The sequence below is a fragment of the Balaenoptera musculus genome, chromosome 16 (genome assembly GCF_009873245.2).
Source record: "Balaenoptera musculus isolate JJ_BM4_2016_0621 chromosome 16, mBalMus1.pri.v3, whole genome shotgun sequence".
Lineage (NCBI taxonomy): Eukaryota > Metazoa > Chordata > Mammalia > Artiodactyla > Balaenopteridae > Balaenoptera > Balaenoptera musculus.
Genome location: NC_045800.1, coordinates 48,106,632 through 48,667,863, shown reverse-complemented (window position 1 = coordinate 48,667,863; position 561,232 = coordinate 48,106,632). Strand labels below are relative to the sequence as shown.

At 45.6% G+C, this 561,232-nt stretch overlaps 5 protein-coding genes and 1 pseudogene across 5 annotated transcripts; 1 reads left to right on the top strand and 5 right to left on the bottom strand.

Annotated features, from left to right (window-relative positions):
* Nucleotides 1–23,244: 23,244 nt before the first annotated feature.
* On the bottom strand, nt 23,245–28,242 carry LOC118882407 (annotated as a pseudogene).
* Nucleotides 28,243–86,336: 58,094 nt separating this feature from the next.
* Nucleotides 86,337–339,619, top strand: WDFY4 (WDFY family member 4). Its single transcript, XM_036829672.1, has 62 exons — nt 86,337–86,457; nt 87,194–87,444; nt 96,205–96,319; nt 97,096–97,208; nt 99,320–99,454; nt 101,091–101,280; nt 103,638–103,827; nt 104,762–104,919; nt 106,524–106,976; nt 107,882–107,986; nt 109,419–109,609; nt 116,293–116,873; nt 133,698–133,791; nt 146,510–146,724; nt 147,920–148,014; nt 148,954–149,179; nt 149,594–149,670; nt 150,710–150,931; nt 151,606–151,784; nt 156,482–156,713; nt 157,769–157,914; nt 158,970–159,081; nt 159,791–159,981; nt 166,406–166,558; nt 170,675–170,748; nt 172,790–172,951; nt 173,562–173,653; nt 175,456–175,555; nt 177,480–177,685; nt 178,481–178,650; nt 180,787–180,912; nt 193,347–193,511; nt 196,219–196,422; nt 197,166–197,280; nt 198,542–198,699; nt 201,356–201,594; nt 203,465–203,583; nt 205,117–205,302; nt 206,032–206,168; nt 234,734–234,811; nt 240,775–240,981; nt 242,387–242,438; nt 245,148–245,311; nt 257,080–257,228; nt 262,911–263,031; nt 266,095–266,180; nt 267,649–267,711; nt 302,495–302,537; nt 303,903–304,022; nt 305,950–306,067; nt 308,225–308,334; nt 316,575–316,728; nt 319,113–319,204; nt 321,130–321,342; nt 323,708–323,855; nt 324,955–325,139; nt 325,912–326,070; nt 330,134–330,313; nt 332,147–332,329; nt 334,368–334,452; nt 338,091–338,202; nt 339,200–339,619. Exons 2-62 carry the CDS (start codon nt 87,211–87,213, stop codon nt 339,264–339,266), a joined length of 9,549 nt encoding a protein of 3,182 aa, XP_036685567.1. The 5' UTR covers nt 86,337–86,457; nt 87,194–87,210; the 3' UTR covers nt 339,267–339,619.
* Nucleotides 276,523–300,449, bottom strand: LRRC18 (leucine rich repeat containing 18). Its single transcript, XM_036829673.1, has 3 exons — nt 300,359–300,449; nt 295,414–295,512; nt 276,523–277,525 (listed from the first exon to the last, which is right to left on the bottom strand). Exon 3 carries the CDS (start codon nt 277,426–277,428, stop codon nt 276,661–276,663), a length of 768 nt encoding a protein of 255 aa, XP_036685568.1. The 5' UTR covers nt 277,429–277,525; nt 295,414–295,512; nt 300,359–300,449; the 3' UTR covers nt 276,523–276,660.
* Nucleotides 339,620–358,749: 19,130 nt separating the features above from the next.
* On the bottom strand, nt 358,750–447,369 carry VSTM4 (V-set and transmembrane domain containing 4). Its single transcript, XM_036829487.1, has 8 exons — nt 447,273–447,369; nt 438,986–439,384; nt 424,797–424,865; nt 417,246–417,353; nt 407,541–407,574; nt 387,176–387,282; nt 385,724–385,785; nt 358,750–360,132 (listed from the first exon to the last, which is right to left on the bottom strand). Exons 1-8 carry the CDS (start codon nt 447,325–447,327, stop codon nt 360,007–360,009), a joined length of 960 nt encoding a protein of 319 aa, XP_036685382.1. The 5' UTR covers nt 447,328–447,369; the 3' UTR covers nt 358,750–360,006.
* Nucleotides 447,370–461,690: 14,321 nt separating this feature from the next.
* On the bottom strand, nt 461,691–463,907 carry FAM170B (family with sequence similarity 170 member B). Its single transcript, XM_036828126.1, is given in 3 exon segments — nt 461,691–462,391; nt 462,394–462,447; nt 463,796–463,907. Coding segments are annotated over 3 exon segments (867 nt in total).
* Nucleotides 463,908–480,960: 17,053 nt separating this feature from the next.
* On the bottom strand, nt 480,961–493,769 carry TMEM273 (transmembrane protein 273). Its single transcript, XM_036828075.1, has 7 exons — nt 493,766–493,769; nt 492,879–492,932; nt 491,867–492,007; nt 490,582–490,612; nt 489,114–489,130; nt 488,900–488,955; nt 480,961–481,089 (listed from the first exon to the last, which is right to left on the bottom strand). The coding sequence occupies exons 1-7, from the start codon at nt 493,767–493,769 to the stop codon at nt 480,961–480,963; spliced, it is 432 nt and encodes a 143-aa protein (XP_036683970.1).
* Between the last annotated feature and the right edge of the window lie 67,463 nt (nt 493,770–561,232).

Genomic DNA, 561,232 nt, shown 5'->3' with positions numbered 1-561,232 from the left:
AAGTAGGATCTCAAAAACTGTTCACTGGGTAGTGAAATCTCTGCTAACTGCCATGTTTCTGTTTAATACTAGTACAGTTCTAAAGAGTGTACGGTGGGGAATTTTGGGAGGTTCAGACTCAAGATCCTAAAAATTGCCCAAGAAATGCAATCACAGTAACCGTTCTCATTTATTAGGTGCCTACTATGTGCCCTTGAGGTTGGTGCTTTATATTCAGTATCTCATTTAATTCTCAAATTCCCTGAGGCAGGGAAGCCTTTATCATGGCTTTTCAGATGAAGAAAATAAGGCACAGAAATGTTAAATATCTTGCCCAGAGTCACACAATCCTGTCAGGGCTGGGACCTGAACCCAGGCTGTCTCTACATCTTATGCTTCTCTGTGATGCCAGTCTAAGTACCCTGATTCCAACCACTTCCTGTGAATGTTCCCGGCTTGAGAGCCCTCAGTGAACTTGTTAGATGGTGAGGACCAGACTTTGTGCCCCTGAAATCACCCCATGTGCCCTGTCAGGCATTTGCGCCTGGCGCTGGGTTCTTTGGGCCTGGGTACTGTGTGATCCTCTTAATAGGTGGAAGATGAGGGATTTGAACAGGGACCTCTCTGCTTTGAACGGCCATGCTCCCACCCTAATCTTCATAGTGCCGCTATGTCCGCTGGTCCCCAAATGGCGGACTGATGTGTAATCAACTCTAGCAGCTGGAAAGGAAGAGGGTCCAGAGGCTGAGGGGTCCACTGCAGCTGTCCGTGCTGGGAAGGACAGGATCTGGACTATGGAGAGGAGGGGAGGATGGGAGAGGTTAAGGACTTACCAGGATGTGGTAGGTCAAATCGCCAGGGTAAAGGGAGAGAGTAGAATCCCTGGAGACAAAACTGTCTTACTTAGCATCCAGTCACTTACTCTGGCCCTCAGCTACTCCTCAGAAGGGATGAATAAGCATAAGTAAGTTTGCTATAACATTCAAGGCCTTTTATGGTACTGGCCATGGTTTCCTCTGTGACCTCTCTTGCTAATGTTACACACAACCGTATGCATGCACAGCCCCTGCTCCTGTGTGCTCCCAGTTCCTTCTCTCTGGAGTGTGTGTTTCAGCCGCAGAAGTCTGATCATTCTAAGCAAGTCTCCCATGAAACTGTCCTGATTCTACCTCCAGAAGGAGAGCCAGTAAGCACTTCCTCAGGGCTCTTATCTGTGTCCCTCAGACTGCCCAATGCCCCTTCTGCACGCCCAGCCCTGAGCCTCAGGTTGGACTCAGGCCAGGAACCCCATGAGGAATATTGGCTTGATGGGCAGATTCGAGAAACACCACTGAAATGACAGAATCGCCCTCCTGTTTTTTTGGGCCTAGGTAAAGGTCAGATCAGGCTGGGACAGAGGCCATCTAGCAGGAGAGGAGAGATACAGAGCTAGAAAACCTCAAGTCACCTCAGGGTCACAGAGGGAGGTCCCATGGCCACTGACAACATCTTGAGCAATCACGAAGGCCTGTGAGTAATGAAGCCTGGACCACTTCCAAGCCAGAGGCAGGAAAAATACCCTGAAGACTTAGTTTGGGTCCACTCACACTTGTTTTGGTTAAGAAACCACTCCCGGGAGCTTTTTCTGTGCAGCTGTTTCCCTGGATGATATTTAGCTGCTGAGCTTACCCATCTGCTTTTCCGGGGATCAGCATTGGAAATGGGCAAAACCACATTGGCTCTAAGCTCAAGCCCAGAGTGAAGCTGGGAAAAGGGCAGGAGCTAATCTGAACTCTGCACCAGAGAATGGTGGGGGGCATGGGACGGGGGCAAGCTAGCTCTTTCCTTCTCTATGCCCTCAGACCACGTTCCCAGTACTTCTTTGGATGAAGGGATCCATGGGTTCCAGCTGGAAGGGACATTAGCACCCCCTCCTCCCTGAAGTTTACAAACCCTGCACCACAGCACTCTGTTACTTCCAGCTCCCTCTGAGGCCACCAGGAGGGAGGGTGGGGTGAGGACAAGAGCAGAGCAAGGGAATCTGCTGAACATGGTGGCCTCCTGAGTAAGCTTTTATTTGAAGGAATTGCCCCACTCCTCTTACACAGGCAGGAATCCGAAGCCAAGGAGGGGAAATACGGGCCTCAATTAGGAGTAGAGACAGAGAGATGGCCCCCTTTCCCACTGCCCTTACAGCACTCTACCTCCCGGCCGTGGTCCTGGGTCTCCCTTTGCTGGTTCCCTGCCCTGCATAATTTCTGCATTTTCTAAGGGCTCCTCTGGGCCAGGCACCTCTGGGCACTGAAAGACAAGTGGAGAGGATTGGGAGGGCAGAACTGTCCAGAAGGCATTTGCAGAAATGCACACCTCTTGGTGGGATGGTCACCCACCAACATCATTGGCTCAGAGCCAGGATGGCTTCAGATCAGTGGTTCTCAACCTTGGCTGCAAACTAGGGAGCTCTGAAAGCTAACTTCTGTTTCACCCCTGTCAGCTCCAATTTAACTCATCTGGACATTGGTCCTTGGGAGGTGTAAAAGCTCCTCCAGTGATCCAACATGCGGCCAGGGTTGAGAACCACTACTTTATTAGATAATTGCATATCCTTGAGCCTGGAGCCACCAGAAGCAGTCTTTGCCTGCTCTTGCCTCGAGGGAGGCTTCTTCTGAGGGAGGTACACGTTTGCCAATCAGTCTCCCAAATAGAAAGTGGAAAGGGGCCTATATCTCAAGGCTCAACATGAAACAGCTCCATGAGAGCTACAGGTACTGTTGTATAGGTTGTGCACTGCACAAAGGCATCCAGTAGGAGGGGGAATAGGGCTGGGTTTGGGCTCTGCTGGCAAAGCCATGTGTTCTAGCATGGTGAGAGGGATCTGCCACCAGAAGGGCAAGCCTTTCTCTAATTTATACAAAGATGTCATACAGATAGCAGAGCCCTGAGTCTGAGACGCCTGCTCAGTGGTCACCAGCACCAATGTCCCCTGACTCCCTGCTTACGGCACTCTCAGTCTCTGTTGCCAGGCAGCTGAAGCTCTAGCTCCCTAGCACACCACTTTTGTCCATCCCACTGGTGTGCTGGACCAGCCAGCTGGTCCCAATAGCCCTGAGAGCTGACTGTTAAATTTTTAGGAATGTTGTAATTTTAACACAGACATCATTAGAAATTAAATTATGTAAACTTAGAATTAAATAAACTATATTAGAAACAAAGGCAATACATACTCAACAGACATGACTTTCTAATTACTTACTACATTTTCCTATTGTCTACATTTTTAGGATTATTTCTCTCTATCTTATCTGTATGGTGCAAATACTATTATGATTGTTGATTTTTATGTCATCTTGACTGGGCCACAGGGTGCCCAGACATTTGGTCAAGTATTATTCTGGGTGTGTCTGTGAGGGTGTTCCTGGACAAAACTAACATTTGAATCAGTAGATGGAATAAAGCACATTGCCCTTCCTGAGGTGGCTCATCCAGTCAGCTGGGGGCCTGATTAGAACAGAAAGGCTGACCCTCCCATGAGTAGAAGGGAACTCCTCCTCCTGAATGCCTTGAGCTGGGATACTGGTTTTTTTCCTGCCTTCGAACTAGAACTACATCGGCTCTCCTGGGTCTCCAGCTTGCTAACTACAGATCTTGGGACTTCTCAGCCTCCCAATTGGCTCACGTATAATTACATGAGCCAATTCCTTGTTATAAATCTCTTGATATATACAGACAGTTCCTGACTTATGATGGTTCAACTTAGGATTTTTTGATTTTATGATAGTGTGAAAGTAATACACTTTCAGTAGAAACTGTACTTCAAATTTTTGAACTTTTATCTTTTCCTGGGCTAGCCACATGCCAGATGATACTCTCTCATGATGTTGGGCAGTGGCAGTGAGCCACAGCTCCCAGTCAGCCAGGTGATCGTGGCCAGGAACTTACAACAGATACACTTACAACCATTCTAGACCCATATAACCATTCTGTTTTTTCACTTTCAGTACAGTGTTCAATAAATTACATGAGATGTTCAACACTTTGTTATAAAAGAGAATTTGTGTCAGACGATTTTTGCCCAACTAATGTACATGTTCTGAGCATGTTTAAGGTAGGCTAGGCTAAGCCAAGATGTTCGGTAGATTAGGTATATTAAATGCATTTTTGACTTAACGATGGGTTTATTGGGACATAACTCCATTGTAAGTTGAGGAAGATCACTGTATATACATATAATCAAGCGATTTATATATCCTTGAGGTACATATATATATATATCCTTGATTGGTTCTGTTTCTCTGAAGAACCCTAATTCAACTATATACTGGGCTGCTACTATACATCTCTTCCCAGCTCCTTGTTCACTGATCATGCTGCTATGCTAGTAGTTTGAAGCTGATGGTGGTGGGAATATTTATAATATACCAAGAAAATCAGCAAATGCTATCAATTGTGAAAAGAAAATAAAAAGTGGAGTTGGTATTGCTATGAGAGGTCTCTAAAATGAAGCCTGGAGGCCGTTGAGGAAGTGCGGCTTACGCATGTCTCAGCCCAGATGGAATCTGATCTTTTAACTACATATTGTCCTAACGAAGACATCCAGAACACCTGCTAGAAACTCGAGATACTTATCAGACCCTTACCCTAGAATAATTCATGACAGCCTATTCCTTAAGGACAAATATTTCTTTTCCTGTGTCAGAGTATAGCCTTGTGGCTTTTGCCTTTATAAGCCCCTGACTCTTTCTCTTCCCCAGAACACTCTTTGGAATCTGTCTCCCAAATTGCAATTCATAAGACCCCCAAATAAAGCTCTTTGTTCTTTGCAGCCTCGATATTGATTACAGTTTGACATAACCAGGACTTCAATTTTGTTTCCTTCCAGAAAGCCAGTTGTTAGGCATTTGCCAGCACGCCTCCGGTCACCCCCTATGAGGTTTGCTCTGTGTGCTCCAGTCACTGTCGACTCCCTGCTGTGGGCAGAGGATGTTTGCTCTCCACCCAAATCTGTTCTCCCCGTCCTCCTGGGCACACCTAGATGCTCCACATTTCCTAGCCCCCTTGCAGTTTGGTGTGGCTGGGCCCCGGCATTGTTCATCAGCAGACATGTTGTGGCCACTTCTAGGCATGGCCCACAAAACTCCTCCCCTCAACAATCCTCCACGTTTGCCTCCCTTTCCTGGGGCCACCTTGGAAGCCCCGTGTAAAAGAGGGCAGAGGCCCCGCAGTCTGGGTCCCTGAATAACTGAGTGAGCCCAGGCCCTACTGTCAACCAGAAACATCTCAGATGGTTGCGAGAAGAAGAGCTGTTACCTAGTTGGTCCTCTTTGTTACTACAGCCGACCTTCCCACCAGATAATACTCACTGCCTGCCTTTCTTCGCCTCCTTGGATGCATCCTTTTGGACCCTGTTTCAGTGTCACCTCCCTGCTCGGAGCCCTAGAGTTAGAGTTTAGCACCTTTAATGTCTCCCTCATCACCCATGCCTGAGGACACACGAACCTTCTAAAAGCCCTCCTGCTAGACCCTAAGACCTTACCCATAACTTAGATATATAAAATTTAAATTACCCATATTTATTACCTATAATTTAAAAATTAACCCATATTTTAAATATTATAGCCTATAATTGAAATATAAACTATAAACAAAACTTATAGTATGCTGACTTTAAAATATTCTTTCTAGATTTTGTTTTTTAAACTTTTTATTTTATATTGGAGTATAGTTGATTAACAATGTTGTGTTAGTTTCAGGTGTACAACAAAGTGATTCAGTTATACATATACATGTATCTATTCTTTAATTGCAAAATTGTGTCAGATTATCAAAGGTGAACTTTTCTCCCACTTTGGTGGCCTTGCCTTGCTGGTACTCTGAGCATAGCCTTGGTTTCACCTCTGGGCACTTGGGTCCTGCAAGCTGCTGTGTCCCTGAGGGAAGAGGGCAGGGCCTCAGTTCTGTTGCCTTTGGCCTGAAGTCTGTCTCTGTCCTTTGGCTCAATGCCCCCTCCAGATGTGTAGCTTGGCTTTTAATTTCAGTCTTGTCCACACACTGCAGTCTATGGTACACCCTCTTACACATAGCCCAGGCCCCCAGAAGGGGTCTAGAGCCCTGGACTCTTACTTTTCTGGGTCTTTGGTGTCCTGGGATCCTGGGCAGAGAGTCAGAAGGACAAAGATGCAGAACCCAGGGTTGGGCACTGGAAAACCACCAGACACACTGGGCCAGCAAGAGCTTTCAGACCAGAATTCGGAGGCTTTGCTTGGAAAGCCCCATACTTGTGACCTGTAGCCTCAGGCATGTATCCTTGAGTCCTGCAGCCCTGGCCTAGGGGGAGAGGTGGCTTAGGGGTAACTAGGTGAGCTGCTTCAGACACCATAACCTTTGGTTTGAACCTCCACTATACCACTTGTCACCCATCACCTTTCACTTTGCAACAGCTAATGTCCAGACAGCTGATGTCCAGGGGGGCTTAGTGTTGAGTTGATGGATGAGTGGTGTACCGGCTGGGTTCTCCAGTGGCTGATGCGGAGATGAGAGTTTTAGGAGAGATGAACACTTGTTCAGGAAAGGGGAGGATGCAGGAGTGGGGAGGGAGGGGAGTGTCTGAGCCATAAGCAAACCTGACAGTGTCTCTGCCAGCCCACCTGGGAGCTCCGAGGCAGATGGCCCAGAAGAGGGTCTGGCTTTGGGTGGAGGTGGTTAGGTCCATGTACTACCGTCATTGGCTGGGGGCCTTCTCGGAGAGGAGCATGACCTTGGCTACCACTGCCTTGTGTAGTCATTGGCTGGGAGCCACCTAAGAAGAGCATAAAGTTGGCGCAAAAGCTGAGGCTGACCCTAAAAGAGCTAACAGCTGGCGGTGTCAGCTGACCCCACTCCTTGCAGCTGCACGGCAAGTCCTTTCCTGAAAGGGACGCTGAGCAGCTCAGCTGTGTGTACCTGACAGGTCCTGTGAACCTCGCAGGCCTCATTTTCAGGCCTCTGTAAATCCTGGGTTCAGACTAACTCTACTCACCTAAGACTCTTTGCTCCACCTGGGCAGCTGTCTGGGCTCCCCATTTAATTGGGCAGCTTTCAGATAAAATTTTATTCAGCTGCAAAGTCTCACTGTGGTTTCCTCAGAAGGGGAAGCTTCCATTAGAGGGTTGTGTAGAGCCAACAATGGGACAGACCCTGCCCCCCTTTCGCCTGCAGTGGGACAACATGTTCAAAGGGCTCCATGAAAAACTGTCAACCTCAGGGCACTGTGGGAAGTGGCAGGTGGGACCCCAGCCCACCAGGCCTGACACCCTGGGCCAGGCAAGGGTCCCCTGCTAGGTTCCTGCTTCTGGCAGTCAGAGGCTGAGAGGAAAGAGGGAAATGATACTTCACTAGTGGGTTTTGGGTCCTGGGAACATGAGGTTCTGAGGTTTCAAGGAGCTGTCACCCTTCCCCTGTGGCAGGGGGTGGGGGACTCAGAGGTGGGGTTACCGCCAGCGTCAGCCTGCCCAGGCTCCAGTGGCAGCCCCTGTCCTCACTCAGGTCCAACGAGGAAGCAGGTTTGAAATGATGTCCCCTCCCACAAAGAGTCGGATTTTAGAAAATGATGAATCACCACTTTGGTCAGTTTTCATTATTGAAAAACAAGTCTTCTCCCTCGTGAAAACACCTGCTTGTTGTGGAAAGGCAGGGATTGGAACAGATGGAAAGAATGGAAATTTCCCAGTCGCCTTCTCTCCCAACTCACACCTCTCCCCAAAGTCAAGATTCCTCCTCCTCCGCTTGACCAGCCCCTCCCCCCTGGGCACACAACCTTCATCGGCTCTTCCAATCATTTCCCCTCCTTTTGCATCTTTAATCCTGCCCTCCCTCACTGGTTCTCTTCTCCAAGCTGACAAACACACTCAGGTCTCTCTTCTCTCAAAATCACACCTCCCTTTACATCATTTATTATAATGGAACGGGACTCGTTTGGGGGCTGTACAACATCTGGCCCCTTCCTGTTCTGGAGCAACCCCCCGCCACCTCCCTTTTTGGTCTGCTCTGTCTCTGCAGGCAGTTGGATGTGGCCATGTGATGTACACTCAGGCCATCAGATGCCCCTGCCTGGGTTTGATCTAATCTTGAGCATGTCATGAAAAGACTGAGACATGGTGAGATGGACTTCCCAGCACCGGCAGCAGTGATGATGTCCTGTTGTGACCGTGGTGCCTTCTAACACAGTGGAGGTGTCCTGCAGAGATATCCTGACCATGCCATTCCTGCAAGAAGATGATCCTGTGATTCTTGCTTTTAGGCCCCCTGAAGCCACCATCATTCTTGGCTGTTTTCCAAGCCTGGTTCTCCAGCTCCCAAAGGATTTTGTAACTCTCTGATATATTTCGAATAAATTCCCTTTTCTGGCTTTAGCTGGCTTGGGTTGCCTTTCTGTGACTTGCAACCCACAGAATTCTAACTGATGCCCATATCATGCCTCTCAGCCCCTGTTTTCACATTCCTCTCCTCTCTCACTTCCTAATTTTCCTAACTCAGCACAGATGGCACTGTCTCCCAGTTGTCTGTTCTCCCACAGATGACATTTCCTTCCTTATTTCCCCAATTATGCCACCAAGCTAATCATTGCATGTCTCAGACTGGAAACCACAGGCCATCCTTCCAGACCATGGCTCTAGTTTTCTACAGCCTATTGTCATATTTCCATGACCGACGGTACTCACAGCTCATCCAGAAGGTGCTGCTGGAGGAGGCCCTCCCACCCTGGCAAACACTTCTTTCCTCCCAACCTTTACTTCATTCTCATCTGTTTCAAATCCAGCTCCTGTCTAGGTGTACACGTCTGACCCTGGTGAGGGTCTGGTGCACACATGCTGCCTTGCTTTCGCCTGCAGTGAGACAACATGCTCAAAGGGTTCCATGAAAAACTGTCAACCCCAAATCAACATCTGGCAAAATTATTCTTCAGGATGAAGGAGCAATTAACAGATTCTCAGATAAACAAAAACTGAGACAGTTAATTGCTAGCAGATGTGCCCTACAAGAAATGTTAAAGGGAGTCTTTCAGGCTGAAATGAAAGGACACTAGACAGTTAACTCAAACCCACATGAAGAAATAAAGAACACCAGTAAAAGTAATGGTATAGGTAAATATTTAAGATGGCATTGATGCATTTTTCTTGTAACTTCTCTTTTTCCTTATCTGATTTAAAAGGTAACTGTGTAAAAAACTGATAAATCTATGTTGATGAGCACACAATATTTAAAGATATAATGAGTGATGATGAAAATATATAAAAGTTTTTGTTCAGCAGATAAATGGATAAAGAAGATGTGATGTATATATACAATGGAATACTCAGCCATAAAAAGAATAAAATTTTGCCATTTGCAACATGGATGGACTTGGAAGGTATTATGCTAAGTGAAGTAAGTCAGAGAAAAACAAATACTGTATATCACTTATATGTGGAATCTAAAAACTACAACAGACTAGTGAATATGACAAAAAAAGAAGCAGACTCACAGATGTAGAAAACAAACTTGTGGTTACCAATGAGGAGAGGGGGGTGGGGCAGTGGGAGATACAAATTATTGGGTGTAAGATAGGCTCAAAGATGTATTGTGGGACTTCCCTGGTGGCGCAGTGGTTAGGAATCCGCCTGCCAATGCAGGGGACACAGGTTCGAGCCCTGGTTCAGGAAGATCCCACATGCTGTGGAGCAACTAAGCCTGTGTGCCACAACTACCAAGCTTGTGCTCTAGAGTCCGTGAGCCACAACTGCTGAGCCTGAGTGCCACAACTACTGAAGCCTGCACACCTAGAGCCCGTGCTCTGCAACAAGAGAAACCACCGCAATGAGAAGCCCGCTCACCACAACAAAGAGTAGCCCCCGCTCGCTGCAACTAGAGAAAGCCTGCATGCAGCAACGAAGACCCAATGCAGTCACAAATAAATAAATAAATATAACCTTTAAAATTGTGAATCACTATATATTGCACACCTGTAACTTATATACTATTGTACATCAACTATACTTCAATTAAAAAATAAAATAAAATAAAAAGTTTCTGTATACTGTATTTATTAATCCAAACTAGATTGACACAGATTAAGGTGTAATCCCCAAGGCAACCACTAGGAAAAAAACCCCAAAACTATACAGTCAAAGAAACAACAAGGTGATTAAAAGGTTATAACAGACAGTATCCATTTAATACAAAAGAATTCAGTAATTGAGGATGTGAGGAACAAAAAAGATATGACACATAGGAAAAAAATAGCAAAATAGTAGGAGGAAGTCCTTTCTTATCAGTAATTACATTACATGTAAATGAATTGAACTCTCCAAATAAAAGGAAGGTGTAGGTAGAATTGACTTTTAAAAAATTCAGCAATGTACTCTTTAAAAAGTGTTATTTTAGATTCAAAGACACAAATATGTTGAAAGTGAAAGAATTTAAAAAGATATTCCATACGAACAGTAACCAAAAGAGAGCTGGAGTGGCTATACTAAAATCATACAAAATGGACTTCAAGACAAAAATTACTGCAAGAGAGAAAGAAGGATAATATATATTAATAAAAGAGTCAATGCATCAAGATATAACAATTATAAACATATATTTGCCTAACAATAGAGCACCAAAGTCCATGAAGAGAAATAGATAGACTTGAGGAAGAAATGGAGAATGCAACAATCGTAATTGGAAACCTCAATATCCCACTTTCAATAATGTATAGAAAAGCAACAAAGAAACCACCTAGACCTAACAGACATCTATAGAACACTCCACCCAAAAACAACAGAATACACATTCATCTAAACTGCACAGGGAACACATCCTTGGATAGACCAAATGTTAGGCCACAAAACAGGTCTCAGCAGATTTAAAAGGATACCTTGTCTTACTAGTCAACATTGTACTGGAAGCTGTAGCCAAGGCAATTAGGCAAGAAAAACTAATAAAGGCAGGACCTGTCACATTTCTGAGCCCATGCCCAGGACTGGGTTTGAGAGAGACTATTCAGTGTCCTGTTCTGTCCCTGGGTAAGGCAATGCGTGGCAGCTCTGACCTGTACCCATGGCATCTTGCTCTCTTTCCAAATTTTTTATTTTGAATTTAAGTCTCCACTGATATCCCAAGGGATTTATGAAGATCCCAGAGGTCACTGTCATGCCTGCATTGCAGTCCAACTTCTCCCTATGCTCAGCCCTGCTTCCTGACTCCCCACACCTGTCACTCTTCAATAAACTTACTCCATGCTGACTTCCATCTCAGAGTCAGCTTCCCAGGGGACCTAGTCTTCAATGGAGCTAAAGGCCGATCTCTGGGGTATTTTGAAATGACTAGTGTACAGTCATAAAGTGGACATTGTACAGCTTCAAGAGCTGATTGTTACACTGTATGCATGTTCCAATTCCCCTTGTGTCCTTATCAAAAGGAAAGATGCATATATGTGTCAAAACTTTTTGGAGATAACAGTAGTTATTTCTGCAGAGTAGGGATGGAAGTTTGGAGTCATTTGTTTTCTGCTTTACACTTTTCTATGCTGTTTGAATTCCTTCCCTGAGCATGCGATGATTTCTATAGTGATAATTCTAAGGAAGGATGGATCCAGTAGTTGAAGGGTTGGGGTGCAGTGAAATGTACATAAGCTCAGAGAGAGGAATCTGGGCAGTGGTTGGTCAAGCCCTACTCAGCTGTAGGGTGATCAAAATCCTAGTTTGCTCCAGATTATCCTGGTTTTAGCATTGAAAGTCCTGCATCCTGAGGGACACTTCAGTACTAGAATAGAATCAAGAGTTCAGAAATAAACACTCATATTTATGGTCAACTGATTTTTAACAAGGGTGTGAAGACAATTCAATGGGGAAAAGAATAGTCCTTTCAACAAATGATGCTGGGACAACTTGATATCCACATGCAAAAGAGTCAAGTTGGACCCCTCCCTCATACCATACACCAAAATTAATTCGAAAATGTATCAAAGACCTAAATATAAGAGCTAAAACTATAAACTCATAGAAGAAAACTAAATAAGAAAAAAAATAGATAAACTGGATGTAATCAAAATGAAAAATTTTGTGCTTCAAAGGACACCATGAAGAAAGTGAAAAGATAATCTGCTGAATAGGAGAAAATTTGTGCATATCTTACATCTATTAAGTCACTTGTATCTAGAATATATTTTTTAAAACTCATACAACTCAAAAAAAAAGTATTTTGCAAATATTTTCCCCCAGTCCATGGCTTCATTCTCTTCAGAGTGACTTTCTCAGAACAGAAGTTTTGAATTTTAATAGTTTTATTTTAATGGAGCACCGTTTTGGTGTTGTATCTAAAAACTCAGTGCTAACCTAAGGTTACCCAGATTTTCTCCTATGTTTTCTTCTATAAATTTTGTATCTTGTGTTTCACATTTAGGTCTATTGTCATTTTAAGTTAATTTTTGCTAAAGGTATAATGTCTGTATCAAGGCTCATGTTTTGTTTTGGTTTTTTTGGTCTGTGGACATACAGCTGTTCCAGCAACAGCTGTTAAAAGTACTATCCTTTCTCCATTAAATTGCTTTTGCTTCTTTGCCAAAGATCAGTTGACTATATTTGCATGGGTCTATTTTTCGGCTTTCTATGTGATTCCATTCATCTATATGTCTATCCTTTTGACAATACCACACAGTACCTTGGTTACTGTAACTTTAATATAATTAAATTGAATTTGGGTAGTGTGATTCCTCCAACTATGTCATTCTTCTTCAGTTCTGTGTTGGTGGCTTTGGGTCATTTGCCATTCTATGTAAACTTTAGAATCAGTGTGCTGATACCTATAAAATAGCTTGCCAGGATTTTTATTGAGATTGTGCTACATCTATAGATCAAGTTGAGAAGAACTGACACCTGAACTCTTTATTTATTTAGATCCTCTTTGATTTCTTTCATCAGAATCTTGTAGTTTTCTGCATGTAGATTCTCTACATATTTTGTTAGATCTTTATGTATGTATTTAATTTTTCATGCTAATGCAAATGGCATTGTGCTTTTATTTTCAAATTCCACTGCTTCATTTTAAACAAGTATAAAGGAAAGAAACTGAATTTTGTATTTTAACCTTGTGTCCTAACCTTTCTATAATTGCTTTTTAGTTCTAGGAGGTTTTTTGTTTTGGGATTTTTTTTTTGTAGATGCTTTGTGATTTTCTGCATAGATAACTTTATCATCTATGAAGGAAGCCAGTTAAAACTTCCTCCCCAATCTGTATAATTTTTATTTCCTTTTCTTGTCTTATTGCACTAGCTAGAGCTTCCAGTACAATTTTGAATAGGAGTGCTTAAAGGGAACATCCTTCTCTTGTTACCAAAATAGGGAGAAAACATCCAATTTCTCATCATTATCACATTAGCTGTAGTTTTTTTGAGATGTTCTTTATCAAGTTGAGGAGATCTTCCTCATTTCACAGTTTGCTGAGAGTTTTTATCATGAATAGGTGTTGGATTTGTCAAATATTTTTCTGTATCAATTCATTTGATCACATGATTTTTCTTCTTTAGCCTATTGATGTGGTGGATTAAACTGATATTTTTTTTGAATGTTCAACCAGTTTTGCACATCTGCAATAAACCCCACTTGGTTGCGTTATATAATTTTTTTTATACATTGTTGGGTTCATTTTCTTTTTCTTTTTTTTAATAAATATTTTTATTTATTTAAAAAAATTTTTGAAGACGTGGACAATTTTTAAAGTCTTTATTGAATTTGCTTCTGTTTTTTGTTTTGGTTTTTTGGCCGCAAGGCATGTGGGATCTTAGCTTCCTGACCAGGGATTGAACCTGCACCCCCTGCATTGGAAGGCAAAGTCTTAACCACTGGACAACCAGGGAAGTCACTGTTGGGTTCATTTTGTTAATATTTTGTTGAGGAATTTTGCACCGATATTCACAGGAGATATTTGTCTGTAGCTTTCCTTTCTTGTCTTTATCTGGTTTGGGTATTAGGGTAATACTGGCTTCATAGAATGAATTAGGAAGTGTTCCTTCTACTTCTATTTTCTGGAAGAGATTGTAGAGAATTTGTATCATTTCTTCCTTAAATGTTTGGTAAAACACACCAGTGAAACCATTTCAGCCTGGTGTTTTCTTTTTTTGGAAATTTATTACTTACTGATTCAATTTCTTTAGTAGTGGTAGGCATATTCCAATTATTTCTTTTTGGCATATTGATTATACTTATTTAAAAAATTTTTGTGGTTGCCCTAGAGTCTGCAATATATATTTACAGCTAATCTAAGTCCACTCTCAAATAACACTATACTACTGCTTCACAAATAGTGCAGGTTCCTTACACAGAGTATTCCTAATTCCTCCCTTCTGTTCCTTATGACATTGCTGTTACTAGTCTAGCTATCTGTATACCATAATCATGCAAAACACTGTTACAATTGTTACTTTGTGCAGTTATCTATTAGATCAATTAAGAATAAGAAAAAGAAAAGATTTTGTTTTACCTTCATTTATTCCTTCTCTGGATACTCTTTCTTTATGTATATCTCAGTTTCTGACCTATATCATTTTCCTTCTCCCTGAAGAACTTCTTTTAACATTTTGTGCAGAACAGTCTACTAGTGATGAATACACTCAATTTTTGTTTGTCTGATAACGTCTTTATTTAGCCTTCACTTTTTTTTTTTTAAACATCTTTATTGGAGTATAATTGCTTTACAATGGTGTGTTAGTTTCTACTTTATAACAAAGTGAATCAGTTATACATAAACATATGTTCCCATATCTCTTCCCTCTTGCATCTCCCTCCCTCCCACCCTCCCTATCCCACCCCTCTAGGTGGTCACAAAGCACCGAGCTGATCTCCCTGTGCTATGCGGCTGCTTCCCACTAGCTATCTATTTTACATTTGGTAGTGTATATATGTCCATGCCACTCTCTCACCCTGTCACATCTCACCCCTCCCCCTCCCCGTATCCTCAAGTCCATTCTCTAGTAGGTCTGTGTCTTTATTCCCATCTTGCCACTAGGTTCTTCATGACCTTTATTTTCCCTTAGATTCCATATGTATGTGTTAGCATACTGTATTTGTTTTTCTCTTTCTGACTTACTTCACTCTGTATGACAGACTCTAACTCCATCCATCTCACTACAAATACCTCCATTTCATTTTTTTTATGGCTGAGTAATATTCCATTGTATATATGTGCCACATCTTCTTTATCCATTCATCTGATGATGGACACTTAGGTTGCTTCCATGTCCTGGCTATTGTAAATAGAGCTGCAATGAACATTGTGGTACATGACTCCTTTTGAATTATGGTTTTCTCAGGGTATATGCCCAGTAGTGGGATTGCTGGGTCGTATGGTAGTTCTATTTGTAGTTTTTTAAGGAACCTCCATATTGTTCTCCATAGTGGCTGTATCAATTTACATTCCCACCAACAGTGCAAGAGTGTTCCCTTTTCTCCACACCCTCTCCAGCATTTATTGTTTCTAGGTTTTTTGATGATGGCCATTCTGACCGGTGTGAGATGATATCTCATTGTAGTTTTGATTTGCATTTCTCTAATGATTAATGATGTTGGGCATTCTTTCATGTGTCTGTTGGCAATCTGTATATCTTCTTTGGAGAAATGTCTATTTAGGTCTTCTACCCATTTTTGGATTGGGTTGTTTGTTTTTTTTGTTATTGAGCTGCATGAGCTGCTTGTAAATCTTAGAGATTAATCCTTTGTTAGTTGCTTCATTTGCAAATATTTTCTCCCATTCTGAGGGTTGTCTTTTGGTCTTGTTTATGGTTTCCTTTGCTGTGCAAAAGCTTTTAAGTTTCATTAGGTCCCATTTGTTTATTTGTGTTTTTATTTCCATTTCTCTAGGAGCTGGGTCAAAAAGGATCTTGCTGTGATTTATGTCATAGAGTGTTCTGCCTATGTTTTCCTCTAAGAGTTTGATAGTGTCTGGCCTTACACTTAGGTCTTTAATCCATTTTGAGTTTATTTTTGTGTATGGTGTCAGGGAGTGTTCTAATTTCATACTTTTACATGTACCTGTCCAATTTTCCCAGCACCACTTATTGAAGAGGCTGTCTTTTCTCCACTGTATATGCTTGCCTCCTTTATCAAAGATAAGGTGACCATAGGTGTGTGTGTTTATCTCTGGGCTTTCTATCCTGTTCCATTGATCTATATTTCTGTTTTTGTGCCAGTACCAAACTGTCTTGATTACTGTAGCTTTGTAATATAATCTGAAGTCAGGGAGCCTGATTCCTCCAGCTCCATTTTTCGTTCTCAAGATTGCTTTGGCTATTCGGGGTCTTTTGTGTTTCCATACAAATTGTGAAATTTTTTGTTCTAGTTCTGTGAAAAATGCCAGTGGTAGTTTGATAGGGATTGCATTGAATCTGTAGATTGCTTTGGGTAGTAGAGTCATTTTCACAATGTTGATTCTTCCAATCCAAGAACATGGTATATCTCTCCATCTATTTGTATCATCTTTAATTTCTTTCATCAGTGTCCTATAATTTTCTGCATACAGGTCTTTTGTCTCCTTAGGTAGGTTTATTCCTAGATATTTTATTCTTTTTGTTGCAATGGTAAACGGGAGTGTTTTCTTAATTTCACTTTCAGATTTTTCATCATTAGTGTATAGAAATGCAAGAGATTTCTGTGCATTAATTTTGTATCCTGCTACTTTACCAAATTCATTGATTAGCTCTAGTAGTTTTCTGGTAGCATCTTTAGGATTCTCTATGTATAGTATCATGTCATCTGCAAACAGTGACAGCTTTACTTCTTCTTTTCCGATTTGTATTCCTTTTATTTCTTTTTCTTCTCTGATTGCTGTGGCTAAAACTTCCAAAACTATGTTGAATAATAGTGGTGAGAGTGGGCAACCTTGTCTTGTTCCTGATCTTAGTGGAAATGGTTTCAGTTTTTCACCATTGAGGACAACGTTGGCTGTGGGTTTGTCATATATGGCCTTTATTTTGTTGAGGAAAGTTCCCTCTATGCCTACTTTCTGCAGGGCTTTTATCATAAATGGGTGTTGAATTTTGTCAAAAGCTTTCTCTGCATCTATTGAGATGATCATATGGTTTTTCTCCTTCAATTTGTTAATATGATGTATCACGTTGATTGATTTGCATATATTGAAGAATCCTTGCATTCCTGGGATAGACCCCACTTGATCATGGTGTATGATTCTTTTAATGCGCTGTTGGATTCTGTTTGCGAGTATTTTGTTGAGGATTTTTGCATCTATGTTCATCAGTGATATTGGCCTGTAGTTTTCTTTCTTTGTGACATCTTTGTCTGGTTTTGGTATCAGGGTGATGGTGGCCTCGTAGAATGAGTTTGGGAGTGTTCCTCCGTCTGCAATATTTTGGAAGAGTTTGAGAAGGATAGGTGTTAGCTCTTCTCTAAATGTTTGATAGAATTTGCCTGTGAAGCCATCTGGTCCTGGGCTTTTGTTTGTTGGAAGATTTTTAATCACAGTTTCAATTTCAGTGCTTGTGATTGGTCTGTTCATATTTTCTATTTCTTCCTGGTTCAGTCTCGGCAGGTTGTTCATTTCTAAGAATCTGTCCATTTCTTCCAGGTTGTCCATTTTATTGGCATAGAGTTGCTTGTAGTAATCTCTCATGATCGTTTGTATTTCTGCAGTGTCAGTGGTTACCTCTCCTTTTTCATTTCTAATTCTATTGATTTGAGTCTTCTCCCTTTTTCTCTTGATGAGTCTGGCTAATGGTTTATCAATTTTGTTTATCTTCTCAAAGAACCAGCTTTTAGTTTAATTGATCTTTGCTATTGTCTCTTTCATTTCTTTTTCATTTATTTCTGATCTGATCTTTATGATTTTTTTCCTTCTGCTAGCTTTGGGGTTTTTTTGTTCTTCTTTCTCTAGTTGCTTTAGGTGCAAGGTTAGGTTGTTTATTCGAGATGTTTCCTGTTTCTTGAGGTAGGCTTGTATTGCTATAAACTTCCCTCTTAGCACTGCTTTTGCTGCATCCCATAGGTTTTGGGTAGTCGTGTCTCCATTGTCATTTGTTTCTAGGTATTTTTTGATTTCCTCTTTGATTTCTTCAGTAATCACTTCGTTATTAAGTAGTGTATTGTGTAGCCTCCATGTGTTTGTATTTTTTACAGATCTTTTCCTGTAATTGATATCTAGTCTCATAGCGTTGTGGTCGGAAAAGATACTTGATACGATTTCAATTTTCTTAAATTTACCAAGGCTTGATTTAGCCTTCACTTTTGAAGAATAATTTCAATAGATATAGAATCTTATATTGGTTGGGATGTTTTTTTCTACACTTTAAATATTTCACTCCACTCTCTTCTTGCTTGTATGTTTCTGATGAGACGTCTGATGTAATTTTTATCCTTGTTACTCAAAGGGAAGGTGGTTCCCCCTACTCCCAGCTTCTTTCAAGATTTTCTTTGTCTTTTGTTTTCTGCAATTGCATATGATATGCCTAATATGCACATAATTTTATCCTACTTGGTGTTCTCTGAACTTCCTGGATCTGTGGTTTGTTGACTGTCACTGCCTGGAGTTGGCCAAGGCACAAAGTTTAGAGTCAGCTATCAAGTTTGAGGGCACACAGTTCTCCATAAGGCCAACCTCACTCCTAACATCAACTGCAAGTTTGGGGGTGTTCCCCCAAACCACCCTCCGTTCAGTAATTTGCTAGAAGAACTCATAGAACTCACTGAAAGCTATTATACTCATAGCTGTGGTTTATTACAGGGAAAGAATACAAATTAAAATCAACCAAGGAAATGATGAATAGGGCAGAGTCTGAGAAGGTTCCGAATGCACAGCTTCCATTGTTCTCTCTCATGGAGTCAGGATATATTGCCCAGCCAGCATCAATGTGTGACAATACAGAGTAATGTCAACAGAGAAGCTTGCCAGAGCCTCAGTTTTCAGAGTTTTTATTTGGGCTCTATTGCATAGGCATGATTGATTGTCCACCTGGTTGATCTCAGCCTCAGGGTTGACCGATACCACTTGACCCAAAGCTCCCACCTTAAATCACATGATTGGTCTTTCTAGCATGAGCAGCTTCTACTATCAGGTGTGGTTAGCAATACTCTAAGATCTGGTGTAGCCAACCCTTGCCCTAAATGAAGACATTCCTATCAGGTACAACCAAGGTTACCTCCCAGAAGCCAAGGACAAAGGCTAGCCCTCTTTTTGGGCAAGAATTCTCTACTACACAGTCATTAATTTTGGAAAATTCTTGGCCATTATTACTTTAAATATTTCTTCTGTTCCTTTTTCTCTTCTATTGGCATTCCAACTATGTGCTTATTACATATTTTGAAATTATCTCACCATTCTTGGATATTCTGTCTGATTTTTTGTTCTCTTTTTCCTTTGTATTCAGTTTGAATTTTTTATTGACATATTTTCAAGCTCACTGATTATTTCCTTAGCTGTGTCCAGTCTACTGATGAGCCCATCAAAGGCATTCTTCATTTCTGTTGCACTGTTTTTTATTTCTAGCATTTCTTTTTTATTCTTTCTTAGGGTTTCCATCTCTCTGCTTACATTAACCATCTGTTCTTTTTTTTTTCTTTTCTTTTTTTAATTAATTTTTATTGGAGTATGGTTGCTTTACAATGTTGTGTTAGCCTCCACTGCACAACAAAATGAATCAGCTATACGCATACAGATATCCCCTCCCTTTTGGACTTCCGTCCCGTTTAGGTTACCACAGTGCATTAGGTAGAGTTCCCTCCCAATTTCTCTCTCCCCACCCCTTTCCCCCTTGGTATCCATACATTTGTTCTTTACATCTCTGTCTATATTTCTGCTTTGCAAATAAGATCATCTATACCATTTTTCTAGATTCCACATATAAGCGTTATTATACGATATTTGCTTTACTCTTTCTGACTTACTTCACTCTGTATGACAGTTTTTTTTTTTAAAGCCTTAGCTAGTCTTTTTTTTTTTTTTTTAATTTTATTTATTTATTTATTTATGGCTGTGTTGGGTCTTCGTTTCTGTGCGAGGGCTTTCTCTAGTTGCGGCAAGTGGGGTTCCACTCTTCACTGCGGTGCACGGGCCTCTCACTATCGCGGCCTCTCTTGTTGTGGAGCACAGGCTCCAGATGCGCAAGCTCAGTAATTGTGGCTCACAGGCCTAGTTGCTCCGTGGCATGTGGGATCCTCCCAGACCAGGGCTCGAACCCGTGTCCCCTGCAGTGGCAGGCAGATTCTCAACCACTGTGCCACCAGGGACGCCCCTGTTGTAGATTTTTTGATGATGGCCATTCTGACCGGTGTGGGGTGATACCTCATTATAGTTTTGATTTGCATGTCTCTAATAATTAGTGATGCCAAGTATCTTTTCATGTGTTTGTTGGTCATCTGTATGTCTTCTTTGGAGAAATGTCTATTTAGGTTTTCTGCCCATTTTTTGATTGGGTTGTTTGTTTTTTTGATATTGAGCTGTATGAGCTGCTTGTATATTTTGGAAATTAATCCTTTGTCAGCCATCTGTTCTTGCACGTTGTCTACTTTGTCTATTAGTGTCCTTAACATACTAGTCATAGTTATTTTAAATTATCTATCTGATAATTCCAAAATCTCTGCCATATCTTGGCTGTTATTTTCTGAATTTCCCTATGTCTCTAGATTTGGGTTAGTGGTTTGCTCTGTGACCTCAATTCTCTGCTGGGTCAAAGAAGTCACTGATTTTAAGTTCGTTTAGTTTTTTCCTTATAGTAAGGGTTGGAGTGATAATTTCTAAGCTTTTTACACACCAAAGATAAAACCAGAAGCCTGGGTCTTTAAATTTTAATAGCTGTTGCATAATGACTATTCTTTTTCAAACAACTCCTACTGCACCTCCCACCTCCCCATTCCTAGAAGATTCCAGAGGCCTGTGACCCACATGGAAGACTTCAGAGAACAACTTCCTTTAGATCCCTCCATTAGATTAATACAAGTAATGAATGTAAGCTCCAGGAAGCAGGGATTTTTATCTGTTTTGTTACCTACTGTATTCCCAGTACCTAGAACAGTTCCGGGCACAATAATGTGTACTGAGTGACTAATTATAAACTTTTCATTAGGGAACCACTGAGTCCACCTTTAATAGCCCCAGCTAGCTCTCAGCTCTATGATGATCTGCCTTCCTCTGGGACACTCAGTTGACTGGTCTTGGATTTGCATTCCTTGAACACTGCAGAAGTAAGGCTGGGGGCCTGGCTCCAAATATAGGGTCCCTGTGTCTGCACACAGAGTCCCAATCAAGTAAAATCCCATTATTCTACTTTCTTCTAAAAAAATTCCCAAAGGCAACAGTTCACAACCTGAGATTAACAGTAGGATCCAATGATTTAACTGAAAGGGAATTTCTATTCATTCAGGAATTACCATGTGCCCTTCCTTGAACTCTCTGTTTTTTATTAGCTATGCAATCCTTATAACAGTTCTGTGAGATATGGCCTATCATGATCTCCCTTTTATAGTGAGGAACCCAAGTGGAGAGATTATATCACTGGAATAAGACCAGAGAGTAAGTAATTGGTGGAACTAAGATCTACACCTAGGCCTGGCTTTCTTTAAGGACTGTTCTTTTCAGAACTGGCAAAACGATGCCAGTGTCAGGGTGGGAGGGTTGACTTTCCCTGTTCACTGGGAAGTTAACAAGGACTGGATCATGACATAGGGCTAAGAAGAGGAGGGAGCAGAGGTCTGGGGAGGGGAGAGAAAACAGTTTCTTTTTGGGGTTGGGGAGGAATAGAATGCTTTTTTTTTTCTGTTTAAGAACAGATGAGTTGGTAGCAGTTTAATACAGATGGAAACAAATACAATCCATATAAAAACAGGATTTGAAGCAGGAGGGGGATAGATCAACCAAAGCAAATTTAGAGCTTTCAGCCATGCAACTCAACATCTGAGTTCTCTTCACTTATAAGCCAAACTAGATGCTTTAATAGGTGTTCGTAGAGAAGGCTACAAAAGTATTGCAAAATGTTAGCCTTACATACACCACAAAAAAGAGAGAGAGAAACAAAATTAATACACCCCCTAGGCTAATCACAACAAGTTTTCCCTAACAGAGACAGACACAGAAAAATAACTTTTTACACGCTTAGCTTCGAGGTATGAGGTACGATACCTTACAGCTCTCACTTGGGTGTTTCCCACTCATGCTCTTTTCAGTATAAACAAATAGGTTTATGTAATGGAATACATATTTGAAGAATTCCTTAAAAAAAATCACAAGTTCCATTTTATATATACAAATATTTAATTATGTACTGAAAATAAATTACAGGAAAGAACTTTAAAATGCAACAGAGGACAAAGTCACGATAAACATTCCCACTGAATTTCCTTGGCTGGGGGTGTGGTGAGACTGCAGTGCTCAAGAAGATAAATATCACAAATATAACAAAAACTTCAAATTGTCTATGCACTCACACACTGACATGAGCCACAAACATTCCTTCACAGGGACTGTACTCATTAGCCTACCACAGAACCAGATTTTGTCATAAACTACAAAACTTTTAATACAAAATCATATTTATATATTTATAATTCATATACTTGCCCTATCTGTGATTTTAGAAAATAAAAGCTACACACTGTATAGATACTCTTAACTCATAGCTGTAGGCAACATTTTTGGATGGAATTTCTCCCCCAATAAAATTAATGGCATATTTTATGTACATGAAGGCTAAACTGCATCAAGACAGTTCAGTTTCCCAGATATGCATCTCCTTTTAGGGCAGGTTTATAAATTTAAAAAGGCAAGACAAATGTACACCTCAGAATCACTTTCTTAGCTACAAGAGTTGTCATATAATTTCTGTGATGTTTCTGATACATGCATTTATGTAATACTGGTATTGAAGTCAGTAAAGCAATATATACTTTTAATGTCGTGGCTCAATAAAGGCTTCATTGTCATTCCAATCTGATTCTTGATAGTGATTCATAACTTCTCTAAAAATTAAAATTTCAATGGGACACTGTGTTAAAGAGACTCTAAATAGATTTCTTAAAATATTTCCCTGAAATATCCTTTACATAAGACAAATTTCACTAACATTAGATTAAGTAAAAAGGGAAAAAAAAGCATTAAACATGGCACAAGTGTGCATGAAAACTAATGCTCCTCAGCCAATCTTCATGTCTTAGGAGCCATGAACAGAATGCTTAAAACCAACAAACAATTTCACACTCTGTGGCAGCCATCTGTGAAGCCAGTTATACTAAACTAATTCTACAGTTGATTGTAAACTTTGGTTTATTTTTGAGTTCTCACTGTACGGCAAGAATGAAAAAAAGATAGAGTGGAGTCCATGAGGAGATGAACTGTCAGTCTGTCCTTAATCTGGCATGATGAGACACCTGGTCAGTCAGGTCTGCTTTGATAGAGTTTGTTACAGACTGCCTTATGTTTTCCTCCATGAAATTATCACCCAGTGGCTTCAATACCTGTCCCCATAGTGTTTAAGCAATCTGATCAATCATTGTTCCAATTTCTCTGAACTCCCCAGAGTATTTAACATATGCCCAAGTACAAAGAGACGTTCAGGGCTTCCCTGGTGGCGCAGTGGTTGAGAATCTGCCTGCCAGTGCAGGGAACACGGGTTCGAGCCTTGGTCTGGGAAGATCCCATATGCCGCAGAGCAACTAGGCCCGTGAGCCACAATTACTGAGCCTGCGCGTCTGGAGCCTGTGCTCTGCAACAAGAGAGGCCACGATAGTGAGAGGCCCGCGCACCGTGATGAAGAGTGGCCCCGCTTGCCGCAACTAGAGAAACCCCTCGCACAGAAACGAAGACCCAACACAGCCCAAAAAAATTAATAAATAAATAAAAATTAAAAAAAAAAAAAGAAAAAAAGAGACGTCAGTGCTAACCCCATGACAAGGTTACACAAGACGGCTATAGAGTTTAGGGCAATGAAGCCAGTCAGTCCTGAGATTATATACATAGCAAACATGACTGCAAACAGTGTGGCAGGGGTATGAGCAACATAGAAGATGTTTTTGCCATAATTGTGCTTTATAAAATTTGCATAGGTTTCTTCTATTTCAGCCTCAAACTGGTCCTGATAACGAGGGCAGAATTCATCTCCACCCATTTTTTTTTTTACTGAACAAAACTGTTTAATTGCCACTTCCTTGAGATCCAGGTGTTTTCGCTCCAGATCTGAAGGTGCAATGTAAGGGTTGTCCCCACTGCCTACCTGCTCCATACTTTTGCAATAGATCTCTCTTGCTCCTGCTACTGCAGCAAGATTATTAGCTTCAGCTGTTGCCTGAAGCATGGACTTTGGATGTGGAAGTTCCTCTCCTTGATAAATTTTAAGGTAAGCCTTAAACTATTCTACAAGATCTCTACAAGTGACTTTAGATCCACTTATCTCTTTTTCTACCAAATTTTCTGGGGCAAGTAGCAATGGAACCAGATTTCGAAGCTCTCGTTTAAACTCTTCATCAATATCTTTCAATCTCCCATCAAAACTAGGATTAGTTGCAACTTTAAGACCAGGATGTGGCAAAAGGAAGCAACCAAGATTTGAGAAACAGTTGTGAATGTGCTTCCTTACATTCTGTAGCTCTTCATGTTGACTTTGTTTTACCTGCAATCTCTTTTCAAGGAATTGTTTTCCACCTTCCAAACCATATGAATGTTCATAAGGATAACTCCAGTCTTGAATCAAAAACATTAATGTCTGAAATTGTTTCTGGTAGATTTCTTCCATTGCAAGTCTGCTGTATTCTGTAAATAACTGCAAGTGTTGAAGATCATCTTCTTGAATATTTTGAGACAAATTATATACCTGGACAGAGCTAGTCATAGTGCTCAGAGCAAACACTGTTGCACGATCTTTGATAGTTGACTGGCTATCAAAGGCACCCTGGGTATCCCTCAGCAGCACAGCCATTTTTGTTCCATTAGGTCTCTTGATCACAAACACTTCATTCCAGACTTGTATGCCTGTTGTTTCTCTTTTGCAACCAACTTGCCATGTAAAGCCAGTCAATGGTTCATTGCTTCCACCAATCCAACTTTAAGAACCCTTGCTATACATATATCTAAGCATGAAGTCCAGTAGAAATGATTTCCCTTTAGGAAAAGCTCCTGCCACAGATACCACTACTATGTTAAGATCTCGTATGTGCTCCTGTAGCAATATCTGCTCCAAAGCTTCTTCATCAAGCTCAAAGTTATGGTCATCTTCATGTGCAAGAACAATCTATACTGGACATGGTTTCTTCGTAACCTCATCAGAGTTTACTAGGTCATCATCTTCATAATTCTCACCTAGGAGGGTCCTGGACAAGACGTGGTTAACCCCGGTGTTTGGGTCGCTGGTTCGCCTCCGGCACTGCAGCCCCTCGTGTGGCTGCCGCCTCCGCGCTGCCTCGTCCCCCTCCGCATCTTGGACAGATTTAAAATTAACTCCCCCTAGAATGCTATTTTATTTTCTTAAATTTAAGTATAGTTGATTTACAATGTTGTGTTAGTTTCTGGTGTACTAGTTACAATAGCCAGGCATGGAAGCAACCTAAATGTCCATCGACAGATGAATGGATAAAAAAGACATGGTATATACATATATACACACACACGCGCGCGCGCGCACACACACACACACACACACACACACACACACACACACAATGGAATATTACTCAGCCATAAAAAAGAGTGAAAACAGTTTCTCAACTGAACACTGGGCTGAGCTGGTCTTCAGGATGCACTGAGTCTTAGATGGCATTTAGGGCAGGTTTCTGAAAGTCCATGCTATGAGCATCTTTGTCCCCATGTTAATCCTCACTTTCCACCCAGGCCACCAGGATGTTGCTTCTTCCCACCACTGTTGCTATGGTAACTGGCTGGCAGTCTTACATACCAGCCGTCAAACATGCTGAGAGAAGCCCGTTCGTACCACTAACCCAGTCATACTGTGGAAAGCTGGATGGATACACATTCCAGTTGTGGTGGGGGACTTGACGGCTATGGCCAAGGGGTGCAGCCAATGTCCCTGAAGGCAGAGGTGCGGCTGCAAATGAGCAGTAGAGATGGGTCAGCTCAGATCTGGGTTGAGCCTTGCTTCTGCTGCTCAGTAGCAGTGTGCCCTTGGGAGTCAATGAATTTCCTGAATCTCATCTTCCTTATCTGGCCAACAGGGAGAACTGTTCTGCCCCCACAGAGCTGGGGCAGCAGTAAATGAGACTGCAGGGGAGTGCAGAAGAATTGTGAGCCCTCACTGTGGTTTGCCATTTCGCAACCACTCTCAGGGTCGAGTCATTTCTCCCAGATGTGCAGGAACAGAAATCAGCGTAAGAAACTGGTTCCCTAAGGAAAGCCCCTGACTCAGCCCCTATTTGGTTCAGTTGCTGAGGGTGGGTAAGTGTGGGCTTCCGCTGGCTTCCAGAGGGCAGTGTGTCTGGCAGAGTTTCTGTCTAGACACTGGCTGAGTGCTCTGCCCAGCCTCCCCCTAGCCTCCTTGTTCCTGGGGCACAGATGCCTTACTATTCCTCAGGGCCAACAGCTCAGGATCCAGGAAAGCAAGAGGGCTCTTCCCTGCTGTCATGGGCTGAACTGTGCCCACTCCGCATTCATATGTTGAAGTCCTAACCCCCAGTACCTCAGGATGTGACTGTATTTGGACATGAGGTCTTTAAAGGGGTGATTAAGTTATAATAGGTCATTAACATGGGTCCTAATCCAATATCACTGGTGTCTTTAGAAGAAGAGATTAGGACACAGACATGCACAGAGAAAAGACCATGTGAAAACACAGGGAGAAGATGGCCATCTACAAGCCAAGGAGAGAGGCCTCAGAAGAAACCAAACCTGCTGACACCTTGATCTTAGAACTTAACCTTCCAGAATTATGAGAAAATCAATTGTTGTTGTTCAAGCCACCCAGCCTGTGACACTTTGTTATGGTAGCCTGAGCAGACTAACATGCCTGCCCTTCCTCCTCACTGTAAGTAAGAGAATTCCAGCTCCCATGGGGACCCTTGGAGACAGGGACCCTTCTGGAACCACCATGAAGTGGGACTCTTCATCTTGTTTCCGGTTGCTCTGTCTCTCACTGCTCCCTGGCCCCATCTCTGCACCTCTGCACTGGGGTTCCCAGGACCTCAACTCCATGTCTCCCCAAGTCTGTCCAGCTCACATATTGCCCCAGCTTGGAGAGAGGGACACATTTGGCTGCAGCTTGTAACACAGCTCTGGGCGCCACAAGTCCCATCTCTGTGACCAGTTCTGATTTCAGTCACAGGTGTGATAAAGAGTCCTTGTGCACTGGTGGTTCCCACTCCAGGCTCTCAGCTGCTGGGGACTTCTCTGAAGCCAAAGGGAACCTACAGACCCTGCGCAAATGAACGAAGCCCAGAAGTGCTGGGCATCCACATCTCTAGGGGCAGCCTTCAGGTGAGGGAGAAAGGGAGCAGGGTAATTCTCCTGCCTCTGTCCTTCCTGGACCATCTGAGAGGCACTCCATACTCTTCTCAGGGTTCTGCGGAAGTCAGTCTGTTGCTGACAGCACGACCTTGATAATGCCCTTTACACAGGCCTACCTTCCATGTCTCACTCTCCCCACCCCCTCATTCCCGCTTCCTGGCATCATCTCCCAAATAAACCACCTGCACCCAAGCCCTTGGGCTCTGCTTTTGGGGAAGGCAGATATGGGCATCGCTTTACCACTTTCCAGCTAGGGAGCAGTATGGAAAGATTTCACTTTCCTTATTTGTAAAATGGGGACATGACTATCTTACAGGCTGGTTACAGGAGTTAAATGAGATCACCATGCTGAAGTGAGTTGTAAACTGTGCAAGGTGATCTCAAAGCTAATATTTGTTATTATTTTTAGTTTGGTGGTAGCATAGGTCCTTCCTTCACTGTTCTTTCCTTAAAAAAGAAGAAGAAAACCCCACCTCCATCTCATTCCCTAGGGTCCCTGTGCTGCCAGGTACAGGTGAACATCCTTGAGGAGGAATGGGTGCTAAGGGGTTGACACTGCCCCTCCCCTCCCCCTCCTTCCCCAAACAGCATCAGTGTTTATCAGTGGGCTTCTATAAAGACAGCTGGCAGAGAGGACACGGAGTGGAGGAGACACCGGGGTGGCAGGTCTTTCCAGCCCAGCCGGCGTCAGTGCTGTCTGGGTGTCTGGGTGCCACAGGCTGGGCTTGGGGCTTGTGCAGGAGCCTGGGGAGGAGCAGGATGGAGGCCTCAGCTTGCCTGACACAGCCCTGGCCCTCTTCCAGGAATGCCTGCTGCGGGTTACCTACCTGGCTGCTTCTTGCCCATGCTCCAAAGGCCGACGTGGCTGGTCCCTGCTCTGGGACCCTGCACCGACCCGGGAGCAGCACTGAGACCCTCCTCCTGGTTCCCGCTCTTCTTGCACACCGTCCACCAGACCCCTGTGCTTCTGCAGACCAAGAGCTCCTTGAGAGGAGGGCTGCATCTCTGCATATGTGTTCAAGCATCTAGAACAATGACTGTTGGCTAACAGTACAGGCTCGACAAACATTTGTAGACCTACGGCTAAGTTATGCCTGGGGGGACAGTGGGAGGCAAGCAGCGAGTCTTCACTCAAGGTAACTTCCAAGAAGCCAGAGGAGTAGGCAGGCACAGCCAAACTTTGGCTGGCACACAAAGTCCAGAATGCCGGGAGGCAAGTCAGGATGGGTAGGATAAGGGGTGAGGGAACAGAGCTGCTCACAGAGCAGAGACGTGAAGGCAAAAGGCAATGTGCAGGGTGCAGTGTGGGTGGGCTGGGGTCTGAGGGGCTTCCTCAGTTTGGCTGGAGCTTTAGCTTAATTCTGAGAGCTCTTCCAGTGTGAAGGGCCAGAGTGGGTGGGTGGGACAGTCAGAGAAGATGCCCTCTATATACACTTTTCCACCATCCCTACCAGATCAGTCCCCAAGAAGCTGATCCCCCCAGAAGCCAACCAGATTCCTGGTTGAATGCTGCTGAGTCCCCTGCAGATACAGACAGGTCCCAATGCAGTGTCTATGGTGTCGGGTGCTAGGCAGGGGCAGATGCCATGGATCATTGCTTGTGTGAAGCTGGGCAGTGGGTGTCTCTCTTCACTCACAGAGCTGTTGCCCAGAGCACCCCACAGAGAATGCATGATGGATGGTTGGATGGTTGGATGGATGGATGGATGGATGGACGAATGGTGTTGGAGTTGATGAGATGTGATAGTAAGAGAAGAGAGAATGCTGGAAGGGTCAGTCAGGAATGGCACCAAGCAGTCCTCCCCACACCTGTCCCTCCTTCTGTGCCACCTCCCAACAATGGCACCTCCTCCCTCCTTCCTTTCCACATGAGCCAGACACCCAGCTCTGTGCATTACATATTCTTAGACTGTTCTGTCTCTACCACCACTATATAGGTCCAACTTCTCATCAGCCCTTCCCTGAACTGTTGAAATGTCTCCCTGCCCTGGCCTCTTCCTCCCTGCCCACCGGCTTCCCCTCCCAGAGCCATCCTGCTGGAATCTTAGAATGGCCTCACATCTTCCATTGGCTTCCCATATCCAAAACCAGAGCATAAGAACCCGTGATGGCTTTCTAATACAACTTGGCAAGGCTGAAGGACACGTCCCAGGCTTCCTTTTCTTGTATGTTTCCCACAGGCTACAGGGAGATTCTTGGGAGATCTGAGAGGCTGAAGGGAAGCAGCAGCCATTTTGCAGCACATGGGCATTATTGCCGATAAGCTGATTCATCTCATTGGCATGAAGCAGCAGCTAGACCTGCCATTGTCCTTCCTTCCCATGGAGCCTCTTCAGCTTCTCTGACTCCTGGGCCATGTACGTGTGTCTTTAGCTCTGTGACAAAGGTCTGGAATTCTGCAGAAATACTTTGCAACACCAAAACCAGCTGCGTAGACATCCTCAGTGCCTTCCCTGTCCGGCACTGCCAAGCATTGTCCATCTTTTTTCTCCACCATCTCTTGAACCCACTGTCCCCTTTATATTCTTACTGACTCGGATCCTCAAGAAGGCTACCTGACCTCCATTAGTCTTCTCTCCATGCTATTTGTTCAGTTATTCAACAGTCATTAAGCATATACTGCAGGTCAGACATCATTCTAGGCACTGTGAAAACAGCTCTAACCTTAACTTTCACCCTTCCCTCCTTATTCTAAGTGGTGCTTGAATAGTGACCAAAGGGGTAGTGGCAATAAAACCTGCAGAACAGAGCCTGTATCTTAGTAGGAGAGGGGAGACAGATAGTAGATGAAATAGGTAAGTAGGAGGCAGCTATGTCTGAGTGATGAGGTCAGCAAAACCTCTTCGCCAAATGCAACTATAAATCTGGACAAAACTGACAAAAACAACCATTTCCATACTCTGAAATTGACCAAAGGCATGCAACAATCACTTATGCTTGAAAAACTGCTATACTTTAGTTAAGAACAGTGAGAGTCTGTGGTGTTCTTGCCAAGGGGTGCTTCTATCCCACTTTCCCCATCTCAGTCCTCACAGAGGTTCTGCCAGGGTGGGGCGCATCATGGGGACCAGCAACTTTGCTGACGAAGTCAAAAGTGGCTTATTCAATTTTGAGCAGTGGGTGATGCCTACACCCAGAGGCATTGTCAGTGGAATAGACAATCTTGGCAGCAAGTGAATGGGGAGAACTAATGCTGTGTCTGAGTTTGTAGTCATTGTTGGGGCAAACATGTTCCTGGCTTAGGGTGCATGCACATGCTGTGGAGACCAGAGAGGGTTCAGGGTACCCATACACTGCTGCCAACCCTAAGACTGTGGGCAAGTGTAGAGATAATGTGAAGAGTCCAGCAGAAAGTAAAAGCCAGGGCAAACTTGAAGAACTTGAAAACAATCTGAACTTTGACTGCATTTCCCTACCTCACGCAGATCTACTGGCAGAGAATGGAAGTTCTACTAGCTCAAGGTTTGAATGCAACATCTGTCCAATCATTGGCTGATCACTGAATTACACAGAAACAGAGGTGACCCCTAGGAAGCCAGGTTTAAAAATAAAAGGAAGAATAAACAACAAATATAACCAGAGATATTAGTGACTGCATATTGTAGAGGAGACAGATTTAACAGATTTATCCCAGGCAAGTTACCAAACAATTCAACAACAACATTGTTTAGGTGAGTAAATTAGAATTCAGAGTTCCTACAATACATTATCTAAAATACCCAGTTTTTAATTAAAAAATTACAAGTGTACAAAGGAAGAGGAAAGTGTGACCCATACTTAGGAAAAAGGCCGATAGAAACTCTCTGAATATTCCCAGATTTTTGTATTTAGCAGACAAATACTTTTAAAAAACCCTATGTAAATACATTTAAAGAACTAAAGGGAACATGTTTAAAGAATTAAAGGGATGCATGATAATAATGAATCAACACATAGGGAATCTCAATGAGATAGAAAATATAAAAAAACAAACGGAAATTCTTGAGTTGAAAGTCCAATAATTGAAATGAAAAATTCATTAAAGGGGCTCAACAGAAGATTTGAGATGGCAGAAGAAAGAATACGTGAACTTTAGGACAGAGCTATAGAAATAACCCAATCTGAAGAATATAGAGAAACACAGAACAAAACAATTGAAGGAAAAAGAACAGACTTTCAGAGATCTTTGAAGCAACAATAAGTATGCCAACATATGTGTAATGCAAGTCCTAGAAGGAGACAAAAGAGAGTAACAGAAAAATTATTTCAAAAAAAATAGTGGCTGAAAACTTCCCAGATTTGATGAAAAATATGTTTCACATGTAACCAACTTAAAAAATCCCAAGCAGTTTTAAAATACAAAGAGATTTATAGTTCAACACTTTAGAGTCCAACTTTTGAAAGATAAAGAGGAAATCCTGACAGTGGCAAGAGAAAAACTTGTCCCCCTCATCACATGGAGGGGGACGTCAACATGATTAACAGCTGACTTCTCATCTGAAACAATGGAGGCTAGAAGTGGAAGGCCATATTCAAAGGGTTGAAAGAAAAATAAAAACCATTAACCAGAAATTTTGTATCCAAATAGCTGTCCTACAAAAATGAAGGCAAAATTAACACATTCCCAGATAAACAACAACTAACAGAATTCCTTGCTGGCAGACCTGCCTTATAAGAAACACTAAAGGAAGTTTTTCAGGCTGAAAGGAAATGACACCAGGCGGCGACCAGCATCCACAGGAAGAGATGAAGCACACAGGAACTCATAAGTACATGGGTTAATATGAAAGACTCTATAAATATATTTTTTCTCTTTTCTTCTCTTAACATCTTTTAAAGACTTAACTGTGTATAAAGCAATAATTATAATAGTGTCCTTTGGGGCTTATAAGACATAGATGTAATACATATATGACAATAATAAAACAAAGGAGAAGAGAGGAAATGGAACTACCTTGGAGCAAAGTTTTTATGTTTCACTGGAATTAAATATTAATCTGAAGTAGATTAAGATAAAATGCATATTGTAATCCCTAGAGCAAGCACTAAGAAAATGACACAAAAATATAGTAAAAAAAAAAAATCAATAAAAAATTAAAGTGGTATACTAGAAAACATCTAATACAAAGATGATGGTAAAGGAGGAACAGAGGAATAAAAATAGAGGAGACATATAGAAAACAAGTTACAAAATGGAAAATGTTAACCCAATCATATCAATAATTTCATTAAATGTGAGTGGTCTAAATATCCCCATTCAAAGGGCAAAGACTGTCTTCATGAAATAGCAAGATCTAATTATATGCTATCTATAAGAGACACACTGTAGATTCAGTGATACAAACTGGTTGAAAGGAAAAGGATGGAAAAAGATATGCCATGCAACAGGAACCATAAGACAGCTGGAACTGGCTATGTTAATATAAGATAAAATAGACTTTAAGAAAAGAAACACAGCAAAGAGGAACATTTTACAATGATAAAAGGGTGAATACATCAGGACACTATAACAATGATAAACATACACAGACTTAACAAAAGAGCCTCAAAATACATGAAGTAAAAAGTGACAGTAGACAGTTGAATAATAAGAGCTGGAGATTTCCCTACACCAATCTCAATAAATGACAGAATAACTAGACAGAATACCAGTAACAATATAGAAGGCTTAGACAACACTATTAATCAATTTGACCTAAGTGATATATATAGGACACTCCTTACAATGACAGCAGAATATACATTATTTTCACGTACATATGGAACATTCTTCAGGATATGCCCTAAAATAATAAATCAACTGGTGAGTGTATAAACAAAATGCACATCCATATATTATTCAGCTAAAAAGGAACAACTACTGATACACACAAGAACATGAATGAACCTCAGAAACTTTACGCTAAATGAAAGAAGCTTGATGCAAAAGACCACATAGTATATGATTCTGCTTACATAAAATGTCCAGAAAGGGCAAATTTATAGAGACAGAAGGCACATCAATGGTTTCTCAGGCTGGGGGGCAGGAGTGGGGATTAATTGCAGATAGTCAGGAGGGAATTTTTCCAGGTGATAGAAATGTCTAAAAACTGGATTATGGTGATGGTTGGATAACTCTATAAATTTACCAAAAATTATTTAATTGTACACTTAGAATGGGTGAGTTTTATTCTGTGTAACTACATCTCCATAAACTGTTAAAATATAGAAATATATGAGATAATAACAAATGCTATGAAGAAAAATAAAGCAGAGGATAGGAATGTCAGGGTGGGATTCAACTTGTGCAGTCATTGGTGTGGTTTGCCAACCCTAACCCTAACTCTCCCTTCCAGGCATGTGGTCGGACTGTACTTCCTGGACCCCTCGTGGGTAGTTGGGGCAATGAGCTGTGAGTGGAGTGTGACATGTGACTTCCAGGCTGAGGATTTCACTGCTGCCATGAGACCCTTCTGGAGCTCAATCTCTCCCTTTGCCATCTGGCCTGGCCACCAGCAGCACTTGAGATAATGGTTGTTCCATTAGCCTGGGTCTTTGAGTCACTATGATGGGCAGGTGACCCGTGACCCAGTTACTGTGTAACTTATCCCATTGTGACACAGACAGGCAGTCAGTGAAAGCCTCAAGAGAAGGTGACATTTGGGCAAAAATCTGAAAGAGGTGAGTTTGTGAGCCATATGGATATCTGAGGGTTAGGGTGCTCTGGAGACAGGGGAGAGCACATGCAAAGACCTGGCATGTCTGAGGAACAGCAAGGAGGCTGGTGTTGCTGGTGCCAAGCAAGCAGGGTACGTAGGAGATGATGTGATGGGTAATGTTGGGCTGGGTGGAAGCGTGACATGGGGATCCACTGGGGTGTGTTGAGTGAATGACAGATCTAATCTGATTTAGGTTTAAGAGCCTGTTCCAGTTGCAATATTGAGAAGAGATGAAAAGGCCATGAGTAGAATCAGGAAGACCAGTGAGGAGGCCTTTGTAAGAATCCAGGTGAGAGCTGACTTCATACCCAGCTGCCATGACATTCTTCCTATAAACAGTTCTGATCAGTCCTATTCTTACAACTTTCAATAGCTCCCTATTGCCCATAAGAAAGAGTCCAAGTTTCTCAAAGTGACATCAACCTACCTTTCCTCTTGCATCACCCACTACTCCCCTTCCTATATCTTCAGTTCTCCTCTCTCTGAATCTCCTGTTCTCCCAGGACATACTCTTGCCTCCCTACCTGGGATCACAGCAGGGAGGGGTGAGGGTATGCTCTGGAAGAAGGAAAAGTAAGCAAAGCCACAGAATTGGGAAGGCCTGGAGAAGGGGTGTGATGGAGGTTGCCCATTCCAAGCTGCCCCCTGGCCTTGGTCCTGAAGGTCAGCTTGTGGGCCAGGGAACTGGGGACCTGTAGGAATGGCTTCAGAGCTACCTTCTTCTCTGTGGACTCTCTGGCCTGGTATGGGCAGGAGCCACCATTTTGCTTCCCACTATGAATCTGACATCCAGTAGCTATTCGTGGAGGGTCAGCTAACAGGGAGAAGCCACCAGTCCTTGGCAGAGAAACAGGCAGCTCAGTGAGCAGAAGTTTGGGAAGCTGGGAGCAAAGAGACTGCACTTGGTCTGACCAGGCAAGATAGTGGCACAGGAAAAGCTCACAAGAGGTGGAGCCAAGGGTGGTGCCCATGGCTGGGTAAGAGTTTTAGCACAGCGCCCCCCAGTGAGAGGCCAAGACCTGTAGAAGTTGCTCTCTGACTTCCTGCTACATGGCAGGTCCTCAACTTGGCAAAATTATAGGCAAAGTGATTAAGTGAAGTACAGAAGCTCAATTTAACTCCAAAGAATCTTCTGTTTGCCCCAATTCCCTGAGAATTTCCGTTAAAAGCAAGCTCAAGTTCCCCAATAATCTCCTCTAGAATATTTGGGGGGAGAGAGAGAGAAGGGAGGGTCAGAGAAAGAGAGACAGACAGACAGATAGACAGAGACAGAGAGAGGGAGAAGAGACAGGGCTGAATTAGAGAGACCAGAGATGGGGCAGAGAACACTTCCCCTGTGTTGGCTGACTCGCCTGTCCTTTCTGAAGCCTTCCGTAGAATGGCATTGCTGCTCCTTTTTTACAAAGCTGCCAAGCTGTTTGTGGCCAGATAATAATTTAAAAATTAATTCAGTCTAAAGGAATAAAGTTCCAATACATGCTATAATGAGGATGAACCTCAAAAACATTACTCCAAGTCAAAGAAGCCAGACACAAAAGGACACACACTGTATGATTCGATTTATAAGAAATATCCAGAATAGGTAAGCCCATAGAGAGAGAAAGCAGATTAGTGGCTGCCAGGGCTGGGGGAGGTGGGAAGCAACTGCTTCATGGGGATGCGGTTTTTTGGGGGGGTGATATAAATGTTTTGGAACTAAAGAGAGTTGGTGGTTGTGGGACACCTTGAAATTGCCACTGAATTAATTATTCACTTTAAAATGGTTAATTTTATGTGAATTTCACCACAACAAAAATTTAACTCAATCAAATTCTTTAAATTCAGGTATCTTATGCAATAGCTCATTTGTCGTTTTCTCAAACGATTAGCATCTGTACTCTGAAGCCGGGGACATCTGCTACACCATGGAAATCTGGTGGCTGGAACCTTCCACAAAAGTAAGTGACTGTGACTTTTCCTTTCAACTCAGATGATGCCATAAACCCGGATGAGAGAAAAATACTGGATATTTTACATACCACCCCCCACCCCGAATGCATTAGGACTGAACAGAGGTAAAGGCTAATCTCAGCTGCTCTCCACCTCCTATTGTAGAAAGGAGGCTCCAGAGAGGTTAAACATGCAAGAAGGGTCCCACAACACGTGTGCAGCCCAGAGTGGGATTCTGGCGACCTGGCTTTGTGGACATAGAGCTTGACTCAGCATCCCTGCGGATACCTGTGCAGACCATAGCAAAGGCTGCTGTGTGGTCTGGGGGCTCTGGGCTCTGTCTGGTGGCTCTTGGGCCTGGCTGCACACTAGGTTCACCTGGGAACCGCTGATGTCCACCCCACACCAATTAAGCCTGATCTCCAGTATTCAAAAATGCCTGGGGAGGGAATTCTCTGGCGATCCAGTGGTTAGGACTCCACGCTTCCACTGCAGGGTGCACGGGTATGATCCCCGGTCGGAGAACTAAGATCCCTCATGCCACGTGGCACGGCCAAAAATAAAAAAATGTCTGGGGATTTTTAAAAGCTCCTGCATGATTCTAACATAAAGCCAGGTTGAGCACCACTGACTGTGTTTCTCCCACTAGTATCTGGGATTTCAATCATCACCTGAAGGCACCCAGGTCCAGAGAACGTGAGATGTCACTGCACAAACACTCAGCCAGCACCTATTTGACTCACCCAGCTAGTCAGCACTTGTATGACCACACAGCGGTTTGTCCCACTTTGTCTAAGTTACCTCCTGGACACTTTACTGAGGACTACTGAACCATCCTCATTGTTTCTGAATTAACTGCTTAGCTGGATTGTTTCCAAGCAAGATACAGGGCAGCCTCAGAATGCACAGCCTTCCCTGTGATGGCCTTTTGCACCCATGGTCTGTGGGCACAGTGATTCTTACAGACTCTGAATGTCATCAGAGCCCTGAGCCACTGGAGCCAGGGTCCCTGACAATCGTGGTCATTATGAAGGCTCTGTTTTTCAGGCAGACATGAACCAGCTCCCGAGTTCAGGGGTGAGGGCTGAGCCATCAGTCAGTGCCTGGGCCCTGACCACAGATGCCCCTAGGTGCTCTCAGATTACAAGACCAAGACAGCTTCTTTGGGTGGCCACAAATGACCCCATCCCTCAAGCAAGAAGCCAAGAACCAAGGTAATCATACACCACATAGAATAAAATAAACTTCTTACCGAAATATCTGGTTGCAAACGTTCTTCTTTTGCTGGAAGCTGTCGGCAACATAACGAAGCTGGCAGTCTATGTGCAAATTTATTGTATATCCTTTTTATAAAGAGCCAACCACATCCTCAAGCAGACACGCTAATTCCTGTTTTCCAGTAATAGGAGATCAGCATCTATAGAAGAGAAATATATTTAGAATGCCCTTTATCTGGTGTTTTCTTGGGTTTCCAACAAGAAGCCTCGCTGTGAGGAATTAGTCCCTTTAATGCAAGTGTACCAGGGATCTTGGGATGGCCTTGGGCAAGTCACAGACCTCTGGGTATCAGTTCCTCAAATCTGTAAAATGGGAACAATAATGAACCACCCCTCAGAGTGAACGACGGGTCAACGAGATGGTGGGTATAAAACGGCAAAACCCTCCACACGTCAGATGCTACGTTTGATCTTTCCAATCAGATGGCCTGGATTTAAAAGGAGCTGTGTTTTCCAGAGAGCTTCAAAAACAGCTACAAACAATAACCTGCAAACGTGCAATGTGACTTCCAGGACCCTCACCTGATGTGCACGGCAGTCCTGTTAGTGGAGAGACGGAGGACACGGACCCCACCCCTAGATGGAGAAACAAAGCCCCAGCAGCACCCATGGCAGACCCTCACCGTGGTACACCGCTGCTAACAGCATGGCTTCTCATTCTATTTCTGGAAATTTAGCATCATTATTGCATAATTTACAGTTGTGGAAAGTGGAAAAGAAAAATCCCGATTAGGAAACAGCCAAGTGACAATTATGAAGCCCTCAACATCATTGACATCGTGGTCTTGGCAATCTAAGGGACAGGCAGCTCCAAGGGGGGGTCAGTGTTATCGTGTTTAAATACACATGGAGTTTATATAGTCTGAGAAGCAACTCTTGGGTGGGGACACCCAACAGAATGTTCTCCCAACTACCCTTCTTATCTCCTTTGCTTCCCTGCCTCTGCTGTGTTGAGCTTGTTTCGTGTTTGTGATTACAGAACCAATCACTGTTATGCAGATAAAACAAGCATAGTCAGTACTCATTGTTGGCGTGTCCCCTCCACCCTGGGGCTGTGGGCTGCTGGAGAGCACTCAGCAGGCTGCGCTGGGGCAGTGTCACCTTGCTCCATGCCTTGGTGACCAGGCACAGCTCCTGCTGCTGGTGTTCTGAGGGGAGCATTGGGACAATCCAGCGGAGGGGCCAAGCTGTGCTCTGGGGAGTGACCTGGGGCAGCTGGGAGCAGAAGCTGGTGGGTGAGAGCACAACTGCTTGAAGAGAACAACAAAGCCCCAACCAGAGATGCCGGTGTGCCCTTGGGCCCAAGTGAACGGCGGTTTGGCTTGCAAAGGGAAGCCGGGGTAAAGAGCAGAGTGAGAAGAGTGATGGAGCCCAAAGTACAGAGGCAGCCACAGAGCAGAGCCAAGGAACTAGAGGAGCATCAAGCCTGAGAACCTTGGAATTGGGACAGACCTTAGAGGCCCTTGGGGACAGAGTGACATCTCTCTGTATCCTCTAAGCATGCAGGGGTGGGAGGGTGATGGGGGGGGAGTGAGAGGAAGAAGCCCATCCCATGACCCCATTACCTAGTGTAGTAAGGGCTTTAGAATTAAAAAATCTGGGTCCGTGTCCAGGTCCAGGTTGGTTTTTTTTTTTTCCCCCTAGTAGTGTGAATCTGGATGTGTAGCTGAAATAGGGTTACCAGATTTAGCAATTAAAAATACAGAATGTCAACTTATATTTTTAGTATGAGTGTGTTACAAATATTTCATGGGACATAACACCTACTATAAAGGTATTCCTGGTTGATATTCATTGTTGATAACTGATCTGAAATTCTGATTTAACTGGGTGCCCTATATTTTAGCTGGCAACCTATATTTTAGCTGGATACTCAGCCTTCTGAGTATCCATTTTAGCTTTGGTCAAAAGATGATGATCAGGTAAGAATCTTTCAGTTGCTGGAAACAAAAAGACAATTAAAATTGGCTTAAAAGATAAGGGGGTATATTTTGGCTTCTTTAGTGTGAAAGTTCTCTTGATATGGACTTCAGGTATGGTTAGATCCAGCAGCTTGACAATGTCAACCAAGTCAGGTTTTTTTGGGGTTTTTTCCCTCCAGTTCTCTTGTTTGCTTCCTGAGGTGTCTGCTTCATCTTCATCAAGGTTGCCTTATTATTAAAAAAAATGCTGGGGGTGGAGATCAAGGTGGTGGAATAGAAGGACCTGGAACTCACCTCCTCCCACAGATACATCAAAAATACATCTACATGTGGGACAATTTTCACAGAATACCCACTGAACACTGGCAGAAGATCTCATATAACCAAAGCTGCAAGAAAGATCACCACATAATCGGGTAGGAAGAAAGAAAAAAAAAGGAATTGGGACAGGACCTGTGCCCCTGGAAGGGAGCTGTGGAAGAGGAAATGTTCCCTCACCCTGGGAATGCCCTTCACTGGCTGGGAGATCAGCCAGGACAGATAGGGAGCTTTAGAGGCTCAGAGAAGAATGCAGCAGCCAGCTTGTGGCAGGCAAGGCAGAGAGAGACCAGCACAGATAGTCCTGGCCACCTTGCTGCACGCCCCCCCAGCCCGAGTCATGCACCTGCTGGTGTGCACAGTGGCTGGATGTGGAAACTCGAGCTTCAGTGGACAGACCAGGGGAGAGGACTTGATTTGGCTGTATGGAGACAGCCCAAAGGGCCTGGAGTGTGGCCAGGCTGCAACTGGGGGTGTGTGCAGGACAGAGCCCAGGTCTGCCATAGGAGCCCCATTGTCAATGCATGTGAAGGGGGAGTGGTTGGTCCCACCACAGCAGCCTCAGCATGCTCAGAGCAGGTGAGCCTCCACCACCAGGAGCTCTGAAAGCACGCAAGCTCTGGCAGTTTGCCCACATGTGGAGGTGGGGCTGAAATCGGAGCCAATTCCCCATGGGTGCACAACTTGGAAAGCGGGGCTGAAATCTGAGCTGATTCCCTGCAGCTGCAAGATTTAGGTGGAGACATGTGAGTGCAGCACCTGCAGGACATCCAAGAGGATTACTGGTGCTCCCCTGGCTGGGCTGGGTCTGACATCAGCAGTGGTGGGTTTTGTGGGTACACACACTCAGAGGCTGACTCCCAGCACTCCCATGGAGGGTCTGGGTGCATGACTACGGTGGGTGCTGGTGGATCTGTGCCAACGGCTTTGTCAGCACAGCGCCTGAGGGACATCCGGGCTGATTGCCTGTGTTCTCACGGCTGAAGTGAGGCTGAGGGCAGTGCCAACAGCAGTGTACTTTGTGAGCACACACAATGGGTGACAGGTGACATCACAGAGCATATGTCACAGTGGACATCTCCTGTGGAGGAATACTCAGTGGCTCCGCCCCCAGCAGGAGCGCTCCAGTCCCACCTACCTCACACTGAAGCTTAGAACCAGATCTGGGGGCTTCTACTCCAACAACTGGGGAGCAGACCCTGCCCCAACAGGGCTGTGACAACCACAGAGCAAAGAGGAGGCCCTGCTCAACATCCAGTTCAGGCTCTGGTCACCACAACACCAATCACATCCCCTATCAAGGGGATAATGGCCAGCACACCCTAAGGAAAGACATGGCAGGCATCCATACCAAAAAGCCCTCACACCAAAACCATTAGACTCACGCAGGCTATGCAGGGACACTCCCACATAAAAACAGCCCTTCAAGACCACAGTAGATAACTGTTTCTCCTAAATTCAGAGTCAGAGAAATAGAAGTAAAATGAAGAAGCAGAGGAACCGCTCCCAATTAAAAGAATAAGAGAATTCTCCTGAAAAAGACAAACAATGAAACAGACCTCTCCAGTCTGCTAGGCCCTGAGTTCAAAAAGGAGGTAATAAAAATATTGAAGGGATTAAGAAAGGCTATCAATAGAAATGCAGATCACTGTAACAAGGAACTAGGAGCTATAAAGAGGAGCCAGTCAAAATTAGAAAACTCAATTGCCAAGATGAAAACCAAGCTAAAGGCAATAAATAGTAAACTAAATAATGCAGAAGAATGAATGAGTGATCTGGAAGACAGAATAATGGAATCACCCAATCAGAACAGCAGACAGAAAGACAAATTTTAAAAAATGAAAGCAATATATGAAACCTATGGGATAATATAAAGCATGCCAATCTATGCATAATAGGGATCCCAGAAGGAGAAGAAAGAGAAAAGGGGATCAAAAACGTATTTGAAGAAATTACAGCTGAAAAATTCCCAAACCTAAATAAGGAAACAGATATCCAGGTACAGGAAGCACAGAGGGTCCCAAACAAGATGACCCCAAACAGACCTATACCAAGACATATTATAATTAAAATGGCAAAAGTTAAAGATAAAGAGAGGATTCTAAAAGCAGCAAGAGAAAAACAAAGAGTTAGTTACAAGGGAACCCTGATAAGGCTATAAGCTGATTGCTCTACAGAAACATTGCAAGCCAGAAGGGAGTGACAAGATATATTCAAAGTCCTGAAAGAGAAAAACCTGCAATGTAGGATACTCTACCCAGCAAGATTATCATTTAGAATAGAAGAAGAAATTATTTCTCAGACAAGTAAAAACTAAAAGAATACAGCAATACTAAACCTGTTCTAAAAGAAATATTGAAAGGTCTTCTTTAAATAGAAAAGAAATAAGAATCTATAGGAAAGAGAAAATCACAATAGGAAAAGCAAATATATAAAAGGATTGTAGATCACTTAAGTAAACAAGTACACAGATTTTAAAAAATCAAAAAATTTTGTGAAAGCAATTATAACTATAATGAACAGCAAAAGGATAACATGAAGATGTAAAACAGGACTTCAAAATCATAAAATGTGGGGGAGGGGAGTAAGAAAATGTAGGATTTTTGTAGAAAGTGTTTGAGCTTATATAAACACCAGTGTAAACCAAGTAGCTATAGTAATGGCTTAACATACTTGAAAACCAGGGTCACCACAACTCAGAAACATACAACTGATTCACAAAAACCAAAAAGAAGAGAAAAGCACGATACAAAAGAAAACCATCAAACCACAAAAGGAAAAACAAAAAGATAAAGAAACAAAGAAACAAAGGAATCAACTGGAAAACAAGGTTCAAAATGGCAATAAATACATACCTATCAATAATTACCTTAAAAAAAATAATAATAATAATTACCTTAAATGTTGATGGACTAAATGCTCCAATCAAAAGACACAGAGTAGCAGATTGGATAATAACACAAGTGCCTACAATATGCTGCCTACAAGAGACCTACCTTAGGGCAAAGGACACACATACATTGAAAGTGAGGGGATGGAAAAAGATATTTGATGCAAATGGAAATGACAAGAAAGCAGGGGTAGTAATACTCATACCAGACAAAACAGACTTTAAAACAAAGGCCATAAAGAAACACAAAGAAGGACACTATATAATGATAAAAGGATCAATACAAGAAGAGGATATTATACTCATTAACATATATGTACCCAATAGGAGTACCCAAATACATAAAACAAATACTAACAGAAATAAATGGAGAAACTGATAGGAATACAATAATAGTAGGAGACTTTAACACCCCACTGACATCAATGGACAGATCTTCCAGAAAGAAAATCAATAAGGCAACAGAGATCCTAAATGACACAATAGAATAGTTAGACTTAATTGATATTTTTGGGACATTACATCCAAAAAAAGCAGAATATACTTTCAAGTGCACATGGAACATTCTCTAGGATGGACCACATACTAGGACACAAAACAAGCCTTAACAAATTTAAGAGGATAGAAATTATTTCAAGCATCTTTTCTGACCATAATGGCATGAAACTAGAAATCAACCACATAAAGAGAAAGGAGAAAAAAAACAATTACCTGGAGACAAAACAACATGCTACCAAAAAACCAATGGTAACTGATGAAATCAAAGAGGAAATTTAAAAATACCTTGAGAAAAATGACAATGAAAACACAACCATACAAAATCTATGGGATGCAGCAAAAACAGTACTAAGAGGAAAGTTTATAGTGATACAGGCCTTCCTCAAAAAATAAGAAAAATCTCAAATAAACAACCTAACCTATCACCTAAAAGAATTAGAGAAAAAGAACAAACAAAACCTAAAGTCAGCAGAAGAAGGAAATAATAAAGGTCAGAGAGGAAATAAATAAAACAGAGATTAAAAAAAAAACAATAGAAAAAAAATCAATAAAACCAAGAACCATTTTTTTGAAAGGATAAACAAAATAGACAAACCTCTAGGCAAGCTCACCAAGAAGAGAAGAGAGAGGACCCAAACAAATAAAATAAGAAATTAAAGAGGAGAAAGAGCAACCAATACTGCAGGAAAAAAAAGAGAATATTATGAACAATAATATGCCAACAAATTGGACAACCTAGAAGAAATGTACAAGTTTCTAGAAACATACAGCCCACCAAAACTGAATCAAGAAGAAATAGATGATTTGAACAGACTGATCACTAGAGGTGAAATAGAATCTGTAACAAGAAAACTCCCTGCAAATAAAAGTCCAGAACTGGATGGCTTCACTGGGGAATTCCACCAAAGATACAAAGAGGAACTTATACTGATCCTTCTCAAACTATTCCAAAAGACGGAAGAGGAGGGAACACTCCCAAAGTCATTCCATGAAGCCACCATCACCCTGATACCAAAACCAGACAAAGATGCTACAAAAACAGAAAACTACAGGCCAATATCTTTGATGAATCTAGATGCAAGAAATCCTCAACAAAATATTAGTAAACCACATCTAAAAACTCATAAAAAGGATCATACATCATGATCAAGTTGGATTCAACCTAGGGTCACAAGGATGATTCAACATATGCAAATCAATCAATGTGATACACCACATCAACAAAAGAAAAGACAAAAACCACATGATCATCTCAATAGATGCAGAAAAAGCATTTGATAAAATTCAACATCCATTAATGATAAAAATACTCTCACCAAAGAGGGTATAGAGGGAACATATCTCAACATAATAAAAGCTATTTATGACAAACCCACAGCCAACATAATACTCAACAGTGAAAAGCTGAAAGCCTTCCTGCTAAAATCTGGAACAAGACAAGGATGCCCACTCTCACCACTTCTATTCAACATAGTATTGGAAGTCCTATCCACAGCAATCAAACAAGAAAAAGAAACAAAAGGTATCCAAATTGGAAGAGAAGAGGTAAAATTGTCATTATACGCAGATGACATGATATGATATATAGAAAACCCTAAAGACTCCCCACAAAAACAACTAGAATTGATAAATAAATTTAGCAAAGTAGCAGGATCAAGATTAACATACAGAAATCTTTTGCATTTCTTTACACTAACAATGAAATACAGAAAGAGAAAGTTAAAAAAACATCCCTTTTAAAATTGCATAAAAAAACACTTAGGAATAAACCTGACCAAGGAGATGAAACACTTATATGCCGAGAACTATAAAACATAGATAAAAGAAACTGAAGATGATTCAAAGAAATGGAAAGATATTCCATTCTCTTGGATTGGAAGAATTAATATTGTTAAAATGGCCATACTACTCATAGCAATCTACAGATTTAATGCAATCCCTATCAAATTATCCGTGACACTTTTCACAGAACTAGAACAAATAATCCTAAAATTTATATGGAACCACAAAATACCCAGAATTGCCAAAGCAATTCTGAGGAAAAAGAACAGAGTTGGAAGCGTAACCCTCCCAGACTTCAGACAACATTACAAAGCTACAGTAATCAAAACAGCATGGTATTGGCACAAAAACAGACATATGGATCAATGGAACAGAATAGAGAGCCCAGAAATAATCCCACACACCTACAGTCAATTAATCTTTGACAAAGGAGGCAAGAATATACAGTGGAGATAAGAGAGTCTCTTCAATAAGTGATGCTGGGAAAACTAGATCGCTACATGTAAAAGAACGAAATTAGAACATTCTTTAACACCATAAACAAAAATAAACTCAAAATGGATTAAAGACCTAAATGTAAGTGCAGATACTATAAAACTCTTAGAGGAAAACATAGAACAATCTTTGACATAAATTGAGCAATATTTTTTTGGATTCATCTCCTAGAGTAATGGAAATAAAAGTAAAAATAAACAGTTGGGACCTAATGAAACTTAAAAGCTTTTGCACAGCAAAGGAAACAATAAACAAAACAAAAAGACAACCTACAGACTGGGGGAAAATATTTGCAAATGATGTGACCGACAAAGGATTAATTTCCAAAATATACAAACAGCTCATATGGCTCAATATCAAAAAAACAAACAACCCAATCAAAATATGGGCAGAGGACCTAAATAGACATTTCTCCAAAGAAGACATACAGATGGCTAAGAGGCACGTGAAAAGGTGCTCAACATCGCTGATTATTAGAGAAATGCAAATCAGAACTACAGTGAGGTATCACCTTACACTGGTCAGAATTATCAAGAAGTCTATAAATAATAAATGCTGGAGAGGGTATGGAGAAAAGGGAACCCTCCTACACTGTTGTTGGGAATGTAAACAGTCACTATGGAGAACAGTATGGAGGTTCCTTAAAAAACTAAAAATAGAGTAGCATATGATCCAGCAATCCCACTCCTGGGCATGTTTTCTGGAGAAAGCCATGGTTTGAAAGGGTATATGCACCCCAATGGTCACTGTAGCATGGTTTACAATAGCCTAGACACGAGAGCAATGTAAATGTCCATCGACAGATCAATGGATAAAGAAGACGTGGCATATATATATATATATATATATATATATATATATATATATATATATATATACGTTATATGTGTGTCTGTGTATATATATATATATATGATGGACTATTACTCAGTCATAAAAAGAATGAAATAATGCCATTTGTAGCAACATGGATGGACCTAGAGATTATCATACTAAGTGAAGTCTGACAGAGAAAGACAAATATATGATCTCACTTGTATGTGGAATCTAAAAAAATGATACAAATGAACTTACATGCAAAACAGAAACAGACTCACAGACATAGAAAACAAACTTATGGTTACCAAAGGGGAAAGGGTGAGGGGAGGGATAGATTAGGAATTTGGGATTAACAGATTCACACTACTATACATAAAATAGATAAACAACAAGGTCCTACTGTATAACACAGGGAACTATATTCAATATCTTGTATTAACCTATAATGGAAAAGAATCTGAAGATATATATATATATTAACACAACATTGTAAATCAACTATACTTCAATTAAAAAAAAAAAGGTGTCAAGGTAATTCAGTGGGGAAAGGATAGTCTTTTCCATAAATGACGTTGTAACAAAGAGACACAAGGAAAAGAATGAACACCATGCACAAAGACTAACATGAAATGAAGCATAGACCTAAACATAAGAGCTAAAATTATTAAGCTTCTAAAACAGTGCTACTCAATAGAAGTATAATCTGAACCACAAATCTGAGCCATAGATATAATTTAAAATGTTTTAGTAGCCACATTAAAAAACATAAAAAGTAATGGGTGAAAATAATTTGGATATTTTATTTAAGCTAAAACATTCAAAATACTATAATTTCAGCATGTAAGCAATAAAAAGATTATTGATGAGGGAAAAAAATGCTGAACACCAACTTCAGGAGGTAATACTTCCTCCTGCATGTCTAGAGGTAAGAAAAAACATATCTCCCAGAGTCTCTCTCAGAAGCGCTGGGAAGCTTTCCCTCTCTATTTCTCCAAACAGCTCTTCCCTCACGGCCTTGATTGGGCAAACAATCCACCCCTGAAACAATCCTGATGGTTGGGGAATAAGATGCGTTGATTGCCTAAAGCTACCTGGTCTCATCCCAGGAGCTGGGTGGAGTTGGCTTCCACAAAGCACCTGTGCTGGTACAGGATAGATGTAGATGCTAAAAATAGATGTCAGGGTACTGTGATCAAGGGGAGGGAGGAAGGGCTCGAAAAATACAATGCCCACTGCAGGTTGCTCTAAGGGTAAGATAAATGACACTGATCCCCAGGTGTGTGTGTGTGTGTGTGAGTAACAATGTTAGTTCTTCCCCTTGGATGTGTTGATTGCCCTTCCTTTCCTCCCCAGTCCCTACCCTTCTCCTGGCTACCCAATCGCAGCTCTGCCATTACACAATAGAGGTCTCCCTGGGAGACAGTGAGCGGGGCCTCTGTCCTGTCTGTGCCACATGCCCTGGGCAAGTCCCTGCCCCTCACTGCCCACCTGTATCATGGGGGGAGTATATATGTGTATGAGTGTGAGTGTGGGAGGCATGATTATACCGGCAGGGCTCTGGTTGGAGGACTGACCTTCACTGACCTCAGCCTGCAGCAGGATGACAAGGCCCTGGGGTGTGGGCATCTGCTTTGGGGAAAACATGGGTAGAAGGGCAGGTACGGTGGGTTCTGCTCTCCAGCTGGGGGAGAGTGACCTCAGGGCAGAGGGGGAGGAGAACCGCTCTCCAATCACCTACCCCAGCCCTTGCCTGCCCCTCACCTACCTTTCTCAGCAGCTGTGCTCCAGTGCAGGCCACAGCCCAGCTTAGCTCAGCACAGTAGGGGCACAGCTCCCAGGCCTGCCAGGCAGTACCGTGAAGGGCAGTCTTGGAGAGCAAGCTGGGGGATGACTCAGCCAGGAGCAGCTCTGGTTGGTACCGGCCACACAGCAAACGGGCTCACCATGGGGGTGGGTGCGGGGAACACCAGGTCTTCCTGAACTCAGGCCAGTGTGCCCTGTACCTGGGCATCACACCACCCACAGGCATTATTACTAATGACAGCTAGCACTTAGTAGGCACTGACTGTAGACCAAGCACATTAACCTGACAGCACCCAGAGGTGAATATTTCAGTGGAATTGTGAGTCATCCCAAGTCACACAGTTTAACATGGTGAAGATGGGGGGTGTGATTCAAGCCCAGATTGCTCTGGCAGTCACTGCCACCGCATTCTTCAAACTTAGACAGACGGACCCTGTTGTCCTGGACCGGCCTAGGTGTTCACCCTATGCTTCCTCATTCATCTCCCACAGGGCGCCCCGCTGCCAGCGTGTGTGAGCACGGGGTAAAGAGCACCCCATCACCGAGTGGGCATCTGGGCCCGGCAGGCAGGGGGAGGCCCAGGCTTCCAGGAAAGCTGCCTGCGTGTTGCCCGGCCAGGGGTCTGCTCACCTGGTACGGGGGAGCCGGACACCTCCGTTTCCGCTGCCCAGAGCCTGCCCGGGGCTCCCTCTTCAAGACACTGCCTGGAGGAAGCGCCCGGGCTCCCTGCCCCCTCTTCTCACCCCGGAGGCCCTGCCATGGCCTTGGCCCTGCCCCCGGCCCCCATGTGACCAGCGGGAAAGGGAGGAGGGCAGGACAAGGAGGAAGCTGCCCAGGCCGAACATCATCAGTCAGATCCAGGCTCCCTGGCTCCTCGGGGCCTCTGGGGATGGTGCGTTGATGGCCGTCCCTGGCCTGCTAAGAGGCTGCAGCAATCTCGCCTCAGGAAATGTTCCACGGGTGAGGCTGACCTCCGCCAGGAAGGGCTGTGACAGGGCGGCTCTCGGTCTCTGGCCTGGGGTTTGACTTGGTACACAGCGCCCCCTGGTGGGCACCAGCGGCACTGCCTCCCACGCCCCTGGACCCCTCCCTCGCAACCCCATCTCTGCATCCTTCCCCGCCTCTGGACCCGCAAACGCCAACTCGCCCCACCCTCATCTGTAGCCTCACCTTTCTTGGGGCCATGCGCGGCTCTCGCAGGTTGTACGGGATTCCTGGGGCTTCCTATACGGTCTTCCTCCGAGGAGCTGAATTCTGCGCAGCTGATGCAGTCCTGTCTGGAGTACGAGGAGGAAGTTGGGGCTGGAGAAGTCATTAGCAGGGGAGGAGCCCTCAGGTTGCAGAGGGAGGAGCTGAGCCACTTCCCAAAGTTACGGCATCACCCAAATCTCCCCACTCTGGGGACTGGGAAGCAGGTCAGAAAGGTTCAGTCCACTTCCCAAGGTGACAGATTACATCGCTGAGATTTGAAACCAAGGCCAGCTGATTCAAAAGGTTTTGAAAGACAAGGCCAAGGAGGGAAGCAGGCAGATGGCCCTCAGTAACCTGCCTCCCAGTTGGGCTCTGGCGGGCAAAGAGCCCCCTTCTCCGAGAGTGCACCGGCCTCCCCCTCACCTGGACTCAGAGTGGCTCCTCACTGTGGTCCTCCCTGACCAAGGCAGGTGGGGAGCTGGCCATGGACGGGTAGCCACGGAAGCCTGATTCGGCATCTGGGCAGAGTGGGGCCTGGGGTGGAGGCTCGGCCAGTTCAGCCTCGGGAAGGTGACGATGGCAGAGGCGGGTGATCACCCATCCTAAGCACTGTGATAACCTCTCGCCAGTCCTTGGAGACTGCTGAGAGTGGGGCAGGGTGGGCCATGGTGGAGAGGAGTTGCTGGCACAGGTAAGGAGGTATACATCCTGCTGCAAGGCCAGAGCTCAGGGGTCCTGAGGAGCAAAGTGTAACGTCCTGCTCTTGGACCTTCCTATCAGGGACTCAGCTGGAAAGCAGCAGACTAGGCCTTCTCTGTGCTTGCAACGCGGAGGGCTAACTCTCTGTTCAGCCCTGCTGGGGGAGGCAGTGGAGCTGGTGTGGAAAGAACGAGCGCGCTGGAGTCAAGCAAAGTTGAATTTGAGTCCTGCCATGGACACTTCTTAGCTGGGTCACTGAGTAAGTTACACTGTTTCTCTCTGCACCCCATTCCCAATCTGTAAAATAAGGATAATAATACAGCTGACTCCAGGGTCTGTTGTGAGTATTAAGGGAAGTAAGTCATGCAAAGAACTCTGCTAAGTGCTTCCCGCTGGTCCTCACAGCCACAATGCACCAGCACTTAACAGGGATCCAGGAAGGGCTCATTTCCTGCATATTCTTCCATCAGCGGCGGCAGCATTAATTAGGGCAGGGTTCGGTTCTTAAAATGGGTTTCCCGCACAGTTTAATAAATTCTGCATTTTAATTTAACACAATAAATTAAAAAGTAAGCCCTTTTTAGAAGGTGGGATTACAACCTGATAATCAAACACTCCCAGGTGATTTTAATGCCTGAGTTTGCATTTGTATTAAAATCAAATTGGCAGCAAGTGACAGAGAACGTGTCTGTCTCTTTAATGTTTATCACGCTGGGCCCTGGTGAAGTGGGTCCCTGGGGGAGCCAGCAGCCAGATTGTGGCTGCCTCTTGGGAGAGTTTTCTGGGGCCTCCCAGGTGTCTGGGTGGGGACCCACAACCCTCACCAGGAATCAGTCACCATCATTGAGCTAAATGGCTTCCATGAAATTAGGGTTCTGTATAGGGGCTCTGAAGGCTTGGAAGCCCCCAGAAATCAGGGTGGCCACACAAAAACCTCTGGAGGCCTCTGTTCAGTGAGCCATTGAACCCCAGCAGTCACAAATTCAGCCAGAACCACACTGTAAATCACATTTAATTAAGAGTTCCTAGGGGATATTTTGTTTTTACCTAGCAAAGTTGTTTTTTCTAGTTGTTATAAGTTATAAGCATAGGAAGGCTACATATTGTTTTATGAATGTATTGAAGTTGATGCTGGAGCCCAGGGGTTGTTTCGCCCTTCTTTTGAAAAGGCTTCCCATTATTGAGTAGAAGAAGCACAGAACTAATTATAAATGGGTACTAAGCAATCCTGACTGTAATTGGCAACTATGGCCACAAGATGGCGCTCTCAGCACACTGCTTCCGGCATTACTGGGTTTTCCAGCTGCGTATGGCCGCCAGTCTGAGGAGGCCCTTCCCCGGAGGACAGGAGATATCTGCCTCAGGGGGCTCAGGGGAGTCACCTGCATAGCACACAAAGGAAACACATACTTCTGGGGGGTTCAGGGCTGGGACTAGGGTAAGGCAAGTGAGGCATCTAAGGTGCAAACTTTAAGGAGGCTGTGAGTGCCTCACCCTCGTCCAGGCCCTGGGTCTTCTGAGCTGGGATGTGTATGTGAGTAGTGACATGGGCACTGGAGAATGGTCCCCAACACCTTAGGAGAGAGGAAGATGCTTTTGCCATAGCTCTAGTCAGGTGGGGCCCTCCTAGCTGGGGCATTAAGGTCCCTTGTCTCCCCAAGAGGGTATGGCCAGGAAAATCAGATGTACTTTCTGGGAGGGAATTAAGAGGAATGGACAAGGTGCTCCCCATCCCGGACCCCACTCGAGTCAGAGGCAAGTGTGTGTGGCGAGCAGAGAGGCCAGCAGGGTGTGGCAGCAGAGCAGAGCGCTGGCCTGGAGGCCCCTATCCCGCCTGCAGCTCAGGCTTGCCCCAGCCTTTCATGGCTCCCACCGGATAGAGGAGGAACAGCTGTGCTCCAACAGAGGCACGAGACCCTGGCACCTGTGGCAGGTGGGTCTCTGCCCAGGGTCTAGGTCCTCGGTATCACTGGTGACACTGAGAAAAACAATGCAGTGGGCAGTGTGGCCCCTGGAAGCTGGGTGAGGAGAGCTGATTTGTGAAGAAAGCATGGGATGCCAGGTATACAGGTGGATGAAGAAATCAGCAAACATGTTGGGAAGTCTAACTCATCATTACGTGTAAAAGAAACGAGCATAATGAATTAAGGTGGGGTGTGAAGAACAGGGTGGACGTAAAATCACATACGACACAATAGCCAATACTGAACACAGTAACATGAGCAACAAGAGTGGGGAGAATCAGAGCATTCCGACTCCTGGGTACTTGGGGCTTTAGCTCTGGATGAGCACTGTCCAATACAGATATACCGTCGGCCACACACGTAATTAAAACTTTTCTAGCAGCCACCTTCAAGAAAGAAGCAGAAAGAAACTAAAAAATTAGTTTCATAATATATTTTATTTAATGCAATATATGCAAAGTTTTATAATTTCAACATGTAATCAATATAAATATTATTATTGCAAGATTTTATATTCTTTTTATACTAAGTCTTCCAAAATCTGGTGTGTAGTTTACATTTATAGTGCATCTCAATTTGGATGCTAAATTTCCATTGGAAATAGTTCATCTATATTTAGATTTCATAAAATTTAGAGTTGAAAGAGATGATTCACCTATCCAGATTGCTCCAAACATCTGTAAAAGCTTTTCAATAACTGTACTGTGTATCAATTTTTAAATTAAAATTTAAATTAATTAAAATAAAAATTTAATTGATTGGTTGATCCCATTTCAAGCGCTCAATAGCCACAGGAGGCTAGTAGCCCTACTGTATTGCACGATGTAGCACTAGACATTTTAAAGTCAAGTATGCATGCTAAAATTTTAAGAGTAACAAGTAAAGAACAGAGGTAGAATGTATAACTTCCAAACCAGTAGAGGGAGATAAAGACAAAAAAACAAAACAAAAACAAAACTATTTAATAAATTCAGCAGGAGGAAGAAAGGGAGAAAAAAAACTTAAAAGGAAAATCATGGCAAATGGAAACCCCAAAGAAGAAGGTAAAAAATATGTATAAATCTATCCGTAATCATAGTAAATGTAAACAGATTAAGCTTACATATTAAAAGGTAGAGATACTTGTTTGATTTTAAAAAGATTATAGCTGTATGCCGAGATATACCTAAAACACAAGAACAGAGAAATATTGAAAATAAATGAATTGAAAATGATACACCAGCCAAAGAATAGCTAAAAGAAAACTTTGTAGTAATATTAATATAAGACATTGATACATTAAGGAAAAGGGTTTATTGAGGATAAAGATTGTCAATATAAGATGATAAAAGGAACAAGTCACAGAGATGCGAAGGTCTTGAATCTATAAACACCTAACAATAAAGCTTGAAAGTTAGAAAACAAGCAAACACAAACCTATGACATAATGAGGAGAATTTGACAAATTCACAACCTTAGTGGAAAACCTAGAGGTCATTCTGACCCACTCCATGAGTAAGCCTTACAATTACTTCTACTTCCAAGGTACATGCAAATCCATCCTTTTCTCTCCAACCCCACCATTATCCCCCTAGGCAGGCCACCACCATTTCTTTTTTTCTTTTTTCTTTTTTTTTGGTAGCGCCGTGTGGCATGTGGGATCTTAGTTTCCAGACCAGGGATCGAACCCACGCCCCGTGCAGTGGCAGTGCAGAGTCTTAACCACTGGACAGCCAGGGAAGTCCCAGGCCACCACCATTTCTTGTCTGTCCTTATATAGGAACTTCCTCACTGGCTTCCACACATGCCCTGTTATCCCCGGGCTGTTCTTCACACAGCAGTAAAAAGTAAATTGGAAAAATATTTTACCATTAACATGCTTCCCATCATGCAAGTCTCAAGTCCAAACTCCCCTCCAGATCTTAGAAGGGCCCCCCAGAGGGGTCCTTGCCTGTTTCTTCCACTTGTCCCCACACCCTCCACTCCCCACACACCTTGCCAGCATTATGCTCTGGGTGTACTGGCCACTAAACTCCTTTTCTGCCCCAAGCCCTTTGCATCTGCTTCTCCCCCTTTTTGAAATTCTCCACACATAGTCTCTCAATAAACACTTTCAGTTTGTTGAATGAACAAATACATACTAACCTGTTAACATAGGGATTTTAAAAGTCCTTATTTAATAGCTGAGGCCCAGAAGGACTGAGTGTATTTATCAATATAGCATATTTGGCTATAGGGATATAAACCTAGTGGTTCCAGCAAATCACCAGAGATGAGCTCTAGCTGGACCATTGTGGGCTACACACACGGTCCTGCATGCATCACTGTGTCCAGGGCAGAGAATAATTTTATCTAATGGGCCTTGGTCACGTGTCCATCCACTGCCAAAAGGTAAGATCAGCTCCAACCAAACCCATGGAGTGAGAATGCATGAAGAGAGGCTCCCTAAACAGCTATATTTGTAATAGCCCCAAACAGAAAACATTCAAGGTAAACAGGCAAATAGTTAAACTGTGGTCCATGCATGCCATGGAATCCTACTCAGCAATAAAAAAGGAAGAACAACTGATACACACAACAACATAGAAGGATCTCAAGGGTATTATGCTGAGAGAAAAAAGCCAATCTCAAAAGGTCATATACTATATGATTCTATTTATATAACATTCTCAAAATGACAAGATTGTGTACATGGAAAGCAGTTTAGTAGTTGCCAGGGGTTAGGGAAATCAAGAGGGCAGGAGGTGGGTGTGATGAAATAATTCTGTATCTTGGTGGTTACAGAAATCAACACATGTGATAAAACATCATAGAATGATATCCATTGTACAAACATCAGTTTCCTGGTTTTGATACTGCACTGTATTTACTTGAGATGTAGTCATTGGGGGAAACTGGGGAAAGGGCATGTGGGACCTCTCTGGATCATTTTTGCAACTTCCTGCGAACCTATTATCATTTCAAAATAAAAAGTTTAAAACATAGAATACAAAATAGTGAATACTCACTAAGAGCAACTATACACATTCCTAATCTATTATGTATGCACATAGAAAGGTCTTCTTAGGATGTTAAAACTTTGCTAATATATATTATTTATCATACTTTTAAAGATTTCTCTAAAGATCGAAAGGCAAAACATATATGATAATTAGTGAATATAATTCCCCTTCTCCCATCAAGAGGTGGGACGTGATGCTGAGACGTTTCTGCACGTAGCCCCTAAGAAGCCTGTCAGCTTCACTTCCTCTCCCAGGAAGTCAGCTGCTCTGTTGTTAAAGGCATGTGTTAAAGTCCAACGAGTGATGAGAGGCCATGTGGGAAAAGAGAGGCTGCCAGGAGCACTGAGACACCAGTCGTGTGAATAAAGCTTCTTGGATATTCCAGCCCCTCCCAGCCCCCAAGTGAATGCAGGTGGCGGCTCCCAGCCCACACTAAGTGGGACAGAAGAACTGCCCAGCTGAGCCCTGCCTGCTTCCTGTCCCACAGAATCGTGAGACACCATACACAGCTGTTATTTTAAGCCATTATATTTTGTCATACACCAGTAGATATCTGAGACACTCTTCTATAAAACTTGGAGAAATTTGACAATTAAATGTTTGATTGAGCACCTACTGTTTGCCAGGTTCTGTGCTTGCGGCAGGGGCTACAGAATGAATAAGAAAGAGTCCCTGACTCAAGAGCTCACAGACTGGAAAAGCAAGGAGGCAACTCTAACAGTGATTTGCAGAACGGATGAGCAGGGGGGCAAGTGTAGGGCGTTGCAGGGGGCAAGGGAGGAGAAAGAATTCTATCCCAGAAAGGCAGGAACCGGGAAAAGATGTCTCTTCCTGTTGCTTCATCCAGCAATAACTACTAGGGGCACTTTGTGATGTTTCCCTCTAGTATCTTATGTGGGTGGATTTTGCCATCGATGCAATAACGATGCTGATTATAGATAATGTCAAAGACTTACCATGTGCCAGGTGCTATGAATCCCCATTGTTGTCCTCACAACCACCCACGAAGAAGGGTATTGCTAGGGTCCCTTGTACCGGTGAGAAAGTTGAGGCTTAAAGAACTGAAGTGAAGTTAGTTGCCCAAGGCAGCTAACGAGGGACAGAGGCAGGACTCAAACCCAGGTGCTCTGATCCCAGAGCAGGTGCTCACAGCCATGATGCTGCTAATCTGTGTTTTAACTGAACATTATAAATCAAGCATTTCTTCATGGTGTTAAAAATAACATCTGAAATGGCATATTAATGACTGTATAATAGGTTATTTTAAAGTCTTCTGAAATTGAACATTTCACATTATTTCCAACATGCAGAGTGTGCATTTTCACACAAAGATTTGCTTTTGCATTTATGTCCCCCCATCATTCCATTATTTTAAAAAAGATTTGAGGCCAATATGAAACAAGCCTTTTCTGAATAGTGGGTCATTTCCTTAGGATAGATTCACAGAAGGGTAAATAAAATACTTTAAGTTTGGGGTTTTCTGAAAGGAATGTCTGGAAGGAAAGGGCAATCTCTGTGGGTCATAGTCACATCCACCCATGTTTGGAGCAATCATTCCCACATTTCACGTCTCTCTAGAAGCACAGAGAGGTGCTTCTGCAGAGGACCCAGCCATAATGAGCTGTAATGAAACTGCCTGTCAGTGTTTCCTCAGAACTTGAAGTGAACCTGTGGCTGAGGTTTGAGAATTCAAATGTGCTCTCTGGGCTGGTACCTCAGTGGGTGTGAGCAGAAAGCAGAAGTGGCCTGCCTCTCCGCCTCTTCCCCATACTTCAGAATCAGGCCAGTCTCTGCAATGGCTCTGGTGCTGGCAGCTTCCCAGGGTCTCTGGGAGAGGCTGGCAGTGGGTGACCACGGGTTGTTTGGGCCACAGGTTCTATTGGTAATTGATGGTGGGGATGGGGACACCTGTCTTCAGGAGCAAGCACTGCCACTGTGCCTGCACATCCTCACAGATGCCCCAAGAGGCTGAGGGGCAGGGATGCCCCTTTTTAGAGATGTGTAGGTGAAGGCTCAGAGAGGCGTGACCCGCCCTGTTAGCACTGCTGTTTCCCAGCTTTTCCCCCTGTCCTCCATGAAGAGCCCTGGCTGTCCTTCTAATGAGTCCTATAGCCCCTGGGACCACACTGGCCCTGGAGCATGGGAGGAGGAGGCGTTTCTCTCCATTTCCTCCTAGTTTCTTATGTGATGTAATGGTAGGATCAGCAAGCCTCTGAGACAGTGGTGTGCTGGTAAATGCTTAACAGCCGGTTCTCAAAAAATGCATCCATCTATCCATCTGCCTAAGTTTATTATAAATTCTACTGATGTAAAGTATGTGTAGCACATAATTCACAAATAATAAGAAAAACATACAATTTTCTGTTGCAAATTCCATATAGCCAATTGATTCTTATATAATACTTTTATTAATTTTTGCCAAACTCTTGACTCTGTAGCCAACCTATATAGTCTCAATTTAGCCATGATTTGACAAATGGAGTTGCATCCTAATCCACAAGGCTTTACCCAATAATTTATAGTCATTAAATCTAATATGTAATCTACTGTTAAACTATTTCTCACCCTCATACAGATTATATTCCTTAAACTGAAACAATTTTCAGCTTTAGCACTATGTATGTGAGAACTTTACTCCACTGTCAGTGTTCTGAGTGACTTTGCTGAATTGGATAATCATTTTCAGACACTGGAAAAATATTTCCTCAATTTTTTTGGTGCTATTCACAACGTGATGGGTATAGACCCAGCACAATTTAAATTTAATCTGCATTAATAACACTTTCTCCACTACTTAAGTCTAGTCAACAAAACAATAATTTAAGCACTTGTTTGTAGCATTTTCCAGTTTCCATGGTGTAAATTCTCCCACCATGGTCAATTTCAAAGTACTGGCATGACATCACTAAATGCAGAGTTGGGAGCTGTGCATCAGGGCACCATTATAGGGCTTGTCTACCACACAGATGCATTAAGTACTGGTGACCTCAACAGCACAAGAGCAAAATGTAACAAAATGAGTTGATGTTAAGTACTTACTACCTTTGTTTTAAATATGATTTGTTTATTGATAAGTTTATATAACATATAATTTAACTTGAAAGTTTAATGACACAGGAGTATTCTTCTTCTCTCTGAGTCAATCATGTTTCTTGGTTCTACAGTGAATATTATGATTGAAACCACCATATCATCAATGTTGTTTATTTGTTTTCTAGTTTTTAGAGTCAACATATTGACAAAGCAAGGAAGAGACTTTTAGTTAACTAACACAAACATTTTAAACCACAATGACAGGAAAACAATAATATAAGAAACAAAGATTGGTGGAGGAGAGAATAAGGAAGAATAAACTAAGCCAGTATCCTTGTCTTGCAGAGTAGCAAATACTGTCTTAATTTAGTACATAGAAAAGTAAATACACTGTTTAAAGTCAGAAAGGCAATTACTAGAAAGAATTATAAAAATACAATGAACAAAGCTGAGAAGGCAACATTTGGAGGAATAAAATAAAAATATAATTACAAATCAGGAAGGAGTCTAGGAGAGGAAGAAGAAAATAGAGTAAGCATGCTAATTTTCTTATTTTTCATGTCTGCAGGTCTAAAGGTACCATCTAAAATTAATCCTAAAGTAGAAGTCTTAAAGTTGTAATGGTAACCATCAGAAGATCTAAAAGCAATCGCTTTTAGTGATTATTTGGGCAGAGGGGAGAATGATCATGGGCAAAGGGAAACTACTTTTTATGTTCTTATAAACTGAATTTTATTTCCATGTGTAGGTATAATTTTATAAGTAAAAAAAGAAAACATAAGTACTGTTAAAAAAGCAACTTCTTCTTCCTCTGGTGTAGACCGCATATACTTTGCAGTAATCCCTTTTACAGTATAGTTTGCTTTCAACCACATGTGCAAACATCCTGAAAGTCCTGCAGTCACATTTAATCCCTCTTTCCAGTTCCCAAGGCCTCCACCTTCACCCTCCAGCCAGGGGGATTTGCTAGTTACACAGGGGAGTGCCCAAGTTTTGTGCTTGTCTACACCACACCTATTCATAATGTGCTAAACATTGCACTTGGCCATATGGTGCATTCTTTTTTTTTTATTTTTTTTTAATTCTTTTTTTTTTTTTCAATCAGTCATCAATTTTATACATGTCAATCCCAATCGCCCAATTCAGCACACCACCATCCCCACCCCATTGCAGTTTTCCCCCCTTGGTGTCCATACGTTTGTTCTCTACATCTGTGTCTCAACTTCTGCCCTGCAACCCGGTTCATCTGTACCATTTTTCTAGGTTCCACATACATGCGTTAATATACGATATTTGTTTTTCTCTTTCTGACTTACTTCACTCTGTATGACAGTGTATGGTGCATTCTTACTATCTATTCCTCATTACCCTAAATTTATGTGAATGGAAAGGAAGGCCCAAGGCAGTTAGATGCCTTAATCAGAGTCCTACAGTTTAGTCGCTTAATTTGGCAGGTTCCTGTTCTCCACAGCGAAGGATTAAGACAGTTAAGGTAAGATAATGTCATCCAGGGCATCATCCCTCCTCCCCCTCCAGGAAATGCAGTGCTTCCCCAAATAAGAAGTCGATGCCTCAGCCTCCCACCTTAGAGAACCTCAGGGCTCACGGTCCCCTCAGCAGGGGGCAGCCTGCAGCCTGGAGAGGGGGGTTTTCTTCCCAGTAATTCAGGGGCAGGGCGGTGCGGGGAAGGAAACCCCCTCTCTTATCTGTCCCTTGAGGTCCTTCGAACTGTACTCTGCAGAGAGTAAAGGATGTGCCCCCAAGTAGGGCCCTGGTGGGAAGGGGAGGGTGGCCTGACCTGCCAGCTTTACACACGTATTCTATTTAATTCTCATTAACACCCAATCGGTATGAAATAGCTGTAATTGTCTTTATTTTCAGATGAGGAAACAGCCTCAGTGCAGTTAAGGAATGTGCCCGAGATCACCTTTTCCCTCCTGCTCTCCCCCACCCGGCCCCCAGCAAGGTGTGGCCGGTCCTTGAGCTGTCCCTTCCTCTGTCAGGCCTCCTGGCTGCTGGGAATGATGCGCCCGGGAGGGAGAGGACAGGGTCCACGTGAGCTCAGAGCCTCTGGTGGGAAATGTGGCCTCCCTGCTCCTGCTGACGTTCGGAGCTCACGTTGACCTCTTCCGCACCATCTTTTTCTGCAGGGCACGTCCGGGAGCTGCGCCTGAGCGGAGGCCCACAGGGGCCACAGGCCAGCTGGCAAGGTGGCTGCTGAAGTGTGGAGCCAGCCCCACCTGCAGTCCCCCCCGCCCACCTGCTTCCACTGTAACTGAAAGCTGCTGTCTGGAGGGGGGTGTGCCAGAGCAAAGGGGCCCCCAGGACGGCTGTGGAAGCGTTGGGCTCTGCACCCTGTTGCAGAGGACCCGGGACCCGAGGAACGGCCCTGGGACGTGGAAGAGGGTGCTTCCCTTCCTATGCATCATCTCATCTGTCTTGGCAGGAGCTCGGCAGGAGGGAGGCTCCTCTGCAGGGAGTCATCTGACCTTGACCAAGTTCTCACCTCCAAGAACGGAAGCTCGGCCACCCTGCTCTCTCTGCTCCACCACCTTGCCTCCCAGTGCTGTTCTCAGGGGAGCACTGCTAACCTCACCCAGCCCTTCTGAACCCACCAACCTCAGCCTCCCAGGCCTTGGGGTCCCTCTCCCCTCCTCCAGAGTCAAACATGGCAGCATCTCACTCAGCATCTCCTCCAGCTCAAGAAGAGGACATGCCTAGCTGTCTGGCAGTGACTGGCTGCAGGGCGACCTCTTTGGGGCATGAGCGTCTGGCCGGGCTGGGGGCGGTAAGGATCACTGATGAGACAGCCTTCCCTACCCAGCCCCCATGTGGTTGGTCCAAGTGTTCACTGATCCAAATGGAGATGGCGAGTAGAGAGCATCTCTGTCTGTGAGGCTGGACCTCACGCGAGGGAGGACACTCTGGAGCCGTGCGGGACCGTGTTCTGCCGTGAGTGCTGTGAGCCTGGGAGGGAGCTGGCCAGAGTCTGACATGTGGAAAGATGCAGAGCGCAGGCAGCAAGAGGACAGCACCTCCTGCTCACGTAGGCCAAGCCAGTCACTTGTTTTCTGTGCCTCCCACCAAAAACCTACCCAGTAAGGCATGTAGGAGAAGCACCAAGAGTCCAGCTAGCTGGGAGAGGGGAGATGGGGGTGTTGAGGACACATCTCCTGTCCAGACCCTTCCTGAGTCTTCACTAAGGACAGCAAAGAACAGGCCTGTGTCCAGAAACTGTCTTCATCCTCTGCCCCAGCCTCCCTCCAAGACGTCGAAGCCACGGTGCCCAGACATCAGTGCCAGTGTGCGCTGTCCTCATGTAGCATTTGCTCAGGGAGTCAGTCCTAGTTCTCAGCCTGAGGGTGCATATCAGAGCCTTGGGTGCTACTGTCCCTACTTCATTCTCCTGGTCACCACCCGGGAGAGCTGAACACAGCTGCATCCAGCGCTGCCCATGAAACCTGCGCTGGGAACGCTGGCCTCCTGCACATTCCCGGTGGGCCTCCAGCACCCTTCCCTCAGGGTGTCTCCCCCTTCCTGCCCATCTGCTTCTTGGCCCCCCTCCAGTGCCATGTCCCGGCACTCTCTGTCCTCTCGGTGATGGGGGAGGTGTTGCTGACTACTTCAAGGTGCTTAGTGCTCTACTCTCAGGTTGCCTAGATACTCTCCCATGTTTTCTCCCAGGAGCATTATAGTTTTAGCTTTTTCATTTCAATCTAAGAAACACCTTGATTTTGTGTGTGTGGTGTGAGGTAGGAATTGAGACTGATTTATTTTCATCATGGAGATCCATGTTGTTTCAGCACCATTCCTTGAAAAGGCTTTGTGTCTCATGAATCTTTTCAAAAAATCATTTCTTCACCTTTCCTTATCGCCAGAAGCTGCAATCCACTCCATTTCCAAGCCTGCTTCTCCCTGATATTCTCACTCTGGTCCCATGAGATCTCCCCCCACGTCAAAAATCTTTAGGGAGGATCTAATTTCTATCAGTGCCATGTCAATGGTGTGAAGGCATAAAGGCGCTCGGAATTAAAGTGAAGTTTCAGCTGTCTATTCCTACTTCCCCAAAGTAAAACCGTTTTGGCATGACAGATGTGTGGCTGTGCACGGTAGCTGAGATCTGCATGGGGGGGTGTGTGATGTCTGTGACCTCCCCAAAGACAGACTGGATCTTACCACCCAAGGCATCTTGCACAGTGTTAGTCATATGATAGTGCTGAGGAGATGGAAGTGGAATAAATGGAAGTGTCAATCGTGAGAGGCCTTAACCAATGTCTTACAGAAGCTCACATCCACAGTGATGCAATATCTTCTCATCCACCAAAGATAAGTAAGCTTACATTTGCAGCGACATGGATGGAACTAGAGATGATCATACTAAGTGAAGTAAGTCAGAAGGAGAAAGATAAATACCATATGATATCACTTATATGTGGAATCTAAAATATGACACAAATGAACCTACCTATGAAACAGAAACAGACTTACAGAAACAGAGAACAGACTTGTGATTGCCAAGGGGGAGGGGAGTGGGGGTGGGATGGATTGGGAGTTTGGAATTGGCAAATGCAAACTATTATATATAGAATGGATAAACAAGATCCTACTGTATAGCACAGGGAACTATATTCAGTATCCTGTGATAAACCATAATGGAAAAGAATATTAAAAAAATGTATATATATATGTACAACTGAATCACTTTGCTGTACAGCAGAAATTAATACAACATTATATTGTTGTATTAATCAACTGTTCTTCAATGAAAAAATTTTTTTAAAAAAGAAAGATAAGTAAGCTTAGCCTAAAAGTTGTTGAAAGGTTTGAAAGCTCCTTGGGGAAGGCATTCTTACCTATTATTTGTGCCTGCAGAATCCAGCTTAGGAGTTGGTCCTGGCAAATCATTATGCTGATTGAAGTGGGTTGAATAGCTTGTATTTAACTGAATGGTAGCTTATGATTCTTCTTTATCTTTTGATGGGCTCCTTTTGAGTTTTATGTCAGTACTACCAACTGGAGTTGTAGATTCCAACCTCCAGCTATTTTTGAAAATTAGGAAAGTATTTGCCCATTTGTAGTTTTCCAATCTTCTCTCCCTTCTCCAAGTCTCCTCTTGTCACCAGCCATAGCTAGCATTGTTCCTGTGGGCTCCAGGTGTCCTGTGGAAGGATTTTCCAGTTGCTCCAGGACTCATATCCTTCATCTCTGAGGAAATACAATTTGCTGGTTGGATTCCCTCTGTTTTTCTGGAGTTCATCATAATCCTCACAGGGAATGTGGAAATACAGCTAGTTCCAAGGAAGTTGCTTTCTCTCCAGGTTAAAAAAAAAAAAAAAAAAATCCCCCTGCTATGTAAATAGTCTTCCTTCTTCTTGATCCCAAACTTGGTGTAAAAAATACATTGTAGGGCTTCCCTGGTGGTGCAGTGGTTGAGAGTCTGCCTGCCAATGCAGGGGACACGGGTTCGAGCCCCGGTCTGGGAAGATCCCACATGCCGTGGAGCAGCTGGGCCCGTGAGCCACAACTGCTGAGCCTGCACGTCTGGAGCCTGTGCTCCGCAACGGGAGAGGCCGCGATGGTGAGAGGCCCGCGCACCGCGATGAAGAGTGGCCCCCGCTTGCCGCAACTAGAGAAAGCCCTCGCACAGAAACAAAGAGCCAACACAGCCAAAAATATAAATAAAATAAACTAATTAAAAAAAAAAAAACATTGTAATGATAAAATAGGAGAGTGTTCAGGATGAATTAAGTGAAAAAAAAAAAAGAACAGGTTATGAAGTAGAATTTGTGGCATGATTTTAAATTTATTAAGAAAAAATTAAGATCAAAGAAATATACCTTGGTAAACATGGAAAAAAAGAATGTAATGCTGTTCTTAGCATGGCCATTGCTTAAGCTGTTTAGGGTATTTAGAGTATTAATAATTTTTATTTTATTCTCTATTTCTTATACTTTTTTTGTCATGCATAAAATTAACATGAATTATTTTAAAAGTCAGAAAAATATCATTCAGTTTTTTTGTGCATTGTTTGGAGTAGATTATGTCTCTGAAGAGAGTATGGCAGAGACTGGTAGCCTACCAAAATGCATTTTCCCTAATAATAGGTTAAGACTGACACATGACTGGACTGCATGTCCCAGCCTTTCTTGACATTAGATATGGCCATGCACTTATAATGGAATGTGAGCCAAAGAGATACGTGCCACCTATAGAGTGGGCTTTTATGTGTGGAGATGTGCTTTGTCCTCTCCCTTTCTCCTTTTGCTGATTGGTTGCAGATGACGACAGCCCTCTAAGGGACAAAGGAGTTTGTGTTCCTGAATCATTATATTGGGCGAATCACCTGCCTACTTGAACAATTGTTGTAGGAAGTCATCCTAACAGAAGTTTGTCTTATTCATCTCTGTTTCTCTAGGATCTAGCTGGGATCTGGCCCAGAATAGATGCTCAGTGTGAGTTTGTTAATTAGAACTGAACTCTGACTTTCCTGACATCTTCATCACAAAGCTATAAATAAAATACCACAATTTTGTTATTACTTAGAGTTAATAAAGTATTATTTCATATAAAGTGTGAAAAGCTTTCAATAGCATGTTTCCATTCACTCCTTCATCTTTTGTGCAATTGTTGTCATACATGTTTCATCTACAACGTATATGAACTGGGGATGGTATCAACTCCAAAGTACAGTGTTACACTTTTTGCTTTAAGTAGTTATAGTCTTTTGAAGAAATTAAGATAAGAAAAAGTACATAGTTTGTTTATATTTGCTCACATATTAGCCATTAATAGTGTTCTTTCCTTTCTGTAGATTCATGTTACCATCTGGAGTCTTTAGCCTCAAAAACTTCCTTTAGAATTTCTTGTAGTGCAAGTCTTCTGGAGATGAATGATGTCAGCTGTCATTGATCTGCAAATAACTTTGTTTCATCCTCAGTATTTCAAGGATAATTGGGTTAACAATTTTTTTTCTTCTAGTATGCTAGAGATATCTTTCCATTGTCTTATGGTTTCCATTGTTTCTGATAAAACATCTGCCTAATTTTGTTTTTGTTCCCCAATATGTAATTTCTTTTCTCTTACTGTTAAGATAATTTTTTATTTCTGATTTTCAGGAGCTTGACCATGATCTGCCTAAGTGTGGTTTTCTATCCATTTTGTTCTTCCTGGGGTTTACTAAGCTTATTTTATCTTCTGCAATTTGCTGTTTTTCAACAAACTTTGAAATTTTCGAATATTTTTCTTCAAATATTTTTTTTCTGTTTTCTTCTCTCTCTTCTTTCTCTCTGGGACTCCAGATACACATAATATTATACCATTTGATATTGTCCCAAAGGCAACTGAGTGTGTGTTTGTTTTTCTTCAATCTTTTTTCTCCCTGTCCTTCAGATTGAATAATTTCTGTTCATCAATCTTCAAGTTCATTAACCTCTTTTTTTTTTTAATTTGCACTCACTGATCTGCTGTTTGGCTATTAGTAAAATTTTCATTGCAGATATGCTTTTCACTTACAGAATTTACATCCAAATCTTCTTATGCTTTCCATTTACTTCCTGAAATTTCCCACCTTTCAATTATAATGGCTATCTCTTCTTTTAGGTCCTTGAATATATTTCCAATAGCTGCTTTACAGTCCTTGTGTGATAATTCCAACATCTGGTTCATCTTGGGATATATTCCTATGGATAGTTATTTTTCTTCTTATGAGTCACATTTTTCTGTTCTTTCAGATTTTTACTAATTTTAGTTGTATGCTGGACAGTGTGGATGCCACATTGAAGGGATGTTGCATTATGTTTTCTTCCTTTAAAGGATGATGTGTTTTTTCCTGGTTGACAGTTAAATTACTGGAATATCCTTTTGGTTCTGCCAGGCTTTTATTCTTTGTTAGGGCTGTTTTGTTTCAAGTTCGAACTTGTTCTAGTTCATGGCTCCTACTCTAGGCTGTAGTTCTTATTTCTCAGGTTTGGCTTTTCTGGGATGTAAGATGAAATCCCAAGATGCTCAGGGAGGTCTCTCCACTCTGGATGGTATGGAACTCTAACACTGTGAACAGTGCCCAATCTCTATTACCTCAGCTCTCAGCCTTGGAGCAGGTGATCTCTGCTAGGTTTTGTGGGGTCTTACCCCATGCATGTATAGGCAACCCTCGGCCAAGGACACACACAATGAATTCCCACAAAACACACCCTTCTCAGGCCCCTGCCCTGAAAATTCTGGCCTCTTAAGAAACTTGGAACTCTCTGACTGACACCTTTTTAGTTCAAGGATATTACTGCCCCTGGGGCTCCACCTCCCTGTACCATGGCAGGAAAATACCTATAAGAAGAAAGCCAGGGCAGCTGTGGGGCTCACCTTGTGTGTTTTTCTTATCTCAAGGATCAGTCTTATGCTGCCTGCTACTCAATGCCTGAAAACAATTGTCTCATATATTGGTCTTTTTTAGAGTTGCCTTCAGTGGGAGGTTATCTCCTGTCATAACTGGAAGCAGAAGTATCATTGCTATTTTTAGATATTTAAAAAAAATTACAGAATCTCACATTTCCCCTCAACAAAAATATATATTTACATGAGCAGTTCATAGTTGTCCTGGCATCTTCAGTGTCTTAGCATGGTCAACTCTCTCAATAATAATAACTCACATTTGTACAGACATTCTTAGCATTTAAAAATCCTCTTGCAAATATTAATTTGTTCCTTACAACATTGCATTAGTCTCATTCTACAAATAAGAACCAGACTTAAAGATGTTAATTCCTTTTGGACAGTAATGAGAATTTCAACCCAGATTTTCCACCCAGGAGTGCAGACTCCGCTAACCCATCATTTTAGTCAACAAATCAGGTACCTCCCTAGGAAGAGTCTTGCACCAGATGCTGAGAAAATTAACATATTTCTCCATAATGGTACACACTATAGTACAATGGTTCTGGAATATAGTATAACCAGATCTTAATTTGTTGCTCTAAAAAAATTGGAGCCCATTCTGGCTTGACAAGGTGATACTTGCATACACCTCTTGCATGTCTCAAGGTGATCTGTGGTGCCCTCCTGTGCAGAACCCTTCCAGTTTCCATTCTAGCTTCTTTTCTACCCATGAACGGTGGAATGAGAAATGAGAATTTGATCAGGGATGCTGGTACCTCTGACTACTGTTGGGGAGTGGGCGTGGGGTCAACATGGGCATGTGATGAGGTCTTAAGCTGGACAGGTCTCCTAGGTTGACTGCTATCTACTGGCAAGTTTGCACTGGCAAGAGTTGAGACATTACTACAAATGTTTTCATCCTTTGAATCAGTCTCAGAGCCTTTTTGCCTTCCATAAAAGATGATGTTGCTTCTCACTTATAGTTACTCATAAATGGTCAGTTGATTGTGAGCTAGAAACAGGTGATGAGCTAGCTTTAAGGATCAGGCATTTGTGCTAACCACTGCTCTTGCTCATGTGGCACAGGGAGATATTGTGTTTGAATGGACATGCTGGCTGGTCCTACATGGATGATGCTATGGAGAGATGATATGAAATGATTCAACCTAATAAGCCCAAAGGAACAAGAATCTTGATGCTGAATTCCAGAGAACTTCATTCTATTACTTAAACTTTTCTTTCATCATCACTTTAATGTTACCCACTGATCTTAAGGGACTCCCTTCTCTTTTTTGTTATTGTTTTTTTTCCTTTTTTAAATTGAAGTATAGTTGATTTACAATATCATGTTACTTTCAGGTGTACAGCACAGCAATTCATTTATATATATATATATATACACACACACACATATACATATATGTATACACATATATAGAGATATATATCTTCTTTTTCAGATTATTTTCCCTTATAGGTTATTACAAAATATCGAGTATAGTTCCCTGTACTTTACCAGAGGCTCAGAGAGGAGAGGTGAGGCCAAGGAAAGGAGGAAAAGTCCAGCCAGATAGTCCAGGGCTGAGTGAACTCTGTGTCCACTCTTACTAGTTTTCCCTCTTTGCCCTCAGCCCCACCCAGCACTGCTTGACCATACTGTGCTAAGCGGCTTTTCTACAGGGCCCAGGTCACCCACCAGAACTCAGGCAGCTCTGCTGATGGCTGGGAAGTGGGCAGAATCAGGCATCTGTCGACTCTCCACTTCTGCTTTCTCCAGGAAATGAGCAGAAACCCAGCTCAAGTGATTCATAGTGAAACATCGTTAAAGACTGAAGATTCTGGGCTCGGTCCTCTTCCCCTAAGCCTGAGGGGCTGTGGCTGGTTATGGGGGCGCCCATGCCATCTGACGTCTCTAGGCCCTGACGGACATACTCCAGGTAGGTCACCTTGCTCTTGGCCACGCTAGGTCAGCCCAGAGGTGGGCATGGGGGTCCTGTCTTCCAGGGCAGGCTGACTGGCCGCCTCCTGGAAAGCTGAGCATGGGAGCACATGTGACCACCAGTGCCTGATCTGGGTTTGTGGATGTGGGAGAGGAGGTAAGCTAAGGCGCAGGAAGTATGTGCAGGGCAGGTGGCACACGTGCTCAGGGCCACTCCGATGTCTGGGTCTGCTGGGGTATCCCACTGTCGGGGTGTCTCAGTGTTGGGGTGTTTGTCACTGCTGGGCTTTGCTGAGCCAGGCCAGGCTCCGGCACTGTTCCTCATCCTCCTACTTCAGGTCAAGCCCTTTCTCATGGTTCTGTTAAGGAAGGTGACCTGCCACACCTAGGAGAGGCTGGACACGGGCCCGTGTCTGCCAACTGTCCAGGGGTGGAGAGAGGGGCTGGCCGTGAGACTCCCCTGCCCACCCCCCACGTGGGCCTCTGAAGGGTCCCAAACAGAGGGGGCCACTTCAGACTGGTCACCAAGAGATCTGGCTCTTTCCTGGCCCTGTGGTCACTGCTGGGCGTCTGGTAAGTAGGTACCCCTTGGGGCCATCCTTTCCTCGTCCAAATTACCATGTCAAACCTTAGCAACATCAATATTTTTGGATCAGCAGGCCCACTGGTTTCAAGAATTAGCTCTTTTCTCCCTGCCTAAAATTGCACCTTATAGAACACAGAACCAATCCTTCGTCCCGACCTCTCTGAAGCATGAGGAGCTAATCTGGTAACTAAGGAGTTCGTGTGTTACCTTTTCCATGGAAAGTTTCAATTTTAATATGATTTTCTGCATAGTCATCCATTTAATTGTTCAACAAACCTTTATTGAGAGCCACTTCCTGCCAGGCACTGCTAAAGACGGCCGGGTCAGTGGTCAGGGGAGGGTGGTGCCCAGTGCCGCAGGCTCCAGTGGGCTGGAGAGCAGAGGGTAGGGAGCGGGGGTCAGGAAGCCCGGGAAAGCACATGTCTTCTGAGTGGAGGCCTGAAGGAAGGGAGGGCCTGAGCCATGTGCGTTTCTGAGAAGCTTTCTTGGCAGGGGTAACTGAGAGGGTCAAGGTGCAGAGGAGGAGGCCTGGTGGAGACCAGGGTGGCACAGAAGGCTGAGGAGTGTGCCAGGTGACCTGGCCAGGGAGGGCTGGGGTTGAGTCAGGTCAGGGAGGGCCTTCCTCTCCAGTGTGAGGACCTGGGCTGTAGTCTCCTAGACTTGGGAAGTTTTGAAATATTGAGTAGATAGAGAAGAAAATTTAGAAAAAGTGTATAGGGTATAAGGAATAAAAATTGCACAAGCCCTGTGTGCTGTCACCTTAGTGTTGTTTTAAAGACCATCAGCATCTTTGAAGTCATCTGTGTGCTTGTCCTTTTCTGTCTCTTCAGAGCTGTTGATATGAATTTTGGGTTTATTGTTCTTTTGCCTTTCCTTAGAGTTCAACCTTGTATATTTAAATTGCTAAATATGTTATTTGGTTTTGCATGGTTTTGACCTTTGTAAATAGCAATTAAATATTCTTTTAAGACTTGCTGAATTGCCTCAAAATTATGTTTCTGATATTCCTTCATATTGTTGCATGTGCCTCTAATTCATTCATGTTTATTGCTGGATAGTATTCTGTTATACATGAATATACCTCAGTATACTCTCCCAATATACTGCCAGTGGGCACTTGGGATATTTCTAGGTGTTTTTAAAAATTTTTTTCTATTATAAGCTGCTAGGTGCTGTTAGCACTTGTAAGTGCTGGTGGGACTCTCCTTGTACATATATCCTGGGGCGTGTGTGCAAGAATTCCCTAGGGTATATATATCCTAGAAGTAGAATTGGTAGGTAGTAGGGTATATAAATCTTCAGCCTTATTGGATGATATCAAAACTTTTTCCAAGCCAATCGTACCACGTTACCCACTCATCAGCAATATGTAAGTTTCCGTTGCTCTACATCTTCACCAACATTTGATCTTGTTCGAGTTTTATACCAATTCAGTGCAAATGAAAAGCCGTCTATGTTTTGAATTTGCAGTTTTTGAATTACTAAGGTTGGGCATCTGTTTATATGCTTATTGCTCACTCTAAATTCTTTTTCCTCTTCAAATATTTTTCTCTATGGGGCATCTGTCTTTTATCCTATTGGTTTTCTGTAATTCAGTACATATTCAGATGTTAATTCTTTGTTATTTATGTATGTTATAAATACTTTTCTCTTATTTGTGCCTTGTCTCCTTATGTTATTTGTGATTTCTATTAATGATTGAATTTCTTAGTTTCAAACAAGCTTAATTTATCCATATGTTCTTTTATGATATACACTTGTGTACTGTTTAAGAGATTCTCCTCCACTATAAAGTCATAAAATTATTCTCTTACATTATTAAATTTTTAAAAATAATTTTGCCCTTCATATTTAGTCTTTAATCCTACTTAGTAATGATTTTCCTATATGGTGTGAGGTAGCGGGTAATGTTTTATTTTATTTTGTTCTTTCCATATGGATAACCAAGAGTCTTAGCTCCACAAATCAAAAAGGCCATTCTTTAGCCACTAATCTACAACTCTGTGGTAAATCTGTGTAGTGGGTCTGTTCCTTGGCTCTCTTCTGTCAATGTGTTTCTCCCTTTGCCAACACTAAATAATATTATGAACTACAGGCTTATAATAAATTTTGGTATCTGGAAAGAGTCTCCTCATTTGTTTCTTCTTCTTTCATTCTGTCTTGACATTCTTGGTTCCTTCTTACTTAATATGGATTTTAGAATCAGCTTATCAGGTCCAACAAAAAAGTTATGTTCAGATTTTATTAGAAATATAATTTGAAGAGAAGTGATATCTTTATGAACATGACTCTGCCAATTCATGAGCATGGTTTGTTTCCTTATTTATTTAGGTCTTCATTAAAATATCTGAATAAAATTTTATAATTTTCTTTATAAAATTAGTGCACACTTTGCCTAGATTTATTCTTAAACGGTTTATTTTTATATCATTGCCACTGTCTTTAAAAGTATGTTTTTTTGACTCTTGCTGATATATGCTCCCATTTTAAAGAAAAATCACTTTCTATGGGTGTCAAAGGGAGAAGAAAGACTAGCAGTTAAGAGGCTGTTGTAATAATCCAGGCTGGAGGTAATGGTGGCTTGCCCCAAATTGATAGTAACAGAAATAATGAGAGGTGGTCAGAGTGGTGAGATTCTAGATATTTTTGAGAGGGATTTGACAGTGTTGCAAGCGTTGGGTGTGGGAGAGAGAAGTTAAAGATGATTCCAGAGCAACACAGAGAATGGAACTGTCATTTACTCAGCTGGGTCAAGGGTGGAAGGAACTTATTTGCAAGGTGGTGATTATTCCAGAATATCGATGCAGACATATGTAAAGGTGGAGATGCCTATTAGACATCAAGTGGAGGAATGAATTCTTGGCACGCCCCCCCACCCAGGTGGCCTTCATGGTAGAAAAGCAAGGCAGTGTGGCCACTTGGGGGAGGGGGTGTTGTTGCACAAAACAAACCGAAACATTGGAGTTTGGTGCAGAGAAAGGTTTGTTAATCGAGGAGGCGCTGACTCAGAAGATAGGAGGCCTAAGCTCGTCTCAAATCTATCTTGCTAGCTAGCTGCTATCTTGCTAGCTGGCTGGGGCACAAGGGTTTTAAAGGCGAAAACGGTAAAAGGGATAGGGTCGTAGCATATTTGATCGGCTCATGGACCTTCTTCTGATCAGTTGGTGGTGCGGTAACGGTGATGGTAACTGGTTCCAACCAGTCTGGGGTCTGCGTGCTTGTGCCCAGAATGTAGTCACCATCCTCTACCTGGGTGGGGGTCTTAGTTTCTACAGAACAACTCAAAGATATGCATCAGATGGTTATCTATTTCCCTTCAGGAGGAACTAGGAGTCCTGTGACTCTCCTGTCCTAATCATTAACTGCTTGAGTCTGCTCTTTGGAACACGGAGAAGGCTTAGGAGACTAAAGCTTTTTTTTTCCCCCTATAAATAAGAAATGGGGGGCATGGAGGGTCTTTTTCACCCAGGAGGGCCCCGTAGGGTCCTGCTCGGTTTCAATTCCCCCTTTCATTTGTTACTCTTCAATCCTGAGGGGAACAGGTGCTGGACAAGATCTTTCTTATTCTCTTTTGAATGAAGTTTTGGATAGGGGGGTTAAAATTCGGCAGAGGAACTCGATTTTACTGGGACTCGGTTTCAGGAGTGGAGATATTTTGTGCAGAAGGGGAAGCAGGAAGATGAGCTCCTCAGAGGTCCTTGAGCCACACTGTAGAGCTCACACCCATTTTATTTACAGCTAGGGCCTTGCTTTGGTTGTCTCCCTCCAAGGGCTTCAAACCATCAAAATGCACCTGCATTTTGCATGGGAAATGATGTCTCCAGGCAACATTTCTAAGCCCTCCGCACACCTGTTGAACACTTAAGTCTCAAAGTCCAGATCTGCATTACCCAATACAATAGCTTATAGCCATCCCTGAAAAGTGGCCAGTCTGAACTGAGATGTGCTGTAAGTTGTAAAATGCACCTTGGATTTCAAAGATATTACAAGCAAACAACAAAAGAAATATAAACTATCTTATCTCATTAATACTTGAAACTATTGATTACATATTAAAATAATATTTTGGATATATTGGCTTAAATAAAATATATTTTTAAATATATTTAAACAGATAGATTTACCTAATTTAACCTATTTATTCTTACTTTCTAAATGTGGCTGCCCCCAAATTTAAAATTACACATGTGGCTTGAATTTGTGGCTGGTTTTATATTTCTGCCGGGAAGCACCCTTCAGAGAAATGCTGCTTCTTGTTCCATGGCTAAGGCTTTTGTGAGGAACATGGTTCAAGAAGGATGGGAAGTTAGAGGAGTGAAAAGTCACTCGTCCTAAATAATTCCAAGAAGAAAGAAAGGATGGAGGATAAGAAGAACGAATATGGGCTTCCCTGGTGGCCAAGTGGTTGGGAGTCTGCCTGCCAATGCCGGGGACATGGGTTCGAGCCCTGGTCTGGGAAGATCCCACATGCCGCGGAGCAACTAGGCCCGTGAGCCACAATTACTGAGCCTGCGTGTCTGGAGCCTGTGCTCCGCAACAAGAGAGGCTCGATAATGAGAGGCCTGTGCACCGCAATGAAGAGTGGCCCCTACTTGCTGCAACTAGAGAAAGCCCTCGCACAGAAACGAAGACCCAACACAGCCATAAATAAAATAAATAAATAAATAAATTAATTAATTAAAAAAAAAAAGAAGAACGGATATAGTGCTTACAATAAGCTGTACACTAGATAGGGCACTGGTATTTGCAATCTCATTTGATCCCCACAGTGAGATCAGTTTCATTACTCCCACTTTACAGATGAGAAAATGGAGGCTCAGAGAGGTAAGGTCCTTTGCCCTCAGACAGTAAGTGCTTTGTCTGGGATTCGAGCTTAGTTCCACCTGATAAGTCTGCATGCTTTGCATTAGGAACACTACCACTAAAAAGCTGACGGAACACTTCTGGAGAGATGTAGTCAACATTTGGCAGGAGTGTGAAAACTGCTCTTCCCTTTTGGCCAATGGTTAATCCTTTTTTTGAGAATTCATCTTCATAGATAATTCACAGCAAACAAAAAGATTGCATGGGGATCCTTTCTCCCAGCATTGCCCATAACAGCAGTGGAGATGCCCAGAGCATCCCGTTAATAGGGAGTAAGAGAGTCAATTATGGGGATTCGACCAAGAGGATGCTTCTTGGTCATTAAATCTGATAATTTAAGGAAAAGAGCAACATAGAATGCGTTTATGGTATGATGATGGATGATTAATGCATTAAAACTTTGTACATCAATTACAAGTAAAATATACTTGGATGTGAAAAGTAGTATGCAAAAAAAAAAAAAGAGGGCAGGAAACACTTGTTGATTTTTGTATTTTCAATAAGAAAATTGCCAAGCAGCACTCCAATATCAGATTTTTAAGAGATATACACAAAATATAAAGAGTTATACAGTCAAAGATGAAAAAAGATATGCACACATGAAGAAATTGTGTTATAGAGTGGTCAGAGCATATCAGGAGTTAATGATGTTGAAACCTACAGTGAGCCCCCAGAGATTTCACTCCTCCCAGGAATTTGGAGGGTGAGGAATAGGATGGGGGAATCCAGCATCTGGAGACCTTCATACAGACACCTAGCCTCTGCCCACACTCTCCACCCTACTTCCACCCTGCATCCCTCACAGTGGCACAAAACCATCTGTGGTGCACCCTCACCTCTCTCGTCCCTTTGCATGCCCTTCCCCCTGGAGCAATTCTCTCTAGCCCGTCCACAATCTTGCTTCACCTCCCCTCAGGCTCCCTCTCCAAAATCCCTGCTTCTGTGAACCCTCTCTTACTATCTCCCACCCTCACTCCACCCCACCTCATCCCCAATAACCAGCTCCTTCCTTCTGCCCCCTTAGTGCTGGATTCCTGCTCCAAAGGTTGTATTTCAGGCACTGTATTACAGCATCCTTTTTCCTGCCTCCTGTCCCCTGCAGGCTGTGAGTACCTGAGAGCAGGGGCTGGGCCCTCTGGGCAGGCTCAGCATCTACCAGAGGGTCTCTGTATGCCATCTGTGACACTCCCTGCTGAGAGACCCACAGGGACTCCCAGGACACTGCATGGCACGAGGGCCATGTCCATTACTGGCATTCATGGTCCTTTCCCAACACACATCCTCACCCCATCCCTGCTCCCTGTGCTCCAGCCTTGAACCCCACCTTTGTCTCTGAACACACATGCTACCTGGAGTGTTTGTCTGCTTTGCTTTGGGGACACCTCCTCCTCATCCCCCAGTGCCCATCCTGGGTGCAGTTTTTTCTGAGAAGCCCTTCCAGACCACCACTCCCCTCTCTGGGCTGGGCCATGAGCCTTCTCTGTGCCCCACAGCCAGGCACCTCCATGCCCAGCACCTACCCCACTGTGTCTGTTTCCTCAAGTCCAGGGTGTGGACCAGGGGCAATTCTGCTCCTTACATGTTTAATAATCAAATGGCCACAACTCAGAGAAAGCTGAGTAGAGCCGCAGCTCTGGTGGCTAGCCTGGAGGGTGAGTGATTAACGCTGGCGTGCTGCTGGTGCCAGCCCAGGAGTGACTGGCCAGCTAGTGCCCACCTTGTGCCGGGGCTAATGAACCCTGGACCCCGTGGCTCCCAGAGAGCAGCTCTTTCCTGGGGGGATGGCGAAACCACAGGGTCCTGCTCTGGGCCTGCTTGCTTGCAATGTGAGGGGGCCAGGTGGCAGGCCTTGTGCGAAACCTCTCACAGCCAGGGGTCAGCAACAACTCTGCAAGGCCAGCCAGGGAACCCCTGTAGAGCTGCTGGCAGTAAGAGTTTCCAGCTAGTACCTGAGGTGCCCCTGAGGTCTGTTTTTACCACTGTTGACCACTGTGTCAAGCCAGCCTGGAGTGGTAAAAGGGGGTGGGGGGCTTTGGAGTCAGAAAAGTCTGCATCTGACCTTGATTCTGACACTTATCAGCAGTTTGATTTCAGATAGGTTACCTATTTTCTCTGAATCTCAATTTCTCTGAGTCTTGCTTTTTCCGTCTGTATAATGGGCATAATAATACCTACATTACAAGTTTTCTAAGATTAGAGAACACCGATGGCCTGTTAGTGATGCTTATTCCATTATGGCCATTCTAACTTAGGAATCATTTCTTTACGCTCCAGTGGAGGCCAAGCCACGGATTAACTCCCTCGCTGGGAGGCTCCTGATTATGGGAGCTGGGCTGCTTGTTGCTGTCACCAGCCCATGTCTTTGTGTGACAGTGGTAGCTCAGTTGCAGCTAAGCTTTGAGGGTCTGGCCGGGGGAACTGCTCCCTGGCCATTTTTGGCAATGTGGAAGTTGGTACACATACCGAGATATAAAACTGGGTCCCTTCCCCAGGACACTGTGAGTTCCTATATTTTGTTGCTGTTGCAAAAACCACAGAGGTGTGTGCCAGCCAGGAGTGCACGGACTTAAATCAGAAAAAGGAAGTGAGGAGGGCCGTGGGAGGTGTTGCTCCACCTGCCTGGTTCCTGCCAGTCAAGTCCCCATCTTAGTCTTCAGGGGAATTCCTGAACTTCTGGAAACAACCTGAGCTGCCTCCTTTTCCTCTTGAATGATTTGAGGCAGGATGTAGGGCCCTGGACTCTGCTGTTCTCTGCCTGCGGGCACTCTTAGCCCTTGGCTGATGTAAGAGGTGGTGTCACTTGCTAACTGGAGGGGCTTGGGGCTGCACCAAGGTGATCGCTGGTCCTTGCCCTAGAGCTGGGTGTCAAGGCTCTCAGGGTACCTCTGGCTCTGCTCACCCCTCCGCCCTCCCAGCCATTGTCTGCAGAGCTGCTATTTTCCCACCTGCCCCTCCTGCGGTGTCCCGCTGCACATGCCCTTGTTTTCGCCCTGGAGCCTCGCTCCTGGGGACAGCATTCCTGCTCCTGGTTTCTACTCTTTATATTTGAGATGACCAAATCCTCAATTCCAGTCCTGTCTCCATGCACTCCTGGGCCCACACCTCTTAAGGCCTCAATTTGGTCCACTCAGTGTCCTATTGTCCTTTCAAACCAGCTCCTTGTGAAAAAACCTGAGATTGGACAGACTCAGTGGACAGGCCAGCAGGGAGGTGATGCAAAAGAGAAGTCAAGGACTCCAGAACACATCCACAGAGGGCCTTGTGGGCTAACATTCCCTCAGGAAGTGCAGGCAGATTTCAAGAGCCTCGAGGCAGCAATATGCACAATGGGGTAGGGTGGGGTGGGGCATGTGTGGTGGCTGAAGGTGCCACTGTGAGGCCCTGGACATGGCCTCACATACATTGACGTGCTTAATTTTTCCCACCACCTTGCGAGAAAGATTTTGTTCCCATTTTACAGCTGCAGACACTGAGGCTCTGAGAGCCTAAGTCAGTAAGACTGCAGGTTAGAAAGAGAGCTAGGATTTGAATCAGATCTGTCTGATGCTGCTCTGGGTCAACCTGCCCTGGGTGGGGAGGGGTTGAGACAGGTCTAGCCAAGTAGTCTAGGCTCAGGGTTGTGGTGTTATCTTACTATGGAATCAAGGCCAGAGGCTGCCACACATCCTAGACTCATAGGGCCCATTTCCAGATGCGCTGAGCTGGCCTGCTGGTGAGCTTGGCACTCTTGGGACCTGCCCAGCTCACAGTTAACCCAGGGGCTGCTGTCTGGCCTTCAGACAACAGGGTTTCCTGGTAAGCAGGAGAGACCTAAAGTTAGTCCCTCACTCTCTCCCTAACCAGCACTGTGATGCTGGATGAGCCACCCACCTCTCTGGGCCTCAGTTCTCTAGGCCTTGCACACTCTGGGATTCTTTAGCGAGGCACCCTTCCGGGGACTTCCAACATCTTCCCAGGCCCCCACCTCTCCTGGGGACACACAGGCATCACCTGGGACCTTGCAGAAAACACGCCTGCTTGGGGCCCACCCAGACCAATTAAGTGGTAATCTCTGGGGACCAAGGTGTGCAGCCAGGGCTGGTGATGATGGCTCTATTTCTAAACTCATCAAGTGGATTCTTCATCTCTTTGGATTATCTCAGAGGTCCCTTTGCCTCCTTCTTTCCAAGGTGAACCTTCTAACTGGAGCGCTCATCACCTACGTGTGGGGTGTGCGTCAGGCCCCTGGCTTGTCTTTCTTTTTGTCTTTCCCTGTTCTAGGCCTGGCTTATGCCAGCCAGGAATAACCTTTCTAGATCTGTGCTTATGACACTGTTCTCCTTTTCCAGACTTTCAAGATCTCCCCATTATCTAGAGCCCCACGTCTAACTGTGTCAGCCTACATGACTCGGCTATAGTGTGATTTCTCATCATGCCTGCACTCAGCCCTCTCCTGTCTGGAGAGTCTGTCTGCTCTCACTGAGCTTGGTGCTGTTCAGGGTCCTCATCTAGCTCTTTAGTCTGGTTTGTGCAGATCAGGTTGGGATGTTAGTGAAACCCCCTTTGAGCAGCAGCCCCAGTAGAAGGAGCAGGGGAGGCAGGCGGACGCTTCACACCGGCATGTTACTGACGACTTCTTTGTCTCGGGACCCATTGTCCACAGTTTCACGCCCACTTTTTCTTCAATTTATTCTCAGCTGCAGAGACAGATAGGAGGGTGCACCTTTTATCCACAACCCCAAGTACGGCTACTCCTGTGCCATGTGCTCCTAAGAAGGTGCAGGCTAACGTGTGCCTGCTGCACGGAGCCACTCAAGCAATGAGGGTGGAATTCAAAGTACGCGGGAAAGGCTGGCTGGTGGAGGGCTCTGCCGGGCTTTATCTAACACTGCCATGCTGCTAAGCTCAGAAGTGGGGCAGAGGTCTCTCCTGTGCATCGGCTGTTCAGGAGCGAGATGCAGACCCAGCGGGCACGCCCAGGCTGCAGAGAGCTCCTCCTGCGGTTCTGACACGAGCTCTGTTGTTTCTCCTCTTGCCCCTCCACAGACAGCAAGGGTCGTTTCCACCTTTTTGCTATTGTAAATAATCATGCTGATAAACATGGGTATACAAGTATTTTTTGACTCTTTTGTGAGGGGTATCCTTTTACTTTTTATAATTGAGCCATCTTGTCTATTATTTCAGCCAATTTGACAAAATGATCATTTAATAAATACAGTCGATGCTTGAAAAACATGGGTTTGAACTGTGTGGGTCCACTTATACGTGGATTTTTTCGGTGTAAATACTACACCATCCACGGTTAGTTGGACCCACGATGCTGAACCATGGATATGGAGGGCCGACGATAAGTTACACGGGGATTTTCCCCACGTTATTCAAGGGTCAACTGTATAGTATTTTTAATTGGATGGAAAAGTGGATGGGAACTTGGGGTGCAGCCTCCACCCTTGACCAGCATGGAGACTGAGGCCTGGGAGGGCCTCCAAGTGAGCCCCTATCTGAGTGTGGCTTCTGTTCACAGGAGATTTGATCCTGTCCGCAACCAGTGACCTTCCGAGGAAGGAGGGGGTGAGCTTAAGGAGGAGCACGTTGGCTTTGCAGTCAGAGACACAGAACTTGCATCGTGGCCATCTGGGGAAGTGACTGACCCTCTCTGAGCCTAGCTTTCAGCACCTGTAAAATACTGCCCCTGTTTGTTTGCGCCCTCATGGGGTGTTGGTGAAGATAAGGTGAGATGATACAGAGATCAGGATGCAGAGCCATAGTAAAGTAAGCTTTCAGCAAGTGGAGTTATTATACAATTAAACATGTGGGTGTAACCCTTTTGTGCTGGGTAGAAACAGGAGAAGGGACTAAACCCTTAGGCTATAGCTTCTCTGTTGGTGCTCTTTCCACCTCAGTATGTTTGTTTTTTTTATGTCAGGTTGATTGACATGTGATTTACAGATTATTTTACCCTTCTTAGTGTGCCCTTTGGACACACATACACAGTTGTGTGACCACCACCACGGTCAAGATATAGAACATTTCTACCACCCCTTTGCCCTTTGGAGCCACCCTCCTACCTGAAATCCCTGGCAACCACCAATCTATTTTCTGTCCCTATAATTTTGCCTTTTCCAGAGTATCATGTAAATGGGGTAAGGCAGTACGTAGCCTTTTGAGATTGGATCCTGTCACTTGCCATAAGGGCTTCGAGACGCATCCGGGTTGCCGTGGGTCAGTAGTGAGTTCCTTTTTACTGCAGAGAAGCATCCCAGTGTATGGAGATACCTGTTTGTTTATTCATTCACCCCTTGACAAATATTTGGGTTGTTTCCAGGTTTTGGCAGCTATGGATAGACCTACTATAAACATTCATGTATAGGTTTTTATATGAACATTAAGTTTTTACTTCCCTAGGGTAAATACCCAGGAAGGTAATGGTTGGGTATATGTTTAACTTCCTCAGAAATTGCCAAACTATCCTCCCAAGTGGTCGTACCACTTGCATTCACAGCAGCGAGAGTGACAGTTGTGGTTGCTATGCATCCTTCTTAGCACTTATGGATTTTGTTTGTTTTTAAAAGACATTCTAATAGGTGTGTCCTGGTATCTCAGTGTGGCTTTAATCTACATTTCTCTAATGCTAATGTTCTTGTCCGCCTCAGTGCTTCTGATTAACTGCAGTAGGCTGTGGAGTGAACAGAGCATCCACATTATTGCAACTTCTGCCCACCCCTCCCCCTTTTCACTTGCTTTTTTTTAACTTTTAACTTGTAAGCTCTCTTGTTAATGTGTAATGGTGGGGAAGAAGGAAGCAAGGCCGAGCCCCACCTTGCACATGTTTTTGGAAGAAGACTGGCTTTGTTACTTTTTTTCTGAGAGAACTGACACAGGAGCAAGAGCGTTTGGATCTGCTGACATACAGTGAGGAACTGACTTTTGAATGGAAAGGAAAACAGGTCATTTACAGCCATACATGGGAAGATGCTCTTCTGTTCTGTATCATCTGGTTTAGAGGCTCCCCCAGCTCCTGGGCCTGGGGACCATGCCTGTGATACGGATGGCAAATAGGTATGCCTCTGCACTGGGTGTGTACAATCTAGAAAGGGTGACAGTCATATACACAGACAAGAAAAGGGGGGGACTTCAATCTTGAATTCTATCATAGCAACTCTTTGTCACTAGGTCTGAGCCTCCCCACAGAATGCACTGAGTCCCAGGTTTCCTCTGACCTGCCCCGTTGGAGGGTGGCTCCACACAACTTCTTGCTCCGTTTCCTCCAGAATGGCTTCCTTGCATCTTAGCCCCAAGGGCTGCTGAATCACATCTCATATCCTGAGACTTTTACCCGCTGGCAAATCACCCCACAGGAAGTCAGGGATGAGACAGTCAATCAAATGTGGGTTTAGCTCCCAAACATCAGTAACCCAGCTGATTCTTCAGGCTCCAGATGTTGCCCTCCAGTGCAGCAGCTGTGCGCAGGATGGCCTGGATGTTTTGCTTCTGAGATATCACAAAGCAGAGCTCGGACGATGCTACGGATCTGTGCAGGATAGGTGGGCTGGGAGAGAGGATGGGCAGTGACCCCCAACCCCGGGGGCCCGCATGGCCACTTCCAGCCCCGGTGCCCCAGAGGTCATAGGGAATCCCCCCTCTCAGGTCACTGCAGACTTGTCACCTGGCTCCCTGCGCACAGTGCACAGACAGGGGAGCACCTGGCCCGCGCCCCTCACCACACACAACCCACAGGCTCTCAGTCCACTCAGGCACCTCTCCAGCCACTCTGCACTGACTCACTGGCCTGCATCTCCTCTGTGGTCAGTGCGTAAAGCCCAGAGGGTGGAACTGAGATCACCAGGGCCATTTCAATGAGAAGAAACTTAGACTCAGAGAGGGGAAGTAACTTGGTTAAGGCAGTACAGCAGCCAAGCTGGGACTGGACTCCAGTCCTGTGACTCCCATTCTGGCCTGCAGCTCCCCTCCGCCTGGGGGCTGAGTGAGTGGGCAGGTACCTGCACAGCTGCCTGTCTCTTGCTGCTGTGCCAGGCTGCAGAAAGGCAGGGCCTCTAGTCGGCCTGGTTGGGCATGCGGAGGAGCCATGACTAAACTGGGCTACGTGCCACATGCCCTGAGCCTGACCCAAACTGGGAAACAGCTTGCCGGCAGAGAGCAGGGCCTTGTCTTTCCCTGGAGACCCCTGGGACCCCTAGCAGCCGCCAGACCTCTCATCCTGCCAAGGCCATCTTTCCCTTCACCCCTCCCCAAACTTCTACTTATCCAAAACACTTTTTAGTGTGGTACCTGGCTAAGCCCCTCCCTCCTCCCTGGGCCCCAAGCAAACCCTTCTTTGAGTTCAGCCTCCGGTGTGCAGTGCTGTCTACAGACCAAGGGTAGACTCTGCTTTGGCTACGGACTCACAGTGGGACACTGGGCAGGTCACTTCTCTGCTCCGAGCCTTAGTACCATCTGCAGACAAAGGCTGATAGATTTGACATTGCTGGATGGAAGGAAGATTAAGTGAAGGGATGCAGGTAAATGCCCGTACAAAGGAGGCTCCAATAAATGCCGTCCCAGAGCACTGACTTTATTCCCTGAGGGGTCCCATTATTAGCCCATTTCACAGATGAGGACACTGAGGCTGGGACAGGTTTTGTCACTTGGTCTAAGCCCATTGGATTCAAACCGGAACAGCCTGGCTCCAGAGTCTGTGCTGGTGCCTGCACCTGTTTACAGAGGTAAGAACACACTTTTGATAACAAGTGAATTAGAATGGTTTCTTCTTGCCATTCTTTATGCAGCCCTGAGAGGCTACTCCCCATGTCCTTCCTTTTACAAACAAAACTGAAGCAGGCCTACAGGAGAAGGACAGGAGAGGGGATGGCCACAGCTTGACATCTGAGTCATACAACTTCTCCACAGGATTCACGGATCCCATTTTGTTAGAAATTCTTGTTTTTCAAAAATCTGTCTTTTCAAGGGAACATGATTCAAATGTCTCACTTCAGTAAACATGGCTTCTTAACTTCAGAGGAGATCTGAGGGGCTCTGATATTTCCCCTGGGTGTCCAGCTGTGTTCCCTAGGAACACATTTTCGTGTCTTGTGACCCAACACTCACTTTGTCTTCTCACCTGCTTATCCTAGAAACGTGGTGTGTTAGCAGGCCCTCTGATTCATTTTATTGATTGAATCAGTTAGTAGCACCTGCTGGTATAGCCCCAAAATGACTTTTATGTGATAGAAACAAGCTTAGCTTGGCTCCAGCCACCATCCTGTGTGTTGGGATGTCCGTGCTGGACTTGGGCTGGCTCTGTTGATGATGGGAATGTCGGTCTGATTGAGACATAATGACTTTCAGAGTCTGGGGGGAATCCAAGTAGAAAAAGAACTTATTTAGAAGAGGAGTCTGGGCTATATATAGCGAGAGATTTGGGTGCCATCAGCATATAGGTTCATTCATTCATTTATTCATGTATATGGTAACATTTTATTGAGCATCTACTCTGTGCCAACCCCTGATAAAGGTGCAGTGGTCTTCTTTCACAGAGCTAACATTTAGTGGATATGTGGCTCTCAGGGGTAATTAGTGCCAGGGAAGAGCTGAGATCTTCTACAGTAAACTTTTGAAATGAGAACATGTGGCATCTATCTGAAAACAGGAAACTGTTGTGGGGAGTCCGGAAGGACACTGAGCAGCAGACAGACAGAAACGCATCCAACAAAATACATAGTGAGATGCAACAAAGATGCCATTGTTTTTTTCTAATTAAAATTTTGTTTAAATTATATAAGTTACAGGTGTACAATAGAGTGATTCACAATTTTTAAAGGTCATACTCCATTTATAGTTCTTACAAAATATTGGCTATATTTCCCGTGTTGTACAATATATCCTTGTAGCTTATTTTATACCTAATAGTTTGTACCTCTTACTCCCCTACCCCTACATTGCCCTTCCCTCCTTCCTGTCCCCACTGGTAACCACTAGTTTGTTCTCTGTATCTATGAGTCTGCTGCTTTTTTTGTTATATTCACTAATTTGTTTTATTTTTTAGATTCTACATATAAGTGATACCATACAGGATTTGTCTTTTTCTGTCTGACTTATTTCACTTAGCACAATGCCCTCCAAGTCCATCCATGTTGCTGCAAATGCCAAAATTTCGTTCTTTATTTATGGCTGAGTAGTATTCCATTGTGTATATATGTATCTTCTTTACCCATTCATCTGTGGATGGACACTTAGGTTGCTTCCATATCTTGGCAACTGTAAATGATGCTGCTATGAACATAGGGGTGCATGTGTCTTTTTGAATTAGTGGGTTTTTTGTTTTTGTTTTTGGATATATACCCAGGAGTGGAATTGCTGGGTCATAAGGTAGTTCTATTTTTAGTTTTTTGAGAAACCTCCATACTGTTTTCCACAGTGGCTGCACCAATTTACATTTCCACCAACAGTCTACGAGGGTTCACTTTTCTCCACATCCAGGCCAACATTTGTTATTTGTGTTCTTTTTGATGATAGCCATTCTGACAGGTGTGAGGTGATATCTCATTTGTGGATTTGATTTGCATTTCCATGATGATTAGCGATGGTGAGCATCTTCTCATGTGCCTGTTAGATGCCATTGCTTTTTACCCATTAAATCAGCAAGAATTAAAAAATGGTAACTAAGGAAGTGTGGACTCAGGTACATGCTTGATAAGAAGACTGTACATTGATGAGGTGTTTTGGGAGAAGCTGTTTGGAAATACGTGTCCAGAGCCTAACATTTTTACCACTCTTTAGACCAAGCTATTTCCTTTTAGGAATGTATTGCAATCTGGTATTTAATCATGAATATATGGAAAGGCTTGGACACGAGGCCTATCATCACAGTGTTGTTTATAGTAGTGAAGCATTGGAAATGACTTAAATGCCTAAATGTAGGGGATTAGTTAAATAAAGCATCAACATGGTTCTACAGCCACCACACACCATTAAAAATGAAGATGTAGAGGATCTTTAACAACATGGGAAATATTCACAATACTTTTCTGTGACATAAAAAAAGTTATGAACTAATTTATGAGGAAAAAATGGATTGAGAGAAGATATTAGCGATTTTTAAAGGCAACAAGGGATCAGTTTCTAAAATATACTCTCTCAAAGCAACAGGAAAAAGATAGGCAAGGACAAATAAGCAAAGGTTATGAGTAATCATTTTTCAGAAGAGGAAATCCAAAAGGCTATGAATCATATAAAGAGATGCTCAGACTCATTAGTAAGTGAGAGAGAAGCAAATTAAAATGAGGGATTGGGACTTCCCTGGTGGCGCAGTGGTTAAGAATCCGCCTGCCAATGCAGGGGACACAGGTTTGAGCCCTGGTCCGGGAAGATCCCACATGCCGTGGAGCAACTAAGCTCGTGCGCCACAACTACTGAGCCTGCACTCTAGAGCCCACGAGCCACACCTACTGAGCTCACGTGCCACAACTACTGAAGCCCGCGTGCCTAGAGCCCACGCTCCACAACAAGAGAAGCCACTGCAATGAGAAGCCCACGCACCACAACGAAGAGTAGCCCCTGCTCACTGCATCACTGCAACTAGAGAAAGCCTGCACACAGCAACGAAGACCCAACGCAGCCAAAAAAAAAAAATGAGGGATCACTTTACTTCAATCAGATCAGCAAACATTAGAAAGCAGGGTGATGTTAAGCAGGGGTATAGAGAAGATGGTAGAGGAGCCTGTGGGGGGAGTGTGGCCTGGTGCCAGCTTTCTGGAGGCATCTTAGTTGATGGTACTTGGTTGAACTGAGAGACATACACCCTTGACTCAGCACTCCCACTTTGGTGTTTATACCCAGAGCCAGTCACGTGCAGCCCCATGAGGGGAGTCTCGTGGGAATGTCCAGGACAGGATGGAGGGCAGTCTGAGAAGTCTCAGGCAATCTAACCATCTACTGCGGAGCAAACAAATCAAATAGGCACGTGATGCCCACTGTGTAACACGGAGCAGCGGTTAGAAGAAATGAGGTTTACAAATACAGAACCACGTGCTTGGGTCTGAGGTCATAATGTTGAGTGAGACAGTAAGCTGAGAAAAGATGCAGAAGGTCGTTTGGGGAGCTTAAAATGATGCATTCAGAAATCATGTTCTTGTGCCATGTTTTATAAGGACTCGTGCTATCAAGCAGGTGGGCTGGGTGAGGTGGGAAAGACGGGACTGGGGGATGAAGAGCCAAGGGAAGAATGAATAAACCACCAGTGCCAGAGAAGAACCTGGTCCTGGTCAGGAAAGAGACCATGCTGAGACTGAGAAGTGTGAGGCACCCCGCCACCTGTCCCTGAGGGTCAACCCCAAAACGGAAACAAATAAACCCACACCAACTCCCAGACAGCCAACCAAAAAAAGCAAAAGTACAGATAAAAAGTTTGCTTCAACAATATCATTAAACAGTATATTCGTAGATAAAAGCCTGAATATCAACAGTCATTTTTCTGGATATAGGCCTTGATATTCTTCCTGGTATTTTTTTTTTCTTCCCAATTTTCAATGCTGAACATACATGGCTTTTGTATAAGAAAATGACTTCTGCAAATGAAGCCTGAGAGCAATAAGCATGTGTGATAGAAAAAGGGCCAGGGACTCATGGAGTTTTGTACCTAAAGGGTGAGAATGTTCCAAAGAGGGATGACTCATCTGGCCACATGACCCTTAGTTAACGCCCATTCTAGCCTGCAAGGGGTGTGTGTTTGGGCTAAAAATAAAGCATGACACACCTCCGCAGCTGCTTAGCCCAGAGCAAAACACCGGGAGACCCACCTCCGTGTCCATCTGTCTGTTTGCTGTCCCTTGACTGGTGGCTGTCGGTTGCTGGCAGGATGCCGGGATGGACTCCTATGTGGTGACATCGTGGCCTGGGAAGGCTTCTTTCAGGGAACCTGGACACTCTGGTCCCTGCTGGGAGTTTCTTGCACTCCTGACAAAAAAACAACCGGCAAACCTTTGCTGTTCTGTGAGTCAGTTCTGACATGGCTACAGAGTATGACAATTGAAAAGTCAAGGACACAAATAAAGGTACCTTCTCAAGCTTACCTATCTGGTAAATCAGCCTTTGGCTAGTTTCATGGTGTACGTCCCTATCCTCACGCCTACTGACCCTGGGTCCCCGGCTTGTACACATTACTTTTGTGTGCACTAACAGAGAAGTTCTTTTAAGTTAACTTGGGGGTTTAAAGAGTCATTTTGAGGACAAATTCCTCTAAAAATATTGAGTGTGAAGCAAATGTTGCTGAGAATGAAGAATTTACATCCTTTTCATCTCATGTGGTAGAAGGAAGTTAAAATAGAAGATACAGAATTACATGCCTCTACAAATATTGGTGGGATATTTACACATCTATTCTATTTACTCAGCCTTTTTAAAGAGGAGCAGTGTCAGATAATCAAAAAACAGGCTTTGGTGTTAAAGGTTTGCATTTCAACTGGATGTCTCACTACCCTGGTGCCTTTTGGTTCAGTCAGTTTCCTTACTTACATAGAAAAAATAAGAATACCCATCTCTTTCGTGACAGAGTCTGTGTAAAGAGCCCAGGATGGTGCCTGGCAAATGTTAGATTGTCAATATGAGTCACATCTAAATTGGAATCTCTTTTTTCAGAAGTGTTCCTTATTTTAGTCAGTTTCAGATTCTTAGAGGAACCATCTGCAACAGGAACTGGACTGAATGAGGATGGTACCTTGTCCCACAATCAGTTTCATCAGAAAGTGTTGTGACAGGACTGTTCATTTTTCTTCTTCGTTCTGAATTCAGATCTGCTTTGCTGAGGCATGGAGGCGAAAGAGGTCTCAGAGGCTGAAGACAGAGCTGAGGATCCAGGTTCTGAAAATAAAGGCCAGCCTGATGTTGCTCAGCCTGATTTCCCACGGGGAGGGCAGACCCCTGGCCCCACTGCCCTCTGGGAGATGCTAGAAAGGAAGTTTCTGGAATACCAGCAGTTGGCTCCCAGGAGCTCAGCTGAACATCAGAAGAGCCTGTTGAATCTTCTCCCACTATTCCTAAAGGTTGGTGTTCTCATTTTTGAAACTGTAAAAAGATGATACAGCACTCTGGGGACACTTCTGGGATGATTGGAAGCTGGAGTCAGTAGTTTTAATATCATCACAAGTGGTCTCTGACTGGTTGCTTAGAGGAGAGTGTGTGCTATTTAATAAAGATAGCAAGCAAGGCTCATCTCCAGGGTGAGGATGGGCTTGGAAAGGATGGACAGTTGGCTCTTGAGTACCATTGTCTCTTTAGTTTAAAAAAATGAGATTGTTTAACAATGATATTTTCAGTCCCAGCTTGGGAGCCAGAGGAGAAACCTGTACCTTCGGGAGCTAGAAAAGCATCTGTGTCCTGACATGTGAGTGGCAGGGTGGCTGGTAACCTCAAACACCAGTAATGCCAACACCAGGGCCTGGGAGAGCCGGAACATAAATTGTGCCAATAATGCAAACTGAGGTGTAATCCATGGGAGCAGCAAAGCAGTGCTCCCTCCCCTGGTTTCAGACACACAAGACAAGTCCAGCCTGTCCACTGGGCTGGCACTCTGACTAGTGGCAGCTGGTGACAGTTTGGGTACAAGGGATTTCCTTTATTGTCTTGGAATAAAGCTCCTGCCAGTGAGGTCTGCCTTATAGCTGAAAATATTGAAGTCTAACTGTAGAGTTGGAAATGCATTTTTTTATGAAGACTTAGTTTTTGCTTGACTATTGAGTTTGGGTTATTATTACAAAAACCATGTACCTACATTCAAAGTACGGAGAATATGAGATACCTTTCACATCTGAAAGTAAACTAGAACAGATGGAATCTTTGCAGGTTTTTATTGGGAAACCCCTTTGTTAATATGTTTCATCTCACTTATTAACCAGGAATACTTAAGGATTTCCAAAGATCACTCAGAATTTTCTTGGGATCATATTTATAGGATGCGTGGAATACTTAAGCGTGCCTTTCTGTAAAAAATTGCCAAGTAACTTATTGTCCATGAATTCATTGTTTTTCTCCATGTTTCAGATTTGTATACTCCATCCAACTCACTTCACAGATTGGATAACTGGGGCATAGGGAACATACTGGAAAAGAGGAACTAGATAAGGAGAGAGGCCAGGTTTCTCCTTCCCAGCCATCCCTGCTCTAATGACCCCAGCTTCTGGGAGGTAGCTTTGTCTCACCCAGTTCTCAGATCAAATTTGCCTTATAAAAGGAAAAATGTGAGCATCGCCTGCCGCCCTCCCCCCCAAATCACTGGGAAGGCATATGCGGTTCAGCCATTGCACTGTATCTTTTCCACCCCTCTGGGCAGCCCTAGCTCTGATGAAAGGACTCTGCATCTGAGAGCCAGGGCTTGATACTTCCTTGCCTCTCTCCAGATTGTTGATTTGAGAACTCATTCATTTGTTGTACAAATATTTATTGAGCTCCTATACTCTGTTCTAGGGCCTGGTGCTATGAAAGTAAGGAAGACAGATAGAGGTTTTACCTGCATCTGTCCAGAGCAGAGGATAACTGACTAGCACCCAGAATGTGTTCTGTTTGGCTTGTAGGGGTTAAAAATGAATTAGTGCCATTTTTTCAAAGTGGAAAGTTTTCAGGTGAGACTCAGATTTCAGATTTCTCTTGAAAATATTTGTAGCTGTAATACCAATAATTGGATGGAGATGGTTAGGGGCACCTCTTTTAAACAGAAGATGGTCTTGGTCTCTCAGTTTACCCTAGTCCCCCACTCCCTAACATCTTTCACCCAACCCATATCACTCATTTATGTTATATGACCCTGTAGGCACTGACCTCATGGATAGCAAGCTGTTCCTATTATAACTGAACCTTGGTATTGGTCCATGTTTCCCAAACCATTTCCTGGTAACAGGAGGAACAATAGCCCTATTGTTGAATACATGGGCTTTCAAGTCAAACAGTAGGGCTCCAGTCCCAGCTCCACTGCTTATTAGCTGTGCATCCTTGAGCAAGCTACTAAATATTACTGAGCCTCAGTTTCCTCATCTGTAAAGTGGAATCAATACCAATTTGCTGGGAGACTGTGAGGGTGAGATCATATGAGGATTGTAAAGCCCACAGCACATGGAAAGCAGACATGATCCCCATCACCTTTCCACCAACCTCCTGGAAACTGACTGCACATGTGCAGTTTGAGATCCTGTCACCACGATTCCCCAAACTGCTGACAAAATCTGCTATGTTTTGGATCCCTGGAGCCCACCTCTGATGAACCCTGTAGAGGCAGATTATTACAGGCTTTTTATCATTTTCTTAAAATCTATATCTTTTATTAAGGCCTATATGTCTACAAACCTGTTGTTCTTATTAAGTTCTGACTAAGTTCTGCTTGGGAAAGGCTATGTCCCTGGGTTGTGGGATCTTGCCTAACTTGCCCAGACTCTTTGTCAGTCAGACCCAACATGAAAGGGGTGGTCCATGTGTAGTTAGAGCTCTGGCGAAGGTTGGCAGTGGTGCATGCCCCACCTCAGGGGATGTCACCTGCCTTGACCTAGTGAGTCTTGAGATATAACAATAGGTACTGTCTTGTGAGGCAGACTCCCTCAGAGCTGCTTCTTTGGCATGTTCTTCCCAAAGAACTTCCCTTTAGCCTCTTTGGCTTTCTCTCACATATGATTTTTCCCAACACACAGCAGGGGATGAACTTCTCCCTTATCCTGCCATTGTTTATACATAAATCTGCATCAACTATGAGGCAAATACAAAGAGGGGCTTGGTTGGTTCTATAGTAAATTCTAGCCCCACTGCCTCCCAAGTTGAAGAAACACTGCAGGGTTGTTAAGGAGTAAACCCACTCAACATTTTGGTGACTGTCTTGGTGATAAGGAGTCTCAGGGCACTGGAATCCCAGCAGGGAGCTGCCCTGAGGGGATGAGTCAGAAATGAAGTTCTCACTGGGATCTGCAGGCTCTCCTCCTCTACCAAGCTCCATCACTCCCCTTCCTAGGTCAAAGCCAGGGCAAGTGGTTACTTTCACTGATGATAGGTAGTAATATTCACCAAGCTCTAACTAACTAAGCAAGGCATTTTGTTCCATGCTTACAAGCCCTTATAATAACCCTGTGAAGTAGGTGCTATTTTTATCCCAGCTTTATAAATGAGGAAAGGGAGGTTTAGAGATGTTGCATAACTTGGCCAAGATCAGCCAGCTGTTAGTGGGGAGCAAAACTTAACCTGGGCAGTCCACCCAGGCTCGTGTTGTTAACCATTGCATTCCCTCGGGCAGTGCTGAGGTTCATAGAACGGAGCACATCTGGTTTCTTTCCCTATCTCATGACTCACTGGGCAATGGCTTTGCCTGCCTCGTACCTATGTCCCCTTTCATACAAAAAGAATGCCACCCCCTGCACATGTGCTGTTTGGACAGCTGACTCCAGGATGTTGCAGACAAGGAGGAGGTTTTATTGCATCACACAGGAAGCAGCACAAAGCCAATGACTTCCCAGAGTGCACAGCAGTGCTTGCAGGAAGGATTCAATTGACTGCTACTCTTTCTCTGCCAAGAGCCTTGGGCTTTGGTCTTTCTAGAACCCTTCCTATCATAAGATCTTACACCAAGAGAAGAAGGCATTCTGCTAGCAAGCATGGGTAGGTCCTGTTGGCCTTCAGTTGAGTTTGCTTTGGGGGAAAGGGGACCACTTGGGTCCTCTCGTTGCATAGAGATATTGGGTAATAATAGATGGAGAAAGCTAGAGCTACAGATGTAGTTGTTGAAGATTGTTCTTAGAATATGTACTTTGAGAGAAAGCAGGCAGCGAGACAGGGAATCCTTAGAAATTAGTGTAAAATTCCTCACTGTCTGGGACAGACAACCTGGGAGGTGGGGCTACATGGGAAAAAAAGGGAATCTGTGGATGCGGTAGATTAGAGATACTGCGGATGGGTTCACACTGCTCCCTTCAAGAGGTGACATCTATGTCCCCTCCCCTTGAATCTGGATGGGTTTGTAATGGAATAGGGCAAAAATGACATTTCTTGGCTCAGGCCTCAAGATACTTGTAGCTTCTCTCTGTCACTTGAAATACTCACGCTTAGAACCCTGCTTCCATGTTGTGAGGAAGCCCAAGCAGCCCCGAGTAAAAGCCTATGTGGAGAGAAACCAAAGCCACTGACCTTGCAGCTGCACTTGCTGCTGAAAGCCAGCACAACTTGCCAGCCATGTGAGTGTGCCATCTTGCAAATGGATCTCTTAGCCCTTGTTCGCTGCCCCAGCTGAGTGAAGCAGAGAAAAGCTGTTCCTGCTGAGCCCTGCCCAAATTGCAGATCCATGAGAAAAATAAATGATTGCTGTTATTTTAAGCCACTCAATTTGGGTCCAGTTTGTTATACAGCAATAGATAATCAGAACGGTAGGTAACATGGACAGGAATCCATTTATTTCCTAGTGTGGAGGGATTGGAATTAACACTAAATCAGTTGTACTTGGAGATGAGTGTATTTTTGTGTGTGTGTGTACATGTGCATGTACACAGGTGTGTATAGCTACTCTTAGGCTAACTGCCTGGCCAGTGGTACGGAGTTTATACCATTGGGTGTGGTCAATTATTCTCATACAAACCCAGCATGGACCCAACTGACTATGGAAGAGAGAGAAGTAACATTAAATATAATAACAAGGATGACCAACAGTTATTTCCAAGTGTGGTATCCAGAGGGGGTGGTGAGGGTAAATACCCCTTCTTGTCCATCCCTGACTCTAATCCACTTCAGAGTGGGGCCTGCAATATGGTTTATTCCCTTCTCAGGGGAACAATATTTGTGTTATGTTAGTAAAGTTTTGATGCATCACTTTTTTTTTTTTTCTGTTTACAAAGGAGAGAATCAATTGTGTCACATTATCAGGGGAAACTCATGTAAAATCTCTGAAATGTTTTGAGTTCACTTAAAGGCCAAACCACCAAACTCTGAGGCAATGAAGAAATAGTAATACTGCAGTCACACTTGAAAACTAATCAGATTCTCTGTCATTCAAAGCTGGGGTTTTCTCCCATCTCCTCTAGAGCTTCTGTCTTCCTTATGCTCTGGAGACCAGAGCACCATTTTCTTTCTCTTTCTTCCATGTGAGGGGACAGCCACGAGGCATGATGGTGCAGTTTAGAGGATATAAGTAAATAAAAGTTTTAAAAAAATATTGAGCAATATTCTCCCAGCATGAAAATCCCAGTTTGGGAAAAAAATTAGGTCCTTTCAAAAGCTGCCTTAACTCTTTGGGGTCTCCACGGTGCCATTCAGTAAATGATTGCCTCTGTGCATCAAACAGCACCCCAGTGGCCTGAAAGAGTTAATGGGGCCTCCAGAAGTAGCCATCTTGGTCCCAGGAAGGAGCGTGAGCCTTGGGAGAATCCGGTTGAGCGTACAATTACTGTTCAACTCACAGTGGCCCGATTTGCTTTATTGCAGAGTGCCTACTGGAGCCCCACTGCTCAAAGATGATCTCGATGCCTCTGAGTCAACTGCCTGCAAATTGGTCTTTGAGGGGTTTGCCACTGCAGGGAGGAGGCACAGGAATTTGTTAGGAAGATATCATAGCAGATGTGATATCAGTCCTGGGGAGGGAAATAATGTTACCACTGAAATTCCCAGCCAGAAGGACTGACTTTATCTCTCCAGAGATTAGCCTTTCCAGGTGATAGCTGGTTTCCAGGTGGTAGCCATACATTTCTTAGACATGCACATGCTACTTGGGTATGTGTGAGATAACTCAGCTCTTTACTCTGCTGCTTAACTGGTTCTCTAGGGTTACCCTATGGCTCACCCTCTGTTTCTGTAAAGTGGGAATAATAAGAATCCCAATCCCTATGCAGATTAGTGGAAACAATGCGTGTCAGTGCTTGGCCCAGCATTTGGCACAAAACCAGCACTCGGCAACACATTCAGCCATCGTTCTGCACACTGTGGGTCTCGTAATCATGTGTTTGCATATCAAATATTTGGTGAAGGTCTACTATGTATAATAGCGTTTAACATTCACCTAGTATTTTTGTAGTTCTAGCAAAGTTCTGATGTACTGCTTTTTTACTTACAAAGGAAAGGTGCGACTATGTTCGTTTATAGGGCAGAAAATTTTTAAGTATTTCAGATACAAAGTTTTGTTCAAATCAGAATACCCAAGTACTCACCACCCATATAAAAGAAATGAAGCATTTCAGATAAACTAAAGCCACCTGTGTATGAATTCTAGAACTCATTCCCCTTCCACCCTCCTCCAATGGTAACTCCCAACCTGCTGAATAATCATGCCCTGTGGGAAATGATATATAGAGAGACAGCAAGTTACAGAAGTATAGTACAGTATCATTCTAAAATACCTGTGAGACTATATGTAAATTATACAGTAATATGGGTGTATTTTTATAACCGTAAGTAATATTATTGTGTAATTTATGTATAGTCTCACAGGTTTTTGTAGACTCATACTGTAATATACTGTTGCAATTTGCTTTTTCCACAACATTCTATTTTGGGGATTTATCCATATTGATACAGCTCTATTTCTTTTCTTTTTCAGTTCTATATGATATCCTTATATAGATATGTCGCAAATTATTCATTCATTATCCTATTGATGAACATTGTTTTTCCCAATCAAAAATAACGCTGCATGAATATTTCTTGTTCACATCTCCTTGTGCATGTGTGCCAGCATTTCTCTAGGGACTATACCAAGGATTGGAATTGGTGGGTTTTTGGATGTGTGCCCCTTTAACTTTATTGGATTACATTAAATGCTTCTTCAAAGAGGTTCTTCTAAGTGACACTCCATCATAGAGTATGGGGGTTTCATGTTTCCTCACCTTCACCCACATTTGATATTGTCAGATTTTTCATTTTTACTAACCAGAAAAGTATAAAATATCTCCTTGAAGTTATAGATTGCATTTTCCTGATTATTAGTAATTTGCCATTTATCTTTCAATAAGTTACTTGTTGTTTCATTTGCCCATTTTTTTAAAAATCGGATTGTTTTCTTATTAATTTATAGGAGTCTAAATACCATTCCTTTGTCAGTTATATGCATTGCAGATATTTTCTCCCAATCTGTGGTTTGCCTCCTCATTTTGTATATGGTGTCTTTTCATATAGAGAAGAGTTTTAAAGGTTTTTACTTTTAAACAAATGTAGTATCTATTGCAAGGAAACATATTGAAAATGATTTCCCTTTTGAAATTTTATGTGTTTCTCACCCTTTCTAGAAGGAGGATCTCAGCTTAAAAAAAGTTGGTCAGGCCTTTGGGCAGGAACATAATTTAATATGGCTGGTGAGTGGGAGCAGTAGACAGGAGTTCAGCAAAATTACATTTCATAGAGGCCACTAATTGGCACAGCAGCTTACCTTCCTGGTGGGAACCTGGGATCAGGAATTGCCAGGAACTCAAGTCTGGGGCCGAGGACAGTCACTCCACTCTGTACTCAGCCTGTGACAAGAAGGGAGAACAAAGGGAAAAGGCTTGCATGAAAAGCAGATCTAGGGATAGGATTACTACGGAAACTGGGAGGAAATTTTGAAAAGAGTCTGGCATCCCAAGCAGAACTGTAAAAGACTTCTATTAAACAGTATCCTAAACAATAAGGGGAAAAAGTCTGAGGAAAAAGATGAGCAGATGGGATAGAGATTAAAGGGACAGATACGAAAGGATTTTAAGGAAATTAAAAAGAAATAGGAGGTTAAAAACAATGACAACAACTTGGCCTGAGAAAGGATTTCCTAAGCTTGGAACTAAATCCAGAAAGCAAAGGAATGGACTGAGAAATTTCATTTCATAGGAATTTCAGATTTCTGTACAGCAAAACCAAACAATACCAAATTTAAAGATGAAATGACAAATTCGAAAAAGTCGAGATAGTATTATAGACGAATGGTTAATGATTTTTATATATAAAGGGATTTTTTAAATAAATAAGAAACTAGTGAAAACTCCAATAGAATAATAGGCTAAGAGTAAAAACGGACAATTCAAGAGGCATGAAAAGCATTCATCCACTCTAGTTATCCAAAGATTGCAATTGAAATGAGATATTTTTTCTTCTATAAGTTTTCTCATTTAAGATGAAAAAGCACCACAGTGCTTGATGTTGGCATGGGTGGAGAGAAATCAGCCCTTTTCCATGGAGCCCTTGGAGGCTAATCTGGTAAATTGTTTCTGGAGAGTGAGTTAGTAGTTAGTAATAGGTACCAAATCACTAAAAAAAAAGGAAAGAAACCCACTCTTTTAATTGAAAATCCTACTTTTTTAATCCTACAATTCCACTTTTTAGAATTTATCTGAAGGAAATACTTGCATGACTAAAACTAAGATATCTGCGTGAGGTTTGACAAGTGTGTAAGAGGAGAATCAGTGAGACACAGCAATCGATGGTGAGGAAGGGGAGGGACGCAGAATGTAGAGAATCACTCTTGGAATTTCCCACTAGGGCAGGTGGGTGCCTGGTAGGGCCATTCACTGAGGCAAGATGCAGCAGGTCTGGGGGAAAGGCAGTGGATTCAGTTATGTGTGTTTGATGTTTCAGGAGCACGAGTTCAGGGGAGACGTCCAGGGGCCAGTTGGAGGTGTTTGGAGCTCAGCAGGAAGTTGAAGAATTCCTAGGCACTAGTGTAGGGAGACAGTGGAAGCTGGAGGGTAGGTGATTCAGTGGTCTTCGGATGCACCTGGGAAAGCGAGTTGAGCCATTGGTTTGGGCTGGCAGGGAGGGAAGGAGGTGATTCTGATGCCTTGCTTTGTAGCTTTGACATCTCTGAGCGAATCCTGCATGTTGCACTTCAGGCCTGGGAACACTCCGTGGGGATCATCTGCTTTCCCAGTCTCCAAAGGCTGGCTGAAGATGTTTCCAACCAACTTGCCCAAGAAATACAGAAGGCACTGGTGGGAAAGCCTGCAGGTAAGAGAAGAGAGGTCCTGGAGAACTTCACAGTAAGCAAAACAGCTCTGTAGACCCCTCCCAGGCCTCCGGCTACGCCCCTCTCTGCTTTCTAGAGGAGTTAGAGTAGTGACTTCGAAAGCAAACGGAAGGCCAGGTTCTGCCACTGAATACCCTGGAGAACAAAGGAAAAGGCTAGAAGAGGGAAGAGAAGAGGGAATTGGGAAACTCTGCTGCTCCTGGGAGGGACACAAACACACACACATACATACACACACAGACACACAGAAACCAAAGCCAAGCATGTTTCCTGCTGCAGATCTCCTGACTTGCATCCTTCCACTCAGGGAGCTGGACCCCAGAGGCTGGGCTGTGAGACTGAGGGCAGGAGGGAATTCCAGGGGGAAGGAATGGCTTGAGCATGGTGTAGATTGCAGGAATCCCTGTGACCAAAGGGGCTGTGTGATACAGGAAGTGGGGAAAAGACACTGGATTGTGGCAAGTCCAATTGCCGAGGAGCTTGTTATTATTATTTAGCAATAGGGAGCCATTGACGGTTGTTGAACAGGGAGGGTGGTATGATAAAGGCTATCCTCCAAGGAGATTCATGTGGCAGAGTGTGAAATGTTTGCTACAGATGCAGGTGTCATTGTTGGGAGGGCAAGAGGCAGAAGTTCCCTAAAGACGCTAAGGCACATCTCATGGAGAGAGGGGTCCTAGTGGAGGGAAGCTGGGTGACCAGGCCACCACGCTGCCCTGCTGGTGACCCTTTCTCCCCTCCCCCACACTCTTGCCAGAGCAAGCGCGGGTGGCAGCTGGGCAGTTGCTGCGGTGGAAGGGAGATGCGGATGCAGAGCAGGATGGCTACCTGCTCCTGAAGTCAGTGTACGTGCTCACGGGGACAGATTCGGTAAGTTCCAGGCCCCAGTGGCCCAGCCTGGGTGCTTCTCACCTGTGTACAGAGGGACGTCCCAGCTCAGGGCAGTGCCATGTCTCAAGGGTGTCTTTATTTTCATGAAACTGATATATCGTTTTTCCTTCCCTACTTCCCCTCGGATATAGAACGTCGACTTCAGAGTCTGAAATTCATATTCACATCCTGCCTTTTCAGTTGACAAGCTGTGTGTAAGCTTGAGCAAATAATCTGACCTCTTTGCATCTCTGTTGTGTTGTTAATTCTAAAATTGGGGATAATAATGCCTCCATTCTAGGGTTAGTGTGAGGATCAACAATGACTGATGTGTATGGACTGTATTTCCTGTGTGTCAGGGTGAGGCTGGGTGCATCCCATGCATTGTACTAATTAATCCTCCCCAAACCCTACGAGTCAGATTACAGGGATGCTGTGCTGGTGACGAGAAGTCAGGCTCGCCCGTGATATGCAGCTGTCGTCTGTCTGACTCTGTGCTCTGAGCCACTGCCCTTTACTACCCCTGCTAAATTCAGACTAAAGGAGCAAGGCCCGTCGGCACCTGCCCCGTGCCTCCCCAGAGACGGAAGCGACCGCTCCGCCTTCCCTTCCCACCCAGGCCCCATCCTGGCTGCGGTCACGGCCTCCCACCACGAAGCAGGGACCTTGAGTGGTTTGCCGATGACCGGTGTCCTCTCAGGCAGGACAGTCCCTGGGAGCTGTGGCCATCAGCAGCAGTGGCCGAGGCCCTGTGCAGGGCAGGCCCAGAGGCTCCTCCATCTCGCGAGGCTGCCCGCTGTGAGCGTCCTTGTGCCAGACTAGGAACAGCAGGGAACCAGGCTGGGGTGGTGGCTGGCCTCTGTCTAATGGTGAACAGAGGCATCAGACAGGCATTTGGAGACAGTCCCAGGAGGTGAGAGAGGAGCACAGCGAACAGTTGTTCACCGGCGGGAGGACCATCTGACTTTTCTTCCATGTAAACTGCCTGGACCACCATCAGGGACAGTGGCCTGGAGCACAGGGTGGGGGCTTTTCAGCCCCTGGAGAAGGACAGTTTTCAGTCTGAGTAGTAAAAAGTAACCTAAAGCCTTGTTTTGTGCTGCGAGGAGTCTGCCCCCAAAGCAGTGAGACAGTAAGCAGGTGGCCTTCTGGGGAGGCAGTGCAGTTTGGAGGACAGGGAGAGTCACCCTGAGTGCAGTCATGCAGGGCCACGTGTCCAATATGAGGGCAGACACTACCTGCAGTGGAAGCTTTTAGGGACTAGTGGCCTGCATTACACTCCTGCTGCTGGCCCAGGCTGTACATTCTTCTTTTCTAATTTACCCACCATGTCTGTGAGATTAGTCAGTCGGGTGGGAAATTGCATGGACGGTATAATTTTTAATAACCACGCATGTGCTCTCTCGTGGTCATGTATGTGTGCACACATGCATGTAGAGGCTACAGCCACAGTAATCCCGGTGCAGCTGCAGGCAGAGCCTGTGAAGAAAGGCCCTGGGAAGCTTCACACTCAGGCTGGTCCCTCTCTGCCAACTCCCTGTCTCCTCTCTGTCTGGCAGCCCTGGGGCTGTTTAGCTGCGGTGTGGCCCTCTGGATTATTGGTCCTCACCTATAGGGCTGTTTAGGTCACGATGAGGTCTTAAGTCTGGACGAAGGGATGGAAAGGGCCCTGAGCACGTCCTTAATTCAGTTGCTTGTACTTGTTCTCAACCACCTCTTCCCTACTGAGTTTCCAGTTCCCTCATCAGGAGGAAACCCACCAAAATCAGAGGTGTGATTGCCAGGAAAGCCCTTGACTTCTGCTCTGCACCAGTCCCACCCTCCTGCCCTCCCTCCTTTCCTTCCTTCCTGTCATCTATCTATCGTGTAAAAGATATAATGTTAATCGAGCACATAATACACACTTTATATAAACTTAATCTTCACAGCCATCCCAGTGGGCCCTATGATTGCCTCCATTCTTAATTGAGAATGCGTCGCCCAGAGAGAGGAAGTGACTTACCCACGTTCGTGGCTAAAACAGCCGCACTGGCTGACCTCTCTGCTCTGGGTCTGGAGCCGTGCTCTGCCTGGCCCTGCGGCCCTGGGTCACGTCTGCTCTTCCCTTGCAGGAGACGCTGGGCAGAGTTGCTGAATCTGGGCTCCCAGCCCTGCTCCTCCAGTGTCTTTACCTCTTCTTTGTCTTTCCTCTGGAAAAGGATGAGCTTTTTGAGAGTGAAGTTCAAGTTCAGAGGATGTTTGTGCAGGTGAGTGGGAGGAGGGCTGGACTCCCCTGGGCCGAGACCGAGCTCTGCTTCTCCAACCTCCTTTCATCTCTCTCCCCCTAGTTCTGAAGCTCCTCTATTCTCCTGGAGGGCCCAGCTCACCCCTTTCTCCCAGGCTCTGCAAATGCCGGGGAACCCCACGCATTTGGAAGATGGAGTTTCTCTCCATCTCATTGTATCCTTGTATTGCCCTTGTTCTCTCCCAGAATGGTGTGCTCCTCCTCCTCCACTTGGCCACACCAGCTCCTTGTCCTCCAGTCTGTGTTCTAAGGTCCTGCCGACCCTCCCGGACACCTGGAACCTCCTGTCTCTGGCCCCTGCACCTCTGAGAACAAACATGCTAAGCCCCACTTGCATAACTGTAGCCAACACTTTCTAAGTACTTGCTATGAATCCACCCTTATGCCATAACCTCACATCTGTCACCTCCCCGAGCCCTCTCTTCCACCACAGGATGCGTGTGGTTTTGTGATCTAAGGTATGGTGAGTAAACCTGAGTCCAGGGTCACAGAGGTGGTGGGTCGGGGCTGGGATTGGAACCCTGGGAATCTGGCTCCTGAGTCTGCTCACAGAAAGGCGTTTCACCACTCTGTGCGGTCACCTCCATCTCTCCTCTCAGAGGCCGTCTCAGGCCGCTAAGCATCACATGCTATGTCCTCATGTCATTACCCATCTTTCCTATCCTCTCTGACCAGCAGCGACTTTTAACATAACTTCTCACCTCTCTCCCCTGCCCCCTTACTGACAAGTTCTGCTTTCTCAGCTTTTGGGATGCTGCATTCTCCAGAAAACTCCTCCTGCCTCTCTGGTGGGGGGGCTGTGTATCTTACTCATCTTTGTGCCTTGGCCAGGGTCTCGCACAGAGCAGGTACTTAGGACCATTTGGGAATTGCCAGGACAGCTGTCCATTGAACATGCACGTCCACATCTCCATCCATTTTAGACCAATTCTCAAGCCAGAATCATCTTTACCAGAGGGTATCTCATGAGTTCTAGCAGATCCCACTTATGGTGGGTTGTCCATAAGCTGCATTTGTTAGAAATTTAGGTGTCATTTGCCTACACATAAATCATATTTTAAGTGGTGACCAGGACACAGTACTGGGTACTTAAGTCTTTACTGTGTGGCTTCTATGTGCTCTGCAGGGAATTAGTGCAGCCCTGTCTTCCTGGTCCTCTCCATGTATGGACAGAATGTGAGCCACAGTGATACCACATCAGAGTTCCTCAGGGTTTCCTTATTTCATTCCACAAAATGTAGAGAACTTCTCTTGGGTTTGTCACTGTGCCGGACCCACGGTCTCTCACAGAGATGACAGAGAGATAGAGAAGTTAAATGGGGAGAGCAATCGCACGAATAAATGATCAGTGTCCAATTTTTTAAGTGCTCTGATGGAAAAGTGAGAGATGTGCTGGGAAATAAGGACAAGGGGACCTGACTTATAGTAGAGTATAAATGGAGGCCCTTCTGAGGAAATTGCATTGAACCTCCCTGGTCTGGGGCAGAGGGTGACCACATATAACCCCATCCTTCCCGCTGAGACATGGAAAATTAGGGAACAAATTCATCACAGGAAGGAGGCTTCCTAACCAGAGTCTCTTTGGCTTTTTTTTCCAGATGTTGCTCAACATTTGCGGTGAGGCTCAGGGTCTGGAGGGACTTCTCTCTGGAAACGAGCTCCAGTCTCTCGTGATTGCCACGATGTGTCTTCGGGAGCACAGCTGCTCCTTTTGGAAGGAGCCCACCTTCTGTGTGCTGAAGGCAATCTCCAAGGCCCAAAACCTTAGCATCATCCAATACCTGCAGGGTATGACCCTGGGAGACCAGGGCTGGGCTGTGGGCACACTTTCTAGAATAAGACCTTGGGATGCCCTTGCAGCATCAGTATAGATTCCAGGGACCAAAATAGAGATGAACAAACAGGATTTTCACCGATGCCCAACTATGCCTAGTAGGTGACCCTACATTGCTTGGGTCCATTCATGAAAGTGTCTATATTGTTCATTTTGATGCTCTACTGGAGGAGAGAGGGAAAGGGGAACTCATTTACTACACACATGCTGTTGAACAGACACTGTGCTGGGCTCATTTGTATGTTACCTCATTTGCTTCTTTGAGATACATATTGATAATTAATGCCATTTTCCAGCAGAGGAAACAGATTGAGTGATAGAAGAATTTGCCAAGGCTCCCCAGCTAGTGAAGAAGGGAATCAAATATTAAACCTGGAGATGCCTGATTCCAGTGCCTTAGGTTCTGCTCTGGGCAGCAATGTGTAAGGGTTAAGGACTTAGATTCTGGAACCAGACGGCCTGGGGTGTGCGCTCCAGCTCTGTCCTCCTAGCTGAGTGACCTTGGGCACTTACTGCCTGGGTGCTTCAGTTTTTTCATCTGTAAAATGGAGGTAATAATCCCGTTGATCTCAATGGATTGCTGTGACGCTTCGATGAGTTGGCATATGTGAAGTGCTTAGATAGCACCTGGCACCCAGTGGCTGCCCCATAGGTGTCAGCATCACAGCATCATTACTTGGGTGTGATCAAAGGCAATACCCTGAGGGAATCAATTCCTTTAGCAGTCCCAGGGGCCTCCCTTAGCATCATCTGTCTCCTGAGGACCCAGGTAATGCTGGGAAGCACGGACACTACTGTGGCTTGCGGAATCCTGGGAAAATGTATTAGCCTTTTTTTCAGGTGCTGGCCCATCATGGGGTGGGAAGGGAAGCTCTGCAAGGCTAACTCCTAGGGAAAGGTTTTGACGAAACTCTTCAGCTGACCTCTCCACCCACTGTGCACCATTTTTCAGCTCCACCAGCTGAAATGCCTCTTAGAAGCACAACCGTCTATCCCTTGGGTTAACTCTAAGGTGTGGGGTCTTTTTGGGAGAGGTGGGGGTCTGAGCCTGCCAATGTGACCTGCTTGTCCACAAACACTTGTCCTGTGACCTGTCTTCTTTCTGGGGCCTCCTGTAATAGACAGTGTCAGCTGGTGAGAGCTGGGAAAGTACAAGCCCACCCTCTTACTGTAATTGAGCCCTGGGACGAAACTTCATCTCCAGTTTCAAGACTGAAATTTCCCAGTGAAGCCAGGGCCCAGTGGTAATGGTGGAGGGCTGAGCTGGGCCTGAGGTGTTCAGCAGCCCAGGCACCCCTCACAGACTGGAGTCAGAGACCCCTGAGAAAAGGCTGCCTGCCTTGGTGGCGGGGGTCTCTCACTGCGGTCATTATTCTCAGCTGGAAAAGAAAAATGCCACCGCAGTGAGGAGCTGGCCACAAAAGCACTGTGCCATAGGGGAATGAGTAGTTTCCATGGGCGTATAGGCTGAGGAGAAGGTCAGGAAGTAAGGACTAGCCTGGTGTTTACCTGCCAAGACCGCAACTCTCAGTGCTGCCCTGCCTGGCATGCAGAGTTTGGAACTTGCCCTTGGCCTCGCAGGTGAGGGACTGAGCACGCCTTATCTCAAATTCTGGTAGACACTTTTCCTGATCCACTGGTGTGGCTTTCCTGGCACTCAGAAGAGGCTTCCCCCAATGAAAGAGCCCTAAAAACAGTGATCCACCCAAATGCAAACCCAGTGACATCTCTCTGCTGACTCCATTCTTTCCCTGGCTTCTCACAGCTCTGGGGTAACCAGTGTGTTCCACAGCAGGCCACATACCAGTGGGGCCTGTCTTCCTCCCCCTCCCTTGTGGACCACACTTCCCGGCTCCAACCCCCTGGATTCTTTAGTAGCTGATACACACCACCTTTTTGCCCTTCATCTTCCCACGTGTTCATATATCCTTCCCTACACTTTTCATCAAGCTAATTTCTGCTCAGCATTGCTTCCTTAAGGTCTCCTGCGACACTCAGGTCTTGTGTCTTGCATCTTGTTATTTGATGGGCCTGGACTGTCCTGTGTGCTGGGAATTAAGAGCAGAGGGCTTAGAGGCTCCCTTCCACTTCCTGTTTCACCTGCTCTCCATCTGGGCCCTCGAGTGTGGCTCTCAGGATGACACTTCTCATGGAGGAGGCTTCTTCTTGATCCAAGAGCCAGCGGAAAAGTGTTTTGAATGAATTCTCATTCACATCTTGATATACAGTTTAAAGGCAGGTGGGGAGGGAATGACCACTGAAGAAAAGCTATTGCCTTTGAATTCAGCAGGGGTGTGTTTCCTTCCTGCAGCCATGGATTGCATCAAGATCTCCCTCCAGAACCTCTCCAGGCTTGCAGACACTCTCCCTGCTCCCGAGGTGAGCGAGGCAGTGAGCCTCGTCTTGGGCTTTGTGAAGGACTCCTACCCCGTCTCCTCTGCTCTGTTCCTGGAGTTTGAGAATGGGGAGGGCTACCCTCTGCTACTCAAAGTGTTACTTCGGTAAGTGGCTGTGCTTGGTGGGGAAGAAACAGTGGAAGCCAAGGTCCTCACAATCATTTGCAGTGCTTTGGAGAAAGACAGATATTGGGGCTTCTCAGAATGTCTTCTGAAATACAAATCTCCATAGGGCATGGCCAGAGAGACTTTTATTGCAAAAGTAAATCAACGTGCAGCCGGGTTTGGAGCTACTTCTTTAGGAAACCCATGGGTGATCGCAATAATAGTTTTACCAAGTCCATTGGGTGGCATGTACCACCAAATGGCTGGTCTAACAGCCACCTGTCAGAATCTACATCCTGTGCTGGAGGGCTTTCTGGGATGGCTGTGACCGGCTCTGCCTATATGCTTGGGGGTTGGAAGTGCCCAAAGATCAACAACTCCAGGACCAGCCCTCTGCCAATGACTGGTAGAAGCTGATGGATCCATACCCAGCGAATTTGCCCCTTGGGTGGGATAGCTCTACCCTGCCTTCCAGAGTCCCTGGGAGGATTAGAAACAAAAACAATACTCACTCTTGAAATAAGCATGAGGAAGTCTAATAAAGTCCAATTATTTCCCATGATGTCTGTATTGTTACCATTCTGAAATATCAAATCTCTCATTTCGGGGGTGCTCCTGCCCTGCTGGTGCCCTAAGCTCATGACTTTTGGGGGGTCTGGCCACGGAAAGCAGCCTTCCGGTGAGCAGATGCTGTGGCTCTTCACAGGTTTCTCTTTGTTCTAGTTGCACGTCCTTAGATCAAGGGCTGAGGCTTGCAAACAGAGTGACTTTTATCCACTCCCTGTGTCTTTTGGTGCTGAACTGGTGGACACCTTTTGGGTCTTGCCCAGCACTGCGATTTCCATTGCCTCTGTATCCCTGCGGGGAGCACCATGAGCAAACCTGGATGCTCCGTCCAAGACGTCCAGGGAGCTGGCCTTGTCTGTCCCCACAGGTACGACGGGCTGACCCAGAGTGAAGTGGACCCCCACCTAGAGGAGCTCCTTGGGCTGGTGGTGTGGCTGACAACCTGTGGGAGGTCAGAGCTGAAGGTGTTCGACAGCATCACTTACCCGCAGCTGGAAGGCTTCAAGTTCCATCACGAGGCTTCTGGTGGGTCACTGGGTGTCTCCGGGTGCCTGACAGCACTTGGCACTGTGCCCTGACGAGGCAATGCAGGTCATTCCCTGGTTCCCTGTGCAGAAACAAACATGTGGCACCTGTAAGGGATACGGTAGGGGCTGGTTCTGTCATGCCTTTGGGGAGACTTAAAATCTCTCCTTTATAGATTTTTCCAGATGACCTGGGTGGGACTGAGAGGAAATGATTGCTTTAAAAAGGCAAAGACTCTCTCGGATAATGGAGGGAGACTGTGATCTCCATCCCCACCTCTGGTGTGACTTACTCGGTGACATCTGCTTATCTAACAGGGACTGATGGCCCTGAAACAGCCATCCAGGCTCAGAGTCAGTGCCTCCTTAGCTCTACAAGATACTGACTGATTGATTGATGAACTCAATCAACATGTCCTGATAATTTCTGTCCAGCAGCCACTCCGCCCCATGCTGGGTACCACCGTGAAGAGGCCAGGTGTCTGCTCCTTAAAAATTCTCTATAGAGACCATCACACAAACCTTGAGCCATAATCTACTCAATAACTGGCTGATAAACAGGCACAGTGGTGACACCAGTGCAGAGGATTAGCTCTGCCTGGGTCAGTCAGGAAACCCTGCACAGAGGGTCCCATTCAAGAGAGGTTTCAAGGCAAAGGATGGGTCATCCAGGTAGAAAAGAGGGGGAAGAAATATAAAGACAGAAGGTACGGCCTGGGGAAAGAAATGGTGACCAGAAACATCTGGGTGAGTCTGGGGAGATGGGCAGAGAGACCTGCACAGACCAGAGGGTGGAGGCTGCAAAGCTGTGAGACCAGTTTAGGAAAAGCCACTGGATGTGACTCCAGCAGACACACAGGGGAGTGGCTGGATTAGAGAGGAGTTTCAGAAACATCTCGAGTGTCTGAAGCACAGAGGGCTGGAGGCAGGGAGTTCTCTGAGGAAGTATCTCCTGGGTAAGAGAGAATGAGACTTAACCTTCTAGCTGGAGAGAAAGGAGGGAGTGGGTTTGGAAGGTGTCTTTATTTAACAGCTTGCCTAGAAATGAAACTGACTTTGCTTAGTAATCTTTAAAATCATTTGATTTTAATTAATTGAAACCAATCCTCCAGTCCTGTGCTGCCTGATGGAAATATAATGCGAGCCACATTACGTAATTTTAAATGTTCTAGCAGCAAAATTTTAAAAATTAAGAAGAAACAGGTTAAATTATTTTTAATAATATATTTTATTTAACCCAATATATCCAAAATATTACCATCAAAAAATGTGATCGTACAAATAATTGTTAATGACTTTTTTTTGCCTTCTTTTCTTTGTGCTACATCTTGAAAATCTGATGTATATTTTTACACTCAGGGCGCGCCTCAGTTCACAGTGGCCACATTTCAAATGCTTAATTACCCAGCACGTCTTGGACAATGCAACTCTAGCCTTATTCACATCCTGGGCATATGGCTTTTCTGGACTTCTGATAGACATTTACCCACAGGAGCTAGAAAATAGAAACTTTAAATGGTATTTCCTCGCGATAATGCAAGCATGTATTTCTAGGCATAGGCAGGAGAAATGATTTGCAGGATTATTTCTTTTTTGCATCTTCAGGGGTGACTGTGAAGAATCTTCAGGCCTTCCAAGTCCTGCAGAATGTTTTCCACAAAGCCAGTGACCCTGTCCTCTGCACAAAAGTCCTGTCATCCATCAGGACCATGTGGGCCTGGAACGCCCGCAACTTCTTCCTGCTGGAGTGGACCCTGCAGCCCATCTCGCAGTTCGTGGAGATCGTGCCCCTGAAGCCGACCCTGGTGCAGATGCACTTCTTCCAGCTGCTGGAGGTCCTGGTGTTTGAGCTGCATTACGTGCCCCATGAGATCCTGCGGAAGGTGCAGCGCCTGATCCAGGAGAGCCCAGAGCCGCTCGTCACCCTCGTGGCCTTGCAAACTGTCCTCAGGATCGCCGGCGGGGACCCGCTCTTCACTGACATCTTCCGGGACTCAGGGCTCCTGGGCCTGCTGCTAGCCCAGCTACGGAAGCAGGCCAAGATCCTGAGGAAGTCAGGTGCCTTCCAGGAGCTTTAGGAGGGGAAGGGGGGAATGGGTGGGGGCCAGTGTTAGCCGGGCCTGGTCTGTGTGCCAGCCCCACCACCCATTAACATAACAGAGAAAGTGAGTGTGCCCACGTCGCCTGGTGCCCTGAGAGTCAGAGAGGGTACCCCTGGGCTACATGGCTTCACAGCACAGGCAGCCTCCCTGTTTTCTATAACTTGCCTGATCTTCCCCATGAAGAGGTGGGAGGGATGGGTGTAACTTGAAGCCGACTCATGGGACTAACTCAGGCCTGATGAGTTCTTAGTTTTCAGATACCTCCTGCAGTAGATATTGTCTGAGCGTGTAGGTAGGGAAACAGCAGAAGGACAGGTCCTCAGCAATGCAAAGGGGAAAGGAGGCTCAGAGAGGCTTGAAAGTCCGGGATGGAAGGGTGTGCGGGACATGTCTGGGGTCAGCTGGGATACGGCCACCTTGCTCACATGGTGCTCTCGGGCCCAATGGCCTCCCACCTGGAGCAGAGGTCAGTCACCAGGGCCTTGCTGGCTGGCTTGCCCCTCTAAACCTTGGCCACACTCTTGCATGCCCTGCTGGGCTGTACACCCGTGGCTCCTTGGCAGCACTCCCTCACCCTGCCTCAGGAGCACGGGCCTGGGCTCTCCCTGCCTAACCATGCCCCATGTACATACCCTGGATTTTACAACAAGCCTTCCAGGGGATTTTGATGCACTCAAGTTGGAGAACCTCTGATGTAAGGGTTGTAGGGTCACATCTTACGAAATGGGATGCACACTCCTTTGTAATGGAAGCATGATATTCGTCTTTCTTTAAGAGGATAGGAAACTAATGGAATTGGAGATTTGGGGCCATATCACATGTACTTAAAAATGTTTCTTCATTGCTTCTTAAATATGGCAGGAAACAAAGAGTCCAATCCTGGAGTTCAGGATATAGAAAGAGAACTGACTTGTGTGATGCTGAGAACTGTGGTCACGCTTCTGAAAGGATCAGTTCGGAATGCAGGTAAGGATGGTATCAAATTCACCTTGTCACTGGTTGGGAAAACATTAACTATTTCCTGGTGATTTATGTCATTGTCCAAAGGCTATATCCAAGGAATAACCAACACTATCGCTGTGGCTGATGTCCATTCACTGGTTGATGTTCAGTGATCAACAGTAAATTGGTAGACACATCAGTTGACACTTTTTACTGTTTAGGTTGCTAAATAAGGTTGGGAATCAAAGAGTTATCTTAAATTTATGAGACTACAGAAACCCCATCTCCCTCAAGTAAAATCTTTTAATATCCTGCTGCACTGACTATAGATACTTTAAAAAGATTCAAATTGTAAAGTACAGGCAAAGAAAGCTCATCATTTTTAAGAGACATAATTTGATGTGCTTTCAGCCCATGATGGATTTAGTAGCTTCATCCATTCAATAAAGTTTAGCTTCCTAAGATCATGTCGTTCTCATGCTTAAAAATATGTGCATAAAATATAAATGCATGTATGTTATACTATGAAGCAGATGCATCAGCAAAGTGACATCAGTGGGTTTGGTGATTTGGTGCATCTTTATCTGAGGCCCTCACAGGTCAACTATACCAAATGTGAATGATTACTTCATTATGGTAGAGCATCTCTAATGTTAGACTATAAGAGATTCCCTGGAGGTTCTGGTTAATAGGGAGGTGCATATTCCTAAGCTCCCTCCCAGAGATCTAATTATCAGGTCAAGGCAGAGCCTAGTAATCTACTTGTAAACAGGCTTCCAAGGTGATTTCCATGTAAGGGGTACCTGGCCCATAATTGGGGAAATCCTGCCTTATGGAGTTGACCAGCTCAAATCCATGTCATACCATTTGAACGATCCAGTTACTTCCTAGTTCTTATTCTACATGTGATTACTTCAAAGATCAATCCTGGGGAAGAAATTCTTAGGATTACTTTTAAACAAAAACATACCATTAGCCAAATTTCTTAAATCCTGCCTGCCGCCCACCTTGCCACAAGAAACTACCTACGAGTTAAACATACTCTTAAATTCTGGTTTGCTTTCAATAAGAATTTGGGCAGAGATAAGAGAGAATTGCCATTGGCCCTGGATTAGGGGATTATGTGGAAATAAATGCCAGAGGTATATCCAATTAAAGTTTGTATTACTTACGTCTCTAAAAACAGAAAAAGGGGAAATTTTTTTCAAAAACAGAATTCTCACTGGAGAAGAAAGCAGTTTTTCTTTTTAATTCTCAGCTCCATAGTGTCTCTCTTCCTCTTCTTATTTTAACAGTAGGTATGGATTTTGAAAAAAAATTCCTAATGCGTGGAAAAAACACATACACATGTAGCCAAACAAACTTGGAAATTGTAAGGAAAAGCTTTCCTTGTAATTGAAGCTAAGGTGCCAAGGCCCTTATCGCTCTAGCCCCATACTCTCTGTCTGGTCCCCAGTTGTCCTGAAAGACCACGGCATGGTGCCCTTCATCAAGATCTTCCTGGACGATGAGTGCTACCGGGGAGCCTCTCTCAGCATCTTGGAGCAGCTCTCAGTCATCAACGCCGAGGAGTACATGAGCATCATTGTGGGCGCTTTGTGCTCGTCCACTCAAGGGGAACTGCAGCTGAAACTGGATCTCCTGAAGGTGATGTCAAGTCCTCCTTTGTGATGGGTTTCCCATGGACATGCAGCAGGTGATCGGCATTTGCCCATGCATTCATTCATTTAGTTGGTCACTTTATCATACAGGTAGAGTACTACTGGCTGCTGTAACAAATAAATCCCCCATCCTCAATAGCCTGGCACATTAGAGGTTTCTTTCTTACGTACCGTCCAATCAGTGATTGGGAGGAGTGTCATTCAGGGACAGCAGTCACCTGGGCATCTAATCCAGCCATCAGACAAAGGAAGGGAGAGCAGAGAAAACGGCACACATTCTTTTTCAGGCCTAAAACTGGTGCATGTTAACTTCTGTCCAAGTTTCTCTGGGCAGGACTCATCTGGATGCAAGACATGCCAGGAAATGTCGTCCCTAGTTGGGCAGCGACTTCCCAGCCACACTGTAAACCATGGAAGTGGAGCCCAAATTGGTGGTGGCCAAGCAGCAGCCTTGTTTACTTGCCCAGCATTTAGTGAGCATCTACCAGTTACCAGGTCTGATGCAGAGTGCTCGGGACACACAGTTGTATGAGATTCAGCCCTTGCCAACTGGTAGCTCGTAGACTAGGGCTAATATTAAGTAAGCAATCATGGTGATGCAGCGTGGTAATGCCCCAGAGGTTGAAGGCAGGCTGCCATGGGAACAGAGAAGTAGGAGAGACCAATGCTGCCTTACATGTTTGAGGAAGGCTCGCAGAGGAGGGAACATCTGAACTGGGAAGAGGAAGCAAAAGGCAGTCAAAGGCACAGGAACAGTGGTTACAAAGCGAGAAGTAAAACTAGGCTGTCACCTCTGGACAACAAAGAGAAGCATATATTTTTGTTTTTGTAGTATTGTTAATAATCATCAAGTTATCTTAAAACAGTTAAAGATGATAATAAACATCATCAGCCTTACAGCTCTCACAATTTTGTTGCTGTTCCTGCTTTTCCATTTCTTTTGTCTTTGCGGGCTTATGCCTTAAAAAAAAAAAAAAAATCCCCTTTCTTTTGTTTATGCTGTTTAAGAGAAGAGCAGATGTAAATTCAAATATCCCCCAGGGAACTGACTTGGGGACCTGTCACATCTATGTGCAAAAGAACCCCCTATGCAATACACACTCATGTTTCATTATCATGCCACTCTGGATCACTGGTGAATTTTATACAATACGAAGTTGCTCTGACTTCCAAAATTAAACCCTCAACCTTATTTAGCCATGACTATCTCTGTACAAAACCATTTTACCAGTTAGAGAATGGCATTCAGTTTATTTTACCTACTTTATTTTTCAGCAGAGCCAGTGTCAGGCACTGATGCAACTGTATTCATGTCATCTCATGACCTAATCCTGTGGAGTTCGGCATGGCCAATGTGTCATGAGAATCCCATCCAGAAGTGGCATTATGACCATAGTTATCATGTATTTCACAGATGACAGGAACCAAAACAGTGATTTAATCACAGGGTCAAAAAATCAGTGAAGGTGATGAAACAAAAAAGGAAAGTTAAAGGTCTTTTGAAAGACACTGGAGTCCCATGATTATGTGAAGTAACAGGATTGAGGGGAGCATGTAAAGGGGAGAGTAAGGGAGAGAGATATCAAGAATTAATGACAGTTTACAGCTGGAATGCACTTTAGCTTCATGTGGTCCTATCTTAATATTGGGCAGAGATAGGCCCTGAGAGATTCTAATACTGAATGGTGAAGTTGAGTTTGGATCTAAGACTAGTGATTTAAAATCTGGTGATTTTTCCTCTTCATCTTGCTGTTTGTTGCATTTTTTCTCATATGTCTGTGTTCAGCTTAATTCACATGAGCCTTATTCTAATAAGGAACAGGGAAGGCAGACAGCAAGGCAGTTAGGACTTTGGTTTTCTATTGGGTGAATAATTGGAAGCCCTATCTATTTCTGACATTTTCATATTGAAAGTCAAACAGATTCATGGAGAGAAAAGTTTTGGAGAGCACAAGTGTTTTTGTGTCCATTACAGAAAAGCTCTCTGCTTTGCTCCTGGAAAGTTCATCCTGTTTACTCTATAGCCCAGAAGCACCTTATTGGAGTGTCAGCCCTTGGGTAATAGGACTGAATTTCTAGAATTAGCAATGTAAAGCCATTATGGTGTTTTACAGATTCAATATCATTTCAGAATCACACTATCAAGAGAGCACATCAGGGATGAACACTGTGTAAGCTTATTTAACAGAGCCATACCCCGCACTCAATGTGCTGTCTTCTCCCTGGGTACCAAGTCACTGCTGGGCAGTTGGGAGGGTGCCTAAAGCCGCCATTGTTCTTCCAGGACTAGGGTGAGAACACGTTGCAGCTCCCGTGGGTGGTGGGGAAGGATTGGGCCCCAGAGCCTGTTCCAGCCTTGCCCACCACTGAGTCGTGTGAGCAACTAGCCAACGTTTGCTGGAATCTGATGTGGGATCTGCCTTTGTTCTAAATCACTTTGGGAACCCCTTGGGAAACAAAGGTGTAAAATTAGTTCTTTCTGGCTAGATTTCCTTTTTTGGTAGTTGAGAGCGGACTCTGCCCAAAGCACTGTGCCTGCAAAGTGGGTCAGATGTAGGATGAGGTGAAAGTGATGGAGGGTGGGGACCTCAAAGGCAGGACTCCCTGCCCCACCACCCAATAAAGGTTTGTCATCTCTGAAGTGTATTCACATCACGGTGCCACCCTCATTTCCCTTCCCTGAGAATCAGCCAGCTGCTCTGGAGGAGAAAAATCCTCCAGAAACATGTGACTTAAGGCAGTTGCTTCCAAAATCCAGTGGTGCTTCCATACCAATACAGAGGCACATGTGACTTCATCACCTAATTCTGGCAAATGATAACCGAGTTAAAGAATAATGTAAGCAAATGAATTTCCTCTCCATGGCCAGTGGGACCATGATTGGGTTATGCACAAATTCAGATTGATTTGCTAATATACATTTAGCTGTTCAACTCTGAGCTTAATTGCATTACCTCACCGGTCTTCCAGCATGACACATGGAAAATTATGAGGAATAACAAATAAGAGAATGTGAAATAAATCCTGTTAGTCCTAACATAGTTAGCGCTTTGCAGCAGACATCCATTTTATAGATTCAAGCTTGAGGAATACTAACTCAGAGACGATGACATGGTAACTGAGTTAAGGAGGAGAAAATGTGCTTAACGCTGACCTTTCTTGAAATGTGTCAACCCTAGCCTGATTACTTTGACTTCAGCTGATTAAATTTACTCCCTTCCGTAGACTCTCAAGCCTAGGTGATGCATTATCATGCAAAGTTGAATGACAGTAATGGAGACCCTCCTCCCAAGTCCCCAGTTCCTGACAAATCGTTTCCCCGAAGTAGTGCAGTATTTATTTTCCTTTATGATAGAAATGTTTCTCTTTAGTTGCTATGAAATTAAGCCTTTGTAATTGGATTTTGGGCTCTTTACTTTATGACTCTGCAAATATGAAATTAACCCCATCCCAAGAAATAATAGAGCAGTCTGAGTTCTAATGAGATTACCCCCATTTTAGATAATGACTCTGAATTTAATAAATCAAACAAAGCAACAATTAAGGTCAGCCATTTCTTTTTTCTCCACCCCTCCCAATAGGAGGAGAAAAGAGCCATCTAGGAATTACAGAGGATAGACCCTCTGAGAGACACAGATCATAAGGAGGACTATTATTGGTTTGCTTTCTTTTTAAAATATCTGCTCTCAACATTCCTTGAATGATGGAGTCCTTCTGAGCAATATCTGGTGTCAACTTGGACAACTGGAAGATGGTATCTTAAGGAAAGAGGGGGGTTTTAGTGGTCATGCAGCACTTAGACAATTGCTTGTAATCTGATTAGTTTTATTTTTTAATTACTCTCTTTTTGGTGTTTGTTTTGTCACATGTCATGTGATAAACAGAAGAGCTCCATTCATTCCATTTGCCTTGAACAACGTCATAGTGGTTTTAGGAGCCATTGAAAGCACTCACATAAATCTAGACAGTTTACAGTTTAACAGTTTAAGATATCCTGATGTCTCGGTGATTTATTTATTTTCCATGGCACGAGTCACACTGAGACAGGTCGAGACAGACAATGCAATGCATGCTGTACCACACGTTAATGTTCAGCCTTTTGTGTGGATTATCAGTTGGCGGGAAGAAACTACCACCACCACATGCACTTCAAGGTTAGAATTCATTTCCAACTTGATAAAAGAAATAATATTCTGTGCGGAGTGAGTTGCTCACACAAGGCAGGCACAGAGGACTGGCCCCAGTGTCCTGGGGTTGGGGGTGGGGTTTGGGGAAGGCAGCTGTGGGATGCAGTCTATAAAGAGAAAGGCCGTGCCTAGTCTAGAAAGCTCTGTGTTGCTAAACCATAAGGTTTTACATTCACCAAATGTCACTATTCTGGAGAATCTGCTCTAACAGTCTATATACAATCTTCTCTTTAAGGACCTGTCTACAAATGTCAAACTTTCCTGGGTTTTGAGCCAAATTCAGAAGTAGTTAGGTCATATCCTCACCCAGGAGGAGAAAGCAGTTGTCACTGCCTAGTCCTTAATGTTTCATTTTTGCTTCTAGCTTTCAGGCGGTCTGGAAAGCCCATTTCCCTGAAGTCTATCCCACCACTCTCATTTGATCCCCCGTTAGTGGGTGGCCCTGATGCTGCTTCTTTTAAAGAACAAAACGACAATTGAATTTCCCCACAGTCATCCCCCTGAGCTGTGGTGGGTAGTCTTTGATCTAACCACCATAAGTCATGCATTTTCTTCTCCTATAACTGGGAAAAGATCAACTGACCCACATTGGTAAGGATGAATCTTTCTACATCACTCTATATGATAATTTGTCCATTTTGAACATAATCGTGGCCTTTGGCCTTTTATAGATTCTCCTAGTTTCTACAATCTTTGTTTTGTTTTTAATTTCTTGAAATGTCATTGATGGGGCCGTGGGAGCACTTTAAGTAGCTCCTTGGTCATCATTTCTCTCCATCTTTGAAAGAGTCCTTGCCTGGGTACATTTACTTAGTCCTGCCTCATTTTGTGCTTCCCTACCCCAAGCTTGGGTTGACTGCCTGCCAAGCAGCTCAGGCTTCATGTAGCAGAATATAATATTAGATAACAGAATTTGGGTGTTAGGGGTACACATTATATTATTTCAGATAAACTCTAGTGTTAGGTTAGGGTTACCAGCATTTTAGAGATAGAGCTGGAAAATTATCTTTGCCCCGCAAAGTGCATGACTTCGTATTTCATAGCTACCTGTAACTTTACTGAATTTCTATTTGACTTTCTCTGTATGAGAATTAAAAAATCTAATCCCTTCCCTCCTTTTTTCTGACCCACCAGTTTTCTCTTTGTCAATGGACTTTCATGCATTATGCTATAGGCTGTCACCCTAAACCATGCACTTAAGACACAGCATCACCCCCTCTCTCTCAAATTGGGAATTTCTTTTTATTTTTTCTCTTTGAAACTTGTTTCAAGCATCCTGAAATTGACTTTAAGTTGTGCCTGCCCAGACAATCCTCACTGAACACTAAACATTTGAAAGGACAAAACAATTCAAATCTTCCTCCAGAGCAAAACTATAGGGACTGGCCATTCTCTGGGAAACATGCCTAAGAAGCCTGGGTCTTCGATGGAGTCCCATGCAATTTTCATGAATAGTAAATAACTAAATACCAAAAGTTAGAGGCTTTTGATATTTATCTAAAATCATCCATGCATTCTTCACTTTTAGGTGTGCAACTTTACCACAGAATGAGAACTTCTTAAATGTAGTCCTTCTTTCCTTCCGAAACATTTATTGAATACCTAGTGTATATCATGCACTGGGCTCAATGAATAGTACGTTGGAAGTGCTTAGTAAATATTTGATTTTAGGAGGAATTAAAAGTTTGGCTGTCCAGTAAAAATCTCAGCAATCTGGAGAAGGTAGATTGCATATGTGTGTTGTAATAGCCTAAACTCCACACACGGTCTATATTATATACTATATCTATATGTTTCCTTCCATTAGGATTTCTCTTCTCCACGTTAATTTCCTCATATTTTCACACCAGGTTTTAAGTAGATTTGTTTGACTATCTTTCATTTATTAGAAGTACCTGTGCTTGCACAGAGAGGGAGGTAAATAGTAATAAGTTGCTTTACATAGATTTCACTGTGAGTTTCCTTTTGCAATACAGGAAATGGTTCATTCCATAAGTTTAGTGAATATTTATTAAGTAGGTGCTATGTTCCACAGCAGTGAACAAGCCCGATTTCATGGGGCTTCAATCCAGGGGAAGGCTGAGACAATTTTCAAGTAGCTTCAATACAGTGTGGTGAGAGTTTTGATTGGGGATTTAGAGGTGTGAGCACTCAGCCTGGGATGAGAACAAGCTAAGGGTCAGGGAAAGCTTTGTGGAGGGAGATGCATTTAAGTCAAGATACAGGACTAAGTCAACCCTATAAAGCAGCATAGCCTTTAAGAGCAGCCATTTGAATGAAGACACTGAGGCACAACCCAAAACTAAAAGTAAGAGGAATGGTACTGACCTCCCAATGTTTCAGAGTCGCGCATCGGTAGCTCGCTGTTCCCACGGAGTGGAGCGCAGAAGAGCACCCGGAACGCTTTGGCAGGGATGGGTGGGAGCTCAGCGTTAAAGATCTGCCTCCTCCATCTCACTCACTTGTATCTCATTGGTTTCAGTCTCTGCTCCGGATCCTGGAGACCCCCAAAGGCCGTGCTGCTTTCAGAGTCTCCAGTGGGTTCAATGGGCTGCTGTCCCTGCTCTCTGACCTGGAGGGGTCTCTCCGGGAGCCCCCACTGCAGACCTGGGGGGAAGTGTCCCCCAGCCAGACCCTGGACCTGGTCCTGCACACCCTCTGTGCTGTGTCTGCAGCACTGTACCTGGACCCCGTCAACAGTGACTTCTTTAGGAGGACGGGGCTGTTTGAGAAGCTGGCAGAGGACCTCTGCTTGCTGGGCTGTTTCGGGGCCCTGGAGGAAGAGGGCGCTCCTCCGCACTCCTGGGAGGACACAAAGGCCAGGCCATTTGCCGATTTGACGAGTGCGGCTTTTTCCTCTGCCAGCCCACTCCCACCCAAGATACAGAGCTGCCTCCAGATCCTCAGCTTCCTGGACAGCATGGCCCGAGGCACCCTCCACCTGTGCAAGGACCTGAAGGACTCCCCGAGGGCGAGGCAGGAGGCGGTTGTGGACGCTCAGAGTGCAGAAGCCGGCAGTGACCCCCAGGGAAACTTCAAGCAGTGGCCAGACCTGGAGGACAGGTAGAGCTTTGCTGCCTGCTTCCCCAATCTGTCATCAGTGTATCTCTGTCTCCCGAGTCCTCCGCAAACACCCCGCGCATGCGTAGTACAAACTGGGTGTGAGGCAACGTCACATTGTTACTTATCCTCCAGAGTAGGTGCTTCCGCCCGGCGTTGTTGCAGCCAATAGAACGAGACGGAGTTGGATTCAGAAGCAAAGGAAAGCTTTCTTCTTTTATCAGAGAATGGAGAGGTGCCAGCTCACTTGCTCTCCTGACAGGCCAGGGGTGGGGCTGCCGTTTAGGGATCTAGAGTGGAGGGGGAGGGGGCGGAGATCGCAGTGCCGGGTGCAGTGTCCCTGCCCACAGCTCACCGCCGCCATCTTGAGTTGAGTAGCGTGTGCAGCGCTTCTGCGCACGATCCACGGGCTGCAGTGTCCCGCGCAGCCGTTTCGCACTAGGAACTCCGGGCTGAGGTACCTGGCGCGGGGCCTCTGTGTGCAGTACCCTATGAGCAAGTGAAACTAGACTAAGCACAGAAGAGGTGAGACCTTATTTTATCACCTAGATTCCATCTTGTTTTCCCTAGGGACCCCAGTGGGCTTGCTGGTGACAGCAGGACTGTCTTTTCTTTAAATCAAGTTAACTTTGTCTTCAAGCCCCTCTCCCCATCACCCACCCCCACCCTGAGAGCTGGCAGAAAACCAATCCAACTCAGTACAGGGCTGGGGGATGCTGTCGGGTCTCAGGAGAACCAGGGAAGCTTACCCGTTCTTGGAAACTGAGGGCAGAGCTCTGCTGCCCATAGGCTCACTTTCTTCTTTGGCATCTTTGCTGCTCCTGGGAGCTTTGATGCCTGGGCCCAGCCTCCCTGGTATGCCCGGCGACCTTTGCCTTCCTAGGTCTTATCTCCCCCACCCCCACCCTGCCAGGGCACTGCCAGGGTGTGGGTGAGGTCCTTGACTTGTAAGACACAAACAACAGCATCCTTCCCAATCATGGGACTCTTCCTGTTCTTTCTTGCTGCTTCCATTTCCCCTAACAAGGACAATTTCTCTTGCTTCTGCAGGCTCATCTCCTCAAGGACCCCATACTTTGATAAACAACCTTTTGCTTTCATCCCTGTAACAGAATTCCACTAAAGCAGGGGAGCACAAAGAACCCCCCACCCCCTTGGAGTGAGAGGGGAAAAACAAAAGAACAAGGCAACAAAATAGTTGGTGTCTTTTTTTCATTCCTCTGAAGCAGCAATGACAAAACACAAATTAATATTTCAGTAAACTATCCTGCCTGCCACCTCTCCAGGTCATCTTGCCTTTAACACCACAGGACGCTCTTCTGAAAGACATTGCACGTGTTTCTCCAAAGAGAGCCCCCTTTGGCCAGAGGTTTAGGGGGTTGGTGGTGAGGGGGATGGATGTCAATTCTCCAACTACTGCAATAATCATATAATTGTTCCTGTTACATTGGTTAATCTGGTAAATCAATTAGTTTTCTAACCTTGCATTCCTTCACAATTTGTTCATGATATAATTATTGCTAGATTTGATTTGCTAATTTTTGAAAAGAGTTTTTCTTCTTGAGAAAGTTAAGCCTTTCACACTCCTTTCTTGACTATTTTTACTATGAAATTTGTGTTAGCCTCATAAATTGGGCAGTGTTCCCTCTTCTATTCTCTAAAAGAGTTTATGGAAAGATTACTATTTCTATTCCTTTCTTTTAAAAATTAATTAATTAATTAATTAGCTGCATTGGGTCTTCGTTGCTTTCTCTAGTTGTGGCAAGCGGGGCTCCTCTTCCTTGTGGTGAGCAGGCTTCTCATTGCAGTGGCTTCTCTTATTGCGGAGCACGGGCTCTAGGCATGCGGGCTTAAGTAGTTGTAGCTTGCGGTCTCATAGTTGTGGCTTGCGGGCTCATAGTTGTGGCTTGCGGGCTCTAGGCGTGCGGGCTTCAGTAGTTGTGGCTTGCAGGCTCAGTAGTTGCAGCACACGGGCTTAGTTGCTCCGTGGCATGCGGGATCTTCCCGGACCAGGCTCGAACCTGTGTCCCCTGCATTGGCAGGTGGATTCTTAATCACTGTGCCATCAGGGAAGTCCTACTATTTCTATTCCTTAGCTATGTGGTAGAACTTGCCAGTAAAATCTCAGGAGCCTGACGTTTTCTTGAGAGAAGATTTATTTATTTTTTTTTTATCTTTTCAAAAAACAGCTTTATTTTGACATAATTCACACACCATAAAATTCACCCATTTAAAATGTGCAATAATTTTTTTTGTATATTCACAAAAATATACAATCATTACCACAATTGATTAGAACATTTTTATCACACCAAAAGAAACTCCATACCCATTAGCCATTATTTTCCATTTCCCCTGCCCCTACCTCCAGTCCCAGGCAACCACTAATTTACTTTCTGTATTTAGGGACTTGCCTATTCTGGATATATCATATAAATAGAATCATACAGTATGTGATTTTTTTTGTTTCTGGATTCTTTAATTTACCATAATGTTTTCAAGGTTCATCCATGTTGTAGCATGTATCAATACTTCATTCTTTCTAATGACAAATAATTTTCCATTGTGTATATCACAATTTACTTATACGTTTATCAGCTGATGGACATTTGGGTTGTTTTCACTTTGGGGTTATTATGAATAGTGCTGCTATGAACATTCATGTACAAGTTTTTGTGTAGATACATGTTTACATATCTCTTGGCTAGATACCTAGGAGTGGAACTGCTAAATCATATGGTAATTCTACATTTAACATTCTGAGGAACTACCAAATCATTATCCAAAGTGACTGCACCATTTTACATTCTCACTAGCAGTGTGTGAGGGTTTCAGTTTGAATACCTTCTTGCCAACACTTGTTATTATCTGTCTTTTTGATTATAGCCCTCCTAGTGGGGGTGATGTGGTATCTTATTGTGGTTTTGCTTTGCATTTCCCTGATAATTAGTAATGTTGAACATCTTTTCATGTGCCTGTTGGCCATCTGTATGTCATTTTTGGAATCTCTACTTAGATCTCTGTCCATTTAGAAAATTGTTGTTGTTGTTGAGTTGTATGAGTTTTTTTTTTTTAATTAATTAATTTATTTTTGGCTGCGTTGGGTCTTCGTTGCTGTGCGCGGGCTTTCTCTAGTTGCGGCGAGTGGGGGCTACTCGTTGCGGTGTGTGGGCTTCTCATTGTAGTGGCTTCTCTTGTTGCGGAGCATGGGCTCTAGGCGCGTGGGCTTCAGTAGTTGTGGCACATGGGCTTAGTTGCTCCGCGGCATGTGGGATCTTCCCAGACCAGGGTTCAAACTTGTGTCCCCTGCATTGGCAGGCGGATTCTTAACCGCTGTGCCACAGGGAAGTCCCTGTATGAGTTCTTTATGTATGTTTTGATTACTGTAGCTTTGTAGTATAATTTGAAATTAGGGAGTGTGACACCTCCAGCTTTGTTCTTTTTTCTCAGAATTGCTTTGGCTATTCAAGGCCTTCTGTGGTTCCATACAAATTTTAGGACTTTTAAATTCTATTTCTGTGAAAAATGTTGGGATTTTGATAGGGATTGCATTGAATCTGTAGATTGCTTTAGGTAATTATGGACATTTTAACAATGTTAATTCTTCCACTACTATGTTAAATAAGAGTGGTGAGAGTGGCATCCTTTTCTTGTTCCTAATCTAAGAGAAAAAGCTTTGTTTCTCACTGTTCAGTATGATGTTAGCTGGGTTTGACATATATGTCATTTATGGCCATTATTCATTTTATTCAGAGTTTTATCATAAATGGATGTTGAATCTTGTCAAATGCTTTTTCTGCCTCTATTGACATGCTCACATGATTTGTATCCTTTTTTTGTTTATGTGATGTATCATATTGATTGATTTGCAAATGTTGACTCACCCTTGCATCCTTAGAATAAATACCACTTGATCATGGTGTATGATCCTTTTAATGTATTGTTGTATTTGGTTTGCTGATATTTTGTTGAGAATTTTTGCATCTATGTTCATCAGAGACATTGGCCTATAATTTTCTTTTTTGTGTGTTGTTCTTGTCTGGTTTTGGTATCAGGGTAGTGCTGGCCTCATAAAATATGTTAGGAAGCATTCCCTTGTCTTCAGTTTTTTGGAAGAGTCTGAGATTCTTCTTTGAATGGTAGAATTCACCACTGAATTTGTCTGGTCCTGGACTTCTGTTTTTTGTGATATTTTTTATTACTGTTTCAGTCTCCTTAGTAGTGATCAGTTTATTCAGATATTCTGTTTCTTCATGAATCAGTCTTGGAAAGCTGTGTGATTCTAAGATTTTATCCATTTCTTGTAGGTTGTCCAATTTGTTGGTGTATAGCAGTTCAGAGTACTCTCTTAAAATCCTTTGTATTTCTGTGATATCTGTTGTAACTTCCTTTTTGTTTCTGATTTTATTTATTTGAGCCTTCTCTGTCTTTATCTTGGTGAGTCTAGCTAAAAGTTTGTCAATTTTGTTTATCTTTTCAAAGAACCATGTCTTAGTTTCATACTATCGTCTTTTTAGTCTCTATTTCATTTATTTCCACTATGGTTGTTATTATTTCCTTCCTTCTGCTGACTTTGGGCTTTGTTTGTTCTTCTTTTTCTAGTTCCTTTAGGTGTAAGTTTAGATTGTTTCCTGAGATTTTTCTTATTTCTTGAGGTAGGACTGTGTTGCTATAAACTTCCCTCTTAGAACTGTTTTTGCTGCATCACACAGATTTTGATACCGCATATTTGTGATTTTTCCAGCTTTCTTCTTGTAGTTGATTTCTAGTTTCATACAGGTGTGATTGGAAAAGATGCTTGATATGATTTCATTCTTCTTAAATTTATTGAGATCTGTGTCCCAACATATGGTCTATCCTTGAGAATTTCTATGTGCACCTGAAAAGAATGTATATTCTGCTGAGTTTGGATGGAATGTTCTGTATTCATTTAAGTCCATCTGCTCTAAAGTTTCACTTAAGGCCCGTGTTTCCTTGTTGAATTTCTGTCTGAGTAATCTATCCATTGATGTAAATGGGGTATTAAAGTCCCCTACTATTATTGTGTTGCTGTCAATTTCTTCCTTTAGGTTTGTTAAAATTGCTTTATATATTTCGGTGTTCCTACATTAGGTGCAAATACATTAATAGTTGTTATGTCTGCTTGATGGATTATCCCCTTTATATAATGTCCATCTTTGTCTCTTATATTTTTTGGCTTGAAGTCTGTTTTGTCTGATATGAATATGGCTACACCTGTTTTTTTTTTTTTTTTGGCTGCCATTTGCTTAGAGTATCATTTTCCATATCTTTACTTTGAGCCTATATTTGTCTTTAGAGCTGAGATGAGTCTCCTGGAGACAGCATATAGTTGGGTCTTGTTTTTAAATCTGTTCAGCTACTCTGTGTCTTTTGATTAGTGAATTCAATCCATTTACATTTAGGGTGATTATTGATATATGAAGACTCAGTACTGCCATTTTATCTTTTGTTTTCTGGTTGGTCTGTATTTTCATTGTTTCTTTTTCCTTGATTTTCTGTCATTTTAATTTGGTGGTTTTATATGATATTTTTCTAAGTTTCCTCTTTTTTATGTTTAATTTCTCTGCTCTAGATTTTAGTTTTGTGGTTACCATGAGGTTTGTATAAACTGTCTCATAGATTACATAGTACTTTTTCTGCTGAAAGTGTCTCATCTTCATTTGCCTATACAGATTTTGTCCTTGTCTTCTTCCCCTTTTATGTTTGTTTCCACAAATTATCCCTTTTTATGTTGTGAGTTTATTACCAAATTGAAGTAGCTATAGTTGTTTTTAATGCTTTTTCCCCCCTTTAACCTTTATGCTATAATTGTTTAACAACTTATTCTGGTAAAGAGTTGCAATTTTCTGATTCTTTCTGTTTATTACCTACTCAAAGTTTTTTGTACTTTTACCTTTTTGTTTCAGGTAGAAGAGCTCCTTTCAGCATTTCTTATAAGGCAGGTCTAGTAGTGATGAACTCCCTCAGCTTTTGTTTGTCTGGGAAAGACTTTATTTCTTTTTCATATCTGAAGGATAACTTTGCTGGGTAGAGTATTCTTGGTTGACAGTTTTTATCTTTCAATATTTTGAGTATGTCATTCCACTCTCTCCTGGTCCATAGAGTTTCTGCTGAGGAATCTGCTGATAGCCTAATGGGGGTAACTTGTAGGTTACTGTCTTTTTTTTTTTTCCTGATTGTCTTTAAAATTCTTTATCATTGACTTTTGACAGTTTTAATATAATGTGTCTTGGAGAAGATCTTTTTGTATTGAGATAATTGGGTGTTCTATTAGTTTTGTGGACTTGTATATCCAGTTTCTTCCCAGGTTTGGAAAGTTCTCAGCTGTTGTTTCTTTAAATAAGCTCTTTTCTCATTCTGGGATACCCATTATCCTTATGTTGCCTTTTCTAATCAAGTTGGATAGTTCTTGTAGAGTTTCTTTATTAAAAAATCTTACTTCTCTCTCTTCTTCTACCTGAATCATTTCTAGATTTCTAACTTCAAGCTCACTAATTCTCTCTTCCATATGGTCTGCTCTATTTCCAGTGCTTTCTAATCCATTCTTTATCTCATTTATTGAGTTCTCCAGCTCCAGAATTTCCCATTTAGTTCTTTTTTAGAGTTCTAGTCTCTTTGGTAAAGTATTCCTCTGTTTATTAATTTTACTCTTTAGCTCATTGAACTGCTTTTCTGAGTTTTCTTGTAGCTAATTGAATTTCTTCATGACAGCTATTTTGAATTCTCTATCAGTTAGATCACAATCTTCTGTGACTTTAAGTTTTACTGAATTGTTATTTTCCTTTTGTGATACTGTGTTTTCATGGTCCTTGATGAGTTGTTCCTTTGCTGGTGCATTTGAAGGAGCAAACTCCTTTCTTATTTAGGTAGAGTTTTTTTGCTTTGATTCTAACAGTTCGAGTTCTTAATTAAAGGCCTTTCTTTTTGTTTTTCAGTAGGTGGTGCTATAGCCCAAGTTTTTGTTTCTCTTGAGTGGCCTCCGGCTATATTTGAGAACAAGCATTTTCCACCCTCCAGCACCTCTGCCAGAGGTGTCCCTGGTGTCCTCATTGCCACTGCTTGTGCCTTGCTGCTGCCAGTGTTGCTGCTGTCACTGGCATTTCTGCCTGGGACACTGGGATGGCAGGCACCTCTACCATGTCTGGGGACACCTGGGTCACGGGCACTGCTGCCACAGTGGGGAAGGGGAAACCAGGGTCATGGGCACCTTTGCTGCCTCCAGGGTTGTTGGGTTGGTGGGTGCTGCTGTCATTGGTGGGAGTGGGGGGAGGCTGGAGTTGCGGGTGCTGCTTTGGCTGGAGGGACCAGGGTCATGGGTCCTGCCACCGCTGCTGTCTGGCTCCCTGTGGCTATGGGTGCCATTGTGGCTGGGAGGCCTAGGTGTCATGTGCCACCTCTCTTGCTGCTACCAGGTTCGCTGGGGCTGCAGACTCAGCCGCTGTGGCCAGGGGCCAGGATCCCAGCACTGCCTCTGCTAGTCCTTGGTTCTGCCTCCTCTGTGTGTCCCAATTCACCCACCTTCAGATGTACAGATGTATGGATCTCTCCAGCATCCTGCTGTGTTGGGCAGAGGAAGCTTTCTGGAGTTAGGCATGTTTTACTAGTTGTAGACTGAAGGGGAGAGACAAAGGGAACTTTTCACACCATCAAGGTGTTGATGTCACCTCTGCAAAGATTTATTTTTGTGAGAATAAATTTCAATTTATTCTTGCATGATTCATAGTAAGTTATTTTTCAAGTTTATTGTTCTCATTTCACCTGTTTTAATTTATTGGCATAAGGCTATTCACAATATCCTTTTAACTCTTTATTCCTAACACTATCATTTGTGTATTCTTTCTCTTTTGCCTGCAGCACCCCAGCATTCTTGGCAGAGGTTAATTTTTTAATGTGTCTGTGAACCAACGTTCAGCTTTTCCTGTCTCATACATCGATTTTCTGTTTCTTTTTTTGTTCTTATTATTTCCTTCCACTTTCTTTGGATTTATTCTAGTATTCTTTGTCTTAATTTAATTGTTACGAGACCAATTTTAAGTCCTCTTTTTAAATATAAATTTCCTTGTAACTATTACTTTAGTTCCATCACACAAGTTTTATTATGTCAAATTTTCAATATAATTTACTGCTAAATATTTTCTAATTTCCCTTATGACTTACAGTTTTACTCTTGAATCTTATTTGAATTATAAATTTCCAAAGTTAGAGTATTTTTGATCATCTTTTTGTTATTGACTTCTAACTTCGTCATCTTGAAACAAAGTGGACTGTATGATGCTAATCCTTTGAAATTAGTTGAGCTTGACTTTGTGTCCCCAGTGTGGTAAATTTTCATAAATATTCCTGTGTGCTTGAAAATAATACACATTTTCCAGTTGTTAGGTTCAATGCTCTATTTATGTCCCCTAGATGAAATTTGTCAATTGTTCAAATTTTAAGATTGTTGGCATATCAGCTACTAAGATATGTTAAGTATCTTTCATTATAATGATAGATTTATTAATATCTGTTAATTTTTTAAAAAATAAATTTATTTATTTATTTATTTATTTATTTTTGGCCGCGTTGGGTCTTCATTGCTGTGCCTCGACTTTCTCTAGTTGCGGAGAGCAGGGGCTACTCTTCATTGCGCTGTGCGGGCTTCTCATTGCGGTGGCTTCTCTTACTGTGGAGCATGGGCTCTAGGTGTGCAGGCTTCAGTAGTTGTGGCGCATGGGCTCATTAGTTGTGGTTTGCAGGCTCTAGAGCATAGGCTCAGTAATTGGGGCTCACGGGCTTATTTGCTCCGCGACATGTGGGATCTTCCCGGACCAGGGATTGAACCCATGCCCCCTGCATTGGCAGGCGGATTCTTAACCACTGCACCACCAGGGAAGTCCCAAAATCTGTTAACTTTTGCCTTACATATATCTGAGGCTATTAGAATCACACACATTTATAATTTTTCCATCATCTAGAGGTATCAAAGTTTTTATCATTATATGATGACCTTCTTAATCTCCATTAGAACATAACAACTTTATCTAATAATAATAAGGCTACACCAGTGTTCTTTTGGTTAGTATGTGCCTGAATTTTTATTCTTTAAACTTTCTGTGTCCTCATGCTTTAGGTATTTTTCCTGTAAACAGTAAAGAGCTATTTTTTTTTAATGTGTATTTTAAACTGAAGTTTCCTTGTTTCTTTGTGTGGTTGATGGTTTTTAATTGTGAGTCTTGCTCCAAGATTTTCCTTTTCCCAGACTCCATGCAGCCCATCCTTATTCTGGCCATCCTGCCTTTCTGCAGACACAGGAATGCCTCAGTGAGGCTGCATCTGCCCTTTGTAGCTAGGCCTTGGTCAGATTCCAGGCCTTTCTCTTCTTGCTTTGTCTTGGGAGAATTCTCTTTCTGAGGTCCCCTGATCTCTCTATTCCAGGGGCAGAGGGTTCTCGGAGGAGGGCTCTGTCTTGGCCATCTGGACAGCATGCAGCTTAACTTAGGATCTCAGTGTTGAACCTTGTTCTACTTATCCTACCAGCTTTTAGAGGGCAGGGAAGTATTTGTCAGCATCAAAAACATTTAGTAAGTGGTATTAGGTGATGAAAAGCAATAGTCATTTGTTGAATGTCTCTGGGGACTGAACACCGATGACTTATTTTCATTTAATTCCCTCTCAAATTCTAGCATTTTACCAATAAAGAAATGGAGGCTGAGAGAGGATAAGAAACATGGTTGAAAGTTAACACCTAGTAAGTGATGGAGCAAAACTTTGAACTCAGGTCTACCCCCAAAGCCTCTGTGTGTGCTTCTGTGTATGTGTGTGTGTGTGTGTGTGTGTGTGTGTGTGTGTGTGTATGTGTGTGTGTGTATTTGTCCTGCTTTTTTCTGGATGTTTCCACAGTAATAGTGATGATTTGCTAAATGTTCTGCCACAATAGACTGAAGTTTAAGGTTTGGGCTCTAACTTGTAGATGGCATCAGGCCTGATTCTTTACAGATAACTCCTGTGTCAAATGTCATCCTGGTTTCACAATGAGTAAATTTTAAATGTACAAGAATCAGATTTCATAAATAGAGTAATTTTTTGGTCGTTAAAAGAAATACATCACCCTTGACCTTCTCTAATGGTTAGAAAAGAGGAAGTGAAACCCCAGCCTCTCCTTAGAAAGTCTGTGGGGTAAAGGACAAGGCAGTGGGCTGGGCATGGTGGACGGGGTGCTCATCCATGCCCACCACTGACACTTGGCATCCCCTTGGGCATGCAACTTGGCTTAGAACTGTCCATACACAGTGGGCTCTGGTCTCCAGAAGGAAGACAGAGGCTGTGGGCCTTAGACTCAGGCCTGTGTGCTCTACACCTTAGTGTTCCTTGGGCCTTTTACTTTATCTCACTGAGCTTTGATTTCCCAATTCAAATGCGGGGATAATAAGAGTATCCACATTGAGGGGTGTTGTGCGGTGAGGACTGGAGATGATAATGGTGTTAGTTAGATAATGGTCACAGCTGCCGTTTACTGAGCACTTGTTTGCCGGATGCTGTGCTTTGCTTTCACAAGCATTAGGTAATCTATGTAACTACGATTAAGTAACATTTTTCACAAAATAGAAGATATGTATTATATAAATCCCAAAATATATAATGAGATTCCCAAGGTACAGAATATTTAATCTCTATGAAACATAACACACTACCCCCTTCGCAGCACGTGTGACACACACACACCCCACGCACACAGCATACACACACACACACACACACGCACACACACTCTCTCTCTCTCTCTCTCTCTCTCTCTCTCTCCAGTGGAGCTCAATAAATGGCAGCTGTGGTTGTGGTTAATCATGCAGACCTTCTCTGGTGTTTACCAGATCCTGCTACCTGGGAAGGATGACATCCTTCTAGGCCAGCCAATCCACAGTGTGGGTCTGGAGAAGGTGGAGAGGGCAGTGGGTCAAGCATTTTTTAAAATTAATTAATTAATTTATTTATTTTTGGCTGTGTTGGCTCTTCATTGCTGCTCACGGGCTTTCTCTAGTTGCAGCGAGCAGGGGCTACTCTTCACTGCGGTGTGCGGGCTTCTCATTGCGGTGGCTTCTCATGTTGCAGAGCATGGGCTCTAGGTGCGCAGGCTTCAGTACTTGTGGCTCGCAGGCTCAGTAGTTGTGGCTCGCAGGCTCTAGAGCACAGGCTCAGTAATTGTGGCGCACGGGCTTAGTTGCTCCTCAGCATGTGGGATCTTCCCAGACCAGGGCTCGAACCCATGTTCTCTGCATTGGCAGGCAGATTCTTAACCACTGCGCCACCAGGGAAGTCCCGCAAGCATTTTTTTAAATCATGGAAGGGTATTGAATATTGTCAAATGTTTTTTTCCGTATCAGTTGAGGTGATTGGTTTTTTTCCTTTGTTTATTAATGTGATGTATTGCATTGATTGGTTTTTTTTATGTTGAACCACTCTTGCATTCCTGGGATCTTAATCATGGTATATAATCCTTTAAATATGCTGTTGGATTTGGTTTGCTAGTTTTTTGTTGAGGATTTTTGCATATATACTGATGAGGGATATTGGTCTCTTCTTTTCTTTGTGTGGCTTTAGATCAGAGTAATAATACAGGCTTCCTTGCTGTTCCCTGAACATGCCAGACATACTCCCACTCTGGGGGCTTTTGCACTGGCTATTCCCTTTGCTTAAAATGCTTTCCCCCTGGATATCTGCATCCCTTTTTTCAAGTCCACCCAAATGTCACCTTTTCAAACAAGCCAACCCTGCCACCCAAATTAAAATTGTAAATTGTTTCCTTCTTACACCCTAGCACTCTTGATTCTTTCTCTGCTTTAATTTTGTTTTGCAGTAATATTTATCACCATTCTTCATAATATATAATTTGCTTATTCGTTATTTTATTACATTAATATACTATGTTATAATAATATATGATACATATTATACAATACTATATATAGTATAGTATAAATTATATAACAACAATAATTTTTATTATTTATAATTTACCTATTATGTTTACCTTTACTGTCTCTACCCTTCTTCTCACATATCAGGTATGGGTTTTACTTTGTTTAATTTATAGATGTATCCAAAATGCCAGGAAAATACTTAGGTCGATAAATATTTGTTCAATTGAATTGGATAAATTAACACCAAATGTTAGAAGCACTCCTGGCACCTTAGCCATTCTTCAGGGCTGGTGGTGCCAAGAACAGTCTCACTGTGGGTGGGAAATTCAGTGCTAGAGGCAGGATGTTTGAAAATCAAGTGTTTGTGATTGGGATTAGTCTCATGACTTTTTCTTTCTTTATTATTATTATTTTTCCAATTAACATACAGTAAAAGTCCCTTTCTTGGTGTAGAGTTCTATGGGTTTTAATTCATGTGCAGAGTCATGTGACCATCACCACAATCAGGATACAGGACAAACAGTCCCACCCCCTCAAATAGTTCCTGAATGTTGTCCCTTCATAATGAAACCCTTTCTCAATTCCTAAACCCAGGCAACCACTGCTCTATTCCTATAGTTTTGTCTTTGTCAGAATAACATATAACTGCAAGTACAAGTGTGTAGTCTTTTGAGGCTAGCTTTTTAAACTCAGCATAAGGCCTTTGAGATCCATCCAATTTGTTGTATCAGTAGTTCATACATTTTTATTGCTGAGTAGTATTCCATTGTACAGATGCAAATATTTTCTCCCAGTCTATGGTTTGTCTTTTTACTTTTAAAGTGTCATTCACAGATTGAAATTTAATGATAAGTTTGCCTATATTTACAAAAAATCCTGCTGGGATTTTGATTGGAATTGCATTGTATCTATAGATGAATTTGGGGAGAATTGAAACCTTAACTTTTTTGAGTCTTCCAATCCATAAACATAGAATGTTTTTCCATTTGTATATTCAATAGATCTATGATTTTTTTTTAAAAAATCAAGGTCTATAGTATTCAGCATACAGAGCCAGCACATTTTTTATAGATTTATACTTATGTGTTTAATCTTTTTTTGGAGCACTATTTTAAAAGGTATTTTAAGTGTTTCATTTCCCAATTGTTTACTTCTAGTATATAGGAATATGATTAATTTCTATATGTACTGTGTATCCAGAGGTCATGCTAATTCACTTATTAGTTTTAGGAGTTTTTTTTTTTTGTGATTGCTTGGGATTTTCTATGTAGACAATCGTGTTGTCTGTGAATAGTGACAGTTTTATACATTCCTTTCCAACCTGTTGTTCCAGCATGATGTTGAATAGGAATGGTGAGAGGGGACATCCTTGCCTTGTTCTTAATCGGCGTGTTTCTCCTTGGGTTTCTCCTGCCTGGGACTCTCTGTGATTCCTGGACTTGCGTGGCTATTTCCTTTCCTACGTTAGGGATGTTTTCGACTATAATCTCTTCAAAAATTTCCCCATGTTCTTTCTCTCTCTCTTCTCCTCCTGGGACCCCTATAATGCAAATGTTGTTGCATTTAATGTTGTCCCAGAGGTCTCTTAGGCTGTCTTCATTTCTTTTCACTTTTTTTTTCTTTATTCTGCTGAGTGGCAGTGAATTCCACTATTCTGTCTCCCAGGTCACTTATGCGTTCTTCTGTCTCAGTTATTCTGCTATTGATTCCTTCTAGTGTATTTTTCGTTTCAGTTATTGTATTGTTCATCTCTGTTTGTTCTTTAATTCTTCTAGGTCTTTGTTAAACATTTCTTGCATCTTCTCGATCTGTGCCTCCATTCTGTTTCTGAGGTCCTGGATCATCTTCACTATCATTATTCTGAATTCTTTTGGTGGAAGGTTGCCTATCTCCACTTCATTTAGTTGTTTTTCTGGCGTTTTATCTTGTACATAGTCCTCTGCCTTTTCATTTTGTCGATCTTTCTGTGACTGTGGTTTTCCTTCCACAGGCTGCAGGATTGTAATTCTTCTTGCTTCTGCTATCTGCCCTCTGGTGGATGAGGCTATCTAAGAGGCTTGTGCAAGCTTCCTGATGAGAGGGACTGGTGATGGATAGAGCTGGGTGTTGCTCTGGTGGGCAGAGCTCAGTAACAGTTTAATCTGCTTGTTTGATGATGGGTGGGGCTGAGTTCCCTCCCTGTTGGTTGTTTCGCCTGAGGCAACCCAGCACTGGAGGCTACAGGCTCTTTGGTGGGGCTAATGGCAGACTCTGGGAAGGCTCATGGAGTAGTTCCCAGAGCTTCTGCTGCCAGTGTCCTTGTCCCCGTGGTGAGCCACAGCCACGTCCCGCCTCTGCAGGAGATCCTCCAACACTAGCAGGTAGGTCTGGTTTCGTCTCCAATGGGGTCACTGCTCCTTCCCCCTAGGTCCTGATGCACACACTACTTTGTGCATGCCTCCCAAGAGTGGAGTCTCTGTTTCCCCCAGTCCTGTTGAAGTCCTGCAATCAAATCCCGCTAGCCTTCAAAGTCTGATTCTCTGGGAATTCCTCCTCCTGTTGCCAGAGCCCCAGGTTGGGAAGCCTGACGTGGAGCTCAGAACCTTCACTCCAGTGGGTGGACTTCTGTGGTATAAGTGTTCTCCAGTTTGTGAGTCACCCACCCAGCGGTTATGGGATTTGATTTTATTGTGATTGTGCCCCTCCTGCCATCTCATTGCAGCTTCTCCTTTGTCTCTGGATGTGGGGTATCTTTTTTGGTGAGTTCTAGTGTCTTCCTGTTGATGATTGTTCAGCAGTTAGTTGTGATTCCGGTGCTCTCAAAGAGGGAGTGAGCGCACGTCCTTCTACTCTGCCATCTTGAACCAACTTTCTAGTCCTTAATTTTATTATTTATTTATTTATTTATTTTTTGGCTGCATTGGGTCTTCATTGCTGCGTGCAGGCTTTCTCTAGTTGTGGTGAGTAGGGGCTACTCTGCATTGCGGTGCACAGGCTTTTCATTGTGGTGGCTTCTCTTTGTTGCGGAGCATGGGCTCTAGGTACGCGGGCCTCAGTAGTTGTGGCGCACAGGCTTAGTTGCTCCGCGGCATGTGGAATCTTCCCAGACCAGGGCTCGAACCTGAGTCCCCTTCATTGGCAGGCGGATTTTTAACCACTGTGTCACCAGGGAAGTCCCTGCATTGGCTGATATTTGAATAGTGAACCAGCCTTGCATTTGTGGGATAAGGCAAATCGGCCGTAGTGCCTTATTTATTTTATATATAGTTATATTTGATTTCCAGTAGTTTATTGAGGATTTTTGCACCTATTTTTCTAAGACATGTTGGCAGGTAGTTTTCTTTTCTTATACTGGCTTTGTCTGCTTTTGATATCAGAGTAATTCTGGTCTCATAAAATGCATTGGGAAGTGTTCTCTTGTATATTTTGAAAGAAGTTGTATAGAATTGGTGTTATCTTTTAAATGTATGGTAGAATTCACCAGTGGAAACATCTGAGGCTGGAGTTTTCTCTATGGAAAGGTTTTAAACTACATATTCAGTCTTTGTGATAGCTATAAACTGTCCTGGTTATTTATTTCTTCTTGCTTACTTTTGGTAGTTTGTGACTTTAAGGGAACTGGTCCATTTTATCTAAGTTGTCAGATTTGTGTGCACAGAGTTATTTGTAGTATTTTCTTTTCCTTTCTGTGGGGTGTGTAGTGGTATTCTCTCTTTCATTTCTGATGTTGGTAATTTGTGTCTTTTTCTGTCTTTGCTAGCTTAGGGAGTGGTTTTTCAATTTTTAAAACTTTTTCAGACTTCTTCCTGAGCAGTTCTCAAAGCCTTTGGAATGTGGTTTAGGGTCAGATCTACACATGTGCAGCTCAGAATTGAGCTCAGAGGTTGATACACAACTTAATGGTTTCACTTTCTTAAGTCTCCTCCTCTTCATCATCTTCCCAACACTTTCTGGCTCCCTGGGATCCCTTCCTTCTCCTCTGTCTGGAAAGCTGGAGCTTTAGTTTCTCTGCTCTGCCATGCACTTCCCACCATTGCATCTCTCTCTGGGGCCAAGCAGGGAGAGCAAAAAGAGAGACAAAAACATTGGGGATTTTGCCCGACTCTTGGGACCAGAGTTCCTCTGGTCAGAGAGAAGGGTTTCCTTCCCCGAGAATTTCAGATGCCTGCCTGGTCACTGCTGCTGCTGTGTGGTATCTTGGAGGCTGAGGTGAGAAAGAATGGAGAAACCCAACAAAGAAAATTCCAAGGATTTTCCTCCATGCTCTGGGCCCTGTTGGAGCCTCATTCCCCACTCCTTAGACTAGAAATAGAGCCTTCTCTTGGAGGCTGTGTCTGTCCTGTCCACACGGGGTGCACGGTTCTTACTCCTTGTAAGCCCATTCCAGGAGACGCTGGAGGGGGAAGCCCCAGGAAACACGTTACCGGTTGCATGGTGCTTTGGGTTTGGTTTCCTGCTTTGCTACCGTTTACTTTTCAGAGTCCTCAGAGAGCTGCTCATGTGTTCTATCTGGGTTTTTAGTTTAATTCAGTGGGTAGGACAGAGTAGAGTGTGCTTACACCATCTTGAAGGGATCCAGACATGGTCCTGTGTGTGTTTGTTTGATATAAAATGAGAGCTTCTCCACCTCCCACATATCTGGAGAGAGGGTAGAGGCCCAGGGAACTAACTTCCGTTAAGCATCTGCTCTGTGCCGGGCACTGTGCCTTAGTACACAGCGGCATTATTCTATGACTCTACGCGGAAAGTATGGCATTGTTAGCTCCATTGTGCAGTTGGGGGAAGTTAGACTCAGATTAATTAGTTCAAGGTCATATAATTAAGTGGTAGGCTGCAGTTATATATCATGGCCTGTCTTAGAAAGATCCAGAAAGTTCTGTGGAAAGCAGAAGAGAAGGCTTAAGTCTGATGTCCTGCTTCCCTCTCTCTGCAGGACGGATGAAGGTGATGCTGTGATCATGCACCCCGGGATCCTGTGCATCATGGTGAGGCTGCTGCCTCAGTTGTACCATGAAGATCACCCTCAGGTACTTGTTGTGAACACATGCGTTTGTCTTTTTCACGTGACTGATCTTTTAAGCTCCTCTGGCCAGAGACTCCCTTTCCCTTTTTGCCTTTGCCTCCAGTCCCCTGTATGAACAGAGCCTCCTTCATGAAGTGCCTCCTGCAGGGGAGTATCAGTGGGTCTGAGACCCTTGATTGAGTTCTACCCACCCTTCCATGGCCACTCAAAACAGATTGTTCCTGTTGGTGATGTGACCTTCTAAAAACAACAGCCAAACAAAAACTGAATGAAATGATTTACCTTCATGAGGCAAGTCCCATATAAGTGCTACATATAGTGCTGGGCATTGGTGGGACCAGAAGTCCTCTGCTTCCCATTAATTTATCCATTGCTTGGATATTGGCTGTGACCCTGGCTCGGTGCTCTATGTAGGACATGCAGGGCTAACAGGATGAGAACTGAGCACTGTCCAAGGAGCCCACATCTGTGGTGGGGCCTGGGAGGTGGTGGTGGGGCAGACAGACTAAGTAAATAAGCTCACAAATGAATATACAATTACAAATTGTCACAAGTGATATTAAGGGAAAAAAATGGGTGCTGACAGAGAATAATGGGAATGGAAGTGAGGGGGAAGACCTAATTAAATCTAATTTAGATGAAGGTGTGGATGTCAGGGAAGCCATCTCTTAGATGGTGACATTGAAGCAGAGCCCTGAAAGATGAGTAGCAATTAAGCAGGTGGGAAGGAGCGTGCTGCAGGTGTCTGGGGTGGGAGCAAAGCGGGAGAGCTGGAAATGTGCCCGATGGGACAGGCAGAGGAAGGCTGCCGCCCTGACAAGCATGGGGTTTTATCCCAAGGGCACACGAAGTCTCTCCCAAGTGAATGGAGGGGACATCATCAGGTTTTTGTGTTAAAAATCTCTCTTGTTGCATGGAGGGTGGCCTGGGAGTGGGGCTGTGTGGAAGAGAATGGGGACAGCAGTTAGGAAGCCATGTCCACAGTCTGGTAGCACATGGTGGTAGCTTGATTACGGTGGCGTTTGTGGGAAAGTGTGTAGAGCAAGGAGTCAAGAGACCTGTGGGGAGATAGAATCAAGGCCCTGAGATGAACGGGGTGCAGGAAGCGGGAAGAGGGGGGAGTCAAGGTGGCTCTTAGCTCCTGTCCTGGCAGCACTGACGGCCCCACTGCAGCGAGGCGCGCTTGTACCGGCGAAAGCAACAGAACGAGGCAGATTCTCAGGAAGTGCTCTCAATTTAGAGAGTATGTTCTCTAGAGGTTCTGAGAAAGAAACTCGAAGTTGAGGAAGCCCTGGAAAATACGCTCTTGAATTAGCAGCAGACGAAAGGAAATTACTTGAATTGAGCAGCTACCATGTACCAGGCACGGTGCCACACCTTTTCACTGATTATTTACCCTCATAGATGTTTGGTGGGGAGTATCGTTGTTTCCATTTTAGCCAGTGGGGAAACCGAGTCTCAGACAGTATACATGCCTTTTAAGGATTCTGAGTTGGTGGACCTGGTATTAAATGTGGCCCTACCTGGTGGCAGTTCTTACGGTCTTTCCCCTGCACAGCAGTGGCTTCTGTAGGAGAATGGGGGCTCACGGGGGTGCGGGTCCAGCTTTGTTTTGTCCTGGAATTAAAAAGGAGGTGATATGTTTTAAGAAGAAATGGCGACTACACTTGACCCTTAAACAACCTGGGGTTTAAGGGTGCTGACCCTCACACAGTGTACTACTATCTCTGCCTCAGAAACAAAGGAGTTGATAAATGACTCACCCAAGGACAGGAAAGTGAAAAAGTTTGGATAGAATCAGGACTCAAATGCTAGTTTTGATTCCACATATTGTGATCTCTAATTGAACATAAACTTTTCCCTACACTGAGTTAAACTTAAAGATCTGTAAAATGAAAATACAGGTCTTATATTATTTTAAAAAATCCATGCATAAGTGGACCTGTGCAGTTTAAACCTGTGTTGTTCAAGGGTCAACTATAGGGGTGTTATTAATCATTGAAAATGACAATGGCTTAGTAAAAATATTGCACATCCTCCGAAATCGGTGAGAAGTGGAGTGGAGGAACAAAAGCCTTGATGTGTAGGGAAGGGACTGTTTTTACTTAGGAAATTCTGTAGCAGTAGGTACAGGAGTTAAAAAAGGACTAACTCAATTCCATGTCTACATGTCTCTTTCTAACTGGATTCCTTTATCTGGTTCCTGATCCTCTGCTGGAAAGTGATGATAAAGTGATTATCAAACCAATGAGTAAGGATGCATCTAATAGTGAAATGGAATGCACTTTATATCTTTCAACATTTATGGAACAGCAGTAGCCTGGGCTAAAATGGATTTGATTGCTCCTTTAGTTATCTATCGCTATATTACAAAGTGCTGCCAAGTTAGCAATAATGGTCTTGTTCTTTCTCGTGGTTCTGTGGGTCAGGAGTTTAGACAGGCACCGCAGGGACAGCTTCTGTCTGCTCCACATGGTATCAGCTGGGCACCAAGATGGGTTCTCCACTCACAGAGCTGGCACCTCACAAGCTGGCTCAAATGGTGAGAGGCTCCTAGGCTGGCCCAATGGGGTCAGATGTCTGGGGCCTTGGTAGGGCCTGGCTTCTCCTCCATGTAGCCCTCACCGTCTGGCTTCTACCTGTATACCTCCACCTGCATTCTCTGGCAGGCCACGTAGCAGCTCAGGGCTCCCAAAAGCACAAGAACAGAAGGTGCCGAGCCTCCTGGAGGCTTTTGCCTGGAACAAGCCAGCATTACTTCCATGGCATTCTGTTGGTCAAAGTGAGTCACAGGTTCAGCTTAGACTCAACGAGAAGGGACCTATGTCTCCTTTACTGATGTGAGGGGTGGCTTGCGTGTACAGGAGAGGGGGAATTATTGGGGGCCATCTTTAAGGACCAGCCACCACACTTGCCTTAGGCATCTAACTGACGGATAAAATTATTTGACCCCTAAATCAAATGTCTTCGAGTCTTTTGGTTATCTAAAGCCTGGGACCTTACTTTCTTTACCTTAGTATTCAGGACAGGTTCTGCCTGGAGCATATTGGAAACTAATACACATTGAGTGTTACTTCTATTCCAGGAACATTAATCAGTGTTCATAACAGCTCATTAAAATGAGAATCTCCCCATTCTGCAGGTGCTTGAAGCTCAGGAAAGTTGTGTAACTTCCTAAAATCATGGAGGTGTTGAGGGGAGATCTAAAACTCACTCCCAGGCTCAAGGTCAAGACATGTTTGATGAATAGATCTCTCATCTCTGCAGCTCTTGCAGAATGCAAGGTCATGCATCTTGGCGTTGCACACTTTTCCAGGGGCTATCACCTTATTGTGAGGAAGCCTGGCTTCCTTAGCTGTATTTCATACCCTGCAATGCACTTGCAGTGAGAACAGCCAAGCCAGTGGTTTGGGTGGTCTTAGCAGTCAAACGGTTGCTGATAAACACATTGTGCAAAACTCCACCATGAGGATGACTGACGAAGTGATGCAGAGCAGACAGTGGCCTGTCCTTCCGCTTCCTAGTGCATGAAGACTCTGTGGATGAGCCCCAGTTTCAGATAAATGCCATGAGTTGTCACATCAGTGTGTGGGGAGGAACTTTCCCTCATCCTGTGATGGTAATTGGACAAATTAAGTATGCAAATGAGGCTTCCACTTGGTAGGATACTTTTTCTCTATTCAGGTCACAATAAGTAATTGAGGAAAAGTCTAACTCTCACGCACTGTCTCTCAAATATGCAAATGAAATGTAGTGGAACATTTTCTCAAAAATTTTCTGCAGATGCCAAATCAGCAGCTATTAAAAGTTGGGTAATTATAGTAATTAACTTCTGAAAGGTGGGGGGGCGGTGGGAAACCTCATAACAACAAACAGAATAGTAAATCAAATGAGAAATGAGACACACACAAGAAAATGCTGAAATGAGACTGACTGAAGGACTGCAGGTTTTGGGGCAGAGGAAGCAGCTGGAAGTTGCAGTAGATGGCAGTGTTACTAAGAAGATGGACTGTGAGGTCCCCCTTATCTCCCTTCAGGTGGGCCTGGTGATTGCCAGCATCCCTATGCTCTTACCCACTTTACATCCCTCGGATGCTCCTCCTACCTTACGGATGAGAAATTGGTAGCTTTCCAAGGTACAGATATCATTTTAGAAGCAGCAACTTAACTACTTACATGGGTTGTCTGGTTTATTTCTAATTGTGGCCACATTAAATTTGTTCTGTTCATGACCAAGAGGGGGTTTTTCCCTCTGCAAAACGCTAGCAGTGCGAGCTGCTCTTGGAAACAAATAATCCAGCTGATTTTTTTTCCTCTTGTATCATTGCCAGTATTAAAATTGGACTATAGGAATTTTATTGTGAATGTTGCTGTACTAAGCACAAGGCAAAAGTGGAGTCCAGCTCAGTTCTGTTGGAGCTGAGTTGGCCCCTGGAAGAAGTAACTAATTGAGAAGAAAGGCCTTTTCTCTTTCTTTCTGGCATGCTCAGCAGCCATGAGGGGCTTGCTGTAGGGACGTGGCTCTGGGCTAGAACTCTGACCAGTAGTGGAGGGCTCTCTCCTCCCAGCACCACTGCACTTCCGTTCATGTCTTAGCAGAGGGTTATTTGCTCTGTGCATGACAATAGGAACTCAGAGGGTGGGAAGTCAGATCCAGTTTCACAGAGGTGGAACTCAGCCTGTTTTGGGGCCACCAATGTGATGTATTTACTTTTAGGAATAATTACGCAGCACCTACTAGGTGCCCCTGGGGATTCAGAGACCAATGTCACAGTAACACATGGTCTGAGTTTGAGGGTGGGTACTCAGACGAGTGGAGAAGATAGTTAGATATTCTAACTGTAACACAGGTTTGCCCACAGGGCCTTGGGGCAGAGGGGAAAGAAAGCCACAGAGAGATGGGGACACTGGAGCTAGACTTTAAGGAAGAGATCTGTCTATGCCAGATCAGGTAGAGGAGGGCAGGACAAGACACTCAGACAACAGAGAGAGGCACACGTGAAGGTGCCCATGTGGGGACTTCAAATAGTTCAGTTGGGCTAGGATAGACCATGCGGGTAGAAAGGCAGTAAATGGGGCAGGAGAAGTAGGTTGAAGCCACATCATGAGGGGCCTTGGGTACCATACACAGGCAGTTGGATTTTATTGGATTACCATCCGTTGTCATTGTTGTCATCGTCATCACTGCTGTGTTTAATGAGCACCCACCATATGACGCTCTGAAGATGACGGGTTTTGGTCAAATCTCTCTGCCATTTAACAGTCACAGAACCATGGCAAATTATCTAACCTCCACGACCCGTAATTTTCTTTGCTGTAGTATGGGGAGAATAATACCATCTTCCTCATGGCATTATTGTGAGGATCAACTGAAGCAATGCAGGAGCACTTAACATGGCAAGCAGAACATACAAGGCACCATGGGAAACACTTGCTGACTGGTGTAGCTACTGCTAATAGTTGCCAAAACTTTACAAGCATTTTATCATTTGATCTTCATAATAACCCTGCAAGGTAGACGTCAGTATTCCCACTTTACAGATGAGGACTTGAAACTTGTAGCACTTAAGTGACAGAGTTAACATCATAGCTAGGTGGTGGATGTGCCTGATGGGAGGCTGCAGGACCTCCTGCCACTGCACCAAGTTGCCTTCCCTGTAGGGAGGTGGTAGCCGTGGGTGGGAGGCAGTTGGAAAGCAAGGACATGATCAGACCTGGGCATTAGAGAGACTGTGGTCTATCGTCAGTGTACACCTCCCCTCACTGTTCGGTGTGTTCCAGATTCTACTGCAATGGAAGCCTCCCACACAGTATGATGGGACAGAAAGAAGATCAGGCTCAGGCTGCATCTGTCAATTGATTTGCACCTCGATTTGGAAAGGGTGCCATTTTCTGGAATTAGCCTGTATTTCAAACACGTTGAACTAATCATGTGGGTTTCAAATAGCTAAAGTATCGACAGCATTAATAGCCCTGGATAGCATTGTGTAAGGGCAAGCTATCTGAAAAGAGCCATTTCCTTCAACAAGGAAATTGGCAAAGTAGGAGTCTTGCTTTATTAAATTACAACACATTAGAAATTTCAAATATGTTGAATTTCTATGTTTCTTCTGCTCTTTCATTCTGACCCCATTCTTCCCCAAATATTTCTGTTGTCCCTGAGTGGAAAAGTCTCAGATCCTGGTCAAAATCCAAGTGACTTCTTAGGGTAGCCTCTTAAATAGAGCAAATAGACATAATCTTGCATGGAGATGAAGAGCATCAAAAGGAAGCTACAGTGGACATAGAATGATGGAGTGGAAGTTAAAGTTGATAGGGTGAGCTCTGGTCCGATTATCTGGCAACCTTTCTTCCAGTCCTTTACCATCATTATTTCTATGACTTACACGGGCCACTTCCTTTCTCTGCACCTCAATTTCAGCTACTCAGATTAGGCCTAGATCACAGGGGTTGCAGACACATTGTCTTGGGGCCAGAGTCGTAAAGTAAATGTATAGGTGTAAACAATAAGGAATGGTGAGACCTGTGGTCATAGGGAAGTGTACTTGCCCTGCCTAGAGGTACTCACATCTAGCTAGGGGGAAACAGGACAAAAGCAAACCAAACTACCCCCACCAAATAAAACACATCTGTAGACCATCAGTTTATGCCCCTTATGAGATACTGAGTTCCCTTCCTTATAATGAGTGCATGACTCAGTGTTAAAATCATGGGCTTTGAAGTAAGACCTGGGTTGGGGTGCCAGTTCTACCACTCACTGGCTATGTCACCTTAGGAAACTGATGTAACCTCTTCAGTCTCAGTATTCTCATAGTAATATTTTCCCACTGAGAAGAGTAGTGGGAAGTATAGTTCGAGAGTACTTAGGACTACCTGGCGTGCAGTATGTGCTCTCATACCCCCTACCTTTCTCTTCTGGCTTTGGTACTCGGTGTTCCTAGGACTCTGAGTCACAGTATATAAAATTTTAGAAATACAAAATGGAAGGTAATACATTTTAGGTATATTTCCAGCTGGCATTATACAATTGATAAATTAATTGATAAATACAAATGATAATTAATCAGGAACCTTACTGATACAAGGTAAGAAAAGAAGACTGCAACTAAAAGGGATTAATATTCTGAAAACACTTGCATCCTTTAAGGAAAAGTACTTTCACAGATGCTGTTTCTGTTGACTCCCACCAAAAACATACCAGTGAGGTAGGTATTTTCATTATTCTCATTTTAAAGCTAAGGAAACTGAGGCCCAGAGAAAGTAAATAACTAGCCCAAGTTTCCCATTAGTTAGTGTCAAATCAACATGAGTACCTACTTCTGGGTAGATATTTGTGTGCCCTGTGCCCAGAAGATGAAGGAAGGGTAAATGTCTAGTTGGAAGCTCAGAAGCAACACACCGGGGCTGGAGTCACAGAATGCTTGGAAATGGATCTCTTATCTCTACAAGAGACTGTGGGCTCTGCAGTCTTGTTTGAGGAATCTTCTCCAGACAATCGTGTGTGGAGATCTGCTAACAACAGCAACAACAACACATCTGTTTAAAAAGTGTATCTTAAAAGAGTTGTGTCAGCAATTTACTTTGGCCAAAGCAATAGAGATACTCAGGGTAAGTTAATCCCTCCTTCTCTGAGCTAACCAAGGATGCCCAGGCCACAGCGGGGAAGGGTTCTGGCTGGAAGCTGATGTTGCGTCTCACGGAGCCCACTGCTCACCTGACCTAGCTGTCGTGGAGTGAGGGGGTGTGTGTCCAAGGTGACGGAAACTCTTCACAGATGTTTCAGGTTCCAGGCTGTGCAGGCATCCTCCTGGATGGATGTTTACAGGCTGGTTTCCCTAGTAATGTCCTCATGCTCCATCTCAGGCCTGACCACAGGCTCAGGAAAGATCATCTCCCCTACTGACCTGGCACTGTTTTCATTATTCTTCAACACTCAGTTGGCACATCACCTTTTCTGACCACCTTCTCTGGTCCGGTGCACCTGCTATTTCCTAGAACACCTTGTGCCCTTGTGCTTGCACTTACTGGGCAGCTATTGTGTTTGAGGCACAGGGATATGTGCTAGGGAAACAAGGATGAGGAGCCATTGTCTCTGGCAGCAGTTCACAGTTCTTGGTAAATAGATAGCTTGTCATAGTGTGGTGTTTATAATGATTCAAGTGTGGACACAGTGCTAGTTAGGAAGATCAGAAAAGTTTTCTTAGATGAGAGAATGTGTAAATTGTCTCTTTAATAAGTAGGACCTCAGCAAAGGGATGGGATTAGAAAGGACCTTCTCAACTTTGGGCATCAGTCAAAAAGGTTATGGCGTATTCAGCAAAGGGTGAGGATGTTACTGGGGTAGAGTACACGGTGGACCAACGCGGGGGTTGGGAAGTAAAGCTGGAAAGAGACAAATATTTTATTAATATAAGATCCTAGACTTCTGTAACCAGGATGTACTGACCATCATATGTATGTAATTCGTAAAAGAAGCAGAAGATTTAAAGCAGGCACCCACATGCATCTTGGTCTTCATTGCAAATCTATACAAGTACATCCAGGAAGCCATGCCCTTAGACATGGATTCTACTGATTCAATGGGATTTGGACCCTCTTACACCTAAACCAAGATCACAGACTCCCATGCCTATAAGGCCATGTGGGCACTGCAAACGAGTGTATTAGGCTGGTGGGGGCTGTGCACAATGGAAACTTTATGCCCATATAAAGAGAGAGCTAATTCTAAGTAAGCAAAGATAAAAACCACAGCGACTTGTCAAATAAAGCACATCTGTGGGCTCTATTTACCTGTGACATCCCAGAAGAGCAGAGGTCACTTAAAATGTATCATCTCTCTTCCAAAATCATCAAATAAAGAACATTTCAACCAAATTGGAATAAGTGACTAGTCCAAATTTGAGTAGCTCAGTGGAAGTGTCTGGGGGAAGCAGATGCTGGTCATCTGATGGTTTTTAGTTAGGACTACATGATTAATGTCCAGAAGACACACTCTGGACTGATGTACTCATAGCCCACGCCTCCTTGGAGGGACCCACCCCACCAGGACCCAGCCCTCATTGGGCTCTGGGACCACCATATTAATCTAGACCAGGAGAGAAAGTGGGGGGTGGGAGAGAGATAAAGAAGATTAAACATCCACAGCTGGACAAGGACAGACTTGAAGACTCAACTGCTAAGTGGAGAAGGCAGAAAACTCCTACAGGCAGCCCCGCACGTCTGTCTGTGATAATTTGCCTTGCAGGTCCAGCCTGCTGATGACCCTGAGCGCTTACCACTGAGTCCTAATTGAACCACTATCCCCTTCCTGCATTGGAAGTAATGTGCGTTAGGAAAATCAATCCATTTGTAGGGGGAGAAACCAGACTGGTTTCCTGCTACTGCTCATATTTTCACTAAAACCCCATTTTACTGGAACCAACATTGAAAAAAACAGCACATTTTATTCAAAACAAGGCAATATTGGTATTGACAGAGCTGCAGCGATAATGAGGACGATCAATTTTCCCTCCTCCATTATGGGGTATTGAGCAATTTTGGAGTAAACTTGTGGCATCATTAGATAAGATCAGCATTTCTATTTCTCCCTTTTGAAAATTTTTTCTTTTTTGCTTTCTTTTTTGCATATTTAGATTTTAAGTATCCCTACTCTGGTGAGGAAAAAAAAAAAGCAAAAACAACAACAAAAAGGAAAGCCAAAAGTCCCCAAAGCAATAAGTGAAGTGCTGGTAATAAAAATTGGAGATTGTAGACATTTCTTTTTAATTCGTATTAATAATACATTGTGTTGTTATTTTTGCATCTTATTATTTCATGCAGACTGTCTCCCCAACTCTCACCCCAAATTAAAAGACTGCAGTTACCAAATATTCCAAGTTCTGGGAGAGGGAGAGTTCTGGGCAAGAGGGTAGAAGCAGCTTTTCTGTTTTGAGAAGAGTGGAGAAGGAGGGCAGAGGTGCGGGCTCTTTGGATGTAGGAAGGGACACTTAGAGCATTGGAAGAAAGATTTGGGGAAGGGAGTCAAGAGGTTGGGGAGATTTCTACATGGAAGAGCGTCTTAAAGTAAAAGACATGGAATTGTTTAGTGCAAATTACGTCTGGCATTTCTTTCTTCTGTTTCTGGTCCCTGTTGGGTTATACATGTCCCTCTAGCATCTCAGGCTGGCTGTGCAGATACCACAGTGACAGGGAAGGGGATTGTCTTCATCCATTCGGGCCGCTATAACAAAATACCATAGACCAGGTGGCTTACAAACAACAGAAATTGATTTCTCACAGTTCTGGAGGCTGGCAAGTCCAAGATCAAGGTGCTGGCAGATTCGGTGTTTGGTGAGGACCCACTTCCACACTCATGGCACTCTTCTCGCTGTGTCCTCACATGGTGCAAGAGAGGAGGGAGCTCTCTGGGGTCTCTTTCCTAAGGCCACTAATCCCATTCATGATGGCTCTACCCTCAAGACCGAAGCATCTCTCAAAGGCCCCACCTCCAAATACCACCACACTGGGGGTTAGGTTTCAACGTATGAATTTGGTGGAGGGGAACACAAACAGTCCATTGCAGGGACCATCTTCTTTGAGTGATGAGATCTCTGCTTGACATCAGTGATGTTGACAGAGTGACAAAATCCTAGCTGGGAGCAGTCCCCCTGAAAACCATTCTAATGCAGTTTATATTTTAAACTAAAATTGAATCGTCTAAAATTTTAAGTCGAAAATATTACCGAAGATATTGTAATGATGGGAATTTCACTGAATGCCATCAGTTTGAGGCAGGAGCTATAGGTGTCATGCTTTTGGAAGGCGTGGGAGGATGGGAGGGTGAGCTGTGTGACCCCTTCCTTTTTAAAAAAATCTAAAAACTGATGATAAACACTGTAAATATGTTTCACCACACATTGTAATCCTTGAAACACATATGCTACAAAACTGAGTTCACAGCCTGAAGAAGAACGCCAACTTACAAATTTCTATCCCTTAGTGATACAGACATACTCTTGACCATCTCTGGGCAGGGTGGCCTCGAATAACTACATGCACAGAGAGGTAGGTGATGGTAGAGCGAGGTGATTCTGAGTGTTGGGTCCGGAGTCCCAGAGTAAGTGCCTTTATGGTGACTCCTGGCTTTACGTTGGTAGACTAAGCTAGACATAATCTACATCACCATAGATCCCTTTTCTTGAAACCAGAGACTAGGGCAAATGTGTGCAATATGAAAAGCAGGCTAGGGTCTCCGCTTGGGTTCCCCAAAGTGGAGCCCGAGACAGGGCTACAGGTGCATGGGATTTGTGGAGGGAGGGACTCAGAAGAAGGGAGGTGAGGGAAGCAGAGTGGTGCAGGGGAAGGAGCTGAGTGAGGACATGCTATCAGCTGAAGTCTAGCTTCAGCCTGAGCCTACAGGGCGGGGCCGTCAGCATGAATTGCACCACAGAGGCTGAAGGGCATTGGTTCATTGGCTGTAGTCTGGGGGCGATGTATATGTGTGTGTATTTATGTGTGCACACTTTTATGTATGTGTGTACGTGCATGTATGTGTACATGTACACACATGTATGCATGCATGAACATATATATGGGGGTTACATAGCAGGGCAGCTACCACTTAGGGGAGGTTGACCTCCACAGGAGGGGCAGCTGCGATGGGTACACTAACCTGGAGAAGGAGGTCTGGGTGGAGCCCACATAGCCTCCACTGCAGGAAAACTCCATTAAGATCTAACTGGTATCCTGGTCATTTCAGAGAGTCTTATACAAAGTAAAAGAAAATGTGGACAGTCTTAAAAGTTTTTATGAAGAAAATTCCACCCCCCCATTTATATATCCATGGAGGCTGGGAATTCCAGGGGTTTACCCTTTTATGAAGAAAGGAAGATTGTGAAAACAATGTATTGTATTTGGCTCAGTACTGACTGAGCTGATTCTATGCACTCTATCCTATGGGCTTCAAGGACATAAAGATAGTGAAGTGAGTTGAAATCTAGTAGGAGGAAGATAAGAGGCCAGCTGTCTGTGTGTCCGAATGTGCTTAGCACAGAGAGATGCACAAAGGATGAGGGGTGAAGGGAAGGCTTCCCCACTGGAGCCGTGACTTCAGGGGCTTGTATGAGCTGGTGTGGTTTGGCACGTGAAGACGCAGGGGGCTGCAGCTGCCACAGCCAATAACCTGGGTGGGGCACCTCCTGCAGGCTGGCACTCCCAGGAGGATTCCACCTTCTAGGCTGGGGACGCAAACTCAAACACAGGACTGTTGAGTGAGCGATGCCAGTGGGTAGGGGGTGAGTTGTGGGACCCGCTAGAGGGCATCGCCGCTGCCCAGCTCCCACTGCTTCTCGACAGACACAGGATGGCAAAGCAGCGTGGCCAGATCTTTCCCCCTTTTGAGAGAGGCCACAAGTCTGGACTTTTACGTGGAATCTCCAGGCTTTTAAATGTTAGCAATTTAGAAACGGTTTAAACAGTGTGTGGGTCAAGCACCACATGTCTCAGGCTGATGCAGCCTCTTGCTTGCCTGTTTGCAGTCTGTTTTAAGCTGTCTACCTGTTTGGCAGCTCCTGTGAGGAGGCCCCGTCTGAGAGGCCCAGGACAGATGGGGTGTGGTAAGAACAGGCTGTGAGGGCTAGTCTCCTCGCCCCACCACCAACTCAAGGCCTAGTGGGGAGCTTACCAAAGTGGCCCACGAAACATGCCGACCTCCAGGGCTCACTGCTTGCTTTGGTTACTCTTAGCTTTCCAAGGAGATCCAGTGCTCCGTGGCCAGTCACATCCAGTCCCTGGTGAAGTCGGAGAAGAACCGTCAGGTCATGTGTGAGGCGGGGATGCTCAGGACCCTCATGACCTACTGCCACCAGGCTCTGACCGCCGGCAGCAGCCCCTTGCACTCGGGGCTCAGCAGGATTTTTGAAAAGCTTGCTTCCCAAGCCATTGAACCAGACGTGTTAAGGTACCGTGTGCTGCACGTTAAATGCTGCCAAGCCCCTGGCAGCCATGCGAGTGCACAGTGGGCAGTAAGAGTGCCCCCTCCCCCTTGCCAGCGACGGACACTGCAAGTCCAGGGAGGAGCCTTGGGTCTGCAACAGTGTGCGGCCCGCAGAGCGGATGTAGCCCCTCCCATGGAGCTGGTGTTCTCGGGGAGAGGGATAATAAGCAAAGGGTCCTGCAGACAATACAGAATAGCGCTGGATGGGATGCTCGGTTCAGAGTGGGAGCTCTGAGGAGCTGGGAGGACCAAAGTCGGGAGGTTGGGTGTAAAGAGGGGGACTTCAAGGGAGTGGCAGTGGCTGAGGCCTGTGGCCTGTGCAGTTCACCAGACCAGGTGAAGATGCCCTGCTGAGAGGGGTGGAGGCTGTAGGGGCCTGACTGCCACGAGGCTGGACCACAGGGAGCTTAGCTGGTGTGACGGGCCGCGACTGGGCTCCCTAACAGGGACGGGGACAGAGGCAGCACCACTGTGTCCTGTGGGGCCTTCCCACTGCAGCCCCTCCATGAAGCCACATGTTTCCTGGAGAGCCACAGCAGGGAGAGAAGATGCACAAGGAGGAGCAGACACAGAAGACAGAAAAGCAGAGGAAAGAAAGGCTCTAGGAGGGAGGTCAAGGGTCTCTTAAGTACTTGTGGCCGGGCCACCCTGCCCTAGACAGTGTAGGTGTAGGGAGGGTGGTGCCCGGGGCCACAGGCCAGCTGGACCCCTGCTGGCACACAGGACCAAGTGCAGGGGGACGGAAGGCAGCCCCTCCAGCCAGCAGGCATGGGACCCAGGGGCCAGGCCAGCCTCTTTCCACCTCTAGCTGTGGGGCTGTCAGACAAGGCCACCGTGCTTAGTTCAGCCGATTAGTCAATTCCATTAGAAACTTAAAAACAAAGTATGACAAAGTTATTTTCCAACAAAACCCTTCTCCTCTCAAGGTCCCACTGGTTAAGTCAGAAGCACTTAAATTCACCAGCTCTCTGGTCTGAGTGCCCGGTCAGGGATGCCCTGTTTCTGTATGGCCTGAGGAAAGGTTTCCAGGCAGAGGGAGGAAGGCATGGCGGGGGAGCCAGCGAGCTCTGGGAGCTAGGACAGTGCTCAGATGAAGCTGGAGGACATTTCTGCCTGCACAATGTCTTCATTTGGTTCTCTTGTTTGTTATGATATTCAGACAGTTTCTAGGTTTTGGAATTGCTCCACCTCCATCGGCTGCAGCGAAAATCCTCAGTTCATCTCACGTACATGGAGGGGACTCTGGATGCCCAGGTGAGGACAGAGGAAGGAATAGGGGCAGGATAATGGGATTTAAAAGACAATGTGCATTTCTTGTAAGGGATCCTTTACGACACATGGGAAGCAGACAGATTTAAAAATGATTTTGCCTGCTGCTCAATGGAGCAAATGAGGAAAAAGCAGAAGGCTCAGATCAGTGGTCCCCAGATAAAGACCAGATATGGAAGGAGCGAGACCCCTACCCCCATACAGGATGGTGATGATGAGTGTGTACTTGACCCCTTTGGGCCTGGAGCTCGGAAACCTTCATGTCACGGCGCACGCAGGAGTGCCCAGCGCTGGCCCTGGGCAGGGGAACAGTGTCAGCTTTCTGCACAGCTCACAGCTCGGGGGAGTTAGGAGGTCAGGAGGACCAAGCATTGGCCTGGTACCTGGAAAGATGCTGGTCTAGGGAACCAGCTTGGAGAAAAGAGAGGCATGGACACGCTGAATATAAGATTGCATAGGACATTGAGGCAAGGAGGCCCAATTGAAAAGCAAGGACGGAGAGTCAGGCTTGAGCCGGCAGCCAGAGGTGGGAGACAGAGCTTTCGAGGAGACAGGCTGTTGTGAAAGAGAGTGTGGAGGCCAGAGAACCAAGACAAAGCCGCAGTGAGTGACGGCCAATGGGGCAAGCCAGTGACAGCAACAGAAAACCTGTATTGGAAAGGGGTGGGGGCCACGATAGAATTAAAGTGAGAAGTTTCTAGGAGGAGCAGGTTGTCACAACAGTTCCGTGTTATCAGAATCAGCAGAGAGCCCAGGTGGGAGGGCCAGCGGAGGGCCCAGGAGGACACCCTCAGGGTTAGGAACGGCATGGTACTCTGCAGAGCCCTCCTTCGGGGCTGTGGCAGAAATATGGGGGTTGTTGTCAGAAGAGGGGCAGAAATGGTTTGAGCAAAGACACAGCTCTTCTTCTGCTTGCTGCCCTAGGGTCACAGGCAGTGGCACCAGTGCCTGCTGAGGGTCCCCTGGACACCAGCCCTTGCTCAGCAGTCACACAGGCCCTCAGGCCCTCAGGGCCATCCCAGGGCTCAACCACCGCCCTTCAGACAGCACTGAGCCTCATCTCCATGACCTCCCCACGCAACCTGCAGCCTCAGAGGGCAGCCCTGGCTCCATCCTTCGTGGAATTTGACATGTCTGTGGAAGGTTATGGGTATGACAGGCTTTCATATACTTGAAATACACTTTATTAATTTCCCAGTGCCTTGGGTGAATTATAATATTGATTACAAAAGTGTAGTTCCCATTGTCTCTCACACTCAGCTGTGGAAAATGTCTGGGTCATGGACACCCTATCTTCTCAGTGGCTTCTTAGAGGCAGTGTCCCCAGCTGTCTTGGGCCAGGACCCTCTCATTCCCCTGGTGTGTCTGCATTCTGGACTGCCCTCCCCTCTAGCCTCCAGAGCAGATTCCTTTCTTAGGGTCATGGTGCCAGCATCAGGTGCTTTCTGTCCTTGGGGCCTCATGGTCTAGGAGGGAGTGAGACCCCTGCAGAAGGACAGAGGGGGAAACCTCACGCCAGAGGTTGGCTTGCGGTTCAATGATCTGAGACACTTTCCTGTTCCAGCTGTTTGTTTATTCCAACCCTGTCTACGGTGATGGGAACCAGCACTGAATACTCGGTCTCTGGAGGGATTGGGACAGGTAGGTGCTTCCCTGGGGGTTTAGCTTGCTGAGGTCCCCTCCCCGACCTGGGAGTAAGTCCTTGGGGAGCCTTGATTTCCGATTTCCACTTGGCATTTCCAGAAAGCGTGAGTCTTCCTCTTGGTCCCGCTTGTCCCGTTGGTCATGCCTGCCTTGGGGCAGGGATGTCCTGTTCACTGTGCATCCCATGGCTCTGCACAGAGCGGAGGCTGTGTTAGCACTGATGGGCTCGGTGGGTGAGTTGGTGGCTGAGCCTGGCTTTGATGCATTTTGTCAGTGATTGACAGAGGCTGAAATGGACACCTCACCCCACCTTACGGCTCTCTCTAGAGAGGAATATGAGTTCTCTGTTGATAGCCATCCAGTCTTTGGCTCATGTGGGGATCGACTGGGCCTTGGCCTGCTTTGTACAGTGCTGCACTCAGCTGAAAACCAGGCACCCCTTGTTAGGAGAGCCAGGGCCTGGGTTTCTATCGGAGGGTAGGTGCTGAGGAGCCATTACATTTACGGCCCATCGGTGCAGGGTTCCAAGCCTGATTCTGCCCATTCAGTGAGGGCAGTGGGCCCTGCCTGTTCCACTAGCCCTGTTACGAGGCGGGAGGGCGTGGGTTTCCCTAGAGTGGAATACTCCCCAGGCAAGGCTTAGCCAGGCTAGGCCGGGGTCCTCTGCCCCACGTAGCACATGGCCTGGCTTTAGACCAGCTGACACGTGGGCGACATGATGATGGATCTCAGGGGTGTGCCACCTCTCCACTCCCTTGGCAGGGCAGCATGGAATAATAGGTGGGCCAGCATTGGAGAGAGGCTTCGAGGATCTAGGCTCAAGTCCTGGAGGGAATATGACTTATTGCTGCAAGTATGAATAAGGAGACAAGAGCATCCTCCTGCGTGGGGTCATTGTAAAATAGGTGTGTGTCAGGAGGGGCACAGTGCTGGCGCACAGTAGGGCCACCCCTGAGCTGAGTCAGAGCCACAGTGAGTCTAGACAGGCTTCCGCAGCAGGACAAAGCCTAAGGGCGTGCTTGTGTTCTGACCCCAGGCGCTGCCAGGTCCTTCCCTCCGCCAGGCGGCCTGACCTTTTCCTGCTGGTTCCTAGTCAGCAGGCACAGCTCAGTCACGGAGGGCCACCCGCTGCGCTTCCTGACCGTGGTACGCCACCTGGCCAGGACCGAGCAGCCCTTCGTCTGCTTCTCCGTCAGCCTCTGCCCGGAAGACCTCTCCTTGGTTGTGTCTACAGAAGAGAAAGAGCTTCAGCCCCTGGGTAAGGGTTCACCCACCCCTGGGAGAAGTGGGGCTGAGTCCGCAGCTCTTGGCCCAAGAGCCAGGGGGACCCGCCCTCCCTCAGTTGTACAGGTGGCTGGTCCTGGCTCTGCCTCAAGGAGCTCAGCCCGGCTCTCCAAGCTCACCTGCCTGCGATGGCCTGAACTGGCCTGAGATGGCCAAGGCCAGGGTATTACGGCCACGCCTGTTCTTGTGTGCCCCATTTCATAGTGAGACACTGACACTGGAAGGCCCAGGGTTTGGCTTGGCATCCTTTACACACAGCACAGCCGCCTAGGCTCCTTCCCTCGCAGGTATTCGCCACCCTGTGTGCATCACTGTGGAGGCAGCAGTCTAGTGAGGGGTAGACCCTGCAGCCTGACTCCTGGGCTTGAACTCTGGCTATGCAACCTTAGGCAAGTTACCTAACCTCTTTGTGCCTCAGGATGGTAACATGGAAATCACGATAGTGCCTGGCACAAAACAACCTTAGGCAAGTTACCTAACCTCTTTGTGCCTGGCACAAAGCAAGAGCTCCAGCAATGACAGCTGCTGTTGTCAGTATTCTATGGTGGGGGGACTCGGCACTGGCTCCATGGGCACAAGGCCCCCCTTCTGCCGGGTTGCTGCTGTCTGACACTGCAGGCCAGGTCTGGTGTTTGTGTTCTCTTCCAGATGTCATGGAACCCGAGGATGACCCTGAGCCTTCTGCGGGACGCCAGCTTCGGGTCAGGTGTGGCCAGCTGCTGGCCTGTGGTCAGTGGCACCACCTGGCTGTGGTTGTCACCAAGGAAATGAAAAGGAATTGTACTGTTTCCACCTATCTGGATGGACAGGTCATCGGCTCAGCCAAGGTGAGATGGTTTTCCCCAGCTGTACTTGCCCCATGGCCATGCCTCCCGGCCACACCACCCTAGAGTGGCCTCAGTTCAGTTCTTTGCTTTCTTTCGGCAACAGCGTTGGTATCTAATGAAACCCCCTTGCTGTCCAGAACACCTGGCTGAGCTCAGGCATAAAAAGAACATCTTTAGATGATGGTCACACAACCAGGGCAGAAACTAAAACATGGAAATAAGAATAGTCATGACAGTTATGATTTTAAGAATAGTCATAAGAGAATATAAATCTCCAGAGTGAACAAAACAAGGCTTCTCACATTTTAAGGTGTGAATTCCCCAGGGAGGTCTGAGCAGGACCCAAGGTTCTACTTTTCTAAGAGGCTCTTTGGTGAATCTAATGCAGCCAGTCTGCATGCTACACTTAGCAGCAAGACACAAGGACTTGCAAAGACACCAACATGTCTTGCCAGATTTAGAGCAGGAATGATGAGGAAAGGATGGTCCCCTGCTTAGAGAAGGTAATAGAATGTGAACATACAGCTGGAGGAAGCATCTCGTCACTGTCATTTAGAGACACCTGAGGTCCTAGGGCGTAAGGGAGAGGAAGCTGGGAGATGAAGACCTGGCAGGCGTGCTCCAGCGACCACTGTCAGAGGTCCCCGAAGAAGCCAGAGACAGAAGGACCCAGAAGACCACAGAGGGCAGGTGCAGCCAGGTTTTCACCCAGGTTCCAGAGACAGCATCTCAACCTAGGCTACGTTCTTGAATCATTTGGGAAGTCTTTTAAAGGTTATCTTGCATAGGCCACACCCCAGATTAAATATAGCAGAATGTCTGTGAGTGGGGTAATTTGGTGATGTTTTCAAAGTTTCCCAAGTGATTCTAATATTAAGCCAGAATGGAGAACTTGAGATCAATAGGGTTTTCCCATTTCAATAGTTTGACATTTGGGGCCCGATCATTCTTTGCTGTGGGGTCCTATTCTGTGTATATTAGGACATTTAGCAGCATCTGTGCCCCCACCAAAGATGCTATAGCATCTCCTGCCCAGCTGTGACCACCAAAAATGTCTCTAGACATTTCCAAATGTCTTGGTGGGGGAGGGCAAAATCGCCCAGGTTGAGAATCATTAGGTTAGAACAACCTAAATTCTGTGGAACACTTGAAGATGAATTTGATGCTATCTTCTGGTAAATGTCTTATCAAAAAAAGCAGTGGTAACCAGAAAGATTCACCAGGAGCATGACAAAGGTCCTTCAAAACATAAAGTTAACTTTTTTCTTAAATCATTAACAATTCCTTCCCTCCCTTCCTTCCCTCATTAAATATTTATTGAACACCTACTAGGTGTTAGGAATTGTCCATGCCTACCAGCCAGATACCTCCAGGAGCATGCATATAGTACAAAACAAGAGTTACATTTATTAAGCTTGCTGTAGCAAGAGACTCCTTACCCTATTGGGTAATAAGGACTTAGGAGGAGCTAATAGGATTTGGGCTCATTTTAGGTGATTTTTTTGGGAGGGTTCGAAGAAGTGGAGGTCAGTCTGTTCTGACTTGGGTGCTGTCAGAAAGGCAATTTGGTGTCTGTGTATGTTCAGAACATTTTTCAGGAGGTAGGAGGAATGGGGCAGGGCTTGAGCTGTCAGTGGAGAAGGAGCAGTGGTCACTCACGTTAGCCAGGATAGAAAGTGTGATCACATTAGTGGTTTCCCAGTGTCTTTGTTTATAATCTGTTTAGGCATAATTACAGAGTGGACTAGTTTTGGTCCTCTTTCACAGAATATGTTGGCATTCTGTCTTGTTTCATAGAATAGGTTGTGTTCTGTGAAATAGATCATGTACCTTGAGGCTAAGAGGCTTGTCCCATTGATATTTGGAATTTGCTTGCACCTAGCACAGGACTGGCATACAGAAAGCATGCAATAAACACTTGATGAATCGCACTGAATTTGTAGCCACAAGGAGTAACATGGACTGGCTGATGGTATTGTTTAGTGAATTGGTACATGGATGAACATCCAACCCTGTGGGACCAGCTAAACCAGATTCAGTCAGCAGGGAGGTTGGAAGTGGTATGATGCTATGGGAATATGCCAAAATATGCCATGGAGAATGGCCAAGGGCCAAGTCTGACAGAGTTGACTTTCCAAGATGATTTCAACAAGTCCGGTCAGAATCAGCAAGTGAAATTTAATTGGGATAAACGTAAAGGTCTGTGTTTAGACGCAGGTGACAGTTGGGCAAGAACAAAATGGGCTTTGGTTGGGGATAACCTAGTGAAAGAGCTGTTCTCAAATGTTAGAGCCTTTGCTTTTATTTCCAGGGGAAGTCAAGTTCAACTGTGAAAGGTGGGGAGTGTGTTAACAGCTTGAATTGAGCAAAATGATTTGGGAGCAGTCTGAAACATCTTATGTCTATAAATCAATCTGAATAGTGCAGTGAGTATACACTGTAGGAATCTGAGAAGAAGGGGGCAAGGTGGATTGGAGGGGTGGGGCACCTTTGTCAGGTGGGAGAAAAAGTCTCTGCCTACAAGGATGGGAAAGGGCAGAGAGAGCACGGTAGACCTCACTCTAGGTAGGCTTGACAGCTTGGAAAAACTTGGTTTGTTTTTATTTGAAAATCTTATTTAATTGGTAGGGATAAAAAGAATATTTCTGACATTATATAACCTCTCATTTAAAAAATATGTATTTATATACATATTCATGTATAATTTTGTAGTCGTTATAAAAATAATATAAACACATTTTGAAATAACTGAAAAATAAAGAAGATTACCTACATTCCTTCTACCTTACCATCATTTATAATTTCTTTCAGTTTTTATTCCTTTAATAAGATAGTTGTGACTTTATTGTATAAAACATTTTATATACTACTTAGTTAACACTATCATTTTAAAAAGTTTTATCTACATGGGCTTTGAAACTATTATTTTTGAATTTCTGATAATCTGTTAACTATTTATTTTATTGAAATTTTTGAGAAAATTGTAGGCTAACATTTAGTGGTAAGAGAGAAATCTTGTGTACCTTTCATCCAGTTTACTCCAATGGTAATTAATATCTTGCAAAACTATAGAATATCACAGCCAAGATATTGACATTGATACAGTCTGCTAATTTATTCAGATTTCCCCAGTTTTACTTGTACTCGTGTGTGTGTATTTAGTTCCATATAATTTATCACATTTGTATGTTCTTTATCACATTTGTATGTTCTTGCATCCACTGCTCCCACCAAGATACAGAACATTTCCATCACCACAAGGGTCCCTTTTGTTGTATTTTTATAACTACCACCACCACCCACCCACACCCCCTCCCAATCCCTGTCCCTAAACTTGGCAACCAGTAAGCTAAAATGTTGTCATTTAAAAGATGTTGTTACATCTATGGAATCATACAGTATGTGATATTTAGGATTAGATTTTTATTCAGCATAATTCTCTGGAAATTTATCTTAGTTGTTGTATATGTCAGTAGTCCATCCCTTTTTTATTGCTGAATAGTATTCCATACTACTCAGATATGGATACATAACCATTCACCCACTGAAGGACATCTGAGGTGTTCCCAGTTTTGGGATGTTACAAATAAAGCTGCTATGTACATTTATGTACAGGTTTTTGTGTGAGCTTAAGTCTTCATTTCTCTGGGTTAAATGCCTAAGAGTCTAATTGCTGGGTCCTATGGTAAGTGCATGTTTAGTTTTGTAAGAAACTGCCAAAATATTTTTCCATAGTGACTGTGCCATTTTACATTCCCACCAGCAATGGATGAGTGGTCCCGTTTCTCTGCATTTGGTGATGTCACTCTTTTTTAATTAGCCATTCTGATAGGTGTGTAGTGATGATATCTCTTGTTTTTATTTTACATTTCCTTAATGGCTAATGAGATTGAACATCCTCTCATGTGCTTATTTGCAACTTGTATATCCTCTTTAGTGATGTCTTATGCACGTGTTTCACTCATTTTCTAATTGGATTGTTTGTTTTTTACTGTTGAATTTTAAGAGTTTATCTAAATATTTTAGATACCCGTCCTTTGTTAGATATGTAATTTGTAAATAATTTCTCCTAATCTATAGCTTGCTTTTCATCCTCTTTCATATGGGATTTTGCAGAGCAAAAAAGTATTTAATTTTCTTGTGAGCAGTTACAGTTTCTGCATGTTCTTTGTTAGTGTATAGAATGCAATCGATCTTTGTGTGTTGATCATGTATCCTGTGACCTTGCTGAACTCAGGTATTAGTTCTAGGAAGTATCTTTTTTTTTGGTAGATTCTTTGGAATTTTCTACATGGACATGCCATCTGCAAATAGAGACAGTTTTATTTCTTCCTCTCCAGTCTGTAATTATTTTTAGTATGTAAAACTTAATTAAGGTACCAGTATTGGACATTTAAGTTCTTTGTGAAATGACTGGGAAAAAAAAGATGAACCTTTTAGTGGCACTTTATATTTCTTATCAAATTTGTTTCCAAAGGCACAGTGTCAGTTTTTTTACTCCCACCAGCATTTTATAAACTGTTTTGTGCACTGTTTCTCAGCTTTGAGAGTTATCTTTGTAATGTTTTTAGGTAAAATAAGTTTTCACTTTGAAAGAAGAAGAAGGTACATCATTTTATATTTTATGTGTTTGCTTGATTAATTCTGAGGTTAAACACCTCCCATCTACATCCCCCCCCACCTTTTTATGTTAACAGATGTTGTACATTCAGGCTTTACCAGGACCATTCCTTTCAATGGATCCATCTTCATTTGTGGATATTTATGGATATATTGCTACCCCTCGAGTTTGGAAACAAAAGTCATTATTAATATGGCGTCTGGGCCCTGCGTACCTCTTCGAAGAAGCCATCTCAATGGAAACTCTGGAAGTTATTAACAAACTTGGCCCAAGATACTGTGGTAACTTCCAAGCTGTGCATGCCCAAGGTATGGGGTGTTTTGATTTATAATGATGTTGCTGATACTAGTTTTTAAATGGACATTCAGTTATTTATAGCTTATTTATAAAGAATAAACTCAGCACAGGCCAGTCATTAGGGAAAACCTCTGTAATTGGATCATTACATATTTACAATCCAATAGAAAATGTCAGAAAAGGAAATGACAATCTCCTTTAGATTTCAGTTCCAACACACATAATGGAGGAAAGTGGGTGGGTAATACCATCAGCAAAGAAAGGGGGAAGTGAATGAGATAAATAAGTTACATTCCTTTTAATGAAGAAGCTTTTTAACTAAAGTATACTGTTGTCTTCAATTATTAAACAGGCAGACAAAACATCCACATTTTCATTATTGATTGTTGGCTGTTCAAGCAGGGAGCATAGCTCTCTGTGCTCTGTCAAGTCAAGGGGGTCAGCTTGCATCTGGGAAGAATGATAAATGAATCTGTGTATGGAAGCCTTCGTGCGTGGTGAAGGGCGATTGAGTGCTGTGGAGTGTTTCTGTCTCCAGCCTCCATGTCTTCTTTGATCTTCATTTCCTCTGGCAAAGGGCACTGGCCAGAAAAATGTGAGGAGGTCAGGTCCAGAGCCAAAGCTTCATCAACTCTCTATTCACACCATGCTTCTCAAGTACCACGTGTGGCTCTCCTTGACTCAGCGACCTGGGCACTCATGCCAAAGGATGTGTTTACCATGTACATGCAGCTCATTGAAAACCTTAGGGCTTTCGGCCCAGCATTTTGGGAGCGAGGTTACATTCTCGATAGGTGTCTCAAGCTTTAGTAATTTCATACCTGGAATGCCTCTATTTTTATAGTAGGGTTAATATTGTGAGATTTCTCTACAGTTTTCTATGTGTCAGAAATCACAGGTAGGGGCAAAACATGTAATATATCACACACAATGTAACAACATATAGCAGCTACAAACATTCCTCAGTGATTACTTCGCCATGTAGCAGTAGATACTTATTCTTCTGAGGATTAATTTCCTACTCAGTAAAGTGAGAATAGACATAACTGGAGATGTGTTATTTTAGGAGAGGACCCTTGTATGGAAGTGATGCCCCTGGTTGCAGAGGAAAGGGTTTCCTTTGGCCTTCATATAGCCAGCTCCTCCATCACCAGCGTTGCAGACATCAGAAACGCATACAATGAGGTGGACAGCCGCCTGATTGCCAAAGAGGTATGCCTTCTAACTTCACTTGCTGCTCCGTTTTGGAATCATGATCTCATGGCTTCCTTCAGCTTTCAGTGATTAAGTCAATACTAATTCACGTTTGTGCATGTGTAGACAGTTACACACAGGCGTGCTTCCCACTTCATTTGTTAAAATATTCCATGACGCCTGCCCATTCGCACCCCTCAAGACTAAACCTCTTATTTCTGAGAAGAAAGCAGGTGCTCTTCATTTTCCTTGGTAGAGCAAGAACAAATGGAATATTTAAAAAATATTTAAAAAATATGTGACACTGGGGACACTACTGAGCTTCCCTTTTCTGGGTGCTACTAACCCCCCAACATTGCAAAATATTCTTTGAATCACTGTGTTTATGCAAACAACAAATTTGCAAAACAGCAAGCAGACATGTTTATAGATGAAGATGCCATTAGACTTCCTATTTCCTAATTCCTGCATAAAGAGCTCTTTTGCTTACTGCTGATGAATTTGGGCTGATTTGTTTACGTTCTCTCCACCCTCACAGACAAAAGGCCCCTTCCCTTTACTGAGACGGCAGGATCAGGGGTTAAGTCCTGTTGAGCACCAAAGCTGTGCCTTACCAGCACAGAACCTTCTGCTGGAGGTGACCAGGGTCCCTGTTTTCCTGGCCGTCTGAGACCGGTGATGCCAGGGCTTGCAGAGCTGGATGACCCTAGATTGGGAAGGAGGCAGCTCTGGCCTTCACAGCACCATTCCACGTCCAGTGTCCTCAGGTCCTTCCTGCTCTCATCAGCTCCTCACTGTGAGCATTTGTTTACACTAGTGAGCATGCGGGACACTGGTGGCACAGTTGTATAACTGAAGTTGCTCCCTTATGATTAAGCCAGAGCCTGGGAGGCAGGACAGGGGAACCTGAATTTTGGCTTCAGTCCCGCTGACGTTGGTTCAGTTATTATTCATTCACTGACTTACACTTGCGGAGTGCCAGGCCTGGGGGTGCCTGCCCTCCAGGACCTCATGAACAAGACCTCCTCCTTCCCAGGAAGGTTTCTTGGATTAATTGTTACCAATTTCTCTAGATGAACATTTCATCCCGCAACAATGCCATGCCGGTGTTCTTGTTAAGAAATTGTGCTAGTCACCTCTCGGGTTCTCTTCGAACCATTGGAGCCGTGGCCGTGGGCCAATTAGGTATGAGCCTTTACTGCTATTTGGGAAGAAGGGTTGTGGCTGTCATCGCTTGTGCAGCCTGGAATTCTGGAGCAGCAGGCAGGACTGAGAGGGCTGAGGAGCTGGAACAGTGAGGGCAAGAGTTGGGAGTTAATCTCACCAGAGAGTTAGCCTCCCTGCAGAGGTCAGTGCACTTTGCTGCATCTGACAACTGGTCGCGAACTCGCCACTAACCAGGCTGGCGTCTGTGCACAATGGAGTGAGTACAGTGGGGCCTCTGAGCAGAGGCAATGGTTGTGGTTGTTTGGGTGAAAACAACAGCCAGCGACTGTTGGTTGCCTTGCAGTCAGGCAAGAGCAAAGCCACGAGCTGATGCAAGGGTCCAACGCTGCAGATCTAGAGGGCAGACAAGAGCCAGAAGTTGTCAGAGCAGCCAGCAAACAGGGTCAGAGGGCAGCTGGTTCATCCGGCACTCTGGACTGAGACAGAGGGTGGAGGTCTGAAATCCCCTGGGCTGTTTCAGCCTTCTGTGACCCAGAAAGGACTCATCACAGGATTTCTCATTGACCTAAAACTTTCAAAGCCCCTGCTTTTCCTCCCAGCCAGTCCTGTGCACAGGCGCCCCCCGCTGTGAGTGGATGATGTTCCTGACAGCTCTTGCATGGTGCCGGGGGAACTTCCACTGCAGTGAAGCTGTAGTATGCTCAGGAACGCCCTTTGTCCCACACAGGGGTAAGGGTGTTCCACTCCAGCCCTGCTGCCAGCAGCCTGGACTTCATCGGTGGGCCCGCCATCCTCCTGGGCCTCATTTCCTTAGCAACGGATGACCACACCTTGTACGCGGCTGTGAAAGTCCTGCACTCGGTCCTGACCAGCAACGTCATGTGTGATCGCCTGATGCAGCTCATCTGTGGGTACCAGGTAATCCCACCCTCACATCTGAGTCTGCAGTGCCCCGCCCTGCAAGGAGCTGGCATCCCCGAGGAACAGGGAGGAGGCTTGCTGGCCCAAGTGGACATTCCCACTAGCATGACTTTTGGAGAAGGGAAACTGAAGGTCCCTGGGTCCTGAGACCAGTGTCACCAGAGCAGAGGGCCAGGTGACAGCCAGCCAGAGAGGGGCTCTCATCAGGATGGGGATGCTCACCTTTCACTGATGAATTCAGGAATCATTTGTGGTCCCCCCACTTTGCATCTAGCATGATGGCTAAGAGCCTAGACCATAGAACTAGAATGCTGCGTTTGAATTGAGCCTCTGCCTAACTTACTACTTAACCTTGCCTGAGTCCTGAGTTATTAACCCTCTCTGTCTCGGTTTCTCCACCTGCACGATATGATCTATCATATCTCCTGTATCATGGGGTTGCAGTGAGGACTGGATGATTTAATACAAGTGAAGGGCTTAGAATTATGTCTGGCCCAGAGTAAGTGCCCTAGAAATGTTGGCCATCTTTAGTTCTTAATCTCTCTGTGCTTCAGTTCTCCTCTGTGTAAAATGGGAATAATAGCAACACTTATTTTGTAGGATTGTGATAATTGAGTTAATGTATGCTGAGTGCTTAGACACGTGCCTGCTCAGAGTAACTGCCGTGTGTGTGCACTGTGATTGTTATTGCTGTTTACTGTTCATAATGTCAGACAAGTTGTAGACACTGTCCTTCAGGAATGCCCTGCCTGGCTGGGAAGCAGCCAAGAAAGGACTCATGGAGGGCAGGAATAGGGTCAAAGCCTAGACAAGGTCACTGGGGCATAAAGGCTGCAGTTTCCTCCTGGGCACAGTGGGGGCAGGGGGAGGGCCTCCCTGTCTCTTCGGCCCCCAAGTCAGGGTCTGAGAAGAAAGCTGTATGGGGTCATGTGAGGCCCCCCCCCTCTCACCTGCACTGCTGCCGCAGCCAGACAGCAGCCCCTTCCTCCTGCCTCTCCCTCAGGGTCCACTGACGCCAGTCACAGTTCTACATTAGAGACCTGATGACCCCTCTGCCTCGTGCAAACCCTTCAGACACGTCCGCTCGTTGATACAATACCCCAACTCCTAAAAGCCTTTCTAACTGGCTACCAACCTGCCCTTCCAGCCCCACCTCCCACCCGGCCAGCATTTCATACCCTACACCCCTGTGTCCTCAAATCCCCTGTGGTCATGGATCACTAAACACATAGTGTGACCCTGTGTTCCTGTGCCCGCGGTTTGTTGATCATTTTTCCCAGGTACATTCCTTCTTGTTTTCCCAGGTCAAGCTCCAATGGCAAGGGGGACATCTCCCCTGACCCCTGCACTGCCCGTGTGGTCGTCTCCCGGCCTCGGTGGCACTGTGTGTATGCCCAAGTCTGACTGCTCTCATGCAGTGCTGTGACAATCTCTCTGCTCATCTCCATCAGGCTGTAACGGTCTAAAGCGCTGGGCTTTTCTTGTTCTTTGTCAGTGTATTACTGAGACCAGAAAGACTCAGTAAATATCTGGGGAATAAATGAATGGGTGTGGCCAGATTTATATCAAAATGCAAGTATTGAGGCTCCTGGTATATAACAGTTTTCTCTGACTATATTGTTAAAGGTAGAAGTAGTGGGATTTGTCCCAGTTTAGCACATGGATGCCTGCTCTGGCGAGGGATTTTAATAATTACTGTGAACACTTCTAAAAAGGTCCAAAGCAGTTCCTGCTCCTAGAAGGATAAAATAAGGCAAATACCAAAATAATTTTAGTACAAATCAAATGCAACAAGTGTCCGAGATTCTCTTCCAGAGCTACCGCCGTCTCCATGACCCGGTGGTTACCCTCCATCTTCCCAGAACCCCGGAGCTCCTAAGAGCTGGGCCCTGTTGTGTTCACCGTTGTCTCCTTGCTGCCCAGTGCAGGGCCTGGCACGTCATGAGTTCTCAGTGAGTGCTTGTCGCACGAATGCAGTGCCTTGAGAGCGTTAATGTGCTCCAGAGCTGCCGAGGTGGCCGCATCACACTTGGTAGAGGAGTCACAAAGAGCTTCTTTAAAAAGAAAGGGGATCAGAGAAGGCCTAGAGGACTGGATTGGCTGAGTTTTTCAGAAAGAGATGGTAGAGGCAAAAAGTGGCCCTTGAATGGAATCTATTTACTCAACTCATATTGACTGAGCACCTCCTAAGAGCCAGGCACAGTGTCAAGCTAGGGATACAGATGAATAAATGGGTTTAGTCCCTCCCTCCGTGGAAATTTCTGTCTGACTCAGTCTGTTTAGGCTGCTATAAAAGATACCATAGATAGGATGGCTTAAAAGCCACAGAAATTTATTTCTCAGAGTGCTATAGACTGAGAAATCCAAGACCATGGTGCTGGCAGATTCGGTATCTGGTGAGGACCTACTTCCTGTTTCATAGACAACCATCTTTCTGCTGTGTCCTCACGTGGCAGAAAAGATGAAGGAGCTCTCAGGGGTCTATTTTATAAGGATACTAATCCCACTCACGAGAGCTCCATCCTTATGACCTAATCATCTCCCAAAGGCCCTGCCTCCTAATACCATCATACTGGCGATTAGGTTTCAATATATAAATTTTGAGGAGATACAGTCAGCCTACAACATTGTCTAATGAGGTAGAGAGAAAAATATTATCACGAGACAAGGACTCCCAAATAGTTTGAGTAAAGAACCCATCAGATTCAGAGATTCGTGGTACCTTTACACGTGAAGGCAGAAGAAAAAATTTTAAAACTCTTATGGCTTACAATAGAAATATTTCAAAAATTTATGTATTCAGGGAAAGAGGTAGTGGTAGAGAGGTGGGAAATGACAGGTTTGAGTAAAAAAACAAGATTTTTATTATTTTTTTTTGCCTTCCCTGACTACTCTTTATAAAACAGAACCCCCATCCTACCCCATCTCTTTCTAGACACGTTTTCTTGCTTTGTTTCTTCCTAATGTGCATGCCCATTTGGCATGTTGTATATGTACTTGTTGCCATGTTTGTGGTCTGTTTTGCCCCTAGACACAAGCCCCATGAGGACAGGACTGGGTTTGCTTGTTCATTGTTGCATCCTAAGAGCACATGGTAGAGAGTAAGTGTTCAGTGATGATTTTTGGAATGAATCAGTGAATGAAAACACGGGTCTTTAATTAACTGGCTGGCTCAGGAGTGGATTTAATCATTTTTTAGACTTTTACTCTGTATTCATCTGTTGGTTTGCTGATTGGAGAGCATAACCCTTCCTATCTGTTATTTCTATCAAACTTATTTATCATCCTCTTGTCAGACTAGGTGACATCCAGCCAAGTTTTATAAGATGGATTTTCATAACATGGTAAAGATGGAGGATGGTGTTCTAGATTAACATTATGAACACTTAAGGGATCCAAGATGGGTTCCTCGACATGGCTGGGAGGAAAGTACAATTGCAGGCAGGTGCACAGCCTAGATGGAGACGGAGGGAAGGGTCAGAGCCCCGCCACTCCAAGGAACATGGATCTTATCTCAGAGGTGATCAGTAACCATTCATAGGCTTAGAACAGGGAAATGGAATGAATGATGCTTTAGAATGACATTTGACACCTGTGTGGAAGATGGTTTGAAGGGTCAAGATCGGAGACTGGATAGAATCCAACGTTATGTGAGACTGCATCCCGGATCTGGGGAGACTTGGAGTCTTTGTGAGCAGTCTTGGCACGTAGCATATGAAAACAGCCAGTGCTGTGCACCCAGAGTGCTGCCTACAGGAAGGAATAAGACATTTGGGACATGCTGAGTGTGAAGTGACTGTGAGACATCAGAGGTAAAATATCAGGTGGGATACCCAGCTCTGGAGTTCAGAAGGGCATGCTTGGTGGGAGGTATAGATGTGAGAGTCATCCATATCATCATGATGGCATTTAATCTAAGGAAATTGATGAAACGGCCAAAGAAAAGGAGTAGTGAAAGGAGAGACGAGGACAAAGGAGGAAGCAATGAGGAACTAACCAGGTAGAGCTTGGAAATATGGTGAAAATCCAACAAGGGAGGTTGAGAGGGAAGAAGGAAGAGAAAACAAAGAAATGCTTTGTCAAAGAATTTGAAAAATAAAGTGTTTTGAGGAGGTGGGCATAGTCAAACAATGCTAGATACTGATAAATAATGCAGCAAACTAAGGACAGAGAAGTCCCTGTTGGACTTGGCACCTGGGAGTCACTAGTGACCTTTCTAAGGCAGGTGGGCAGGAAGAGGCAGCAGCCGGCGGAATGGGGTTGAGAAGAGAATGTGAAGTGAGGATGTGGAGCCTGAGTGTGTTGATAGTGCTTTCTATTTTTTTAATTTTTTTTATCTTTGGCTGCGTTGGGTCCTCGTTGCTGTGCATGGGCTTTCGCTAGTTGCGGCGGGTGGGGGCTACTCTCAGTAGCAGTGCAAGGGCTTCTCATTGCGGTGGCTTCTCTTGTTGCGGAGCATGGGCTCTAGGCACGCGAGCTTCAGTAGTTGCAGCACGCCACGAGGGCTCAGTAGTTGTGGCGCTCGGACTCTAGGGTGCGCAGGCTTCAGCAGTTGTGGCTTGCAGGCTTAGTTGCTCCACGGCCTGTGAGATCTTCCCAGACCAGGGCTCAAACCCGTGTCCCCTGCATTGGTAGGCAGGTTCTTAACCACTGCACCGCCGGGGAAGTCCAATAGTGCTTTCAAGAAGATTACCTACAAATAAGAGTAGAGAAATGGGGCCCAAACTAGAGGGATTAGGGTTCAAGGGGAGGTTATCTTTAAAAGGAGAACTACTAGGGCATATTTTTCGGGAAGAAAGTGGCAGAAGAGAGAAGGATGGATGAAGCTAGGAGAGAAGAGTTATCCCAAGGAGCAGGCGAGGGGTGGGTCCCAGAGGCCAGGTGAATAGAAACCCTGCTTGTGACAGGAAGGAATGCAGTGCAGGCATTTGTGGATCAGATGGTGGGGAGATAAGAGTGTTCACGTCTGATGGGTTCTAAATTCTCAGCTGTATACTGAGTCAGGTGGTGGAGGGGAGGGAGGCTGAAGGAGAGAGGAGAAGAGATGAGATCATCATCTTTAGGATGAGGAAAGCCAGCTTACTAAAAAAAGAGCTGGACTGCCAGGCCAAATTTGACATTTGACACTATTAATGTAAAGTGAAACCAGTCAGCCTGAGTGATTTTTCTCAAGCAGCTTTCAGCCATCCTAATTATGTCCTGGTGGGGGAGTGGGGATATGCTGAAGAAGTGACTGGAACAGTCTGAAAAGATATTATTTGCTGATTACAATTGTCTCAGTCAGTTTGGGCTGCTATAACAGAATACTATAGACTGGGTGGCTTACAAACAACAGAAATTAATTTTCTCACAGTTCTGGAGACTGGGAAGTCCAAGATCAGGATGCCAGCATGGTCAGGTTGAGTGAGGACCCCCTTCTGGATTGCAGATGGCCCACTTCTCATTGTATCCTCACATGGCAGAGCAGAGAGAGGAAGAAAGCTCCCTTGTGACTCTTATAAGGGCACTAATCCGATCTGTGAGGGCTCCACCCTCATGACCTCATCTAATGCTAATTATATCCCAAAAGACCTGTCTCCAAATGCCATCATATTGGGGAACAGGGTTTCAACATATGAATTTGGGGAGGAACAAACATTCAGTCCATAACAACAAGTGAGACTTCCTAATGACACACTGGAACAGCGTGTCTGAGAGGACAGGGAGAAGGGTGGACTGTGTCAGATATAGGCGTAGGGAATTGAGCTGTGGATGAGCTGAGCTGAGAATCCAGATGAAGTTGATGAGAACCCAGATGCAAGTGGATGGCGGGTCAGCCTGACTTTTGTGTGACTGAGGTCAACAGAGACATGAGGCTAGGTGAGGTCCATCTTATTAGTCTCTGAGATGAGTGTGGGCCACTGGGATCCCAGTGCCTCCAACTCGGTATGGATGCTTGCGTGTTGCCAGTTTCCCAGGGCCTGGCACAGCAGAATGGCACGTCTTTTGGCAGCAGCCTGAAGTGAAGCTGATGTAACTGAGTTCGTGGGCAGGTGGTGGCTTCCTAGTGATATAGCAACATCTGTAGGATGGGTATGAATGTAGGATTCAGTAAAGGAAAATGAGAAAAATACTCAGAAATGTAGAAAGAAACCAGGAGAAGGTGGCATTCTGGAAATCTGTAAGATTCAGGAAGGAGCCGGGGGCCCACAGTGAGAGGTGAAGCCTCAAGTACAGAAAAGCAGACACTGGTGGGGAAGCAGCCACAGAAGTTGGTATATGTTTTCCTTCTGATAACAAGAGAATGGAAGAGGTAGCACCAGAGAGCGGAGCGTTTTCAGACTGGGGTGACCAAAGGTGCTAGTAGGAACAGGTGGGTGGGGGAGAAAGAGCGGTGACGATGCATTCATGAGGAAACTGCTTTGTGTTTTAACCTTTGCAGATAATGGCATTTCTCCTGAGGAAAAAGACCTCTTTCCTAAACCATCGCATTTTTCAGCTGATCCTGTCCGTTGCCGGCACCGCAGAACTGGGCTTTGGGTCCTCTGCTATCACCAACATTGGTGTCTTCCAGCACATCCTCTGCAATTTCGAGGTAAACTGGAGACTGGTCACTAGCCCTAAAGGAACAGGTGTGTGATGGTACAGAAAGCCTGGAGCTTTCTCTAAACCCAGCAGGTCAGCTTCCTCGATGGTCAAGATGGTAGTGAGAGAGAAAACTGACAAGGCTTTGGAGTTCCGAGGCCTTGGTTAATAATTAACTCCTACCACCAATGGGCTGTGTGGCCTCGGGCACGTCTCTTGACTTCTCTGAGTTTCAGTCTTCTCATGTGTGAAAGGGAGACCATCTCCTCTCCCTCACAGGCTGGTGTGGGAGCCAAATCAGATAGTATCTGGAAAAGGATTTTAAAAGTGTAAGCTTCCATATATAAGAAGGATTTTAAAACATACCAATTCCTTTGGATGGTGCTTTGCTGTTTATAAATGTTCCTTTAAAGGGATGAGTGAGAGATGCTGAGGGCACACCTGAGGCTGAGTGAGGAGTACTGCACAGACCTTTGGGTGGATAGATCCACTCACGAAGCATCGTTTACTGAGTGCCCACTAGGGTCGGGCACTGGTGTGTTCTGGAGACATGGTGATAACCAGGATGCAGCCCCTGCACGCAACGATGGGGCCCAGGACACGACAAAGGTGGTGCTACAATGTGCTGGGTGCCAGTGAGGGAGGCACAGGGCATCTGGGGAGTGGAAGGAGAGGACAGTCAGCTCAGCGGATCCGGGCTCTGGGGCTGAGTTTGACAGAGTGTGTTCAATGGGGGAATATTTCAGGTGGAGTGGATGCTATTTGCTCACGTGTGGGGATGAGAGCAACCATGGGCATTTGAGAGCAAGGGGCTTGGGGCACCTGTGGGGATGTTGTTGCAGGTAGAGGTGAGGCTGGAGGGGGAGGGAGAGAAGACAGCGGAGGATGGTAAGCTGCAGGGAGCACACTTTACCCGGTACACACTGCAGTCCATGGAAGTATTTTTAAAACTGTTTATTTTAATTAAAAAATAATATGTGCTTATTATAGAATATTTAAAATTACAGAAAAATGGAAGAAAAACTCCTCTTTCTGAGACCCAGACGACTGTTGTTAACCTTGAATGCATCCCTTTTTTTGTACTTTCTATGCATAATGTATGTATTTTTTAAAAATCATAGTCATGATCATAGTGTAGGTATTATTTCTCCCAGCTTCTTTTATGAGCTAATCTTGATACCAGAACCAAAAAAGGACAGTATGGGAAATGAAAAAGTACAGGTCAATCTTACTCATAAATAAAAGCTACAAAAAACCTGAATGAAATATTATCTAATTGGACCAGGCCAGGATGAACACCCAGACCTGGATCTGCAGATAGGTGCAAGGCTTGTGGGGGAATCCAGCAAGGCCTGCGATACGGGCTTCCTGTGCACAGCGGGGAAGCAGATGTGCACAAATGGCTTTACCACCCTGGTGAACAAGACGGCATCCCTTGGCAGCACTGCTGCCCCTTCCAGAATGCTGCGGCCGTGCTCAGGCAGCTCGGCTCCACGACATCGTTGCCATCGGCCCAGGCCAGGAATGACCCATGCAGGAACCCACCGTGCTCCCACTGCCTGTTCCTGGAACCACCATGGGCACCACCCGTCCCCTCCCTGAATAAACTTACCCCTCAGCTGAGCCAGTGCTTTTCACACTGGGGTTAAGAAAATAGGCAACCAATAAAAACAAGCAAAAAGATGCTAAAAAACCACACTAAAACAAAATGAAATGAAATAAAATTTTTAAAAGATTGGGAGGAGAGAATTTCAAAAAGAAGAAGAGTTTCCCCAGTGTCTGCCTACATCAGGCGAAGTAAGGGCAGGGCTGTGTGGGTTGTGTTTGGAGGTCACTGACGGGCCCAGTGAAGAGTAAGTGGTGGGGTCAGACATGAGGTGAAGAGCGGGGAGGAGGCGGGAAGGAGACAGTGGGCTTTTGAAGAAGAAAAAGAGAGAGAAGAAAATAGAAGGAGGAGAGTTTCAGAACTTAGATAGGAGACTTGAGCAGTGAAAAAGGGGTGGTTAAAATACCAGTGTGAGAATCAAACTGACAGGACAAGTCCTTCATGGAAAGGGAGGGTTTGGAGACCAGAGAGTGGGTTACAGGAGAAGGTGGGTGATCCTTGATGACGGGTGTGCAGCAGGGAGGGGCAGGAAGTTGAGAAGCTGGAAGGGGCAGGAAGTCGAAGTCATGCGTGTCTTAGGCTTGTGGTCTCAGAAAAGGCCGCCTCTTTCTGAGAGTGAGGTGGTCCCAGGGGTGGGGAGAGAACAGAATTTGATATTCAAACAAATTTAAGCCAGGCATCTTAATGCAGTCTTTAGTACAGGGGTTATGTGACACAGGATGACAACCACAAGATTCAATTATGCATGTTTCCCAAAATTCAGACAGTTGGTATTATATAAAGTAATTTCTAAAAGAGCTAGGCAGCCTCAAATGTGCTGTGGCAACTTCTTATTGTTCTAAAGCTCTGGAAAAGAAAACGGGGGGAGGGTATTCTTTTGTGGGAAGGGTAAGGGGTACCACAGGGTTCCTGTCTTACTTTCTCAGCTCTTCCAGCTCCCGACACAGAGCCTGGTCATCATTTGCTCATGATTGCCTTCATGAATGAATGAATGAGTTCCAAGTATGCAGAGCTCTTGGCACCCTCTTGAGTATGTTGGGATGCCATGTCTGGCTACCCCTACCTCCCTGGGAGCCACATCGATCCGCACCAGCTCTCTCAAATGGCAGCTGCCCCACCTCTGTGTGTACTGGGCAGTGGCTGTGCTTACAGGAGCTGGAAATCTGTCAGCCTGTTTCTGGCTTAAGAGTAATCCACTTATCTTACTTTGGTTTACTTTGCATTCACTCTTAAAAAATGTAGTGGATCCTTATTAAGTGCCCACTACATGGCATGTGTGATGCTGGGCCCTGGGGATTGGGGAGGGACAGTCTCTGCCTTCCTGATAAACTTATGTCCACTGAGACTCTTCTGTTTTCCCCAGTTAGTAAAAGGATGGAGCCATGGCCACCTGCTTGGTTCAAGTGAGGTTGGTTATTGACCCTCTAGGTCACTGTCTGCAGGAGATGCCTGTCGGGGAACACAGAGAGGAGGCAAGAGAGTGGGCTTCATGGTCAGACTGACCAGGCTTTGAAGCCAGTCTCTGCCAATTAAAAACCGTGGGGCACCAGACAAGTTACTCAGTCTCTCTGAGCCTCACTGCTCTTATCTACTAAACGCAGATAATGATATCGTTTTACGACTTTGTATGATGCTTCCTGCCTCGAGCAAATGGTATCATTTGTAAGCGTGAGCTCTTTCTGCTGCTGTATGAGTGCACTCTTACAATCCTACATCTGAACCTTATAGATTCTGGGCCTGAGGAAATGTCAGCATTTAGATGAGAAATAGTAGAGCTCTTTAAAGGGAAGTAGAAATGAGACATGTAGGCACACCATCACCTCTGCCCCGGAAGGATGGGGAGCAGCTGCATTTTGTTTACAATGAAGAAAGCAACCCGAGTGATAAAGTTCACTCTCAGAATCTCAGTGCATTTCACAGCTGCATGTCACTCACAATTCTGTTCACAGGAGATGGGAACATGGGCTGTGCTGCAGGTTCTATAGATAGGGGAACTGAAGAAACTGCATGCACAAGTTGCTACAGCATAAAACCTGAGAGGTGGGACTCAGCTTCTAATTCCAGTCCTATCACTTGCGGGTGGTGAGGTACCTGTCACTCAGTGGTCTGTCCTCAGCCTGTCTTTTCACATCTCTGAATTGGGAGCACTGGTATTTGCCTTGTAGGATCCAATGAAAATGAGATGTTGTTTGGTGTGTGGACACACAGGTTGCAGGGCCCAGGGTGGGACACACGTAGGAGATGGTTAGTGCAGGTGTCCTTGGTTAGAATCTAGACCCACAGTGAAGCTCCAGAGAGCAGCAGAGATGGGGAAGATAGGAATGGTGTTTGCACTTGCCCCGGGGGGAGGTGCCCTCTACTTTCTAGCTGTCAGGAGAGCTAGTCTGATTCCAGAGCTGGTAAGCTGTGTTAGTGATTCCGAACCAAAGGAGACCACACCCAGCACCGTACCTGCTCACACTGCCTGGAAACCCTTCTCTCCACACACCTTGGTTTCACTGTGTTTGTTCTGTCTTCCAGCTCTGGATGAATGCTGCGGACAACTTGGAGCTCTCCCTCTTTTCCCATCTTGTGGAAATCCTTCAATCACCAAGGTAAGCTGGGATTTGGCAGCCTGGGGGTACAGTCAAAGGCTTCATGCCAAGAACAGGGACAGAGAGGACAGGACAGCCGGTGGTTCAGCAACCACGGCCTTCTCCCTGCCCAGAGCACTGCGTCCCCAGGTGGTAGCATGTCTGTCTTAGTCTACACAGCTGCTGTAATGAAAGTACCATAGACTGGATGGCTTACAAATCACAGAAATTTATTTCTCACGGTTCTGAAGGCTGGAAGTCAAGGCTAAAGTCAAGGCTCTGGCAGATTCAGTGTCTGGTGGGGACCTACTTCCTGGTTCATAGTTGGCTGTCTTCTCACTACAACCTCACATGGCAGAAGGGGTGAGGGAACTCTCTGGGGTCTCTTTTATAAGGGTGCTAATCCCATTCATGAGGACTCCACTCTCATAACCTAAGCATCTCTCAAAAGCCCCACCTCCAAATACCATCACACTGAGTGTCACTTTTTGAATTAGTCAGGGCTCTTTTGGTTGCAAGTGGCAGAAATACAACTCAAACCAACTTAAGGAAGGAAGAAAGGGAGGGAAAAAAGGAAGGTGGAGAAAGAGGAAATTTATTGGCTCATACAATTGACTGAGGCAGATCTTCACATGTTGTCTGGATGATGCTCATATTACTTTATCTGAGATCTGTCCCTGGTCTCATCTATGCCTTCTTCTGTGCTAACTTCATTCTGGCTGGACATCCTCACAGCATGTCCTCTGCTCAGCACCGTCGGCAGACAGGGCTTCTTTTTCACTCGATAGTCCTAGCAATAGGATGGAGTCTCACGGGGCCATCTTGGGTCATGTGGCCAGGCAGCATGACTTCCCCTCTGGAGCGGGTGGAGGGGAGTTAGAAAGAGGTAATTCCCAAGGAAAACCAGGGATTGTGGTCAGAATATGGGAGAAGGGAGGCAGGGGTGCCAACCTATCAATCCACCTCCTTCCTTACAAATAAAGCTGTTCACACACACCCCCACCCGCCTCCTCACATGTCAGCTGTTCTAGAGATCATTAGGACCTCAGTGTTTTGAATGTATTTGCAGCCATCTTTTCATGCAGCCGTTCATGATGGACTATCTATTATAAACCCACTCCATTCCATACCAGTTCTTAGTGCTAGAAGTTCAGAGAAGGACAAGACATAGCCCTGTGGTGAAGGAATACAGAAAAGCAGGCTACTCAGTGCTGTGATTAGAAAGAGCACAAAGGACAGTGGGGACTTATAGGTGATGAATGTACATCTTCCCATTGAGCCCATGAGAGCAAGTCACACGCAGAACTGGGCTGGTTCTGCCTCTTTTGTGTATCAGAGATGTGGCACTCGGCAGAATTCAACACAGTAGCACTGAAAAGACAGTTCAAGAAGGAGCAATCCACCCAAATTCATTCTCCTCCGCCTTTATTTTCTTTCTCACTTTCCACTTTCTTTCTGTACCTATTGTTTTCTAAGAGATGGACACTCACCCTGGAAGCTGTTTTCTTTGGGGGAGTAGAATTTACTGGAAATTGTATTTGCGATTATCCTAAGGAGGGAGTGCGGAGGCTTGAATTCTGTCTCTCTCCCCCTTTGACTCTCAGCGGCGTGTTCATCCACTTTGTGGTTTGGGGTGGGCAGGAAGACGCACACCCAGATGGGCTCGCGGAGGCCCGCGCTCCGGCTATTGGGAAGTGCTCCGCGGTCACACTCCAGTCTGCTCTCTTTGTTCTGAGTTTTCTGAGACCAGCATTAGTTTTCCCTGAGGCTTGGAATTTAAAAGTCAATAACTGGGGTTGTCTTTGAAGGCAGTTTTCAGGGGTGGGGGGGTGAGGGGGTGGAGGGGTGGAAGGGCACCAGGAGACTCATCCCCAAGCGACTCTGGCACTGGGCAGACACATATTCGATGGGTGTCTGACAGCGTTTTGACAAGTTGCCAAGAGCGCATCGGAGTCAGAGGGCCACGGAGCAAGCCCAGCCGGTGGAACCTTTTTAGCAGAAACACAGCATATTTGGTTCGTTCCAGTAAAAGCTTTTACTGCCTCTCTCTTGGGCTCGCCAGGGAAGGACCCCGGAACGCTGAAGTTGCTCACCAGGCGCGGCTTATTCCCAAGCTCGTCTTCCTCTTCAACGAGCCAGGCCTCGCCCCCTCCAAGATACCCACCATCATTGCCATCCTGGGCTGTCAGCTGAGGGGCCACTTCAGCCTCCAGGACTTGCGCAGGTACTGCGCCAACTCCCCGGGGGAAGGGCAGAGGCTCGGGGCTGTTTAATGAGGGAACGTAGGCGCCAGCTCTCCCCTGACCATGCCCAGCCCAGCAATACCGCCCCTTCAATGCAGCAGCAGGTTCTATTTCCTTGGAACCTCCTAGGAGTTTCTCTGTTCAGGGCGGAGAGCTGAAAAAAGGGGTGGGTCCGCTAGACTCCCCAGCAGGGCTGTGTGTTCACTGCTCCCTGGTGCTCGGACATACCTCCTGTGCCAAGAACTCCAGAAATTCCGTGAGCACAGGCATCCTCACCAACCAGCGACCCAACCTGCCTGCCTTTTGCAGACTTCCCAAAGGATAGTCCCCGCTGGCAGGACATTTCACCTCTTCTGTCCTCATCACTGTTTGTTCTGTTGAGCTGGCAGAGCCAGAGTTAGCTGCTCTGATGAATCCTGACAGATCTGAGAAGTCTTTGGAAATATCACATTGATCACAGAATAATGCGATTCCCCTCAAACCCTCCCTTGAAGCCGCATTTAGGTGGATTACTGTAGAAAACGTTCACGTGTGTTTAGGAGACAGGGGCTGAGCCCAGATTTGAGCGTGTCCTTCTCTTTCTGTCTTAAGAATCGGGCTGTTTGTTGTGTACACCCTCAAGCCTTCATCGGTGAACGAGAGGCAGATCTGCGTGGACGGAGCCCCGGACCCCTCCATGCCCGGTGAGAAGACCTTTCCCAGATGCCAGCCTGAAGGCAGCAGGACAAGCCCCTGTGACGGCCCTGAGAGGAACATGCTGTGGGGCCACTGTGCATGAAAGGCTGAGGGAGAGGAGGGGGAAGGCACCCACAGCCGAGCTGTTTTTCCCACACGGTGGCTTATGAGGTCACAGCTCTATGATTATGGTCACGGATAAACGCAAATTGTATGTGCTTCCTTCACAACCTGGAATGGCTTCCAAGGCCTCCAGGATAACACTCAGTTCCCTGTAGACCAGCAGGTGGGAGCCTTCATCCCCCAGCCCTTGCCTTGCTCCCCTGATGAGCCCCAGCTTCAACACTCTGAAGCATGTACACGTCCTAATGTGTGTCGGTCCACCCGTCCATCCATGCTCTGCAGGTGCTGTTTGCTCTGCAGGAGTGCCTCCCTTGCCCCGCTCCCACCCCATCTCACCCCGCTAGACCAGCCGTTCCCAGTCCCACAAGCCAGGTTAAGTCATCTCTTCTGTGCGTCTAGAGCCCTTGCGCTTAATATCATGCAAAGGTCTGTGATTTGTTTCTTTGAGTCTCTCTCTCTCCCTAACCAGACTCAGAACAGCAGGTACATCGTGTTCCAAATTCCCTCTGCTAGGGCAAATGTGAAGGGGACAACTACTGACTGCTTTGCCCTGGGCCCTCTGGATCTGCTGTGTCCAAGATGGGAGCCTCTAGCTGCACATGGCCACTTAAATTTAAATTCTAATTAATCGAAATGAAATGCAATTAAAAATTCAGTTCCTCAGTCACACTAGCCTTGTCCCAAGTGCTTGATAACCACGTGAGGCTAGTGGTTACTGCATTGGACAGGACAGATAGAGAACACTTTTACTGCAAAAGATTCTCTTAGATAGTGTTACTCAATCCAGATAAATTATCTCTTATCCTTAGATCAAGCCTGAAAAGTAGGAATTACTATTCCCATTTTACAGATGAGAAAACGGAGGCTCAGAGAGATTAGGACCTTAGTGAGAGATGGGGCCAGAATCCAAATAGAGGGGACTCTGACTCCGGTTCTCCAAGCTGCCTCATCAGTTCTATTTCTACAGCATGGTGGGTGTGCCCCAAATTGGTGGTAAAATAACTGGCTAACCAAGGGGAAGAATGAATGGATAATGAGACAACAGTGTACTGTTTTGTCAACCCTTCTTCTCATAGGGACTCTACGCTAAAACTTTATCTCACTAAACATCTTCTATTAAGACAATATTTACATGGCCTTCAGGGTTATAATAACACTTCAGAAGTAAAAGTTTCTTCTTCCGTTGGATCCATATACCTCTTGCTACAATTCAAGCTCTATTTTTAGTGCAACATAGACATGCCAAAGGTCTAGCCTAGAAACAAATTGAGAGCAGGAATTCAGATCAAGGATCATAATCTTCACTTCTTTGCCCCCAGTGCCTTGCATAATGCCCAGCATGTAGTAGGTGCTCAGGAAATGTTGCAGCCTATGATAATTTAAAAAATTCCTCTACTGGAAGGAGAATTTGACCTTATCATTTTTAGGATTTTTTTTTTTTTTTTAGTCAGGGGTGGGGAATGGGGAGCATCAAAAACATCTCTAGTTAAAGGGAACTTTAGGAACATTTCCTGAAATTCTTTTTAAGCATTGCATGGAAATCTAGAACTGAAAGCCAAAATTTCAAGTCCCATCCATGTCTCAACTCCTGGGAGAACTAAGCATTTGGTGAATACGATTGCTTACTGCAGCAAATATTGTCTCTTTACATCCGTTTTTTCTCAAATCTGAATTTTCTTTTTTGTAGCTGGAAGTCAAACATCTGGAAAGACAATCTGGCTCAGAAACCAGTTGCTGGAGATGCTGCTCAGTGTAATATCTTCTTCCCGACTTCATCTGTCCTCTGAGTAAGTAGCTCCAGAAAGAGTGATTTGGCATGAGGCTGCTTCATACAGGGTGCGTATTAAAACCTTTTCTTAATGAAGAGTTTAGCATCTCTGAGTTGGTTTTCTGCAATGTGTTTTCTGCACTATTCAGAAAGAAAATTATATTTTCTCCACCCAATAAAGCAGACCTTGCCCTAAGATATTCTGATGCAGATGTTAAATGGGCACGAGTAACTCAAAACAGATTTGGTGTAATTACAATAAACGCTTTTTGTCACCATTGCTATAGTGTCATTGTTATTGTTTTGGCGGTTGTGATAATTACCGATTTTGATGTCCTATACTTGGCAGACAATAGAATGGAGAAATGGTTAGCCTAAATAACATCTATCAAGGAAAAGGCTTGCCAAATTCTTCTGCTATTTACTGTTATTTAGTTATGTTTCCAAGTTGGGAAAAGAAGTATCTGCCTTCAGATAACTTTCAAAAACAACGTGTAATCATAAAATTCCATTAACTCTCTCCGACTGCCTGCTTTATCTCAGCTCTAGAGTCATTAATTCAAGAACTATTTGTTGAGTACCTCCTGTGTGCCAGACACCGTTCCTCCCTCCGAGAATGCAGTGCTGAGTAAGACAGTCCGGATCCTTACTCTCACTGAGTTGACATTTTAGTGTGTACGTGTGTTTGGGGCAGGGAAGAATCAGGGTGGGGAGTTACCCCTCAGTAAAACAGCCTTTCAAATAGTGCTTAAAAAGTCTTTACGTGTCTGGAATCAAAGCATGGTAGAACTGGAAGATGCCTTGGAGATGAGCTAGTCCCTTCCTTTTCACTTTTTTGAAAAGGAATGTAGTGTAGTGCTTAAGCACCTGGGCTCTGACAGCTAGACCTCCTGGGTTCAAATCCCAGCTCTGCCCCCCAGGGACCTCGGGGAGGTTACCTAAGCCTCCCCTCTATGCCTCCCTTCTACTCATCTTTATAAGGATTAAGATCCTCTGAGCTCTGAGCATGGTGCCTGGGATACTGTAAATACTCCATCAGCTAACCACTATCACCATCACCACCACCATTCTCATTACCATCATCCTCACTACCACCACCATCCTCCTCCTCATCATCATCATAATGAAGGAAGATGACCAGAGCTCATCAAGAGCTCTGCCTAAGTCATCCAATTAGCAAACAGAGGCATGGCTAGAAGAGAAGATGGTCTCTTGACTCCTAGTTCCAGTGGCCACGCCCTCACCATGCCTCGTCTGGCAGCTCGTGCTGAGAACACTGCCCAGCCAGGATGGATCCTTCCCTGGCTCTCACAAGGTTGAGTCCTTTGCTGAACCATTGCCCCTGAGGATTGGCTTCCCATCTCCCTGCCCTCCCTTTCCCTCTAGCAAGTCTGTATTCTCTGGACTCATCATTTTAAAATTCATTTTTGAAAGTGACAGTTAAACATGTATTTTTTTGTCTAAGCCAATAAAGGTGCATAAATATTGGACTATTCCATTTAGATTAGTTTTGAACAGTGTGTTTAAAAAGGGAGTTCAGTAACCATTATGTGTTTTATGTGACTGCATTGATGTAATTAGATGGGTGGCCATTCAGACACTGTGTAGGCATGAATATTAGTGAGTAGGGCTATCAAAGGGTCTGCATATTTTTACAGCTATTGGTACATAGTTTCCAGTTGCTTTCAAAAGCTTTGGCCAACTTACACTTCAGCCATTAATAGGCAAATTCATCTATTTCACAGCAACCTTGCCAGCATTTTATTTTACCGATCTTTTAAAATGTAGCATGTACTTTGCTAAGTGATATCCAGATATTAAACTTAACTTGCCTTTTCTAGGTGACTAGTGAAGCTGAACGTTATTTGAATTTTCTGGACATGTCATTTGCTTATGGGCTGATAGGTAATTTATAGCATTTATTGACCCCCTTCCCCCCGCAGGACAAAGGAAGAGATGTTTCTGAACCTGGGGCCCGATTGGTTCCTGCTCTTCGTGCAGGGCCATGTGCACCCCAGCACCGTGGTGCTGGGATTGAAGCTGCTGCTGCACTTTTTGTCAAACCCCTCCCTCCGCGGGCGATTTAAAGATGGCCTGTCTGCGGGGTCCTGGGTGGAATGCAGCTCCGAGGGCGTGGACATCATGATGGGTGAGTGTGTGGTCATCTCCAGGAGGCAGGGTGCCCCCTGTGGTCTGTGAGTGAGGACCTGCCAGGACTTGCTTGGGGCTTTCACAGCTCCGTGCTGTAGGATCACCTTGACCCTGACCCCTTCCCTCCCATCAGCCCCCGCCCCCTCTGACTTTCTTTTTAGGACCCCACCGTGGCCTCACTGCTCTTCAGATGCTGGGGATTTCTTCCCATTCCTCAAAGCCTCCTTAGCTCTTTCCCTCTTCCTGGGATGCTTCCTCAACCCTCAGTACCAGCATGGCTCTCCTGGTTGATGTGGATTCATCCTTCAGCTCTTGATTCAAATGTTACTTCCTCTAGGAGAGGAGAGTCCCGTATGGATTAGGGCACCTCTGTTATACTCTATTTTTTTTTTTTATAGCGCTTATCATCGTTTATACATATTTATTTAGGTATTTAATTCTGTAAAGTCTGTCCCTCCCACCCCATTGTAAGTAGTTGATAAAGGCCTGGGGTTCTGTATATTTTGTCAAAACACTATATTCTTATTGCCTAATACAAAGAGGTCTTATTGCCTCTAAGGTGGTAGGCACCAAATAAGCATCTGGTTTTGAACGAATGAATGAGCATGTCAGGAATAGGAAAAATTCTTGAGCACTTTCTTGTGCTCCAGTATGTATGACATATATTTCCATCTGGCATCTCTGTGGGATGGGTGGGTGGTAGGGGATTCCTTTCTGCGCCCAATTCTCACCTTGACCAGAAGCAACAGCAATTTTTCTCAATTGGATTTTGTGCCCCTCCCCCTCATAATAGATAACCTGAAGAGCCACCCTCCCACGCCTGACCAGAGCCCCTGCCTGCTTCCTGGGTTCCGAGTCTTGAGTGACTTTCTGGCCCACCATGTTCATATTCCAGAAGTCTACCTCATCGTGTCCACCTTCTTACTACAAACACCACTTACAGAGCTGATGGACGGGCCCAAAGTAGGTTCTTGGGGTTCCTGGGATGGAGTGACACACTTGGCTTTCTGATTCTGTATGACCAAGGCAGGTCCCTAAGACTCCCCTCCCCTTCCTCCATGTCTTCCAGCTTTGGTCCTGACCCACTTCCTTCCCTAGCAGTCCCACCCCTGGCTAGCTTTTCAGATACCCTTCACTTCCTCAGCCTCTGCCTCCCATGTCCCTCACAGCAGGTCTCTGTTTTTATCGGTTCCTCTTTTAAGTCTTTCTCCTTTTGAGCACAGCTAGAGAAATCACATGATGGCGGCGGCAACACAGGGAGGTGAATTGCTCCCATAACAGACATAGAGCCTCAGTTTATGTCCTCCAAAGAAACATGTCCCTTTACCTTAGTAATGCCCCTGCTACTCCCCTGCATTCTAGCGTGACCCTTATATGCCCCGAGCCTTCTGGCCCACAGACGCCCTTTGCTCAGATGACTTACGTCATGGTAGGAGTAGAGGCCCCCATGAAGGGGGCGTTGCCTCAGGACCCCACCCTCCCCCACTTGTATATTCCATGACCCTCTTTATCACCTTCTCTGCACTGTTGCCGGAAGGGCAGCTTTTCAGGGCTGGTCTGGATTCCTTTCACTCCTTTCCCGAGTGACCTCACCCTTTATTATCCCTTCTTCTATATTTTCGGCATCTCTTTCTGCTGACTCTTTCCTCATAGACCATAAGTATGATAAATTATGTCCCATCTAAAACCAGAAGCTGCGCCCTTGGCTCACACTCTTGACCAGCTCCTGTTCTGTTTATCACTCTCCTATTTTTCCTTGGCCAATTTTCTCCAAAGAGGAGTCTACACTCAACGTATGTACCTTCTCACCAGCCTCTCGTTCACTAACTCACCGACTTGCACCGAATCCACGGCTTCCCTGGCTCCTGTTCCTGTGGGATCACGTTCAGAGTCCCCCAGCCAGCATCAAGACCCTTCCTGATTGGGTGTCTCACTTGTCTCCCCAGCCCAGCTTCCTCTCTCGCTGGCCCTTTGTGCTGTGATCCTCCTGAGTCACCTCCCCAGTAAGACCAGCTGCTTTGTCCTTGCCTGCCCTGGGCCTTTAATGAGCCCTTTCTCCCACCATCACCTGCCTGGAAAGGTGTCTTCCCTCAGTTCTCAGCTCAGATGCCACCTCCTGCTTACACTCCCTAGACAACAGGAACCATTCCTCTTTGGCCCTCATCATGCATCCACCTTTGCCTTATATGGCACCAGCACATTTACATCTGCTTCTCCCCTTAGATACTGAGCACCTCAAAAATAGACCCCGCCCCTTACTCACCTTCCTGGGCACCTGACAGACAGACTCAGAAATTGTTTTTTGGTCTTGATAGAGTTGAGTTAAACTGCACTGAATTGACATGGGTGGAGGGGCAAGTCTTTGCAAATAGAGGGCTAAAAAATTCACCTCTCGTACATCCTTATATTTGACCTATCTCAATCTTGATATATGCTAATAGTATTAGAGATCACACTTCAAAATGAAGTTCTTAATATGCTGTGCTAAGTTCATCAAAACCCTATATTTTTATTTTTCCAAGACTGTATTGCAAGAAACAAACATTTGCTGAATGTCAGGACCCGTGATAGATGTTTTACATATTTTATTTTCCTTGATATTTATAACAATCCCATGGGGCAGATAATGTAATTTTCATTACACAGAGAAGGAAACTGAACTGCCAAGAGGCTGAATAGCTTGTGTAAGCCCAGTTTTTAAAGAGGCAAAGTCAGATCGTCCTGCTTGTCAACCCCATGTTCTCTCTGTTGCACTCTGCAGTTGCCCTAAAGCCGTTGAATTTGTCACATTTTCTATAATCTCATTTATAAAAATTCATTAAAATTGATTGGGAGATTGAGTATTTGTGATGTCAGACCAAAAGAACTAAATTCGATACCAGTTGCTGGTGGGTCTTCAGCACCATCTTGGAGGTGTGTGTTTCCCTTCTACCCCATTAGTGGGCTGAAGCCCCCTGAATGGGCCAGCCACCTGGGCTGCTACTGTGCTGTTTTGCCTTTCCCACTGGGGCCCCTGGGAAATGCCATGTGCTGGCTGGAAAGCCGGTCCCCTTGCTGCGTAGCCACAGGCCTCTTTACAGCGCTTGCCTCCTCTTTCAGGACAGCCTGGATGCCATGCTTCAGTGGCTCTTGCATAAGCACCACAGGGAAGAAGTCCTCCGGGCTGGGCTGTGCACTGAAGGTGCCCTGCTGCTCCTGGAGATGCTGAAAGCCACCATGAGCCAGGTGAGACCCATTCCCCACATGCCGAGAGGGGGTTCTGACGGGAAGACAAGCTCAGAAAGGTCCACCTTGATTTTTCCAAGCAGCTTACCAGTAGTGCTGATAATTTGCAGGTATTATTCAGAAATCTTGGTAGAAGAGGCAAGGTGATAACTTAGGTGCTCAATGGGAAGCCCAACCTAATTGTCCCCAGTGGAATTCATGGGCTCTTGCCAGAAGACATCTGTTTTCCATTTGTTTAAACATTTGACTTCCTTCACTGGGAGATTTAACGACTCCAGTCAAAGGGAACATTTCTGAGCAACTGCTTTAAATCGGGAGCTTCAGGGACCCTGTGGAGGGGGAAAAGGGGTCTCTGCCCTCAAGGAGCTCACCTCTACCAGGACAGGTGGGCCTCTCGAGTGAGGGACCCATGAGGTAGAGAGACCTGTCTTAGAGAAGACAGATGCCCGCCTGCTACAGACATGACATGGAGAGCCTTTGATTCAGGCCTTCAAGGTCCACCTTGAAGGTGGGTGGAGAGGTTATTTTAGACCTGGAGGCAAAGGCCACGTGGCCTGTGAGCAGGAGTAATTGAGAGCCAGGTAACAAGAACACCCATGAGAGGCTGAAAAATTCTGGCTTCGTTTTATAGACTCTAAAGGCAACTGGAGGTTTGAGATGTGTGGGGAAACCTAATTGCTTCTGTAAAATGATGCATGATTACCTTTAAAATTTAAATAAGAAAAAGAGTAGAAAGTAAAAATCACCTGAAATCACTCCCATCCAGAGATAACCACTGTGAACTTTAGTGGAATATCCTTCCAGACACCTCTCTAAGAGTATACCATATCCTTAGAGGATCAGACCACATAAATTCCCTTTGCCTTTTTCTCTCAGCATTTTGTTGGGAATCATCTATATTTGAAGATGGAAATTTTTGTTGTTTCTTGGAATGTTCGTTGTTATAAAAAAAACTGTAATGAACTTTCTCGAGCAGACGTCTTTACCCTCTAGTTTGATGACCTCCTTAGTGTAAATTCCAGGATGTGGGATAATGGGTCAAGGTGTACTTCATGCATTCTTTTTCTCAGGAAGGTTGCAGTAGACATTATACATGTACATTCCTCCTAACATACATCCCACCGTCTTCCATAGATGGGCTTGGCCCAGTCCTCACAGCCTCAGTGACACGGCCAAACTGATGAAGATTTCATAGTTGAGTTCTTTTGCATTTATTATCACTGAAATTGATAGCATTTTCATATGCTTATTAACCATCTCTATTTATTTTACTGTGAATTGCATGTTTCACCTTTTGCCAGCTTTTCTGTGTGTGTGTTCATAATGCTTGGAAAGTATAGATCAAACTTTTTGCTCTTTTTAAAAACAGGAATGTACTTAATTTTTATTAAATACTCTTTTAGCATATAATTAGATGATCAGATGGGTTTTTCTTTTAAACATTTACCTCTGATGAATTATATCAATAGATTTCCTTGCATTCTTGCAAAGATCTCACTTTGTCACTCTGTTCTTATTCATTTAGCATACTTCCTTATTCTGCTTGTAAATATTTAATTTATGATTTTGCATTCATATTTATAAATGATATTATGTTGTGGTTTTCTTTATGTTATATGTTGTCAGGTTTTGATATCAACATTATGCTAGTCTTTACTAAAAAAAGACTTTCTTTTTTTTCTCTTTTTATTCAAGATGATGTTAAATCCATGACTCGTATTATTTAAATTGTTCCTGTGAAACTTCTTGGGCCTGAATTTTTCCCATTATTGCCTTGCTTAGGCTTTTAAATGTCTCCTTCTCCTAGTTTAGGTAATTGGTAGTTTTAAAAATCTTCCCATTTATTCAGTTTGCACAAATGGTCTCCTTTAATTCATTTAATTTTCTGTGTAATTATTTCCCTCTTCTTCTTAATTTGTAAGTCCATGCTCTCTCTTTGCTTCTCCCATTACTTAAGGAGCTGAGGACTTGTGGATTTGTAAAGAACCAACTTTGGATGTATTTATCATTCCCCTCATTTTTTTCTGGCTAGTTCTAAAATTTTGATATTTGACATCTTAATTTTTTGTTGTTTTCTAGAGTTTTTGTGATTGCAGATTTAAAGACCTTTTTGATTCATCTTTTTCAATGTCCATGTAGTTGAATTTTTTGTTTTCTTTTATTGTTGTTATTCATTTCCAGTTTAGTTTTATCCTAGTCAGGACATGTGAACTTTACACTTTCCATCTTTGGGAAACTTATTCATGGCTCCCTTGTAGACCTAATGTGCAACTAATGTGGGGATGCCTGAAAAAAATGCATATTTTCTGTTTGCACCATAGAGAGTTTGTTACCTTTTTAAATCAATGTTATTTAGAAAGAGCAAACCAAAGGAATAACATGAAAGCATTTAAAATAAAGAAAATACATAGTATGCTGAGGGAAGTAAGAAAATAAGGCCAAACATTTACTTTATAATAGCGAACATAAAATGGTTAACTGTTGTATCACAGACGTGACCCTTAAACTGGGTCAAAAAACAAGACCCAGTCTTCTGAAATCTAACAAACATATAACAAAAGCAAAGTCACTGGAAGATTATTTTGGTTCAGTGACGATATCTGCCATGAAAGCATCATTTACCAAATATGGTAGACAAGCATCAAAATCTAAAAGGCAAAAACTGGAAGGATAAGAGAAGAAGGTCAGAAATATAATTGTAGTGAATAATGCTAACATATCTTTCTCAAACAGTTTATTTTATTTTGCTTGGAACTTTACTTCGTTTGCTATTATTCCCTTGCACAGTGTAACCATAGATTTGTTTGCCTGTTCTTGAACTTAATATCAATGGAATCCTACAGTATGTACTCTTTTGCTTCTGGCTTCTTTCACTCATCATTATGTATGTTGGTAGTTCATTGTTTTTTTTTTTAAACATCTTTATTGGAGTATAATTGCTTTACAATGTTGTGTTAGTTTCTGCTGTATAACAAAGTGAATCATCTATATGTATACACATATCCCGGTATCCCCTCCCTCTTGCGTCTCCCTTCCACCCTCCCTCTCCCACCCTTCTAGGTGGTCACAAAGCACCGAGCTGATCTCCCTGTGCTATGCGGCTGCTTCCCACTAGCTGTCTGTTTTACATTTGGTAGTGTATATATGTCAATGCCACTCTCTCACTTCATCCCAGCTTCCCCTTCCCCTTCCCCGTGTCCTCAAGTCCATTCTCTACACCTGAGTCTTTATTTCTGTCCTGCCCCTAGGTTCTTCAGAAACTTTTTTTTTTTTTTTAGATTCCATATATATGTGTTAGCATATTGTATTTGTTTTTCTCTTTCTGACTTACTTCACTCTGTATGACAGACTCTAGGTCCATCCACCTCACTACAAATAACTCAATTTCATTTCTTTTTATGGCTGAGTAATATTCCATTGTATATATGTGCCTCTTCTTTATCCATTCATCTGTCGATGGACACCTAGGTTGCTTCCATGTCCTGGCTATTGTAAATAGTGCTGCAGTGAGCATTGTGGCACATGACTCTTTTTGAATTATGGTTTTCTCAGGGTGAATGCCCAGTAGTGGGATTGCTGGGTCATATGGTAGTTCTATTTTTTGTTTTTTAAAGAACCTCCATACTGTTCTCCATAGTGGCTGTATCAATTTACATTCCCAACAACAGTGCAAGAGGATTCCCTTTTCTCCACACCCTCTCCAGCATTTACTGTTTGTAGATTTTTTTGATGATGGCCATTCTGACTGGTGTGAGGTGATACCTCATTGTAGTTTTGATTTGCATTTGTCTAATGATTAGTGACGTTGAGCATCCTTTCATGTGTTTTTTGGCAATCTGTATACCTTTGTTGGAAAAATGTCTATTCAGGTCTTCTGCCCATTTTTGGATTGGGTTCTTTGTTTTCTTGATATTGAGCTGCATGAGCTGCTTGTATATTTTGGAGATGAATCCTTTGTCAGTTGCTTCATTTGCAAATATTTTCTCCCATTCTGAGGGTTGTCTTTTCGTCTTGTTGATGGTTTCCTTTGCTGTGCAAAAGCCTTTAAGTTTCAGTAGGTCCCATTTGTTTTATTTTTGTTTTTATTTCCATTTCTCTAGGAGGTGTGTCAAAAAGGATCTCGCTGTGATTTATGTCATGGAGTGTTCTGCCTATGTTTTCCTCTAAGGGTTTTATAGTGTCTGGCCTTACATTTAGGTCTTTAATCCATTTTGAGTTTATTTTTGTGTATGGTGTTAGAGTGTTCTAGTTTCATACTTTTACATATAGCTGTCAGGTTTTCCCAGCACCACTTACTGAAGAGGCTGTCTTTTCTCCATTGTATATTCTTGCCTCCTTTATCAAAGATAAGGTGACCATATGTGCGTGGGTTTATCTCTGGGCTTTCTATCCTCTTCCATTGATCTATATTTCTGTTTTTGTGCCAGTACCATACTGCCTTGATTACTGTAGCTTTGTGGTATAGTCTGAAGTCAGAGCGCCTGATTCCTCCAGCTCCGTTTTTCTTTCTCAAGATTGCTTTGGCTATTTGGGGTCTTTTGTGTTTCCATACAAACTGTGAAATTTTTATTCTAGTTCTGTGAAAAATGCCATTGGTAGTTTGATAGGGATTGCATTGAATCTGTAGATTGCTTTGGGTAGTATAGTCCTTTTCACAATGTTGATTCTTCCAATCCAAGAACATGGTATATCTCTCCATCTATTTGTATCATCTTTAATTTCTTTCATCAGTGTCTTGTAGTTTTCTGCATACAGGTCTTTTGTCTCCTTAGGTAAGTTTATTCCTAGCTATTTTATTCTTTATGTTGCAATGGGAAATGCGAGTATTTCCTTAATTTCTCTTTCAGATTTTTCATCGTTAGTGTATAGGAATGCAAAAGATTTCTGTGCATTAATTTTGTATCCTGCTACTTTACCAAATTCATTGATTAGCTCTAGTAGTTTTCTGGTAGCATCTTTAGGATTCTCTATGTATGGTATCATGTCATCCGCAAACAGTGACAGTTTTACTTCTTCTTTGCCGTTTTGGATTCCTTTTGTTTCTTTTTCTTCTCTGATTGCCATGGCTAAATCTTCCAAAACTATGTTGAAGAATAATGGTGAGAGTGGGCAACCTTGTCTTGTTCCTGATCTTAGTGGAAATGGTTTTAGTTTTTCACCATTGAGAACAATGTTGGCTGTGGGTTTGTCATATATGGCCTTTATTATGTTGAGGTAAGTTCCCTCTAGGCCTACTTTCTGGAGGGTTTTTATCATAAATTGGTGTTGAATTTTGTTGAAAGCTTTTTCTGCATCTATTGAGATGATCATATGGTTTTTATCCTTCAATTTGTTAATATGATGTATCACATTGATTTGCGTATATTGAAGAATCCTTGCGTTCCTGGGATAAACCCCACTTGATCATGGTGTATGATCCTTTTCATGTGCTGTTGGATTCTGTTTGCTAGTATTTTGTTGAGGATTTTTGCATCTATGTTCATCAGTGATATTGGCCTGTAGTTTTCTTTTTTTGTGACGTCTTTGTCTGGTTTTGGTATCAAGGTGATGGTGGCCTCGTAGAATGAGTTTGGGAGTGTTCTTCCATCTGCTATATTTTGGAAGAGTTTGAGAAGGATAGGTGTTAGCTCTTCTCTAAATGTTTGATAGAATTCGCCTGTGAAGCCATCTGGTCCTGGACTTTTGTTTGTTGGAAGATTTTTAATCACAGTTTCAATTTCAGTGCTAGTGATTGGTCTGTTTATATTTTCTATTTCTTCTTGGTTCAGTCTCGGAAGGTTGTGCTTTTCTAAGAAGTTGTCCATTTCTTCCAGGTTGTCCATTTTATTGGCATAGAGTTGCTTGTAGTAATCTCTCATGATCTTTTGTATTTCTGCAGTGTCAGTTGTTACTTCTCCGTTTTCATTTCTAATTCTGTTATTTGAGTCTTTTCCCCTTTTTTTTTTTTGATGAGTGTGGCTAATGGTTTATCAATTTTTTTATCTTCTTAAAGAACCAACTTTTAGTTTTATTGATCTTTGCTATTGTGTCCTTCATTTCTTTTTCACTTATTTCTGATCTGATTTTTATGATTTCTTTACTTCTGCTAACTTTGGGGTTTTTTTTCTTCTTTCTCTAATTGCTTTAGGTGTAAGTTTAGGTTGTTTATCTGAGATTTTTATTGTTTCTTGAGGTAGGATTGTATTGCTATAAACTTCCCTCTTAGAACTGCTTTTGCTGCATCCCATAGGTTTTGGGTCATCGTGTTTTCATTGACATTTGTTTCTAGGTATTTTTTGATTTTGTCTTTGATTTCTTCAGTGATCTCTCGGTTATTTAGTAGTATATTGTTTAGCCTCCATGTGTTTGTATTTTTTACAGTTTTTTTCCTGTAATTGATATCTAGTCTCATAGCGTTGTTGTCAGAAAAGATACTTGATATGATTTCAATTTTCTTAAATTTACCAAGGCTTGATTTGTGACCAAAGATATGATCTATCCTGGAGAATGTTGCATGAGCACTTGAGAAGAAAGTGTAATCTGCTGTTTTTGGATGGAATGTCCTATAAATATCAATTAAGTCCATCTTGTTTAATGTGTATTTAAAGCTTGTGTTTCCTTATTATTTTCATTTTGGATGATTTGTCCATTGGTGAAAGTGGGGTGTTAAAGTCCCGTACTATGATTGTGTTACTGTTGATTTCCCCTTTTATAGCTGTTAGCCTTTGCCTTATGTATTGAGGTGCTCCTATGTTGGGTGCATAAATATTTACAATTGTTATATCTTCTTCTTAGATTGATCCCTTGATCATTATGTAGTGTCCTTCTTTGTCTCTTGTAATAGTCTTTATTTTAAAGTCCATTTTGTCTGATAGGAGAATTGCTACTTCATCTTTCTTTTGATTTCCATTTGCATGCAATATCTTTTTCCATCCCCTCACTTTCAGTCTGTATGTGTCCCTAGGTCTGAAGTGGGTCTCTTGCAGTTAGCATATATACGGGTCTTGTTTTTGTATACATTCAGCCAGTCTATGTCTCTTGGTTGGAGCATTTAATCCATTTACATTTAAAGTAATTATCGATATGTGTGTTCCTATTACCATTTTCTTAATTGTTTTGGGTTTGTTATTGTAGGTCTTTTCCTTCACTTGTGTTTCCTCCCTAGAGAAGTTCCTGTAGCATTTGTTGTAAAGCTGGTTTGGTGGTGCTGAATTCTCTTAGCTTTTGCTTGTCTGTAAAGTTTTTAATTTCTCCATTGAATCTGAATGAGATCCTTGCCAGGTAGACTAATCTTGGTTGTAGGTTTTTCCCTTTCATCACTTTAAATATGCCCTGCCACTCCCTTCTGGCTTGCAGAGTTTCTGCTGAAAGGTCAGCTGTTAACCTTATGGGGATTCCCTTGTATGTTATTTGTGGCTTTTCCCTTGCTGCTTTTTTTTTTTTTTTTTTAAAGGAATTCCTTTATTTTTATTTATTTATTTATTTATTTATTTATTTATTTATTTATTTTTGGCTGTGTTGGGTCTTCGTTTCTGTGCAAGGGCTTTCTCTAGTTGCGGCAAGCGGGGGCCACTCTTCATCGCGGTGCGTGGGCCTCTCACTATCGCGGCCTCTCTTGTTGCGGAGCACAAGCTCCAGATGCGCAGGCTCAGTAGTTGTGGCTCACGGGCCCAGTTGCTCCTTGGCATGTGGGATCTTCCCAGACCAGGGCTCGAACCCGTGTCCCCTGCATTAGCAGGCAGATTCTCAACCACTGCGCCACCAGGGAAGCCCTCCCTTGCTGCTTTTAATATTTTTTTCTCAGTATTTAATTTTTGATAGTTAGATTAATATGTGTCTTGGCGTGTTTCTCCTTGAACTTATCCTGTATGGGGCTCTCTGTGCTTCCTGGACTTGATTGACTATTTCCTTTCCCATATTAGGGAAGTTTTCAACTATAATCTCTTCAAATATTTTCTCAGTCCCTTTTGTTTTCTCTTCTTCTGGGACCCCTATAATTTGAATGTTGGTGCATGTAATGTTGTCCCAGAGGTCTCTGAGACTGTCCACAATTCTTTTCACTCTGTTTTCTTTATTCTGCTCTGTGGTGGTTATTTCCACTATTTTATCTTCCAGGTCACTTATCTGTTCTTCTGCCTCAGTTATTCTGCTATTGATTCCTTCTAGAGAATTTTTAATTTTATTTATTGTGCTGTTCATCATTGTTTGTTTGCTCTTTAGTTCTTCTAGGTCCTTATTAAACGTTTCTTGTATTTTCTCCATTCTATTTCCAAGATTTTGGATCATCTTTACTGTCATTACTCGGTATTCCTTTTCAGGTAGACTGCCTGTTTCCTCTTCATTTGTTTGGTCTGGGTTTTACTTTGCTCCTTCATCTGCTGCATATTTCTCTATCTTCTCATTTTGCTTAACTTCCTGTGTTTGGTGTCTCCTTTTCACAGGCTGCAGGTTTGTGGTTCCCGTTGTTTTTGTGTCTGCCCCCAGTGGGTTATGTTGGTTCAGTGGGTTGTGTAGGCTTCCTGTTGGCAGGGGCTGGTGTCTGTGTTCTGGTGGATGAGGCTGGATCTTGTTTTTCTGGTGGGCAGGACCGTGTCCAGTGGTATGTTTTGGGGTGTCTGTGAACTTATTGTGATTTTAGGCAGGCTTTCTGCTAATGGGTCGGGTTGTGTTCCTGTCTTGCTAGTTGTTTGGCATGGGGTGTCCAGCACTGGAGCTTGCTGGTCGTTGAGTGCAGCTGGGTCTTAGCATTGAGACGGAGATCTCTGGGAGAGTGCTCGCTGATTGATATTACGTGGGGCCAGGAGGTCTCCTGTGGTCCCATGTCCTGAACTCGGCTCTCCCACCTCAGAGGCTCAGGCCTGACACCTGGCTGGAGCACTAAGACCCTATCAGCCACATGGCTCAGAAGAGAAAGGAGAAAAAAAAGAAAGAAAAATAAATAAATAAATAAAATGAAGTTATTAAAATAAAAAATAAAAAAAATTATTAAAATAAAAAAACTTAAAAAGTAATTTTAAAAAAAGCAGAGCAACCAAACCAATAAACAAATCCACCAAGGATAACAAGCAATAAAAACTATACTAAGATAAACATAAAAATCGGTAACTAGTCTGTCGCATACAGCAAACCCCAAGTCTACAGTTGCTCCCAAAGTCCACCTCCTCATTTTGGGGTGATTCATTGTCTATTCAGGTATTCCACAGATGCAGGGTACATCAGGTTGATTGTGGAGATTTAATCCGCTGCTCCTGAGGTTGCTGGGAGAGATTCCCTTTCTCTTCTTTGTTCGCACAGCTCCTGGGGTTCAGCTTTGGATTTGGCCCCGCCTCTGCATGTAGGTCACGTCTGTTCTTTGCCCAGACAGGAGGGGGTTAAAGGAGCGGCTGATTAGGGGGTTCTGGCTCACTCAGGCTGGGGGGAGGGAGGGATACGGAATGCGGGGTGAGCCTGCAGCGGCACAGGCCGGAGTGACATTGCAACAGCCCGAGGCGCACTGTGTGTTCTCCCGGGGAAGTTGTCCCTGGATCACGGGACCCTGGCAGTGGCGGGCTGCACAGGCTCCCGGGAGGGGCAGTGTGGATAGTGACCTGTGCTTGCACATAGGCTTCTTGGTGGCTGTAGTAGCAGCCTTATTGTTTCATGCCCGTCTCTGGGGTCTGCGCTGATAGCCACAGCTCGCGCCCATCTCTGAAGCTCTTTTAGGCGGTACTCTGAATCCCCTCTCCTCGAGCACCCCGAAACAATGGTCTCTTGATTCTTAGGCAGTTCCAGGCTTTTTCCCAGAGTCCCTCCCAGCTAGCTGTGGCACACTAGCCCCGTTCAGGCTGTGTTCACACAGCCAACCCCAGTCCTCTCCCTGGGATCCGACCTCCGAAGCTGAAGCCTCAGCTCCCAGCTCCCACCTGCCCCAGCGGGTGAGCAGACAAGCCTCTCAGGCTGGTGAGTGCTGGTCGGCACCGATCCTCTGTGTGGGAATCTCTCTGCTTTGCCCTCTGCACCCCTGTTGCTGCACTCTCCTCTGTGGCTCCGAAGCTTCCCCCCCGCCCACTCCCCGTTTCCACCAGTGAAGGGGCTTCCTAGTGTGTGGAAGCTTTTCCTCCTTCACAGCTCCCTCCCAGAGGTGCAGGTCCCGTCCCTATTCTTTTGTCTCTGTTTTTTCTTTTTTCTTTTGCCCTACCCAGGTATGTGGGGAGTTTCTTGCCTTTTGGGAAGTCTGAGGTCTTCTGCCAGCGTTCAGTAGGTGTTCTGTAGGAGTTGTTCCACATATATATGTATTTTTGATGTATTTGTGGCGAGGAAGGTGATCTCCATGTCTTACTCCTCCGCCATCTTGGTTCATTCTTTTTTATTGTTCAGTAGTATTTTATTGTGATAATGGATCACTATTTATTTATCCATTCTGGGTTGTTTCCATTTGGAAATACTATGAATAAAGCTGCTATGTACATATCTTTTGGTGGACATACATACTTCTTTCTGTAGGAAATATACGCAGGGTGAAGTTATGGGTTATAATCTTTACACATGATTTGTTTTAGTAGATATTGCCAAATAGTTCTCCAAAGTGAAGTGCCAATTTACACTCACCAGCTCTTATTCTGGGAAGGTTCTAGTTGCTCCTGGTCCTTGTCAATATTTAGCATTGTCGTCTTGTAGATGTTAGCCATTCCGCTATGTGCACCTATCCTTGGGAGCAGACAGCATTCTCTCCCTTGTGCAAATGTAGACATTGAAGCTGTGGAGGTTAACTCACTCAGGCAGGGTCACAGAGCGAGGGCACGGTGGAGGTACGTGTGTCCAGCATTAGCATTTCATTCCAGGGCACTACCTTGCCTAAGGACCTTCAGGGGATGCCTGTTTCTTAGTACATCAAATCCAAATTCTTCCAGAAGTCCAAGTCCTCTATATCTGACCTTATCTACCAGCTTCCTCTCTATTTACCTTGTGCTAATCACTGTGAAAATAAGCCTGAAGCACTAAAATGTCTCACTTAATCCTCATGGCAGTCTTATGACATAGGTCATATTATGATCCTTGTTTTGCAGAGTTGGGACTGGAGGTGTCGGGGGATTAAGAAAGTGGTGCAAATCCACACTGTTAGTAAGCAGCAGAGGCAGCATTCAAACCAGGCCGACTAGCTCCAGAAAAAGCTCTCTGAACTCTGACTTCTGGTACTCCCTCTAAATCTAATATTGTGCTGTATGAACCTGGTGGAGAAGCCAGGTGCAGGTGACTTCAGAAGCAGGTTTCCTCTGCCTGCCTGCTCAGCTCATACCAAACCCTCACAGGATCCCGGGAATGAGATTTTACACCTCTCTCTACTTGTCCCATACGTATTGCCTTTCTTTCCTCAATTAGGTTTGAGTTTTCTAGAATGAGGCTTAGTTCCAGACATTTGGTACCTATTTGGTAAACAGGACATACAAACTTATGCACACAGGGCCAGGACTCGAGGCAGGCTGGTTGGGAAATGAGGAAGCCATGGTGGGAGGGGCTGGGGATGAGGAACTGGCCAGAGGAAGACCAGACGTCCACCTATAACATCCACAGGAGTAGGCTGAGGGTCATTCAGTCTAGTTGTTGGCGTGGCTACGTAGGGAATGACCCTGATATTAAGGTTGCTCAATTTTCAAGTTCTAGGCTGTCCATCCAGGACAGAGAAGGGCCTCAGGCAGCAGCTGGACACACTGAGGCTAGAGTTAGTGTCCAGAAAGAGTGACTGGGCACAGCTGGTTAAGGGAGCTGGGCTCCAGCAAGGCGCTAGTGTGCAGCTGTGATGGAGGCTCAGCCATGTGGCCAAGACCAGGTTATGGTTTGAGGCAAACAGGTGCCTGGGTCCCCTCAGGGTACTGGGTATCACTTCAGTGCAACATGATCTATTCCAGAGCCCTGGCTGGTGGGGAAGGGGCTCCTCAAGCCCTGGCAGCCTTGGACAGGGTTTGTCCAGGGTCTGTAACTGGGAGCATTAGCATTGAGCTGGGGAAGGCTGGCGTCAATCCTAATTGGCAAGTTTCTTGAGCACAGAGGCCATGTCACACCACAGAGGGGCATATGGGGAAGACAGTCTGATGTTATAGCCAGGTTGCCTGGGTTCAGCTCCTGGCTCTGCCCCTTATCTGCTGGTTGAACGTTAACAAACTGCTTAACCTCTCTGTGTCTTTGTCTTCCCATCTGTAAAATAGGGGTAAATGTAAAACCTGCCTCAGAGGGTTGTTGTGAGGTGAGAAGAGGAATTTGTGTGAAGCCCTTAGAGCAAGCCTGCGCATATTAAACCCTTCCTCAATTGATGACCAGTATCCTTTTCTAATCCACAGTTTTAGGTGTCTTGCAGTAAGGTGTCTTGTTGAGAATCTCAGAAAGGAGGTCATCTTCCTAGATTTAAAATCTTCTGGTTCCTATGCAGCCCCAAGTCACGCTCCCACGCACCGCCTCTCATGAAGTGTGTCCCTGATCAGCCCTCGGCAGGTTCTGGAGACAGCGCCTGGGAACAGACATTCCCCGCCAGCGTGCTGCAGTTCCTTGGCCTCGTGCACAGCGCCTACCCCCAGGATCCGGCTTGGCGGGCCCCAGAGTTCCTCCAGACCTTGGCTGCAGTCACCTTCCCCTTGGGAACCCATCAGGTAGGACATGCCTCTGCCCTGCCCCGGTGAGAGCAGGGGTGAGCGTCATCACCCTTCAAGGGCAAAATTCCTCCCCACCCCTCCCCAAATTAAAATACATTTAAGGCAACTTAGCTGAAACCTTAAGTAAACAACTCGGGTAATTTTCCTTCTCTTTATGAGATGATGCTTCAGGTCATTTTTGGCTCTGAGAGTCAATAAGTTTTTGAGTCATCAGGAATCTCAGTAATGAGAAATTTGATGGTAGATCAAGTCCAGTTTTATATGGAATACCCACACATTGATCATATGAAACAACAGATTCCACCCCAGGAAACCCGCGGCCGGTGCCCCAGCCGGGGGAGGGGTGGAACTGTCACCGTGTCCCATCTTCTTTGCAGCACTCTTGTCCTGTTTGCAGGCCATGGCATCTTTCAATCAGAGGGTTTGCCAAGGCCCAGCTGGGAGCGCAGAGGGACCAACTGGGTCTTGAGGACAAAGTGTGAGTGTCGGGGTGGAGAGGGTGCTACAGGAAGAGATATGAGTGAGTTTGAGAGCAAGAGCCAGTCCCAGCCGATCGGGGGACTCAGTGGGCTAAGAGCATCTGGGACGTGAGAGGAGCAGGCGAGGACAGATGTGAAGGCAGGTGCAGGAGGAGGAAGAGCAGAAATCTGCTCATCACCCGCCTTGATAGAACAGGAGGTGAGACCCAGCCAGGGAGAGTGAATTAGCGACGCCTCTCTACAAATCAGTAACTGCAGCCAAAGGAACACGCTAGGCATGTTGGTAAGTAGAGGGTCTAGAAGCCATGCCAAGCACAGTGAGGTCAGGTAATATTTGCTCTGTAATTATTTGCTAAATGACCAAGTGAATGAACATGCTGTTTTAGCTATTCTTTTCTAGAAGTGTATTCACGGTGCCAGCCTCCATCTCCTGAGCACCTACCACAGTCCTGAGCCTGGTGCTTCACATCCCCTAACATGCCCTGATGCAGGAGGTGTTAAAGGGGGAGGGGAGATTCCGGGAGGTGAAGCGGCCCAGACTGGTTTCCTCCCGGTTTAGTGGGACAATGAGACCCATCTCACAGAAGGGTTGAGGAGATGAAACATGCCACAGCTTATGTGATTAATAAGTGACAGAACCAAGATTTACACCTCAGTCTCTCACCCCAAAGCCCATGTCCTTTCCATCGGTCAGTTTAAAATAGCATTAAATGACCTAATAAAATTTGAGTGTTTAGTTTTAATAAAAAGACAAAATGTAAAGACTAGAAGATTTGCAAAAAGATAAAATAGTTTGATGGGTTAATGTCAACTAAAGCAACATACTAGAAAAGTAAGAAAAAAAAGATGCAATAAAGAGCAAAGGAAGGCACTGTGAGCAGCACTGAAGGGGGTGGGGGATGGGACCCCCCCACCCCGAGAAGCCAGGCAGGGCAGCCCTACAGACCGCCCCTCACCATCCCCCCCACCTGGAGCGGGCCGGGCCCTGAAGTCAACGGCCTGACATTCTCAGCCCGGATCCCCAGCTCAGCCCCTCGCCCACACGCCAGGCTCGCCATCTGCTGAGTCAGGGTTCCAGCCGGCTGCCCACCAGCAGCCACAGAGCACACTCTCACCCAGGGCTCTTCCTCCCCACGCTCAATAGTTCCTGCCTGAGGAAGGGCCTGGCCCAAAGTCGCCTCCCAGCCTACTGTGGATGAGACAGGCCCCAGTTCCAGAGCTCTTATCCCCGTAGCTCCTTGCCTTGTTTCAGCTCCAAGTCGGCTCCAAAAGGCCTTTGTTGCACAGAACACATGACAGACTTTCTGCATGCAGAAGGCTGGTGGCCAAAAGGGTTTCGATTTGCTATGATTTTATATGGCATCTTTCCAGTCAAGGCCGCATGGAGCTAATTAATGCAGTCATCACCTCCCTAGGTGCTGTTAAATTCATTTTATGGCTTAATTAAGAATGGCTGCATTAACTTTATGAATGAGCCAAGGGAGAAACCAACAGATAAACTTGCACGGAAAGTTCATGGGCCAGGAGTCAGGCATCCCTGGCCGCGTGTCCTTGGGCGTGTCATTTGGCCTCCCAGCATCTCCATGTCTTCCAGGATGTATCTGGGCTAATGACCCCCATCTCATTTATCTCCCAATATTTTTATAAATGTAAAACTGAGAAAGCGAAGGCCAAGGCACTTCAGGGACTTGGACGCCAGGACTGGCTGAAGTCCTACTTCTCTTTCCACCTGAGGGTCCTATCTGTCAATATCAGCAGAGCCTGGCAGGCAGTAAAGGTGAGGGCCCCACAGGAAGGTGGGAACCAGCTATCTTGACCGTACACCAGGGCCAGGCATTGCTGCATGCACTATTTCTCACTGCATCCTCACACATCTGTGTGTGTTCCTTTCCATCATTACTATTTGACTGATGGGGAGCTGTGGCACCGAGGAGGGAAGCGCCTTGCACGGGATACATCCTGGGCTTCCTCGCTGAGCACTGCAGGTCTCTCCTGCTCTGTGCCCAGCTTCTGTCCACCACTCCCACCCATCTGGCGTTCGGAGGCCACAGCAGGCCGTCTGTGAGCCCTGGGGCTCTGGGCGAGCTGCCTACCTCCTCGGAGCCTCAATTTCCTGACATGTGAATGGGTTTGATGAGAATCCCACCATGCACACCTCAGAGGTGGACGTGAGAGTGCTTTGAGGCAGGGTAGGCCGCTTATGCTGGGGTTCTCTTGTCTTTGAGGGGGCCGTGACTGAGTCTACCCAGGACACCAGCAGTCCTGAGGCCGAGCCTGAAGGCAACAGCACTGAGGAGGGTCTACAGGCTCCTGCTGAGTCACATCCCACCCGGAAGCAGCTGAGGGAATTCATGCAGCTACTCTTGAGGGAGCTCTTGCTTGGGGCTTCCAACCCCAAGCAGTGGCTGCCGCTGGAGGTGCTCCTGGAGGTGGGTTGGAAAGGGTGTCATTGGGCTCTGTGCTGTGGGAACAGGCTGGGAGGGCATGGGCACCATGAGGGCGGGGTGTGCCCAGGGAGACCTGAGGGCTGATCTCTTGAGAGAGCTCATCCAGGCCTGTCCATGCCAGTTGGCTGGTGGTCAGGCACCTCTCCTGGCACTGCAGTGAGTGGTGGGAGGGCGTCCTCCGGAAACCACAGGCCCCAGCAGAGCAGGGAGCTCACCAAGCAGCAAGTCAATAGATGAATGAGGGCAGGTCTTAGCCAGGTCTCTAGAAGCAGAGCCTGAGACAGGGATTTTGTGGAAGTAATTTTTGGGGGGCGGTGCTCTCAGGAAAGCAGAGAAGGGATGCAGAGGAGGACAAGGGAGAACCTAGCCAGGACATAGTCTCAGCAGTAGCCAGGACATAGTCTCAGCAGTAGCCTGGATCAGAGCAGTAGTGTGCTATCTGCATCCCAGAGTTGGCCCCACCTTAAGGCACCTGACAGGTGGTCATTGGCTGTGGGCCCCCCACCCCTTGCCTCCTTGCCCTAGGAAGTAGGCATTGCTTCCCGGTTGAGGCAGTTTGGTCAGCAGAGGACAGTGCCCCAGAGAAGGGGCAGTTGTGAGCTGTTGGCAGCCCACACTCCCAGCAGTGGCAGTATTAGCATATGGGCCAGGCAGAGGGACCTGGTGGGCACTGAGTGGACATCGTGGCCATGTGGCTGCTGTCTTAGTCCAGGGTTTACTTCCAGGCTTCTCCAGACAATGCCACCAGCCAACAGAAGCGAGACTTTCAGTCTGAGGTCTTGCTTTCCACCATGGAAATATTTCACGTGATGAGTGGAGATCAGGCACCAATGCTTAGAGGTGAGTGGGGGTGGATGACTTGCTCCTCCTGTTCTTGACACAAAGTTGCTGACAGCTGAGCAGGACAGCCACAATCCTGCCAGCCACTGACCCCAGGACTCTAGAGGAAGTCTAGGCTGCAGGACTGTAGGGTGCTTTCGGAACCACAGGAAGATGCCCTCCACCTGTTCTTGTTGTTCACAACAAGAGCTCAGTGACCTTGCTCGGAGACCCCAGGGATGGCATACTTACTACTTTCCATGTCACCCCTGCCATTGTTGGGTCAGTCAGAGATGGAAAGTCCTGTTCTCTGAGCCAAAATCAGTTCTCCTCTAGCTTCAGTAGAATTTTCTTCTTCCTATGAGGGGAGTCAAGATGTCAACCTGAATTTAACATTCTTCTGCTCACCTATGCCTGGGCACAGCAAATGTTTCTTAAATGAATGAACCTGGGTGAAGACGCTGCCATTGCCCCTAAGAAGTTCAAACTGAAACTTCATTCAGAACATTTGGTTCCGAGGCAGCTGTACCTTCCTGACAAGATTAAACAGAAGTCCTTTCTGTGGTTCTTGAGTCATGGAATCCTTAGTGATACAGCTCATTTTCTGGACTCCTCTTGCCCCACAGTGCAGAAGCCCTGACTTTGGGTTTTCTGGGGTATCTGAAATGTGGTAAGGTAGTGGAGTGATGAAAAGCGTGAGCTTGGTAGCCCAATTCTGAGCATGGCTCTGTCACTGGACGGTGGTGTTACTCCGGGCAGGTGCCTGACCCTGTGAGTGAGGAGGATAATCGTGGCTAACTTAGAGGGTTGCTTTAAAGATTAACTGAGATTGTTGCATCCATGTCTGAGCACAATGCCTGCTGTGTTGGTGAGCACAGATAGATGACCTGACCTTACAGCTTCATCCTCTGCCCAAATAACAGCAGGGCCTTGGGTCACCATGACAGCCTTCCCATTACCCTATGCCTTAAATTCTCACCCACTATTCTTCCAAATGGCCACTGGAAGAAATGCTGCTCTGTACTTGCCTCCTCCCCATTTGGTTTATATCACTGATTGTTCAAGATTGATTTACTTTGAATAAATGTGTGTTCATTGGACACCTATTGTATATAAGACCCATTTTTGGAGCAACAGAGTACACACAGGGTTACAATGGGGTGTAAAGAGGTGAGTAAGATGTGGTTGGTTACCAAGAGGGGCTTGGAGATTGTTGTGGAGAGAAGGCATTTTAGACCGATGATTTCTCAGCCTTGGTCTGTCACCCTCCCCCAACCCCCAGGCAGTAGAGAGCCTCAGCCAAATGCAGAAGCTGCTGCTGCTCCTTCACTTGCCAGCATCTCCTACTTCATCCAGAAGCTGGTGGAGAAGCTGTACAGTGGAATGTTCTCAGCAGACCCCAGGCATATCCTTCTCTTCATCATGGAGCACATAATGTTGGTAAGAACCTCAGGTTGGCCGTGGTGGTAAGGCTTCTGCTGACCCACCAGGTATCTGTATGACACTGCTGGCTGCTGTCCACTTGGTTCATATTGACCTGCTGTCCTTCCTGGAAATAGAATCTGAGATGGGTGGGAGGAAGGAGGAGGACTGTTACCGCCCAGGTTAACACCTAGTAGATGTTGAGCACCCTACAGTGTTCTCACCTTGGGCCATCTGAGATCCATCTCGATAATTAGGGGCCGCAGCCCCCTGCACAGGCACCTCCTAGACTCTGCACACCCCGCTTTGGGTTTTTACTGTGAATGTTGGTTTAATCTTAATTATTGTTATTCCTCATCAACAAAGGGCGAAAAAGGTCTTTATCTCCAAAAGTTCTATTTCATTTTCTTCTATAAAATCCACCTCCATTTGTCATATTTGGGCCTTTCTGAATTCGAAGAAAGAGTCTATTTTTACCTGGTCCTGTTTTTCTTGCATGTGCTTTCCCTCTCTCTCTATCTCTTTCTCCATCCACATACATACCTATGCATGCCAGTGCATGCCTGTAGATACACCTAGATGTAAGTATGTGTGTGCACATGTGTACACATTCTTCATTGTATATGTGTACACACGCATACACAAAGACTCAAACAATCTCAAAATTCTAGAGTTGAACCCTTTTTTTGGTCCTTGCTTCTCATTTCATTCTGGAAACCTTTCCTGACAAGTGGCCATTCACTGTTTCCTTGAACCATCCTTGTGTGAGGAGCTCTCTATGGTACAAGGGGGTTCCAGTCAGCGGGACACCTGTGATTGTTGGGAAGCACTTTCTCTTACCAAGTGGAAATCTGCCTCCAGCAGCTCCTGCCTGCAGCTCTCGGTGCATTCTCTGCGGCAGAATCCAGGAGAGCCCCTCTCCTTGCTCTTCATTGCCTCGTAGAGACAATGACATCAGTGCCCCCAGCACTCTTCTGTCTGTGGAGTCCCCTGCAGATCCCAGGACTGGGCCTTGGCACAGTTCCTAGAGTGATAGTCAGTCTGGCTGATGCACAGTTCTAGGCAACCTGAAAAGAATGTATTCAGAGGTTTCTTCAAGAATAACTCCTAGAAGGGAGAAATATCCCTTGTCAGCTCTGAGGGGATTAAAATCAGATTCTTGGGAGGTCGTGTTGAAAATGAGAGTAGCCACTGAGCTCCTGTCTTAGTGAGTTTGGGCTGCTATTACAGAGTACCATAGACTGGGTGACTTAGCAGCAGACATTTACTTCTCAGGGTTCTAGAGGCTAGGAAGTCCAAGATCAAGGTGCCAGCAGATCTGTTGTCCGGTGAGGCTCTCTTTCTGGTTTTAGAGAGGGTCATCTTTTCATTGTACCCTCAACATGATGGAGAGAGTGAGGAAGCAAGCTCTCACTTATCTCTTCCTATAAGGGCACTAATCCTATCATGAGGGCTCCATCCCCATGACCTAATTACCTCCAAGAGACCCCATCTCCAAACATATCACAATGGGGGACTAGGTTTTCAACATATGAATTTTGGGGTGACACTAACATTCAATCTATAGCAGCTCCCCAATGGTCTAAGCAAATACTCAGAGCTAATATCAAAGAGCTGGTGCCTCCTGGGGCTGATGTGTCTTCAGCAGGGTGCCAGGCCCAAGGACTCTCATTGCCCTCATCTACCATTCTTCTCTCCTGCTCGCTGCCTGTGACTCGCACACCTCTTAACCTCAGTTTGAAAGATGTGACCCATCTGAAGAGTAGGAGAGGATGATGATAAAAACATGAACCCCAAATTCCAGCAGGCTTAAATAAAACTTAATTAGTATAAACACTTGCATTACCTATGAGATTTGAAGAGAGCAATCTATAACTAACAAATGAACTTTCTAATAGACTGAAACATTTTGCACATAATTTTTGTTCTATGGATTCTTTTCAGTGAAGCCAAACAGATGGATGGCTTCGGTGTTAAGGCCACAAATCAGGACCTTCTGCCTTCCCCCTCTAAATCTCTCATGAACTAAAATGGATGCACATTTCCTTTAGAAGATATAGTGGTTAAGAGCATGGCTCAAGTGTCTGGTGTGGGTTTGACTCTTGCTGACCACCTACCTCTCCTACCTCTCAGACTCTCAGCCTTCTTATCCCTAAGGTGGGATAATCTTAGTGTCTACTTCACGATGTTGTTATGATGTTTAAATGAGGCAATATATGTAAACATACGCAAAGAAATGCAAAAATGCTTAGCATGATAACTGGAATATTATAACAATCTATACCTGATAACTAGTATTAATAACATTTTTTAAAACTAGACCCTATTAATAGCATGTTCTTATATACTGAATGTCAACCATGTTACCAGTATTTCAGAAATCTCTGGTCCCCATGTCTACTTTACGTAATATGACTGTGGTAAACTTTTAATTTTTTAACTTTTTAACACCAATTTTTGGTAAATTTAAACGTTTGATTTCCCTTTATTGATCGTCCACTTAAATAGAAGCTCCAAGGTTGAGGAAGGTAATCCTTTTTGATTTTAGAAATGTCACTTTTTGAAATACAGAAAAGAATCTGAGATTGTATCATTTTCACAGTTAACTGGGTTGGTATCTAAACTTCAAAGTGTTCACAAGTATGTGTCTGTGTGTGTTTATTTTATGACACAGGTCATCGAGAACGCCTCTTCTCAGAGAGACGCTGTCATCGGTGCTCTATACAGCAGTCTAAATAAAGTCATTCTTTATTGCCTCTCCAAGCCCCAGCAGTCCCTCTCCGAATGCCTCAGCCTTCTCAACATCCTGGGCTTTCTTCAGGAACACTGGGACATTATCTTTGCCACCTATAATTCTAACGCCAGCTTCCTCATGTGTCTCATGCATTGTCTTCTGCTGCTCAGTGCAAGAAGGTTAGAGCTGCCCACTTGTCTTCTTGCTTGCCAGTGGTCAATGCAGGAAAGAAAGCTTTAGAGGACACTTGATTGAAGTCGATCAATTATAGATGATGCAATCCTTTTGTTTATCTGGTTGTCCAAATTATGTGCAATATTTGATAATACGGTAAGTAGTCCTCAAACCTGTCCATGTGACTGAGCAGCTAGGAGCATCATGAAATAATAATTTACCATATTTCCATAATTCTCAGGCTGTAAGATACTTCACTGATTTAATTTGGGTGGGGAGAGGCAGGCAGAAAACTCCAATATTAAATACATACATTGGTTTTATGATGCAGCCAGGTTTCAGAAATACTCACTTTTGATACATAAAATCTTAGAATGGGGAAATATATAATAAATTAAGTCATGCAAGCCAGGAATAATTTTGCTTGCAGGAAAAAAAAAAACCAAACCAAAAAGCCACACAGACACAGACACAGACACACACAATTTGTGATATAAAATGACATCCATAAGCATCCTTGTATAAGAAATACAAGTACATTAAATTATTAAATTAAGCTATTTAAATCCCTTTCCTGAAGTTCAAAGTTTGAAAACATTAGATTTTTCTGTGTATGTGCACTTTCTCTCTCCCTCTGTGTGGTAGTAAGTATATATCATACATCATGTGTGCCTTGGCATTATACTGCCTAAGAATATTATCTCTTATTAATAGAACCATGTTGAGGAAGAGAGGACTATGCGATATTACACTTTATTCTTGTCCTTTTCTCAATTGTGTTTATCCCAGTACAAATTTGATTACTTGAGAAAAAATCCCCCAAATCCTGTCGAGTTGACTATTGAACGTTACAAACCACGAGTTGACTTGTCTAAAAACACTCTGGGAAGCACTGGAAAACACTCCTAGCCCAGAGGAGGTATTTGCCTTTTTATTTGTTTGAAATAAAATAATCCATTTTCAGTGTATGGATTAAATTGGGGAAGTGCTTCTTTCTTTTCTGTATTTCAAGAATTAGGCCCTATCCATACTGGAAGCATGGTTAAGAGGAGCAGAATGCCAGCTGATTTGTGTGCTTGAAGTTCTGCCCTCCTCAAATCCCTCTGTATAGCAAAGCAGCCTCCAAAGTCCAAAGGGACTTTATTCTAGAAATTTCAAGAATGGACATCCTTATATGCTGGTTATTTTTTCATTTCCTTGTTTGTCATTTTTGGTTCAATCCACAAACTTGTACTGAGTGTCTGTTCTGCTTGGTTGAATGAGGGGCCCAGAGAAGAGGGTACTTGGACATGAACACAGCCAGGAGTTCTGGAGCACATGGTCCATGGGGAACCTAATATGTAAACCACTGCGCCCCACTTAGAACAGCTGTATGATGTGCAAGGTTCCAGCAGAGTATAAATGCGGGACTCTTATTCAAAAATTACTAAGAATTTCAAGATGGTGACAGCAGAGTCCAAGCATGGGACCCTTCTGAGTTCGGACTGTACACAGCTGCACAGGTCACAGGCCCATGAAGCTGGCCCCGGCCCCATTCCATGAGGGGTGAGATTAGTGCCAAGCAAAGGCAGAGTTCAGTGCAAAAAGAAATGACCAGTTCTCATGATGGAGAAACCAGCAGAGGTTGAGGAGGTCTGTTTGGGAGCATAGATTGGATTTAATAAGATAGGGACAAAGAGAAGGTGCTTTTCTTATTTTCTAGAATGCTTTTGTATAATACCTGTCATGGAAGTTGTCATAGGTGTTTGCTTTAACTTGATTAGGCAAGTTTTTTTCATATTGATGTGTACTGAGTTTGCAGGATAATTATTTGTAATAAAGAACAATGATCCCAAAGAAACTGGAGTTCATAGTGAACAATCTCTTGTCTACTAGTTATCCAGAAGGATTTGGATTGGAACCCAAGCATAGAATGACTCCTTATCATCAAGTCTTTCTTTCTCCAAATGAAGAAGTGAGAGAAAAAAGAGAAGACTTCCCAAGCTTGAGCAATGGTACATTTTATTTGTTGTTTATTTTGGGGGGAGTAGAAGATAGTGGTAACTGCTAGGGTTGCATTCTTCAGTTTTTTCTTCCTAAGATAAGGAAGCAAATATTACTAAGATTCTTAAAAGACAGAACACGTCTTAGGAAATCCTAGAACAATATAGTAATACAGCAAGGTAACCTGATAGAGAATAAAATTGGAATGATCTTTGTATACAAGAAAGAGAATGGATGGGTGTATGTATAGATGGATGGATAGATGAAGAGAAAGCTCTGTGAGACTTGGTGAAACTAAGAACTTGGTGTACTAAAATATCAGAGAACCTCACTATAAGTTGATTTCACTTCTCAGCTGGTCTCTTGAGTTTTCCTTTGGACCACTAGATGTGGAAACTGGTGTGCCGTATCACTCAGTTCAAGCCATTACCTATCTATCTCTCAGCTTTCTTCTCTAGAAAATGGGAATGGAGTAAAGAAGCTCATTACTTTATGAGATCTCTGGCTTAATGGAGTTTATTCTTGGATTCGATAATATCGAATCAAGTTAAAAGGATGGCAGTTTGTGGAAAAAAAAAAAAAAAAAAAAAGGCAGCCAGATCCATGTGTCTGAGAGATTTCTCCCTCTTGATGCAGGAAGCCTCAGCAGACCTTCTTCCACCACTTTAGTTTGCCAGCTGTGCCACTTACCTTGTGATATCTTGTGATGCCAGGTGGTAGGCACAAAGATCCTTATTTTCTGGTCAGATAGGTGCCCAAAGCCAGTGCTCAAAAATCTTGTGTGTTTAGAGTTTACTGTTTTGTAGTGTTAATTACAACATGAACATTTGCGTTTTGGGATTTAACTAGTAGAGTGGACTGAGAAATGTCCATCCCCCTAGGGTGAGAAAAACAAACTGTAGAGGCTGGTACCAAAGGGCGGACCCAGTGACCCAAGATCAGAGGGAAGTTAGGCACAATTCAGGGGATTATATTTATGGGGTATAGCAGGTAGAACTGGCTTGGTAAATTCGTCTGTCTCTCTGCAAATCCAGGGCACTGAGGTGGGTAGGTAGTTGGAAGCATGATTCAGTGCCAGGAGAGAGGACTGGCTTGGTTCCTGGGCCCCTGGGCACAGTCTTGGGTTCAGTGTCTATTCCCCTGAGGGGCCAACATAAAAGTCAAGGTTGGAAGGAGCTGTTTTGCGGGGAGCTATTTTGTTACCTAGAGCTTACACAAGGTATCTCTCTGTTTGGTATCTAAAAGAATTGGGGGTGGGAGAAAGGGGCTCACTGAGCCCATCAATCATGTTTCCCAGCTCTGGACATGTGAAGCAGGCAGGACTTGGTGTAGAGGTCGGGGAGAGGCCAGCTCACAAGGATGTTGGTAGCATTGCTATCAGTCCTGCATCCCTACATACTGACGGCTATCTGGCTGGAGCTTGCAAAGCTGGGGTGATGTTCAAGAATGATGCACATAAAAACAACCATGATATGCCATCTCCTGGCTGTCTCTGGGAGAAGCACTGAGGCTGTCCTGATTGTGTGATGTACTCTCTCCATTAGTCCAGCACAACATCCAGAAGACTGTTCAGACTCTCTGGCAGCAGCTCGTGGCACAGAGACGGCAGGAGCTGGAGGATAACTTCAAGATTGATCTTTCTGTGAAACCTGGAGAGAGTGAAGTGAAGATGGAGGAGGTCACCCCACTCTGGGAAGAGATGATGCTCAAGGCCTGGCAGCATTACCTAGGTCTCTGTCCACTTGGCTTCAGGGAATGGAACTTCTGAGTCTCACAGAACCAGGCTCCCCCAGGGTTTCACTCAGGGCCCAAAGCCTTTTACACCAGACCTTCTGTCTCATCCCTCTGGTGGGTGGGATTTATATCACTGAAGCCTCATGAATCTTTGCTCACAAAGAATGAATGCTGCTTTGCATCTTGGTGAAAGGAAGGCCAGAGGTGCCAACCAAGCAGCAGATTCTAGTAATCTCTCAGAGGGAAGGGCCACCATGTCAGAGCTCTAGCCTGGGCTCTGGAACTTAGGGTGCTAGGTCCTGCCCTGATACTCACCTACCAGGTTTGAAACCTTGCGCCAAGTCATGCAGTGACCTGGAGCCTCAGGTTCTTCATGTTCCAAGTAAAACTCTTCATCCCAAAGATATTAACCTCCCTTGCATTCTACCAGTGACTCAACATTTTTACTCTATTAGCCAATGCAGCTGTAGGAATAATGGTTAAGTTTCTTTTTAAAGAGGTCATTACTCTCAAGTTATGGCTCATATATTGTTTTAAGTCTTTCAGCATCACGAAGTTCACAGTAATTCAAACCTGTAGCCTGGGCTGTTTTCCTTACTGGAGGCAGGCACACTGGGCTTGTGCCCCCTGGCTTGCCCTTTGAAAGCCAAGCCAGCTGTAGAAATAGTGTGTGTTTGTTTCCCTCTTAATTTCACCTCTGATGGTCTTTGCCTCTCTGTCGCCAGCATCTGAAAAGAAGTCACTGGCCAGTCGGTCAAGTGTCGGACACCACAGCAAAGTCCCTTCATGGAGTGGAAGCTTGTCCTCAGCCATGAGGCTGATGCCCGGGCGGCAGACCAAGAACCCTGAGTGCAAAGCAGAGGTGAGCCCAGACCCCTTTTCCTTAGAGAATATCAGGCGTTCGCTTCAAACCCCTGTGTATCATGTCCTCTCTCTCTGTTGTCACTGGATGTGATCTAACTCCATGTTCTTCTGAGCGTTTACGGGTAATGCATGTGGCTTCCCAATTGAGGCTACATCTGTGGGAGTCAGGTCTTAGGTTAGCTTTAACCGGAAGCGAATATCGGCTCCTCTTGAGTGCCAAGAGCAGCTGTTCCTTTTGGCATTAAAACCCAAACCAATCCTTGTTCCCATTCTCTTTTTGAGTCAGGTGTACTTGGAGAGCCCTACCCCACAGCTCAGCAGGAGCTGGGTGTGTGGGCGCAGCAAAGGGGGACAGAAGTGTTGGTGCCATTGTTGTGAGGCATGGCGGTGGCTCCTCTTGACCCTGTGGGGTTGAGCTGTCAGGGTTTTCTAGTCCGTGTCTCTAAAGCAGCATATCAAACCATCCTAAAACTCGGTAACACTGACAGTGAAGTTTTTGTGATCGTGGATGCTGTGGTGAGGAATCTGGAGCACAGCAGGGGGTGGCGGTGTCTCTATTCCCTGCTGTCTGGGGCCTCGGCTGGGATCATTGGAAAGCTCACTTACTCACACATCTGGGGGTTGCTGCTGGCTCTAGTCTGAGACCTTAGCTGGGGATGTTGGCCGGAACATCTACACATGGCTTCTCCATGTGTCTTGAGCGTCCTTACAACCTGGTGGCTGGGTTTTGAGGGATAAATTTCCATAGGGAGGGAGAAGGAGAGAGAGAAAAATGGAGAGAGAGAGAGAGAGAGAAAGAGAGAGAGGTGGAGGCCACATTGCCTTCCGTGACCCAGCTTTGGAAACCATGCAGCATCACCTCCGCTGCAGACCTTTTTGGTCCAGAAAGGCACAGAGTTCTGCCCAGGTTCATGGGGAGGGCAATAGACTCTACATCCTGGTAGGGAAGTGGCAAGGTTCTGCAAGAGCCCATAGTACTGGAAATATTGCTGAGGCTCTCCTTGGAAAATACAGTCTGTCATATATTCTAATCATGGGGTCACCGACTTACCTTCAGAGGCAGAAGGTGGTCATTCAATAGGCATGGCCTTAGGCCCAAGAGACCTTGGTTTGTGATTCCCTTAACTCCCCTGAGTCTTTATTTCCTGACTTGCACAATGGGACAAATAACTGTGGGAAACTGTGGGAAGGGATTCCCCAGGGAGTGGGGTAGACGGTTGACAGACACATTACACAATTCGAACTCTGCCCATGTAACTTTGGAGATTGAGGTTAACTCCAAATCCCATGTGCTCAGAATCTGGGCCCTGCTGTCACCATAGGTCTGTTGTCCACTCTGGTCAGTGTCTGATGGGGAGAAGAGAGGATACTGGGAGAAGAGAGGAGTGAAGGGCTGCCTGTAAGTGCCCAGACTGCCAGGAGAAGGGGGCTTTCTTCTTTCCAAGGTTCAGGAGTAATAGGCTTCAGGACAAATGGAGAAAAAGCCTGAAGATAGAATGAAAGACAGGAAATGAAATTGACTAGGCTGGCCGGCCCCCTGGTGTTCAGAGCTGAGGGCAGGCTGTGTCTTCAGTGCATTGGCTTGTGGAAGACACTACTCATTAAATTTGTCCACAGACTTACTGGCTGACTGAGTGAATAACTGAGATCTCGTGCCAGTGACATCACACAGCTATTATTAATCCCATTTTATAGATGTGAAATAGAATCTGAAAGAAAAAGTCAAGGTCTTTGAAGCCAGGAAGTGGCAGAGTGGAGACAGGATCTTCCTTCATAGTCTCTGCACTTCTGAGCACACCCTTAGTCAACTCCAAAACCTCTCGGAGCCTCAATTCCTGAGTTTACAGCTGGGAACGTACTCTGTTTACACTAGACTATGTGGAAGTACTTGGAAAGTGCAAGTGCTTTACAAAATTCCAGTATAGCTCTCTCTGCCAAGGGCAAGACAAGACCATCTCATACTTGGTGGTACAGCTGCACCTAGCACGGGAAGCAGGAGCATCCCCGCTTGTGCCCAAGCACTTGCTCCTGACCAATGCCATTTGTGGCAGGAGGGGTCCAGCCCCTCTCCCCTGGGCTTCCCTGGAGCATCTACTCCTTGACCAAGTTAGCACTGTCCCCAGGAGGTCAGGTCAGTCTGGCTGGGCAGCTGTGGAAGGGACAGCTGAGACGCTGGGCATGGACATGCATTTTATGGGAACCCCTGTGGCTATTGATGCTGTGTCTTGCCAGTGGCACCCCCCACCCCCCGCCAGGTCACTGGCACTGGCACAGTTCAGTGCCTCCGAGTCCTGGGGAGATTTGTTGAGAAACAGCCCATCTGAAAGAAGCTTGAGTAAACAGCAATGTTTGGGACCATGTAGGTTTACAAATGGCTTATAACAGTTTGCTCTTGGCTCTCGTTGAGAGATCTGGAAGAAGGAATACTTGAAGTTGTCTGTCTTTGGTGAAGGCGAGCTGCTGAAGATGTTGTCTTCTACATCAGTTGAGGTCTCATCCATCCATCCATTTATTCATTCATTCAACAAATTTTATTAAGTGCTTATTCTGTACCCTGCTGTAAGTACTGAGGTTACAGAAGAGAGAAAAACTGACATATTTTCTGCTTTCACAGAGACTGCATTCTAGGAGGTGAAGATACACAGTAAAAAGATAAATACATTTGTAAATGTTGAGGTGCTAATTGCAATAAGGAAAAGTGGAGCAGGGTAAGTGGGAGAGGGTGATGAGAGAGGTTCTGGGCCACTTAGATGGAGGTGGCCAGAAGCCCTCTCTGGCAGGGAGGTGTGAGAGCAGAGAAATAAGGAAGGACAGGAGCCTTGTGACTCTCCAGGCAAGAGTGATCAGGCAAGGAGGACCACCGGACAAAGGCACAGAGGCAGGAGTGTGCTGGGGGTTATAGAGCAGCAAAGGCCAGTGTGGTTGGACTGCAGTGGGGAGAGGACAGCCTTGGGGGACGTCTCCCTCAACTGTTGACACCAGGAAGGACTGTGCTTTTCCACAGCAACTCAAACAGCAGAACTTCTGACACCATTACGTTTTCCTCTTTCATTTGGGCACTTGGAAGCCAGAGAGATAAGCGTGGCCCAACTGGTGTAACTGCACATGCCCAGTGGGATAAATTTCTGCAAAGCACGTGTACACACCCACACATATCTCTCCCTGGCTTCTTCCTTCCTCACTGAGCCCCATTTTACCTCCAGCCTGATTTATGTATCTTTTCTACAGCTTATACTGTCTTGTGGAATTTTAAAAGACAAATTATTTTTGAAACAAAGTGGACTATGCTTTAATTAAAAAAAAATTAGCTGCGTCTTTACTGAGCAGCATCTCCTACCAGTAACTCAGTCTGGGCTGGGCACAGTGCCTGGTACATAGAAGGTTCTTAAAGAATGTGTAGGGAGCTGCACAGAGCGCCCCCCCGCCCCTTTCTGTGGGATGAAACTCACCAGCCTTCAGAGCCCGCATCCATCACTCATCCGCGCGAGATGCCTTTGTTGCTAACAGAAGGCACAGCTTCTCAGGTACGTATGTACACTGTGATGTCATAGGATAAGAGCATCAACTATTTGCCCTGGGGTCTGTTTAATTATTTTTAAAAATTAATTTTGATTATTACAGCTGATTACACCTCGGTGAGCAATGTAATTGATATTTTCTAATGTATCCCAAGGAACATTTTGTATAACACGCTTTTTGTTGTTGAAGGTTAAAGACTCTGTTATTGGTTTTTCCCTAAATATGCCCACATCATTAGTCCCTCCAGTGAGAAGGTCGCCATCTGGAAAAAGCAGCATGGAGACATTATTCAGGCGCAAGTGCATGAAATTGGTGTTTCTGCATCTTCTGTCTCTCTTCTGGAAAGAAGGGCCTTGTAATTAAAGGAGTTGGTTTTGGAGGAAACATAATTCATTTGGTGTTATTCCTTATCATGTCAGTGGCTGACAGCTCTATAGCACTGATAAATTGTTCCTTGGAGTGAGACACACGATGTACGATTCCTCATGCCTTTTACCTATCTTCATTTTCAGTAGAAAATGTTTTCTTCTTGGCAGGTGAGCTGAACTTTGAGGCAAGGCTGATATAGAGATGTTATTTCTTCCTTTTCTCCCCCTGACCCCCATCACAGTCCCTTCTGGGACCAAAGCGTGAAGTCATCGTCTCTACCAGGGTAAAGGCTGTGGGTGTCAGCCTGTGGGACAGAGGTTGGGACCTCGGGCTCCCTTGAGGTTACCAAAGGACAACTCAGGGTGTCCAGGAAGCCACTTCATCATGCCCCCTTCCGCTTGGAGGGATCCAGGGCACACACTCTTGCCAGCCACCCCTCTTCCCAGCAGTAGGAGCGGCTTTGCTCATCTGCTCAGCTTCAAACTTCCTTGTTTAAAAACAAGTTGAAAAAAACATCAACAACCAGTGTTTGTTTCCTGGTTTTATCAGACACACCTTGGCAATGTATGATGTTCACACTATGGGAAACCAGGTGAGGGGTTGACAGGAGCAGGAGTTCTCTGTACTATCTTTATTATTTTTCTGTGGATCCAAAATTATTCCAAAACATAAAGTGTGTCATCCTCTGTTTTGTTTTTTTTTAAACATCAGCAAACAGAAAATGGGCAGATGGGACACAGGAGCCAGAGGTCCGGTGGGAAGGGGTTGTGAGGCCTGTGAGCAGGGGGATGGGCAAAGCGGCTGCAGGTGGCAGGATGGGCATGGAGGCAGGTCAGGGCGGCACCGGGGCCCACAGGTCAGGGGTTAAGCAGGGGAATGGCACTTTTCTGTTTGTACAGGTTAGATTGGAGTTTAGGGCTCTTGGGGGAGTGGACAAGCTGGGGGCTGTAGCATCGTTCAGGTGGGAGATGATGGAGGCAAGGCAGTGGTTGGAGCAGTGGAAACCAAAGAATACACAAGAGAAATTGTTTAATCAAGGCTGGTGTGAGCAAAAAAAAAAGAGGGCCACCGAAGACAGAGGCCCTAGCTCCGGGGCTCTTCAATCAGGCCTCGAGAAGAGAGTGTAGTGTGCCCAGGTGTAGGAGGTGTGGGAGGTGTGGGATTCAGATGGTTCTGTGGGGCTCTGCGGAGAATGGGGACCAGAGGGTGGACGCTGAGAGTACAGGGCCGCCTCTACCCTGTAAGGAGGTGGGACCCCCTCTGGGGCGAGGGGCACACAGCCACCTGACCCAGGTCTTGTTCTGCAAAGTATGAGCTAGATTTCACCCCACCTTCCTTCTGTGTGGACAGCTGTTCATGCAGGGGCCATGTGTGCCTCACCTGAGCAAACTTAGAGGGTTTATAGAGGAGCAAGGGCCGGTGGGGCAGGGCCGGGTTCTGTGTCTGCCACGTCTCCATGGCCTTTGGAGATAACTGAGCAAGCTTTCAGTTGCTATCTTCAAAGCCATGTATTAGAATGTTGACATGGCCCACGTAGGGAAGCCAGGGCCAGGTGAGAGCTAACAGAAGGGGATGAGAAGGCACCCAAAGGCAGAGGGTCGCACACTGCAGTTGCTAAAATACCAAAGACAGGTTTCTGCAAGAATTTTTTGTCTGCCCTGGCAAGAACACGAAAGCACTAAACATCTACTCCAAGGCCCCATGAGGTCCTCTAAGGGCTGCCCTGTGGGCGAGCCCCCCCCCCCACCCAGACGCACAAGAGCCTCCTGCAAAACCAGCAGTGCCCATGCCTGGGGGCCTTGACGATCTCAGAGACTGGACACTTGTGTGGGCAGGATGACCGTGGACCTGCCCCTGGGTACTTCCTTGAATGTGTGCCCAGGCCCACTATCACTCACCCACAGCCACGGCGCAGCACTGCCCCTGGTGGAGGATGAGATGCTGGCCGAGACCAGCCATGGGGTGACAGCTATACTAAAAGCAGCCTTGGCTCAGGTCCCTGGCAAGGAAAATGACATTTTTGACCATCCACTCTGAGAACTTTACCCATTATCCCTTTTAAAAATCATTGTGGAAATTTTCAAACAGATATAGAAGTAGGGAAAATAAAAAATGAATCCCCATGTATCTATCCATCACTTCCACAAATTTCAATTCTTGGCCAATCTTGTCTCTTCTCTATCCCTACCCGCTTTCTCCCTCTGCACAGAATAATTATGAAGCAGCATCCCAGACATCATATCATTTCATGTGTAAATGTTCCTGTATACTTATTTTCTCTTTAAAGAAGTCATGGAACCCAAATAAAAATTGCAGGGGAAGCAAGCATGCAGAATTGGAAGGCTTGAGCAGTCGCTGTGGGAGTGATCAAGCTGCTCTTGGTCTTGCTTTCTGGCGTGTTTGCATTGGTCTCCTGCTGCTGAGAGATTTCGGTCTTGCTGAGGCTGAAGGTGCAGTGAGTCCCCGAGGATCCCACTCCCCTGTTTCAGGAAGGAGGTTGAGGTCTGATGGGACACAGTGCTTTCCAATTCAGTGTTTTGGCACCTCTGTGTCCAGGGATGAACAGCCCTTGAGGTGGAAAAGCCTCAGATTTCACTCACCTGGGCAAAAGGCTCATGAGTCAGGAGCACCCCAGGGCTAAGAAGAGTGTTTTGAAAATAGAAAAGAATGGGCTTTGAAATGAAGGGGAAGTAAGCGGTGGAGTTGAGGGGACCAGCCAAGGAAGTCAAAAAGCAACTATGAAAACGGAAGTTAGAATTCCCAGAGATGTTCTACTGTAAAAGAGTTATAATCAAAAATCTTTAAGAAGGTGTAGGAAATTTTAAACATCTGAAATTTAGAAGGTCATCACAGGGACTATTTTTACTTAAACTTATTGTAAATTCAACATGATGTTGGGCAAGAAAGAAAAAGACTTTCCCAGGAGATGAATGTGCCTTTAAGAGAGATGTTTGGAAGCAGGTAGCCTAAATTTGGGGGAAAATGAAGATGCATGAGAACTTCTAAAGTTGAAGGGGTGAGAAGACCCAGAGATTGGTGAGGTCTTGATAATACATCCTCACTGTAGGGCAGGAGGGCAGAAAGACAGCCTGTGTCAGCAAATCAAGGGAGGAGCGGGGCTGGAGGGACAAACCATTGGAAACTATGGAGAAGAGAAGAGTGATTCAGAAAACCTGCAAACACGGACTTTATGAGAAATCGCAATGCTGTGTTGCTGGAAAACCCAGTAGTGCTCTGTGGGGGGAAACGTCTTGTGAGCCAGTAATTAAATGGGACTCTCTGTTAGAGGAATAAAACCACTCAGAAACGACTGAAAGTATAATTTTTAAAAAAGACTTTGTAAAGTATAAGTCCCTCTACTGACGTGAGCATTGTTACTGAGATGATCTACTAAATGGAATCTTGGTTTTCTTAATTGTGGTGGGCGAGGCTGCCAATGACACTTTCTCTTGATGCTTTTCCCGAGATTACTGACCCTAAAAATAATGCCACTCACCCCAGCCTGGCCTTAGAGCTCTTCATGGTGTGTCTGGACTAGAATTACTTCCAGAAGGGACTTCCATTACGCTCTGGTTGTGGTGGTATTCGAATGCAAGAAAGAGAAAAACAGTGAAGTCCAGTATCTTATTTCTTAAACCTCTGAAGTTTCCTTCTTCACTTCAATTGAAAGTAAAGTCTGTATATTATGTATCGTAGCCCTTGGTCATGCAGGCAGCTGTGTTCCAACACCATATGCAGAATGGAGCTTCCCAGGGCAGCAAAGCATCCTGGTGGTGGAGGTGAGAACACAGCACTGTAGGGTCATAGAAATGCAGCCGAGGCCAGGGCAATGCTTGTGTGTGTGTGTGTGTGCGCGTGTGTGAATTAGCCCTGTAGGTTTTCTGCCAGTGTTCTGGGCACTCAACCAGGACACTCCCTCTCATTATCTCTCTTCTTTACACACACACCCACACCTCCCATTCTTAAAACAATTGACATTAGAGCCCAAAGGAAGGACATGGTTTGAACCAGAAACTCCATACCACAGCTGACTATGGACCGCAGGTCCCTACAGCAGGGGATTTGAAACAGCAGCCCCGTCACCAGCACAATGTTAGTGTCCAGAATGAGGGGGAAGGACAATATCGGGCTGATGGAAACGGTGGCTTTTCTTTTCCCATCTTAAGAGTCTTAAACGTTACTAGGCTATCACAAGTCCTTGTTACAGGAGTTTGAAAAATAGAAGTAAATGAACAAAGCAAACACTGATACCTTTAATGATGTTTCTTTACCAAGTGCATCATTTGTGAGACAGCTTTATCTTCATAATAGAAGGATAATTAACATCACTAATTATCTAATTAAGTTCATTAAGCATCCACCAACAGCGCACCGTGAAGTTGACATTATGTTCTACTGTCAACAAATGCTTTTGATTTCTTAGGAAGTAATTAAAATGTAAATTAGCATGCGATTATATGCACAGGGGAAGTTTTGAATCAAATATTCATTTCAAAACTGCTTAGAGCAAGATAGTTTTTGGGTTTTTTTTCTTCAGTAAAGCAGACATTTTGCTATTAATGGTATATATTAAAGTTGCCATTTGTTGTTCAATGTTTGAATCATTGCGAGGTTATAGTGCTGTATGACAGAGCTTTTAGTTGATATATTTGCTATTGTGCTTTGTGCTTTTGTGCTTATTTGATCATTTTATTTAGCATGTGTGTTTGTGTCCTTTGTGTTTAACAATATCACAACCAATTTTTTTTTTCTGAAAACTCTCTGTAACTTAAATTCTCTAGCTGAGCTTGCCCTTTAAAGGCATTTTAGGTCAAATCTTTCAATGTATTCTTTCCATCAGGTTAGGCTCAGGGAATTTATTTCATCAGTGACTTGCTCAGAGCAGGTGTCCCTACATACACAGGGAAGATGGAAGCTGCCCAGATCAGACTTGTGGTCCAGCCATCCATGGTTGCAAGTTCACATTTTTCTGCTTTCTTAGGGCAGCCCCCTGGTTTCTGATGAATTATTATAACTGGAATGGGCGTGTTGTAGTTCTAGATACAGTAACTTCATCGGGTTAGAACCCTTCCTGAAACATCACAGTCTCTAGACATTTTCTGGAAAAGAGGCTTCCAAGACAGAAGCCACCATGCCCAAAGCCCCAAAGCTTTCCTTCTTCAAACAATCCTAATGGAACCCTGGAATGCCCATTCTTTACTAAAGCTTACAGTTTACTGCAAGATCTCAATTCTTGTGATGCCACCTCTGCCATCTTCTCCCTTGAAGCCACTGGGCCATTTGAGCATCTAGCTGATGTCACCTGTTCAGTGAGGAGGAAAAAGTTCTGCTCATGATATTGAACCTCTTCAGTCACTTCTTAGATGATTTTTTTCAGGGATGGATTTAGCTGGTGCCAGATCCAGGCCCCTAAGTTATGTGGGGACAAGATTTCAGATAAATGCAGAGAGAAATACATTGGCCTAAGAGAGACTGTCTCTTGTCCTCTTGAGAGGATCAATGTCAGGGCTTGGCCATGAGTAGTGCCTGCAGAACCACTAGCTACTCATCACTGTGGGTGCAGACATCCCTGTAGTCCCAGCAGAGGAGAGGCTTATGTCCTGGGGTGGGTGGGGGCAGACATCATTGCACAAAGACTGGTGGTGGATTGAGGCCAGCTGGACTGTGGTGAGCAGTGGCACCGCTCCGAAAAACTCACCCGCACGGGACCAGGGCTCTGCATAGAGAAGAGCAGTTTAAGGTGGACCCTGACTTCTGTCCAAGCTCTGCTGGCAAGCTGTGAGCTCTGGAGTGGTCTGCATTAATCTGGGAGAAGGGCACCATCTGTCCAGAGGGGGCTCCTTTTTCCAATTCATGCAAAGGACAGTGGCTAGGCTAGCAGAGACCCTGACCTGACCAGGGGATCCTTCTGCTAAAATTGCATAACAGTGACCCTCTCCTAATGTGCAGCAAGTACCTACCTCAACTAGTACATAGAATTTCTCTACCAGAATTTTCTTCTCAACTGTTTGCTCTTTTTTAAAAAAATTTTTATTGGAGTATAGTTGATTTACAATTTTGTGTTAGTTTTAGGTGTACAGCAAAGTGATTCAGTTATACATATACATATATCCACTCTTTTTTAGATTCTGTTCTCAGATAGATCATTATAGAGTATTGAGTAGAGTTCCCGGTTCTATACAGTAGGTCCTTGTTGATTATTTATTTTATGTATAGTAGTGCATATATGTCAATCCCAATCTCACAGTTTATCCCTCCCCCCCTTTCCCCCTTGGTAACCATAAGTTTGTTTTCTACATCTGTGACTCTATTTCTGTTTTGTAAATAGGTTCATTTGTACCATTTTTTTTTTAGATTCCACATATAAGCGATATCATATGATATTTGTCTTCCTCTGTCTGACTTCCTTCACTCAGTATGACAATCTCTAGGTCCATCTGTGTTGCTGCAAATGGCATTACTTCGTTCTTTTTTATGGCTAAGTAATATTCCATTTTATATGTGTCAACTGTTTACCCTTAAAACTTAATGTGGTCTACTACATCATGACTTATTAAGGTTGCAAAGTCCACACAATAAACGAATATTTAATACTGACAGTAACTCAGTTCATCCCATGGCTGGCTCATGGTCCCGCCTCCTGCTGGTCACCGTAACTGGCACTAAGGGATGGCTCCATCAGAGTGCTCCACAAAAGCACAGGTGCCGCTCTGCCACCTTGGAGCAGCCCAAAGCCACCTCTCTGAGTGCACTTTTGGTCATTCAGCCTCACAAGAAGTGGGGTTAAAGTTGTTTTGCTTTTGGCAGCAAGATGATAGCTTGAAACCTCTCCAAGAGAGCAGGCACTCACTGGGGTTATGGAAGTTCCACAAGTCAGTGGAATAGTCTCAACATAAAGTCACGACCACTGCCCATTGAAAGGCACATCAAATCTAAATCATCTTTTGAAAAGTTGTTAGGGCTGAATGTTCATTTTCTTCTCCAAAGACAGAAGCATCTAGTCTGCAAAGGTTAGAAAAGTTTAACTAGATCGTCTCACCTCCTTCTGCTAGTTATTTACTGATTTTCTTTCCTTTCTCTTCTATAGTATTTTATTTTATTACAAAATCAGGCTGTGTTTATATACCATATATGATGGCTGTCACTGAGGAATATTTCAGAGTAACTCCAGGTCCAAGTCTTCAGCTCAACCCACAGTGTTTTAAGGTACATAAATACTTCATCATATGCAATTCAACAACATATGAATTTATTGAAGACATAGCAGTCCTAAGAATATAGAGATGAGTAACACATGACCTTATATTTAAAGAATCCTTGTAGTCTGGGTATTTATCTCCCTAGCTAGATTATATTGTATCTAAGAAGAATTACAGTAGCTGGGTTTCTGAAAAAAAAATGTATATAGGTCAATATTTTGTAAATTAAAACTGATTTGAAATTAATTTAGGAACTTGGCAACTTAAAGAAATCCTGAGTTGAATCCTTTTGAAAACTGAATACAGTCCTTTACTTTGAAGGCCTATTATATCCGGGTATCTATTTTGAAGTTCAGGTTTTTATAGATTAGATTTCCTAATGTGAGGTATACCCACATTCCAAAAACTAATGTTGTGGTTGGGTACGGTATCATCATTCCAGGAAAGCCTTTCAGTTTTTAAAAATTGTGACTTATGGCTAAGGAAAACACATTTTTTGATTGTTTATTTCTCTAAATTTGAATATTTAAAACTTAAATGTATCCATCGATGCAAAAACGCTTTAGAGTTCACAAGACAGAAATGCCCCAAACTATATAAATGATAAAACGGCAGATGGTCCTGGAGTGGAGAATCAGTCTGGGGCCCTCCCAAGGCACTGCTGCCATTCACAACCACTAGGTCCCCACTCCCAGATCGGCCACGAGGCGCCTGCCGCGTAAGTTACAGTCGTGTTCTCGCCGTGGGACCCATCTATTATGAGAAACCATTTTGGTTAATTAAAACAGTCTTTCAAAGTCTCAGAACAGGAAGTTCTGAAATTTTCTTCTCTCCGCTGTTGTCAATGGGGGTTGGTGCAAACTTGGCTCTAGGCCTGGCACAGAGGGGAGGAGGGCCTGAACCTGGAGGAAAGAGTGAAGACAGCCAAAGAGAGTGTGGCAGTCCAGGCCTGGGGGCCTGGGAGGCCGCTCAGGGGTCCTTGGATGCTAGTGTATCTACTAGTACAATTAGGAGTGATAGAAGGAGTAGCTGAGCCTTGAGTGTCTGATCAATTCTTTTTTTTTTTTTTAACATCTTCATTGGAGTATAATTGCTTTACAATGGTGCATTAGTTTCTGCTTTATAACAAAGTGAATCAGCTATACATATACATATATCCCCATATCCCCACCCTCTTGCGTCTCCCTCCCACCCTCCCTATCCCACCCCTCTAGGTGGTCACAAAGCACCAAGCTGATCTCCCTGTGCTATGCGGCTGCTTCCCACTAGCTATCTATTTTACGTTTGGTAGTGTATATATGTCCATGCCACTCTCTCACTTTGTCCCAGCTTACCCTTCCCCCTCCCCGTATCCTCAAGTCCCTTCTCTAGTAGGTCTGCATCTTTGTTCCCGTCTTGCCCCTAGGTCCTTCTGACCATTTTTTTTTTTTTCAGATTCCATATATATGTGTTAGCATACGGTATTTGTTTTTCTCTTTCTGACTTACTTCACTCTGTATGACAGTCTCTAGGTCCATCCACTTCACTACAAATAACTCAGTTTCTTGTAAATGGTTCCTGACTCATGAACTTCTGTGTCTAGGATCTGCTGTATGGGTTGGGGGACAGATGAGGCATCTGCTGTCAGTTTGGGGAAATAGACTGTAAGCAAAAGGGAATAGATGAGAAAATATTAGCTACTGTGACGTAATCTGAAGGCAATAGGTGATATGCTGGAGACTGACTTGTGATTGCCATAGGTTGGAAGTGATGATAAAGCTGAGAGGGAAGAGTAGCCATTGGACACCTGGGGAAGGAAAACTCCCGAAAGGACTCAGCTAGGGCCAGGGATCAACGGTGGGAGGGAGTTTGTATATTTGAGAACAGAGGGAGATCCTTATAAGTGGAGCGCAGAGATCAAACGCGGGAGTGGTCCAGGAGGAGAGCAGCAGGGCCAGTTGTCAAGCGCCATTCCAGTTCTCTAGGGCAGGGATCCCCAACCCCCAGGCCTGCGGGCTGCACAGCAGGAGGTGAGTGGTGGGGGAGCGAGCGAAGCTTCATCTGCGGCTCCCCATCGCTCGCATTACGGCCTGAACCATCCCCCACCCCACCCCTGGTCCGTGGAGAAACTGTCTTCCACAAAACCGGTCCCTGATGCCAAAAAGGTTGGGGACCACTGCCTAGGGCATCAGAAAATACATCTATGTCTGTGACTCCATCTGCATACGTATCTCGACCCCCACCCCTCTCTCATCTCCTAAACACCTAGTTCTGCTCTGGACATTCCCTCCTTTGACATTCCGTGCACACTCATTGACTTCCTTCCATATCCCAGGCCCTTGGCTTAAAGCCAGGGGATACTGACAGAAAAAGGCACAAGTCCCTGACCTGCGACCCCCACCGTCTAGGTAGGTGAAATAATTAAAATGTTAACAAGCTGAGCTTGAGCTGAGACTTGGAGGAGGAGGAGGAGGAGGAAAAGGAGGAGGAAGGATGTGAAGGAAGATTGGTGGTAAGGGAGGGGCCCCTCCAGGTACAAAGGGACAGCTGTGACCATCTGCCTTGTGGGTCAGCTGCTGCCTTGGTATTACTGGAGTATTATATCCAGTTTATGTTAATCCCATGTATTTATTTATAGTCTGACTCAATCCCCAGAGGATTTATGATATCCAGATGAGATGCATGCAATAAAATAAAGAAATGAGATCAAGAAAAATAAAAGAAGAAAGTCAATTCCTGGGGAATTAAGATCATAAATATGCAGTCCATAAAGACTTACAGTCAAACATCTACACCACGCCTGAGCTTTTTGGCTGCCATTGTGGAGTGGTAGGTAAGATAGTTCATATATTTATTCCTCACCCATCAATTATGCTTCTGCCAAGGAGCAGAAGTGCTTGAGAGCAGGGACATAGGGAGAACAAAGCAGGTGGTCCCTCCCAGCAGCTTACTCTGCCTCATCACACCTTCAAGCCACCCCCACTGTGAGTTTTTAAAGATCAGGTCCGATCATGTCATGTCCCTGATTAAAAACCATCATTTGTTCCTACACTGTCCAGAAGAGGACTCAGACCCACGACCACAGTGCAGGGAGCCTGACTCTCACTGTTTTTCTAAGTTTCTCTCCTGTGACAATCTTGCACAGTGTTTGCTCCAAATGGGCCCACTTCCATATTTTATCGTAATGTACCCTGTCTTCTCCCATCTCTACCCTTGGGCAAATGTGGTCCCATCTGCTTGGAAGAGCCTCCCCCTCCCATCAGACCAACTGCTTCTCCTGTACTTTAAAAACACTGTCCCTTCTGAAAGCCCTTTCCTGCCTGGCCATGGCCCCTGTGGCTACAGTTAACTATTTTTAATTCACAGTGGCCATATCTATGCGGGACAAGCCTAAGGGAGAGGGAAGGGCTGGTGTTGATTATGTTACCTGTGAGTCACATTCAGCCCAACAGTGGGCACCTACTGACGAGTCCTGGTGTGACTCCCAAGAGAGCCGAGGTGAGCAGGTGTGTGCAGCATCCCGGAGCACAGGGATGTGGTCACGGTTGCCCTCCGGAAGATCCCAGTGTGGGCCCAGATAGCACCCAGTGACGTCTTGAGAGCTCAGGCCAAGGGTTCTGCTCTAGTCGTGGGCAGCGACGTGCTGCTCCCGGCCAAAGTGGCCTTGTCTCTCTCCTTACAGCCTAAAGAAGGAACCCTCCCCGTAAGCTCCAGCCCCCATTTGTTATCTCTACTTGAAATGCCAGTTTCAGTGTCCAGGCTTTCTCAGTGCTAGACATTATTTGGAGTCAAGGAGGCTGAATTAGTTTGCCAGCATTGCCTTAGCAAAATACCACAGGCTAGGGGCTTCACCAACAGATATTTATCTTCTCACAGTTCTGGAGGCTGGAAGTCTGAGATCAAGGTATCTGCAGGTTTGGTTTCTCCGTGGCTTGTAAATGGCCGTCTTCTCCACGAGAGCATCCCTAGGATCTTTTTCCTCTTCCTATGAGAACACTGACTCGATTCGATTAGTGCACACTCTAACAGCCTTGTTTAGTTTAATTACCTTTTTAAAGGCCCTATCTCTAAAATACAGCCATACTCTGAGGTGCTAGGAGTTGGGGCTTCAACATACGAATTTGGGGGGAACACGAGTCAGTCGGTAACAGCAACCTCAAGTCTCAAAATGTGTTCAGGGGAAAATGTTTCCATGTGTCGCAGTCCTCCAAGGTAGATCCTCACATTCGTCTCTCATCCAGACCCCTTCTCGTAATTCCTACCCTTCTGCTCCTGCCCGAGGAGGTCTGTGTCTCCATGAGCCTCACCTCTGAGGACGACGATCGCGGAAACCTGGGGAGACGTGGCTGAGTTCAGGAAAGGTCAGCGTGGTGGTCCTTCCTATCTGTCTGAGTCTCACAGAGGCTCTGATGCCCAAGAAGGAGAAAAAGAGGAGGGAAGCTGGCTTCTTTGAGAAGGCCTGGTACCTGCAGTTCCGAAGCTTTTGTCCTTTGCTACACGGGAGTGTCTTTTTTTTAAAGTAGTCAGTCTCATGACAATTGAATTTAATAAAAACAGCACAGTTCAAAAAAAAACAAATTAGAAACCACTGTTCATCTTAGAAATTAATATGTGAGTGAATTTAACAAGAGATGAATTGCGCTATGGTGATCTGGTCCCTCTTCACCCACTCCAAGCACCAGTTGTTTGTCATTATTGCTGGAAATATGATTATTACTCTGGTATTGCTTGACATTTATTAAGAATCCAGGGGCTATGTCTCCATAGTAGAGAAAAGTGCAATTATCTGGGCACTTGGAGAAAAGAGCATTTCCTGGCCTGAGTCATCCAAATAGATATCTTCCAAAGACACCTTGACTATGGCTTGATGCAGACCCAGGCCGTTCTGTCCCTTGGTTCCTGTTTACCTTCTTCATAACCAACTGCTAACATTTTACGGGTGCACATGTAGGTATTATACAAGATTTACCAACAAACAGGGAAAACATTTCATTGTTTTCTCATTAACTGCTTCTATCCTTTAACTAAAGCCAGGTGTCCAGTAAGAACTGATATTTGAAGGCAGATATATCACCCTTATGTAGAGAAGACGTAATAGAAAAATTGCATATGTGATCTGTTTATTGAATGTTTCACAACCAGGAAAACATTGAATTTCAGACGGGTTTTAACATGGCAGTGGAAGTGAGGGCCAGAACTGCCCGGCTCCTGACCCTTGTTCTTTGCAGACCCAGAAGTCTTATACCTGGCCCTATATCTGACCGTCAGCAGTGTTTTACTCTGGGCAGGAAGTGACCAGCTGCAGAGAATTTAGCTCAGAGGAGTGCCAAAATCGATGAGCTTCATTTCAGTCTCTCAGACTTTCATCTATCGTTGTCTCCATTTGCCAGACCCTTGGGAACAGGGATGGACATTGTCCTTGAGGAGCTTATTCTAGTGGGGGTTCAGGTTGGGAACCTAGCCGCTGTAATGTGGAGCACTACCTCTGCAGGCTTTACGCTCTGCCGTGGGGCCCTGAGGAGGCGTGCTGGGAAAGAGAAGAGCATTCTTGATAATTACCAGTTACACGATCACAACAAAGGGCTCACACAGACATGGTTTCCTCGGTTGCTCACTGCCAGCCAACTACATGACACTGTTAATCCAATCCCTCATCCTCTCAGCCTGCACCAGTGGAGGAGAGGTGACCAGTGTATTTGTTTTATAATTTGGGCTATAATCCATTAAGCCTGTTATTTATCTTGTTGCTCAAATTGTTTGACCTTTGTGCTCATAATATTTAATTGATCTCACACTTGCTTTCACTTAGCTCTGTTGATCTTTTTTCACAGATCACAAATATGAATCCAAATGAATTTTATGTATTTTAATGCAATTCCACTATAACCCTTCCTGACATTTTTGGTGTGTGTATTATTCAGGAAAAGTTATGTTACAGTAACAAACACCCCCAAAACTAATTGCCCTAAAATAGCAAAGGTTTATTTCTCACGTGTGCTACACGTGCATTGTGAGTTGGTTGGGAGTCTTCTGTGCCTTAACCTCGCCCAGTGATACCAGCTCACGGAGTAGCCGTTGTCTAGAACTTTGAGCACTGCCATGGCAATTAAAAAAGAGCTTAGCAAACAGAGCATGAGCCCTTAAAGTTTCGGCACACCTCTCCCTGGCCTCACCTATGGCTCAAAGGTGGCAGGAAGGGTGAATCATGCCATGTAGCTACAGGAGGAGAGAACTGGAAATACTTGGCAAACAGCACTAATGACCAAGGCCCTATATTTTTTTTCAGTTTTTCTTTTCCATGCAAAATCTGTACACATTTAATTGTTGTTATTGTTAGCATATTATTTTCTAACCTCCTTTAAAAAAAATCTCAGTACATCAAAAACCTGGTTCCATATCATCAAAACTTTTTTGACACCAGGACTGCCGTGAACGGTTGTGTAGGTTATGCACAAGGGCATCTGGCCAGCGTGGCAAAAATTAGCTGAAATCCAGCCTTTGTCCCACTATTCAAGTTATCCAAGCAGGTCCAAGATGGCATCTGCCCAAAGGGGACACAAAGGTGCTGTATGGGCTAGTGGTGGCCCTTTGTGAGCATAATTTGTGGTGACTGCATAATGCTCTACAGCAAGGATGAACCATCCCTCCATGTGTTGATATTTACATTGTTTCATCTTATGCTGCTATAAATAGGATGGTGGAAAATATTGTCCAGTGAGTATTTGTGCGTATATCTTATGATTTCCTTAGTATAAGTGACTAGCAGTGAAAATTGTGAGACAAAGGATTAAAATGACATGCATATGTGTCAGCACATGGTAGATACAGTGGCATTTCTTACTACTGAGTTTAGTTCCAGACCCGACACGTGCCGTGCTTGGCTGGAGAGTCCAGGACCTGCAACTGTAATGTTGGTACTAAGTTTCCAAGCAGGATCTGAGAGGCTGTGTTTAGATATTGGTCTTTCTCCTTTCTGGCTAGGCCATACAACTGTAATTACAGGACTAATGATGCTTTAAACAAACAATGTAATGACTGTCATCAGTGACAGCAGGCACTTCCTGTGGGAGAGCTTGGGCAGGAGGGTCACCAGCAGCTGGCCAGCCCCAGGGGTGCCCCTGGCAAAGCTGGGCACCATCAAGCTGAGGTCAGCTCACTTAAAGGTGACCCTCCAGGTAGGCTGTGCCTTGTTCCCCATTCCAAGGTCTGATCTGTGTCCTGTAGCCAAACCCTTCCCTAAGGAGGCACTGGGACAGCAAGGCAGAGGCTCTTTAAACCAGATCTGCTTTCCCTCTCAAATCTCCAAACGGCCTTCTGAGGCCCTTGGTCCTACTTCAAAGGTTCTCAAACTCTTTAACACACAGGCAGTTGCTAAGCAAAGACTATTTTGCTCCAATAAGCAATGCAGAGCTTTGCTCTGAATTTGTTCCCCATCGATGTGCCATATTCACTGCTGCCCAGGCAGATGGACCTCTGCCCTTGAACCGCCCTCCTCTTGTCTCCACATCCTGAGTGTGACAACTTTCCAGGGCATGAAAGCTCTCAAAAGCAATTGCAAAGTAATGTTTGCTTAGCACTGTGGCAACACACAGGGTGGAAACCACGTGGGAGAGACTCACGTGATGGCAGAATCCAAGAAGTCATCTTCCAGCACTGCCAACTCCCGTATTGTTGGAGTCACTTATCTCACTTGTCCTCAGCTTCCTCTTCTGTAGAATGGGGATAATAATAATACAGGTTTGTCAGGCGGCTAAATATTAAATGTGATAATGCATATGGAAACTCCTTTGTCAGCTGTAAAGTGCTGTGTGCAAATTAGTTAACTGGATGTAATGTTGAGAGAACGGACCAAGGGATAACAAATATCTGGACTATCAACACTTTTTAAAATTTTTTTAAAGGAATTCCTTTATTTTTGTTATTTATTTATTTATTTATTTATTTATGGCTGTGTTGGGTCTTCGTTTCTGTGCAAGGGCTTTCTCTAGTTGCGGCAAGTGGGGGCCACTCTTCATCGTGGTGCGCGGGCCTCTCACTACTGCGACCTCTCTTGTTGCGGAGCACAAGCTCCAGACGCGCAGGCTCAGTAGTTGTGGCTCACGGGCCTAGTTGCTCCGCGGCATGTGGGATCTTCCCAGACCAGGGCTCGAACCCGTTTCCCCTGCATTGGCAGGCAGATTCTCAACCACTGCGCCACCAGGGAAGCCCCTATCAACACTTTTATATAACTCATCAGGTTAGGTCCCTGGTCAGGTCCCTCTCCCATCCTCCTAATCCACTATTCCAAGCCTTCACCCCTGCTCAGCGCTCAGGGGAAGCAGAGCCATCTTCCCCTTTACCCTGGAACTGGAAGCCATCAAGTGTGAAGCACCTCACTCTCTAGTGTTCCGCTCACACACTCATCCACATCTGCACCCATCCTCAAATCCTTCCATCCAGCTTCCAAGCATGAGCCCTTCCTCATGGCTCAGGTCAGCCTCGACATGGGCTGCTGATTCCATCCTCTCTTCTCTTATCCCGTGGAACCTGTGCCACCTTCCTCTTCCCTTTGCTTTTCAACCTTCTCCCATCTACTGCCAAGCTCCCCACAGCCTAGCAATACACTTGGGTTTTATCCTTCCTTTTATATTGCATGGCCCTACTCCCACCTGTTTTTTTCTCTTCTTCAGATTCAGGTTTCTTGAATGAGTTGGCAGTATTCATCGTCTCCGTTTCCTTATCTCCAGATTTCTAGTTGACTCGCTGCCGTCTAATCATTCCTCTGAAATAACTTGTAGAAGTTACCAAAGACCAATTTCTATAGACAAATCCAAGACATTTTCAGGCTTCATCCTACAGGACTTCTCTGATGCATTCACTGTGGTTAAACAGCCCTGGGTCTCCATGACATTTCTCTTTCTGATTTTCCTTAAACTTTTCTAACCCTTCTTCTCCTATCCTAAACTTTGCTAGTGTTCTCCGGTTTCTGACCTTGACTCATCAAGCTCCTCTCTGCACGTACTCTCCATGAGGCATCTTATCATCTCTCAGGGTTTATTTATCATTTGATTGCCGATGGCTCACAGACCTATATAGAACTTGGAACTCTCACTTGAGCTTTCTTCTAGGGATGTCCAGCTGTACCACTGACGCTTCAAATTCAACATGTCCTCATATCACTTAAACTTGCTCTTTCTCTTGTTCTTGTGATATCTATTAATTTTTCTTAGCTTATCTAATTTGATTCGTTCCATTAGGCAAACTAGAAATTTTAGAGTAATTCTTACCCTCTCATACAGTCACCAGTTTATCCCAATTTTATTTTCCATGTTGTTCTTGAATTTGACTCCTCTACTTCACCCATTCCACCCTGTGAGCCCTCACTTGTGCTGTCATGATAGTGTCCTAAGGGAGCTCCCTACTTTTAGTCTTGTCTTCATTAAATCCATCCTTCAAATTGCTACCAGAGCGAGTTAGCAAAAATGCTAATGGGACCACATCAGGCTTCTATTTAAAACCTCTCATTCGAGATTCAGCTAAAGCAGCATCTCAACCAGGGAGCCTTCACTGAACACCATGGTCTCCTCTTCTTTGTGCTGACTGTGACCTGTGTCACCATGTCCCAAACATAGCTCTGTCTCAACGTTGTCCATGTCGACACGTAATTATATGCTCTTCCCCTGGACTCCACAAGAGCAGATGTGGGGCTCGTCTTTGTACTGCAGGGCCTGGAAAATGGTGGGTGGACAATGGCTATTTGTTGAACTTAACAACAGAGAGAAGATTTGAGGGTAGACATGGAATATCCGAGCAAGGGTGTAAACAACACTGGGCTGCAGCTATTGTGGATAGGGTCTTTATTTGAAGAGGAAATATGATTTATAACTGAAATCATATAGCATTTTCTATAACTGTTAATTCAGAAGTGACCATCTAGGTCAAATTTTTCAACTGATCTTACCCATGACTTACACCCACATAGTCTCTGGGTGACCCTTTTATGAAGTTTCATTTTACTGTCTCATCTTATCGCTATAATATCTCTTTGGACTAGACAGAGGAGGTACTATTACCTTCATTTTATAGATGATAAATCAAATTGGAAATATTAAGTGATTTGCCCATGGAATGTGGCTGGCAAGGGCCAGGAACCAAGCTGTCTGGACTTTGATTCTACCTGAAACACTCTGATTTAGCAGCACTCAGAACAGCATGAAAGTCTGAATATCTTTTCATATATCTTGCCGGAGTGTCCCTGCCTGAAACTCCCCCACTTAACCCCCTGGGATGATCCATACCAGGCCTGTTCTTCAGTGAGATAGCACATTCGTTGTTTGACAAGGGCTGCTCTGTGTCCAAGTTCCCCCACGAGTTCTCTTCTCCCGCCGCACATCTCCAAAGCATCATATTAGAAAAAAGACTGGGCTTTCGCCTTAGATGTAAGATTAGATGTAAAATTAGTCAAATTTCTCAGCATTTTATGCCACTTGCGCTGCTCGTAATGATTGTTAACTTGTAAATGTGTATAAACGTGTAACAGCAATATTAAGGAAAATTTTGTAAACAAAAAAAAGAAGAAGAAAGAAAGAAAGAAATCACCCTATTCCCACTACTCCAAAACAGTAACTGGGGTTTTAAAAATTATATTGTTTCCATAGTTTTGAGTCTTTGCTGGTAAATATTTTTTTATTTTATTGAAGTATAGCACACATAGAAAAAAAGTGTTCCAATCATAAATATGCAGATTTAAGAATTTTCATGGAGTGAACATGTGACCACTACCCAGATTAAAAAATACAACATTGATGGCTCCCCAGAAGCACCCCCCACTCCATGCCCGATTCTAGTCTCTAGCACCCCCAAAGTAGCCAATTTCCTGGCAGCTAATATCATACATCAGTTTTCCACATTTTACTTTTATGTGTGTGAAATAACATATCATATGCTCTTCTTTCTGGCTTATTTCATTCCAAACTGTGTGAAATTTATCCATGTCTTTTCATGAAGTAGTAGTTCATTCATTTTCATAGCAATTGACCAACATTTTCATAGCGTTCTCAGACTTTTTGGTCTCAAGACCTGTTTACCCTCTTAAAAATTATTGAAACTTCAAAGAGCTGTTGTTTATATCGATTGTATCTATTGATATTTACCATGTTAGAAATTAAAACAGAATTTTAAAAATAAGGCATTAATTCATTTTAAGACAGCAGTAATAAATCTATTATATGTAAGCATAAATAGCATTTTTAATAAATAACTATAATTTTCAAAACAAAAAATTGTGAAAAGAGTAGTACTGTTTTATATTTTTGCAAATTCCTTAATATCTATCTGGCTTAGTAGAAGACAGCTGGATTCTCATATCTGCTTCTTTATTCAATCAGTTGTAATATTTTTAATAAATAACTATAATTTTCAAAACAAAAAATTGTGAAAAGAGTAGTACTGTGTTTTTTTTAAACTTTGGGTTTATTTATTTATTTATTTATTTTATTTATGGCTGTGTTGGGTCTTTGTTTCTGTGCGAGGGCTTTCTCTAGTTGCTGCAAGTGGGGGCCACTCTTCATCGCGGTGCGCGGGCCTCTCACTATCGCGGCCTCTTTTGTTGCGGAGCACAAGCTCCAGACACGCAGGCTCAGTAGTTGTGGCTCACGGGCCTAGTTGCTCCGCGGCATGTGGGATCTTCCCGGACCAGGGCTGGAACCCGTGTCCCCTGCATTGGCAGGCAGATTCTCAACCACTGCGCCACCAGGGAAGCCCAGTAGTACTGTTTTATATTTTTGCAAATTCCTTAATATCTATCTGGCTTAGTAGAAGACAGCTGGATTCTCATATCTGCTTCTTTATTCAATCAGTTGTAATACTTTTTTTTTGGTTGAAATACATGAAGAAAATCTGGTCTTTCACAGATATGTAGTTAGAAAAGAAAGGAGTATTTTAATAGAATTTTCAGAAAATTATAGGTATTCTTCTTTGATACTACACCAAAATTCAACAAGTAGTAGTTTCTGAAAGGTTACTTGAAACTTTTATCAGTGAAATTTTTGTACTCTGTTACAGTAAAATGTATTGATTATCTTGTACTTTGAATGGATATTTTAACCCATACATGATTTGTAACATGCATTGGAGCATGCAAGTATCATACAATGAGAATATTGGTTCCCTGAGTTACGAGATCTCCCAAACGTTGACATGTTTCATTATGCAATATGGAAAAATCATATTCATGTACCACCAATCTTATCAGAAAAATATTTATCTACTGAGAAACTGTCAGGCTCACAGAGGCAGGTACAAGCTTTTCAACATTCTAATATTCGAAATTTGAAAGCCCAAATTTCATCATAGGCAGAAAATACTGTCAGTGGTTTTGTTTGATATGACAGGTTCACTTTGTTCATTTTCAAGAAAAGATCTGCCAAATATCCAAGTGTTCATAACTTTAGTTTTGTCTGTCAGTCATTCTTTCAAATAAAAGTGATGTTCTATGACAAAAGCAACTAGTTCATCTCACAACTCTAACCATTATACAAGTGCTTTTCCTTGAAATGACCATCATGGTTTTTGGTATTCAGAAGTGCTTTATGCAGATTTCCCATTTATCACACAGACTATTAAAAAAGACTGTATTCAAAGATTGAGATTTCATAAAATTAATCATTTGTACTGTTTCATCAATGACATTCTTTTTTTTTTTTTTCAAAGTTGTACTTCTATGTAGCAGGACCCTTTTATTTTTCCATTTTATTTATTTTTTTAATAAATTATTTTATTTATTTATTTTTGGCTGCGTTGCATCTTCGTTGCTGCACGCAGGCTCTCTCTAGTTGTGGTGAGCGGGGGCTACTCTTCATTGTGGTGTACGGGCTTCTCATTGCGGTGGCTTCTCCTGTTGTGGAGCACGGGCTGTAGGTGCACAGGCTTCAGTAGTTGCAGCACACGGGCTCAGTAGTTGTGGCTCGCGGACTCTAGAGCACAGGCTCAGCAGTTGTGGCACATGGGCTTAGTTGCTCCTCGGCATGTGGGATCTTCCCAGACCAGGGATCAAACCCATGTTCCTTGCATTGGCAGGTGGATTCTCAACCACTGCGCCACCAGGGAAGCCCCATCAATGACATTCTTAAGTGAAGATTTTTTTTTTTTCCTATGAGTTCCTAGTGGTGAGGACTACATATAATGATTATTTTGCAAATTGTAGATTCACATGCAATGGTAAGAAATAATACAGAGCGATCCCATGTACCCTTTTTCCAGTTTCCCACAATGGTATCATCTTGCAAAACTGTAATACAGTATCACATCACGAAACATTTCCATCACTACAAGTTCTCATGTTGCCCTTTTGGGATTGTCTTTTCTTACTCAGCATAATTCTGTTCAGATTCATCCAGGTTGTTGCATGTATCAACAGTTCATTCTTTTTTATTGCTGAGCAGTGTTCCATAGTATGGATGTTTCATAGTTTCTTTAATCATTCACCTATTGAAGGTCATCTGGGTTGTTTCCAGTTTTTGTCTATTATGAATAAAGCTTCTATAAACATTCATGTACAGGTTGTTGTGTGAGTATAAGTTTTCATTTCACTGTGATAAATCCCCAGAGATTACAACTGCTGGATACTATGGTAGTTGCCTAGATTTGAAAAAAATCTACTGACCTATTTTCCAGAGTGGCTGTACCATACATTCCACCAGCAATGTATGAGTGATCAAGTTGCTCTGTATCATCACCAGCATTTGGTGTTGTCACCTCTTAATTTTAACCATTCAGATAGGTGTGTAGTGATTTCTCATTGTGGTTTTTATTTTCATTTTCTTAATGGATAATGGTGTAGAACATAGTGCTCATGTGCTTCATTGCGATCTGCATGTCCTCTTTATGTCTATTCATGTCTTTTGTGCATATTCTAATGGGATTTTTTTTTCTGCTGTTGAGATTTAAGAGTTCTTCATACTAGTCCTTTGATTGATGTGACTTGCAAATATTTTCTCCTAGATTGTAGTGTATTATTACATCATTTTTATGTGGGTTTTTGTGGAGCAAAAGTTTTTAATGTTGATGAGATCCAATTCATTATTTTTTTTCTTTTATGCTTTTGGTGTAAAATCTAAAAACTTCAGCGATTTGTTGAATGAGAGCAGTAAAAGCAGACATCTTTGCTTTGTTTCCAGTCTTAGAGAGAAAGCATTTATTGTTTCACATTAAATATAATGTTAGCTGTGGGGTTTTGTAGATGATCTTTATTATGTTAAGGTAGTTCCCCTCTATTCCTGGTTTTCTGAGAGTTTTATTATGAATGAGTGTGGAATTTTGTCAAATGCTTTTCTGCATCAATTGATATAATCACGTCATTTTCTTCTTTAACCTACTAATATGGTAGATTATATTGATTGCTTTTTGGGTATTTATCAGCTTTGTGTTCCTGGAATAAACCCACTTGGTCATTGTATGTAATTCTTTTTATGCATTGCTAGGTTCTATTTGCTAATATTTTGTTAAGAATTTTTGTATCTCTATTACAATAGCCAGGACATGGAAGCAACCTAAGTGTCCATTGACAGATGAATGGATAAAGAAGATGTGGCACATATATACAATGGAATATTACTCAGCCATAAAAAGAAACTAAATTGAGTTATTTGTAGTGAGGTGGATGGGCCTAGAGAGTGTCATACAGAGTGAAGTAAGTCAGAAAGAGAAAAACAAATACCGTATGCTAATACATATATATAGAATCTTAAAAAAAACCCCACAAACTGGTTCTGAAGAACCTAGGGGCAGGAGAGGAGTAAAGACGCAGACATAGAGAATGGACTTGAGGACATGGGGAGAGAGAAGGGTAAGCTGGGACGAAGTGAGAGAGTGGCATGGACATATATACACTACCAAATGTAAAATAGGTAGCTAGTGGGAAGCAGCCGCATAGCACAGGGAGATCAGCTCAGTGCTTTGTGACCACCTAGAGGGGTGGGATAGGGAGGGTGGGAGGGAGACGCAGGAGGGAGGGGATATCGGGATATGTGTATATGTATAGCTGATTCACTTTGTTATACAGCAGAAACTAACACACCATTGTAAAGCAATTATACTCCAATAAAGATGTTAAAAAAAAGAAAAAAGAAAGAATTTTTGCATCTCTATTCATGAAAGATAGGTTATTTTCCTGTACTCTGTTTGTCTGGTTGTGGTGTAAAAGTATAAGCGTATTGCTAGCTTCATAAAACAAATTAGGAAGTGTACCAATTTTTTCTATTTTCTGGAAGATATTTTGTAAAATTTATGTTAATTCTTGCTTAAATATTTTGTAAAATCCTCAAGCAAAATCATATGGACCTGGAAATTTATTTGGGGGGAGTATTTAAATTATGAATTCAATTTCCTTAACTGTTATAGTCTATTCCAATGATCTATTTTATATTGGTTGAGATATGGTAATTTATGTTTTTGCAGAGAATTTGTCCATTTAATCTAAGTTGTCACATTTATGTGTATGTAGCTGTTTGTAATATTCCCTTGCTATCTTTTTGATGTCTGCAGGGTCTGTAGGGATAGCCTCTATTTCATTCTTTATATTGGCAATATGTGTCTTCTTTTTATCTTTGTCAGTATTTGGACAGGTTTGTAAGTTTGATCGATCTTTTCAAAGAAGCAGTTTTGTTTCAATGATTTTCTCCATGTTTTTCTGTTTTTAATTGCATTGATTTCTGCTCTTACCTTTGTTATTTCCTTCCTTCTGCTTGCTTTGGGTTTATTTTTCTCTTTTATTCTAGTTCCTTGAGTGGGATCTTAGATTGACTTAAAATTTTTAGTCTTTTTGTTTTTTCCAGATAGGCTCTATGATACAAAACATTTTAAGATTACATCATTTAAAAATATTTTAATTTAAAATCTTTTCATCATTAGGGTAAAATTGTATATATTTAAGATGCACAACTTGATGTTTTGATGCACATATACATTGTGAAATAATCACCACAATCAAGGTAATTCACAGTTACCTTTTATTTTCTGATGAGACCACTTAAGTTCTAACTTCTTAACAAATTTCGAATATATAGTACAATATTGTTAACTCGAGTCACAATGCTGTACATTAGGTTTTCAGAACTCACTATTTTGCATGACTGAAGCTCTGTATCCTGTAATCAACATATCCCCATTTCTGCCTCTCCCCAGCTCCTGGAAACCACCATTCTACTCTCTACTTCTATGAATTTGACTATTTTAGAGTCCATATATAAGTGAGATCATGCAATGTTCTGGCTTATTTCACTTAGCATAGTGTCCTCCAGGTTCATCTATTTTGTTGCAAACAGCACAATTTCCTTCTTTTTAAAGGCTGAATTTTATATATACATAAAACATATATATAATGAACTGTGTGATGATGTTATTTTTTCTTTTGTTCTGTTAATGTGATGTATCACCTTGATTGATTTGCATACATTGAACCATCCTTGCATCCCAGGGGTAAATCCTACTTGATCATGATATATGATTCTTGTAATATGCTGTTGAATTCTGTTTGCCAGTATTTTATGGAGGATTTTTGCATCTGTGTTCATCAGGGATATTGCTCTTTAATTTTCTTTTTTTGTGGTGTCTTTGCCTGATTTTGGTATTAGAGTGATGCTAGCCTCATATGATGAGTTGGGAAGTATTCCCTCTTCTTCTATTTTTTGGAAATTTAAGAAGGTTTGGTATTAATTCTTCTTTGGATATTTGATAGAATTCTCCTATGAAGCCGTCCGGTCCTGGGCTTTTCTTTTTTGAGAAGTATTTGATCACTAATTTAATGTCCCTATTTGTTATTGGTCTGTTCAGATTTTCTAAAACTTAACTCTTTTCTAACGCATGCATTTGGTGACATATATTTCTCTCTCAGCATTGTTTTAGCTATGCGACAAATTTTGATACATACTGTACTATGTATTTTTTAAAATTTCCCTTGAGACTTACTTTTTGATCCATGGATTATTTAGAAGTATATTGTTTAGTTCCCAAGTGTTTGGAGATTTCCTGTTATTGATTTCAGTTTGATTCTGTTATGGTCAGAGAACATATTTTGCAGGTTTTAATTTTTTAAAACTTTGTTGAGATTTGTTTTATGGTCCAACATGTAGTTTGTCTTGGTATATATTTTGTGGGGGCTTGAAAAATATGTATTTTACTATTGTTGGGTGCACTATTCCATAAATGTGAGTTACTTGAACATTTTTTAGAATTCCATTTTAATTTATCTATTCTAGCTTTTCTAGTTATTCTTGGGAGGAAGATATATCTGCTACAAGCTAGTTCATCGTAGCTGGAAGTGGAAGTAACCCATAAGCATGTATGTGGGTGTGTATGTGAATGTAACAGCATAGGTGATACATGTATTCATGAGGTTGTGATTGATTTGACCAACAAGTCCTGTTTACTCTTACCTCCCCCGACAACTGGTCAGAGTAGAGAAGTTCTTATCTAAAATCACAGCTGTTATTAGTTGTGACTTGTTTCGTCTCCTCTCCAGGACTTCGTGTCATGTATCGAGAACTACAGACGAAAAGGACAGGAACTATATGCATCTCTATACAAAGATCATGTACAGGTAAGAAACAAGGCAATTCCCTTCTCTGCACAGTAGACCAGAATCTACCTTGAACCTGAAATAAAGAATCATGAGAGCCTTTGGTTTAAATTCTAAATTGGCTAAGCCAATAATTGGTCATCAATGAGTCAGTCCTACCTTCATGACCTGTGCCATGGGATTTGGACCCACACTGTCAGCAGCTGAGGAGATAGGCAGTGTTTCCATCCACTTATCTACTCATTCATTCATTAGTAAATAGGCGTCAAGTGCCCAGGGTGCCTCAGATCCTGTTCTAGGAGCTAGGGGCACGATTGTAAACACAGCAGACATGGGCCTCACTCTCAGGTTGCTTACTCTAAAGGAGAGATATACATTAAATAAGTGCACAAATAAATAGATCTTTATAACTTGGAAAGAGCAATAGACAGGGAAAATACAAGTATAATGGGAGATTGTAACAAGGGGAAGACTTTAATTTGGGCAGATCAGAGGCCCTCTCCAAGGAAGTGATCTTTAAGTTGAAATCTGAAGAAGGAGGAATATGGGCTAAAGTATTTTAAGGAAGTGGTTTTGACTAAGGGGAGGGAATGTGTGAAGCTCCTGAGTCAGGAAAGCACTGGATGTCATCAGTTGAGTGGAAGAAGAGGAAGTGACTGGGATGACCTGAGCTGGGAAGGGACAAGGGTGGATGAAGATGAGGCAGGGCCAGAGCAAGCAGAGTGGCTTGCTGCCACTTTAGGGGTTTTGCATGTTCTCCTAAGGACAGTGGGTTGCCACTGTTGAGGGTAGGTTTAGATGTTGAAAACCTCTCTCTAGGAGTGATTTCTGTACAGTCTAGGTAAAGAGCACTGGCTGTCATGCCAGGGAGATCTCTATTTGAATCTCAGGTCTGCCCCTTCCTAGGACTGAGCCTAGTCTGAGCCTCAGGGTTCCCATCTTTAAGACAGGATAATACTGCCTACCTGTAAAGGTTAAAGAGTGAGTGTGGAACACCTAGACAGTGGCTGGCAGGGAATAGATGTCCCATATGTGGTTAATGAATGGCTAAGAAGTTGATTTTTAGGTGGTATTATTGTTGTTAACAAAAATTTTCTAAAATGATTGCTAGTAATAGAACACAATAATAGAATTAAAACTTGACAAATTATATTGTTACTTTACAATTTCTCTGTGCCAAAGCCTTGCTAGGTGTAGGAAAGGCAGAGATGATAATGATACTCCTCTGGTTGAAGGTTCTTAACACTCAGTAGAGGGACCAAGAGTAAAGAAATTAAAGCAGGGTGATAAGGGCAATATTAGGAAGTTCTACTACAAAGAGAGGAGCAGTGGGGTTTAAGGAACCATTGGGTGTGCCTGGGGTAAGGGGAGGGGTCAAGGAATGGTAAAACAGTAGTCCCCAAGTTCAAGGGAAACAAAATAGGCTCTGATCAACTTAAGCCAAGTAACCTGATCCAGTTCCCTCCATATGTGCTTGTTTGGGAGCCCACAACATGCCCCCACGAATAGGGATTTGTGAGATGCACAGCGTGCACCCCAGAAACATACGGACTAGCAACACAGCCTCCCAGGTTGTGCTACGTAAGGAGGTGGGCAGTTTATTAGACATGCAGGGGTGGGAGAGGCGGTTTGGGGGTAGGTGCACTGCACTGCTGGGTAGGTGTCCTGCTGGCTTATATTTGTGTGTTATCTGTGCCCCTTGGACAGGACCTCGCATGTGAGTGCCTTACTACTTGAATTCACCAGCTTCATTCAGGACTAGCCATATGGCTAATAAATTCAGCTGCCATTGGGGGGAAAATAAGATGAATCATTTAGGATTGCATCCTTTATTTAGGGATATCCCCATCACGCTTGTTCCATTTCAAGACAGAGGATGTTGTTTATCTAAACGTTCAAATCAGCATCTAGTCAAGAGTTTGACCATTTCTTTTCTTATGGTTGGAAAAGCCTGGAAGATTTGGTCATGGCTAGGAGAAATGTGCTCTGTGGTAACTGGTGGATTTCTGCTGAAATTTGAAAAACTGAAGGTTCATGGGGAAGGACAGAAGAACCTCGGCAGAGGCTCTGAGCCCATAAGGCAAGGGTCCAGCCTCCTGGAACATCAGTCTGGCTTATTTTCAGCAGCGGGCCTGACTGGAGCTCAGAGAATACTTTAGAAAGTGGTACAGAGTTTTACTGTTGATTGAAGTATTTTTGAGAAAATCAGCATTTTGAGGCTAATCCATGAGGATACTTTCCAAGTGTTTAAATATTTAAGACAGATTGTTTCGACGTTTAAAAGAATGCAGGTGTTATCACCGTCTACCAGAGATAATGGGGTCTGGAGTGTTCACCCGGCTTTCTTTTAAGGGGTAGTAGACTGTCCCGACGAAGGCCCCACTCCACTTCCAGAGAAGTCAAGTCCAAGTTCTGGAAAGAAATCAGCCTTGTGAAATATGCCATGTTCTTCAAGGACAGCTTCTCCTAATTACACTCCGTGAGGTCCTTCCAAGAGGGTGGAGATAATGAGGTTCAAGGGCCCCCGCCCACACGGCTCTCAGTAACAGGTTGCGTAAGGCTTTTCCAACTGGGCATTTTACTTACACCTGAGAGGTCACTGGAGATGCAGGTGCTCACAGAATGACAAGATAGCGTCACCCAGTGCCCTGGAAGCTAACCCAAGCATCATCTGTATACCTCATCATCCCATCACCAGCAAATCGTGCAATTCTGATATTTAATCTCCCCAATTTCTCATCACTCCAGAAGTGCCGACGAAAACGGGTGCCTCTGCTCTGGCCCTGCCCAGATGCCCCTTTGCCATTTCCAGTTACATTTGTTCTCTTCTCTGTGGTCCGGCTGCTCTGGCTCTGCTCTGTGATATACCCAGGCCATCTGTTCTTATACTGAGTCCTCATCATACCTTACAGACATGCCTCATTTTGTCTATATTTTTAAAAAAATTACAGTTTTTACTGCTTAAAGTTCTATGCAAGATGCCTTCCACCCCAGAAATGGCCTTTCTTTTAGTGTGTGGGGGGCACTGCCCTGTCCCCTCTCTTTTGGGCTGTCTGGGGGCCAACAGGCTGTTTCCATTTCTTGCTCAGTCTCTATATATCCATTACATTTTGGTAACAGCTCTTTCAGATGTAACTATCAGAAACTCAACTCAAACTGGCTTAGGCAACACATGAAATATTTTGAAAAATCCAGGAGATCACACTTCAAGAAGAGCTGGATCCAGGTATTCAAACTCTGCTTTAAGGAATCTGCCTCCTCTCTCCCTCTCTCTCTTTTCTTTCTCTCTTTTTCACACACTCACAAACACATGTTCACACAAACATAAACACACAAGTGTATGAGATTACTAATATGTTTGAGGCAACAAGGCACATGGAGGAGAGAGCTTTTGAGGCTGGAGTGAACTCATGCTCTGCTCCCCAGTCTATACATCCTGGAACCAAGCAGGGCTCATATAAAGGGTGGGAAATTATCTAACTTGCACAAAGAGACTGTCTCATTGCTGAGAGGCCTTCCTGTAGGCTGTGTATGCCTCAATGCAGATATATCAGGTGCCTCTTCCTGATGCACATAAGGTTGGCCAGCACAATGTGGGCAGCCTTGAACGTGTACACATCCACCTCTTGGCAGTCTGCTCTATACGGGCTCTAGAGGCCATCAGTTCCAGTCCCAGAGAATGATGCTCACTAGCCCATCCTACAACCATTCATCACCCACTGAAGTCAGGGCTGGGGTCAGCTGCACCCCAGCACCGGGAACTGAAAGTAGGGAAGGTCTGGTTGCCAAGAGGAAAGTCTCAGTGATGTTACCCAAGAGTTTCTATTCTGCTGAGAATCATAGCTGCCTCTAATACACCAGCATCCCTGCCCCTGTGTCTGGTGTGGCATTTGGCCGACTCGAGGTTTGAACTGAATGAGGACCTTACCTTGTGCAGAAGCATGGGCATTACAGAACACCTTGCAGGTGCAGGAACTCAGGACTTTTGCTTATTTAGTCATCTCATGTCCTTTGTCTTGGGACCACATACAGCCTTCCATCATGGACTAAACAATCATTCATCTCTGAGGCATGAATGAGGGATCTTATCACGGACACACATCTGTCTAGCTGCAGATATTCAGACAACACATTTGCCCTGTGATGGAGACTCAGGCAGCCGTGAACCTCCAGGTTGCATAGGTGAAGCCTTAGGGTGGAAGGGATGCTCTTAAAAGACTAATTTGAAACCCCAGATGAACAGCCCAATAGCTTGGGATTGTTCATCCTCTGTGAAGCTCAATATGGAATTACAAATGCAGCAGCAATCTCCTAGGAGCTGAAATATTTTCCCCAAACAAGTGTTCATTTCATATAAACAAATCCCTTATAAAAGGCTTTGGATAGTCATTATTTTTCTGGAGATTTTTATTAAACAATTAGAGTACTTGTAAAATGCTATAACTATTTAGGATATGAATTTAAAATCTGTGGAGAAACAAAATAATCTTGTTTTGATATAGAATTTGCTTTACTCACAATAATAATACTAACTGCATAAGCTGGGTAAGGCACCGTATTAAACTCTTGAAAATATTGTCTCATTTGATCCTTACATAAACCCATGGTTTTATTATTGTGGTAATATTACTAACTGAATTTGACTGATGAGGATGCTAAGTTTCCTTCAGATTAAACTGCTAGTGAAAAGCAGAAACATCGTGACAGCCCAGGTTCATCGGACACCAAAAGACCAAGTACTTAGAACTATACCATCTGTCATGTTTTTGTGAGAATTTTCAAGTTCTGAGAACGATTTTCCCATTCAAAATGGTCTAGATCTAAGTCTGCCAGTCTTTGAAGTAATACTGGCAGAAATCACGACTTAATGAAATGATACCAGGGCCCTAGGAAAGGAATCAAGCACACAGGCTGAAGTGAAGGCTCTGGAATTAGACAGGCTGGGTTTCAGTCTTAGCTTGGTCACTGGTTGGTCCTTGGGGAAGTCACTTCTCCTCTCCTAGACTTGGTTCCTTCATGAGGATAATAGAAAGTACTTACAAGTTCCAAGACTCACTTATGGTGTCATTGTGTAGAGGAAATGAGATAGAGCAGGTGAGAGGCTCAGCCTCATACATGACAATGAGTTTCTTTTCTCTTTATGTTACGATTGTGAGGTCTGTGCTTCTTGTCATTAACACTTTCACCTTTCAGTTTTCTGAAAAATTAAAATTAAAATGTAGGGCACATACCATCAAATATTTGAATAGTTGGAAGAGTTCACCCTGCAGACTAAGTTGATTCTGCTGTCCAAACTGAACTGAAATGTTTCCTTGATAGATGATGTAGGAAACTTAAGTGTGGCATACAAAAACAATTTAGGGGTGTCGATGTATTTTGTAAAAGGTTTGAGTTATACTCTAGCAGAAGGTATAACAGTCAAGTGCTATGTATGCAAACTATGAGGATTTCATAGATATTAGGAAGGATTATTTTCATTAACATCAAAGGTTTTAGCTTTTTTGAATATTCTCACCACACTTCCAGTCCAGACACCGGAAGGAGGGCTTTCAGCATCATTTTGAAGGGTAAGGGCCATGGTAAAATTCCCTGTCCATTTTGAAGGGTAGGGGCTGTGGTGAGGTTCTGTGTCCATTCTACCAAATAGCTGTCCAATCCTCTGATGAACAGTATGGGGACCTTTGGGACCTGTTACTTTCTGCACAGCACCCAGCAGTCACGAGGCTCTGCAGGCCAAAGGGCAGAGGGTTTTTTCCTCCTCGAAGCAGAATTCAGTGGTCTCAAAGCTGAAAAACTGATTTCTTCTCCTGGCCTGGTCCTAGCTCCAGAGAGTACACTACACACCCTGAAGGTGCTTGGGGCTGCCTATAGGGGTGATTTTCCTCAGGCAATTATGGGGGGCTTGATCTGTTCACCCCAGGAGGTTTGGGGCCAGGCTGGTGAGGAAATGTGTCCAGAGGTGACGCTGTACTTCTGCTTCCCAGAGGCGGAGATGTGGCAAAATCAAGGCAGCCAACGCCTGGGCCAGGATCCAGGAGCAGCTTTTTGGGGAGCTGGGCTTGTGGCGTCAGATGGCAGAAGCCACGCCCTGCTCCCGGTGGGAACTGGACTGGAGAGAAGGACCAGCTCGCATGAGGAAACGTATCAGACGCTTGTCTCCGCTGGAGGCCCTGAGTCGAGAAAGGCTCAAGGTAAGAATTAGATGCAACAAGACAGGATGCTTCCAGACGGGCAATGTGTAGGGAGGTGTCTCCTTCGCTTTTCCATCTGATGTTGTTTCCATCAGGAGTGCTTTGGCATGGACAGGTAGGAGAGATAATGCGTGCAGTTAACTGTAGGAGTGCTGTAATGCATTCTTGGTGCTGTTTAACAGAAGGAAAGAATCACTAACTCCCCAGGTACATAGAAGGGATGCTGTAACTACAGGCTGAATGAATGAAAAAAATAAGTGAGTGAGTGGTTCGTATATACACCACTGACCCAGCACCACGCTGACATCCATAAAAGTCCGTTAGAATGGTCTGGAGGCCAGCGTTTGAAAAGAGCCACGTGATGGGCACTGTCTGCTTGAACAAGTTATGTGTCATAGAGCAGTCATAACCAGCCCTTCTATGGCATTACTGTGCAAGCAAATCCCGTATCAAGTCTTACAATGGAAATATCTTGAACTCAGCTATTTCTGCAAGCTTGAGCCAGTGACCCACTTAGTCCAAATGACACTGAAGCTGCATTGGATTCCCAGGCAACGGAATCTGGACGGTCCCCAGGTGTTTGCTATAATGAAGCTTGAACTCTCTGTCAAACTTACATTTTTGCCTTTTAAATGATGAAGAACCATCCTTGGCTTGGTAGTGGATATAGAAAAATCTGTTAATAGCATTTCATGTCCTCATTGAACAATTCTGATTTAAGATATTCTAAAAAGCAGCCTTTCCAAACCCTGGAACACAAGACATTTCCTTCTGCATTCATCCTGAGTTACAATGTTGGGCTTATTCTCTAGTCTGTAACCTCAGAATCTTTTACCCAAATGAAATCCTTTATAAAACCTAATGAAAAAATTATATTTCATTTATTCAGTAGACATTTTAGTTTTTAGTGTATTGTCTATAAACATCTGGTGATATATAGTATTTTTCCCTCAATACATTTCTTAGGAAATGGAGGCAGGAAAAATAAGCCTGCGCATGGTGCTGATGTCAAGGCCAAAGGCTGGCTATGGAACCTAGTCCCTGGTCTCTTGGGCTGTCCAGCCCCAGACCCTGTCCCTGGTCCCCTCTCCAGGGTGGCCCATACCACAGACAGCGAGGATACTCTCTACTCCCCTTTGACATAATCTTTGGTAATTACTGTAAATCCTACTTAGTGGAAGATTGTGGGTTTTTTCCCCTTTGACTCAAGAACATTAATACTTGGATTTTATTGTGGTCCTTTAGGATTTGGCATTTTGCTCCCCTTGCCTTTGAGTCTTGAGTGTATGAGTGATTTGAAGGAGCCATATGCATGTGTGTGTATGTGTTTGTGAATCTGTGTAATGGGGGGTGGGGCCCATAGGTATCCAGGATTTAATTTCTCTTTTCTCTGGTTTTATTTCAGGAAAGTCAGGACAGAAATGGTGATATTTCTCAATTAAATGATGAAAACCAAGGTATTCAATTTATCTGTATTTTTATTTAACAGTTAAACCAATTCTTGGTTTTATTTAACATCTCCTTAAAGATATGAAGTTAATATATTGTAGGAAGAAAATGCTGCAAGTCTAGAGTAGGGAGTGCAAGGCCTTTCATCACTCTGCTCTCCAGAATGAAGAGGGACCCATTCCAGACCTGAACACTCCACTGGCGGAAGAATTTTGTATTTAGGTTGCAACAATAAGAATTTTTTTCAGGGAAACTATCTTGTCAATTTGCTATATGAGGGAAACCGTAAAAGTACCCCCCCAAATACTAATACATGTTCAGTATGTGACCCAAAACACCTAGGAGGAAAATAGGAAAATATTTTAGAGCAAAATTGGATGGGATAAATATTTAATACTTAACACTGAATTCTCTGATTGTGAAGATGACAGATATAATGGTCATTATTATTTCTCCAATTTAAAAAAGCACTTTGAATCATTGTTGATGTTTATGCTTACCCTTTGTGTAATACTCATGAAGGAATTTGCTTGAGTTGATATGCTAAAAATCTAGTTTATTTTCAGAGGTCATTTTGGCCCTAACACATCAAATACATACCAAACACACACACAGACACATACACTATATTTCAGATTTTGTGTTTCTACCAAAGACTCTCTGCCTTTTGCTTCAAACACTCTCTGTCTGTGAGTTTCACTGTATCCTAGGCTGCAGCTTATATCATATCCTTAACCAAGTGACAACTTCCTAGAGCTGATCAGACTTGTTTCATTTAGTGGCTTAGCACCGGATTTTGCGTGGAGCTTGCTATCTTGTCAGTCTGCAGTAACAAAGCCCAGAAGTGAGGATCTTGAGCTCTGATCCCAGGTTGATTTGGGGGTCCCACTTGGGACTTGGGATTACAGTGTAACACTCATATTTTGGCTTCTCTTCTTTCCATCCCAAGCCCCATAACCCTAAGATCAGAAGGAGAATCTGCCTGCTCTCCCTCTCAAATTGGGTGGCTGCAGAGGGTACAGTGGTAGAAAGCAGGTGTTTGATTTTATGTGGACTAGGGCCATGGGCTGCTAAGTCCCCTCGTCCCCTATATGCAGGGCCTCTGGTCACCTACGATCCCAGGCCTCCTCCATGTTTCCAGCATGGACCCCCAACTCCCAGTAGGGAGCTCAGTCAGAGGAGAAGAAAGGGCTGTGATTCTTCACCATGCCTTCCTGGGTGCCTATATCTACACAGTGTTTTCTCTGCCTGAGGGAAAGCCTCTGATGGATGTTGCTGTGAGCAGCAGGCACTTACATTCATCCAGGTGTGAGGTTCCCAGGTGGGGAGGAGGTCAAAGAGATGAGCATCTTGCCACAAAGAAAGTGGCCAGTAGCACCCTGACCTTGCAGCCATGTGCTGCTCCGCGCTGGTGGACACCCAGGACAGGGTGGAGGAGAAAAATCTAGAGATCCACACAGGTATGTACTTAGCTCGCACCCAAATGCACATGCACAGGAGTGCATCCTTTGGAAATAAGTCTAGATGTACACACAAATGATTGCAGCACAGTGGATTTTGGTAGTGTAGAAGTAGAAACTAGTTGTATCTCTAAAAAATAGGAGGTGAGTTGGGTGATTATGGAAGAGTCACACAATAGATTATTACAGCCACTTAAGTTGCTTTCTAAGAACTTTTAATGGAAAGTGCTCATGGTGTAATCTTGAGCAAAAAAGTTAGAAAAGAAACACTATAAATTCAGTATAATTCTTACCATGTCAGAAATTACGTTATGTGTGTACATATACATGTGTGTACAAAAAAGATGTCAGAGTTAAACCAAATTGTGGCCAGGGAGGACAAGCAGCCTAGAGATGAAAAGATCAGCCTCTGGACTCAGAGGGACTTGGTTCAGATTCGGCCTCTAGTTCTTAGTAGCCGTATGACCTTGAGCAAAATAATTAGCCTTTGTCAATTTCTTCATTTGTAAAGTGAGGATGGAATGGAATCTACAACCTAGGTAGGACTGGATGAAAAATGTCCAGCACATTTAAAGTATCCAGCACAGAGAAAGTGCTCACTAAACAGGAGCTGTTGTTATTAGCACTCTCTCTGGGTGCATGGGTGATACTTGTTTTATTTCTCATAATTTTTAATTTCTCACAATTTCATGGGTTTTCCAAGTTTTTTACATTAAGAAGATAGTATTTCCATAATTAGGAAAAAAACTCCACTCTTAAAAGAGTGAAGAGGGGACCTCCCTGGCGGTCCAGAGGTTAAGACTCTGCACTTCCACTGCAGGGGGCGTGGGTTTGATCCCTACTCGGCGAACTAAGATCCCGGCATGCCGCGTGGTGCGGCCAAAAAAAAGAAAACAAGAGTGAATAAAGTGAAGTTCAGAAAAAGCAAATCCTGGGTGACCCTTTGGGACCCTCTAGGAAATTGCTTTACTGATTAATGAAGGTGAATTTGAAACATCCCCCTGGAGAGCTGCAGAGCAGCCAGGCCCAGGTACATCTTCCGGAGGGAATCAACCTGCAGGTGTGTTCACCACATGATAGGGTCAGAGGGGTGTGTCCACTTTCAGAAACAGTGAGGGACACGCTGGGATCCACATCATTCATGGCTGCCCTGAAACCTTGCAGATCCTCCCAGGGACTTGGGCCCAGGCTGTGCACCGTCCCTCGTGACTCCAGGTGGCTCATGCACAAACTGTATGTCCCTTTTTGCTGCTGCAGATGAACTGACACCAAAGGAAGCTGAGAGCGAGAGAGATGAGGCAGTAGACTGCACCCAGCTGACCTTCTTCCCCGCCTTACATGAAAGCCTGCACTCTGAAGATTTCTTGGAACTGTGTCGGGAAAGACAAGTCATTTTACAAGAGCTTCTTGATCATGAAAAGGTAACACAGCCCATCATGATTATTCTTTAAAGACTGTCAGACATGAGAGAACTAAGCTTTCTGCACTCACATGGGAGGTGATATCTCCATTCACCATAAAAAAATCAATAAGCAAAGACGACGGCATGCTCCTAAATTTATGGGCCCAGAGCAAGGGTGCAAATGCCCACACATCTTGCATCAAAATGTTTAGAAGATATAAATCAAGTGAATAAACTGTTAAATGAAATATGTTCTAATGTCCTATATTGACCTTTATAATAACCTAGGGGGCCAGTTTCAAATTTAGAATTCTTGACCTTCTTGTAATTCAGCACCTTGGCCCCCTGCTCACAGCCTGACCACTTGAGGGATCCATGCCATGCCTGAGTGAGGGGCCCTGGTGGATGTGTTTGGACACGTGACCCATATGTCCCAGCTGTCCCCACACTCCTCACCTTGAAACCAGCTCCCCTTGGCCGCCACTCAGGCCTAGAGGAAGCACACTCGTAGCACCTTCAGCCCTCGGAAGGGTGGACCTGGAGATACAGTATGCACAGCCAGGAGGCAGGCTGGGCCAGTTAGCAGGGAAATCCATTGTTGGGGATGCCTGGAGCTGGGTTGTGGGAGCCCAGGCTCTTGGTGTGCATGCATGTCCCCTGGGTATGACTGGAAGAGGGTCAGGGGGTCCCCCTGAGGTACGGGAACAGGCCCTCTTACACAAGTCTAAGAAAGTATGGAAGATGAAGCACATGTCTTAAAGTAAAACGGACCTGAGCTAAAAATCCCAACTTGGCCACATATTAAATGGCCTGCTACCTAACCTTCGTGAGCCTCAGTTATTCTCATCTTTAATATGGAGTGCATGGCAACCATTTCACAAAATTCTCATAAGGCTTAAATGGGATAATGGAAGCAAAGTGACTAGCATAGCGCCCAGCACGCATGAGGTGGCTCATTAAAGACTAATTCTCTTCCCTTTCCAAAGGTTGAGTGGTTTAAGGGCTGGGTAGACTTCCATCTGTCTCTTCCATCAACTCTTCTGTATGGGATGTAAGTGAAGAAGATGCCCCAGCAAAACAGAGGAGCAGGCAGGGCGGGGCTGGCAAGACATGCAGGGGCTACCCAGAGATGAATGCATGAGAGCTGAGGGCTAGTCTGGCTGCAGGGTGGAGGAGAGTGGAGCTGAACTACGGGCCACTGAGTAAGCAGCCTGGATATCCAGGAGCAAGTGACAAGCTCAGAGAGCTTGTGATGGGCGTGAGCAATGTGCAGAAACTGAAGCATGTCCTTTCCAGGGGCAGATTCCTTGCAGAGACTCCTGCAGGGTGTCAGACTGGGATTTACTCCTTCCAGGGTTTGGGTAAAAGGGCTGGCTTGAAGTGCATTGGCCAAATGGATGACTTCAGAACTTCTGCCAAGTTGTTTAGCTGCTTTCAGATTTGGGTAGCAGTTCAATCAAAACAATCCTGGAACAACAAGGTCCTTATACGTGCTGAACCCACAGCTTTCAGTCAGAGAGCACATTTGCAAGTCCCTATCACACCTCACCACCGTGCCTTTGCTCATGCTGGTTTGTCTATCTGTGGTGCTCTGCACGCTAGACTCCTAGCAGCTGACTCTCCAAAGCCCATCTTGACTGGTCCCCAGTCTGAAACCTGGAGAGCTGGTCTCTCCCTCATCCCTGTCTCTACTGCCCACTGCATCTCCACCTACCCTTGCTCCTGACATACAGGCTAACCTTCCCCACTTCACCTGTCTGCCTCTCTCACTCTACTGATGCTCCTTGATGGAGGGACCCCCAGGTGCCTAACCTCAGGTATGCCTGGAGAAGCCTGTCCGTAAACGCGGATGAATGAAGATTGATTATATTCACATTCATTTTATTTTGATTATGGAAGTAGTGTAGTCTACTGTGTGAAAGTTTAAAAAATGGATATAAAACATACATATGTAACATATACGTATATATTTATATATGTGTGTATACATAGCCACAATATCCAGCTGCTGAGTACTAACAGCTGGTAACAGTTTGAACATATCATATATGTTCATATAGGTAAATGGATATTTAGTAAATGCCTAGTCAATTGAAAACAGCTAAGAGATCAATGCTTTCTTACTCTTAAAACTTTTCTTTGCCTTATGCCCTTAAAGGATCATATAAAGCAGTGATTCTCAGCAGGGGGCAGCTTTACCCCCCCTCCACCACCCCTGGGGACAGACATTTGCCAATGTCTGGAGACATTTTTAGTTGTCATGACTTGGTGGGGAGGGGTTGCTACTGGCATCTAGGGGGCAGAGGCCAGGGATGCTGCTTCACATCCTACGATGCTCAGAAGAGCAGAAAATAATTATTCAGTCCCAAACGCCTATAGTGTCAAGGTGAGAAATCCTGATACGATGGATGCATATTAAACAGATTAAAACCAAACCCCAGCCATCCCTTCCTACTTTCCTGATAGGGTAAGGAAATACTGGATTATATATTGTCTCCATATTGGCTCTTTTCATCATTTTGATAAGAAGAGAGCAATGGCAATGCTTTGGTTTTATTTGGTATATTAATTTTATATTGCTGCCATAACAAATTACCAAAACCTTGGTGACTTAAAGCAGCACACATTTATTATCTCAAAAGTCTGAGCACAACATGGCTCAGCTGGTTCTCTGCTTAGAGTCTCACAGGACTGAAACCTCACAGGAGGTGTTGGCAGGGCTGCATTTCTTTCTAGAGGCTCTGGGGATGAATCCATTTCCAAGCTCATTCAGGTGTTGGCAGAATTCAGTTCCATGCTTCCGTAGGACTGAGTTCCCTGTTCTTGGCTGGCTGTCAGCCAGGGGTCGTTCTCCGCTTCTAGAGGCCACCCACATCCCTTGCCTGTGGCTCTCTTCCTGCATCTTCAAGGCCAGCTGCAGTAGCCTTCTCACACTACAGGTCTCTCTGAGCTGCTTCTGCCTCATCTTCCCTCCCCCTCATCTCCCCTCTGCCTCCCTCTTCCACTGAATCTCTCCCACCAACTCTTCTGCCTTCCTCTTCTGCTGCTAAGGCCTCATGGGAATTGGACCCACCAAATAATCCAGGGTAATCTCCCTATTTTAAGGTCCACTGATTTGCAACCTTAATTTCATCTGGAATGAAAAATAATTTCAAGCCCTTCAAGCAGCACCTAGGTTAGTATATTATGGGATAACCAGGGATGAGGCTCTTGGGGGACATCTTTGTCCCCAAATACTGCCTGCCACATCTGGCATCACTGAGGGGCCACATGTCACCTAATCCATGTCCTGCCTTCCAAGAAGGGCTTCTGCAGGTGGCCTGACTCCCATGTGCTGGCCAAGACCAGCCAGGTGGCTCCAGCCCTCACTGGGCTGGGCTGAGGACAAGGTCTGGAGTTTACAGTCCCGGCCAGAGCTAGTCCCAGCGTGGCCTGTGCAGCAGGTTCTTGCCTTTGGTACTTGTCCTGGCCTCTGAGAGTCTTAGTTTTGCTAATCATCCCACCCAGCAACGCTTCACTCAGGGGTCTTGTTGGGGGAGCCAGAGCCTGAAGCCCACAGGTGACTGACTTTCCCAGCCTCTGAGAGGCAGGTCAGGAGCAAGAAGAGGCTGTTTTCTCGTTTTCCCCTGCCTTGTACTTAAACTTCAGTCTTTCCGGATCTCCATGTCACACAGCAGGAAGCTGTCAGAATGCCACATGTGGCTCACCGTGGTGGCAGGGACTCCAGGCTGTGCGGACAGGAACATGTGAAACGCAGCAGGGTCTGAGGCAGGAGCTGTCCTGATTCTGCTTAGTGCTTGCGGTCCCCTTACCTGCCGGGAGGGGCCGCACGAGGTTGGGGGGTGGGCAAGGCAAGGCGATTCTTGACATTGTCCAGACATTGGTTCTTTGCATGAGTTGTTTTGATCCGTTTCGTTGGGTTGTGCTTGTTGCCTGTGACTTCATGGTAAACTGTGGGAGAGATTCTTTCCCAATTCAGCCTGAGTTCCTGCACGGTCACTGGAACCAGACACACCTGCTCCCTGGAGAAGCAGGTCTAGGAGACTGGCCAGGGTCGCCTGGGGACAGGCTCCCGGGAGGCTAGGTGGACAGAGGCTCTAGCCTGGTCCCAATCCCACCTCCACCACTTACACTGCGTGTCTTTGCCCCAAGTTGGCGCAGAGGAGCTCTCGGTGGCTTGTATCTGCTGTTATCACTGTGATCGTGGCTCTTTTAATGGTACCTTAGCATTTGTTCTCTCCAAGAAGGAGGGAGGAGTGGGGTATGAACCCTGGTACCTAAGCCGTGGCCCTGAGGAAGTGGGAACGGGCCTGTCAGTGCAAATGAGGAAACGCTCCTGTTTAAACCCGGCCCCAGCCGGCTTCCGGGGCTTCCAGGATGCTCCTGGGGGCCTGTGAAGCCAGGAACTGTGGAGGTTGGGCAAGTGTTGAGCTTGGACAAAATGGGAGAATCCAGGTCTGAGTGGGTCTGTTTCCTGCTGAGATGGTGGAGGATGTGACAGAGGGTCAGGGTAGAGCCCACGAGAAACCTGACCTGCTGGGATGGGGCCCATCTAGGGTTCTATGTCCACTACAAAATACAGCGTTTTGTGGGAAAGAGGGAAGTTGCTGGGTTTGGGGCCTGGATTGATGTGTGGTGAGTCCCCTGAGTTTAAAGCCTGAGGCAGAGAGGAGCATAGGGAAGCCCGCCTGGGAACTCAGGGACATCCATGGGCTGGAGGAGTGAGCTGAGTCGGGTCTGGGCTGCAGAGCTGATTGTGGAGTGGGCCCTTGTGACCTGGCCCCCTCCACTGCCCACACCTCCACCAGCCAGATCCTCGCAGCCTCATGCCCACCCACTCACCACTCCCCTGCAACCAGAGGCCTCCTCCTGGGTGAGCCTGTGCTGATGTGTCCGTCCCCAGAGCACTCATAGCGACGGGCCGCCCACAGCACTCTGCTCACTCTGCTGCTGGCGTCTTCCTTGTCACACGGCTCTGTGGTTATTCCTGAGTCTTCCTGTGATGCCTTTAAAGGCAGGGACAGGCTGGAATTTATTCTTGTCTCTCCCTTCCCTGACTCGTAGTATTTGTGCTCTGGAAAGATCTGCTGAACTGGAGAACACAGCTGTATCAACGGACCGTCCATGGGGAGCGCCCCGCTCTGGTGTGCCTTGCGGCAGTGTAGGGGCTCCAGGCGTGGGCAGCCTGCCCGCCGCAGGGACATGGGTCTGCTCTCGAGCACCTCGGGAACTGGCCTGAGGGGTGGCATGCCCTGGGCATACCTCGTTCATTGGGGGAGCCCCTCTGGGAGCAGGTAAGGCATGGCTGAGCAGGCCTGGCTGCCTTGCAGATCCACCACCACCAAGGAAGAAGATGCCAACAGTTCATGCCCAGGAGGGCAGCTTGGCACAGGGCAAGTGCTCAGACTGGATGGAGAGCCTCGTTCTGCTCTTTGTTTATCACTATTATTGGCAAAAGTGTCAATAGCTGGACGTCTGGAGCACTTGCTTTGGGTGCTTTTCATACATCTCATCGAGTCTCACCATGGGCCCTGTGAAGGAGGCTTTATCATTTTCATCTTAAAGATGGCAGAACCAGAGCCGAGAGAGGCTGCTAACTGGAGTTGCTCGGATTTCATCTCAGCTCTGTCTTACTCCAAGTTCGTGTGGTTTTTCCTCTTTCTCCTAGCTCCTAGCCTACTATGTTGGGCAAGTTACATAAACTCTCCACCACCCTGTTCTTCAACAACCTTCTTATGTTGGGCCTTGGACATGTTGGCTCCAGGACCCCTCTGCTTCCTCTGCAAATGTTCTGGTTAATGCCGCCTCAGGCAGGCAGGCCTGCAGGTTCCTCACCATGCGCGGCGTCTCCGCCAGGACATAGCGTGACACGCATGTTCCAGCCTGCCTGCCTGCCGGCCTGCACATGACTTAGCCCCAGCTCCTTAATCCTTGTCCATACTATTTATTGTCAAGGGCAGGAACTGACTGGAAGTCGAGGAAGGGAGGATTGTTGCACTGACCCTGGAACCATTAACGTGTTTAAGCAAACATATAGAAAGTTTGACCACGGCAGGTGTGTGTGTGTGTGTGTGTGTGTGTGTGTGTGTGTGTGTGTGTGTGTGTGTGTGTGTAGGTGGTTATTTTCTGCATTTCCCCAGACTAATACTTTCTGCTTGTGTTGAAACATTTTGAGGCAAGTATTGTTGTAAGCTGAGAATTCCCCTAATGAAGAGGTCTCCATAAGACCTTTTGGGTCTTGTGCTTTTTCTAAGTGAAAGCACATCCACAGCAGGGTGTATGTGGTGGGTGTGCGCCCAGGCTCAGAAAACCCGGAGCACCTGCCTTCAAATGGCCATCACATAAAGTGGGCAGGCAGCCCGTGGCGAGCCCTGGCTCCTCCTCCCCTGCCATCTCAGAAGCGCTTGCTTTCATGGTCTTTGCCGGATGCAGCCCAGGAGACTCCGGGGCACATCTCCTTCCAGACTTCTGGATGGCTTGTCCCGACAGAGGCCTCTGGGGGAAGCAGGCAGACCTGGAGCTCGGAATGGCAGCAGCTTAACTCATTTCTTTGTGAGAACATTGGAGCTCTGATCGCCTCTAGCGATACCTGGGATGGTAATTATTCTGTGCCACTTTTGCGGCATTGATTAATGATTCCCAGAACCATGAACACATTTCTCTGCAAACAGCTCCATTTGACATGAGGAGTGGTTTATTTAATGTATGTTAACTGTGGGCTTGTGTAAGCTGCTGCGTCGTTGGGGATGGTCCCTTGTTCCCCCTCCACAGAGCTGCTCACAGAAGTGAAGTGAGTCTCCACTTAAAAAAATGTGCTTCCAGACCCAGTCCAGAGTTAGAACTCACATGGGAGTTGTTTTTACTGTTGCTGTTCTTTTTAATTAAATGAAAAACTAAACATTTTTTTTTCATACAAACTCAATGTAAAATATTAGTTTGACCTTGTTAGAAATGAAATCAGCTCAAAGGGAGATAATTTTGCTCTGAACAGCAGGGAGCAGCATCAAGCTCTTCGTAGGTATCTTTAGCTGAAGTCATTTGTAGAAAGCGAAGAATTGTGTTAACCTTTGCACGTAGTAACTTTCCCCCTGGGTGAGTCGCCGCGAGTAACTTTCTAGAATACAGAGCTGCACATGTCATCCCTACTGAACACCTTCTGAGACTCTCTTTGGCATACTTTGTGCACAAAGCCACTTCTGAGCTGGCCCTGTGCTTCCCTGGACTTGCTTCCCTTACCCTTACATGAGTGGGCGAGTGGGCACACACACACACCTGCCTTTTTACTCTAATTATACAGAACGACTTATAATCTCTAAACATGTCCAACTGGCTCAAGACGTTGTACCTTGCAAAGTTTCTCCTCTGTTTTAATCGTCTCAACACCCAACCTCAGCTTTAGGGTCACCTCCTTGGGACCCACTTCTCTGATGTCACCTGCCCCCCACCTCTGGGCACTGTCTCTGGGCCAGGCACTCTCCTCTGTGCCCTCAGAATGCTTGTATTTTCCCCCAACCCCATGCTGTACCAGGACAGTTGGTATTCTTCTCTCTTTCCTGTTAGACCATGCGCACCACAAGATGTGCTTTCCCTCCTTTTATGTTGGTGTGGAGGCACAGGCCAAACATTCAATATGTATCTATTAAATGAAAGCATGAGCAAATGGATGAGTTATAGCAATGTGCCTGCATGTGATGGGACCTCATCTTTCATAGCCTTGCTGGTGTCCACAGATCAGTTTCTAAGTATGGTTTTCAGATCGTCTGCATCAGAATCATCTGGGCTGCCTATTAAAATGCAAATTCCGGGGCCCATTCTGCGCTTGCTGAATCAGAACAACTGGGAATGTAACCCGGGAAGATGAACTTTAACAAGCTGCCTGGGTGATTCTCATGTATACTAACTTCTCAAATAAATGCTGAGATCCACAAGTCTGGGTTTTACGATATACAGAGCTGCCCTGGCTAGAAACATGCTTCAACTTCAGTCACTGAGTGCAGATTCTAAATGCAGCTAATGCTACACACTGTGCTTTGAACAGTTCGGGACTTGTAATCCTTTTCACATTATGCGGGTGCAGTTTCCATCCTTTTCCATTTGGTCTCCCCTGAGCCAGCAGAGAAAGGGTGGAGGCTTGGCTGTTGGCAGGCTTGCTGTGGAAGTGGCACATGCAGGCAGGCAGGGGGCATCCCTGCTCCTTGTCTCCACCTGAAAACATGAGCTGCCATCAAGAGATCCAAGTGTTACATTTCTTCTCAGATCTGCCCAATTGACGTACAAAAATAATATCTCCTTATTGTTTTAATATACATTTCTTTGATTACTAGTGTGACTGAATGCTCCATCTAAAAGTGATCAATAGAGAAAAAGTAGATGCCCGAGTTCATAGGTAGCCAACACAAATGGAATTGAAATAGTCTCTCTCCTTTTTGATACTTAACTTTTTCTCAGCAATCTGTACTGTTTTTTGAGATAAGAGAATACTTATTCCATACACCACTGTAACAGAATGTATTGATAACAAGGTCTAGGTGAGCAGACGTATGGAAAGGGAAGCGTGACACATGTGAGCAGGGTTGAAGCTTTCTCTGCAGTAGATTTTTCGCACAAGTATAAGAGAATGTACACGTTAGCTCTGTTACTGGGTACTTCACGTGACAGCTCTGAATCTCACTTCTTCTGCCTCTAAAATTAGGGCATTGTACTCAATTGCAGACTAGTAATGCTGGAAAAAATCTTCGGGGAGCCTCCAGTTGGCCTCCCCCTTTTGCACACTGAGGCCTGCCTCTAGGAGAATGTGCTGGCGTGGACTTCCATAGAATGTCCCAGCCAATTGTTGTCCCTCTAACTTGAGCTCTGGCAGTTTTGGATTTCCAGACAACCTGTTCCTTATCATACACAGAACCAGGTGTGGCCATGTACTTGGTTATTCACCCATCAGGAATGATAATATATCATCTAGCTGATCCTAAAAAATTCTACTTATGAAGCTGAAGTTCCACTCTTTTTAAAGTGATAGATAGAATCACGGCAGGAGGGAATTCTTAATCATGATTAAACTTGGGGGTGGAGCCCTCTCAGGGCTAATTTAAATGGAAGAGCAGGGAATAGTTCACTTGGGTTCATTTTCCAGTTTTTAGAATGCCACTCTTTTCTAGCAGAATCAATCTTTAAGCTATAAACCCAGCTCTCACCAGACATTTTTCTTGTGGTTTGGTTTATTCTGGTTGTTACTTAATTCTCCCCACGGGAAAACATCAGGAGATCATGGAAACATGCTGCAGCCCCTGCTCTTGGCACCACAGAGTTTGGGTGAGGGGGGGGCATCATGGGGAGGGGAGAGGTTTCGGAGGTACATAGGCCTGGACTGTGCCTGGGCCCCGCACGTGAGCATGTGAATGTGAGGACGAAGCATCCTCCTTACAAAGGCATAAGAAAAACGTTTCAACGGCTTGGCATAGGGGGCATAAACACCCTGCAACAATGCTGCTGGGAGTGTAAATTAGTGTCACCTTGCAGGAGGGCAGGCTGGCACTAGATCACAATTTAAAATATCCACATCCTTGACCTGCAGTTTCTACTTCCAGGAATTCAACCTACAGATTTACTCATGTGTCCAAAGTGACATGTGTACAAAGCTGGTCACTGTAGCATCACTTGTGATGTCAAAACATTTGAAAACAACCTGAGTCAATAGGGGGTCAGTCAAATAAGTTGTGGTACATCCATGCAAGGGAATGGTCTGCACCGTTTAATAAAAGTGAGACAACTCTATAAGAAGTGATTTGGAAGGGTCTGCTAGATGGCCTATTAAGGGAGAAAACTAGATACAGACCAGTAACTATACAAATATGCTGTTTGTGTAAAAAAAGAGAATATGTACAAAACATGCTGTGTATTCACCGAATCTCTTCAGTATAATATACTGCAGGAGAAGCAAACCTTTTCCTCTACCCTCTTAGAGTCTCCAGCTAGGCCTGAGAATTCAGTGGACAGAAGACAGATGGACAGGAGAAATGCATACAGATTTTATTTTTACATGTACATGGGAGGCTTCACAGGAAAATGAAGACATCTAAGGCCCCCAGGATCTGAGGACACCCTACTTTCCAGCTTCACCAGTCACACTGACCTCTCTTCTGCTCCCCAAACCTGCCCTTCCTGCCTCTAGGCTCTGAGCTGGATGTTCCCGTTCCCTGAAATTTCTTCTCCCAGTTTTTGCATGATTGGCCATTTCCATCCTTCAAGTCTCAGGGTCTGTCTAAAATAGTGTCCCCTCCAAGTTTCTCTCTGCCTTATTATTATCAACCTGTTTTTTTTTCTCTCAACACATATCACAGTTTGTGATAGTTTATTAGTTGATGTGTCTTCCCCCACTGGATTTTAAGTCCCACGATTGTAGGGTTCTCGTTTATCTTGTTTGTTCCTCACTTTGACTAATCCTGTTTGACGCAGCGGTGTGAGAACTGGTATCCAGGGCTGCTTTCCAGGCTTCACCACTGCAGTCCTATCATTGCTCCCAAAGGTGAGCACAGAGCTTGACTTCAGTCCCAGGCTCTGCCACTTACCCATCTTTGATGAGATTATCTCTGGGACCCCTTTTTTTCCCATCTCTAAATTAGAGTAGTAAAACTACCCTTGCTCAACTGTAAGGATTATACTGGTTAATATGTGTAAAATGTTTACAATGGTTATAAAAAAAAAAGTAGGTAGTAAAAAAAAAAAATCAGGTCCTCTTTTGGATAACTGGAATTAGCACAGAATTACCCTGAGAAATTGTTGGTCTTGGTCTTACTGTGGTCCATTTGGGCTCCCGACATCTAAAAAATTCATGTATTCTCTCACTCGTTCCTTTGGAGATTTATTCCATGTAAGGACCCACCTAGTCCTTACTTCACGCGGGACTCTGGGTCATACCAAGACACCGTCTCAGGTCAGGCTCCCCAGAAAGCCAACGTTAAGCCAGAGATGTGCGTGCAGCAAGTTTATTGGGAGTGCGGGTCATTGGACTGGGCCCAGCGAGAAGTGCAGTCTCAGCAAGGCCTCGGCTGAGCCCACGGGAGCTCAGAGTTGACCTGAGTGGAGGCAAAAGGTCTGGCCCTTCCTTCTCTGCACTGACCAGTTGTTGGGTACGGATGGCCACTGGGATGGGGACATGACCTTTGGCCAGGTACTCTCTTTAGCTGAGGGATTCTGGAAAGCTGCCAGCATCTTTAGCTGCTGAGAGAACATGCTTGAGCCTGAAAGACGAGATCTGGGCGGAGCTCGTGCCACCTCTGCACACACCTTGTACCAGCCTTGGCCTTGTAGACGGCAGTACCAGTCTTGCACTTGTGGTTCTAGGCAGACCTGGTTCCAGTCCTGGCTCAGCCAGTTTCCAGCTGGCCTCTGGACAAGCTCCTTCGCCTTTGTAACTGAGGGATGCCTTGGACCTTGAAAACTTTCCTCTTTGTTCACAGAGGAATGTTTTGCACAGTTGTAGAGAAGCTTAAAGTGAGAGGAAAAAAAGGCCAATGTGCTCAACACAGCAATAAACACTGATCCACATGCCTCGGTGGGGGTGGGGTGGCCTTGGGTAGATGAAATAATGAAACAGGGTGTTGGGTGTAGAAAGGAAACTTAGACTGTGAAGAGCAGTGCAGCTCTGGGGCAGCGGCTCTGTCATTTACAGGGTGCTACTCTCACCTCCAAGGGCCTGGTGGGTGACCGGCCACTGCCCTCTTGCCCTCCAAAAGGAGATGGGCATGCTTCCTTTGCACGTGGCCTGACTCTGGCGCTCTCTCCCTGCAGGTGACACAGAAGTACTCCCTGGTCATCGTGCAGGGCCACCTGGTCTGCGAAGGGCTCCTGCTGTTTGGCCAGCAGCACTTCTACATCTGCGAGAACTTCACACTCTCTCCCGTGGGTGATGTCTACTGCACCCGCCACTGCTTATCCAAGTGAGTGCCCCTCCTCTCCCAGCAGATTCTGCCCTGAGCCCCAAGCTGCCTTCTCAGCCACCCCCATGCCTATGCCTCCCACCTTGTTCTTTCTATGGGCTCAGGTTTGGGCCTGAGAGGAACCTTAAGGCATAGGCATCATGATTGTGGTTCCCCAAAGCTAAAATCTGGAGCAGTTAACAATGCAGCAGCTCCTGGGGCTTTCCTGCTATGGAATGCACCACAGGACAAAGGGCATAGGTCCTTAGGTTGTTTGGGTAATAGAATCTAGTCCCATCAGCTTACTCATTCAACAACTTCTTTGATTGTTCATCCTTATGCAAGACATCAGGCCCTGCCCCTTCATGCCCGCAAGGCACATGAGTGCAATCAGCAGCATAAACAGGTCCTTTTGGAAAGAGTTTGGAACACACTATCATCAAGGGACAAAACATATGTTGTTTGAGGACTCTTCGGGGTTCATGCTTGGAGAGATGTTACGGGGCTTGTGTGGTGAGGGGCAGGTACTTGAGGAAGTAGGCTAAGATCTGGGTCTTGAAGGGTGGGTGAGATTTGGGTAGAAATCTGAAGAGTCATTTTTACACCAACTAATACCAGAGGTCTTTGGCAGGAAATTCCGAGGTTCTTCTTTAGGATCAAATGCAGTTGGTCTACTTGGGTTCAGTCGGTTCTTCTTGATTAATTCTCTAGTGTTTATAAAGTACTGTCATTCAAAACCAAATTGTGTTTGCACTTTTGCTAAAGGTTCAGTTCTCAAGTTGTATGTTTTCATCACTTTTGGAAAAATTTAGATGTTGATTTCTTTTCTGGTTAGCCAGGGCTCAAGTAATGACAAAATGACCTCTTAGCCCAGTGGCTCTCAAACTAAACTACATCGAATCACCTGGAAGTCCTGTTAAAACAGATTTCTGGGACCCCTCATCAGCCCAGTTTCTAATGTGGTAGGTCTGAGTTAGGGCTGAAGATTTTTAACAAGTTCTCAGCTAATGTTGATGCTACTGGTCTGGGACTACACTTTGAGAACCACTCTTTAAGACTATTGACAGAGGAACCAGAGCCTTACCTGCCAATAACTAAGAATTTTAACTCCCAGGTGTCATATCATTTCCAGCCTCTGTCAGGAAGCAAGAGTTTAAGGAGTACGGAAGGATAGATGTCAGCCCACCCTCCTTTGATTTAGGTTTGCTTTAAAATGCTTGGCCTTTTTCTCTCTGCTAATTTCCATCTTTTATTCATACCAAACGTTCACCAGTTGCAGTGAGTCTTCTGTTCTTTTCAAAGGCAGGAGCATAATTAATACTTGGCACACTCATTCCCATCTTATTGCTCATGTTTTATTGATACTGATCAATATGGACAATGGGTCTGCCGACGCGCCTTTCTGAGAGCTGATGAAAGCTTTCTCCTCTACGTATATGCATGGCGTGCCCATGAAATGACTTGCATAAACCATTGCTTCACTCTCCACCTCTGGTTTAAATTGAGTTGGTGTTAGAGAAGACCTTATTGATTAGGTAAATTGTGTGTATGAGGTGTATGTAATCATGATCAAATTGACTATAGCTGCACTTTTAATAGAAGCCCAGTTGTCAGGTTGGATGTACTCAAGTCTGGAAATGTACTTTTCTAGAATGCAAGTAGGAGAGTAGTGAGAATAAGTTACTACCTTGGAATATCGTTTGGGAATTGCATAGGTAATTTTAGTCCCCATACCTCAAAGAAGTGTTGTTAACCAGACAGTGTGCTCTCTGATCCCCTGTCTACTGCCCTAGGAAAATGCTGGCACTCGTGGAGTTGTGGTTCTCAGAGATGGGCCATTAGATCATGTCAGATCAATGGGGATTAAGTCTTATTTTGACCATGGAGACTAAGGAAGATACATAAATAAGCCGGTTAAAAATAAAGCTAAGTCAACTCTGAAATGTTTCTCTAAAAGACTGCCATCAATTTGAGTACAGTTGAGCATTAGACTTTGAAAGAGACTCCCCAGTGTACCATGAAAATATCCCAAATAAAACTCAAGAACACTGCCAATCCTCCAGCAGTGATTGGCTTGTGTACTTTGGAACTTTCCTTAGAAAGTAAGACCCTTTCTAGAAGGTTATATTTTGCTTTCAGTGGGATCTCTTCTTGGCAGAATAGGGTGACTGTACTAATTGGGTTGGCCAAAAAGTTCATTAGAGTTTTTCCATAACATCCTATGGAAAGCCCAAACGAACTTTTTGGCCAACCCAATAGCTGTCTAGGGCTCCTGTAACAAAGTATCAAAATCTGGGTGGCTTTAAAAAAAATAATTTATTGTCTCACAGTTCTGGAGGCTAAAAGTCTGAAATCAAAGTGTTGGCAGGGCCATGCTCCCTCTACAGCTTTAGGGGAGGATCCTTCCTTGCCCCTTCTAGCTGCTAGTGTTTCCTGGCAATCCTTGGTGGTCCATGGCTTGTATATACATCACTCGGTCACATGGCCATCTTCTCCCCATTTGTGTCTGTCTCTGTGTCCAAGTTTCCCCTTTGTATGAGGAGACTAGTCATACTGGATTAGGGCCTATCTTAATGACCTCCCTTTATTACCTCTGTTATTTACCTATTTCTAAATAAAGTTAAATTCTGAGGTACTGGGGATTAGGACTTCAACATATATCTTTTAGGGGACACAGTTCAACCCATAACAGTAGCAGCCAAACTCACAATGTATAGCATTTGATTCATTTGGTGGGAATCCAAACCATCCACCTGGCTCTTTGTGATGGGGTGCTTTTAGTCAGATATTTCCTTCACATCAGTCAGCAGTTTTAAGGCATCATCTCTCTGTTTAATTCAACAAATACTTATTGAAAGTCTGTCTTGTACCGGCACTGTGGTAGACTCCACAGATACATAGATCAGTCAGATGTGGGCTGTGTCTGGTAAAGAGTTTGTGATCTAGCAAGTTATTTGGGTTTAAATTCCAGGTATAAATTCCTGACAACAATTGGATACATACAAATGTGGGGCAAATCAAAGTATGTTTTAGTTTGAAATCCACTTCTATTACCAAAGACCCAGTCAATCAATATCATGATTATCATTTAGTTTACTGTGATTTCCCTAGTTAAGAATATTAAAAGTTTTACTATGACCACCCTGGACAATTTGCATGTATCATTATAGGTGTCATGCAAGAGCTGTGAACAGCATCCTATGAACTGTGGCCACAGCTCCATCTAAAGAAGAACATGGATCAGCGACTCCTTTCTACTCATTGACCTTGGGGGCCTGAACTCTGATTTAATGCACATGTAGAATATAGTGTTGGCAAAGAGACGCAGTCCTAGCTGTGTGACTAATGCTTTGTACGCTGGAACTCCAATCTGGACCCTGCATCAGTGAACTCAATACTGTCATTCACAATTTAGTCTTCCTGAGAAACTGAGTCTGTCTGAGCATTCCTGCCTTATGGATTATTCAGTCCCTGCAAGCAGGAGAAGAATGACCATCTTTCCTCCTAAAAGCCCCTTCCTAAAAGCATTCTCCAGAGCATTCTTCCTCATGTCACCAGTGTTTCAGAGTCCTAGGTTGAGAATCAGTCTGCACAGAGTAAACTGGAAGGAGGGAGCTGGTGGGGGAAACTCTGTAACTGCCAGCCAGCCTGTCTGCCTCGGGGGAGAAAAGGTGTGGCTGCGTGAGCTTGGGTTTTAGATTCAGAGGACCTGGTTTGAATCCAGTTCCATGTGACCTTAGAAAAGTCACCTCTTCTCTTTGGAATGTAGTTTCCTCATTTCTGATATGGGAATCATAATAACACATGCTCAGTAAGGGTTCATCACGTGGATCAAATTAATCAAGGACAGGGAAGTGCTGAGCAGGCTGTAGAGCATGACGGCGGTCAGTCCACTCAGCAAACATGCCCAGAGCTCCAGGAAAGATGTGGAGGATGAGATCCATGGGCACAGGTCTGTGCCCCCATGAACTCACTCATAGGCAGCTGGGGAGAGAAACCAACCAAAGGTGCAGCTAAGGTACAGAGAATGTTTGCTGTGCTCCCACAAGAACGGGGCTGCAGGACAACACGCCACAGATCACATCATTGTCACTGTCACAAGTGCCTTTACCTGGAATGCTGTTTGGCCTAAGTCAAGGGTAGGAACCAGAATTACCTCCACGACCTCTTTGGGAGTCAGGGAAGTTTAGGCGAAGCTCAGCTTAGCCCCAGAGGGAAGCATTAATAATGGACAAAGGGCCTCAGCCAGCAGTAAATTTGAATTAAAACGTCCAAGCAGAAGCATCCAGAACCAAAGCCACATTTGTGTTTCAACAATCCTACAGCAGTGTGGCTCAGAACAGGGGCCCTGAGAGGGTTGTTCTGAGAAGGGGCAGGAGTCCGCAGGGGTGCGGTCTGGCCATGTGGGCGCTGAACAGCCGGCTCAGGCTGTGTCCCACGCGGGTAGCCTTCCCCTCTACCTGGCAGTAACCATTCTGCAGAGTGTGCAAGTCTGAGCTCTTAGCACTGCAGATGCTGGACCAGCTCTGACCGCTGACCAGAGAAGTCCCGCGGGCCTGTGTGATGGCCTGAGCTCTTTCTATTTCCCCTGGAAGCGTGGCCTGCCCTGTAGGCTGGGCGGTGAGGGCCGCCCCTGGAGCTGGGGTGGGAGGAGGTAAAACACATTCCTGCCACCTAGTGCTGGTGCGGGGCTCCTCGGCTCTGTGGTGGGCACACAGTCTTATGGAGGGCTGAGGTGCTTGGAAGGCCCTTCCTTTCTCCAATGCTAAAAGGGTGTTTTATCAGAGCTTTGTGGTCATGTACACAATGCAAAATTGCTATGTAACTCAGATGATCAGAAGTGTAACTGTCCATACTGAAATCAAATTTATTTCTCAAGTCCCCATTTGTATTGGTGGTGGAAAGCTTCATCTGGTTGGTTATCTGAAGGTATTTCAGTTACTTCCAGTGCAAAAATTGTTCCTTTTGGGATAAATACTTAGTCAAATTCATGACTCCTCCTTCCCCCCTTCTCCCTTTCTTCCCAAGGGGAGTCATTCTGACCTCCGGGAGCGGGCATCCAGCATCCGGCCTGGCCGGCCCATCCTCTGCTCTCTACAATGCCGCTAGTCCGTGGTCCAGGCATGGTGCTCTGGGTCCACTGCTAACGCTGGGGTCATTGTCTTCCAGCCCATCAGTGCTCTCAGCCCTGCCACCTGCCTCTTTGAAGACTCAGAGTTTTCTGCCCCTTTGTCCCATTTTACACTAGGTGCTAGCCCAACTGACACGGCTGGTCTTCCCAGGGCTCCGTGTTGCCTGAGACTATGCTGGACAGGGCTTGTCTTTCTGCCTCATGTTCCAGGAGCTTGAAATTTCTCCAGACCTGACTACACATCTCTTTCATTCTTCCCCCACAACCCCGCAGCCCATTTCTGACCCCTGTACTCAGAGAGTCTTCTCACACTTACACTCCGCACCCTGTGTCTTTATCTGTCCTGGAGGTGGGCCCTTTGCCTTGCTGTCCCTCCCCTGGTGAGGGCAGGGCTCCGCCTTACTCCTCAGGGCAGGGCTGACACAGACAGGTGCTCAGACAGGGTTTATCAGGTCAGTGGGGGCTGGCACGTCCTCCAATGTGTCCCAGAAACTCAGGTGGGCCACGCACGGTGCAGGCAGGGGAACAGCCTACCAGACACCCTCTCACTGCGTGTCTTGCTTCCTTTTCAGCATTAGCGATCCATTCATCTTCAACATGTGCAGCAAAGACAGGTCCTCCGACCATTACTCGTGCCAGCGCCACAGCTACGGTGACCTCAGGGAGCTCCGGCAGGCGCGCTTTCTCCTGCAGGTGTGTCCCGGGAGGGGGCCAGAGGGAGGATCATCTCTTCCGGGCACAGGTGGTCCAGGTGCCATTGAGTCCCCATCTGAATGTGAGGGACACACCTCCCTGACCCCCTTCACCTGTGCACAGCCCAGGGCCCTTTGAGACACCTGTGAATCCCTGTGGCTTATGTTGGGCTGGTCCCCTGGCTGGGACGGAGTTCTGCCTTCTGTTTCACTCTCTCCCCAGTCCCTGCCATTTGGCCACTGGGCCCTTCTCTCTCTCACCGTGTCATTTAGGATCCAGCCCCTTTGCTTTATTTTCCCCTGACGTGCCACAGAGCTGCCTTGGAGATTAAGGAATACAGGACAGGGCAGCTCCATTGCCTCATGGCAGAGCCGATGACTGAGAGTTGAGTGCCAGTCTGCCCTCTGTTCTGACCACGTGGACACCTCCTCAGGCCTCTGCCCTCCTCACAGCTTCACCTACCTTCAGGCTCCTGGTCATTTCCTGGGCCAGGTGTTGTAGAGATCTCCTGACTGTCCCCTCCAACCAGGATCCCAGAGCCTTGTCCAGTGCATTCAAGGGCTCATCCAGGTACTAAACAGAGCTGATTCCTTCCAGAGGCAGAGCTCTGCTGTCAGCTAGTCACAACCACATGCTTCTCATACCCCACCCTGGAGAACCATCACCTGGTTTAGAAGCATCACCTCAGTGGCAAAAGGAGGAAGAACTCTGGGGAAGAACTCTGGGGCTCCCACTGGCCTCAAACACATCTTGCCTTCACCAGCCCAACCTCAGCAATAGCAAAGCTGCGTCCGTGCCCAGGGGCCTCCCAGGCAGCTGGCAGAGGAAGAGAGGAGGGACCACCCTTGGGGGTGGGGAGGAGCCCAGATCTCTCCCCCATCACCCTTGCTGCAGGGTCACCGTTCTGCAAAGGCCAACAGGGACAGTGCTAAGCCGTTGGGAACAGAATAAGTGTGCCTTTCATTTGTAAATTTCTTTGTCCCTTGATCCTCCTGCTGGAGGCCTCATTATTATTCTCTGAAGCTAAAGCTCAAGGAAGCCTTTGCGGGGGGGTAGGGGGGCTCATTCTAGGGAGGATCAGCTGCCCTGCAGACAAGGGTCCAGCAAGCTGCTGACATCTGACCCAGCTATCTCCCTCTCCCTCCCTCTCCGCTGCTTTTGCCCACAAAGAGCTGGTTCTCATTTTGCCTGCCCTTAGTGCCCTTCTCTGAAAGGAGAGTGAACTAGAAAGGGGCGGGTGGAGGAGGCCCTGCCCTGATGATTCTGACCACAGCCAGCATGGGCCCAGTCCTGAGCACGGCTCTGCAGCTTTGGCACAGTCGGGCACCTCTCTGGGCTTCCATTTCCCTCCAGTGAACAGGTGACCACGTCTTGTCTTTTCCACCGTTACATATATAGCAGCACTTAGCACATTTTAGGCACATAGCAAGTACTCAAAAAAAAATTGGTTTTAAATAATTGTATGTCTACTTACAGGTTATATATAGTAGCAAATAGATATCAGTAAGTGAGTGTCTTTCTCCCCAGTAAAAGGGGATTGTTTCCAGATGGTTGGTTAGCCTGACAGTGGTGGAAACCAGAAGTGGGAGAGCATGTGTGATGGCCAAGTGGGGCTGGGAGACCTTCATGAGCAAGGCCACCATTTGTCCAGCCCTAGATTCTCCCAGAGGAAAGTCAGAGCCTGGGCACTTAAGGTTGCTGGGACAAGCTGTAGCCTTCATAAATTCTACATTCATCATCTCTCTGCACAGTGTTTATATTTCTATTTGTAGAAAAAAAATCTGTGGCTCTTATGTATACCCACAGAGGAGAGGGGTGTTTCATTATCATTACAGATACTTTCCCTCTGCTCAGGAATCTAATGAACTGGACTTTGAGAACTCACTTCCAGCCAGGCAGGAGCAGGACCTGACTGCTGTTGGATGCAGGACCCCATCTTTGAGTCTGACCCTCCCCCTCCCCACCTCCCCCTCCATGCCCAGGCCTCACCTCTCCCAGGCCCTCCCTCAAGTGCTGGGTATTCTTTCGCTGACCCCATCTGATCCTATATGTGGACTCACTCTATCACTATTCCAAATAGATTGGAAGGGGAGGGAGGAGGAAAGGAAAGCAGGTAGAGTTCATTTAGGCATTCACAAAATACCCTTGAAACAACATTGTTATGTCAGTGTGGCCACGTCAAAATGGCTCAGCAAAGTGGTTTGGCAAAGCACCCTGTGCCTTCAAGTCTGTGGGCTGGCGTAAGATGCTGCCCAGATTGGGACTTGCACCCACTCAACCAGCTCCCCTAGTGTTTCTGGTAAGATGACCCTTTGGTTCAGGAAATGAAACCCTTGACCGGGAAGTAAAAGTGTCTGGAGGTGTTACTGGGCACTTTCCTCTCTTTGTCCCCTCCTCGCTTGCCCTGGGAGTGGGGCTCTTGTTTCCTGCTTCAGCCAAAGGAACTCTTAGGTCTCCTGCCCTCCTACTCATTCTGTGGAGACCCCATTCATCACTGTCACCAAGGTCTTCATATCCCCTGCAGGAGGTTGGAAGGGCTAACCAGGAAGGGGTGCCTGTGTCAACCTAGATAAAGAGGTAAACTGAGGCAAGCTTGAATTACCAGAAATTGAGTTAATTCAGGAATAGCAGAGGAATAGCCATTCACGAAACACAGGCTGTCCGGAGCTACAGGCGAATCCGTTGGGGGTCAGCTTGTCTATGGGCAAGGAGGACAAGTGGGGGCGTCCAGCCAGAGTCCAAGCTGTAAGTTCACTGGCTTGAGGATGGGAGGGGTTCTTGGTGGATGTTCATTGCTCACAAGGTAAGTCTCGATCTTCTGTAAATCAGGCATCTGTGGGAAATCAGCCTCTCAGTTCTTAAGTTTCGTTTTTCGGAGGATGCATGCCTGAGGTTCGCCCTTTCATATCCTTTGGTTCCATTTTAGATTGAAATCCTTTCATGCCTGACACAGAGTCCCAAATGACCCACAGCCATGGCTCTATTGCCCTGGCGGGGGTGGGGCGGGGGGGTGGTTCTCCATTCCAGGAAACTGCAGAGCAGTAAAAGGGGTTCTCTTTACAGGACATTGCCCTGGAGATCTTTTTCCGAAATGGGTATTCCAAGTTTCTTGTCTTCCACAACAGTGATCGGAGTAAGGTCTTCAAAAGGTAAGGGTTTGAAACTCCTCCGCTAAGGAGACTAATCGTGAACCAATAGGAGAGGAACAGCTCTGTTCTCAGGAGAATTCTCAACCCACAGTGAGCAGGATTTAGGTTAGACACGAGAAAGAACTTACCCACAGAACTGTTGAGTGATGGAAAAAAGTATAAAGAAAACTATAAAAGCTCCTTCCCTAAATCCTGGGAAACTGGCTCTGTTTCATGAACTGAAGTAGTTTGGGACAGTAATAACTGAAGGGAGAAAAAAATGTGCAGACACAACATATTTAATGGGCCTTCCAGAATTTTCTGGCTTTATTTTTTAATTTTCCAAGTAATTTTTTTGGCTTAATCTTCCTTTTAGATCCCAGTTGCCAATTTTATTTGTTCTGACTTCATATTTTATTGGAAAGAATTCCTACCAACTGATTTCGCATTTCTGCAGGGAGCATCTTTTTTCTTCAAGAGAGAAGCATGCTGTTTTAGTTCAACTTCTCTTTATCCAAAGAGATTAATCAATCTAAGGAGCTTAAGCTAGAGTTTAAATTTTAAATTTATATTATTAAAGTTAGAGATATGTAGATTTGCAGAGAATCTAGAAGAGGCCAAAGGAAAGGTAGGCTCCTAGCCATAAACAGACCACACAGAAGCTGGATTAATAGAGAAGTGGTCACATTTAGCTCCACTTAGGGTTGAAAATTCTGAGGTGAGATTTGACATCCCTGGCCTGCATGTCCCAGGCCATTTTGTGCTCAGAGGTTCTAGCCTTACCTTCCTGTTGGCCCTGGCGAGTCACTGGCACCAGGACCAGCTGCTGGGTCCCAAGGGCAGGGCCAGAGTGGAGAAAAACAACTCTCGCAGAGAGGCTGTCTGAGCCAGCTCTGGGTGCATCTCCATTGACTGTGATTCTCCCTTTGAGGTTCTTCGAAGGACTGCTGTTATATCACCTCCTAAAATGTCTTCAGGTTCCGTTTTAGACCAAACCGAAGAAGTAGACATGCAATGCTGAACCTCAGGTTCATGTTCCCTTGTGATTTCTGTGCATTAAATGACGTTTTTTTCACAGTCGAGCTAGAAGTCTTATACATCCATAACTCAGACAGTGAATAGTGCCAACCACACCCCACCCTTGTTCAAGGAGCATGAAAGTAAGATGGCACTTGTCCCTAGAGTACTACAGTGGTTGCTAAAATCAGCAATGGAAATGCCAGTGCTGGCCCTGAGGAGGTCTCTAAAACACATAATTTTTATTGTAACTATTGTTTTATTGTTATCATTGCTATTATTAAGGCTAGAGCATATAATGGCAGAGGGTGCTGATGGGGTGCCTCAGAGGTACACCCTGATCTAGGGGCAAATGGGGCCCACTGGAAGGGCAAGAATAAACCCAACCTCTAGCCTGCCTCCAAAAATGTTCCCATGGTGGTGGAAGAGTCTTGACTCTGCTGATAGAATAATCCTTTCCCTTTTTGTCTAGCTTCTGCTCTTTCCAGCCCGGCTTGAAAGGGAAAGGCTTCACGGAGGAGCCGCTCAACCTAAGGTAACAGGTGCAGGGAGGAGGCCAGCCATGCTTTCTGGGCAAGGGTTGGCCTTGTTTTGATTTTCTTCATTGGCCTGACCCTACTGCTAAGAAGGCATGCAAAGAGCATGTCAATCTGCCTTCTGCTTAGTTTTTCTCTCTCCCATCCCCCTACAACCCTCATCCTACTCCCCTAGTTCCTTCTGCCAATTAAACCTCTACAGCAGACTTGAAGTCCCAAGTGCTCTGAGGCTTGTTCAAACCAAAATGGCAGGAAGCCGCCTCTGCCTGTGGTGGGGGGGGGCAGGTTGCCCGTACAGGGGGCAGCCCAGGGCCAGCCTTGGTGTCAGGCCCTCAGGTTGGGGTGTGCGCAGTCCCAGGTCTGTCCTTGCTATTCGAGGCTCTGAAAACTCAGAAGCTAAATAAATAAATGTACAGTGATGTGCAAAGCAGATGCTAATTTATGAGTCTGTGATATGGAGCATCTTTCCCAGGAAACAAAATGCTTACGGCCCCTTCCTAAGCGCCCCTGCCTTACAAGTACCCAGTTCTCTGGAAGGCCAGTTCCGGATTGGTAGGTGCTTTTATTTCAGTTAGGAAGGGGAATAGGAAGAGGACAGTGGTTGCTGTTTTTCTCCAGGAGTCTGTGGGGCTGGGGCAGGGAGGAGGTATGTTCAAAATATTTATAATGACTATGGAATGGGTGTCATCAGTTTATTTAAAATGATTTATCCATAGTTTGTTATGTGTAGTGTTCGCTGCTTCACAGAGCAACATGCAAAATACTGAAAATCTCCCCATTTATTGAGTTTACATTCTTGTGAGAAAGACAGAAAGCAAAATGAATGAAATATAAAGCATATTAGATAATGATAACAACCAAAGTCGATCGAGGTTGGGTTTGAAATCTTAGGTTGGTAGGGGAAGACCTCACCCAGAAAGTTAATATTTGAATTAAGACTTGAACAAAGTGGGGAAGCAAGTTATTCAGATAACTGAAGAAAGAACATTTCAGGCCAAGGGAAGAGGAGAGCAAGGGCCCCAAGGGGAGGTGTGGTGGGCTTGGCTGGGGCCATAGTGGTTGGGTGCAGTGAGTCAGTGGGAGCAGAGATGAGAGAGGGAACAGGGTTCATGTAAGCCTTGGGGGCTCATGCTAATGGGGTCGCCTTTTACTCTGAATAAATGGGAAACATTGGAGGGATCTTGTGACCTAACTTATATTTTAAAAGACTTACTCTGGCTTCTGTGTTGAGAATAGAACATAGTAGGTCAAAGGCAGAAGTTGGGATACTGGTTAGGAGGTTTTTGCAGTAATGCAGGTGAGAGATGATGCTGGCTTGGATTGGGGGGGTGGTGGCAGTAAAGATGGTGTGAAGTGCTCAGATTGTGGACATATTTGTACGTGATTGAAGGTACATCTGGTGGGATTTGTTGACAAATCAAGTGTGGGTAGGGAATGTGTGCGTGAGAGAAAGGACTTAAGGATAAGACCAAGCATTTGGGCTTGAGCAACTGGAAGATGAAATGGGGAAGACCATACGAAGAACTGCTTTGGTGGTGGTGTGGGTATCAGGGGCTCGATTTTGGACGTGTTAATTTTGAGATGCCTCTCAGATATCCAGGTGGAGATGTCATGTAGGTCATTGGATATATGTTTCGAAAGTCAAGGGAGAGGTGCTCCAGAGAAATACATATCTAAGCTCATGGAAGAAGAGCTTTGATAAAATCAGGAAGCCGAAGAGCTGGTTCTAGGCTCTGAGACCACCCAAGCAGCCAGGACATGTGGTGAGGCTGTGCTGCTGCGGTCAGCCATGGACTTTGGGGTCAACCTGATTTGGGCTCATAGTAGGTGCTCAATTAATTGTAATTCCTTTGCTTAGTTTTAGAATCAACTGCTGTGTATTTTGGGCATGTTTATGGAGCAGTTGATTAAATACAGGCATCTGTGTTCTCAGCTCTTTGAGTTTCTCCCAGCCCTTCTCCTACCAGCCACAGTGTGCCTACACAAGTTTCAGAGGGGAAGGCAGTAGTGGCTCCCAGCCTTAGAAAGGCTTGGCTGGCCATTGCCCCATGCCTGGAATGAACTTGGCCATTTTTTGTTTGGATTACCAAGGACAAAGCCCAATTCATACACTGAGTCTTTAAAAATGCCTACCTGCGCTTTGCACACTCTAGCGAACATGAGCTTCTCTTCTCTGAAGGAGGTGCATGGTCCATTCTGCGGGCTTTCACCTGGCCCGAGATGCTTGGCCTGTGCTACAGGTTTTCATATCTTCAACCCCCAGCTCTTCATGATTGATCTGGCCCCTCTAGAGGCCATCTCCCGTGTACAGGAAACCAGAGCTTTTGGATACCAGAGTTTTGCCTAGAATTTCGGTGACAATGGCTGTCTCCATAACTGAATTCCAAGGATGTTCTATGGGCCTGGATCCCAAGTAGAAAATACTTGCAAAGCTGAGGTCAGCCTGGGATCCATAATCCTCCTCTGTCTCCCCATGGTACAAGGCTAGACCATTCTGAAGCCAGCATGGTGGCATAATCGGACATCTGTGAGGTGCAAGGCTCTGCAAGCATATAGGGGCTTCTAATGTAAAGCCAGCTAGATGCCCCTGGAAACGTGTCTGATGGCCAAAAAACTCCACGATATTAGACATAGGTAGGCTCTGCAGAGACGTGAGAATAGCTGAAGTTACAGGGAAAGGGAAGCTGGTTGAAAATGAATAGGTAAAGAAACACACATCTTTATACTTTAAGTTATCTGTACCCTTCCACAAAGGGCTGGAAACAGTTTCAAAACTAAATACAGGGTATAATGATCCTTTAAAAATTACTTCCAAACTCCTTTAAAGGACAAAAACATAGACATGATATCAGGTACCTGGAATGATCTAGTTACTCTAATTGTACTGAAACTAAGAAAAACCAAACAATTGTGCTAGGTTACATCATTTTCCAGCAACAGATAACAAGAAACAGACAGTTTGGGGGAGTTTTTGTTCTGGAACATACTTTCTCTTGGCACTGAATAAATAGGGTAGTGGGTAACAAAGAAGGCAATTAATTCCCTTTCTATAAAAAATGAAAAACAAGAGCACTATAGAATATAATTTTCTATATTGATTCTCTGAAAAAATAGAGCCCTAATGTTTGGGCTTATTTCTGTACAGACATTTCTTTGGGACGCTAGCATGATCTGGCTCAGTTCCATTGCTTCCCAGTGATCTCAGTTCCTATTGAGCCCAGAGTTTAGAAAACTCAGGGAAATACAAGGCCTGGTTGCCTATCTGGCATTTCCTCTCTCAAATGTCTGTTGCACACAGTACACACCTTTGAATGGGCTAAAGGCATCCTTCCATAGCCATGGTCCCTGACAAGTTCTGAAATACTCACTTTCTGTCTCATCAAGACAAAAGTGTCCCTGGGCTGGAAGAAGCTGTTGGTTGTGAGGCAGTGCTTATATTTGGGGCCTTACTATATCTGCATGTTTGTAATTTCTGAAATGTTCTCTCAGTTGTATAGCTAACTTAAATGTAATGGTTAGGATGAAATTCATTTTTTGGCATGAAGTTCTGCAGTTCTACTGTCCTTTATAGCTTTCCTTTAATGAATGAGTTTCCTTTGAAACATTATTTGAAAAAAAATGAAAAACAAAGAACTTAGAAAACCAACCATAAGAAGCTGTAAATTCCCATAAGAAGATGATTCTTCCACGATAATCAGGGCACCACCGCTAGCAGCCTGGAGGCTAAATTTCAAGTACTCCACCTCCCCACTTCCGCCTTTTCAGTCCCTACTCTCCAGAGATCGTCACTGATGACCAGCTGGGAGGCTGAGAATCTGTAATGTGCATGGTTACTTTGATAAAGAGAACTTTCAGCTCCATCACTGAATGGAGAAACATGCTCCTTGGGCTTCTTGGTAAAGCACACCTTGGGAGGGCAACTGTAGGGGCTATACAGCTCAGACCCTAGGGTTAGAGCAGAATTGGAACCAGAAGTGAACTAAACACCCTGGTGGGATAACCAATGCCCTGGCATTGTGGAGCTTCTCACATGGTTGGCTCAACAGGCAATGGGTAGTGGAGCCCAGTGACCTGCGGTGAGCTCTGCCTGGGTCCTGCTCAGACCTTGTTTTGGTCCCCATTCGTGTTGTTCCTTGTCTTACTTGTTCAGGTCTCCTCTTAGCTCTATCCTTAGCCGTGACCTCAGACCTGTTTCTAGGCAGAAGCCTAACTTAAGCCCTGATCTCTGCACCAAGCCTGGCCCCTTCGTCCACCCATTCAAGGTGCTTCCATAGGGCAGTGGGCAGGTGCGTTAAAGTCCAGAACTGTGAAAGGAGCAACTTGCTGGCTCACGGTCCCCCCACCCCACTTGCTACTTGTACCCAGCCACCTCCAGAAAACCTGGGACATGGGTTGAGAAGCCATGCATTGTCTTTTTATTATTTTAACATCTTTCTCAGGAATCTTCAAGGGTAAGATCAACATGGATAATTTTAAGTTAGGCCAGTGATCTGAAGTTAAGGTGCTCTTTCTCCTGAAATGCCTTAACTCTTCAGAATGATTGAGGAACTTTAAGCTTGCCATAGTTACTCATAAATTAGCACTTGGTAGATATAGAAAGATCTGTTTATCACTGCATATAGTCTGTAAGATTTTTTTTTTATTTTAAAATAACTATAGATGCACAGGAAGTTGCAAAAATAATACAGAGAGGCCCCATGCAGCCTTCACTTAAATTCCACCAATGGTTACATCTTATGTAACTATAGTACAGTTTCAAAACCAGGAAATTGACATTGATACGATATGTATGCATAGTTCTTTGTCCTTTTTATCATATGTGTAGATTCTTGAAACCACCACCACTGTCAACATACACAATTACTTTTATCACCACAGAGATATCTCTTATGCTACCACTTCCTGGTTATGCCCACCCTCTAACACAGCTCATCATCCTTAACCCATGGCAACCACTGATCTGTTTTTCATCTCTACCATTTTGTCATTTAGAGAATTTTCTATAAATGGAATCATAGAATCTGTGACCTTTGGAGATAGGCCTTTTTTTTACTCAGAATAATGCCCTTGAGATCCATCCAAGTTGTTGTGCTTATCATGCTCCTTTTTATTGCTGAGTAGTATTCCATGATATGGATATACCAGAATTGGTTTAACCGCTTGCCTATTGAGGGAAATTTGCTTGTTTCTAGTTTGGGGCTATTACAAGTAAAGAAGACAATCTACATTTAATGTAATTATTAAGATGTTAGGACATAAGTCTGCCATTTCATTTCTCATTTCCTGTTTTTTCCTCTGTTGTTCATTTCTGTTTCTTTTTCCTGCCTACCTTTGCATTACTGAAAGATTTGTTAAAATTCTACTTTGATTTGTCTATAGTATTTTTGGTTTTTTTGGTATAAATTCTTTGTATAGATTTTAGTTGCTTGAGGTATTGCATTTTACATACATAACTTATAAGAGGCAACTGGTGTTGGGATTTCACCAGTTCAAGTGAAGTGTAGAGACCATAGGTCTTTTAAGTCTTAAAGTCTTCTTTTAAATTTTTAATTGTCTATAATTTATGTCTATCATTTTCTTGAATATTTCCTCTATATAAATTTAAAAAACACACACAAAATATTTCCCAAAGTCATTTTCACACACAGATTGTCTAAAGCAAGAGAGGCAAAATGAATTTAAGAAGCAAGTCAGTGGTTTGGCCGGCACTGGAGAGCCTGGCTTCCAGAACGTTTCCCTTGCCACTCTCTTCTCCTAACTGAGGGCTTTTCTTCTTCAGAGCTGATTAGCCTTCAGGTTTTTGCCATAAGCTACTCAAGGGAGATGTTGAGCATATCCTAGGGATGAAGACATAAGAGGCCAAGGCAATTACTCCAGGTCATGGAGGCAAAACACAGCAAGGGCAGAGGTCGCACAGGGGTCACCTAGGTCACGCCTGGCTTTCAGAGACAGTGGTGACTGGGTTAGTGTGAATAGGGGTTTTGTTCTATTTGAAGAAAGAGAAAACCCTGTGACTTTCCTATCAAGTATTTTGGGGCCTAATATACTCTCCAGAAAGTAAAGATGACTGCAGTATTTTAGGGCATGCGGGAACATCAACATGAAACCTTTCCTTGACAGAAAAAGAAATAAAATATAGAAGATGTTTCCTAACTGAGTTCTACCTCCCATCTTCAATTCATCTTACTGCCTGGGTTTTCTGATGAACCAGGGGTCTAAGGTGAATGTATACTGGGGCAAATCAAAACCCCCTGCTTGTTTATTTCTCAATCCTGGTGAAGTTCAATGCACTTAAAACCCCTTCCTAAGACATGGCTATAAGAATGAAAGCACCATAAAGCACCTAGAGATCAAGGATGGCAAAAAATGTCATCTTGCATGCCAGCCACTCCGTTGGAGGTAAATCCAGGAGAGGTGCTGGAGAGAGATTTTGGAAACCAAGCACAGTGGAGGAAGTTGCTGCAATGGTCAGGAGAGGGGGTAGAGGGGCAAACCTGGGGTCCAGACCAAGACTCTTTGTAGGGGCACAGGGAGATCTTTTTCCTTAACTCATTAATTCTGAAGAAAAAGTGTCTCGAGCGGGAGGGATAGAAAAGGTCAGTATCCAAATAACTAGCCATCACTTTCTGTTTGGATCAAATGCCCCTGCATGGATTCTGTGCTTCTTGGGTCAGAGATGAAGTAGGTAAAATAGCAGGATGGCTACTTAGGGACATGTTCAAGGCCCAACATTCTAGTGGGGTCTCCTAGGCCTAAGGCATGACATCTCATCATGCACTTCACAGACATGTGTCCTCCTCTCATCTGTAGAAGAACTTCTAAGGAATCATTGTGGACAGTAAATGAAGGGAAAAATATAAAGAATGACATTCAGTGTTCACAAGGGTGCAGTGAAATGAGCTCTCTAATATATTACTGGTAGATATATAAATGGGTGTAAACTTTTTATAAGCTACTTACTAGCATGTATCAAAAATTATTTAAAAACCACACTCTTTAATACAACATTAAAAAAATCTTAATCATACAGGCTTCATCACAAAATGATTTCTATTAGTGAAAAACAGGAAACAAATGTCCAACAATAACTTAGTTATGTGTATCCATGTTTGACTATCTTACAGATGTTTTAAATTATGGTTATTAAGACCATGTAACTACATGGGTTTCAAAGCAGGATAAAAATGATGTGAATGCTATTATTTTAACTATGTATAAAATATACACAGAAAAATAACTAGTAAGGAAATCTGTCAATATTACAGCTGGCTTACACAGTAGAATTGTGGATACTTTAAGCTGCTATATTTAAAACTATGTTGTGGTATTGTTACTTTTATAATAGAAAACCTTTAAGAAAGAGAAAAACTGAAAAGGGAATTTTGAATCTATATCTTCAGAGATTTTAGAAATATGATAGAGTTGTCACAGCTAAGCATTTCAAAGGAAAATAAGCAGTGAGGAGTGAAGAAATGAAGTATGCTGTCTGCTGTGGTTTATAACATGAAAAAGAAATACGTTAGTCACGCTGAACTAATGGATATTTATCTCTCAGTGCTTTTCCACTGACCACTACAAAACTTGCCACCAACACAGGAAAGCTGTGATTTAAAACAAACAAACAAACAACAACAACTACGAAAAACTTTCCTAAGGATATCTTCCTTGATCCCTTTCTTTTAAGCAGTATAAAGGTGTGAGTGAGTGGTACAGGGAAGGTTCTCAGCTATTGTGAGTTCTACCAACAGATCTAGAGTGACTGAAGACACTGTTCAAAGTAGTACTTTAGCTTTAAGATGCACCGAGCTCTAGTTCTTAGAGAGAACTGACTTCTACTGAGTGAGTACTCATTCTGTGAGCTATCTGCTTGAGACGCATGACAACGCTTGGAGTTGGGCTGGTATTACTCCCACTTTACAGATGAAAGGACCAAAGCTAAGTAAAACGTCCAGGGAGATGGCAAGTAAGAAGCAGAGCTGCTCTGGGCTCAGTTCTGTCCAACTGCAGAGTCTTTGGCTTTTTCTCTATGCCAGACTAGCCCTGCACACCACTAGGCTCTGATCTCCTAACTTCCTCAAACAATGGCATTATAAAGAACAAAGTCTTCTTTCAACTTGTCTTCCCTACAGGTTGCAAAGGGCAAGACAGGCTTTCCCCCACTGGACACAGTCCCTGCACCTGGCACAGTGCCTAGTAAGATGTTTATCTATTGACTGCACCAACCCCTATCTGCACCCATTCTTTCCTTATTCCACAAAGGTCTGGAAAAGCATGGACATAATAAGATGGGAGTGAACCTCATTCATTCACAGCCAGTCAAGGGCTTGCAGGTTTAGTCTAGAAAGCTCCTAGAGCAAATTATGCAAGTGCAGAAAAGAGAAAGGGATAGGACTGCTTAGAGCCCAAGAAGTTAATGCCAATACTTAATGATAATATCTGCCCATCTCTGTGGCCCAGTTTTGTCCCCTTCTCAAGACCATATGTCCATCTGCCCGCCTACCAACCCATGCTTAGAGATGCCTGACTTTTGAAGGCTGGCCCAAAGCATTCCAATAGAACAAACTCCACACTGGGGAGCTGGCAGTTGGTCCAGAAATGTGTGATAATGAGACTAAGAGTGTGCTGGCTGTATCAGCTGCCCAGGCCACGGGCTGTAGGCAGGAGAGTTCTGGGGCAGAAGTGAGACAGATGTCCCTTTCCTGACTCATTGTGCTTGTATGTGCGGGTGTGCACATGCAGAGAAGACAGAAGTGTACAGAATGGCAAAGAACTAAAAGCCCTTCAGTCAACAAAATCACAAGCCAAGGAGGTAGGGAAAGGTATTTTATGGACTTGACTGGAGGAGTTATTGCAGTAACGGAAGAATCCCTCAGTTTTGTGAGGATGTAGCCCATTGTCATCTTGCCTCCCTCCCTTTTCCCTTCTTGCCTTAGGGTCAGGGTCCCAGGTCACCTCCAATCTTCCTGGGATTCCTTGGCCATGGAGTTGGGTGAGACCAAACTGGAAAAGATGGCCCTTCTCGGTGCCGCCGTGGCCATGCTTTTGATTTTGTTCAGCTTGTCCTGGGCCTGTTGGCATTTTCTCAGGCAAGGCCCACATAGATCCTTCTCCTCCACCAGATATAGGTTGTCCAGCCTCTTGACGGAATCTATGAACGTATCCGGCTCCTCCGGCTTGGGAAAGGGGTTTCGCTTTGTGTTGAGCTTTTTCAGCTTGGGGAGCTTGGAGATGCTGTTGGGGATGGTGCTCAGCAGGTTGTCATGGAGCCCCACCTCGTGGAGCTCCTTCAGAGCGCCTAGCGTGGTGGGCACGCGGTCCAGATGGTTCAGACCGAAATTCACAGTGCGGATATTCTTGAGCTGATTGAGCTCCACAGGCAGCCCATTGGTGGTCAGCCTGTTGTTGCTGACATTGAGGTAGAGCAGAGAGGTCATCTGGCCGATGGACTCAGGGAGCTTGTCAATGTAGTTGCTGTGCAAGTCCAGCCACCGCAGGTTCTGGAACTTGGAGATTGAGTCAGGAATCTTCCTGATCATATTCCGGCTAAGGTTGAGCTCGTCTACATCACTGAGTCGCAGAATACACTTGGGAAAGGTGGTAATTCCCATCTTGCTCAAGTCAAGGCGTTTCTTCCCATCAAATGTGATCTTGATACAATTCTTGGCCACACTGAGGGTGATCTTTTTACCCTTGGGGCCTTTCCCGCCCTTGGCCATGTTATTTTAGTAAGGGGGTATGTTTGAAGTATGTTGTTCTGATTGACTGGTGATCAGTTAGAGAAAAAAGTCACATGAAACTGCTAGAAGATAGACTCTGAAAAGAAGAGAAAAAATATCCAGTTAGGAGATGACATAAGGGTACTGGACTCCCCCCAAATCATAATGCTTCACTTTCTAATGGTTTGAAAGGAGAGAAAGAGGAGAGTGGAGAGAAATTAGGTCATCAGCAGAAATAGCCTAGCCAAAGATCTTCAGCAGTTGAATGCCCTCTTCAGACCTCAGTGCTCCCAGATGTAAAATGGGAGGTTCAGGGTTGGCCTGAAGGACGCTCAGCACCCCTCTGGCGGTGCCATTCCCCGACTTAGGAATCTCTCCATTGTCCTGGACTTTCACATAGTCCCCCTCCTGGGTGTGTGTGGGGGGGGTGGGGGGGTAATGTCTTGGGGTATCTGCCATTTCCCAGACCCTCACTTAAATCTAGTCTTTTCTTAAAGTTATCCCACAAGTGCCTAGGGTGGGACTGCTGAGTTCTCAGAAGCAACATAGCCTGGATATAAGGGAATAAAAGTGGGAGTTAAGAATGACTTGTGTATTACATCCCTCTTAACCTTCTGGGCCCAGAGGAACTAGTCAGGCCTTGGCTACTATAACTGCAGTGCAATAAAAGCAGCACAGAGAAGTCTCCGCTTAGCCCCCAGGTAGGCAAATGTGCCTACACCATGCCCATGAGCACGGAAGAGGGGGCCAGGGTGGAGCCTGGCAGAATTGAAGAGAATGCTGCCTTTTCCCACCTCCTATCCACCTTGTCTTCCTCCCCTCACATTCTTCACACTGAAATTCAACTGTAGACACCTCTGCACTGATAGGTGTGATAACGGATTGCTGCCATCAGAGAAGTAGAACGTACAGAGGGACGGGTAGATTCTGGCCTCACAATGCTTGCTTAGAAGTCCAGTTCTACCATATATAATTTGCTTAAATTTTCAGTGCCTCGATTTCCTTATTTGTGAAAACAGCTCCCATTTAGGACTCAAAGGGAGTGTAAATTATCTAAACTATAAAGCGCTTACAACAGTGTCTGGCACATAGTAAAAGCTTCATAATGTTAACTATTAAGTATTACTATCAGGAACTTTGCACATATTGATTTTAATCTTCAACAATCCAGCAAGATCCATAGGCTTATCCCCACTATAAAGAGAAGAAGACCGAGGCTCAGGAGTGAGCAAGATCTACAGTCAAGAGGAGGATGCAACCGGCCTGCCTGTTCTAGAGGCTCTTTTCTTTTCTACAGCTTGGTGTCTCTTGCTTGCTGATATGCTATTTTGGACCAAGCTCCCACTCTGGACAGAAGCATGCTGTCAGGAGATAAATGCTCGCACTGCCTCCATCTCCCAGTAGGGATGGGTGGCAGAGGTGCTCTGCGCTTTCTCTACTTCATCATCCAGGCCCTTTATCAGGAGCCATGTTTGTGTAACACATGGAGCGCCAGCAATCAGGCTGTGTGAGCCTAGTATCACATGTTTTCCTTGTACAATAATCCTCAGTGCCAAAGGCAAGTAGGTAAAAATGCCTCCCACATGCTTATTATAAATCCTGCTCTTGCCACTTCTGGCTGAAGGTTTCCACCCTATACAAGTCCCTACTGGATCAGAGCCTCCTGAGATGGATGGAGCCCTCCACAATAGCCCGATGAGAGTATTCTCAGCTCTCAGCCGCATTGATGTTCTTTGGAGCAGGCCTTGTAAGCTGAACCTATTCTTTAGAAACAGTGAACCGACGACATTCAGGCATGATTGGCTGGTTACCAAAGACAGTACTGTGTTCACCGGTATTGAAATATCTGTATCACACAGCTGTGTGGAACCAGATGGGGCAAAGCAGTTTAAAAATGAAAGCTGGGGGCTTCCCTGGTGGCGCAGTGGTTGAGAATCTGCCTGCCAATGCAGGGGACACGGATTCGAGCCCTGGTCTGGGAAGATCCCACATGCCGCGGAGCAACTAGGCCCGTGAGCCACAACTACTACTGAGCCTGCGCGTCTGGAGCCTGTGCTCCGCAACAAGAGAGGCCGCGACAGTGAGAGGCCCGCGCACCGCGATGAAGAGCGGCCCCCGCTTGCCGCAACTAGAGAAAGCTCTCGCACAGCAATGAAGACCCAACACAGCCAAAAATAAATAAATAAATTAATTAAAAAAAAAAAAAAAAAGAAAAAATGAAAGCTGGGGTTCCAGTCACAGTTAAGATGGAGTAAGTGCGCTCTGCCCGTGTCACCCACTGAATGCAGCAAAAGGCCCAAGGACTCTGAAGATAAATGATATAAGGCAGATTGGAGAAGTAACTCAAAGTAAGACCAACTTTGCACCAGTGATGACAGATTTCCAACAAAAACCTCCCTCATTGGCCAAGGACAGGGAGACGGGGCCTTTTAGGGTCAGGGTGAGGGAGATCCTGTGTTTTTCTATTCATCGTTTCCATTCTCTTCTGCCTCAGCCCCAGGCAATCCTGTATCACTGGAGTCAGGGCATACAGGCACCTAAAACTCTAAAGGGGGAGAACCATTGTCTTTGACCAAACTGTTGTCCCAAGTGTGTGGAGGTTTGCTTTTTTTCTCTCTCTCCCACTGCTACTTGGCCCTGGAGAGAGAAACAGTGGCAGGAAGTACACAACAGATTTAGAAAACAAGTTCCCTGGATTTCTAGCCAGAAGACCAAGGAGGGGAGGGCAACTCCTGGGAACCACGAAGTGTTGGGGAGATTGCAAAGAGGAGAGAGTTTAATAAAGTTGTATATGAACTCCAGGATACACCCTGAGCTGCCCACGAATAGACCAAACCCTGAACAGGGTCTTGAGTACCTACTCCCAAACCCTGAACCCAAAGGCTTTGTGAATTGAGCACTGTGCAGGTTTCAGACTGGTGCCTGGGTAGCAACATGAAGGGCTGATTCGAATAGTACTGTAAATTCTTTGCAAACTGAATGGACATTATAAACGTAGTCTACGGAATCTACAGAAGGTTTGCCAGAACTTGTAGCCTGTGACTACCTGCTCAAAATATACATGTATATATCAATATAGATATAAAGATACATCCTAGAGGAAGAAGAAGAGGATAAAGGCTTGTGGTGCAGAAAAATATTTGATGGAAAAATGGGTGAAAACTTCCAAAAGATGGTGAGAGACATAAAAACTACAGATTCAAGAAGCTCAGTGAACTGCAAACAGGATAAACTCAAAGAAATCCACATTCAGACATTATCAAACTGCTCATAATTAAAGCAAAAATTAAAGAAAAAAATAACATGTTGCCTGCAAGGGAACAGCATACAAATTATTACAGGTTCCTCACTAGAAACTGTGAAGGCCAGAGGTACTGGAAAAATATTTTTAAAATAATGCTGAAAAAAAAGAACTGTCAACCAGACAGTAAATAAAAACATCCTTTATGAATGAAGGCAAAATAGACATTCTTAGATGAATGAAAAATAAAAAGATTTGCCACTAGTAGAGCTGCTATAAAAGAAATGCTAAAAGAAGTCTTTAGATGAAAGGGAAACAATACTAGAGGGAAGCTTGGACCTTGAGAATAAGGGAAGAGCAATGGAAATGTAAATATGTGGTAGATATAATAGGCTGTTTTTCTCCTCTTACAATCTTTAAAATACGAATGATGGTTGAAAGCAAAAATTATAACTGTCAATGTATGTAGATGGAATACATATGACAACTACAATATAATGGGGGAAGTTAATGACACCTATAAGGTAGGTAAGATTTTTACATTGCTTTGGAAGTGGTAAAATATTAATTCTAAGTAGGCTGGAGAAAGATAAGTATGTATATTTTAGTCTCCAAAGCAATCGGAATGGATAGTTTTCAGAATGGATTATAAAAGAAAAATACCCGATTATATGCCATCTATAAGAAAAACACTTTAAATAAACAAAAGTAAGTTAAACTAAAAGAATGGAAAAAGATGTACTTAACAAGAGAGCTTTAATATAGATGAAGCAGAAAATGATAACATTGAAAGAAGAAATGGGCAAATATATAATTAGAGTTGGAGCTATCAATACTTCTCTCTCAGTAATCAATAGGACTAGAGAGAAAATCAGCAAGGAATGCGGTTTCTCAACCTTGGCTCTGTTGACATTTTGGGCTAGATAATTCTTTGTTGTTGGCAGGGATGGGGTGGTGATGGGGGAAAGGCCTGTCCTGTGCATTGCAGGATGTTTAGCAGCGGAAAGTAAGAATATTCTACCCACTAAATGCCAGTAGCTCTCCACTAGTTGAACATCCAATAATGTTTCTAAACATTGCCAACTGTCCACTGAGGGGCAAAATTGCCCCCAGATGAGAACCACTGATAAAGAACTGGACATTACCACCAACCAGTGGGATCTAATTGACATTTATAAAACACTCTACCCAGCAACAGAATACACATTCTTTTCAAGTGCACATGGAACATTCACAAATATAGACTACATTTGTGTTCATGAAACAAATCTTAACAAATATAAATGAATTGAAATCATATAAAGAATGTTCTCTAAAAATAATGGAATTAAGTTAGAAGTCAATATCAGAATAACTAGAAAATCTCCAAATAGTTAACAATTAAACAGCATATTCATAAATACTCCATGAGTCAAAGAAATCTCAAGGGAAATTAGAAAATATTTTGAACTGAATATAAAAGTAGAACATATTAAAACTTATGGTATGCAACTAAAGCAGTGATTAGAGGTAAATTTATAGCGTTAAACATTCATACTAGGAATATTTAAAAAAATAAGAAAGGTCTCAAATCAATAACAGACTTTTACCTTAAATAAAGTAATAAAGAAGAGTAAAATAAACCTAAAGGATGTGCAAAAAGGAAATAGTAAAGATGAGCAGAAATCAATAAAATTGAAAGGATAAAGACAGTAGAGAAAATCAGTGAAATTAAAAGCTTGTTCACTGAAAGGTTTAATAAAATTGATAAATATATAGCCAGACTAACAATGAAAAAACAAAAAAAGAGGGATATCCCTGGTAGCGCAGTGGTTAAGAATCCGCTTGCCAATGCAGGGGACACGGATTCGAGCCCTGGTCCAGGAAGATCCCACATGCTGCGGAGCAACTAAGCCCGTGCACCACAACTACTGAGCCCATGTGCCACACCTTCTGAAGCCTGTGCACCTAGAGCCCATGCTCTGCAACAAGAGAAGCCACCGCAATGAGAAGCCTGTGCACTGCAACGAAGAGTAGCCCCCGCTGGCCGCAACTAGAGAAAGCCCACGCACAGCAACGAAGACCCAACGCAGCCAAAAATAAGTTAATTAATTAATTTTTTAAAATAGTGCTGCTATGTGTACGATATAAAAAAAAAAGAGGAGACACAAATTATGAATATCAATAATTAAAGAGAGGATAGGACTAAAAACCCATAGACATTAAAAGGATAATAAGGGAATAGTACAAACAACTTTAGAAAAAAACTTAGATGAAATCGACTGTAAACTATAAAATCTCACCCATGAAGAAATAGACAACCCTTAAAGACCTATAGTTATTAAAGAGACTGAATTCATAGTTGAAAAGCTTGCAAAAAAACCCTCCAGGCTCAGATGGTTTTATTGGCAAATTCTACCGAACATTTAAAGATAACAACACCAATTTTACACCAACTTTTCCAGAAAATAGAAGAGGGAGCAATTCCTAACTTATTTTCTGAGGCCGGCATTACCCTGATACTAAAATCACACAGAGACAATACAAAGAAAGAAAATGACAGACCAATATCCCTCATGAACATGAACATGAACATAAAAATTCTCAACAAAATATTAGCAAATTGAATCCACCAATATATAAAAAGAATACTACATGACATCCAAGTAGAAATGCAAGGTTGATTCAATATTCAGAAAGCAATGTAATATAGCACATTAACAGACCAAAAAGAAAAACATACATGATCATATTTATGCTGAAAAAACATGTAACAAAACTTAACATTTATTCATGACAAAAACTCTCAGCAAACAAGTAATCCAGTTTATCTTCCTTAACCTAATAGAGGACCCCCACAAACAAAAAAAAACCCTATAGTTAATATAATCAGTGACAGGCTGAATGCTTTCTCCCCTCAGTTTGAGAACAAGGCAAGAAGGTAAACTCTCACTATTCCTATTAACATTATTTTGGAAATTCTAGCCAGTGTAATAATGCAAATAAATAAATAAAAGGCATAGAGATAGGAAAGAATGAAATAAAACTATCCTTCTCACAGATGACCTGCTTATCCAGGTAAAGAATCCCACAGAGTTTAAAAGACATTCTTGGAACTAACTAGTGAGTTTAGCAAGGTTGTAGGGTACATGTTTACACATAAAAAACCCCACTGAATTTCTGTATACTAGCAATGAGCTATTGGAAACTGAAATTTGAAAAATAATAATGCTCCAAAGAATAAAATACTTGTATATTTCACGTAAGTAAAAAAAAAAAAAAGTGCAGGATTTCTGTGATGAAAATTGCAAAACACTGATGAAACAAAGCAAAGAAGATCTAAACAAATGGAGAAACATACCATTCATGAGCTGAAAAACTTAATGTAGTTAAGATGTAAACTCATCCCAAATTGGTCTAAAGATCAATGTGATTCCAATAAAAATTCCAACAGGATTATTTGTATGTATGAATAAACAGATTCTAAAATTTATATTGAAAGGAAAAGGAACTAGAAATTCAGAACAATTTTGAAAAAGAAACAAAGTTGGAGGATTCATGCTTCCTGATTTTAAAACTTACCATGTAATTATAAAATGTGGTATTGATGAACGGATAGTATATTGATCAGTGGAATAGGAAACAGAGTCCAAACCTAGATCCATATAAATATGTTCAAAATGGTCAATTGTTTTTTGACCAAAGTTCAAGAGAAATTCAATGGAGAAGCAACAGACTTTTCAACAAATTGTGTTGGAACAATTGATTACCCAATATGCAAAAAAATTGAATCTCGAGCTAATGAAATTAACTCTAACTAACTCAAAATGGATCATAGGTATGTAAAATGTAAAACCATAAAACTTTTAAAAGAAAATGAGGGAGAAGGTTTTCATGACCTTGAGTTTGGCAAAAGTACAACCTGTAAAAGAAAATATTGACAAATTGGACTTCAACAAAATTTGAAATTTTTGCTCTGTAAAACAAACAAAAATTCATATCCAACAAAGGACTAGTACCCAGAATCTATAAAGAACTCAAGGTCAACAGTAAGAAAGAAGACAATACAATAAAAAAAAAATGCCCAAGGGATTTAATGAGACATTTCACCATAGAAGTTATATGGATGGCCAAAAAGCCCACAAAACCACAAAGCATTGCTCAGTTATCATTAGTCACTAGGGAAATGCAAATGAAAATCACAGTCAGATACCACTGCACAGTTACTAAAATGCCTAAGACAAAACAAAACATAAAAGCCAATAATACAAAGATTTGGCAAGGGTGTGGAGCAACTAGAATGCTCACATATTTTTAATGGGGATTCAAAATGGTACAATCACTGTGAAAAACAGTTTGGCAATTTCTGACAAAATTAACTATATACTTATCATATGACCCAGCATTCCCCCAACTAGGTATTTACCCCCCAAAAAACTAAAACCTCATGTTCACACAAAAACTTGTGTTTATAGCTGCTCTCTTCATAATTGCCAAAAACAGAAATAAAAAACCCGAAGGTCTTTCAGTGGATGGATAAGAAATTGTGGCTTATCCTTATAATGGATACTATTAAACATAAAGAGAACAAATCTATTGATACATGCAACAACTTGGACGACTCTCAAAAGCATCTTGCTGAGTAAAAGAAGACAATCTTAAAAGTCTACATCATGAATGATTCCATTTATACAACATTCTGGAAAAGTCACAACCATAGGTACAGAAACTAGATTGGTGGTTGCCAGGGAGTGGGGATGGGGAAGGTTTGACAACAACGGAGCAGCACAAGTGAGTTTTCTGGGGTGTTGGCACTGCCCGTACCTTGACTGTGGTGGTGGTTGCGTGAAGCTATACATGTTAGAGCTCAGAGAACTGTATACGAAAGAAGCAACTTTGCTGTAGGTAAATTTAAATTTTAAAAAAACTTAAAAATATTTGGGACTCCATAGTCTATTTCTGTCGTTCTCAGCCCGGCTTGGAAGTCTGTGACTTTTTCATGCCCCCACTCAGGCTTGTTTTGCCCTGTGAAGGGCATCCACACCTGTATCCTGTGGGCACTGCTGGGTATGTGTGCATGTCTACCATGTGTATGCACATGCACACTGCGGGGAACAGCTATACACAAGGTGACATATCAGAAAAACTGTCCTACTGCACTTGAGTTAAAATCTTAATTAAAAAAAATATGGACTGAAATCAGGGGAGCCTGAGTTCTGATCATGTTAATCAATGACTTCTCATGGCAAGATTGCCAGATTTAGCAAATAAAATTGCAAGATGCCCAGTTAAATTTGAGCTTCAGATAAACAGCAGATAGTTTTTGAGTATATGTATATCCCAAACATTGCACAGTTCTGTATTTTATTTGACAACTCTATCCCATGGATCTGAAAAAATAGTAAAGTTTCCTTTGTCCATGATCCTTGTTAGTTCTTTGGGACTAATTTAAGCCAACTCCATGTGCTATTCCTGCATTCATTCGTTCATTTGTACACTCAATTCAGTAAGTATATCGAGAGCCTACTAGGTACCAAGCCTCTGTTTTATTTATACAGGTGAAGAGTAAATGGGGCCAGTCTCTAAGCTCAAAGAGCTGAAATCTAGGTTGTTACTGATTCTGGCTGCCAAATTCCCCTGAGTCCCAAAAAGCCTAGGCTGTCTTTTGTATTTCTTGTATTTAAGATAAAGTTCAGCTGAGGGAGAGCAAACACATCAAGTATGGGCAGAAGGGCCTAGATGGGAAGGATGCTTCCAGTAGACTGGAGATCCAGCCAGGGGAGCCCAGCTGTGCCTGGTCCCCCACAGCCCTCCCATGGTAAGAAGCCCTCCCTTCTCTGATGACTGATGGGGAGGAAGCAGCATGGGGCTGTCCACAGGGACTTCTCCATTAAGGAGCTTCTCCCCAACAGGTCCTTTGGCTCAGAGCCTGCTCATTCATTCATCACCTGCAGGCAAAGTAGGGGCTGGCTGGGATAAGCACTTCACCTCCTCCTCAGTGCACCTGGGCCCCCAGACAGCCCCAGGCCAGATGAAGCATGCTCAGCCCCCACCCTCTTCGTGCTTCTCCTCAGGGCCGCTTTACCTGGCTGGGACCCTTGCTTTTGGTTGTGGAGGGCAGGGTGTGTTGCTCAGGGTCCATTCTGACCCCTCTAAGCTGTGAGAGCCACTAGAAGCAGACCAGTGCCGGGAGCCCCCAAAGCCCAGGGACACCCCTTTTCTTATACAACTCTGAATGGTCAGCATCCTGCCCGGGTCTGCCCATTGGGTAGGAGAGTAAGTATTGGCAAAAGAAGTGTGAAACTGATGATCTTTCAATACAACTAAATCAGATTAGATGAACTGCTATTATCAATTCATAGCATCCTCAAATATCAGCGTGGGATCAATCCACACAAGGGAAGCTGGCAATTATAGAGAGAAAGAAATGTAAATAGATAATCAGATAGATGGATAGGTAGATAGGTGAACAGACAGGTGGATGAACAGACAGATAGATGGGTAGTCAAATAAGAGATTTCATTTCACATGAACGGCTTGGAAACCCAAATATGAGAAGTTTCTAAATGTACTTTTTGTCTTGTACAATTGGTTTTTATACTTTAGGAAAACTGGACCAGTTGGTTTGACTTTAATTTCTAATTAATTTTTCTATCTAGTCATTGTGAATCAAACAGCATGGTGGGACACCCCATGGATATCTAAATTAAAAATGTAATGGCAACTTATATTTTAATGCCATCAGAATATTTGCAAGCATTTTCAGCTGTAAGATCATTATCTTCACTATGATATTAGAATTTATCTGATGCTTCACACTCATGTATCTTTATATTTTTAAGACCGACTTTGTTTATGTATATCTGATATATTTAAACATCTGGCTAACACAGTCTCACAATAATTACTTCACCCTTTTCACTGATGCATTGAGACCAGGATAGACATATTGTACAACTGAAACCCCCAAAGTCACCGTCAATACTTGGGACTAACTTCATAGCAAGTTTTGTGCCATGTGGATGAGAAATGTCTTTTGCTTGTGGGACATCATCTCTTAAGGGGAAGTAATGCAAACTTCCCTCCGTGAAGTCACTCATTCAAAAGTCATTATTCTTTCTCCCAACTCTCATAAGACCCATTCACTAGATATGTAAGAGGAGAGCCTCGCCTCTGCTGTGACTTCCCATGAGCCTTCAGATCACTCCCTGTGCCCTCCACCCCTTACCAGAATGAGCTGTTCGTTCATGTGAAAAGCCCTGTGGCAGGTGGAGATATGAGTGGTCACTGCGGGGCTCTCTGTTGAGTGGGTGTGTCTAGAATCTCTGCCAGACCTAAAACAGGCACGAATGTTCAACTCAGGCATCGTCTGCGCTGGAGGAAAGAATTACTGTTTGTCCAGCACCCACTCTGGGCCAGGAACTGTGTGCTCTACTACTTGCTTTACAATTTTGTCTGCTTTTTGGAGTATAGACTCACTGGAGGTCTAACCATTAAGTGGTTTTATTTTTTCCACCTCTGCCCTCAGCTACGTTATATCGAGCCCTGCTTTCCTGTGAGCAGAAGGACAGATTGCTAGGAAGGGGACAGACTAGAGGCAGAAAGATTTCTGTGCAGCTCACAGCAATATCGCCACCAGACACTTGGCAGAGATGATGGAGAGAATGACAGCAGGAGAGAGATATGGACAGCGGGGGTGGAGTCTTACAGGGACCCCACAGTTATAGGGGTTTTCCGACATCAATTTTGGAAATGCTTCACAATGTCAAGAGCCACTTACTACTCTTCATTCAGGTGATATGTACCAAAGTAACTATTGCAAGCATGCTGCTGGACCATTTCTGTATCTCTAATCTCCATAGTAATTATGCAAAGTGTCAGTCCTATTTTTAATATAGGAGAATTGAGGCTCAAAGAAGTCAGGTGTCTTCCCCAAGTTCACAAGACAGCACAGCTCAGCCAAACCTAGGCTACCTAGCTATTACACAGCTACAAGCCTAGGTGTGTAATACCAAAGTTTATGATCTTCCCACTACACTATCCTGCCTCTCTTTTCCTTCTGTTGCCTTTTCTTTAGGCTTGTTGCCTGTTATCCCACTGTCCAGGGACCAATGTGTGGGGTGCTTGTTTTCATAGATATATATATGTGTATATATCTGAATATAACCGAGTAATACGAATTTTAAACATATTTTACTAGCGTTAGTGGAGTCATTTAAGTGTAAGAGCTTGGAGATTGACAAGGAGAGAAAGAGGGAGAGAGAGAGGAACAGTTTAAAGGGTACGTGTAATGCCACCAGCCAGTTCATTTAATAGGCCTGTGCCCCAAGTAGGCGGTGATAGAGACAGGAATCTGTTGTTCCTCGGCCCCTCCAGTCCCCACGAGCCCCCATGGTGAGAGCTTCCTGTAAAGATGCAGGTTTTCATCCAGCATGGCCCCAGAACCCTGGCCCACAGCATTCCCACACGCCCACCAGAGAAGCCGGCCCTCTGCTGCCCTGGGCCGGTGCGGGGAGGCGGGCGGAGGGCTGCCGGCCGTGCAGGGCCCTGAGAGGCTGTGCGCAGCCGCCAGAAGTGCGATTTTCACAGCGTGGGCTCACTTGGAAACCTAACACTTGTAAGATGCACTTCCGCGGTTCCCAAACGGCAGGCCTTCTCCGACTGTGGGTCCTATGGTGCGCTCCACCCCCTACAGCCCCCAACACACACATTATCTCCGCCAGCCCTTAGAGGCCCTTCATGCCTCCTTCACACAGCAGGCGCCCTCCAGTTTGCCATTTCATTCAGCCCTCACAGCTCTCCTCAGAGGTAGGAATATTCCTCCCACCCAAAGATAAGGACCTGGCGGTGGGGTGGGTGTAAAGTGGTTTATCCAAGCTCACACCGCTCGCCTTACTCCAGGGCTTCTGGGTGGGATGTTCTTTCCATGACATCAGAGCTACAGCACACGGAGTGTCTGTGTGGAAATTATCAGGTTCACTTCATTTGGCAATTATCTGGTTAATTTGATCAACGCAGTGCTAAGGATCTTATATTATGCATGTATACCTTCCTCTACCCCTAATATTGTGTACTTCTGCATCCTCAGCACCAGTGTGGGTCTGCACATGTGCTGCCTGGGAAGCCATTATCTGTCAAACTGCCCTCTTCCCCCTGGCCGATAATAAGAATTCAACTTTTATTTGGAGCAAAAGTTCCCAGGGGGTCACATGGCCCAATAGCAAAAGATTATGATTTCTTATTGGTTTAATAGCATCTATTTTGTAATTCTGAATGTACCCTGTTTTAATTGGATTTGTTAAAGGAACAAAAGGGAATAGGTGCCTTACAATTAAAATAAAATATTAAGATTATTAGTTTAACAGACTAGAAATGCCTTGTTCATCAACCAACACATTCAAAGCACACAAAGCAACCTTGACACCTGGAAAGCAAAGAACCAAAGTCAGTGCTGGCACCTTTAAACCCCTGGAGATGGGCATTAATTCAATTTCAATCACCGTGGTTTAAGCACTGCTATGCGATTGCATTCTCTCCTCACAGCCATGGCTTCCATTGCAGATAAGGAAGCTGGGCTCAGAGAAGTGGCTTGGCAGGGCGAAAAGACCCATGTGGGTCGCCACCCAACTCCCCATTTACTGTCAGGTGACCCTGGACAGTCTGTGGAGCCTCACTGAGCTTCAGCCCCGACTTCCGTAAATGGGATAACAAAAGTGGCTGCTTCTGAAGGGTGGCGTGAGGGTGAGTGAGGGCCTCGGAGGACTTTGCTGTGACGGTGGGGGATGGAGTGCAGGGAGGAGCCGCAGCTGGACAGGACAGCACAACTGATGACAGTGGAGCCAGCACTCCAGGATTCCAACTGTGTAGAACCCTGATTCAGACCCCACAGCCCAGCGTACTTACTTGCTGGGGCATTCCCGCCTCCCAGGTGCAGACCTCAAATTACTTTATTTGAAGGACAAAGAGATATAGCTCCTTTGAGGCACAGAGCCACCCACCCACCCAGGATCGCAGAGTGGGGGGCAGTTCTCAAGTGCCCAGTGATGTGTGCATTCTTTCTGCACCACGACCCCATCTGGCCCCAGTGAGAACTTGCTGAGGGGTGGACATGGTGGAGACCCAGGTGTACCCAGCTGTGTGCACTGGCCAGCCCCGTGGTGTGGTACCCCCATTTGCTGTAGAACAGTCCCTAGCTCTGAGGAAAACTTTGCTGTAAGCCCGCCTACCTGTGAAGTTGTGAGATACCTTGAAGGGGAGCCCTGAGGATCAACTGTAAGGGAACAGCCAAACCTTCCCTGGCCCTTTAGGATTCATTTCTTCATCAATAGTTCACACTGGATAACTACTATCAACGAGGCGCTGATTTATGCAGCAGACAGAATGAAGGCTCTGCTCACATCCTAAAAGGGAGATGAAGCAAAGCAGACAAACATAACACCAGGTGGCGGAGAGTGCCAAGAATAGAAAGAGCAGGGGCAAAAGAAATAAGAGAGTGGTGTTGGGAGATGTGGTCTTTTGAAGAGGTGACCAGGACCGGCATCTTTGAACAGAAGACATCTGAGCGGAGAGGGAAGGAAGTGAGGATGCGGGGAGGCAGGGAGGGGATTTCAGACAGAGGATGGCTCTGTGACAGAGGGGAAGGGAGGGACAGCATGAGGGTGGGAGAAGGAAGGAGGCAGGGAGAGAAGGAAGAAAAGAAGGAAGGAAGGGAGGCCAAAGACATGATTTTAAAAAAACAAAACCCAGGGCAGACATGATCTGGCTTATTTTTCAAATGATACTTCAGCTGTTGTGAGAAAAATCTCTAGGGCATGTCAAACCAAAGAGAGAAGGCCAGTCCCTACACTTCCCCCAGAGTGACCACAGACGGGGCCGTGCCCTCTCCTCTCTCATTTCTACCTGAGCCAGGAGGAAACCCAGCCCTGGGACAGCCCCATGCTCTCCTGAGTCTCCGGCAAGCTTGGCCATGCTAGAGAGTCAGGGGAGGGGGACGGAGTACGCAGCCACTCTTGTTTCCCTCTAGAGATGTTCTCTCAGAACCAGCAAGCCCACCACTGCACTGAAACCTCTCGGTCAAGCACAGGTGGCTGTGATATAAAAACCACATAGCCTTTTACATATGGGTGACAGCAATATGGTGCAATGTGTGTGTGTGTTAATTTAAACCTCAGCTAAACTTTCCCCCAGTCCAGAGGTGAAGGGCATTGGAAGGACCATGGTCTCATTTTTAAAGGGATACTTTAGGTTAAAGAAAAAGGGTGCAGGGACTTCCCTGGTGGTCCAGTGGCTAAGACGCCACGCTCCCAATGCAGGGGGCCTGGGTTCGATCCCTGGTCAGGGAACTAGATCCCACATGCTGCAACTAAGAGTTCGCATGCCACAACTAAGACCCAGCACAGCCAAATAAATACATAAGTTAAAAATTTAAAAAAATAAAAAAATAAAAAAATAAAAAAAAAAGAAGAAGGGTGCAAAAGGATGGTTTGGGGCTCTTTGTATGTAAGGCACCTGTCTTTCAAAAATGCTGTGACTTCTAATCCTTTTTCTGTAGAAATATTTTCTGAATTCACATTTCCCTTTCCTCCTTGAGTCTTTATCAGGCTTATTTGAAGTTATTACTAAAACATTCAGGACTATCATTAAGAAGAGAGAACCCTTTTCCGACGACTTTGGACAAGTAGATACAACTTGCTAGGAATGATGTGAACAAAGGCAACATAGCGGCCCGCACTTTGTTTAGGACAGGGAAGCTCTTCAGCATTTTACAAGTAGGGATATTACCCATGTATTAGCCATTCTGTCTGTTCCCTTCCTGTTATGTGTAAAGTAACTCAGTAGAAGACAGGCACTCGGACAGCAGGGAATGTGGAGGCTTTGAGGCCAATAGAACTGGGCTCCATCCCCACCTTCACTGCCAACCTGGTTTTAATCATGAGCTCAGTTTACTGATCTGCAAAATGGGATAGAAAATTGCAAGTTGTTGTGAAGAGTAAATGAAGTGATGACTGTATGTTAAGTGACTAGTGTGCACTGGGTACTCAGTGAATGGTAATCTGGTTCCTGGCACCTTTATTATGGTAAATAATGCTGATAGAGTCACCAAACAGCACCATATTGATTGCCTCCCTCAAATTAGTGGCCCCAAGACACTCCCCACTGATCATTAATCCCAGATGTAGGATTTGTGGAACAGTCTTTGCTGATTCGCAAGCACAAAAGTCTTTGCAACGTTTTAAACACAAATTATTAGTAATAATAGTGATAATAATAAAAGAAAAGAAATGTAACAGCAACTTGTAGATACGATAATACCTTTGTCCACTTTAACCTCTAGAGCTTGCTAGAGCCCAGGCAACTCTCTTACTCATTCATTCATTCATTCATTTGTTCAACAATTTGTACTCAAGTCATTCTATAGGTCAGGTCAGATGAGAAGATATGCAGTGAACATGACAGACGTGTTTCTCGTGAAACTCCTATTTTAGGAGAAAGCAAATCAAGCAAGAAAAACAAAACAAACAAAAAGACCCAAGATTATGTCAGGTGGTTTAAATGCTCTGCAAAAAATAAAACCTGATGATGTGAAAGGGAACACCCAGGGTCAAGAGAGAATGTTGATGGCGGGGTTGGGGGGGGACTAATTTAGACTGAAGTAGATGGGGAAGTCCTCTCCCAGGTGACGTTTGTGCTGAGACTTGAACACTAAGAGGCCACGTGGGAGGATTTGGGGAAGAACACCCCCAGAAAGGGGCATACCAAGTGCAAAGTCCTAACAGTGGGGAGAAAAAGGAGATGTGGGGGTGGCTGGAGCAGGGACAGCAAGGAGAGGGTAGAAGATGAAGACAGAGGGCTTTATGAAAGGTACAATACGTTACGTGCATTATCTCATTTAATTCATCCACCCCACTTAACAGGTAACGCACCGAGCCCCAGAGCACATACCTTGCCAAAGTCACATGCTAGTCAAGCAGAGCCAGCCCTTGTCTGTGGGCTTAATTGCCATTTGGCTTATCCATGAAAGTTTGACTTGACAACGTCCTGTGACAAATTTGGCTCTATGGGCCAACAAGGAAGCTCCTGACTCATCATGTTTTCCAGACACCACCCTAAACTGGGCTAGATCCTGTGGGAACGTTCATAACAGCCCAGGTCAAGCCCCATCCTTAAGGCTCATCCCTCACTGAAAAGAAGGCACGTGTTTGTTATCACACCCAGCTCTGGGGGTTGAGATGAGTTCTACTATGTGAGACAGGTAGAGAGCTTGAAAATTGAAAATTGGCAATGAATCCAACTGGCCATGAGCTGAAAGCTGGTGATGGTTGGTGCAGCTGGGTAGCCCATCATGCCCACTTGGAGGGGCGTGGTTCAGCTGCACGCCTCATGCTCTAAGAGTACCAGGGACCAGGAAATATCACCTAGCTTTGATGAAGACCCACCCAGATGATGGGTAGAGGGAAAGAGCATGAAGTCCTCCCCTTTCATCAGCATTGCCAAGCAAAGAGCGGTGGGCAACAGTGGGAGACCCTTGGAGCCCCAAGAGGAAGCTGGCGCCACCAAGCACCAGGCCTTAAAGGTCAGTCTCTAGACAACAGTAGGGCTCAGGCACACTGAAGAGCGGACAGGAGCAGCCTCAGCTCCTCCCTTCCCCCCTCCAGGCTGAGGCTCAAGCCCAGAGTCACCCCAGCTTGAAGACCAGTCAGAGCTGTGTCCGCCCCTAGTTGTATGACTTAGCACACGTTTCCTCACCTTTCTGACTCCCCATTTCTTCACAGGAGAGCTGGTCATCAGCGCTTGGTTCACATAACAGCCATATGGTTTGTAAATGTATTGAGAACCCACTATGTGCCAGACTGTTTGCAAATCAATTTAACACATTTAAATTAGGTTCCTGCCTTCAGACTGCGTGTATGGATTATATTGACCACCTACTCTGGGCCAGGCATTTTACAGACACTGTAAATAATTCTTACACCTGCCTGATCTATTTATTGATTTTCATCTCCACTGGACAGATACGGTGCCTGAGGCTCAGAGAGGCCAAGTAGCTTGTCCAAAGTCACAAAGACTCAAAGTAGGGGCACCTACCTTTGCCTGTTGTGGAGATAGAGATGTGAGGCATGTACTGTAGTGTGTTCCATGAAGAATCCCTCCTTACAGGGCCCAGCCCAGCCTAGGACTCAACCATTTGTTCGTGGGTTCCAGTGTTCAGGATCACTCGTAGAAATGGCTTGCCTCCAGACTTCTCAAAAGACAGACTGTGCTCCAAACCCCAGCACAGTCAGCAGAAGTCAAGTGAGGTCTGCTGAGGTTACCTGCACAGGCTGCAGCCTCCCGACTGAACGAGCACTGCAGTTTCCTTAAAGGGATAACTGGCTGGGTGAGGAAGCAGTTCAAACACTAGTCTCCACCTGCTTGTGGAGCAGGAAACAACGTTCAAGGAGACTGAGACTTTGGAAAGATCATAAAGGCATGACCCCAAAGCCCCACAGACTCCCACACTAACCTCCCAAGCTTGTCCACGGCCCAGGCGCCTGAGAATGCCCAGCTGGGTCCCCAGCTAGCTGCCCTCCTGCCTGGGGCTCAGGGCCAGCTTCCTCTTCTCCTACATAATGAATTAGCTGGTGTCTGGGGTTTGTAAATAAAGCACACCAAGAGAACAGGCATTTCCAGAGTTGCTTACTCAAAAAGAGGAGAGAAAAAGAGTTTGAAGAGGTCGTAGTCTGGCAGAGTTAAAGTAAAATAAATGCAACCAGAGGAAAACTTACCCTGTTCGGCCCAGTTCTTCCTCCTCGACTGTGAAACTTTGTCACCAGGCAACAAGAGACCTGGGACCTGGCGTTAATTAGCATAATCTTGAGGCCAGCCTGCAAGGTGAGAGAACACAGTGCCGAAAGGGTCTCCAGGACAGGGTCTGGGGTCCCTGGGGCGTGCAGTGGGCTTCTTCCTGGCTTCCCCAAGCAGTGCCCTGGGGATTACAGTACCAGGACGGCTGCCTTCCATGGCGACCTCCGGAAGTAGACGTTGCTAACAGAGGGGAAAGAACCAGGTTTGCCTCTTTGAAGGGACAAATATCTTACTTCTATAGCATTGAGTCCCATGAAATATCATTCGACTTCCTTGTAATTTGCCCCAGTATTTCTTTCTGCTCTTTGGTTTTTGAGAGGGCTGTCTTTTATCTGTTTATTTGAATTTAATTATTTCTTGCAGTTTTCTTTACACCCTTTTTCCATGATTAGATCAGAGTGACTATAATGCTCATAAAAATCAGACATTCAATAGTGATTTTTTCTTAATTAATATTATGCCATTCAGTGCTAGTGTGTAGTTTCTAAACTCGACATTTTGAATGAATGTGCAATACTGAATCTGGTGGACTTTGCTTTTCCTGTTGTTTCCAATTTGGCAGTATCATGACTAAGGCTGCAAGGAAAATATCTGGGCATTTATAGTCTTTTTGTTCATTTTCTTTTCCTTTAAATTAAATTCCCAGAAATTGAGAAATTTGGCAAAAAGGATAAATGTTAAAATTATTATGCAAATAATAAAGTAACATTGTAGAACAATTAGAAAATGCATATATAGAAACAAAAATATAAAAATACTCTTAAATTGTATTACCCAGGTTGAATTTTAAAAATAAATTAAATAATTAGCAAATAAATAATTTGAAATGCAAAATTAACCCAAGCAATGAAAATTTTGGCAAGTACAAAAAAGCAAAAAGAAAAAATTTAAATTAAAAAATAAAAATATAATAAATCATTAAATTAGAAATATAGTTAACTATAAAATTTTTTAAATACACGAACACCACCACCATCCTGTTTAATCCAAAATGAAATAAAATAGATCATTTAATTTAGACAGTAAATGGATTTAACATAATGAGCAAATGAAGATAACTAGAAAATTTAAAGTTACCTGAACTCCTACAACTTAGTGCATTTCTAATTAGAATATTCAAAAAGCACATAATTTAAATTAGAAAATAAGTAATCTGAAAATCATAAAACATAAATAGGCAAAAATAAAATCAGTACTTTAAGGGAGAAAATACACAAGAAAAATACATTTGAAAATTTTTTTTAATTTTTAAAAATTTTATTGAAGTATAGTTGATTTAAAATGTTGTGTTAATTTCTTCTGTACAGCAAAGTGATTCAGTTATACATATATATATTCTTTTTCATATTTTTTTCCATTATGGTTTGTCACAGACTATTGAATATAGTTTCCTGTGCTATACAGTATGACTTTGTTGTTTATCCATCCTATATATAATAGTTTGCCTCTGCTAACTCCAAACTACCAGTCCTTCCCTTCCCTACCCCCCTCCACCTTGGCAACCACAACTCTGCTCTCTATATCTGTGAGTCTGTTTCTGTTTTGTAGATATGTTGATTTGGATCGTGTTTTAGATTCCCCATATAAGTGGTATCATATGGTATTTGTCTTTCTCTTTCTGACTCACTTCGCTTAGTATGATAAACTGTAGGTCCATCCATGTTGCTGCAAATGGCATTATTTCATCCTCTTTGATGGCTCAGTAATATTCCATTGTATTTATATACTACATCTTCTTTATCCGTTCATCTGTCAGTAGACATTTAGTTTCCCTGTCTTGGCTATTGTAAATAGTGCTGCTGTGAGCATAGGGGTACATGTATCTTTTTGAATTATGATTTTGTCTGGGTATATGCCCAGGAGTGGGATTGCTGGATCATATGGCAACTCTATTTTTAGTTTTTTGAGGAACCTCCATACTATTTTCCATAGTGGCTGCACCAATTTACATTCCCACCAACAGTGTAAGAGGATTCCCTTTTCTCCACACCCTCTCCAGCATTTGTTATTTGTAGACTTTTTAATGATGGCCATTCTGACTGGTGTGAGGTGGGTCCTCATTGTAGTTTTGATTTGCATTTCTCTAATAATTAGCAATGTTGAGTATCTCTTCATGTGCCTATTGGCCATCCGTATTTCTTTTTTGGAGCAATGTCTATTTAGGTCTTCTGCCCATTTTTCCATTGGGTTGTTTGTTTGTTTTTTTGTTGAGTTGTATGAGCTGTTTGTCTATTTTGGAAATTAAGCCCTTGATTGTATCGTTTGCAAATACTTTCTCCCATTCCGTAGGTCGTCTTTTCGTTTTGTTCATGGTTTCCTTTGCTGTGCAAAAGCTGGTAAGTTTGATTAGGTCCCACTTGTTTAGATAAATACATTTTAAAATACAGATATGTAAAACCTTATAAAAATTAAAGCCACTCAGTTTCAGCATCTAGAGGTAACTTTATGTTATATAAACTTCCAGACTTTTCATGCATCGACAGCATCAGGTTTATGGCATGGTTGTGCAATAATAATTTGGTAATTTTGCTCATGTTCATTTCTAACTCCAAATATACACAAGTTACCAATTTGTCAGGTAACTGCCCTCTAATCCAGCCAGAACAAAGATTTTTGTTGTCGTTTTATTAATTTGCTTTTGTGCGCTTGTCTTCAGAGTCAGGGCCCGGGGTCAAGGTGTGGTCCGGCAAGCGCTCTGCACAGCCCGGTGTGCTGGGCTTTCATGGGTGCCTGCACCAGGCTTCAGCAACCCCTCATGAACTTCCCTAGTCTGCACCCCACCTCTTACCCCACCTCCATTTCCACATCTGAAGATGGAGATCATGGCTATCTCATTGAGTCTTTGTGAAAATTAGACAGTTGACAAAAAGTCTTTGCAGTTTCTAATGCATTAGACAATTATTATTATTGTTTTTATGCAAAATTTCTACATGTTAAAGAAATAAAGACAGGAAGTTATAATAGAAATATTATAGAAGGTCAATATCCTGTTAATTCAGCAGGAAATCTCTGAACTGCAAGAATGTCTGTCTATTAATGGATTTCTACTGACCTACAGTCTAGATCTGAAAACTAGGCTAAACCCAAATTTGTTTCTGAGGAGGGAAAAAGGAAGGGAGTGTGTTTCTATTACCAGTCTCTTGGCTCCTCGTGGAAAACTCTGCCCACCCCGCAGACTGCTTCCCCAGCATGCTCCTCCAGAGCTGCACCCCGGCAGAAGGCAGGGCAAGATGCTGGCCAGTACTTGCCCTGTCTTGAGGCACAGCACAAATCATTAGTAGACACATTTCTAGTTTGCCAAGATGAGTGAATTTTCTTCTCCTTGTGGTTTGTGTTTTCTTGACACCTCTTAGTTACTCACTAACCCATTTCACCATGGCCTCATGACTGTTTTGCAAATAGAAAAGACACAGGAGAATTTGGAGAGGCATCAGGCTTTTTAAATATGTCCACTTTAGCTCAGGAGGCCCAGTTTCCCTGTGGGCCCTCCCTGGATGTCTGCCAGGTTACTGTCTTAGTGCCTAAGGACTAACCATAGCCCGCTAGTCCCAGAGGTGAGGAGGAGGAGGATGGGCAGATCTCCCCTCCCTTCCTGGGCTGAGAGGGTGCAGCCTCCAGCCAGATGAGCCCCTTGGCAGAGACCCCTTTGGCCTGGGCTAGCCCACCCTCTGAAGGCCCCTGGTGGGCTTCTCTGCCAGGCTCCCTAGGGAAGGTGTGAGTTCCTGGGCTATGCCCTGGCTCACTCTGGGAGACAGGCTCAGGGTAGAGTGGAGGTGTCAGTCAGGTGGAGCTGGACCAAAGAGGTGGAGTCAAAGGCAAGATGCTGAGGCAAGCCGTGGGCACTGAAGTAGGAGTAGGAAGTGCCCCAAGGCCACGTGACGGCAGCACTCACACTTCAAACCACTTCTAGGAGTTCAAGGACATAGATGTGATTTAAAGTGAAGCAGCGCAGATAAAAATCACCTCTCAAAATAGAGAAGAATTTGAACCCAGCCTAGCGGTTGACCACACACAAAGTTCAGCTTGAAGATAGTGTCCCGTCTTTGGAAGTCATCCAGAGGAGTTTAGATACCTGTCTTGGGATGGGAGTGAGGTTGGTAAGATGTCCTCTGTGGGCCCACCGTGCTAGGCCACCTTCAGGTTAGACAGAGTGACCTACGTAGTCTCAGTGACTTTGAACTCTTCCATTCTTCTCCACACCATCCCAGGTTGCCCAAGGGCCTGGACTCTTGCCCCGTAGACTCCATGGCAAACCCTGAGCTGACAGAGCAGGAGATCTGATTCACAAGTGGCACAATTATTCTAAGATCTTACAGAGTGGTACTGGCAGAACAAAGCAGGTCTTGACCAGAAGCAAATCTTCAGTTTTACACCACACTCTTCTTCCTCCCAGAGTAAAAAAAAATCAACCCTGCTCTAGGATAGTGTCAACATCAACTAGAACTATGCCCATTGAGGGAGCCCTGTGTCCACACCTGTGCTAGCCTGTTCCAGACCCGTGGTTACACTTGCTCCCCAGCACTCCTGGGTCAGCCATGTTTGAAGGATGAGGTAACAGTAGTTCAGAGCAGTCAAGTGGTGGGGGCAGGATTTGAACCCAGGTTCTAGTGACTCCAAACCAGTACTCTTTCCCGTGCTGCCTCCCTCGGACCTTGGAAGGGCTTTAGAAAGCCAAGAGCCATCTCTGGCACCTTGTTTAATATAAAATTTACACTATAATAATGGAATAGTGCAGTGTATCAACTCTTAAAGAAATACTTTAATCACCAGATATTTACAAAATTCACATAAACCATTCCAAGAGTTCTGTAATTGCCTTCAGATGAACATGAATTTTTTAAAAAAATTTTTTCAAAGAGAACTCACCTTTGGTGAGGTGTCTGGATGCTGGTAATGGCGTCTTTTTCTGATGGTAATGAAATGATAGATCTTCCTTGGCGCTCATAGCTGATGAAATGAGGAGTGGGATGGTAAATTGCCTTTATCTTACGCATACCATTCCGCTGGGTGGCAATGTCACAAAAGACCACAGATAAAATTCTAGAACTCTTCATGAAAAAGATAAACAGAGGCTCTCTCGTTTCCTGGATCTTAACAGGCACGTTTTGCTCCCCTATTCCCCTTCCACTGTCAAGATTTCTAAAATAAAGTAGCAAGATTCTCAGGCTTTGCCATACCATCTCCACATCCTTGTAGCTCAGCCCCACATCCTCCAAAAGGCTCAGAACACATTCTTTTCCGAGGTGGTCAACTTTGCTGTCTCCAGCCTGGGTTCTGTCCTCATTTACAACCTTCAGAGCAGTCTGCCTTCTGGAACTGGGGTAGTGGCAGGCTCACAGACAGGGCGGGAAAGCCACATCTTCACTTGAGCCTTTGCAAGCTAATGCAATAAATGTGACCATGTTTTTGCCTGTTTGTTGTTGTTACTGTCTGCCTGAATAAAATGGCCCAAAAGGATGATTTCTCTATTGGGGGGAAGAGGTGAATCCCAGCCAGGGAGTTGCTTTCTGTTTATGGAAAGTCTGCCAAGGAAAGTATTGAATGAGGAATGGTGGGGAGCCCGAAACAGATGATGTGACAGCAGTGCTGTGACGGGAAGATGAAGAGTCACTGCCCCTGCTGGGGCACTCGGGCAGCCAGGCCTGTCCACATGAATGCCTGAAGCACCCTGGTGCAGTCCCCATGGGTGGAACGTCCCCGTGGGATGCATGTGGGGGCGGGGTCTGTGGGTACCTGAGCAGGACTGAGGCAGAGGGCATGGCTGGAGAGAGGCAGGACTTGGTTTGGTTCAGTGGAACACCCTGAACAAGAACCTGGTTTGGGGAGTAGAAGGAGAGTCTCAGGGAGACAGAGGGGGAAAGAAAACACAGCTAGAAAAGGAACCAAGTGACCTCAGAGGCCGAGGAACTGGGCTCTACAAATTCCTTCTGAGCGGAAGGGGCATTTCACATGGAGAAGGTTCCTTCCCCCGCCCTCCCCAGCACTGGATCCTGTTACACTTTTACATTCTTCCCTACCACATGGGTCAAAAATGGTGTTTCTTTGGTTTGAATTGTGTTTCTTAATTGTATTTGTGGAAGCATAAATCGGTACAGCCTCTTAAAAGGACAATTTGGCAATATGTAGCACACTTGAAAATTCTCATAGTTTTTAACCTAGTAGTACCATTGCCAGAAATGTATCTCATGGTTACACTCACAAAGATTCAAGGCATGAAATCATCATGAGATGTAAGTCTCATAAATCACAGAGATTTATGTCTGAAGATGATCACAGAAACATCATTTGTGAGGACAAAGCCCAGCACGGCGGAGGCTCCCACGAGTTCCCATCCATCTGTATGAGGGTGTCCTGCTGTTGTGGCCACAGGGCAATGTGGGCCGCCTCCACCGTGCCGTCAGGCCAGGGAAGCAGGGAGGAGACCTGCGCAGATAAGATGATCCCACATACCAAAAACATTTGTTTAAAAACTGCTTGAGCATATAGACTGGTATATGGCTAAAACTCTTCTGGAGATTAACTGTGGATACTTCCTGAGTGGGAGCAGTGGTTTGTAGACTATTATTTTATATTTCATGCCCTTCCATATTGTTTGCCTTTCTTAACCACACACATATATTCACATGTGACATGTATTCACATGTGACATGTATTCACATGCATGTTGTGCACATGGGCAAAGAAGGCCAAGATGCGGCTGTGAAAGCCCAGTGTGGGGTGTGAGGCCCCCGAGCCTGCTTCTGCACGGCCCTGGGACTTCTCGGGGCCACGCCTCAGGCAGCAGCGCATTCTGGCATTGCATAAGAGCAACAGGGATGGCAAGAACCCAGCCTTCAGTAGGGCAGCGAGGGGGCAGGGAGAGCTTGGGAAATAATCTTGCTGCCCTGGGAAGTCTGTGATTCTCCTGGGTGCCCTGGCGCCACGATGCCCCAGAAAGTTCCACCTCTTCCCCCATTCATGCCTTGAGATATTTGGTCACCCCCATCATTTTCTGTCCCACAGGAGATACCCCGGCTCCGACAGGACCGTGCTGCAGAAATGGCAGGTACAGTGACCCCTCGGGGACTCTGGGTCCGAGGAAACCCTCTGGGAATGCAAATCAGCAAATAGCTCAGGCCCCCGGGATGAAGAGAGAAAGCATGTGGATGGATCAGGAGGGATCTTGTTTTTGTTTTTTGTTTTGTTTCGTTTTCATTTTATTGCTCTTTATTTTATTCTTTATTTTTCTCGGCCACACCACGCAGCGTGTGGGATCTTAGTTCCCCGACCAGGAATCAAACCAGCACCCCCAGCACTGGAAGGCAGAGTCTTAACCACTGGACCGCCAGGGAGGTCCCAGGATCTTGTTTTCTTAATTTGTTAAAATGTCCCAAATATTTCTCTGAAAAGATCTCACTGATTAAAGGCGATTCTTGAGTCAGAGCTGGGGAGTGAGAGAGAGAGAGAGAGAGAGAGTGTGTGTGTGTGTGTGTGTGTGTATGTGTACACAAACCCTGTATACACACACACACACACACACACACATGATCCATCAATGAAGGTGTATGTGTATAAATGAACACACAACTCAGGAAGACACAGCATTCACTTCTTGTCTTGGGAAGTCACACGTGGCTCCCAGACTGGATGAGCTGACATTCAACCTTGGGTTCTCAGTGGAAGGAAAGGACCCCAAGAGAGCCAGCCTTACAGATCACATAGCAACAGGAAAGTAACTCTTGGTCACTCAGGTCCAAAATCCTTTCCCAAGGATCAGGCCAAGGAAAGGAGAGACCGCAGCATGCAGGTCCCATCAGAGATGATGGCTGCACTGGCTGCTCGTTCACCCGTTGGCCTTGATGAATTTTTCCCAAATGCAGTCCCTGTCTCCACCTGTGACATCTTTAAGCAGAGAGCCCTAAGAGTGAGTGTTATCCAAACACGCACGGTCAGGAGAAAGAGAGTTCCTGAAGTCCCAGAGGAAGACAGATCATTCAGCCTGCTGGTGAGGGCCTCTTTCCCGGTGACTGCAAAGTCCCCTCAGCTTATGTTTTCAATCCTAAAGAGGTCAGCAGTAAGTTCACCCAGCATTTGTGCTATTATTTTAATCAGCTTTTGAGTATCACCCAACAGTTGACACAAAAGAATGCTTTAGCCTTCGCTTGGACTGCTGAGTTGTATTTTTTTTTCTTTTTTTCTGGCTGACTTTGCTTCCTGACCATGTTTGCTTCAGCTCATATTGGAATTAGCGTGGCCTCCCCAAGTCGGGCCAGTTCCAAGCACAAGGTGCACGGGGAACGGCACAGGTGCACGCTGCCTGCTCCCACCCACACGATGAGGCTTTCCTGTGCAAGCCTGGGAGTTAGACCCCCGTGGCCCTCAGGAGAAGGCCAACTGTGTTGGTTTTATCCCCTCTTTGACTCTTCTGCAGAAAAGGGACATGAGCAATTTCGAGTATCTCATGCACCTCAACACCCTGGCTGGGAGGACCTACAACGACTACATGCAGTATCCAGTGTTTCCCTGGGTCCTGGCTGACTATACCTCGCAGGTACGTGTTCACGTGGGTGCTGTGCAGTGTCCTGTGGCTTTCTGACCCTGACGACCAGGGCACCCGAAGTCACGCAGAGCCTCTGCGACACGGTTCAGTCCACCTGGGTCTGAGGGCTGCCCTGGGCTCAGCCCCTCACCTGGGAAGAGGCCTTTGGAGTCTGGCTGCCTGGTTTCCTGTCCCAGCCCCACTTGGGGGATGATCCACACGAATAGGACAGTAGTTAACATGCGCCCCCGAGGGCTTCCTGGCTCACTTACTACCATGAAGGCAAGAGATACTCATCTGCTGAGATACTGCCGTGGACCAACACTGGTCCATCAACTGAAGAGGGCCATGAAATGTGTTTCTAGAGCCAACATGTAGAGAGAGAGAGAGAGAGGGAGGGAGGGTGAGAGAGAAGAGGAGAGAGCAAGAGAGACACAGAGATACACAGACCCAACGAGGACAAGCTCCTCCCCCGTAACCTGACTTCAGTAACTGAGATGATGGTATGTGGACATCACCCCGGATCTAGACCGGGACATGTAGCCATAAGGGAGGTCAGTGGCAGCACCAGATCATCGGCTGTTCTGACCTCTGTCCCAGGACCTCAGCAGGCAGGGGAGGGAGGAGCAGGAAAGCTGGCACAGCTGGACCGAGGTGACGTCACTGGGGGACGAGCAGGCTGTGGAGCAGTGTCCTGACCACCTAGGATCTGGCCACCAGGAGGTGTGCTGGGCTGTGTATGTACAGGGCAGAAGGTGTCTGGGTCCTGGTTCAGATCAGCCTAGCCAGTCCTGCCTCGAGCTGTTTAGATGGCTGACCCCCAGAATTTGGGAAAGGGACCTCAGTTTTTTGTGAGCTCCCATCCACACTTAAGACACTTAACACAGCAAACCTTTTCTCACCAGCCGTATGTTGCTTCTTATTGCACTAGTGATCGTCTGAGGCCCAGGTATTTCAAAAACGAAACTTGCCAATCCCAGCTTCAACTCACATGTTGCTAAGTGGTGGGTCACCAGCCCCTTTTATTTAACCCATACCCTGTATTAAAATTTTGATTACTTAACAGTGTTCAAAAATTGGGAGATTTCTCCTAAAAAGCTGGTTTTCCAGTATCTTTTGGTGAATCCAGAGATCTGGCAACTATGAAGCCCCATTCTGCCCTGGCAAAGTCAGCTGTAGCTGAGTGTGGGTCTTCACAGTGCCATGACTCATGGGGGTCTCAGGAGTGCCTGCTTCACTCCCTTCCGCACCTGGCTGTGGCAGGTGAGGGATGGTGGCAGACCCTGCCTCCCAGGAGAACTGTGGTGATTCACTGCTAGTGAAAAGGAAAAAGGGTGTAAAGAAACACGTCCTTCTATAAAGACATGCAAACCCCAAGGACACCCAACCCTGAAAACTCTTCAGGGCTCCACTGTTGTGTATTCCAAGGGTAGGGGAAGGGTCACCATTACTGCTTTCATCACCCGGAAGGGAGTGCGCCTTCAGAAACACGAGGCCCTTGCTCTCATTTCCTCCCCAAACGGATGACTTCTAAATTCCTAGAAAATCAGTGTGATTCTAAGCAAGAACCCTGAACTATGGAAGCAAACTGCTCTGTGAGGGCAGGAGCCAAGTGTCCATTGACAACAGGAATTCTTTTGAAAGTCTCTTGGGTAACTGGTGGCTATGTTCTGATTTGGGTCAACTTGGAACAGTTCAGTGTGAACTCAATCTTCCCCTCCTCTCATTTTCTATCTCTCCCTTATTAAGTCTTTGTGGATCACTGGTTGTGGGGCCATAAAACCCTACCAGGCCTGCTAATCACCGGAGGAGGGGGTCAGACCAAACGGCAGTGAACCAATAAAGAGAACCATAAAACTAAAGAGCGTGGCTCCGGCAGTCTCGCTGGGGCACAAGAGGGTCCAGGGGAGTTAACTCCAGTTGCACATCTTCCTTCTAGACATTGAACTTGATGAATCCCAAGACTTTCCGGGATCTTTCAAAGCCCATGGGGGCTCAGACCAAGGAAAGGAAGCTGAAATTCATCCAGAGGTTTAAAGAAGTTGAGAAGACTGAAGGTGGGTAGATCCCAGCTTGATTTTTTTCTGCAATGCTCTTCATCTGAATGCCTTGAAGTGAGAGTTTATAACGATTTGGGTGTCATCTAGCCTACAGACAATTACGTTTGGATAGAGAGCTCTCGAATTCAGTGGTCTGCACCCTGGCTGCATGTGAGAATCACCTGGGGAGCTCATTAAAAATACTGATGTCTAGGCCTTACCTCTAGAAATTCTGATTTGAATAAGTCCACGGTGGGGTGCAGCCTGGGTGATTCCAACATGAAATCAGGACTGAGAACTATGGTGCTAAGAGCTAACACCTCCATTCCCAGAGGCAGGCAAAGGCAAGGAAGTGACATCCATTCAGCACTTTCTGTATGCCAGGTGCAGGCCAGCCTGCGTTCATACACAAAATGGTCCTTTTTAAAGAGAAGGAAATTAGAACTCAGTTTAAGCAACTCACTCAGGGTTACGGCCTCTAAATGGCAGATCCTGCATTTGTCGGGCTCTAGAACCTAGTTCCCAAATGCTGTTCATCTGCACATACCCTTTACAATTTTTTGCCACCTTCGCATGCCAGCTGTCCTCTTGGTGCCTTACTGTTTTTCTTTAGGTCTATGCACTTCTTAAACTTCAATGGATGTATTTTAAAGAGAAAATTTTCTGTCATATATTTGATGCCCGCTATACTGGTTTTCTCAAACACTTTGAAATAAACATAGCACTACTACAATAAGGAACATCCAGCCACGAACCGTGAAGACTTACCTCAAGAACCAGAGGCGGCACCTTTCGGAAGGCTCACTCGGCCCCGAGGCCCTGCCTTTGGTGAGCAGGTTCTCAGCAGGCTGAGGAGCTCCTCTGCAGCCCACACCACCCTGGAGGCCCCTGGCCCCTGCCCGGGATCCCCACTATGTGCAGGGCTGGCACTCAGACTTGTTGGGGGAGATGGGAGGAGGTGGGAGGGGTGGGCAGGCCCTCCTTGCCCGGCTTATCTCCTCCTGAGGCTAAAGCTCAACCTATATGACCCATCTCAGTCGCCCCACCTGACCCCAGGTGCTGTTCCTCGGGCTCCACCAGGCACTGCTGGATCCTTTCCAGAGAGGCAGGCCGGAGGAGCGTCAGCTCTCCCCAGCTGTGTCCCAGGCAGGGCCCACTTTGCTGCCATTGTCTCCCATGCTAACCCGGGTGTGCATTGGAGTCACACGTTGAGTTTGGGCCCTTGCACAAGGACGTCCAGCAACCTCCCAAACACCTCTGACTGAGAGAACTCCCACAGCAGCGGGAGGGCTTAGGGCTGGGTGCGGGACTGCGGCGAGATGGCCGAGCCGGCGTCTGGAGGAGCTGGCGCAGGCCTCCGCTGACCACGCCACCAGCCGGCTCTGCCGCTCACTAACGGTGGAGGCAAGTCTCCGACTCGCTCTGGCTTCTTCATCTGTGAAACGGGGTAATGAATAGCTCTGACTCATAGGGTGGCTGTGTGGACTCAGGGAGGGTGTGACGGAGGACACACAGCATGCGCGAAGTCCACGAGTAGCAGCATCGCGATCACTCTCTGCTGGAAGGGCCCGGCCAGAGCACTGTCTCTGCCTCAGCATTCCAGCTCCATCGTACCCTGCCTGGGGCAAAACGGGGAGGTTTATGCCTCTGCCATCCAGGCCCCTCTGGGAAGGAGGATACCTGAGTTCTCACTCATCCGGGGGTGTCCCTGCATTAACAAGCCCCCCTTTCTCACACAGGGACTTTTATTCAAAAAGAGGACAGGAGAGCGTGCTGCTGATGGGGCTGCAGGCACCTGAGGGCTCTCTAGGTGCCCTGAGTCAGGAGAGCAGAGCTCCGCCTCCCCGTGGATCCTCAGCACAGCCTCCTCATAGCCTGGCTCGGCCGCCTTCCTGAGGGCAGACCCCTGGGGGCTTGGCCAGTGCAACTGAGGGTCTTGAATGTGCTTTTCACCCCTGGTGAAAATTTGGCTGTTGGCCAAATTATACTGACATTTGTGTGTCAAATGTGTCAAACATTGTGTGTCAGACATTGTGTGTCAGAACACCCAGGCTCCAGTGCCTGCAGGAGCTCTCTTAAGCAGGGCTCATGCTGGCTGTTCTCGAGATAGCCTGCGTGTCTCCCGCCTGCCCCACAGGTGGGGACGCCACCCCAGGCATGTCCTTTTCATTGCAGGAGACATGACCGTCCAGTGCCACTACTGCACTCACTACTCCTCGGCCATCATTGTTGCCTCCTACCTGGTCCGGATGCCTCCCTTCACCCAGGCCTTCTGCTCTCTGCAGGTGAGCTTCCCCGCTCCCCTACACACACACACACACACACACACACACACACACACACACGCACGCGCGCACACACACAAAGCTATCTCCCGAAGATTAAGAGCTAGGCTTGGACGAGGCAGGGACCCCACTGCTAGAAATCCAGTCTTGAGCCAGCGATTCCCACTTGACCCTGGCTCCAGGATTCTGGGCCATCCAGCCGAGGCAAGCTGCTCTTCACAGATATACCTGCATGTCTGCCCAACAGTCTTGCAAAAAGACTCTGAAAAACAAGGAATGAGATATGAGGGAAAAAAATACTTAACATAAATAGCTTTTAGTGGAAAAGGAAAAACAGGAAGCTTGATGACTTCCTTGAAGGTAGGTGGTCCAAGCCTAGAAAAATAAACACAAAGAAGGAAGAATGAAAAGAATACCACTTGTGACATCAGAATGCGTAAAGCTATGCTAAGTAAAAGCCTGAAGGCTTAAAAGTACAAACAATATTTTAATACTGAAGTGAACAGCTAAACTAGAGAAAGAAACTAACCAATTTGCCTACCCATAAACTAACTGACCATCATGCCAGCTTAGGGTTGCCAGATTTCACAAATAAAAATACAGGATGCCCAGGTACATTTGAATTTCAGATAAACAATGATTTATATTAAAAAGTTATTTGTTGTTTATCTGAAATTCAAATGTACCTGGGCATCCTGTGTTTTGTCTGGCAGCCCAATACAAGGTGAAAGTAGGCGAGTCTGACCCTGAGTGGATGGTGCTGTCCAAGGCACATGGGATTGCTGGGACAGAGTCCCTCCTGGGAGGCTGATAAGTTTTTTTCTCTCTTCTCCCCTGACTCTATCACTGGGATTTTGCTTCAAGGTTATTCAGGGGCACAGGTTTTGACTAGGGAGAGCCATTGGGTAGCCCAGCTGCAGACAGCTGGCTCAGCCAACTCCAAAGCGAGCACAGCACGGGGCCCAAGTTTAGGGCCTGTCTTGATTGAGGCCTTGCAAGGTTCCTATGGAGAGGAAGGCATGACCACAGTGGGTGAACAGGCTGCTGAACTTGCAGGGACTCACTCTGACAGCCAAGCGTCACCAAAGGAAGAACATGAGTGCCCCAGGAATTGTGTATTTTGGTCTGACTTCACCAGCAAGGTCACTCCTTATGGTCACTCAGATGACCTTGACCCCAACACCAAAGGCCATTCTGGGTCAGCACTGAAGCCATCTCCTGAGCCCTGGGCAGGAACGGGTAGGCAAGGTCAAGGTGCTGTCTCCAATTAGGAGCAAAATCCCTCCCGTCTTCTGATTCTTGGCGCAGTCCTCTCTCTCCTTGAAGGCATGGATCATCTAGACATTCTGTAACCCCTGTCCCTGGAAATTCATTCAAAAATAACAAATGTGCTTCCCCGGAGCCTTTCTCAGGCAACAAGCATTTTAAGTGAGTTTGGTTTGGAGAACAAACGGCCCCTGAGCTGTACCCCATGCCAGGAATCCCGTCCAGCTGTTCCTCATCAGTCCACAAGGAGTGACAATCCCGCTGACGATGATGGTGATGCCTCCCGTGACGGCTTCCCATCCAGGGAGTTCCGGGTGCTTTAAAAGTTTTCCCTTGCCCCTTCAGTCTCATGAATTATAGCCCCATCTCTACCTGTTACTAAGGGTCCTCTCTGTTACGAACGAGGAGGCAGACTGAAACAGAAACCGCGAACTGTGAGATTTACATCCCAGCTCTACCACTTAATAGACACAAAATCTTCTGCACGTTATTTTACTCTGGAAATGAGGGTTAATTATACACATCTCACTGGGCCGTTGAAATTAAAGGAGGAAATGTGGGTAAAGCCCCTAGCTCAGGGCTGATGCTGCGAAGGTGATCAATCATCGTTCTTCCCTCCTTCCTCCTGCCATCAGCCAGATCTCTTCTGAGCAGGCTTGAACTGGTGCAAGCTGCTCCTCTTTGGTTTAAAGAAATTCAAGACAGTCTGGACTGCCTCAAAGCATTCCAAATGGCATGAGCCAGATGAAACAGGTGTGCTGCAAACCTATTGGGTTAAGGCCACTTTGAAGCTAGTCACAACGGGTCGGAGCTTATCTTAGCGAGGTTGGTCCAATGGTGACCAGCCCAAATTGGTTTGAGATAGTTTAAACCAGTGTGAGATGCTCAAAGGCACTTCTATCTTCTTTTATGTGTGGCACAAATGCAGTCATATTAGCTTGAGTTCTTTTGACTCCCTTGCTGAAGTCTGATGCGACTCCTGGTTTTTCTGGGTTCAAATCTATTAGTGGCACATTGGCTCATCCGAGTTGAAATCTCCATGGTGCTTCTGAATTGGTTTTGCCTTCCTACTTTTAACTGCCTCTTCTAGTGGGTCACAACTGGTCCAGGTCTTTGGAACGAGCAGAAGAACCAACCGTCTTCTGCTTTTCCCTTAGCGTAGAAGATGAATTTTAGTCTCAGGGGAATGTGTACAACAGCTACATCTGGGAGGAACGTGCTTGCCTCCCCTTTGGGAGTCCTGGGGCCTGTGCAGACCTCCTTATGTTCCTCCAGGAACATTCTGGCATCTTCCTGGAGTCAGGCTTTTCCCTCCATCCCACTCTGCCTCCTGGGAGGCAGACTCGTTTTCTTCTCAGGAGACCTTTGCTTCACCCCTGTGTGGTGACAAGGAAAGGAGCCTCACTACATTCTCAGCAGCCCAAGACTTCCAGCCCCCAACCCCAGCGTGGATCATGGAGTGGAGAAGAATAGGAAAGGTGGAGAGTTGCAGAAGCCAGGCAGCGAGGCCTTTCTCACTCATCTGAGAGCAGGGACGTGCGAATGTCCAGTATTTCCAGAGCTGGTGTGCCTATAAGAGTCAGCATAAGGAAGTGCATGCTCTTCCGTTCTGTATTAAACAAACTCTGCCTCTTGGCTATTATGTGACTAAGCCAGAGTGACATGCTCACTCCACGGCTCAGCTGGGATGGCTTTGGTGTGGAGAGGTGGTGCCTGTGAGTTCACCCCGTGTGGTCTGAACGCGGGTACAGCCTTCTTTGGGCTGTGGCCTGTCCACAGGGCACGGTGCAGAGGGGCGTGGACAGCCTAAGAACTGCAGTGTGACATATTCCAATTCCTAGGTATAAGGTTTCCTTTATTCTCTTCACATTTAAATCTTATAAGGCTGGTCATAGAATTGATGTCTATCTCTACTGTTGCTGTGTTTGTTTTTCCGCCTCAAATCTGTTATTACAATGATAGCCTCCTACAATCCAGAAAATGTGGCATACAGACAGTGCGACCTGAGCAGGTGGCACACGCAGGCAGCGTGACCCGGGCACAAGTCTGTTATGTGCTCTGTTATCCCCATCCCTTGGGGTGTGAGACCACTGTCTGCCAAGCTGGGGGCTTGCCTCCCAGGACGCTGTGATTCTCAGGAATCTCGCCTACTGGGAGCCGGTGTCTGTGAGCCTTCAGTCAGTTGAGCAACCGGAGGCCACACCAGGCTGGGGCCACGGCCCAGGCCCCTGTTTCCACCCTGGCAAGAGCACCAGTTGCTCTCGGGCCTGAGCTGGGACCCAGCCTAGGCGGGGCAGAGCAAGGCAGCCAGCGCCCCAGCGAGGGCACAGTGCCGCTGCTGCTGTATTGAGTAAGAAACTGAAATCAAGTGCTGTGTTAAGTCACAGCCCGTGCGTAGTCAGCTGTTACCAGCAGTGGGGAAGGGTTTTCTGCACCACTTGAGGTGAGACAGCTGGTTTTGTGTAAGACATATGCCAACTGCAGAGAGAAGCAAGGGCCGTGGGCAGCACTTGGCCCACCGCAGGCCATCCACCTAGGGGCTCCGTGGGTGCCAGCCCCGCGTGGAGTTGTGTCCGTAATAAAGGTGTAACAGTTATTACACTGACTCAAGGGGGAGTGTTCGAAAAGGCACATGACAGAGTTGGCAGACCTGGCACAAAGTCCTGGCGCTAGAACTTTCTCACTGGTGGTGGTGAACACCCGAGCCTCCGTTCCTCCTCCTCTGACCCCTGACTCAGTGGGTGATGAGGGCTGAGACTCAGCGCTGAGATCCAGCGTGAGAACTGTTTGCTGTGGCCGTGCGCTCCGTAGGTGTGCACGCTCCTCCCTGCAGCATAGGCAGCACCTTTCTCCAAAGGCCACATCCTACAGGAAGGAGAACCAACGGCTGCTTGGGTCAGCCCGCCCTCAGTGGAGAGAGAGCAAGACAGACAAGGCAGCTGAACTGGTGCATCAGCTTCCCAAATCCACGTCGGACCGGCAGCTCGCTGAGGGGGACGCCCGAGCCCGAGGAAGCCCACACTGGCCCCTTTACTTCCTTGGTGGTGGTGTTGCCTCAAAACTGCCCTGATGACCCACACGCTACTTCCCTCCTGCCCCGTCCCAGGACCCTGCCCCTCCTCACTTCCCCTCGTACCTCCCTTCTACTTCTAATAACTTCCACATCCTTCTTTTTCTTCTTTTGAGCCCATAGTTTCCTTCCGCATGCACGCTGAGATCAGGGCCCAAGCCTAGGGTCGCTCCCGAGGTCCTGGTCTGCGATGGGGAGGGAGACAGCAGCCGGGCTCATTCGGTACCTCTTCCCGTGTGCCTGGCTCCAGCTGAGACATCACACGCACGCTCACCCACACTCTCTCACTCACATGCGCACACTCTCACACATATTACAGTGTTCACACCCACAACAGTCAGCCAAGGTTTGCAGAGGAGGGCATGGGACATTAAAGGGACTAAGAGACTTCCCGGAGTTCACGCTGCAAGTGGCGCTGAAATGCCCTCCCAAGTCCTCTTGGTTTTAAAGCTGCGATGCTCTCTGCTCGCCCTGCACGCTGCCACTTTGATGGACAAGCGACAGCCGCTTAGGTTAGCTGATGTACTGACAGGGTCCTGTAAGTGAATTATTTACGTGGGATACTTTTAAATTACTGGAAAGGATATGAGAAGGGGTCATCAGGCTGCTCATAAAACCAATCGCGTTATTTAGGTGTGGTGATGGGTCGATTTGGGTCAGTCCCACTGAAGGAAGAATAGACTTTCTAGCACATGTTATCAAAACATCTGTGTTAAGTGTCCTGGAGCACATGCAGTTACTGGGCTTCCTGTGGGTGTGGGTCAAGAACTGAATTTTTTTTCAACATAGTTTCCCTCCCCTGTTGGAGAGGGTTTAAGAGTGTTACCACTGAAATGCCTATCCAGGGACACAGGTGCACATAGACTCTGTGTCCTCGTGGAAAAGGAATAACACCTTCAATACAGAAACTCCTTTCAGGTGTTACCAGTTTTAATCAATGCACCGTAGTCCATGAACTTTACTCTGATTTTAGCTCCTGTCAATCAATGTTCAGCAACAGTCCTTGTTGGCCGCTTCTTCCCTCATTATTTTGCTTTTAATTTTGATTCACCTCTTAGTAAAATTGAGCACCTCTTAAAGGATTTTGAGGAAAGATATCTAGGATTATATTATTTATGAGTCCTTCAATATTCAGAATATCTTCCTGGTGTCTTTACATACGAGTGATGTCAGCTGGGCGTAAAATCCGAAGACTGTTACCTTTTGCTTCAGAAACCTCCAGACTTAGCTGCCTTGTCTTTTGGCTTTAATGTCACCTGGGAAAAGTCTTCTGCCAGTAAGAGGTAGCTCCTTTGTTGATAATAGTGGCCTTGCTATTACTTTTTTCAGTCTGTTTGGATACATGTAGGATTCATTATTCTTGATATTCAAGAGTATCGGCGGAATCGATTTAGGAGCAGGTCTTGGCCCAGTAATTCTCTCTGGTCACTTCGTTTCCATCCAACCTCTAGACCTAGTTTTGTTGTTGCTTTATTTTGTTTCAGACTTTCCTTATGGAGATACTCTGTAAACCCTGATTGTGCTTCTCTGCCTCACTCCTTCTCTCCCTTTCTTTCTTCTATCATCTCTTCCTTTCCTCCTTCCTTCCCTGCCTGAGAACCAAGTCCTGGTGGGATTTCTTGAAGGCAGCCTCCAGAGTTTGTGTCAACCCACAGACTTACGAGTTACAAAGCAGCTCCACTTTTCCTTCCAGGGAACTTGGCATTTCTTTTGTATTGCAGAAGTGAGCAAACCCATTAATTTTGAAACAAATGTATGCAAATACATTTATTAATATAGGAAATAGGAAAATCAGTTATTGCTTCCTTTATAAATAATACAGGCTTAAGTTTTAAAGATATTACTTTTGCTAAAATGTATTAGACAGCTGTGAAAAAAATAACATTTTTCTTTGTGGTAATATCTTTAACCAGATTTGTAGCACTAACAGTATTTCCTATGTATATATTATTTTTATTTAATACAGGTAATCTTTTTATTACCAAACCATATTGTTTCTCAGGAGATTACTATCAGCACTCATAAAAGCTGCAAAAGGAAAACGGGACGACGAGAAGGCATCAATCTCCCGCAGATGTAAGGCGTCAGCTGCAGATTAAATATGCAAAGTTCCTAATACATTTCAGTGAGCGACTTGTTAGGGGCAGATTTGTTTAGAATCACTCGCCCCTCATTTTGTTTCCATTTCAATTTGAATCTGATGGTGGGCGTCATCCCCTAATTTTAACCAAGAGCAAAGCCATCTTGGAGAAAAGCCACATCTTTAAACTGACCAAGAACTGTGTTTGGTTGCAAACCCAGGGGTTACTGGGTTTCTTGGTGTCCCTGACCCTGTGCAGGGAATGACTCATGGGTTTCACTAGATCCTCACATCTGACTCAGAAAATTGACCAGCCTGCCAGGATGCCCCGGTGTGGCCTCCCTCAGGTGTGTGGCAGGTTCTTCCTTCTCAGAAAGAGCTGAGTCCCCTTGGCCACACATAGTAGATCATATGCCCCAGGTCCAGGATTCTCCCCGGTAACTGGCATAAGGGCAAAGCATGCCCTTTTGAGTTGCATCCATGGGTTTTGACCCCAGCTCTGCCATTCATTTCTTTTGGAAAAATTAATAAACTTTGAGAAGCCTCAGTTTTCTGGCCTGCAAAATGGAAAAACCAGTTCCTTCCTGATGCACCTTCTGTGAGGACAAAGAGAGAGCATCTCTGCGTGTGTAAAGTGCTAGCGTATTCTTTACCCTTCATCCGCCGCTGCCAATGGGAAATCTCGGCCCCCTGAAGATTGAAGGGAGCTGGTGGGGCAGAGGAGGGCGCTGGCATTCAGGGTTCTCCGCCTTTGTTCTTGGGGCCACATGTGCACTCTGCAGAGGGTGGCAGAAAGAAGGCAAGTTCTGGCTGTACAAAAAAGGCCCAGTTTCTATGGGGACAAGTGAACTATTGAATTCCAGGGAAGAGGTGTCCCTTGGGCGTCCCTAATCTTAAGCAGACAGACCCATATCCCAGTTTCAGAAACTCTTTTCTGAAGTCCCTCTGCCCACAGCGTCTTCAGTTCTCCAACTGGCACCTCTCTGCCTCCTCCCAACCCTCAAGATCACCTGATGAACAAGGGTAGCGTCAACTGAAGAGATTTGACAATTCAGATGAGAGGCAGAGAGTCCAAGGAAAGAATTTGCCTTAAGTCTGAATTGGTCCAATCCCAGTTGCCAAGCTCGGGACTGCATCGAGCCACCTGTGGAAATGGGCCTTGGAAACGAGGCTGGCCGTGGTGGGTGCTGCATGCAGCACCATATGCCTCCAGTTCTCCATCCTCAGACCTGTTCTTGCTTGTCGAGGCTGCTGTGTTATATGCCACCAGGGCCCTGACCTGACCTGCTTTCCTTGCAAGGTCTTGCCCTGTGCTCAGAACATTGACGTTTTCTCTGTCACTAGGCTTGCAGATTCACCAGGGGTCGACTTCTCCAGGAAATTTTCCCACACGTAGAATGTCTGACCCACTCCTCGTCCTGTAGCTGGTCCTTTGTATCCTGTCTTTATGCCTGATTCAGAGCTGACCCTCGGCAAATGTGGGAGATGGTCAGATGCATGACTGTGGTTTCCTGTCTCTGATCTGAGCTCCAATTTTCAAACTGGGAAAACATTGCTCCCTTTATCACAGTGGATCATGCATCCTCCGTGGAAGCTCCTGTTGTAGGGTTCCAGAGAGTGGTTGAGGGAATAGATGCCTGAAGAAACCATCACACGCATGCATGGACTGACTCACGCATGTGTGTATGTGGGTGAACGAAAGGTTCTAACGGCGAAACCCGTGCCTCGGGGACAGAGTGGACGAAGGGGGCCCACACTAGTGACGCCTGTGCACCCCGAGTTCTCACCGCATGCAGCTGATCATGTCGCCCCTTTCCTGCTTAGGGTGGAAGCTTTGATGTGGCAGATAGAATGTTCCACAGCATGAAGAAAGCATGGGAGTCAGCCTCCAGAGAGAACATGAGTGACGTCAGGGAGCTGACCCCGGAGTTCTTCTACCTGCCCGAGTTTCTGACCAACTGCAACGCCGTGGAGTTTGGTGAGTGGAGCCGGGGAGAGGCTGCAGGGGCCAGGCAGCTCGTGGGTCATGACATCAGTGTCTTTGCCGAGCAGCTAAACACACAGGCCCTCACCAGACCGATATGATGGGCAGATTGCCATGAGGCCTCCACTGGGTGGCGGCACCTGACAAGGAGGTGGGAGCTGAGGAAGGACGCAGCCCCAGGGCTGCAGGACCACCAAGCCACGGTCCTACCCACGACCTCCTGCCGAGGGTCCCCAGGCCTCAGTCTGCAGTGGGACGGCGACCAGGGGGCAGGAGCCCTCGCTGATAGCCAGGCCTGTCACTGCCCTGCTGTGTACCTCAGGCGAGCCCCGGCCCCTCTCCGCCCCATTTTCCTCCAAGTCCTACAGATGGGTTAGCCTGGACCCTGTGAGCAGGACCCAGAGATCCTGCATCTCCCAGCACAGACTGCTAGGGTGTCCGTGGGCAGTTGTATGGGCACCCTTGGTGGTTCCTTCTCTTTCCTGCCCTCCAGGCCCCACTCCAGGGTGAGCCATGCTTTTTTACCTATTGCTTTAGAGGAGGGACAAAAATTTCAGGAAGCCCCAGTGGGCAGGCCCCCTGGTGACTACGTGTACCTTGGGAGCCTCCACTGTAAACATCAGGGTGACTTGCGGAGGGGGTGTGTGGTCAGAGCCCCCAGCAGGGCGTGGCCCTCCCCACCCAGAGGTGCGGGATGGACTCTCCCACCCTGAGGAGGGCACTTGTGACCCAGTGCCGGCAGACACCTGGTGCCCCAGAGCTCCCCTTCCTCAGGGCCCTCCTTCCTCCAAACAGCACACGTGGGCCTGCACCTTGAGCCAGACCAGGTGCGGGCCCAGGGGAGCACAAGTGAGGAGATCCAGCCCCTGACTCAAGCACCCACCTCTTGTGCAGTGGTCTGCAGACAGAATACCAGTGGAGCATTCAAAACATGCCCAGGCCCAGGCCTGTCAGGTCTGAGCCCATGGAACTTGGCGGCCTCGGCAGTGTTCAGATTCTCAGGTGCTTCACGTGCATCAGGGATGAGAACCTGACAAATGTAAAGGGCAGTTCCCGCAAGATGTGATGAGGTCCATGAAAGGAGTAAATCAGGGACGGTGGAAGCTGAGAGGAGGGGTCCCAGCCGACCTGAGGTGAGGGGGCCGCTGGAGGGAGGGCACCAGCCCTCCTTGGAGGTGGAGGCTGGCTCTCTGCCGAACAGGAGGTGTTCAGCAGCAGAAATGACCTGCACACCAGGGACCACGTGTCCTCAGGGAACTCAGGGAACCAAGTGGCTATTAAGCACCTACTGCATTCAGGCACTTTTTAGACACTGAGGATTTAGTTGGGTGTCCTGGGGCGGATTGCCCTGAAGGTGTTTATATTCTGTGTGGGGACAGGGGTAGGAGATAGAAAGTATAGACAAAGAAATAAGCTAAATACTCTTCAATGCTGAGAAGTCCTATAAGGAAAGAAAGTAGGAAAATGGTTTGAGGTGACTTAGAGACCCTGTGTTACTGTGGTCCCCAGGAAGGAGCTGCCCAAGGAGGTGACAGGTGAGCTGAGACTGAATGATGAGAAGGGCCAGGCCAGGCCAGGCCAGTCCTGCAGGCCAGAGAGAGAGGACATTTTCACTCCAGTTGCACCATGAGGGCTCTGGAGGGTTTCAGCAAGGCTATAGCTTGTGTTTACTGAGCAACCACCATATGCCTAGAACTATTCTACGCATGTTATGTGTATTTTCTCTTCTAATCCTTGTACCAGCCTGGGAGGTAATGGGTAGGAAAGTGACTCCCCAAGAGGTTAAGCAACTTGCTCAAGGTTGTGTGGCTAATGGGGAGGAGAGAGACTCGGGCTTGAAGCCGGGCTCCTCTTCTTGGTGTCTGGGGAAGGTCCCTCCGAAAACCTCCTATCTTAACTTTAAAGTGGAGAGAAAATGCATAAATTATAGAGTTGAATGAAGAGTCAATAAGACAACGCATGCCAAGCACCTAGCATAGTGCCCTGGCATAGCGGTAGGTGCTCAAAATACGGTAGCTTTCATTATTACTGCTATTACCTCCTTATTTAGCACTGTATAAAAAGCACCTGGATGAAAAGGCATAGAGTAGAGGGGAGGAAGACGCACAGACGATGATGACACAACAATCATTTTATGCACGGGCACTACCTGGAAGCAGGTAGGGTCTTATGGAAGCCTGAAGGGGTGGAAGGCTTAGAACCCCAGTAGGAATATTCCAGGCAGAAAGGGTGGGGTCACTCCCCACAGAGGAGGCAGGAAGCAGTGTGATCTATGCAAGAATCGGAGTACTAGACAGCACAGTGTTTACACCCCTTGGTTCCTAGCCCAGTTTGGGCTCCCATTTATCCAAAGCCTTGCTCTTTCTCACCCCATTCAGGCTGCATGCAGGACGGGACAGCACTGGGGGACGTGCAACTCCCTCCCTGGGCTGATGGGGACCCACGGAAATTCATCAGCCTGCATAGACAAGTGAGTTGAGTGGGGTCATGGCAGGGTCCCTGGTATCCTGAATGAGGACCTCAGGGTGCCCTCAGTGTTCATTGAGGCTTTCTGCCCGAGTGGATGGCTGTGATAAGCACTTCTGAGGCTCTTATGTCTGGAGGGCCCAGAGAAGCAGCTGGGCCCCGTGCCCTGGGTTGGCAGGAGAAGGCTTGGGTTCTGGGCTCTTTTAAGAGCTCCATTAGGCTTTGCCCTTGTGCCAATTTGTTGTGGGACTCATGGGGGAAGCAAATTCAGATTCTTGTTGGATGGAGGGCAAGTCAGTGCCCGTAGCCAACTCTACACACAGGGCCAAGCCCTGGGCCATGTTGCCCAGTATAGGTCAGGGGGCTGGAGGCTCCAAGGGGCTCCCACTGGCCAAAAGATTTGCCAGGACTGGGGAGGACTTGACTTATTACGCAGAAAGGCTGATGTGGGTAGAGGCCAGAGACCATTTGGGGACACGTATCCTGGATCGAATACCTGGGTTAGCATAAACACACGACAATATGTTCAACATAATTAGTCATCAGGGAAACATACACTAAAACCACAAGATGTTACTACACATTCACAAGAATGGCTAAAATTTAAAGTATTGCTAAAACCAAGAGTTAAGCAAGAATGTGGAGCAACCAGAACTCATCATGCATAGCTGGTGGGGAAAAAATGGTATAGCCACTTTGGAAAAGAGCTTGGTAATTTCTTATGAAGTTGAAGATGCTTTTGCCATATTGCCCAGCAATTCCACTTGTAGGTGTTTACCCAAGAGAAATGGAAATTGTCCACAGAAAGATGTGTACATAAATATTCATCAGTTTTATTTATACTAGTCAAAAAGAAAAAAACAACCCAAATGTCTATCACTGGTAAATGGCTAAACAAGTGATACATCCATACAATGGAATATTACTTAGCAACAAAAAGGAACAGATTATGGGTACATGAAGCAACAGGATGAATCTCGAAAGCATTGTCCTAAGCAAAAGTAGCCAAAACCCAAAGCTACATACTATGGGATTCTATTTTTGTGACTTGTTGGAAAAGGTAAACTGTGGAAGCAGAAAGCAGATCAGGGGTTAGTCTGGAGTAGGAGATGAGCAAAAAGGAGTAGAAGAGAACTTTTTGAGTTGATGTAAATATTCTATATCTTGATTATGGTGTTGGTTACATGACTACATGCATTTTTTAGGACACATTAAACTGTACATTTAGGGCAAATTTTATTGTATGTGAATTACACCTAAAAAAGGAAAAAAAAAAAATTGGCAGCAGGCCTGACTAGTAACAACAAAGCTGTGTCTTTTCCTCTGTCCTTCTCCCTTGGTGAGGAGAAAGTTCTTCCCTGGTTTATCCTTGCCTCTGGAAATTCGGTAACGGCAGTCATCACACCTCCTGTGGCATTTCCCACATGTGGCCTTCTCAAAACCACTTTGGCCATGTGCCTCGGAAAATTAACCTGACCCAGGTGACCTAATTTTCCCAAGCCCAACTGTAAGTGTGCATGTCCTCCCAGAGGATCGATAAGGGGAGCCCAGACAATTCCAAATGAACATCTTTGGGTTCTGGGGACCAAGCTTTGGAGCTGGGCTCTACTCAGCAGAAACGGGTGCCATCTCTCAGGTGAACTGGGACATCAAAACACTGGCCCACATTTCTTCTTGCTCAAGGTTATTTTGTGGACTGGATAGGCTAGTCAGACCTGTTGTGCCACACTAGCTGGAGGCAGGAATTAGGTGGTCCTCAGATGGGCTGCATGTGTGCTGCTTAGTGCTCATCCAGCCCGGGGAGGCATCACTCATCTTTCCCGTGCTGATCTGGCGTCCTGAACCACATGCCCCATCCTGATCTGGGCAGAGGGCCCATGAGTCCATGAGACACCTGTGTTTTTCACGCTCTTTGGGTTTTGGTTCCAGGCTTTGGAAAGTGACTTTGTCAGTGCCAACCTGCACCACTGGATAGACCTCATTTTTGGGTGCAAGCAGCAAGGGTCAGCCGCAGTGGAGGCTGTTAATACCTTCCACCCCTACTTCTACGGTGACAAAATGGACCTCAGCAGCATCAGTGACCCCCTGATCAGAAGCACCATCCTGGGGTTCGTCAGCAACTTTGGACAGGTGCCCAAACAGGTACAGCATGCCATGGCCTTTGTCTTGCTTTCTCAAAAGAGTGTGTGCAGGATGAGCTTGGATGGGAGAGAGAGTGAGGAGTAAGCAAGGACTAGAGAGGCAAAACGGTCCTCAGTCATCTCCCTACGCCTTTGATGTCATGGCTTAACCCTCCATTACCATCTGATGTCGATGGAGGCGATGATATAGTTAATGATAATGATGAAGGCGACATCCATCTGTGACCCATGTGATAGACTCTATGATAAATACACAGGATATAATTCTTTATATGTGTATCTACCCTGTAGGGTTGTTGTGAAGATCCAAAGAGTTAAGATACCAAGTGCTTGAAAGTGCCTGAAATACGATTAGCCTTCAACAAATGTTAGTTATTCATGTGATTACCTCACTGAATCCTCTCATAAGCTCTGGGTATGGGGATTATACAGATCAGGAAACTGAGGCTCAGAGAGGCTAAATAAATAACTTGCCTACAGTTGCACCATTAGCAGGTGACGGGGGCGAGATCTCACCCCATCTGTCTGGCTCCAAAGCCTATGCCATATTGACCCCATTGTGAGAGCATCCAAGTTCTGCCCCAGGGCCCCTGGTGAAATGGTAGGGGTCTTATATGGGCCTTTTGCTCCATCACCTCCGTCCGCATCAGGATAGTCCCGTAGTGATGTGAGGCTGTGCCTTTACAATGACATCCTGATGCTTATTTAACTGATCTCAGCCCTCTTCAACTTCAGACTCCCATTTGGTGTAGAGATGTTTTATCCCTGAGCACAGCCATCTGGGTTCAGAAGCACAGCCCCACAGACCGTGGGGTCCCAGCCTGGGCAGTCAGGAACCACACTAGGAAATGAGTGTGTAGACCCAGTCAACTCCAGAACCATCCTGGGCATCAGCCTTCCCCACATGTAACCATGAGGCTTGGACGGGCTCATCTAGTAACATCTCTTCTGTCTGGCCTTATTGTGACATGCTCAGGTTTGCTCAGCTCCTAGGTAAGGGAAACATGGAAGGGCCTGAGGGTGACTTGGAGAACAGACCGCACATCCAAATGCGGGTTTGGCCAAGGAAGGCTTTGTAGAAAGGAGAGAATTTCAGGAAAGAAGGTTGGGTAGCCAAATGGTTTCATTTTTTTAATTTTAAAAATATTATAATACAGATAAAACAAATAATTCAAAGTAGTAGTCCACAAGCAAAAATATTTTCACATCAGTGGGATCATGGAATGCACACAATTTAAATTCTGGTTTTGCTTAATGAGATATTATATGAGCTTGTAAAAAATATTTCTAAAAAATCATCAGAATTAGAATTAGAATTCCGCAAGTGGTCCCAGCCTGAAGACAAGATTAAAATGCTTCAGGACCACGCACTGTTCTATCAAGGGGCTGTGCCTGCAAAAGCTATTATAGGGACCCAGCCTGTGGTGCTTTCGTTATGCTGCTGTGAAAGGAGAACATTCTTTAATGCTCATTTAAAAATCATCGTTCTGATTTCTGTTTGTATTGATCACCCACCCAGCTTTTCTAGACAGTCTAGCATCTGATCGAGGGTTACAACTGAACCAAGGCTGCTCCGAGACCCCCGGGCTGCCTGCTGAGCCCCACCTCTGCCTGTGCACCCAGCCGAGGCCAGCTCCCCCCACATCATGGCGCCCCATGGATGTTTCCCTCTGGGAGCAGAGGAATGTGCTGGATGGCTGGAGAAAGCAGCGCGGCACAAGCCCAGTCTGGGCGGGGAGGGTGGAGAGCCGGAGCTGGCCTCGGCTGCACTCTCTGGCCCGGCGGCACTTCATGCTTTGTCGAGTTTGGCCTTAGGGACAATTTGACAGCAGAGATCGAAGAAAAATGAAAATAAGAAAGGCTGCTAATGGGGTTTGCCTGTGCTCTTTGGAATAGTTGAAAGGATGCTATTAAAGAATTCTGTGTTGATGCCCAGATGGATGGGCCTGCAGACAGTTTGTAAGGAAAAGGGGAAAATATGAGAAATAGCTCAAGCAAATGAAGAGAGACGTGATCTACGGAGGAAAGGGGATCATTCTGACCCTATGACATGAGAGGCAGCTCTCCCGGGGATCAGGGGCTCCTCGGTGAGGTCATCCTTTTCTCAAGCAGCTTGGAGAAGAAGACAGATTTGGCAACCAGGAGGGCTCTCTGCCAGCCCTGCACCGTGACCTTGAGAAAATAGAGCCCCAGACCCCTCACCGGCAACATCCGAAGGTCGAGCCAGATGGTTCTGTTTCAGCTCACCTCAGCCCAGGCAGCTCCCAGGGCAGAGGAGCAGCTGCGACTTGCCTGAGGACGACTCCCCTTCTGTCCATCTGTCCTAATGACCCATGTGGTGCGTGTCTGTCTCCTTGCCTCTGCAGCTCTTTACTAAACCCCACCCGGCCAGGACCACTGCAGGGAAGGCTTCCCCTGGAAAGGACGCCTCCACACCTGTGAGCCTGCCCGGTCACCCACAGCCTTTTCTCTACAGCCTGCCGTCGCTGAGGCCCTCCCAGGTCACAGTCAAAGGTGAATACCTGGCCCTGCTTCGTTTGGTGCCCTGTCCCACAGCTGTCCCTTCAGTGACCAGTGTTCCTCTGGAGGTTCAGGGGCACAGGCCCAGGCAGGGGCTTGGGGGCTGATTCTGCATGGCGTAACGGGAATCTCCAGGCGTAACGGGAATCTGGGCAGACCTCTGCTCTGGAAGTGTCTGGGACCGCCTCTGTTACACCCTGACTTCTGAAGACCCACCCGTCCATCTGTCTGTCTATCTGAGACACGCACCCCCCTCTCTTTCATGTACACACATATATGAACACACACATGCCAACACACATGCACACGCGTGCGCACACACACACACACACCCCTCCTCACCTCCAGAGCCAAGTGGGAGGTCCCAGGTTTCCCAAGGGAGGGTTACAGCCCCCGCCCTCGGCACCCGCGTTCACTGTTGCTCCTGAGCACCCAGCTGGACCTGCAGCCACTAGCCAGGAGCATGCGCCCTGGGGCAGACGGCCCGGCTATGAGTCCCAGCCCTGCTTCCTAGAGGAGCTGAGTGTGTGTGAAGTCTGATGTCTGTGCCACCCTGGGGCCTGCCCTGCTTTGGGGATGTCTCACCACCTGGAATAATTTTCTGGTCCCAAGGAGTATAAGGTCAGGTTTTGGGTTTTTTTTTCTTTTGAAATCCAAGAACAGTGTCCTTGGCATCTCCATACAAATACTGTGCACTAACCGATTGCACGACTGGACCTCCACCTCCAGACCTGCTAGAGTTGGTGCCTGGAAGGGGCAGGAAGGGCAGAGCCCCCAGGCTCCTCTGGCTGTGTGCTGTCTGCCCCAACAGCCTGGGCTCCTCTTCCCTTGGCATCAGCCCGAAAGAGACCCTCAAGACCTGCATGGCCACATACATCATGTATGTGCTGAGTTTGGGGAGGGACCCGGGGCCAGTGTGTAACGTGGCCCCCGGAGGGAGGCCCAGGAGGGAGGTACCTTGAAGAGGAGCAGCTCCTGCCTGGGCAGGCACTCTGCCAAGTCGGGGTTGGCTGCGCATGGCTCCTCTCTGGGCCCAGCTAAAGCGGGTGTTGCCCTTTGACAAGTCGGCTCCGCCGTACTGACTGGGGGGCAGATATGTACCTTTTCTCTCTAGGCTCGGAATCCCCCAAAGGAGCCATCGGCCACATTGTTCCTACGGAGAAGACCATCCTGGCCGTGGAGACCAACAAGATGCTGCTGCCTCCTCACTGGAGCAGGACCTTCAGCTGGGGCTTTGACGACTTCAGCTGCTGCCTGGGCAGCTACGGCTCTGACAAGGTGAGTGGGGCCGGGGCGCAGGGCAGCCCCAGGGCCGCAGCCTCCTTCCGGTTGGGGCAGAGGTGGTCAGGGGACGGGCGAGCCCCAAGCAGCCACGGTCACCCACACCCCTTCCTCCACGTGGCTGTGCCCCCAGCCTGGGACTGTCACCCAGTGTGGGCAGAAAGTCCTGGGGGCTCCTCCGGCCCGGGTCACAGCTTAAACTCAGAAGGGACCTACTGAGTATTCAGCTGCCGCCAGAAGCAAGCCACCCAGTTGCTCGTCCGCTACCCCTGCTTTAGGCCATCCGGTTATGTCTACCTTCTTGACGTGGCCCTGGCTACCTCTGGCCTCCTTTCCTACCCTCGCTCCTCTCCCACCCTATCACGTGGCGTGAATTCCCAGCCCACCAAGCTTTCTCGCCCCTCCCTAGCCTTCCCCCACCTCCTTCACGAGGCAGCCTGTGAAACTGGTCCCAGATGTCACCCCTTCCTAAAAGCTGGCTCCGACTTTCCCAGGCTCATGGGGCATTTTCGCTGTGTCCCCATAGCCTCCTGCTCCCTTGTCTCTCCCCACCTGCTCCTTGGGTGGTGTGAGCTCTCTGGGGACAGACCTGGACGGCCTGGATTTCGTCACCAGGGCTTGTCACGTCCCTCGGCTCCCACAGCACGCAGGCAGGCAGGCTAGCGGCACCATCCAGACCTGCCTGCATCCCTCCGTCGCCCTGTCCCAGCTCCCTGCCCTGTGCTGGCTCTGGCACCAGTGCTCGTCCCACTCGTCTAATCTCCCGCAGATCCTGATGACGTTCGAGAACTTGGCCGCCTGGGGCCGCTGTCTGTGTGCCGTGTGCCCGTCCCCCACGACTATCGTCACTTCTGGGACCAGCGCCGTGGTGTGTGTGTGGGAACTCAGCATGGCCAAAGGCCGCACCACAGGCCTGCACCTCAAGCAGGTACAGTGCCTCTGCAGGTGGGGTACCTTGGGGCAGGTGTGCCTTGGGCAGGTGTGGTGGCTCAGGGCAGGTGTAGTACCTTGGGCAGGTGTGGTGGCTCAGGGCAGGTGTAGTACCTTGGGCAGGTAGGGTGCCTCAGGCAGGTACGGTGCCCTAGCGTGCTCCAGCTCCCGAGCACTGAGAGCCCTGTCTCCCGTGGGAGCAGAGAGCACAGTGAGACACTGAGGGCAGCACGTGGCTCTGTGTCATTCAGGGGCGCGGTTTCATGCCCTTGGGTGGATTTGACAAGCTCACAGGGCTGGTGCCTCCATGGAGGCCCACACCTCGGTGAGAGATGCTGCTTACACGTGAGGGCCAGTGAAACTGGGTTTTGTGGGGGTTTTTTTGCACTAAGGGTCATTTTTGAGCATTTGTCATGGGCACTTTCATGTGAATGGCCTCATTTTACCTCCTCAACAACCCTGTAATATAGGAATCATTATCATCCCTACTTCACTGGTGAAAAACCAGGTGCAAGGAAGTTAAGTGACATGTCCAAGATCATAGAGCCAGAAAATGAAAGACTATCTCAGAACAGGGGTGGTTGTGGCGGAAGCAGAGGGAAGAGACCCGGAGGCAGACAACTCGTCTGGCCTTACCTCGCAAACCACAGCTGCTCGGAATAATAAACGGAGAGTGGAACTGACTGCTTACTTAAGACTCTGCACATTAACCGTAATCTTGGAAAGCAGGTATTGTTAGTCCCACTTTTAGATAAGGAAACTGAGGCTCAGAAAGGTCTGGTTTGCCTTTTAATCTAGGTTTGTCTAACTCTAAATCTAGTGCTTTCCCCTGTGTACACTTGAACTTGCTGGAGAATATTGCTAGGGGACATTTCCACCTCCAAAATGCAATTCACGTTTACATCTGTGTTTTAGTGAACCGTATAGCCCCAAAGTAACAAAACAACATTAACCATATAAAGCTTACCACTGACCAGATTTCCTAAACTGAACATGTTTCACTGGAACTGATTCTGAGTTTCTCTGGATGCTTTTCTAGTCACTCAAGTGTCCCCAGAGCCTGCCCTTGTCCCCCGGCACCACCCCCAGCACTCGCGTGGTGCACAGCGACGGGCACTCAGTAAATGTGAGGTGAAGGAATGAATGTGTCAGTGCTGAGGGAGCTGGTTAATCCTGCAGAGGCGGTGGCATCTGCTGAGAAGCAGCTGTGCAGGTCAAGTGCAGGCTGCCTTCACCCAGACTCTGAGGGGAAGTCCTCCCAAGCCAGCCTTGGAGCCCCCTGTCTTTTCACACCTTCACCTTCCTGACCTGTGTGAAGAGCCTGTGCGCTACCATTACGGGTGTGGAGCAGCCCCCTCTCCCAGGCGTCACTCCGGGGACAGCAGGAGATCCAGCCCAACCCCAGAGCCACCTTGGGGAGCCAGGGAAGTGACCTCCCCCCCATCGCCGCTCCAAGGTCCTGTTTAGTGGCGAAGATGCAGCGTAACAGCCCCGGTACTGACAGCATAAAATGTAATTTATCATCCTCTCCTAGTTATAAATCAAGAGAAAAAGGGTATCCCACCAGCTCTTGTTTCCTAAGCAAAATAAAACACTTTATCATTTACCTACAGAGGCTGACCTGGCCTTGGGGATCCCCCAGACAGGAAGCTGCTCAGAGAGGGGGGTCTGTCCCTGACTTGTAGACTGGTAGGCAGAGAAATCATCATTAAATAGCTTCATTAACAGTTTTTTAAAGTGTTTTATTTCTAAAAATATTACAACATTAAAGACAAATTTCAAAGTTAAACAGTTCTCTATAATCCCTATAAAAGTTCTCATTGTTGCATACTGCCACCCCCAGATATACATATTTATACCATTCTGATCATTGTGTAGATATGTTGATTCTATTTTCACCCAGTGTATCAAATTGTTTCCGCTTTTCTATAGTCTCTGTAATTTACATTTCAATTGTTCCATATTATTCCATCTCCATAAAATTATATTTCAATTGTTTTATGTCAAGGCACCACAGTTTAATAAACCATTTCTTCTAAAACTAGACAGTTACATTGCTTCCAATTTTAACTATTTTAAATAGTGCTTCAGAAAACATCTTATATAGATTGCTGTTTGCTTCTGATGAATTGTTTCCTTATAGTAGATTTCAAGAAGTAGAATTACAGCGCGGTGACATAATGCTTTCTATAATGGTTCTGTAGCTTTACAGTGCCACCACAATTAATTAGGAATACCCACCTCACCGCAACATATCCAGCATGGGGAATTATTTTCAGAGGGTTTTATTTTACTTTATTTTATTTATTTTTTGCTACTTTAGTTAGGTATAAGGTGATATAGTGGAGTTATTTTAATTGGCCGTGGAGAAAGGTATTATTCTGAGAAAACAGAAGAGACAATGGAGAACATTTAAAATTGCTGTCCTCCTTCATTTTTTCCCAGGCCTTTCCAGATGGGGAGTGGTGCTGGCTGCCTCCAGGTGCTCTAGTTTCCTGGTTGGTGGGAGGCAACAGCCTTACGTAGGTGGACGGTGCCTGTGCGTGCAGTGGTCCCTCACTCTCCAGCGCCTCCCCTGCAGAAAGCCGGCAGCCCCGGCTCCAGTAACGGACAGCTCGCACAGGCTCTGGGCTCACAGCCTCTGTCTCTGAATCCGTACACCTGGGTCCCCTGGCCTGCACTCTCTGGAGTGGTCCTATCCCCTGCAGTCAGAACTTAGCCATCAGACATAGTTCGTTCTGGGAGGACCACCAGGAAGCTCCTGTCAAACGCTCTGCTTTCCTCTATTCATTTAGACAGTTTCCACTTCCCTAACATGAACCCAACCTTCTTCCGTGGGTCACATCCAGATCCTTGCCAGCACCATCTGGTTGGTGCCGTGTTAGGATCCACGGAGCACAAATGGGAATCTGTGGCAGAACTTTTAATTGCTATGAGCAGGCAAAGTGACAGCTTTGAAAAATGACGCTCAGCCTCATTGACCCAAATGAGTGAGTGGTGGACGGCCCTGGGGGTGGAGATTCACCACTAGGTGAGGCAGGGTAGTCACGTTTTAGAACACCACCTCCGCACTTCTCAGGCTGATTCCAGAGGACAGCAGGCACGTGTGCGCACGACAGCTCTCAGACCAGGCTTAGCTGGCAGCCTCTGGGACAGCTGTGATGGAAACTGTGCCTCTGCCAGCAGCGGCGGGCCTGGGGGTACCAGTGTGCCTGGCAGGCCTCCCCAGTGCCTCAGGAACGTGTCCCCAGGGAGCAAGGCCCCTGGCCAGGTCTGAACACGTAACCATCCATAAGCCAAGCCAGACCCTGCACAGGCCAACCTGAGGGCCAAGACTGAGGCCCTGAGTCACCAGCTGCCAGGCAGCGAGACTGGATATGAACCCGGATCCTTTGGACTTGAAAAGTCACACCTTTTAAACTATGACCTGACCTCCCTGCCTTCTTCCCAGTTTAGTTTCCAGGGGCACGTGTGTTTCTGAGGTTCCCTTAGTGTGATGCTCAAACTTGAGCATGCCTGAAAAATCCCTGGACAGCTTGTGAAAACCCAGGTTTCGGGGCCCCACTCCCAGAGTTTCTGATTCAGTAGATCTGGGTGGGGCCCAAGAATTCACATTTCTGACAAGTTCCCAGATGATGCTTGTGCTGCTGGCTGGGACCCCGCACATTACAAGTCAGTGCCCTGGCATATTAGTAGCGGTGTGTGTTGCTTCTGGATGCAAGACAGTGTAGGAGAGCACAGAGCATGAGGTTGCTGCTGGTGCCTCTGTTTGGGTTATGATAATAGGACTGCTGACTCTCCCCAGCTGAGTCTCAACCCTGGAAAGTGATGGTACTGAGAAGCCAGCCATTGACCCGTGAATACACACACACACACACACACACACACACACACACACACACACACACATACACAACCCACAGACTTCGGAATCACTGAATCACTCTGAATCTCTGTTTCCTCATCTGGGGCCCAACAGTAAAAGGGAGAGTGGAATATCTCCCCAAATAGCTGGGTTAAGGGTCCCTCTCATAACCTGTGGTTCCGTCCCCTGTCCCTAGGCCTTGTATGGACACACACAGGCTGTCACATGCCTGGCAGCGTCGGTAACCTTCAGCCTCCTGGTGAGCGGCTCCCAAGACTGCACGTGTATCCTGTGGGACCTGGACCACCTCGCCCATGTAGCCTGCCTGCCCACCCACAGGGAGAGCATATCTGCCGTTGCCATCAGCGATGTGTCGGTGAGGCCCCTCTTTCTCAAATGTCTGTGTCCTCAACATGTCCATGATTCTGCATGGTGGCATGGTGGCATGGTGGCCAGTGCCCCGAGAGGAAACCTAGGGACAAAGACCACCACAGAGTGTTGAGAGACCCCAAATGTGTGGAGCATTCTCTACACAGGCAGAGTAGAGCCATCAACAGGTCTCAATTTGGGTCTTGATTTTATTTTTTTGCTTCTTTATTTTTCTCCCTCAGGGGCTGGGGTAGCAGGAGGTGTCTGTTCTAACACAGGCATCAGGGAGTTGGGGCAGGAAGTTGGCTTTGGTGAGAGGTCTTCTGGGTTGACTGACTAATTCAGCTAGCTGACTGCAAATCCGTGTTGACTCAGCAGGTGCCTCTGGTCTCCAAGGCAGGAAGTGCCTCTGCTTGTCCCTCCATGCTGGCTACCAAAGATAAGCCTGTCAGGAACATGTGTGTGTGTGTGTGTGTGTGTGTATGTGTGTGTGTGTGTGATAGACTAATATATATATATATATATATATATCAGTGTATACATATATCAGTGAGATATATATATATCTATCTATCTCAGTGTGGAGCTTCTTCTACACTGGAATCCCCATCATAGGGTATGGGGTTTTCTGAGGATGCAGAGACTCTGCATCTGCTAATAGAAAAACCTAGGGGCCTGGAGCCTGGATTGACTGAGCAGGGGTATCATAGGGGGAGGAAGAGATGATGAAGGAGCCTCCTGGTGCTAACTTTGGCTGAGAGTGGTGATCCAGATAGGCTTGAATCCAGGATGAATGTTAGATGGGCAAATGGATGATGGTGGATGGATGATGGATGGATGGATGGATGGATGGTGGGTGAGTGGATGAATGGGTGCATGTACTGGGGAAACCACCAAGCCCTGATCTGGGAGAAAATAAATTCATAAGGAATTATGTCCCCAGACCTCAGAGAAGACTGATATCAGGACAACAACTTGTTTAACTCAACTTGTCCTGGAGCTGGTTGAGTTCACTGAGTGCCTGCTGGGCCCCGCACTGGGTGCTTGGCAGAGATGTATCAGACATGGTCCCCGGCCTCAGGCAGACTCCACCAAACAATTCAGGAAGGGACATGATGGAGCCCAGCCCAGAGGGCTGCAGAGGGGCATGGAGCTCCCTACATCCCTTCTGTGGTCAGGGCAAGGTTCAAAGGCATGGCCCCAGATGGCTCTTGGGGTCCTTGGTGGGTCCTTGGTGACAGTGACCACTACTCTATTGGGCACAAAATAGACAAGGACTTGAGAAGAAAACACTCTGGACATAAACATTTCGGAAGATGCAATGGGCAGATTTCTCCTCAGAAATTCCCCCTGGGGTGGGTGGGGGGAACCTTGCCCAATTTTATGAGCCACATGCAGTCATTCAAACCTCTGTACCCTGCCCTCCACCAGGTGTCATCCAAAGCTGCTTCATGGGGACAGGGCTGGCCAGCCAGGTGTAGACCCCGTGTCCAGGCCAGGGGTGGTGTCCAGGCTGGGTCTTCTATGCCAGTCAGTACACTGCCAGGGAGAGGGCTGTGGGAGGAGCCCAAAGGGTGAGCCAGTCGGTCTGTGCTGGGGAAAGCAGTATCCAAACACTTGATTGCAGTATGAAGAGAACCAGAAATGTACAGTTGTGTGAAAACACAGCAGACCTATGAGTCTGCTGGGAAGAAGTGGGTGTCTTAGGAGGTCTGGGAGTACCTTGGTTAGTCCTCAGAAGATGACAGGTTGAGGGTGCTTGGGCGGACAAACCGAGTGGCTGGGCAGATGGGTAGGCAATGACTCCCGCATGAAGTGAAGCCCACTCTCACTGCTGCAGGGCACCATCGTCTCCTGTGCGGGAGCCCACTTGTCCCTGTGGAATGTCAACGGACAACCCTTGGCCAGCATTACCACGGCCTGGGGCCCAGAAGGAGCCATAACCTGCTGCTGCGTGATGGAGGGGCCGGCATGGGACACCAGCCATGTCATCATCACAGGGAGTCAGGATGGCATGGTCCGGGTAGGTGTGTCTTGGGCAGAATGAGGGCATGGTACAAGAAATGTGTTCATCTCCATTCTACCCACTTTCTCTAAGGGTCAAATCTGCAGGCTGCATTTAAGACCATCCCAGACCACGTCCCCACACAGCAAGTGAGGGCAAAGGCAAGGCTCTTTCCAGGCAAAAAGTAAATAAATGAAATTATATAATACATAAAATTATATAAAATTTTATACATACATATACTCATACAATGAAATAAATACTTATTGTCACAAGGTATAAAAGCTGAATGGTCAAATGCATAAGAACATAGACCATTACTGAAAAGAGGCATTTGGGCCATCCATTCATCCATCCATCCATCCACTAATCCATCCACCCATCCAGCTATTTATCTCTCTACCTACTCATCCATCCATTCACTATTCCATTCATTCATCCATCCTTTCATTCTTCCATCCATCCTCCCACCTACCCATCCACCCACTTACATGTCCCTCCAACTATCCATCCATCTATCCACCTAACATTCATTGAACTCTGGCTCTGTACCAAGTTCATACAAGCCATAGGGGACACAGAGATTAATAATAAACAGGCCCTTGTCCTCAGGATGCTCACATTCTAGAAGAGAAGACAAACAGAAAATACATGTATGTGGTTCATGCTATGACTGGGATAATCAAAGAGTGCCATGGATCCTCTGAGGAGGGCCATGGACAGAGAGATCATCAAGAAACCAAGAAGACAACGAAGGAGAAATACTGGGGTGGGAGGTGTAGCACAGGAAGAACAAAATACAGGTAATTTTTTCGAGACTGACAGGAAGGAGAAGGAATGAGTAAGATAAGGAATAATTAAGAGCCCTACTCAAGAAACTGTCACTTGAAATCCACAGTTTATGAGAGGAAATGTCAATTGAATGCCACCAGGTATTCAAGAAAATGCCCTTTGATTTCTGCACGCGTTTGTGAAAGCTCACTGTGTGCCAGCACGGCTAAAACTCAGCCCTGTCCTCCCGGAGCCTCCACGCCCAAAGTCTCAGAATAATCATGGAGGTGATGCTTCAGGAAGCAGAATGAGTAGCGTGGTGGGCGTCCAAGGGGAGCATGGATTTATTTCCAGCAGAGACAGGCGGCATTTCAGCGGAGCCCTGAGGATGAGGAGAGGTCTGGGCATATGGAGAAGGCCATGCAGGCTGGTGCACCAGCGTGCGTGGACAGGAGAGTTGACTGAGGAGAACCCCCTGAGAAATCTCCTTACAGGGCCCCATCCGTCGTCTGGGAGGGCCAGGGTCGCTGCAGAGAGCAGGGTGTCCTGGGTTGGCCAAAACATGAGGCAACGAAAGTCCGGGCTGGGTGGGTCGTGGTCGGCCCTGTGGGTCAGGCAGAGGAGGCTGGGCGGCTGAGCAGCAGCTGCCTTGCCTTCGTGGGGCCCCCAGAGCGTGAGCGTGAGTCTTCCAGGGGCTCAGCCCGCGTCCACGCAGCGCAGTAACTGAGCTCGCGGGACGGCTTGGCACTGGCTAGACCCGGCATGGCGCTCACAGCAGCATGTGAGTGGAGGCTGCTCGTTGTCCTGTGGGGACAGAAAGTCCAGGCTCCGCAAGTGAGACGCCATCTGTGCTCAGCCTGAGGGTGCCCACTGCAGGCCTGGGACCAAGGACCAGACACAGAGGGCAGGAGGCCCTGCTGCTGAGTGGTGAGGGAGGCTTCCAGGGATGGTGGCAGACAGACAGACAGGAGGGCACTAGCTAAGTAAAATGATAGCAAGCTGGCTGCTGAGTCTCGTCCCTGTAGGTAAGGGGTTGGGGAGACGCTCCATGACCCAGAGGTGGGGAGGGAACTCGTCCAGTCTGCAGCTGTGCTCGGCCAAACCTCCACGCAGGGAAGCTGAAGCCTAAGCAGGCTTTTCTCCTGGAAATATGGCAACATCAAAAGTGAGAGGGGGCCGTGCCCCGCTTCCCTCAGGGTCCCCCAGGTGTGGAGGAGTGGATGGGCCCCAAGCCTGCAGACAGGTTCACTGCCCCTGCCCATGGCATGTTCTCTGTTCTGGACAGATCTGGAAGACCGAGGAGGTGAAGATGTCTGTTCCCGGGCAGGCAGCGCCAGAGGAGCCCTGGGCTCCACCTCCAAGCCCCAGAGGTAACTGCTGTGCTTGTGATGCCTGTGGGGTGCCCTTGGCTTGCTCAGCCCTCCCTCCCCTCTTCTCTCCTTGGCCCAAGGGCTGCAGCTCCATCCAGGCCTGCAGAACCCAGGGAAGACATTGAGTCTCTTGGGATGTTGCCAAGTTTGCAGGTGAGGAGCACAGTTTCCTGAGAGCTGCTGGTGGAGTGCGAAGCGGTGTTTCGAAGCCTCCCTGAGTACCAGACTCATGCTGCAGGGATCAGCGAGCTCTGGGATGCTTCTCGGGCGTGTGAACAGTGGTGATGGTGGTTGTGGGCTCCAGAGCCCCAGGAGGGGGACACACCCAGCAGGGCTTGGTTTGATGCTCTCCATCTTCCTGGGTGACGCTTAAATGCCAAACTCCCCAGCCCAGGACTTGGATCCAGCTGGCTGTTGGCTTGGACTGCCAGGCTGCAGACAGGAGCAGGGACGGCTTTGCTGTGTCCCGGGGAGAGGAAGTGGTTCCATAGGCCCCAGTCTGCCCTGCTCATCCTGACTCAACCCCCCTACTCTCCATGGCAAGTTCCTCAAAGTGGGTCTGAGGGTCGTCTGCATCAGCATCGCCCAGGAGGCTCATGGAACATTGAGATCCGGGACCTGTTCTCAGCCCAACCTCAGGGAAAAGGTTGGAGATGGTTAGAGTTCCCATGTCTAACAAGTCCCCAGGTGAGTGGTGGTGTCGCTGAAGTAAGAGAACCACCGTCCTGCAGCAGAGCCCTCTTTGGTGGTGGCAGCTGGGCCTGAAGCAAGAAAATCTGTTCTCCCTTCTGCCATCATGGCCTCTGGCACCAGCACCACCATGGCCACCGTCGCAGAGCTGTGAGGGAGAGAGCTGACCGTGAGCAGTGTCCACTGTGCACGCTTCCCGTGCGTTCTCTTATTTCTCACGGCAACCCCACGAGGAAGATACTGCGGTGACACCTGTGTGAGAAATAAGGAAACTGAGGCAAGGAGCAGTCCAGCAACTTGCCCAAAGTGACCCAGAAGCGCATTACTACTATCGTTCTCATTTCTGCCGCCAGAGTAGACACGCCCACTGCCAGAATGAGCTCAGCTGCCGGCACCAGACCGTTCCCTCCAGGATGAGCGCAGGCACAGACCTCACCACCAAGGCCATCACCTCCTCTTCTCACCTCCCCGGGGCCCCGCCATCACCTCCTCCAGTGCAGCCAAGCTTTCTCAGTTCTGTCTTCGTCAAAGGTTCTGGCCCAGAACTGAGACATCCTTCTTCGTGCCCACGATTCAAGAAAGCATGTTACCATGATGTGAGAACTCTCCTGTCATCATGAGTCCTTCTGGTTTGCTCTGCATTTCAGGACCCATGACCGTCCACTAGAGAGAATTTTCCAGATTGTGGAGGGTTGCTTTCTAAAGGGAGTAGCCATTTTTAGTTAGTTCATTTCTGAAATGTGCTCCACACGTCCTTGATTCATTTAGTCACCGATTCATGGATTCTTTATTCACATAGTAGGGGCATTTGCTCAGCCCCTACTAGGTCCTAAGATCTACATGGGAATCCCTTCCTTCAAGATAACACTGTCGGGAAGCCCTTGTCAACAATCTGGGCCGACCAGAGTGGTGACCCTACAAGAATCTACAACCACTGTGGATCCAGTTCACTGGTCCTAAGATCTCTAGGGTCCTTTGGGACCAGAAGGAATCAGCCCATATTAGTGTAAAAAGAGACGTGTGAGGATTGCGTGCATTCTAAGGAACTCACAGCACTTCTTTGGAGAACAGGGGCCAAACTCTCTCCCCTGCCTCCACCCACTCAGAGAGCAAGTACGGGGTTCTTATCCTCTGCCTATTCATGAAGAGATTCTGTGGCACACCTGCTTGAGAGCACACCACTTCAGTCTTGGGCTCAGCTGCCCACTTCTGAAGCTTCCAAGCTCCCATAAGCTATAGGTATTAGCTCAGCCCATGGTTTATAAGTGGATGTCTGAGCAGGAATGCTGGTGCGTGGGTGGGTGGATGAATGGAGGGACAGACAGACAAAGGGCACCTCAGAGCCATTCTGTCGGTTCTGGAAGTGCAGTGGATTCACGGGTTTCTACTCAGGATGGACAAGGTTGTGCTCATTGGGAATGGGGTCTCGTGAAATGAGAAGCAAGATGAAAATCAGGAAACAAGGCTCTAGACCCAGCTGTGTCTCCAGCAACTTCTTAGGCCCTCAGTTTCACCCTCTGTCAATAGCGGTACTTCCTGTACATCCTAACTTGTAGGAAGCAGATGACAGAAAGATAATAGACATAGTCCAAGATCTACTCAACAAAATGTGGTTCATTATTATCATTTTCTTGGACTACTAAGAGACTTCTCCCCTAACACACCAGCTGATGACATTAGGGGACTTACAAGATGGTGTCAGGTAGACAGGAGCCCCAGGCCCACATCCTTCCCACGCTGTTTGTCCTGACCTGCCTGAGGTCACAACTGTCAAGTAGAATTAACTGCCAGGGTTGCAGTTACAGTTCAAGGGAAGATTTGGATGAAATGACACAAGGGCACAGACATATTCATAAAAATCAGGCTGGGCCACCGCTTAGAGTTAGCAAATCCATGTGCAGATTTACAAGCCTAAGCCACTGGAGGGCTTGTTGTTCTCGTAATATTGCTTATAACTGTTTTGTTGGAAGGGGACCAGTACTGGGCCTGACACACAGATATTTGCGCGTCTCTTGGTGTGTCTATTACTGCATTCCTCAAATACCTTAAGGGGCAGGAAAGGAGTTCTTTGAGGGTATTGAGGATATTAAGGTTAATGCATTTGTGTGCAGATGTAATCTGATTTCTGCCTGGAATTCATTCATTTGTCATTTGCAGCAAGGACCAACCCAGTTGAGTCCAATTTATTTTAGGAATCGCTCCATAGATTTGGGCTCAATCTGGTACATAAAAAATGCTTGGGAAAAGCTTGGTTTTTGGATTTTTGCACAAACACAAAATGCACAGAGCTGCCTGCCACCCTGGGACAGCTGGGGCAGCTGCACCACTCCTGCCCTGACTCCAACCAAGTGACTTTACAGAGACAGACCCAGCTGACGTCTCTCCACCTCACCCTCCAAGAAGGAATTACTGTCTGTCCCCAAATGCAGTCATTAAAATGACTGAAGTAACAATCATTGAGTTATATTTTTTGAAAAAACGTTCTCTGCATTTAATTATTGGTTGTGGCGTGAGAGGATTTAGATAAGTTGATAATGCCGACTTTATGTAATTTATTTTTACTAGGCAATTATGGGCTGCATTACATTCCTGGCAGCAAGGTATTGTGGGGCATCTTATTAAGCATAAAGCCAGTAAACACTGATGAACAATTTTGCTGAACTAGGCATGCAATTTAGAAAGCAATAATACACAAATCCAATTTGGTACACAATGGATACCGCAGCACGTCAGCACATGTAACTATCACAGCCTGCAAATTAAATTGGGACGGCCCTTTTTGCAACAGCACAGACCAAGATTAAATATATTTTCCCCCTCAATTTAACAAGTTGCTGACCACAAATATAAATATATGTGTATGTGTTTGTGGCCCTCCGTGTAGACGTACACATGCACGCGTGTGAAAACGGTTGGGTTTTCTAACTCCCCTCACACACTCCTCACAGGTCACAGGTGGGAGAAGAATCTTGCCCTCTGCAGAGAGCTGGATGTCAGCGTTGCTTTGACAGGGAAGACCAGCAAGACCAGCTCTGCGGTGACAGCTCTGGCTGTGTCCAGGTAACGACGGGCTGGCTGCTCCCGGCCTCCAGCAGAGGGCGCTGTGCCACCCCCTAGGAAAGCCCTGGCTGTTCTGCTCAGGCCTCCCCGGCCCCGGGAGGTGGCCTCACTATAGGGACCCAGGGACCCAGAGGGGCCCAGCATATACAGCATACGGGCAAGGCGGCCGTATAGGGCCCTAGGAAGTGGTTTTTGACACATATATTCTTGCTCTTTCTCTCTCTCACTCTCTTGAATATCTATGAATTCATAAAGAAATCCAGGAGGTAAAAGTATATTGTTTTGTGATTTTATCCTAAAGAGGGACTTTTTTCCTGAGGTCCACTGCCGATTGTTAACATTTGGTATAATGATTATCCTACATTACAAAAATTGCCTTTCAAGGGCTCTAAGCCAATGTGGAATAGACAAGTGTCAGATACTACGTTTGGCTACACTGTTTTATTCTTCACAGGTACCCGGTGGCGGTGCTTACTGTCATGAGCCCATTCTACTCACTAGGAGTGTAGCCTCGGGGGGCCAGACCTTCAGGAGCCACTGTCCTTCTTCCCTCCCGGCCCTGGAGGGGGCCATTTGGGGTCCGTGGTGGTGTGAATGTCAGGCTGAGGCAGGGTGGCCCAGGCTGGAGTCTCTGGGTAGGGACAGAAGGCCCTGAGCCCTAATTCTTTGCTGGAGAACTTGTCCTTCCTTCTGCCCACCAGCCGGGCTGCGTATCAGCTCGAGGGACAAGTTCAGGGCCTTGCCGTGCTCCCTGGAGCCCTGCTCTCTGGGAACGTGCCCTCAGTGCTTTGGGAGCCACAAGCCTCCTAGTTCAAAGCTGTCCCTGGTTCAAAAGACTCTCCGGTGGGCCAGCTCCCCCCGCTTCAGGTGGAGGCCAGGTACAGGCTCCTGGAGTCCTGGACTGAAGCCCCGCGTTGTAATGCCACGCACGCAGGCTGGGGTAAGCAGGATGCACAGGCTTGCTCTAACACGCGTGTCTGTTCTTTCTCTTCCCAAGAAACCAGACCAAACTCCTGGTCGGCGATGAGAAGGGGAGAATATTCTGCTGGTCCGCAGAGGGTTAGGAGGCGAGAGCTGGTGGAGGCGCTGGCATGGCCGCCGTGTGCCCTGAGGGGCAGCAACACCAAGCAGAAGTCGCAGACTCAGTGCCGGGGCGCCAAGGAAACCCCCAGCCTCCCTTCCGAAAGGTCCCCAAGGATGTGGCCGCTGGCCGCTAGAGCTACACACCCTGAACTTTGACCTTGGATTGCACAAGGATGCGCTTCTACAAAACAGATACACGCGCCCATCGGGGCCCGTGAGCAGCTCACTGGAAAGCGTGGCTCGAGGGTGCCAACCAGCACACGAAATCACGTGACTCACCTTTCAAAGGGCTTACTGCACTGAAAAAACACCGGGCCGCTTACTGGAAACTAATGGGAAAGACTGTATTGTTGTTATTTTATTAAAACAACTATTTTCCAAACACAAGAGGGCTCTTGAGTTTAAAATTTCCACCCTTTCCCACTGAGGTAATTGTAGCTCCACACTTAGAAAGGCAGAAGGGCCTCAGGGACGCACAGCCCACTTTCAGAGTGTTTCTCATCCCCTCCATCTCCCTCGGTGGAATCTGGCTCCTCCCGTGGTCTTGCTTGCTGTGCGGGGGTACCTTAGAGAGCGTCGGGAGCAGGGACCCACACTCGAGGCCCAGCGGCCGTGGCTGGGCTCAGGCCACGGACGCAATGGCTGCCCACCGCAGGCGTAGGCCAGTCAGCTGGGAGGACACACCCTGCCTGGGGTGCCTGCTCCCACTCTGCACCCCACAAGCAGGTGGTGGGTCCCAGCTGGACTCGGTCTTAGCAGGTTTTTCCAGGGGCCTGTCCGTACAAGGTCAAGGGCCCCAGTCCACATGCTGGTTTTCAGTTGCAGCTCATCTTGGGAGAATCTGGACTGCCATGTGACTTTGGTTCTCCATCTGAAGATACATGGCAGGTGGCTAGTTAGCCCCTCTGAGGAATTCCAGTACCTTAAGGTTCAGGCATTGGATACTGAAGGCATCACCCTCATTCTCACGTCTTCTCTTCACCCCCAGCCTCTGGAAGCCTTGAGAGGAAATTCACCTGCCTCTTCAATGAAATCCAGCTAAGCTGGGCATACAGAGATTTGGGGTGGCAACACTCCTTAGCTTTAACTCCCTCCCTGAGATTTTCCTTCTAGAGAATATCAATCTTTCCCATATTTCTCCAAGGCCTGCAGAGGCCCTGTTTGGTGGCCCATCCCAATTTAGCTCAGGCCTGGGGATAGCAAATAAATGGACTCAGTGTCTTATGGCCCAGGTCATCTGGTCTCCAGGGGGGCAGTGAGTCAATGTAAAGATAAATATTAAGAAAGTAGAGGCGGTATGAACTATGTCAAAAATCATGAGTGAGTGAGAGATAGTTAGGAAATAGTAATCAATCTGTCAACTTCGAGGTCTTTGCAAAGGGAAAGATAGAGGAGGAGACTTGTCTCAGGTCCCGAGCACTCTTCCCTGGGTGAGAAGGGCAGGTGTCTGACCCTGGGGCCAAGGATCATGTCACCTCCTGCATTGTCTGCATGTGCTGTTAGCAGACAGCCCATTTGCAATCCCCTAGTCAGTCTGGGACTGCACCAGAGGACCATAAATTGAAGAGCAGAGCGCACCCCTCCCCAGGAAGGCCAACAAGCCGGGTCGTAAATATCAGGAGCCTGCTGTCATGTTTCAAAACGCAACTCACAGCATTCACCCAGAGCTGAAAGGTCTGCTGGCCTAAAGGCTCTCTTGGGCTCATTCGTTCGACAAACATTTCCTGAGCACTGCCTTTTGGTTCCCCATATCACAGGAAAAATGGGGTGGGGGGGATGGAGATGGGTCTTGCTGGGGTCTTGGGGCTAAGATGTTTGTGCAAACAAATGTGACCTGAGGTGGAAGCGAGACCTCTCGTGCCCTAGGGAACGTCATTCTGGCTGTAGTCGTTAGCTAGGGCTGCCGTAACAAAGTACCACAGGCTGGGGGGTGGGAGGGGCGGTTTACACAACAGAAGTTTTCTCACAGTTCTGGAGGCCAGATGTCTGAGAGGAACGTGCCTGCAGAGTTGGTTTATTCCAAGTCCTCCTTCCTTGGCTCACAGATGGTCGCCTTCTCCCTGTGTCTTCACGTGGTTTTCCCTTTGTACCTGTTTATGTCCAAATTTCCTCTTCTTCAAAGAACATAAGTCATATTGGATTACGGCTTATCTATATGACCTCATTTTACCTTGATTACCTCTTTAAAGATGTTATCTCCACATATGGTTAATTCTGAGGTCCTGGGGATGAGGACTTGGATTTGGGGGAACACACAGTTCAGCCCATGACACTGGCTGGAGGAGGTGGCCCTGGAGCAAGACGTGGAAGGGCAGGTGGGTCTTGGCCTTGTGGAGGTGGAGAGCAGCGTTTTATAGGAACAGGAGACAGCATGGGCGAAGGAACAGGGTGCGTCGGGCCGGCGGCAGAAAGACGAGCAGGCGAAGATAGAAGGCAAGGTGGAGGCTGGAGGGAGGGGCGGCCGCTGCTCCGGGCCTGCGAGGCTGCAGGCAGGGGCTGGGGCAGGGCGAGCGGGAGTGAGGAGGCAGAGACGGACCCCCACCACCACCACCACCACCACAGAGAGCTGCATCCCAGTGCCCAGCTCACGGGGGCGCTCCGCAAGCGCTGCTTCCGTCCGTGCACGTGCGGATGAGTGACTGAGCCGTGGTGGCGGGTGTTTAAGAGTTGGTGGTTCTGGGAGTGAAAAAAACAGTTCTGAGTGACGGCAGGTCCAGGTGGCGGCCCCTTCACGGGCGGGGTGAAGCAACAGGGAGCGAGGACCCGGCACGTGGCTGGGGACGGTGCCAGCATCCTGGGGTGAAAAGGTCGATGCCCTCCACAGAGCTGGCAGCCGTGGAGCATCCGTGGGAGCAGGAGAGGCTGCGGGCAGAACGAGCCCTGAGGAGGCGGCAGAGAAGGAGCCGGGGAGGCAGGCTCACCGTCAGGGCGCTGTGTCAGGGAAGGTTCGGGGGACTAGCTGGTGGCAGCTCTTTCCTAGTGGCACTAAACGGAGAGCCTACATTCCACCAAGCCCAGCTCCCTGTTACCTAGAGGAGGGAAGCTCGGCGCACAGATCCAGAGGGGAGCAGGGACACCCCGACCCTCGCTGCAGACCTGGCCCCCCGTGGGCTCCAGCGGGGTCAGAAGCAGAGTCTGCTGGGGTAACAAACAGAGTGGCCCCGGGATGGGGGCAGGGAGAGAAGCCTCAGGCATGGCGGGGGTCCAGGGTCCAAAGGTCCTCGGCAACCTGGGTGACAGGAGACTCCTACTGGCTTCAGTATTCCAGAAGTCAGCCAGCCTGGGGTCCCTGACAGTTGTCAGTGATGGAGGGAAGTCCAGGACAGAGGCCCGAGGAGTGGGGAGGGAGAGCGGGCTGGGCACCAGGGCCCCCAACAGAGGGGCAAGCAGGGCAGAGGCCAGGCACAGCGGCCAACTGGGCTGAAGTGCGAGGGCCACGCAGATGCAGGCCTGCCAGCACCCCAAATCCAGCAGGCATAAGGGGCCCCCAGAGCGGGAGCTGTGCCAAGCTGTGCCACCACCTCTCCGTATCTGGAGACCAGAATCTGAGGACGGGCACGCACAGTGAAGGTCACAGATAAGAGCTGCGCCCGGGCGCCAGGCAGCCTGAGCCCCGTTCCCAGTGTCCCCACTTCCTGCCAACTTCAGCCTCAGTTTCTGTATCTGGAAAATCAGATTCCAGTGTCTACACGATGGCTTGTCGTGAGATTGAAATCCTACCTGTTTATTTGATGGAGGGATGAAGCAAACGACAGACCGCCAGTCCCCGACATGATGTAATCTTTCAACACATCACTTGTTCATTCACTTACCAGTATCTTTTCTTGCTGAGCCAGGCCTTGTGCCAGGGCCCTGGGGACAGAGAGCCATTCTGCCCTTCCCCGGGGAGTCCCCTGGCCAGGCTGGGCAGAGGACAGAGACAACACGACAGGAAGCACGCTCGCTCTCACTCCCAGAGGTTTATCAGGCTGAAGTCAAGCGCTCACACAGGAATGGCATTTCTTCGGGAACATCCCGGAAGGCAAGTCCGACTCTCAGGCTCTGGGGCTCAGTTAGAGCAGAAGCCACAGTCTTCCTGTTAAAAAAAGAATCGCTTGGATGATGCTGATGTGGACTGCAGAGTCCCCACTTGGAGGAGATATTCTGGAGCAGACAGAGACAGGACGGGGTGAGGATGGAGGCGTTTGCCGCCTGCTACCCACCCACCAAGAACAGGTGGCTTGTGAGGGGCCTCTGGGGTCAGGGACTCCCGTATTCGACTCACATTCACCAGCTCAGCCTGAGACAGCAGCCGTGCCCAGCTCTCACCCAGCTGAGCCTTCTTAATAAAAACTGTGACAACTTCCTAATAACTCCCATGACAACTTCTTAATAACTGTGAGGCCAGCCCCCAGCGCACCTCCGCAAGCAATGCTGTAGCCACTGCTCCCGCCCTGGGAAAGCCTCAACTCTGTCACCATTCCCAATAAAAGCTGCTCTCCGAGCCATTCATCATGGCAACACTCCACATCCTCTGAGAGGCAGGGAAGAGGACCCAGTGCAACCGACATCCCTCTAATTGCAGAGAGGAAAGCAGGGCTTTCCAGTGGGGCTGTGAAAGCACCAGGTCAGGATGTGCACCCGAGTCCACCCTCAGGGAGATGGTTCTACATACTGTGGCCCCCTAGGAAGGCTTAGGACGTACCCACCTCACCATCTCGACAGGCCTGGGCTCACCTGGACATACTTGCAAGGAAGAAGTATTCGTTGTTTATTAGAAGTTCACAGGTAACTGGGCGTCTTGTATTTGTATTTGTTAAGTCTGGTCACCCTGCTCCCTGGACCCCTTAGAGGCCGGGAAGGATGGTGCCCTGCCCAAGGGCTCAACCCAACCTGCTGGTACTCGGTGTGTGATGGGTGAATCCCTCCTCCTGAGCAGACTGAAATTCAACAGTGGAAGCAGGTGGACGGCTCACATGGGGCTCTTCGTGCCACCAACTGAGTTTCCAGGGCCTCTGGGTCCCTCTGGCCCTCACTTCTGGGGGATAGAGCCTCCTGCCCCATGCTGACCCTCTGCTCTCATTCCTTTGTGCCCTGGTCTCCAAGGAGAGCAGCCCAGGGCTCTGGAAGCAACTTGTGACAGCAAATGCCTACCCCAAGCCCAGCCAGCAGCCAGAAGCCAAGTGCTGAGAACCCAGTCCTGGGACCTCCAGAGGACTTGGAGATTGGATTTGACCACATTAACATGCAGCCAAGAAGGGCACATTTGGGCAGGAAAAGACTCTTCATATGAAAATCCTGATGAAATTTGTTTAGCATAAAATCAAATCTCTTAAACCAAAATCAGTTTTGCTTCAGCAAGTTCTTGGGTACACATCACATGTCCCGATTGGACGGTGTGTGTGTTTGTGTGTGTGTGTTTGTGTCTGTGTGTGTGTGTTGCTTCCATTGCCCTCTTGCGGGCTGCCGCCTGCAGCACCTTCACAGCTTCTTAGTAAGTAGAAGGATTCTCCCAATTGTCTCCTTCCTCCAAATCTCTGAAAGCTCAGGGAATACTGTGTTGCCCTGGCTGAGATCTCTGCCCCTAAACTGGTTAATACAGACAAACCCCTTGAGCAAGACCCTTTACCGCCATTTGCCAGGAGTGCATCATTAGAGAAACACCACAGCGCAATGACTTGGAAGTGGTCCGTGCCCCCAGTGTGACTGGTGCTCAGTGAAGCTGAGAGGCACAAGTATGGGGTGCAAGCAGCAGGGCCAGTGGTGGGGGGCCTCACGGGGCTGGAAGCGACCCTCACAGATAAGCTGCAGCGGCGGAGTCCATGGGGATCAGACCTTGAGGGCACGAGACGCTCCCTGGGCAACTTCCTAAAATAATTGAGGGGTCCCATGTGGATGGCCTGCCACTGTGCAATGGGGAACACAGCCCATGAACGCGGGGCATTCCCGCTCCTCTTGAACAACAGGCTGAAGAAGCCTGGGGACCTTGGGGTCCCGTGGTACAAGCGTGAGCATCACCCTCACCGGTGTGGGGGGCCCTGGCTCTTCAGAAGCCTGCAATGACCGGGGGATTGGCCAGTTGTGCATCCGGCCCCTTTAGTCCTCAGGGCAGCCAATAGTGATACCCCCAGCAGCCTAGGGAAGAGGGCACCCAGCCTCCCAGTCTCCATACTGGTGATCTCTGAAGCCTTGAGACCATAGCAAGGTTACACACTGGTGGCTTGGGGGACCAGGTGGAGCCTGTAGGTGCCTTCAGTTTGAGTCATGCAGTGCTAAGCGTTATTTTGAGTTTAAACGCCTTGAAGAGGCTGGTTTAGCCTTTGCAGTTTGCAACAGACCCTTCCTCTTCCTATTGCTTTGTTTTTGCAGGCTGCTTCTGGTAGTCACATTATTAGACTGGCCCCAGAACCTGTTTTACTTTACCACCACTGGGCCGGCACTTGGGGGTAGATTCACGGCGTGGGAAATGTACAGACACCCCGTCTCACTGCACGCAGGGCAAAAGAGCGCCCCACGCTCTCCCACAGAGCCCAGCGCCTTGGAGGCACTCAGCGGTTTGTAAGAATTTCCAAACAATTCACTGGGGTGACATCCTCTGCCAGGCACTCTCCAATTCATTCCGTATTTATTCATAATTATTTATCAAGCTCCTACGCTCCTCAGTGCCAGGGTACGATGTTGAACGAGACGGATAAGGTCCCGCCCTCAGGGAGTTTACAGTCCATTCAGGGAGGCAGACAAGGACAAAGTTGAGAAGATCACAGCTGGTGAGGAAGGCTGTGGAGGAGCGCCGTCCTGTGAGATGGGACATCAGGAGACTCAGGGGGCGGAGCGGTGAGGGACATCCTCCAGGGACCTGGGAGCTGAAGGGTAAAGGATCCAGATCCTGTCTGCATGTAATCCTCACACCTCACAGTTAGGGAAACCGAGGCTTAGGAAGCTGAGTGCCCCGTCCCAGCTGAAGCGTCCTCTATGGGAATGAGTCTATCTCACACACACCCACCCCCATCCTCCCACCCCCCCACTGCAGGAGAGCCTTGTCGGGGAACCTCCAACAGCACTGAGCCCTGCCAGCTCTCCCTAGCCTCCTTTCCTTGGCGCTAGGATGCGGCCACCCTGTACCTCCCCTGTCCTTCCAGGACACATCGCGGCTGTCTCTCTCCTGTGCTCTCACTGCCCTCACACAGGCCACCTGGGAAGCACTTTTCTATTTGCTGTCTGCCTCCCCCTGGGCAGTCCTATCACCAAGACAGGGGCCCCTGACTGCCTCCTCTGAGCGCCAGTGCAAAGCCCAGGCCCTGCTGCAGGGGAGCAGGGACCCAAAGCGCCAAGCGGCCCACAGCTGTACTCTTCCCTGGTCCCTTTTACTCCATGCTGCCTCTATCCCAGCCCAGTGCTCTGGATTGAAATTTCCCATTTTCCAGCCAACCTCCAAGCATCTGTGAGGTCCTCAAGGTCAGAGATAATGTCCTATTTATTTATTTCTATACTGCCCACGGGCCCAGGAGGGCTGCTCCCACGTGGGTGCTCCATAAATATGGGAATGAATGAATGAATGAGTGAATGGATGAATGAATGAATGATGAATGGAAAGGAGCTCTCAAAAGTTCTGTAAACATGTTTTCTCAGTGTCTTGCCAAGGGCATGATAAACGGAGCGTTGAGCACCACTGCCGCTGGGAGGGCGGGAGCTGAACTCGGGCAGGAGAACCGCCTCCACCTGGGCACCAGCAGACGCTTGGCCTCGAGCTAAAAGAGCGAGGGTTGGAGATGGGAAAACAGAGGCTAAAAGGGAATGAGAGCTACAAAGAGAAAGAGTGGGAAATGTGATGGGAGCAGGGGCTGCCGACTGGCCACTTGCATGGGGCCCCTCTCGGGACAGGGCCTGGGCAGGGGGCAGGAGGCCTGGTCAACAGCTAAACACAGCTGGACCTTCCCAAGATTGGCAGGCTCAGTGCAGCTGCCATCAGCCAGGGACACTGAGCCCTGGTCAAGATGTGGCTTTGGAGTAAGACAGACTGGGGCCCATAGCCCAGCTCTGCCCAAGCCCAGCTGAGGAACTCGAGGAACCTTGCACAACTCTCTGAGCCTCAGTTTCCAAATGTGTAAAATGTCCACAGTCACACCCAATCCTGGCGGAGGGTTAAAATGCATAATATACAGCAGTAATTAATACAACATTGTAAATCAACCATACTTCAATAAAAAAAAGTTGTGATAAAATGCTTAATGTACAATGAATGCATTCCCTGAGCCAATTTCCTGGCATAGCTGGTAAGGGGCAAGGCTGGTCTCAGAGCCTGCTTGTCAACCAGCCTAGAGCCATGGGTTGCCCTCTCCATGGACCTTCCAAGCTGGAGCTGGCCTGCTGTCCTGGCCTTCCATCCACTCACTCATTCACTATATACTGAATACTTGTCTTGAATCCATTACTGTGTGTCTGCTGCTATCAAGGCACACTGAGATGGACCAGTGACTCCTAAAAACCCCAGCCTGCAAGGAGCTTGCCTTCTACTTTGGGACACAAACAGTAGTCATGTAAGAAAAATCCCAGTTAAATAAGGTACCTCTCTAAGGAGAAAAAAAAAACAACCACCACCACCAAGTGAGGAAGGGGCCAGGGAGTATGGGAAGAGAAACATGAGCCAGGGTGACCAGCCTCCCCAGTAAGATGACACCTGAGAGCTGCAGCAGCAGGGGAGTGAGCATTGGATGTCGGTAGGAGACGGTGGGGGGAGGATATTCCAGCACACGGATGAGCACGGGCACATCCCTGAAAAAGAAGCGTGCTGCTCTGAGAAACAGCAGGGAGGTGACTCTGATTTGGGGCAGAGTGACGGAGAGTGTCAGGGACAGGGTCAGAGTGGAGATGAAGGGAGGGTCATAGGAGCCTGTCACCCTGGGGCCAGGGGCTTTCAGGCTGCCTCTGCTCTGGAGAGTGGAGGGCAGCCTCTAAAAAAATGGCCACAGAAGGTACCAGTCTGGCCAGGTGTGACCAGGAGATGCTGGCCTCACATCACCCACATCCTGGGAAGGTACCGCCTGCCTTTGCCCTACGAGGCAGAGTGCCCGCCCCCTGCTCCCAGTGGCCCACTTCTGGCCTTTCCTTCCGGTCCCAGTGGCCCCGGCATCTCACATTCCTGGCAGCTGTGCCTTGGAGTCTAGGCACAGGGTTGTGCACATTAACCAACTGGGAGGCCCACGTCAAGCCTCCTCCCCGCACTTGGCTGAGGCCAGGCCCCCGGCAGGGACCAGTCCTGTCTGCTCCAGAACACGCATCCTCGGCCAGGGAGAAATTCCAGCTGCCAGACTCCAGGCCGAGCCCGGGGCCGCGCACGGGGATCGCTGTGAAAAATAACAGAGATGGTGAGCTTGGCCATTTCCTGTACAACACATAATTAGGTTAGATAAGAAACTAGCTGTGTCTAAGTGCTATAAATGTCTATATTAAGCTATTTTGAAAGTGCTGAGCACTTTGACATTTGAGAGTTCAGAGTAATTGAGGTATTGAAATAAAATTGCTTCTGTTATTTAAAAGGTCATTATCGTCTTCAGCTAGATATATGAGGACTATTTTCCACTCTAGTGAGCCGTTCTCCCTGGCACAATTAGTATCGCTTGAGCAGAGGCCGCTGGGGGACTCCCATCCGCAGCCCCCGCTAGAGGCCCAAGATAGCTGTTAAGACACATGGAGCACAAGGAAAGCAGAGGAGAGCAAAGGAAAGCCTCCATCACCCAGAATCGCCACCGGCCCAGAGAGCGCCGTCACCGTCGACTCAGCACGTACTCTGTACTGGTCTCTGCATGGATGCTTTCTGTGCAGTTTTGTCTCATCCTCACAAAAGGGCCTCAAGGATGCCCTTAGTGTCAGAACATTGCAGGTGAAGACTTGAGGCCATCTGAAGGGAAGGGACAGAATGGTGGGCCGGGCAGGAGGCTTGCACTGCCCCCCATTCACTGAGCACTTAGCATGCTCTGGGAGGCTGCCAGCCCTTTCCTGTCCTGGCTTCTTTAAGCCGCGTAACCATCTCAGGATGAACCATCTCCATTTCACAGATGAGAAAACTGAGACTTGGAGAGGTTAAGAAACGAAACAGCAAGAGAGTGGCTGGAAAATGCTTCAAGACTCAAGAATTTTAAGAATGTTGGACTTCCCTGGTGGTCCAGTGGTTAGGACTCCACGCTTCCACTGCAGGGGACACAGGTTTGATCCCCGGTCGGGGAAGCTCTGCATGCTGTGCGATGCGGCCAGAAAGAAAAAAAAAAATAATGTCACCCTGTGCCTAACCCTTCTACGCTCCAGCCCCCCACGGCTCAGACGTGTCCTGACCCTCCTTCTGTCATGTCCTGCCCCTCCCCCAGCCTGTTGGACCACATGCCTTTTAGGTTCCTCTCAAAGAACAGAAATAAGAGTGGCCCCAGCTGAACTAGTTACATGGATGGATTCAGACCAGCAGTTCCTGGGATGGAGACTCTGCTGAATGAGGGTGCTGGCCTATGGGGAGCATGCCACAGGCCCGAGACCTTCACCAGGCCCCTGAGTCTGTCCGTCCTCATCAGTCACATGCTGTTCCTGAGAGGATCCAAATTAGGTACAGACATCAAACTATGCTCAGCAAACATGACTATTAGAATGTTCCACTATAAAAAACAAAGATGGGAGCTTTTCTCCAATTCTCACTCAAGACACTTCACCCCCCTCCCTCAATTGTTAACGTAAGTAAATAGAATGTTCTTAACTACAAATTAGATATCTAAGTTAGTACTAAATTATATCCTTGGTTATCGTTGATTGAATATATCACAATTTCTAAATGTCTCTCAAAGAGATCCTTGACTTCCAAAGGCATCTTCATGTCAATAGCAGGGGACTCACTGCTCTAGGGAATGGATAAATGGCAATAAGTCAGCACTTACAGGGCACTCCCTCTGTGTGAAGCCCTGTCCTGAGCAATGGTGATCAGCCTCTTAAAAAAATGCATCCTTTGAAAGCATGGTCTCAAACACATACTTGTACACTCAAATTCATAGCAGCATCTTTCACAGTAGCCCAAAGGTGGAGATAACCCAAGTGTCCATCGATGGATGAATGGATAAACAAACTGATCTATACATAATACGGACTATTATTCAGCCTTAAAAAGGAAGGAAATTCTGACATATGCCATGATATGGATGAACCTTGAGGACATCGTGATGAATGAAGTAAGCCAGTCACAATATCCTGGACTCTCCAAATCGCCAGCATCACTACTCTTGCACTTTGAGGCCATTATTAAGTACAATAAGGGTTACTTGAACACAAGCACAGCGATACTGATATTGCAACAGTTGATCTGATAACCGAGACGGCTACTAAGTGACTTACAGGCAGGATACTCTGGACAAAAGGATGATTCACATCCTGGGTGGGACAGAGCAGGACGGAGTGATATTTTATCACACTACTCAGAACAGCCTGCAATTTCAAACTTATGAATTGTTTATATCTGGAATTTTCCATTCAGTATTTCTGGACCGCTGTTGACCACGGGTAACTGAAACTGCAGAAAGTAAAACTGTGGATAAGAGGGGGGATGGGATGATTGTAATCCATTTAACGTTTGCCTGACTTGGGTTCATTAAAAGTTCTGTTTTTCTCTGTTGCAAGATTTTTATGAGCTGCAGAGTCCCACTGAATTACTCAGAGGAAAACTGAGCCAGGCTGGACGTTACAAGCGGCAGGGCAGGCGGTGACGTGGCGTCACTGGGGTATGAGAGGCAACTTAACAGGGACAAGGAACAGGAGAAGGCCGAGTGGGCAGGGGGTACAGGGAAGCAGCAGGAGATACCCCTTCTGCTAAGTAGCAGGGAAGGGCTAGAGTGGTTGGAGATTAGACCAACCCCTGGGCTTTCCTCAGACAGGGTACTAAAAAAAAATATGTGTTGAATTTGGGGGAGAAACACAATATACCAGGAACACCCTTTGTAAAAATGTAAGCAACTTAACAAACATGAGCTACTCTCACAACCTTGCTCCAGAGCTGGGATTTCATCTGGGGAAATAAAATATTGCTGAAGCCTCTATCCATTAGCCTGAAACTGTCTCATATGGAGGCCAGGTATCTTCCTAGGAAGTGGAGGACTTTTCCCCCAGGCCCAAGACCTCAGCTGTGGTCTTCTGATGGCGGTAGTTTCAGAGGCTGCTGGAGGGTCCTGAGACTGCCTCCTGGTCCATCCTGGTCCAGGGCTTCTCTGGGAAAATACACCAGCTCCTTCTGGTCCCACAGAAGAGGCACCTCTGCAGGTCCCCGAGGTGGTAGACACCCCAGGATTCCCGTGAAGCGTCCTCCCTCCCCACGCTGGGCCGGACCACAGCCAGAGGGTGCTGGCAGCCACTGTGGCCTTGTCACCCCCCCAGACAAGTGTGTTATTTCAGGATGTTCTTTGACGGAAATTAGCAGAGGGGGCTGCCAACAGGATAAATATAGCAGTGCCTTTTTGCTGAGTTGTAGAAGCTCTGGATGATGTGGTCTGAGGCACAGAATCTGGATGCCTTTAGGGAGGAACAAAACTTATAGGAAAAAAAATTCATTCCACATGGGTTGTTTTTTAGTTTTCAAAGAGCCTCCCCAGTCCTTGGCTGTTGATACCCTTTCTAAGTACTGAGAAGCAGGTGGGTACCAGGCTCTGTGACAGGCTGCAGGGACAGTGTGGTGACAAGGCACACAGGGGCCTGCCCTTAGTGGCATTATTTAATTGCTCTGCTCACCAAGGCACAGCAGTCTGAGGAAGTACAACCGGCAGCCAGAGACCCAACTCAGGGCTCAGGGAAGGTTCTGGAGAGCTTTCTCTGCATGAGGCCTGACGTTCACACGGGTCAAATAAATACTAGCAGATGTTTTTATTCCCAGCTAAGCTGAGAACAAGCTGATGGGAGAGCCAGCCCGGGGGGGCTAGACCCTCCCAGCTCAGCATGTGCACGAGCACTCTCAGTCCTCGGCCTGCGGGGTGGCTTCTCCCTGGGGGGCAGCCGCCTCTCTGTACCTTCCACATGCCTTTCCCTCCCCTGCTGTCACCCGAGGTGACTGTGAGCCCATCCCTGCCCTCTCTCCCAGAGAACGTATTCCACACAGGAAGATAGCTCTTTAAATCCTGTTGGCCCTGGCTTTTTTTTCACACGAAGACACTGCAGGTCGGAGGGCTCAGATGGCTTCTCAAAGACACACAGCAATTAAAAGACAGGCCCGGGATTTGGACAAGATCTTCTGACTCTAAATCCTATACTCACGCTACTGAGTGAGAAAAGCCAGGATTCCAGCAAAAGAAAACAAACTGTGTGGGAAGAGAAAGAACGCCAGACACGGAACTCATCTGGAGACTCTGATCCTGACTCTGGCGCCCAAGTCAGAGAGGTGGCTTGGACGTATTTGCTTGGTTCATAGCCTGCTTATGGCACACGACGCAAATGATGACTTTACTTGTAAATGGAATGAAGGGGCAGGGAGAGACGAAAAGAGAGAGATGATGATAAGAAGAGATAGAGAGAGATCTGGGCCAAGGTTGGATGGGGAAGGGCATGTGTGGACTTGTAGAGGAGAGGCAGAGAAGCTGACAGAGACAGAGAGGGGAGGGGAGGTCCCTGTGAAGAAGGAGAGATGGAGGCCGAAGGTCTTCAAGTTCTCAGCAATGGCCACCAGGCGGCACTGTCCACCCCGAGTAGCAGGGCTACGGTCCAGGGTTGGCCTCAGGGGGACGGAGGTGGGAGAAGAAGCCTGGGAGCGGCCACGGAAGGGGCAAGGAAACTGTCACCACCACAGCCGCGTCTGTTAACTCAGGAAGTCCCTAACCCGGAATGAATCCCTCACAACATCCCTTGACAGTCATATGCTGTCAACAGTCAAGCTGGCCATAAACAGAAGAGTTTGTAAATTAGCAAAAGTCTCTTTATTCACATATCCATAAACCATGTAGACAGTTGTTTGCATAAATTCCCGATCCGTCAAAATCAAGAGAACAAATCAGATACAAAAGTAACCAGGCCACCAAGCCCCCTTCATCGGGGATGAGAGTGGGGAAGAATTCCTCAATTAGGGACTTGAAGGTGGAGAACTTCTCCCTGCAGAGTATCTTTTTGCTCTCTCTGCCATCCCTTGGGCATCCCAAATGATCCCTTTTATTGCAGTTTTTCCTCACTTCAGAATGGCCTCAGTTCCTCATGATAAAATAAGGTGATCTCAAGTGCTGGTTGTGAGGGAGAGCATGACGGGGTGGGACGTTCATGATGGTGGTCAGGATGGGACATTGGCTTCTGAGAAGTGAGAAGGATGCTTGGGGGGGGGTACGGCTGGTGGGTAGACATGGAGCTCGGGAGAGGGGTCCAGTTGGAGCCGTGGACGCGGGGTCCTCAGGCTGCAGCTAAAGAGCGGTCAGAGACACAGGTGTGCATGCAAAGAGAGAGAGAGGACGGCACCTTAGAGAAAGCCATCCCTGAAGGGCTGAGTGGAGGAGAGGTGATTACGGGGTGGCCTAGGGGGTGCAAATGGGTAAGTCAGGGAAAGGACGACTGTGTCAAATGCTAGAACACACGCTCCACAGTAGAGCCCGCGCTCAGCCACGATCCCTGAAGGCCCGGGGCAGAGCTGCGTTCAGGGATGGGGATGAAGGCAGCCAGTGGAGGCTGAGAGGCGAGAGGGGCAGAGGAGGGAGCGTAGACTCCGGGTTATGGAGGGAAAGAGCAGGAGGAGATGGCGCGGGAGGTGGTCCACTCAGCCTGAGAAATGCCTGCCACTCTGGAGACCGAGGGAGCAGCTGAAGGTACAAAACAAGAGAGGGGATACCTAGTGAAGGAGACCCCTGAAGAACCAGGAAACGGAATCCAGAAGACGTGGGAGGATGAGGAGGGGAGCGGAGCAAGACATTTTAAACGACTCCAAGTTGGCCACAGGCTGGGCCAGGTGCAGTCATGGGGCCCCCAACTGGGGTTCCCTGAGAACTGGGGATGCGCAGGGGGGCTGAGGAAGGACAGGGACGGGGGAGATCCTGAAAGGGGAGGCTGGGCAGCCCTGATCCTTAGCTAGGCCAAAGACCAGCCCTGCAGCAGGCCAGGGTGGAAACAGGTAGGCTTCCTGGAGACAGAGCTTGACGGTGGGCGTGGGGCTTATGAGTGAGCTTCATGGATGTCCCTGGGCCGGGAGTCACCGGCTCTGCCACCAACTAGCAGGTCCTTTTCTGTCTCCTTCGTTTCCCCAGCTGCAAAGGGACCAGCTTCATCATGATGCTCTGGGGGACCTGGCAGTTAGGACCATGGCAGAGAGTCTCTAAAGGGTCCATCTTTAGTGGCTCGTGGACCCCTTTAGAAAACTGAAGAGACCGTCAGACTCTCAGATACGCAGTGCAAACTTCTGCATAAAAATCCCTGGGTGTTTGTGGATTCCCTAAGATCCACCCGTACACCCAGGAACCTGAGGTTCTAACCATACTCATAAATAGGAAGCAATCACAGCCGATGCCCCACCAGCTAGAAACCCGTAATAAAGGGAAATAGAACGCTAGCTCTTTCGGCAGCAGCCACGGCCCTCACACAGACCAGCTCCTAATGAGTCCTTCTCCTGTTTGCTGATGGAGGACACTTGTAATAGAGTTTAATGTGGAAGAACAAGGTGCATTTAACCAAAGCTGTAAACATCTCTAATTCTATTTAAAACTATAGGCTGCAGTACATTAACATTTGACAATCGGACACTCAATCGGTGTGAAGTTGGTTGAGCTGTGTTTATTAGAAAGCAGGCACCAAGTCATCTTTTATCAATGACAACAGAAGCAGAAACCCTCCGTGGCCACCCTCCGCCCCGCCCTATGCATTAATTAAGAGTCTTCTCCAAATCTTCCACCCTGTGAAAAGACACTGATTGCTTTGGAAAAAACCCCCTGAGCAGTGCAGATGCAGCTCAGCACCGAAGCCTGTTAGGCTTGTGCATTTGGGGAATTGTTTGCCCCAGCAAAACAAATCTTTTTTAAAAATGTGAAATGAACAATTAATTCAGAATGAGCAGAGGTTTAACCTCTATTCTACTTGACTGCTGCAGAGTTCACACTGCTGAGCCCTTCCTCCTTTCAGAAACTCCCAGACACAGCTTTCTCCGGCCATCTCCGACTCCTCTGACAGCTTGCTCTGCTCTGGTCCCCGTCAGGCTCCTCGCCTGCTCTCCAGACCAGACCTGCGGGCAGGGGAGTGCCCACCGCTCAGGCCTGGTACCTTCCCTCCTGGCTGACCCACCTCTCTCTGGAGGAGTTTGCTCACTGCCAGGGCTTCAGCTGTGACCTATATTCTGAGGACACCCCCATCCCCCCTGGGGTTCCAGATCCGCATTTCCCAACAGTTTACATCCTTGCTACTCAAAGTGTGCTCTGGGGACCAGAAGCATGGGCATCCCCTGGGAGCTTGTTAGAAACACAGACTCCCAGGCCCCACCCAGACTTCCTGAACCGCGAGCCACAGTTTAACAAAGATCCAGGTGATTCACACACACGTTAAAGCTTAGGGCGAACTAGTCTATCCTATCCCTCTGGACACTTCCCGGAGCCCAAATTCAGCAGGTCCAGGCTGAAGGCAGATCCTTCCTCCAAAAGATGAAGTCCTTCTTTGTTTTCCAACCCAGCGAATAGCTTCTGTCTGGTGTATGGGGCGGGGGTGGGGTGTGTTACGCTGGGCTGGGGGAAAGGTCAACATCCCCAGCACGTGGCTGCCTCATCTTATAACAGGCTCCCTCCTGCCCAGGGATACTGGAAAAACAGCATGTTCTATGTGGAAGCCAGCCTAAACTTCAGGGCCGGCCAGCCAGCACAGAAAGGCTCCCTCCAACATCCACATGACAGGGCTCGCCCTCTCAAGTCTCTACCCTGTGCCCTTCCCCTGTTGCCACAAGCATGGCTCAGTACTGCCAGGGTCCCTATTCCAAAACTGAGAGTCCCTCTCTTAGGAGAGCATCAGGCCTGAACCCTGATGGTCCCTCTCTGTGGAGAAGGGCATCTTCGGAGCCCTGTGAGGGCCCCACTGAGTGAGAAACAGACAGCGGCAGGAGCTCGTGGCTGCCAGTTCAGTTGCTGGATGTGATGGAAGTGGGCTCCTTGGGTGGTACCCTCAGTAAAATTCTTTGCTTCCTGGGCTGGGAAACAGCTTTGATGCATGCTGTATTAGTCAGAATTCTCTCCACTGCAACTTGACTAGCTTGAGCAAAACCAGGATTTAGATAGTAGGAGAAGTGGGTAGTTTATTGAATCGAAAGAAGATCTAAAGGAAAAAGAAGAGTCTGGGGGATCTTAGGGGCTGGGGACTGGGATTCTGTGCTCGCAGGACCCTGTCCTCCTTGCCTCTTTCTCAGCATCTCCTTCATTCGCCAAGCCTTCTCCACTTGGCAGGAGATGTCGCTGTAGGTGGTTCTGATAGGCGGCACCCCAGCTTAGCTGCCCAAGGGAAAGATGCTTTCTTTTTCCTAAGAATTCTGATCAGACTAGACTGGGCCTCATGAACGCTTTGGCCCATTTTTTTGTGGCCTGGGGCATGAGTCCCATTCTTGGCCCAGCCTAGGTTGTAGTCATGCATATCAGGGGCTGAGTGATGAACGAGGCCATGAGCAGTCCCTAAAAGCATCAACTGGTTTAGCGTTCTTATCCCAAGTGAGTCTTTGGGCACATCAGTGTGTGGGATGATGACTATGAACTAAAAAATATGAAGAGCCCCATGTCACTTTCACACCAACAAATATGAGGGGGAGGGTTAGGCTTGGCTTTTTCTTCTATGCCCTGTGAGTTAACTGAGACATGATGATTTAACGAAGAGGTGATCTTAAAGAAATCCCAGCCCGGTCCTCCTACCACAGCTGCTTTAGTTCAGGGCCTGGGGCTTTGACTTGGAAAGACAGGTGCATTCGGGGAATACCCCTTTCCCCCTCCTTTCCTCCTGTGAAGATTCTGCCATGCATGGCCTAGGCCGAAATGTACCGCCAAATCTGAGAGTATGTGCACTCTGCCTGCAAGTACCACTGCATTCCATTCTGAGCAATGGGTTCTTTGTTCTAACTTTATTTAAATGCACAGGCCATTTTCCATGTTGAGAACAGCTTGTCTGTAGTTGTTCCCACAGACGCTTTATAGCAAAACAAATTGAAGAACTTTTCCTAATTTCTATTTGAATGGTGTGTATTCCTTTACTTATCTTTAGAAATGTCAATACAGACTTAGTGGTGTATTTGATAGAAAACAAATAAGTAGACCCATTTTTAAGTTTATTATGACAATAATATCAAGGTTTATCATCCCAAAGAAGCATCAGATGCAAATCATCCATTGCTCCCAGTTCTGAGCAGAGCTTGGACAGTTTGCTTCTAAAGAGAATAGTGGGACAAGCTCTGCTTAGATGTTGTCAAGAGCTTCCATGATTCCCTTGGGAAGCATTTTCAGTAGACGGTGATGGTCTTGCCGCCTCCTTTTATACCCTATGTCAGCAGGTCCCCCACTCACGCACCTCAGTGTGGATTTATGCAGCTATGACCAGAGTTTTGGAGAGTCTGAATTGAATCATTGAATAGCAATGACTTGCTGCACTTAGCCTACAGCTACCAGCTCTTCAAAGCTTGTGCTCTTCTTGGTGGAATGCATTCACCTCCATATGTGATGGCACGGAGCTCCCACTGAATTTAAGGGGGTGGGTTTGGGGGTGATCGAAGTTCAGTTCTGCAGAGGCCTGGAGATCTCCTACTCCATGGCCCTCTCCCCACCATCGTCTCTTCACACACCCCGACTCTCACTCCCACCTGGCACTTCCAGGGCCCCACCAGTCCAAATAGCTCCTTGTGCAAATCAGGGAATCATCCTCCGTCCCCAAAACACCATATAACCATGTTCTGCTGGAAGACTGCCATGATAAACATATGATAGGATGCCTAGGATAATTATGATATGAATGGTGTACTAACCTTATATCCTCCTGTCCTAAAGAGATGCTCTGGGAAGTTCCTCCTCAAAAACTGCGCAGTTTATTCACTACCTTGGATATCTGGCAGAGAGGGAGGGAATGAGACGCAGGTACAGGCTAGAGAGAATGACTTCCTCTTTGTAAAGTCAGGTTATTTTTGCTTCTGGAAAATCATTACCTGCTCCTGATTGGTCCCTTTCCAGTAAACTATCATGGGTCTTTGGGAAAGTTACTGTAGAGCTAAGTTTACGGACAAATATTTACTTTTTAAAGTTATTGCAATAAGAGCCTTAAATAGTAAAGACATTTTCATTTTGAAAATATGGACTGGATTTAGCATGTATGTTAACATAGTGCACTTGTGTAGCTATTTATAGTGTCCAGAATCTTCCAATAGTCATTATCCCATTATAAGAATTCTAAGAGAGGTTAACTCACCTTTGTATAAACATAGAGTCTGAGACAATTAGGGGATAAGAAACTCAATCAAGTTCACATGGCTGTACAGAGGGGCACAACTCACACTCAAGGTTGTGTTTAAAATATATAATTTACCATATATACACGGTCCATTACAAAGCCAAACAACTTCTGTAGTGTGCACTAAAAATCCACCCAGACCGCACTCACACATCAAGAAGTGTCCTTAACGACACAGCTGACAGGATGACTCTGTACCAGAACGGATCTGCCTTCAGTGAGATCCTGGATGTCATATAGGCCCCCAGAGCCACTTCCCCATGGATCTATTTGCCATATGCATCACTGCCTCCCAGCCAAGCCAATTAGAATTCACATGCAAAGTTGAGTCGGGCAAGGCACTTTATAACAGAAGGGAGTTCAGGACACATTTTTCCAGCCCTGCGTATACTTCCTACTCTCCTACCATTGGGGAACCAGGCAAAAGACTATGCTTTCACACGAGAGGACATTCAATTAGAGTTGATAACCTCGGCACACTTCCAAGAGGTCCCCTTCTTCCATTCTGTCAATCGATGGCAACCCCCCCGGCTCCTTTGGAAAAAGGTGAGTGAGAAATTCTTGGAGAATATGAGTCTCTATACCAGGATAAGTCTCCCTGCCAAAGGGGTGGAAGCCCTTCAGAATGAAAGATGTTCTACTTGTCCGGTGGCCGTGGGTGATAGTGGGTAGAGAAACGGGCACTGGGGTATCCAGATAGTTCACTGTCAGCTTAGATGTCAGACTGCCCCACAATCTGTCTCTCTGCCCTTGAATCACCAGGGTCAGTGCATCTATTTAAAACAAGAGATGCTATCTTGAGTGACCGCTTGCAATAAACACTTTGCACTGCTCTGGGTGCCCTGGCAATGTTATCTGATCCTTTGAAAACCAATTAGTACATATCTACCATCTCACACTTGGGCCTATAATGGCATGTCCTCTAGCTATATATTATGAGCTTGATATCACAGATACAGGAAGGGTAGCAGATTAAAATTCAGATTAAAAAATATAAAACCCAAAGAAACAAGAAGAAACATGAAGGGGTTTGGCTCAGCAGAAAATCTCCTTGGATGGTCTCAGAATCAAGAGTCCTCACTGCTCAGGGCTCAGACCCAGAAAATCTTGTTCTGGGAGATTTGTCCAAGGGCTGCAGCCCCTGCTCTTTTGCAGAGAGGAGCCTTGTGCCTCTCTGAAGGCACCTGGGCTGCCGTTGGAATGGGGCTCCCACCACACAGAAGGCACAAGTGAAAATACAAAAATAAGGACTTTGTATCCAAGGTTTCATAAATAACTGGGGTGGCGGATATTAAATACGATGCAGAGTTACAGTTTGTTCTCCTCAAAGAGGATCTGGGCATAGACGGTGCTGGTGGGAATGCCTTTGGCAGCCTGGTGGGGCTTGATCAGCTCCAGCTCAGCATAAGTCAAGTTCTCTTCGGCAATCTTTGGCTATAAGACAAAAAACAACACAATTTGAGCTGACTACCGGGAGTTCAACATCACACATACATTCATCAGGCATGTATTTTCATAGCACTTTGGGGATTCAAAGGGAAACAAATGGACAAAAAATTAAAAAGGATATGTAAAACCTAAATAACATAAGATAGATCTTGTTATCGTATATAGAACACTATGTCTTGCAAAAAACACTATGATTTATTTTTAAGTTGTCACAGAATACTAACAAAAAAAATGATTAAACATGAGGCCACAAAGTAAACTTTAATTCTGAAAAGTAAAATAATGTAACTACAGTCTCTCATCAAAAGGATAAAATAGAGGGAGAGGGGCTTCCCTGGTGGCGCAGTGGTTGAGAATCCGCCTGCCAATGCAGGGGACACAGGTTCGAGCCCTGGTCTGCGAAGATCCCACGTGCCGCGGAGCAACTAGGCCCGTGAGCCACAATTACTGAGCCTGCGTGTCTGGAGCCTGTGCTCCACAACAAGAGAGGCCGCGATAGTGAGAGGCCTGCGCACCGCGATGAAGAGTGGCCCCCACTTGCCGCAACTAGAGAAAGCCCTCGCACAAAAACGAAGACCCAACACAGTCATAAATAAATAAATAAATAGATAGATAGATAAATAAATAAATAAAATAGAGGGAGAGACAGAAACAAAAAGTCCCAAAAATTGACAACAAAACTAGAATGCTACCATCTAGAAATTTTAAGTGACTTAACCTGTATAAAACTGAAATTTCAGCATATCTTGAAAATAATGATGAAGATATTACATGCCAGAACCTAAAGAATGTAGTACTCAGAGAAAAATCATAACCTTAAATATCTATATTAAACAACATGAATTAAATGGATCAAGCATCCAACTGAAGTTAGTAAAAAAAAAGAACAAAATGAAGAAAAGCAGAAGGAAGAATGAAAAAAATTAACACTAGACTGTATAAGTCAGAAGATAGAAAACAGTAGAATAATTAAAAATATCCAAAAGCTTGTGCTGGAAAAACACCAATGAAACAAACAAAAAAATTAATCAAGATAAAAAGGGAAAAAGCAAAAATGAATCAAATAGGAAATGAGAAAGGAGGTATAATAAAATGAAAGAAATTTTAAAACTTCAACTTTGTTCAACGTATTGCAAAAACCTTGAAATACAGGATAAAATGAGTACTAGTCCAGAAAAATATAAATTATGAACATTAGCTCCAGAAAATGTCAAACTTCTAACTACCATCAAAAATAAAGAATGAAAAGAAAGGAACAGAGGAAGGAAGGCCAGAAGGAAGGCAAGAAAATATTGTCAAAAGCACCAGGCACAGGCAGTTTGATAAGAGAATTTCTAAGCGAGATTCCTTTAAGGAACAGACAATTCCAATATAATTAAACTGATCCAGAGCATTACAGAAAAGGAAGAACTTCACATATTTTAGAACATGTATTAGTATTAGTATAAATGTATTAGTATAAATTATTAGTATATTAGTATAGTGTATTATGTATTAGTATAAATTAGCATAAATCAGATTTACTCCGAGACTATGAAAAGGCACACTAAAGATAGATAATCACGTTCAAGTTGACTTTTTTTCCAGGAATGCAAAGATGGTTCAATATTAGAAAAATCTATTAATATAATTCACAGTAGTAACAGAAAGAAAAACCATATGGTTATCTCTATAGATGCTGGAAAGGCATTTAATAAAAATTTTAAAATTTTTGTTAAAAATAATTCTTGATAATGTAGTCACAGATTTTTTTTCTTACCATGATTAAGAAACATTATTAAAATAAAGAATAATTGGTGATCCAACTCCAGTCATATTAAAAATAAAGCTGCTATAATTAAAACACTGTGGTATCAACAAATGAATAGACCTCAATGGGACTGATGAAAACATCCAGAAATTAACCCAAATATTATTTATCATTAAATGGTGTTGGGATACTCGGGTAGCCATTTGAAAAACAAATCATATCCTTTATGTCATTCTTTACATTAGATAAATTCCAGATGAATTAAAATTTTAATATGGAAAATGAACTCATAAAAGTGTTAGAAGAATGTGTGGGGAAATTTTCAAAAAAATAATCTCAGCATATGGAAGGTGTTTCAAAGTCTAACACAAAATCCAGGAGCAACAGAAAAAAGATATGTAAATTTTCATGCTATATATTGCAGAATATTCGCTAAATAAAGTCAAAGGACAATTGAAAACATGAGCAAAATATTCGCAACTCATATGAAAGGGCCTTACAGTTTAACAAAGATAATGGCCAACAGTCCATTAGAAAATTAAGCAAAGAACAAGAGACAGGACCAGAGAGTGCACAGGAAGAGAAACACAAAGGCTCTTACACATATTAAGTGTGACTCAACCTCTCTCAAAATAAGACAAAAGCGATTTAAAATCACTTAGACATCAGTTTTTGTCTTTCAAGTCGACAAACAAACTAAAAGTTTTTCAAAAGAAACAGAAAGAAACAGGTCCTCTTGTATATTGTTGGTGGAAGTGTTTATTGGTACAAGCAAAAAACTGGAAACACTTCAGTGGACATCAATAGGAGCCTGATGCATTCATAATGGAGTATCTGGTACAGTCTTTAAAAAGAATGATGGAGCTGTATATGTATACTGTATGTTTTCCTATCATTTGTGTAGTGTATGGGAGTATATATACATGTATATATGTTATATACTCAGAAAACCCTTGGAACTCACCTGGAAGTCAAGAACCTGGTCTCCAAGTTTCCCTCTGGGGAAGTAAATGGGGTGGCTGGAGAGAGACTCAACCTTTATTGTAGACATTTGTTGGTACCTTTCAAATTTTCTAGATGGTACATTATTTAAACAGCACATTAATTAATTTTAATTCACAATTAGAAAAATAAAAGCTGGTCACTAATTTATAGTCGTAAAAGACACATCACTTTCATTTAAGCAGCCCTGCTTTTGTTTTTTGCCTGCTTTGGCTGTGTTGTCATTGTTTTATTTTTATTTTTTGGGCTATACCTTGGGTAACTCACCAGAATTCAGGACAAATAAATCATACACATTCAATTTAAGTTTCTTAAAAAGTATGCCAAAAGCAAAAAGCCTCTTTTCTTTTGAGATGAAGCATCACACTAGAGGACAGGGAGCAAGAGACAAAGAGAGAATGTAAAGAACTCCTTACGGCCAGTACTGACTGGTCAGGGGCGACCGCCGAGCGACCTTCAAAATTGTCTGGCCCTTTTTAAATTTCAACGTTAAGGACAATTATAGGGATCACAGCCTCCTGCTTGTCTTCTGATACCAAAAATCTTTACGTTGTTTCTTAGTCATCCATATCTTACCAGCCAACAAAAATACCATTTACATCTTGCCTTTCGGTTTAATTACATTTCACATTATAATGATTCCATTTAGAAATGCCATGTGTCCTCAAATAAGCACACAAAACCCAACTCATGTAAATTTTAGAACCAAGATTTATGAAATCATATTGTCCAGGTGTTTTATTACATTACTTTGAAATTGCATTGTTTTCTAGCGTAGATTATCTGTTTATTCTTAAGTTATTCCATTATGTTTGGATACGAAAAATAACACTAGCTTTCTCAATACAGGTCACCAGGCTGGCTTGGCTGATGTGTTGTTTTCATACATTTTTATGATGTTCCTATAGTAAACATAATTTAATAAAGCCAAAGCACACTAAATAAATAATTGCATCTAGAAAAGCAATAAAAACAAATAAAATTAGTACTTTCATAAGTGGAAAGGTACTTCAATTACTGCTACAAGCAACAACCCACCATAAAATGTGTAGAATCATTTCCCTTATGCATATTTCTGGAATATAATAATTTGATTGAAGATATGAGGCAGCACACAGGAGGCTCTGAATTGTGAAGTGTATACAGTTTCCAACAGGAGATGCATAATATTAGCCCTTGGCACCTTTAAAGAACGTATTGTTTTTCTGGCATGCATCCTTGGCTATCCCTATCAACCATGTGCTTAATTACATTTCCCAGCTTGTTTAACTAGAAATAAATTCCTAACAGCCACTGAAATGGGCAAAATGTAGACTCCTCACCAGTTTTCACCCAGCTACCTTTCTTTGCACTGACGCTTTAGTGGAAGGTTTAGGTGCATTAAGAAGTAGCTTAGAGAAAAGTAATGGCGTATCAGTGAGACCAGGTAAGACTGTAGAACTGGTAGTAAAACTGGGAGCCAGGAGCAGAATGTAAAGGTTAAAGTGGGCAAGTGCAATGAGGCAGAGGCAGGGTGAGGGACCTGCTGCAGGGCCCCACCTGTATGTCAGGTGATGTCCACCATCTTGCCAACACAAACCTGTTTGGATTTAAGATAAGGAATCACTCCTAATGTGTATGGCAATTCAAGAACTGGAGTACAGTGAATGGGTCTCCGAAGGTGAATCAAGACATACTTCTGTTAGTTCCCTGACAGCTTCTGGCCCTCAAATGACCCTCTCTTCAAGCCCCCGTCCTGTTCCTGGTGGTGCAGGAAGTACATGGGGCATCAGCACTCAAGAAGACAAAACTTAATACTCTTGAACTGGCTGTTCACAAACACGCCTGCAGCAGCTCTCGATTACACTGGAAAACACAAAGGAAACTGTGGAAGGTACGGCTTCCAGGCCTCAGACATGAGCTTTACACTTAGGTCTGCTGTTGCTGTGTTCCCGGAAACAGGAGGGGGCTGGGGACCAACAGCTGGAAGTTCTGGTAGGGTCCTTTAGAAGAGGCTCCAGAACTTTCTAAACATGTGAGAAGCAATAGTGCCATATCCTCTTCCCAGGACTGTTTGGTTTTACTTTCTTTTCCCTTTCACCCAGCCTGGAGAGACTCCTGGTCCATTTCCCTTTCTATTCCTCCAGCAGAGGCCTGGTATGTGTGTCAACTGCTTGGAGTCTCGTAGGTTCTAAACCCCTTTGTTTTATGTGCCTTTAATCTCACTTTTCATACATTTCCTCCTAGTCGTGAAGAATCCACTCCCTAGTCTGGAATGGGATTCTATGAGCAAGAGGGGATGGAGGTTCAGATGCAGACACGTGTCACTGCACCCAAGGAAGGTGAGAATAAAAGGAAATTCTCCCGGTTCAGTGAAAGTGTTCACGGCAAGGAGGTGAGGAGAGGCCGTCACCTGGTGGCTGCCTGCAGAGCGTGGGTGCAGGAGGAATTGGGTCAAATGCCAGCTGTGGGACCTTGGGCCAGTTCCATCACTGGCACTCAAGGACCTACCCTGCTGATGTAAATGAGGATTTAAATGAGATGATGTATGGAATGATTCTGGCACCACTGGGCCTACCCCAGAGAAGATGCTAAACGCGTGCCTGCTGAATGAATAAATGTTCTGGTGTCATCATTTTTCTCTAGAGTGTCAGCTCAAATATCCATTTGTGTACCTTCTGAGATCTTCATGCGTTACCAACAACTATGTGAACTAAGTAGTCCTGGATATCTTCTGACACATAAGGAAGAGATTCTAGGAAATTAGTTGTTATGGGCTGAATTGTGTCCCTGCAAAATTCATATGTTGAAGCAATACCCCAGAATGTCACTATAGCTGGAATCAGGGTTTTTAAAGAGGTAATTCAGATAAAATGAGGTCATTAGAGCAGGCCCTAATCCGATATGACTTGTGTCCTTATAAGAAGAGGACATTAGGACTCATATACATAGAGAGAGAAGACCATGTAAAGATACAGGGAGAAGATGGCCATTTATCAGCCAAGGCAAGAGGCCTCAGAAGAAACTAGCTCTGCAGACAACTTGATCTCATACTTCTAGCCTCCAGAACTGTGAGAAATATTTGTTTAAGCCACCCAATCTATGGTACTTTGCCTGACAGCTGAGCAGACTGATAGATTAGTCAGGATGGTGACAGAAGAGAAGGGAAGAGGGAATGGGCTGCCTTAGTGGGAGAGGATTGGGGTGGGTGCATATAAGAAGTCACTGCATTTTATGTCAACACGGGAGGAGAGCCGTCCTCTCCCCCTATTCGGTGAGGAACAACACTGGAATAAAGAGGCTCTAGGACTCTCTCATATGGCACAACCCCCACCCCCCAAGACACACACACACACCCCTCCCACCCCCCGCAGCCCTGCCCCCCACGGCGTAGCTGGACCCTGGGCTGCAACAGACCTAGCTGCATTGCTGGGCCACATACCTATTAGCTTTTAGGAAACATGGGATGGGGATGCTGGCATTTATATCCTGCTAAGAAGGGCGCTTGGCTCCAGCCATGAGAAGGAAGCTACTGCAGGCAGCAACCGAGGCCCAGGCACAGCTGCCTCCATGTGAATAATGGGCTGCAGGACAGTCTCGCCCTCTGAACTGAATCCAGGGCACAGACAGAGCCCACGCTTATCCTCATCTTTACAACTGAGCAAACAGAGCTCTGAGTGTGGAGCAGTCAGCTTTATCGAATCAGGTTGCTTATGCCCGAATCCCGGTGCACCCACCTGCCCCTCCCCAGCTCTCCCTGAAGCCACTGCTTTTGTTGCCACTTCTCATGCAGCTGATATAAGGAGAAGCAAACCTCAGGAAAAGACTTGGACGAGGTTTAGCAAGTGTTGAGTAGAAGACAGATCGAAATCCCACAGAAAAGGGCTCCTTGATCCAGGGAAGTGATAATACATCTGTGCGCTCAGACCTTCGTGGGCAAGGTGTCTTGTCTCTTCCCAGTGAAAAATAAATGGAATTAATTTTGAGACTTGTGGCAAAAAGAATGGAAACCAGGGCCCACATGCTCAAGATATTGGAGCCTCTTGGTCTCAGGAAACCAAGGGCCCGAGGTTTAGGTAACTGAGGGTTGAAATTCACTCCATGCTCAGCTTTCCCAAGAGGGTGCAGGGCTGTTCCAACAGTGCTGGGGAGCCCTTCTGCAATCTGTCTATTCAGAAGGGGCACTCTTCTATAATCTACATAAAAGTGCCATATGCACTAGCAGTGGCCCTATCCTATGCCCAGATATCTTGTTGTAAAAGACAAATAAATGACAATCTGTTTCAAAATAAAATGAAATACATAAAATAAACCATGATCTTGGAAATTCCTACTCCCAGGGCTAAGTGGAAGTGGCCAGATGGTGCGGGGCAGTGACCTGTGATCTCCGGTAGCTCTCAGCAATCACGGCGGCCTGGAGTCTGCTGTCTCTGGTACAGAAAAAGAGGACCCAGCCCACTGTGGGTGTAGGATTGGGTGGGGCTCAGGATATGGGTGTCAACATGAGCCAGAAGCAGGGCTAGATTTATTCTTTCACAGTACCTTCCTCTCGGATCTTTCTGATCTGTTGTTTGGAATATCAAAGAAGTTCTTTAGCAATACGTGTTGTAGGTTGCAAGGCCCCAAGGGAAGGCACTGATGTACTTTGGACACCCTGCCACTGCTAAGAGTGCCAAGGCTTATGCTCTAGATGCAAACTATCCCACGTGACTTGCTTTCAGTCTTCCTCCCAGGTTCCCCTCCTGTAACGTCCTAAGCAGGTGAGGGGAGCTCAGGTTTCAATTTATGCTGGATCCCTCGGCATGGAATTCCCTCTCCCCTCATACACAAGGTGGACCCCTCCTCCTTCAAAACCCAGCCAAGCCCTCGGTGAGGACTCCCGGACACTATCTTTGGCCACATCTTCCTCCATACAACTGCCCAACCTTGTGAGGTCTTCTGAGATTGCACTGGGATCCACCATGACATATTCTCTCTCCCTCTCTCTCTCTCTAATAATAGTAATTATCAAACTGCTCACTGGCCAAAGAATGAAGAGATTTTATAATAAATTCTTATTTATTTATTTACATAAATAAATATTTAAACCTTTCTAAGCATGCTCCTGAGCTATGTTCTCCAACACAGGCAACACCCCCTAACCCCCCAGCCCACAGGTTCACGCACGCACCATGCACCCCCAGCCCTAGGATTACAGATCTACTCACACCTCTCACTATGCCTTCCAGGGACACCAAGGAGATTTTTATTTCACTTTTTAATTTAATTTTCTTAAAAGACGTGCAGTAAAAGTGACTTTTTAGGGGGATCGTTGTATGCATCTGAACACAAGTACAGGTTTCTGGGCCCAGGACACAGGACAGTCCCATCACATGCCCTCACGCTTTCCTCTGAGGTCATGTCCTCCCTCCAACCTGACCATGGGGCAACCTGATCTGTGTTCTGTCACTATGGTTTTCTCTCTTAGAGAATGTCATATGAAAGGCATCCTACAGTATGTAACCTTGTGGGATCAGCTTTTTTCTCTCAGCATAATTCCCTCACATTTCATCCAAGCTGCTGCACGTATCAACAGTTTGCTCCTTTCGATGGTAAGGAGTATTCCATGGTGTGTCACATGCCACACTTTGCTTATACGTTCACCTGCTGAAGAACATTTGCGTCATTTTAAGTTTTTGGTGGTTATGAATCGAGTTGCTATACATATTCATTGCAGGTTTGTGTGTGATGTGTCATTACTCCAGGGTAAACACCCAGGAATGGGGTTGCTGGGTCGCATGGAAAGTACGTTTAACTTCAAAAGAAACTGCCAAACTATTTGTCCAAAGCGTCTACACCATTCTACCCTCCCTCCAGCAATATCTGAGAGTTTTAATTGCTCTGCATACATGATGGCACTTGGTGTTGCCCGTATTTTTTACTTTAGCCATTCGAGTAGGTGCTAGTGATCCAGTAATTACTATTTCACTGTCCCCGAGGGACTCACCAATTCTAGACTTGCACTCAAGTTCTCAGTGATGGCCACTGAGCCAGATTAAATTTCCACACAGCACGACATCCCCTCAGAAGAACTGGGAAAGGATTATCACACAGACCAGTTTTCTAATGCAGTGATGGAATCTTCTGGACTCCAGGTGTAACAAAGTGAGTATGCAAGTTTCAAAGTCTGAAACACCATGTCTCCCATCCCCTATCCTTCTGTCCTGCCAGTGAGGAGACGCTGCTACAGCAGACGACAGCCTCCAGGCTGGACCTCCCACTTCTCATTTAAGCCCCACTTACCCCCAGTTTTAGGGTGATGATTATGGGACATATATCTATGGGGAAGGATTTACTGGATAAAACTAGCACCAGAAAAGTCAACCCCCAAAAGGCAGAAGTTGTGTAACTCTTGGGAACACACCTCACTTCGAGCTCCTAACTGGAAGTTTCTTGAGTGTTTCATTTTGTTGGTGTGTTTCTGGGGTTCAAGCCAAGAATGAACTTTCCTACTAGGAGAGAGAGAGATTTAACATTCTATGCAGACTCCTGCAAAACAACACTTTTTCACAGAGATCACAGTTGGACATGCAAGTTGAATTAAATTGCAGGAATAAAAGAAAAATGCAATTGCAGCCACTGCAAGTTCTCCAATGTCAGAAGTTCAATTGGGTAATACCATTACCGCAGCAACAGATCAATAACTAGGACATGGGATGTTTATGCTAACGTCACCTTAGAGTTTAAAAATGTGATTGCAGTTCTACTGAGTTGCACGATCAGGAATCTATTTACCCAAGAGAGAATTACATATTATCCATATTATCAAGGGCAGACTTCCTCTTCCCCCTTTGAGATAAGTGCTCATTTTTTATTCAACAGAGGAGTACCTGATAAAACAAACTCTCGCCTCCCAATATCCGTACACGTGCAACTATGGCCACTGGGGTGAGGGATGCCGTGCATTCAGTGAAGCTCTATTTGATGGAGGGCCCTCAATGGATACCTGTAGGTCCCAACTCAGGAAAGAAAACTCTGTTGTGGTCCTTATATGTCCTGTAAGAATCAACATGCCTTGGAAATGAACTTGACTTAATTTTGAGTTCCAAAGGTCTGCTGACTGTTTATGTTTATATGTTTATTTATATTTAAACATATTATGGAAAGAAAAAGTAGAGTTCCCTGGTATGCACATTAAATTAAAATAAAGAATCAAACTGAACAAACGAGACACCTTTCCAAGACAGAGATGTTAAACTGTGGTATGAAGGACACAATCCAGAAGTGACTTTGGGAGGCGACAGAGGATGGGGGTTGAGAAGTGGTCCGAGACAGAACTCAGGAAATGTCAACTAATCTTCACCAACTCATTCAATCCTCACATACCAGCCCTGAGGGATGCGAGGTGGAGCCAACGGTCATGCCCACTTCACAGAGGGGCAAATAGGCTTTAAAAGGCAGGTACGTCACTCACGGTCCTGCAGCCATCGCCGGATGGAGTCTGGACTCAGAGCCAGGCAGGCCTGCCCAGAATCCACCCTCTGCTCATGGGCAGTGCCCCACACTTACAAGTACAGGGCCAGCCGCAGTGACTAAGGCTCTGGTGTGGACGCCTGGTACCCAGGTGAGCCAGCCAGGCAGACAGCAGACCTTGAAATCCCAAGGGGGAAAAGAGTGACCTTCCAAAGACAAGGGAGAAGCTTCACTGGCAGAAATCTCAGGAGGGGGTGTTTTCAGAACAGGTCTGCACTGCTCAGTGGGCAGGTGAGCTCCAGCTAAAGGGGAAGTGGGGTCAGGAGAGCTGCCCCACGCTCATCAGAGGCCTGGCTTGGTGTGGAGGGACAGAGTATGTGAGGGCGTGGCTCCAAGAGCAGACACGTGGTGCTGACACTGACGAGAGGATGATGAAGGAGGAGGGAATCCCTTCAGGTGACCACTTGTCTCTCTCCACAGTCTCACCCACAAAGGACTCTTAACCTCCAAGGACGGATCAAGTGTGACTCTTACCGGCATGGGATGGAAGTGACAAGGGTGCAGGCTCTGCTTTGGTCAGGCTGCATGTGAGGTGGCAACAGACTCTTGATTAGAGGTGCCCATTGAACAGGTAGAACTATGAAGCCAAGCGTCAATGGGGTAGGACTGGAAAATCCAGGGGAATTTTCCAAGGTACCCGCTGGAGCCACATGCCAGGTCTGCTCTCACCGTCTCCTTGGGGTTGAGGTCAGTGGTCCAATGGGATCTCTGGCTCTAGTGGTATAACTGATACCAGAATCCTCCCTCAGAGCTAGCAGCTGGAATCCAGCTGCATTCTCACATCCAGCAGGCGGCTGTGACTGCTGACTTAGGTGCATCTTGACAATCTGAGTCCGGACCCAGAGACCAGGACCCTTTGTTTCTGTGCACGGAGATAGAGGTGCTCTCTGAGGCCCACTTCCTTTGTTGTTTCAGCCATCTATAAGCCTTGCAATTATATCTGCCTACCTCACACCCAGCTTCCCTTCCACATGGTTACTCGGTGACTCATGGCCAATAACCCAGTGTTCTCTAGGACTTTGGAGGGCTTAGAAAGGCTCTCTAACTCAGCAGAGAAGCCTTGGATGGAGATGAAGATTTTAAAGTCTTATCCAGGTGTGTTGGCACCTTGGGCTGGATGAAGTCATTCGGAAATCATGAGCTGGGCAAATTCACATCATGCTCTTGAATCTGGAGAATTCAAAGGCTGTTTAGCAAAGTGCATTACCAGAATGAATTTGACATGACGGAAAGTCACATGCCCCTGGCTAATTGCTCTGAGGACAGACAGAAGTGACCAGCTTTAGAAAGTGCTGAAGCTTTGCACTGAAAGGCCTGAGGCATTACAAGTCATCAGACAGATGGATATCTCTAGATTTCACCAACATATGTTTTGGAAGCTAAAATGTGATTATAGATAACGCTCTTGGGGAGGGTCCTGATACATGAAACTTTTCACAGTGGCACAGTGAGAGCTCCATGATCTAATACAGTCACGTATTTTCTCTTCCCTGTGGACCATAGATGTATGTTTTCCCAGCTGCCTTCCAAAATTACTTTTCCTGGCAGTATTATTCAAGAGAATGCTTATGCTTTGAAAAAGAGAGTGTTTGGTTACCTACTACATAGGAGTCCACTCTGAGAGTCTTCAATCTTGAACAATCTTTAACACTTTTCTAGATTCATCAGACTGGGCAAGGGTCTGTCTAGGGGTACTTAAGAGCATGGACTCTCGGAGACTGAAAAACTGCTATTTACTGGCTGTGTGACCTTAGGTAAGTTACTTAACCACTCTGTGCCTCTGTTTCCTCATCAGAGGCATGGGATTCATAAAGTGGGATTAATAATAGTACCTATCCCACAGGGTTATTTTGAGGATTAAATGCATTAATATATGTAATGTACTTAGAAAATTACCTGGTAGTCCAACAGTAAATGCTACACAAGGGCTCAACTATGACTACAATTTTTATCGTAGAAACGAACAAGTGTTGCTTTAACAATTTCCCTTTGAAATATTTAGGGGCAGAGAACTGAAGATACTCAGAGGTCATTTGGAAAACATTATGTACCAGATGCTGCTGGATGCCATTGGACGTCAGAAACCAAGGCAAAGGAATGGCAAGCTTGGGCTCAATAGCTAGCAAGCGACAGAGCCAGCGCAAGAGCTGGCCTGTAACCACACCACTCAGGTCCATGGGAGTGGTGACTTTGTCAAACTTATCCATTGCTGCACCCAGTGGTATGCAGGGAAATTGCCAAGCAACTGGCCCTCCAAGAAGAAAACTCTCATTTGTAGCATTTGCTGATTTACATGTGTAAATCCTCCCGCAATGGCTGATTTCAAGATGCCGAAGAGATTTGTTTTCTCTAGTGGATAGGAGTGGGCTGGAGCACGCCACTGTTTATAACTTAGCTCCTAGGAAGATATCTGACCCAGGTGCTACCTGGTGCATAGGAGATACTCAATGCTCATTTTTAAATGAATGAGTGAATAAGACAAAATGAAAGAAAACCAGTCTGACACTCATTAAAAACTGTTCTGTGGATATCCTTGGTCCCAGGAATGTAGGAAGAGGATGCTCTCAGAAATCATGGGCAGAACCATGGGACTCATTTCTCTTTCAGCCTATCTAGGGTTTCCATGAGTACAGTCTACTGAGAAGTACGATACTTGGGTTCTACTACTTGGAATCATATAAAATCTGCATATGGCTTTCAACTTCATGGTTTTAAAGACAGATGATAGGTAGATATAGATAGATGATAGATGATAGATAGATAGATAGAGAGATATCCTACATTGGGGAGGGTATGAGGAAATGTTCACTCTCATCCTTTGTTGGTGGGAGAATAAATTAAGAAAACACTTTTGGAAGGTAATTGGGCAGAATCTATCAAAATTGAAAACACAGATATACTTTCCCATCATAATCCCATTTCTAAAAATCTCTCCTACAGAAACACCATTAAGCAAATTTGTATCTGAAAGGATATTCACTAGAGCATTGATCCAAAGAGTTAGAAATTAGAGTTGGGACTGATTAAAGAAACAATGATGCCATAACACTTTGCAGTCATGAGAAGAATGAGGTAGATCTATATGTACTGATATAGAAATATGAGCCTGATATATTGTTAATGAGAAGACAATTCAACGTGTGAACATTTTGTTTAGGATTGTTTTTAGGGAACACACAGAAATGGATTTGTCATAATCCGTGGACAAGACCTACAATGACTGTGGGTCGACTGTATATACACTTTGGGAATACACACATATATATGGATTTAAGTTTATATGTACATAGAAAAATACTTAGAAGAATATAAGCCAATCTCCTAACAGAAGCCACCTGTTAGGAGGCCCAAGGAAGAATTTTACTTTCTGTTTTAACAAATAGAGATCCTGAAGTGCCAGCCTTACTCCTGCACCCCATGCAGAATTACCATTACAGCTTTTATCATGAAAACCCATCCAGTAAAGTCAGGACAGAAAACACCCTCGACCCAGTGACATAGGACTTTACTGAGTGCTTTTGATGAGAGGCAGCAGACCCCAGAGTCCAGCGAGGAAGAACAGGGATTGGGGGCCAAGTGCCTGGTCAGATCCAGCTGTGCCACTTCCTGGAGGGGGGGTTTGTGCTGGTACTACTTCCCTATGCCTCCCCTGCCTCATCTATGAGATGGACACATTACAATGCATAGGTCAGAGTCATCCCAATGTTCATATTGGTAAACACTGGGATAGGGCCTGCATGGGCAAGTGCCATCAAAGTGAAGGTGAGTATCATCACCATCATCACCATCATCATCACCATCACCATCATCACCATCATCACCATCACCACCACCATCATAATCGCCATCACCATCACCATCACCACCACCAGCATTATGTTCTAGACACAAGGTACAGGGCAAGCATTAGGAGCAAATACAAAATAGTAGGAGGTATGCTAGCTTATTTGTTGGATTCATATGTAATATGGGCAATGGGCACATATGATTGAATTCATAGTTTGTATTCATCATCTTTCTATGCACACTCTAATCTTAATTCACAAGACTGTGTCTTATTGCATCAATGTACTTGTTGGAATTTATAAATTCAGCTTTAGGAACTTATAATAATAAATGAGAATTGAATCTGGCTAGGGAAACAAAATCCCCTACATGTACCATTAGTTTGTCATGAACTCACAGTACCACATAGAAATTTTCTTCCTGATATTTTGGATGCCTACCTTGATGTTACAGATAGGTTGATGATGTTTTTCTTTCTTTTCTTTTTTTCCAAAATGGCACTTCATTTCTAGTATTCTCTATTTGAGACTGAAAAAGTCTTTTAATAACAACTCTGAAGTGCTCTGTATTCAAAACTGAAGTTTTAAATGAAATAGGCTTTTTTAAAAAAAAATCAAATGTGAGCAGAAATGATATTGTTCCATGAGATTACAAAAATGAAATAGAGTGAAAAAGTTAAAAAAAAATATTTCCCAGCAGTGCAATGATCCCAGCAATGAAGTGCCCAATAAAGGCAGCAAATCAGCTGAGCCGAGATGGAAAACAAGCTACCACTCTGAAGGGACATTCCCTGCAGACACACAGAGATGGCCCTGCCCCAGAGTGGGCCCAGGACCCCCGGGAGCAGGGTGGGCCTGTGCGACCAGGCAGGGTCACTCAGGGGACTGGACCCACTGGGCTTCCGGGCCTGCCTCCAGCCTGGACCATCCTCGGGCCCGGCTCACTTCTCTGCTGCCTGTTCACCTTTGTCAGGGGGCTCCAAGGCTCCTGTCCCCATAGCACCTCGTACACTGCCTGTCAACACTGAGTGGGAGACTGCAGAATGATCCAAAGGAATCTGTGATGCAGCAAATTGGCGAAACACAGCTCCAAGGTGGTCAATTCCAAAATCACCTCCCTCCTGAAAGCACAAAGCCACACTACCCTTCTAGAACAGGGCGAGGCAGACTCTCTCTGCATCACTTCTACAGAATTCCTGTCTCCTCCCAAAAGGGGGTTCCCAATGAGTGCTTAAGGTGCTACCAGTCTTAAAAGACTCCTGAAAGTAACGGCTTCACTTGGCCCATTGTTAATAACATCAGAGCCTCAACCAACCTCCACTGGCCTGTGATGAAGCTGAGAAGCATCCAGCCCCGTAGCTGTTTTTAGACAGCGCGAAGCACGGAGGGGCCTCGGCACGGACCTCGTGGTCTGCGGGGAAGTGACAGCCCCGCGTCAGGGCTAAGAGTCTCTAATACGAGACGTTCCCACTGCCACTTCGGGGAGGCCTGATCTCGCCTCCTTGGTGATCACATCCCACTTACGAAAGGCCCAGCCACCTGCCGTCCCCCGACTGAAGGAAGCCCGTGAAACGAAATGACTTCTGTTTTCCCCACTCTCATCCCTTCCGAAGCCCCGGCATCTATTCTTCCCTCCAGTCGACATACATAACTCCCCGTGACAATAATGGGATGTGCATGTGTACCGAGGGGGCATAGGATTTTTATCTCTGTAAAAATGGTACTAGCGTGGTACAAGCAAAGTTTTTGTTTTTTTCCCAAGGCTTTTACTTGGGGAGATAGATTGTTCATGTGCTTGTGGGTTTTTCCTTCTTTTTAATTTTAAATCGAGATTATGAACATATTTTATGCAGGTTAATATATTTTTTTCATGCAAAATTTAACTGAAACCAGTGCTAGCACATTTAACGACAACAAGAGAAATTCTTCAGCTTATTATAAACATCCTTCAAGAAACCTGAAATGCGTGTCCTCTGGAAATAATTTTGCTGGGATTTGGGTTATTATTAAAATCCTCTCAGAATTCTATCACTGGTGTCTAATGTGCCTCAAAGCCCTTTTTCTGCTACTGATCAGAGAAAAACTCTTTTTGGTCTTGCAAGTACACTGTCAATAGTGAAAACTGAGCTGGAAGAGGGGGCTTCTTTCCTGACACCAGGCAAACACTCAATAGGGCTGGCACCTCAGTCCTGGGCTGACCACTGGGTGCAAGGCCCACTCCTAAGACAGGTTGCTTTCAACTATGATGGAATGAACCTCGTCCCTCTGTTTTAAGTGCTCTGATCTCTCAGATTCCATGAGAGGAGGCAGGTTTACTGCAGACTTTAAACTCAAAGGAATCCCAGACACGCAGGTCTTGGTCACACATTCCCTACGTGTCAGAATTCTCTACCTGCGACTGTGAGGGGTCCTAGGAGATCACAGGACAGGGCTACACACAGCTGAGACGGGGATGAGCTATCCAGGAAAGGTTTACAGGAATGAAAGAGAGTCACAATGCCCTTTAGAAGCAGATTCTCATGTTTAATTCTCTCTTTGTGGATAAATAAGAAAACCCACCATTCTCCCAAGTGGGCTGAACTGTCTCACTAAAATGTAAATACAACTATCTCCGGAGGTGGCCGGCGATGACTCTGTCCTGCCAGCCATGACCCAACCAGAGCTGGCTACTGTTTGTTAAGTTACTCAGAGCTGCACTTCTTAAACTTTAATGTTCATCAGATTCATCTGGAACCTTGTTGAATTGCAGATTCTAATTCAGTAGGTCTAGGGTGGGGCCTGAGCTTCCGTTTTTCCAGCAAGCTCCCAGGCAAAGCCCAGGCTGCTGGTCCATGGACCTCACATTGAGCAGTGAGGACTTAGAGCTCCAATCTCAGATCTCTGCCCTCAATTGTTCATTCATTCCACAAATAGTCTGCAGATCCCAGGTCCCCCACTGGGAACAGAGTGATGGGCAGGTTGTCGATGACTTTAAAACTAATGCTAATCAAAATTTAAAACTTCTGGGCATCAAAGGACATATCAACAAAGTGCAAAGGCAACCTACAGAATGGATGAAAATACTCACAAATTGTATATCCAAAAGGGGTTAATATCCAGAATATATACAGAACTTCTATAAACACAACAACAAAAAACAAGCAATCTGATTTTAAAATGGGGGAAAGACTTGAATAGACATTTCTCCAAAGAAGATATACAAATGGCCAACAGGCACATGAAAAGATGCTCAACATCACTAATCATTATGGAAATGCAAATCAAAACCACAATGAGATACCATCTCACACCCATTAGGCTGGCTACTATATTAAAAAAAACCCAGAAAATAACGAGTGTCGGTAAGGATGTAGAGAAACTGGAACCCTTGTGCACTGTTGGTGGGAATGTAGTATCATGCAGCCACTATGGAAAAGAGTATAGCGGTTCCTCAAAAAATTAAACAGAGAACTACCATGTGATCCAGGGATTCCACTTCTAGGTACATATCCAAAATATTTGAATGCAGGGACTCAAAGAGATATTTGTACATCCATATTCACAGCAGTATTATTCATAATAGCTAACATGTGGAAGCAACCCAAGTGTCCATCCACAGATGAATCGATAAACAAAATGTAGTATATATACATAAGCTGAAATATTATTCAGCCTTTAAAAAGGAAGAAAATTCTGACCCATGTTGCAACATAAATGATCCTTGACAACATCATGCTAAGTAAAATAAGCCAGTCACACAAGGATAAACACCATATGATTCTACTTATATGAGGTACCCAGAGTGGTCAAATTTATAGACAAAGCAGAAGGGTAGTTTTCAAGGGCTGGAGGACAGAGTAGAGAGTTGTTACTTAATGAGTACAGACTTTTGCAAGATGAAGAGCTGTGGAGATTGCACAGCAACGTGAATATACTTAACACCATTGAACTGTACACTTAAGAATGGTTAAGATGGTAAATTTTATGTTACGTGTATTTTAACACAATTAAAAAAAAACAGTTCCCACCGTCTGCACTATCTAAGGTGTCTACAATGTACAGCCTTCACAGCAAGAGAGATGTAGAGGTCACTTTGTAAGAAGGAACCACGTGGTTGCCGTGGAGGAGGAAGTCCATTCAGGTGGGTTAACATGACTTCAACATGGAGTGGGAAGTGCTGAGACACAGGTGAGGCCAAGTGCTGTAGGAGGCCCATGGAGAGGCCCTGGAGTCGGATGGATGGGGAGGTGGCGGGCGTGAGAACCAGCCGTGGCGGGGGTTAGCCTGGGGTCAAGCCCAGGCTCCTGCGAAGGAACAGACAGGCTTCGGTCACCAGTGGACATGGGGGTGAGGGAGAAGAAGGCACATAGATTCTGGAAGCGTGATATCCCAGGTGGAGCAGACTGCGGGAAGGTGATGAGGTCTGTGTGTGCCGTGGTAAGTTTGGGGTGCGCTTGGAGCCTCCGGCAGGGTGTATCATAAACAGTCAGAAGAACCAGGCTGGAATTGACTTGAAGAGCCAGGTTAGGGAGCCAGTGGGCTGCACAGGCGGCCGCTGCACCTGTGAGAGTGCTGACCCTCGCAGGCAATGTGTTCAAGGAGAAGAGGACCCCAGAGACAGGTAGTACTCTAGAGAGGTGGAGGGGGTGAAGCCAGCCTAACCATCTGGGGAGGGGCGACAGCCAGGAGGGAAAGCAGTCAGCTGGGGTGATGGCAGGTGACCCACGTTACCTCCAGGGACAAGGGCATCGATGCATCGAGGGGTCAGAAATAACAGATTAACTGAAAAGGGTCATGAGAGTCGGCAATCGGAGGTCCCTGACATGCAGAGCATAACTCTGATGCCTGGGAGAGTCCAGATTTGTGGAGGAGTGGGACTGAAGGGACAGGAGGCCTCAAAAAGAAGGTGGTGAGTGATCCACATCTTGGAGGTGAGTGGCAGCTCTGTGGGAGGATGGGCGGGGCAACAGGTCCGGACAGAGCCCGTGGGGCCCAGGGTAAGATGACCTGGACCACACGGGGTAACGGGGTGGAGCGTGAGACAGATGATGACAGCTGCCACTCGCGGGAAGCCCTGCTTCATCCTGGAGGCACGGGGGTGCCCACGAGAGTATTTTAAGCAGGGAAATGACATGATTGGAGTTGCGTTTTAGAAAAATCCCTAGGCAGCAATGTGGGAGAGGGAGCAGAGTGGGAGACAGGATACAAGAGACCCATTGGGAAACTGGTGGTAATTAAGCCCCTGATGTTCCTACTTTTCCTGTGTCTTCAGTCTTTTGCTCACAAGTGACAGTTTTCTCCTTAGAGAACGGGGGCGGCCTGACCTTTCCGGCTACCGAGTGCTACATACGGGTGACTTGATTATGGAGAGAGAGGACTCAGAGGTGAGGCACTGAAGGACCCTCAATGAGGAGGCATGACCCTGAGGCAGGAGGAGCCCACGGGACTGCATCCTCCCCTGTGAGTTGATCTGGGGATGCTGCCCTCCTCCCTTCCAGCTCACGGTCCCTGTTGCTACCGAGGTCTCGCCTCCACGTCACAGAAACTGTTTGCTTTCTCTTCTTTCACTTGGTCTCTGAATCAATAAGTGACCTAAGGCAAGAAAAAGAAATCAAATGCACTTCCGGCTTTCTCTGCTTCTTCTGAAACAAGGAAGCAGTGACAGCTTTTCCTGGAAGTGTGTGAATTAGCTCAGTGGGTTCAGGGAGCCCTAAACCATAGGGAAGAAATGGGGGTCTTCACTGTCAGTGTTCAAGGTTGTTAGACAAAGGGATCACATTGTCCAGCAGAAAGAGCCTTGGTGATAACACACGGCCTCATGAGCTGATGAGCTAACTTTGAGAGCAGGTTGTTGGGTTAAAATAGGGGAGAGCAGTTTTGATAACTTGATTATAAAAAGTCTAAAGTGCCTTTCTCACCTCTTTTTTTCTTCTTGAGTCCTATCATTTTTTTTAAACCTTCCAACCACTGTTAGTCTCTGGTATACACAGTTCTTGCAAAATGCGACGTTATCTTGGAAACATAAGAAAAGATGCCCACTTGTTAATGCTCTGAGGGTGAAAACACAAGGAGCCAGGCTTGTAATTTTCGCCTGGAGTCTGAGGGTCTGTCGGGAGTTGGCATGTGTGGTTGAGATGAGGGAGATGGAGCCTACAAAGCACCTAGCAGAGGGGCTGGCACACAGTAGGTGCTCAGTAAATGGGGGTTCTCGCTTTTTGCCAATGAGTCAGTGGAGGTGGCAGGCAGGTTGCTTCCTTGGGGTGAGCATGTGTCAGTATCACTCTGGAAAGAGCGGCTGGGTGACCGGAGGGCTCTGTGGCCTGTGACCACTCCAGGAAGCACGGTTTTATGGATTTTGTGGCAAAATGCAACAATTACAGAATTAAACGCCTAAATTGGTACCAGACCCCAAAGAAAAGATGTTGCCAAGTTATTTTCTAAATTACCCACTAAGGCCTGTGTGAGTCAACAAGTAGCTATTGACTTTAGTTTCAGCTGCCATCAAGACATTGATTTGAGAGATAAATATTGACCAAATTGAGACCAAGGTCAATGCTGGCCTCCTGTGAAAATAAATCTTAATATTAACCAAAAACTGCAGACGCTACGCCTGGTATTTTTGACTCTAAAACTGCTGGTCAGACAGAGGTCCACTCAAAGTCAGCTCTTTTCTTCACTGTGTATTGTTATAGGTGCAAACTGGTCTCCAAATTGACTCGTTTCTGGAAAATTTGGTATAAAAATTTCAAGCCTTTTCATATCTTAAAAGATCAAAGGACAATTGGTATTTAACAACTGTCATGGGTGATATTTCCCTAAAACAAAGAATCCATTTTGAAGTGCAGATAACTGCCCCAACTTACTTTCTGTGAAAATTAAGAATTTCCTATGTTGACTCTCCATCCAGAGGGGCATACCAACACAAACAAACAAACAAAAAGTCAACCATAAAAACTTGCAATTAAGACCAGTTATTTTTGAAAATGCTGTTGAATCTACTTTGTTTGTAAGTGGCCCCAAACTGCTTAAGGCAAACTGCTTTTACAGCTGTGGACTAAAGAAAGTTGTCCATTCAAGGCTGCTGACACTGCCCCATCTACTGGGGCGGCAGCACTGTCTTCATGGGAGATGCAACGCTACCCCCTGTGGGTTGCAGGACCTCACTTTTCTGAAACAGAATGTTTGTGTGTCCTCACAGGCAAATCTGGGAGTGGGGGGACTTATTGTGAGAATTAAATATGATGACTTGCAAAAAAGCGCTTTTTCTTATATATCCCTGGGATATATCAATGGAACGTCAATAAAGAGCGGTTTCTGTTGTTACCAGGGGTAAAAGATTGGATTAGAAACAACAGGCCCTGGGCAACTTAGAATGTAAGATGGGGGAAATTTACAAAGTATAATCATTCTTGAGGTTGTTGATAAATATCAGGATTAAGAATAAAAGATCTGGAAAAGATACACACATACACACACAGATGTGCAGTGATATGGACAGCTGGGAGAGAGTTTCCTCAGACTATCTGGGGAAACTGATTCTCAACGGATGGGATAAAGGATGCCCCAAGGAAAGTTGATAGTTTTAGCCTTTGTGTTCAATTGAGTTTCCCAAAGTCTACTGAATGACCAGAAATCTATTAAAATCAGCAAAAACTCCGCTGCTACATTTGAGGACAAGACAGTGTAGTCAATAGAGCAGAACTGATAAGGAATTTTTGATGATATGAACCAGATGGAATCACACTGTATGAAAAGCCCTTCAGGACCCACAACTCACTGCAGGCAAAAGGAGGCTTTCTTTGGAAAACAGAGGAACCATCCTGTCTAGGAGAACAGCAGAAACCTGGGCACAGAATAGGAAGGTCAGGGGCAAGGCTGAGCCATGAGAGGATGTCAGAATCATGCACAGAGATCCAGGTTCCACTCTGAGACAAGGCTTCAATTAAGCTGGTTAAAACCTCATGCTCTGGCTTCAGAAGGACAAAGGTTCAAGTCCTGACTGCAGCCCACAAGCTGCATGACCTTGGGTTAGTCGTCCATCTGTCACCTTACGGACTCCGAGTCTCACTGTGCCCATCTATAAAAGCACAATGACCGAACCTACTCCACAAAGCTGGGGTGCAAAATCACACATCCCCATCCTGTTGGACACTGCTCTGGTGTGGAGAACACAGCAGTGACCAGAGCAGACAACCTCCCTGCCTTCATGGACCTTGCATTCTGAGAAGAGAAAGGCAGGTAATAGATGCATGTAAAAGTACGTCAGGATGCCTCTCATGGGGAGTTCCTTCAGAGGGTGGGTGGTGTTTTATATAGAGTTTCAGGAAGGCTTCTCCACTGAGTTGATATTTGAAAAGAGACCCTAGGGGGTGAGTAATAAGCCACAGACATAGCCTGGGGAGGACGGTCCAGGCATATAAGACAACAAAGGCCCTACCAGAACATGCTTGGTATGTTTAAGGACTAGCAAGGAAGACAGAATGATGGGAGGGGAACGAGAAAGGGGGACAGTGGTAAAAATGATGTCAAAGAGGCCATGGGGGCTAGATAATTACAGGGCTGCGCTGTCCAATATGGTAACCAATAGCCAAATGTGACTATTAAGCTCTTGAACTGTGGTTCTGAAATGAGATGTGCAGGAAGCATAACATACACACTGGATTTTGAAGACTTAGCAGAACAATAAGCATTAAAATATTTCATTAATAATTTTTATACTGGTTAAATGATAATATTTTGATATATTGGGTTAAATAAGCCATATTATGAAAATTGGTTTCACCTGTTTGTTTTTACGTCTTTAATGTGGTTACTGGAAAATTTAAATTACATGTGGCTTGCATGATATAAAGCATTAGAGGCCACAGTAATGAGCATGGCATTTATGCTGAACAATATGGGAAGTAAACAGAAATGCACACAAAGTGCTTAGCATATTTCCCAGAACAGAGTGGAAAATGTTTATGAAACTAGAATTCCATTCACAGACAAGCTACTCAAATGTAAAGGCAAATATATTTGGGGGGAAGACTTTGGATTCAAGAAAAAGTAATAACAGAACTAATAAAAGTTAAGTTTAAATAATTGTTTCGAATGTAGTGATGAAGTATAATGAAACTGGCAAGTAGCGATTATTGAAATATGAAACATAAAGTTAAATAAAAAAGAATCTGACAAAAAAGAATGACAGATAAAATTGGATCCATTCCTAAATTCCAAATGGATGAGAGAAAAACAGGCAAAAAAAAAGGAAAACATATAAGTATTTCACTGTAGCCATCCTGGTAGATGTGAACTGGTTTTCTGCTTCTAACCTCCATTTCCATGACGCCAATGAGATTAAATACTTTTCATGTGCTGATTGGCTATTTGTATGTCTTCTTTGGTGAAGCACATGTTTAAGACTTCTGCCTATTTTTTTGTAGTGTTGCCTTTTTCTTTTTTATTGATTTGTAGGTGTTCACAAATTCTAGGTAAGGATCCTTCATCAAATATACGCGTGGCAGATACACTCTCCCCATAGGTGGCTTCCCTTTTCATTCTTGTACTGATATCTTTAATCAGAATAGACCTTCTAAATTTTAATGTAATCCAAAGTTTTCAGTCTTTGCCTTTATGGCTCATACATTACATGTCTTGTTTAAAAAGCTTTGCTTGCACTGACCTTATGCAGATAAGCTAATTTTAAGAAGTTTTATTTTTACCTTTCTTACTTAAGTGTATGAACCTTCTCTAATTACTTTCTGTGTGTGGTGTGAAGTACAGGTTATGGGTCATTGTTTTTCATGTGGAGATCCTACAGACCCATCACTGTATACTGAAAATATAATCCTTTCTTCACTGCACTGCAATGTCACTTTTGTCATAAAATCAAGTGACAATACATATGTAGATATGTTTGGGGCTCTTTAGTCCTTTGGTTTATTTATCTATTCTTGTGCTAATACCATTACTTAATGTGCTTAATACATTAATGCTAATACCATTACTTACTATACAGCTTAATTACTATGGCTTTAATATAAATCTTGTGAATTGGTCTATAAATTCTTCACTTTGTTCTTTTCCTTCAAGATTATCTTGGCCCTCCACAAGGCCAAGATAATCTTATTATCTTACATAAACATTTTAGAATTGGTTTGCCAGTTTCTCTGCCTCTCTCTCCCTCTTTCTCTCTTTCTCTCTCTCACACGCAAATACACAGCTGTTGAACAAAATTGGCAACAAAATAAATAACAATACGATTACAAAGTTAAAAAAAATTAAATCTTCATGCATCCATACTGATATAAAGAAATTAGTGAATAAGTCAATGAGGAAAGGGATCCAGCTCTTCCTTACAGAAGAATTTCAAGTAGTAAATGGAGATGGATTGAGGAAAACAGAAATCACCATCAGTTCACCATAGTAATAAGTGCTGCAAGCAAAATCCACGGATGAATGCTAAAATGAGTAGACGAAAGTTCAAGGAAAAACAGGCTATTTGCACAGGATTGATGTATCTCCCCTAAAATACCTATTAATTACTGTGGTGGTCTTCATATGTGTCCACAAAGTCTTTGAGACCCCTCCCTGAATTCAGGAGGTGCAGCTTCACTCTCCTCCCCTTGAGTGTGACCTGGACTTAATGACTGGCTTCTAACAAATAAAGTATGGAAAGGGGAAAAATAGTGACTTTATACTGAAGAAACCTGGTAGACCCACCTTCACCAAGTGGTCACGGTCAACATCATAGCACGTCCGCTCCATGGGACGCTATGAGAAAGGCATATCTCCTCTGTGTTGTTCTTCCCTCAAATCCATAACCTCATTTCTAATCATCAGAAAACCTCAGAGAAACCCAAATCAAGAGACATTGTAAAAAATGCAGCTACTACTCTTTAAAAGTGTCAAGGCTGTAGAAGCAGACAGACGGAGGCACTGGCCCTGATTGGAGGAGACTAAAGGAGACAAGACCACGAAATGCAATGTGACAGCCTGGATGGGATCCTGCACCAGAAAAAGAACATTTGTGGAAAAACTGCTGAAATCTGATCCAAGTCTGGAGTGCAGTTAATGGTAATGTGCTGATGGTAACTTCTTAGTTTTGACAAATACACCATGGCTATGTGAGAAGTTAACCTTAGGAGAAGCTGGGTGAAGGGTAGACGGGAACTCTCTGTACCATCTTTCTAACTCTTCCGTAAAACTGAAATTGTTTCAAAATTAAAAGTATAACATGTTTTCTGGAAAGTTCTTCAGCAGTCTCTTCAGAGTGGTTATCAAGACAAATTTATACAAGCTGGTCCACTTTCTATTTTATACCTTTCTGAGTGCGATTTTTTCCCTTCTTTTCAAAAAGGAGCATTGATAATGAAAGGTAATTCCATTTGGATTTTTAAAAAGCCACTCTGTGGGAACTAGCTACGGAGAAAAGCTGACTCAAAAGCTGACCCAAGAAGAGAGAATGCCTTTGCTTGGGAACAAAGCACCAAGAACTTGGAGCATGTTTTCAGTCAATAAAGGTACTCCTTGGACCAGAGTTGTGTTTAGGGCTTGAGGGGACAACACAGAGAATGTGGTTACTCACCAGGGCGACTTTCCTTTGTGGCTTCAGCAGCTTCGGTTTATGGAACGGGGCAGCGATGGGAGCTGTGGAAGCACATCAAGGGTTTAGTTTGCAATTCCTCCCAGGACTCTTAAAACCCACATATCATGAGTACCACAGACAGAGAGCCTCGGACATAGGGGCCCTTCCTGTCCTCGTGGAGGAACTCTAGTTTCTGATCCAGGTAACAGCTGGACTGGTGCCCCTCAGGGCAGGGTGATCTTCTCCTAGCCTTTGGATACGTCATCCTCTCCTCTCAACAAGGTCAACAAAACCACAGCATAAAACACCACCAGCTACAAAGAGGTCAGATGTGCAGGTGAGAACCAGGTGCACTTGGTAAAGGCTGAGGCTGGGACCTTCCCTGGGGCTTCCTCCTAGCTGCACGCTAATGCTGACAGCGGTGACCTTTGACCCTCACAGCAGCCCTGGGAGGTCAGCAGGGAGGGTCTTATTGTCCCCATCTAACAGAGGAGGAAACCGAGGCTCTTCTTCCAACATCATGTAACTACCTAGTATTTAGATGAACTGGGACTTGAACTCAAAGCCAGGCTCAACCACGTGGCTCTCTGAGTCTCGTTTTCGTCTTTCGTACAGTAGGGCACCGTCTATGCTGACTGAATGAGGTGATACAGCAGTACAACGCCTGGCGCAGAGCAGGGGCAGCTCCCTTCCCTCCCCAGGTCCGCAAGTGTCGTGCCTCACAGGACGCTCACGCCTCCCAGCCCCTTCTGTCCACCCAGTATACGTTCAGTCTCAGCACCACTGCCTTCCACCACAGGGCGCAAAGGGTGCCAAGGGGCCATCCTGGGAAGCCCCAGTTGAGGGATAAAAGGGATCCTGTCTTGTTCTTAAATTATTCATCTGGGCAACCCTTGTGTTCCTAACTGTGTATCAAATCCTTTGATGTATGACCTTCTCCTAAATTGGCCACAGTTATTTTAGGAACGATTTATAAACAGTTTTACTTCTCACCTCAGGAAATGCTCATCTTCCTCATTTATGTTGCTCTAAGTCATAACTGGAATCAAATAATAACCCTCATTTTAATCCCCAGAACAAATCCAAAATAAATTACACACCTGGTTTTTATCTTGAGGAAAATCAGAGAGCCTTCTTTCCCTTGAATGAACCAAGAGGATGCTGACACCCCCTTGGTCCACCCTGCTATGTGCAGAGCAGGTTAGTACTTCAAAGGGAAATACACTGTGGAAGAGTCTGTAGAGGTTGACCCCCGCTAAAGCCCTGCGCGGCCAATGGCAGTGCCCCCAGCCCACCTCAGGGACGGGGCTCAGTTATGACCAGAATCTAGGTGGGGTTCTCCAGACCATATAATCAGGGATGTCACATCCTCCCCCTGCCTACTCTCCTGTCCTGATCTCACATCAGACCCCAGGCGCTCTCCACATGGATGACTGCTGGCTGGCTTCCTACCTTTGGCAGGGACTGCGGGAGGAACGTCAGCTTTTTCCTTCCGCCTCTTGCCCTTCTTGGGCTGCAGTGGGACCAAGCTGGTCACGCTGGTGACAGTCTCCCCTGAGCTGGAGAAGAAAAAGGTCCTGGTGAAGGCAAAGGCAGGCTTGTTCCAGGGAAAGGAAAAGGAAGCAATAGTTTCCGAGTACCCCGTGTACCTGTGTGTAAGGTAGGGTACTCTTAGAGCCGGACTGGGGTCACTCTGTGCCTATCTCCAGGGATGTCTGGAGGTCTGGTACTGACCCTTGGCTAAGGATGATGAATTGAGCTAGTTAGGGGTTTGTAATGTGCTGTGTAAAGTTCCAAAATCTCTGGAGAGACCCAGGGCCAGCTTGCCTACATTGTTTTGGGATGTATAGATTGTTTACACCTGGTTAATGGGTTTACACAGTCTGGCTTGGTTACATCACCAGTAGGATATTAAGATATCCCTAAATCTTCTCCTTGAGCTCCCCTAAAACCAACGTTCCTTGCACACATCTTTGTGGTTCACAATCCAGAGACAGAGCAGCACCTGTGCAAGTGAGAAGGGACCCTGGGGAGTTGCAGCTGGGAGTCCCTAGGGCCCCCCATGATTGTTCACACTTTCTCCTCCTGTTGTATGTACCTTCACCTTTAAGGTAAAGACTGAGTTAACCCTCAGGAGTGCTGTGAGTGTTTTCAATTATCTGGGTGGTTACCTGTGTAATCACTGTAGTATCAGATTCTATGTGTTACCGTTATAACCCAAAGTAATAGGTAAGCCTTACATTACAGGTAACAAAACCAAGATTCAAAGATGCTAAGTGACTTGCTCTAAGTGACATTGTTTGTAAGCAGACAACACGAAAGCTGCAAACCCAGACTGGCCTGATGTGAAACCTGTTCTCCATGCTACCTGTGGGGTGGAGTCCAAGCACTTCCTTGAATGGCCATCGTCTTATTTCAAATGCATCCTATGGCTCCAGCAACCCAGAGGGCAGCCTCTTTAAGAATCTCTTGTCCTCAGACACATATTCCAGCCAGGTAGGTACAGTTACCAAGAGAGGCTTGGTAACTCCCTTGATCTCCCTAATACAAAGGATTTCTAGAAATCCATAAGATATGACCTAATAGTCAAGATGAATGAAGGTGGTAAACAGTTTTCACACAAGAGGAAAGGCTCGTACCTAGGAAAACATGCTAAAACTTCCTCAAGAAAGAGGAATCCAAATTAAAATGTACTGCACTTTCTTTCTGCACGTATCAGAATGGCAACAATCAAACTTAAGGCAGAGCGCTCTTTTGGCAAGGGTGGGAGGAATCAGGCACTCAGAAGTATCGCTGGTACAAGTGTAAACCCTTCCTGATGGAGAGCAATTCGGCACTCAGGATCACAGGGGCTATCAGAATTACAGAGGCTTATACTCTGTGACCCGGCAATTTCACTTCTGGGAATTTATTCTGTGGATATCCTTGCATGGGTATGAAATGTACATATAAGTCATTATAGTCCTGTTGGTAATAGCAATAGATTAGAAACAACCCAACTGTCCATCAGCGGGGGACTGGTTAAGGAAATTATGGTGAATCCACAAATCAATCCACACACGGGGTCCTTTGTAACTGTAATGCGGAATGAGGAAGCTATTTATCTAGGGATAAGAAAAGACACATTGTTAAGTGAAAAAGCTAGGTGTTGGACAATGTGTAAAATGTGTCTTTTTTTTGTATAAAAATACAGGAAAATAATATATATTAGTATTTATGTACACAAACATAGAGAAACTTTGGAAATATTCACAAGAATTTAAAAATAGTGGATCCTTAAAATGGGGGTGCTGAGGAAATAAACAGAAGGAAGATTGGACAAGGAGAATTATCACTGTACATATATTTTTAAATTAATTATTTAACTTTAAAATTTTAATTATTAAATCATGTGATTGTATAATCTTTGAAAAACAGTAAATTAAACACTAATAAAAATTTACATATATTTAATAAAAGAAAACAGACTATTCTAATATAGTCCTGGAGTTTTAAAAATAAACAAAGACTGAGTCACGTTGTGGGGAAATTTCCAAGAATACAGTTCACACTGAGAGTCCCCAAAGATAGCTTATTTTTATTGGGAACAGAAATTCTAACTGGCCATGGCTTTAGAGTACAGGGTCAACTGTGTAAATTTACAAATAGCCAAAAGGGATGTGTGTTTACAAAACTCTGGCCACAAAGAGAAAACAAGGGATCAGAAACCCTCAGAACTGTTTAAATACACAACCACACATACAGCTTCATTTCCTAGCTTTTTAAACTCCTGAAATGTTTATTTTTTCTTTCCATTATAAATTAATGCACGTTCATGTTTTAAAATGGTAATTACAAGCATGGAGACGAAAGAAAATAAGTCTATCGTAACCAAAACATGACCTTCATAAATATTTCCAGACTTTTTCCTCTTCCGTGTTTTATTTTTTAAAAAAGACTATTTTTTTAGAGCAGTTCTATGTTCACAACAAAATTGAGCAAAAGCTACAGAGATTTTCCATAGACCCCTGACCACCCCCATTATGAACATCCCCACCAGAGCGGTACACTTGTTTTAATTGATGAAACTACCTTGACACGCATCATCACCCAAAGTCCACAGTTTACATTAGGGTTCACTCTTGGTGTTGTACATTCTATGGGTTTGGACAAATTTATAATGTAGCCATTACTGCAGTATCATACAGAATAGCTTCCATGCCCTAAAATTCCTCTGTGCTCTTCCTATTCATCCCTCCCTCCCCCACCTCTGGCAACCACTGATCTATTAACTGTCTCCATAGCTTTGCCTTTTCCAGAATGTCACATATAGTTTGAATCATACAGTATGTACCCTTTTCAGATTGGCTTCATTAACTTAGAAATATGCATTTAAGTTTTCTCCATGTCTTTTCTTAGCTTGATAGCTCATTTCTTTTTAATGTTGAATAATATTCCATTGTCTGGATTTACCAGGGTTTATTTATTCATTCATCTACGGAAGGACATCTTTTTTGCTCCCAAGTTTTGGAGATTATGAATAAAGCTGCTGTCAACATCCATGTGCAGGCTTTTTGGGGACATAAGTTTCAACTCTTCCTTGGTTCTTATACATTGTTTTTTTAAAAAATAATATTGTATTACAATTTTGCATCCTTCTTTTTACTTAATCTACACTTTCCATATTGTCACATCCTCCCACTATTCCAGTGAGAAGACATGCCACAGTTTACTTAGCCTTCCCCTGACATCTAAACATCTAATTTGTTTCCCAGTTTGATATACAAATAACATTGCTATAAATATATTTGTGCATAATGGTTTTCCATTCTTAGACTTTTGTTTTTGGATTCTTAGACCTGGAAATACTAGTTCACAGAGGAGGATCATTTTAAAGGTTATTCAATACCCACTGTCAAAAAAAAAAAAAATACCCACTGTCAAAATGATTTCCGACAAGTTAGTACTACTTTATAGCCGCTTGGTCAATGGATGAGGGCATTTATCTTTTCATCCTTTTTAACACCAGATTTATCAGTTTAAAACATTTCTCACTTAATGAAGAAAAATGTGATATCTCCTTTTACTTGCATTTCTTTGCTTGCTAGGAGGAACATTTCCCGTGTTTGTCTAACTGTGTTTCCTTATTTATGAATGATGTATGGATACCTTCTGCTATTATTTATTAGGATCGTTGAGTCATTCTTATAGATTTGTTTGCATCTTTGACATCAATGTGACATGCTTATTGCAAACATTTCCCGACTTTTGAATTTTGGCTTTTTGTTAAATGCGTGGTCATTTGTTTTTGCTAAAATCATTTGATATTTTCTTTTTGTCCATTGCCTCTGAGTTGGGATTATCCTCGCCAGTTGCAACTCACACCCCACAAAATCAGATTATATTCCCCCTTCCTCTTCTCTTTTCTTGGCTTTAATTCTTTAGCTCTTTAATATAAAATGAAAATTTTGAGACATCATAAACTTAGGCCATTATGCCCGGGGCTTTCAGTAAGCTGAAAAAAGATCTGCTTTGTCATCACCATTTCTCCTTGAAAACAGTAAAACTACACTAAACTAAATTCAGTTCTACTTCATACCTCAATCATGAGCGCTCAGATACAATGAGTCACCACAATGACATACGATAGACAGTTATTCCCTCAGAATCTTACATTTCCCGTTGAGCCAGCAGGGCTGGTAGGAATTTTTGGCCAAGTCCGTCTTATGATTCACTTACGAGAAAAGTTATTCTACATCTTGGGTTGCAACAGGACTGTATTTTGTGTCTGACACAAGGGAGTGGGCATTGCTGGAGCCAGTCAAACCAAGGAAGATAGAAAATAGGCCGGAAACTCCAGCTAAATTAGAGAGCTGTGTGATCGGAGAGAAGTGTTATTTGTGGGGAACAGGGCTGTTTTTCTGGCTCCAACAAGGGCGGGGCAGGAGGCGCACATGTGGGACCCTTGTTGTGACATGCACAAAGTTCCGGCCTGGCCGCCTCTCATAGGAGTCTCTGTCCCACAAAGACTGGGCACCTCTGCTCCGTGGCACGTGGTGGCTGGATCTAGCAAACGGGCACTGGACAGGGGCAGAAAGCCTGCACTAAATCTGCTTCCACTCTGACTAGAGAGGTGATACAGGGCAAGTCACTCACTTCCCTGGGCCGCATCCCCCAACCTATAATATGGGGAGATGTACCCTTGCCATCTATCTCACAGGGTTATAGTTAGGGTCAGATAAGAAACTCAGCCTAAATTAGATGGGGCATGAAATGGCTAAACCGCATGGATCCTAATCTCCAGCGTGTGGATACAGTAGGGGGGTAGGGGCATGTCATGGTGCTACCCAGGGAGAATAATATTGCTGCTTGGGTATCTCATAGTGCCATGTCTTGGCCCTGAGGGGAAGCACAAACTTCAACTTAAACCTTGATCAGAAAATCTTTCTGCCGAGGGAGCACAGTGCACCCTCCTAGAGCCACAGACGTAGCAGTGCTGTACAAGTGCCAAGCAGGACAGAGCAGGCGAACAGGGCGTAGAGAGAGGCTGCACCCCTGAGCAATGGGTGGCCACTCCAGGGCACTAGGTAAAGCAGGCAACCTGGATTTTACCAGGCACTGAACAAATTGTGAGCGATCATATTTTGCAGAAGCTAAAGTTAATAAGAGCTATGCCTGTCTACCCTACGCAAAGCACTGTGAAAAGTGCCTGATATCCATAATCTCTGACCTGCCCAGATGGGAAAATTAAGCCTCAGAGAAGTCCAGGCAGGAGATCTGGGATCTGATCCGGGTGGACTTGCCTCCTTGGTCCTGAAGCAAGGACTCTGAGCCCAGCCCAGACAACAGAGAACAAGAGAACTAGGGCAGGAAGAAGGTCAATCAAGCCAGATCCACAATGGCTGCTCTAGGCTTAAACCAGCTCCCCAAAAAGGTACCGGAAGGCGATATCAGCATTCCACTGCACTTTCAGTCTGTACTAAATCCAGGACGGTTACAGCTGCTCAAAGCCCTGCCCTGGTGCGAGGAAGAGGGGCCAGCCTGAGTGCTAGGGTCCCGGAGGCAGGAGCAGTGACTGGTGCCCAAGACCAAGGGCCATCCTGGCCCAAGATTGGGCAGAGAAGGAGGGGAGCACATGCCTGTCCCTGGGATTGTGCTGCCCAAAGGGAGGTGGGTGTGGGCAGGCCAGCCATGTGGAAATTCTGTGCCTCTACAACTAAGTGAGTCTGGGAGCAGAAAAAAAAAAAAATAGTATAAACTGAGATGATCCCACCAAGGAACATTTTTAAAATGAAGAACCAAACACCCAGGCACACCTTGCTTTCATAAGTGAATGTGAGCTCAAAGCGCCCTCATACTGAACCACAGCGCCTGTGCATAAGGAGTGCCACCCCTCCATCAAATACCTGCCTCACTGGGATACACCAGAGGAGCAGTTAACTGTTCCCACCGAGGAGCGTTCAGACACCCAACCTTCATCCCCCAGGTGCCTGCTGTTTCCCTGGATCCAGGACAAGCTTTGTGCCTCCACATATGAACTATGCCCCCTTGGGGTCTGTTCAATCCCGTTTCCTGCTGAATGAGCAGAGGATCCTCATCCTGGCATAAAGCTGTCCGTCACATACTGCAGAGGGATTCAGCGTGGCCTGAACTGGGATGGCTGGGATGCCAAGTGTGGTCTGTCGGGCAAAAGATCCCGACCCAGAAAGCCCTCCGCGAGCGGGGCTGAGGAAGATGTGCCAATCTGGCCCTGCCAGCATCCTTCTGGGCCTGCCCTCCCTGAACCCTTCCTGCTCCAACACCATCTTTGAAAGTCAGTGTTTCCGTTGATCCATTTTACCTTCCAAAGTGTCCGCGTGCTTCCTTTCCTCCAGCCTGCACACCTCAGTTCAGACCATAAGAACTCACCAGGACCCCCAGAGGGCTTCCTCAGTTCCTCTCCGAGCAGCTCCAGGCTGCCTTTCCAAGACTGCCTGCGATACGCTCATCCCCCTATAACCTTGTACCTTGCAATGTCAAGTGTGGAATCTTGCAGGAGGAACGCAGGTCTCAACAACTATGTTAGCACCTCACTGTCGTTCACAATGACAGGTCCCCGGCCCAAGGTAGCTGCCATTGATAAAGGCCAAGGACTAGTGCAAATAGGGCGAATTTCCTGACATCTTGCTCTAGGCTTTTGAAAGTGCTCCACGGGCTTTCCTTGTCACACAAGGTCAATCAACAGCACATGCCGAGGAACTATGTACAAGTTAAAGAACTTCACTTTCAAGGCAGACGAATGGTGCCTCCCTTGAGATGACTCTTTCTCATAAATAAGTGAGTTTTAAAATGTTTTAAAATGGTAATTACAAGCATGGAGACAAAAGAAAATAAGTCTATCGTAACCAAAACATGACCTTCATAAATATTTCCAGACTTTTTCCTCTTCCTTGTTTTATTTTTTTAAAAAGACTTTATTTTTTAGAGCAGTTCTATGTTCACAACAAAATTGAGCAAAAGATACAGAGATTTTCCATAGACCCCTGACCACCTCCATTATGAACATCCCCACCAGAGCAGTGCATTTGTTTTAATTGATGAAACTACCTTGACACACATCATCACCCAAAGTCCACAGTTTACATTAGGGTTCACTCTTGGTGTTGTACATTCTATGGGTTTGGACAAATTTATAATGTAGCCATTACTGTAGTATCATACAGAATAGCTTCCATGCCCTAAAATTCCTCTGTGCTCTTCCTATTCATCCCTCCCTCCCCCACCTCTGGCAACCACTGATCTATTAACTGTCTCCATAGCTTTGCCAGCAGCTTTACCAGCATTATGATCATCATTATTATGGAATCTGCTCTCGGAGTCCTTGAATAGGGACTGGACGGACATGGCAGGGTTCTCAGAAACCTGTGCCAGAGCAGGCGCACCTAGAAAGGACCTGCAGACCCCGGGGGTCCTGATGCATTACTTTCTGCTGCTTTCATCCTATGTCTGACATTTTTGCATGCATTTTGTGAAGAGCACCAGGATAAAAGCTGCTCCTTCGTGAGGCAGTTGCCAAGGCACCTCCCTGTCCACAGCCTCCCCATGGCCTTTCATCATAAATGGTTTACATCACCTGAGAGGTTCTGCTGGGCCTCACTGTGAGAGCTCGTCCTTCGTGGTCCCTGCCAGTTTCACAGAGTCTGTGTAAAGGCTTGGAGGTGGTTTAGTTTGTAAGTTTGAAATCTCTCAATACTAACTGGTAAGGTCAGGAAGTGCTTCCTTAATATTGGGTGGACCAAAAAGTGCCTTCAGGTTTTTAAGTAAAAATAAAAGACACATTTTTCAATTACACCAAGAACTTTATTGAACAATGTATTCACCCTTTTGTTCTACTACTTTCTGCCATTTTTCAAGCAACTTCATAATTCCATCTTCCCAAAACTTTTTTTTTCTTAACATCCTTATTGGAGTATAATTGCTTTACAGTGTTGTGTTAATTTCTGCTGTATACCAAAGTGAATCAGCTATACGTATACATAGATCCCCATATCCCCTCCCTCTTGCATCTCCCTCCCTCCCACCCTCCCTATCCCACCCCTCTAGGTGGTCACAAAGCACCGAGCTGATCTCCCTGTGCTATGCGGCTGCTTCCCACTAGCTATCTATTTTACATTTGGTAGTGTATATATGTCCATGCCATTCTCTCATCTTGTCCCAGCTTACCCTTCCCCTTCCCTGTGTCCTCAAGTCCATTATCTACGTCTGCATCTTTATTCCTGTCCTGCCCCTAGGTTCATCAGAACCTTTTTTTTTTTTTTTAGATTCCATATATACGTGTTAGCATATGGTATTTGTTTTTCTCTTTCTGACTTACTTCACTCTGTATGACAGACTCTAGGTCCAACCACCTCACTACAAATAACTCAATTTCATTTCTTTTTATGGCTGAGTAATATTCCATTGTATATATGTGCCACATCTTCTTTATCCATTCATCTGTCGATGGACACTTAGGTTGCTTCCATGCCCTGGCTATTGTAAATAGTGCTGCAATGAACATTGTGGTACATGTCTCTTTTTGAATTATGGTTTTCTCAAAACTTTTTATCTTTCTGAGCAAAAAACTGTTCCAGATGCCTTTTACAGTCTTCCAGGGAATTGAAATTTTTTCCATTAAGATAATTTTGTAAAGACCAAAATAAATGGAAAGGTGCAATGTCTGGTGAATACACCAGATGAATCAGAACTTCCCAGCCAAGCTGTAACAGTTTTTGCCTGGTCACCAAAGAAACATGCAGTCTTGCGTTATCCTGATGGAAGATTATGCATTTTCTGTTGACTAATTCTGGATGCTTTTCGTCGAGTGCCACTTTCAGTTGGTCTAATTGGGAGCAGTACTTGTTGGAAATAATCGTTTGGTTTTCTGGAAGGAGCTCATAATAGAGGACTCCCTTCCAATCCCACCATATACACAACATCACCTTCTTTAGATGAAGACCGGCCTTTGGTGTGGTTGGTGGTGGTTCATTTCACTTGCCCCACGATCTCTTCCATTCCACATTACTGTGCAGTATCCACTTTTAATAGCCCATCACAATTTGCTTTAAAAACAGAATGTTTTCATTATGTTTCAGTGGAGAATCGAATGTGGAAATATGGTCAAGAAGGTTTTTTATCCTTAACTTATGTGGAACCCAAACATCAAAGCGATTCACATAACCAAGCTGGCGCAAATGATTTTCAACGCTTGATTTGGATATTTTGAGTACGTTGGCTGTCTCCCACGTGGTATAATGTTGATTGTTCTTAATTATTGTTTCGATTTGATCACTATCAACTTCAGCAGGTCTACCTGACCGTGGAGCATCGTCCAGTGAGAAATCTCCAGCATGAAACTTCACAAACCACTTTTGACATGTTCGATCAGTCACAGCACCTTCTCCATACACTGCACAAATCTTTTTGTGCGTTTCGGTTGCGTTTTTACCTTTCTTGAAATAATAAAACATAATATGCTGAAAGTGTTGCTTTTTTTCTTCCAACTTCAATATTAAAATGGCTACACAAAAATTCACCAATTTTGATGTCTTTTTTAAAATGCATGCTGATATGACAGCTGTCACATACAATCTAACAAAATTGTTTCGAATGAAGTTAAAGACAACTAAGTGCTACTAGAGCCATCTTATGGAAAAAACCGAACGAACCTTTTGGCGCACCCAAAATTTAGCGGTTCTATGCAGTGTTGGTCTTGGGTCATAAGAATAAAAGCAAGGAGAGGTCATTGGGGTTACCTGCCCAGCATCCACTCCCTGCCCCCTAGGGCTGAAGGCACATGTTTGGGTGGCATTGACCCCCACCCCTGCTCGGCACAGTTTTATCCTCTGGCCTTAGTGCTTGGTTCAGGTTGGTCCCATAACAATGAGTTCAGTTGTGTTTGCTCATTAGGAAGCAAGATGACTCCTTCATGAGGCCAGGGGTGAAAGCACGTGCTGCCACCGTTCCCTTCCCAAGGGGAGCTGGCCTGGCCTGAGGACACATCAAAGCCCGGAGGCAGCACTGCCCAGAGAAGGCTGGGAGCAGAAGCCACTGCCCTAAGGACCCTGTGCCCCCCGGAGCAAGGCCCACCCACTGCAGCATCCCCGGTCAGGTGAGCCAGCCAAGTTCCTTCCTGGGTAAGACCATCTGAGCTGGCTTTTCTGTTACCTGGAATCAAAAGGTCCGTAAATAGTACAGAGGACTAACTCTTCATCTAAGAGTTGACAGTTTTATTCATGTTCTTAATCTGGGGAGATTAATTTGTACCTTGCAGGGTTTTTATGAGGATTAGAAGTAAATCCCATAAAGTGTTCAGCTGCAGAGGTACACGGGCACTCCATGAGTAATTATGAGGAATTAGTCCACAGCCGGTATCATCTCACTGAATGCTCACGACGACCCTGAGCCATAGGGACAAAGGCAAGTTTGTGCCCATTTTGTGGAGGGTGAAATATTCCCAGAGAAGCTGAGTGACTGGTCCAACGTCACCAAGCTGCTGAGTGGCACAGCTCAAACTGACACTAAAACCAGGTGGATGTTTGTCACGTGATTCCAGGAATAACAACCAGGTCCCGTCGCACAGGCCTGTCCTCCTCATGCCTGCCTCTGCCTAAGGCTCTGGAAGGAGGGAGCTGAGCCTGAGCCCTGGGGTGGGGCGAGGATAAGACTGCACAGCAGTGATGTCAGGGATGCAGGAGGAAGGTCAGGAGACACACACCCAAGTCTGCCGTCCCTGCCCTCGCCCCCTTGCTTGCTCAGCTGAATGCGGACAGAGGCTCAGACACCCACAGATCGATGCCTATGACCAGAGGGATGCACTTTTCAAAGTCAAGGGATGCAGGGCAGCTGCAGCCAATCCCAGCATCGATCGCCAAACCCTTCCCGCTTCTCCTTCCATTGCCCTAACATTTCTGCAGCATCTACTTCTTGTTCATTTGTGTGAATGCCAACACCAAAGCGCTCACAATCAGATCCAAGCTTCCCAGCACACCTATGCTAATGTGTGAGCCCCGGAGCCAGGTGGCCTGGGCTGGCAGCCCTCGCTGTTCTTCCCCTCACTGGCCAGGAGACCTCACCAACATCGACACTTTTTGTATTGCTTTCTCATCTGTAGGATGGAGATAATCACAGCACCCACTCATGGGGTTGTTGTGAGGCGGGAAGAAGATGGTGTGTGTCCCACGCTTCGCCCTGTGCCAGGGCACGGCATTTAATAACAGTGTGGCTCCGTTACTGTTATTACTATGATGACTGCCATCCCCTGGCATCTGGCCCTGCCACCAACTCCAGCCTCACCTCCCTGCTGCTCTGCCCTGAATCTCCAGGGTTCCTCACCTCCATGGACTAAATCCCTTCATCCGCTGTGCTTTTCTCTCCCCAGTTCTGTGCGCTGCCCTCCCCCAACCCTCTTCTCCTGTAATGCTCTATCTCACCCTTCAAGACTTGGCCCAGATTTCACCCCCAGGAAGCCTTCCCTACCACCCACAGACCCCTGGGACAGGGTTAGGGGCACCTCCTCCGGGTGTCCGTGACAGCTCCGTGGGCATTCCACGGGTGCTGCCACGGTCTTGTTTCTCTGGGTCTCCCACTAGAGGGAGACCTCAAGGCATGGGCTGTGTGTTATTTCATTCTTGTTCTATGGGCCTTACAAGCTTACAGAAGAATCAATCGTAAGTACTGACTGAATAATAACAGAACCATTTGCATAGAGCTCACCATTTACCTGTTGGAAGCACTTTGTACTGACTAACTCATGAAATCCTCCCAACACACTATATGCTAGGACTATTATTGCCCTCATTTTATCAGAGAGGTTGAAAAATTAGCTAAAGGCACGCAGCAATCAGTGGCAGAGCCCGGATGTGAACTGAGGCAGCCTGGCCACAGAATCGTTAACCATCACAGCAGATTGCCTTTCACAGAAGGAATAAATGTTTTATAACACTGCTACTATTCAATATTATACAAATGAAGCAAGTAGCTACATATCTCAGTTTTGAGCATATATCTTCATATTCGCTTTGAAATCACATCTCTGCCTTCACTCTAAGATCCTGAACAAATCACTTATTAAATCCCATACTTCGACTGTGGGAGTATGTTTAAAAATCTCTGATGGTTCAGAAAAGACTGAAAAATGATTTAAACTAAGCTCACAAAGTACAGTAAAACTGTGCCTGTAATTTATCCAACATGTAAATAGTCTGTGGCCCTGACTCTTTATCCTTGAGAAAGTGTATGCACCAGAAAACATGAAGAAAGCTTACACAACTTCAGCTGTAACTGCATCAGCACAGGTGACACAATGTCCATTTTAATTTCTCCCATTTGCAAAAATTTATCATCTCAAACCCATAAGAAGAGGTCAAGCAAAAGGTCAGGAAACGTACTGGCTGGGAATCGCCTTTTTCGTGCCCCCTTCCACCCTCTTGACAATTTTCTTGAACTTGAAGAAAGGCACATGAGTGCACTGAGGAGGTATCATGGTATGAAAACACATTATAACTCTGAAATTGGTGGCATTTCAACTAAAATCTGATCTTCCAGGACTCTGGGGTACAGTTTCATACCTACCAGTTGAGCTGCTCTCAGGGCTGCTTTCCCCAGGGAGGGCACGCTTAAAATCTTGCAAAATCCTGAGAAGCTCACTAAGGCCTGGGTCTCTGCTCCGGGAGAGAGCACTCTGCCATCAGAAAGGAACTGTCCCCCAGCCCCAAAGGTCAAGGCCGCCCCTCCCAGGAAATGGCAACTTCCGACTTCAAGGATGACACACATTCGAGATGAGACTTGTTTTCCTTCTGTTTGAGCTTCTCTCAATAAGTCATGGAATTCCCTAGAGTCCCCAAGTTCTGCCCCAGTCACTTGGCAAGGTCCCTGTCTCAGTGACCACAGTCTCAACGCCAGCATGTGGCCTCTTCCTGAGGGTCCCTCCCCTGCCTGAGGGCTTCTGTTCCTGGCATCTTGCCCTGGTCCTGTGCTCTCTGCCCATTCTCCCTTAGGAGGAAGGGGTCAGAGGACAGAGAAGGACATTTGTCCCGAACATAGCTTGAGACTCCGGGGCCCAGCTGCCCACTGCCATAGTACAGATGAAGGAACCGGGATCTGGGAGCCCTCTGGCACAACAGGGACGGAACAAAAAAATGCCTGGGCTGCAGAGGCAGAGAACAATTCAGGTCAAGGCCAGCTAAAATGGCAAGGATTGACCGGTTCACAAGTGAGGCCCCGTGGCAGGGAATGGGCTGCACTAGGTCAAATCAGCATGAGGTTCTAATAGAAAGATGCATGCAAGTCAGAAGGGCACCCGCTACCAGGTTCACGGGGGCAGGCCTGGCCCCTGCAGGGTCCTGGGGTGCAGTGGACTAGAAAAGGCAGGCTTTCCAGAGGCAGATCTGTGGGCTGGCCCAACAGGAGATACGCCAACAGGGAGCGCTCAACTCAGGCGCCCAACCAGTTTCACTGACAGCACCGGCGGGTAGAGGGGGCAGCATTTAAGCGGGACTCTGTGGTCATCTCTGACCTCTGGCAGGCATCGCAGGGCTGGGGGAGAACCAAACTCTAATGCCCACCAGGCTGGGGTGACGTCTTCGTTGTACTTCCAGCCTCAGCACCAGCTCTGAATAGGTGCAACTGAAGGGGAAGGCCGGGGAATGGAAGGAAGTGGAGCCCAAACTCCCGCACTGCTTGCTAAGAATGTGAGGCCAGATGCTAGATCACATGCAAATCCTGAGAAATACTGGCAGGCTGGCCCCTCCACAGCCTCTGATCACCTGAGCCATAACCTTCCCCCACGCCTGAAATGCCGGTCCTTGGAGCCTTTTCGGGGCATATGCTTTAAAAAAGAAACAAATAGCTTTATTGAAGCATAATTTACTCCCCATAAAATTCACTGATCATAAGTGTACAATTCAATAATTTTAGCAGATTTATAAAGTTGTGCAACCATCACCGCAATACAGTTTTAGAACATCTCTATCACCCCCCAGAAGTTCCATCTTGCCTATTTATAGTTAATCCCTATTCCCACCCTCAGCCCTAAGCAACTACTAATCTACTTTCTGACTCTATAAATTTACCTTTTCTGGACATTTCAAATAAGTGGAATCATACAATATGTAATTTTTTGCATCTGGCTTAGTTGACTTAGTACAATGTTTTTGAGGTTCACCCCTGTGGTAGCACAGATCAGCAGTTTCTTACTTTTTGTTATCAAATCGTATTTCAGTGAATGAATTACTAAATTTTGTTTATCCATTCATCAGTTGATGGATATACTTAGATTGTTTCCAGCTTCTGGTGATTATGAATAAAGCAGCTATGAAAAGCTGCATGCATGTATTTGTGTGGACATATGTTTTCATTTCTCCTGGGGAGATTCCTACCAGTGAAATTGCTGGGTCATATGGTTAAGTCTATGTTTAATGTTTTAAGAAATCACCAAACTGTTTCTCCAAAATGGCTACACCATTTTACATTCCCACCAGCAATGTACAGGGTTCCAGTTTCACCACAACACGGCCAACACTTGACATTGTCTGTCTTTTTTATGACAGCCATTGTAGTGGGTGTTCAGTGGCACCACGTTTTGGTTTTATTCACACTTCTCTAATGACTAGTCATATTGAACATATTTTCATGAACTTGCGAGCCATTTATGTATCTTCTTTAGGGAAATATCTATTCAAGTCTTTTTTGTCCATTTTTTTAAATTGAGGTATAGTTGCTGTACAATATTATGTAAGTTTCAGGTGTACAACATAGTGATTCACAATTTTTTAAGGTTATATTCCATTTATAGTTATTATAAAATACTGGCTATATTCCCTGTGTTGCACCATATATCCTTGTACCTTATTTATTTTATACGTAGCAATTTGTACCTCTTAATCCCCTTCCCTCTCCCCGCTGGTAACTACCAGTTTGTTCTCTATATCTGTGAGTCTGTTCCTTTTTTATTATATTTACTGGTTTTTTAGATTGCATGTATAAGTGATATCACACAGTATTTGTCTTTCTCTGTCTGGCTTGTTTCACTTAGCATAATACCCTCCAAGTCCATCCATGTTGCTGCAAATGGCAAAATTTCATTCTTTTTTATGGCTGAGTAGTATTCCATTGTATATATATATATATATACCACATCTTCTTTATCCACTCATCTGTTGATGGATACTTAGGTTGCTTCCATATCTTGGCAATCATAAATAGTGCTGTTATGAACACAGGGGTGCATGTATCTTTTCAAATTAGTGTTTTTGTTTTTTTCAAATATATACCCAGGAGTGGAATTGCTGGGTCATGTGGTAGTTCTATTTTTAGTTTTTTGAGAAACCTCCACAGTTTTCCACAGTGGCTATACCGACTTGCCTTCCCACCAACAGTGTATGAGGGTTCCCTTCTCTCTACACCCTTGCCAACATTTGTTATTTGTGTTATTTTTGATTCTAGCCATTCTGACAGGTATGAGATGATATCTCATTGTGGTTTAATTTGCATTTCTCTGATGATTAATGATGTTGAGCATATTTTCATGTGCCTGTTGGCAATCTGTATGGCTTCTTTATCCATTTTTGTGTTATTTATCATGTTATTATTGAGTTGTAAGTGTTCTTTATGTATTTTGTCCTAGCATCATTTGTTGAAAAGACTACGCTTTCTCAACTTTTTGGAAAGACTTTATGAGGGGTTGGTATTCTTATTTTCCTTTTATACTTGGTATGCTTCACCAGTAAAGCAATGTGGGCCTAGGCTTTTCGTGGCTGGAAAGTTTTTAGCTAACAATTTAACTTCTGGACTTATTATAGGTTTATTCAGACTATAGCTTTCTTTTTAAATCAGTTTTGGAAATTTGTGTTTTTCTAGGAATTTTTCCATTTCATTTATGTTGTCTAATTTGTTAGAATAAATTTGGATTATCAGGATTATAACCTTTTAATTTTTGTAGGGTTTGTAGTGATTCCTTTTTCCTTTCCTAATTTTGGTAATTGGTTATTTTCTCTCTCTCTTTTTTATTTTCATGGACAGTCTAACTTAAGGTTTGTCAAGTCCATTGATCCTTTCAAAGAACCAACTTTTGGTTTCATTGATACTTCTTTGTGTCTGTGTGTGTGTGTATGTGTGTGTGTAAATGTTTTCCGTGCCATTGATTTCTGTTCTAATCTCTATTATAACCTTTCTTCTGCTTACTTTGGACTTCACTTATACTTCTTTTTCTAGTTTCTTATGGTGAAAGCTTAAGGTATTGATTTTAGACCCTCCTTCTTGTCTGATATAGGCATTTAAAGGCCATAAATTTTTCTCTAAGCACTACTTTAACTGCATCCTATAAGTTTTAATATGCTGTGTTTTCATTTTTATCTAATTCAAAATATTTTCTAATTTTTCTTTTGATTTCTTCTTTGACCCACATATTATTTAAAAGTATGTTGTTTGAAATTCAAAACATTTAGGAATTTCCCAGATTTCTTTCTGTCACTAATTTCTATTTAATTCTGTTGTGGTCAGAGAACAGACTTCATATGATTTCTTACATAAATAAAATACTTAATTTCATAAAGATTTGTTTTATGGCCTAGCATATGGCCTATCCTGGAGAATGTGCCAAATAAACTTGAAAAGAATACATCATGCAGTCACTGGGTAAAGCATTCTTATTTGTCAGGTAAAACTGCTTCATCTTCTGTGTCCTGGTTGATTTTCTGTCTCAGTATTCTATCAATTATTGAGAGTGGAGCATTGAAATTCCCAGCTATTACTCTAAAATAATTGAAAGATTTCATCTTTTAATTTTCTGTTCTTGCTTCATGTACGTTGAGGCTCTGTTGTTTGATCCATATAATGTGTTAAATTATCCTGATATGTTGATCTTTTATAATTATAAAACTTCTTTCTTTGTCTCTAGTAATATTTCTTGTCTTAAAGTATGTCTTATTAACTTAGCTACCACCTCTCTTATTGTTACTACTTGCATGGTGTATCTTTTTCTCTCCTTTGGGTGCCCTCCATTCTCCTCTGCACATGCATGTTGTCTCAGCCAGAGATATGCTTGACCCAACTGTGACCCAAACCTCAGGCTAGCAGAACCACTGGGCCTCCCTGCTCAATACCGCTAAGACTGCCACTTGCACTGCCAACACTGCTGAACGTGGGCTTTGCACACTGCTCCAAGTCAAGTGAGCCCCCTTCTACCACAATAGAGAGGCTGATGGTCCTCCCAGCACTTCCTGCCTTAAAAGAATCTCCTCATCAGCCAAGCTGGGAAGGGAGAGTATCAGAGCAGCCCAAGGCCACACCTCCACAGAGTACCACTGTTGCTCTCAGCAGTTCAGCAGTTTTTCAAGTAGAAAAGCCTCTCAGGTTAATATATACCTCTGGTCTTTCCAAAGTGCTAAAATGGTTACTTTTGTCAATTTTGTTAAGATTTATAGTTGCTTTTTGGGGGAAAGGACTTGCTAATCCCCTCACTCAACCATACTCAGACATCTCTCCTGGGGACATATACATATACATTTGCACTCACGAAGGCAGGGATTTCTGTCTCTTTACTTCACTGCTGCTTGCCAAGCTCCTAGAACAGTACCTGGTAGATAGTAAGCTCTCAATAAAATAACTTTGCATTTTTATATGAGTAACAGAATTTCTGAGGATCCCAAACTCGATAGCAGGAACACAAAGCAGTCAAGTATAGGGGTTATTGGGACTGTAAACAGGATCCCCCAGAGATATCAAATACAATTTTTAATTGAAACTTTAACAGAGGTAAATGTACATTCACATACAGTCATAAGAAATACAGCAGAGAAATCCTATGTACACATTACCCATTTTTTCCCAAAGATTTCCTAAGAAACAGCTTCTTGTTTCACTGATTCTCTCTATCACACCGCTGTTTTCAATTTCATCAGTTCCTGCTTTGTACTTTATTATCTCCTTCCTTCTGTTTGCTTCAGGTTTATTTTGCTCTTTTCCTAATTTCCTGAGGTGAGACCTCAGAATGTTGATTGGAGGGCTTTCCTCTCTTCTTATGTAAGCGTTTAATCCTATAAATTTCACTGTTAGCACAGCTTTAGCTGCATACCACATATTCTGTTATGTTTGTTCTCATTTTTGGTCAATCCTATGTATTTTTTATTTCCTTTTAAACTTCCTCTTTGACCCATGGATTTTTTTTTTAAAGTGTGTTGTTTAATTTCCACATGGTTAGAGATTTTCTTGCTGTTGTTTTATTTCTGCTTTATGGTTTGATTCCACTGTAGTCAGAGAACACATTTTATATGATTTTAATTATTTTAAATTTGTTGGGATTTGTTTTATAACCCAGGATTTGGTCTAAGATAAACCATATCTTATGGTGAATGTTGCATGGGGAATGGAAAAAAATGTGTTCTGCTACTGGTCGTTGGAGCATTTTGATACATATCAATTTGGTCCTCTTGGTTGACTGTGTTGTTTAGATCTTCAAAATCCTTGCTAATTTTCTATCTAGTTGGTCTACCTACTGCTGAGAGGGGATGTTGAAGTTGACAATTATCATTGTGGACTTATCTATTTCTTCTTTCAGCTTTCAGTTTTTGCTTTAGGCATTTTGTGGTTCTGCTATTTGATATGTACACATTTAGGATCTTTGTCTTCCTGGTGGATTGACCCATTTATCATTATTTAATGTCCCTCTTTATCTCTAGTAAGTTTCTTTGCTCTGAAGTCTATTTTATCATGTATTAGTATGCCCACTCTTGAATTTTTTGGTAATGTTTGCATGGTATATCTTTTTCCATCCTTCTGTTTCAATCTTCCTATGTCACTGTGTTTGAAATGAGTTCCTTGTAAAGAGCATATATTTAGGTCATGGTTTTTTTTTTTAATCCACTCTGTCAGCCTCTGTCATCTGATGTATTTAAACCACTTACATTTAAGATAAATAGTATGTCAGCAATTAAGTCTGCCATTTTATTATTTGCTTTCTGTCTGTTTTCTGTGGTTCTCACCCTTCTGTTTCTTTATGTTACTTGAACATATTTTAGGATTCTATCTTTATTATTCTATACTGTTTTTGAATGTGTTTTTCATAATTCTTTAATAATTGCTTTGAGCATTGCAATACACATGTATGACACCACAGCCTACTGGTAAAAATGTTCTATCACTTGAAGTGAAGTGTGGAAATCTCATTTCTATTCAGGTCACTTTACCCTCCTCATTTTTATATATCATAATGCTCTTCTTGAGTATCAGATGGTTTTATAATTTTTTGTTTCAATCATCAAATATTATTTTTTAAACTCATGAAGAAAAGAATAGTCTACTTATGCACCCATATTTCTGCTCTTTCAATTCTTCCTTCTTCCTTCCTAATGCATCAAGATATTTCCTTTTATTTCAAGAATTTCTTTTAGCCATTCTTTTAAAGTAGGCCTGATAGTGAAACTAAAAATTCTTTTAGTTTCCCTTCATCTGAGAATGTCTTTATATCCCCTTCATTCCTAAAGGATAGTTTTGCTGAATATAGAATTTGTGGGTGGCAGTTCTTTTCTTGCAGTATTTGAAAAATGGGCTGCTTCTTTCTGCCTTCCACAGATTCAGATGAAAAATGCACTGTCATTCAAATTTGTGTTTCCCTGTAGGTAATGCATTGTTTCTCTCTGGTTGCTTTTAAGATTTTTCTCTTTGCCTTTGTCTTTTATCATTTTCTTCTTACTACCTTTCAGAGTCCTCCTTTGTTTGTCTCTTATATTATTTCCAGAATTGATAGTTGTGCTTATTAGCAGGGAAGAGCAGGGAGAAATTGATCTAATCCATCCTGTCTGGACCAGAAGTCTCAAATTTTTAAATACTATGAGTTTGCAATATCTACCATAACTCCATAACTATTGTTATCTGTGAGGTGTGTCCCACCAGCTAAAAGGCTAGCATCTTAGCACATATATCACTAATGGACGCATTCTGTAGAGGAGGACATAGGACAAGCAGGCATTGGTGGAAGGGGATCAGGAGTGTTTGTGGTCAGGAGGCATCAAAGTGGTTCAGTCCACCTGCCAGCTCCTTCCTAAACAGGGGAACAGTCATTCAAGAGCAAGTGTCAAGCCTCCTCCAGCATGTATGTTGGGCCAGCATGAGCCACATGTTTGCTGGCCCCTCTCAGGGTGACAACCAGAACATGAAACCTGGAAACATGCAAGTGTATGCAGAACACACATTTTTAGGCCAATTTTTGAACTAATATGCAGACGTTAAGGTAAAGATATGAATTTAACCATTTCTTGGTAATATCAAAAGAAAGTAAAATTGCAAAGAGTTTTACTTGAAAAAAAGAAGAAAATATTCCTACCTGTTCTGAGGGCATTTCACCAAATAGTGTCTCACTGTGAAAGGAAAAAGAAATAGAGGATGGTAAATAAATGCTACTTTAGATATATATTCTCCAGGAATCCCTAGGAAATGTAGGTGGCCAGGTATTGCCCAAACGTTGGCACAAACCACCTCTCAGGGCTATTATCCTTCTCTTTGGATGAGTACAGCAGAGCCATGGCAAGGACACCACAGTGACTTGATATTGTTCCATACCTGGATCAAGCCAGGCATGAAGCCATACACCTCAGACTTCCTGGTTACATAACCCCCAAAATTCATTTTTTTTGCCAAGCCATGTTGAATTGGGTTCTAACCTAGAGTTAGAGAGTCACCCAACTTCTGAGCTCTACCTTAGTCATGAGAAAGCCTTCTTGGGGCAACTTTTCTCCACTTAGGCGCTCCTGTCTATAAAATGGGTTTTAATTCTCTGATCAAAGCTCTTCCAGGACTAAGAGGAGGTCCTGGGGAAAAAATAGCCTTTTTTTTTGTTTTTTGCAATGACATCCTCCATAGTAGGTCTCCTTCAGAAAAACCATGTTCTAGCTACAGAGGAAAAATAAGAATACCTAGGCAGTTATCCTAACAAGTGTCCAATCTAAGCTCATTGTTGAGTTCACCTCAAATAGAAGTAAAGCTGAAACAGCCACAGGGCCCTGGAGTTGTGTAGCAGAGTGTTACATCAATGGCCCCAATGAATCACACACTAATATATCTATCCACATCCTTGTGTAACTCCCTCCCACACTGACTCTGAGCTTGGCCACATGATGTGCTTTGGCCAATGAAATATTAGCCAATGAGTCACAAGCAGAAGCATAAAAGGCCTTGTGCTCTGAGGTTTGTGAGCTCTCTCTCTCTCATTGCAGGGAACTCTTCTGCTATCACATGAAGAAGCCTGGCTAGCCTACTGCAAGATGAGACCACACGAAACAGACACGAGTCATCCCAGCTGAGGCGCCGAAGCAGCCAGGCCCCAGCTGACCCACTAGCAGGCTGCAGCTGCATGAGTGATCCAGCTGAGGCCAGAAGAACTGCTCAGCTGAGCCCAGGTCAACTTGCTGACCTGCAGAATTGTGAGCAAATAAAACAGTTGTTGCTTCAAGCTCCTACACTTGAAGTGATCTGTGATGCAAGTGACCAATGCAGACTCCAAACCAGAATGACAGAATCAGCTTTAGAGGGGTTTTTTTGGTTTGTCTTATCCAACCCCCTAATAGTATCTGAACTCTTTCTGCATTCCATTTACTTAACACCTATATAGAACCATAGTTCATACTTCCTGAACACTTCATATGTTCCTGGCACTATTCTAAGCTTATTATATAGATCAGTGGTCTTTAGTCTGGGGTTTGCATACCCCTGGGCACTCTTAGGAAGAACAGTTTTAAGGACATCTGTTTCTGGATCCTCACCTCCCACGGTATTCTTTCCTTAGAATTCATTCCCCTGGAACGTGCCTGAGGTCTGGCTGTATTCCTTTCCCTTCCTCCCTGTTACATCACCCTTTCTACTTCATAAAATCAAGGCTTACCTCTTACCCACCCTGACTTGTACTACAGAGACCTGTCCTGGGGGTAAAAGCCAGTGGGCACATCAATGGCCCCAATGAATCAATAAATGATTTAAAATATTGGTGTCAGGGCTTCCCTGGTGGTGCAGTGGCTGAGAATCCGCCTGCCAATGCAGGGGACACGGGTTCGAGCCCTGGTCTGGGAGGATCCCACATGCCGCGGAGCAACTGGGCCCGTGAGCCACAACTACTGAGCCTGGTGTCTGGAGCCTGTGCTCCGCAACAAGAGAGGCCGTGATAGTGAGAGGCCCGCGCACCGCGATGAAGAGTGGCCCCCGTTTGCCACAACTAGAGAAAGCCCTCGCACACAAACGAAGACCCAACACAGCCAAAAATAAATAAATTAATTAATTAAAAAAAAAATATTGGTGTCAGTGTTGAGAAAGCAATGACTGGGCAAATAAACTTTTCACTAGAGGAAAGCTTTCCAATATTTTGCTTTCGACAAGGATTGAAATATGACCTAATCCAGTCGTCAGCTGGTAGAGTATTAAAATTTTCAATGATAGATCATTGTGACTTTTGACATAAAACTCAGAAGCAGTTTAAAGTACTGAGTGGTATAAGGAAACTTCATCCATTCCTGCCTATTTTTATACTGAACGAGGTATTTCAGAGCTAAAATCTCTTAAAAATATAGGAATAGAAGTGATGCTGAATTCTATTACAAATTCATACAAGAATATAGGAGGTAAAAATAAAAATCCATTTCAATAAATATACATTTCCAATAAAATTTTACTTCTTATGATTATTATTTATCTAAACTTGTATTTATGTGGTTTTGATTAATTTTATATTTATTTCTAAATCTTTACTAATTGTGCAGTATTTACTGATAATTCAATCCAGGAAAAAAATTTAGCACCTAGAGACTTGTGGAATAAGGAAATTTTTAAAATCTTAATTTAAATTTTTATACACATACTATTTTACAGAGAAATAGAATGAGCAATCAACAAAGAACTTTCAAAACAAAAATGTATGAAAATAGGATAAAATTTTGTGGGGGAAGTGGATTGAAGATAAAAATTCAAGGAGAAGAAGGGACAATATAAAATTTCTAACAGCTAAAGTTTGTTTATGGAGTCTTTTAAAATCAACAGATGTAGTTAAATTCATGATACTTAGATGTAAAGGAAAGATTTAACCATTTCTTTTTAAGATGTCAATATTTGCCTTGGAAATTACATCCTTTACAACAATTTATGATAAAAAAGTTTAGATGTCAAAAATAAAAAACGTTCAATGATGCATAATTTTTTAAATGATTTTAGGGGCTATGCAAACAAAAATGTTTGAAGACCACAACTTTGTACTCTAATTCAATCTTCACAATAACTTTGTCATCATACCTATTTTACAGTGGAGGACACTGAGGCACAGAGAGGTTAACGGCCTTGCCCAAGGTCACACAGCTAATATTATGGGCTGAGCTGTACCCCCTCCCAAATTCATATGTTGAAGCCCTAAAGGCCAATACCTCAAAATATGACTGCATTTGGAGATAGGGCCTTTAAAGGAGTGAGTAAGTTAAAATGAGGTCATTAGGGTGGGCTGGTGTCCTTATAAGAATAGATTAGGGATACAGACATGCACAGAGGGAAAACCATGTGAAGACACAGGGAGACAACGGCCACCTATAAGCTTTGCTATGGCAGCCCGAGCAAACTAACACACCTGCGAAGGGACAAAACTGGGCAGCCTGACTCCAGAGCCCTCTTGTAACTACTCCACACCATTCTCAGAGGAACTGGGCGGCTGGTATTAGGGCTCCTACAGACGAAAAAAGTAGTGTCCAGGATAAACGGCTGGTCCCCTGTGCCAGGGCTGGAGCAGGGCAGAGCTGGGACTGGGCCCTAGAGAACCCCATGCTCTGACCTGTGTTGGGAAAGTCCGGTCCAGGGGCAGTAAGGCGGGCAGCCTGCAGATCAGGAAGCCGGGGAGCAGGAGAGCAGCTGGGGGGGGGGGCTCCTTAGTAACTGGCCATGGGGGCGGGGGGCTAACTCAGAAGGGCCAGGAGCCTGGCGAGGAGAGTCAGTGCCAGGCACAGGACATGCACCTCGGCCAGCACTTGCCAACTGAAGCTTATGAGGTCTCAGCCCAGTGAATGCAGGGCTGATGTCCCTTTAATGAAGAGGGACAGCCCAGGGGCCAAAAGTGATCCTGGGCACCAAGGGGAAGAATTATGGGCATCTGAGAAATAGACCTTGCCTGGAATCTCCCTTAAATATGCATAGCATAATCACTGCTGATTACATAACTGTGTCACCTGTCTTAGCTAGGGGTTCCCAGAAGCAGAGCCTGTAAGACAGGGATTCAAGTGCAGAGTCTATGTGGGAGGTGATCCTAAGAAACCCACTGGAGAGTGGGGAAGTGAGACCAGGAGGAGAAGAAAAGCAATGAGGGGTGATTCTGGAGCCAGTCTCCACCACAGGCCACAGCCTGGCACCCAGGGCACTTGACCCAAAGGCTCCCGGCTCCACGCAAGGCAACCAACCTGCAGAGAAATGAAAACTCGGGACACGGTGTTTTTTAAGTGGTGACTTGTGATCTTCAGGACTTGGAGGACTCTAAAAGAAAGGGCTGTTTGTCTCACCTCTTCTGATAGGAAGACATCTGTGACCACGAGGTCCCCAGCCACCCTTCCTCTGCCTCGTAGCCTGGGGCCACACTGCACCCAGACGCCACCGCATGGCCAAACCTCCCAGATGACATGTCCAGGCTGGAGGCCATCACTGCCACCTGGGACTGTCCCTGTCACCACTACCTACCCCACTATGGTTAATGTGGGGTGGAGGCAGCCACGCCCCCCATCCTACCACGCTCTGTAGCAGTGTTAGGGCCTCTGAGGTACGGCTGACCTTCCACCTCATTGCCCCCCAAGTTGCCTGCACTTTCTTCAGAACCCCAGGCCTCGCAGAGACTCTGAGATAGGTCCTGTGGATATTCCTGCTCCGTTCACAGAGCATTCTGCACGCACGGTGAGCAAGCACAGTGGCATCCCCTGCACAGGGTCCGGTGCATTTGCACAGCGCTCTCCCAGCCTCCTCCCGCCCCAGCACAGGCAGGCGCCCTGCAGCCTGGAAAAGCACCATCTGCATCTCTCTGAGGGGAGGGTCAGGACTGGGATGCCCTCTTCCCGCCCCAGCCGTTTCCCCTGCTCAGCACGGTGCTCCCGCCACGCCAAGCTCAAGAGCCAGCCCCTCCAGGAAGCAGCCCTGCCTCGACCACGCTTCCACGCTGGCACGGTTACAAGGACAGGTAAAGCCGTCTCCCTCAGTCACCAGGTGGAAAGCTGAGGAGGAGAACCAAGTTTTCTACCTCCTGTTGTCTTGGTACAAAGAGCATTTTAGGGCCACAGCAGGTCAGTGAAAGCACCAGTGCATAAAGCTCTCTATCTAGAGTCATGCTGTCCTGTATGGTAGTCGTGAGCTGGGGTGGCTATCAAGTACGGGAGATGTGACTGGTCCAGAATATGATGCGCTGGAACTGCGAAATCTTAGGGGCTCAGGATGTTTATTTGGGGCCTGAGAAAACCTGCTTTACAAGTAAGGAGCTTGAATCCAGGCCCTAGGTCCAGCGCTCTATTCATGAAGCTACTGGGGAGGCTTCCGAGCACCCACTCGGGGAGACGGGCTCCCTTCTGATGGGGCAGTGGGCCCAGGAGAGCTCACCGAGCCTTCCCACACGCTCTGATGACCAAGCCTGCGTCTCAGAAGTGTTTGTAGGGGAGAGCTCATGCTGGGGTGTCCCAGTGTCCGAGCGTCTCTGATGCCAGGCTGCTGAGCCCTTCATCCTCCCCAAGGTGCCAGGGACACCCCATTCCATACCTGGCGGCCTCCTCCCTCCACTAAGCAGGGCTGTGAGTGGGAGGCAGCGCCCCAGCTCCCTCTTTCTAGTACTTCTGGGAGAAAAGATCACAGGCCCTTTGATCCCATCGCCACGGGGAAGCAAGCGGAGAGCCAGTTTGTGGCAGGCAGATGTAGGTGCCTAGCAAGCCGTGGGGAGCCTGGCGTTGGAGCCAGGGTTTTAGCACATCGAGTGCAAGCTAAACGCAGTTGTGACAAACATGGGAGCCGAGACAAATGGGCTAGACCCCTCTCCCTCTGGTTGCGTGTGCCTTCAAAGCTGTCCTTTTAAAAGCTCAAACACGGAAGGTTGAGGGATTGTTGGGGCCACACCAAAGCAGCAGGTATGGACTCATTCCGGAAGAAGCAAAGGCCTCTGAAACCAGTGTGCTTGAAAATCCACTAGAGTAACGCCACCAGGATTGGTGCATTCCAGGGTGACTCAGAGCTGCAGAGGCCCTGGGATGAAGTTCCGGGCACCCCGGCACTCACAAAGAGTAGGGATGGAGACCCACAGCTCAGAGGAAAGTAGAAAGTAAGTCACACGTGGTGCAATTAACTCCAGCTCTATGAGCAATGAGCGCCCTAGGAGGACAGGGTGAGGGCAGGGCAGCAGGAAGGTGAGAGAGAAGGGGACTGGCCCTCAGGTCCCCTGGCTTCCAGGATGGGGTGTGTGTATCTCAGGGGCCCAGCGGGAGATCACAGCAGGAGCAGAGACAGCTACTCTGACATCCTCTTTTCAGACAGATCTTGCTGAGCAAGCGGGAGAGCGGGTGCCAGGCTGTCCTCTGCTTCCCACGTGTGTGTGAGCAGCCTGCAAACCTGGGTGCCCTGTGGCTCCCACGCAGGCAGGAGGATGCAGAAGGACCCAGACACACACTTGCATAGGAAACCCAGAAACTGTCTATATAACAAGGGGGTCTGGGCCTGATTTGATTTTTGTGCATCCAGGGAGCATAGTTTATCTATGAGTTTCATTTCAAGATAGTAATGAGATCATTTCAAAATATTCATTGTAAAGAGAAGTGCTGAGCAGGCTAGAGTGAAGAAGAACTGGTTCTAAGGCCTTGCTACTCAAAGTGAGGCCTCCCATCATCAGGGTGGCGCTGCCTGCACTTCTCATTAGAAATGCAGACTGTCAGGCCTGCCCTTACGCTCTGAATCAGAACCTGCATTGGAGCAGGTTCCCAGGTGAGCAGTCTGTTCCTGAAGGTCTGGGCAGTGCTGCTCTACACCTCCCAGGTCCAGGTGAGGGCTAACGCCAGGCCTAACGTGCACGGTCCTGCCAGGGATACAGGATGCCAGCCTGCGGGCAGCAGTTGTACCAGACGGATGCCAAGCCCCCGAGGAGCTGTGGGAACCGTGAACTGCTGTCTGGGGAGGACCTCAGCAACAACCGCACTGAAGGCTGAAGGAAAATTCCTGGGCAACATCAGCTCCCAGATGGCTGAGGTTTTCTTTTTTTTTTTTTTTTTTTAAATGTTTTTTTTTTTTAAACGCATTGTTTACTTTGTTTATTTATTTATTTATTTTTGGCTGTGTTGGGTCTTCGTCTCCGTGCGAGGGCTTTCTCTAGCTGTGGCAAGCGGGGGCCACTCTTCATCGCGGTGCGCGGGCCTCTCACTATCGCGGCCTCTCTTGTTGCGGAGCACAGGCTCCAGACACCAGGCTCAGTAGTTGTGGCTCACGGGCCCAGTTGCTCCGCGGCATGTGGGATCCTCCCAGACCAGGGCTCGAACCCGTGTCCCCTGCATTGGCAGGCAGACTCTCAACCACTGCGCCACCAGGGAAGCCCGGCTGAGGTTTTCTTGAACAGAAACACGGAGGCTGAGGATCGGGCTGGGCTCGGGCTCTGCCACTCCCTTGTTTCAGGACTTGATCAAGCTCCCCAGCTGTGTCCTCTGTCAAATGGGAGCAATATGGGCTGTCATTCGGGCTGGTGGTGAGGACTCATGAGAATGTGGAGGGGTCTGGCCCACAGCAAGTGCTCAGGCAAAGCTCCTGACAGCTCATAGGGCTTCAGACGCTGTGCACGGGCACACACGAGGCCATCTGGAGCCCACTCCCAGGGGCACGAGGGCAGCTAAGGTCTGGGTTCTCAGTGGCTCTGTGGGAAGCCTGGAGCTTATGTCCCAGTCTGCCTTGTTGGCTTTGGAGGAGAAGGACTTCTCCTGAACTGCCTACGTTGCTTTGTTTCCCTGCTCCTCCCCACGGCCTAACAGGGCCTGCACTCCAGGCAGATTTCTCTATCATGCCCCTGAGCCCAGGCAGAGGTGCCTTTCGAGCAAAACAGGCTTGGAGACTGCCAATGTGGCATCCAAACTCCAACAGCTGGGAGCAAAGCAGCTGGGAAGCAAAGCCATTTGCCCACCATTTGTTGAGCAGCTGTCATGAGCCTAATTCCAAGGAGAATGGGTCAGACGCATGGTCCCTGTCTTACACACCGTCCTCCTGGAGGGAGGCAAATACACTGGCACGTGTGCAACATGTGCCACGAGCTCATCAAAGCCATCAAGTCTCTGGAACAGGAGAAAAGCTCGGGCACCGTGGATGAGGTGTGCGCAGGCGTGGAGGGTGGCTCTCGGAGTGCAGCACGGACACACAGAGCACGGTGGGCAGGGCACGGGCTGCGGAAGATGGATCTGGCTAGAGCTCTGGCTCTGCTTCCAGTGCTGCGTGGCCTGCGCACCCGTCCAGCTCCCCATCCCTTCTCCACCCTGCTCGGGCCCTGGAGGCTGACCTCTGTGCACGTCCTCTGGCTTCCTTCCGGTCTGGGAGGCAGGACCAAAGGAAAGCAGCCGAGGGACACCTGAAGGCAGGGGGCAGGGAGGGGCTGAGGAAGGTAGGCTCCTGGCTCCCTCCCTCCTGCGGCCTGGTTTGGCATTGCCTGAGTCCCTCTTCTAAGGCTCTTATTGGTGACATTTCTCCCACAGCTGCAGCTCTCACAAGTTCCAGAAACCTCTTCTCCCCTTGTCCCCTAAGCTCTAGGGCAGAAACAGCATCCCACGGGTGCTGGTCCCTGAATGCCTTTCTCTCCCTCCCTCCCAGATTCCTTTAGTCCTGACAGCACCTCTGGGGAGAGTCCCCTCTGGAAACTCTGCTCAGTTTCCCTGTTTAATTGTCCCCCTAAGCCATGACCACCAAATCTAATACTTCCCAGCTTTATGACCTTGGGCTAATAGTAATAATTATTATATATAACTATAACCATATGTCATCATAAATGCAGGACACTTACAAGGAGCTGGAATGGGTAAAGGGTTTTATTTGTGTTTTTCTTTTTTTTTCAACTTAATCCTCACAACAATCCTGTGAGACTAGTATACTGGTATTTTCCCCATTATTTAGAGGGAGAAGGTGAGGCACGGCAGGTAAGTCATCAGCTGGTAGGTGAAGAGTCGTCATTTGAACCAGAGTTATTCTAATTCCAGAGCCCAGCTCTTACCCAGATCATCTCTGGGAGCTGCAGGGTCCCCATCTGTTTCAGAAATTCTGAAGTCGGGGTGCGCAGGGAGGGTATTTCAGAGGAAACAGGAGCTGGTGGAAACGTGACCTGGAGGTTTGGTGAGAGGCGGGGACTAGAGAGAGAAAGCAGGCAGCATTCATAGGGACGTAAGAGTCAGAGTCGTGAGAACTGTAATCACTAAGGAAGAAAGAGTAAAGCAAGAAGGGGCTAAGGACAGAACCCAGGGGACAGGGACACCAACAAGAAAGGAGACAGAAGGAAGGGAACACTCAGACTGGACAGTAAGAGAAGGGAAGGGGTGCCTTTCTAATCCCATCTGCCTGCCAGGCACAGTGTCAGGTACCGTAATTAAATTATGAACACAGAACAACATTCAATGTAAGGAACGTGGTGTGATCCCATGTCATTTAATAAATGAGGAAACCAAAGTTCAGAGTGGTTAAGGAATGTGTCTAAAAACTCAGTCTTAAGCGGCAGAGCCAGAATCAAACCCAGGGTCACCTGACTCCACAGCCTCTTCTGGGAGGAAGAGAGAGGTAAGGGCCCTCAGAAACCACGGAAGGAAGGGATTCGAGAAAAGGGGGTACTGAAATGACGTCAACAGTGGCCGACGTTGATTTTAGCGGAGTCTAAGGTAGACACATCTCCTCACTCACACTGCTTACCAGTCACAGGTGAATAATCCCTGACTCAGGATGCATCTTTCAACCAAAGTGATACTTTGCCCAACATCTTCCGCCTGTCTGTGGTTTGGCTGTGCTCCCACTCCAGACGTGACTTTATCTGTTCTCTTACCTCTGGATTTCCTCTTGCTAAACACAGACTGCCAGATGATGGTCAGGGTGAAGAGCAGAACGCTGAGAATCCCCACACAGCACACGAGCACAGCATACACGTAGAGGTCTAAAAGGCAGGGACACGCAGGTGATTGTCGGGACAGGCCACACCACAGGAGATGCTCCAAATAAAAAAACTTCACACGCTATCAAAACTCAACTCAAAATGAACCACAAGCCTAAATGTAAAATAGAAACAAGAAAACTTCTGGAGAAAACATAGAAGAAAAATCTCTGAGATCTAGGAGTAAGCAGAGAATTTTTAGACTTGACACCAAAAGCATCATCCATATAAGGAAAACTTGATAAATTAGAAAAATTAGATTTCCTCAAAATTTAAAACTTTGCTCTGTAAATACCCATATGAAGAATGAGATATCCCACATATTGGGATAATACCTATCAGAACAGCCAAAATAAAAACTAGGACAATACCAAATGCTGACAAAGATACAGATAAAACATTGCTGGTAAGAATGTAAAATGGTACGGCCACTCTGGAAAAACAGTTTGGCAGTTTCTTAAAAGATACACCTACGGCTATCATGCAACTCACCAACTGCTCTCTGGGGCATTTGTCCAGAGAAATGAAAACTTAAGTTCACACAAAAACCTGTATGTGTATGTTTGTAGCAATTTTATTCATAATAACCAAAAACTGGAAACAGCCCAGATGTCCTTCAGTGTGTGAATGGGTAAACAAACTGTGGTCCATCCACACCATGAAACACTTCTCAGCACTAGAAGGGAATGAGCTATTGCACAAAGCGTTATACTGAGTGGGGAAAAAATCCCCCAAAATTACATACTGTATGATTTTATTTATACAACGTTTTTTTGGAACGACAAAATGATAGAAATGGAGAACAGATTAGTGGTTGCCAGGGGTTAAGGAGGGAACAGACGGGAGAAAAATGGGTCTTGCTATCAGGGACCCTTGTAGTAATGGGAATGTTCTGTATCTCGGCTATATCAATGTCAATATCCTGGTTGCAATGTTATACTACAGTTTTGCAAGATGATACCATTGGGAGAAATTGGATAAAAGGGTACCAATTGGTACAAAGAATCTCTCTGCATTACTTACTAGAAATATACGTTAATCTACAATTATCTCAAAATAAGTTTGCTTTACGTTCCAATGATTCAATCATGTTCATGTGTATCTTAGTTTAGGCTGCTGTAACAAAATACCATAGACTGGGTGACTTAGACGACAAACATTTATATCTCACAGTTCTAGAGACTAGGAAGTCCAAGATCAAGGCACTGGCAGGTGTGGTGTCTGGTGAGGACTCTATCCCTGGTTTGGAGACGTCTTCTCTTGGTATCCTCACGTGGAGGAGAACAGAGAGCAAGCAAGCAAGCTCTCAAGGGTCCCTTCTTATAAGGACACTAATCCCATTCATGAGGGCTCCACGCTCATTACCTAATCACCTCCCAAAGGCCCTACCTCCTGATACCATCACATTAGGGGTTAGGATTTCAACATATGAATTTTAGGGGACACGAACATTCAGACCATAACAATATACATCCATTTCTTAAACTTCAGTCATCAACTTTGTCACCAATGCGATTGATAAGATGCCCAAACTGCTCAGAAAGCAGAAGGGAAGCTAGAATGATTATTTTAATCTTCTATGAAGCAAAAGGCTGCAGATATTTGAACTTAGTAAATGTTTGAACTTAGCAAAAACGTTTCTCTGCTGACAAATTTCTCTAGCCAACAGACATACTCAGCCTGCTCTTAGGTACAAGAAATATAATGATGAACATCCAAAGGTATTCTCATCAAGAAATCAGAGGGCTGCATGGTACCTGAACCATAGAAATAAGTGTCCAGAGCCAGAAACACGCAGAAGAGGGACCCATCCCGGTTGGGGAGGTTGGGAGGGGCTTCCCAGAGGACTGGACCTCTGTGGTGAGTTGTAGTTAAAATAACACAGAAAATGCAAAAATACAGAGAGAGAATAAAAATAGAGAGAGAAAAAAAGTCATCAGCCAGCCATCACTTTGAGTTAACTACTGCTGTACTTTATGATGTATATGTATAATTTTTAAATGAAGATCATTTATATCTGTTTTATACCTTTCTTTTTATTTAAATTTCATTTTCTCATTATGCTCTCTTCAAAGAGTGGTTTTAATTTTGAAAACTATGATAAAAGCTTGCGGTATTAATACATCATCATGAGAGACTTAATATCTTATCATTGGCTACTCAAAGTGTTCCGAACTTCCCTATAATAAATGATTCTATGATGAGTATTCACAACCTTAAACCTTAATGAGTCTCAGATTAAAGGTCCTAGAAGTGGAATTACTGAGTCAGCAAGAATGCACTCGGGACCTAGAGAAGCAGCTGATTAAGTGCTTAAGCTGAAAAAGCAAGCAGTAAGAGTACTGGGGTGGCTGGCTTCTGCGGCGAGCCTGGAGAAGCAGGTAAGGCTATGGTCAAGGAGAGGGAAGGAGGGGGAATGGGATGGAATCAGACATCTCGGGTTCCCCTGGGAGGTCCAGGGATGTCCCTGCCCCTGGAGTGCCTCCCTTGGTCTCAGGTTCAGCCAGTATATTCACTTAAGCTAGTTCCAGTAGGTTTCTTAGAAGGCAACTTAGAAGCCTGGACTAAAAATAAACTAAGTAGAAAACACAATAGGACAAGGTTGCAGGTGAAGGGAGCACTTGCACTAATATTTAGGGAACAGGGCAGGTGGGTGGGAACGAGAAAGAGTATCCTACAAAGGGAGCAGGAGCCAGTCACAGGAGCCGAGGAGGACCCAGTGAGAGTTCTAGAAGCCAAGAGAGTAGAATGTTGTAAAAAAGATTCTCTACCGGCATCACGTGCTACTGGAAAACACCCATTGGGATTTCCCACTAGGAAGCTACTGGAAAAGTCCTGGAGGAAAGCCCATTCAGTGTGATGGGAGGGACAAAGCCAGGTTACAGGGGTCGAGGAGCTCAATGGGGTATGAGGAGACTGAGATAGAAATAGAGAAAACTCTCTCCTGTAACTGAGATCAAAACTGCCTTTCTAAATAGTTGCCTGTGTCTCTGATGTGTGGGCCTTGCAAATTAATACGGCAGAGAACTCTGCAAGTGGTCAGTTAGGAGACAGGCTTGGGCCTCCATTTAAACAACATGAAATTCCAAGGGACAGAGCAGAGGTCACAGACTGGGACTCAGGACAGGATACAGGACAGGACAGAACACGGAGAACATAAGGCCAGTCCTGGATTCACACACTGTTGAGCAAACTATTCCGGGAACAGGACTGCAGAGCCATTTCTGGCACCAGAGGCTGGGAAACTATGTGGTCACAGTGCCAGGCAGACAGAACGGACGCCGGTGGGCGCAGCATCTGCCTCAAAAGGATTCCGGGGATTCGGGCCCCGGGACCAAAAGGCAGCAGCAATTTGGCTTCAGTCTTGGGATGGAGAGAAGAACTATCTTCCTAAAGTTTCTGCACTGCTGGAGCGAAGCGACCTAACCCACGAGCTCCCCTCTTCATCAGAACTCTTTCTTTGGTTTCGGGACTGCAGGAACCAAAGGGGGAACAAGGTCACAGCGAGACTCTCCCACAAGTGTCCCCAGAAGCATGCTGCAGACATCTGTGGCCCACTCTCAGGCAGGAGGCAAGGGGCACCAGGAGGCCCACATGATGGTTTCAGATCACAGCCTCCTCAACGTGCACAGAAGGGGCTCGCCACAGGGAGCCGCAGCTGCAGTCATAAAACATCTGGCCTGTCCGGAAGGTTCAGCTACGCTGCCAAGCACACAGGCCCTCCAGGCTGTGGACACCGGCCAGCAGGCACCAGCCGCCCGCATGTGGGTCCCCACAGGCCTAGAACGGATCATGCCTGCTCTTTTGTATTCTTGAAGCCGCAAGAACATTAAAAAGTGTCACCTTGTAGGAGGAGGAAAAACTCAGAAAGAACACCTGAGTTTCCCTGGATTGGGCAGCAGCCACTACCCCAAGGTTCTGACTTTTTCCTCTGTTCCAATCATTCCTTTGCTGCACAAAGGCAATCTCCCTACTGTATCTACTCAGAGTGCTAAAACCACCTCCCCTTTCTCTGAAAACAAAGGTTAAACCCTGAGTCATTTGAGCCGGGGTCACAAGCTCCCAACACTCCAGGGATACATTTTGCCAGCAGGCTAGAGCCAAGCTCTGCGCCGGTGACACAGGCAGCCGCAGTGCAGCTCCAGACATCGTTCTCAGGCTGGAATACTGGCCCAACGTTGCCCTATCTTCCGTCTTTTCCTTTACCTTTTATATAAACACCTCTCTAATTATAAATGTGGGCCAGAGGTTTTCAAACTCAGACCCAGCCAAACAATGCTTGTCCAGAGGCTGAATCCAAACCTTCAGGTTCAAATTGAACAAAACATCTGCACTTAACCAAATCTGGGCTTAGCTTTTAAAATACCACAGAACACTGAACACTCAAAATAATTCTAAAAATCTTGTTATAGTCTCCAAATTCACTTGCAGTCTCGTCTTCTGCCATTGGACTTCCAAAGACATTGCTTCGTTGGACTCAGTTGCAAGCCGCCATGCAGAAAGTTATCTCCCCGCTGCCCCCAGCCTGGGGCCTCCCTGAAGCAGATGGTGGGGCCGGCAGGCTGGAGCGATGTGCACGTGGCAGGGAGGCCAAGACTGGGTGCACAATGTCTGCATGCCAGCTCCTACCCTCCCAGAAAGCCAGGCCACGCCAGGCAGAGCGGTCCCCGTGAAAGGCAGCCAGCCTGCACACCTCTTGCACGGCCACCCTGAGGCCAGCTGGAGTATTCAGAGCTGCTTTGAAACCCAGTGACCCCAGCATTCCTCAGCACAAGGAAGGAACCCAATTCCCCCCGAACCACTAAATCCAGAAGGTCAATGTCCGTCCTCTACATTTCCAAGGCAACGACAAATACCTAGATCACAGTTATGTTGAGAAAACCTCGTACTTCTACTAATTTTTTTTTATCCAGCCGGTGATAATATCTTGCTCAGGGAGAAATACCTGAGCAATAGCCTTGAGGGATTTTAACTCATTCCAGCATCTCACCAAGAGGACTGACAATACTTTTTTTGTGTGCTGCAGGCACACAGCCAGGCTGAGCTAAGCCCCAGGAGGATGGATATCCGTCCTCAAGCCCTGCTGCAGCTCTCCCATCCAGGAACAAAAGGGCAAAGGCCTGGGATCAGGCGCTGGGGAATTTCAACTGTACCCCTGACCTCGCCAACGCTGTGGCTGGGTTAAAAAAGCAAAACGCATAGATGCTGCTGCCGCTGCTGCTGCTAAAATCACAGGGAAAGAGCACTTTGGACACAGCGGCTCTGAGGCAGGATACACAGTGAGAATTCCAATTCAGCCTTCCTGAAGGGACCTAATTCTCTGTGTTGAGAAGACAGTGCATGTTGGCCTACAGATTTTGTGCAGAGTTAGATTGAGAATAACCCTCATATTCTGTAGCTACACATGAATTTTAAAATATCATTAATTATACAAAGTGTTTTAGAGATGCTGATTGTGCCACAAGGCGTGTGTGGACTTTTAAATGCTACAATCCTGCCAAATATATAAAGTCTTGGGTTTTGTACCATAGCATTTTCAAACAGTTCTTGGATCACTTGCACCAGAAACACCTCAAGCCCTGATGAACTGCAAATTCTTTTATCTCTTCCTAAATATAATAATCAGATTCTTGGCGAGGGGGTGGGGCAGGGCGGGGGGGCAGCCCAGAGTCTGGGTTACTAACAACCCCCCCATGATATCCTTATGCATCTGATGATAAACAGGGCTCCTGCTGTCACATCTGCCAGTGGCCTACCTTAGGGAGCCCCCAGGACATCTCCAGACTCCCACCTCTTCCCAGTGCCTGGGTCATAGGACAGCCTCAGAAATACGGATACATCAATTGCTTTTTCTACTGCTTCACTTTATGAGGAGGAAAGTCACACATCTCTTTGTTAACAAATAGGCATTCACTGAATGAGAGACTAAGGGAGGGAATTGGGGATTATTTTACTTGGAGGTCATCAAGTAAAGAAAACGCCATCTACAAAATGTGCAGAAGAAAAGGCAGGGAATACAAAGAATCACTGTTAAAGTGCAACCCGAGAAATGCAATATTTATGACTTCAAAACGAAACAATCCTAATGGCCTACCTGAGTGACACCTTATGGTTTGCAAACCATGTTCATAATTATGGTTACATTTTTCTAAGAGAGGAAGTTCCTCAATCCACTGCTTTTAACTAGCTATTGGAAGACATAGGTTTGAATCCAAGTGCTCTCCCTCAAGGGCAAGTTCTTACACCTGTTGAATTAACAAAAGGTGATGGTGAAGACCCAAGGCACACGTCTCCTTAGATCCTTTTGGCTAGGTCCATACATCATCAAAAAATGCAATGCCTTCACAAGATGTAATCCTTCACAGTTTCTTGATCACATCTTGACATTAATCTGTTTTTTGTTGTTGTCTTTTTTACTGATCAAAGGTTCTCCCTGAGAACTCACAAAATACATTCTTTCATTGCTTATGGTCATAATCCTCAACCACTTTACAATAACAATTTCTGTGAGTTTTCCATAGCCTAAGGCCATATACTTTCTCAACCTCGGCACTCTTGACTTTTGGGGCCAGATAATTCTTTGTTTTCAGGGCTGACCTGTGCATTGGAGGGTGCGTAGCAGCTTCCTTGGCCTCTACCCAATAGATGCCAGTAGCACCAAAATGCTAGTCGTGGCAACCAAAAATGTATCCAGACATTGGCAAATGTTCCCTAGAGGGATAAAATCGCCTCCTGTTGAGAATCACTGCTCTAAGACCCCAGTCTGAGTGTACTTCAGAATCACTCATAGGTCTTGTTAAAACCCAGATTGCTGAGTACCACCCCCTGAGATTCTGATTCCATCAGCAAGGGTAGCACTCAACACAGTGCATTTGTAACAGCCTTCCAAGTGGTGCTGACGCTGACGTGATGCTGATGCTGGTGGTCTGGAACCAGTTTTGGAGAACACCTCCCTAAGGTCATGGCTGCATGCTGGCAACCCATGAAGAGCTTTTAACAAGTTCCAACTTAATCAGAATCTCTAGAGATGTGGTGCAGGCATTAGCATTTTTAAAGCTCCCCAGTGATGCTAACATGGGTTGAAAATCAACTGCTTAAGGTTTACAGATGTTTCCAGAATCCCAAACTCCTTAAGAAACCTGAGATAAAATTAGTCACAGTAGATGTAATTTGCATTTTTATATTACTTGAAGATCCCTCCCTCATATCACCTCGGAGTAGAAATTCTGGCGCAAAACAAACAACCCCAAAGTATGCAGACTGAAGCTTTCATGTCTGTTTTTTCAAAATCTGTGGGCTGATACCACCAGGGATTTCCAACCTACTCTTGAGTAAGTTTAGGGCAAGAAAACCATTTGATATTAGGGCAAAACTAAGAAGTCTATTCCTTTCCTATTATCTAAAAGTGAGGCTGCATCTTATAATAAAGAAATAAGCAATCATTACCTTCAAAAAATGCCCAGGTCTCTTTCTTTTTCTCAAACGATGAATCTTCAGAAGCTTTGAGGGAAATCACTGTAAGGCAAAAAAGAAATGGCATAGCATGAAGTGGAGTAGCTTATGGACCTGGCCCACCTCAGTCCAAAATAATATCATACGGTATATATGGCACTTACATTTATAAAGTAATTTTCATATTTGCAAAAACCACATTTAATTGTCACAACCCACAAGCCAGGGGAAGGTGCAATGACTTACATATAACAAGTAAGAGACCAGAGAGGGGAATTAAGTTGCTGGTACTCAGTCCAGCAGAAGCCTCACTCACCCCATAGACTTGCAAAATAAAGAGCTCCCCAGTGGGAATTCCAAGAACCAAAACATTATATATTTTACCATTTTAGTGGACATCTTTCCAAAATGTAGTGTACTTGCCTGGGTATCCCTAGAGAAGCCTGAGGTCATCTGATGACTCAGGGTCAGTGCTCTGAGCACATTCTCCATGTAAGACAGTCACACAGCTGCAAGCATCTGATTTTGAGATTATTTTGTCTGCTTTCAGTCAGTGGTTGAGCACTGAATTCACTGTGCCTGCTTTCAATTGTCAGGGAAACAGAATTGAGTTACACTTTCTGAGATGATGGAAATGTTCTGTGTCTGCAAGGCACATACAGCTGCCACTGGCCATATGTTTTTATTGAGCATGTGAAACATGGCTTGTCCACATGGGACTAAGAAACTGAATTTGTAACTGTATTTCATTTTAATTAATTTAAATTTAAATAGCTACATTTGGTCAGTGGCTACCACACTGAAGAGCTCTAGAGAAGAGAATCTCTAAGACCCAAATAAAAAGACAAAGGTGGTTAGAATAAAAATTGAATCAATATGAGAGGTAAGGAATATGGCAAAGATGGTCTGGAACTTTATTTACTGCCCCTCCCACAAACTTTTATATTATTATTGTCATGGATTCCAATTCTGAATTTTCCATCTTTATTTTTCTCCAGGCCTTGCACTGGGTATTTCCATTGATCTACCACACAGATCACTAATCTTCTCTTCACCTGTGTCTAACCTGCTGTTAAAGCCATCTCTTAAATTTAAGATTTCATTGATGGATTTTTTCAGTTATAGATCATCCACTTAATTCTTTTTATATATCCTAGCTCTCTGATGAATTTATCCAGCATGTTATCTAATTTTTCAACCATATTAATCACATTATTTTAATGTACATGACTGATATCTTTCACATCTGCATTGCCTATAGGCTTATTTTTATTACCCATTTTTGATTTTGATCTTGTCCCTTGATGTGCCTGATAATTTTTTAATTGAATGCCAGACGTCATATATGGAAAATCATGGAGACTCGAGATAAAATTTTATTTTCCTAGTGGGAAATTAGAGTAGGGGGATGATCACCTAATCCAATGAGGGTATGAACTGTTTAGAAGCTGGGTTTCAGTTTTTATAGGATATGGTTTCTCTCTGGTTTGCCCTTACTTCAGGGATCCCCAGTAGAAAGCCTCAAGTATTTATTATAGCGCTTCCAATTTTCATCTCACTGATAGAACTTTGCTCTATCAGAGGCTCTGCTTGCCTCCTAAACAACCTGATTGTTACTTTCTGCATAACTTTTCTCAACAAGCACTGCGTAAGAACGGCTGAATTTCTTAAAGAGTTAAGCGACTCTGACAATTGGTCTCGTTCACTGCTCTTCTCTGCACTCTATCTATATAGTCCTTCAGAGAACAATTAAGATAGCTGAAATACATATGCACGTAGACAATTGTGTAATCATGTAATACAAATATACTTATGAAATATAAATATATAATTAGGAAAGCTGAAATACAGATTTTTTTCAGCATTTCTAATTGTTCTCAGGAGGGCTCTGTTCTGTGGGAAAGAACCCCTCTCCCAGTAGAACCTAAATTCCTCAAAACCAGAAGCTGGTCTTCTACCTCAGTTGATACCATCTTGGGACACACTGCCTGGCAGCTGGTAGGTGCCCAGTAAATAAATGAATGATCTATTTCTTTCTGACGGCCCCTCAAAGGAAGCAATCTGGACATCCAGGAATGAACTCTTAGTGGACGTCTGGTCTTGCGTGTGATATTAGACGTGTCAGACAATTCGTCCATCACCTTTCCTGCTTAATTTGCCCCACCCACAGCTCCTGTAATCTGCTCACTGCCAGAGCAACCGATCAGATTCCCCCTTCAAGAATTTAAACTAAGAAACAGAGTACATATGGTGGTTGTAGGCCCTGGGGTTGAAAAAGCCTATAGACTCTGGGGTGGGCAGCCGTGTTTGGAAAACAGGAAAGCAAATGGAGCAGAGGGCAGAACCTGCAGGAGGAAGGTGGAGATGGGAGGCCTTGATCTTGATGGCACTCTGGGTACCAAGAGGGCTGACGTGTTATTTGCTAACCTTGCATTGCATGAGCTCCGTATCCTTCAACCATCCCCACCTCTCTTCTGAATTAGCTTGAATGGGTTTTCATCGTCAACCAATTAAGCCTAGGTTGGGATAACCGCAGAGTCCTAATGAAGACAATACCGAAATGAGAAAGAAATGGACCTCTGAGGACCGTAGTTTTCAGGAGATCAGGGATGCCCATCATGGCCCAGAGCCTTAGTACTCCAAGTGTGGTCCATGGGCCAGCAGCATCAGTGTCACCTGGAAGCTTGTCACAAGTGCAGGATTGCAGGGGACCCAACCCAGATCTACTGGATCAGAACCTGCTTTTAAACCCAGATTCCCTGGATGAATCACATGCACTTTAAAGTGTGAGATGCACTGATGTACACTGGGTTGAGTTTCCGTTTGCTGGTTATGTAACCTTGGGCAAGTCACTTAACTTCCCACTGCCTGAGTTTCCCCATTTGTTATGCAGAGATGATAATAAGCTCAGGGTGAGTGTGAGAACCAGATGGGTTAATATATGTGAAATACTCAGAACAGTGCCTGAGAGCTAGTGAGCCATTTTTATCCACAAGGACCTTAGCTCCGTAAGACAGGGATTTGGTCTATTTTATTCACTGCTCTAATTCCCACACCTAAATTCTAGCACGGTCCTCTGCTATCAGTCCTTTGCCTCAGAATGTGAATCTTCAGTTGTCCAAATGGTCCATATGAAAGAGTTCCCTGACCTTGTGGCTAAACTTCTGCAACTCAGTCGGGCTGCTACCATTCCAGCAAAGGCCAGTGCCTTTGGACCACTTTTGATTCATCTTTCATTTTTTAATTTCAGAAGCTGTGGGTCCTTGATTTAGTCTAATTACAATTCCCTTTGCCTTATCTGGGATAGAAGGTAACAAGGTCTCCCCGGTAGACTTATGGAGATGGGTGTTGAAAGAGCCAACAAGCTGGGATTCAAAGCTAAGGGGGCTCTAAGCAAGGAATTCATGGAGGTTCCTCATTTCTCTCCTGTGCAGCTGTTTCATGGGAAAGTGCAGCAACTTTGTTTGGCATATGACGATCAGCAACACCAGTCATAATCTTATCTGTTCCTACAAGAAAGAAAAATTTTTACATGAACTCTGCCAGAGCTTTTGAAATTCTCCCAAGGTTCCACGTAGCTATCTTGTTTCAGCTGCTAATCCCGTGCTGTCTCAAAATGAATGCGATACATTGTCAAGCCACATGTCTGCGTCCGCAGACCATGGCCAATGCCCTGCTCAAGGTTGCCTCTGTCTTGCCGCATGCTCTGAGCCCAGCGTCTCAGCCAAGAGCTAATGTGGGGGTGGGCAGTGGGCACCCCCTTGGGAAGGTTCATTACTCCAGCTGCTGGGAGTGATGCCAGCCCTGCTTCCCGGGGAGCCTTGCTTCTTCCATCCTTCCTGCATCCAGAGGTCCCGTGAAGGAGGGCGGTACCAGGACCACCTCCTCCCACAGGGTGTGGGGCCTGGGAGGAGGGTAGTGCAACTGATCAGAGAAGCAGAAGGAAGCCCAGTTTGGCCTCAGCACCAAACCACTCTTCTCAATACAGCTTTATCAGAAAGTGGGCATTTTGATTTCTGACTCCTGTGCACATTCATCAATCGGTCTGGGCCACAGTATAAAAGGAGAGTAAAGAGCGCTCAAAGGCTAAGTCATCAACTGACCTACTGACCTATTGACTGCTTTGCAATTTCCTGGGGACCCCGGCACCCAGCGCGCAGAGCCTGGCTGGCCTTCCTGTGAGGTGGTGGCCCGGATAACTGAGCAGCAGGCTGTCCTGGGTCCCCCCCCAGGAGAGCAGAATCAGACGACATCTAAGAAGGGGTGGGTTGTGAGAGCCACCACGTCTCGGGCCTCTGGGAAGAACCGGCTGAAAGTGCTGCAGGATCGAACAGTCTGGAAGAACACAGCCCAGAGGCACCGAGACAAAACGATCCTATCAGCCTCATGTCTGGAGGAAGCAGGTTGGAAAGAAAGACTCTTAGTCAAGTCCCCTTTGCTGGGACCTGCAGGGAAAGCATCACTCAGAGAGGTGTGAAAACTGAGACCCTTGATTTCTGACTTGGACAGACCGTCCCACCGACTCCCCTGGGGAGGGCACGTTTCACAGGCTGTGGCAGACCATGTCCCCTGAGTTCACGCCAAGACCCTGTGACAATGCCCTCCCCTGAGTTCACACCAAGACCCTGTGACAATGCCCTCCGGCTGAGGGACCTCCTGTTTCCTTCCTGTCTGCTGTTCACCGATGATACAGAGCATTTACCTGAGCCTGCGTTGAAGGACTGACCCCCGTCATCCAGTGAACAGATGGCTCATGATTTTTAGAGGCCCTGGGAAGGCTCCCCTTCTCCCAGTATTCTTTCCTGCCTGCTCACCTATGCCTCCAGTTCCTTTAACAAAGAATCCTATAATTAAAGGAGTTTAAATTGCAACCATGGGTTACACCCAAAGTACGGTGCACCTTTCTGACACAGAACACCTTCCGGAAGGCAGAGGTTGATGGAGAGGAGTGTAGGGAGGGCCCTGGAACAGACAGAGGAGTGAGGAGGCCGCAGGGAGCAGCGGCACGGATGCAGGAAAGACTGGCCCTGAGTTTGAGAGACACACCTGCACCTTCCTATTTCTACTACCGGTCAGGCTAGGCTGAAGCATTCTCCAGGATTCTATAACTCCTGATGGTAGAGGGTGTTGCCTTCACCGAGCACCTGAAGACCAAGATTTCTAAAACTTCAGTGTGTGGGAGAATTAATTGGGCCTCTTGTTAAAATGGGGATTTCCAGGCATGACCCCTGAGCTTCTGGTTCAAGGAGTTTGGGGAGGGCCTGGGAATCTGCATGATTAGGGAGCACACAGTCATGGAAATTCTGAGGCTTGAGGTCCCAGGACCCCACATGGAGAAGCCCTGTCTCACATACCGCTACTACAGAGAGCATTGGGCACCAAGTCCCAAGAGACATGGGAGAGGGGATCCAGGTCATGAGGGGCCAGATTCTGGGCCTCAATCTCCCATCCAGTCCAGGTTGCGGTCCAGAACTCAGAACTCAACCAATGCTCTTCAATTTAATCCAGGGAAAACGAGAGTAACAGCAAAACCTAAGGAATAAGCCTATCACATTAAGTGTTGTTTACAAAGGACTCCAAAAGGGCCCCTTAATAACATGTCTCAGAGCAGAGGAATACAAGGTGAAGAACACAGCTTTCAAGAAAGTTATTTTCAAAAGAGCAGACTGTCTATAAGGGCTGATGCGTCTCCCCAGATGGCCGACTCAAACTTGGAAACTAGAGAGAATTTGAGTCAGAGAGACCTTCCTCCAATGATTATCTAATATTTCACACCCTCTGTCCCTGCTGAACACATTGCCTTAGAATGCATCACTATGCTTTACTCATTTCTCCTGTTCATCGTCCGCCTCCCCCAGCAGAAGGGAAGTTCCATGCGGGCTGGAATTGCATCTGTTTTCACTTCCTAGAATCCTTCTTGGCCCATAACAAGTCATAGTTAATTTGAGCGCACAAATGAATGGAATGAATATGATGCTGTATTGGTGGATCAAGGTCTCCCAAAGAAAGCTTGGTGCTGGGACCAACTTATATTGTGGAAGGCTGGGAAGAAAGCCCGGGGCAGGGCACCCTGGCCTACCCAGCACCTTCCTTCCCATGGAAGACCTGTCTCAGAAGCAGGGGGAACACACTAGCTCACCAGGCCTTCAGGGCTGACTTCTCTGCAGTGCTCTGACTTTGGAGCTGCATGCTTTGGGTCTGTCATGATTTACTTTATGGCCTCTGAGTTCTTAGTTTCTAACAGAATGGAAGCAGGAAGCCCAGAAACCTTAAGCATAAGATGATTAAGCTCTTTTGAGTTGAAAGGAGAGGGGCAGAAGTTTAAGGCCCTGGACCTTGCATGTAGACCTTGCTAATTTGCACCCAGGAGGTGTAGAAAGCTGGAGAGCGGACACACCCTACCTCAGTTTCCTCAGGCAGCATTCTGCACAGATCAATGGGAAAGGAAAATCTCCAAGGACCAGAAGAGGCTGGGGATATGAAATATGCACAAGGAAAGACCCTTAAATAAAATAAAGAGGAGTCAACACTTCTGCTCCAAATTCAAAAATTAATATAGTCAGTTCACTGGCCCTTCTTATTCAATGATCAGGTGGTTTCCCAAGGGAAAAACTAAATGTAGCTGTGTCCCCACTATGTATAACTGTGTCAGTGTTCTCAAGAAAGGCAACTACAACCCAGAGAGACACAGAGAACTTCTCTGTTTCTGCTTTCAGAAGTTTGCCTATTGCTTCCTTTCCCCCTTGCCCCTCCAAGACTCAGGCCAAAGGCAGTCTCTCTTGGGGCCTGGACAAAGCCATATATGTGACTAGGACCTCTGAGTGACCTGCACTGATGGAGCAGCTGATGAGAAACAGAAAAGCTCCAGCTTTGTCTATTTTAAGCCACTCTTCCCTTTGCATTCACTCTAAGACAAATTCTAGAAAACAAAGCAAAAAAGCAAACGAAAAACCATGTTAAACAGACTTCCCATTGTGACAAGGCAGTTAGATAAGAACTTCACATTCTGAGACGGAATCAGCTGCAGAATACAAAGGCCATGTGTATGTCCCCACATAGCGGTTAGGAAACATTAAACCTTAGGGCTTGGTAACAGGCCCTCTCCAGACACAACCCCAGGGTAGATCTATATATTACTCTCTTGCTACCACCTTCCACTCCTTGTTGCCATTAATTAAAATGGCTTTATACCAAAGAGTTTGGATCACTCATTCAGTCCTTCATCTAAAAAGTTCGTTATGGAGCGCTTCTGTGTACCATGCACTGTGTCAGGTATGTGGGTGCATTTAAGAAGAATCTGGCAGGGTCCCTGGAGTCCAGGTCCCCGGGCAGGGCCACCATGCCAACCTTTCCTCTTATCACTGCCCACCTCAGCCCTTACCAATCACAAACATGCATCCAACTCCATTAAGTTATTTGCAAATCCCTCTTCTCCTTCATCCATACCTTTGCTCCAGCTGTTTCATCTCCTGACACGGCCCATAGTCGTCACATCCCTCCTCACCCTGTGGTCCCAGCGGAATGCCACATCCTCCAGGTGGCCTTCTCCTATTCCCCAAAGAATGTAACCGTGTCTTCCGCTGACTCCCCCGTACCTGCTTCACCCTCTTGTATGGCCTTTTCATACTCTCTTTCTATTAGCTTTGTTGATAATGTCAAACCTGACCTATACCCATATTGACATATGTCTCCTCCTTCAGATTGTGAGGCTGGGGACCCCAGAGGGAGGGATCAAACCTCCCCATGCATAACTCTCTTTGGACAAAGCACAGGGACCAAAGGCTCATAAACTGGGGCTTCATACATGGTGCTGAGCTTAAATTCCAATCTCTTAAATTCTTCCAAGAACATGGCAGTCACAAGGAGCGTAGATACAATGAAGAAGTGTTTGGTGTTTAAATTACACTCCAGTTGTCAATTTGTTCCTTTTGAGTATAGGACCTGTTGACACTTTAAACATCATGATGTGAGCTTGCTTAATTAAGCAGTAGCACTAAATGCTTTGTTAATCTCATTCCTAATTATCTGTTCCACGTCTCTGGAGAAAAAGGAATTCTTTAATTTCTGCCATGGAAACTTGAAATATCGGTTCCCTGTGGTGGTACTTTCAGATCCAATTATTAAATTCCCTCTAATATTTTGGGGTTAAATAGATAAGAAATTATATTATAATTTCATCTTTGCCCCCAAATACTTTTTAGGGTAAACAGAGTTTTTTCTATTTGGTTTGTCCACTCCTAACATTTAAAGCTCACTTATATAATCTGAAGTCAAATAACAATTTGGCTTGTTAAAATATGTTGTTTGGGGTTAGACTGAAATACTGTTTAAATTGCAGGAGACAGCCCTTGCAAATTGCTTCTATTATTAGCATTTTCACCATTGACGAAAACATCTCCATCTGAAAAGATGGAGATTCGATTCTGCTCAGAATATCAGACTGCTTCTGAGTCAGTGGGTGGCAGAACTGGGCTGAAAAGCCATTGAGGATAATTTTGTACGAGGCCTAGGGAATGGGGAATCCAAGCGGTTGTACCTCTAAGACCAGAAGCTTAAAATGAATGACAATGTCACTCTTGAGAACCCCAGAGGGCTCACACTCCCTGGTGCCAAGGGCCCATGTGGTGCCCTCAAGCAAAGCACCGAACTGGCCATGTCAAAGCTCAACAACTGTTAGGGACATGTGGCACCCAGGACCGCGCTGCAGCCTGCCCTTGACCGGGAGCCCCAGGGACTCTCAGGCTTCATCCCGGAAACCCTCCTGAAGAAAATCCAGGCTTAGGAACTGGTCCAACCTCCCATTCCCACACCCACACCAGGGCCGTCCTTGCGCTTAGAACTCTCCAGGGTCTGCGTGTCCTGGGAGGGACCAGGCCACATCAGTGCCTGAGGAGGACAGGTATGGGGGTCGCAGGGACATCAAGCAGGATGGAGAAGGCACAAAGGTAGGGAGACCCCCAAAGCTTGGGGAGCAGAGGCGGCAAAGGGAGGTCAAGGGATTACTAAAGAAAGCGGGCACAAAACACAACGGGCAAGTGCCTGAACACAGGGACGAGGGGCAGACAGGGTGAAGGGCATGTGGAGAGGCAACAAGACCTGCCGTACCAGCTTAGGGAAGACGGCGGGCTTAATTTAAACTGCACGCCTGAGGCACAGCAAGTACCAGTCAGCGCTGAGTGCGGAGAACAAACGCAGGGTCAGACACTACCTCTGTGTGTACAGGGACAGAGTAAAGCGAACTCCAGAAAGTATCACAATTTGCCAAAAAATTGACCACAAGTAGCTATCGGACTGCTTCTGAAATAATGAAAGTGCTTTTGCACCTACAGGAGAGATGTTGGCCCCCTAAAACAGCAAGCTTCAACTCGATTCGAAAGTGATCTTGGAATTTACCCCAAAGAGAACAGCTTGTCTCCACGTCTAGGGATGTGTTATGTTCTCAGGACATGTTAGGACAGAAATCCTTTTTTAAGTTGTTGGACCCAACTACTTAAAAAGCAAAGCTGTTAGTTATTTCTTTTGGCCTAAAGGAACCAAGAACATTTGGAAAACTCTGCACTAGTCTATCTATGAAGCCTCCAGCTCAGAAAACCTTGAACATCCCAAGCATAAACACGGCACCCCTTAGAGAGAGACCCCGCTGAGCAGCTTCGTCTCCCTGTTGGAAATCACCCCGAACCCCTGCTCGTGCTCCCTTTGTTTCCATCCTGACTTCCCTGTTCCACCAACTCCAGCCTCGCTCAGCCTGCTCAGTGCTAGGGACAGGGCACTCAGGACCTGACCTCCCCATATTCTCGGGTTCGGGCAGGGCAGGACCACTTCCTCCTATCTCACCTACAGCGAGACCCACCCCTGCATCTCACCTGCTCATGATAAATGAGCCAGAAGCTGTTACCTAGAGATGGCTGTCATCAGAAAGGAGGACACAGGGCTCACCAGGCTGCCAGGATTAAGGGCAATGCACTTCATTCCTGCCCGGAACACTGTGCGCCTCTAGATGTCCCACAGATCGACTTTTTGCACTCCTGGGAAGAAGCTGCTACATCTTCGCTCTGCAGTGCTGCTCTCCTACTGAAAACACTTTGCCTTTTCCAGACAGCCAGGGGGCTGGCCCAGAGGAGCCCATTCCAAACACCAAGTCTGCTGCCCCGAATATTGTTGTTTCCCAGGGCTTCACCCTTGGCCCCTGCCCCTTGGGGATCCCCTTGGGGATCTTACCCACCCCCATGGTTTCACCTGCCCGACTCAGAATCAGTTCTCACTGGCCAGATCAGATGGGCGCTTCAGCTCCACATTTCTACATACTTACTGGACATCAGTGCAGGACGGCCTCCAGCCACCTCACTCTCAATTCCTCTGTGGCCAGCTCCATCTCTTATGTTCCCTTTGTAAGCCGTGGGCACCATCCTGCACACAGTGAGTTAGGCCCCTGGGTATCATCCCAAAGCTTTCTCCCTTACCCAGTTATTAAAAACTTCTTATTTGACCTCCAATGTCTCTCCATTCCTACTGCCAAACTTTGCATCATTTCAAGCCTGGGCAAATACAAAAGACTCTGCCTCTTCACCCTGTAGTCTGATCCCCCCAAATCCATGTCCCAAGCAGCCAACAGAGGGGTCTGTCAAAAGACTTTAAATGTTTCCCAGGGTTTCCAAGGACTAAAGCAGAGATTCCCCAAAATGCCTGATGATAAAATCATCTAGACTGGATGTTAAATATTCAAATTCCAACCCAGACCTAATAGACTAGAATCTCCAGGGCAGATGTTTGGGAATCTCCATGTTAACAATGGCCCTGGAGATTCTTATCATTAGGCAAGGTTGAGAATACTGGCCTACAAAATCAAGTGTAAATTCCTTATTATTCAGTACAGGCCCCTCCACTATCAGCCCTGCCTGCCTCCCCTCGTTACCCACTGCAGGCCCGACCTTCCAGTTCAGGCTCCAGCAGTCCTGACCCACGGCCGTAGGGCCCTCCACCCACAGCCCCCTCTGGCTCCCTGCCCCACGTAAACAGCCAGTGTCCGCTCAAGCACTGCCCCCTGCCTCATCCTCAGGGGCCCTCCTGTGCGTGTGCACAATGCTCCATGCACACCTTTATCACTGCACCCGACTCCATGACATCGTATCTGTTTCTGTATCTGCCACCCTCTAAACAGATCCGCCCCTGTGTCCCCAAGTTTCCAGCAGAGCAGATGCGCCATAAAATAAATGCCCACTGAGTGAGAGATAAATGCATCTACCGAGCACTGCGGAACACTGTAGTCCGTATTATTTTCCAATGCAATGTCTTCGCTGAGCCCAGCAAAGCTTCCTCAGCTGGACTGATCATCTCTCTGAAGGCTGCCACTCATTTCCTCATCATGTTTGCTACTCTTCTCTAGATTGAATCTATCTTTCTGAAAATGAGGTTCCCCAAACGGACGGTGTAGTCCACATTAGTGTCTCCCCAGCACAGTACACATGACACAACCAACTTCCTTCTCAGGGACACCAGGCCAACTTACTGTATGCGGATGGAAATAACACAGGCCGTTCCTGCTGCCATATCACCCTGCAGACGCGCATCTAATTCACCACCGACATCACCAAAGTCCCTTCACAGAGAGCCTCCCGTTGACTCTCCAACACTGCCTGCGATTCGTTTTCCCCAAATGTATCACTCTGCCATTTTCCAAACTGAATCTCTTTCTGTTATTTCCTGCTTGTATTTCTTACCTCCCTGGATTCCCTTTTCATTATGTTTTACTCCTTGCTGATGTTAAGAACTTCCCAATTTTGTACCTTCTGTAAAGTTCGCTGAGGTGATGTGTGCCCCCTTTTCAATGTCATTGATAAAACAATTAAATGAAATCAAACCTAACATCAACCCTCCTGGAAACTGCTCCAGAGGGTTCCAACACCATGTGTCACTTAGGGATTTTGGATCCATGTCCTCTGCGGGCAGGGCTTCTGGCTCAGTGAAGTGGTCACATGGCATAAGCAATTGAAGAAACTGTGTAACATTCCTTGCCTTTCCTTCTACCTCTGTGTGATAAAAACGACACTAAGTCCACGTGGTATGACAGGTTCTCTAAAATAAGCCAAGCGTTACTCCACTGTCACCCTGGATCACACATTTTCATTCTGCATTATTTATCATATTGTTTGGTACCAACAACCCTGAAGTCAGGAGCTCTCCCCGCCCACAATCTCATACATATGCGGTTTCCAGACAAACCCCCATTTACTACTTCCCCATTCTTCAAAATCCCCAATTCTCCATCATATTTTAATAATTTGCACAGTTAAAACATAAAATGGCAACTTATGCTTTGTCCCAAATTAATATAGCCAATATTTTCTTAGCCCCATACTTTCAGAGGTGTCTTCAGGAAAAAAGTCAGGACAAATTCATTTATTAACATAGTTTTTTTTCCCAATAATTGCTACTTTTTTTTTTTTTTCACCACACAGACACATGCTCAAGGACTTACTCTGGTTTGGGGGAAACTCAAAAACACACAGAGTAAAATAAAGCAAGTAACACTGCAATTATGGGGGGAAATTGTTATTTGGTCTGTTCTTAAATTTCTGTTCCAGTTTCTCATTTTGCATGACACTGGTAAAGCACTCTGCAAGCACATGGCTAATGAGCTGGACTTTGTCAGGAGCCAGCATCTCAGGGACCAGCAGGGATGTGACAGGCTGCAGTTTACACACAATTCCCTGGACACGCCTTGTAAATCCACCCCTTCCTCTTCCACTCATAAGAGCAAATCAAAGTACTGAGAAGTAGGGAAAAGAGATTAGTTCCACTGAAGTCTTAAGAACCACCTCAGGTTTTTGCAGCACGTACCCAAATAAATGTTCTAGAAGGAACCCAGCTTCATTCACTGAAAGTAGGCGCACATGAAATAACGGACTTGATGACGGCACTCACTTGAATGTAGGAAATCTTTTTATCTATTCTAACTGGCAGACCTGTCGTCACTGCCGAGAGATTTACTGCACGGCTCCGGAATACACCCAGACATAAAAATTAAAAGGGCATATATAAGATCTTATGTTTCAGAGCCAAGTAATATCCAGAGTGGATTCCCTCCTTAGCCTGTGGTCATCTGATGTATTTTTCTATTTTCTGTGCCAAAATACATATTTATATTAATAGTCATTTGTTTTCTTGAATTAATTTGCTTAAGGAGAAAAAGTGCACAACATTTCAGATGATATATCATTCCGTGCTTAAGAACATTAAAATAAGCAAACTCCAAAGACAAATGAAGTTGGACTATCCATGTAAATTATTTACTTTAACATATAGGATATGAAAAATGACTATTCACAACTGAGTTTTATCCCTTCAACAACATCACTAATGCCTTTAATGTTATATGACATGTATACAACAAAATTAGATTCTTTTTCACACTTGGGGTCATCAGCTTTACTCTGTGATTCTCTTGATCTTCTACCAGACCAAATTCAGGTTCCAAGCACTCAAAGATGTAATTTTAGTACACAGTAGCCAGTCTTATTAAAATTGTGAGAGGTGTCTTCTTGAATGGAACATCAGTGGCAAAAAATGATAGCCCTCAAATATGGCACTTGGTAGCTAAGATGTTCCAGAATGCGGCCCACGCCTCCTATCTGTCTCCAGGAAGGGAGGGCCACCTCTGGTCCCTTGCCCACTTTCGGATGAATTTCTCAGTGAGCTGTTGCCGAAGGCTTGGATCACTTCCTCTGGGCGATGGATCAGAGCCTCTCAGGCTGCCCTGCTCTGAGGCCTGGCAACTCACATCAGGCATCAGGACCTCCCAATGCGGGCCTCCTCCCATAGGTGCCCGGCACCCTGCCAGGCAAAGCGATCAAGGCTGTGCAGACCTGAGCTGGAGGCAAAGAACACAGCCAGACCAATCTTTCAGCTGGCAAAACAGATTTTGCCCAGGGGTGGGTTGGGATGCCACCAGACACTTGCCCCTTTCTGTTCAGCCTTCCACGCCTATAATACAAGTCAGCCACAGCATCCATGTAAAGATCTATCCTCATTCCCATGGCCTGCCTCATACGGCTTGGCCCTTAGAGGCCAAAAAGATGTGCTCTAGCTCAGCAGAGCCGTCCTGGAGGCCACTGCCTGGCCAGCTGGAGGGAGGCCCACTGACCTGTCACCCTACCACTCTCCCCAGAGAGTGGTCGCACCCTTACCTCTCATTTCTGTCGCCGAGGAGCCGTTGGACCAAGCTGTCCACTTATTCCTATGCTTGCTGATTTCCTGGACTTTGCAGACGTAATGCCCTTGATCAGCTGGCCGGAGGGTCAAGACGGAGAGGGTGTAGAGCACCCCGCGCCGCTCCTCAAGGAGGCGCAGCCTCTGACGGTAGGCGCTGCGGCTGAAATTCCCATAGTACTGCACCACCCGGAGCTTGGTCATCTTAACCATCAGGGCCTCCTGGGAGTCCGGGCGCGCAAAGAACCAGCGCACGGCCAGCAAGCTGTCCTTCCGCCTCTTCTGGGAGACGTGGCAGAGAAGAGTAGCATTTTCCCCCTCCAGGTAGTCAACCACGGGCCCCGGGGACACGGTGACATTGAGGGCCCCACAGACCTCTGCAGAGAAAAAAGGAAAGAAGAAAATGAGGAAGGTCACCGCCTTTCCCCAGGTGAACACATATGGCGTCTTCTCTCCAGGAGCCAGGTTGGTCTGCATGGCCAGAGAGGTGGGCCGCCCCCATCCCCTCTATGCTCACTCCGCCTTCTCGAAAGAGCCCTCCTTGGGGTGTGGAGTGTGCCTCTGTGGGCACCCACGTCCTCATCTATGAGATGATCCCAGCCAAGCGGGATGCCATGGACCACCTGGCCCAGACGTATTTCTTTTTTTAATTAGTTGCTGACATTTAAAATTCAGGAGATATCATGTAAAGATTTGGATTTGGGGAAGCTCTTAAAAATTTCCAGCTCACATCCAATCCCCCCTCCCCACCTGCCTCCCAAGGCTTGCTTCCATCAGTTCCATCACCTCCCTGAGTGGAAAATGCTGTAGCCCCTTTCCCTGTCTCAGGTATTTCAACTGTAACCAAGGCAGATTATCAGTACTGGTCAGGCGGGTGTTAAACTAGTACCAGGGAGCTGGAATGACAGGGGTGTCTCAGTTTCTTGCTCCAAGTCTCTTAGGACCAGGATCCGTGGTCAAGCAGTTGAAGTGCAAGAATAAAGAATGAATGAGCCCAGGAGCAGGGAGGGGTGCCAGACTCTCCCGGCAACCCAAAAGATGCTCCAGGATTCTAGGCCCAGGCCGCTACTTCCTGTCCTTTGGCTTCTTAGTTAGGGCTGCCCCTCCTAGCCACCATTCTGCCCCAAGCTGACTTTTGAGAGTGCCACTCCCTGGCCGCCCAAGATCATCCAGCCTAGCCGCCCTCACAGAGGCCTTCTCCCAGGAGACGCGCTGCATGGCGTCTGCAAGGACTGTGCAGTGCGGCGGTGCAGCCCCAGAGCTCACGGTCAGGGGAACCTCCCACTGGCAGGCAGAGCCCAGAAAGGGGCAGGATGCCCAGAGCTTCCTTCTGTCCAAGCTGGGCTGTCTTCTCACCAGGTCCCACATCGTCACCCCTGTGCTGCCCAGCACACGACTCCAGGAAGCACCATTCCCTGCCCACTCCAGTGCTCGAGCATGTGCCCCCAAGGTCATCCCAAATTACAAATGGCCCCCAAACACCACCTTCTGGTCATATGAAGGGACTTGCGCCCTGATGGCAGAGTCACCCAAAGCTTTGAACTCTAGTGAGTGCTGCAGGTAAGCAAGGAGGAAGGATGAAAAAGAGAGCAAAGATTCGGACCTTCTACTGTGAAGAGGCTGTGAGTCAACAAGGTGAAGCCCTGTGTGTGTTGGGGTGGTGGTTATTGGAGGGGAGTGTGACCTACAAAGTATCCTTCATTGTAAAAACCCAGGCAATAAGCTCATCCTTACGTATGGTTTCCGCTATTGATTTAATAAACTAAACACCTTGAGAGATATGACTTGAGGGTCAATTTCATTTCATTTTCTTTCTCATCTCTTAAAAGCCAGGCCACCAGGACACTCCAGGATACTCCAAGATCCTTAACTTAATCACACCCATGAAGCACCTTTTGCCATATAAGGTGACATTCATAGTTCCAGGGATCAGGACGCAGACATCTTTGGGGGTCATTATTCAGCTCACTGCACTGTGATAGTCTTTGGTCACCATAAAAAAAAAAAAAAAAAAAAGATGGAAGTGAACTCAGAAGAAAAAGGTTGATGCTTGGCTGGACTCAGCTCTTCGTGGACAAGAACGAGGTCTTCTAGGTCTACACTGACAAAGGACAAAGCCGCCCAGGGAGATACTCGGGGAATGCAGATCAACAGGTAACCAAGGAAGGCACACGCTCCCAAGTAACAATCTCACTGTCCACACAAGTCACTCACGCAGGACAAAAAGAGGAGGAACTGCCCTTACCATCTCCCCGCACCTCGCCCACCTGGCCCCCACCCTGCCCACACACCATGTTAAATTAGTCCAAAAGCATTTTCCCCGAATGCCAGGATCCAGGCTGAAGTTCACACGGGTCCCACAGCAGGAGTTCCCTGGTGAGTGGCCACACAGCCGGGAACACCAGGCTGACCCCACTCCACTAGCTGCCCGGGGGTTCGGCAGGCCGAGAGCAGCAGAGATGGAACAGCTGGCTTCCAGAACTAAAGTCCCGCTCTGCCCGCCCCCGAGGGCTCCCCACTGGAGGCAAGGAGAGCTGGGGAAGGCAGGAAATTGAAACAATATGGATGGGATGAGAGCACAGCCAGGACTCCACACCCTAGTCTCCTCCTATTAATGCTGCATGGAGGGATTATTTATAGTGACTGAAACCAGGAGAACGTGCCAAGTGCTCCAGTCCCCATGAGAGGCCAGATTCCATCCTAGAGGCAAACTAGTAACTCTTCCTCTTCTGCAGCTCAGGCCGAGTCAGCAGCTCCCAGGAAAGGGAATGGATTTAACTACCTTCCCCAGAGGAACCCTCCGTTCTGTCTTTACCAGTGTGCCTCTCTGCCTTCAGTTAGCCCCATACTCTCTTACAAATGGCCCAGGCACATTTCTCCCACTGAAGTGCAAGACCCTTGTTGCGGGCTGAACGGCATCCCCTGCAAATTCCTATACTGAAGCCCGAATCCCCAGGACCTCTGAATGGGACTGTACTGGAGAGAAAGCCTTTAGAGAGATGACTAAGTTAAAATGAGGCCCATAGGGTGTACCCCAATCCAACATGACTGGTGTCCTTATAATGAGGGGAGATTAGGACGCAGGCACAGACAGAGGAAAGACCATGTGAACACACAGGGAGAAGACAGCCATCTATAGGCCAAGTAAAGAGACCTCAGAAGACACCAACCCTGCAGACACCTTGACCTCAGACTTCTGGCCTCTAGAATTGGGAGGAACAAAATTCTGTTGCTGAAGCCCCCTCTCTGTGGCACTTTGTGATAGCAGCCCTAGCGAACCAATACAAGCTTGCTCTCAGGAAGGTTCACTTCAGGCCTAGTCCTACCACCAGCCCGAATATCTACACCCGCTTTCAGTGAGAGCGTATGGGGGTGGCACTGAAACGACGACGCCCACAGGCTCCTCGGCGGCGTTAAGCTTTGCTAGAAGACACCGGCTCTCAGGTTGTGTGGATCCCCGTGCCTGCAATGACCTTTCTCAGAAAGCTGGTGCCCCAGCTAATGCCCTCCGCTTGACACTGGAAATGACTACCTGAAGCCCAGGGAACACAACTCAGCCCTCAGGCACGCAGCTGTGGGAAGTGGCATTGCTTGAGGGAGGGGAGATAGTGCAGATAGAGGACCCAGTGCTTGGCCAATGTTAGCTGAGCTGGATGTTTAAACACTAGGAGAGAGCATCACACAGCTTCTGCCCCATGGCAGTCATCAGGCTGCAGAGGGGCCAAGAGGCAGGCAGTGGAGGCAGGGTGACTAGAGTGAGGGGCCGGGGCTGGGGGGTTTCAGGCCTTTCCCTTCTGGGTCTCCACACCTTGCAGGGCAGAAGGGCAAGGCAAGCAAACATGGGCCAAGCCAACTACAAGACAGGGCAGGTGGGGTGTCACTAGACCCTCTGACTCCAGGTAAGGTAAGGGAGCAGCCCGGGGCAGGGCAGAGTCTCCCCTCTCCTGGCCAAGGAGGGAGAAGCATCAAAGTCATTCTAGGCTGGAGAATTTAATTTCTTGCTTTCTGACCCTGCATTGCAGGGAAATGAGGTGGGAGGTAGATCCCCCGCCCCCATCCCTTGGCCACCTCCACATTCAGTGCTCCGCTTCCTCCAGCTTACACCCCAGCTTATGCTTTGTTTACTTAATCACTCAACAAGTAGTTGCTGAGATCTGCCATGTGCCAGACACTGTGAGAAGAAGACACATCCCTGACCTCACAGAGCTGAGAGTCCAGTGGGCTAGGCACTGGTCATCAGGAAAAAGACACAGGAGAATGTGACTACAAACAGCAACACATGCTACAGAGAAAAGGTGCAGGACTTATGAAAATCAGGGTGAGAGACTTCCCTGGTGGCGCAGTGGTTAAGAATCCGCCTGCCAATGCAGGGGACATGGGTTCGAGCCCTGGTCCAGGAAGATCCCACATGCCACGGAGCAACTAAGCCTGTGTGCCACAACTACTGAGCCTGTGCTCTAGAGCCCACAAGCCACAACTACTGAAGCCTGCGTGCCACAACTACTGAAGCCCACGTGCCTAGAGCCCGCACTCTGCAACAAGAGAAGCCACCGCAATGAGAAGCCCGCACACCACAACGAAGAGTAGCCCCTGTTGGCTGCAACTAGAGAAAGCCCGTGTGCAGCAACAAAGACCCAATGCAGCAAAAAATAAATAAATTTATTAAAAAAAAAAAAAATCAGGGTGAGATTCTGATCTCTGCATGTCAGGGAGGAAAGAGACCCTGGAGAGGTGACCGTGAGCTGAAGGCTGAGGTGGAATTCATGACATAAATTCAGGGCAGCAGTGAAGAATGATCTTCCTGGAAGACGATTCTACCTGTGCAAAGGCCCTGAGGCAGGAGGAACATGGTGCAGGCTGGAAATGGAAAGATCAGTGTCCTCCAGTGAAGTGCACCACACCGTCGCCCAGGCAGCCACCTGTGTTTGCAGACTGACCTCAGGAGGGGCCTTTGCACCTCAATCAGGGCCCCCAAGACCAGTTCTTAAAAGAGGAATATGACAACATGGGCAGGAAAGAGACTGACCCAAAACAGAGGGTTGGGATTCCTGCTGCAGAGAACCATATTCCTTCAACAAGCACATGCTCCATGACTTGGTAGCTGGGTGTGCCCGCCTTACCGTGGGCTGGGCGCTAGGATGCTCAAGGCCCAGAGCCTTCCCAGTGGTGTGGCGGGGCTGGGCAGAGAGCCAGGGGTTGGAATCCAACAAAGCCGGGCTGGAACCCTGGTTCTATTAGGAGTGAGGCCCTCAGAGCCTCAGTTTCCTCATCTCAAAAATAGGAAGATGATGCCTTGCGTGGTGGGTATAAGGCTCCAACAAGAAAGCACCTTGAAAACATCGATAAAATTTGCACTCCCTGAGGGCGCGACAGGTGGGGATAACAGAAAGTGACACGCACAGTGACCTGTAAGCAGGATGGGCTTCTTGTGGGTATGATCTGCAGTCACGCACGGCCCTATGCTTGGAGGGCCCCCACTTGATTTAATCTCTGCTGTTGCTGTCTTAAAAGCTTAACAATTTTTAAATGAGGGGCCCTGCATTTCCATTTTGCACTGGATCCCACAAATTATGTAGCTGGTTCTGCCTGTAAGTGAACATCAAGTTCCTGCGGATAAGATTTATGGGGTCTAATCCTCTTATTCCCATTTGGATAATGTTGTGAAAAGGACTAAAGCTCAGAAAATGGCCTAAAAGGACATCATTGTAGCCAAACGGTACACAACCAACTCATGTAGTACTCAACCTCCCCCTCTCCCTCCATCCCTCTCTCTCTTCCTTACACTCATCATGAAGCGAGAAATAGCAACTTACAGGTGCAGGGGAGTACAGAACTTCTAACAAAAACAAGGCACCTGCCTCACCTGGGACACAGAGGTGGCAAGGCTGGGGCCCCTCTGTTCCGACCTGGCCAGAGATGTGCTAGTGGCTCTGTGCTCCACACTTCTTCTCTGTCCTGAACAGACTGCCCCCCATCCTTTCGGGGAGCCAGGAGCTCCTGGCTCCCTGAATGCAAATTGTGTGTTCCAGTCGGCAGTGCAAATCTCATTCTTATTAAAAGGACAGTCTGAATTCATGACAAATAAATCTCTGAAAGAAATACAATTGTATTACTTAAAAACCCATGGCACTAGAAGCCAGTATTTACTGAGCACCAAGCAGAGACCCAGTCTATAGGGTAGGTAATGTGTTCATATTAAGGCGGTCACCTTAAAATAGCTCTCACCCAGGACAAACACATGGCCTTGACCAAAGATGAACGCTAACATTTGCTGGGTGTGCCCTCTAGACCAAGTACTGTTCTAAGCACTGTAGATGTATTTTCTCAACTTATCCTCACAGTATGTTGATCCCCATTTTTATAGACAAGAGGGCTGAGGCCCAGAGAGGCTAAGCCACTTACTTAAGCTCACACAGAACATGGCAGAGCTGGAATTAGCACCTAGGCCATCTGGCATCAGATACAACTCTCACTCACCAATCTGTACTACAGCACGGCTTTTAGTAAATATTTGCCCCTCACTTTGCTTTTCTGTAAAATGATAGGTGGGACTAGGTAACCCCTAAGGTCCCACTTCTCCCCACAATGGAGAGGTAGAAAAGTGCACCAGTTAAGAGTCTAGACTTATGTATAAAGTGATTCTGCCAGGCTCTCTCTTGAGGGGGACCATGACGAGGGATTGTGGGTGAAAAATTTAGAAGAGAGACAGGCACACGGTGAGTGCTGCACTAGCAGGGGCTGTCATCATTACACAGCCTTAGGCACAGCCAGGGTGGACTAACAGTTCTTTAATTCCAGCTCTCTAGGCTCCTGAGGTCTCCTGGAAACATGAGAATGTCTTTGACCCCCAAAAAGCCCCTCTCTGGGGACACCCTATCTGACAGCACCTGCAATTAAGAAGGTGGTCGTGGAGCACAGGGGACAAAGATCCCTGTGCCCCCTGTATCTCACTGGCTGCTGGCCACTAGAGCTGCCATGGTCCAACCATCTCAGTCAAACCTCCAGTAACTGTCAGCCAAGACAGTGACAAGTGTGAAAGGAACATTTTCCAAAGTTCACTGGAAACTCCACTGCACTGGTAGCCAGGGGACAATGGGTAAATTTCTTCCCACTGTGATGCAAGTTCCTCCCCCCTAAAACTCTGATCTATGCTGGCTCAAATGCCAGCTCCACCATTTGGTAGCTGGGCCACCCTCGGAAAACTACTTAACTCTACGCATCAGCCCCCTTACTTACAAAACACCAGCAACATAGCCTAGCCAGGCCTCCTGCGTTCAAATCCCAGCTCCACCACGTATAAGCCTTGTGACTTAAAGCAAGTCAACTCATGGACCTGGTCTCAGTTTCCTCATCTATAAAATGGGGGTAATAATAATAGCACCTACCTCAGAGGCAAGCTTAACTGAGTTAATGTTTGCAAAGCACTTGGATACATATATTTACTCTCGTCATTATAACTTTGAGGCACTGTCGTGATTATATGAGATAACTGTAGCTCCCAATGGACACCCAGGAAATGTGAGTGCCATCGATATATTTATTATTACTGTTATTCTAGCCAGCACAGCCCTTTCAGCCTTGAGAAATGAGAGAAAATTCTTCGGCAAATTAGAAGTGGGAGCAGAAACCCCAAATGAAAGCTAGCAATGCGGGTAGGGGCTGCCCCTAAAGCACGGTGCTTTGGAAACGGGTGAAGGGCCCGCGGCTCCAGGCAGCCGCGGATCCCCTATCTCCCCAGGCCTGGTCATCATGAAACGCCCGCGAACAAGTCCTCAGACCCCAACCGCCAGCGGCGCAGATCCGGCCCCTTCGGACCGGGTCCTCCGAGGAACTCTCCGAAGAGAGTTAAAGGGAAGTTGCTGCCCACACTAACCTGCCAACAGCTGTCGGTGCTGCCTGTTGGGAAGAAAACAGAAAACAAACCAAAACTAGGGCTCGCACGGTTCTGCTCGCATCTTCCACTTGGAGGCCTGGCCTCTGGAAGGGAACCGGGCTGCGCAGGGTCTCCGCGGAGCGCTGGGGTCCCGGCCGGGCGGGGAGCGAGGAAGGGGCGCAGCATCTCCGACCCTTGGGAGGCGCCGCTGTGCTCCGCCGCCTGGACAACCAGACCCGGGCCCACGGACGCCGACGGGGACCGGGAGGGGACAGCCCGGAGGCGGCAGGGCCTCCCGGCCAGGCCCAAGCCCCGAGCCCCGGCCTCCCCGGCGCCGGCCGCCCTCGCCCCACCCGAGGGGTCCCCGAGGCGCCCGGTCCCAACGCGCTTACCCGGGGCCGGAGCCCGCGCCAGCAGCACGGCCGCCGCCAGCACCAGGAGCCGCATCTCCCCGCCGCGCCCGGCGCTGTGACGCGGGAGCAGCGCCGCCGCCCGCCCGCCACCACAACCAACCCCCACCCGCCCCCCCACCGACCCCGCCGCCGCACAGCCCGCCCCGCGCCCGCCCCCGGCTCGGCCCCGGCCCCCGCCCCCGCCCCTCGGGCCGCCTGCCCCCGCCGGGCCAGGGCTTCTGGGCGCCCCGAGCGGCGCAGGGCGAAGGCGCGGGCCCCCGCCGGCGATCCTCTGTGAGATCTGTGGGCGGCTCATTTCACCACCCCTATTTCACAGATGCGAAAACTGAGGTTCTGGGAGGCGATGGCTCAGACACAGGACATACTAGATGCAATGACATTGGAGGTCACTTTGCATTACAGGCCAGCTATTGCTAAGGGGAGGGTGTCTTGGAGGTTGGGCAGAGGGTGGGGGGCGACTCCCAAATGCGGGGGCTTCCCTGACCTAAGGCTAACCTGCTGCCCAGGGAACCTCCTGCAGTCGCTCCACAGAGACCTTTGGGAGCCAAGGAGCAGCTGAATTTGGATGCGGGTGGGAGGGTATCAGGGATGGAGACGCTTGGAAAATTGAGAAGGTCCACACAGATAAGTTCAGAGTGTGTGGACACTATAAACAATGATGGCCCCTTAGGGTGCCCTCACCCACAGACCTGGGCTAGATACTTTGCACCATGTCACTAAATCCCAACACTGTGAGACCCTGGGACAGCTTTTCAATCTCCATGTGCCTCAGTTTCCTCCACCTGTACAATGGGGAAATTGGCATGTCCCTCATTGGGTGTTGAAGACCAAGTAAGACATTTCCAGTTAAGGCACTGCACCTGGCCCCTGGCCTGTGAATGTCACCTATCTTTACTCTTATTATTACAGATAAGGAAGCAGAGGCAGAGAGATGAAAGGGCTGATCCTTGCCAGGATGTGATGACAAGGCCGTTCAGCCCAGATCACTCTGAGCCGATGGTCTTTTCACCATGCTTCTAAATTTGGGACCTGAGCCTGACGTGCTAGTGCAGCATCTCTGCAGCAAAGAAAGTGTATATGAGGTATGTTTTGTGTGTGTCTGTCAGGGGAGGGCTTTGTGGGGTTCCAGAAAAGGTGGGCCCTAATTGGGACTGGGGTCCCTGGAAGAGGAAGAGAACATGGCACCCTATCCTTCTCTCTAAAAGCAGTGAATGGGGGTGGGGAAGGCATGGAGACAGAGGTGGTGCTGCCCACTGATGCTCAGCCCCAGGGCACGTCCCAGAGGAGACGCCACCCTGCAGCCCAGGCCAGTGGGTGTACAGCCCTTGTGATCTCTCCAAATGCCAGGTACTCCCTGGGGTCCAGGGTCTCCCTAGGGCTCTTCTAGCTGGGGACCCTCACAAGGAGCAGGGCCCTGCAGAGACTGGGCTGACTGTCCAGACAGTCTGCCTGGAGGGAGCAGCTCCACCCCTCCCCACCGGCTGGGTGATGGGACTGGGGAGCCAGCGGGGAACTGGCTGCAAGGTTGCTGGGTCTGATGCCAAGGACAAGAAGTGAGGGCAAGAACGGATGTCGAACTGGATCCTACAGCCCAGGAATGCACACATTTCTGGGAGACTTCCAGACCAGAGCTTGGAAACCACTTTGCATGTGTGAGCAACTAAGCCTCACACCCCATCCCTGTGAGGTCCCAGGCTCCATTTTACGGGTTAGTAAGCTCAGGCTCAAAGAGGACTGGAGACCTGTCCAGGGCTCTTGGGCCACAGAGTATCTGGACGGGGAACTTGGATTCTGACTATGGAAGACAGCTTGGCGAGACAGCGGAGAGGATGCCAGAGGAGGAGCGCTGGTTCTGAAAGTCAACCGGCATCCCACCCCGGGTACCACTTGTGGGTCCTTGGGCAACATAACCTCTCTGAACCTCATTGTCCAGATGAAGGTGACACATGTAAAATGGCATGTCAGCATGACTGCACATGCGCAGGGCACTAAGGAAGCGGCAGGACTGTTTGGTGTCCTCCATGACCTCCCACCTCAACCTTTGTGCTTGCTATTTATTCCCCATTGGTGGAAAGTAGAAAGGGCTCTTTACACAGGTCAGTCACATTTAAAGGAGCCAATTTTTGCTTTGGTCATTGTATCACTTTTTTTTTTTTTTTTTGATGTGGACCATTTTTTTAGTCTTTATTGAATTCGTTACAATATTGCTTCTGTTTTATGTTTTGTTTTTCTGGCCGCAAGGCATGTGGGATCTTATCTCCCCGACCTGGGATTGAACCCACACCCCCTGCATTGGAAGGTGAAGTCTTAACCACTGGACAGCCAGGGAAGTCCACCATTGTATCATTTCTAAATATCGTTCTCTCCTTGCAGAATTGAGCAGATATTCCACTCAGCATTAGACTTAAATGCCCACCCTTTGCCTCGCTTTCTTTTTGCCAGAATTGATGCTGTGCTGGAGATTTAGGGGCTGGAAAGTGCTTTTCCTGCAGTTCTGCAATACGTAACGCTGTTCTCTTTTCAGCTGTGTGCTCTCCCAATACTTTTCAGCTTCCCAAATAATCTACCAGACCATCTTAATAAGACCTTTGCTGCATGACCCCGGAACAGGGAAACACACCCAGTCTCCAGGGCAGACACCGCCAATGACCCAGATGAGATGCAGTATTTCAGTTGTTCTGGACTACAATAGCAAAGGCCTTCCAGATATTTACCTTCACCCCGCTGCCTGCTCACTCGCTTACAACCTTAGGACAATTTAAAAATCCTCCACCAACTTATTTGTCCAACCCCTGGCTCCATCAGGTCTATGTTCTGAATTAGAAGAATAATACAATCCAATTATTTTCAAAAGTTATCTCTTCTAAAAATCTCCCTGTCTGGGGTTTCTGGACGAGCATTCAGACTGTTCTGAAGTTGATCCAGGTCCCTGTGGACACTAAGCTATGCGGAGGCCCTACTCAACTAATCCTGATTCTATCGGTCACCACCGAAAGAATCTTAGAAATCCAAATTCCCTCAAAATAAATGTGTTCTGCTATCACATGGCAGGCTGGGGAGTGGAGGTCTCCTTTTCCTCTTCCATTATTCAGTTGTTTGCTAAAACCTGGTCTGAGATGAAAGAAGAGGGCGTGGTTTTTTAATCAGCTTGATTTTGTGTATAGCAAGTATATTCCTAAGCTAAAAGCACCAAAGAAAAGTAAACACCCCCTTCTAAGGTGTTCGGTGGGTTTCTGTGTTACTTTTTCAGTCTGGATTTATACAAGTAATTTTCAAGATCTCCTCCTCAATGCTCACAGGCATTTTGGAGCCAAAAGCACTTAGTTGCATGCTTGAATTATCACCAATAGGGAGTGAACAAAGAGTATACTTCGGACAGAAAGGGTTTCAGCTGTGACTGATGGAGGGAGGATAGGAAAGAAGAGATCATGGTTACAGAGGATGCATCCATCCAATCAGAAGGAGAAGCCATCAACCAGCAATGGTGGAACTTTCATGAAACCTGCAGCATCTTTCCCATGCACAACTAGGGAAGGGGTGTGGAGTGCACTGGTTTTTCCCTAAAGGTAAGGAAATATGAAGCTATAAGGCTGACAGTACATCTAGATAGAAATAGCTTCTCCAAACCAAGCTATAGTATATAAGTTTGGGTCATTGCATGACCTTAGCAGTGATTGTGAGCTTGGTTGTCAGGCTCTGCAGGCTGGATGCAGAAAGAAATGGCCCCCAGATTCTAGAAGTCTCCAGATGGAAGGGACTGGAAAGAGGGTGGGATTAGGAACTGGACAGGTCATCTATATCACTGATCACAACAGAGCCCATGCCTGTTTGCTCTTCCTAGTCCTGCTGGCAACATCTACCGTGAAAGCAGCCCTTGAACTGAAAATTAAAGGATGCTGGGAGAGTCCCGCCAGCAGCGGGTGAGGGACTGTTCCAGGCAAGGGAACATGTGCCAAGGCACAGAGGCTAAAGGACACAGGACTTTCAAGTCCCGCAGGTGGCTTCTGGGGGCCTAAAAGACCAGTTGAGTCTGGGGAGTGAGATGTGGATGGAGGAACAGGCAGGAACAAAGCCCTAGCGGCCCCCCAAATGGCAGATCCAGGAGTTTGCACTTCATCCCAATGATGGTGGGTGCCATCAGTGAAGGAGGGGAGGTGTCGCAAGGGTCCCCCAGGCATCACAGAAGGGGCACCACTAGGTTTGGAGGCAGGGGCTACTTTGAGTCTAATATCTCCAATGCAATTGACAGTAATCCAAGAGAAATGTTGAATTTCAGAGTCTATAACTCACAGTGAGGGTAGAGAAAAAGGAAAGACAATTGACTCATCCTCAAGCCAGTGTGAGATGCCTTGAAAACAAGTGTCATCGTCCAGGATCTGAGACAAGAGAAGGGCTGAGTACTGAGCCCTAGAAAACCCATTCCTGCACAGTGCCCAGTGCATGGTGGGCCATCAATGTATATCTCAGGGGTGAAGGAGAAAGAAAGGAAGTTGTTTCTTGGGCTACCTTAACAAAGTGCCACAAACTGGGGGACTTAAACCACAGAAATGTATTGTACTCACCGTTCTGGAGGCTAGAAGCCTGAGATCAAGGTGTCAGCAGGTTTGGTTTCCTCTTAGGCTTCTCTCCTTGGCTTGTGGATGGCCATCTTCTCCCTGTGTCTTCACCTGGTCTTTCTTCTTTGTGTGTCTGTGTCCTAATCTTCTCTTCTTATGAGGACACCAGTCATATCGGATTAGGGCCCACCCTAATGACCTCAGTTTAATTTAATTACCTCCTTAAAGTCCCTATCTCCAAATACAGTCACTGTCTGAGGTGCTAGGGTTTAGGACTTCAGCATGTGAATTCTGGGGGAGATACAATTCAGCCCATAACAGCAGGGAAGAAGGGAGGAGGAGGAGGAGGGAAGAAGAAGGCAGCCAAAGAGGGAGCTGATGAAGGTGGCTGACAAATAGAGATGGGGGTAGGGAGCCAGGAGAAAAGAGACTCAGTCACCAAGGTCAGCTATCAAGGAGAGGGACAGCTGATCCCAAAACAAAGGCAACAAGAGAACCAAGAAAATCCTTCATTCACTCACCCTAGCCTGGGATTGAAAAACATAGCCTGGGAGTCTGGGAGAAGATACTTCTCTCCTCTCGTGCATTTCAGATGTTCCTAAATAACAGCCTTTATTGGGCCACAGAGATCTGGAGCTGGGAGCAGCTTTCATGCCAGCACCCACCCCCTCAGCACCCCATCATCCCCGCATGGATGAGCCCATCCTGGTCTCCCTGCTCCATCCCCTGTGCCCTGTGGGTACTTATTACTTTGGGTTAATCAAACAAGGAAAGGTCAGTGCTAGAGGTTGGCAGAGGTTGTCCTTGGAGAGACAAACTTCAATAGGCAGCTTGGACCCCCTAGGGGGTTTTTGGAAATGTGTGGGACATTTTTGATTGTCACAATGATTTGAGGGGTGGATGCACAACTGTCATTCAGAGGCAGAGGCCATGACATGAATGCCCTACATTGCAGTGGGCAGTCCTGCATGGGAAATAACAGTCCACACAAAATGCCAATCATGCCCACTTTAGAAACAGAGAGAGTGATGGGAAGTCTCTGATGCAGTCACTGGGGCAACCGAGGGCTTCTGGGGTTTTGTGAGAAGAGGGTGCACAAGATTCAGAGTCATGTCCAAGAACAAACTGGCTGTTGATTGTCTTCCACCAGCTCCAGGTCACCATGCTGTTCTTGGACTAGGCATCTTTTAGCCGAGTATCTCACGGCCAGCCTGGCTTTCCTCTCTGCCTCTGCAGAGGAGTGCTGAGTCCAGCTCTCAGCTCCCCCCAGGCCAGTAAAATCAGAGTCAGGACTGCTCAGGCTCCTCCAAAACACTGGCCCAGATAGAGCCAGGGCTGGTCAAAAGGGAAGCCTGGCTGATAGCTCAGCCAGCCTCTATCTCTGGCAGGCCCGGTTGCTCCTCCGAGCCTTCCTGTCTGGATGAGGACAAGATGCAAGAAGCTAGTGCTTTGTGCGGCATCTAGAGTAACCTCCTTCAGAGGTGAGTGAGAAGACATCCCACTCTACCTACCCTTTTACTCCCCTGAGGGCACACACATATGCACCCCACTCCACACAAGGACGGATGAGAGATACAAGACATCTTCAGGGTACATTTCCCTCTTCCTGGCACCCACCCCTCCGCAGGTGAGCTCCAAGACCTGGTCCCACTTCTCTTCCACGGCCCTGCCCTAACTCCGTTCCCATTCCCTCAGGGACTTTCTCTGAACCTCTAGCTAACTGATGAAATAATTCATGTAAAAGGCTGATAATTGTCTTAGTGTGTGAGCTTTCCAAGGATATTATAATTAAAATAGAGAAGGACAAGTCTTAAGTCAATGAATGGCTCTCTGATGATGAAATTGCTGAACTGTTAATTGCCTGAAGAGAAGATCATGGGGACAAAGGGACAAGCTCTCTAGAGGGCAAAACAAACCCTCTTTTCCTTCTTTATAGTGATAGCCTTTATTCTAGAAATGCAGAGCCCCAGTCCTAGCTCAGTTTGGGATGTCTGGGCTAGTTGCTCCCTCAGGGGGGTGCTGGGTTTCTATCCTTTCAAGACTCTGCTTGAAGGGGTATCACCTCTTCCAGGAAGCCTTCCAAGCCCCCAAAGGCTGAGTTAAGTCCCCTCTTCAGAGCCCCCACGGTTTCCTATACAAATCTCTACACACAGCATCGTAAATGTCCCTGCTGGGCTCTCTGATACCTAATACAAGACACCGGCCATCAGTCATCTCTGTGTCTTTCCTGCATGTAGGTTGGCAATTGGGATGATCTCAGATGGTATAGCTTTACATACTGTCCAGGCTGGGAGATTGTGTCATCTTAGCATGCTGCAGTGAGAACCCATCAGCCCCAGAAGAATCCACCTTGTATTCAGTCCCATATTTATTTAGGAAGCAACTTGTTTTTGCAAACACCAAGCTCAGCAGTGACATAAAACTAATGTTGTTAGTTTGAGTTTTATTGCTGTTGTAATTGTGCTTGTATTTAATGTGTAAATTTGTTTTTATTTTTATGGTTATCAAGGAACTATAAACTTGAATATTTGTGTTGTTTAAGTCATTGTGTAAGCAGCAATAACTAAGTCAACGCGGGCCTGTTCTTGGCCTTTGAAAGGATAGTATTCAAGTTTGCAAAATACTGCTGTCGGGAATTCTCACTCTCTTCTCCTGAGATGGATGGTACCTCACGCTGCAGTTGCTGGGTGTGCCCTGGGAGGGGCCGCAGGAAGTCCGGCGGCAGAGCATCAGCAAGCCCTCAGGTGTTACAGCATTGTTCACAGACCTTCTCTCCAGGTCCCTGTGCTCCACCCCAGCCAGGCACAGCACGGCCCAGTGCAGGGCAGCACGTACCACATGCACACACACGTACACACCGACTCACACACAAATGCACGCACACGTGCTTACATGTACACACAGGGTCTGGCTCTTGGCGCCATGCTTTGAGCTCGAGACATGGCATTTTCATGAACTGCTTTTGTGAACGCTTGTTGCATCTTGCCTACAGCTCAGCACATCCTGGTCCTCATCATCCCTGGCCCAGCTCATCTCCAGGTGGGGCCTTCCACTCAGTCTCACTGACAGGGCAAGCAGTAGAGACTTAGAAGAGAATGGAAGGGAACATACTGTATTCTCTTAACCAACCTACATGCCACCACGCACACACACACACACCAGATCCCCTCTGATGGGAGCCCAAAGCACTCTGAGCGCTCAGGGCCAGTAAGCCCACTCCGTATTTGCCATAAGTCAGCCTCTTGGTCCCAAATTCAGTCATGCCATTCTGGGCATATAAATCGACAAAATACTGATTTTGCACCCACTGTGCGCTTGCTCTCCTGGGGGCCTGAGACCCGGAAGCCTCCCCACCGGAGACAGGGACCTCCTCAAGCCTTCCTGGCTGCCGCCTGCCTGCCTCTGGCTCTTGCTCTCCAGCATCTGTATTCGTTTGTTAGGGCTGCCATAACAAGACACTGCAGCCTGGGGGGCTTAAGCAACAGACATGTATTATCTCCCAGCTCTGGAGGACAAGTTCAAGATCAAGACGTCTGTAGGGTTAGTGTCTTGTGAGGCCTCACTCCTCGGTTTGCAGATGGCTGTCTTCTCCCTGTGTCTTCATTCTGTGGTCTTTCTTCTGTGTGGGTCTGTGTCCTAATCTCCTCTTCTTTTTTTTTTTTTTTAATTATTAGCACCTTTAATTATTATTTATTTATTTATTTATTTTGGCTGTGTTGGGTCTTCGTTTCTGTGCGAGGGCTTTCTCTAGTTGCGGCAAGCGGGGGCCACTCTTCATCGTGGTGCGCGGCCCTCTCACTATCGTGGCCTCTCTTGTTGCGGAGCACAGGCTCCAGACGCGCAGGCTCAGTAGTTGTGGCTCACGGGCCCAGTTGCTCCACGGCATGTGGGATCTTCCCAGACCAGGGCTCGAACCCGTGTCCCCTGCATTAGCAGGCAGATTCTCAACCACTGCGCCACCAGGGAAGCCCTAATCTCCTCTTCTTATAAAGACATCAGTCATATTATTAGAGCCCAGCCTAATAATGACCTTATTTTACTTTACTTACTTCTTTAAAGACCTTATCTCCAAATAAGGTCACATTCTGAGGTACTAGGGGTTAGGACATCAACTTTTAAATTTGGGGGAGGGGGACACAGTTCAGCCCATGACAGCATCCATAGCTGAGCACCTCAGAGACTCCCATGGAAAGGTCAGTCAGGACTCTGACATCTTTGATGGACCCTCATCTTCCCCCACTGAAGCCTCATACCTGGACTGCCTTTGTGATGTCACATTCCCCTGTCGATGTATCCTCCTTAACATCTGCCATTTCTCTCTTTCCCCTTCTGTCTCCCTTCTCCAATTTCCTTCATCCTGCTGCAGTGCCTTCCCCTTCTTCTCCCTGCAAAGCCCTGTTTTCATGATCTTGTTTTCTTCCCAGTTTCACTATCTTTTACCCTTTCTTGCTGTTGAGCTCCCACCACAGTTTTCTCATGAGATCTCCCTCTCACTCACAGCTTTCAACCTTTATAAGAAATGAGGACACACCACAAAAAGAGCTTTGTAATTTAACTCTCTTGAGTTGGCTGAGTCCTCATTCATTAGAAAGTGCTTTTAAAATCAAAGCTAATTTGATTCAGAAGAGCCAAGGATTAAGATGTCAAGAGCTGGGCTTCTCAGAATGTGGTCTATAGACCACAAATGTGGACACGGAAGGCCCCCAATGTCACTTCTAACCTCAGGTAATGTTTGATTAAATGTTTTATTGCCTTTTTATTATAAAAGCCATACTTCCTCAAATGGAAAACAAAGAATAATGCATGTTACAGGAAAACCAAAATTTATCAACAATTATCAACTGGAGATAATCACTTTGATGTTTCATTGCACTTGCAATATTTCCAAGAATATCTGTGTATCTATTGTATCTATTGAATGGAATATTTTCCATGTTATTTCCTAATCAGTCACATTTAGTACATAGGAAATCTTTTGATATATATTTTGTCTCAATCCTTCGATTACCTCTTTTTTTTGGAAATTCATTTGAGTTTCCAAGGTAAGTATATTGTCTTTTTCTAAAAAATGAACAGAATTTTCTGTCCATTATATATAACTTTTCTGTTTCATGTTTTATTGAATTGGTTGTAACCTCCAGAACAATGTTAAATAAAAATTGTAATAGATGACATATTTTACCTGATTTCAATGAGAACACTTGTAGATTTTTTGCTACTTGGTTTAAGATAAATACTCTATACCATCTGAAGAAAATTTCTATCCTTAGTTCTAAAAATAATATAGGAATTATTGTTGTATTTACTACATTTTTAATTGTGATATAATTTGCATACCATAAAATTCAGCTTTTTAAAGCATACGATTCAGTGGTTTATAGGCTATTCACAAAGTGTGTAATCATCACTGCTATCTAATTTCAGAATGCTTTCATCACCCCAAGAAGAAACCCCATATCCATTAGCAGTCACTTCTCGCTCCTCTCCTTTCCCTGAATCCCAGGCAACCATCAATCTGCTTTCTGTCTCTATAAATTTGCCTGTTTGGAAATTACATATAAATAGAATAATGCATTTTGTAGCCTTTTGTGTCTGGCTTCTTTCACTTAGAATAATATTTTCAAGGTTCATTCACATTATAGCATAGATCAGTACTGAATTCCTTTTATGGCTGAATAATTTTGTTTATCCATTCATCACTTGATGGACATGTAGGTTGTTTTCACTTTTTTGTATTAGGAATAATGTTGCTATGAATATTCATGTATAAGTTTTTGTGTGGACATTTGTTTTCAATTATCAGAATTGCTGAGCTGTATAGTAACTCTATTTTTAACTTTTTAAGGAACTGCCAGAATGTTTTCTAAAGTGGCTGCACCATTTTACATTCCTACCAGCATTGTCTGAGGGTTCCAATTTCTCCACATCCTCACCAACTCTTATTATTATGTCCTTTTTTTATGATAGCCATCCTGGTGGGTTTCTCATGTAGTTTTGATTTGCATTTCCCTAAAGGCAAATGATGTTGAGTATATTTTCATATGCTTATTAGTCATTTGTATATCTCCTTTGAAGAAATATTTTTCAAATCTTTAGCCCATTTTTAAATTGGGATACTTGTTTTTTATTGTTGAGTTATAAGAGTTCTTTATATATTTTGGATACCAGACTTTTATCAGATATGTGATGTGCAACTATCTCTCCCATTTTGTGGATCATTTTTCACTTTCTTAATAGTATCCTCTGAACACAGAAGTTTTTCATTTTGATGAAGTCCAATTTATATAATTTTTGTTTGCTTGTGCTTTTGGTGTCATATCTAAGAGAAACCATTGCCTAATCCAAGATCATGAAGATTTACACCTCTGTTTTCCTCTAAGAGTTTTATAGTTTTAACTCTTACATTTAGATCTTTTTTATTTTAATTTGTGTATGTGGTATGAGGTAGAAAGCCAGCTTCACTCTTTTGCATACAGATATCCAGTTGTCCCAGCCTATTTGCTGAAAAGATTATTCTTTCCCCCGTTGAATTATCTGGGCACCATAGGTGAAAAACAATTGACCATAAATGTATGGGGTTATTTTTGAATATTTTTCTTTTTAAGATCTACTAAGACTATCATAAGATCCTTCTTTCAATATGAAGTATCGTTAGATTTAACAACTTCTGTCTTTACAGTCATGAGATGACCCAAACTCAAGTCATGGTGAATTGTTCTTTTCACACTCTATAAATTTGATTAGGTATCATTTTGTGTTTATAAGTGAGATCAATATATTGTTTACTCTTTTAGTGCCATCTTTGTCAGGCTTTGTTGTCACATTTCTGTAAATTTCATAAAATAAGTTCCATCTCTTTCTGTAGTTTGGGAAAATAAAGGGTATAAAGTGGTTCAAGATCTAAAATGTTTGAGGTCCCTTGATCCTCTGGAAAGGTTCCCCTTACTCACCCTGATCCTTGTCTTATTTGGTGGAGGTCCCAGGTCTCTACAAAGTGATGAGTTTAAACCATGAATGAATACTTACCTCAGCTGAGTTTGAGATATGTTTTAAAAATAAGTCACTATCTGAAGAACAATTTTATCCCCTCCTTCCTCCATCCATGTCAGCTGAAGTTATCCTCTACATTAAAAATTTGTTTCGCCAATGTTCTTGTCATCTCTCATTTGTCCTTAATGCCCATCATCTTTCCCCCTGTCTCCAGCTGCTACTACTTAATCTAAAGAAAATACAACCTGTGGAATTGACATGTTTGCTTTTCTGAATACCTTGCATCTGTCTTTATGTTAAAATTTTGCTTCTTCGTGTGATGGTTAGAGTGTAGGCTCTGGAACCAGGCTGCCTGGGTGTGAAGCCTGATTCTGCTGTACACCAGCTCTATGACCTTGACAAGGTCTTAGTTTACTCACCTATAAAATAGGACTAATCCTAGGACCCACCTCTTTGGTTTGTGGAGAGCATTACATGACTTATTATTCATAAAGTGTTTAGAACAATGCTTGGCCCTTAGAATATCCATGTTTAACACATAAATACACTTGTCTTTTAAAGGCTGAAATTCCAGAGCTTAGATGCCATGCCTCATTTTGTTCCCTCTGCAACTGATTTCTAAATAGAAATGTTCTCCTCTTCACCAGTGCTCACTATTTCTGGTTCAGCTGCCTCCTCTCCCCTTAGATAGTCCTTGGATTCTACCTGCCTACTGAGCTCCCTCCAACACCACATAGCTCTTCTCAGAAGAGCTTGACAAAGTTTGGACCATTGTCCTATCCTTTTTTTTCTTCCTGAAGGTCCTCCAGCCCTATTCACAGTGAACTGAGAAAGGCTGTGACTCTGCTGCATCTTGAAAATGGTGCTGCAATATCATCCCCATGGTTGACATCCATTCCAAAATGATCCCATAGCTTCTGCTGCACTGGGACTGGTACAGAGAATGCATCTAACACAAGGTCACGGAAAGGGCCATGGTAACCACACATACATAGATGACCACAAATCTATCTCCATCCCGTTTAACACTCTTCAAAGCCCCAGATCCTTCTAACTAGCTCCCTTCCAAAGGTTTCTATCATAAACTGAGCTTATTCAAAAGAGGGCTCATGGGCATCCCAGCAAATCTTGTCCTTTGGTGCTCCAAAATGGAACCCACATTCACCAACCACTCAGGTAAAAAAAAAAACAACAACACTTGGAAGTCGTTGTGGACAACTTCTTCTCACCACCCTCATCAAACACTAGCCCAAACCTGTGATTCGCATCTCCTAAATCTCTTTGAACTCACCCTGCCTACAGCTCTTCAACTGCACCCCTTGTCACCAGTGATGTTCTCTCATCCTTTCTTGACCCTGCTCACCACAGAGATCTTTCACAAAGGCCAACCTGATTTGCTTAAAATTCCTCAGGAGCTCCTTGCAGTTTTCAGGGGAAAAAATTCAAGTTCCATCCTTTTGGCTCCCAAGCCCTACTTGACCTAACTGCCCACCTGCCTACGACAGAGAACATGAAGTTTCTCTCGTCAGGGGCTGGTTTCTCCGTATCTGGTCAGGATCCAGCCTCCTCTTAGGTGGCTCTTCTTTCCCCATTTTTCTTGCATTCTCAGCCTCCCTCTCTCTTTCGGATCGTTCCCACTACATATAAACTTGCTCTCTCCCCACCTTTGCCTTTTTGTAGTTTCCTTTTGTCCAGCTAAGCCATCATTGCTTTCCTTTTTAGACAAGCTTGCCAGCACAGCTGTCTAATGTTTGTGTACAGTGGTTTTTTGTGTGTCCACTACTGCCCCATGCCCGCCTGGCCTCTGCCACCCTCAGTCCCCGGCACCCCTCTCATCACGGCCATCAGCAACCTCCATGTGCCAAATGAAAGGAAACATTTTACCCTCAGCTCACTCCCACTCACTCTCACTTTTAACATGGCTCACCCGCTCCTAGAAACAATCTTTCTTAGTTTTAATGACTCTGAAGAAAACTCCTGGTCTCACTAATTCTACCTGTCCTCCCAGCCTTTGTGTGGAACGTTTTCCTTCCTCAACAACCAGCATGAGTTTGGGGGCCCTCTGCTGGGCTCCCCAAACCTCCTTTAGGTGATTCATCCCCTTGGCTTGCAGTCGTCTGTCCTATCTGCCTCTCACTGCACGATTGGGGTACATGTCTGATCAGCACGCCTAACACACAGTGGGCCATCCATGTATTTTCTTGAATGAATGCAGCCCCCTGTAAGGGCAAAGAAAAACTTTGTAGCAACGTTTTAAAACAGAGTTGACATATCTGAACTCATGGGTCAGCAGGACTTACCCAGCCCCCATCTCTACCTCTGGGAACCTGCTGTCTCGGGATGTCCGTGCCAGTGTGTAACCTGCAGAAATGGCAATTTCCGGTGGGTCCAATCCAATAACATGATTCACTCAATTAGTCATTGCCTTAAACTTTGAGTTATTCAAGTTTAATCCCATTAAAATAAGACATAGAACTAGGGCCTATGATGAGTTCCTAACAATGAAAACAATAGGGCTGATGCTTCATTTGCAGTTGGCTCTCCTGTGAGTCACGACCCGCTAGACCCACCAGAAAAATAAGAATTCCCTTGGCCACACGCTTGCGGGCTTCAGGTCTTGCACCCACCGTCAGAAACACTTGATTCGGGTTTTGAAATGGACTGTAGTTGAAACGCTGTGCCCTTTGGAGGGTGTGTTCCCCGTCCCTTCTCACGGCCCTCCCATTTTGGCACGCTTCCTTCCCCGGCCCTCATCCTCTCTCCCTGCCCCCGTGGCTGTGGTCCTGATGGCCGGAAAAGGAGCAGCTGCGGTGCCGGAGGTGAGCGCAGGGCGGGGCACATCACCTCCAGCTCATTGCTTCTCTGACCGTGACTGTGACGGAAGCAACTTGACATGGGGTCTTGGACTTTCACTACTGTCCGAAGTGCTCTGTCCCTCCTCCTCTGGCTCTTGCTCCTGCACTTGGCCCCGGGCCCACCTTCTCTCCAGCAACTTCTTGTAAAAGATCTGGCAGCTGAAGCCCTCTTGGATGCCATACTGGGCGTGCTCCAGCAGCACCTCCAGCGTGGGGAAGACCCGGCAGCAGGCCACACACCGCAGCCCGTGGCTGGTGGTGACCAGCCAGTGCGGGGTGGCCCACAGCTCCTGCAGGCAGCACTTCAGGGGCACCAGCAGCTCTGTGTCGTCCGGCTCTGGGCAGTTGTTTTTCCTGCCGGCTTCCAGTTCCCAGCGCAGGTCGGTGTTGGAAGCCATCTCAAAGGAGGAGCCTTTCCGCCTCTGCCTCTTGATGAACTCTGCTTCGTGGATGCGGGGCTGCCAACCGACCGGCTCAAAGCCACAGTCGGTCTCCCAGGCCACGGCCACACCCTGCACGGTCTTCACATGGGTGTAGAAGGCACACACGCTTTGCCGGGCAGCGTCCTCGCCGCCACACGTGCTGGAAGAGCAAGACTGGCACTGGGAGTAGGACTGGTACCCGGAGGAGGGCTGGGACGACGGTGAGCTGCCCCAGCCCAGCACGCCCCGACCCTCGCCGGAGAAGTAGGTTCCTCCTCATGGGCAACGGCCAGGCCAGGCCGCGGAGACGGCTCCTCTCTCTTAGAGGTCCCTGGGAGGCAGAAGGACATTTTCATCGGTGCTGAGGCAGCCGTGCCACAACCCACCTCAGGTCTCTGAAAGGATGCAGGCTCCAGGGGCCCCTGGGCAGGTACTTTCTCCTCCCTGTGCCTGTTTCCCCATAAAGTGGGGATGAAATGCCTTTCTCTTGGGGCGAGGGTAAGGATCAAAAGTATAAACAGATATATCTGAAAGTTAGGGATGTGATGACGGGGATCAAATAATGTCTGAATGTCATATCCAAGGCCTTGACTAAACCCGAAAAGGCCATCAGCTGCTGAATACAGACTGTGGGACACCTACCCACACAGGGCAATCCTCTTTGTTGATAAGAAGGAATAAACTACTGTTACATGCAAAACATGGATGAGTCTCTAATGCATTCTGCTAAATGAAAGAACTCAGGGTAAAAAGGTCATAGAGTATTTGATTCCATTTAGATGACATTCTAGAAAAGGCAAAACTATAGGGAGAGAGAAGAGAACAGGGGTTACCAGAAGCTAAGGGCAGCGGGGGAGCTTGCTGTAAAGGGTCACTAGGAACTTTTAGAGGGTGATGAAAATATTCTGCATCATGATCTTTGTGGTGGTTAAACAAATGTGTACATGGCAGAATTCTTCAAATTGTACACAATATCGGTAAGGTTTGTGTATTTAAATCACAGCTCAATAAAGCCAGTTTAGAAAGCCAGACTTGGGAAGTGCTTTGGCCAGGTCACTCAGCCCCACCTTCCCCCTGGCATTTGTAACATGTCTCGTCTTCCCGCAGGGGCATCTCACCCTTTCCTTGAACATTCATTGGATCCTGTCACCATATAAGTGCTAAGTCCTTGCCACATTTTAACTCATTTAATATTAAAAAAAAAAAAACCTAAGAAATTCCATTGTTATGATTTTTGACGAATTAAGAAACTGAGGCACAGAGCATTGAAATGATTGATGGAGCCAGAGCTGGTGCCGGCCATTCAGTCCCAAGAGCCGGTGTGACCCTTAGGTGCTGCCCACTGTCACTTCAAATTGATGTTCTAGATTAACTTTAATCCGTTTATTATAAAGGAAATTTTTACATCACTGCTGAAATCACAGAACTGACATGTCAATTCTGGTTTTTTCAAAGCACATTAAAATATATGACTAACATTTTAGGATTTCATCCTCATACCTTCTGAAATCACCTCATGTGCTCACAACAGCGGCCTCGGTCAGACCCACATCCATTTTTATGGTCAACACAGCACTTTGGTGACAGCACCGAGGGGCAATCTGGTGCCCTCTCCTCCCCTTCCCCTCCAGGGCCACCCTCTCAGGGACACATCAGCCACACCCTTTCTTTCGACTTACCTGACCAGTGCACTTCCACGCTCTCCTCCATGGACCCTGGGCTGGCCAGGCTGAGGGTGGTCCCGTCCGTTGGTGACTGCTCTCCCCTATGGTCCGTGAAGTGACACTTCATGATGACACCAGTGCCCAGGGACTCAGAGCTCCAGCTGTTGGGTGAGAGTTGGCTCGGGCAGTGCTGAAGCCCTCCGCTGACCCCAGGCCGAGTGGCTGCTAGGCATCCATGGTCACTAGGCTCCTGGCTTTATTCTGTGACCTCATCAGTGACACTGGTCTGTTCTGTGACCCATGGCAAAGACAGAGACCCAGCCAGGATGCCAGGAGAGGCCCCCCACCAGGATCTCATTCCCTGTCGGGACCTTTCCTGCTTTGTGTATTGTCAGGGACTCAAACATAAAGCACAGACACACACACATATAAACACATGTACACACAAATAGACACAAACACCTAAACACACGCACATAGACACTTACACACATGTGAACACGTGTATACTCATACCGACACACACATAATCACTCAGCACACATACTCTCAAACATACATAAACACACACATTTAAACACACAGAAACATACACACACACATACATACAACTTCCGACCACATTCACTTAACCACACACATGCTCACACATGTACTATCATCACCCAACATCAAAGTGGGCCTACCTTAACCGTGGCAGCAGCGGGTGACCTGAAGTCTTGCCTCCCCGCCACTACTCCAGAGTCGCCACTGCTGCCTCATTAGGGCTCTTGGAGCTCCGTGGCCTGGGTCCCCAGGTGCCTCCTCAAGTCTCCCCCCTCTCTGCTTACCCTCGCTCAGCTCCAGGGACTCAAACATACCAGGGATGCTCCTGCCTCTGGGCTTTGCATTTGCCCTACCTTCTGCCAGGAGCGCCCTCCCCTAGGCCCCGCATGGCTCACTCGGTCTCTGCAATCTCTGCTGAAACAGCACCTATCAGAGCCACCCAGCATCCATCACCCTCAGACTCTATAACATGTGCATGTATATGCATAACAACTTCCCTGCATTCATCAGCTTCTTCCTAAATGTCAGCTCCATGAGGAGAGAGATGTCATTCATTTCCCCCTCTATATCCCTAGCATCTGGAATACATTGACGCATTAACAAGCATTCTAGAGATAATTGTCAGATTAATGAATAAATAAATGATGAACACGTTGGACAGTATTTGGATGAGCTGACAGGGGCCTGCCTGCCTAGGGGAGCTGCCTTCTTTCTACCCCTCAGATCCCTGTAGCCCCAAGGCAGGCTGGTTCTCACCCCACAACTCAGAGTCCCCTCCTGCTTCTCCACCTGCACAAACCTCACTCCACACACAATCACTCTGGCACATCTTCCAGCTTGCCGTCTCTCTCTGCTCCAGGATGTCTTAGGATTTGAAGACACTTCCTCCAAAACACTTCTCCCCATATCCCCCCAACCCCTGCTCAGTCTCACCAATTCGATTCCTCTGGATCTCAAATTCTCAACAGCTCAAAAGGTGATAGATTGAAAACAATCCCAATATTCTGAAAGCAACACCAACACCAGTGGCACAGCCAGCATCTAGGAATATACTCCTCTCCAGAACGAGAAGCCACTATGTAAAGGAGAATACCACAGAGCTTTACTGAGCAATGGAAAGTCACACTTGCACCTACAAAGAGACAATGTTCCCTGGCAGGAAGAGGAAACACAGCAAATGTATTCTTTCTTGCCTAATAAATTAAGAGACTTGCCTTTAAAAACAAGGGGTACTAGCACAAAAATTAGATAGATCAATGGAAGACAAAGATAGTCCAGAAAAAGATCACATGACGTATTTCAATTTTTAAGAGATAAAGTAAATAACAAAAGTCTGGGGGAAAAAAACATGATGCTGAAAACTTTTATTCACTTTTAAAAAAATCAACTTGGTATCACCTCATATAAAAACAACTAAGACTATTTTTTATGGCTCTGGGGTTGCTTTTTAATTTAAAAATGTTTAGAAAGAAAATATAAGTTAACATTTGTAATTATAGGGTGGCTTTTCTAAACTTAAAAGTATCAATCACAAGCATTGAGAATCTTGTCATCTTTTTTATTATTTTTTTTAATTTTTGAATTTTATTTTATTTATTTTTTTATACAGCAGGTTCTTATTAGTCATCAATTTTATACACATCAGTGTATACAGGTCAATCTTTTTTAATTTCATTGCTAAAAAAAACCCTCACTGTTTAAATTTGCATTTCTCTGCTTTTCAGTAAAACTGAAATGAACAGTTCAGTAAAGGAAATGAACAGGCAATTCCCAGGAGAAGAAGGGCAGATGGCTGATAAACATATGAGAAGATGTTCAACCTAACTCTAGGAAGGAAACTACAAATTAAAAACACATGTATATAGTATATTGTTTTCACCCACAAGGCAAGCAAGAATTTAAAAGATTGACAGTTGCTAAGTGCTGGTGAGAACAAAAGGAAATGAACACATTTACACTCTACTGGTAAGTGCATGACTTGCCTTTCTCAGAGGAAATTTGGTAGCACCCATTACAATTCAAAGTGGGCTCTTTCAGGGCTTCCCTGGTGGCGCAGTGGTTAAGAATCCGCTTGCCAATGCAACGGACACGGGTTCGAGCCCTGGTCTGGGAAGATCCCACATGCCACGGAGCAACTAAGCCCGTGCACCACAACTACTGAGCGTGCGCTCTAGAGCCCACGAGCCACGACTACTGAGCCCATGCGCCTAGAACCCGTGCTCCGAAACAAGAGAAGCCAACACAATGAGAAGCCCGCGCACCGCAACAAACAGTAGCCCCTGCTCGCTGCAACTAGAGAAAGCCCGCGGTGCAGCAATGAAGACCCAATGCAGCCAAAAATAAAAATGATAATAAATAAAAATAAATATTAAAAAAGAAAAAGTGGGCTCTTTCAACTCAGCAATTTACTTAACACCTCCTTCCTGGGAAACGTTCATATTTTGTGTATGTGGGTGAAATAGCACATTGAGAAATATTTATTACAGTATTATCCATACTAGAAAACAAAAGGAAACTTTTCAAAGAGCCATCAAAATAAAGAAGTAGTTAAATAAATTACAACATAACCAAACTGTGGAATACTGTACTGCAATAAAGAGATCTACATGTACTAATAAGTAAATCCATGTTAAGTGAAAAAAGCAAGATGTAAGGGAATTCCACTTATATAAAAACTAAATATGTATCCCCTCCCCCAAAAGCCCTAAACCAAGTCTATACTGTCTATGAATGCAAAGGCACAGAGGAGATAATCACACCTCACTGGGAACAGTGGTGACCTCAGGGAAAGGGAAAAAAAATTAGGAGAGTCTATGGGAGATTGTAGGTATTTTCCAAAAATGACCACACCAGTGCTCCCATCCCATGTGCTCTTCTTACAGTGTGAAGTTGACAGTCCTCCATCGAGAGACAGGGTCCCTCTTCCTGAACCAGAGTGGACTTTTTAACTACCTCCCCCAACAGAATGTAGAGGAGTGAGGCTTGGAGCCTTTCAATGCTAGGTCATAAAAGACAATATGACTTCCTCTGGGTTCTCTCTCTGTCTCTCTCTCTCTCTCTCCACTCTCCTTTGGACTCAGCCACCGTGTTGTAAGGAAGCCCAGGCCGCATGGAGGTGTTCCAGCCAACAGTTCCGGCAAAGGTCCTAGCCAGCCATCAGACACGTGAATGAACCAGCCTTCAGATGATTCCAACTTCCAGCCTTTGAATCTTCCAGCTGGGGCCCCAGGCATCTCAGGGCAGAGGTAAGCCACCACCTCTGAATTCAACCATCTCCTGCATGAATTCCTGACTCTCAGAAACTGTGAGCATAGATTCACGCACTAATTTTGGGGCAATTTGTTACTCAGCCATAGTAATTCAGCAGACTTTGAATTTCAATGCAATGTTTAAGTATGTTCTGGTGAGACAGCTCACCGACCAGCGTCTGGACTGCAGTGCACCATCCTGGCCCAGCTGAGCGCTGTGGCTCCCCCAGCACAACTTGGGAGGAAGGCTCCCACCACCCACTGTCCATTTACCCACTTGTTCAACCCCAGTATGCAGGTATAACAGCTTCAAAGTTGTTAGCCCTTGGGAAACTACTTTACCAACTAGAGTACAGTGTTTACACACAGTTCCTTTTGCCTTTAGCCTTATAGTTTCTAGTTGAAAACACCATTTTCCAAAGTTACTTGGGTCAGTTCCTTTCTGCCCCAGAATGTGCATATGTTCTTTCTAACCCTCTCAACAATCCCACCAGGGAGACACTATTAACCACATATTCCAGAGGGAGGTAGAGACGCCAAGGGGTTAAGGTTAGATGAAGTACAGGCAGGAGATAGGACGGTGGGGTGCTGACCCCTCACCCCAGAGGCAGGGCTGCTTTGTCAGACTGTCCGGTGCTGTCCCCCTCTGGCTGCTGCGCAGGGGCGGCTTAGAGCAAAGCCCCACCGGAGTGTGCCACTGTCCTTCACTTTCATGTGGGCTCTGGGCTGCTTCCAGCCACAAGAAGGCCCTCTGTCCCAGCCCTGCTTCCTGCTCCAAGCAGATGTTTGGCCAAGGCCACCCATACAGGGTTTCTGCCCTCCCTGGGGAAGAGCAGGGGCGGGGGGTTATGGCCCAGACCCACCCAGCCCCCTACGTCCCAGCCCTCTCAGCTTTCCAGCTGGGTCTCCAGCCTCGCCAAGAACTTCACGCTCCACTGCTGAAGCCGGCAGGGTTGGTGTGCAAAACCCCAAAAGGACCAACGCAGCACTTTCTCGGAGCTCTGACTCCTGGCCAACTCATTTCACACATCACATGCGAGTCTTAAACCTCATCAAGAAGGCCTGGAGGATTTTCCAGTCTCCACTTTTCTTCTCCTCTTCTCAGCCCCCACCCCCTTCACTTCTTTTTTCTCAGCTGAAAAGAAGCTAACAGGAAATGAACCAGCCACAGCCCCAGCAGGAAGCAGAGATGCCACCTCTTGCTTCCCTTCACTTCTAACTCCAGAGATGGGCTTGTGCCACAATTTAGGCTACAGGGAGAATCAGATCATTCATCCCAGAGCCGATGAGCCTCCAGAAATAGCCTGTCCACTTGGCCAAGGAGCCTGACGTTACCTGGGGTGGTGCACCGGTCGCAGCATTCCTGTGGCTGAGCCGCTGTGTAAAGTGTTTAAAGTGGGCAACACTCCTCTCTTCACACTAGAAAACAGGGCCCCCTGAGGGGACACCAGCCACCTTGTCACTGCCTCTCTCAAAAAACTCCTATTATCAGACTTACCACCGAGGGAGGTGGGGAAGTGGTGAGTTGCCTTAGATGCTGCGGGCCAGGTATAGGGCGGCCTCCAGACTGGGAATCCGTCCCACTGAAAGCCTATTCCCAGGAATTATGGACGGCCTCAGCCTTGTGCTAACTCTGCAGAGAAAGTGCCAGAAGATAAGTTGAGGATCAGAGTAGGGAAGTATCATCTTTTGAGTTCATTTTCTGTTGCTTCTTGTCATTATTTAAAAAGAAGTGAGTCAGTGGACCGCATAAGGGAAAACCCAGCCACAGAGAAACATAATACGAAGAGTTCTCCCTCAGTCTCCCCAAGCAAACGGGGAAGGGAGTTTTGCTTTTGTTTTCCTTCAGACTTAATAACAGGCTGCTGCTTCTCCGTGGTTTGTTTGGAGCTGTCTCAGGATTTTGACCTTAACCTCAGGACACCCACACAAATAGCCTAGGACTTCTCTGTCCTAGGGACAATCTGTTCATCAGGGAGCAGGGTGAGGGACACCTGTGCGGGGCCCTCAGGCATGTCCTTGGCTGTGCTCCAGGCCCCAGAGCCCCAACCTGGCCCAGAGCCTCTCCACCTCAGCTCTGGCTCCATGGAACTGCAAAGGTTCAACGAGACTTTTGGATTCAGAAGTGTCTTTTTCCAACTTGTGTTTCCTTGGAAAGGTGACCTCAGCTGGGAGGAAGGACATCCCAGCTGAAGGCCACGCATGTGACCCAGGAGCTCTAGGATCGCAGCTGCTGGTCCCTCCCCTTGAATGTTCTTAGAGAGCCAAGCGGAGAGCTCTGGGGAAAGGGCTGAGTCTTCCTTCTCTCTATGTCCAAAATGTGCTGGCCATAGGTCACTGTGGACCCAGCTCTGAGGACATCAGCTGCTACCTCATACTGAGTGAACCTTCTGGAAGCATGGCTCCCACATGGAGGGGGAGATCCCAGGACCCTAAAGACCAACAGTGAGTTAGCACAGTTTCTAAACGTGCTGGGCTTACCCCCATGCAGCCTTCAGCCAACATCCAAGGTATTTGCACGCCTGCTGGAAAGCAGCTCACGGATCACCAGAGCAGAGCTAGGATGATTTATTTTTATCCCCATAATCAGAATGGCTATTGCAGACTCTTGTCTTAAGACTGGCTTTTCCTATCCCAGTCCTTCAGAGAAAGTGGCTCTTTTGTAAGATGATGCAGTTGCTTATTGGATGGTAGAGGTGTCCCAGGGGAAACCAGCCACTGTCTCTCCCCAGCCTAGCACCCAAAGCCTTGCAGCTGATCCCATGCCTTCTTCCGGGAATGCAGTGGTGGTAAGGCGGGGGATTTCTGGGGAGGCTGGATCAAGCTGCGTGAAATTCCCACAGGAAAGTTCCCAAGAAAGGAACCCAAGGCCGAGACTTAGGGGCCGGCACGTGGGGCAGCCCACTGAGCCACACCAGTCGCTGCTGGCTGACCCCCGCAGTGCGGTGAGACTGGTTCCAGCTCCCCCTCCACAGTGGGGTTTGTGTCTGTGTGTTTTCAGTGTACAAACCCTGCCTTCCTTGATTGAAATTGATTCCTAAGTATTTTATTCTTTTGGATGCTGTGTAAATGGATGTTTTCTTAATGTCTTTTTCAGATTGTTCATTACTGTTGTACAGAAATACGACTTTTTAAAATTCAATTTTGTTGAATTTGCTTATTAATTCAAACAGGTTTTTGGGGGTGTGTGTGGATTCTTTAGGGTTTTTGATACATAAGATCATGTCATCTGCAGATAGAGCTAGTTTTACTTCTTCTTTTTCAATTTGGACACATTTTATTGCTTTTCCTTGCCTAATTGCTCTAGCAAGAACTTGAGTATTCTGTTGAATTGAAAGCTGGCATCCTTGTCTTATTCCTTATCTTCAGGGAAAGGGTTCAGCCTTTTACCATCGAGAACATTGCTGGCTTTTGTATAGCGCCTTTTTCATGTTGTGGAAGTTCCCTTCTAATCCTAGTTTACTGAGCGCTTTTATCATGAAAGGATGTTGATTTTTGTGGATTGCTTTTTCTGCATCAATTGACATGATTATGTCCCTTCATTCTATTTATGTGATGCATTACACTGCTTGATTTTTCAAATGTTGAACCACCCTTGCCTTCCCAGGTTAAATCCCATTTAGCTTTGCTGCGGTAGGCAGGCTGCTGCATGCGATCAGCACGTCCAGGTGGGTGAAGCGGAGGATCTCAGGGTCAAGGAGGCAGGACCCGGCTCTAGCACGCCCACAAGTGCACAGGGAATGGGCAGAAAGCAGCGAGATCAGTGCACCTCCTACCTGTCACCTGAACCTGCCAGCATCCTTGGCTCTATGAGCACCAATCCTGGGGAGGAAAGAGAAGCCCCGCCAGTGTTGGTGAGACGGAGGTCAGCACTGATTCGCTTCACAACGGGACGGACAGCTCTCCTCAGACGCCATCCCAAGTCCACTCTGGCTGTCAGAAATTCAACAAATATGATAAAGATCAGAGGGGAGCATACATGAATTTTTTACTATTTGCAAGAGAAGTCTAAAAGGATCTGCGTATTATTTAAATTTTGAGTTATAGTTTTAAATGATTCCCTAAAACTTGAAGATAACCCAGCAAATATATTATTAGTTTATTAGCTACAACACATAATAGGCTATTGACATAGCACAAATTCACAGGCAGTGGTGCATGACAGTGAAATAGCGCTGTTGAGATCCCAAAATAATGTTTCATATTATTTACCTGCCTTTGTGAAAGAAGTATGACTAGCTCGTATTTGGACCACAATGTATACACAAATTCAAGTCGGCTTTTTGGAAAATGACGGGCCATGAACACTAGTAATGTGATAAGGAGCAGTCACACTGTAGGATTCACCACCCAACGCACAACAAATTAAATTGATCACAATAAAGCCGAACAAAGATAATTAAAAGGCAAGAATGGCAGCAACTGAAAACGGATCTCTCAAGACCTCAGTGATGGGGTTCTGGAAACAAAGCCTGCTTCTCCCGCATTGCTGGGTTTCTCTCTGCACCAGACGTATGCTGGAGGAGCTTGGCAGCCCTGCATGAGAGCCAAATGTCTTAGCAGGACCCCAGACCTCAGTCCTTGCACAGCCTAATGTTGGACTATTTTAATATATAAATGCCGAACCTTTGGAACTCAAATAATTCAGATTGCCAGTTTGTTGCCCACAGCCAAATGTAAAAACTGAAGTCAGCATAACCAGGTATTATTCCTCCAGAAAGATGGAAAAGTGACTTGCATTTTTAATGAGTTCCCAGCCAAGAGGGGCATCCAGTGGTGTGCTGGGGCCACCTAGGACTGGCTAAGGAAAGCCAATTATTAAATCTTTCAAAAATTTTTGCAAGCCATTTGTGAAACACAGCCATGATAGCAATTAAAATCATATAAACTTCCAGTTAAATAGATTATATTATACACAAAAGTAATAAATATTCAAAACTCATCAATTCCTAACTATTTTACTACATTTCATGACACACTGGCAGCTTGTAAGAGGGCTTGGAGGGTGGATTTACACCATGGTAATTGGCAAAGGCTAAAGTCAAGGCCTTTCCTACCCACCCCCCCCCACCCCGGACCCCACCACCACCACCCCAGGGAGGGAGCAGGTTGTTAAACATTTACCGTTGCACCACTGGGGGCTCCTACATGCAGTTAGTGGAGCCTACAGTTCTGGCTGGGAAAACAAGCCCTTTAGGCAAATTTCCCCCAGTAATTCTAACTTTCTGGAAGTTTCCACAATAGAGGCTGTTTCTTAATCCTTCAGGGAAGTGCTCAGACCCTCCCACCTGCATGTGGGTCACAGTATAGAAAAAGCACTTACTCCCACCATCATTTTATGATTCTCACAGCAACCTAGACATGTGGGCAAAGGAGTATCCTTTCCCCATCAACATGAAGAAACAGCCTTGGAGCAGTGGGTGCGGTTTCCTGGGGTCACACAGCCTGTGGGAGGGGAATCCAGCTTTCTTAGCTAGATTAGCTAGATCAGATGGACACATTTTAGCTTTAAAAAAAGAATTAAATAAACACAAGGTCCAGAACTGGTATACTGGTTAGAAATATTAATTGAAACAAATGTTCTGCCAATATGTAGCAACAACTTTAAACCTGTGATACCCTCAGTCTCAGCAATCTCACTTCTAGAACTTAATCTCTGAGGAAGTTAACAGTATGCCAAGATTTCTCTGGCCTATTTTCAATACGGTGTTATTTATACGCACAAACTCGGAAGCAACCAGTGTCCCAAGCAAGGAGGTTCAATTGATTGGGTTACATCAGCCTCACCTGGGAATTTGTTAGAAATGCAGATTCTTGGGTTCCACCCCAGTACATCCAGCCATCTGGGTTTAAATAAGCCCTCTGTGTGATTGATTCAGATGCCTGCTAGAGTTTGAGAATAAAATATGGGACAACCAAAAAAGGGATGCAATGCAGTTCATGAAGAACTCAGGAAAATATGTTCCCAATATAGGAAGTACAACCATATACAATTGACCCTTGAACAAATCGGGGGGTTGGGGGCACCCATCCTCCACAAGTTAAAAATAGGTCAGCCCTCCATATCTGAGGTTCCTCATCCACGGATTCAACCTACTGCAGTACTTACTATTGGAAAAAATCCACGTATAAGTGGACTTGCATAATTCAAACCCGTGTTGTTCAAGGGTCCAATGTACCATACAATCCCAGTTATGGAAACCTAGTATATGTATATATATTCACGCTCACATATGTAAAGTCTGGAATGATACATACCAAAAAGTGAGCAACATTTATCTTTGGAAAAGGGGTTCTCCCATCCTTTTGCTTATCCTTATTTTCTAATTTTTGTACAATAAACATGTAAGAAAATAAGCAATAAATTACTCCTAGTTTTATTTAAATATTAATGATTTTTAAAAAAATATTTAAAAAATAATTATATATATATTATATATAATATATATATGTATATATACACACACATATGCTCACAAGTAAGATTTTGCAAAACCCCACACTTCCTGCCCATCCATCCCCAGGATGCTTCATACCAGGTCCCGTGGGCACGTCCCTCACCCCAGGACCTCGGGACAGGTGTCAGAAGGCAGCAGCGTTTGGCTCACTAGGTGCAGGAAATGCGGCTGGGGCAAAGAGCAGAAACTTGGCCCTATCGACACAGGGTTAAAATAAACTGGCTACAGAGAAGCCCGTGGGAAAGACATGACATTTGTTTGCAAGGAAACATAAACAAGGACGAATGAAAACACAAAAGTGGCTCACTGAGAGACTGATCAAAGCCAGCTGGGCAAGCAGGCCCCGCCTTCAGGGAAGAGGGCAGCTGTAGGCGGGCTGGGGGCTGGCGGGGCGGGGTCAGGCCTGGGGGCAGGGCAGGGCAGCCACTCTAGCCACGCATTGCCTGAGGGGGCGAGAGAGCGGAAATTGCGTATGACTGGGCTTCAGGCATTTTGAGACCTGAATTAGCTGTTCCAGTCACTTGGATGGGAGGAAGGATCACCCAGATTCTGTCTTCTCAGCCCCAAGTTCATAAACAGAAAAGAATCAGCATCTATCTACCACCAACCATGTGCCCGGCACAGAGTAAGGCATTTCATCATGTCTTTTAATCCTTATGATGGTCCCGGAGAACCCCCAGCCCCTTCCACTCCTGCCAATTTGCCTGTCTAACTTGCCCAAGGTCAAGTAGCTGCTGAGCTGTGGACCAGGTGTCCAAACTAGGACCCGTGCACATCGGCAGAGCACAGGCTTGCCCTATCACAGAAAGCTGGGTTGTCATTGGCAACCACCAGAGTCCTCCCAGTGCCTTCCCCGTCTCCCTTCCCACCCCCTCCCGACACCTGCCCCCGCCCACAGCTCCTCCCCCCACCGCCATCCACCAATCCTGAGCAACTGAGCCCCTTAAAGAGCTAGTGTGAGCCTCAGCCTTGGCATCATTTCCATCTTGCAAAGGCTAAGGCACCTTTACAATGTTTATTTTCAATTGTGTCAGGCAAATGCTAAGACATGTTGTAAATTATCATTAATTTGAAGGGATGTTTCCCTTTGAGAGACAAAATGCCTCGCTGATTTCATGAACAATAGCTGAAGCTTAGAAGTTACACTACACTTAAGTTTTCTCTTGTCCTTGGCCTAAATCTGACCTTTTGTTCCTCCCCCTCATTGCTTTCAGAGCAATCACTCAGATCCCCACTCAGAATGGGGGAGGAGGTGGAGGGGTTCCCTCGGGACCAGGTGATGTCTAAGAGCATGACCGGCCCCCAGCTGCAGGGCTCAGGCGTCAGTCAGCTCCTGTCACCACCCTGGGATTGTGCACATTCCTCGCCCCCCTTCTCACCCCTCTTCCCTCATCTGGGTGAGTCATTGCCATCCTCATTTAAGACGTTGATGAAAGGAGATGATTTTAGCCTGCTTGAGGCCAAGTCATGCCCATCTTGGCTGGCACTCATTTTTCTTTATCGGGACATCAAGGGTTTTACATGGCTCACCTTCTGATAAAGCTTCTTTAGATATTATTTCCTCTAAAACGCTTTCATTTGCTTGGAAAAACTCTCTTTCTCTGAGGGCAAACTCCCTTCCCACCATTCTGCTCATCCGCCCACCTCCCTCTCTGGGGAAGTGGAGTCCACCCCTCCGCCTGGACTTTCTTGGGGAGGGGGGAAGGCACCCGCAATTCAGGTGCACAAAACCCTCCACATGGTCCTCTACAACACTGATGGTTCTTTTAGGGATGAGCCATTAATAAATGCACGGCCACCATGACAAGTTGAGAATGTCTGGGTTCTGTGCCTTCCATCACTTCAGAGATTCCTATACTGAAGGCCTGTTCCATATGAGTTCATCCAACTGATGGAAATAGCAGCCATCATCTCTACGCTAGCTACTCCTCCCAAACCGGAGAAGAGACATCAGTGTAGCCCTGCCCCTTCTCCTGCTTATTCTACCTCTCCTGACACCCACAGGTCCCCCTCAGCCTGACGCAGCCCGTACCCGCAGCTGTCCTCACGGCATCCCCACCCTCTGCCTCACCAGCCTCACCAGGCACTGGGCTGTCCTGTCCCCTACTCTTAGTTTTACCATGTTGCTGCCCTTGCTGCCAAAGTGGTTTCACAGTTCATTCTGTCTGCTCCGCTACCCGAGGACTCTCTTGGCCAAGACCACTGGAGGCCACCCTCCCAGGCTGGCAGAAACAGCATTTATTTCTCTTACTCTCTCCCAGGGCAGTCTGGCATTGGAGCCAAGTCTGAGGTGCAAACGAGGACAAAGAGGTCAAAGAGGGATGTGCTTCCATTCCAATATCTGGGTCCAGCAGCCTTGGAGACCAGGCTCCCCAAAATACTAAGGGATAATGCCATTATACACAGTACTGCCACTCAGATCATCTTCACACTGGCCATGCCACACATACGCTACAATTTTAGGAATAGAAATTGTATCTGCCCTAGAGAAATTCTCATGTCTGTGCCAAAAGAATATACACAAGAATTTTCATTCTTCCTCTTCCCCTCCTCCTCCTCCTCCTCCAAATTCTTCCTCTCTTTCTCCTTTTTCTTTTCCCCTAATGCTTGTAATTGCTTTGACGTTTTCCATCCCACCTTTTTTTTTATTCTAGGAGCTCTTCCTGAATTTACGTTACACAAATTTAGTACCATATTTTTCTATCATTGCTGAGAATTAATCAATATTCTATTGATATATTATGTCCCTGAACAATATAATGCTTTCATATCTGTCTCCCATACAACCTCCCATATTGAGATCATATGGGATTTCAATGTACAGGAATGGCAACGTATAGTAATTTTTAAAATAATCATCACTTATTTAAATTTAAATATAAATTTTACTGGTTTCTTTACTCACTGCCACTTCTTTTACCTCACACATTCCTCTTAAATTCATTTTTCATTTTGCTGAAGTTCATCTTCCAGTCATTTTTTTCAGAAAGAATTCTGGGGTAGTAAATTTTCTGAGTTTTTGAGTTTTTTTTCCTTTTCACTTGAATGATTGTTTGGGTAGAGAATACTATGGTGCATAATTATATCCCCTGAGAATTTTGAAAATATTGCTTCTTTATCTTCTTTCATTCAGTTCTGCCAATGAGAAGTCTAATTTTGGTCAAAGTCCCATTTTTTATAGGTCATTTGCTTTTCTTTGTTCTTGGTACTCTCAAATTTTACTTTGATTTTGCTGTATATAGTTGGTTTTGCATTTGTCTCACTACATTCTTCCTTTTAAGCTGTGTTCTATTATCTTTCTGCAACTTTGGTCAATTTTATTCTCTCTCTTTTGATATGTCCTTGTTTTTGTTCTGTTTGCTCTTTCCTTCCAGAACACCTCGTAAATGAGTAGGACTTCTGGATCTTGCCTTCATGACTCTGAACTTCTATTTCACATATTCGCTTACCGTCTTTCTGCAACTACTTTCATGAAAGAGAAAACAGACTTCACAAATCCAGACAACCAAATGGCAGGACACTATGTATCACAGACTTCCTGACCCTCCTCCCACGCAGCCTAAGCCTGGGCACGGTGATTGTTTTGCCCTTTCTTAGCTTTGCCGTGGTCTTTTATACTCCTGGGTATTGGCACACCAGGTTTCAGAATGCTCTGCCCTCCTCCCTGACTCATAAACTCCTCATGTCCAGGCCTGAATGACTTCGCCGCAGTCTGCATACACAGCCTGGGAGACTTATTTGTCATCCAGTGATAACGTCCATGTGAAAAATCATATTCTTTGAAGGATGCTTAATTTATCTGACAAGTCTGGGATTATGACAAATGACTTGGAAGAGAAAGAATCAGTCAGTGGGAGGAGCCCCGAGCACAGCCTGGCCCTGGCCCTTCTAGGCTTCCTGTCACAGGCACCACCCGCTCTGCTTGCATCTTCAGCTCAGCTCAGCTTCCCTCTGTCTAAGCAACCCCTCTGCACACTCCATCTCACCGTAAAAGAGCCTTATGGCTCCTCCAGGCTGATTCTCCCCTGCTTTTTTCATGGATCTCAGAGCACATTCTAGAACAATCTCCGACATGTGTGTTTTTAACCCCAGTTCACAAGCTTGAACTCCTGTAGGAACGCGGGGTTCGCTCTCTCTCTAAGTGCAGCCCATCCTTTGGCTCCCTAAGAGTTGATTCAAGAGACCTGAGACCAGCTGCAGACCCTTCCCAAGGCTAGCACTCCCCGGGTCTTCCACATCCTCATAAATGGCACCAAACCCTAGGACTGAGGCTGAGTCACTCTTTTCCTCACCTCCAAATCTATATCAGCAAGCCCTGGCATCTCCACCCCTAAACCCCATCCCAAACCCATCCATCCTCTGCATCTTTGCTGCCAGCACTCCAACCCCAGCCATGCTCACCTCTTGCTTGGACTGGGGCAAGGACCAATCTGGACTCTAAGGCCTGCAGAGTGATATTGACATGTCATGACTCATTCGAAAATCAGAATAACTGATACTTTCATCTCCATCTGCCTAAGTTGTTTGTCTGCCTCTCAGCTATTTCCAAACTTGGATGATGAAAAGAGCTGTTATTTACCTACTTATTCAAACCCCCATATATTCTATGATGGAATATATTAGAATTCCACAATATGTATAATTTTAACACACATAGAAGAGTATATACACATATTTATTTAATTTTTATGTGTTGACTTTAATTTATAGATTCCATGTCAAATATATTTTTAACTTAAAGACATAGAGATTGATACATATGTGTAATTTGTTGATCTTGCCAGATAACCCGATCCCATCTTACCTTCTCCTCCAGGTACTGAGCCCTGGAGGCAGCAAACCACAGCCATGCCTTTAGATCCTGGCTGACTGCTGCCATCTGCGGCCCGCTCCACCTGTGTAGGGATAACTCTTCCTCCTGGTATTTGAGTACCATCTGTCCCTTCCCCTTTGGGCAGGGTGTTCTGCCCACTGAGATGGGCTGCCTGGGATTTGCATGTGTTCTGGGGGCCACTGGGCTGGGAAGGCCTCTGCTAGCATCCTCCCAAACCACAGGGTGGGGCAGGAGGAACGGCCCTCACTCAAGACATCGCACCTACAGACACAATGACTTCTTGTGGTTGCTTCAAAAACATGTCCAAGGGCTCCTGCCCATTGGCATCTTTATCCCCAGGAGCTGCTCCCAGGGCATGTCTGCCTTTATAAGCCAAGGAGAAAGCACTGGTCTTCAGCATACTTCTCTGTGTTCTTCACACAGGAGACCTTGTGTGGGGCGCAAACAAAACCAGAGCCCGGGAGTGGTGCTGGGAAAATATGTCGTGAAGTGGGATGGGGGAGAGGATCCCACATTCTATTGAGTTTACAGAAATTAAAACGATTACTGAGAATCCAGATGCATTCTCCTTCAGTCACAACCAGCTGCCTTAATTAAAATGCTGCTAAAAGAAGCAAATCAATTAACAGATACCTTACAAGATGGTTTATTCTATCTTACACACAGAAAATTGCTTATGAGTATCGCATTATCGCTTTAGGTTATCAGTTAACCAAGTCTGCTAATGAACTACATTGTTATCAAGTCAGATAAAAGATGCCCTGGGAATCCAGGCAAATTATTACAACACAGCACTTTGTTTTGAAATATAGCTCATCTTTCATCGCACACAAGGAGAGTAACCTTATCTAAGGAGTGAACCAGTCCATAGAGCCACCCGGATTTCTGTTGAACGAAAAGGCAAAGAGTATTCCTTAATGCAGCCCGGAAATATAGGGTTAACATTACAGGGGAGAGAAATGTGAATGGGGCCTGTGCCACGGAGCCTTACGTTTAAGGCAATAATCAAAGACGTGGGTTTCCTAAGCCTCTGCCAGCTGTGTCCTCCATGATAAAGTATGGACATTGTCACAGTCACCACAAAATAATTATATACGCATAACAATAATTGCTTGCATTTGTATAGCTCTCTACAAGGCATGGCAGCTGCTTTCTCATTTAATCCTTTGTTGGCTCCACCATTTGAAGAGCTACAGAGCTGCAGGCCCATTCCACAGCCATCAGACCCCTTTCTCCCTCTCCAGCCCAGCCTGCCATTTCATCCTTTGGAAGGTCTGTCTTTCATTTATAGGAATGGAGACTGCCCCATAGTTTCCATGTTTCAGGGCCCCTGAATTTTGACAAGGGTTTTCTTCTGGCAGCTGAGGTGAGGCCTACTGTTCTAGAAAATGCTGCTCACCTCTTGGTAAGATGGTTGTGCTGGAGAGGCTGTCTTGAGTCTGGGTCTCATTCCATGAGCCATTTGCTGCCAGTAAGATCCACTGACATGGACACAATACCATCCTGAAGCATGACCAGCTCCGACTGGGGAACCAGGATAGCCAGTGAGCATTTATTGGCTTCCAAACTTTCTCACTACTGGAAAGAGGGCTCTTACTTCCCTCTACGCAGTCAGCTTCTTGCAGAAGAGAAGCGATATTTTCCTTCAGGACAGAGGCGCTTTAGATTCTCTAAGTTCTATTATTTGCCCTAGATTTTGAGTTCCGTGTGACGGTCCATCACCAGCTTTGGTTGCTCAAACTTAAGCTATCTACAAGACTGCAACCTTGGGCAGCTGTCCAGAGTGCCAAACCTCTCCTGAAGAGGCTGCTCTCTCAGAGCTCAATCACTTGTGCATTTCTGGAAAGAAAAAGAACCATCTGGAAGATTTACTGACAAGAGTGACTATGCTCTAACTAATCATGGCAGATGCTAATGCACAGGTATGAAATAGTATGAAAGAGTTCATCAGCAAATCTTAGCAAGGTGGGGCATTTCCTTGTGTGACATAGGAAAGGACCTGAAGACAAGTGGCTCTAGATAAAGGGGAGAGTTTTTCAGATAGAGCTCAACCTAGAGGTTGTTTTCTGCCTGCCAAACCGAGGTCACAAAACCTCATCCACTTTGGTGACGAAAAGGGAAGAAGTCATTCCCCAAGGTTAATAAGCATATCGAGGGGAAAGTGCCACTTTCTGTATTCGAAGAGTTTGCATAGATCTGAGCAGGTGCTACAAGGTAGACAGGCTGATGGGAAGGTAACAAGAAACTGATACCTTCAAGTCCGAACTATACACTGTTACAGAGGGTGAGACTTCTCCACACTTAGCGTATCAGCTTTGACGGGAGGGAATGTAGTGTATCAGCTTTGACATGAGGGAATGGCAGTAAACATATATATTAAAAACTAGGAACATGGAAGAAAAGATGGTCACCGAACCAGACCCCGATATGGTAGAGCTTGGGCTGAAAGTACGGCAGAGACCCTGCTGTAGCCACTCTTGGCTAAGGGTCTCACCCACACTTCCATGTTGAGGCCAAATTCCCACCAAAACTTCATTGTAGTTTCACATAAACATTACCCATAGTTATAACCGCATGACATACTTATGCTTACATTGTATACTTGTTTATTCCATTCCATTGTGCATATTCAGTCCTAATATCTTGAGTCTAGCATCTGCCCATGAGAGAAGGGGCAGAAATAGCAGAAAGACAGGGCAGAATGAAGCCTCAATGGGGCAAGCCAAGTCAACATCTGTTAAAAGGACAGCATATACCTAACTACCCCATGTGTGGAGGACCAAGGGCACAGGTCGAGGTCAGGGTTACAAAGCTTGATGGCATCAGAGCCTCCATGGAAGACAAGCAAGTTGGAAACAAGCAAGGATAGTGAGAAAGAGAAGAGGAAGAAGGGATTCCAAGAGAAAGCCTCAAATGCTGTCAGGTTGTTGTGCTTCTCCTTTAAAGGATGGTGGGTCCAGAAGAACAAAGAGTTTGAGTTGGCTGGTCTAGAGGTCCAGGGGCTTAACAGAAAGTTTATCCCTCCTATTATCTTTAAAAATTCCTGAGTTGAAAGGACCCCTTCAGGTGTTGCTAAGGAGAGGATCAAAAGTGGCTGGACCTAGTCATCGTTTGCACTTGAGATACCGATGCCCAGAGAAGATGGGCAGACCAGGAGAGCAGTCTCCTCCCACCCGCAATGTCCCTGAGCTGGGGAAGTGACACCTGTGAGTTACCACATTGAGGAACTGTTCTCTTACAGGAAAGGGATTCCTCTACAAACAAGTGTGCCACCAGCCCCTAGAGATCCAGACATAACCTGCAGGAAAAGATAAGCTGGGCAGAGGCTGGGATAGCATGTGCTGGCTGGACTAGTAAGTGAATCAGGCTGCAGACATGGACTGGGCATCAAGAGGAAGAGAAAGAGACCTTTAGAGACTCTAAGATCATAGTGGCGGCCTAAACCCAAATCTTCCACCACATCCTCCAAAAATCATGCAGACCAACAAGGACAAAAGGAAAAAACTAAACTAGTAACAAGGTGCCTATATGTCCTGGTTTGCCTGGGACTATCCCAGGGTATAATTGCTAAGGATAAGCTAATGCCTGCTGATGCTGAGAAGCCTTTTGACCAAATCCCACACACATTCCTGAAAAACTCAGTAAAATCGGAATTGATGGGTGTTCCCGTAACATGACAAAACATGCGTACTTTAGCCCTAAAGCTAACATTTTACTTAATGAAAACCACTAGAGGATTTTCCACCAAGATCAGGCACAAGACAAGTATACTCACTGTTTCCACTATTATTTAACATTGGTGGTTTTAGCCAATGCAATCAGAGAAGAGAAAACAATTAGAGGCTGAAGAAATGGGAGAGAAGATCTACAATTTAGCAGATGACATAATATGATGAAAACTCAAGGAGATCAAGAAGAAAACGAACAAAACAATAAAAGTATTCAATAAGGTAGTTGCTATCATGTTAACACACCAAAAAAAAAAAAATCCATAAGCAATCAATGAACAAGTAGGAGACATAATGGGAAATTCCATTTACAAAAGCAACAAAAACCTAAAATATTTAGAAGTAAACTTAACAAGAAATGTGAAAAATCCATAAGAGTAAAATCTGAAAACTCCCCTGAGACAAGCAAAAAAACAGACTTGTAAAAAATATATTTCTTGTCAGTGAAGGATAATATCATAAAGAAGTCAATTGTCTTCAATTTAATATGTGAACATAATGCAACTCCAATAAAAATACCAAGATGTTTGTTTCTATAGCTAGATTCTGAAGCTGACTGTAAAGTTTATATGGAACAACAAATACACAGGAATAACTAAAACAGAATAACAGGGTGTGCAGGAGCCAGCCCCGCCAAGTAATAGAGCATACATGAAGCCACCAAAAGAAAGAGTGTGGTAATAGCACATGAATAATCACAAATACCATTGGAGAATACCATGAAGTCTAGAAATATCCAAACATATGTGGAAACTTAGAACATTATAAAGGTGGCAAGTAAAACACTGGGGAAAACAGGGTGGTTTTGAAAAATGATATTGAAATAACTGGATTGCTATTTGGGAAAAAGATAAAATTGGATCTATATCTCATACCACATACCATATCAAATGAATCAGAGATCCAAATAAAAATAAACCCATATAAGAACCAGAATAATATATATTTATATATGTATATACATACATATATGTACATATATAAACACTTATTTAATTTTATAAAGATTGTACATATGTAAAAAATTTTTAATTAAATATATTTTTGTAAAAGGAACACAGGAAGGGGCTTCCCTGGTGGCGCAGTGGTTGAGAATCTGCCTGCCAATGCAGGGGACACGGGTTCAAGCCCTGGTCTGGGAAGATCCCACATACCGCGGAGCAGCTGGGCCCGTGAGCCACAACTACTGAGCCTGCGCGTCTGGAGCCTGTGCTGCGCAACAAGAGAGGCCGCGACAGTGAGAGGCCCGCACACCGCGATGAAGAGTGGCCCCCGCTTGCCGCAACTAGAGAAAGCCCTGGCACAGAAACGAAGACCCAACACAGCCAAAAATAAACAAATAAATAAATAAATTTATAAAAAGAAAAAAAAAAAAGGAACACAGGAAGAATAAAATGGGAACTATTGAGATTAATTACCTCAAAGCAGTGGGTGGGAGCAGGGCGGAGTGGACAGGATGAGAGCAAAACGTCTCTGAGTTTACCTGTTTACATGTTTTTAGTTTTGAACCATATGCATGTTTCACATACTCAAAAAATAAAATTAAACTAAAAGGATTAAGAAAGGAAACTAAAACCAGCATATACACTGAAACAAATGTCTCTAACACTATATATCAAATTGATAGCAAAACCACATTGAGAAAATAGTTAATTCTTTTTGAACACAATACTCTGTACACGTGGAGGACTAAATTCTAAGAACAAAGAACTGCAAAGAAAATTTTTTTTAAAAATTTATTTATTTTATTTATTTATTTTTGACTGCGTTGGGTCTTCGTTGCTGTGCGCGGGCTTTCTCTAGTTGTGGTGAGAGGGGGCTACTCTTCCTTGCGGCGCATGGGCTTCTCACTGCGGTGGCTGCTCTTGTTGCAGAGCAAGGCTCTAGATGCACAGGCTTCAGTAGTTGTGGCACATGGGCTCAGTAGTTGTGGTTCGTGGGCTCTAGAGCACAGACTCAGTAGCTGTGGTGCACGGGCTTGGTTGCTCCGCTGCATGTGGGATCTCCCTGGACCAGGGATCAAACCTGTGTCCCCTGCATTGGCAGGGAGATTCTTTTTTTTGTTTTTGTTTTTCAAAGCTTTATTGAGGCATAATTTACATTCCATAAATTAATCCACTGTAAATTTATAATTCAGTGATTTTCCGCAATTTATAGAGTTGTACAACCATCCCCATAATCCTGTTTTAGAACACTTCTGTTACCTCAAAAAATTCCCTCATGTCCATTTGCTTTCAATCCACTTCTTACATATAGCCCCAGGAAACCACTTATCTTTCTGTATCTAGAAATTTGCCCTTCCTGCATATTTCTCTCTTTTTTTAATAAATTTATTTATTTGTTTATTTGTTTATTTATTTTTGGCTGCATTGGGTCTTCGTTGCTGCATGCAGGCTTTCTCTAGTTGCAGCAAGCGAGGGGCTACTCTTTGTTGCGGTGCTTGGGCTTCTCATTGCAGTGGCTTCTCTTGTTGTGGAGCATGGGCTCTAGGCACGCGGGCTTCAGTAGTTGTGGCACATGGGCTCAGCAGTTGTGACTCGCGAGCTCTAGAGCGCAGGCTCAGTAGTTGTGGCACACGGGCTTAGTTGCTCTGCGGCATGTGGGATCTTCCTGGACCAGGGTTCAAACCCGTGTCCCCTGCATTGGCAGGCGGATTCTTAACCACTGTGCCACCAGGGAAGCCCCTGCAAAGAAATTTTTAAGCGAATTTGTAGTTGTACAGTGTTGTAATTCTGGAAGTACGTATTTTGTGTGTATTATAGGGTAGAGCAAATGGGTAAAAATATTTATATGTCTGGGGAACAGGATTTTCACTTTAGAGGAGGCAAAATAGAAACATAGAATGAGGAAATCTCAAGAAGAATCTTATGGTATTGAGTTTTTGATTTAAATATACATTTGCTGACTGTCCATTGAGAGGGCCTACAAGCGATGATGCTTCAATAGCCATGAGCACACATTGTGCCCAGATCTTGGTTTCTAAAAACTATTCCACATCAAAAAGAAAGAGGAGGAGGAGGAGAAGGAGAAAAACATGGGTCGAGGGAAAATGGGTGATTCTGGGTCTGAGCAGGAACAGTACAAGGTGAGCCTGGGACATTGTGTTGTGTCAGAAGTCTAGGAAATGCTCAATAACTACTGGGGTCCTGTCTAAACCCACCAAGAAGTGACTTGTACTGATAACTTGGGACAATTTGAGCATGAAAAAGATTCATGATGGTGATGAATTATAGTGCCTTGAAGTCCATAGGAATAATGTTTGACAAGAAAGAGAAAGAGAAAAGGGGAAGAAGACAGTCTTTTTCTAGAAGAATGCAGCTATTAAATGTAGAAGGAATTCTGGAACTAGAAACTCAGTACTTTGTAACCCCCAATGCAATAATTGATTCAAACATGGATCATGAACAGATATAAAATCATTGGGTGAAGATTTATTGGGGTCAGGGTGTTCCCACCATCTCAAAGTCCCACCCCTTCTATTATTTACTAATTACAAAGGCAGGGTTTTCTCTCTACAATGCAGAGATCTAGCTGTTGCTTCCTTAACCAAGTGATCAAAAGCAGCAACACCAACCGTGAGAGAGCCCGGGGTCATGTGCCTCCTGATGCAATGCACTGAAAGATACACACGCAATGTTACCTCTGAGGCAATCCGGACAAAATTCTCAGTTTGAATCTGCTCAAGAGGAAACAGTCAGATAAATCCAGAAAATGGGACATCATGAAAGACGAATGGCTTACGTACTTCAAAACTGACAGTGCCGTGGAGAGAGAAGGCAACATCGAGAGAGACTAAAAAGGGACAAAATCCAATACAGTGGCTCCTGGCTTGGAAAAATAGAAATATAAGAGATACTTGGGAAACATTTGAATACAGGCTGTGTAATAGATGATACTATCAAATTACCACCCATTTCCGTTCATTTCTTACCATTCATGTTCTTATACTGTGATTATGTGGGAGATACATGGTGTATTTAAGGGTGAAATATCATGATATTTATATTAGTTTTTAAATGAATCAGAAAAAAGTTATGTACACAGAGATAAAGCAAGTAGGGCAAAATGTTAATTTATGGATCTAGGTGAAAGGTGAGATGTTTTTATTGCACTGTTCTTTCAACTCTTCTGTGGCTTTGAAGATTTTTCGAAAAGAAGGACTGTGAGAGCACATGGGTGGTGATGAGGTGCAGGAAAGCAGGACTAGGGGAAGTGAGTTGTGAACCAACCATTCAGATAAACCTGGAGGAGGTGCCTCCTTTCCTGGGAGCAGGGCTCCTTCAGCCAGCAGCCTAGGATCCTGTTCGCCTTCATGAAGACTGCCCTGCACGCTCAGGCTTGTCCACTCTGAGACCCCACAGCTGCGTTGAAAAGCAGACACTTCTGCCAAACTGATTGCTTGATGACACAAAGAAAAGTTTTGGAATTTTTTTTTTTCATCAAATGGACTAAACTGGCTAACGGTTGATTGGCCTCTGTCAAAGAGAAGGTCTTGGAAAATCAAATCAAATAAGAAAAAATCGATCTTGCTGTTAAAACCCAGTTTGCTCAGATCTAATCAGGCAAACACCCCGCAGCTTCATTTAAAATCTTGCCAAATTACCCCCATATTAGCTGTCCCAAAGAGATGCTGATTCCTGGTCTCACAGCCATCCTGGCAACAGGACTTCTGGCCCGTGGCTAGCAATCCCCCTCCCGTCCTGTGGGGGGCGTGCAGGAGAGACACCAGCCAGCGCAGGACAAGGGAGGGACTGCCTTTCCTCCTTTCAGTAAGAGCGATCCATCACTCTTACAACTCACCTTTCATAGAAGTCGAGGTTTAACATGCAAAACAGAAGGACAGGATGTTCACTAAATCATTCCTAGATGATGGAAAGCACGGGCAAAGTTCTGCTACAGGAGAATGGCTTGCTTGTCCTTTGCTTTTTCTTTCGGGTCTAACTTCCCGACTCAGCCTGACTCCATCTAGTGTCAGTTTTGGAAACTTGAATTGTGCTCCCTTCTGTGCAGAGAAGCTCTGGTGTGATACATGCTGAGAACAGTTCCCTGCACATGGTGGGGGAATAGATGGGGGTGGGACTCCCATCCAGCCATTAACTCCCAGCCACCCGCCTCTCCCCATCCTTCATCCGTTCCTTCCCTTCCTCCGCACCCTGCCTTCCTCCTGCACCATTCACGGTCCCTTTCCTGTACTTCACTCTCGCAATGCTTACTGTTGAATGACTACGGCAGCCACCTCGCCTGGATTATGGAAATCTCCTACAGCTCCAATGTATCAAAATAATTCAGAACATCCAAACATACAAAGCAGAGCTGCTCCCGAACACGATCATAGGTAAGAACATAAAAGCACAGTGACTGTTCGTTCAACAATGCTTCTGAATTGGTTTGCTTTGTATTGTCCACAGCAGCATCTTCACACACACACATGTGCGTGTCAGGCCTTCATTTGGAGTCATCACATAATCGCCTCCCCTCCCCCCACTAGCACGCACATATGCGTGTACACATGGACCAGGATTAAGCATTAGGCATTGTGAAATCTTTCAGTTTTGTGAATTCCATGACTAAGATGTCCCTGAATCAGGGTTTGCAACAGTTCTGGAAACTTCCAGGGGCACTGGAGCTTCCAAAGCACGATGCCTTAACCCAAAGTGTCCTCTGATGCGTGTGGGCGGTTTGGATGGTCAAGACAGCATCGCTCACCGTGGGTGGTGAGATCACTCTGCCAGAATCTCTGCCTGTCCACTCGACTGTTCTGACACGGGACCAGAGCTGGCCACAGCAGCCCGAAGCCGCATGCCAGGGTGCCTCAGTCACCCAGCAGAGGGCCCCTGAGACCATGCTGTGGGGAGAGTCTCCGCCCACATCCACCCAAAACTGACCCCTATCCTACATTCCCCACTCCAGAGACCCCAAAGGCCCCCAAAGGGAATGCAGGTTCTGAGCCTGGGGTTCATCGATGCATTCCCAGGTCCCTTCACCCCCTGCCATCAAGAGCTACTCCTCCTCATCCTTCCAGACTTAGTCCATTGCCTCCCCTGACCCAGGCTGCCAAAAGCCCTGTTAGAACCCCTGGTAAAGGCCAGTCTGCCCTGATTCTATAGTGGGAGAGAAGTCAGAGCGCTGCCCTGGGTGAGCTGGGACGAGGATGCCCTCCTGGCGAGTGGTGGCAGCTGCACGCTCAGGGGAACCTGTCATTACACCAATCCCCCAAGGGCTGGAAGAAGGTAGAGCTGCCCAGGGAGAAGGGCCCTTAGGGCGGGGAAAGGGAGGGGCATTGGCTGACTTGGAATTCTACTTACCTGCATGAGTGGGTCATGGATTTGGTGACAGTTGGGAGCTGTTCGGCGTGTTTCTTCTGGAAAGAGAAATGGGACAACTTAGCCAGTGTGGGTCTGGGTGTGTGTGTGAACATGTGCGTATGAGATGGGACACATGGCATCCATGGTTACCCCAGCCCCAAATGCCCCCAATTCCACCACACGTTTCCAAAATCCCCTGGAGCTGGGTACCTACCCCCCACCGTGAGAGCCCTGGGTGCAAAAGGAGGTAACACTGTCAGTGAGAGGACAGCTGTGTGGCCACCCCAGGACCTGGAGGCCATGCCTCCCAGGCCTCCCAAACCTAGGATGACCACATGCTGATTTTCCTGGGACAGCATGGGTTTACGCCTATCATCCTGACACTATTATTAGTACAGTAGTGTCTCTTCTCCACTCTCAAAAAGTCCTGATTTGATGATAAGGTAAATGGTCACCCTAATCACACCTGTCTCCCCCAGTCCAGGCCCCTGTGGGGTGGCCAAACTGACAGTAGAGGGGGAGGACAGGAGACGGGACAGAAAGAGACAGAGAAACAATGAGCATCAGAAACAGAGAGAGACAATGCTTGGAGATAGAGTTGATGAAACATGCTTTAGGGCCTCACGCTCAGAAATCATTGCCAGAAACTGGAAAGTCTGAAGGAGGGCAGATCCTTCAGAAAGTGAAAGTCTTGAAAAAATCCATTTCCAGCTCATTCCCAGGGCATCCCCCTGATGGCCGCGTACCACACAACCATCTCTTCTTCATCCACAGATCCACCCATTTCTTCAAGAGATGCTACTTTGTACTTACCAAGCCCCAGGTCCCAGGGAAGCACTGGAGGGGGAGACCATGCTTTGCATCCCTCTAAAAGCCCACCACCCTGTCTCAGCCCAGATGTCTGTCCTGAATGCCAGACACTCACTGAACATCTCCTCTACTTGGAAGTCTCCAGAAGCCTCAGACTTACCATGTTCAAACAGGATAATCACCAACACACACACCCCCAGTCCACTGCCCACACCTGCTCTACCACCTACTTCCCAAAGGGCATCCCCCAGCTAGGACCTCCCCACTCCGACAAACGCTGGCTGTTCTGGACTTACCTGCACCTTCACTCAGCACCCGGGGCTGGCTGCCTCCTTGGTATCACTCAGATCCTTGCTCCAGAGGCCTTTGCAGTAGCTTGCAGCTCTCTGGGTGCAGAGCATTCCATGTGATACACAAGAGCAAGTGCAAAGGTCCTGAGGTAGGATTGTCCTTGGAGCACATAGGCTCTATGCAGAAGAGTAGTGTGACTAGGTGGCAGCAGGGAAGCCAGGTAGCTGGGGGCAGAACACATGTGGTTTCCCAACTGGGACATGGCAGGAGCTGGGGACATGATCCTGAGAGCGGGGGATGCACTGAGATGGCTCTGAGCAGGAGGTAGGGCAAAATCTAACCCACAGTGTGCAGAAGGGAGCCCAAGCTCCCTTTGGCTACCATGCCCTGTGGGCTCCCCACTCAGATGACACCTGCCCACTGCCCAAAGGAGGGGAGAGCGAGAAGAGGGGGCTGTGCGGTGCATCTTAGTTCCCTAGGAAGAGTTTCAAACTGGAGAAAGGAGCTAAGATGTCAGGCGACGGAGCAGGATGGATAAAACAGGAGGGAAAATACCAGTCACAGGTTGGCAGTGACCTTACCTTGGAGTTCTCTTCTTTAGCTCGATGCTGTCTAAACAGAGAAAGCAGGGCATTGGGAAGGGGGCACTGCGATGGTGATGCAGCTCACTCAGTGCCAGGCCGGCAGGAGGGGTCGGAACCACCTGACTTGGGCACTGCTGAGAGGCTCCCTGGGTTGGAGTCACTGGGTGGGGGGTGGTCTTGGGCTGAGTGCTCTGCCCCCTCCCCTTTGGCACAGTTGGAGCTTCTCCATCTGGTCCCTCACTGAGCCCTCTAGCCCAGCACACGGGTGAAACTGAGGCTTCCCCAGAGACACCACCCACCCACCCCCGCCAGTCGCTTCTCTCCTCCCCCCTCCTTGCAGATCCCGGGCTTTCTTGCCCTTAGGAGATCTAGAACATCTCCTGCTGTGTGATGAAGAGACTTTTCTCTCCCCTCATATTCCTCGTGATACAAAATCAATGGCAAGTGAACACCTATGACCAACGAAGTTGCTTGTGCAGTTGGACACGCTGGAATCTCCTGAGTGCTGTCTCCTCCCCTCTCTGCCCCCCTCTGCCCATCTGCACAGGTAATAATCATATTTTCCAGATACATGGTGAGGGTCCTTCCTCCTCATCCTCTGAAAAACTGCATCACCATCCCATTAAGCAGTCTTATACGGGGAATGGATTTTGCAGGTCCCACCTTGAGAGAAAAGGGGTGCGAATCAATGTTACATTTTGCTGTCAAAACTCACAAACTGAGTGCTCAGCGTCTGCATGGGATGCACCTCTCCGTGGCTGCCACGGCATGTGGAGAACCACGCTGGGTTCACGTAAGCCCAGCTCTGTTTGGATCATGAGGATACGCTCAGCGCTTCTCAGTGTAGGACTTGCCCAATTTATGAAAAAAAGTGCAACTTGGCCCAGGTGGGCAGTGCCAGCCACACTCCCCACCACCCACCCGTGCCAGCAGCCGCCTCTTCACCTCCCGGGATCCGTCTCATCTGATCACACTATTTGAGTAGGAGAATAGAAATTACTGTCTGAAGCCAACTCAGCTCCCTTCCCCACCTTTACTGCAGGAAAGCTGATTCTTAGGAATCTCAAGAATGACTAAATGGAAAACTACAGAAAGAGAGAGAGAAGCAGAGAGAGACAGACAGAGACAGAGACACAGAGAGGTCGCTGCATTTCTTTTCAACCCATGTTTTTTATTCTCTCTCCAGCCAGTGTTGCCCTCAGAGCCTCACGCCAGGTGACTGGCCAGGTCAGGTCTTGCCTCAGGCAAAGGCAGAGATGCGGCTGAGCATCAATTTCCTTACCATTGAAGCCCACGTTAGTGCTCCTCTGTTCGGAGGAATCATTATCAAACAAGGGCTTCCTGATCGTGCAGATCTTCAGGGCCAGGAAGCTGGCCGATATGGCGAAGCCCACAGCAATCCCAGTGATGGCGTATTTGATATCTGAAGGGCAGGGAGGAATTGAACAAGGGACTTCAATCAGTCACCACACTGCAAAGGTCTTCCACAGCTCCCTTTACATCAGGATGAAGTTCAAAGTCATTCACTTGGTCCTTAACGTTCCACAGTCCAACTCACTGAGGCCAGCCTAATTTCCCACTCTCCTGAGAGCACATCCCCTCCCTGAACCTCCACCCACACCCCATCTCCTCTTCCTGGAACTCCATCCATGGTCCCTTCAGCTGTGGAAATCATTCCCAAGTGGCTGATGGCTCGCTTCTCTGGCCTCCTGTAGTCTTCCTCACTTATTCCCTCATCAGTTCCCTTGTAGAGCGTGTGCAGATTGCCTGCTCTGCTGAGCGCTGAAGGCAAATGAATGAGTCCCTGGCACCTCCTTGAGGAGCCTGTGGTCAGCAGCGGAAGACGAGAGCTCACCTGAGTGCCAGGTGACTGGGGCGGGCCAGTTTGGGAGCCAAGAGCCTTCCCAGAGGAGGTGACATGCAAGCGGTGCTGTGCCTGGTGAGCTGAGCCCTGAGGTGGAGAGAGGCTGGGACCATGCATGTGGAGAGAGACACCGGCCAGGCCACGGAAGCCAGGCAGATCCTGCTGTCCCGGGCTCGTGGCCGCAGTCACAGAGCGTGGATGGAGGCGACCCTGACGACTCACGTCCCCTTCGAGGACAGGCTCTCCTGCAACACCACGCCCCCGGGATGCAGCCGTGTTAGCCACTCAGGCAGGCCTGCGGGGAACACTGCCCTGGTTCCATGACGACCGGCAGGAAACCCTACCAGGACACCCCACCGGCCCGGGCCTTTCGGGGTACCTCCTCCTGCCCCTCCGCCCTGCGCCCAGAATCAGCTGGGCAGCCACCTACCAATTTCAGCCCCAGCAGGCTGGCCCGTTGCTAACACTTGAGCTGCTCCAACATCTGCGAAGACAGAAAACCCAGAGTCTGGTTAGAACAGAACTTCTGGCCAAGATCAGGCCCGGGGGGTATGGGCGCTGTCCCCGAACACCCACTCCCGCAGGTCTGGGAAAGCCTAACACAGGAAGCCCTCCCCCCGGGCTACCATCCTCAGGAGCACAGAGGTGGCTCCTGGTCACCATGGAGTGTCTGGGAGCCTTGCTGGGACATTAGAGTCCCCTGTAAAACCAGGAGTGAGGTTCTGCTGAGTTCAGTTAAACCCGATCCTTCTTTTTTTCCTATTAGAAGACTGCTTTTTATTTCACTCATTTTATAAGTGATTTTTTTTTTAGGTTAACAATTTTTTTGAGGTGCAGTTAAAGTGAAACCAGCTCTTTAACACGGTTTCTAAGACCCACACTGTGACCCCTGCCTGCCCCTTTTTTTTTTTTTAACATCTTTATTGGAGCATAATTGCTTTACAATGGTGTGTTAGTTTCTGCTTTATAACAAAGTGAATCAGTTATACGTATACATATGTTCCCATATCTCTTCCCTCTTGCATCTCCCTCCCTCCCACCCTCCCTATCCCACCCCTCTAGGTGGTCACAAACCACCGAGCTGCCTGCCTCTTTAGGCTCCTCCTCATTCCCAGGAACCCTCTCACTGCAGCCAGATTGCACTGATTCCAGCTCCCCGCTCAGGCCGGTACCGGCTGCCCTTGGGCCATGCCCTCTGTCCAGCCCCGTCTTCTCCCCTCTTATCCTCCATCTCGTCTTAGCTCTGTGTCACTTCCTCCTGACGCCCCACACCTGGCTTAGCTGCCCCTCTGGGTGCTCCACAGTGGCTGTACTTACCCATCGTAAGTGCCCACACCACTTATTTAAGAACATTACATGGCACTGCTGTGTGCCAGGCACTGTCCTCCGAGCTTCTCAGCTATTAACCCACTGATGCGTCTCCTGACTGGTCTCCCCACGGAGCTGTACAGTGCCCTGTGGTGTGTTCTACCTCGAGCACTTGACACAGTGCCTGGCACACAGGAGGTATTAATAGACATTTTTTAAAATAGATCTTTACTGGAGTATAATTGCTTCACAATACTGTGTTAGTTTCTGCTGTACAGCAAAGTGAATCAGCCGTATGCATACATATACCCCCATATCCCCTCCCTCTTGAGCCTCCCTCCTACCCTCCCTATCCCACCTCTCTAGGACATGGAACCAACCTAAATGTCCATCGACAGATGCATGGATAAAAAAGATGTGGCACATATTAATAGACATTTGGCAAATGACTGGACGATGGTAATAGAGCATGCTGCAAGGGGCATCTCAGTCTTCTAGCCTGGGCTTGAAACCTTAAGACAGGAGTCGTGGCTCACAAGCTGGGCCTTGATCCCTGAAGATGGGCCCTAGAAAAGCTAAGGCAGAGCCATGGGCTTTGGAGAGGGAAGTGTACATTAATTGGCCACTTACTCTGAGGGGGCAGAACTTGCATTAACACATTTAATAGTCACAGCGACCGCTCTGTGAGACAGGCACAGTCGTCACTGCCGTTTGATGAGTGAGGAACCCGAGCATTGAGGACTTCTTGATGTGCCCAAGGGTCAAGAGAAGTGGAAAGTGGCAGCCCTGCCACCCGTACCCAGAGCCCCGTGATGCCCTGCAAACTCAAATCCCAGGCGGCTAACAGATAGAATGATGCAAAAATCATCAAGGCCAAGGGCTGGAGGGCTGAGGCAGGGGCAGGTAGATGGTGAGGCCCAAACCTGAATCTCGGGTTCAAGCTTCCAGGTAAAGGCAGAAGCAGCAAAAACACCCCTGTTTCTCCTAAAAGAGAGCAGGTGACTTCATTGAGAGGGACCACATCTTCCCCAGCTTAGCTTCAGGAGAGGTCCACCTCCTGAGTCCTGACCTCCTGGAGGTCAATGGCGACTGAAGCACTTGCTCACCAAAGCAGCAAGATGTCACATGGCCACGTCTGCTGACCATGCTCAGTGCTGCCCAGGGGTTGGGTTGACACTCCACAGAGGACATGTTCACTCTGAGCGCATTGGTGGGGAAGGGACCATCGTAATGGGGTTTAGGGGTTTTCTGGTGGCCTCACTTGGTGGTGAAAAAGCTGGAGGATTCTGAAGCAAAAGTACACAGCCTTGTTCGGATCACAAGTCTTCCTGGAAATCTGGTGACTTCTGTCATTGATGGGCCCTCATGGGGCCCATCCACTCACCCACACCTCACAACACAATATGACCCTGGTTTTGTCAGTTCTTTGAAGCCCCCATTGAGCTTCATTGTCTCTTTACATTAATTCTTCACCTTAATCCTGCCGCTCCAGTCAGGTTGTAAACCTTTCCAGGGATGGGACAAAGCCTTGTGTTTCACACATGGTAGGGCTGGGCTGCTAAAGCCACCAAATGCAGCCGACTTCCGGCCTGATGCCAGAAACACAGAGCTGTGTGTGCTGTGTGCTCACGCTGGGGCCTTTCTGACACCAGTCTGCTCTGCACTGCCTTTACTGGGCGGAAGACAGGGGACAGGGCAGGGCAAGCACAAGTGCGTGAGGCCAGGCCCACTGAGGGACAGCCTCTCCCCTGCCCCCCTCACACACAGACATCTCTCCTGGGTCCCCCCTTGGGGGTCTTCCCCTGGTGACCATCGCTCTGACCATCATGCAGCATAAAAACTTCGTATGAGCTCAAGATGAAACTTGAACAGAGAGAGAAGAAAGGACACAGATCAGAAAAAGCGAGATAGAAAGAGTCAGAGAGCCAGAGAGATACAAGGAGACATGGGGACAGTGGGACACACAAGTAGGCTCTGCCGGAGAAGCCCAGACCACTGACAGGCGGGCTGAGAAGGAAAGGGGAGAAAGGACATCTGGCGTCCGGAAAAGTGTGGCTCTGGCCTCGGCGACAGTGCCAGGCCCCAGTCCTCACCAAGCTGCCCAGCATCCTTCATCAGCCTTACCGACCGAAGGCATCATCCTGAACGCTCTGCTCTTTCTGCCCCTCCCTGGCAGGGATCCTAGGCTCAGCCCAGCACCCACTCTCACTCCCAACAGGGTCAGGCCCCTTAGACACCTCCCTCCACGCTCCATCCTGGGTCCGCCCCAAGGTGGGAGGCTGCCCCTAGTCCCTGGCCCCAAACAGGCTCCCGGGCCTCAGGTCCGAGGTCAGAGACTGAGTGAGTGCCCTCCACGGGGCTGCTGCCCTGACAGCTGCCGTGGGCCACGCTGTGCACTCCACCAGCCACAGCCCATCCCTGTAACTCCTGCTAGCCAGCCAGACAGCCACTCGGCGGCAGCCTTTCCCCTCCTCGGGGAGGGAAATCCTCCGTGCCGCCCTCTTCCCGAGCTCCGCCCTGTGCTCTCAGAGCCCCTGGATGAGGATCTGTCAGAAGCACACTTGTGCCCAGCTGCCCACACCCCTGCCTCCGGCCAGGGTCATCAGCCGGGGGAGTCCCTCCTGGGCCGTAGACCCCTACGAGTCCCCAGCGCTGATTTCCCCTGGCGGCGCAAAGCAGCTGGAGGATGGATGGCCCTAGCAGGGCCGGTCTGCAAGCACAGCCAGAAGCCTCCTGACGGCTCCTGCGTTCAGGTCTGTGAGAGACCCATGAGGAAGCCACGCCGCACTTGCTGACATTCTCTGGGTTCTCTCGTGCAAACATGATTTGGGAGCTTAGCATCCAGAGGACCGTCTCTCAAACCCAGGGGACTGTCCAAGGGGGCTGAGCAGGGGCTGGCAGTGCCAAGGCTAGGGTCCTGGAGGGCAGGCAGGGACCCTCTGACTGGTAGAATCACAGGGCTGTAGTAGGCACAGTGCTGCCCAAATCTGGCTTGACCACCGGCACTCCTGGCTAGGACCGTCCACACTGAACCAGGTGCAGAGGGCAGGAGCCAAAGTCTTAGGGCATGGCCTTTGCTGCTGCCTAGAGCAGAGAGCAGGGGGGTTGCCTCTAGATGGGCCTGCTGAGGCTCCAGGGCCTCCACCCACATTGTCCCCATGTGTGCCACATCGGGCCCAGGAGCTCTCACCAAGCCACACACCTGAGGCTACCCCTGCCCAGAGGATGGTGCCTTTTGCTAAGATGCACAAAGGCACTATTCCAGCTCTGAGTCTAGAGTCGCCCTTCCATCTCAGGCCCCATTCGGACATGCTGCTGACAGAGACCCGACACTCCACCCCTCCCTGCACAACAGCCAGTGTCCCACCCCCCTCTCTGCAGCCCCTCCCGCCTCAGTCCTGCAGAGCACAGCCTGCTCTCTGCAAGTGGTTTCACAACAGGAAGGAATCTCCTGCAAGAGTAAATAGTCCTGAGGCCTGGAGGCTCCCTCCGTCCCCCTCCCCCCGAGTACGGGGGTGGGGGGCAGCCTTCAGAGGAAGACAGCAGCGGGGCTGCGCCAGAGAGGGAGCGGAAGACGCAGGGTGGCCTGCCCAATCTCAGTTGGAATCTGACCCGCTGAGAGCCCATCCCTGCCATCAGACCTCCCGTGCTGTCCACACCTGTTGGGTCCACCCTCCATGGGAGCTGTCCCTCTTCGACACCCTTATTTGGGCAGAATCAGGCTGTGTGTTTCCAGTTGTGGGGCAGTGGGCGTGCATGCACGCAGATGTCGTTCTATAAGTATCCGACCTAAAAATAGGGAGAGGCTGCCCTAAGTGTTTGTCAATTGATGCCTGGACATTTTCATCTTGAAACTTAAATATTACAGAATAGCTCCTAAGTTTAGATCGTATAAATTCCAATGTCCTCAACTCGAGGAAGGGGTTTCAGATGTCTAGAAAAGGCATCCGTCCTCCTCTAACAGAATCCACACATAGGAATGAAGTACCTGCCACTGTGCTCCACGTGGCCCTGGTGACCAGGGGGATCCAAGAGCAACCCAAGACCCTAGTCCCCCGTGAAGGAGCTTGCAGAGTGACAGGGAGACAAGATTTACACTGAAGAAAAGATCAGAGTGTCGTGGGTGATGTCTGGCATCTTCCTGCAAACCTCAGCCTCCAGGAGTTGGAGAAAGTCTGAACGGGGGTGTGTGGGCTGGCCTTGCCACACTTGCCTGCCCACCTTTCCTGGCCCCTCGGCTGCAGGCAGCACCTTGGCTTTCCTGTGGGGAACCACTTCCTTGTGATTCCCTCGAGGCCAGTTCCAGGACGGACCTGTGAACCATCCCTGATGAATCAGGTATTACTTCTTCCTGTCAGCAGGGACTGGTCAAGGGGTGATCCAACTCAGTCCAGTGAGACTCAACTCTGGGACTTTGGGGAAAATATTAAGAAAGAGAAGTGCCTTCTGGAATTGGTAACTGAGGGGTGGAGGGAGGCCCACGGGGTGGAGGGAACCTGCTGAGACTGAAGCCTCCACAGAAAAGGGTCAGGCTGAGACCAAGTCCAGGATGGCTTTTGAGCCCCTGGATCCAGCTGTGCTTGAAGCATCTCTTCTTGAATTCTCAGCCCCCTCAATAAGGAAACACCTTCTTTATCTTATAGTCTTATCTGAGCTACGTAAATATCACCTGCAATCAGAAGCATCCTAATGACTTAGGCGGCAAGTCCTTCACACAGCAGAGGGTGCTGGCTGTGAACGAGGAGCTCACAGCACAGCCTCAAATAAACCCAACTAGGATCCGCAAGTTAAGCAAGCCTGTGCACCTCTGGGCCTTTGCACATGCTGCTTTTTGATGCAATACCTTTTTTGTCCCTATGGAAAGCTCTTATCCTCCAAGACATAGCACAAAGCCACTTCCTCTGGAGGTCCCCTCCTCTCTGTCAGTTCAGGATCCCCCCGCAACCTTGTCACACCCCTACCCTTGCCCCCGAAGGGTGTTCTGTGGCACGAAGGACACACTTCAGATAGCCCAAGTGAGCCGTTTCTCCCCAGGACCAGGATGACACGTGAGAATCCTTGGAACTTAGTTTCTCCTCCTGGGAGATGCAAGCAGAAGGTAAAAGGGGAGAATCTTGAACTGATGGGAAAGTTACCCCCAAATTACTGTTAAACCAGAAGTGGTTTGCAGTGATAAAATCAATTTTGTAGTGATAACAGGGCTCAGGAGGAAGTAAAGTTCAGCCACAGAGAAACAAATCTAGTGACAGCATTGCTCCTAAGACTCTGAGACCAGGAACACTCATAGAACACGTGTGGAACACAGATGGGACATGTGGCTGCCGTCAGTGTGGATGCACCTGAGGCCCCGGGTCCAAGTACCACACAGCCAGATCCCACTGGGAGGGAGGATTAGAAAGGGGATTGGAAGTGCAGAGCGAAAGGGGATGGCCCAATTATGCTTCACACCGTGGTTTGAGCCTGGGCCTCACTCTTCTCACCTGAAAATGGGGCCTTCAGCCCCTGACACATAGAAGGGACTCACCTAGACAGCTCTTTCTTTTGCCTGTTTGTCCCGAAGCCTCCTTGCAATGGAAGCTGACCTTGGGGTCCCAGTGGAACCCAGGGCACGCTTCTCTAATTGGGCTAGTTTGGGGGCTGTGGGTGCTGGCAACCCCTTCCCTCTTCAGAGCTCATGATGGGTCTGCTTCTCAGAAAAACAAGGTCGGTGGACCTGGCCCTTTTGCCCCGCCCTGGGGCTGTTTGGTGCTGGAAATTAGGCACACTAGGCCCAAATACAGAATGGAGGCTTCAGTCCTCTCCTGAGAAGGATGCCAGACTCTGAGTTGGCCTGGGTTATACAGCAGCCCTGCTCCCAGCAGCTGCTGGGTTTGCGCTGGGGTCTACAGCCCTCCTCTGACATGGCTGTGACTTGCAGGAACGTCAGGCTCCCTGCTCACAAGCCTAGAAACCACCTTGAAATTGCTCTTCCTCAATACCCTCTTCCGGTCTCAGTAAAGAAGCTGCAACTGCCAAACTTCAAGTGAACAGGACGTTGCCACTCCTCTCCCACAGCTGTTGGCGTTCCTTTCTTCCTGTGACAGCACCTAGACTTGGGGCAGAACCCAAACCTGCGGAGCTGCACAGGTTTGAGAGATGGAAAGCAGAAGGAAAACAGAAGATCCAGGGGAACAAAGCAAAGACGGCTCCACGATGGGCCTGGGAGCTTGGGAATAGCGCCTTGGTTTCCATGGATCCCCATCCATGGCAAGAGAGCACACTGAGCCAGACAGAGCACTCGCTCCCAAACCTAGCTCAGGACTGCCCAGGCCCTGGCCTGCAGTGGGCCCTGGCTCCTGGAAGATGGGCAGTGAGTAAGGAATTCTGTGCAGGGGGTCCCTGCTAACACACGGAAGCACACAGCCGTTAGCGTCCAGGAGGACCAAGGCTGGGGGCATCAAGAAGGTCCCCTGGAGTGAGCACTATTTAAATTAAAAACAAAAGGACAAGTAGGAGCCAGTGAAGATGGTGGGGGAGGGGGAATGGAGGCAGGTAGGGAAGGTGCCCCAGCAGAGGAAGAGGTGCCAGCGAAGGCCAAGAGTCCCAAGGGAGTGCAGGGGCTTGGGAATAAAGAAGCTGGCTCAGTGGGTCAGAGCAGCGAGGAGGCACAGGTAAACTGAGGCTCTCCAGGCTTTCCAGAGGATGGGGACGGGACAGGCAGCCAGGACATGGCCGCCCTGGGCAGGAGCTGGAAGCAGGAGGCCACAGAGGGCCACCAGAAAGATGGAGGAGCCCACTCAAGGCAACAAAATGCAAGGGAAAATGACTCCAGCTTCTAGAAATAACCTCATAATTAAGAGGAAAACAATAATGGTGGGTGACCAGACGGTATCAAAACTTATACCCACTTTGTTTTTCCTGAGCAATCTTTGCTAATTAATTCTTAAAGATTCACACACTGGGATTAAAACACTCAGCTACAGAAGCCAAACTGAGCAATACCCTTCCGGGCTAATGGAGGGGCTGGAGGCAGGGAGCCAGCTCCGGCCCAAGGTGGAACCAAGGGTGCTCTAGGCCTAGGGAGTGCTCCCAAAGGGGCAGGGCCCCTACGGAGCCCCAGGTCCGTGCTGGCCAGGAGTGGTGACATGTAAATGCTATCACAGCTGGCAGGCGAGCTGCCGAAACCTCGAGGGAGTCAGAGGTGCTTGGGGCTGCCCTGGTGGGGTGGGCGGTGATGTCCAGGGAGGCCGGGGTCAGAGGTCCCACAGCTGGAACACCCAGCCAACTCTACACTCACCAGTGGAGGGGTTCACTCATCTTTGAATGTCTCTGGGGAGGGCATGAAACTTACCTATGCCCCCATGGTGGGTGGGAAGGAATGATACTTGGAACCCCTCATGGCTCCCAGCTCGCTGACCTCTCAGCAACGGGGGTGCCCATGGGAAGCCTTCCCGGCCACACACGGAGCGTGGCTGCGAGGATCCCCTCACAGGTTGGGGGGAGCACAGACTGAAGTGAGGGCAGGAACCGTCTTCCACGAGCACTCAGCCACCGCTTGACACGGGGTCTTCAGCTTTCCAGGGGACGAGGGACAGGCAGGGGCAGAGCATACCAGGAGGCGGCTCTGGAGGGGCGCTGAGGTCAGAAGGGAGATGGTCCCAGGTCTCTGCTGTTGCCTCTAGAAGGCTGTGGCATTCCATCTAGGGGACAGCCCACCCACTCAACATAGGCGTTTCGGACCAGAGAAGGCCTGTCTTTAGGAGCGAGTCTCAGGGCCCACCTTTGCAGAGAGAGCAGGGGAGGCTGGAAACAGTGCAGAATAACTAATTAATGATGGTAAAGCATCGTGCAAGAGGAAAGCGTTGCATAACCGCTAAGTGGTGGGTTATTATTATTCATGCAATATTCATACTGTGCTCTTCAGCCTCTGGGAAGCTTCGCTCAGGAGTCCTCGGGGACTTGGCGGAGGGGGGTATGTGTCCAGGGGGTGGGGCTGTGGGATGACAGGTGGCCTGGCCCTCGGGGAAGGGGCCATGATACTGCAGAGGAAAGCCACACCCAGCCAATGAGAGCCGGGGGAGCTTGGCAACACCGAACCATCTGCTGCCATCATCGGGACCTGCTGTGTGCCAAGGTCTGTGTTGGGCGTCTCCACCATAATTATCTTTTTAAAGGCCGCTTCCAACATTTGCAGAACCCAGGGCATGCCACAAATCTAAATATTTAAAGGTTACAGATCAAGCTACACACAGGGTCCAACCCACTTCCCCCTGCCACCTCCCGGCAGGCCCTGCAGTCCACTCCCCAGGGATCACCTTCTGGAGAGGGAAGCTCAGCCCTGCCTATGGCCCCAAGGGCTGCCAAGGTCTTCTGAACAGGGCAGGCAGAAGTCGGGCTTGGCCTGGGCTTCCTGGAAAGACCAGACCCTCCAGGATTTGGGACGGAGCCTGGCTTAGTCTGACGCCCCGAGGGCCCTCCCACTAACCAACACTTTGCTTTCCCCACTGAACTCCTGGGCAGTGTTAAGACATCTTCCCAAACTAGAGCACCAAGTGGACGGAGGAAGCGCAGCTCTCTGGGAGCTGGGTCTGCGTAAGAATGCCCTTGGTCATTGAACTAAAAGCAGCCCCTCGCTCGCTCTCTAGTTTCCAGCCCCCGCCAACTTGTGGCTCCTGTTCCGTCACTCTCCGCTGCCCAGCACACATACAAGTCCCTCTCCCTTATATCCGTGTGCTGACCCAGTTCCAGAACTTTCAAAGACTTTCTGACAAGACTAAAAAAAAAAAAATTCTTGCATTTGGATACGTGTGTGTGATATGCGGGCCCTCTAAAGCCAGGTAGGGCCAGGGGCCTCTCTTGGGGACCACAGTTCTCCCTTCACAGGGAAGCCCCAGCAGGTGACGTGTCCTGTTGGGTCACACACCTGAATAGGAGCGCTCTGGGCTTTGAACCTGGGCTGGCCAGGCTCCTCAGAAGAGTCTCAGGCCAGCACACAGGGTCACAGTGGCTCCAGGTTGACTAAAGCTTCGTAACAATGTGTCACGTGGCTCAGTGACTAGGGCTCATCTACAGCTCTGTAGGAAGGGGCTCTGTTCTTCATACTGCAAGGCTGCCTCATGGGCCCTCTCTGAGCTTCTGCAGAGCCTTCGCTGGGTCAGCTTAGCTGTCCCGGGCTGTTGCCTCACAGTTGCAGGCCTGCCCGTCCAACATTGTCTTCTGCGGCACAAGCTGTGACAGACCTGGCACCTCAGCCACTCCCCAACCTCAGGCCACACGCTGCTTCCAGTGGGGAAGCTGGCGTGAGTCTGTAATGCGGCCTCAGAAGCCAGCGTGGACCCTGCTGGCGAGGCCCTAGACACATCCAGCCTGTCTTCTCTCTCCTGGGAAGTCTCCCTACCGCCAGCCTGCCTGTTACACCGGCCAGGGGCCTCTCCCTCCAGGGCTGCTTAAAACGCCCTCAGGGTAAGACCAGCTTCCTCCTGAGGCTCACCCAGCCCTCCTGCGCTCGGCTCCCGGCCTCACCTCACACTCCTCTCCAGCCTGCGCTGCCCTCCCCGCAGCCCTCCTGGGCCAGCCAGACCCTTCCCTGCTCACAGCTCCTGCAGACTGGCTCCTAGAATCTGAGCCTCTACTTCATGCACTAATCAACTCAAACAAGTGCAGTTACTGGGCCTGAGCTGAGCGGCGGCCTGCAAGACTGGATCCCCGCCCTGACCGAGGTGACAGTGTGGGATGGAGTGAGACCCAAACAGACACACATGGAAACAGGAATGCTGTTAGAACTGTGAGGAGCACTGGGGGAGAGCACCTCTGGGGTCCTGGGGTTGGGGAGGGCACGTATCCCACACAACAGAGACAATACGTGAGGAGGCCTGGAGACTGGACAGGAACTTGATGGATATTCATGGGGTTGGGGAGCAGGAGCCCTGGGATGGGCCACATGACAGGGCTAGGCCACATAAACGCTTGTCTGTCCTTGCAGCAGTGGGAAGCTGCTGAAGGATTTCAGCCAGGCAGAGGCATAAGCAATTTGCTCTCAGCAAAACTCCTCTTCCAGGAAGCCCTCCTGGATACCCTAGTTTGGATCAAGGTGCTCCTCCTCTCTTCCTTCCATGTTCCTTCATCTCAGCACTTAACCCACCACATTACAACTGTCCTCTCCATAGACTGTCAACGCCTTCAGGTTGGGGCCTGACTCACTTATTTTGTGTCCCAGCAGAGTCTGGTGAAAAACATTGTTTCCTTAACATAAGAGAAAGCCCTGATGTCCATGTGGTATAGCCCATGGGCCCAGCTCCAGTCCTTCACCTCGATCCCTGGACATCAACTCCTTGATGATGTGGCCCAAGGGTTTGCACAGGCCTCTGGGGTGGGTGCAGCCAGGTTCCAGGCAGAAATTCCCCAGCTGCTCATCTGTTTCATTCAGACAAGAGGGAGAGCGTGAGCCCAGTTCATCTTACTGAGAACCATTAGCCAGTTATTTAATGGAATCAAATTTAATAAAAGGAGCAGTTCAAGCAATTCTGGTGGATAAATGAGGATCTGGGTGTGACAGAGATGCTTACGTGACTTTAAAGAGGAAGCACGAGTGGTTTAATTTAGGAGTGAGTGACCCAGCAATACCACTACTGGGCATATACCCTGAGAAAACCATAATTCAAAAAGAGACATGTACTACAATGTTCATTGCAGCACTATTTACAATAGCCAGGACATGGAAGCAACCTAAATGTCCATCAACAGATGAATGGATAAAGAAGATGTGGCACATATATACAATGGAATATTACTCAGCCATAAAAAGAAACGAAATTGAGTTATTTGTAGTGAGGTGGATGGACCCAGAGTCTGTCATACAGAGTGAAGTAAGTCAGAAAGAGAAAAACAAATACAGTATGCTAATACATATATATGGAATCTAAAAAAAAAGATGGTTCTGATGAACCCAGGGGCAGGACAGGAATAAAGACACAGACATAGAGAATGCACTTGAGGACATGGGGAGGGGGCCAGGTAAGCTGGGACGAAGTGAGAGAGTGTCACTGACATATATCCACTACCAAATGTAAAATAGATAGCTAGTGGGAAGCAGCCGCATAGCACAGGGCGATCTGCTCGGTGCTTTGTGACCACCTAGAGGGGGGGGATAGGGAGGGTGGGAGGGAGACGCAAGAGGGAGGAGATATGGGGATATATGTATGCATATAGCTTATTCACTTTGTTATACAGCAGAAACTAACACACCATTGTAAAGCAATTATACTCCAATAAAGACGTTAAAAAATAAAAAATAAAAAAAAAGAAAAGAAGTCTGCTGATTAGTGTGTCAGCCAGGTCATCTCTGGTTCTGAGCCGCTTGGCTGTAGCTCCCACCCAGTGTGCAAGGACCGGGGGATTGCCCCACAGACAGACACTCTGCCGAGGTCGCACCTCCTGCCGTCACCTCACAGGGCATGTCTCCCCTTCAGGAGTCTCTAGGATCAGGGATCTGTGTCTGAGAGATGTTAGGTAGCCCAGAGCCCCTCCCCAAAAAGCATTCCTCCAAGTCACCCACTCCCCCGGGCTCTTAAAAAATCATTTCAGACTTCCGTTCTGGGAAGATGGGATAGGCTTACTTTTCTCTATTGCTCTCACTAAGTATAACAAAACAGCTAGATATTATATTAAAAACTCACATAAGAAGATCCTGAAAGGTAGAGAGGGGAAGGCAAACTGGCTGAGGGCCTTGGGGTTCCCCCTGGAAGTGGCATGTGGCCTGAGGTCAGGTGAGGCTGAGTCATTGGTGTCTGTCACAGCTCATAAAAATATGTGGCAATAAAACAGATTTTCATTCTCCTCTAAGATTACTAAATTGTTTAACAGCTAAAGCTAAAAAACTATAACATGTCTGATACAGTTCTCAATATATGTAGAAGAAATATTTAAGAGAGTAAAGGGACACAGAAGCACAATTTCTACATTTCACGTGAACTGTTAAATGTTGACACCAGTAGATTGTGATACATTATGTTTATAATGTAATACCTAGAGCAACCACTCAAAATGCTATGAAAAGCAATATACTCAGAAACACTACAGACAAATCAAAATGGAATTCTAAAAAAAGTTCCAGTAACAGACTGGAAGGTAGGAAAAAGAGAAACGAAAAACAGAGAATGATCAGAAATCAAATATGAAATGTCAGACTGAAAGCTCTAATATATCAATAACACAAGTACGACCAACAGGTTTTTGATGAGTGAGCAAAATCAGTTCAATAGAGGGAGAATCTTTGTATCAACCAATGGTGCTGGAGGAATTGGATATCCACAGAATAATGAAAGCAACAAAGCAAGAGAGAGAGAGAAAAAGAGGGAGGGAGGCGGGGAAGAAGGACGCAAGGAAGGAAGGAAGGAAGGGAAGAAGGGAGGGAGGGAGGAAGGAAGGAAGGTAGGAAGGAAGGAAGGGAGGGAGGAAGGAGGGAAGGAAGGGAGGAAGGGAGGAAGGAAGGAAGGTAGGAAGGAAGGAAGGGAGGGAGGAAGGAAAGAAGGAAGGAAGGAGGGAAGGAAGGAGGGAAGGAAGGAAGGGAGGGAGGGAGGAAGGAAGGAAGGAGGGAAGGAAGGAAGGAAGAGAGGGAGGGAGTGAGGAAAGAAGGGAGGGAGGAGGGAAGGGAGGAAAAGAAAGAAAGAAAAAAGAAGAAAAAAATTACCTTAACTTCACAGATGAATTCAAAATGGATCATAGATTTAAATGCAAAATATAAAGCTATATAACTTTTAGAAGAAAATGTAAGCTAAAATCTTAGAGACTTAGGGCTTGGTGAAAACTCAGACACGCTATCAAAAGCATGATCCATAAAAGAAAAACAAATCAGTAAATTAAACTTAATTAAAATTAAGTACTTTGTTCTGTGAAAGACCCTGTGACAAGGATGAAGAGACAAGCTAGAGGCTGAGGGAAACTACTTGCAGATCACATATTTGACAAAGAACTCAAGTCCAAAATATATTAAGAACTCTTAAGATTCTGCAGTAATAAAAGAAAAGAAAAAAAAAACAAGCAATTGAATTAGAAAATGGGTAAAAGTCATGAAGAGAATTCTTACTCTATCAGGAAATTTCTCCTTGCCTCCCTGGGGCCTAGCCCCTTCCTTTACCCTCTGCTGACTTTCTGAGAAAGACCCTAGTGCATGTTTCTTTTGTTATATTTGTGGCAATTTGTTACACAGTCAAAGAGAAGTAATACAGCAGGAATTCTTTCTCACTGGAATCCACACACCACACAATTCTGAACCATTGTCTTGGCAGGAATCTGGAACAGGGGAAAAGCTGTCAGGAAAGATTTTTACAAAGATCTCAGGGAGTAAGAGCCAAGGAATAAAGTGATGACTTTGACTTGTAAGATAAAAACGAATTTAATTCTCTTTACCCTGGCCTCTGCCATCTTTTCATTATAAATTAAGGGGGGAGAAAAGCCTCTGCTCTCTTCAATAACCCTGGCTCCTTCAGTGAAGAATGTTTTAGGCACTGGAACATAATTAAAGTGATATTATGTTTCTTTTATTATCATGATTATAATAATACATAGATTTCAGCGGTGCTTTCCAACGGAATTAAAATGAAGACAGATGGCTGACTTATTGGTGGGAATTACAGTCTATAGGAATATTTTATACGGCAGCTTTTTAAAAAGGAAGGTGCAAACCTCTAATAAAATGCCTAGAAATTTCACCAGATGTTTTCAATACCTCTTCTTAGAGCAATATTTTAACAAAATTTTAAAATATTGATTGGTTAGTAGTTAAGTGGCAAATAATTTATTTAGAATTGTGACAACTATAATCCAAAACCTAGTTTTAAGTCTTTCATCATTATGTCAGAAGTACATAAGCATTTCTCAGGAAGCTGTCCTACACCTCCCAATGTGAAACCCTGAGGACACAAGATCAGTTACGGAGTTTTCTGGTGGGGAAGGGAGCCCTGGAATCCAATCACTAGGATATCAAGTAAACCCCAAAATGAGGAATGCTCCATGAAAAAAAGGGGATGGAAGTTTCTCAAACATCGGTGTCATAAACAGTGAACAAAAGTTGTGGAGATGTTCCAGGTCAAAGAAAGTTAAAGAGACATGGCTACCAAACGAAACATCTGATCCTCCCCACTGGCTCCTTGGCTAAGACGCAGTGAAAGCTGCAAAGGATGTTGCTGGGTCCCCTGTAAATATTGCACTATGATAGATTATGTGAAAGTATTTGTCAATGTTAAATATCCTGAAGTTGGTAACTGTACTGGGACTGTGGTTATGTGAGAGATTATCTCCAGTCTTTAAAAAATACACATTGATGTATTTAGTAGGTTTAAAAGAAAATGATGTGTATAATTTAATCTCAAATGGCTCTGGAAAAAAACTCTCTCACTCTCTCTCTCCCTCTTTCTCTCTCTCTCTCTTTCTCTCTGTGTGTATATATATATATATATATATATACATATATATCATATCTATTATATATAATAGATATCCTCATTTGTTTTATAAAAACATAGCTATATTTACATATAGATAGATAGAGGTTATAAATACAGAATAGACATAACCACATTTGCTTTATCATATCTTTTCCCTATCTTCAGAGAGAGAGAGTGAAAGAGAAAATATAGGATAAAGCAAATGAGGTAATTTGTTTAAGAAATCAGCAAATCATACATTCTTTGCACTATTCTTATTCTTGCAACTTTTCTTAGGTTTGATATTATTTTGAAATAAAAAAATTGAAAGAACAGTTTGAAAAGTCATGTCAGTTTTTGCATGATGATACCACTTCCTAGTCTTGACTGACAGGCTAAAAATATAGGCTTTGGGCATCAAAATGCTTCCATTTGAATCCCACCATTCTCGCTTACCTGCTCCATGACCTCTGGTAAGCAACTATATTGATATGTGCCTCAGTTTCCTCGTCTATGAAATGGGCATAATGATGATTATGGTAATAAGAGCATCTACCTTGTGGGCTGCTTGTGAGTAATGAATGAGGTCTACATAGAGGTGCTGGGAGCAGCACCATACCCAGAATCAGATCTCAGGTAGTGGGCTTATGATGCTTTCAAGGAATGCGTGCAATTACTCTACATGCAAGAGTAAGGGCATGATAAGAGCCAAGATGAGTTTAAGGCACAAAAGAAGAAAAAGAAGAAGAAGGAAGAGAAAGAGGAGGAGGAAGAAGAAGAGGAGGAGATGGAGGAGGAGGGATGTTACCTACAAGTAATCAAGATGCATAAGCTATAGTAAATAAAACAGTGTGACATGACTCAACACAGACAGATACAAAAATGGCACAGAATAGGAAGCCCATGAACAGTTCAAACATATGTGAGATGGGTATAGAAGAAGCATTGCAAAGCAGGAGAGAAAGGAAAGATGATTAAATAAATGATAGGACAATTAATGTTCCATATAGAAAAAATTAAAATTAGCACATACACAAAAATAAATTCCAAATAAATTAAAGACCTAATCATGAAAAATGCAACCACTTTAAAATTTTTTTTAAAAATGTTTCTTAGACAAGAGAGAAAAACAAAACATACAGAAAGGAAAAGACTGATACATTTGATTGTATCACATTTAAAGACTTCTGCAGAGCAAAGGATGCCACAAACATAAAAGAAAAGCAATAATACTAAGAGAAAATATTTGCAATGCATGACACAAAGAAATAATTAATATCCAGAAAAAATACATAAGAGAACAATAACGAAATAAAACTAGCAGGAAGTTTACAGAAAAAGAAACCTGTCGGATAAGTATACAGGAAATGGTTCTTCTCACTAGCAATCAGGAACACATAGCCTAAAAACTTGGAAGTAATATTTTACTACTCAGATTGGCAAAAAAAAATGAGAAATCTGACAATATTGAGTATTGCTGAATCTGTAGCGGGACAGATAATCCAGACCTCACTGGTGGAGAACAGTTCCAATAAGAGTAGAATTGCTCATACAAATGACACAGTAACTCCCCTCCAGGTGTGCCTCCTAGGGAACAGCTGCATATAGGTTCTAGGAGGTGGGACCGAGAAGGCACATTGCAGCTACAGCCATCATGAGAAAAGTTAGAAACAACCTAAATTCAGTCAGAACTGGAATGAATAGCGAAATTATGACATGGTGTTTCAACAGAATCATAGAGATTGTTAAAACGAATACACCTGATTCATAGGCTCAGAATGGGTAGATGACACAGATGTTACCTGTGCTAACATAGGTGGCATTCAGGTCAACATTTTAACACCTGGAAAACAACACAGGAAGGAAGCATGGTCAGAGCAGGGGTGCTGCTTCCTCTGGAGAAGGAGAGAGGAAAACAAGACAGGGGAGGTGAACCAAAGGGCTTAACTCCATCTCTGGTGTTCTGTGTCTTTGATGGATGTGTTGATTTATCCATCTCCTTTGAAATACAGATATCTAAAAGAACAACCAAATTTTTAAATGTGTTAATTCAGGGTGTTGGGTCCATGAATGTTTGTTACATTGATCTAAGTTTTAGAAATAATCTCAAAATATTCGAGAACTGGTTTTTCAAAAACTTTCCAACTACTCCATGTGTGGGAAATAGTGGACCTGGTCTCTTCCTGGGTCCCAGAAGAGCCTGGACGTCACCGGGGTGACAAGGTGGAGATGCCCCTCTTCCCGACTGTGTCCCTGAAAGCCCTCTCATGCACAGTTCTCACATACGCCCTGGGGTGACCTGTCTGGTCACCTGACCTCACAGGCTACCTGTTAGCAGGTTACACTAGATAATCCCCAGGTCCCTATCACCAGTCCATAAAGGGGAAAGCACAATTTTTTCTTACGTCTTTCAACAGGCTGTTGTGTTATTTTTCTCTTCACAGAAATTTATCTATTGGAATTAAGAATATATATGATCAGGGACTTCCCTGGTGGCGCAGTGGTTAAGAGTCTGCCTGCCAATGCAGGGGACATGGGTTTGAGCCCTGATCCAGGAGGATCCCACATGCCACGGAGCAACTAAGCCCGTGTGCCACAACTATTGAGCCTGCGCTCTAAAGCACAGGAGCCACAACTACTGAAGTCCGCATGCCACAACTACTGAAGCCCACGCACCTAGAGCCCGTGCTCCACAACAAGAGAAGCCGCCGCAATGAGAAGCCCGTGCACCACAACGAAGAGTAGCCCCCACTCGGCGCAGCTAGAGAAAGCCCACGGGCAGCCACGAAGACCCAGTGCAGCCAAAAATTAATTAATTAATAATTTATTTTTAAATTTATTAAAAAAAAGAATATATATGATCATTATGAAAAATTCCAATACAGAGAAACTAAAAGATGCTCCGTAATCCTATTTCCTAAAAAGAGTTAAAGGATATTATTAACCATTTGCTAGATTTCCTTCCAGTAAATTTTTGGAAAGGCAGGAAAACATATGCAAAATATAACTACATAACGATAACTCTGTAACTATCACTTTGTCTCTTATCTTCTATCCATATCAGTTCTGAGAAAGTTAAGTTTTTCATTTAAACTTATTGGATATTGTTGGAAACATTAGAGCATAATTGATTTAGCCATATTCCGACTGGTAATCACTTGTTTCTGGTTTTCGCTGTGGTCAGCAGTGCTGAATGGCATCCTGTTAAATATTTTAAGGAGTTTTTACCCTATTATTTCATTAGGGTAAGTTCCTGGAGGTGGAATTTTGGGGTATAAGGTTGTGAACAGTTTATATTTTGCTACAAATTACCAAATTGTCTTCAGAGAATTCGGTATCCCAAAGACTCAATAGTGAATGCTCACCTCACATTAGATACTGGCTACCTGCTTTAAATGTGATAATAGATTGAAATCTCTCAACCTATGAGGTTGGTACTATCTTTAACCCCAAGTTACAGATGAGGAAACTGAGCACAAGGATGAAGATCCCGGCTACGCTCTCTGGGCTGGTAAATAGCAGAGCAAGAGTTAACATTCAGGGGGTTTAGAGCTGAACGCACATGCCTAATCACTACTATCTCTTTCAGATACTACTAATAGTATTTGAAAGCCAAGTAATTAAAACCTCATCCATAAAATGCAGGTATTAGGGGGACCTATTTCATAGAGTTGTGTGGGGACTGAATGGGCTAATACAAAGTGTTGAGCAGAATATATAGAAGAATACGCAGCTCATCAGAAGCACTCAAGAATGTTGGATGTTACTATTTCTTTTATTATTTGTGAACTTGAGCATTCTAAAGGTTTATCATCTATTTGTAATTCTTCAATGAATTGCCTGTTCATATAATTTGCACATTTTTTTCATTGGGCTTCTTAAATTTAACTTTTTCCCCCAGGACAGAGTAGTTTGTGTACCTACATAGGTCAAAAGCAGAAACAAGGGTTAGAACTTCTGTCACCTTCTGCCATTTACCGGGTACACTTTGCACTATCTGCCCTGCACGTCCTTAGTTCTGGCTTGCTGGTTCTCACCATCCTCTCACTGCCACTGTCACTCATTACACATGCTGATTTGCACGTGTAAACTGATAGATGCCGAGGCTGCTGTCTGTCTGACATACTAACTCCCAAAGGTCAGGGTCTTCCTTCTTCCCTGGGCTTGGTGCAGGCTTCGTAGAGAGTCTTCCCCATGGGAATAATTTCATCCATGTCCAGGATACAGGCTATTGCTCCAGAGACAGAATATTAAATCTAGAGACAGACTGCTTGTCTCTGAGTCTTGACTCAGTGCAAGTTCTGAGAAAGAGCATCTTTGTGTATACCACAGGCATCCATTGCCTTTTTAAGAAATAACAGTTGATGTTAATGGGGATGTTGCAAAGTTGTATGACTCTTTCCTTTTCTATCTGTACCTATGAGTATTTCTAACCCTCACTCTGCCTTCATCTCTGTCTCTCTTGGGTTTTTCCTCTCTGCTTCTCTGGCCTGATATTTCTCCCTCTATATCTGGCCCTGCTTTTCTCTTAGTCTCTGCCTCTCTCCCTTCTTCCTTGTTGTGATCACAGGATTAAAAATGACTTTAAAAAACAAAGATACCTCTGGGTAATTAAGAGTCTACTTTATTCCATAAAAAGACTGATTCACCATTAACATTAGAAAAACATCTCCATACCTACATTTTCTCATTTTATGTAATTATTTTGATTTGACTCAATTAAATTTAACTTAATTTTCACACAATCCTAGAAGGTAAACATTATTATCCTCCCTTTTATTGGTTCAGAAACTGAGAGTCTAAGAAGCTTGCTCTGTTTGTCAGCAACAGAGCCACGATTTAAAGCCAGATTTGTCTAGGTCCCAAACCCATACTTATTGTTCTCCACTGTCCCGGAAGCATTTGTAAGTTGCAGCTATAGTGAAACAGACAAGAGCATTGCTTACTGTCCCCTCAAAGTGAGAAAAGCCATCTGTCCAAAGACTCAGTGCTTTAGGGACTGAGCCCTGATGGGCTAACATGCCCCAGTTTCCAACTCCTTGAGGCACCCACCTGCCACAAAAGAGTAACACGAGCCCCCTTTCCGCACGTCTCACTTACCCAGGAGAAGGAGGAGGGCTCTCAGCATGCTGACCCCCAAGTCCATGCTGGCTCTCTGCTCCTGGCTCCTCAAAGGGCAGACAGGGAGGGCCATGTGACCCAAGACTCCGGAGGACAGGAGCCAAGCCCCTAAGCCCCACGTGACAGATGGGGAAGGAAGCTGCTACCACAGCCCAACACTGCTCAGCTCCTCTCAGCCCTGTCATCCTGGCCAGCACAGGGAGCAAAAGGGAGCTGGCCCACGGTGAGCAGCGGGGCGGGGGGCGGGTGGTACCGGTCATTACCCAACATTATATCCTGTAATCTTCCCCACACAGCACTGAACCCAAGTGCGGCTGGGTGCAGATTCTTCGCCAGAGACCCCAGCTGGTAAGTCTCAGAGAGGCATGTGGGCAAAGCTGGCCTGCCTGGACGTCCAGCTCCTGTAGTAACCCCTACAGCCGTTGGGTAGGGACAGGAAGTGCCCCCGAGCCCAGAGCACGGGGCAGTCACTGTTTTTGTGCCACGGACCCCCCTTTACATCTGGGGAGGCCTATGGATCACTTCCCAGAATAACATTTTTAAGTGCCCCAAATAAAGTACTTAGGGATTATAAAAGAAACCAGTGATTCTGAAATACAGGTATCCAAATATTTAGAGAACAGACTTGTGATACAGAAATATATGTGCTTCCTTACCCACAAGGTAAATAGCAAGGTCTAGCAGCAGGTGAAATAATTACCACAATCTTGATGTTGTGATAAATGTAAGTGTTACTGAGAGATGTCTCTAACAACTGGAATATGGATGGAGACACCCACAGCTCCTACTAGTAATAGAACCACCCATGTGGTAATAGCACTGTGGCTTGTTGACTGCACTCACATTACAAGGAAAGGCTAAGTTTCCATTAGAGGTTAGAGGACAGAGATATAATTTTTTTCCCATCCAAGTTCACAGATCCCAGGTCAAGTGCCCTACCCCGGAGGACCCTCGGCTGTCAACACAGGCTCAACCCGCAGATTTGGGGCCACGTGTCTCCGTACTTCTCCTTGACTGTCAAGCCACCAACTCCAGCGTGCAAGAAATGTCACTTTCTAAGATGTAAATCAACCTAATGACAGTTGTTGAGCTCCATCCAAATGAGCGGGCAGACATTGAAATCTTTTCTTTCTTGGGCTTCCTCAGCCAAATCCCTAACACAGCTAATTTGGTGAGTGCTTGCCGCCAGGCCTGGTGCTCTTTTACAATGTGAGTTTATTCGATCCCCATCACAACCCTGTGAGTCAGGTGTTAGCACTGACCTTCCTTTGACAGAGGAGGAAACTACACCATGGAGGTGTAGGGCCCCCCAGGTCCACTGAGCTGGGCATTGAGCCCAGGCCATCAGCTGGCAGCCTGTGCTCCTCACACTGTGCTGTGCCCTCCATGGGTGGGTACCACCCACTGCCAAGGTCCAGCCGTCCAGCCAGAGGGCATCAGGTTGCATTGGTGGCCACTGACACCCACAGATTGGGCCCCTTCAGAACGGCCACTTTTGCTCCTCTGAGTCTCCACGTGAATGGAGTAGGCTGTTCCTGGAGAATGCAGTTTGCTTCATTTTCGTTCATCCTTTTACCCAGACACACTTTATTTCACATTAAACATTTTGGCTCCGCCTTCACCTGCCCCAGGAAGCATACTCTCTCTTGCTTCTCCTGAAACATGTGGACTTTTAAAATCTTTATCCCACTTAATGGAGACATGTGTAGGAGAATATTTCACTGTCCACTAAGCGAACTGTAAGAAAATGCCAGTGCAGACGTAATAATCCATGGGCAGTGGCTGGGGGCTGCAGGAAACACACCAGGGGAGCTGCAAGCGGGCCCAGAGCTTTCAGGTGCACAAAGAGGTCTCAGGTTGATGTGAAATCACTGAGTTTCCAATTTTTGATAATTTTTAAATGTTTTACCATGAGGCACGTCAAACCAAACACCAGTGTGTAACTTCTGCTCTAGACTGCCACTCGAGATCTCTTCCAGGGCTCGACCTTTCATATTTAAACCCACAGAGGGAATTTTCTGCAGCGACTTCTTCTTTTTCACCCTGCCATAACCTCCCGAGACCAGAAAATGCAGCATCTGCTACCTGCTCGAGCGGAGGAGGAGGAAACACAGATGCTCAAAATGGTCCCATAAACTAGAATCTGAAAAGATAGGCTGACATCTAGCCAGTGTACCTAGGTGTGATTGGAGTCTCAGTGTGGTCTGGTGCCCCCCCTCAGCCAGAATGGGTGCCCCACCCCATGCCCTTGTAACAAAGGCCGAGTTCTTAACTTGAGGCTGCTCCTTCACAGGTGTTGGGATGACTCCCACTAGACTGGGAGCCTGTGAGGTCAGGGGCCAGAGCACCTAGCCCTGCGCCTGACACAGCACAAGCTCTCAATAGCTTTTATTGAATAAAGGAATCAATTTACTTAGTTCACACCCAGGCTGAGCCAGCCCAGCCCCAGCCTCCCGCCTAGAGCGAGGCTGTGGACCTTACCTGTGGTTGGGAGGTAACCTGCTCCACCAATCAGAAGAGAAAGAGCCTTGCACCTCTGATATTCTGCAGGCTCTGCCCCTCCTCCAGCATGGTCCCGTCATACCTGGGAAGCTCCCGTCCTCCCCCAGCACCTCAGCACCAGACAAAAAGCATGCGATTCATGCCTGATGTGCCTGTAGTACTCGTCATGAGAAACCGTCAAATCCACCATCATTGTGGGAGACTTTTTAAAAATTAAAGATAGGGAAGACTTTAAACATACATTGATGTATCACACCTAAATAGAATGCTGCACCCAACAAATAGAAAATTGTCTTCTCAAGCATACATACTATATTTACGAACAAACATCTGGGCCATGAAGCAACTCTCAAAAATTTCAAAGACTAGGTGCCATACAGACCATATTTCCTACCACAGTGCAACCGAATTAGATAACAGCAGCCCCAAATACATTGTTTCCACATGTTTAGAAATTTAAAAACGCATTTCTAAGTAACTGGTAAGTCAAAGAAGAAGTTACATGAAAATTAAAAAGAGCTAGAACTGAATGATAATGAAAATGTCTCATATCAGATTTGTTGACTGCAAGTAAAATAATAATTAAAAGGAAATGTACAGATGTAAATACTTGGAAAAGAAGCACTGAGAAAGGCATGAGTTAGATGAGTAAGTCTGGAGATCTAATGTATAGCAATGCGAATATAGTTAACAATACTGTACTGTGTACTTAAAATTTGCTAAGAGGGTAAATCTTAAGTATTCTCAATATGTGTGCACACACTAAGGTGATAGATACGTTAATTAGCTTGACTGTGGCAATTATTTCACAATGTATACATATATCAGAACACCAGGTTGTACACCTTAAATGTATCAAATTTTTATTTGTCGATTAATACCTCAATGAAGATGGGGGGGGGGAAATCTTGGGTAATGCTAAAGTTAATTTAAGACTGTGAAAAAATATGGTATAACATCTTTGAAAACAATTTTTTGTTCTCTGGTAAAGTTGAAGATTTGTTTACCATGTGATCCAACAATTCTACTCCTGGAGATATAACCAGAGACACTCTTACACCTGAACAGAGACACAGAAAAAAATATTCATAGAGCCTGATTTGTAGTAGCAAAAAATATCTTGAAAGAACTACAAAATCCATCAACAGAAAAATGGATAACTAATTCATGATGAATTTTACAATGGAATATTATATAACTATTAATGAGTGAACTATAGCAACAGAGACAACTTGGATAAACCTCAGAAACATGTGTGAAAAGTCAAATTGCAAAAGATGACAAGCAGAATGATGCCATTTTCATGAAGCACAGAAACAAAACTAAACAATAACAACTCTAGAGAACACATATATATTTTTCACTGAATAATATTTTTAAAAATCATTAGAATGATAAACACGAAATTTAGGAGAGGGAGGTGTAAGGGAAGGAATTCACAGGTAGGCAACAGAGGTAATGTTCTAGCACTTTAATTTCGAGTTGGGCGCATGCGTATTTGTAGGAAGATCATAGTCTGAGTTTTTCCCAGGTAAGTCCTGGTTTATTTCCCTTATCTTTGTGTAATTATAATAGCATCCCTTTCATTCCCAAAAGTTTGACAAAGGCCAAAAGACCTGGATCATAATTATATAGTCTCCTTATTCATAATCCACATATATTAAGGAGAATTTGATATTTATTAAAGGCTGCATAATTAAGGTGTAATTAAAATAAATGTGAATACTAACATGGTTGTGTTGATAGAAATTTAAATTCTTACAACCATTCTAGTCCTAAGTATTCACAGCTTTAAAAGTTTACACAAGCTTTGACCCATTAATCCCACTTTAAGAAACATAGTTTAAGGAAATAATTGACCAAAGGTACAAGGATGTGTATATAAGGATGCTCACCACACAATTATTGAAAATTAAAAATCAGAATGACAAGCAAAAGACAGAAACTAACCTAAATTGGCCCATGTCTTTAATGAAATAGTAAGCAGACAGGAGGGTGTATACCAGTAAACGTGTGCCTTTACCTTCATCATCTCACTTGAGTTTCAACAACGAAATTGGTGGAGATACCTGTTTCCAGGAAAAGAAAAAAGGTAAAGGTTGTAGGCAAACATGGTCAGTGGTGTAGCCTTCTGGTCCAAAATCTTTTTCAGTTAAAGAATGGTGCAACTTTGGACTGTGGTTAGCAGAAGTAATAAGGTAGAGTAAAGTATGCATTTGGGGATGAGCCACAGGGTATCTTATACATAAATGTGATCCATAAATCTTACCATAAATACATACATATGTGGTGTTGTTTCAATACTATTTCCTAATTATAAAAGTTACATTTATGCCTTAACATACATATGGCTGTATGCAGTTCTGTTGATGACCCAAGAAAAATACTGTGATTCTAAATTTTCTCAAATATAGCCAGGTCATGATAAAAAGGATAAAGTCCTTGAAGGTACTAATGCAAAATTCATTATTAAAGTAATCAATCTTGAAATAATGAAACCACCAAAGCCAAAAAGCAACATTCACTCTCAACTTTTTTCCAGTGCCCTAGGGAAGCCAAGGAGCTGAGTAGCCACTGGTGAGACTTTGGAGAAGCCATGGACGCCATGTTCAACAACACAACGCCCCCTTGGCTCAGGGGCTCCTGGCCAAAGAAACCTAGGCCTGGCTTGCTAAGAGCCCAGTTCAAAGGGAGGTATGGGACAGAGCATCTTTCTCAGGCTGGGCATCCAATTTCATCCATACTTGGCCATCTGCATGCTGTGTGAGAATTAGGAAACTATGGTGTATGCAGTATTTCCCTCACTATCTAAAAGAACTTCATTCTCAGCCCGTATATCTTAAAGGTTGCAGAATTTGGCATTTATCAAATTTGAAGACCAGCAAAACTGCAAACAACCCAGATGCCTGTTTCTTAATTTCAATCTTGAGTAGAGGATTATCTGTTATCTGGGCATCTTAGGTGATGCAAGAAGCTTAGAGAACACTAGCAAACATTGGGAGTCTCACATTCCACCTTATTTTCTCAGGAAGAATTAAAATCTTTCTTGGCTTCTCTGCCTAGGAAGTAAGTCGCAAGTTATCTACAAATTCTCAATATGCAGCTAACATTCTGCCCTGGAATCACAAGAGCTTAGTATGAACACCAATTTTCTTTGTGTTAACAAATGTCATCATATAAATAAATAGTCTGAAAATGGAATATCTCCTTTCCTACACAAACACAAAGATCTAACTACATGGGTAATATTCCTGCCAGGATATTTCTTACTGAACAGTAAGACTTGACATGGGGAAAAAGGCAAAGATTTTTAGAAGGAGAAACAGTGTTGGGGATGAGCCGTGCTTTTTAAAAATTCTTTTAGCTCTAAATTTTATATACATTTTCTGTATGCATATTGAGCTTCAATAAAAATTTAAATATGTAAATAGGGATAATTAATTATAAGACAATAACTAATATTGAATTTTAAAAAATTCTGCCATACATTGTCCATATGTTGTTGAACAAAGACATACTTTAGAAATAAATTCATAAAAGTTGAAAATAAGAAACAAAAAATAGAGCAAAGACAAAAAACAGGGTAGCGATTTTAATATTGAATAAAACAGAATTTAAGGTGCAAATTAACACGAGGGGAAAGATAGATATTATACATACTGGTAGAAAAAGGAAGGAAGAAAGGAAGGGAAAGAAAGAAAGGGAGGGAGGAAAGAAGGAAGGAGAAAGAGAGAAAGAGAGAGAGAGAGCAAGGAAGGAAAGATAATAATCACACATAGGTAGGCACCAAAAATATAATCTCAAAATAAATAAAGAAACAACTGAAAGAATTACAGGGAGAAATAAACAATTATAGTTGAAGAATGTCATACATCTATTTTAGAAACTGAGATTTCAAGTAGACAAAAATAAGTAAGAAGTAAACAGTTTGAATAACATATAAATAAGCTCATAGTAATACATTTATACTCAATAAACAAAGAACACAAATTTTGTAGCACATTTCCTCTTACATCTCATTGGCAAGAAATTAATCATTTGACCAGACTTAACTGCAAAGAGGCTGGGAAATAAAGTTTTTCATCTATGTGCCCTGCATAAAATTGAGGGATTTATTACTAAGGTAAAACGAGAGGCAAAAAACCCACACAATACAAATGAGTAACAAAACACTGATTCTTTACAAATACTAATACAATAGACCTCTAGCAAGACTGTTCAGAGGGGAAAAGAGAGATAACATTAAAAAAATAATATACTATGATATAATTGAGAGTTTAAAATTTTTTTATAAACATCTACAAGAGCAAATTAAAAACCTCAAAAAATAGGCAAAAATTGACAAAAATATAAAATGCCAAAATTAGCACAAGAAAAAAGTAGACAAAGATACCAATACCATCCAAATAATTGAAAAGGCAATCAAAGACATTCTTCCTTTAAAAAGCCCATGTTTACATGAGCTTATAAGTGAGTTCTACCAAATTCTACAGGAGCAAATAATTCTTATACAAACTTTTCCAGAAAAAATTGAGTAAAATCTGTCCTGCTCATTTTAATAAAAGTTCATATTAATGATACTAAAACCAGATAAAGGCAGTATAAAAACAGACATTCACATATGAATATAGATGTAAAATTTCTACATAAAGTATTTTTTTAAGTAAGGCAGACTGCCACATGCAACATATATATATATATATATATATATAAATTTATTTATTTGTTTATTTATTTTTGGCTGCATTGGGTCTTTGTTGCTGTGCGCAGGCTTTTTCTAGTTGCGGCAAGCGGGAGCTACTCTTTGTTGCTGTGCACAGGCTTCTCATTGCGGTGGCTTCTCTTGTTGCAGAGCATGGGCTCTAGGTGCACGAGCTTCAGTAGTTGTGGCACATGGGCTCAGTAGTTGTGGCTCGTGGGGTCTAGAGCGCAGGCTCAGTAGTTGTGGCACACGGGCTTAGTTGCACTGTGGCATGTGGGATCTTTCCGGACCAGGGCTCGAACCTGTGTCCCCTGCATTGGCAGGAGGATTCTTAACCACTGTGCCACCAGGGAAGCCCCTCTGGCAATCTATCTTATTGTTGTTCTTTGGAAGATAATTTTTCTTCTTTTTCTTGCTGCTAATAAGATTTTCCTTTATCTTTCATTTCTGTTAGTTTTACTCTGATGTGTCTAAGTGTGGTTTTCTTTTGATTTATTCTGTTTAGAGTTTTTAGGACTTCTTAAATATGTGGCTTGATGTGTTTTATTAGTTTTAGAAAATCCTCAGCCATTATCTCTTTAAATATTGTTTTTGTTTTATTCTCTCTGTCCTCTCCTTCTGGTACTCTAATTACACATACTTTAGACTTTCTCACTATATTCCCTATGTCTGTTATAATATTTTCTGTGTTTTTATCTTTTTGTCTTCCCATGTGTCAGTATAGGTATTTTATTCTAAACCATCTTCCAGGTCACTAATTCTCTCTTCAGCTGCATGTAATCTGATGTTTAACCATCTACGGAGTTGATTTTGGTTATTGTAACTTTCAGTTCTGGAATTTTCATTTGATACTTTTTTATTCTTCAAATCTCTGCCAAATTCACAGTCTCATCTCTTATTTCTTTGAAAAGGGTAAGTATAGTTCTTTCAAAGTGTATTTTCTGATACTTCCATTTCCTGGATCAACTATGTGTCTGTTTCTATTGTCTATTGTTTTTCTTTTTTTTCTTTCCAGTATGTTTTATCTTTTCATATGCCTGGTTTTATTATCAAATCCCTGATATTGTATATGAAAAACTAGAGAAATAAAATAATTTTAAGCCTAGGATGATGTTATATTCCTCCAAATAGATTTATATTGCTTTTGACAGTCTCCTAGGTTTCACTGGCAAAAACTGCAGCACTAAATACAATACCAGAGACTAAAATAAATAAGAGCTGTACTTCACGCCTTCTGAGGGCCAGTTTATTTCTGGTTCACCATTTCTCCTAGGGATTAGCCCTTTAGCATCCTGACCCAAAGCTGGGAGGGTTTCCAGGGTTCCTCTTCCTTAGCGGGTTCTGAGTTCTATCCCCTCAAAGCTATTGACAGCTCTCCTCAATTCTTAGCCTCTCAGCTACCTCTTCTAGGATTGAAAGATGCCTCTGGGAGAAAAAATTTTCAAGTTCAGGCTCATTTGGAGTTTCTTCTCCCAGATTTTATTCTCATATTTCTTCATTGCCTGTTAGCTCTCTGACAATTTTGAACAGATGTTTTAAAATATATATTTTGTCTAGCTTTTCCAGTCATTCTTAGTAAGAGGAAAGATCCAAATTATTTAGTCTATATTCCTGGAAATCCAAGTCCCCCATAGCCCAACTCATTGCAATACAAGACAATACTTGTGTCTATGGAGGTAGCTTCAAAGCTCTCAATTCACAGAAATTAAAGACTTTGAGCAGATGAATTTCATGAAATTGCTAACCAGCTGCTAAAGACTCAAAAGCATCTGGTTAGTGATATTAGCATGGATGGATAACATTATTGAGCCCTTTTAAAATGGAAATTCAGGCCACCATCCCTAAGCAAACTTCTAGTATCAAGGTCTTCACTTACCTACAAAAAAATAAGCTAATATTCTCAAAGCCAAACATAACTTGAATGAACATTCCACAACCTAAGCTCATCATCTAAAGCTTTGCAATGCTTCTGCTCCCAAGAGATCCCAGACTCTGAGCATCTTCCGTTTTAGACAGAATCTAGTGTCAGTCATTGCTCACTCAATCCCAGCCTTTCTTACATAAGGAATCTCAGCCCATATCTTCCTCTTCTTGACCCTCTCCCCACCTATCTGTTTCAGCTGAGGATATATACATTTAATTAATTCAGCTTTACCTCCAACCTGTAAATAGTGGGAGAAGTGACAGATTTATATGGTGGATAAATAACAAGGGTTTTCCCAGGAGACTCCATCCTGGTGAAAGAGAGTAACTGTAATTTTCAGTTATGAGTAATTGTACATAATATAATCCTAAATGATTTTTCTTCTGTAATTTCATTAGAGTTTAGAAATTTAATTAGATTTTGAATCACTCTGAAATAAAGTAGCAAAACACCAAGAGACTGGGAGCGGTGGTTATTTTGTCCTTTGAGGCCACATTCTTGGTCTCAAATTGGCATGTCTTCATTAGGAGGAAGTTTGCAGAACTTCTTGATATATTATTGTCTTTCAGAATGGACTCTGAATAGGTCTTTGGAGAACATTAGAAAGGTACACAATTATTATGCACACTCTTCTTGAGGTTTAAGATCATCTGCCTCGCATATACTTAATAAAAATATGTCTCTAAAGTTGTTTAAGAAACTGTGGAGATAGGAAAGATGTTCCTTGAATGCCCCAATGCTGTTCCTGGATTATTAGCAACTACCTGTACATTATGATGCAGTGAGGGGCTGTTTGCTTAACTTTAATGATTATGTAAGGTTTATGGTTATTTTTATTGCTACAACATATGAATTGTCATGGTGGCTATAATTAGAGGCAAGCTAAAGTGCTGCTGTTACAGTCCTCCGGGACTGGGGAGAAACTACTTCCTTCTTATCAACTTTGCCTCTGTGCAAGAGTTGGTGAAAAAAAAAAGGAATCAAATTAAATGAACAGTTCTTACCTCAAAACAGGCTATGACACAGAAAAATTGAAAAGAGCATTAAAACTCCAGGCCAACAGCTTGCACCTAACGAAGCTGCAAGGAAACAATCTTCTTTTCCCCCAAATACCCTGATTTGTTTAATTCTCTGAAAGGCCATTGCCCACGTCTTTTCCCAGAGGCCATCCGGGAAGCATGGTGATTGTGGAAATGCTCTAAGGGGTTTCCATATATCTCTGCCACTCTGCTGCTGCCTCTACCCAAATATCCTCTCTGTATCCCAGGCTGGGGACTGAGAAACTCAGGACAGACTAAGATGTATAGAGAAGACAGCCCGGAGGCTCTGGGAGCCCATGAAAAAGTCCCTGGGCTGCAGAGGAAAAATTCAGAAGCCCCAGGAGATAAAATGAATTAGACAATCTGACTACCTGGTCATTCTGAAGAAGGTAGGATGGTTTGGGTAGGAAGTTGAAAACACATTATGGACTCAGGAGAGCTGAGAGTTCTGTGGTGTGAATACAAGTGTCCAAGAGGCACTGGGAAGGAGGTGGGAGGAGAGAGAATCTGGGGAAAGGAAGAGCATGGGAAGAGCTCCCTGAACCTGGTGGGAGCAGAGCTGCAAATGTCTCAACAAGGGCTGCCCAGCTCTGTGCTGGACTCTGGGCAGTGGCAGACATAGGAAACATGGCACCTGGCTCCACCGCCACCCCCCCTATTCATGCTGGCCCACTGTCTGCCTTCTCTTCTACACTGTGAGTTCTCTGAGCAACACAGATGTGTCAGATTCATTTTCATTTCCACTACACACACAGCAATTCCTGTTATACAGCAGGAGTTCAATAAATGTTGAATGAATGAATGGGATCAGAAAACAGCAAAGAGAAGCCAATGCCTCTGCCGTAAGGTGGGACCTGACAGTGGCTTCATGTTTGCCCAGGGATGTAACTGAACGAGGGCCTCCTTGAGAAGGTCGGTTGGTAATTTTTAACAAAAGCTTTCAAAATGGCTGGTGCTCTTCGACGTGTGAGCTGTGCTACTGGGGATCTTTTCCAAGACAATAACCTCAAAGATGGAAAACAGCCCAATGCACAAATATACCTATAACAATGAAAAATTAGAAATAACCTAAACATTCAAAGAAGAACACACTGAATCAAGATGCACACACTTGATGGGATATAGTGCAACTAATAACGATAATTTTTGCAAAGGGATAACATGCAGAAGCCCATTTGAGGAGAAAACAATATACAAGATCTGTTTACACAGCATGATCACAAAAATGCATGGGGAAAAAAAATGGTAATGAAACACCAGAATGACAAAAATAGCTGTGTTTGGGCTATTAGCCTGTGGGAAAATCAATGTCTCCTCCACTCAACTTTTCTGTGTTTTCCAAACTTTTATTGATGCCACAGCAGTGGTCTCACTTCTAAAAGAGCCCTCAGCCCAAACCATCTGAGTCACCACCAAACGACTGCCAACCACGGCCGGACTGGCAAGTGGGCTTTGTGGTGAGTCTTTTCCAGGGGATTTTCTCGTGAGATTTTCACGGGAAAACCATCTCCTGTGCTCAACCCCCTGGTGACTTCTGCTCACAAGACCCTAAATCCAACCTTTCTGAAAATGTACAGCAACTCTAAGTCATGGAACTGAGCTAAGCTTTATGTATTTTGTCCTTGCTTTCAAGATTTCATTCCATTTTATTTTATGCAAGTCACCGAGGCACCATCTGTGTCAAACTTCTGCCTTAGGTCCAACTGGGACAATTATCTACTGTTTATCTGCATCCTTCTGTCATTTCCACTGGAATTTAATGTTCTCATCACATCCTGTTCTGAGATTTGCCTGCTTCGGAGCAGTTGGGAAGAGCTTTCTCCAGTGTCAAACATCATCTTCTAGTGCAGAATTTGTGGTTCTGGGGGCAGCATTATCTTCTGCTCTCCTTGGAGGTCCATCCTGCTGATTACCTGAGCTCTAAGCCATCCCTCATCTCCCCGGATCATTCTCTCTGGGAAGAGCCAAGAGACAAGTGCAGGCAGTGCCAGGAGAGCCAATGCAAGGAACAAGATTGTGAGTCGATCGTGCACTCTAATTAAAGTTGGGAGTTTGGGGGATACTAGGAGAGCATGCAGAGCCCAAGATCAAAAACAGACAGGCAGGAAGACGTGAGCGGTGTTGGGCTGGAGAAACAGCTCTCTGAAAAAGAACCCAGAGAAAACTGAGCCATGTCCTAGGCATCTGGAGCTGAGACCCTGGGGGGTCCAGGCATTCTTGAGGCCTAAGCAGAGATTCTGAGCTTTGGAGCAGTAAGTGCTGGCTTTGAGTCCTGGCTCTGCACCTTACTGGCTGCATCTAGGAGCAGGGCTCACAGGGAAGCAGGATGAGCCATAGGTGTCCCACAGGGTTGTCATACAGCAGTACCAGACCAAGAAGGGAGGGAGGGTCACGCGTGGTTAGGAACCCACCCTGGACCCAGGCTGCCTGGGTCCCAGTGTCCACGTCCCCAGTTATGCTTAGTGTCACCTAAGCAAGTCACATGACCTCCCTGGGCCACAGTTTCTTCATCTGTCAGATCAGGAAGATGATCACAGTAAGACCTGCCTGGCACTGAGAGAGCTGATGCACTGAGGCCATCAGGAGCACACCTGCCCACACCGACGCTCGCTCACTGACTCAGCATGGCGTCTGGCACACAGAAGGAACGCCTCACGCTGATTCCGCCTGACCTCAGTCCTCACCGACTTCCCGGCTGCCTCAGAAGGAGAACACATCTGTCCTTCTGTCCTCCTTGTTCCTTCTGGCCCCAGATCCATCTGTGCCTGGGTTTGGCTCCTGCTTTCCCGAGCTGGGCAGCTCCCTGGCCTGGCCCTCATCTGCCCTCCACCTACACCCCTCGATGGCCAGAAACAAGGGGTTCACGGGCACCCTGCACCAGGGCTGGCTCAGCCTTGCCACCAACAGCCTTCTCTCCAGACAGAGACAGCCAACTGCTGGTGACAAAGACACCTTGAGGCCCAACTACTCCACATTCTCGCTCACCTCGCCTCCCGCCCTGGGGGTCCTGAAGTCACAGCAGCGCAAGAGGCTTGCAGCTGGCTCTCCATGGCTACCAACCACCCCCAGGCTGCACAGGAGCAGAGTTCCTCACTGGCCCTTCCTCTCCTCCCTCCCGAAATCTGAAGGCCGCCTCCATCTCATCCAACTTTACTCCTGGTGTCAGCCCAGGGCACACCCGGGGCCACGGCACACACGCAGGCACTCTACCGTGTTCTGTATATTCAGGCACCCAGCCGGGTAGGGAAGTGGAATCCCAGGTTAGAGACAGACCCGGCTGGAGTCCAGGCATGGTGTACATCTCATGGCGAGCCAACAGTAGGAAGGGTCAGAGGATGGGAGGGAGAGGGGAGGAAGGTCTGCTGAGCTCTTGCTGAGTGCCAGCACTGTGCTAGGCACCTCCACATGCTCCAGTACGAGGCAGTGTCCTTCTCCACGTCGACTTGGCCACCTCCACTTGCAGCCACAGCAGGTGGACCGTTCCAAGCACGCGTCCCACCTCCAGCCTGAGCCTTGGTTCTCTTTGCCTCTGCTTCTGAGCTTTCTTTGAAGACATGGCATCCTACTCAGCTCACAGGCAGTCTGGAAATATGGGGGAGTTACTGCTTCCTGGGCAACTCAAATAATGGGGGACGGGAGCTCGCATGCTCCAGCCTCTTGAGTTTTAAACAGACAATTCTGGCTGGGGTAGGCTTCTCAGAGACTCCTGCAGAGTTCAGCCTCTGCTGTCTATAGGAATCACCTTGCTATACACATTTTATGAGCTTTTCCCAGTCTCCCCCTCCTTACTCCCTCATTCCTGCTCCCTGGTCTCGCCTCCCAAATGGGTTCTTTGCACCCAAGTATTTGTCTCAGGTTCTGCTTGGGGGAAAACACAAACAAAAGCATCTCAAAAAAAAAAAAAAACAGAATGAAGATCTTTGCAATTTATATTCTTAGCTGCCTTCTCGCAAAGGTGAATGCTGTTTAATAAAAGCCATTTTGCTTGCTGAGCACTCAGATGACTTAGACTTGACTCTGGGGAGAAGGATTTGGTGTTCCTGTGTTATCTGGTGCAGACGGGAGGAGGGAGGTGCAGCAGCAAAGGAAGAATGAGAAGCCAGTGGAGGCCAACAGATGGGCTGAGTGGAAGGCATCTGGAGGGAACTTCTGAGAAAAGAAGAATCAATAAGTGATTTCAGATGTTTGCAAACAGTGGTGTTCTATGTGAGTCTCCCCCGATCTGTCTCAACAGTGTGTGTGAGTGGGTTCTCTGGAGCTCAGTTCAGGGATGAGTCTCACCCCTGCATCAGTGTTAGGCTTGGAAAGACTCCCATCCCAAGGATGTCAAGGTCTCCAGGCAAAGTGGTCAAGAGGATGCAAGACCATGGGAAGGTGGAATCCGGAATCGTGCAAGGCTTTCTTGGTAGGTGGGATTGGGGGATGAGCCATCCTGCCCAGACCGTGAGGGGCAATGAGCTCCTTTTCCCCACACAGCCCAGCTGAAGTCATTCCAATAGTGCTGGGAAGCACAAATTCAAGATATCACAGGTGGGGTGGAGAGAGCTGGGGCATTTGTCGAGGTTAACACAAGGGGGAACCAGAATCCAAACCTGGGCATGTCTGTCTCCAAAACCTGTGCCTTTCACAATACCTGATGGGCCAAAAGAAAAGCATTATTGATAAAGTCAGCGAAAGGGTTAACCTGAGGATAGCGTCTGTTTCCTGTGTGTTCACCGGCCCCAGTGACCCTGAAGGCAGGGACAAACTCTTGCACATGATAAACACGATATGTAACAACTATAGAGGGCTTTATTCCAGACACTGTTCTAATGACTTTTTCGGTACAACTGATTTGCTTCTTCAAGGGGGAAAAAACATACACACACACGTGATGTACTGCCCTGGAATGAAGCCTTATGTCTATGTCATATTTCCAAGCACAGCTGCTAACAATTTGGCCACTCTGAGTGGCTCCTCATGTTCCATGAAATAGCTCTAGGTGTCTCCTCTATTAATTGCTGGAGGGGAAAATGAGAGTTGTAGTGTCTGGTAAATGTAGAAATGAAGCCAAATGGCTATTGAGACTCTATTAGGACAGACAGTGAGCAGCTCACACCTCTGGCCCTGTGATCTCGTTTGGACAAAACAGAATTCTCCTTCCTTGGAAGTGTGTCACTAACATGCCTGACAAGCTGGCTTAGTGGCCTGGCTTTCCACCCATACTGCACACATATGCTGGCGGGACAGACCGCTCTGCTGGACTCAGGTTACAGTGAGTCTAGGGAGGCTTCACCTTGAACATTTGTCATTCAGTTTCCCTGTATTGTGGCATTGTCTGTCATTATACGTGGTCACCAGCCCCCAAAACAGTGTACCCTGAAGGCAGGGATGAGCTCTTGCACATAATAAACACAATAAGCAACAACTATGTAAAGTTTTATTCTAGACACTGTCCTAATGACTTTTTTGGTATTAACTACCTTGCTTCTTCAAGGGGAAAAGAAACATGATGTAGTGCCACTCTGAGCTGACACTATTATTGCCTTCTGTTTCACAGATTAGATACTGAGGGATAGAGAGGTTACCTTCCTAAGGTCACACGGTGGGGGAAGGAGTGGCAGAAGTGGGATGTAAACCCAGGAGATCTGATCTAGAAGCTGGATCTTTACCGCTATTCTAGACTATCTCTAAAAAAGGGTATCAATAAATGTCTGGAGGTGTCTGATGTATCATACCAACCTGAGCATGGTGATGACCTGGAAGAATATTTCTCAGCTCAAACTATTCCTGATCTGATAAATTGCTTACATTTTTGACTAAAAAACCTGTGGAATAAGAGAGAAGATAGTGGAGTTAGGTGAGATTGAAGTTCATCAGGGAGCATGGAGAAGGGTGTGACGCTGCCAGTGAGGGGCTGGTTAATACTGATCCAAAAGATCCAGAGATCTAGGTTACCATCAACCATCCTTCATCCTTGCTCTGACTCAATTTTCCAAACTTATAGAACAATAAGGATGGATACAAAAGGGGGGTTAATTCAAGTAGGATAAATACCAAGAAACCCACACTTACACGTATCAAAGTAAACAGTAAATCAAAAACAAATAGAAAATATTTAAAGAACAAGTGGGGGAAAAAAGACACATTACCTTCAGGGGTACAACAGTAAGACCAAACACTGATTTCTCAGTAGGAAGGATGGGAACCAAAGGATAATGGAATTCTGTCTTCAAAGTTCTGAAATCAACTGTGGACCTAGAATTCTATAGCCAGCAAAAATATCCTTCAAAAATAAAAGCAAAATAAAGATATTTTCAGGCAAACAAAAACAGAGAATATACCACCAGCAGACTGGCCACTAAATGAAATACTGAAAGGTTTCCTATTGCCAGAGGAAATGATTCTAAATAGAAGCAGAGAGATGCAAAAAGAAAAAAAAAAATGAAGAGCAACAGAAAGAGAACATATATGAGTAAATATAAATGACTCTTGACTGTGTAAAGCAATAATAACAGTGTCTTGTGGGATTTAAGTAAGGTATAGAATTGAAATGCATGACAACAAAGCACATAAGGTAGGAAGGGTACATGGAATTAAAGAATAACATTCTTACATTGCATGGGAAATGGTAAAGGTATGAATCTATATTAGACATTACTAAGTCAGTGATGCATGTTGCAATCTCTAGGATAACCATCAAAATTAGTAAAATAGCATGTAAGAAACTTTCTAATATAGGGGAAAGAATAGAATAATGAAAAAATTCTTAATCCAAAAGAAGGCAAGAAAGGAGAGGAAAAGGAACATGGACCAGGCAGGACCAGTAGAAGAGAGTGGAAAAGGTAGTTATAAACCTAAATGTATCAGTAAATGCATTAAGTGTAAATGCAAGAAGTATTTCAATTAAAAGACATAGATCACAGACTGGAGAAAAAGACTACACTGCCTACAAAATACACACTTCATATGATATAGAACAGTTAAAAGGATGGAAAATAATAGGTCATGCAAACACTAACCAAAAGATAGCTGAGGTAGCTATATTAATATCAGTTTTTGAGGCAAGAAGCATTATTGGAAATAAAGAAGAACACTTCATAATAAAAAAGTTTCACCAGGAAGGTATAATAATCCTAAAATTTTACACTAACAACAATAGCCTCAAAATATATACAAGAAGAATCTATAGAACTAAAATGGAAATAGGCAAATCCACAATCATAGTGGGAGATTTTAAGACATCTCCCTCAGCAACTAACAAAACAAACAGATAATAAAACTCAAAAATAAACAAAAAAAGAATATTGAACAGCAGATAAAAAGTATGACCCAACTGGCTAATATAGAATATGGCACCCAGTATTTCCAGGCTGTTACCACCATAGACTTCAGAAAGAGAGAGTCATGTAGAGAGGGTCACCTTAAGAGAGGGTCACCTTGACAGAGGAGCTGTGACCTTCATCAAGAAACCAAGCCCAGGGTAGCTTCAAGGAGGGATCTGGGGCAATAAACACCCTGATCTCACCCTCTTCCCTCTGACCCCTCTGATCTCCTTCCAGCATTCTCCAGTGGCCAAGCACAATTGAAAACCATTGATGTGGTCCCTACAGATCAGCCTTCCTGGGCAGAGAGTGGGTGGAGAATGATGGGCTGTGTATCTGGGGGGTGGAGGCAAAAGAAAGATACCCAGCACTAATGTGCAAAAATGAGTTGCTTTCTACAACTCAATTTAAGGTTTGGCTCCCTACCCCTATTCTGCCTTTTACAATCTATCTGTTTTCCTTTAAACTCAAAACACATGTAATTTCTCATCACTTAAGGGTTAAAATTCAGCCATATAGGGATTTTTCCTTTTTCAGGATTTCTCCCTCTTTCGTGATTTCTCATTGCTTCAGGGGTCGATGCTGAACTTTGGGGTTTACCAGGCAAAGGAGGAAAAGGGATGAAGGTGACCTCTTCTTGGTGTGAATTTCTACGAGGTCTGAGTCAGCCTCCTGCTTTCAACAGGACTCATCCCACTTGGTCCACAGCATAACCAGTGTATAATGCTCTCTCGGTGATGGCTTGCCTGGTCTCCGGGCACTGACTCAATGCCCATGCAGCTCCCTCGAGCTGTCAGACTGCTGACACATAGCTGTATCTCCCGCCAGTATCCCAGAGGGGATTTTCCCAGCTGTATTATTCTATGTGCATTCCCCCATCTCAGCGATTAAATTCTGTATAGACCCACCACAGGCTGGCTATGTCTCTGCTTAACTCCCATGTCCCACCAGGAAAAAACTGAGACGCTATACTGAGCCTTGGGAAGCCAGAGAACATACTTGGGAAAAGGGAACTATCCCTGGCCCTCTTATATTTGATATGCCATACCCACGCTTTTCCTCTGTTGCCCCAGGACAGCGATTTCACCAGCTCACTCCTGGGAGATTGCAAGTACAATGTAAATCCTCTCTACTCTCTGATCCCAAACTTTCTCGGGAGGATGCAGAGGGTGGAGCGTTCCCAAAATACTCTCATAAGGATATCGACACTAGCTCTCTACTCTTCTCACCTGCTCTGGACTCTTCAACTCACTCCAAAGCATCCGTCCTCATTGCTTTATTGGAACTGGCTCTTGTCAAGGTTACCAAAGATCCGCCCAGAGTTGAATACCAAGATGACGTCTTTCCCCTCCTCTTATTGACCTCTCAACAGCACAGTGGGCCACTCCTCTTTCTTGGCACAGTGCCTTTTTTGGCTCCTGTGCCCACACTCTCCTTGCTTTCCTGCTCTCCCAGGTAGCTCTCCTTCTCTGGCTCATTGACTGCTCCTTTAGTCATACCAACTCTATGGACATTAACCCCTTAGGACCTTTCTGGTCTTTCTTCTCTGGGCCTCATCTACACTCTCCTCCTAATGCTAATGTTTCTCATGTTTACTCTCCAACCAAGTCTCCCTCCCAACCTGCAGACTCCCCCTATCCGACTGCCTTCCTGGCCTCTCCATTTGCATTTCCAGCTGGCATCTGAAATTCACCAGGATGGAAACAGAACTCCTGGCTCGCCCTTCCCTACAGACTGTCTCTTGGTCTCGCTCACCCACTCAGTTTCTCCATCGCTTAACATGGGAGGTGCACATATTGATTCCCGCTCCTTGGCATACCACGTCCAAGCATCACAACAAATCCCGCAGCCATCACTGCTCTCCTCCACTGTGACCAGCCTGGTCCAAGTCACCACCGCCTCTTGCTGGGACTATTTCAATACCCTCAACTGGCCTCCCAGCTCCATCTCTTCCCCACCCAGCAACCACAGTGACATAAAAACACACCAAAAACATAAAATGGCCTGTGTTACTTCTCACAGAAAACACTTTAACAGTATCTACTCTGTCTTAGTATAAAATTCATACTTGAATTTTCCAGCTTTATCTGGTATATACTTGACATATAACATTGTGTAAGTTTAAGGTGTACAACATGGTAGTTTGACACACATATATATTGGAAAAAGATTACCACAACCTTATGCCAAGTCTTCTTTATGGTACTTAAACTCTTACTTTACTGCATGTCTCAGGAACCAAAAATAAGCAAACAAACAAATAAATACACCTGAACATATCATAATGAATCTGAATTTAGAAGGCTTCATGGATGAGCTTGAATGAGTATCTTCAAATACACGTGGCAAATGCTGTCAATTTATCATTTCGATTTCAGTCAGCCAAACCTTACCGAGTATTAACGTTGGCATCAAGTGTCACAAAATCAAAGATAAAAGAGGTGTTTTAAACTATATTCACACTGACCCTCAAATTTTCTCCTAAGTAGTAGAATCTCCTAAGTAGCAGGGAAGGTATCTGTTGCACAACTATTAAATGCCAGTACGCATTGGCAAGTTGAGGCTTGGAGGGGAAGTGACTTGCCCAAGGACGTGGCTAACATGCTGGAAGAGCTGGGACACAACCTCGGGTCCTCTGGACTCCTAAAGCCTCTTTGCCCTTCTCCACAAGACTGCGAGGGTCTGAAGCCGGTGGTGGAAACTGCCGCAGTCACTGGGTTCCATACTGTGTAGCAGGCACTGTGCCCCGGGCTGCACATTCATCACCCCACTTAGTCCCCACGACAGCCTTTTGTAGAATGTACTATAACGATCACCATTTCCACACAGGGGAACCAAGGGTTAGGGCTTCTGGTGGTTGTCTAAGTCAAACAGAGCTACACAGTGGGGCCTGGATCTGAACCCAGGTCTATGTGATGCTATAACCCACGTTAAGAGTCATGCCATTTTCCTGCCCCCATACACACACACAGCTCTGGAACCTGAAAAACAACAAGCTTTGCTGCCTGGCAGTAAGAAAGGGTGTCAGGTGGGCAGAGGGACTGGTGCATGAGACCGACTCTGGCCAATATTATGGGAGAGGGGTTCAGCCAGCCTAGGGATGGGCTGCAGCTCCCATATACTCACCCATCCCCATCAGAGTGAGGAGGCCGCGACCAGAAGCTCAGTGGGTCAAGATTTCCTATCCCATAGCGTTAGCTTCTGGAGTCTTCAGCAGCATCCTGCAGTCTGGGGTGAAGCGTGAGGTCATCGGTCCTCAGCCCTCCCCTGAGGCACCCGGCCATCTGTTTTCACTTATGCCTGCCTCCATGGCACAGCAGCCGCAGATCAGAATCCCAATCCCCACTGCCTGCTGAGTAGCTCCAAGCAGGTCGATGTCCCTCTCTGAGCCCCGTTATGATTAGGTGATTTCTAAAAGGAGGCCCTTCCAGGCATAAGATTAGGTGACCAATGAAATATTACTTTGAAAATGTAACGCTTCCATTCTTCTAGTCAAAGAGCTTTGCCAGCAGACCTAAAGCTGTTGCCTGTGGGCTATGACCTTCTCCCAGGGAGGCAGCCCGTTGGAATGCTTCCGAGGTCGGCTCCCTGATAGACGCCAGGGAAAAATTCCAGGCAGCCTGCTATGTTACGTTGCTCTCTGATAACACCCCATGGCTCTTAAAATAGTTGTCAGGTGGATGGTGGGACCCTCAAATGTTTTAAGGCAAAGGGTAAAGAGAGTGATGTGACCTGACCCTGGGGGGCTTCTTCTGTATCCTGCTCTCTTTCTGGGGAAAGGCTCTGCGCTGTGAGGGTCAGAGAGGAGCAGTCGAGGCCTTGTCGCCGGCGTGGCAGCCAGCGCAGAGCAGCCACAGGAAAGGAGCGCTGCCAGCTCCGGCCACTGCTCCCTCCATGCAGCGCGCACTCGCACTGCCGACTGACACACACGCGGTGGCCAGGCGCAGCCAGGACCTCGTTCAGGGCAGGCTCAGTGTCACCTCAGTGCACGGCCCCAGCCCTCCCCAAGGGAGCCCATCGCTGCCACCTACGTAACTTCTCCCCAGCTCCGTCCGGGCCTCCCTCTGGAGGTTGGGAGAGCATCCGCTCTGTAGAGTCCCTTCCTCTTTATCAGCCCTGCATCTCCTGCTGTCTTGCTGACCAAGACACATTCTTCCTGCTGACTGTGATGTGTTGGTGAAGATCCACTGATTTCTGCTCTTTCATTACATTCTATTTCTACCAACCCAGCCAGCGTGGCATGCAAAATGTTTCCAATCATGTGTGCCGTATATAGAACTTCTTACCAGCTTTTTTCCTGGGCATATTTGTTAACCTGACCAGGCTGCCCCCTTTCTCTGTTAGTACTAGACCTTGCCCTCTTGGTGACATCCTGCCTCCCACCTCTGGGCTGCAGAAGAAAGTTGGTGGGGCTTGGACCTGGCAGCCAGTGGCTCCAGTGTGGCCAGCTCCTGTGGATTAGTGAGATTAACAATGGAGTCCCGTGGCACTCTGTGGGTCAGGGGAGACGTAGGGAGCCCACTTCCCAGGCAAGTAAGCAGGGGCTCAGCGACTGGCCCAGGGCAGCCATAGCTCAGGCCTGTACACCAGCCCCAGGCTTCTCCACTCCCTGAGACTGTCCTAGGCTCCTTCTTAGAAGATACCTTGCAGAGCATTTAGGGTGAAGTGATTAGCATTTAAATACTTATTTTCAAGTAATCTATATCTATATCTGCACACGTATCTCAAGGAATCTGAGAAAGATGTGAACAACCAAGAAGCAGGAAGCTGGAAACTGTACAGTAACAGCATCTGTGACCTCAGCCAGACCTTGCCCTCCCTGCCCAGCCCTGCGGTGGGACTAGCGCCAGCCTCTGCCCTTCTCCGAGTTCCTAGAACAGGTGTGATTGGGCACATTCAGTCAGGTTCCTACCCATGGACCTCGGAGGCAGGGTTGCCCTGGGGTATCAGCTCTGTGCTCCTGGAGAGGGGGGCAGTTGTAGGGAGCTCAGTAGGCCTGTCTACCTCAACCCCCAAGAAGCGTCTGCTAGAGTCAGATGAAATAATTTCTAAAGGGTAATAGCAGGTGGAAGGGAAGAAGGGCAGCTCAGGGACTTTCAGGGCGTGCTAAGCAGAGGCCTTTGGACTTTTCCTGGGCACAATGAGGAGCCATTGGTGGGTTTGGCAGGGGAGGGACTTGACACGCTAATGTGCTCACGACTGGTCCCCTGACAGGTCAGAGGCGCTCCCAGCAGTGCCCCGGAGGGTCTGACCTCTGCCCCAGACCTCTGTCCCACCCTGACACCTATGTTACTGTACCCCAACCCCTTGCCCACGATGGCTGGTATGCTAATCTGTGTCACTAGCCTCCACAACCAGACTGGGTCTCTGCTGCTTGAATAAAAGAAATGTAACTAATTTAGCCACCAACCTGGCATTGTCCTAGTGCCCCTCACTTCCCAGCTCCACGCCTTTCCTCCAGCAGGTCCCTCTGCTTGGGATATCATCCCTGGAAACCAACTCCTCGTAGGGGATTGTATCCGACCTTTAAGGTCTCAAATGAGGCCTCCTTCCTGAAGGTTTTCCTCATCTTCCCAAATGCATATGATGCCTCCCTAGACCACCTTCTACCTACCACGCGGCACTCATCTCAGCCTGGTGGTCTTAGGTTAATTATCTGTTACCGTCTCTCTCAACTAGAAGTGCAGGTTCTGTGTAGGCAGAATCTGGGCTTCATTCTTCTCTGAATCTGCGACTGGGCCTCACCAGGCCTGATCCATGGAGAGTGCCCAGTGTTTGCGTACTGGGACGGAGGTACGTGGAGAGAGGATGGGGCCTGGGAGGGGAAGTGAATCTGAAGTCCTTGTAGACTTTCTTGTGGCCTGGGCCAGCCCTGGCCAGTGCTGGGAACCAGGGTCCAATGGGAGATGGGTGCTCAGCTCACATAGAATTAGATGCATGGCTCTGTGCATGGCCCCCAAGTGCCCCCAAGTGCCTGCCAGTGTAGGGGCTGGGGCCATCTCTCTACTGCAGAGAAAATGCCCATGAGTGGGACCACAGTCACAGCAGCTGCCCCTCTCAGAAGGACAGAGGGTTGGATGGTCCCATCTACCACCTGGGGCCTGGGTGCAGCCCTCTGGGAGCCCCACAGGCCCGTCTCTCTGGGGGCTGTGTGCTCAGACTACAGGGGCACATTCAAAAAGGCAGAGAGTCCTGGGTGGCGGCAGCACTAGCAACCTGAGGAAGTTCTGGGCTAAGGACCCTCTGCTTCGGGAGAATGTGCTGAAGGTCCAGGTGCTAAAGACTGAAATAAAGTAGAGAGTGCAGTCATTGGCTGTCAGGAAGACCACACTGCAGAAGGGAAGGGAGGGGATTTGCCCCCAAACTGCCACCTGGAGAGCCAGCCTGGTCACGTGCAGCCAGGCTGAGTGCTGGACCCCCTCCTCACCCGGGGTCCTGCCCCCAGGCTCTCTCCCAGGCCTTCCCTCCTTTCTCTCACAAAAGGCCTTTGCAGGAGGCTAAGGAACAATTTTCCAAAAGGTCTGAAGTGCAGGTAGCCTGGAACAGCCTACTGGCCTTCCGGAGGGAGCAGCTCCTTCAGTTACAGGAGCAGAGTCATTTGGTTTAAAATCCCCATAAAAGCAGCAATGCTCATTTCCTAAATTGGGTCATATTTCCTAATTACTGTCCCAAAGGAAAACCTAGGCAGAAGGAGAGAGAAGCCAGCCCTGCCGCCTTCATTTGTACATTTAAATAAAGTGTGATTAAAAAGCACACCCTGCACATTTGCCTGGAACACACCTTCCTTCGGTGAAAACATTTCTGATGAACACCAAATGGAATCACTTGAAAAAATTATTAGTTCAGCTTGAAAGTAACTGCCACTTATTTTGTTTATAAGGCAAGCTCGGCTGGTGACATCAGATTAGACTTAACTGCATCCTGTTTTGATGCTAACTAATATTTGCCCTAATACTAAGCATAAATAAGTAGGAATTTCTCCTGAGACACCACAGATATTACATCTTTAATGGGACCTAATAGTCAGAGGCAAGCCAATTGCCCTGCTGTGGGATTATAATTATGTGTGCTCTTGTTCCCCCTTTTAAATTTCACGAGCAGAGAGGAGCACTCGAAGCCATTAGGCTTAGGCTTTCTCCAGAAACGTGGAGTAGAAATAAAACGGCCATGTGCAAACTCCACGTTATCCATTCCAGAAGCTGATGGCATTCCGTGCGCTCCCACAAATTCACTGCCTCTCCCAAAGCTTCCTGGTAAGTGACAGATGCCACCGGCAGCTGGCAGGAGGCTGGGCATTTGAAAGGGGCCACATCCACACTGAGGCCAGGAGCCTGAACTTCAGGCGTCCTCTGCCTCCAAGACATGCCCCTACAGCCTCCTTGAACGTCTCTGGTTTTGGCCCTTGGCTTATGCAGGGAAAACTTCCTCTGGCTCTATTGGGGAATTAGGCTGTTGCTTTGTTCTCTGAGGATGTTTGGGGATGAGGACTCAAGGCCCTGTCTTGAAGGACATATAGGCCACTTGGACACATAGGCAAAGCCCTAAATAAGAGCTTGTTCAGGTCTCCAGCCCAGGGCCCGTGCCTCTACCCTATCCCTTCAAGGTGCTGAGAATCTGGGGCCCTAAGACAAGAAACACAGTGACCATTTTGAGAAAAGGACTAGAGATCACTAGAGGCTGGAGGCAGAACATGGGCTATAGGCTGTAGGAAGAGAATCTCGGAGCCTGGACAGCTGGGGAACTCACCGTCCTAGCTTGGAACAATAGGCTAAGGAGCAGTGTGCCTGCAGAACAGGAAGCTGCAGGGATAGGCAGACCCTGAGCTGGGGCAGGAGGGGCCACAGTGAGGCAGCCGTGCTCCAGGGCTCTTTGCCTTTTAGAGCCTGCCCTGCAGGCAGGGGAGTGGAGCCAAAAGAAGAGAGTTGGGGTGATGCTGGCATCTGCTCCCTTCTCCCTGTGGCTGGGGTCCTAGACCCTCTGTGGGTCAGCATGGAAGTGGTCCTCAAGGAGGGCAGTTATGACAGCCACTGGGCATATCCCACACCTGGCCCCTTCTAGACATCGGAAAATGACCCCTTCCCATATTGACCATCTCAGCTCCCCAAATGACCTCAAGTAGGCCCTCTTGTGTTTGACTCTCTTGTGCCCAAGGAATTCTCTAGACTGAGAAAACCCATCTTCAGCCACGGCCTGATGGCTGGGACCCTGCCAACCCTTTCCTGGCCTCTCATCTCTCTGGCCCTCCACTAAACTAATGGCTCTGGTTAATAACTCTGTCTGCACCTGACATGGAGGTACTCAATAAGCAGTAGCTATTACTTTATTATTATTTTATAATAGGTATGGAAGAAATGTGTGGGGCATGGATAATACATGATGAGGGAACTCAGAGGGGAGACAGATTACTGAGAGCAGGGGAGGCTCACAGAGGAGCCTCTGAGAGACAGGCAGGAGGGGAGGACATTCCAGGCCAGCGACGGGAAGGTATGTCATAGGTTTGAGAAACACCGTGTGGGCTATTTGGCTCTAGTGAGAGGTTCTTGTTCACAGAATGGAGTCAAGGAGCAAGTAGAGGAAGGGAAGGAGAAGGATGCAGAGGGAACAAAGGCATGAAAGCCAGACTCAGACTGAAGAGAGGACCACAAATGTTAGGCTAAGTTATTTAGATTTTGTCCCACCCTCAATAAGGGGCTGCCGAGAATCTTTACACCTGGGAGAGACAGATGTGCCACAGGATTTAAGAAGGCCAGTCTGGAATCTTACATAACAGGGACTGGAGAGAGAGAGAAAGTGTGGTAGGGGCGTGGGGGGCAACGGTGAGGAAAGTGGGACTTCAGCACCCGGGGACTGTCTGCCTGTGGGGAGAGAGGGAGAAGATGAAAGAAGCCAGAGGGCCCAGGGTTTTGCCACTGGGAAAAGGAAGACAGGTTTGTATCAGGAGATGTGGCTTCCAGATGGCCTTGCAAGGTCCTATCAGATCCCTGGGAGACACCACCTTCCTGGACTGGTACCCGCCCCATTGAGACCCGCCAGTCCAGACAGAGCCATCACGCCGCAGTGAGAGTTGTCCCTCCAGGGACCTGTCGCGTGTGTCTTTTTGGATGAGTTATTGCTGCTGCTGAGCAAGGTTCTGCCCTTCTTTTATAATTTTTGGAAATTAAAAAAATACAGAAAAATACAATGGGGAAAAAAAACAATGACTCATATCTCAGACAATTAAACATTGTGATATTTTGGTATATTTCCTCTTCATCTTTTTCTGTGCTTATATGCTTTTTTTAAAAAAATCACACAAGTACTATATTCTTTTTTTAAACCAGTGTTAGAACATGTCAGCTAAATTTAAGGTCCTTTACCCTCCCCTCAACCCAGTGGCTACCTCTATTATGAGTTTCACATCGCCTTCAACCCATGTTTTATAGTCTTATATACGTAGATACATACCTATCCATAAAAAAATAAATAATATCATTTGGTGTGTTTCTATTTTCATAACTGACAAAAAATGGATTTTTCTGTACCTTGGTTTTTTTTTCACTCGACATTAAGTTTTTGAGATTTATCCCTGTTGATTCAGATAGCTCAAATGCCTTCTGCCTGCTGTACCTTATTCTTATGTTTGCATGGGTTACCTTTAATTTATTCCTTCCTCCATTCACATTTAGGCTGTTACACTTTGTTATTATTGAAAATATTGTTATAATAAAATTCCTGGCACATCTCTCCGGGTTTCTACCTTTAAACTGGCACACCAAATCAATTCTGTCTTAAGGTTATAAAAGCCATTACCCTGAGAAAGATAATTATTTCACTGGGGCTAATACCAACGTAGAATTGTTGAGTGATAGAGTGTGTGCTTTTTAATTCCCTTCTTTTCTATGAAGGGATTTAACTGGGCACACATATTCCCAAAATAAACCCCTCAGCCTTTGGAAACTTCAGTGCGCTCTCAAGAGGCATGGTAACGAGGCTATCTGGGAAACTAGGTTGCAAATCTTTCATGTGGATAATGCCATTTGGCCTCAGCTTACTACTGATACTGATATAAACTTTCATTCTTATGTATTTATATTTTTAATTACAAGTATATTATAACATTACATAAAATGTGGGAGCAGATAAAAGGCCATTCCCAGGGAATTTGAAAATCACAGTTTTGCCATCTCAAGACAATGGATCTAGACAATATTCATCAATGGCTGAAGGTCCATTAGGTGAAATGTTGACAGGGACTTCATAATAACAGCAACTGACATTACCTGTCAGTGGACACTGATCAACAATCGCTCAGAGTGGTCTCACCAGACACCATGCTCCTTATGATATGATGCACTAGGAAGAACACAACACCATCTAGTAAGGTTTCCTTTCAAAACGAAACAAAACTGAACCTGAACATGAGCAAGTAACTGGGTCTAATTGCTGGTTAAAGGAAATCTAGCACAATCAATGACACTTTTAGGAGAAAATCAGCCAAATCCAAAGTGTGAAAGATCCACAGGATCGATGATCAGTTCTTCCAGAAATAAATGACATGAAAAAGGTGTGCTATTATAGCTATTAAATAGCTATATAGCTATTTAATAGCTTTAAGAGACTTATCACCAAATGAAAAGTGTGAAATTTGTTGGGATCCTGATTAGAGCAAACTAACTGTAAAAAGAAACTTTATAGAAAATCAGGGAGAATTGGACACAGACAGGATATTAGATAATGTTAAATTCATCATACATCTTGGTAACCAAGATGATGGTAATGACTAAACCCAAATCTTCCCACATAACCTCCAGAAGGAAGGAAGGAAGGAAGGGAGGAAGGAAGGGAGAGAGGGAGGAAGGAAGGATAAAACTATACAAAACTCATACTCTCCACGTAATTAGAGGAGAGAAAATGTTCAAACTTCAAATTACTTGGTTGGATAAATAAACAAATATATTGTGGATAATGAGAGCTAAATCTATTATTAAATACAGGAGTTACAAATATGGGAAGTGAAAAGGATAAGTAAAATCTGTGTTGTTGGATTGGAATTAGAGGCTTCAGTGTAAATTTATGAAAACTTTATGTATACTTTGTGTGTGTGTGTGTGTGTGTGTACAACAACTAGGAAGATATATAGATATGCGTGAGGCAGGGGGGTGTATTGTGGATGTGGGTGTCTGTACATACATATATTTCTTAGCATGGTGCACTGGAGAGCCAAGAAGCAATGATACGCTCAAAAAACTGAGCTCACCTTGCGCTCAGCTCTTGGTTTCTAAATACCATCTCTAATAAAAGAAGCTGGCTCTCCTTGGTAAAATGGCTGATTCCAGGACTGGAGTACAGAAAGTACAAGTTGAAACTGGAATATCTTGTTGTGCTGGAAAGTTAGAAAGGCTCAAAATATTATGGAGACATGTCAAAAGGACACAGAATTCAGCATGAAGGGCTCTCAGTGGCCAAATCTGGGACAATTAGAACATCAAAATAAATAATGGTATAATGGAAAATAACTTTTTGAATAAATTAAGAATCTATGAGTTCATGCTGATGTCAATCAAACAATCAATCAACAGGAAGGAAAAGCTCTTCCTTACAACAGAAAGCCAACTAACAGATGTGGAAGAAATTTTGAAATTAGAAAAGTTATCACATGACAATCATTGCAAAGGTCACATGCCCACGACTGTATGTTTATTTCCTGGCTGTAATCATTGGATTCCAGTTATGCATGAACTTGTCTTTGTTTTTAGGAAATACAGTCTATGGTATTTAGGGATAAAAGGGCATCATGTCTGCAACTTATTCTCACATGGTGCTATGGAGTGAAGGTTTGTGCCCCCAAAAATCATACGTTAAAACCTCATTCCCAATGTGATGGTATTTAGAAGTGAGGCCTTTAGGGGTGATTATGTCATGAGAGTGAAACCCTCATGAATGAGATTCGTTTTCTTATAAAAGACACCCCAGGGAACTCCCTTGCCCCTTCCACATGTGAGGGCACAGCAAGAACATGTCATTCTATGAACCGGGAAGTAGACTCTTGCCAGACACTGAATTTGCCAGGGCCTTGTTCTTGGACTTCGTAGCATCCAGAGCTATGATAAATAATTGTTATTTAAACCATTCGGTATGGTATTTTAGGTGTAGCAGCTGGAACAGACTAAGACAAATGGTTTAAAAAAATAATAATGTGTGTGTGGTTATGGGGAGGGGAAGATGAATAGAGCAACTGAGATATATCATTAACATTTGGAGATTCTAGAATAAGAGTATGCAGAAATTCTTTCTACTATTCTTCCAACTTTTCTTTAAGTCTAAAATTATGTCCAATTTTTTAAAAAGACACACACATGAAAGAAATTATTTACTTCTCTGGTTGTGATTATGACATGTGGGTTATGCACTTTTAAAAAATTATTATCTATTAGAGATTTTTAAATTTATATGAAGGAAATATTGCAAAAGGGTACTAATTGTGAAACCTAGGTGATGGGTTTATGAGAGTTTTTTTACCTTCTCTCCCTCTGTGTATGTTTGAAATTTTTTATAATGAAAAGCTCTTTTTTAAAAAAGTTACTCTTAATTCCACATCATTCCAAAGACTGGAAAGGAATACTATTTTTGTATATTCTCTCTAGTCTTTGGAGTGATGCATGTATTTTGTGGTACATACCGCTTAAATTCTGCCCATTTTACTTTTCATGTTATCAAAGTCTTCATAATTGACTCTTGGATGGCTTGCATATTCGTTCGTCAGTCAGATAATATACCAAATCATTTCACTAATGTTGAACTTGTAGTTTGCTTATACAGTGCACTCAAATACATAGTGCTTTTTCTTATCTGGAATCTTTCCTTAGGAAAGATTTCCAGAAGTGAGATTTCTGGATCATAGACATGATCATGTTTATGAATCTTGAAACATTTTGCCAGATTGCTTTCCAAAAAGGAGTACCAGTTTACACCATATGAGACTAACCACAGGGAGTTAGCATTAATTTTTTAGCTAGTGCTGGGGTTGTGTTAATTGCATCTTTCTGATTTCTCTTTTGTGAGTTGTTCTGTCTCCATGCCTCTGTTGGGGTCTTAATGTTCTTCAGAATTTGCATGAGCTCTTTGAGTAATAAAGATATTACCCTTCATATCATGTTTGCCTCAAATGTTTTTCCTGGAAAGCTCACTTTAAATGAAGGAGAATTTGTAGCAATGTTTTAGTAACCAGACAACCAGTACACCTGCTACCTCTCACATTCTAAGAAGAGCTCCATATCCTGGTGATGCAATCAGTTGTTTAGGAAACAAAATATTTATATTTATCCAAAACATAAAATATTACGAAAAGATTGTCTCGAGATAATTTGCCAAAGACTACAAAATAGACCAAAGATCCTGGCTATGTCTTCACGACCAAAATAACTAGCTTTAAAAATGACTGATGTGGTCTTTGTACTGTTTTCTTAACAACCAACTCAACAGTCTCATGACTAGAAAAGTAGGACATTATGGCAGCCAAATAAAGCTACTCCATAGAAAAAAGGTGACATAACTTCTATTTCTATAAGGGAAAAAAATGTAGATCTATTTCTCCAAGAACAGATTTCTAAATAAATTAACCTGAAACTATGATAGAAAAGTGTGCCAGTGTCTGACACCCACATTGTCCCAATAAGCAATCCATGCTCATCAACAAGGTGAGGTGTGGTTAGGCCACACTGCCATTCATTGGGTGGCCTTCCCTCCCCGGGCACCTAGGCCTCCCACTCCAGAGGCCATCTGCCTCAGTCTTGCCTCTTCTTCCCCATTTCTCATCTCTCCAATACTTACTAAGCAATCGTGTACTAACGTGTGACAAAGTTAGTGCTGATGGGGAAAGCAGAGTTTTCATCTGAAAGGGTGTCCCCGATGGGGTTTGGCAACTGGCAGATGAGGGGGGCTTGTAAATCAAACAACTTCTCCACCAACAACAGGGTCTTCCAGAGACAGAGTCAGACTTCTGCCATTTGGATCACAGTGTTGGTTCCGGTCAGAGTCATCCAAACATTATACTAAGAGTTTCCCGGGCACCAAGAGCTGGGCTGGGCACCACTTTCTGCTAGTGACCCTTATGTTGGCTGCCCCAGATACAGCTTCTGTGTTCACCCCTCACCAGCCATGAGGCAATACTCAGCACTTTCTTGCATTTATCATAAAGAATCTGTCCACACCAAAGGTGGGGTGAGTGGAGCCACAGGTGGAAATTTTCTGTTAATTATGTCTCATTTCCCAAGTGTCACATTTCAGCTGCTAGTCACGAAGTCTCAGTTTCCCTCTCTCTCTCTCTCTCTCTCTCTCTCATCCTATCCCTTCAACCTTCCCAGGGGTCACCAAACTACAGCCACCTGCTTTATTGGAACAGCCCATCCATTTAAGTTTCATCTAGGACTTGCTGTTGTGCTACAGCTACAGAGTTGAGTAGCCAGGACAAACTGAATGGACCACAAAGTCTAAAATATTTACTATCTGGCCTTTAAGAAAAAGTGTGGCAAACTCTGCTCTAAATCTCCTCTATTACTCCCTCTCAGTCCTAGATTTTTCCCGAGACCACTAAATTTGCCACTTCTTTCTTATTAAGGAGGGCAATTTACAATTTTCTGGTTTCTGCCTTTAAACTCACACACCCAAATCAATACTGTATTCAAGCCTATGGAAGCCATTACATAGAGCATGATAACTTTGCACTCAGCAAACAAAAAACTTCCAGTTAGCGCACTCATGTTTCTTAGAAGGCAGTAAGGGGGTGTATATAAGAAAAGAACCCTTAGATTTGCTGCAGCATACATTATCACATATAATCTGTTTACAGGCACACTCAGACCTTGCTGGAATGACCTTCATAGCCTAACACAGTGGAATCAGATCCCTGAACTCTTCTCAGCCATTCTGACATCAGCCAGTGGCGTCTGGCCATCCTGAGGCATGGAAGCAGGTCTAGAGAGGCCAGGCTGGGGTTCAGGAGAAGAAAAAGCCTAAAGCAGGTGAAAGAGGGAACCAGAGGAGAGAGCTGGTTGGCTGGCCCACTGCAAATTTGGGGGATTCCAGCTCCACCTAGCCAGGTGAGTCAAGGTTCTAGACGAATTATGGCTATGGGAAAGACAATGAAGGGAAAAGTTGTCTCTGACACTTGAACCTGAATTCAACCTCAGGCACTACCTGTACACTTGACTTTTCTACCAGAGCTGAGTAGAATTTGGCTGCAGCCAAATACCCTAACCCAGATTTTATCAGTAATAAACATGAAAATATAATCATTAGTCATCATGGAAATGCAAATCAAAACCACAGTGAGATACCACTCCATACCCATTAGGATGGCTAGAAACAAAAAGTCAGATAACAACAATCATTGTCAAGGATGTAGAGAAAATTGAATCCTCATACACTGCTAGGGGGAATGTAAAATGATGCAGCCACTTCAGAAACAGACAGGCAGTTCCTCAGATGATTAAATCCAGAGTTACCATAGGACACAGCAATTCCACTCCTAGGTATATATCTGAGAGAAAGAAAACTTATGTCCACACAAAAATTTGCATACAAATGTTCATAGTAGCAGTATTCATGACACCCAAAAAGTGGAAACAGCTTAAATGTCCACCAGCTGACAAATGAATGAATAAAAAATGGTATAGTCATAGAATATTATTCAGCCATAAAACTGAATGAAATATTGACATACGGTACAACATGGATGAACCTCGAAAACATCATGCTAACTGAAGGAAGCCAGTCACAAAACACCATTCATGTGAAAGTCCAGAATAGGGAAATCTATCAAGATATAAAGTAGATTAGTGGTTGCTTAGAGTAGACAATGGAGATGAGGGATAGGAGAGTGACAGAGTGTGGGTTTCTTTTTGAGATAATGAAAGTGTTCTAAAATTGACTGTGGTGATGGTTGCACATAACTGTGAATATATACTTCAAGTGGGTGAATTGTATGGCATGTGAATTATATTTAATAAAGCTATTAAACAAAAAGTAGATATAGACAGACAGAGATATAGATGTTATCAGGAGGGGAGAGACAGAGAAAGAGGGAATATGTCAATCATATAGGAAGGGTGTTAGTTTCATCTTCACTTTAACTTGTTTTGTTGCCCCCAAATTTGTAACTGTGGGCAAAAGCTGGGGATGAGGGGTGTTAAGGGTCCCACATTCTGAAAAGTCACCAAGGACTTTCAAAAGAGTGGCTAGCAATTGGGAACAGACAGCTTCTTCAGAGGTAATTAAATGGAGCAAACCCACCCAATTACCCCAACTGTGATGGTTAATTTTATGTGTCGATATGGCTGGGTTACAGTGCCCAGATATTTGGTCAAACATTATTCTGGATGTTTCCGTGAGGTGGTTTTGAATGAGATTTACATTTAAATCAGTGAAATTTGAGTAAGGCAGATTGCCCTCCATAAAGTGGGTGGGCCTCATCCAATCAGTTGAAGACCTGAAAAGAACAAAAGACTGATGTCCCCTGAGCAAGAGCGAATTCTGAAGCAGATGACCTTCAGACTTGAACTGCAGTATCAACTCTTTCCTGGGTCTCTAGCCTGTCAGCCCACTCCTGCAGGTTTTGGACTTGCCAGCCTCTATAATCATATGAGCCAATCTCTTATAATAAATAAATAAATGTGTGTGTGTGTGTGTGTGTGTGTGTGTGTGTGTGTAAAGTCTATATAAGCCCAAGACCAGGACTAGGGAGGAGGTAGACATGTACCACTGGTCTCTGGAGGAATATCCCCCTCCCCCATCCTGGGGGGAGTTTCCCTCCCCTGTCCCCTAAACCAAGTCGGTGAGGGGCTCTCCTAGGGATTTAGGTGCCAACAAAAGAGGAAATTGGCCTCTAATCCCTTGCTTGTACATCTCCTTAGGATTGTTCACCTCCCTTACACCTCCCTGAGCCAGAGAAAACAGAAAGGAAGAGTGTGACAGCCAAAGAGCCCACACTCCTGTCATCTGAGCATCACAAATATATGAGTATTCTGTGGTCAAGCAATACCCCAAAAGATGGCTCAGCTTGAGCTGTCTTGCTGATACCCCACCCATGAGCCTGGCCCCCACAAGGTGGGATGCCAGCAACAAGAGACCACTGGGGGCAGTGGAGGAAAGCATAGCTGTGGGAGCTGAAGGAGGAGAGGAGTGAAGGAGGTTGTGCCAGAGCTGGGTTTCCCATCTCAGGAAAGGCCCTGCAGAGAGGTCCCCAAAAGCACGCACACATGCCAGGGTGTGGACACCTATCACACCAATTGCATCAACAGTGATTCAACACTAACCAAAGAAGCAAGAGCAACGCCCAGGGCACAATGCCTGTCACTTACATAGAAAGGCTCTACCATTTTTCCTAAGCAACGGTCCTTGCCCGAGTCCTAAAAGAAGTAGAACCAAAAGAGGGCGGGAGAGGAGGGGTGAAAGACAGCAGACCATTCCCTCACACCAAGATGGAACCTGGGCATGTGGTGGGTGCACATGGCCTCATGGCAGCAGGAGAGAGGGGGCCTCAGACACAGGCTGAGTCCTCACCCCCCTCTACCACAGCCTGGCTGGTCAGGTTTCCACCTGGGGCTGCTGTCCATCAGACAGACAGCCTTTCACTGCACTTGACCCCAAGACATCCTGTGGCACCCAGGGCTGAGCTCTGGACTCCACCATTTCCACTTGGCCATGGAGTGCCTGCACATGACATCTCTTAGAACTCCTCCACCCTGTGCTGCCACTGTGTCCTCTCACCAAGCACACAATGTCCCTGCTATGGGACAGAAACCCTGTTATGCATTCCTTTTCCTTCTAGGTACACAGCCAAACTACATTGTCCAGCCTCCCCTACAATTAGGGGAGTCATGTGATTTAGTTCTGGTCAAAGATGTGGATGGAAGTGGTACACACTGCTTGCTGGCCAAACCCCTGTAGTCTCCTGTGCCATCCTCCATGGACTTCCCTTCCTCTTTTTACTTGCTTGTTTTGGCTGGTCATATAGAGAGGATGTACCAGAGAACTGAAAGCTAAGGGGGCAACAGAGCCACCAGATGCAAGAGCTTGGGCCCCTGCCCAGGCACCCGCCCTCTGATTGTTCCCACTGCAGGTCAGTTAAGGTGATGAATTGTCACCTGTCTCCTCCCAAGGCCCATAGCCTCCCAGGATAACACACAGGAAGTGAGCTAGGAATTTTTGATATTTGAGGAGTATAGCAATGTTTCTAACACCCCAACCCCACCAAGTTGTGTCCACAAGGTGGGCAAGATGAAGATTCTGCATTTGACCAGTTTGTCCTGATCTTTCTCTCTTCTCCTTCTACAGCCCACCGGAGTGGAAGGGGTGAGCTTTGTGCTTCCTTTTCCTGTGCAGCAGGGTCTATTATTGTATTATACCCTGAGTTTCTCTAACCCATGTGTTATTGTAGCATTGATGTTCATGTTGGCCCCGAACATGTTCATGGGAGCTTCAAGAATTTATAAGAAGCTTTTTCTCCCTACAAACCCTGGCTCTTAAGACCACTGTCCTGTTAGAGACTCAGAAAAGCATTTAATTTGAAAAGTCAGAGCTGAGTAATGACATGGTGTTCTAGCTAATATCTGCCTTCTGCCTGAAGCACTGAAAACTATTGCTACCATGCGGGGGGTGGCCAATCCGTAAGCTGGCCCCCTGAAAGCTAACTCCCTTCTCACTAGACATGCAGAGACTGGGGGCTAGACACTACATTTCCAGAGAGAGTTCTACGTACCACCTAGCATCTGCCAAGCTGACGCACCGACTTGGAAAATGAAGTGAGCAACAGTGACTCTGGCCACACAGCAGGACATGGAATCTTCCAGAAGTCTGATTGCAGAAGCAACTGACTCTTCTCAGCAGCTGAAATGAGATTTTGAGAGCCTGGTGTCATAGGTGTCAAGCAGGGGGTGGCAGGGGCTGTGGTATTTTATTTGAACAGTCCTGTGTGTGCTTGGGCAATTTTCCTGGCTGAGTGGTAGCCAAGATCATTCCCTGGTTTCCCAGGAGATCCTGTAATCAAACATATATGATTTTAAAACCCCCTTTCTGATTAAACTAACTAGTACAGATATTGTTTTCTCCTGGTAAGAACTCTGTCCAACACAGGTGGGGAGCCCAGGGCATGAAGAGTTACTGGATATGAAAATACTTCAAAAATATTATCCCCTTTAAACATGTTCTCTGAATGCAAGCCAAGTGAATTTATAAGCATCTTGCTGAAATTGTGAGGAAGAGATATCTAAAGATTCTAGGGAGGAAGGAATGGTAAATGGAAATTAATTATAAACTTCCTGCTATTACAAACATATGATGTGTAAGAGGCCAATGCTTTTGCCTTTATTTAGTATGCTGCCTTTGTTTTATTGTACTGATGGTTAAAAAATATATAGATGTATAGTGCTTCATGGGTTCATTTACGACCTCAGTCCTCAGCCCTATTTTTCTGAAAAGCTTCTCAACTATGGGTTCCCCTACTACTGAGGTTTCAAGGAAACTCACCATGAGGCTGAGCACAGATTCCTAGCCATACATTGTCAGGATGATGTACTCAGTAACTAATTAAGTATGACCTGGTAATTGCAGCCGTTATCTTGAGCAACCAGAAGATGTTCAGGTTCTTTCCAGCCACAGCACTTTACAGCTCCATATATGCAATTTCTAAGGCACTGAGGTCTTGTTTCTCCAACAGACTGCAAGCTTCTCGCTGGCCAGGACACCCTCCTTAGAAAGCTCCATGATTCCCACACAGATTGCCCTACATGACAAGCAGAGTCTATGCCAGCGCCCCAGGAAGGGGGTTTGGGACCCACAGGCATCTGTCTGAATTGTGAGATGAGGGAGTACTTTGGTGGGTAGCAGTTTTCCCCAGACCACCAGGAAGAGACGATGGACTAGCCCTCCACAGCCAGTCTGTGGACAAATCTCACAAAGGGAGGCAGGAAAGGATGCCGAGCGCGGTGGGGAGGAGCATCTCAGTCAGCCCCGGCACCAGCGCTTGGGAACCGTGGAGCCATGCGGCTTACTTCATCTCAGCGAGCCTGTCGGATTTTTATGAGAATTCACAGACGATCATGGATGTGAGGGCTTTGCAAAGGCCATCCCTGAAGTGATGATTATTGTTGGGTGGTGGGGCTTCCCTCACCAGGCTGTGTTTCAGACATGCTCTAAGTGGCTCAGTCCATTCAGACTGTGTGGTTTATAAACAACAAACATGTATTTCTCACAGTTCTGGAGCCTGGGAAGTCCAAGATCAAGGCATCCACAGATTTGATGTGTGATGAAGGCCTGCTTCCTGGTTCACAATCGTGTTCTCACTGTGTCCACACGTGGCAGAAGGGGCAAGGGAGTTCCCTGGGGTCTCTTTTATAAGGACACTAATCCCGTTCATGAGGGCTCCACCCTCATGACCTAATCAACTCCCAAAGGCCCCACATTCAAATACCATCACAATGGGGATGAGGTTTCAATGTATGAATCTGGGTGGTGCACAAACATTCAGTCTCTGTCACTAAGAAAACACACTTTGGAATTCCTGGAGCTGAGAGATTAACAATCTGACAGAGATGGGTGCTCAGATTCCTGTCTGCTGAAAATGTGATGATGCACACAGCAACCTGAAGGATCGCATCACCCTCTTGCTTGGAGCCTCTCGGAGGTGTTGCATGGGGAATAAAATCCCACCCCTCACCCTGGGGTTCAGGGCTCCATGGGAGCTGCTTCTGCTATCTTCACTCAGCTCATCTCACATTCCCTCCCTTACCCAGCCATAGTGCTCTTCTCTCTGTTACTTGGGCATTCTGAAGTCTTCCCTTCCCCAGGGCATTTGCACATACCATCCCCTCCCTCTCCTACACGATCCCCTACTCACTCCCTGATCAGTGTTCCTTCATTCTTTGTCTCCCTTGTCCGCCAAACGCTTCACTCCTAAAACTGTGCCTGGCTTAGAGTAGGTGCTTAGTAAATATTTGTTAGTTAACGAAAAAAAGACATATTGAAGAGTAGTGTAGCTTCTAACTAGCATGATTTATTAATGTATAATGGAAAGAGTAGTAGCTACAGCTTTCCCCCTTTTTCTTACCTTTCTACTCTTAGGTTCCCAAGCTAAAGGCAAGAATTTGATAGAGTCCCAGTGGGTTTCTTGGATCCAAAGCTTTCCTCTATAACATTTCCCAAAGGCTTGCCTGTGTCATCTTTGAAGCTGAAGTCTGTCTGTGCCATGACAGTAATTAGAGGCTTAGAGCTAACAAGTATTAAGTCTTTGCCTTATGCCGTGTTCTCTCTATTTAATACTTCTGATCCTCAGAACAGCCTCCTTGGTTTTTCTATTCTTATGTGATAATCAAGGCCCCCGAGTTTCAGGAGCATTAAGAAATGTGTTCAAGGTCGCACTTCTTATAAACTGTACTACCAGATTTTGACTCTAAAGGCAGTGGTCATTCCTTCACGATACAGTAGGTTGTAAATCTGAGAGCATTCCCCAGAGTGTCACCGAGGTCATAAATTACAGCCATTCCTTGCAGGATGCCTCACTGGAGGATTGGGGTGGGTTGATGACAAGGTTGTAAGAATGAAACCTGCAGGTAGCCCGAGGATCAAAGGCAGTGACTCAAGCCACCCGCGCTGGGTAACCCTGGCCGAGGTGGCCAGCCTCTCCTGATCTCAGCAACCTCACCTCCAGGTGGGAGAACATGGCAACCGGAGTCCACTGACAGCTCTGGAGTGCTGAGAGAATTAACTAATAAATGATTGGGAAGTACTCGGCCAATGTAAAGTGCTATATAAATGCTTAATAGTAACAACCACCCTGTCAGGCATCCAGGGTTGCTTTTGAGCCCTGTGGTCCCTGTGTAATGATACTGAACCCTACAAAGTGCTTTACAAATAGTAAATAATTCATTCTCAGGGCACCCCAGGGAAGCGAGAAAGGATTCCTCTTACTTTAGAGGAATTGAGATCCAACATTTGTTGGGGCTGCTCAGCCAGGAGTCCTCGCAAAGCCAACTTTGGGTCTCCGTGGCCCTCTGCGTCGGGCCAGGCTGGGCCCAGCTGCTCCGAGCTGAGAGCAAGCTGTGCCCCCCAGGGCTCTGGTCAGGCATTTGTCTGTCAGGCTCCGGAGCTCAAGGCCGTGGCTTGGAAGGGTGAGAGGCACGGGAAGATGAATAAACATAGCTGGAAGTAGAAAACACACAGCAGCTTCTTGTTGATAAGGCACTTGGCCTTTGAGTAGGATGGACACTTCCCGGGCCTTGGAGAGAGAAGCAGCCAAGGAGGGGAGAGTACAGTGCAGGGTGACTGGAGCGAGGGGACACTGAATTCAGCCACCACTTAAGGTCCAGGGACTCCCCCACCTCACTGATGGTCCAGAGTCCACCAGGCCTTGAAGGGGGCCCTCCTCAGTCAGGAGTCATAACCTGACCTTGGCCAGCGAGGCAGAACTTGGGGAAACAGGAGGGGCCTAACTTCCCTGGTATCAGGGCAGGAGCCCACCGTTCAGAGGGCTGCAGCATGGGGCTCAGGTCCAGGGGCCTGAGGTTGGGATAACGGGACAGGGGTGGTCAGGCCCGGAGAGGGTGGGTGTTAGAACACTCCTTACTCTAGGGGAGCCCCGGAATTGAGACCCCAAGTCTCTGCATGTCGGTTCTGACACTGTCTCCCTCCTCTGAGACCCCAGAGAGGTCAAGGACCCTGCCTGGGTCTCTTCACCCTTAAAAGGGGGATCAAAAGGCCTGACCATTGTCTTCCCAAGAAGTGTGAGTGGCAGACATGACCAAAGGTCCTTCACCTTTGGGGATGCTGCAGATGCAAGTATGAACTCAGGCGAGACCAGAGGACTCAGCTTATCCAATGTACGGCCCTGAATTAATTGAAGATATTAATAACTCCAGCTTCCTACCGCTCGCTGTGTGACACAGGACGAACCTCTTAACCCCATTCCCAATGATAAAATGCGGATAACCATCATAGGTCACTCCGCCCTCTCATGTGGAGAGCAGATGCTCCATTATCAATGGGGTCGCTCCCTGGTGCTAGGACAGCATTAATGTCCCTCTTCCCCAGGTCCAGCGACAGCACTTGGCACATCTAACCGTCAACAGTTCTAAGACGTCAGCCCACCCACAAGTCAGTTACAGCAACCCTCTGGCAGGTGACGTTTTGATTGCTGTTTTCCCCTGAAGGGCGGGACTGGAAGGCGGCCAGCAGAGCGACAGCTTCGTGTGGGGTCAGTGCCCTACGACATCATCTTCCTTATCCCCACAGCAGGTGAGCAGCCTGAGGTCCAGAAGAGTTAAACCGTGTCCTCAAGGTCTCTCCACTGGTCAGGCCAGGGTTATGACCTGGGCACCGATTCCAAGCCGAGCTATGCTACGCCCCCTGCCCTCAGGGCCCTGCGAGGCAGCGATGGAGCACACAGGCCAGGAGGAGGAAGAGGTACTGGAAAGCAGGCTTCTCCTGCAGGACACAGCCGCAGGGGGAGGCCAGACGAGCCCACCCTCCCGCCAGGAACCAAGGAGGGAGAGGAAAGAAGAGCAGGAGTAATCAGATTATCTTCAGATAAAATAAAAATCAAGGTTAAAAAATACTATTTAATATTGTCAAAGAGGGTCACTTGTTTTCCATTCCTTGACCACATGTTTATCAAGTGTTTTGCATGTGTCAGAGACTGTGGTGGGCACCGGGAGGAAGTGGCAAACTGCCAGGCAGGCCTGGCTCTCAAGACCTGTGAGGCACAAAGGGGGCGATGGACAAGGAAGAAGGAAACCAGGAACCAGTGAAGGGATCATAAGTGGTGAGGAGTGTTCCACAGAGAACAGGGGATGCGCACCTCAGAGAAAGCCACTTTCAAAGGGAACATTGAAGGCAACAAAAGAAACCATTCAGAGTAAATATGTAACACCCATGAAACTTCACCTTCAGAATAATACAGCTTCAGTAGATATAAGCACCGAAAGGACTATGGAAATAGGAGACTAGAAGGAAAAATCATTGTGATAGATTTTAACATACATCTTTTAACCTCCAACAAACCAAGTAGTTAAAAACAAGGGACATAGAAATGAGAATTATAATTAATAAGATTGGATTAACAAGTAGAATTTAGATGTTGTGCCTTCCAGGGAATATACCTACTTATCAGGTATCCTGAGACATTTATAAAAGGAGACACAAAACCTAAACAGCAGAAATTATACATACAGCAATCTAAAAACAAACAGCAAAACTAGAAGTTGATAACAAAGTTTAAACAAACAAATGAAATTTAGCCCCATGGAAATTTTTTAAAAAGAGAGAGAGGGACCGCTTAACTAACTTGAATCATAGAGGTTGCATTTGCAATTACAGTTTCTTGCGGAGAAAAGATAAAATAAAACCAAAACAATGAATTTCAAAGAATATGGAGTGTGGCCCAACATGGAAGTAGAAACAAGTTTATAATCTTAAGTGCTTTCATTTCATATATATATAAATGAAGATTAATCAAGAACATGAGAAGTTAGCAGAAAATAAACAACCCTCAGTAGAGCAGGGAGATGGAAACAATAGAGATAAAAGCAGAAATCAGTGCAGCAAACAAAACAAATAAGCAGAAAAGTCTCCCATCCTAAGAGGAGGTAATTAATAAATCCTCCTCAAACTGGGTCTTTGGGTAGGGGGGTGATAATCACTATAACATAGAGAAACCTCTGGTAAATCTAATCACAAAAAGAGAGATAGACAAATATAATCAGTTATGTGAAATGAGATGTAACAAAGGTAAGGAAATTACAAAAATAATTATGAAATCTTACATTGAAATTTACTCCAAAAAAATACAGACTTCCAGATCAAGTTAATCAATTTTCTGGAACAAGCAAATGATTAAAATTGGCTTTAGAAAATTAGGAATCCTGTGGGGAATAATATTCATGGTGAAATTTTTTTTGAATATTTCAAAATAACTCCTCAAGAATGCCCCCTGGCCAAATGACCATGTCTAAGTGTCCCCTTCACATTTTCAAGGAACGGTTAATCCCTATGCTGTGTAAACTCTATCAGAGGACACAAAATATGGTAAGCTACCGTACTGGTTTTCTGAAATTAATATAAACCTGATGTCAAAACTTGACTGAAAAAACAAAGCTATGGACCAATTTCAACTTCATGTGTAAATATAAAAGCAAAAATCAGGGCCAGCTTCATGGACTTGTGACCTATGTACAACACAGGGCCTTATGCTCGGAAGAGTCCCATGCTTCGTTTAATGCTCTCTGTCACAAGCTTGAAATTCTTAATAATTTTTCAACAAGGGACCCTACATTTGCTCTTTACACTGGGCCCTGCAAATTATGTATCCAGTCCTGGCAGAAATATCAGCAAATCAAATATGACACTACAATAAAATAATCCCTACCTTGATCAAGGTGATTTTACCTGAGGATGCAAGGAAGATTAAATATTAGGAAATCTACTAATATACTATGAGATGTATTGTAAAATGATGGTGTTAACAGATACTGAAAAGACATTTGATGAAACCTAACATGAAGATGACTCATAATTTTAAAACTTGAATGATATATTTTTGAATGTTAAAAGCCAACCTTAAGCCAAAATAATACTTAATTCATTAATACACAGTTTTATTACCTTTGAAATGAAGTCCATAAAAAGAAGCCTGCTACCCCAGCATTAGTGAACCCTGATTGGAACGTTCTGGCTGGTGCAATAGGCATGAAGATTGAGAAGTGGAAGGCCTCCAGGAAAGGAAAGTGCAGCGTTACGTTATCTACAGACAATATGATTAGAAACTAAGAAGGCTCAGGAGGACTGACCAAAAAATCTGTTTACATCAGTTAGATTGTTGGGCGGATGCAGGATAAATAAACCTAAAACAAGATCATCGCTAAATACCAGTGATAATTCCTAACCCTAACCCTAACTTCATAACAAATTTGTAAAGCATAACATAACCACGAGTAATTATTACAATACATATGTAGTCAACATAAGAGCTTACTGAAACATATAAAGTAATATTTTAATAAATGGAGAAAAATATTGCAAGTATATTGCAAAGTTGCCATAGGGTCCCGTAAATAGGCAGAAATAAATAAATAAATAAATAAATAAATAAAGTTAGTTGCTTTCGAATTAAATAGTTAAGACAATTACTATCAATATGGCAGTGGAATTTTTTAATGAAACAAAATATTTACAAAATAATTCTAAACATCTAAAAAAATAAACAAGTGAGAAAGGTTGGAAGCATTTTTAAAAAGCAGGGGAAATTGTTCTGCCAAATTTTAAAGTGTGTACTAAAGTTCCAACAATTAAGTGTTTTATTGGCAGAAGAATTTGCAAACAGATCAATGGAAGAGACTAAGCACAGAAAGAAATCTCCAAAATATATAAGAAATGAGAAGATGATAAAGGGACCATCACACCCAAGAGGAAAGAAATGGATTAGTCATCAAATGGAATTTTTACTTAAATGAAACCTTAGAAAATAGAAGTGAATATATGTCAATAATTACTAATATCAGGAGGGTGGAGGCACTTCTAAGATCAGCAATAAAAAATATCACAGAGGAAAATATCGATCTATTAAGCTGCATAATCTATGCATGTGTATCATATACAGATTATATGAAAAATGCCACATTTAAAAAATAAAAGGACAAGACAAACTAAAAAAGTATTTTCAACAAATATGACAAAGTGGTTAATATTCTTATAATTTAAGGAATTCTTACAAATCAAAAATTAAAAACTTATCAATATCCCAATAGAAATATGAGCTAAGTATGAAGGCAAATGGCCAATAATACATAAAATATGAAAAAATGTTCAGCCTCACTAGTAGTCAATGGGAGGGGAATTAAGACAATGAGATATTGTCTAGTGCATATAGAAATGGCAACAAGGAAGGGAGTTGTTTTTGTTCTTGTTTTTAACATTGAAAGATGATTAATACTGCTGTGGGCAGCATAAAACAAACTCCAGTGGGTGCATAAATTGTGCATATTTTCTGGACAAAATTTGATAATGTGTATAAGAAGCCTTAGAAACGTTTTACCTTTTGATTCAATAATTCCATGTCTACAGATTTTTCCTGAGAAAAAATAACCAGAGAAGCACCAAAAGATATAAGTACAGGAACAATTAATACCGTTTTTCCAAATACCTTTGCCTTTAATTACATTTATTCACATTTTCTAATTAGAAAATTTTATTTTTTTAAAAATTTCTATTTTGAGATCATTGAGACTCACATGCAGTTGTAAGAAAGAAGATATACAGAGAGACCCAGCACACCCTTCACCCAACTTCCTCCAATAGAAACATTGTATAACTCTAGCCCAATATCACAACCAGGGAACTGACATAGACACAACATCACTATTCATACTTCCCTGCTGTACTCACTCATTTGCATGTGTATAATTCTATGCAATTTCATCACATGTGTAGACCAGTGGGACCACCACCACAGCAAAGATATAAACAGTTCTGTGACCGCCAGGATCCCCTGTGTTTTTATAGCCACACCCACCTCCCTCCCCTCACAGCTCCTAACCCCTGGCAATCACGCCGCTGACCTCCAACTCTTATCATTTTTTCATTGCAAGAATGTTATATAAATGGAATCAGAAAGTATGAAACGCTTAGGGATTGACTTTTTTTTTTCACTCAGCATAATTCCCTTATCATCCAAGTTGTTGCATGTGTTAGTATTTTGTTCCTTTTTGTTGCTGAGTAGGATTCCATGGTACAGATGGACCACAGTTTTGTTTAACCGTTCACCTGCTATGGAACATTTGAATTGTTTCCAGCTTTTGGCTGCTATGAACATTTATGTACAGGTTTTGCAGTATTATTCTTAAAACAAAAAAATATAAAATAAAAACAACAAAGAGAAATGTTCAACAATAGGGAAATAAATAATGGCAAATTGAATATTCCAGTGTCATTAAAAATTATGTATAATTAGTATATTCAATGAGCTAGACTCAAAGGTACAAGTAGAAAATGATTTTTCCCCTCAACACTGTTTAGGAAGGGAATGTCTGATCACCCCTGCTTGCCCTGGAGTGTAGGGCAAGTGTAGGATACAGTGAGTGTAGCCCTTAGCCTTTCAGTCACTTGCAGGCTTTTAATAATGTTTTTTGGGTATTAAAAAGTCTCATGACCACCTAGAGGGGTGGGATAGGGAGGGTGGGAGGGAGGGAGATGCAAGAGGGAAGAGATATGGGAACATATGTGTATGTATAACTGATTCACTTTATTATAAAGCAGAAACTAACACACCATTGTAAAGCAATTATACTCCAATAAAGATGTTAAAAAAAAAAAGTCTCATCCAATTGAAATCAAAAGCTCCATTTCTCATCCATTAAAAATCTTCTCCCTTCTTCCCAGTGGGAAGTGGAGCATGATGCAGCCTTTCTTGCCCAAGCTCCTGCACCCCTCCCTCTGCATTCTGCCGCTTCTGCATCCTTCAGGGCTGGGGTGGGAGGATGGAGAAGAACAGGGTGCCCTCCCACTATTGTGGGGTCCCTGCCATCTCTTGACGTCCTCCCTTCCTGTCAGCTGTGCAGTGTGAATGCTCTACCTCTCTGGCCCCCTCTCCCCTTTCCTACCCCTTTCTCTTTACTCCTCTCCCCCTCGTCTTCCTGCTGTTCTCTGTGCCCCCTACCCCCAGGGCCTCAGAATGCTCAGGCCAAGCTCTTCTAAAAACTCTTCCCCCGGCTCTTTCCCAATAGCAGGGACAGGAGTTTCTAAGCTTAGGAAGTATTCAGATCAGTGGGGGAGGACGAGACGTCAGTTTCCCTTCAAGCACACACTCCCTGCATGAGAGATTTCCCCAAGCACTCTTCAGTTGTCTTGAGCCAGGAAAGCGCCCCACTCTGGGAGGGGCAACACCACAACCCTCCGTATCTTTACTCTGAGCCACTCCCAGCCTGAACATACACTAGAGGTTGATAATTGGCTAAAGGTACCAGGACCCATTGTGGTTGGTCAGGCCAAGTTCTGAGAGGATAGAACTTCTAGAATCTCATTTTAGGGTATGTGTGCACTTCACATCTCTGTTTTTGTCTTTGTGGTCTAGTGTGAGACCCAAACAGAAAAGTGGATTTAACTCCCGTAGTAGACATGTTGGGGACCTGCCCAGATCCCCTGGGATCTTTTTGACCGTATCTCTGCTCACTCTCCCAGCTCAGTAGTGCTTTCCCCTCCTCTTTGAAGGAGGACTGCCCTCAGGCTGCTGGAGCTCCTTTGCCAGCACACACGGAGTGTCAGAAGTGCCCCTTAGCTGAGAGCTGGTGGGTTCAAGAGTCTGGAAGCCCAGCCCCAGGGCCTTAGGTTGGAACAACCCTGAGATGGAACTGACCCCCAGAGCCCTCTGGACTCAGGCTGAGGCTAACCTCTGAGGGATTTTGCTTGAAATCACACACTGACTGGCCTCCTCCCTTTCCCTGCCCTTCCCCCCGCTTACCAGTTTCTCCTTAGGAACACTTCCTTAACAAACCCTCAAGGTCTGTCCCTGGAGACAGTGACCTAAGAATTGTTTAAGCAGAGGATGTAAGCCATGCTTTGGGGATGTTCAAATAATGCATCCTTGCATTAGGTAGGAGCTTAGAATAAGGGGGCTGAGTATGGATCATATGTTACATGAAGGCGCTCTTCACACACTGTCTCATTCAATCTGTACAGCAGCCCAGAACGTGGGGATTGTGGTCCCACTTTATAGATGAGGAAAGTGGGATTTACTATGACGTTACGTACTTTCCCTAAACCAGGCTCTCTCAGAGTGGCCCTGACATATATAATAGCAGCAGCAGCAGCACCTTGACAGGAGCTGGGCTGGGCACTATTCTCATGATGGCCCTGCCAAGTAATGGGCATTAACCTCATTTGGCAGACCAGGAAGCTGAGGCTTGCCACGCTGAGGGCTAGCGCCAGCATCACTGCGGGGTAAGAGGCCAGGACTCTCTGGCTCCCAACCTGTACCATTCCCACCAAAACACGGTGCCCAGCATGAGCAGCCTCTTTAAGCAGCACCCAAAACATTCTTATGGCAATAGGACACTGGAAGACCATGGGCACCCCCCAACCCTGGCTGAATGGCGCTGCAGCTCCCTGCTTTGAAAACCACAAAGGAGCCATCGATGTGAAGCAGATCACTCAAAGAGACTTTGTCTCCTTGGAGAATGCCCATGCCTCCATGTGCTAGCCGAGCCCTAGATCGAGAATTCCCTGAGAGTAGGGGCAACCTCTGCCCTAAGAGGTGGAGGCGCTGCATAAATGATTGCTAAATAAACAAAAACTGAACCATGTGCCAGGCGCTGTGCTAAAGACTTGGCCCCTGTTATCTCCTGGAATCTCATGGCAGAGAGAGTGATTGTCTACACCAACCATGATCTTCCTTTCTTCCCTAGTTAAAGAGCCCTGTTTTTTTTTTTTAGCTAGGAGAAGATAAACCAGCTAAAATCTTTGT

What these genes read in the sequence shown, in the direction of transcription:
- WDFY4 (XM_036829672.1), top strand. Translation starts at nt 87,211, where the DNA reads ATGGAGGCGAAAGAGGTCTCAGAGGCTGAAGACAGAGCTGAGGATCCA. An exon ending in CGCTGGAGGTGCTCCTGGAG is followed by an intron (nt 196,423 to 197,165) that starts GTGGGTTGGAAA and finishes GTTTACTTCCAG; the next exon opens with GCTTCTCCAGACAATGCCAC. An exon ending in CTTCCCAAGCTTGAGCAATG is followed by an intron (nt 203,584 to 205,116) that starts GTACATTTTATT and finishes TCTCTCCATTAG; the next exon opens with TCCAGCACAACATCCAGAAG.
- LRRC18 (XM_036829673.1), bottom strand. Translation starts at nt 277,428, where the DNA reads ATGGCCAAGGGCGGGAAAGGCCCCAAGGGTAAAAAGATCACCCTCAGT.
- VSTM4 (XM_036829487.1), bottom strand. Translation starts at nt 447,327, where the DNA reads ATGCGGCTCCTGGTGCTGGCGGCGGCCGTGCTGCTGGCGCGGGCTCCG. An exon ending in TCCCGCAGTCCCTGCCAAAG is followed by an intron (nt 385,786 to 387,175) that starts GTAGGAAGCCAG and finishes GTGCTTCCACAG; the next exon opens with CTCCCATCGCTGCCCCGTTC. An exon ending in CACAAAGGAAAGTCGCCCTG is followed by an intron (nt 360,133 to 385,723) that starts GTGAGTAACCAC and finishes TTTGTCTTATAG; the next exon opens with CCAAAGATTGCCGAAGAGAA.
- TMEM273 (XM_036828075.1), bottom strand. An exon ending in GCCTGCTGGGGCTGAAATTG is followed by an intron (nt 492,008 to 492,878) that starts GTAGGTGGCTGC and finishes CCTGCCCTTCAG; the next exon opens with ATATCAAATACGCCATCACT. An exon ending in CACTAACGTGGGCTTCAATG is followed by an intron (nt 490,613 to 491,866) that starts GTAAGGAAATTG and finishes TTCTCTGTTTAG; the next exon opens with ACAGCATCGAGCTAAAGAAG.